Below are 553,041 nucleotides of genomic sequence, written 5' to 3' on the forward strand. Positions count from 1 at the left end.
TTTGGTATTTTTTAGTAGAGATGGCGTTTCACCGTGTTAGCCAGGATGGTCTCGATCTCCTGACCTCGTGATCCACCCGTCTCGGCCTCCCAAAGTGCTGGGATTACAGGCTTGAGCAACCGCGCCCGGCCGAAGTTTTGTATTTTTAGTGGAGACCGGGTTTCACCATGTTGGCTAAGCTGGTCTCAAATTCCTAACCTCCAGTGATCTCCTTGCCTCGGCCTCCCAAAGTGCTGGGATTACAGGCATGAGCCACCGCGCCTGGCCTATTGCCTCATTTTCACCTGAAGAAATCAGCTATTCTGCCAGACACAGAGGGTATTTCCAGGTATATTCTGTCTGTTAGAGAGGGTATTTTTACTTTGAGGAAATGCCAGTTCCCTATTTTGTCTTTTATGGAGGGAAATATCTAACTCTGTGCTTTCCCTCTGAGCTCAGAGGTGTACTAGCCGGGAGGGGTATTAAATCCTTGGGCGAAAAGCCCTGGATATAAAGAAAACATTGTCAGGCTGGGCACAGTGGCTCATGCCTATAATCCCAGCACTTTGGGAGGCCAAGGCAGGAGGGTTCCTTGAGTCTAGGAGTTCCAAACAAGCCTGGGCAACATAGTGAGACCCTGTCTCAATTTTTCTTTTTTTTTTTCTTCTTTTTTGAGACGGAGTCTCGCTCTGTCGCCCAGCCTGGAGTGCAGTGGCGCAATCTCGGCTCACTGTAAGCTTGCCTCCCAGGTTCACGCCATTCTCCTGCCTCAGCCTCCCGAGTAGCTGGAACTACAGGCACCCACCACCACGCCCGGCTAATTTTTTGTATTTTTAGTAGAGACGGGGTTTCACTGTGTTAGCCAGGATGGTCTCGATCTCCTCACCTCATGATCCGCCCGCCTCGGCCTCCCAAAGTGCTGGGATTACAGGCGTGAGCCACCGTGCCCGGCCCCGTCTCAATTTTTCAATTTTTTTTTTTTTTTTTGAGACGGAGTCTCACTCTGTTGCCTAGGTGGGAATGCAATGGTGCAATCTCGGCTCACTGCAACCTCTGCCTCTCAGGTTCAAACAATTCTCCTGCCTCAGCCTCCTGAGTAGCTAGGATTACAGGCATGCGCCACCACACCTGGCTAATTTTTGTATTTTTTAGCACAGACGGGGTTTCACCATGTTGGTCAGGCTGGTCTCGAACTCCTGACCTCTTGATCTGCCCACCTCGTCCTCCCAAAGTGCTGGGATTACAGGCATGAGCCTCCGTGCCAGGCTCAATTTTTCAAATATTTTTAAAATTAAAAAATAAAAAAGAATAAAGAAGGCTGGGCATGGTGGCTCACGCTTATAATCCCAGCACTTTGAGAGGCCGAGGCGAGTGGATCATTTGAGGTCAGGAGTTCGAGACCAGCCTGACTAACATGGTGAAACTCCATCTCTACTAAAAATACAAAAAAATTAGCCAGGTGTGGTGGCACATGCCTTTAGTCCCAGCTATTTGAGAGGCTAAGGCAGGAGAATCGCTTGAACTTGGAAGATGGAGGTTGCAGTGAGCTGAGATTGTGCCACTGTACTCCAGCCTGGGCAATAGAGCAAGACTCTGTCTTAAAAAAAAAAAAAAAAGAAGAAGAAGAAGAAGAAGAAGAAGACGAATACTGAAAACACTGCCACTCTATAGAAGACCTTGCCTCTACAAAAAAACTTATAAAAATTAGCCAGGCATGGTGGCACGCACCTATATTCCTAGCTACTTGGCTGAAGTGTAAGGATCGCTGAAGCCCAGGAGTTCAAGGCTGCAGTGAGCTGTGGTTGCAGCGTTCAACTCCAGCCTGGGCAACAGAGCAAGACTGTCTCTTAAAAAAAAAAAAAAAAAAAAATTCTCACTCTCTTCTTCCTATTTCCTCCAGGTTGATTTTAGAAAGAATGTCAAAATAGGCCGCTGCGGTGGCTGACACCTGTAATCCTAGCACTTTGGGAGGCCGAGACGGGCGGATCACGAGGTCAGGAGATCGAGACCATCTTGGCTAACACGATGAAACCCCCATCTCCACTAAAAATACAAAAAACTAGCCGGGCAATGTGGCGGGCGCCTGTAGTCCCAGCTACTCCGGAGGCTGAGGCAGGAGAATGGCATGAACCCGGCAGGCGGAGTTTGCAGTGAGCCGAGATCGGGCCACTGCACTCTAACCTGGGTGACAGAGCGAGACTCCATCTCAAAAAAAATAAATAAATAAAAATAAAAAAGAATGCCAAAATGTAATAGCATTAGTCCAGCATCTTGTTCTAAATTAACTTAGGTTCTGAGGTTTGCATCTGGCCATTTCAACTTCTGCCATCTTTGGGTTTCTAAATCTATTGGTTTTTGGCCGGCGTGGGGGCTCAGGCTCACAGTCTCAGCACTTAGGGAGGCCAAGGTGGGCAGATCACTTGAGGTCAGGAATTTGAGACCAGGGTGGTCAACATGGTGAAACCCTATCTCTAAAAATACTAGCTGGGCGTGGTGGCGGGCGCCTGTAGTCCCAGTAACTGGGTAGGCTGAGCTGGAGAATCGCTTGACCTGGGAGAAGGAGGTTGCAGTGAGCTGAGATCATGCCACAGCACTCCGGCCTGGGTGACAGAACTAGACTCTGTCTCAAATAAATAAATAAGTAAATAAATAATAGGCCAGGCCGGGCACAGTGGCTAACGCCTGTAATCCCAACACTTTGAGAGGCTGAGGTGGGCAGATCACGAGGTTAGGAGATCCAGACCATCCTGGCTAATACGGTGAAACCCTGACTCTAAAAAAATACAAAAAACTAGCCAAGCCTGGTGGCACGCTCCTGTAGTCTCAGCTACTCGGGAGGGTAAGGCAGGAGAATCTCTTGAACCTGGGAGGCGTAGGTTGCAGTGAGACAAGATCACGCCACTACACTCCAGCCTGGGTGACAGAGCAAGACTCCATCTCAAAAAAAAAAAAAATAAATAAATAAATAAATAATAAAAAAATAAATCTATCGTTTTTTTGCTTCTGCTGACTTAACCTACCTTCCTTCCTTCCTTCCTTCCTTCCTTCCTTCCCCCTCCTCTCCCCTCCTCTCCCCTCCTCTCCCCTCCTCTCCCCATCCTCTCTCCATCCTCTCCCCATGCTCTCCCCCTTCTCTCCCCCTCCCCTCCACTCTCCTCCTCTCCCCTCCTCTCCCCCTCCCCTCCACTCCCCTCCACTCCCCTCCTCTCCCCTCCTCTCCCTTCCTCTCCCCTCCTCTCCCCTCCTCTCCCCCTCCCCTCCCCTGCTCTTTCCCCACCCCACTTCTCCTCTCCTCTCTTTCTTTTTCTGAGACAGTCTCTTGCTCTGTCACCCAGACTGGAGTGCAATGTCGAAATAATAGCTCAGTATAACCTCCACCTCCCAGACTGAAGCGATTCTCCCACTTCAGCCACCCAAGTAGCTGGGACTACAGGCGTGCCCCACCACACCCAGCTAAATGTTTCTGTTTTTGTTTTATCTGTATACATGAGATCTTGCTATGTTCCCTAGGCTAGCCACAAACTCTTGGGGCTCAAGTGATCCACCACCTTGGTGGTGGATCCCAAAGTGCTGGGATTAACAGGCATGAGCCACTGCACCTTGCCGGGGCAGGATTTTTAAGAGACTTTAATTTTTAGAGCGGTTTTAGATTTACAGCAGAATTGAGTGGAAAGTTCCATGTACCCCTTTCCCTGACACATGCACCTCTTCTCCCACTATCAACATCCTCCACCAGAGTGGTACATTTTTTTGTTTTGTTTTGTTTTGTTTTCAAGACAGAGTCTCGCTCTGTCGCCCAGGCTGGAGTGCAGTGGTGCGATCTCGGCTCACTGCAACCTCCGCCTCCCAGGTTCAAGAGATTCTCCTGCCTCAGCCTCCTGAGCAGCTGGGATTACAGGCGCCTGCCACCACACCCGGCTAATTTTTGTATTTTTAGTAGAGACGGGGTTTCACCATGTTGGCCAGGCTAGTCTCGGACTCCTGACCTCCGGTGATCCACCCACCTCGGCCTCCCAAAGTGCTGGGATTACAGGTGTGAGCCACGGCACCTGGTCTAGAGTGGTACATTCTTTTATGGCTGATCAACTTACTGTGACACATCATCATCACTCAAAGTCCATAGTTGACATGAGGGTTCACACTTGGTGTTGTACATCATTTTGGACAAATGTATAATGACATGTCTTCACCACTACAGTATCACACAGAGTTGTTTCATGGCCCTAAAAATCCTCTGTGTGCCACCTGTTCGTCCCTCCCTCGCCAATCTCTGCCAAACACTGCAGGTTTGTTTGTTTGTTTGTTTGTTTGTTTTTGAGACAACGTCTCACGTTGTCATCCAGGCTGGAATGCAGTGGTGCTCCACCTCCGGGTTCAAGTGATTCTCCTGCCTCAGCCTCCCAAGTAGCTAGAATTACAGGTGTGCGCCACTACACCTAGCTACTTTTTGTATTTTTAGTAGAGACGGAGTTTCACCATGTCAGCCAGGCTGTTTCAAACCCCTAGCCTCAAAGGGTCCACTTACCTCGGCCTCCTATAGTGCTGGAATTACAGGCGTGAGCCACCGCACCTGGCCACAAACACTAATCTTTTTACCGTCTCCAGAGTTTTGCCTTTTCCAGAATGTCCTACAGTTGGAGTCATACAGTATGGATGGGTGGTTATTATATATCATATATAGGTTTTTGTCCATGGTTCCTGGCTTATAACTCCCATAGCCCTTGTTATAGTGTTTTTTGTTTTTTTTTGAGATGGAGTCTTGCTCTGTCACCCAGGCTGGAGTGCAGTGGCATGATCTCGGCTCACTGCAACCTCTCCCTCCCGGGTTCAAGTGATTCTCGTGCCTTAGTCTCCCAAGTAGCTGGGACTACAGGTGCGTGCCCAGCTAATTTTTGTATTTTTATTAGAGACAGGGTTTCACCATGTTGGCCAGGCTGGTCTCAAACTCCTGGTCTCAGGTAATCCACTCGCCTCAGCCTCCCAAAGTGCTGGGATTACAGGTGTGAGCCACCGCACCTGGTCCTGGCTGACATCTTGACTCTAACTAACTTCACCTGGTCCTGGCTGACATCTTGCCTCTAACTTCATGGGGGGTCTGAGCCAGGACCAATCCGCTAACCCCGGGAGTCAGGTTAACTGATTGTATTTTTGACCTTCAGAAGTTGAGATACGCTTGTTATCTTAAGCAACTAAACATATAACAAAAATACTTATGGGGTATTTTTACACAACAATAGACAACTAGCCGGGCGCGGTGGCTCACACCTGTAATCCCAGCACTTTGGGAGGCTGAGCTGGGCAGATCACGAGGTCAGGAGATTGAGACCATTCTGGCTAACACGGTGAAACCGCATCTCTACTAAAAAAATACAAAAATTTAGCCAGGCGTGGTGGCGGTTGCCTGTAGTCCCAGCTACTCGGGAGGCTGAGGCAGGAGAATGGCATGAACCTGGGAGGTGGGGCCTGCAGTGAGCCGAGATGGCGCCACTGCACTCCAGCCTGGGCAACAGAGCGAGACTCTGTCTCAAAAACAAAACAAAACAAAACAAAACAAAAATAGACAACTAATATAGTTATCTAGTAATAATCAGCCTAAAAAATGTTGACTTAGCTGGGCACGGTGGCTCACGCCTGTAATCCCAGCACTTTGGGAGGCCGAGACGGGCAAATCACGAGGTCAGGAGATCAAGACCATCCTGGCTAACACACTGAAACCTCGTTTCTACTAAAAATACAAAAAATTAGCCGGGCGTAGTGGCGGGCGCCTGCAGTCCCAGCTACTCGGGAGGCTGAGGCAGGAGAATGGCGTGAACCCAGGATGCGGAGCTTGCAGTGAGCTGAGATCCGGCCACTGCACTCCAGCCTGGGCGACAGAGCGAGACTCCATCTCAAAAAAAAAAAAATGTTGACTTGACAGACCCAAACTACACCACAGAACCTTGTTTCTACCACCATTGCCATCTCAAAGAACTGTACCACCATTAGCGCCTCTCTGGGGACCACGACATCTTGTTTGCTGAAAATTAAATAGATCACAGTGGGCCGGGTACGGTGATTCACACCTGTAATCCCAGCACTTTACAAGGCAAGGCGAGGCAGATTGCCTGAGCTCAGGAGATTGAGACCAGCCTGGGCAACATGGGGAAACCTTGTTTCTACTGAAAATACAAAAACTTAGCCGGCGTGATGGTGTGCGAATGTAGTCCCAGCTACTCGGGAGGCTGAGACAGGAGAATTGCTTGAACCCAGGATGCAGAGATTGCAGTGAGCCGAGATCACAACACTGCACTCCAGCCTGGGCGACCGAGAATCTATCTCAAAAAGAATAATCAAATTAATTAAAATAAATAAATCACATTGGGCATAGAGGGAGTGCATGGTGTGTGGGCAATTCACTAGTCCTCTGGTGCCAAAAAAGCAGACAGAATTCATGCCAGCATGAGGGACCATTTATTGTTCAGGGGCTAAGCCCCCATGTTTTGGGGGGGTTCCCGCACTGCTGCCTCCCCCCATTGTTCCTGTGGACCCCTCAAGTGGCAGGTTGCCGAGATGATCGTGGAGGGAGCACATCTTCAAACATAGATGGTCCAGAGTGGCTATCTTCTCCCTGTCAGTGGGGAGGCAGTGGGGAGTTGATGGCAACATGGCTAGGTGCTGGGGTGTTCGAGTGGAAGGAGAGATCAGGCTCTTTCCCCAAGATCTCACCCTCCTCCCACGCCCTCAGCCTCCTTCCTCACTCCGGCTTCATCTTGTCTGTCAGCAGTAGATTCTTGGCCCGCAGGGCCTCGTCTTGGGCCAGCCGAAGGGTGGAGCTCAGGGCCTCTGCCCTGACGTGTTTGGCTAAGGCCTGGCGCTCCAGCTCCTGGGGAGAGGAGCATAGGCATAGCTGGGCTTGCTGGACTGGGCTGGGGGTGGAGGGGGAGCTGGATTGTGGAGGGCAAAGCGTAGGGTCCCATGGGGCCCACATTTCTCCCTCAGAGTTTCCCATCATGCCTTGAGCTTGAGACTGACCCCAGCATCCCACAATGCACTGGTCTCCCGATTCCGTTGTGGACTAAACCTATGTCTGTCCTATTGTCGGTCCCATGATGCACTGACCTATGTCCCAGCAAGCACTAAATCAGTGTCCATCATCTGTCTCCTAAGCTCATGAACTATCCTACATTTGATATGTGTATGTGCCCCAGTATCCTACCATGTGGTGGCCTCCTACATCCCATAAGTTAGAAGATCCCACATCTCCTTATCCATTAGACCAGCACCTCTCACACAAAAGTCCTGGCCGAGTGCAGTGGCTCACACCTGTAACCCCAGCACTTTGGTCAAGAGTTCGAGATCAGCCTAGCCAACAGGGTGAAACCCCATCTCTACTAAAAGTAAAATATTAGCCGGGCGTGGTGGCATATGCCTGTAATCCTGGCTGCTCAGGAGGCTGAGACATGAGAATCTCTTGAACCTGGGACGTGGAGGTTGCAATGAGCCAAGACGGTGCCACTGCACTCCAGCCTGGGGCAACAGAGTGAGACTCTGTCTCAAAAAAAAAAAAAAAAAAAAAAAAAAGGCTGGGCGCGATGGCTCATGCCTGTAATCCCATCTCTTTGGGAGGCTGAGGCAGGCAGATCACGAGGTCAGGTGATCGAGGCCATCCTGGCTACCACAGTGAAACCCTGTCTCCACTAAAAACACAAAAAATTAGCCAGGCGTGGTGGCGGGTGCCTGTAGTCCCAGCTACTCGGGAGGCTGAGGCAGGAGAATGGCGTGAACCCAGGAGGCGGGGCTTGCAGTGAGCTGAGATTGCACCACTGCACTCCAGCCTGGGTGACAGAGTGAGATGCCGTCTCAAAAACAAAACAAAACAAACAAACAACAACAACAAAAGAAAACAAAAAACAGTCCTTAGTGCCCTAGTTCTCTATGTCCAACTGCACCAAGCCCCACGTCCTCTCATGTATTATTTGTAGAGCTCGGCCACATCAATGTCTTACAATGCCTCACTTGTCTGTCTCACCCACTACAACATAATCCCATAGTACATTAGGTCAATATCCCATAATACAGTGCACTAGGGCTCAAGTTCCACCAACTACTGGGCTGAGTGTATTCTGCAATGCCCCAGGAAGAGCTGTGGTTCCATTTCCCATAACGCATCAGCTAACTAGGACCTACAGTCACTGGGTCTCCTATCTTACCTCAATATAGCTGACCCCAATGATCTCGTACAATGCACTGCCTCTCTAAAAATTTAGATAAAATCAGGCCTATATTCCATGAAGCTTTAGACTGGTATCTGTCTCGTGTCCCACAATGCACTAGATCCAATGTCCCATCATGCTTTAGGCCCAAGTCCACCTTCCGAGGTTTCGTAATGATTGGCCTGTGACTCACTCACCACCAAACTGCTTGTCCGTCTCCCCATGCATTAGGGCCAAGTCCTCCCCCAGTGCCTGCTGCTCCCAGCTCTGCCCTTCCTTTCCTGCCACACACCAGCAGTACCCTTGAGTTCGGGGCTCCCTTCTCCTTGCCCCAACAGAAAAGTAAAGTGGGACATGGTGGCCCATATTCCCTGGTACCAGAATCTTCTTGTGTAGCCTCTGACAGCTGGGACAGGCAGGAGTCAGGCCCCTCTGCTTCACCTCGTCCACTAGCGGGGTCAGCGCTCGGTCCAGCAGCTGCTGCAGGGACTCCGTGGACAACTGCGACCCCTGGCTGGGGGAGGGGTGGTCACCAGATAAAGAGGTCCAGTACGAAGTCCAGGGTACCCCATGCTCACCTGCACAGCCTCCATTTGGCCTCCTTTCCAGTATGCACCCTATGCAACCTTCCCAGCATGGACTGTGCACCAGCTGTCCCTTGGTTTCCATAGTGCTCTGGGATCACCACTCTTTTTTGTTCTTGTTGTTTTTAAGACGGAGTCTTGCTCTGTCACCCAGGCTGGAGTGCAGTGGCGCGATTTTGGCTTACTGCAACTTCTGCCTCCCAGGTTCAAGCGATTCTCCTGCCTCAGCCTCCCAAGTAGCTGGGTCTACAGGCATGTGCCACCACACCAAGCTAATTTTTGTATTTTTAGTAGAGACAGGGTTTCACCATGTTGGCCAGGATGGTCTTGATCTCCTGACCTCATGATCTGCCCACCTCAGCCTCCCAAAGTGCTGGGATTACAGGCGTGAGCCACTGGGCCCAGACCTTTTTTTTTTTTTTTTTTTTTTGAGATGGAGTCTTGCTCTGTCACCCAGGCTGGAGTACAGTGGCATGATCTGGGCTCACTGCAAACTCTGCCTCCTGGATTTAGCGATTCTTCTGCCTCAGCCTCCTGAGTAGCTGGGATTGCAGGCACCTGCCACCATACCTAGCTAATTTTCGTGTTTTTAGTGGATATGGGTTGTCACCATGTTGGCCAGGCCGGTCTTAAACTCCTGACCTCTGGTGATCCTCCCACTTGGCCTCCCAAAGTGCTGGGATTACAGGCGTAAGCCATCGCACCTGGCCGGAATCACTATTCCTAAGGGCACCAGACAGCCCTGAGTTTAGAAAGGCCGTTATAACTAACGCTTCCCATAATGCACTAGTGAAACTCGATTTCATGTTGTATTGTGAGTCCCCCTTTCCTACAATAGACCTTCCCACAATGGACCAAAAATGGTGTATCCCTTGGCTCCCACAATACACCAAGGTCTCACTTCCCCCACAGTGCACTGAAACCCTGCCTCCCCTCATGTTCACATCCCAGCCTTCCCACAATGCACTGGAAATACGATGCTCAAAATGTACTAAGTTCTTTTTTTTTTTTTTGAGATGGAGTCTTGCTGTCGCCCAGGCTGGAGTGCAATGGTGTGATCTTGGCTCACCGCAACCTCCACTTCCCAGGTTCAAGAGATTCTCCCACCTCAGCCTCCCGAGTGGCTGGAATTACAAGTGCTCACCACGACACCCAGCTAATTTTTGTATTTTTAGTAGAGACGGGGTTTCACCATGTTGGCCAGGCTGGTCTCAAACTCCTGACCTCAGTGATCTGCCTGTCTTGGCCTCCCAAAGTGCTGGGATTACAGGCATGAGCCACTGCGTCCAGCATTTTTTTTTTTTTTTTTTTTTTTTTTTTTTTGATACACAGTTTCACTCTACCTTCCAGGGTGGAGTGTAGTGTCCTGATCTCAGCTCACTGCAACCTCTGCCTCCCAGGTTCAAGTGATTTTCATGCCCCAACTTCCTGAGTAGCTGGGATTACAGGTACACGCCACCACGCCCGGCTAATTTTTGTATTTTTGGTAGATACGGGGTTTCACCACATTGGCCAGGCTGGTCTCAAACTCTTGATACCAAGTGATCCACCCACTTTGGTCTCCCGAAGTGCTGGGATTACAGGCATGAGTCACCGCGCCCGGTCTATACCAAGTTTCTCTTGAGTTCCACAAGACACTGATTTTACCTTGTAGAGTGGGAACAAATGAGGCTTCTAGTGCAGCAGGACTGGCTGTTTCTACCATGCACTGGAATGCCTTGTCTCCCAAATGAACAGCGCCCCACCCTTCACTAATGTCCCATCTCCTTCCGCATCTCCTTTAATATTCTATCCACAAGGCTCCCATAGGCAGGCCTAGCCCCATTACCTGGCACAGCGGGCACAGTTGCCTTGTTGGGACCGATCCAGGTTCATGGAGAGGTCAGGCCCTCTTCGAGAGTTCTGAAATTGCCGCCCGAACTCCTCCAGAATGGGTTTCAGTGGGCCCAGCCCCTCCAGTTCGCTCCTCAGTGAAGCCACAGACACTGCTGACCGCTCCACCCTGAGGCATGAGTAACCAGTGCTGCCAGCTCCCTCTTGAGCGGTATAACCCTGGCAAGACTCCACCCATTATTAGTCCACCACTTATGTCTCCATCTGGTCTGAGATTCTCCACCCTACCCTCCCCTCTTTGCTCTGACTGGCCTCACTTTTTGTATTTTATTTTATGTTATGTTATTTTATTTATCTATTGACCATTTTGAGCCAGGGTCTGGCTCTGTTGCCCAGGCTGGAGTGCAGCATCACCATCATAGCTCTCTGAAGCCTTTAACTCCTGGGCTCATGCGGTCACTCCTGCCTCAGCCTCCCGAGTGGCTAGGACTACCATGGTGTGACACCACACCACTCCCAGCTAATTTTTAAATTGTTTGTAGAGATGGGGTCTCCGCTATGTTGCCCAGGCTGGTCTTGCACTCCTGGCCTCAAGTAATCCGCCCGCCTCAGCCTCCCAAAGTGCTGGAATTATACACGTGAGCCACCTCACTGGGCCACCTTTTGTAGATTATTGTTTGAAATGCCCCTCCTAGTTCTCTAATTGGCTTTCTCGGATCCCTCTTGACCTCACCCTTTGTCCTTTTAAGGTATAGGCCACACCCCTTCTCTAATTGATTCCACCCCTCAGGCCTTATTAGGGTTGATGCAACCCTTCCTGCTCTCTAATTGGTGTTTCCCCATGTCGGTATATGTTCCTGAATGCCTGGCCATAGCTGATTGGCCTACCCATTTTCCTCAAGGCCCCGCCCCTGGGTTGGGATCGCCCTGCCCTTTCCGGTCTTCCCAAGCACTGGCCACCCAGTCCTTACATCGTACACAGCTCGTCCGCCCGACCTCGCAGTTCCTGCAAGCCCCGCGCCGTCTGTGCCTGCTCGCGCTGTGCCCGCTCCCACTGGCCCAGGAAGCCGTCGACCCTGCCGCCCAGGCCCCCGAGCAGTCGCAGGGCTTCCTGCACCGCCCCCTCCTCCTGATGCCACCGGGCGGTCAGCGAGGACACCTCTCTCCTGGAGGGGCAGAGAGGGGGAATGGGTCGGGGCTAGGCTTGGACAGGTCCCCATCTGTCCCCACGATATAGGCGGAACAGGACTCACCTATCTCGCCCCACTGAGACCATGCCGGTGGCTCCAGACCCACCCAGGTCTCCAAATTTTCTTGCACCCTCCATTTGGTGAAATTTGGTCCTGTCCTCCAGAGCCCCGCCTTTATCCCCTTACTTTACTGGCTGTCTTGACCCTTCCCTGGTCAGGTCCCCAACCTCTACCTGGGCTCCTCCACACACTGCCCCCCAAGGCACTGCCCACCCTACGCTGCCCCACTTGGTGCCTCCAGGACCGCTCCTCTCCCAAGCCCCGCCCACCTCAGTTTCACCAGGCCTGGACCTGCCTCCCAGCAGCCCAGAACTCAAAAATTCATTATTCTGTCCCTCCCTTGCTCAGGTCACTGCCTTCGGGGCACTCCCTCCTCTGCTCTTGGAGACCCCAGGCTTGTCGTCCTCCCGTTAGAATCTTTGAGGCTCCTCCCCTGTGTCCCCGCCCACTGCAGCTCCTGAAGACTCTGCCCAACTTAGTTCCTCGCCTCTGCCCAACTTAGTTCCTCGCCTCTGCCCAACTTAGTTCCTCGAGGCTCCTCCCATGTCCCCTCCCACCTCAGGTTCTCGAGGATCCACCGATATCACCGCCCACCTAAGCTCCACGAGGCTCCCTGAGTCTCCACCCATGCCTCTCCTTGAGAACCCCGTCCCTTGGGTCCCGCCCACCGCAGCTCCTCGAGGCTCCACCCCTGAGTCCCCGCCCACCTCGTTTCCGAGGCCCCGCCCCTAGGTCCTGCCCACCTCAGCTCCTCGATGCCGGTGAACACCTTCTGCAATTCCTGCTCGGTCACGTAGGGGCCCTCACCTGCCCGAGGCCCCATTCCCCAGCCTGCGGGGACCAGGCCGCGAGGCCGCGAAGGTTTGTCGGGACTCCCTGGCGGGCCGGGGCAGCCCTGGGACGTGGCGGCGGGGCCCAGGCCGTTCCGGGAGAGGCCAGCCTCCGGCTTCTGCTGCTGCTCCGGCTCCTGCAGCTCGGCCTCCTGCCGTCGCGGCGTCTCATCCTGCAGCTGCTGCTGGAGGTAGCGCAGCTTCTCCTGGTCGGTAAGAGAGGACAGGACGGGGTCATAGCGTCCAGCCGCTTTCCTCCCGCAACCACCTCTACCCCCAAATCTGCTCCAGTACTCCCCAAGATTGGAAGTAGAACGCCTGTGGGGACAGGATGTTGGAAGTCCCACTGGCTGTCATTAGGGAGGGGAGGCACCATTTGAGGCCCAGTTGGACTCCAATTCCCGCTAACCTCCCACAGCCTGCCTCCAGGTATCCACCTGGCCCTCCAAGCCTTCCAGGCGTCAAATACCAGTCCCGGCCACTTGGCAAGAACAACTGAAGCTTTCTCAGCATTTTGTTGGAAAATGAGTGAGCATGTGGACAGGACAGGCCTTCTCACTTGAAGTCCAGCTCGAGTCTCTTTCTGGGACCTGAATGTGACTGCAGGGCAAGAGTCCCCCATCTGGGTGTTGGAGCCTCATTTGAATCCCTCTTATCAGTGGGTTCTAAGGATGACTGTGTGCACGCAGGCGCAGTGTGGTGGTGGTGTTGGGGCGGGGAGTTCCACCTAAAAGTGTATCTTGAGTCCCTCCCGCATATGACCTCCTCCCACAAATCCTGGGACTTCCCCCAGTCCTTACCTCCAGCAGGGCGGAATTCTGCTTCAAGACATTGGTTTTGATTTCAGCATCTTCCACAGACCGCGTCACCTTCCAGCAGTTCTCCTGGGTCAGACACCAGGGCGAGGGCCCTGCCTTCCCATTTCAGTTCTGCCTCCCAACCCTTAGCCTGTCTATTTCCATACAGGCTCCAGGCCTCCTAGCCCCTCAATATAAGACACACTCACCAGCTCATTTCCTTGGCTAAAGGGATGGCTTCCTCCTTAGCCAGACGTGCCAGAGTGGTATTCCTCCACTTCCTCCCACCTCTTGTTGATCCACCCACTCCATTCCTCCCCTCTTTTTTTTTTTTTTTTTTTTCTTTTGAGACTGTCTTGCTCCAGCACCCAGGCTGGAGTACAGTGGCACAATCTTGGCTCACTGCAACCTCCACCTCCTGGATTCAAGTGATTCTCCTCCCTAAGCCGAGTAGCTGGGATTACAGGTGCCCGCCACCACACCTGGCTAATTTTTGTATTTTTAGTAGAGATGGGGTTTCACCATGTTGGCCAGGCTGCCTCAAACTCCTGACCTCAGGCGATCTGCCCGCCTCGGCCTCCCGAAGTGCTGGGATTACAGATGTGAGCCACTGCACCCAGCCTCCTCCCCTCTTTCTTCCACCCTCTTCTTATTCCCATTCCCCTCTCCCCACCCACTCCTGCATCCCACTGGCTCACCTTGAGTTGAATGCAGTACCCCTCCAACTCTTCTGCCTCTTGCCGCCTTCTCTCCAGATTCTCGCTCAGCACAGAACACTCACTCTGGAGCATGGAAGGAGGAGAGGTTAGCCAAGGACACAAGGGGACAGCCTGTGGAAAAGAAGATCTGGGCCTGGGAAGGTTCCTCTCCCTTCTGAGCCTCAAGCTCCCCAACTGAGCTATGGGTGCATTCCACTGGAGGCAGGCTCCAAGCAGGGAAGTTAGCCCTGGAGGAAGGGCAGGTGTTGGACATAGGGTGTCCTCACACCTGCAGAGTCTGCACGTGCTGGTTAACCCGGGTGGTCTTTTCCTTCAAGCTGGTGATGGAGTCTTTGGCGCGGACCAATCCACTGTTGACCCCACTCTGGGGAAGAATGGGAGACAGGTGAGTTATATGGTGTGTGGGTGCAAGCCCCAAGCCCAAGAAAAATTCCAGAACTGGGAGGCTGTGTTTACACCTTGATTTTGCCCTGGAATGGCTGTGTGACTTGGAGCCAAGAGCTATACCTCTGATTCTTAGCATTCCTGCGCAGCAAACCCAGGGGATAAACGACCTTTCTTCACGGTGGGCTGGGAGAAAAATAGGATCCAGGAGGGAATGGGGGATGGAGGTGGGGTGCTCAGACATGTGGAGGAAGAAGGATGAACTCAACCAAACACTGAGCTAAATGTCTTTGGGGGCCAGGTGCTGTGGCTCACTCTGGTCATCCCAGCACTTTGGGAGACCGAGGTGGGTGGATCACTTGAGGTCAGGAGTTCAAGACCAACTTGGCCAACATGGTGAAACCCCAACTCTACTAAAAATACAAAAATTAGCCAGGCAGGTGGTGCATGCCTTTAATCCCAGCTACTTGGGAGGCTGAGGCTGGAGAATTGCTTGAACCTGGGAATCAGGTACTGCAGTGAGCTGAGATTGCACCACCACCACACTCCAGTCTGGGTGACAGAGCAAGTCTCTAAAAAAAAAAAAAAAGTCCCTGGGGTCCACAGCATAAAAAATGAACTTTGAAAACACATGTCCTGGCTCTCTCTCCAGGCAATGGTGAATTACAAAGGAAGCCACTTTTCTTTTCGGTGTTTTTTTTTTTTTTTTTTTTGAGACAGTCTCACTCTGTCACCCAGGCTGGACTGCAGTGGCGCGCTCTTGGCTCACTGTAACCTCCACCTCCCGGGTTCATGCCATTCTCCTGCCTCAGCCTCCCGAGTAGCTGGGACTACAGGCACCTGCCACCATGCCTGGCTAATTTTTTGTATTTTTAGTAGAGACGGGGTTTCACCATGTTAGCCAGGATGGTCTCAATCTCCTGACCTCGTGATCCGCCCATCTCAGCCTCCCAAAGTGCTGGGATTACAGGCGTGAGCCACCACGCCCAGCCAGGAAGCCACTTTTCAGATCTGAGCACTTGCAATGCACCAAGCACTTGTCTTGTCTTTTATTCTTCACAACCACACCTTTTGAGGTTATTTGGCCTATTTTACAAGTGAGACAAACGCGTCTCAGAAATGGGCTATCCCTTGTCTTCCCAGTTACTCAGCACATTAGGTGACCTCATCAGAATCTAGATTCAGAACCCTTGTTTTAAACCATGACACCATGTGGCCTCTGGTCATCATTACTTTATATCACATAAAATGTTGTGCAACTCCTGCCAATCTGTGGTTCAGGAGGGATGCCTGTGGTAGGATCCATTCTCCCAGCTTGCACAGTTACAGAAGCCTTAGCCTGGCATATGACTGCCCAATCAGAGACTACATTTCCCAGGTTCCCTTGCGGCTAGGTGTGGCCATGTGACTAAGTTCTGGCCAATGGAATGTGAATGGAAATAATATAGTCAATTTATTTTGGGGGGAGGTCGGGGGGTCTCTCATTATTACCCTGGCTGGTGTGGAGTGATACTATCATAGCTCACCAACTCCTGGGCTCAAATGATCCTCCTGCCTCAGCCTCCCAAGTAGCTAAGACTACAGGTGCTTGCTACCATGCCCAGCAAAATGTTAAAATGTTTGGTATAGATGGGTTCTCACTATGTTACCCAAGCTGGTCTCAAACTCCGGGGCTCAAGTGATCCTTTTGTGTCAGCCTCCAAAAGTGTTGGTCTTACAGGATTGAGCCACTGCACCTAGCCTCCTTTCTCTCTCTCTCTCTCTCTCTTTTTTTTTTTTTTGCCTACATCATTACTTGGACTGTGCAGAATTATACTCAATTTCTGAGTCATCCCTTAAAGTAAGGAATAAGAACTTTCCCTTTTTCTCTCATTTCACTGGAATGCACAATTGAGGGCTGTCTTGGACCAGCAGATAGAGGACACAACGAGACAGAAGGAGCCTGAATCGTTGACATGGAGCCACCATACTCCATCCCAATCACCTGTGAAGACTTTCAGGGTGAGACATTACATCTTCTGTGTTATTCAGGCTGTGTTATTTTGTGTTTTGTTGTTGTTGTTGTTGTTGTTACAGTAGTCAAATGTATAACTTCAATATCATTGACGTTCTTATTTCACACTTGAAGGGAAAGAGAGGCAGAGAGCCATCTGCCAGCTGGTTATGACCAATTCCAGCCAGTGGAAGGGAAGTGGGCACTGGTGGATATGTGGAAAAGACAGGCATGATCTCTTCCCCTGTTCCTCCTGCTTAATGGCTGGAAGGCAGTGGTGAGAGCAACTGTCTAGAAATGGCTGAGCAACCAGAACATAGACGCCTGTAACCTGCTGCATTTGAAGAGCAGAGCTACTATGCTTATCAAGTCTTTTATGTGCAAAAAAAACCACAGCTCTCTTGATTTCTCTCATGGTTGCTGAACTAATACACAAAAGAAAGAGAGAACAAGTTTCCTCCCTTGTAAGATAGGGGCAGCAACACATTTCTTACATGATTGCTCTGGGGAAGAAGTGTGGTAAGAAATATTGTATCCAGGAGGCGGAGCTTGCAGTGAGCCGAGATCGCGCCACTGCACTCCAGCCTGGGCGACAGAGTGAGACTCCGCCTCAAAAAAAAAAAAAAAAAAAAGAAAAATATTGTATCCAGTTGACATCAACAAAATGGTGGATTAAAGAATTCAGGCCGGGCACAGTGGCTCACACCTGTAATCCCAGCACTTTGGGAGGCCAAGGTGGGTGGATCATTTGAGGTCAGGAGTTTGAGAACAGCCTGGCCAACGTGGTGAAACCCAGTCTCTACTAAAAATACAAAAATTAGGTAGGCGTCCTGGCAGGCACTTGTAATCCCTGCTACTTGGGAGACAGACTGACATAGGAGAATCCCTTGAATCCGGGAGGCAGAGGTTGCAGAGAGCCTAGATGGCGCCATTGCACTCTAGCCTGGGCGACAGAGCAAGACTCCATCTCAAAAAAAAAAAAAAAAGGCCGGGCGCGGTGGCTCAAGCCTGTAATCCCAGCACTTTGGGAGGATCACGAGGTGGAGATCACGGGCGGATCACGAGGTCAGGAGATCGAGACCCTCCTGGCTAACACGGTGAAACCCCGTCTCTACTAAAAAATACAAAAAACTAGCCGGGCGCAGTGGCGGGCGCCTGTAGTCCCAGCTACTCGGAGGCTGAGGCGGGAGAATGGCGGGAACCCGGGAGGCGGAGCTTGCAGTGAGCCGAGATCGCACCACTGCACTCCAGCTGGGCGACACAGCGAGACTCCGTCTCAAAAAAAAAAAAAAAAAAAAAAAAAGGCCGGGCGCGGTGGCTCACGCCTGTAATCCAGCACTTTGGGAGGCCGAGGTGGGCGGATCACCAGGTTAGGAGATGGAGACTATCCTGGCTAACACAGTTAAACCCCGTCTCTACTGGAAAAAAAAAAAAAATCGCCAGGTGTGGTGACAGGCGCCTGTAGTCCCAGCTACTTGGGAGGCTGAGGCAGGAGAATGGCGTGAACCCCGGAGGTGGAGCTTGCAGTGAGCAGAGATGCGCCACTGCACTCCAGCCTGGGAGACAGAGCAAGACTCCTTCTCAAAAACAAAAAAAAAGGAATTCAAAAATTCCACCCCTCCATAAAAACAATGAAAAACTAACAAAACATGGGCTTTGAAAAAAAGAATCAGTTTTGCCGGGCGCGGTGGCTCAAGCCTGTAATCCCAGCACTTTGGGAGGCCGAGACGGGCGGATCACGAGGTCAGGAGATCGAGACCATCCTGGCTAACACGGTGAAACCCCGTCTCTACTAAAAAATACTAAAAACTAGCCAGGCGAGGTGGCGGGCGCCTGTAGTCCCAGCTATTCGGGAGGCTGAGGCAGGAGAATGGCGTAAACCCGGGAGGCGGAGCTTGCAGTGAGCTGAGATCCGGCCACTGCACTCCAGCCTGGGTGACAGAGCGAGACCACGTCTCAAAAAAAAAAAAAGAAAAAAAGAATCAGTTTTTTCACAATTCTGGAAATTCCAAAGGCTTGCAGAAACTCAAGGAGCATTTATTCAAGAAAAGTGACTCTAGATAAAAACGTCAAGACTTGAGGAATTTTAACTTATCCTAGTCCTATCTCCCATTCCCTAGCTCAGCAGGAACCCTAGAAAGTAACAGCCCACATTTCCCACAGGGAGGAAGCAGAATGAGAATAGAACTCATTCAAAGCCTTATTACCCAAAGAAGAGTCATTCTATGATTTTTTTTTTTTTTTTTTGAGATGGAGTCTCGCTCTGTCATGCAGTGGCGCGATCTTGGCTCACTGCAAGCTCTGCCTCCCGGGTTCACGTCATTCTCCTGCCTCAGCCTCCAAAGTAGCTGGGACTGTACAGGGGCCCGCCACCACGCCCGGCTAATTTTTTGTATTTTTAGTAGAGACAGGATTTCACCGTATTAGCCAAGATGGTCTCGATCTCCTGACCTCGTGATCCACCCGTCTCGGCCTCCGAAAGTGCTGGGATTACAGACGTAAGCCACCTCGCCCAGCCCATTCCATGATTGTTAAGTGACGTCTGGTAAGACCCCACACAGAATAGTTGTCTTTCCTTTTCAGAACTGGCAAAGCCCTGAAAATCTCTGATAGTTGAAGGAAAGATTTGGATGTTTTTCCTCTCCAAATCTCATATTAAAATGTAATTCCTTGCCAGGCACAGTGGCTCACACCTGTAATCCCAGCAATTTGGGAGGCTGAGGCAGGAGGATTGCTTGAGCTAGGGAGTTTGAGACCAGCCTGGACAACATGGTGAGACCCCATCTCTACAAAAAAAAAAAAAAAAAAAAAAAACCCACAAAAATTAGCCGGGTGTGGTGGTATGCACCTGTAGTCCCAGCTCCTCAGGAGGCTGAGGTTGAAGAATCGCTTGAATCTGGGAGGTGGAGGTTGCAGTGAGCTGGGATTGTGCCACTGCACTCCACTCTGGATGATACTGAGATCCTGTATCAAAAACAACAACAAAAAAATGTAACACCCAGGCTGAGTGCAGTGGTTCATGCCTGCAATTGCAGCACTCTTGGAGGCCAAGGTGGGCGCATCACTTGAGGTCAGGAATTCAAGACCAGCCTGGCCAACATGGTGAAACCCCGTCTCTACTGAAAATACAAAAATTAGCCAGGCGCAGTGGTGCATGCCTGTAGTCCCAGCTACTCGGGAGGCTGAGGCAGGAGAATCGCTTGAACTCAGGAGGCAGAGGTTGCAGTGAGCCGAAATCACGCCACTGCACTCCAGCCTGGGTGGCAGAGTGAGACTCCATCTCAAAAAAAAAAAAAAAAAAACCACCTGTGTGGCACCTCCTTGCTCCCGCTCTTGCCAGGTGATATGCTGGCTCCATCACCTTCTGCTATGAGGCCCTCACCAAAAGCTGAGCAGATGTTGGCACCATGCTTATCAGCCTGTGAACCATAAGCCAATTAAACCTCTTTTATTTAAACCCAGCCTCAAGTATTCCTTTATAGCAATGCAAGAATGGACTAACACGGAGTGGGAGAGGGAACATTTGTAAAGAAAAAAAAATGTACGCTTGTTTTAATGTTGCTACTGCCGAAGGCAATGGATAACAGTGGGGGTAAGCAATAAAAAACAAAAAATCTTAAAAGGAAAATCTGATAGAGATATCTTTTGAAGCCTTGAAATATTCCAACAAATGGGAAGGTAGAAATCCATTGGCCTGGCCGGGCTTGGTGGCTCAAGCCTGTAATCCCAGCACTTTGGGAGGCCAAGACGGGCAGATCACGAGGTCAGGAGATCGAGACCATCCTGGCTAATACGGTGAAACCCTGTCTCTACTTAAAAATACAAAAAACTAGCCGGGCGACGAGGCGGGCGCCTGTAGTCCCAGCTACTTGGGAGGCTGAGGCAGGAGAATGGCATAAACCCGGGAGGCGGAGCTTGCAGTGAGCTGAGATCCGGCCACTGCACTCCAGCCTGGGTGGCAGAGCAAGACTCCGTCTCAAAAAAAAAAAAAAAAAAAAAGAAATCCATTGGCCTATGTAGGATTGTGTACATGCTTGGGAAAGTTCTGAGAAGGCCCCAAGCTTTTCACCTCTGGCTGACCTTGAAGCCTTGAAACGCTGCACCAGCAGGAAGGGAAGGCTAAGGTAGAGTTGTAAATTGTCTATCTGAGTGTTAAAGGTGTGCCTCATCAGGCACACAGAGCCATTTGGCAAAGACTAGAAGATTTTGTTGTTGTTCCAGTTTAAGGAAATCTCTCTCCAGTCATTAGCTAACCACTAAAATCAGAGAACAGACACTTCAGTGGCCAAACATGACAAAGAACACAGATATTACAGGAATAGTTCAGAAAAGTCTCTTTTTTAAAAAGCAACTACAGGCCAGGTGCAGTAGCTCACCCCTGTAATTCCAACAATTTGGGAGAATGAGGTGGGAGGATTGCTTGAGCCCAGAAGGTCAAGACCAGCCTGAGCAACACAGTAAAACTTAATCCCTTAAAAAAATAATAATAGGCCGGGCGCAGTGGCTCAAGCCTGTAATCCCAGCACTTTGGGAGGCTGAGACGGGCGGATCACGAGGTCAGGAGATCGGGACCATCCTGGCTAACACAGTGAAACCTCGTCTCTACTAAAAATACAAAAACTAGCCGGGCGAGGTGGCAGGCGCCTGTAGTCCCAGCTACTCGGGAGGCTGAGGCAGAAGAATGGCGTAAATCCGGGAGGCCGAGCTTGCAGTGAGCTGAGATCCAGCCACTGCACTCCAGCCTGGGCGACAGAGCAAGACTCCGCCTCAAAAAAAAAAATAAAAAATAAAAAAATAATAATAAAATGGGCCAGGCACGATCTCATGCCTGTAATCCCAGCACTTTGGGAGGCCGAGGCGGGCGGATCACAAGGTCAGGAGATCGAGACCATCCCGGCTAACATGGTGAACCCTGTCTCTACTAAAAAACACAAAAAATTAGCCAGATGTGGTGGCAGGCACCTGTAGTCCCAGCTACTCGGAAGGCTGAGGCAGGAGAATGGTGTGAACCTGGGAGGTGGAGCTTGCAGTGAGCCGAGATCGCGCCACTGCACTCCAGCCTGGGCAACAGAGCAAGACGCTGTCTCAAAAGAAGAAGAAGAAGAAGAAGAATAAAATTATCTGAGCTTGGTAGTGCACACCTATAGTCCCAGCTACTCAGAAGCCTGAGGCAGGAGGACCCCTTAAGCCCGGGAGTTGGAGGCTGCAGTGAGCCACAATCATGCCACTATACAGTGGCCTGGGAAACAGAGTAAGATCCTGTCTCAAATAATAATAAAAATAAATAAGTTGGCCAGGCGCGGTGGCTCAAGCCTGTAATCCCAGCACTTTGGGAGGCCGAGGTGGGTGGATCACGAGGTCAGGAGATCGAGACCATCCTGGCTAATACGGTGAAACCCGTCTCTACTAAAAACTACAAAAAACTAGCCGGGCGAGGTGGCGGCGCCTGTAGTCCCAGCTACCCGGGAGGCTGAGACAGGAGAACGGCGTGAACCCGGGAGGCGGAGCTTGCAGTGAGCTGAGATCCGGCCACAGCACAGCACTCCAGCCTGGGTGACAGAGCAAGACTCCCTCTCAATAAATAAATAAATAAATAAGTGAAAATAATCAAAAAGCAACTACAACAAGCAATAATAACAACAAATCCTTATGAGTGGGGAGAATCTGTTTCTAGGGTTGCTACATTATGATACTTTATTATTTTATTTATTTATTTATTTAGAGACAGAGTATCTAAATGATCTCGGCTCACGGCAACCTCTGCCTCCTGGGTTCAAACGATTCTCCTGCCTCAGCCTCCCCAGTAGCTGGGACTACAGGCGCCTGCCACCACGCCTGGCCAATTTTTGTACTTTTAGTAGAGATGGGGTTTCACCATATTGGCCAAGCTGGTCTCGAACTCCTGACCTCAGATGATCTGCCTGGCTCGGCCTCCCAAAGTGTTGGGATTACCGGCGTGAGCCACCACTCCCTGATACATTATGATACTTTAAATGGCCAGTTTTCAGGTGAGGCACGGTGGCTCACACCTGTAATCTCAGCACTTTGGGAGGCTGAGGCAGGTGGATCACCTGAGGTCGGGAGTTTGAGACCAGCCCAGCCAACATGGTTAAACCTCATCTCTACTAAAAATCCAAAAATTAGACAGGCATGGTGGTGCACATCTGTAATCCCAGTTACTGGGGAGGCTGAGGCAGGAAAATTGCTTGAACCTGGGAGGCAGAGGTTGAAGTGAGTCAAGATCATGCCACTGCACTCAAGCCTGGGTGACAGAGTGAGACTCCTTCTCAAAAAAATAAAATAAAATAAAAATAAATAAATAAATACAAAATGGCCAGTTTTCAAGAAAAAAGTTATAAGGCATGCAAAGAAAGGAAAACTATGGCCTATACAATGGAGGACAAACAAGCAGTCAAGAGAAACTGTTCAGGGGTAGGATGGCTGGGGCAGATTTGGACTTACTAGGCAAAGACTTTAAATCAGCTATTTTAAATATGTTCAAAGAGCTACAGGAAACAATTCCTAAATAACCAAAGGAAAATGAGAGAATAATGTCTCACCAAATAGGGCATATCACTAAAGAGATAAAAATTATTATTATTATTATTTTTTTTTTTTGAGACGGAGTCTCACTCTGCCGCCCAGGCTGGAGTGCAATGGCCGGATCTCAGCTCACTGCAAGCTCCGCCTGCCGGGTTTACGCCATTCTCCTGCCTCAGCCTCCCAAGTAGCTGGGACTACAGGCGCCCGCCACGTCGCCCGGCTAGTTTTTTGTAGTTTTTAGTAGAGACGGGGTTTCACCGTGTTAGCCAGATTGGTCTCGATCTCCTGACCTCGTGATCCACCCGTCTCGGCCTCCCAAAGTGCTGGGATTACAGGCTTGAGCCACCGCGCCCGGCCAGAGATAAAAATTATTAAAAGCAACGAAATAGAAATTATAGGGTTGAAGGGCTAATTAGCCAGGCATGGTGGTGGGTGCCTGTAATCCCAGCTACGTGGGAGGCTGAGGCAGAAGAATCACTTGAACCCAGGAGGCGGATGTTGTAGTGAGCCAAGAACACGCCACTGCACTCCAGCCTGGCAATAGAGCGAGACTCTGTCTCAAAAAAAAAAAAAAAGAAATGCAATCAGTATCAGAAAGAATCTGGGGCCAGGTGTGGTGGCTCATGCCTGTAATCTCAGCACATTGGGAGGCCAAGGCTGGAGGATCACAAGGTCAGGAGATCGAGACCATCCTGGCTAACACAGTGAAACCCCGTCTCTACTAAAATGTAAAAAAATTAGCCAGGCATGGTGGTACGCACCCATAGTCCCAGCTACTCGGGAGGCTGAGGCAGGAGAATGGCATGAACCCAGGAGGTGGACCTTGCAGTGAGCCAAGATTGTGCCACAGGTGCAATGGTTCACAACTGTAATCCCAGCACTTTGGGAGGCCAAGGCAGGCGGATCACGAGGTCAAGAGATCAAGAACATCCTGGCCAACATGGTGAAACCCCATCTCTACTAAAAATACAAAAATTAGCTGGGGATGGTGGTGGGCACCTGTAGTCCCAGGTACTCGGGAGGCTGAGGCAGGAGAATGGCTTGAACCCGGGAGGCGGAGGTTGCAGTGAGCTGAGATGGCACCACTGCACTCCAGCTTGGCAACAGAGCGAGACTCTGTCTCAAAAAAGAAATTCTAGGGTTGAAAAGTACAATCACTGAAGTGAAAAATGTACTAGAGGGGGCTGTATAGCAGAATAATGACTCAGTGAACTTGAATATAGCTCAACTTTGATTATCCAGTCTGAGAAACCTAAGAACAAACAAAAAGAATGAAGAAGAATAAATGCAGCCTCAGAGACCCATGGGTCTGGGAGTCCCAGAAGGAAAGAAAGGGGCAGAAAGAATATTTGAAGAAATAATGGTTGACAACTTCCCAAACTGGATGATTTGAGCATTAATCCACACATCCAAGAAGCCAAATGAACTCCAAATAGGCTCCACGGGCTAGGCACAGTGACTCATTGCTGTAATCCCAGGACTTTGGGAGACTGAGGAGGGAGTATTACTTGAGACCAAGAGCTCAAGACCAGCCTGGGCAACATAGCAAAACCCTCTCTCTTAAAAAAACAATAAGAAGGTTGGACATGGTGGCTCACACCTGTATTCCCTGCACTTTGGGAGGCCAAGATGGGAGGATTGCTTGAGCCCAGGAGTTTGAGACCAGCCTAGGCAACAAAGTAACACCCACATCTCTAAAAATAAAAATGAAAATAAAAACATTTTTAAAATAGGATAAAATGGGCCAGGCATGGTGACTCACGCCTGTAATCCCAGCACTTTGGGAGGCTGAGGCGGGTGGATCACAAGGTCAGGAGTAAGACCAGCCTGGCCAATGTGGTGAAACCCCATCTCTACTAAAAATACAAAAATTAGCCAGGCATGGTGGTGGGTGCCTGTAATCCCAGCTACGTGGGAGGCTGAGGCAGAAGAATCACTTGAACCCAGGAGGCGGATGTTGCAGTGAGCCAAGAACACGCCACTGCACTCCAGCCTGGCAATAGAGCGAGACTCTGTCTCAAAAAAAAAAAAAAAAGAAATGCAATCAGTATCAGAAAGAAATCTGGGGCCAGGTGTGGTGGCTCATGCCTGTAATCTCAGCACATTGGGAGGCCAAGGCTGGAGGATCACAAGGTCAGGAGATCGAGACCATCCTGGCTAACACAGTGAAACCCCGTCTCTACTAAAATGTAAAAAAATTAGCCAGGCATGGTGGTACGCACCCATAGTCCCAGCTACTCGGGAGGCTGAGGCAGGAGAATGGCATGAGCCCAGGAGGTGGACCTTGCAGTGAGCCAAGATTGTGCCACTGCACTCCAGCCTGGGTGACAGAGCAAGACTCCATCTCAAAAAAAAAAAAAGAGGAAAAAAAGAACAAAAAAGAGAGAAATTTGGGAAACACACAAATGTGTGGAAATTAAACAACACACTAAAAAAAAACAGTGGTGCCAGGCATGGTGGCTCACACCTATAATCCCAGCTCTTTGGGAGGTCAACTTGGGAGGATGACTTGGGCCCAGGAGTTCGAGAGCAGCCTGGGCAACATAGTGAGACCTCATCTCTACAAAAAAAATTTTTTTAATTAGCTGGGCATTGTGGCACACATCTGTAGTCCCAGCTACTAAGGAGATTGAGGCAGGAGAATCATCTTAGCTCAAGAGTTTGAGAGACTGCAGTGAGCTGTAGCCATGCCACTGCACTCCAGCCTGGGTGACAGAGCAATACTGTCTGAAAAAAATTTATTATTTTTATTTATTTATTTATTTATTTATTTATTTTTTTGAGGCGGAGTCTCGCTCTGTCGCCCAGGCTGGAGTGCAATGGCCGGATCTCAGCTCACTGCAAGCTCCGCCTCCCGGGTTTACGCCATTCTCCTGCCTCAGCCTCCGGAGTAGCTGGGACTACAGGCGCCCGCCATCTCGCCTGGCTAATTTTTTTTTTTTTATATTTTTTTTAGTAGAGACGGGGTTTCACTGTATTAGCCAGGAGGGTCTCGATCTCCTGACCTCGTGATCCGCCCGTCTCGGCCTCCCAAAGTGCTGGGATTACAGGCTTGAGCCACCGCGCCCGGCCGAAAAAAATTTAAAAACCCAATGGGACAAAGGAAATTATAAGATTGTTTGGGATGAAGAAAAATGAAAACACAGCATACCAGAATGTAAGTGATACAGTGAAAAAATGCTTTAAGGGAAATTTGTAGCTGTAAACACATTTAAAAAGAAGAAAGGGCCAGGCGCCGTGGTTCACGCCTGTAATCCCAACACTTTGGAAGGCTGAGGCGGGTGGATCATAAGGTCAGGAGATGGAGACCATCCTGGCTAACATGGTGAAACGCCGTCTTTACTAAAAATACAAACAAAATTAGCTGGGTGTGGTGGTGGGCACCTATATTCCCAGCTACTAAGGAGGCTGAGGCAGGAAAATGGCATGAACCCAGGAGGCGGGGCTTACAGTGAGCTGAGATCGCACCACTGCACTCTGGGCAATAGAGCGAGACTCTTAAAAAAAAAAAAAAAAAAAAGGAAGGATCTCAAAATCAGTATCTTAATGCCCCACCTTAAGAAAATAGAAAAAGAAGGGGCCGGGCGTGGTGGCTCAAGCCTGTAATCCCAGCACTTTGGGAGGCCGAGACGGGCGGATCACGAGGTCAGGAGATCGAGACCATCCTGGCTAACAGGGTGAAACCCCGTCTCTACTAAAAAGTACAAAAAAAAAACTAGCCGGGCGAGGTGGCGGGCGTCTGTAGTCCCAGCTACTCCGGAGGCTGAGGCAGGAGAATAGCGTGAACCCGGGAGGCGGAGCTTGCAGTGAGCTGAGATCCGGCCACTGCACTCCAGCCTGGGCAACAGAGCAAGACTCCGTCTCAAAAAAAAAAAAAAGAAAGAAAATAGAAAAAGAGGCCAGGCGTGGTGGCTCACGCCTGTAATTCCAGCACTTTGGGAGGCTGAGGTGGGGATCACGAGGTCAGATCAAGACCATCCTGGCTAACACGGTGAAACCCTGTCTCTACTAAAAATACAAAAAATTAGCTGAGTGTGGTGGTGGGCGCCTGTAGTCCCAGCTACTTGGGAGGGTAAGGGAGGAGAATTGTGTGAACCAGGGAGGCAGAGCTTGTAGTGAGCCAAGATCATGCCACTACACTCCAGCCTGGTCAACAAAGTGAGACTCCGTCTAAAAAAAAAAAAAAAAGAAAAAGTAAATTAAATCCAAAACTAACAGAAAGAAGGAAATGATAAATATTAGAGCATAAGGAAATCAAATCGAGAATACAAAAACAATAACAAAAATGCAACAAAACCAAAAGTTGGTTTATTGAATAGATCAAAAAAATTGACATATCTTTAGCTAGACTGACCAAGAAAAAAGAGAAGACTCAGATTACAAAGATCAAGAGTGAAAGAGCAGATATTATCATTAACTGTACAGAAAGAAAAATGATTATAAGGGAAGACTGAACAATTGTATGCCAACCAATCAGACAATCTGGATACAATGGAAAAATGTCTGGAAACACACAAACTACCAAAACTGACTCAAGACCTAGAAAGTCCGAAAAGACCCATAACAAGTAAAGAGACTGAATTAGTTAAAAATAATTTTAAAACTTCCAACAAAGATGGCCGGGCACGCCTGTAATGCCAGCACTTTGGGAGGCCGAGGCAGGCGTATCATGAGTTCAGGAGATCGAGACCATCCTGGCTAACACAGTGAAACCCTGTCTCTACTAAAAATAAAGGAAAAAAAGTTAGTTGGGCGTGGTGGCGGGTGCCTGTAGTCCCAGCTACTCGGAAGGCTGAGGCAGGAGAATGGCGTGAATCTGGGAGGCGGAGCTTGCAGTGAGCCAAGATCGCGCCACTGCATCCAGCCTGGGCGACAAAGTGAGACTCTGTCTCAAAGGAAAAAATAAAAAGAAAAGCCTATAACCAGATGACTTCAGCAGTAACTCTTATCAATCACTAAAAAAAAAAAAAGAATTTACAAACAATCCATTTCAAAGTCTACCAAAAAGAGAAGGAGCAATTTCTAACTCAGGAAATATCTGACAGTATCTTCTTGATACCAAACAAAGACATCACAAGAAAAGAAAACCACAGACCAGGCCAGGCGTGATGGCTCACGCCTGTAATCCCAGCACTTTGGGATGCCAAGGCAGGTGTATCACGAGGTCAGGAGTTTGAGACCAGCCTGGCCAAGATGGTGAAACTGCATCTCTACTAAAAACACAAAAATTAGCTAGGCATGGTGGTAGGCACCTGTAATCCCAGCTACTCGGGAGGCTGAGGCAGGACAATGACTTGAACCCGGGAGGTGAAGTTTGCAGTGAGCTGAGATTGTGCCACTGCACTCCAGCCTGGGCGACAGACTTCATCTCAAGAAAGAAAGAAAACCACAGACCAATATTCTTTATGAATATAGTCACAAAAATCCTCAACGAAGTACTAGCAAACCAAATCCAGCAGCATGTAAAAAGGATTATATATCGTGACCAAGTGGGAATGATCCCAGGAATGCAAGGTTGGTTCAACATACTAAAATGAACATACTAAAATCAACAAGTGACTGGACATGGTGGCTCATCCCAACAATTTGAGAGGCTGAGACAGGAGGATCACCTAAGGCTAGGAATTCTAGACCAGCCAGGTCAACATAATGAGACTCCATCTCTATAAAAAATTTTAAAAATTATCTGGGTGCAGTGGCATATGCTTGTGGTCTCAGCTCCTTGGGAGGCTGAGGTGGGAGGATTGTTTGAGCCCAGGAGGTTGAGGCTGCAGTGAGCTTTGATGTCACCACTGCACTCCAACCTGGGAAACAGAGCAAGACTCTGTCTCTAAAAATAAAAAAAGTTACATACCATATTAATAGAATAAAAGGGGGAAAAAAAAAACACATGATCATGTCAGTAGAGAAAAAGCTTTTGACAAAATGTAACACCCTCTTATGATTAAAAAACACAAAACAAAAAAAACCTCAACAGACTAGAAATAGAAAGGAACTTCCTCATCCCAATAAAGGGCAGCTACAAAAATCCCACAAAATGTGATAGTTTAAAATATGTGCATAAATTCTTTGACATTCCTTTAAAACATGGAGCCTTATTTGCCTCACTTGAGTATGAGCTGGACTTAGTGACTCACACCCAGGAAATAGAATACGGCAAGATGGGTGTGGTGGCTCATGCTTGTAATCCCACCACTTTGGGAGGCTGAGGCAGGCGGATCACCTGAGGTCAGGAGTTTGAGACCAGCCTGCCCAACATGGTGAAACCCTATTCTTTTTTTTTTTTTTTTTTTTTTTTTTCAGACGGAGTCTGGCTCTGTCTCCCAGGCTGGAGTGCAGTGGCCGGATCTCAGCTCACTGCAAGCTCCACCTCCCGGGTTTACGCCATTCTCCTGCCTCAGCCTCCTAAGTAGCTGGGACTACAGGCGCCCGCCACCTCGCCCGGCTAGTTTTTGTATTTTTAGTAGAGATGGGGTTTCACCGTGTTAGCCAGGATGGTCTCGATCTCCTGACCTTGTGATCCGCCCGTCTCGGCCTCCCAAAGTGCTGGGATTACAGGCTTGAGCCACCGCGCCCGGCCAGTGAAACCCTATTTCTACAAAAAATATAAAAATTAGCCAGGTGTGATGGTGCACACCTGTAATGCCAGCTACTCAGGAGGCTAAGGCATGACAATTGCTTGAACCTGGGAGGCAGAGGCTGCAGTAAGCTGAGATTGTGCCACTGCACTCCAGCCTGGGTGACAGAGATTGTCTCAAAAAATAAAAAAAGTAGAATAAAGTAGAATTGATGATATGTGAGGTAAGAGACTACTTCATGAGAAGAACTGTTTCTTTTTTGCTCTCTCTTCCTCTGGGGAATGATAGCCTCAATGTCATAAGCAGCCACCTATGAAGAGGCCCATGTAGCAATGAATTGAGGCCTCCAGCCAAGGGCACGTGAGTGCCCCATTTTGGTAGCACAACCTCCAGCCCCAGTCCAACCTTCAGGTGACTGCAGCCCCCGCCAAAATCTTGATTGTAACCTCCTGAGACAACCTGAGCTGGGACTACCCAGCTGAGTCCTTCCAGGTTGTTGTTTGAAGTTTTGGTGTAATCGGTTTCACAGCAATAGAAAGCATTACACAAAGTATCTTTCTAACCTGAAGACTCAGAACGTCTTGGGTTTCCTGTGGGTAATTGTTCTGGAAACCAAGGCAACAGGATCTAGGGTCAGCTAATTTCTCCCAGTTACTAGCCGTATGACCTTATGGAGGAGACTTTACCTCTCTGTGCCTCTGCTTCCCTACCTGTGAAATGGAGATACAAGTAACAACTACCTTCACAGAGTTCCCATTGTCCTTCCTCCTACCTGGAAACTGACACTCTCTCAACCAGGGTCTCCATCACCACCTGGTTCTCTGTCCCCCTCTTTCCAGTTCTCTGTCCCCACCCAGCCCCTGTGTTTGTTCCTTCTCTCTCTGGGTCTCTATTCCCCTCCTCTATTTCTGGTTTTCTATCTCTTCCTGATTCAGCTCTGTCTCCCAAATCTCAGAGTCTCTGACTTATTTTTTCTGAGTCTCTGCCTTTCTACTCTTTAGGTCTCTGTCTGCTTTTTTTCTTTCTTTTTTTTTTTTTTTTTTTTTGAGATGGAGTCTTGCTCTGTCGCCCAGGCTGGAGTGCAGTGGCCGGATCTCAGCTCACTGCAAGCTCCGCCTCCTGGGTTTTTACGCCATTCTCTCGCCTCAGCCTCCCGAGTAGCTGGGACTACAGGCGCCCGCCATCTCGCCTGGCTAATTTTTTGTATTTTTTTAGTAGAGACGGGGTTTCACCGTGTTAGCCAGGATGGTCTCGATCTCCTGACCTAGTGATCCGCCCGTCTCGGCCTCCCAAAGTGCTGGGATTACAGGCTTGAGCCACCGCGCCCGGCCTGTCTGCTTTTTTTCTTTCTTTCTCTTTCTTTTTTTTGAGATGGAGTCTCACTCTGTCACCAGGCTGGAGTGCAGTGTCGCTATCTCGGCTCTCTGTAACCTCCACATCCCGAGTTCAAGTGATTCTCCTGCCTCAGTCTCCTGAGTAGCTGGGATTATAGGCATGTGCCATCACGCCTGGCTAATTTTTGTATTTTTGGTAGAGATGGGTTTCCAGTGTGTTGGCCAGGTTGGAGGTCTCTGTCTTCTTCCCCAGGTTTCTTTCCTTTCCTTTTTCCCACAGTTTGGGTGTCTGGCCCTGTCCTCTGTATCTTCTCCTCTTTGCATCTCCATCTCCCTTTGTCAGTCTCTCTTACTCGTTTTGTGTTCACTGTGCCTTTGTCTCTCTGGGTCTCTGTCATCCATCCCTCTTGGAGTCTCTGCCTTTCCTTTCTCTCAGTATCTGTCCTTTTTTCTAGGTCTCTATCTCCCTTCTCTGTGATGTCCCCATCTCTCTAGGCTTCTGCTCCCCCACTTTCCTACTGTGGGTCTCTGTCTCCCTACTATGAATCATTTCTTCTTCTTCTTTTTTTTTTTATTTTTTTTATTTTTTTTATTTTTTTAATTTTTTTTTTTTGAGATGGAGTCTCGCTATGTCGCCCAGGCTGGAGTGCAGTGGCGCCATCTCGGCTCACTACAAGCTCCGCCTCCCGGGTTCACGCCATTCTCCTTCCTCAGCCTCCCGAGTAGCTGGGACTACAGGCACCCGCCACCACGCCCGGCTAATTGTTTTTTTTTTTTTTTTTTTTTTTTTGAGACGGAGTCTTGCTCTGTCGCCCAGGCTGGAGTGCAGTGGCCGGATCTCAGCTCACTGCAAGCTCCACCTCCCGGGTTTAGGCCATTCTCCTGCCTCAGCCTCCTGAGTAGCTGGGACTACAGGCGCCGCCACCTCGCCCGGCTAGTTTTTTGCATTTTTTAGTAGAGACGGGGTTTCACCGTGTTAGCCAGGATGGTCTCGATCTCCTGACCTCGTGATCCACCCGTCTCAGCCTCCCATAGTGCTGGGATTACAGGCTTGAGCCACCGCGCCCGGCCATGGCTAATTTTTTGTATTTTGTTTTCAGTAGAGACGGGGTTTCACTGTCAGGATGAATTTCTTCTTCTTCTCCTTCTCCTTCTCTTCTCCTCCTCCTCCTCCTCCTTCTTCTTCTTTTTTTTTTTTTTTTTTTGAGATGGAGTCTCCCTCTGTCCACCAGGCTAGAGCGCAGTGGCATGATCTCGGCTCACAGGAACCTCCACCTCCAGGGTTCAAGCGATTCTCCTGCCTCGGCCTCCTGAGTAGTTGGGATTACAGGCACCTGCCACCACACCTGGTTCATTTTTGTATTTTTAATAGAGACCGGGTTTCACCATGTTGGCCAGGCTGCTCTTGAACTCCTGACCTCAAGTGATCTGCCCACTTCAGCCTCCCGAAGTACTGGGATTACAGGTGTGAGCCACTGTGCCCAGCCCTGGATCATCTCTTCTTCTGTCTCTGAGTGTCCATCTCTCTCACACTGGACCCATCTGTTCCTTCCCCAGAACCTCTGTCCCCCTACCCTCCGAGTCTCTTTCCTTCTCTCTCTGGGTTTCCATCCCTCTCTCTCTGGGTGTCTCTCCTAATCTCTCTGGGTCTCTGTCTCCCTCTCTCTGGGTCTCTGTCCCCCTCTTTCTGGGTCTCCATCCCCCTCTTTCTGGGTCTCCATCCCCCTCTCTCTGGGTCTCTCTCCCTTTCTCTCTCTCTGGGTCTCTGTCTCCTCCTCTCTGGGTCTCTGTCCCCCTCTCCCTGGGTCTCCATCCCCCTTTCTCTGGGTCTCTTATCTGCCTCTCTCTGGGTCTCTGCCCCCCTCTCTCTGGGTCTCTGCCCCCCTCTCCCTGGGTCTCCCTTCCCCTCTCTCTGGGTCTCTGTCCCCTTCTTTCTCTGGGTCTCTGTCCTCCTCTCTCTCTGGGTCTCTGTCCCCATCTCTGTGGGTCTCTGTCTCCCTCTCTGGGTCTCTGTCCTCTCTCTGGGTCTCCGTCCTCTCTCTCTGGGCTCTGTGCCCTTCTCTCTGCCTGTCCCTGCCTTCTCTCTGGATGCAGCTCAGGTGCTGGGTGCTGGTTCCAGCTCCTGCTGCCCCCTCTCACCTCTCCAGCACGCACCCCAAGGTCATTACTTTTTCCATTTCACCGAGAAGGAACTTGAAGCCCCTTAGAGGCCCACACTCCCCTGCAGCCCCACAGCCAGCTGGCGGCTGTGTCAGACCTTGATCCTGGCTGCCTGCGGCACTTTCTCAGGCTTCACGATCCACTGGGGGATGTGACTCAGAAATAGCTCTGGTGGGAGGCAAACGGCTACAAGTGCTGCCCGAGAGACACTCCCCAAGAGAGGGCGGAGAGCTCTTCTGTCTGAGGGAGGAGATGTCTCCCAGGCATCCTTCCCAGCCCAGACTCTCTGCCATGTTCTCTTCTCTGCAGCTCCTCTTCCTTCCCTGGACCCTCGCCTAGCCTCAGCTCTGGCCTCCCTGCCTCAGTCTCTCCCCTCCAAATATCCCCCACTCAACCCAGGGCAGTCTTGGGGAGAGAAAGGCCTTTTGTATTAGTGACAAAAGCAGCAGCCTTCTTGTCCTGGTCCTGCTTCTTACGAGCTCTACAACCTTGACCTTGCGGAGGTTACTACATGGCTGTCTGCCTTAGTTGGGTTTTTGTTTTTGTTTTTGAGACGGAGTTTTGCTCTTGTTGCCCAGGCCACAGTGCAATGGCACGATCTCGGTTCACTGCAACCTCCGCCTCCCAGGTTCAAGCGATTCTCCTGCCTCAGCCTCCCAAGTAGCTGGGATTATAGGCATGTGCCACCACACCCTACTAATTTTATATTTTTAGTAGAGATGGGGTTTCTCCATGTTGATCAGGTTGGTCTCGAATTACTGACCTCAGGTGATCTGCCCACCTCAGCCTCCCAAAGTGCTGGGATTACAGGCGTGAGCCATCAAGCCCGGCCTTAAAAATTTGTTTTAAAAATTAGCTGGGTGGAGGCCGGGCGCGGTGGCTCAAGCCTGTAATCCCAGCACTTTGGGAGGCCGAGACGGGCGGATCACGAGGTCAGGAGATCGAGACCATCCTGGCTAACACGGTGAAACCCCGTCTCTACTAAAAAAAAAATACAAAAATTAGCCGGGCGAGGTGGCAGGCGCCTGTAGTCCAGCTACTCGGGAGGCTGAGGCAGGAGAATGGTGTAAACCCGGGAGGCGGAGCTTGCAGTGAGCTGAGATCCGGCCACTGCACTCCAGCCTGGGCGACAGAGCGAGACTGCGTCTCAAAAAAAAAAAAAAAAAAAATTAGCTGGGTGAAGCCGGGCGTGGTGGCTCACGCCTGTAATCCCAACAATTTGGGAGGCTGAGGCGGGAAGATAATGAGGTCAAGAGATCAAGACCATCCTGGCCAACATGGTGAAACTCCATCTCTACTAAAAGTACGAAAATTAGCTGGGTGTGGTGGCGCATGCCTGTAGTCCCAGCTACTCGGGAGGCTGAGGCAGGAGAATTGCTTGAACCCGAGGTGGAGGTTGCAGTGAACTGAGATCACACCACTGCACTCCAGCCTGGCAACAGAGCGAGACTCCATCTCCAAAAAAAAAAAAAAAAAAAAAAAAATAGCTGGCTGTGGTGGCATCTGCCTGTAGTTACAGCTACTTGGGAGGCTGAGGTGGGAGGATCACCTGTGCCTGGGGAGGCCAAGGCTGCAGTGAGCCAATATTGTGCCTGGGCTGTCATGCTGTCACTCCAGCCTGGGCAACAGAACAAGAACCAGTCTCAAAAACAAACAAAAGAAAGAAAGAAAAAAGAAAGAAACAAAAACATTTGTTTAGCTGGGCATGGTGGTGTGCACCTGTAGTCCCACCTACTTGGGAGGTCAAGGTGGAAAGATCGCTTAAGCCCAAGGGTTTGAGATTGCAGTGAGCTATTATCATGCTGCTGCACTCCAGTCTAGGCAATAGAGTGAGACCCTGTCTCAAGAAAATGAAAAAAAAAATAAAAAGAAAGAAAAAGAGAGGCCAGGTGTGGTGGCCCACATCCATAATCCCAGCACTTTGGGAGGCTGAGGCGGGTGTCACCTGAAGTTGGGAGTTCGAGACTAGCCTGGCCAACATGGTGAAAGCCCATCTCTACTAAAAATACAAAAATTAGCCAGGTGTGGTGGCGCTCTTGTAATCCCAGCTACTTGGGAGGCTGAGGTGGGAGAATCACTTGAACCCGAGAGGTGGAGTTTGCAGTCAGCCAAGATCGCGCCACTGTACTCCAGCCTGGCTACTGAGTGAGACTCCATCTCAAAAAAGAAAGAAAGGAAAAGAGATATTTGTTAAAAAGAATATATGTGGCTGGGCATGGTGTTGCACTCCTGTAATCCCAGCACTTCGGGAGGCTGAGGCCCCAAAATTGCTTGACGTTAAGACCAGACTGTGCAACATTGTGAGACTCTGTCTCTACAAAAATTATTTATTTATTTATTTATTATTTATTTTGAGACAGAGTCTTGCTCTGTCATGCAGGCTGGAGTGCAGTGGCGCGATCTCGGTTCACTGCAACCTCCGCCTCCCGGGTTCAAGCCATTCTCCTGCCTCAGCCTCACCAGTAGCTGGGACTATAGACACATGACATCACAGGCACATACCCTCACACCCAGATAATTTTTGTATTTTTAGTAGAGACAGGGTTTCATCATATTGGCCAGGCTGGTCTCGAACTCCTGACCTCGTGATCCACCCGCGTTGACCTCCCAAAGTGCTGGGATTATAGGTCACTGCGCCTGACCTACAAAAAGTTTTTAACAAATTAGCCACGTGTGTGCCTGTGGTCCCAGCTACTTGGAAGGCTGAGATGGGAGGATCATTTGAGCCCAGGCTGCAGTGAGCTGTGATAGTGCCACTGCACTCCAGCCTGGGAGTCAGAGCAAGACCCTGCCTTAAAAATAAATAAAAGCTGGGCGCAATGGCTCACACCTGTAATCCCAGCACTTTGGGAGGCCGAGGCGGCCAGATCACCTGAGGTCCGGAGTTTGAGACCAGCCTGACCAACATGGAGTAACCCCGTCTCTACTAAAAATACAAAATTAGCCGGTTGTGGTGGCGCGTACCTGTAATTGCAGCTACTAGGGTGTCTGAGGCAGGAGAAATGGCTTGAACCCAGGAGGCGGAGGTTGCTGTGAGCCGAGATTGCTCCACTGCACTCCAGCCTGGGCAACAAGAGCGAAACTCCGTCTCAAAAATAAATAAATAAATAAATAAATAAATAAATTTCAAAAATAAAGAAACGAATGTATGCATCTCCATTTTACAGATGAGAAAACCGGGCTCCCTGAACATAGAAAGTGCTAGTAAGTGCTAGTGAATCTCATCAGCATCATGAAGATCATGGCTATTGTTCGTGTAGTTCTCAGTATCTGATAGAGCCTGTTTCAGGCCTGGCCCAGGGGAAGCCAGGTGGGGGATGAGGAGCAGAGGTGCAGTGAGTTAAGCACCAAGTTGTAACCCTCTATACTTTTGCCAGAAATTCTCTAAATCTCCCTAAATCTTGCTCACCTCTCAGTTTTGCCCCAGATTCTTAGGTGACTCCCCTCAGAGGACGCCTACTCACTCGCTAAGATCCAGTTGCAAGACATCCTCCTCCAGGAAGCTTTCCCTGATACCCCAACCTGGCTTGAGGAGCCCTTCTCTGGGATCTTCTCCGTTACAGAATTTCTCACCCTAGTCTATGTCTTTTGCCCCCACCAGACTGGGAGCTCCCCAAGCGCAGGGATCTGGCCTGGTTCCTGAGCCCAGCCTCACTGGGGACATTTGGGATTGACTATATGAACTGAAGACCAACAACCAGGCCAGGCTCAGTGGCTCTCGCCTGTAATCCCAGCACTGTGGGAGGCCGAGGCGGGAGGATCACTTGAGCCCAGGAGTTTGAGACCATCTTGGGCAACACTGAGACTGTCTCTAAAAGAAAAAGAAAAAAAATAAAAGATCAACTCCCGGATTCATGGCTGGCTGTCAGAGAAGGAGGAGGCAGTTCCCAGTTAGTTCCTCTGCGTCTCAAAGAATGACCAGAACGTTCTCACTCTAAATCAAAAACACCCCATCTCTGTCCTAAGTATTTGCTACCACCGAGTGGAGGACCTCGGTCTTCCCCAGCAGGTGGGGTGGGGGCCCCTCACCAGGATTTCCGTGATGTCTGTGTCATCCGGATCCCACGGTAGGGTGGGGGAGGCAGGGGGCCCGGCCAGCGTGAGTTGGCCGCTGAGGTCTTCCACTGTGGAGTCTGTCCCCGTGGAGTCGGTGGGCTCCATGGCGGCCAGGTTGAGCAGTGACACATTGGTGCAGGCCGAGGACCGCTTGAGGTTCAGGCACCAGTGCATGGGCTGGTGGGACATCTGGGGCTCCACCCTGCAGAGGAGAAACAGGCAGAAAGGTCGAGAAGCAGCTCCACGGTGTCTGGCCCCTCCTGCCTTCCTTTCTCCATACCTCACCCGCTGTGACTCCACTCTCACTGTATACAAGTTTCTCCCTTCTCTGTCCTCGCTGCCTGCTTTATTCTCCTTCCTTGCTGCCTACTTTCTTTTCTTTTCTTTCTTTCTTTCTTTTTTTTTTTTTTTGAGACAGAGTCTGACTCTGTTGCCCAGGTTGGAGTGCAGCTGCATGATCTTGGCTCACAGCAACCTCCGCCTCCCCGGTCCCAGTTCAAGCAATTCTCCTCCCTCAGCCTCCTGAGTAGCTGGGGTTATAGGCATGCGCCACCATGCCCAGCTAATTTTTGTATTTTTAGTAGAGATAGGGTTTCACCATGTTGGCCAGGCTGGTCTTGAACTCCTGAACTCACGATCCGCCTGCCTCAGCCTCCCAAAGTGCTGGGATTACAAGCGTGAGCCACCATGCCCAGCCACCACTACCTACTTTTTTCTTCTCCTTCCCCACTGCCTACTTTATCCTCCCTTCTCTGTCCCGGCCACCTACTTTCTTCTTCATTCACTAGCCTCCCTTCTCCTTCTTCCCTCCCCACTCCCCACATACCCAGGCTTTACCCAAAACTCTAAAAAGTAGAGTTTGCTAAGGATTGCACCCACTACAAGTAATGAAACAACTTCTTTCCCTTCTATTAAGACGTATCAAGTACTTGATGCCAACCAGAGAAGATAAATAATGGTTTAAACATTATAGGAAAAAGATCCTTTAGAAAAACTTACTACTGGGGTGTGTATAATTTTCCTGTGCCACTGCTGTACTAAGATTTTACAACACAAACAAGAATACCTGTCAACTCAAAAGAATTTTCATTTTGACAAGAACACAAACATACCTATTGAAACCCATCCAATATCCAAATCCTCCTGTTTCCTCAGGAAACAGGAGGCTTTTTTCCTCCCTCCATTCATCCCCATTACCTTCATTCCTTTCTTTTTTTTTTTTGAGACAGAGTCTCGCTCTGTCGCCCAGGCTGGAGTGCAGTGGCCGGATCTCAGCTCACTGCAAGCTCCGCCTCCCGGGTTTACGCCCTTCTCCTGCCTCAGCCTCCCGAGTAGCTGGGACTACAGGTGCCTGCCACCTCGCCCGGCTAGTTTTTTGTATTTTTTAGTAGAGACGGGGTTTCACCATGTTAGTCAGGATGGTCTCAATCTTCTGACCTCGTGATCCGCCCATCTCGGCCTCCCAAAGTGCTGGGATTACAGGCTTGAGCCACCGCGCCCGGCCACCTTCATTCCTTTCTACCTCCCTGCGACTTGATGTCTTCTTCACCGCTGCCCTCTTTCCTGCCCCCCACCTGCTGGCTTTTCCCCCTCCCCTTCCTCCAGCATTCACAGTCGGACTCCTGCTCTGTTGGAGGAAGTGCTGGGCGTTAGAACCATCCCTGACAGGATACAACAAACCCACCCGTGGAATGATACGGCCTTCTTTTTCTTCGGGATCCCCGTGGCCCGGCTGCTCACCCCCCGGGGAGCCTCTGGGACTAGCTGGGAGCAGCTCTCGACCCCCGTGGGGGTGTCCCCGGCCTCATGGATCTCTTTGGACTGCCAGATCGTCTTCACCACCACGCTCGCCATGGTGTGGGGGTCTGGCTCCCAGGGAGGGGCTCCTTCCTCTGAGACTTCCCACCTACTGTGACCACAGACCCTCAGGATCCACTGACCCCTCAGCCTGCCTCACAAAGGACCCAACCACTGGGCTCCATGAGCGGGGGACACGGGGTAGGGAGGGGTGCTGACCCAGGTCATTTCCCCAGTGTTCTCAGTGGACTCCTCCTGTGCGGGATTCTAGTTACATGCCCAGCGTGCCCCCTGTCTTCAGAGCTCCAGTGGATAGACTGATGCTAGCCCGTAACTTACAACGGGTTGGCCCACGGATTCTTGGGAGAGGTCCAACTTCCCTCTCCCTGAGACTAAGCGTGGGGTCACCCAGCCCTGTGCACTTGTACTTGATTCTTCATGTAGCTTCCTGGATTTGACAATTGGCTGGGGTCTGAGAGACTGTGGTCGAAGAGGGCTGAGATCCAGACCCTGACCTGGAGGGTCTCATATTCTATGGTGCATTGGGGTGGGGGGAAAGGCAATGTACAGGTAGATCAATAAGAGAAAGCTAGGTGCGGTGGGCCTCGGGGTCAGGGTGGAAGGTGAGGGAGGAGAGGAAGGCGGAGAGTTGGGGCAGGAGAGAGGGTGGCATCCCTCTCCCCTGTTTATTTATTTATTATTTTCCTTAATTTTTTTTTTTTTTTTTTTTTGAGACAGACTCTCTCTCTGTCACCCAGGCTGGAGTTCAGTGGCTCAATCTCGGCTCATTGCAACCTCTGCCTCTCGGGTCTAACTGATTCTCCTGCCTCAGCCTCCCCAGTAGCTGGGACTACAGGTGTTGGCCACCATGTCCGACTAATTCTTGTATTTTTAGTAGAGACAGGGTTTCACCATGTTGGCCAGGTTGGTCTCAAACTCCTGATCTCAAGTGGTCTACCCATCTCAGCCTCCCAAAGTGTGGGATTATAGGTGTGAGCCACCACGCTCGGCCATAATTTTTTTTTTTTTTTTTTGAGATGGAGTCTCGCTCCGACACCCAGGCTGGAGTGCAGTGGTGTGATCTCGGCTCACTGCAACCTCTACCTCCCAGGTTCAAGCGATTCTCCTGCCTCAGCCTCCTGAGTAGCTGGGACTACAGGTGCCCACCACCACACCCAGCTAATTTTTTTTTTTTTTTGTATTTTTAGTAGAGATGAGGTTTCACTATGTTAGCCAGGCGGGTCTCCAACTCCTGACCTTGTGATCTGCCCACTTCGGCCTCCCAAAGTGCTGGGATTACAGACGTGAGCCACTGCGCACCCCCCATCCCCAGCCCAGAAAATGTCACAAATTTGCGTGTTATCTTTTCACAGGGCCCATGCTAATCTCTGTATCGTTTCAATTTTTTTTTTTTTGAGACGGAGTCTTGCTCTGTCGCCGAGGCTGGAGTGCAGTGGCCGGATCTCAGCTCACTGCAAGCTCCGCGCCGGGTTCATGCCATTCTCCTGCCTCAGCCTCTCGAGTAGCTGGGACTACAGGCGCCCACCACCTCGCCCGGCTAGTTTTTTTTGTATTTTTTAGTAGAGACGGGGTTTCACTGTGTTAGTCAGGATGGTCTTGATCTCCTGACCTCGTGATCCGCCCGTCTCGGCCTCCCAAAGTGCTGGGATTACAGGCTTGAGCCACCGCGCCTGGCCTGAGTCACCGCGCCCAGCCTGGTATTTTTTAGTAGAGACAGGGTTTCACTGTGTTAGCTGGATGGTCTTGATCTCCTGACCTCCTGATCGCCCGCCTTGGCCTCCCAAAGTGCTGGGATTACAGGCGTGAGCCACCCCGCCCGGCCAGTTCCAATCATAATACATGTGCCGTGGAAGCAAGCACTGCCCTGCTATTTAGGGACAGACTTTTCCTGTTCCTGGGTCCCTGGATGTCCCTCTTCACACTTCTCAAAAAGACTAGTTCAAACATCACTGCTAACAGACATTTTAAATGCCCTTATCCCCCGGGAGAAAGTACTTCTTCCTTGTCATGAATGGACTCCAGTTCTTGGAACGCTTTATGTATCTTTCTATAAAAAAGAACTCCTGGCCGGGCGGGGTGGCTCACGCCTGTAATCTCAGCACTTTGGGAGGCCGAGGCGGGCGGATCACCTGAGGTTGGGAGTTCAAGACCAGCCTCGCCAACATAGTGAAACCCTGTCTCTACAAAAATAGAAAAATTAGGCGGGCATGATGACGGGTGCCTGTAATCCCAGCTACTCGGGAGGCTGAGGCAGAAGAATCGCTTGAACCTGGGAGGCAGAGGTTACAGTGAGCTGAGATTGAGCCACTGAACTCCAGCCTGGGCGACAGAGCGAGACTGTCTCAACAACAACAACAACAACAAAAAGCCGGGCGCGGTGGCTCACGCCTGTAATCCCAGCACTTTGGGAGGCCGAGACCATCCTGGCTAACACGGTGAAACCCCGTGTCTACTAAAAATACAAAAACTTAGCCGGGCATGGTGGCAGGCGCCTGTAGTCCCAGGTACTCGGGAGGCTGAGGCAGGAGAATGGCATGAACCCGGGAGGCGGAGGTTGCAGTGAGCCGAGATCGCGCCACTGCACTCCAGCCTGGGCGACAGAGGGAGACTCCGTTTCAGAAAACAAAACAAACTTCTTCAAGTCCTGGGATTAATACTTTTTCCTGTGTTTAATGGGGCTGCTTTATGTTCTTCAGGGGCAAACAGCACCCCCCATATTAGAAATGGACTCTTCCAACAGCTGAGCAACGTCTGTCCTCCTGGAATCCAAAATGGACTTTCCCAGGTCCCATTCCTGGAAACCCAAATGGACGCATCCATTGAGCCTGGAAGGTGGGCTCTTCTCAACCTCCTTTCCATCTCCCAGGATTCAGAATGGCCATTCCAAAGGTCCCGGACACACCCACAAGACTCATTCCAGGAATGCTTGGCTTCTGAGATTAGAAAAGGATGATGGGGTGGTTTTTTTCCTAGAGGTGACAGAAATGGACTCTTCCAGTTCCCTTTGTCCCAAATTTCTCAATCGCCCGGGGCGTTGGGAGTTCTGGCCGTTTTGCCTTCCCCAAAGCTAGTTTACCGAAGAGTCTCTGGGGAGCTGGGGGTTGGGGACGGAGGCTGGGGCTGGGCCAAAGCAGGTTCACCCATTCCTTCAACAGATGTTGTTGAAAACGCTTCAACGCCAGGTCCCATTCTTGCCCAGAAGGAGTTCCCAGTCTGGAGGAAAGAATCAATTTTGGTTTGATATCTGCTACAATGGAGGCTGCCCGAGAGACACTGTGGTTGGACAAAAAAAAAGGGCAACATATATTGAAAAGTAAGCCAAGATATGGTTTACATTTATTTCTACTTTTTGACTTACAAGCTGTGTGGCCCTGGGCAAGTCATTCACCCTCTCGACCTAAGGTTTAACCTCTGCTTAATGTGACTGGCCTTGAATTACTGTTTTTCACTCTGAGATTCTAGGTCTCCTGACAACTGAAGTCCCGACACGTTGGCTGCAGAGAAGGGGGGAGGGGAGGAAGGCTTCCTGGAAGAGGATTTTAGCAGTCGGGGGTGACAGTGGATGGAGAAAGGGAACACTGAGACGCTTGCGCAGTAAACACCGCACGCTCTGTTGCCCCGCCCAACCCCTTCTCTGCAGCAGGGAATTGCAGGCGTCGCTCCACCTATCCCAGCCGAGCGGAGTGACACCCTCTCTCGGGTCTTCTCTACTGATCTTCGCCTTCCGCCCGCCCCACAGCCACCCAATAGAGAGCTGAAGTAGAACAGATCTCGCCAATCCGCGACGCCTGAGGGGGAGGTCTACCCGTTCATTGGCCCCAGTCAACCTAAGTCCCGCCTCCTAGTCCCGTTTCCCGCCTTCTTGCACTACCCTCCCTCCCTCCTTGGAGAGTCGCTCGATCCAATCAGTGTTTGATCTGGCCGCGCGAAGGGGGCGGGTCCATGATGCGCAATCGAACCCCGCCCGTCTCTCGGGCAACGCCTCCTCCCCCCCTCCCCAAACGGAAATAGCGGAACACTGGACCAATCGCAGCGTCGTGCCTTTGCTTAGCGGCCAATGAGAGAGGAAGTGGGGAGCAACGCGCGTGTGAGCGGCAGGAGCCCAAACCAATGGGAGGCTCAGAGCCCCGGACGGCGGGCGGAGGGGAGGGGCAGGGGGCGGTGCCACGGCCTGCCCGCCCGCCCGCCAGCCAGCCCTCCCCGCGGCCGGCTCGGCTCCTCGGCGCTGCCTGGGGTCCTTTACGCCCGGTCCCCCTTTGCCAGCCCCCGCTGCTGTGTGCCCTGTCCGGCCAGGCCTGGAGCCGACACCACCGTCATCATGCCGGCCGTGTCCAAGGGCGATGGGATGCGGGGGCTCGCTGTGTTCATCTCCGACATCCGGAACTGTGAGCGCGCGGCCGGGGGACACTGGAGACGCGGGGGAGGGGGGAGCGTGAAATTGAGGGGTTTGGGGGTCACAGAGGGACCCGGGGGATCAAAAGCTCTACGGTCGTAGAAAGAGAGCATAGATGGGCCCCGGGAGGAACTTTAGGGTGGGGGGCAGTCAGGGGCTTGGGGTGTCATAGAGTGCCTCTTGAGGTGACGACACTGAGTAGCTAGAGGGGTCCGGGAGGGCTTGAAAGGGGAGGAGGACAGTGAGGTCCCGGGGATGGGAGCATAGAGGTGTCCCCTGGGAAAGACTGAAAAGCTGGGGGATCGTACAAACGATGGGGTTAGAGGGATTCCTAATGTAGAGAAGAAGGGAAAGAAGTACATAGTGGGGGTGCCCTGTGGAGCGATGGAATGGGAGGAAGCCAGAGGGGACCTAGAGGAAGTGGAATGCCGGAAGCCTAATGGAGCAGGGCTTGAGGGCCTGGGATAGGGGGTGTCATACAGGGGAAAGGGGTTAGATAGGTCACCGAGGCTCCTGGCCAGTGGTATAGAGGAGGCCTGAGAGTGGGTGAAAGTCCACGAGTTTGGGGCCGGGAGATGATGGAAGGGGGAGACTATAAGGACACCCTGGTGAGGGATAGAGGGGCTTCAGGGTGGGAGATTGCTTAGAAGATATGGAAGGCAGTGGGGAGGGGGCTGGAGGGGCAGCTAAGGGGAAAGGAGGGACCCAAGGAACACAGAGGAAAAGAGCTGCTGGTGTAAGGTCTTGGGAGAACCTGTGACAGGGAACGGGGGTCTGGAAAGGAGAGGACGTTAGAGTGGGGGGTTGGGGGAAGGGCAGAAAAAGGAGCGCCCAGACCTCAAGGAAGGCGTTCGGTTCTGAAGTGCTTGAGAGGTAGAGATCTGGAAAACTGGGGATAGGGGAAGTCTAATCCCAGAGAGAGGTCAGGGGTCAGGCAGCAGGACAGGCAGGGATTTGAGCCCTTTTCTGTCTGACCACAGTAATATGGGGACAGTGGTCTCTGCCAGGAAGAGTTGTCATGACAATGGGAAGCCTGGCGGCAAGTCAGCTCTCAACTCCTGGGAATGGCTGTTGGAGATTGGAGCTGCCAGGAGTCTTCAGAGGCTGTATCCGCATGGGCTCTGGGGTCAGCCAGACTTGGGTTGGCGTTTGAGCACTGCCACTCCCTAGCTGTGTGACCTTGAATGAGGGACTTCACCTCTCGGTTTCCTCATCTGTCAAGAGAGACTGCTGATTGTATCTTCCTGAGGGGCTTATGACAATGTCCGTGAGTCAGGCCTTTCACACGTTCCAGGCCCCAGATGGAACTTGGCTCTTGTTTTTCCTCCGTTGGCTCTGAACAGCAGCTCTGTAAAGTACCCAGTGATTGCTGTAAAGTACCCAGTGATTGTTGTTGTTTTAGAATTTAACTGTTATGGAAGGATCTGGCATGTAGTAGGTGCTCAGGGAACAGGAGGGTGGAAACGGTTGAGTATCAGTTGAAGGAGAAATGATCACTTGTTATGACAAGGGGCAGAGCGATGGGGGTTGTGGAGTAGCTGGGGGCCACTGTTAGCAGATATGCGCTGCCTCTGTTACCCACCAGCAATGTGAATCCCTAGGAGTCATTTAACCTCTTTCAGGACATCTTCTTGTCTGCAAACTTCATTCATAACAGCGTCTTGCCTCTGAAGGCTCATTTATTCATTCATTCACTTGACAAATACTTTTTGATCGCTCTAGTGTTGTCCAGGCCCTGTTCTAGGCGCTGGGATGACAATAATGAACAGAAACTCCTGTTCTTGCCAGGTACGGTGGCTCACGCCTTTAATCCCAGCACTTTGGGAGGCCGAGGCAGGCGGATCACCTGAGGTCAGGAGTTCAAGACCAACCTGGCCAACATGGTGAAACTCCATCTCTACTAAAAATACAAGAATTAGCCAGGTGTGGTGGTGGGCGCCTGTAATCCCAGCTACTCAGGAGGCTGAGGCAGGAGAATCGCTTGAACCCGGGAGGCGGAGGTTGCAGTGAGCCGAGATCACACCATTGCACTCCAGGCTGGGCAACAAGAGTGAAACTCCATCTCCAAAAATAAAAAAAAGAAAAAGAAACTCCTGCTCTTGGGAGCTCCCTTCCCGGAGGAAGACAGAACATATGCACAGGGAACACCCTGAGATACAACCTCAGGACCTGACTGGTGCTGTGAAGAAAAATAAAGAGGAAGTGGGCAGGAGAGGGACTAGGATTGAGAGGGTACTCAGTAGGCCTCGTGGAGGAAGTCATATCTGAGTGGAGCAAGCCCTTTGGATTTTGGAGGAAAGGGGTCCTGGCACGGGGAGGTGCGTTCAAAGTTCCTGAGATTGTGGCATGCTTGACATGTGTTCAAGTGAGAGGGAGAAGGTCAGTGTGGCTGGAGCTGAGGGAGTGAGGGGTAGAGAGGCCGGGAGTGGAGAAGAATGGGAACAGGATCGGGAAAGGCTTTCTGGGCCATGGTGAGCACTTTGGCCTTTGTCTGTGTGAGAATATTTTGAGCAGAGGAGGGACGTGACCGATTGATGTTTTAAAATAATTCCTCTGGCTGCTGTGAGAACAGATTATAGAGGTAGCTGTGGAAGCAGGGAACCAAATTAGGAGGATGTTGCAGGCCTCTGGGTGAGAGATAGTGCTGGCTTAATGGGGTGAGAAGGGACTGGTGAGAAGTGGGTTGGTGATACATTTTTTTTTTTCTGAGACAGTCTCTGTTGTCCAGGTTGGAGTGCAGTGGCATCATCATAGCTCACTGCAACCTCCACCTCCCAGGTTCAAGCAATTCTCCTGCCTCAGCCTCCCCAGTAGCTGGGATTACAGGCACCCACCACCACACCTGGCTAATTTTTGTATTTTTAGTAGACACGGGGTTTCACCACATAGGCCAGGCTGGTCTCAAACTCCGGACCTCAAGTGATCTACCCTCCTTGGCCTCCCAAAGTGCTGGGATTATAGGCGTGAGCCACTGCGCCCAGCCTGGGATACAATTTGAAGGAAACACTGTCAGGATTTGCAAAGGGATCTGATGATGGGGGATGGGGAAGGAAAGAGATCGTCCCGTCACTGCAGGACCCCAGAGAGGAGCCAGAGGACAGGGGAGATGCAGGCTTGGGGCACTGGAAGTAATATAGCTGCAGGAATTAGGACTGGAGAATCAGAGGCCTTTTCTTTTTTATTTTTATTTTTATTTTTATTTATTTATTTATTTTTTGAGACGGAGTTTCGCTCTGTCTCAGGCTGGAGTGCAGTGGCCGGATCTCAGCTCACTGCAAGCTCCGCCTCCCGGGTTCACGCCATTCTCCTGCCTCAGCCTCCCGAGTAGCTGGGACTACAGGCGCCCGCCACCTCGCCCGGCTAGTTTTTTGTATTTTTTACTAGAGACGGGGTTTCACCATGTTAGCCAGGATGGTCTCGATCTCCTGACCTCGTGATCCGCCCGTCTCGGCCTCCCAAAGTGCTGGGATTACAGGCTTGAGCCACCGCGCCCGGCCCAGAGGCCTTTTCTTAGCAAGTGTATGTTGAACGGCTCATATGTCTTAAGAATTGTGCTGAATGCTGGGGACGTTGGTGAACAGGACAGACTTGTCCACCCCCCCATGAAGCTCCCAGCCCCGCGGGGGAGAAGGTGCAACATACAAATTGCAATTGTCCTTCGCGCTAATACCCAGACACGGGGGTTCACGGCAACATTATTCATGATAGCCGGAAAACGGAAACGAGCCAAATGCCCGTCAACTGAGAAATAAACAAAATGTGGTCTATGTAATGGAATATTACCGGGCCATAAAAAATAATGACGTCGCCCGTAATCCCAGCACTTTGGGAGGCCAAGACGGGCGGATCACGAGGTCAGGAGATCGAGACCATCCTGGCTGACACGGTGAAACCCCATCTCTACTAAAAAAAAAAATATAAAAAACTAGCCGGGCGAGGTGGCGGGCGCCTGTAGTCCCAGCTACTCTGGAGGCTGAGGCAGAAGAATGGCGTAAACCTGAGAGGCGGAGGTTGCAGTGAGCTGGGATCTGGCCACTGGACTCCAGCCCGGGTGACAGAGTGAGACTCCGTCTCAAAAAAAAAAAAAAATAATAATAATAATGACGTCCTGCTACATGTTGCCACAGGGATGGACCTTGAAAACATGACACCAAGTGAAAGAAGCCAGACACAGGAGGTCACGTGTCATATGATTCCATGTAGATGGACTATCTAGAATTGGCAAATCCATGGAGACAGAAAGGAGATTAGTGCTTGCCTAGAGTAGAGGGCTAGTGGGATGGGGAGTGACTGCTTATGAATGCAGAGGTTCTTTTTTTATTTTTTGAGACGGAGTCTCACTCTGTCGTCTAGGCTGGCGTGCAATGGGGTGATCTTGGCTCACTGCAACCTCCGCCTCCCAGGTTCAGGGGATTCTTCTGCCTCAGCCTCCTGAGTAGCTGGGATTACAGATGTGCGCCGCCACACCGGGCTAATTTTTGTATTTTTAGTGGAGACAGGGTTTTTCCATGTTGGTCAGGATGGTCTTGAACTCCTGACCTCATGATCCTGACCAGGTGATCCACTACCCCAGCCTTCCAAAGTGCTAGGATTACAGGTGTGAGCCACTGTGCCCAGCAGAATTCAGAGCTTCTTTTGGGTTCATGAAAAAGCCCATAGCCAGATGCAGTGGCACATGCTTGTAGTCCCAGCTACTTGGGAAGCTGAGGTAGGAGGATCATTTGAACCCAGGAGTTCAAATCCAGCCCAGGTCACATGGTGAAACCTCATCTCTTAAAAAAAAAAAGAAAAGAAATGTTCTGGAATTAGATAGTAGTAATGGTTGCACAACATCATGAATGTACTAAAGAACACTGAATTGTTCACTGTAAAAGGGTGTTTTATGGTATGTGAATTGTATCTGTCTCTTTTTTTTTTTTTTTTTTGAGACAGAGTCTCATTCTGTCGCCCAGGCTGGAATGCAGTGGTACGATCTCGGCTCACTGCAACCTCTGCCTCTGGCCCAGGTTCAAGTGATTCTCCTGCCTCAGCCTCCCGAGTAGCCGGGATTATAGGCGCCCACCACTATGCCCGGCTAATTTTTGTATTTTTAGTAGAGACGGGGTTTCACCATATTGGCCAGGCTGGTCTCGAACTCCTGACCTCAAGTGATCGGCCTGCTTCAGCCTCCCAAAGTGCTGGGATTACAGGTGTGAGCCACCACGCCCGGCCGTATCTCGATTTTTTTTTTTTTTAAAGGGGGAAAGAATTTGCAGCTGTCCTAAGTCCAGTGAGGAAGAGGGCCATGGTGTTGAGAAAATGGGGACTCTGTGTGGTTGGCAAGCTCTGGCTTGGCTTTGCTTCACGAGAGACCCTTGGAGCTGTGTGGGCAGGAAGTGGGGGAGTTACCTAGGCTGAAGGCAGTGCAGAAGAGCTGTGAAGGCAGAGATGGGGCATGTGCAAAGGTCCTAACTTCCAGGCGCCATGGCAGGCATCTCTAGTCCCAGCTACTCAGGAGGTGGAGGCAGAAGGATTGCTTGAGGCCAGAAGTTTGAAACCAGCCTTGGCAACATAGCAAGACCCCGTCTCTTTTTTTTTGTTTATTTTGAGACAGAGTCTGGTTCTGTCATCCAGGCTGGAGTACAGTTGTGCGATCTCAGCTCGCTGCAACCTCTGCCTCCTGGGTTCAAACTATCCTCCCACCTCAGCCTCCCAAGTAGCTGGGACTACAGGCACATGCCATCACGCCCAGCTTTTTTTTTTTTTTTTTTGAGACGGAGTCTCGCTCTGTCGCCCAGGCTGGAGTGCAGTGGCCGGATCGCAGCTCACTGCAAGCTCCGCCTCCCGGGTTTACGCTATTCTCCTGCCTCAGCCTCCTGAGTAGTTGGGACTACAGGCGCCCACCACCTCGCCCGGCTAGTTTTTTGTATTTTTTAGTAGAGACGGGGTTTCACCGTGTTCGCCAGGATGGTATCGATCTCCTGACCTCGTGATCCGCCCATCTCGGCCTCCCAAAGTGCTGGGATTACAGGCTTGAGCCACCGCGCCCGGCCTTTTTTTTTTTTTTTGAGACGGAGTCTCGCTCTGTCTCCGGGCTAGAGTGCAGTGGCCGGATTTCAGGATCTCAGCTCACTGCAAGCTCCATCTCCCGGGTTTACGCCATTCTCCTGCCTCAGCCTCCCGAGTAGCTGGGACTACAGGCGCCCGCCACCTTGCCCGGCTAGTTTTTTGTATTTTTTAGTAGAGACGGGGTTTCACCGTGTTAGACAGGATGGTCTCAATCTCCTGACCTTGTGATCCGCCTGTCTCGGCCTCCCAAAGTGCTGGGATTACAGGCTTGAGCCACTGCGCCCGGCCAATTTTTTTGTATTTTTTGTAGAGTTTTTTTGTTTTTTTTGAGACGGAGTCTCGCTCTGTCGCCCAGGCTGGAGTGCGGTGGTGCAATCTGAGCTCACTGCAAGCTCCGCCTCCCGGGTTCACAGAGATGGATTTTCACTGTGTTGTCCAGGCAGGTCTCAAATGCCTGGACTCAAGTGATCTGCCTACCTTGGCCTCCCAAAGTGCTGAGATTACAGGAGTGAGCCACAGTGCCTGGTCCCCTTCTCTATTTTCAAGAATTCTTTCTGGAAACAAACAAAGGCCCTGATGCCCCAGCGAGACCCTGAGAAAAGGGCCGTGTGGCTGGTGCAGAGAGGGATGGGCTCTGACGCTGGGGAGTGGGCAGAGGCTAGGTCCGTGTTTGTTCTGAGAGCGCTGGCGAAGGTTTCAAGCAGGGAAGAGAAGTGTGGAGGGATGTGGAGGAGAAGGTAAGGAGAGGCCAGACTCAGAGAGGAGCAGAGGAAAGAGTGGAGCCAGCCTGCAGCAGGATCTGAAGGGCACAGTGGGGCTAGGGGGAAGGGTCTAGAAGGTGAAAGGCAGGCTCTAAAGAGGGCAGGGAGGGTAAATTCTGCAGATAAGGAGGGAGAGAGGTTGAGGCTGGGCCCAGCCTGAGGGCGTGTTCTGTCCGCCTGTCTGCAGCAGGAATACAGCAGAAGTCTTATCTGACAGGGAGCAAGGGCTGGTGCTACCTCCTATCTAGGCAGAGTCTGGTTGGAGGGGGTCTTAGGAGAGTTGGGTGAGTGAGTCAATGGGAGTGGGGTGCTGGCTGCTCACTGCCCTGAACTGTTCCACCAGAGCACATCCCGCTCCAAATGGTGATCCACTGCAGTGGTGACATCGAGCGCAGGCCCTGGAGCCCAGGCCCTAGGTCTGACTCCTCCCTGGGTTCCCAGCTTTGTCCTCTATAGGTTCTAGTCCATGGGAGGCCTCAGGAGATGATTGCCAGTTGAATGAATGAATGAATGAATGAATGAATGATGGAACCAGTCTTTCTTGAGTTCCAGCTGGGTGCCAGGCACTGTTCTAGGTGATGGGGCTACAGCAGTGAGCACAAGTCCCTGCCCTAGGGCGCTTACATTCTAGAGGGGAGATGGGCCACTACACAGGTGAATATTTCGGGGGCCAGACAGGTGGGAGTAGGTGTTGGTACAAAATGAGGCAAGGAAAGGGCCTGGGGATGTTCAGGATGATGCTCTTATATAGGCTGGTCAGAGAGTGTCGCTGCAAAGGTGGCGTTGAAGTAGAGAATCTAATTAAGTGGGGGACGGTGCATGCCTGGCTCTGGAGGAGAGAGCTGCCTGTGCAAAGGCCCTGAGGCAGGATTGTGCTTGGAGTGCAGCAGGGACTTAGAAAAGGAGGAGGAGAGGGTGGCTCCTGCCTTGGCGAGAGAAGACAGGAGATCCAGCCAGAGAGGGAACAGGGTAGATGGTGCAGGCCCTTGTGGGCTGCAGTGAGGACTTTACTTTTACTTTGAGCCTGCTGGGAGCCATGGAAGGGTTTGGAGGAGAAAAAGTGCTAGGTTCTGACTCAAGTTTTCACACGATCCCTCTGGCTTCTGTGGAGAGCACAGAAAGTCAAACAGATTTCAATTTGGTGTCCCTTAAGAACGGGACAGATGCAGGCCTGAGCCCCAGCCCCACCCGTTTCCAGCTGGACATTGTGTGATGGCTTTGGGACACAAATCCGCATTCAACACCTCCCTTGTGTCAGGCTGCCCTGGGCCCTGGGAACACTGTGGGGACTGAAGGAGCCGTACACCCCTGGCCTCATGGCACTGGTGTTCCGATCCAGGAGGAAATGAACATGCAAACCCTTACTATGTAAGGGGGCAACTCAGGCAGGGTCTTGGTGGCCCGAATAGTTCGCCTGGCTGAGCAGGAGGACTGAGCAGGAGAATGAGAGGGTTTGATGTTGTTATTTAAGGAAAATATATTTTCATCACTCAGGAATAGTGATGACCTTAGGAATATGAGTGGTGTAACCCAGCACCGAAATGCAAGCCATATATATGTTGAAATTTTCTTTTTTTTTTTTCCTTTTTTTGAGACAGAGTCTTGCTCTGTCCACACCTGGCATATGTTGAAATTTTCTTGCCACATTACAAAAGCAAAACGGGCCGTGCGCGGTGGCTCACGCCTGTAATCCCAGCACTTCGGGAGGCTGAGGCCGGTGGATCACGAGGTCAGGAATTTGAGACCAGCCTGGCCAACATGGTGAAACTCCGTCTCTACTAAAAATACACAAATTAGCCGGGCCTGGTGGCACGCCTGTAGTAGTCCTAGCCACTCGGAAGGCAATGAGCAATGCTTGAACCCCAGGAGGCGGAGGTTGCAGTGAGCCCAGATTGTGCACTGCACTCCAGCCTGGGTGACAGAGCGAGACTCTGTCTCAAAAAAAAAAGGCAAAACAGGCTCAGCACGGCAGCTCACGCCTATAATCCCTGCACTTTGTGGGGACGAGGTAGGCAGGTCAGTTGAGCCCCGGAGTTTGAGAACAGCCTGGGCAACAAGATCCCATCTCCCCCCGCAAAAAAAATCTTTTAAAATTAGGCAAGCATGGTGGCATGCAGCTGTATTCCTAGCTTCTTGGGAGGCTGAGATGGGAGGATCGCTTGAGCCCGGGAGGTCGAGGCTGCAATGAGGCAAGATTGCACCACTGCACTCCAGCCTGGACAACAAAGCAAGACCCTATCTCCATACATTTTTTTTTTTTTTTTTTTTGAGACGGAGTCTCACTCTGTCGCTGGGGCTGGAGTGCAGTGGCTGGATCTCAGCTCACTGCAAGCTCCGCCTCCCGGGTTCACGCCATTCTCCTGCCTCAGCCTCCCGAGTAGCTGGGACTACAGATGCCCGCCACCTCGCCCGGCTAGTTTTTTGTATTTTTTAGTAGAGACGGGGTTTCACAGTGTTAGCCAGGATGGTCTCGATCTCCTGACCTCGTGATCCGCCCATCTCGGCCTTCCAAAGTGCTGGGATTACAGGCTTGAGCCACTGCGCCCGGCCACATTTTTTTAAAAAGCAAACCAACCAGTGAAATTCATTTTAATATCTTTTATTTACCCTAGTATATCCAAAATATTATTTCAATGTGTTATCAGTGTTTTTTGAGATGGAGTCTTGCTGTATGGCCCAGGCTGAGTGCAGTGTCAGGATCTCAGCTCACTGCAACCTCTACCTCGCAGGTTCAAGCAATTCTTCTGCCTCCTCCTACCTAGTAGCTGGGACTACAGGCGTGTACCACCACGCCCAGCTAATTTTTGTATTTTTAGTAGATACGAGATTTCGCCATGTTGGCCAGGCTGGTCTCAAACTCCTGACCTCAAGTGATCCACCTGCCTTGGCCTCCTGAAGTGCTGGGATTACAGGTGTGAGCCACCATGCCTGGCCGAGAATGGGGTCTTGCTGTATTACCCAGACTGGTCTCAGATTCCTGGGCTCAAGCAATCTGCCTGCCTCCGCCTCCCAAACTGCTGGGATTACAGGCAGGAGGCATTGCACCCAGCCTCCAGAAGGCTTTCTGAGGATTCAGAACTGTTGGGGCTTGTACAAGAAGCACATCAGGTCTCGGTCTCAGTAGAGAAAATGGCCTTGGTCTAGAAGGCTCTGAAGGCCTTTGTGGTGAGATGCTGGATAAGGCCTGTGTTACCTTCATAAATGCACATTAGTCCCTCCAGGGCAGGGCCCAGGTTTGACAGGATGCCTTTGGTGGTAGTAACAGACCTGCCCTGATCTGGGGCTTACATGTTTAGGGAAGGCGTTATCTCCCCTAACCAGAAGCCCTAAGGTAAGACAGCTCCCTGGTACCGTCAGCACTTCCCTTGACTCTGCTTTACTCTGCCTGGAGCAAGATGTTGGCTGCCTTTGCACCCAGACACCCCTCATGGCAACAGCTACTGGACACGGAGCATGGCCGGCATCTCCCATGGCCCCCCAGCACCTCAGGAAACTCAAGAGAGGTTACATGGTCTGGCCCTACCTGCTGTGCTGGTCTCCAGCTCCCCCCGCCACCCGCTCCCCACACCGTCCGCATTCCTGACTCTGCCTTTCATCACCGTGAGCTTTCAAGCTTTCTGACCGCCTGCCTTGCTTCATGCTGTCCTACCTCCAGGCCATTGCACCTGCTGGTCCTCCTGCCTGGAGCGCGCCTCCCCGTGTTTCTGCCTGGTCCATTTCAGCCTCATCTTTTGATCCTCAGATCCCAGCAGCTGTGTACAGAGAAGCCTTCCCCACCGTTCTCATTCTAGCCTCTCAGCCCCGAAATGCGTGTGCCTCTTTCAGAATACTTGCCACTGTCCCTGTCTGCCACCACTCCAATCCAGGGATGCCTCGAGAGCAGGGTAGATGTAACTCATCCTTAAGCCTGGCCCCAGAAATCCCACTGTGAATGAGAGAAACCCCTTAAAACTCCCTCTCAGGCTTGCTTGCCTCCTGTGACAGTGAGCTCATTCCCCCTGTTGCTGGCCCTGAGTGCCGGATTGTCCTTTCCATGATCCTGGTCTGTCAGAGCTGCCTCGGCCCTTTCCCCAGGCGCCACCCCAGTAGCACTCATACCGTATCCCTGGGCTCCCTGGCCATCGCGGCCCTTTAGATCTTTTCAGAGCTGGGCCTCTGCCAGAGCCCTCCCTTTAGGGCCACAACTGCTCCTCTTTTGAGGACCGAGAGCTTTTCTTTTCTCTCTGAAATTTTTTTTTTTTTAATAGCAAATTATACCAGTTATGCAGAAGATAGCATCAAATAGATGTGGACCATTTAAAGCCTATTTAAAGGCTGGGCACAGTGGCTCATGCCTATAATCCTAGCACTTTACTTTGGGAGGCTGAGGCGAGTGGATCACTTGAGGTCAGAAGTTCGAAACCAGCCTGGTCAACATGGTGAAATCCTGTCTCTATTAAAATATGAAAAAAAAAAAAGAATAGCTGGGTGTGGTGGTGGGTGCCTGTAATCCCAGCTACTCGGGAGGCTGAGGCAGGAGAATTGCTTGAACCTGGGAGGTGGAGGTTGCAGTGAGCTGAGATGGTGCCATTGCACTCCAGCTTGGGCGACAGAGCAAGACTCTGTCTCAAGAAAAAAAGTAAAAATAAAGCCTATTTAAAGAAAAACAAATGGCCGGGCGCGGTGGCTCAAGCCTGTAATCCCAGCACTTTGGGAGGCCGAGACGGGTGGATCACGAGGTCAGGAGATCGAGACCATCCTGGCTAACACGGTGAAACCCCGTCTCTACTAAAAATACAAAAACTAGCTGGGCGAGGTGGCGGGCGCCTGTAGTCCCAGCTACTCGGGAGGCTGAGGCAGGAGAATGGCGTAAACCCGGGAGGCGGAGCTTGCAGTGAGCTGAGATCCGGCCACTGCACTCCAGTCCGGGAGACAGAGCGAGACTCCGCCTCAAAAAAAAAAAAAAAAAAAAAAAAAAGAAAAACAAATATATATATGCATATTTGTATATATATAAATACATTTTAAATACAATTTAAATAATACTTTAAAAAGAGATTTCTGGCCAGGTGCAGTGGCTCACGCCTGTAATCCCAGCACTTTGGGAGGCCGAGGCGGGCAGATTACGAGGTCAGGAGATCAAGACCATCCTGGCTAACATGGTGAAACCCCGTGTCTACTAAATATACAGAAAATTAGCCAGGCGAGGTGGCAGCGCCTGTAGTCCCAGCCACTTAGGAGGCTGAGGCAGGAGAATGGCATGAACCTGGGAGGCGGAGGTTGCAGTGAGCTGAGATCATGCCACTGTACTCCAGCCCTGGACGACAGAGTGAGGCTCTGTCTCAAGAAAAAAAAAAAAAAAGAGATTTCCTGGCAGTGAGCGGTAACCTATGCCTATAATCCTAGCGCTTTGGGAGGCTGAGGTGGGCAGAGGAGTTGAGGCCACCCTGGGCAACATGGGGAAACCCTATCTCTACGAAAAATAGAAAACAAAATTAGCTGAGTGTGGTGGCGCACCTCACAGTCCCAGCTACCTGGGAGGCTGAGATGGGAGGATCACTTGAGCCCAAGGGGCCAAGGTTGCAGTGAGCTGAGATCACACCATTGCATTCCAACCTGAGTGAAAGAGTGAGACCTCGTCTCAAAAAAAAGAGAGAAATCTATATATGATACATATAATAATACATATTTCTTTAAATGAATACTTATTTAAAGAAATGCATAAATATAAATATATAAGTATATGTGATATTTCTTTAAGTTTATTTATTTATTTATTTTATTTTATTTTATTTTTTTTGAGACAGAGTATGGCTCTGTCGCCCAGGCTGGAGTGCAGTGGCCGGATCTCGGCTCACTGCAAGCTCCGCCTCCCGGGTTAACGCCATTCTCCTGCCTCAGCCTCCCCAGTAGCTGGGATTACAGGCGCCCGCCACCTCGCCCAGCTAGTTTTTTGTATTTTTTAGTAGAGACGGGGTTTCACCGTGTTAGCCAGGATGGTCTCGATCTCCTGACCTTGTGATCCGCCCGCCTCGGCCTCCCAAAGTGCTGGGATTACAGGCTTGAGCCACCGCGCCCGGCCTCTTTAAATTTAAAGAATACATATACGTGCACATATTTGTGTATGTATTTAAATCATTTTAAGTACAATTGAATGAATACACTCATGTATTACTTAACGATGGGGATATGTTCTGAGAAGTGCATCGTTAGGTGGTTTTGTTGTGGTGTGAACATCCTGGAGTGTGCTTACACAAATGGAGATGCTATAGCCTTCCACTCACGGAGGCTCTCTGGCACAGCTTGTGGCTGCTGGGCTATAGACCTGCACAGTGGCCAGGCACAGTGGCTCACGCCTGTAATTCCAGCACTTTGGGAGGCTGAGGCGGGCAGATCAGTTGAGGTCAGGAGTTTGAGACCAGCCTGGCCAACGTGGTGAAACCTCGTCTCTACTAAAAATACACTAATTAGCTGGGTGTGGTGGCGCATGCATGTAATCCCAGCTACTCGGGAGGTTGAGGCAGGAGAATCACTTGAACCCGGGAGGCGGAGGTTGCAGTGAACTGAGATCATGCCATTGCTCTCCAGCCTGGGCGACAAGAGTGAAACTCCGTCTCAGAATAAAACAAAAAAACCTGCACAGCTTGGTACTGTCCTCTAGGCAACCGTGACACAGTAAGTATTTGTGCATCCAAACATAGAAAAGGTACAGTGGAAATAAGGTATTAGAATCGTATGGAACCACTGCAGTGTGTGCCATTTGTTGATGACTGAAATGTTGATATGCGGGGACTGTAATGAAATAATACATATTGTTTAAATTAAGTAATACATATATATTTAAATAACATATTCTTTAAATATATGTATACGCTTATATATACTATATTTATGGTATACATATGTATATATACATATTTATGACAAAACCATATATATGTAGGCTGGGCATGGTGGCTCATACCTGTAATCCCAGCACTTTGGGAGGCTGAGGCAGGTGGGTCACTTGAAGTTAGAAGTTCAAGATCAGCCTGGGCAACATAGTAAGACCTCATCTCTACAAACAAAAAAAAAATTAGGGCTGGGCGCAGTGGCTTGTGCCTGCTGTAATCCCAGCGCTTTGGGAGGCCGAGGTGGGTGGATCACAAGGTCAGGAGATCGAGACCATCCTGGCTAACACGGTGAAACCTCGTCTCTACTAAAAATACAAAAAATTAGCTGGGATGGTGGTGGGCGCCTGTAGTCCCAGCAACTGGGGAGGCTGAGGCAGGAGAATTGCTTGAACCTGAGAGGCAGAGGTTGCAGTAAGCTGAGATTGCTCCACTGCACTCCAGTCTGGGCGACAGAGCGAGACTCCATCTCAAAAAAAAAAAAAAAATATTTGAATGTGGTGTTATGCATCTGTATATTCGGAGGCTGAAGCATGAGAATCACTGAACCCAGGAGGCAGAGGTTGAAGTGAGCCGAGATCACACCGCTGCACTCCAGCCTGGGCTACCAAAAAAAAAAAAAAGAGAAAACAGGCAAAATTAATTTTAATAATATGTCTATATAACGCGGTACACCCAAATTATTATTTCAGCATGTGATCAATGTTTTATAATTTATATTATCTTATTCTGTTGATACACAGGTTCTCACCATGTTGTCCAGGCTGGTCTCCAACTCCTGGGCTCAAGCCATCCTCCTGCCTTGGCCTCCCAAAGTGCTGGGATTACAGGCATGAGCCAGTGCGCCTAGCCCCTATAATTTTTACTGAACTATTTTACATTTTTTCTCCACACTGTCTTCTAAATCCCATGTATGTTTGCTGTTGACAGCACCTCTCGGTTTGGAACAGCCACATTTCAGGGTCGCAGGAGCCACTAGCTGGCAACTGCTATATTGGATGGTACAGTGCTAGGGTCCCCTTTGTACTGATGAGGAGATACTAATCAGAGGGGCTTCCTGGCGGAGGTGACATCTGAAGTGAGGCTTTTGGGAGCTTCCATAGAAGTTGGGAGCAGGGACAAGACAGGATTTCTAGAGCGAAGGATGGCACATATACTTGCTTTCTCGGCCATTGATTCATTCATTGAATGCACACCTCACCCTGCTGGAGACTACGCCATGAAGAATGTGGGTCAGAGCAGATCTCTGCCCCTTAGATAACTAGACATTTATAGAGCACCTGCTGTATGCAGGGCACTGTTCTAGGAGCTCCCTCCTGATGCTTATAATCTGAAGTGGGAGGAAGTTTGACAGTGGAGAGAAATAAAATTGCGACATGGTGAAATGTACCAGGGAGGACTTTTTGAAAAATAACTCTTTAAGCAGAATAATAAAGAATTGACTTTAAGGAGGTGAAACAGAACGGCCTTTCAGAGGTGGCAGGAGCCAAGACCCAAATGACGGGAAGATGATGGGAGGGGTGGCCCGGGGAAGAGGGCACAGCTTGTGTGAAGGTCCTTGAGGCAGGAGGACATGCGTGTTCCCAGAGCAGAATGGAGGCCAGGGGGCCTGGATGGACCGTAGGGGTCTGAGGGGTGACACTGGCAGGGTGGCTGTGACGGGGGCAGAGGGCTTGGTGGGCCATGGGGTGGAGCACCCCCAGCTGGCATCCTGGAGCCCAGGATATGGAAACACAAGGGAGCCAGGGAGGCCAGAGGGGAGGCTGCTTCACTGAGCCTGGCGAGCGAGCATGGGGTCTGGATGAAGTCGTCACCTTGAAGGTGCTCAGGACATGTTCTGAAGGTCAAGTTAAGAGGAGGAGGCAGCCAGGCACAGTGACTTATACCTGTAATCCCAGCATTTTGGGAGGCTGAGGTTGGAGGATCGCTGGATCCCAGGAGTTTGAGGTTACAGTGAGCTATGATTGTACCACTGCACTGCAGCCTGAGCGATAGACTAAGACCCTGTCTCAAAAATAAATAAATAAAAAGGATGAGGCAGTAGCCCGATTGGTGTGAGGATGTCCAGGTTCTGTTTGGAGGAGCAGAGTGAGCAGTGGAATCTGTCAAGGAAGGAATGAAGTCTGGGGTGAGTGGAACAGGGACAGGAGAAGCAGAGAGGGTGGCCGAGAGCATCCAGTCAGATTGTGCTCCAAAGCAGGTGCTGTAGGGCATTGAGGAACATGGAGGAAGCAGAGACCTGGCCTGTAGGATCAGGGAAGGCTTTCTGTACTTATTCTATTAGCAGGTCCTGTCAGAGGTGTAGGAATGTCCCAGACAAAACTGGGGAGAGGTTGGCAGCCAGGGGACAGGAGGCAGTGGGGACAGGCCATGCGAGAGAGGACGAAGCCATGGCTGTGGGGACAAACGGGGTGAGGACAGCACCCAAGGGTCTGACCTGGTGACTGGGTGGACAGCGGGACCTTCATGGGATTGAGAACTGGGAGAGGAGGCAGTGAGCTCAGTGGTAGGAGTGAGCATCCTGGGGCCAGCCGAGCTCTTTATTCATTCATTCATTCATCACATGTTTATCGCATATGGGGAGTGGGGCTAGGAGCTCTCAGGGAGCATGTGCAGGGCGCTGAGGAGCCCCACATATGAGGGGCCGCAGTGGGAGGAGGAAGGAGAGAGGAAGTCAGGGACAGTCCAAGGGTGTGTGCTCTGTGCTGTGGGCCTCAGCCAGGGGTGGTTCTTCCCTCTTTGAAGCTCCTAGCCAGAGAAGGGGTCCTGGCCTGTCCTGAGCCCCAGTGCCCGGGGGCAGAGAAGATCTGCCCTTCCTGCTGGGTGGGGCCGTGCCTAGGAAAGAGAGGGCAGCTGGCTGACTCCCCAGACCCCTCACCGCCCACCCTCCTCCTCCTCTCCCAGGTAAGAGCAAAGAGGCGGAGATTAAGAGAATCAACAAGGAACTGGCCAACATCCGCTCCAAGTTCAAAGGTAGGCTGGGGGCCCGACTTCTGGCTTGGGGCTGGGAGCTGGGGCTCCTGTGACCTATCCTGTGACCTTCCTCATTTCTGGCTCCCCCTTCCTCCTTCCTCTGCCCTAGGAGACAAAGCCTTGGATGGCTACAGTAAGAAAAAATACGTGTGTAAACTGCTTTTCATCTTCCTGCTTGGCCATGACATTGACTTTGGGCACATGGAGGCTGTAAACCTGTTGAGTTCCAATAAATACACAGAGAAGCAAATAGTGAGTCTGGAGAGGAGGGTGCCAGGGCCTGGACTCCTGGGTCTGAGGGAGGAGGGGCCTGGGGGTCTGGACTCCTGGGTCTGAGGGAGGAGGGGGATGGGGGTCTGGACTCCTAGATCTGAGGGAAGGGGGGTCTAGGGGTCTGGATTCCTGGGTCTGAGGGAGGAGGGCTGGAAACACAGACTCCTGGGTCTGAGGGTTGAATCTGGAGCCTGGATTCATGGGTCTGAGGGAGGAGGGGCTGGGGGTCTGGACTTGTGGATCTGAGAGAGGAGGGGCCTGGGGGCCTGGACTTCTGGGTCTGAGGGTTGGGTCTGGGGCCACTCAGTCACAAGGCTCCTGGCCATCCACGATCTCCCTCCACACAGGGTTACCTGTTCATTTCTGTGCTGGTGAACTCGAACTCGGAGCTGATCCGCCTCATCAACAACGCCATCAAGAATGACCTGGCCAGCCGCAACCCCACCTTCATGTGCCTGGCCCTGCACTGCATCGCCAACGTGGGCAGCCGGGAGATGGGTGAGGCCTTTGCCGCTGACATCCCCCGCATCCTGGTGGCCGGGTAAGGCAGTGGGGACCCGTTGGCATTGGGGAGCTTGGGGGTGATGAGTCCCAGCCAAGTGTGAGGCTCAGAGAGGCTGTGTCGCCTGCCCAAAGCCTCCCAGCCGGCATGTGGGCTGGCGCTGGGCTGGGGACCCAGTGGTTCCGGTGGCAGCCCCATCCTTGTGTCTTCCTGTGATACAAAGCTGACTTGGTGGTGTGGGGCTGCTTCCCCACAACGCCAGTGGGGTGCCTCTGAACCGCAGAACTGTAATACCTGTGGTAAGAGGGATAACTGTACGCCATGGAGGACAGCCCTCCAGAACTTCCTCATCTTCATTCATTCATTCACCAAACATTTGCTGAGCACATACTATGTGTCAGGCACTGTGCTGATTGCTGGGGATGTTGTCCTGACCAGAGGCGGACATGGTCATTGCCCTCCCTTGTTCATGGTCTGGAGCAGGAGACAAATGGTGATGGAAGAATCGCAGGATGAAGTGTAGAATTTGCCGGGTGTGATGGCTCATGTCATCCGTGCATTTGGGGAGGCTGAGGCAGGTAGATTGCTTGAGTCTAGGAGTTCAAGACCAGCCTGGGCAACATGACAAAATCCCAATCTCTACTAAAAATTCCAAAAATTGCCAGGGCATGGTGGCGTGCACCTATAGTCCCAGCTACTCGGGAGGCTGAGGTGGGAGGATCACCTGAGCCTGGAAGGTCGAGGCTGTGAGTTGTGATGGCACCAGTGTACTCCAGCTTGGTGTGCACACAGGTGGGACTTCTATTTCTGGCAGTATGGTCAACTAGGTACCCGACTCATGTTCTCCCTGAAACCTAACTGGCAATATTGGATAAAAGAGGAAAGACAATATTATTTAATGGATTCATGAGGTAGCCAGAAAATGAGGAGCACACAGGCCACAAGCAAAGAGAAACCAAGCACCCAAGCAGATGAGCTGTGTGCTGGAGGCATTTGCTGAACTGGGTGAACCTGAGTATCGGTTTTGGGGCCCTGCAGCCTCTGGGAACAGAAGACAAAGCTTGTCCGAGAAGTTCTCGAAGGCTATACTTCAAAGTGAGCGTGACCTAGAAATAAACCCCCTTGGGGACTATAAGGAAAATTAACTGTCTGAAATTTTGGCATGGAACAGCCCTCAGACTGGTTTTCAGCCTGACTGTACCCTATCTGGGTAGTCAAAAAATCCCTAAGTCAATCTTTAGTTTAAAGTGATGGAAACTGGAGGTTCCCTAGTGCTTCACGGAAGCAAACATGATACTTTTCTGAGGAAACCCATTTTCACCACAAGCTTCAGTGATATCCACAGATAAAGCTCCAAGTGACATGAGTAGCTCACAGCCAGAAATATCTAAACACACACAAGACACCATGAGGGAGAATCAGCAGACAGCAGAAATAAAACAGAAGGCTGGGCGTGGTGGCTCACACCTGTAATCATAGCACTTTGGGAGGCCAAGGTGGCCAGATCACCTGAGGTCAGGAGTTCGAGACCAGCCTGGCCAACATAGCGAAACCACATCTCTAGTGAAAATACGAAAATTAGCCAGGTGTGGTGGCGCATGCCTGTAATCCCAGTTACTTGGGAGACTGAGGCAGGAGAATCACTTGAACCTGGGAGGCGGAGGTTGCAATGAGCCGAGATCGTGCCACTGCACTCCAGCCTAGGTGACAGAGCAAGACTCTGTCTCAAAAAAAAAAAAAACAGAAAATAACTTTGGAATTGGAATTATACAGCATATAAAATAAGTATATTTCATATGTTTCAATAAATAAAAGAAGCATTTTAAAATATGAGTGAAGTTTAAGCAGATTTGAAAATATAGTTGAAATAGTCAAAAATTGCCAGGCACAGTAGTGGCTCAACCTATAATCCAGGCACTTTTGGAGGCTGAGGCGGGAGGATCACTTGAGGCTAGAAGTTCAAGATCAGCAACATAATGAGACCCTATTGCCACAAAACCTAAAATATTAGCTGGGTGGGGTGCCGTGTGCCTGGGTAGTCCATCCGGGAGGCTGAGGCAGGAGGATTGCTTGAGCCTGGGAGGATGAGGCTGCAGTGAGCTGTGATCCCATCACTGTACTCTAACCTGGGCGACAGAGCACGACCCTGTCTAAAAAAAAAAAAAAAAACAGGCTGGGCACGGTGGCTCAAGCCTGTAATCCCGGCACTTTAGGAGGCCAAGACGGGCGGATCACGAGGTCAGGAGATCAAGACCCTCCTGGCTAACACGGTGAAACCCTGTCTCTACTAAAAAATACAAAAAACTAGCCGGGTGAGGTGGCGGGCGCGTGTGGTCCCAGCTACTCTGGAGGCTGAGGCAGGAGAATGGCGTAAACCCAGGAGGTGGAGCTTGCAGTGAGCTGATATCCGGCCACTGCACTCCAGCCCGGGCCACAGAGCGAGACTCCGTCTCAAAAAAAACAAAAAAAAACAGCCAGGCGCGGTGGCTCAAGCCTGTAATCCCAGCACTTTGGGAGGCCGAGACGGGCGGATCATGAAGGTCAGGAGATCAAGACCATCCTGGCTAACACGGTGAAACCCCGTCTCTACTAAAAAATACAAAAAAAAAAAAAAACTAGCCGGGCGAGGTGGCGGGCGCCTGTAGTCCCAGCTACTCGGGAGGCTGAGGCAGGAGAATGGCGTAAAACCCAGGAGGCGGAGCTTGCAGTGAGCTGAGATCCGGCCACTGCACTCCAGCGTGGGCCACAGAGCGAGACTCCGTCTCAAAAAAAACAAAACAAAACAAATATTTAAAAAATTAAAAATTAGATGTCCAATTTAGTTGGCAGAGTAGACACAGCCAAAGCCAGAATTAGTGACCACGCAGTAGAACTGAAGAAAGACATCAAAATGCATCCCAAAGAAACAAAGCAATGAGGATTTTAGGAAAGAGGCTGAGACTGTCTGTCAGAGAACATCTGACAGAATGCCATTTAGAGTTGTAGGGAGAAATTATGACAGAGGCAGTGTTCGAAGAGAGATAATGGTTGAAACTATTCCAGAACGAATGAAAGAGGATGATCCCCAGATTCAGATAGCCCAGGAAATCATACGCAGAAGTACAGACTGTAGGGGTGACTGTGGGGCAGCAAGACCAGCCAGGCATCCATCACCAGGTCCAGGTCAGAGCTCGTGGTGGCTTGGACCAGGGCTGTGGCGGTCATGTGGTTATGAGAAGGGCGTGTTTCGGGAGTAGAGTCGATGGATTATATGTGCTGTGCTAGGACGAGGTGGGGACGTTTAGTAGGTGAGTGAATGATGATGGCACACCTTGCAGCAGTGTGACGAAGGCTACAGGAAAATGGGTCAGAGAGGGCAGAACCCGAGTGTGCTTTGGTCATGCTGAATTTGAGATGTGTGTTAGACATCTGAGTAGGACTCTGCGGAAGAAGCTGCATTGCAGGGACTCAGAGCAGGAGGGAGAGATATCTGAGAGAGATGAGCACCGTCCAATAAAAATATAACGCAAAATACAGGCGGGGCACACTGGCTCACACCTGTAATCCCAGCACCTGGGGAGGCTGAGGTGGGCAGATCATTTGAGGTCAGGAGTTCAAGAACAGCTTGCCCAACATGGTGAAACCCCGTCTCTATTAAAAATACAAAAATCGGCAGGGCACGGTGGCTCAAGCCTGTAATCCCAGCACTTTGAGAGGCCGAGACGGATAGATCATGAGGTCAGGAGATTGAGACCATCCTGGCTAACATGGTGAGACCCCGTCTCTATTAAAAATACGAAAATCTAGCCGGGCGAGGTAGCGGGCGCCTGTAGTCCCAGCTACTCAGGAGGCTGAGGCAGGAGAATGGCATAAACCTGGGAGGCGGAGCTTGCAGTGAGCCGAGATCGCGCCACTGCACTCCAGCCTGGGTGACAGAGCGAGACTCCGTCTCAAAAAAAAAAAAAAATTACAAAAATCAGGTGTGGTGGCAGGTGCCTGTAATCCCAGCTACTCAGGAGGCTTAGGCAGGAGAATTGCTTGAACCTAGGAGGCGGAGCTTTCTGTGAGTGGAGATCGCGCCACTGCACTCCAGCCTGGGTGACAGAGTGAGACTCCATCTCAAAAAAAAAAAAAAAAAAGCAAAATACAAAAATGTGTGCCTGTAATCCCAGCTACTTGAGTGACTGAGATGGGAGGATTGCTTGAGCTCAAGAGGCCCAGGGTGCAGTGAGGAGGCCCGGGCTGCAGTGAGCTGTGATTGTGCCTGGGTGACAGTGAGACCCTGTCTAAAAAAAAAAAAAGCATATATATAAAAATATATATAAAATGGCCGGGCGCGGTGGCTCAAGCCTATAATCCCAGCACTTTGGGAGGCCGAGACGGGCGGATCACGAGGTCAGGAGATCGAGACCATCCTGGCTAACACGGTGAAACCCCGTCTCTACTAAAAAATATAAAAAATTAGCCGGGCGAGGTGGCGGGCGCCTGTAGTCCCAGCTACTCGGGAGGCTGAGGCAGGAGAATGGCGTGAACCCGGGAGGCGGAGCTTGCAGTGAGCTGAGATCCGGCCACAGCACTCTAGCCTGGGCAACAGAGCGAGACTCCGTCTCAAAAAAAAAAAAAAAAAATGCAAGCCACATAGGTGTTTTTCTCTTTTCTAGTGTGTAATGGTTCAGTTTAACCTGATCCACCCAAAATGTTATCACTTTGACACTGAATCAGCATAAAAATTATTCATGAGCTATTTGATTTGACATCCATGTTTGGTGCTGAGTCTTTGGAATGCGGTGTTGCAGTGTCTCTCAGTTTGGATTCGCAGCAGTCCCAGTGCTCAGTAGCCACACGTGGCTGGGGGCTGTTGTATCTGACAGCATGGGGATCAATGGCAGTTAAGCTCTGTCTGGTGAAGCCCCTGAGGGCAGATGTTAACCGGGAATCCACAAAAGCTGGGCCCTTGAGTGGTCCCAGTGCAGCCCAGTGTGTTAACACTCTGCTGGCAGGGGGGATGGGAGGCGTGATGGGGTGTGGGAGGAAAATCAGGATCAGGCCATGACTCAGAATGCTGAGAAGTTTGATGGAGGAGGGAGTGGCCAGTCGTGAATGCTGCCAGCAGTTTCTTTTTGAGATGGGAGTCTTGCTCTGTTGCCAGGCTGGAGTGCAGTGGTGCGATCTCAGCTCACGGCAAGCTCTGTCTCCCGGGTTCAAGCGATTCCCCTGCCTCAGCCTCCCAGGTAGCTGGATTACAGGCATGCACCACCGCACCCAGCTAATTTTTTTGTATTTTAGTAGAGACAGGGTTTCACCATGTTGGCAAGGATGGTCTCAAACTCCTAACCTCATGATCTGCCCACCTCCATCTCCCAAAGTGCTAGGATTACAGGCGTGAGCCACCACGCCCAGCCTGCTGCCAGCAGTTTCTTTAGGACAAGGACAGACAGTCAGCATCAGCTTGGGGGAGACAGGTTGCAAGCCACCCTGAAGAGGGAAGAACTGGGCACTTTGAGGACGGAGAGGGAGGCCAGGGTGGCCAACATGTGTGGGTACAGGTGACACTGTCCCTGGAGTGGATGCTGAGGGGTGGTGCCCTACCAGGGTCAAGGGGCCAGGGTGGGGCTATCTGACTCTAGGCTGCCCCCTCCACACTGGAAACTTGGCCTCGACAGTGATTGGGGCACGGAGGAACTTTATTTTGTAGGTAGACTTTTTTTTTACTTTTAATTTTTTTTGGAGACGGTCTTGCCCTGTTGTCCAGGTTGGCGTGTGGTGGCAGTCTTGGCTCACTGCAACCTCCGACTCCTGGGCTCAAGCAATCCTCCCACCTCAGCCCCCCAAGTAGCTGTGATTACAGGCGTGCACCACCACGCCTGGCTAATTTTTGTATTTTTTTTTTTTTTTTTGTAGAGACAGGGTTTTGCTATGTTGCCCAGGCTGGTCTTGAACTCCTGAGCTCAAGCAATCTTTCTGCCTCAGCCTGCCAAAGTGTTGGGATTACAAGTGTGAGCCACCACTCCCAGCTAGGCTTTTTTTTTTTTTTTTTTCTGAGACAGAGTCTCTCTCTGTCACCCAGGCTGGAGTGCAGTGGTGCAATCTTGGCTCACTGCAACCTCTTCCTCCCGAGTTCGAGCAATTCTCTTGTCTCAGCCTCCTGAGTAGCTGGGATTACAGGTGTGTGCCACCACACCTGGCTAATTTTTTTTTGTTTGTTTTTTGTTTTTTGGTTTTTAGTAGAGACAAGGTTTCACCATGTTGGCCAGACTGGTCTCAAACCCCTGACCTCTATTGATCCGCCTGCCTCAGCCTCCCAAAGTGCTAGGATTACAGGCATGAGCCACCGTGCCCGGCCATTTTAACAATTTGAAGGTGTTCAGTTCAGTGGTTTCTCATATATTCATGATGCTGTGCAACCACCACTACTACCTAATTGCAGAACATTCATGGCTCCAAAAAAAAGACCCCGTACCCATTAGCGGTCCCTCACCATTCCCTCTTCCCCCCAGCCCCTGGCTGCCACCAGTCTGCTTTCTGTCACGGATTTGCCTAACGTGGACATTTCATAGAAATGGAACCACACAGTGGCCTTCTGTGTCTGGCTTCTTCCACTCAACAAGATGTTTTTCAGGTTCATCCACATTGTGGTGCATATCCGTGATTTGCTGGAGATAGAGTATTGCTCTGCTGCCCAGGCTGGAGTGCAGTGGCATGATCATAGTTCACTGCAGCGCTCACCTCCCAGGCTCAGGTGATCCTCCCACGTCAACCACTCCAGTAGCCTGGACTGCAGGCACAAGCCACCACGCCTGGCTAATTTTTGAACTTTTTATAGAAACAAGGTCTCACTATATTACCCAGGCTGGTCTTGAACTCCTGAGTTCAAGTGAACCTCCGTGGCCTCGGCTTCTCAAAGTGCTGGGATTACAGGCGTGAGCCACCGTGCCTGATTTGGTGGTTTTATTTTTTATGCCTGGGTATGCAGCTTGATATTGTGTAGTTTAACCTTTTCCTAAGTAGCACCACAGCCCTTATTCCACTTAACCAAGTTGATAAATAGCTCTTATTCCTTTGTGTGGTCTCCTTATCTGTAAATAGAGATGATAGAATCTGCGTCCTTAGAGAGCTGTGGTGGAGAGTGAGCGAGCTGTGTGGAAGTGCTTAGAGCAGAGCTTGGCCCGGAGTCAGGACTCGGAAGGTGCGCTGTGGCTCAGGAGATGCGCGCCGTCGCAGCGATGGGAAAGTGGCCCGGAGTCAGGGCTCGGGAGATGCGCACCGTTGCATCGATGGGAAAGTGGCTTGGAGTCAGGGCTTGGGAGATGTGCGCCATGACGGAGATGGGAAAGTAGCCTGGAGTCAGGGCTCGGGAGATGTGTGCCGTGGCAGTGATGGGAAAGTGGCCCGGAGTCAGGGCTCGGGAGATGCGCACCGTTGCATGATGGGAAAGTGGCCTGGAGTCAGGGCTCGGGAGATGCGCACAGTCGCAGCGATGGGAAAGTGGCCTGGAGTCAGGGCTCGGGAGATGTACGCCATGACAGAGATGGGAAAGTGGCTTGGAGTCAGGGCTCGGGAGATGTACGCCATGACAGAGATGGGAAAGTGGCTTGGAGTCAGGGCTCGGGAGATGCTGCCATGACTGACATGGGAAAGTGCTGTCATAAATGGAGCATCATCTGTGGACAGGCTTCTTGCTGGTTTCTGGTTCTAACTTGATGATCATTGGGCAGTGAACGTTTCTGTAGGGTGGGCGTCTAGGGGCAGCACTGTTGGTCTTGGTCTACTTCACACACAGCAGTGGCCTTTCTGGACAGAGGGAGCCCAGAGCCTCTCCAGAGGGCCTGTCCCTGTGTCCGCCCCCAGCTGCAGCACACGAGGGTTCCCAGCACTTTGGGAGGCTGTGGCAACAGGTGTCAGCTGGGCAAGTATCTGCCTGGTTGATGGCAGGAGCCAGCTGCTGGATGGCAGCACATCCGGTGAGACATGTTGCCACAGGCCTTTGACTCGTGCAGGTCTGCCCTGAGGACTTCTCCCCGCGTCCTTTGCCGTTCGTTGGGTGTTTTCCGGGAAAGCCTTTACTGATAGGCCATGACTGGGCCAGTCTTTTTTTTTTTTTTTTTTTTTTTTCTGAGACGGAGTCTCGCTCTGTGGCCCAGGCTGGAGTGCAGTGGCCGGATCTCAGCTCACTGCAAGCTCCGCCTCCCGGGTTCGCGCCATTCTCCTGCCTCAGCCTCCCAAGCAGCTGGGACTACAGGCGCCCGCCACTTCGCCCGGCTAATTTTTTGTATTTTTAGTAGAGACGGGGTTTCACCGTGTTAGCCAGGATGGTCTCGATCTCCTGACCTCGTGATCCGCCCGTCTCGGCCTCCCAAAGTGCTGGGATTACAGGCTTGAGCCACCGCGCCCGGTGACTGGGCCAGTCTTGATAGCTCCTGGCACCTCCTCTTACTCAAGGCTATGGCCATGCACCACACAGTCTCATTTCTTTTTTTTTTTCTTTTTTCTTTTCTTTTCTTTATTTTTATTTTTATTTTTTTTTAGTAGAGACGGGGTTTCACCGTGTTAGCCAGGATGGTCTCGATCTCCTGATCTCGTGATCTGCCCATCTCGGCCTCCCAAAGTGCTGGGATTACAGGCTTGAGCCACCGCGCCCGGCCTTCTTTTTTCTTTTCTTTTTCTTTTTGTTTGGAGACAGAGTCTCACTCTGTTGCCCAGGCTGGAGTGCAGTGGTGCAATCTTGCCCCAGCCTCCTGAGTAGCTGGGATTACAGGCACACGCCACCACACCCTGCTAATTTTTGTATTTTTAAGAGAGATGGGGTTTCACCATGTTGGCCAGGCTGGTCTCAAACTCCTGACCTCAGGTGATCTACCGCCTCAGTGTCCCAAAAGTGCTCGGATTATAGGCATGAGCCACCACGCCTGGCCTTCTTCTTCTTTTTTTTTTTTTGTGGAGATGGGGTTTCACCATGTTGGCCAGGCCAGTCTCAAACGCCTAGCCTCAAGTGATCCACCTGCCTCAGCCTCCCAAAGTGTTGGGATTATAGGCATAAGCCACCATGCCTGGCCCACAGTCTTATTTCTTTGTCCCCAAAGTTGACAAGGCTCTTCATTTTCCTGAAGGGGAAACAGCCCATCAGAGAGGGTCAGTGGCTTACCCCAAACTACGCCCCACAGTCACAACCTCAGGCAGGCGTGTCTGACCCCAGGGATCCTCTTCTAGAACAACGTCATGCTCCATGCTCTTTGCTGTGCTGGGAGCTGGGTTACGGTTGGGGCCTGGAGTCAGCCCTCTGAGATGGGCTGCCCGCTGGCTGCCAGGTTCTGTGCCAGACAAGTAGAAGTACCTACACTGCTTTCCTGTGGCTGCTGTGATGAATTACCACAAGCACAGCAGTGTCAAACACCGGTTCTGGACGTCGGAAGTCCAACATCCATCTCATGGGCAGGGCTGGTCTCTTCCCGGGGCCCTAGAGGAGAGGCCATGTCCTTGCCTTCTCCAGCTCCTAGAGGCCACCTGCTTTCCTTGGCTCGTGGCCTCTTCCCCCATCCCCAAAGGCAGCGGCGTGGCATCTTCTCTCCTGCCTGATCTCTGTTCCATCCTCACATCATCTCTCTCTGACTCTGAACTGTATCTTTCCCTTATAAGGACCCTGTGATGACATCGGGTCCACCTGGATCACCCAGGAGACTCTCTCCGTCTCATGATCCTTAACTTCATCGTATCTGCAAAGTACCCCCACCCCTTTTTTTTGTTTGGAGACGGGGTCTTGCTCTGCCACCTACCCAGGCTGCAGCCTTCACCTCCCAGGCTCAAGCGATCCTCCCACGTCAGCCTGCCAAATAGCTGGGTCTCCAGGCATACGCCACCATGCTTGGCTAATTCTCGTATTTCTAGTGGAGATGGGGGATCTCACCATGTTGCCCAGGCTGGTCTCGAACTCCTGGGCTCGAGTGATCCTCCCGCCTCAGCCTTCCAAAGTGCTGGGATTACAGGCGTGAGCCACTCTAACCCTCAGAGCCTGTGAATATGATCCCTTGGATTCAAAAGGGCCTTGCAAAGTCTGTTCCCTCACAACACACAGAGGGACACTTTAAACACCTATCAAAAACACACCCATTTCCTGTTTGCTGTGGAGAGAAGATAAACGAGTGAATCCATCCAGAGACCTGTGGGAGTACTGGACAGGCCGAAGGGGTCTGGGGGTAGCTGTTCCTGCTGTCACGTTAATGTCACGCTGATTCTCTGCTCACCACCCACAGCGGCTTCCATCCCCCAATCAGTAAAAAAACAAGTCCTCACTGCAGCCCACAAGGCTCTGCAGGGTCTGGCCCTATGTTCCCTCCCTGTCCTATCTGCAGCCTCTTGTTCCATGGCTCAGGCCGCAGCCTGCAGGCCTCCACAGCCCCCAGGCCTCCTCGCTGCTCCTCCTATGCGCGGGCTCCGCCTTCCTGATGACCTTGGCACAGGCTGTCCCCTCTGCCTGGGACGTTCTGTTGCAGAGGATTTTCAGTCTTTCTTCATTAAGTTACTCTGTTTTGTTTATTTTTAATGTTTTTATTTATTTAGAGACAGATCTAACTCTGTTGCCCAAGCTAGAGAGAGTGTAGTGGCACACTCGTGGCGCACTGCAGCCTCGACCTCCCAGGCTCAAGCAGTCCTCCCACCTCACCCTCCCAAGTAGCTAGGATTACAAGCCTGCACCACCACAGCTGGCTAATTTTTGTATTTTTGAAGAGACTGGGTCTCACTGTTGTCCAGGCTGGTCTTGAACTTATGGCCTCAAGTGATCCTCCCACCTCGGCCTCCCAAAGAGCTGGGATTACAGGCATGAGCCACCATGCCCAGCCCTGACAGTATTTGATGTATGTGTTTTTGTGGTGCTGTCTGACATGTAAGCCCTGTGAGGACAAGTGTTTGGACCACTTTGTTCGCCACTCTATCCACAGCGCCCACAGCACTGCCTGGTACCCCATGGGCACCCAGTAGGTGCTTGGTGAATGAATGAAGGTGCAGAGTCAGGCTTGACATGTTCCTGAGCCCTGCCAGGAACCTCATGAGGTTACTGAGATGCAATCATTTTGCAGATGAAGACACTGAGTTCTGGTGGGCCATGAGGGCAGCGCCAGATTAGATCCTGTGGTAGCCTGGCTCTCTGTCCCTCTTGCTGGCCTCGCACACCCTTCCTGGGAGTGCAGGGCTGGGGTCACTGACTCTGCTTCCCCTGCCCCACATGGTGTCCCCACAGGGACAGCATGGACAGCGTCAAGCAGAGTGCGGCCCTGTGCCTCCTGCGACTCTACAAGGCCTCGCCTGACCTGGTGCCCATGGGCGAGTGGACGGCACGTGTGGTACACCTGCTCAATGACCAGCACATGGTGAGCCCTCTGCCCTCACGCCTCCTGGATGCCCGGGGCTCCACCTCAGCCCTGACCCCCCTGGATGCCCGGGGCTCCACCTTAGCCCTGACCCCCCTGGATGCCTGGGGCTACCCCCTCGGCTCTGACCCCTTGGATGCCTGGGGCTCCCCGCTTGGCCCTGACGTTCACCAGGCACCAGAAACCATGATCCAGTGTCCCTGGTACTCATTACCTGCCCAAGTGTCCAGAAACCCTCCCATCCCCATCTCTGACACTCACCTGGCTGGCTAGGGATCCTGTCCAGTGACCCCCCACACCCCTCACCAACCACCCAGCCCCTTAGAAAATCCCACTCTCTGTTTCTGATACCCGGAGATTCCCCCAACAGCACCCATCACCTGCCCACCGGCACAGAAACCTTGACCCCCATCCCACTCACCATAGTCTCAACTCTCTGGAGTCCCACCCCTTCACTGCTCCTTACCCAGCTGCCAGGGGTCCTGCCAGGGACACCCCACACACCCAGGTCAGTGCTGGTCATGGTGCCCGAAGCCTCGTGGCCTCCTCACCCCACCCCTGAAGCACGCACAGTGACACGTGTGCACACCCCTAAACCCCATCCTCCCAACTGCACACACAGCCTGACCTTGTCCCGCTCCTGAGCCTCTGCTCTCAGGTGCCCACCTCCCCCAGGGGCCTGACTTGTCTCTCCTCTGCCCCTGCAGGGCGTGGTCACGGCTGCTGTCAGCCTCATCACCTGTCTCTGCAAGAAGAACCCAGACGACTTCAAGACGTGCATCTCCCTGGCTGTGTCGCGCCTCAGCCGGGTGGGTGTGGCCTAGATGCTGCCTGCAGGAGGTGGCCTTGGCATCCCTGTGTCCTCTGACACCCCCCAGGTCCCCACTCTCCCTGAGAGGCAGCCCAGCCCAAGGTTTACAAACTCAAGCTCTGAGCTGGATTCATCCTGGCTCGGCCTCTTCCTGGCTGGGTGGCCCCGGACAAGTGGCTTCACCTTCCTGGCCTCAGCTGCCCCCTGTGTTCAGTGGGGTTAATACCAGTGCCCGCCTGGAGGCACAGAGCGCTGTGGATAAAGTGCTCAGAACAGGGCCTCGCAGGCCGTGCACCCTGGGAGCCAGAGCTGCCCCCTGACCTCCTCCCTCTCCCGCTCCTCTCTCTGTCTCCCGCCTTCCCTCTTCTGGCTTTGCCTCCCGCCTCTGTCTTTCCTGTGCAGCCTCTCACTCCTGCCTGGCGTCCCTCTCCCACCTTTGCTCCTGTCCTGCCCAGGAACATCCCCTGAGGCCTCATGCATGCCAGGCTCCATGTGGGGTGACACCAGGGACACAGATGAGTCAGAAACCAAGCTCTGCGCTAAAGGAGCTCCCTGTCTTGCTTGCAGGGAGGTGACTCGGTCACTGATTGTCAGAAAAGGGGTGACTTGCGCTATAATGGAGGTAGGACAGGGCACCCATAGGAGGCACTTAACCCAGGCTGGGAGTCCACGAAGGCTTCCTGGGAGCCGTGAAGGCTTCCCTGAATTGAGACTTGGAGTACACATGCATGTCTCCTAGGCAGGTAGAGAGAGGCCTGGATTCACAGGCAAAGAGAAGAACACACCAGCTTTGTTTTGTTTTGTTTTTGTTTTTTTAAGAGACAGGATCTCACTGTCACCCAGGCTGGAGTGCAGTAGTGCAACCATGGTTCATTGCAGCCTCTGGCTCCTAGGCTCAAGCGATCTCTCGCCTCAACCTCCCGAGTAGCTGGGACTGCAGGTGGCTAATTTTTTTTTTCTGTTTTTCTTTTTTTTTGAGATGGAATCTCACTCTGTCGCCCAGCCTGGACTGCAGTGGCGCTTTCTCGGCTCACTGCAAGCTCCGCCTCCCGGGTTCATGCCATTCTCCTGCCTCAGCCTCCCGGGTAGCTGGGACTATAGGTGCCTGCCACCGCGCCTGGCTAATTTTTTGTATTTTCTTTTTTTTTTTTTTTTTTTTTTTTTGAGACGGAGTCTCGCTCTGTGGCCCAGGCTGGAGTGCAGTGGCCGGATCTCAGCTCACTGCAAGCTCTGCCTCCCGGGTTCCGGCCATTCTCCTGCCTCAGCCTCCCGAGTAGCTGGGACTACAGGTGCCGCCACCACGCCCGGCTAATTTTTTGTATGTCTAGTAGAGATGGGGTTTCACCGTGTTAGCCAGGATGGTCTCGATCTCCTGACCTCGTGATCCGCCCGTCTCGGCCTCCCAAAGTGCTGGGATTACAAGCTTGAGCCACTGCGCCCGGCCTTTTTATTTATTTATTTATTTATTTTATTTTTATTTTTTTTTGAGACGGAGTCTCACTCTGTCACCAGGCTGGAGTGCAGCGGTGCGAACTCGGCTCACCACAACCTCTGCCTGCTGTGTTCAAGTGATTCTCCTGCCTTAGCCTCCCGAGTAGCTGGGACTACAGGCATGCACCACCACGCCCAGCTAATTTTTGTATTTTTAGCAGAGACGGGGTTTCACCATGTTGGCCAGGATGGTCTCGATCTCTTGACCTCGTGATCCGCCCACCTCGGCCTCCCAAAGTGCTGGGATTACAGGTGTGAGCCACCACGCCCGGCCACTAATTTTTGTATTTTTTGTAGAGATCGGTCTTGCTTTGTTGTCCACACTGGTCTCAAACTCCTGGCCTCAAGTGATCCTCCGGCCTCAGCCTCCCAAAGTGCTGGGATTACAGGTGTGAACCACTGTGCTCAGCCTCAGTCACTGTTTGATCCATTCATCACACGTCTGAATGCTGCAGTGTGCCAGGATGACAGTGAGGCAGGAACACAGACCAGCACAGAGGTGGGCCAGAGCTTCCTGGAGAAGGGCTTTGCAAGGTTGAATAGGAGTTTGCAATGAGGAAAAAAAGTCACATGATCTTTCCTTTTTTTTTTTTTTTGAGGTGGAGTTTCTCTCTTATTGCCCAGGCTGGAGTACAATGGCACGATCTTGGCTCACTGCAACCTCCGCTTCCCGCAGTTCTCCTGCCTCAGACTCCCAAGTAGCTGGGATTACAGGCATGTGCCACCATGCTGGCTAATTTTGTATTTTTAGTAAAGATGGGGTTTCACCATGTTGGTCAGGCTGGTCTCTGGCCTCAGGTGATCTGCCCACCTTGGCCTCCCAAAGTGCTGGGATTATAGGTGTGAACCACCGTGCCTGGCCCAGTCTTTCTTTTTCTTTCTTTTTTTTAATTTGAGACGGAGTTTTACTCTATTGCCTGGGCTGGAGTGCAGTGGCGCCATATTGGCTCACTGCAACGTCTGCTTTCCAGGTTCAAGGAATTTTCCTGCCTCAGCCTCCCAAGTAGCTGGGATTACAGGCATGCACCACCATACCCCGCTAATTTTTGTATTTTTAGTAGAGATGGGGTTTCGCCATGTTGGTCAGGTTTGTCTTGAAATCCTGATCTCAGGTGATCCACCCCTCTTGGTCTCCCAAAGTGCTGGGATTACAGGCGTGAGCCACCGCGCCCAGCCATGATCTTTCAATCTTTCACTAATTCCCTGCCTCTTCCCTGAACCTCTTCCTATCTGACCTTATATTAGGCCTAAGGACCCAGAAAAGGGTCAGACCCAATCCCTGCCCTTGAGTAGCTTTGAGCCTTGTAGGGGGACTACAGGAAACAGCCTCCGGGAGCCGGCGTGCTGTGTGCTCTGATGGAGGAAACCTGGGGCATGGGAGGCTCAGAGCCTCCCATGTGAGGAGGGGGCCCTGGGACTGTCACACAGAAGGGAACCAGCAGAGACCTTTCCTACCCACACACACTAGCATTACTTGGAAAGATCAACCAGCCAGGCTTAGTCCTAGTTTTGCCCCCATACTGTGTGTCTGACCCTTCCTCGCTCCCTTCCCAGAGCCTCAGATTCCTGCTTCATAAAACCATCACATTGGCTGGGCATGGTGGCTCATGCCTATAACCCTAGGACATTGAGGGGCTGAGGTGGGAGGATTGCTTGAGGCCATGAGTTCTAGACCCGCCTGGGCAACATAGTGAGACCCTGTCTCTACCAAAAAAACCCACTAACGAAACTGTTAACACTGGCAGCACTGCCCTTGGAAGGCACCATTTGCTCCACCCTGGCATGTGAGCCCACGTGCCCCTCCCACCCCAGCCCCCAACCTGTTCCTTGCTCTTTCCCCGCAGATTGTCTCCTCAGCCTCCACCGACCTCCAGGACTACACCTACTACTTCGTCCCAGCGCCCTGGCTCTCAGTGAAGCTCCTGCGGCTGCTGCAGTGCTACCCGCCTCCAGGTAACGAACGCCGCGCACTCCCCAACCCGGGCTGGCCTGCTGCTGGCATCTGGGGGCCTCCAGCTCCACAGCACGCCAGGTGGGACTGGAGGGTCTGGGTCAGGATTTCTCTGAAGCTGGGGCCGTTCCTCTGTCTCCCGTTATGTGGCTGCAGTGGGGGTGGCAAGTGGGCAGCCCGAGGCCCAGTGCCTACCCTGTGCGGCATCAGCGATCAGCCTCATCGCTGAGGTCCCTGCTACCCGGGCTCTCGTTCCAGCCCTGTCACTAGGGGCTGTTACTGCGCCTGTTTTATAGATGAGGAATCTGAGACTGGGAGAGGGAGCTCCTGGCCCAGGGTCACCCACCCAGTCAGTGGGTGATTCCAGGCTGTGCTGTCTGAATTACCATAGCCCTGTTAGGGGTTTTCACATCTGGTGGGAACCTTCCCTTACTGCTTACGGTCCCAATAAGCCAGTGTGTATGAAACTCCTGTAGTGAGCCAGGCACTGTGCAGGGGGGCGCCTGCACTTGCCGAACAGAGCTGGCAAGGAGGAACAGCCAGTATGATATGCACACAGGGAAACTGAGGCTTGAAGGTGAGACATCACCGTTCTAGGCATTGAGTAAGCGGCAGTCAGCCCCCAGACTCTCTGCTATAAACCCCTCCCTCTGCCACTGAGCTCCCCTGGGCTTCTGTCGCCTTGGCTGACTGACTTCATGGAGCAGTTTTTGGGACCCTGTGCTGAGGGGCTTGCCACACAGTAGGTGCTAATGCACCAGTTCCCTCCATTCAGCCAGCATGCCCAGCACCTGCCAGGGGCCAGGGCTGATGTACGCCACCGAATCTCTGGGTGTGCATGCCTGTCTGTTCATGCCTGCATGTGTGTGCGCGTTCGTCTGTGTGTGTCAATACCTGTCCGTGTGCATGCGCGTCTGCGTGCATCCCCCTGTATGTGGATGTGTCATTGTGTGTGCATGCCTGTGTCTATATGTGGCAGTGTGTTCATGGTATCTCTGTGTCCCTCTATGTGTGTACATGTGTATGTGTCAGTGTGTGCATCTACATGTGTACATGTCTGTGCACGCAAGTGGGTGTGTACATGAGTGTAGACACCTGTCTGCATGCCTGTGTATGCGTGTCTCAATGCTTGGCAGCATGCATTGTGTCCGTGCACGTCCCTCTGCACATGGCATGTGTGTGCACACTCTATCACTGAGTGTATGATATTGAGGTGACACCAGAGGCCCATCTTGTGTGAAGCCAGTGATGAATTCTGTTGTGTGACCCTGGGGACATGTCTTCCTTCTCTGGGCCTCTTTTTCATCCTGTCAAGAAGGGCTTAGGTCATGCTCTAAGCCCACGTCCACCCCAGAAGGCCCAGTTGGTAATTCTGTGGTACCCCCAGGGCAGGCACCTCACCCACTCCAACCCTCTGTGGTGTAGGAACTGCAGATACAGCCTTGTCCTGAGGCCGGGCCTGAGGACACACCAACCCTGTGTCACCTCCTTTTCAGCAAATGGTAGTGGGCTACTGCCAATTTGTTTCCAAGTCATTTTTTTCACATGCATTGTGAAAAGTTTCCCAACATCCACATAAGTAGAGAGATCTCATTACTTAGACTTCACATTTTGCCACATATGCATGCTCTTGTTTTATTTTCTTCTGAAATTTTTTTTTTTTTTGAGACGGAGTCTTGCTCTGTCGCCCGGGCTGGAGTGCAGTGGCCGGATCTCAGCTCACTACAAGCTCCGCCTCCCGAGTTTACGCCATTCTCCTGCCTCAGCCTCCCGAGTAGCTGGGACTACAGGCACCCGCCACCTCGCCCGGCTAGTTTTTTGCATTTTTTAGTGGAGACGGGGTTTCACCGTGTTAGCCAGGATGGTCTCGATCTCCTGACCTTGTGATCCGCCCGTCTCGGCCTCCCAAAGTGCTGGGATTACAGGCTTGAGCCACTGCGCCCGGCCTTCTTCTGAAATATTTAAAAGTAAATTACATACATCATGATGTTTTGCTTTTAAATATGTTGTTCTGGGCCGGGCGCGGTGGCTCAAGCCTGTAATCCCAGCACTTTGGGAGGCCGAGACGGGCGGATCACGAGGTCAGGAGATCGAGACCATCCTGGCGAACACGGTGAAACCCCGTCTCTACTAAAAAATACAAAAAACTAGCCGGGCGAGGTGGCGGGCGCCTGTAGTCCCAGACACTCGGGAGGCTGAGGCAGGAGAATGGCGTGAACCCGGGAGGCAGAGCTTGCAGTGAGCTGAGATCCGGCCACTGCACTCCAGCCTGGGCGACAGAGTGAGACTCCGTCTCAAAAAAATAAATAAATAAATAAATAAATATGTTGTTCTGGGCCAGGCACAGCGGCTCATACCTGTAATCCCAGCAATTTGGGAGGCTGAGGCAGGAGGATCACTTGAGCTCAGGAGTTCGAGACCAGTCTGGGCAACATGGCGAAACCCCATCTCTACAAAAAAATACAAAAAATTAGCCAGGTGTGGTGGTGCATGACTGTAGTCCCAGCTACTGAGGAGGCTGAGATGGGAGGATCGATTGAACCCGGGAGGCGGAGGTTGCAGTGAGCCAAGATTGCGCCACTGCACTCCAGCTTGGGTGACAGAGTGAGACTCTGTCTCAAAAAAAAGAAAAAATAGGGCCGGGCGCGGTGGCTCAAGCCTGTAATCCCAGCACTTTGGGAGGCCGAGACGGGCGGATCACGAGGTCAGGAGATCGAGACCATCCTGGCTAACACTGTGAAACCCCGTCTCTACTAAAAAATACAAAAAACTAGCCGGGCGAGGTGGCGGGCGCCTGTAGTCCCAGCTACTCGGAGGCTGAGGCAGGAGAATGGCGTGAACCCGGGAGGCGGAGCTTGCAGTGAGCTGAGATCCGGCCACTGCACTCCAGTCTGGGCGGCAGAGCGAGACTCCGTCTCAAAAAAAAAAAAAAAAAAAAAAAAAAAAGAAAAAAAAGAAAAAAGAAAAAAAAAAAAACAACAGAATATATATCACAGTACAGTCTAGGATCACATATTCAATTGGATTCTGCCAGGTTTAGTGGCTCACACTGTAATCCCAGCACTTTGGGAGACTAAGGCAGAAGGATCGCTTGAGCCCAGGAGTTTGAGATCAGTCTGAGCGACATAATTGCCCTGTTTACAAAAACAGGATTTAAATTGGATTCTGTCTTTGTTATTTCTCGTAGTCTGGACTAGCCCCCACACCTGTTTCTGGAGAAACCAGGAGATGCCATTGCCATGTGTCCCATGGTGGCGACTGGCCTCATTGCTGCCTTGTGGTGTCTTTTAGCTTGTTCCTCTATCTGGTGAATTTTCCTGTAGATTTGTGGCAGCATTTTTTGCTAGAACACTTGACTGCTCTTTTTTTTTTTTTTTTTTTTTTTTTTTTTGAGACGGAGTCTTGCTCTGTCGCCCGGGCTGGAGTGCAGTGGCCGGATCTCAGCTCACTGCAAGCTCCGCCTCCCGAGCTTCTCTGCCATTCTCCTGCCTCAGCCTCCCGAGTAGCTGGGACTACAGGCGCCCGCCACCTCGCCCGGCTAGTTTTTTGTATTTTTTAGTAGAGACGGGGTTTCACCGTGTTAGCCAGGATGGTCTCGATCTCCTGACCTCGTGATCCGCCCATCTCGGCCTCCCACAGTGCTGGGATTACAGGCTTGAGCCACCGCGCCCGGCCTTGACTGCTCTTATATACACTTGAAAAGACGTCACATTCTGGGAAATGTAGTGATTGGTGTTCCTGTGAGCTTCTGGCTGGCATCTGTCAGTGGTAGAGAGCTCTGGGGGGTGAGGGGGCGCCTGGTTGAGCCTTGTCTCCTTTGACCTCCCAGCCTCTAGGCCCAGAGGATGGCACCAAGTGTGCCTGCAGTGGTCTCTTGCTGAACGGACACTTGGGTGGGTGGCTGGTGCATTTTTGTCAGGGGCTGCTCGGCACTCACACCAGTCCTTGGGAAGGCCTGGGTTTGGGGGCATCTCTTGGGAAGCTTCTTTTGCTCAGTGAGAAACCTGAGGAGCCTCAGAGCTGCAGATGAGGAAACTGAGGCTCACATGGGTGCCACCTCTTGCCCGAGAGGATCAGAGCAGGAGGAGAGCCCAGGACTGGTGATAGATCCTGTGTCTCCAGAGGTGCCTGGTCTCACCTCCTCTGCTGGGCTGGGAAGAGGTTGAGGGAGCAGAGACCCTGGCCCTGAGCTGCAGAATTCTCAAGGTCAGAGGCACCCCGAGCTCCTCCCTTGGAAGACAGGAGCTGGGGCATGGCCATCACCCCAGCTGGTTTGCCAGGTGGGCAGGACACTCAGCCAGGTGCGTCCCCTTCATTTCCCCAGAGGATGCAGCTGTGAAGGGGCGGCTGGTGGAATGTCTGGAGACTGTGCTCAACAAGGCCCAGGAGCCCCCCAAATCCAAGAAGGTGCAGCACTCCAACGCCAAGAACGCCATCCTCTTCGAGACCATCAGCCTCATCATCCACTATGACAGGTGCCCACCTGGGCCCACCAGGGCCTGATGCCCAGGGTCAGGAAAGAGGGGCGTGGAGGCCCGGACTCCTGGGTCTGAGGCAGAGGGCAGGGAATCTTGACTTTTAGGTAGGGTAGTAGGAGGAGGGGGCTGTGAAGTGTCACCTGTGAGGTTGGTGCTGGGGCGCTTCCTGGGGGCAGAATTGCTGGGTATCTTTCTCTGGGCTCAAAGGCCCAGCTGTCTGGGTCACTGGAGGTGCAGGACTGCAAGGTAAGGCCGGCAAGGTTAAGACCTAGATCCTTGGGGGCTGTGAGGTGGGTCAGCTGGGGTCCGAGTCCTCCACCTCCTCCTGTCAGTTTCTCTCACTATCCCTTTCTTGTGGCCCCTGCGGGCAGTGAGCCCAACCTCCTGGTGCGGGCCTGCAACCAGCTGGGCCAGTTCCTGCAGCACCGGGAGACCAACCTGCGCTACCTGGCCCTGGAGAGCATGTGCACGCTGGCCAGTTCTGAGTTCTCCCACGAAGCCGTCAAGACGCACATTGACACCGTCATCAATGCCCTCAAGGTGTGACCCCTTGGAGCCCACGTGGGCCTGCCACCCCCCTCAGAAAGACCAGAGGCTCAGAGGCCCTTGGGTGGCCAACCCTGTGCCAACAGGGAGTCTAAAACACACCTGGGCCCTGCTCTCCACCCTCAGACGGAGCGGGATGTCAGCGTGCGGCAACGGGCAGCTGACCTCCTCTACGCCATGTGTGACCGGAGCAATGCCAAGCAGATCGTGTCGGAGATGCTGCGGTACCTGGAGACGGCCGACTATGCCATCCGCGAGGAGATCGTGAGTGCTGTGGGGTGCGGGCTGGACTTGTGGGTCTGAGAGAGGGGGTGACTGGGGGCTTGGACTCTTGGGTCTGAGGGAAGAGGGGCTGGAGCCTGGATACCTGGATCTGAGGGAGAGGTGGCTGGTGGCCTGGATTCCTGGGTCTGAGGGAGGAGGGGCTGGGGCCTGGACTCCTCAGTCCCCAGATGGAGGCAGTGGTGAGCCCAGAGCCAGATGAGTGAAAGCCCGACTCAGGCTGCGGGCACTCTGTCTCTCACACGCTCCGGCGGCAGGTCCTGAAGGTGGCCATCCTGGCTGAGAAGTACGCCGTGGACTACAGCTGGTATGTGGACACCATCCTCAACCTCATCCGCATCGCGGGCGACTACGTGAGTGAGGAGGTGTGGTACCGTGTGCTACAGATCGTCACCAACCGTGATGACGTCCAGGGCTATGCCGCCAAGACCGTCTTTGAGGTCAGCATTCCTGACCCTGACCCCCATGACCCCATGACAGGACCCAGAGGCAGAGCAAGGACGGTTGGGGCTGTGGGGCCTGCCAGCCCCTGGCCACCCTCCTCCTGCACCGCTGTGACCTCAAAGTGGGGCCTCTGCCTCTCTGGGCCAACCCAGGACACCCAGGGCTCTAGGTCCCTCCCACCCTCCTGATGTGAGGAGTCCCCAGGCCATGGGCCTGGAGAGCCCGGTGTGCAGTCCCGGCCCCCAGATCTCGGTAGTTTCCCTCTGCCCCAGGAAAGGGACACTGCACAGCCCTGGTTTGTTTTTTTTTTTTTTGGTTTATTAGTTTGTTTTTTGGAGACGGAGTCTCACTCTGTCGCCCAGGCTGGATTGGGGAGTGAGTGCCTTGGCGTGATCTTGGCTTGCTGCGACCTCCGCCTCGCGGTGTCGAACCATTCTCCTGCCTCAGCCTCCCCAGTAGCTGGTACTACAGGCGCGTGCCACCACACCCAGCTAATTTGTTTGTATTTTTAATAGAGATGGGGTTTCACCATGTTGCCCAGGCTGGTTTCAAACTCCTGAACTCGGGCAATCTGCCCGCTTCAGCCTCCCAAAATGCTAGGATTATAGGCATGAGCCACCACGCCCGGCTCACAGCCCTGTTTTACTGCCTGTGTGAGCTCGGGCCGGTCACTCAACCTTTTTGTGCCTCAGTTTACCACCTATGACCCCACCCGCAGCAGAGCTTTGAGGGTTCCACCAGTCAGGAGGTGGTTGCACCCAGTGCTCCCGGAGAGGGCGCTCATTCTTGTCCTCTCCACACCCTTCCCCGCCCCCCCAGGCGCTCCAGGCCCCCGCCTGTCATGAGAACATGGTGAAGGTTGGCGGCTACATCCTTGGGGAGTTTGGGAACCTGATTGCTGGGGACCCCCGCTCCAGGTGAGGGAGCCTCAGCCTGCAGGGGGAACACTACACGCTTCTGAGGGATCCAGGGCTTGAGGGATCCCCAGGGGTCTCAGGGTAGGCGGTGATGGGCTCCCATCCTCTCGGCCTCCACCCCAGCCCACCTAGCAGGGTAAGAGAGGGCCTCAGTCCCAGGATCGTGGACAGAGTGTGACTGTGGCCCCTGCCTGGTGCCTGGGGAGGGCCACTCCTCTCCAGTGGCCTGGGGTCCTGGGACAGGTCCATCCCAGGGAGGGGCGCCTCTCGAGGGGGTTTCTGGGAGAGGGCAGTGGAGCCTGGCCCCGCTGACACCCACTCCCGCGCACAGCCCCCCAGTGCAGTTCTCCCTGCTCCACTCCAAGTTCCACCTGTGCAGCGTGGCGACGCGGGCGCTGCTGCTGTCCACCTACATCAAGTTCATCAACCTCTTCCCCGAGACCAAGGCCACCATCCAGGCCGTGCTGCGGGCCGGCTCCCAGCTGCGCAATGCTGATGTGGAGCTGCAGCAGCGAGCCGTGGAGTACCTCACCCTCAGCTCGGTGGCCAGCACCGACGTCCTGGTCAGAGCCCTGCCCCTCCCCGCCCCCGGCACACCCCCTTCTCGCTCTCCCCTCCTCCTGACCCGAACTGACCTTCCCCACCCCGACCGCGCCAGGCCACAGTGCTGGAGGAGATGCCGCCCTTCCCCGAGCGCGAGTCGTCCATCCTGGCCAAGCTGAAACGCAAGAAGGGGCCAGGGGCCGGCAGCGCCCTGGATGATGGCCGGAGGGACCCAAGCAGCAACGACATCAACGGGGGCGTAGAGCCCACCCCCAGCACTGTGGTGAGTCCCCTGGGGTGGGCCCCGCCAGGGTGCGTGGGGCTGGGTCCCGCCAGGGTGCGTGGGGCTGGGTCCCGCCAGGGTGCGTGGGGCTGGGTCCCGCCAGGGTGCGTGGGGCTGGGTCCTGCCAGGGTGCCACCTGTCCTCACTGTGACCTCTGCTTCCTACAGTCGACGCCCTCGCCCTCCGCCGACCTCCTGGGGCTGCGGGCAGCCCCTCCCCCGGCAGCACCCCCAGCTTCTGCAGGGGCAGGGAACCTCCTGGTGGACGTCTTCGATGGCCCAGCCGCCCAGCCCAGCCTGGGGCCCACCCCCGAGGAGGCCTTCCTTAGGTAGCACCCCCTGGGCCCGGGCCCCTTCTAACAGCCACCCTCAGGGCTGTCCCTTCTCGGCCTCTGCCTGCATTTTCCCTGAGCCCCTCCCCAGCCCCCTACTCGCTCCTCTCTCCATCCCGATGCCTTTGCCAGCCCTGGCTGCTGCCTCCCCTGCCCCAGCCTCCCTGCTCACACCCTCCCTCTGACACTCTGGACTCCGCCGACACTGGCCACCCTTTGTTGTCTCCTTTCCTGTCACCGTTTCTCAGCCTGCTCTTCCTTTTCTCCTTCTCTCCTTCCCTTCTCCCTCTCTGTCTCTCTCTCTCTCCCCGGCCCTCTTGCTGCCCATCTGGGATTGGCTGCCACGCCTGTCTTCTCTTGTCTGCTCTGGGATTGGATGGCCCAGCGAGCTGGAGCCGCCTGCCCCCGAGAGCCCCATGGCTTTGCTGGCTGACCCAGCTCCAGCTGCTGAGTAAGGGGTGGCCTGGGGTGGGAGGTCGCGGGGGGGCAGACTCGGGTGTCCCCAGGGAGAGTTAGGGGACTGGGAGCTCTCGTCAACGGGTTCCTGATGAGCAGCAGAGGCAGGGACTTTGAGGAAAGGAAAACTTGGTGCCTGCCAATGTGGGCGCACAGACCAGGGTTCCATTCCCATTGGAGGCCACTGCTGAATGGATGTGAGGTTCCTCGAAGCTCTGTGAGGGGTCTGGATATGTGGTTCTGGGGTTCTGTCCTTAGGGTTTGTTCTCACACTCAATCGCTCTGGGTCTTCACCCCTCCCCACCAAGTCCCTTCCCATCTCACTCCGCTCCCTGCCTCCAGCCCAGGTCCTGAAGACATCGGCCCTCCCATTCCGGAAGCCGATGAATTGCTGAATAAGTGAGTCCTGGGAGAGGTGGGGGAGGGGAATGGGGACAGGTGCAGAACCTAGGTCAGGTGCAGACAGGCACCCCCGTCATCCTGCGCCCCCTGCCACTCCCACCCAGGTTTGTGTGTAAGAACAACGGGGTTCTGTTCGAGAACCAGCTGCTGCAGATCGGAGTCAAGTCAGAGTTCCGGCAGAACCTAGGTGTGTCCCAGGGGACTGTGGGAATGGGTGGGAGGGAGACCTTGGGTTGGGCCTGGGGAAGGGGTCAGAGGGACTCAAATGGAGCTCTGCCTCCCCCACCTACTGCAGGCCGCATGTATCTCTTCTATGGCAACAAGACCTCAGTGCAGTTCCAGAATTTCTCACCCACTGTGGTCCACCCCGGAGACCTCCAGACTCATATCCTCTCAGGCCCGGCCCAGCCTCCTGCCTCCAGGCCTGCCTCTCCAGGTCGGCCTTCCTCATCGTGGGGAAGCTGGCTGACCCAGGTCCACACTTCTCTTTAGCCTCTCTTGGGCACGCAGTTACTTCTCTGAGATTCAGTGTCTGCATCTGTAAGATGGGGGTGGGGTTCCTTCCCCCAGGACAGGAGATGACAGTGAAGTGGTGTGTGGGAGGCATTACTTCTGGAACTCACCTACTCCAGGCCTCAGTTTGTCCCTATCTGGCACCTTCCGTGTCCTGCCATCCTCCACTGGGCTCCATGTCATGATGCCAGCACCTCCTGCACTCAGAAGCCAGGCCTGCGGGTCCAGACCCCGGGCCTCCTCCTGTATGACCTAGGCTGAGTCACTTTGCCTCTCTGGGCCTTCCTGTCCCCACCGTGAAGTGTATGTAGACCCTCCTCTTCCTCATAGGGTTATTGTGAAGATCAGAGTATCTGGAAAACCCTGGAAGGGTGGCTGGAGGTATCAGTACCCCCTGTTCCTTCTCTGGGCCTCCATTTCCACATTCATGAAATTAGAAAAGCTCGACCCCAAAACTCCTGGCCGGGCGTGGGGGCTCATGCCTGTAATCCCAGCACTGGGAGGCTGAGGCCAGCGAATCATTTGAGGTCAGGAGTTCAAGACCAGCCTTGCCAACATGGTGAAATCCCATCTCCACTAAAAATACAAAAATTAGCTGGGTGGTAGTGGTGTGCGCCTATAATCCCAGCTACTCAGGAGGCTGAGACAGGAGAATCGCTTGAGCCTGGGAGGTGGTGGTTGTGGTGAGCCGAGATTGTACCACTGCACTCCATTCTGGGCGACAGAGTGAGACCCTGTCTCAAAAAAATCAGAAACAAAATTCCGTCTTCCATAATTTCCAGAGGCTCGTACAGGCAGCTCCATGGAGGCAGTGGCAAGAGAACATGAGACCCAGGCCTTCCCAGTGGGCTACTGACACGGATGCAGATGACGATAACACTAATTGCTACCATCTTTGTGTACTTACCATGTACTGGGCACACAGACAAGTACTTGTAATGGATTTTTTTTTTAAATAGTGATGAGGCCTCACTGTGTTGCCCAGGCTTGTCTCAAACCTTGGGGCTCAGTGATCCTTCCCACCTTGGCCTTCCAAAGTGCTGGATTACAGGCGTGAGCCACCACACCCGGCTGGATTATTTCATCAACTCCTGAGGACATTTTACACATGTCCTTTTGTTGAGATAGGGCCTCACTCACCCAAGCGGGAGTGCAGTGGCACGAACACTGCTCACTGCAGCCTCGATCTTCTGGGCTCAAGGCATCCTCCTGCCTCAGCCTTCCAAGTAGCTGGGAGTACAGGTGCATATCACCACACCTGGCTAATTTTTTTTGTAGAGATGGGGTCTTGCCATGTTGCCCAGTCTTACACATGTCCAGAGGCTGAGAGAGGTTAAGTGGCTGCCCACAGCCACTCAGGTGGTTAAGAGATGGGATTCAAACCGAAGTCAGCCTCCAGAGCTAATACTATTATGTCTCAGTGCGGTGTGACATTGTGGGAGGCCAAAGGAGGCACCTAGGGGGCGCCTCAGAGGTTTCCATAGCATGAACTTTGTAGTTGAGCCTTGTAGGATTGAGTCCAGGATTGCACCATGGGGTCCCTCAAAGACGGGCAGGCGGGAGCTGCCGGCAGCTTTGGGGTTCCTGACCCAGACCTTCCAGGGGCCCGCCTCCTCTGTCTGGCTTCCTTGACCGCTGGCGGGCACAGCTGGCTGTGCAGACCAAGCGCGTGGCTGCGCAGGTGGATGGCGGCGCGCAGGTGCAGCAGGTGCTCAATATCGAGTGTCTGCGGGACTTCCTGACGCCCCCGCTGCTGTCCGTGCGCTTCCGGTAAGTGAGGTGCGGCGCGGCCGGTGGGCGGGGCCTCCGGGGCGAGGGGCGGGTCCTTAACGGAGCCTACCCCTCACCCCACCAGGTATGGTGGCGCCCCCCAGGCTCTCACCCTGAAGCTCCCAGTGACCATCAACAAGTTCTTCCAGCCCACAGAGATGGCGGCCCAGGATTTCTTCCAGCGCTGGAAGCAGCTGAGCCTGTGAGGGGTGGGGAGGGGGCGGAGCCAAAGCCGCGCCTCCGGGTGGGCGGGTCGGGCCGTCCAGGTCCCTGACTTGAACCTTCCCGGTCCCCAGCCCTCAACAGGAGGCGCAGAAAATCTTCAAAGCCAACCACCCCATGGACGCAGAAGTTACTAAGGCCAAGGTGAGAGACCGCGGGCGTGTTTGCCGGCCTAGGGCTGCTTTGCTTCTCTGAGCCTGTTTTCCCATCTGTAAAGTGGGGCCAATTCCCATCCCCAAAGGTTTTTGGGATCTGGGATGCCACTGTGTGGTAACTAACAGCTCTGGCACTCTCTGACGGCGGCCCCCCTCCCTCCCAGCTTCTGGGGTTTGGCTCTGCTCTCCTGGACAATGTGGACCCCAACCCTGAGAACTTCGTGGGGGCGGGGATCATCCAGACTAAAGCCCTGCAGGTGGGCTGTCTGCTCCGGCTGGAGCCCAACGCCCAGGCCCAGGTGAGTGCTGCTGTGGGAGGCCTGAGGTCGGCAGGAAGGCCACCTGTCATCTCTGTGCCCACTCTTCCTGCCTCACTGTTCAATTCACGTCCCCCCTTTGACCCTCCTCCTCTCGCATCTCTTTGTCCACTTTTCCTCCTCTTTATCCATCAATCTTCTCTCCTGTCTCCAACCTCTGGTCTTCCTCTCTTCCTGTCCCTCCCTGATTTCTACCTTTCCATATCGTTTCCACCTTTCTCTCCTCATTTATAATTTCCCTCCTTTCTGGCTTCTCTGTTGATTTCATTCTTACATTCTTCTCTCCTGTGTCTTGTATCACTTTTCTGGCCCCTTTATCCTTCTTTCTTCTATATCCCTTGTGTCCCCACTTCCCTGGGCTCCCTATCTCCTCTGAGTTCTGCCCCCAATGCCCCCACCCAGATGTATCGGCTGACCCTGCGCACCAGCAAGGAGCCTGTCTCCCGTCACCTGTGTGAGCTGCTGGCACAGCAGTTCTGAGCCCTGGACTCTGCCCCCGGGGATGTGGCCGGCACTGGGCAGCCCCTTGGACTGAGGCAGCTTTGGTGGATGGGGGACCTCCACTGGTGACAGAGAAGACGCCAGGGATTGGGGGATGCCTGGGACCTTCCTCCGGCCTTTTGTATTTTTATTTTTGTTCATCTGCTGCTGTTTACATTCTGGGGGGTTAGGGGGAGCCCCCTCCCTTCCTTCCCCCCTCCCAAGCACAGAGGGGAGAGGGGCCAGGGAAGTGGATACCTCCTCCCCTCCCACCCCACCCTGTCGTAGCCCCTCCTACCCCCTCCCCATCCAGGGGCTGTGTATTATTGTGAGCGAATAAACAGAGAGACGCTAACAGCCCCATTTCTGTGTCCATCACCCACTGCTAGGTAGTCAAAGAAGAGGGGTGAGGGCATGCAGTGTGTGGGTGGCCAGGCTTCGCAGCCCATGGCTGGGACTCTGGGGAGACAGCAGCAGCAGCAGCCGCCGAACCCCCAGCTGCAGGGCCACCAGACGCACTCCTTTGCCTGGTTCCTCAGTCCCCAACACCAGGTAGCAGGCTCTGGGCAGCTGGGCCTGGTAGACCTCACCTTCTGTCTTCTCTGGTGGCCCTGGCTCTGGGGAAAGAACAGGGGGCACTGAGGTGACAAGTAGCATGCTAACCTTTGGAAGCCACACCACATCCTGGGCCCAAGTTCTGAACGCGTGGGGTCTCTGAGCACAGGTTTTGGGAGCCTCCTGCCAGGGCAGGGCCTCAGGGCTCTAGCTGGCTGTCAGCAACTTGAAGACTGTGATGCTCTCACTCAGCTCACCCTCTTCCTCTTTCTCATCCTTGGCCCCCATTTTCCTGGGGAAACTGCAGCTGCAGGCAATCCTCTTAGCAATACACATGGCAAACACGGCAGAAACACAGGAGCCCGCCCACCCCACTGCATGAGGCGGGTGGAGGGAAGCAGGCAGGGGCCAGGGAGAGATGGAGTCGCACAGCTAAGAAGGGGTGCAGCCCCCCAGATGGAGCTCTTGACCACTGTGCTGCATTCATCCGGGCTTCACTGGGGTCATAGCGCCATCCCAGGTCCTTCCCTTTGTCTCTCTGGGCCTTTATGGGTTCTACAATTTTTCCTTTCTAACCCAGCATCTGTGAAAACCTCCCCCATCCCCTAAGCCTATCAGCCAAGTCTGTGCTTTCGGCAGTAGTGCAGAGTGCTGGACTGTGTGGATATGAGAGCCAGATCCCCTATGTTCGAATAGGCTGTGCCACTCATGAGCTGAGCCTCAGTTTCCTCATCTGTAATATGGGAATGATAAGGTAACAGGATAGTCCTCGCTTGTGAGGATAAAGTGATTTCATTCTTTCTTTTTCTTTTTTTTTTTTTTTGAGATGGAGTCTTGCTCTGTCACCCAGGCTGGAGTGCAGTGGCCGGATCTCAGCTCACTGCAAGCTCCGCCTCCCGGGTTTACGCCATTCTCCTGCCTCAGCCTCCCTAGTAGCTGGGACTACAGGCGCCCGCCACCTCGCCCGGCTAGTTTTTTGTATTTTTTTTAGTGGAGACAGGTTTCACTGTTTTAGCCAGGATGGTCTCGATCTCCTGACCTCGTGATCCGCCCATCTCGGCCTCCCAAAGTGCTGGGATTACAGGCTTGAGCCACCGCACCCCGCCAACTATTGTTAACTATGATCTAGGAGGTTCTGAAGCCAGGCAGGGACCTCCCTTCCCCCCCTTCCCTCCTGGAAAAGGCTACTGGAGCTCCTGTGTTGCTGCCGTGTTTGCCATGTGTATTGCTAAGAGGATCGCCCTTCCCATCTGCATCAATTCTCAGATCTCAAGGAAAACCACATCCCTCTGCCCCAGTGCATGCTGGGTTCCTCCGGTTCCTCCAACCCCACCTCCTACTCCCACTTTGCGTGACCAGAGACTCAGTGTCCCCGCCTGCGCAGTGGGAGCACTGTGCCTGCCGCTGACCTGGTGGGAAGTGCGTGGAGGTGACCAGGGTATAGAAGTTTCGGAGAAGGCGCCGGCGCTGTTCTGGTGAAGGCTCTGCTGGGAGGAAAAGGCGGTGATGCAGAGCCCCTCCCCGGCCCACGCTCCTCCTGCCCCTGCCCCTGTCCTCAGTCACCTTTATCCCCCAAGGGCTCCACGGTGAAGAGGCAGCGTTTCAGTTCCAGGTGGAGGAGCAGCAGCCTGTGGGAAAGGGAAGGGAATGTCATGGCTGGGGAAGAGGACATGACCCCCAACCCACTCCCTCCATCCGAGCCCTACCCGAGGATGTCTGTGTGAAGGGGGAAGCCACTGGGCAGCGCTCGGGGTCCCAGCGGCAGACAGGCCCGCAACGGGTCCAGCAGTGGCTGCCAGCAGCGCTCCAGAAGCTGCAGGGGGCGTGGTCATTGGGACATGGTCATGGGAAGGCGGGGCCGGCGGGGGAGTGCACGATAGGGGCGTGGTCAATCGGGAGGGGCGGGGCCTACGAGAACAGTGGAGGGCGGAGGGCAGAAGGGACCAGGGAAGGGGCGAGGCCTGGGAGGACAGAGAAAGCGCGGGAGTGGCCGATCTTGCGGGGAAGGTGAATGACTGGAGCGCAGTCCAGAAGAGGCGGGGCTGGAGAAAGAAGCCTCTGGCAGGGCAGGGTGGTGGGGAAGGGCCCTGCAGGTACAGGGTGTCCTAAGGGGGAAAGCGGGACGGCACGGGTTCACCTGTGGATACAAGTGGCTGAGGGGTGGGCTTGGCCCGCAGAGTAGACACAGCTCCAGGCTCGGCAGCAGTGTCAGGGTCAGGAGCCGGTGTGGGACCTGAAGCAGGGCACAGGCTGGGGCTGACCGCGGGCCCGGCCCCTTTCCATCGCAGATCCCGCTTCCTGGCGACTCGGCCCCCAGGTCACATCCCTCTGTTCCGTCCGCCCCACCCACTCACCGTGGGGCTGCCGTGCGGCAGGTACACCGGGTAGTCGCGAGCGGTCTGAGGCGGCAGGGACCCCACCAGCCAGGGGAGCAGCACGGCCTCGGGCGTCCCCAGCCGCCACCAACCTTCAGTTGCTGCCACCACCCGGCCCGACACCACCAGACTGACGAATGCCGTGCCCGCGGCCTCAGCGAACCCGGAGAGGGCTTCCTGGGTAAGGGAGGCAGGAGGACTGGGAGTCAGCAGACATGTGTAGGGGGTGGCAGCGACTTCCCAGGTGGGCAGGGAATGGGGAGAAACCCACAGGCAGCCCCAAGCTCGTGGAGTGGCCATGCTCCTGCGTCTCACCCTCTCTGAGCCTGAGTTCCTTCACCTTCATACGAAGTCACATCCCCAACTCACACTGTGAAGTCTGATTACACACCTAGCCTGAGTGTGCGAACTGAAGCTAATGATGTAACCACAGCAGCTGCTGTTCATCGAGGCCTGTTACATGCTGAGTAGGCACCGTCAGCAATGTAGAGAAGCCAAGTCACCTGCTGAGAGTCACACTGCTGGGAGGCGCCCACACCAGGCAACTCAGCAAGAGCAGTGTTTAAGTAGGGGTAGCTAGAGATCTGAGAGGTGGGAGGAAGAGCAGGTACCAAGGTTGGAAAGTTGTTGGGATCTCTGGGGTCTGTGAGGCAGCTGGGTGGAGGCAGATTGTGGATTTAGCAACAGGTTAGGGGGTGCCACATGCCACAGGCCTTCAAACACCAGGCTGAGGGGCTGGGACCTTGTCCTGGGGGAGGTGGAGGCTGTGGGAGGGCCGTGAGCAGGAAAGGGGCAGGGACAGCTCTGGATATAGTAGGATTCTTGTGGTGGACGGGTGTGATGGCTCACACCTGTCATCCGAGCACTATGGGAGGCTGAGCGGGGAGGAATGCTTGAGCCCAGGAGTTTGAGACCAGCCTGGGCAACTTAGTGGACACCCATCCCCAACCCCAGTACATCTCTTAAAAAAAAATTAGCTGAATGTGGTGACGCGTGCCTATAGTGTCAGCTATTGGCGAGGCTGAGATGAGAGGATCACTTGAATCCAGGAGTTCAAGGCTGCAGTGAGCTATGACTGAGCCACTGCGCTCTAGCCTGGATGACAGAGCGAGACCCTGTCTCAGAAAAGAAAGATGGCCCAGGTGCAGTGGCTCACGCCTGTCATCCCAGCACTGTGGGAGGCCAAGGCAGGTGTCAGAAGTTTGAGACCAGCTTGGCCAACATGGCAAAACTCCATCTCTACTAAAAATACAATAAATTAGCCGGGCGTAGGGGCGGGTGCCTGTAATCCCAGCTACTCCGGAAGCTGAGGCAGAAGAATTGCTTGAACCCAGGAGGCAGAGGCTGCAGTGAGCTGAGATCGTGCCACTGCACTCCAACCTGGGCAACAAGAGTAAAACTACGTCTCAAATAAAAAGAGAGAAAGGAAAGAAAAAAGAAAAGAAAAACAATAAAAAGAGAAAAGATTCTTCTGGGACCAGGTGGGGATAGGACTGGAAGCTGAGAGGATAGGAGGAGGTTGGGACAATGGTCCAGAAGAAAGAGGATGAGGACTGAGCCAGGGCCAGCGGAACAGGTATTTCCATAGCATCCCCAGTACCTGCAAGAGGGACCCCTCTGGAGGAATCACACAGTCCACACACTGGGTCAGGTCCCCGATGAGCTCCGAGTCCCCTAGGAAGCTGTCGATGAGGCAGTAGCTGGCCTAGGAGAATAAGAAGGGACCAGCCTAGCATTCAGGAGGGCCCAGGGTCAGACAACCAAGAACCTGTGGGACCAGGCTGCCCCAGGGGCTGCTGGGAACTGTAGTTCCCAAATGGCAGTGCCCAGGTATCCTAACTTCCCACCCTCATGCCCTGCAACCTCACCCTCAAGTCCTTCTTCAGTCTCTCCACATTGCGGATATTGGTCAGTTCTTCAAGTCCCACAAGAAGGACCTAGGAGAACCATATAGGAGAGGATGGGCCCTGGGCAACTAGTTCTAAGAGAGGAGACGCTGGGACTCGAACTCCTGGGTCTGAAGGAAGAGGAGGCTAGGACTCCCACTTCTGGGTCTGGGGACTGGGGGGGGTCAAGATTCCTGGGTTCTGGCTGGGCCGGACGCAGTGGCTCATGCCTCTAATTCCAGCACTTTTGGAGGCCAATGTGGGTGGATCACTTGAGGTCAGGAGTTTGAGAACAGCCTGGCCAACACGGTGAAACCCTGTCTCTACAAAAAATACAAAAATTAGCTGGGCATGGTGGCGCATGCCTGTAATCCCAGCTTCTTGGGAAGCTGAGGCACGAGAATCACTTGAACCTGGGAGGCGGAAGTTGCAGTGAGCCAAGATCATGCCACTGCACTCCAGCCTGGGCAACAGAGCGAGACTCCGTCTCAAAAGGAAAAAAAAAAAAAGATTCCTGGGTTCTGAGTGAGGAAGTGTTGGTGGTCTGGACTCCTAGGTCTGAGGGAGAAGGATGCTGAGATCTCAGATTCTGGTTTGGGGAGAAAAGAGGACTGGTGAGTCTCACCATGGCTCCAAACACCATTTGGAGTAGTCTCTCCAGCCTCAGCTCAGAGATGCCCACCTCAGATGACAGAACAATGAGGGTGATGCTGTGGAATGGAAGTGAGAAGAATAAGTCAAGGCCTTAGGAATCAGGAAGGGGTGTGTTGGAGTCCGCCCATCAATTCCAGAACACCAGATACATCCTCCCTCAGCCCAACCTTCCTTTCTTATAGAAAACATCAGGGATCAAGGAGGGTAACTGGCTTGCTAAAGATCCCACAGCCAAATTAACAGCTGGTTTTAGAGAACTGGAAGGCTTCTGAGGTCATCTTCAACAGGGACTATCACCCAGGCCCTGTCCCTGTCCCACATTCCCTCCTGGGGACCTGTCATGGAAGCTTTTCCACACCACAGTCGTGTTCTCGGTCCTCGCAGAGCTCAGCTGCACCTCCAGATTCTGCCCAAACATATGGACTCCATTGAGGGAACCGATGACAGAGAACGGGAGCTAAGGAGGGGTTAGGGACATCAGACATGAGCACCACCCCATCCCCTCCTCCTTAGGACCTAAGCGTGCCAGCTCCCAGCCCCATCCTCTTTCCATATACCCTGGCAGTGCCTCTTTGGGGGAACCAGGCTTATTGCCTCCTCGGTCCTACAAACTCAACACTGAAACCTCCCCAGCCCCTACTGCCTTGAAGACCCAGAGTCAAAATACCGAACCCCCTTCGGTTTAGATACAGGCGTCCAAGGCCCCACCTGCTGACGGGCGGGGGCGCCGCCGCGACTGCTCCTGCAGAACAGGGGGACCCCGCTTGACGCCGCGAGGCACAGCAGATGAATGGTGCCGCCCGTCCCCTCCTCCCCCATTTAGGACTCCCACCGCGGTCCCCCACTTGGGGACTGTCAGTGCCGGTCTTGGAGCATGCCGGTAATCACAGTAACTCGGCCTGTGGTCCGGAGCCGCCAGAGGGCGAGATGGGGAGCTGATTGGAAGAGGATTAATTTCCCGCCTTCTTCACCCAACTCAAACAGAACCTCAAACCCTATTCAGGCACCTCCCCCAAGCCCATTAGGTTCTCTTCCGCCCCAGCCGGAAGTCATGGTACCCCTAACAAAGATGGCGGCTAATTGAATTGGCAAAGCTTTCTTGTTTCTCGGAGGAGGTAAGGAGAACCAAGAGGCCAGATTGCAGATGATGACTGCGCCAAGGCCTTGCCTAGCCACCATCCTGTAGGCTTTGATGATTTACACTCTAAACGGAAAAAAACAGTTGTGCCCCGATCAAAGATTGCGACGATCCCAAAGCGTTGCCTCGCAACCACATTCCCTCTAGGTTGTTACAGTAGTAAACAACGTGCCCTACTCAAAGATGGCGACCGTGGCTGGGCGTTGCCAAGCAACCACCATTCAGCCAGATTTCCATTCCAAAGTTGTAAACAGCTGTGCCCTGCTCAAAGATGGCGGCACGTCGAAGTCCGAGCACCCTCCTTGGGGCGAAATCGAGAAAAACACCGTCTCCCCCCAACATTCGAGGGTGGTTGAGTCCAGCGATCGTTGCCTAGTAACCACCAAAAAAAAAAAAAAAATGGTTGTTTTTATTATTGGAAAAAAGAAAACAAGGAAATCCTTTGTTGTCCAGAATAATAAAAATAACATCATTTCTGTAATGAACTTATACATGGTAGCATACTATGTAAAATGTGAAAACATCCCTTCCCGAATTTTTTCCTAAAATACAGTTAAACGTAGAATATTCATACGTTTTCACAAATATGATCATACACTAACATTTCCACACTTTCTTTTCCCCATGTTTATAAGTCTATTTCATCTTAATAATGTATTTTTATAATCTATTTTGTGGATGTAACAAATTGATTTGACCAATTACGTGTTGAACTCCTCCAGACTAGTCAACTAGTACTGGACAGCATTTTATTGACTTTTAAAAATGCCCTTATGAATATTTTTATTATTTTATACACGCAGTATTTACTTGTAATAATAAATGTATGATTCATTTTGCCCTTCCTCTTCCTTCTTGCAGATCAGCCCATCTTTCTTCTTTCTTTCTTTCTTTCTTTTTTTCGAGACGGAGTCTTGCTCTGTCGCCCGGGCTGGAGTGCAGTGGCCAGATCTCAGGTCACTGCAAGCTCCGCCTCCCGGGTTTACGCCATTCTCCTGCCTCAGCCTCCCGAGTAGCTGGGACTACAGGCGCCCGCCACCTCGCCCGGCTAGTTTTTTGTATTTTTTAGTAGAGACGGGGTTTCACCGTGTTAGCCAGGATGGTCTCCATCTCCTGACCTCGCGATCCGCCCGTCTCGGCCTCCCAAAGTGCTGGGATTACAGGCTTGAGCCACCGCGCCCGGCCAGATCAGCCCATCTTTCTAGCATAATTTTTAATTTTCCTAGTTCCTAAAGTAGATCCTTTCCTTTTTTTTTTTTTTCGGGGGGAGATGGGACAGGGTCTCGCTCTGTCACCCAGGGTGGACTGCAGTGGAGCCATCTCGGCTCATTGCAACCTCTGCCTCCCAGGTTCAAGCGATTCTCTGGCCTCAGCCACCTGAGTAGCTGGGATTACAGGTGTGCCCCACCATGTCGGGTTAATTTTTGTATTTTTTGTAGAGACTGGGTGTCGCTATGTTGCCCAGGCTGGTCTCGAACTCCTGGGATCAAGTGATCCACCCACCTCTGCGTCTCCAAGTGCTGGGACATCAGGCGGGAGCCACCAAGCCTGGCCTAGGTACCATTTTAATCTTCCTTCATGTCTATTGATTTTTTTTTTCCTTTTTCTGGATTACTTTTATCTTCCTTATAACTATTAAAATTTGAGTTACACAGGCATAAAAAAGGAGGGAGCTGCTCTAGATGAAAAGAAACTTGAGACATAATGTCTAAATATGTGTGTGGTCTTTGTTTGGATGCTGATACAAATAAACCAACTGTAAAAGCACATTTTGAGACAATTGGAACGTTTGATTACACACTTACTGTTAGATGATACTAAGAAGTTAATTTTGTTACAGGTAACAATGGCATACCAGTAATGTAAGAAAGTGTTCATAAAATTGGGAAAGATGCCTGCCAAGCACACAGGAGTAAAATGATATGATTGTACGGATTTGCTTTAAAAGGCTTCAGCAAATGAGACTGTCTCAAAAAAAAAAAAAAAAAAAAAAAGCCTTCTGCAGGCTCACTGCCTGTAATCCGGGCACTCTGGGAGGCCAAAGTGGGTGGATCACCTGAGGACAGGAGTTTGAGACCAGCCTGGCCAACATGGTAAAAGCCTGTCTTCATCAAAAATACAAATATTTGCCGGTGGGGTGGCACACGCCTGTAGTCCCAGCTACTCTGGAGGCTGAGGCAGGAGCATCAGTGGAACCAGGGAGGTGGAGGCTGCAGCGAGCCGACATTGCCCTACCGCATGCACTCTAGCCTGGGCGAGCGAGATTTTGTAAAAAAAAAAAAAAAAAAACCCAATTAAAAATAATTTAAAATGATAAAAGTAAAAAGCTGTATCATTGGGCTTTCTGTAAGCACTTTCAATTGGTGGAGATTATAGTTTTTATTTTATTTTTACTTTTTTCAGACAGCCTCTCGCTCTGTGGCCCAGGCTGGAGTTCAGTGGCGCCATCTCGGCTCACTGCAGGCTCCGCCTCCCGGGTTCACACCATTCTCCTGCCTCAGCCTCCCGAGCAGCTGGGACTGCAGGCACTCGCCACTACACCCGGCTAATTTTTTTTTTTTTTTTTTTGTATGTTAGTAGAGACGGGGTTTCACCGTGTTAGCCAGGATGGTCTCGATCTCCTGACCTCGTGATCTGCCCGCCTCGGCCTCCCAAAGTATTGGGATTACAGGCGTGAGCCACTGCGCCCGGCCTGTTTTTTTTTTTTTTCTTCTTAATTTTTATTTATATTTTTTGAGACGGAGTCTCGCTCTGTCGCCCAGGCTGGAGTGCAGTGGCGTGATCTCGGCTCACTGCAACCTCCGCCTCCCGGGTCCCAGGTTCTAGGCGATTCTCCTTGCCTCAGCCTCCCGAGTAGCTGGGATTACAGGCGCGCACCACCACGCCCAGTGATACTGACCTCGTGATCCGCCCGCCTCTGCCTCCCAAAGTGCTGGAACAGGCGTGAACCACCTCGCCCTGCTGAAGATTATGTTTTTAAATATTTATTGGCCATTCAAAATTGTGTGTGTGTGTGTGTGTGTGTGTGTAACTAGTCAGGTTTCTTTTTATTTGTTTGTTTTTGAGACAGAGTCTAACTCTGCCACCCAGGCTGGAGTGCAGTGGCACAATCTCAGTTCGCTGCAACCTCCGCCTCCCAGGTTCCAGCGATTCTCCTGCCTCAGCCTCCCAGGTAGCTGAGATTACAGACGCCCACCACGACGGCTAATTTTTGTATTTTTAGTAGCTGGAGTTTCACCATGTTGGCCAGGCTGGTCTTGAACCCGTGACCTCAGGTGATCTACCCACCTCAGCCTCCCAAAGTGCTGGGATTACAGACGTGAGCCACGGCATCCGGTCCTGGTCAGGTTTCTTTGTATTAAAGTAAATATAAAGTGGCAGGGCATGGTGGCTTACACCTGGGATCACTTCAGCCCACGAGTTTGAGACACGCCAGGGCAACATAGTGAGACCCCATCTCTACAAAAAATTTAAAAATTAGGCCAGGCGCGGTGACTCACGCCTGTAATCCCAGCACTTTGGGAGGCCGAGGCGGGCAGATCACGAGGTCAGGACATCGAGACCATCCTGGCTAACCCCATCTCTACTAAAAATACAAAAAACAAACAAAAAAACAAACAAACAGACAAACAAAACAAGCCCGGCGTGGTGATGGGCGCCTGTAGTCCCAGGTACTCGCGAGGCTGACGCAGGAGAATGGCGTGAAGCCGGGAGGCGGAGCTTGCGGTGAGCCGAGATTGCGCTACTGCACTCCAGCCTGGGAGACAGAGTGATACAACGTCTCATTAAAAAAAAAAAAAAAGAAATTAAAAATTAGCTGGGACTGGTGGTGCGCGGCTGTGGTCCCATCTGCTCTACAGGCAGAAGAGTGGCTCCAGTGCGAGCAGTAGAGGCTGCCGTGAGCCAAGATTGGGCCACTGCACTCCAACCTGCACAACAGAAAGAGACCCTGTCTGAAAAACTTAAAATTAAAATTAAAAAGATAATAGTAATGAAGTGTTTCTATTTTTCTATATTATTCATCAATAAGATTTGTGTAGCACATTTCTGTCAACAAACACGTTAGATAGATTTTCCCAGTTGGTAGTGTATTTTTCAAACTTGGTTTATGCAGTCTTTTTGGAAAAATTAATAAAGATTACGTTTTCTGACTTTGCTGTAGTGCTAAGAAACTCCATGACAGTCATTAAGATTTTTTTCCTTCAGATAGTTTCCGAGTTTCATTTGTTGCACTGACATTTTTAATCTACCTGGAATGTATTTATGTTTTAGGCCAGTTTCTGGCTCCTCTCCCCGAAAACAACGCTCAGGTGTTGCTAAGCAACCCACACTTGTTAGTGTTCGGCTTCTTTTCAGGGGGAAAACAACTGCCCTACCTTCCAAGTGGAAGCCGACCTTAAAGCGTTGCCTAGTAACCTCGTTTCCGCCGATGTGATTGGAGCCTTCTCGCCTCCCTCCCCCAGTCCGCGCGCCCGAAAGAACAGAATCAGAAACTTAATCTAACGGTTAGAAAACAAGGGCAGAGGTCCCGGCCCTGTGGCTCAGGCCTGTAATCTTAGCACTCTGGGAATCCAAGGCGGGCGAATCACTTTGAGGTCAGGAGTTCGAGAACAGCCTGGCCCACATGGTGAAACCCTTTCTTTACTAAAAATACAAAAATTAGCGGAGCCTGGTGGCGGGCACCTGTAATCCCAGCTACTCGGAAGGCTGAGGCAGGAGAATCGCTTGAACCCGGGAGGCGGAGGTTGTAGTGAGCCGAGATCGCGCCACTGCACTTCAGCCTGGGCGACAGGGCGAGACTCCCGTTTCGAAAACAAAAAACAAGAAAACAAAGGAAACAAAGCGCAAAAACGAAAACAAGGGCAGCGTACGCGTTGCATAGCAACCAGGTCTCCTGCCCCTCCCTTTGAGACAAGAGGCGGACCCAGACGCCCCGCTCAAAGATGGCGGCTGACTGAGCCGCTTTCAATTTATTTCGCTCTTCAGAATCCTGACAAGAATTCCGTCGAACCCATCAGGCCCCTAGAAGGGCTAACTATGCCCTTTCTGAGTCTTCCACGCGGTGGAGACGAAGGAGGAGGGAGCTAGAACGAAGCCTCAGCGCGTGCCCCGCACAAACACGGCCGCATTCCCAGCGGCCCTAAACCGCCCGGCGCGGGTGCGCGCGCAGCGCAGGCGCATTTCCGCTCATTCCGCGGTGTCGGCTGCGGCGGCTGTGGCGGTGGCGGCTACCGCACGGGGTATGGTCCCCGGGTCCGAGGGCCCGGCCCGCGCCGGGGGCCTGGTGGCCGACGTGGTGTTTGTGATTGAGGGTACGGCCAACCTGGGACCCTACTTCGAGGGACTCCGCAAACACTACCTGCTGCCGGCCATCGAGTGAGTGCCATTTCCGCGACTCTAACCCCGCCCTCCCATTTCAGTTTCCACAGCTTCTTGCCTGACTCCGACCTTTCACCTCTGACCCTCACAGGTATTTTAATGGTGGTCCTCCTGCTGAGACGGACTTCGGGGGAGACGTGAGTCTTGGGACTTCTGGGTCTGAGGGCGGAGGGCCTGGGGGTTTGGACTCCTGGGTCTGAGGGAGGAGGGGCTGGGAGACTCCTGGGTCTGAGGGAGGAGGGGCCGGGGGCCTGGACTCCTGGGTCTGAGGGAGGAGGGACAGGAGACTGGACTCTTGGGTCTGAGGAAGGGAGAAAGGGCTGGGCCTGGACTTCTGAGTTTGAGGGAGGAGGAGCTGGGGACTTGTACTCCTGGGTCTGAGGGAGGGGGGGCTGGGGGTCTGGATTCTTGGGTCTGAGAGAGAAGGGTCTGGGGGAGGAGGGGCTGGGGGTCTGGACTCCTGGGTCTGAGGAAAGAGGGACTGGGGCCTGGACTTCTGGGTCTGAGGGAGGAGGGCCTGGGGGGCCTGGACTCTTGGGTCTGAGGGAGGAGGGGCTGGGGCTGAGATTCCTGGGTTTGAGGAAGGAGGAAGCTGAGGAGTTCCTGGTTCTGGAGGAACAGGAAGCTGGGAACCCTGATTCCTTCTCTGAGGGAAAAGCGAATTGAGGTCCCAGATTAAAAGTTTTTCTGTTCTCCCCTCCCAGTATGGAGGGACCCAGTACAGCCTCGTGGTGTTCAACACAGTGGACTGCGCTCCCGAGTCCTACGTACAATGTCACGCTCCCACCAGCAGCGCCTATGAGTTTGTCACCTGGCTTGATGGCATTAAGTGAGCTTTTCCCCCACGTAGGGTGGGTTGGGGTTCCTGTGAGGGGCCGTGAATGAGGGATGGCTTGGGTTTGAGCTGCAGGAAACATCCCATACATTAAGGGATTGAAAGGACTTTGAGGGTGATTGTGTTTTTGTCAGAAGTCACTTTTGTGGCTTTTGTGTGCTCAGCAGTGTTGCTGAGTAGGAACACTGAGTAGGAATAGTGTTGCAGAAGTAGGAAAAACTTCCCATTCAGGGAGGCCTGGCTGAGCTCCAGCAGCCACCTTGTACTCCCTGTGTGATTGTCCCCTTTCTGTCCTCTCTTTTTCCATCTACCCCTGTTCTCCTTTTCCAGATGGGTGCATTGTAGCCTCAGTGCAGGGGGATGGGTCAGAGCCAGGATAGATCCCTCTGTGGCTTGAATCAGACTTTTTTTTTTTTTTCTTTGAAACAGAGTCTTGCTCTGTCTCCCAGGCTGGAGTGCAGTGGCACAGTCTTGGCTCACTGTAACCTGCACCTCCTGGGTTCTGCCTCAGCCTCCCAAGTAGCTGGGATTACAAGCACGCGCCACTATGCCCAGCTAATTTTTTTATTTTTATTTTTTTTGATTTTTAGTAGAGACGGGGTTTCGCTATGTTGGCCAGGCTAGTCTCGAACTCCTGACCTCACGTGATCTGCCTACCTCAGCCTCCCAAAGTGCTGGGATTACGGGGGTGAGCCACCGTTGCAGGATTGAGGAGGACAGGAGAGAGCCTTCCGGTTAAAGCAGAAGAATCTTTCATTGAGTGCACTCAGGCCCAGGCAGACTCACGTCCAAAGACGGCCTGGAACAAAGACAGCACTTGACTTTTATACACACTTCACAAAAGGGGGTGGGCTAGCTTGAAGCAAGGTTACAGTGGCGTGAAAGCAGGGATACAGAGGCAGGACAAAGACAGTTAATCAAATTGTTGTAACAGGTTTATAACTCAGGATTACACATAACCGTTGCTATGCAACCCAGATGTCTGTTATCTAGGTTTGCCTAGGCACAGGCTTATCCGATAACCTTCACTATGGTGCCCAGGCAGCTCAGGCTTCTCATGACCTTCACTGTACTTCTTAGATAAAACAGAATACTTGAAGTCATTAGTTACAGAGAACAGAAATCTATAAACTCATTCCATAAAACAAAGGAAAATTTGTTTTTTCTTCTCCCTATGTTGAGGGAGTGCTGGGAGAGTCTCCAAGAGCACATTAGATAATATTATCAAGACTTTTCCTGGGTCTGGGCTATGTCTGTTGCTGCCTCTCAGGCAAGTCAGCCTAATACAGTAAAACTTATTTCTCTTTCTTTTTAATTTTATTTTTCTTTAATTTCCTGCCTCAACACCACACCTGGCGCTGGATCAGATTTTGATAGTTGACATTGTAGACTCTGGAGTCAGGCAGTCTGGGGTCAAATCCTGGCTCTTCCACCACAGAACTAACTGTCAGACATGCCAGGAGTCCATGTACCCCCTGTGCCTAGTATCTCATCTCTGAACTGGGGATGTGGATAGTACTTGTATTGGTATTTCATTGTATTACTTATTCTTTTTTTTTTTTTTGAGACGGAGTCTCGCTGTGCCGCCCAGGCTGGAGTGCAGTGGCGCAGTCTCGGCTCACTGCAAGCTCCGCCTCCCGGGTTCCTGCCATTCTCCCGCCTCAGCCTCCCCAGTAGCTGGGACTACAGGCACCCGCCACCGTGCCCGGCTAGTTTTTTGTATTGTTAGTAGAGACGGGGTTTCACCGTGTTAGCCAGGAGGGTCTCGATCTCCTGACCTCGTGATCCGCCCGTCTCGGCCTCCCAAAGTGCTGGGATTACAGGCTTGAGCCACCGCGCCCGGCCTTATTACTTATTCTTAGCTGCATAACAGATTACCACCAAACTAACGGCTTCATACCGCAAACATTTATCTAATGCAGTTTCTGTGAGTCAGGGACACAGGAGTGGCTTAGCTGGATGATTCGACTGAGGGTCTCACAAGGCAATAGTCAAGAGGTCGGCAGGATTGCAGCCATCCAGAGGGTTTGACTGGCGGTGAGGAATCCGCTCCCAAGGTGGTGAGTCTGTGGCTATTGGCCGCAAGACCTCTCCACGGGGCTGCTTAACTGTCTGACATGGCAACTGGCATTCCTCAGATTGAGTGACCCAATAGAGACAGCAAAGAGGAAGCCCCAGGCCTCTTTTGTGTTTGAGGAGGGGTTTCACTCTGTCACCCAGGCTAGAGTGCAGTGGCTCAGTCATGGCTCACTGCAGCCTCGACCTCCTGGGCTCAAGCTCAAGCGATCCTCCCACCTCAGCTTCCCAAGTAGCTGGAGTAGCAGGGACTATAGCCAAATGCCAGCATACCTGGCTGATTTCTTTTTTTTTTTTTTTTTTTTTTTTGAGACGGAGTTTGGCTGTCTCCCAGGCTGGAGTGCAGTGGCCGGATCTCAGCTCACTGCAAGCTCCGCCTCCCGGGTTTACGCCATTCTCCTGCCTCAGCCTCCGGAGTAGCTGGGACTACAGGCGCCGCCACCTCGCCCGGCTAGTTTTTTTTTGTATCTTTTTTAGTAGAGACGGGGTTTCACCGAGTTAGCCAGGATGGATGGCTGATTTCTTAAAACTTTTTTTGTAGGTCGGGCATGGTGGCTCATGCCTGTAATCCCAGCACTTTGGGAGGCTGGGGCAGGTGGATCACCTGAGGTCAGGAGTTGCAGACCAGCCTGACCAACATGGAGAAACCCCGTCTCTACTAAAAATACAAGCGCTCCTCCTGCCTTGACCTCCTTAAGTACTGGAGTGCTGAGATTACAGACCTTAGCCGAGCATGGTGGCGCATGCCTGTAATCCCAGCTACTCAGGAGGCTGAGGCAGGAGAATAGCTTGAACCCGGGAGGTGGAGGTTGTGGTAGGCCGAGATCACACCATTGCACTCCAGCCTTAGCAACGAGAGTGAAACTCTGTCCCAAAATAAAAAAAAAATTAAAAAGAAATTTTTTTTTTGCAGTGGCTGGGCATGGTGGCTCATGCCTGTAATCCCAGCACTTTGGGAGGCCAAGGCGGGCAGATCACCTGAGGTCAGGAGTTCGAGACCAGCCTGGCCAACATGGTGAAACCCCGTCTTTACTAAAAATGAAAAAAATGGCCGAGCGTGGTGCCTCATGCCTGTAATCCCAGCACTTTGGGAGGCAGAGGCGGGCAGATCATGAGGTCAGGAAGTCGAGACCATCCTGGCTAACAAGGTGAAACCTCCTCTCTACTAAAAATACAAAAAATTAGCTGGGCGTGGTGTTGGGCACTTGCAGTCCCAGCTACTTGGGAGGCTGAGGCAGGAGAATGGCGTGAACCCGGGGAGGGAGAGCTTGCAGTGAGCCGAGATCGCACCTGGGTGACAGGGCGAGACTCCATCTCAAAAAAAAACAAACAAATGAAAAGAACCACATACAAAAATTAACCGGGTGTGGTGGCATGTTACCTGTAATCCTAGCTACTCAGGAGGCTGAGGTAGGAGAATCACTTGAACCCAGGAGGTGGAGAGATCGTGCCACTGCGCTCTAGCTTGGGTGACTGAGTGAGACCCTGTCTCAAAAAAAGAATTGTTTTTTGTAGAGTCGAGGTCCTGCAATGTTGCCCAGGGTTTACGCCATTCTCCTGCCTCAGCCTCCCGAGTAGCTGGGACTACAGGCGCCCACCACCTCGCCTGGCTAGTTTTTTGTATTTTTTAGTAGAGACGGGGTTTCACCGTGTTAGCCAGGACGGTCTCGATCTCCTGACCTCGTGATCTGCCCGTCTCAGCCTCCAAAGTGCTGAGATTACAGGTTTGAGCCACCGCGCCCGGCCCACATTCTTTTTTTTAACCTGAGACGGTCTTGCTCTGTTGCCCAGGCTGGAGTGCAGTGGTGGGATCATAGCTTGCTGCAGCCTCAACCTCTTGGGCTCGAGTGATCCTCCCACCTCAGGCTCCTGAGTAGCTAGGACTACAGTTGGGCACCACCATGCATGACTGATTTCTTTATTTTAATTCTTGTAGAGATGAAGTCTTGCTGTGTTGCTCAGACTGGTCTTGACCTCCTGGCCTCAAGCGATCCTCCTGCCTTGACCTCCCTAAGTGCTGGAGTGCTGAGATTACAGGCCTGAGCTGCAGTGCCAAGTCCACTTCTGCCATATTGCATTCAGTGTGCAGTATAAGCCTGTCCCGTTCAGTGTAGGAGGAGACTACACAGGGTGTGAATTGCAAGAGGCTGAATTGCTGGGTGCTGTATTGGTGGCTGGGTACCACAACCTCATAGGGATGTTTGGAGAATTAAGTTAGTTGATGATTGTTTAATACAGTTCCTGGCATGTATTAAGTGCTGTGTAAGTGTTTGCTAGGATTTTGTGCCTCACTTTCCTGGTTAGCAAATGGATAATCGTAGTGTGTATCTCCCTATTGTTAGAAGGGTCACAGGAGCTAAGTTGTGTACTGTGTTTCACTTAGGGCCTGGTCTGCAGTCAGGGTTCATTAAACAACAGCTGTTCGTAGTAGCTGCCGTTACCTCTGTACGCTTCTGGAGCAGGTGTTTGTTGAGCATCTGCTTTGTTCCAGAATGTGTGTACAAGTGCTGGGTGCAGGACATATAGTGAAAAGGTGACACAGAAGCTTTCCCTTTGTGATAGCTGGAATTTGTAGGTGACATAGAGCAGGGTTTCTCATCCTTGGCCTTAGTGACCCTGTGGACACAATCATTCCTTGTACTGGGGGCTGTCCTGGGTATTGTAAGATGTTTAACAGCGTCTTTGGCCTCTACTCACTAGATACCAGTAGCCCCCTCCCAAAGGTGTGACCACCAAAAATGTCTCCAGGCATTAGAAAATATCCTCTGGGAAGGAGGCGCAAAATGTATTCCAGTTGAGAACCACTGGGAGAGACTGTGGTAAGACAGTCTTGAGTGATGTTAAATGGAGACTTCTTGAGGCCCAGATCCGAGTCTGATGCACCTCAAGTCCCTGGCAGCCAACACAGGGCCTGGTAACACGGGAGGCCTTGGGTAAAATCTGTAGAATGAATGGAAGACACTGCATAGCCTTCCAGACCCAGCTCAGGTGTCTTATACACTGGGAAACCTTCCTGGTTCTTGCAGCCAGGTGCTTCCTCCTCTGCCCTCATGACCTGTCACAGCCCCACACCTCTGGACTGTGAATGTCCAGGTCCCTGGGTACTTCTGCCATTTGCTTCCAGCTGGTGCTTGGCACCCATGGGGCTTCAGGAGACTGGTTGAATAAATGAATGAATACAAAAACAACAAATAAATAGAAAAAATTAGCCAGGCATGGTGGTGCACACCTGTAGTCCCAGCTACTCAGGAGGCTGAGGTAGGAGGATCAACTGAGACTGGGAGGCGGAGGTTGCAGTGAGCCGAGATTGGGCCATCGCACTCCAGCCTGGGTAAAAGACCGAGACCCTGTCTTGGCAGGGGGAAAAGATGGAAGGAAAATAGAACCAGTGTCTTTCCCATAACATTATGACAACGCAGTTGTTCATTCATATGTTCACTCATTAATTCAACAAATGTTTGTGGAACAAACTGTCCTGGGTACCAAGGAGTTAGTGGGCATGAGACAGGCAAGGTCCTGGCCCTCATCGAGCTAGTATTTGCCTGGGTGACAGGCTGTGTGCAGGGAGCCTTTGGTCATGGCTGGATGCTCTTAACATTCACTTTTTTTGACCAGTACCTCCTGGGGCTCCAGGCACCTGTTAGCCCATGAAAGTGGGCAGCAAAGACTCCGGGGAATGATACTGGGTAGAACAAATGGGAGTAAGTTAAAGGACTTGGGAGCCCCAAGTCAGAGCCCACTTGTGTCACCTAGGGGGCTTTTAGTTTTATTTTGTGTCTGCCACATCAAGGGGTTTGTTTGGAATTTAGGCTTATCATAAACTTGATGATATTTTAGCCATATTTTGCAGCCAGCCATAGTGTTCCCTCCGTTCAAGTTTTTCACATTTCTTTGATGAAATGTTTATTACATGTCGTCCTTTGAACTTGTAGCAGATAACTTATACTTAGTGTTCAGTAAGAGAAAAGCAAGTTTTAGTATCTCAAACTGGTTAGTTTATCACACTTTTCCTCGTAAGTGGTTTTTTTTTTTTTTTTTTTTTTTTTTGAGACGGAGTCTTGCTCTGTTGCCCAGGCTGGAGTCCAGTGGTGCAACTTCAGCTTACTGCAAGCTCTGCCTCCCGGGTTCATGCTATTCTCTTGCCTCAACCTCCTGAGTAGTTGAGACCACAGGTACCTGCCACCACGCCTGGCTAATTTTTTTTTATTTTTAGTAGAGACAGGATGGTCTTGATCTACTGACCTCGTGATCCGCCCGCCTTGGCCTCCCAAAGTGCTGGGATTACAGGCGTAAGCCATCGCGCCTGGCCCTTCATAAGTTTTTTTTGTTTTGTTTTGTTTTTGGGACAGAGTCTCTCTCTCTCTCCCAGGCTGGAGTGCAGTAGTGTGATCTCGGCTCACTACAACCTCCATCCCTGAGGTTCAAGCGATTCTCCTGCCTCAGCCTTTTGAGGCAGGAGAATCACAATGAGCCATTGCACGCAGCCACTTCCAAAACTTTGGGAGGCTGAGGTGCGCGGATCACCTGAGGTTGGGAGTTCGAGACCAACCTGACCAACATGTAGACACCTGTCTCTACTAAAAATACAAAATTAGCTGTGTGTGGTGCCACATGCCTGTAATCCCAGCTACTCGGGAGGCTGAGGCAGGAGAATTACTTGCACCAGAAGTCGAAGTTAGTGGTGAGCTGAGATTGTGCCATTGCCCTCCAGCCTGGACAACAAGACCAAAACTCCATCTCAAAAAAAAAAAAAAAAGTTTATCACCCCAAAGGGACACCTCATATGCTTGAAGCGCCTGCTCCTCATTCCCAGCCAGGGTGCTTTTGGCTTGAGTCGCAGAAAGGCCCAGGAATACATTGGCTTAATGTCACCTGTAGCAGAAAGGCTGGGTCCAGAGTTGGTTCATCCCAACTCTTTGGGCACAGTTGAAGTTCGTGTGTGCGAAACTGTCTTGCATGGCGAGGAAGAGGAAGGCTGGGAAGTGTGTGGTGGGTTGGGAGCAGCACCCGAGTACCCTGAGAGCGGGAAGAAGGCTTCAGGCCTCAGTGTGCTCACTGGCCAAGCCGAGTGGGACCTGAAAGAAATCAGTGTGAGAACTCAGACAGGAAGCGGAGAGCCCCGCCGCATGGCCCTGCCAAGCCTCCAGTGCACTGAGTACTCAGCAGACAGTTCCTAGGCCTTGTGTGACCTGGGGCTCAGACGCCTTGGTGTCTCTCATGGAGGACTGCACACGGTGTGGAGAGAAGCTTGACAGCTGCAGTATCAGGTGATCTATGATGTGATCAAGAGCAGGCCCTAAAATTAGGTGGCATGTAGGGAAGGCTTCCTACAGGAGGGCACACCAGGATGGGTGTCGTAGCTTCACTGGATTCCATCTGGGCCGGAATGGGTGTGTTCCAGCACATGCAGAGACCTGGATGTCTGGGCTTCATCCGTCGAGAGGACCTACAGGCGCGGGCATGGAGCAGGAGAGCAGGGTGCAGGACTCAAAGGCCTCGGTTGTCAGGCCGATGCCGGGCCAAGGGCCTGGGTTGGTTCTAGCCTTGATGGACACGGTTGGACCTGTAGCCGTTTGTTCATTTAGCTTACATTTCCTGAGGCCTCCCACGTGCCCCACTGTGGTGGGCAAGCCTGGGGGTGAGAGAGGACTCAGACCCCATCCCGGCCTTGGGGGAGGTAGGGTCAGAGACCACACTTCAGAGGGACAGGGCCCTCAAGACCCTCAGAGGAGCGCTCAATCTCCACACACATCCTCTGCAGCAAAGATCAGCCTCTCACAACCGTGTGACCGGAAGAATGGTGGCAACCACAGCTGCCCTTGAGGAGAGGCCATCCCCAGGCCACAACCCGTGTGGGACAGATGCTGCAACGCGACTGCAGATCGGACGGAGGAGAAACGAGAGTCTGTGTGTGTTAGTTTTCCGGGCTACTGTAGCAAAGTATGAGAAACTGGCCAGAAGAATGGAAATTGATGTCTCAGGGTCCTGGAGGCTGGAAGTCCAAAATCCAGGTGGTAGGGCCAGGCTGTCTGAAACCTTATAGGGGAAGGGCCCTTCTGCCTCTCCTGGCGCCTGGTGTGCCCAGACCTTTCTGGCTGAGGCTGCATCACCCATCCTCACGTGGCCTCTCCCTGTGTCTCTTTGTGTCCCTGTGTCTTCCCTCTGTGTGTGTGTCTGTGTCCACGTTTCTCCTTTTCACAGACACCAGCCATAGTGGATTAGGGCCTGCAGTTTAACTCGATTACCTGTGTAAAGATCTTTCCAAGTCAGGTCACCTTCTGAGGTACTGGGACTTAGGACCTCAACCTGTCTTTTTGAGGGGGGCACACTTCAACCCATAAGACTGGGAGGACAGAGGAGGCCCCTGTCTCTGGCCGGGAAGGTGAAGTGGGGCCAGGACTGATTTGGAGCAGATAGTCCAGAGAGGGAAAGGGACAGCAGGAGGCTGGGCAGGGAGTCAGTCACTCCAGGGTTGGAGTCAGCACAGGATCCTAGGCTTGGGGTTCCCAGCCCTTTCCCATTCCCTCCCAGTCCTCATGATTAAGACAACACATGTCGGCCGGGCGCGGTGGCTCATGTCTGTAATCCCAGCACTTTTGGGAGGCCGAGGCGGTCGGATCATGAGGTCAGGAGACCGAGACCATCGTGGCGAACACGGTGAAACCCCGTCGCTACTAAAAATACAAAAAATTTGCTGGGCGTGGTGGCGGGCACCTGTAGTCCCAGCTACTCAGGAGGCTGAGGCAGGAGAATGGCGTGAACCTGGGAGGCGGAGCTTGCAGTGAGCCGAGATCGCGCCACTACACTCCAGCCTGGGTGACAGAGCAAGACTCCGTCTCAAAGAAAACAAACAAACGCACACAACAAGTGTCCCCTGTCCTGTCTGGTACTGATGCTGTGCTAGCATCAGGGATCGGGTAGGGAACTCAGCGGTGTCCCTGTCATCCCAAGGTGCATACTCCAGGATAGGGTGGGAGACAGCATGGGAGCAGGCTCTTCAAGCATGGCCTGGGGGCAGGGGTGATGGCAACCCTGGGGGCTGACCGCTCTGCCTCTGCAGGTTCATGGGCGGGGGTGGCGAGAGCTGCAGCCTCATCGCGGAAGGACTCAGCACAGCCTTGCAGCTGTTTGATGACTTCAAGAAGATGCGTGAGCAGATGTGAGTGCCCCCTCTGCCCAGGCTGGGTCAGTCTCTCTCTGCCTGGCCCGGAACCACTTTGCCTGTTGAGTGGCTCTACCTCTAGCCTCACCCTGTAGAGCATGGGCTCTGTGTCCCCAAGCACGCTGAGCCAGGAGGCTGCAGGTGTGTTCTTGGGGGAGGTCTGGCCAGTGCCTGGTCTCAGCGTCCCCATCAGGAAGCAGTGCCAACTGTGGGTGTCACTCCTGCGTGCCCTGCCTGCTGGGTGACGGAGAGCACATCCCAGAACCTCTCAGAGCCTCAGTGTTGTCAGCTGTAAAGTATGGGCATTGCTTCTGATTCCATATGAGGCGGAATATGTGCGCCTCCACTGGTGCTGGGTCTGGGTTCCTTCTCAGGGCCCCTGTTGCTGCCGGCTCCATGTCTTCTCTCATTCCTGGTAGTGGCCAGACACACCGGGTCTGCCTCCTCATCTGCAACTCGCCCCCATACCTGTTGCCTGCTGTTGAGAGCACCACGTACTCTGGATGCACAACTGAGAATCTCGTGCAGCAGATTGGGGAGGTGAGGACTCCAGGGTCTGAGGGAGGAGGGTCTGGGGGCCAGGAGTCTTGGGTCTGAGGCAGGAGGCACTGGGGGTCTGGACTCCTGGGTCTGAGGGAGGAGGCACTGGGGGTCTGGACTCCTGGGTCTGAGGGAGGAGGCACTGGGGGCTTGGACTCGGGTCTGAGGGAGGAGGCACTGGGGGTCTGGACTCCTGGGTCTGAGGGAGGAGGCACTGGGGGTCTGGACTCCTGGGTCTGAGGGAGGAGGCACTGGGGGTCTGGACTCCTGGGTCTGAGGGAGGAGGCACTGGGGGCCTGGACTCGGGTCTGAGGGAGGAGGCACTGGGGGCCTGGACTCAGTCACAGAATAGTCACAGACTGGTGACCAGCTTTGCTTACTCTCTTTTTTTGAAACAGAGTCTGGCTCTGTTACCCAGGCTGGAGTGCAGTGGTGTGATCTTGGCTTACTGCAGCCTCTGCCTCCTGGGTTCAAGCAATTCTCGTGTTTCAGCTTCCCGAGTAGCTGGGATTATAGACGCCCGCCATCACGCCCAGCTAATTTTAGTATCTTTAGTAGAGACGAGGTTTCACCATGTTGGCCAGGCTGCTTTCGAACTCCTGGCCTTACGTGATCTGCCTGACTCAGTCTCACAAAATTCTGGGATTACAGATGTGAGCCTCCACACCTAGCCCACTTAGTCTTACTGACAAAACTAGAACCCAGAGTCTCCTGGGGCAGGCAATACTAGGTTTCAGGGTCTCCTGCCTCAAAGCCCGGTGGGAATTGTGGTTGTAGGACTGGTGCTGTCCAGCCACACAGCAGCTGTGGTAGATTGAGGGCTGGCCCCAACACCCCTATGGAGGGGGCACATCATGACCGCTGGGCCCCTCTCCTGTAGCGGGGGATCCACTTCTCCATCGTGTCTCCACGGAAGCTGCCTGCACTTCGGCTTCTGTTTGAGAAGGCAGCCCCCCCGGCCTTGCTGGAGCCGCTGCAGCCTCCCACAGATGTGAGCCAGGATCCAAGGCACATGGTGCTGGTTCGGGGGCTCGTGCTGCCTGGTGAGGCCTGGGCACTGCGCGTGGGGATGGGGGCTCGACGTGTTTCCCCAGCTCCCTCTGACTTGGATTTTGGATTTCTCTCCCCTCTCTCCATCTTGAATCCCTTCTTTCTGGGGTTGGCCATCCCTCCTGCTCTCAGTTGGGGGTGGCTCAGCCCCAGGCCCCCTCCAGCCAAAGCAGCCAGTCCCCCTGCCTCCTGCCGCACCCTCTGGTGCCACTCTATCAGCAGCTCCCCAGCAGCCTCTGCCCCCCGTCCCCCCGCAGTACCAGGTATGGATGTTTCCAGGAAGGGACATGTTTCTGGGGACTTGCTGGAGCCCTGACCCCTGGGGAGAGATCTAGTTGCATGTTGGAGCTTGTGGCATGATGGGAGTCCCATGGGACATTGGAAGGGTGGGACTCCTGGGGCCATGGAAGCTCATCTGCTGGGTGATGGGTGTCGTGAGCTCCTGAGCTATCCCAGCTGGGGCAGCTGTGCCTTGTGGGGCCGTGGGTGGTGTGGCCTCGTGGGACACCAGGACTGGAGGGCCATGGTCCTCACCAGTCCCTTTCCTTCTTCCCTTCTACCCACAGGTTCCCGGGAACCTGAGTGCAGCTCAGGTGGCCGCCCAGAATGCAGTGGAGGCCGCCAAGAACCAGAAGGCTGGGCTGGGCCCTCGCTGTGAGTCCTGGGGCGAGGATGAAGGGTGGGCAGGGGCCAGGCAGGCCTCTCTCCACACACTTGTTCCTCACTTCCTCCCTTGGTCTCTCCCACAGTCTCGCCCATCACCCCCCTCCAGCAAGCTGCTCCCGGAGTGGGTCCCCCCTTCAGCCAGGCCCCAGCTCCCCCACTACCCCCAGGACCCCCTGGTGCCCCCAAGCCACCACCTGCTTCCCAGCCCAGTCTGGTCTCCACCGTGGCCCCTGGCTCCGGTCTGGCTCCCACAGCGCAGCCCGGGGCACCGTCCATGGTAGGTGCCTGCACGCCTCCTGCCCCCACTGCTTCCTCCTGCTGCCCACAGCTAGGACAGTTAGAGGATGAGTCATTTGCCTTCCAGGGGGGTGTGGATCTGGTGGCCCTGGGGCCTTGGGGGTTCGTGGTGCGTGTGCTACAGATGCCTGAGATGAGGGTCTGGGGACGGAATGGGGAGGCTCATGGCTCCAGGTGGGTCAGGGCTGTTCTGAGAAACCCAAGGAATCCCTGGGTTTGGGAGTCTGGGGCATCGCACAGCTTACGAGTCCTCGTATCCTGCAGCGTCCAAGCATTTGGGGTCCTGGGGCTGGCCAAGTGCTGTTCTGGGAACAGAGGAGCAGAAGAACAGGCCTTTCCTTCTTCCTGGTTTGCCCTCACAGGATGGCCCCCGGAGGCCCTCCTCTTTCCCCATTCTCATGGCCCTCCTTCCTCCTCTCTGGCAGGCAGGCACTGTGGCCCCAGGAGGGGTGAGTGGCCCTTCCCCAGCCCAGCTAGGAGCCCCAGCCCTTGGTGGGCAGCAGTCAGTCTCCAATAAACTTCTGGCATGGAGCGGGGTCCTCGAGTGGCAGGAGGTGAGGGGCCTGAGGGTCCATTGGGCACTTGGGACTCCTGGGGCCGTGGGGCTGGGCATGTGGGACTCATGGGTCAGATGCATGGGGTTTGCAGTGCTGGGTTTGGGGGCATTCCTTGGGCTGGACCCGTGGGATGCGGGACCAGGCCAGGAGCCCCATGGTGTAGTGGGACTTGCGGTACAGATGAGAGTCCCCATGCAGAGAACCCAGAAAAGCCTAGGATTTGGGGCCCAGAGAAGGGCCCAGGCGATGTAGCACCTGGGGCACAGTGGATTGTGGGATTTAGGGGCCGGGCATGTAGCCCTAACATTTGAGGAACTGAAGGTTTGCCGGTCTGGAGGAGGGGCCAGGGGCTCATGGGACTTAAACTGGGGAACATCCTGAGCTTTGGGGCCAGCAGGCTAGGACATGAGGGCTCAAGGGGACTGAGGCTTATGGCCCTTTTTGCTTTGACATGCTCTTTTTCCCCCTCAGAAACCCAAACCTGCCTCAGTGGATGCCAACACCAAGCTGACACGGTCACTGCCCTGCCAGGTCTACGTGAATCATGGCGAGAACCTGTAGGTGACTCTCGGGTGTGGTGCGGTGGGGCTGGGGCTGGCCCCCTCCTCACACCTCTCCTGGCATCACCCCCCCAGGAAGACCGAGCAGTGGCCCCAGAAGCTGATCATGCAGCTCATCCCCCAGCAGCTGCTGGTGAGTGGTGGTGGAAGGCCAGCCCTGCTGCCGGGCAGCCCTCACCCTACTGTCTCTTCCCTGTTCCCTGCCCCACCCCCACTCCCTGCCTCGTGTCCCCACCTCACTTGCCCACACCAACATGCCAGCTGACTTCTGTGTCTCCCGCAGACCACCCTGGGCCCTTTGTTCCGGAACTCAAGGATGGTCCAGTTCCATTTCACCAACAAGGACCTGGAGTCTCTCAAAGGCCTCTACCGCATCATGGGCAATGGCTTCGTGAGTCCAGGGCATTGGGGGCCGAGGGGCATTGACTCTTGTACTGCTTTCTGCTGACCTTTGAAGGGAATCCCAGAGTGCCTGGGCCCACGGAAGCCGTTTTTGATGGTTGGGTGGACTTCATGCCCTTAGGTTCCTCGCCTTTCTTCTAGAGCTTTGACTTTTATTATAATCATCGTATGCACCAGACTGAGGGATATTCCACATTAAAAATGTGAGATGGATGTGACTGGAGCAGTTAGGAGGAAGCTGTTGATTCTGGCATGGGTTTATGGGATGTGTTCGTTTCCTGTGGCTGCGGTAACACATTACCACAAGCAGAGGGGCTCAAAACAACAGAAACGTGTTCTATCCCAGTTCTGGAGGCCAGAAGCCCAAGGTCAGGGTGTCGGCAGGACTGCGCTCTCTCTAGAGGCTCAAGGGAAGGCCTCTTCGTTGCCTCTTCTGGCCAGTAACCCCAGGCTGCAGGTGGCATCACTCCAGGGTCTTTCTCGATCCTGTGGCTGTCTTCCCTCTGTGTATGTCTCCATGTGGCATTCTCTGTATCTCTGTGTCCCTGTGGTTAGAAGGACATCAGTCATTTTGGATTAGGCCCCATTTTCCTGACCTCATCTTACTACAACTGCAAAGACCTTCTTTCCAGATAGAGTCACCTTCACAGGTGCTGGAGAGTGGAACCTCAGTTTAGCTTTCTGAGTTTGTTTTTTGAGACAGAGTTTCACTCTTGTCACCTAGGCTGAAGTGTAGTAGTGCAATCTTGGCTTGCAGCAACTTCCGTCTCCTGGGTTCAAGCGATTCTCCTGCCTCGGCCTCCCGAGTAGCTGGAATTACAGGTGCCCACCACCATGGCTGGTTAATTTTTGTATTTTTAGTAGAGACGGGGTTTCACCATGTTGGCCAGGCTGGTCTCGAACTTCTGACCTCAAGTGATCTGCCCGCCTTGGCCTCCCAAACTGCTAGGATTACCAGTGTGAGCCACCGCGCCCAGCCTCAGCATAGCTTTCTGAGACACACAGTTCACCTTGTAACTCGGGGAAGGAGCAGGTCAGTTACTTCTGTGCACCAGGCACTCCTGCAGGAAAGAGGACCTTACGGGGATCTCCTCATAGGATCCTCACAGAACCGTGTGAAGAAGGCATTCCTGAGAAGAGTGCTTCTGGGTGCAAATCACATAGTTTTCCAAACAAATAGATAATTGGGGCCACTCAGAAAACATTTTCTCTTATGATTCTGTGAGTCAGCTGGGCTCAATGGGCCATCTCGCTGGGGGACTCTCATGGGGTTGCCATCAGATGGCAGCTGAGACTCTGGTCGTCTGAAAGCTTGACTGGGCTGGATGTTCAAAATAGGCGCTCCTCATAGGCCGGGCGCGGTGGCTCTCGCCTGTAATCCCAGCACTTTGGGAGGCCGAGGTGGGCGGATCACGAGGTCAGGAGATTGAGACCATCCTGACTAACACGGTGAAACCCCGTCTCTGCTAAAAATACAAAAAATGAGCCAGGTGTGGTGGCGGGCGCCTGTAGTCCCAGCTACTCCGGAGGCTGAGGCAGGAGAATGGCATGAACCCAGGAGGCAGAGCTTGCAGTGACCCGAGATGGCACCACTGCACTCCAGCACTCCAGCCTGGGACAGAGCGAGACTCCGTCTCAAAAAACAAAACAAACGAACAAAAACAGCTCCACACACAGCACTGGCTGTTGGCTGGGGCTTGGCTAGGACCGGCCATCCCAGTGTCTGCACATGGCCTGTCCACATGGCCACACTGTGGCAGCTGGGTTCTGAGAGGACAGGCGTTGTAGGAGCAGGCATTTATTTTTTTGCACAGAATAGGACATCCAGAGGGGGCCAGCTATTGGGGTTGGTTTCATAGGTCTGTGACATCAGGGGCAGGTCCCTGTGATTCTCTTGACCTCTCCTTTATAGTCACAAGGTAGCTCCCATGGCTCCAGGCATTCCGTATGCTTTCACGAAGGAGGGGAGGGGGGGCTGTGTATTTCCCTTTCTTCAAGACAGCAGAAACTTTCTCAGATTCCCGAGCAGGCCTCCCTTTCACCTCCTGGCCCAGACCTAGGCCACTGGGCAGCACCTAGTTGATGGGAGGCTGCCGGGAGCAGATATCCATGACTGTCTGGGGCTGGGACATGTTGCAGCCCCAGATGGCATTGGGAATGCAGGGGAGGAGGACACTTGGATATGGATTAGGCAGCTAGCAGTGTCTATCTCAGGCAGGAAACCGAGGCTCAGAGAAGTCAGCTCACTTGGCCAAGGTCAGCCTCGCCTCCCTCAGGAGCCCCTGCCCTGAACGCTCCATGTGTTACCCCCCTGATGACCAGTGATGTTTCCTGGGTGCTTCCTGTGGCTGAGCCTCGGGCAGGGCTCTTGAGGCACAGCGACCCTGTGATGTGGGAGCACTCCCCATGGGGTACACTGGCCAGTGCTGAGGCCTGGAGGATCTCTTGAATACCTGGGATCCGACACCACCGTTGTTCACAGGCCTGTGGGTACCGCGCTCTGCAATCTAAGCCCCTCTGTCACGGCTGTGACTCTCAGCAGCCCTTTAAGGAGGCCGCCGTGGCATTTAATGCCCAAGGAAACTGGGGCATCCCATGAGGAGCAGGTGATGGCCAAAGGTTGAGGAGCTGGGTTCCAGCTCTTTCTCTCCGCTTTCCTTCTCAGTGGGCAGCCAGAACCCTAGCTTGCCCTGAGTGCCTCAGTTTCTGTCTCTGGAGCAGCCCACAGCACACCTGTTCTCCTCAACCTTCTATAGCAGAAACCTCACCTCCCCTTGCCCAGGGGGCCTCTAGAATCTTCTGGAATGGGGAGGGGGTCGGGGCTGCCTCTTTCAGGGCATAAATGGTTCTGAAGAGCTGTTGTCCACCCAGGCGGGCTGCGTGCACTTCCCCCACACGGCGCCCTGTGAGGTGCGCGTGCTCATGCTCCTGTACTCGTCCAAGAAAAAGATTTTCATGGGCCTCATCCCCTACGACCAGAGCGGCTTCGTCAACGGCATCCGGCAGGTCATCACCAACCACAAGCAGGTCCAGCAGCAGAAGCTGGAGCAGCAGCAGCGAGGAGTGAGTGGTCACAGTCCCCAAACCAGCACTCCCACCCCCTCCTGCCCGGGCCCCACATGGACCCCCGGGATCTCCAGGACCACAGACGCCCACCCTTCTCCCAATACATGGCACCCTCAAGCTAAGTCCCACTCAGATTTTCTTGCAGTCTCTCTCCTTTTTCAGCACCTACATCAAAGACTTGACACAGAGCTTCCTACTGGGGACCTTGGAGCGTACAGCGTCTCTCCCAGACCACTCAGCCCCAAAGAGAATGTCCCCATCTCCTTACGCGTTCCCTGCAGGGCACAGGTCCTCCTGCCTCAGGTTCAGGACGCCACCACCCTCAGTTACTGACCTGCCCCTCTCTCCTCGTGCAGATGGGGGGACAGCAGGCACCCCCAGGGCTGGGGCCCATTCTGGAGGATCAAGCGAGGCCCTCACAGAATCTGGTGAGGACAGGGCTGGCGGAGTGGGGGCTGGGTGGGGGAGGCCCCAGAGGCTGCTCTCTGTGCCTGCAGGAGGGACGTGAGGCCCGTCTCCCTCACCCTGTGTCTCTTCCCACCAGCTCCAGCTACGCCCACCACAGTCCCAGCCTCAGGGTACTGTAGGGGCCTCTGGGGCCACGGGGCAGCCCCAGCCCCAAGGTACTGCCCAGCCCCCCCCAGGTGCCCCCCAAGGCCCTCCTGGAACAGCTTCTGGCCCACCCCCTCCTGGACCCATCCTTCGGCCCCAGAACCCTGGGGCCAACCCCCAGCTGCGAAGCCTCCTCCTCAACCCGCCACCGGTGAGATGTGGGGGTAGGGTGGTGGGAGTTCCAGATCCTGGTCCTGTTGTCTGGGAGGAGGGAGGTTGACTGTGGTCAGTGGGTGTGAATGGAGACCCGCCCAGGGCTTTAGGCAGAAGATAGACCACCTCCTCTCCGTCCATCCCCTGCCTTTGAAGAAAACCTTCCCCTCACCACTAGCTGATGCAATCTCTGGGGAGGTGGAGAGTCTCTATCAGGAGCCTCTGAGCCACTCTCTTGTGTTCTCCCAGCCGCAGACCGGGGTGCCCCCACCCCAGGCCTCCCTCCACCACCTCCAGCCACCAGGGGCTCCTGCACTTCTACCCCCACCACACCAGGGCCTGGGGCAGCCCCAGTTGGGGCCCCCACTCCTTCATCCACCACCTGCCCAGTCCTGGCCCGCACAACTTCCCCCACGGGCTCCACTGCCAGGTAAGGGGACCCGGGGGAGGGCAGAGGTCTGGACTGAGTGTCCCAGCAGCTCCTGGGCTAGAGCACCGAGACCAAGTGCTCCTGGGAAGTAAAGACATAGGATCCAAGAATGAGGGTTTCCCCCACGGGCTGCAGAGCTCTGCGGACTCTGGGAAAGTACAGCCCATGGGTCCAAGGACCTAGTGGGTTGAGAGTGTTTCCCATGATCCTCCTGTGTGTGCTCCTGGGATTGCTGGGAAATGTGGTCTTAGGGCCAGAGAAGTAGTTTTGGAGAAGGGCTCCCAAAGGCTCGTGGGAAACAGCGTATTTGTAACTAGATGGGGTTAGAAGGTGCTTCTGTTGGGTCCCCCAAGGGCTGCCTAGAAAACTTAGTGCCTCTGGGTCCTCCTGGGCCCAAGGGCCTACTGGGAGATGCAGTCCCTTCCCCACTGCCCCTCAGGTCAGATGCTGCTGAGCGGGGGTCCCCGAGGCCCGGTCCCCCAGCCGGGCCTGCAGCCCAGCGTCATGGAGGACGACATCCTCATGGATCTCATCTGAATCCCCAACACCCAATAAAGTTCCTTTTTAACACACGCCCCGGCTCCCGTCACTGACATCCCCCAGGACTGGGCAGGAGGAAACCCCAGGGGGCATCTCTGTCCTTGTTCTCACTTCAGCAGACATCCCTGGGGCCCTGGGTGGGTGACGCCGGGGCCTCCGCGGTGAGTCAGAGGCAGTCTGGTGCAACCTGGTTCGTGGGAGATGCAGGGACAGGCAGGCAGCACTCAGGACTGAAGCTCTTATGGAGGTGGCGGGGCACCATGGGAGCCTGGAAGAGGTGTCTGACCCAGCCCCAGGTCCTCAGAGTCTTGAAAGGAATCAGCTGTCAGGCCGGGAGGGAAGGAGGTGAGGGGTGATCTGGGTGCAGGGAACAACAGAAACTTTGAATACTCAAAGACAGGAGGAAGCCTGGGACGTTGAGAGGAACAAGTTGATGGATGCTTCTGGAGCATGAGTGTGTAGGGAGCTCATGTGTAGAGAGATGGGCAGGTGCAGAGTTTGAGGAGCTCAGATGCCAAACTGAGCAGCCCATGGTTTGTCCTGGGGACACAGGAGAACCAGGAGACTTTGAGCGGTGGGGCGGGCCTAGGCTGGCTCTGGATGTTAGAAAGAGCCCTCTCAGCTGTGGAGCGTGATGAGACCAGACAGGAGACCAGGAAGGGTGAGGCTGGGTGGTGGGGATGCTGGGGACTCGGGTAGAGGTTGGCTCCCGGGGTCAGGCGTACGTGATGGTAGGTGGTGGGGCTCCTGGGAGAAGGAGCTGGTAGTAAGTGTACGTGGTCCAAGGGATGTCCAGGTGACAGGTGCCATGTTGGGAGCTCAGGACGTGTCCTTAGGGGACAGCGTATGTTTGGCGGTTCAAGCCACAGAAGCAGACAAGATCGCACATGGAGAGAGGGTGGTCCCTGGGTCCACATCAGAGACTGACCTTCCAGGGCTGTGGACAGGAAGACGGTGGGTCTGTCCCCAGGATGGAATACCCAGCAGGGAACAGGTTTGGGATGTGGCAAGGTGAGGGACCTAAAGGATGGCCTCAGAGACATCCTGAGGGCAGGGGATCCAGACAAGCTTGGAGCGCAGGGTGGTCTCTCCTGGAGGTGGAGAGTGTTGTCTGTTGTCGGACTCTGGACCAGTGTTGCTGACAGCACAGTCCATGCCTGGACCACCAGCATCCACATCATTTTGGATGCTGGTTAACGTACAGATTCACGGGCCCCACCCCAGGAGAGAGATTGCAATCTGGTGGCCTATGGGCCATGGTGCAGATGAGTTTTGTTTGGCCTTCCCTGTGTTAGCATATGTGGCATTTTTTTCTTGAGTTAGTTATAAAAATCAGGTTAATTCACACACACACACACACACACACACACACACACAAAATCTGCAGTCTTGGCATCTTTTGACAAGTCAGAAGAATTGGCACCCCTGGGCCCGCCCTTCTGCCTGGCAACAACGGGCTGGAGCTGCCCTTCTCCATGGGGCGTGTGCTCTCCGGTTCGCCACAGTCCCCACCACTCCCTCTTGGCTCCCCCGTGAGGCAGAGAGTCACTGCCTTTGTCACAGGGCTTGCACTGTGGTTGTTCTGTGGTAGCATTCAGAGGAAAGTGAAATCTTTCTTGTACTCATGTCTCTATCACAAGCGGCAAAACGAAAGAGAGAAGGAGAGGGCCGCGTGTTTCGAGAAAAGTGGGAGCGAGCCTATTTCTTTGTGGAAGTGAAGAGCATGCCTATGTGTTTAATATGCAAACAAAACGTGTCTGTGTTGAAAGAATACAACCTGAAACGCCACTACGAATCAAAGCATAGCAAGAGCTACGACCAGTACACAGAGCAGACTCGAGACGCCATCCTCAGCGAACTGAAAAAGGGACTCAAATGTCAGTAGGGTTTGTCTTGAAAAGCGAATTAACAAGTGGTGCGGCAGTGGTACGCCGTTCCGGAATCACGTGAGAAGAATGACCTGGGCATTCAGAGCTACAGCAGATGGCGAGTTGATAAAGGAGCAGAGTGACGTGTCCTTTACAGAAACACATGACTGTTGAGACCATTATTTAAGTCTAACGGGCATTTGCGTTGCACAGTGAGTTGGAGATAACTCGGGGGATTTACAAGTCCAGTTGCTTGAAAGAGTCAAATTGATTGTGGCCTTTTCTTTCGCTGCTCATAAACTATTACCACCCAGTTAGCTTTATTTATTTGTGGTGTTAAGAAACTTGATGTGACCGAAGAAGTCTGTGGCATGGTGCCAAGGCGGGCCCAACACTGGGAAAGGACTCATTTTTTTTTTTTTGTATATTGAGAGAAAAGAAAAGTTTCACATAGACTGGCCAGAGTTCTGAAGCACAACTACAGACAGCTGTCATGACAGGGGGACTTGACAGGACACCTTGATCCAAGGTGACAGCATTTGGCAAGGACACGGAAGTTGGGTCGTTGCATCCATCATCAGGAGTTGACTTGTTCTGAGCAGCTGAACAGAACACACCGTGATGCTCTCGACACTTCCGCTCCTGGGCCTTAGTCACGAGTGAGTTGATGATGACTTGACCTGAGAGATTTGACAGAAGCTCTGTGACTTGGTTGTGGAAGAAATCGGAACTGTACAAGTTAATCAGCTTGGTTCATTTTAAATCAAGCAAAAGCCACAGTGGGTTCCCCTGAGAAGGTTAGTCAAAGACTTCTGGTCAAGGTTATGACCGTTCTGAACACTGAATATTTCTCCGCAAGGATGTCCACAAACAGCTACTTGAATGTAAGATGGTATATTTTTGGTCCTGGCAAAAACGGGGAATCCACCAGCAAGGAAAAAAAACGTTTACTCTTTCCTACTCCACAGTTGGCTTTCAGAAATGAAAGACGTGGCCCGGACTATATTCACCTACGTCCTGGGGTGGAAGACCAAATTCCCCCAAAGGCCCTTGGAATCCAGTCTCATGAGAAGGAATAGACACTGTCCAGTTTGCCTTTGTTGGTAAATGTTTCTTGTGTGAATACAGACCATAAATAGTAATTGAACTACGGTGCAATACGGCGCTGGTTCCGAAATACAAGTCTGTGTGAAGATGGTGAGATTCTACAACTATCTCCAGTAGTTGTCCTGAATATCCATGTTTGGGAGTACCCACGCTTATGAACAGCTGTATCCGTTATGAACCTGAATCAAATTAAACATTGTTCCCAGTTTAAGGATTCAAGGCTGAATTCTAAACTGCCCATCCCCACCGTGCCACCCCAAGGCCTGACACATCTTGGTGTGGAAGGGAAGACGCCAGCCAGCCTTTTGGCTTCAACTCAAAGGCGCAAAAAGAATTATGAAAGAGAAAATTTTAATAATTAAATATTTCTATTTTTCAATTTGTATTTTTTCAATTTTGAATTTAAAAATATAAACTCCAGTATCATCCATGTTTGTATTATGTTCCATGCATTCACCATAGTTCAGTAAAGATCCGATTTGATGATATTTCTGGCCGTCGACTTTTCTTATACCTGGCTAGTTCACTCATTTATGTGACCCGCCTGGCCCCTGTAGGCATGTGAGTTTCCCATCCCTGCCCTGGAACTGTTGGATCCAGCGGGGGGAGGGCGGGGGTCTGGGAGTCCTGTGAGCAAGCTCTCTAGGTGATCCTCAGGAATGTGCGTGTGGAGCAGGAGGCACTGGTGACAGCGAAGAAGTGAAAGTGGGGGATTTCCCAGGCAGCCTGTGTAGCAGGGGTTTTTGAAAACTCAGATGGCTTCAGGGACCAGGCAGGTGATGAAAATGTGTGAAGCGGACGGGTGTAAGACAACAGGGAATGATGGGGACTGTGGCGAACTTGGAGAGTGCTTGCCCCGCCTAATGGCATTCAAATTGAAACCAAAAACACCGTGAGGACCAAACAAAATCTGCCTGTGGGTCTAATGAGGCCGCCAGGCCGCCATTTTGCGACCTCTGGAAGAAGGAGAAGACTGGAGAACAAGGACAGAACCCTGAGAAAGAGCCACGCGTAAGGGTTGGGCTGGGAGCCAGAAGCCAGGAGGAGAACCAGGCAAGTGTGGTATTCTGGAAGCTGAGTGTTTTTGAGGAGGGAGCGATCGACTCTGTCAGAAGCCGCTGAGAGGAGCAGGAAGCAGCCTTCGGTGTTTCCACCAGGGTGGCCACGTCCCCCGGCAAGGGAAACGCAGGTTTGGATCAGAAACAGATTGGTTAAAAGGAAAGGTTTCCAGTCGCCAGTTTGGCCATCTCATGCCAGTGGCGCCCTCTTGACCTTAACACTCAATTAGAGGAAGCAGAGGGACTGTCATGGCCTAATCACACTTGTTTACCGGAGTGAACCAGGGTTTGCTTATTAATAATAGCAGACCTGTTAGGGGTGAAAGAAAATGCCCACCCACCAGCTCCAAAGAAGAATTAGGAGAAAAAGGACACCTTCTCAAAAGGGGTATTAAGAATATATTTGTTTCAAGGTACACAAAACACTAACACATATTTTCTCACCATCTTGGCGTTTAAAAAAAAATTAACTTTGGCTGGGCACGGTGGCTCAAGCCTGTAATCCCAGCACTTTGGGAGGCCGAGACGGGCGGATCACGAGGTCAGAAGATCGAGACCATCCTGGCTAACACGGTGAAACCCCGTCTCTACTAAAAAATACAAAAAACTAGCCAGGCGAGGTGGCGGGCGCCTGTAGTCCCAGACACTCGGGAGGCTGAGGCAGGAGAATGGCGTAAACCCAGGAGGCGGAGCTTGCAGTGAGCTGAGATCGCGCCACTGCACTCCAGCCTGGGCGACAGAGCGAGACTCCGTCTCAAAAAAAAAAAAAAAAAAAAAAAAATTAACTTTTAAAATGTATTGAGTTACACATACTAGAACAGTTTCCTAAAATGAAAAGGCACTGAAATGTGTGGAATAAAAAGGCCCAGGCCGGGCGCAGTGGCTCACGCCTGTAATCCCAGCACTTCGGGAGGCCGAGGTGGGTGGATCATCTGAGACTGGGTGTTCAAGACCAGCCTGACCAACATAGTGAAACCCCGTCTTTACTAAAAATACAAAATTAGCTGGCCGTGGTGGCACATACCTGTAGTCCCAGCTACTTGGGAGGCTGAGGCAAGAGAATCGCTTGAACTCGGGAGGCAGAGGTTGCAGTGAGCCGAGATTGCACCATTGCACTCCAGCCTGGGCAACAAGAGCAAAACTCCTTCTCAAAAAAAAGGAGGCCCAAGGAGTGAGGCCAGGTCTAGACACATGGGACTCACCTCCCCATTTCATAGGCCAGGTGACAATAAGGCCTAAGAACTTCACGTGCACCTTAGAACCAGCCAACACCAACGGAGCAAATCTTTTGGGAAAGTTTTTCTCTGAATGCAAGGTTCTCCTAAGGCAAGAAATAGGGAAAACCCTAGAACAGCAGGGTTTAATCCCGAGATTTGTGCTGATTAGCTCTGTGACCTCAGGCAGGTCCTTGCACGTCTCTGAGCCTCACTTTCCCCATGTGTCAAATAGTGACTACCCCAGAGGATTCTCATAAGGAATACCTGATCTGGCCCAGCTCAGTCCTGGACACAGGAGAGCTGCTAGTAGCCACTGTTGTCATCTTTCAGCTGAAATGCACTCTAAGAAGGTAAAACGTGGGCAAAACTGTTTCTAGAAATGCATGCCAAGCTGGGCCTTACGCCTGTGATCCCAGCACTTTGGGAAGCCGAGGTAGGAGAATCACTTGAGGCCAGGGTTTCAGTACCAGCCTGGCCAACATGGTGAGACCCCATTTCTATTTTAAAAATGCATCCTGGCTGGGCGTGGTGGCTCACGCCTGTAATCCCAGCACTTTGGGAGGCTGAGGCAGGCAGATCACTTAAGGCCAGGAGTTTGAGATTAGCCTGGCCAACATGGTGAAAGCCTGTCTCTAGTAAAAATACAAAAATTAGTTGTGGTTACACGCACCTGTAATCCCAGCTACTTGGGAGACTGAGGCACAAGAATCACTTGAACCCCGGAGGTGGAAGTTGCAGTGAGCCAAGATCGTGCCACCGCACTCTAGCCTGAGTGACAGCAAGACTGTCTCAAAAAAAAAAAAAAAAGCATCCTAACGTATAAAAATCACTTGTGTCCAGAAAGGTTATAATTGAGTGAGTGACTTGTAAATATTTTATTTTTGACCAATTTGCTTTTGAATCACGCATCATGGCTGGAGGCAAGACTGGGGATTCATGAAAATTCTTGCAAAGGAGCAGGTGGTAGGACGTAATTGGGAAAAAAGTGACTGTTGAGGTAAAAATGCTAAAACACCAACATATTAATAGTTGCAAACCTGTTTGGGGTGAAAGAAAATGCCCACCCACCTCCAAAGGATTATGAGAAAAAGGACACCTTCTCAAAAGGGGTGTTAAGAATATATTTGTTTCCGGCCGGGCGCCGTGGCTCAAGCCTGTAATCCCAGCACTTTGGGAGGCCGAGACGGGCGGATCACGAGGTCAGGAGATCGAGACCATCCTGGCTAACACGGTGAAACCCCGTCTCTACTAAAAAATACAAAAAACTAGCCGGGCGAGGTGGCGGGCGCCTGTAGTCCCAGCTACTCGGGAGGCTGAGGCAGGAGAATGGCGTAAACCCAGGAGGTGGAGGTTGCAGTGAGCCAAGATCTGGCCACTGCTCTCCAGCCTGGGCGACAGAGCGAGACTCCGTCTCAAAAAAAAAAAAAAAAAGAATATATTTGTTTCAAGGTACACAAAACACTAACAAGTATTTTCTCACCATCTTGGCATTTTAAAAAAATTAACTTTTAAAATGTATTGAGTTACACATACTAGAACAGTTTCCTAAAATGAAAAGGCACTGAAATGTGTGGAATAAAAAGTGGAAGTACCATCGGGCATGGTGGCTCATGCCTGTAATCCCAGCACTTTGGGAGGCCGAGGTGGGCGGATCATGACGGCAGGAGTTGGAGACCAGCCTGGCCAACATGGTGAAACCCCATCTCTACTAAAAATACAAAAATTAGCCAGCATGGTGGCAGGTGCCTGTGATCCCACCTACCCAGAAGGCTGAGGCAGGTGAATCACTAGAATCCAAGAGGCAGAGGCTGCAGTGAACCGAGATCGTGCCACTGCACTCCAGCCTGGGAGACAGAGCAAGACTCCGTCTCAACAACAACAAAAAGTGGAATTACCCCTTCACACCTCACTCTTGCCTCTCCTGCCCAAACACACATCCTGAGCAAACCACTTACCTCCCCAGAGGCTGATGTACCAGTTCTGCATTTGGATTTACATGCATGTGGTTTTGGACACATTTACAGTTTAATTATTTTATATAAGTGAATCAATTTCTTTGTTCTTTAGCTTGCTCTTTTTTTTTTTTCCCACCAAAGTAATAGCCATCTGCCTGCACTGTTTTTATTTATTTAGAGACAGAGTCTCACTCTGTTGTCCAGGCTGGAGTGCAATGGTGTGATCTCAGCTCGCTGCAACCTCTGCCTCCCAGGTTCAGGCATTTCTCCTGCCTCAGTCTCCCAAGTAGCTGGGATTACAGGCACGAGCCACCACGCCTGGCTAAGTTTTTTTGTTTTTGTTTTTGTTTTTGTTTTTTTTTTTGAGAAAGTCTCACTCTTGCCCAGGCTGGAGTGCAGTGGTGCAATCTCGACTCACTGCAACCTCCACCTCCCAGGTTCAAGCGCTTCTCCTGCTTCACCCTTCTGAGTAGCTGGGATTACAGGCGCCCACCACCACGGCCAGCTGATTTTTGTATTTTTAGTTGAGACGGGGTTTCACCATGTTGGCCAGGCTGGTTTCAAACTCCTGACCTCAGGTGATCCGCCCACCTCAGCCTCCCAGAGTGCTGGGATTACAGGTGTGAGCCACTGCACCTGGCCTGCCTGCACTGTTAATTTCCTGTTCCTCTGTGTCCCCACTTCTCATGGTGGCCTCAAGTAGTGTACTAAACGGACGCATTTCAGTTCCACAAGTGATCCTGTCTATAAGTTAGATATCTGTTGTGTAACAAACCCCACCACTGAGTGGCTTAAAAGAAGCATTTATTGCCTCACAGTTGCTGGGGATCAGGAATCCAGGCTTGGCTGAGCTGCTGGCTCCTGGGCTCTCAGGGTTGCAGTCGAGTTGTTGGCTGGGCCTGTGCAGTCATCAGAAGGCTCTGTGAGGAGGGCCCACTTCCAGTCCACTCACATGCCTGTTGGCAGTATTCAGTTCCTCACAGGTGATGGGGCCAAGAGCCTCAGTTCCTTGTTGTTGGCTGGAGGTTTCCCTTGCTTTCTCGCCATTACAGGCCTCTTCACAGGGCACCTTGCAGCTGCAATGTAGCATCTAGCTTCTCTAGAAATATGAGAGGGCCTGGGCGTGGTGGCTCAAGCCTGTAATCCCAGCACTTTGGGAGGTCAAGGCGGGTGGATCACCTGAGGTCAGGAGTTTGAGACCAGCCTGGCCAACATGGTGAAACCCCATCTCAACTAAAAATACAAAATATTAGCTGAGCACGGTGGCAGGTAATCACAGGTACTTGGAAGGCTGAGGCAGGAGAATGGCGTAAACCCGGGAGGCGGAGCTTGCAGTGAGCTGAGATCCGGCCACTGCACTCCAGCCTGGGCAACAGAGCGAGACTCCGTCTCAAAAAAAAAAAAAGAGACGACGCCCAAGGTGGAAGCTGCAGTCTTTTGTACCCCAATCTTAGAAGTGATGTCACTCTTGCTATATTCTGTACAAGTTGCTAGGTTTGGCCCACACTCAAGCTGAGAGGACAGTGCAGACAGGAGGTGAGGGTCATGGGGGCCGTCTTTCAGGGTGCTTGGCATGCCGTGCCCTGCCAGTTGGGGGCCTGTCCAGTGTTTCTTTTACTTTTTTTTTTTTTTTTTTGAGATGGAGTCTCATTCTCGCCCAGGCTGGAGAGCACTGGTGCAATCTCAGCTCACTGCTGCCTCCGCTTCCCAGGTTCAAGCGATTCTCCTGCCTCAGCCTCCCGAGTAGCTGGGATTACAGGCACACACCACCACACCCAGCTAATTTTTGTATTTTTATTAGAGATGGAATTTTGCCATGTTGCCCAGGTTGGTCTCAAACGCTTGACCTCAAGTGACCCACCCACCTTGAGCTCCCAAAGTGCTGGGATTACAGGCGTGAGCCACTGCGCCTGGCCAGTTTTTCACTATTATCAGACATGCTGCAGAGGATGAATCTGTATTTTTTTAACCCACTTGTGTAGGCATTCCTATGGGATGCATTCCTCGCAGCAAAATTTCAGAACTGAGTATGCCAACTTTATTTACATGACCTAAAAAATGGTGTATTCATTTTTCGCATATAGGAGAAACCTTCCTATGGTTCACACTTGGAGAGGCTCCAGAAACCAACCAATGCAGTCTCAGCTCCCTCTGGAGATCAGTTACCAATTGCTTAAGTGTCTTTCCAGAAATAAGTACAAGCAGGTACAAGCAAATAGAGAAACTGATTCATTTTCTGCTTTTCTATCCAGTGGCAGCCTACTTCATTCTATGATTTTTTTGTTTTGTTTCTTTCCAATCTAACAACATATCTTGAAGTTGGTGCCAGGACAAAAAGCCTTCCATTTGTTTTATTTTTTTTTTAAAATAGCTCAGGGGGCTGGGCTCAGTGGCTCCTGCCTGTAATCTCAAACCCAGGACGCTGGGTTTGGGGATAGGGCAGGTCTGTCTTTTACAATCTGGGAACACTCAGCATGGTCTGTGCTGGAGGGCAGATGGTGGCAGAGAAGCTAAGAAGTGTGGCAGTGACGAGGGTAAGACGGTCCCAAGCCCGAGGGGCTGTGCCCGTTGTTTATTCCACAAAGTGGAGGCCAACACCTACTGAGATTAAGAACCTGGGCTCTGTCCCTGCCCTGTGTCTCTGCAGCCTGTGACCTCAGGCTTTTGCTTGTGGATTCCTGGTTTCCCCATCTGTGGAGTGGGGATAAAAAGATTGTGGAACTCATGGCCTGCTGTGTGAGAATTCAGTGGGTTCAGACATGAAGTTCTTGAGAAACATTAACTACTATTATTGCCAGGGGTCCCACTCTGTCAACCCTGGAGTGCAGTGGCACGATCTTAGTTCACTGCAGCCTCTGCCTACGGGGTTCAAGCAGTCTTCCCACCTCAGCTTGTCGAGTAGCTGGGACTACAGACATGCACCACCGTCCCCAGCTAATTTTTGTAGTTTTTGTAGAGAAATAGTCTCAGTATGTTGCTCAGGCTGGTCTCGAACTCCTGGCCTCAAGTAATTCTCCTGCCTCAGCCTCCAGAGTAGCTGGGACTACAGACATGTGACACCATGCCTGGCTAGTTATATAGTTGTAGAGATAGAGTCTTGCTATGTTACCCAGGCTGGTCTCAAACTCCTGGGCTCAAGCAAAGCTCCAACCTCAGTCTCCCAAAGTGTTGAAACTACAGGTGTGAGCCACTGCACCTGGACACAAATAATGGCGAGAAAGTTGAAATACCTAGAGTTTGCAGAGCATGTATCAGGCAGACCTTAAAAAAAAAAAAAATCAGCCATACACTATTTTGTAATTGCAAAGAAAGAAAATCCAAGCCAGAGATGATCTTACTCCCATTTCTTAGTATAAAGCATTTTATTATCTTTTTTGTTTGTTTGTTTTGAGACGGAGTCTTGCACTGTCGCCCGGGCTGGAGTACAGTGGCATAATCTCAGTTCACTGCAACCTCCGCCTCCTAGGTTCAAGTGATTCTCCTGCCTCAGCTTCCCTAGTAGCTGGGATTACAGGCGCCCACTACCATGCCCAGCTAATTTTTTGTATTTTTAGTACAGATGTGGTTTCACCATGTTGGCCACCATGCCTAGCAAATTATTGTAGTTTTTGTAGAGGTGGGAGTCTCGCTATGTTGCCCAGACTGGTCTCGAGCTCCTGGGCTCAAGTAATCCTCCCACCTCGGCCTCCCACCCAATGTGTTGGGATTACAGGCGTGAGCCGCTGTGCCCAGTGGAACATCACATTCTTGTATAAGCTCCACCCACAAACCACAATGAGTCATCTCATTTTAAGTTTTTTTTTTTTTTTTTTTTTTTTTTATGAGACGGAGTCTTGCTTTGTCATCCAGGCTGGAGTGCAGTGGCACGATCTCGGCTCACTGCAACCTCTGCCTTCCAGGTTCACGCCATTCTCCTGCCTCAGCCTCCCAAGTAGCTGGGACTACAGGCGCCTACCACCACGCCCAGCTAATTTTTTTTTTCTGTTTAGTAGAGATGGGGTTTCACCGTGTTAGCCAGGATGGCCTCGATCTCCTGACCTTGTGATCCACCCGCCTCAGCCTCCCAAAGTGTTGGGATTACAGGTGTGAGCCACCGTGCCCGGCCAAGTTTTTTTTTTTTTTAAGTGGCTTGAGAACCTAAAGACGTTTATGAAACAAACTGGGGGCTGAGTCTTCCTAGGTTTTTATGAGCTTTTTCATTAAATAATTTATAGTTGCTTTACTTGTACCTAAACTGGCAGCATTTTATTTTTTTTATTTTTTTTATTTTTGAGATGGAGTCTTGCTCTGTCGCCCAGGCTGGAGTGCAGTGGCCAGATCTCAGCTCACTGCAAGCTCCGCCTCCCAGGTTCACGCCATTCTCTGCCTCAGCCTCCCGAGTAGCTGGGACTACAGGCGCCGCCACCACGCCCGGCTAGTTTTTTGTATTTTTTAGTAGAGACGGGGTTTCACCATGTTAGCCAGGATGGTCTCGATCTCCTGACCTCATGATCCGCCCGTCTCGGCCTCCCAAAGTGCTGGGATTACAGGCTTGAGCCACCGCGCCCGGCCTATTTTTTTTTTTTTTTTTATTTTTAGAGATGGAGTCTTGCTTTGTTACCCAGGCTGCAGTTGCAGTGGTAAGATCTCGACTCACTGCAACCTCCGTGCCCTGGGTTCAAGCGATTCTCATGCCTTAGCCTCCAGAGTAGCTGGGACTACAGGCACACACCACCATGCCAGGTTCATTTTTGTATTTTTAGTGGAGACGGTGTTTCACCATGTTGGCCAGACTGGTCTTGAACTCCTGACCTGAAGTGATCTGCCCACCTCGGCTTCCCAAAGTGCAGAATTACAGGTGTGAGCCACCAGCCTGATGTTTTTCTTTTAACAACTCCCTTTTAGTCTTTCCAAGGCAAGCAATCTGGTTTGTATATAAACAACTCTCTTACATTAATTTCATTATTTGGATAGTAAATTAAAGAACTTCTGGCATAAACAGGTTTGGATCAAACAGCTAGCTTTCAGGAAGTAAGCAGCTTGAGAGATGGAAGTGGAATTGCTTAGTCATAATAGTAGCCTGCTAGCCCCGGCAGGGGGCTTCACAGATGAAAAGGAAAGTGTCTTTCAAGTTGGTGGACTGAGTGAGATGGTTTCACAGAGTTTTGTTGCAGTATTACTGATAGATTTTCAGCTTACATTTTCATTTCACTTTCTGACATGAGTTCTCATTTTGCTCACTCTGGAGTACACCCTCATATACCTTTTTCCATGCTTATACAATTCAGGGCATTCAAACTCACGCGTGTCCTGGTGGGTTCTGAGGGATGGGAAGGCATTAACTAGGTAGAGAACAGGAAGGATGGGAAAGAGTTTTTTTGGGGGGCAGCAGCAGAGGCCACAGTACCAAGTTTGGATTTAATTCTAAGGGGATTGGGATGGGAAGCCATTGGATGGTTTTGATTATTGCAGTGACAGAGAAGGCAGCAAGAGTTAGGAGGCGCCACAGGCAAGAGATCTCGATGGTTTGGACCAATAAGAATGGGGAGAAGTAAAGATTCAGGGAGATTGAAGAAGCTCCTGTCTGGTTTTTCTCCTTCCTGCTGCCAGGTTGTCCTCACATGGGTGATTGACAGGGCATTGGAGGTACCTGTTGATAACTAACTTGCACTTTGTGTCCAGGGAGCACTGACTCCGTTTGGCCACAATCCAGGTTGGATTTGGGGCTTAAGGCTGGGCTCCAGTCAGCCCTGGGAATCCCCTGGGGAGGAGGCTTAATGGGGGCAGGGAAACATGGACGGGCGTACAGGTTCTTCTGCCATTTCACTGGCCACTCCTCGGTGTCCTTTGCTTGCTGGTTGCTTCTCATTGTCGTGACTGTTAAAGGGATGAGTGTCCCAGTCTCTGTGATCTTATCCAGTCTCCATTCAAACACTGATGACTCCCGAATTTCTCTCTGCAGGCTATGACATCAAAATCTATCTACACTGTTTAGTCAACATCCCAAACAGAAGTAGGGATTCCCTCCCTAACCTCCTACAGCTGTGTCTATTTCGCCTGTCTACCTTCACTCGGCTCCACCCACACTGGCTCCCTTTTATTCCTTCTACTTTCAGGATTTGTCTTTGCTGTTCTGTCCTCTTGGCACACTTTTCCAGCCATCTGGAATGGCAGGTTGCTCACAGGTCACTTTCTTGACTTCCCTTGCTTGCTAACTTTACCTCCCTATGGTCATATCCCATCGCCCTGTGGATATGTGCTAGTCAACACTTAGCACAGCCTGTGATTATGCCTCTCCCCGGTGGACCGTGGGGTCTGTGAGGGACATGGTCTGATTCGGTCGTCGCCGTGCACAGAACTGGACACGGTACTCACAACAGATGTTAAGAAAATCTAACCTTTGAGTAGTGGCTGCGCCAAGCATTTGATCCACATAACCACCCTAGGGTTAGATGTTACGCACGTTGAAGGAACAAAAATCGAGGGAAAAATCTTATACAACTACTAGTAAGCGGCTACGCAGTCATTTCATTTTAGCAGAGCGAATGAGCGAATCCACGGAAGACCGGGGAGCGACGTGAGTGGCTCGGAGTAGCCAGGGACGGCGGGCGGAGCCTGGGCGCGGGGACTAATGGACGGAGCCTCCGTGGACTGCCGGCCCCGCCCAAGCCGCGCGGGGGCCGCTGGGAGTTGGAGTCCCCTGCCCACCTCGCCACGTCACCGCCTGCAAACCTTCAGCTCTCCCCTCAGGCTCGGGTGCAATCCGCACCCTCAGTGGGTTCCCTTTTAGTGGGTTCCCTTGTCCCCAGGCCCATTATTCTGTCCTCTCTTCCCTTATGTCTTTTGGCGCGGTCTCCCGGCTCTGCGGGTCCAGGGCTCCGGATGAGGTCTCCCGCCGTCCCGACCCCCGCAAGGGGCCAGCTTGGTGTCGCCTTCGTTCTTCTGCCAGCCCGTTTGGTAGGGAATCCCGTTCCCGCCACGCCCCCTGAAGTTGTTGCTCGCGCGTCTTCCCAGGCCCTCCCCCGCGCCCGAGCTGCCCGCAGGACCGCCGAGCCCACACTCCGCTCCCGCCCGGGCCCCGCTCCCCCGCGCCGCCTTGGTACGCTCCGGCCACGCCCCCTCGGACGCGCTTGGTACGCGCCGGGCTCCCCCACTCGCCTCAGTGGTTCGGCCGCCGCGACCCCACTCCGGCGGCGCGTCCACCGAGCTTGGTACGGCTCAGCCCGTCTCCCCCGAAGCCGCGCGCCCGCGCCCCTCAGTTGGTGGAGCCTGCAGCCCCCCTTGTGGCCCGCGGCAGCTCCCCGCCCGCTCGGCCCGCGCCCGCCATGGTCCGTCCGCGCCGTGCCCCGTACCGCTCCGGCGCCGGGGGCCCCCTCGGGGGTCGCGGCCGCCCCCCGCGGCCCCTCGTAGTGCGCGCTGTCCGCTCGCGCTCCTGGCCGGCCAGCCCCCGAGGCCTGCAGCCTCCGCGGATCCGGGCCCGCTCGGCCCCTCCTATGGTGAGCCCCCCGCCCTTTTTCCAGAGCCTTCCACGGCCCCGCCCCCCCAGCCCCTACCCCGGGCTCACGCCTTTGTCCGCGGCCCCCGCCGCTCCGGGGTGTCCCCTGTGGCCCGAAGGGTGGTCCCGCCCGGGGCCGGGTTCCCCCGTGGAGCCCCCGGTGGTTCGCGCCGCGCTCTCCCCTTTGTTGCGCGTTTGGGCCGGGGTGGGGGGGGTGGGGGACGGGGGCGGGGCGGGCTCAAATTACTGCTGACTTTGCGGCCGGATTTAAACGCGAGTCGGGGGCGGCGGACAGGCGGCCAGCACGCGCGTTTGTTTTTCCCCATTGGAAAGTTGCTCTCTCCAGGCAGGAAACCTGGAAATTGGGGCGGGGGTTGGGGGACAGCGGCGAGGGAGGGGCCCGCGCTTTGTACCAGCGCCCCCAGGTGTCGCACCCGTGGGCGTTCTCCCTGGGGCCCGCGCTGTGCCGGTGGAGTGCGCACCTGGAATGTGCGCCCGCGTCCAGATGTGGGATGCTTTGATGGACCTCCGTGAGCCCAGACCTTAAACGTAAACATCAGCTTCGCAGGTACTTTGGGCTGCACAGGCTTTCCCGGACCCAAAAGACGCACATACTTTTCAGAAACCTTTAGTAGAGTTTACCTGGGGCTGTAAAACTGCACATCGCGACTTTACACCGTGCACACGCTTGCCCCAATGTGAGGTATCCCCTGGGTTCGCGCTCCAGTCCGCTTTTTAAATACACTCCCACAGCGCTGTGGATGGCACAGAACTGTGGCAGCCCTACTGAAACCTTAAACAGGCTTCATAGGGTCATAAACATGGATACCCAGACTCACATCACCTCCCAGAACTTAAACGTATCCCTTAACTCCACTGTCTTTGCCCCTTCCTGCAGCATTCGCATTTAGTCGTTCGAAAGTGCTTTCCGGGCCCTCAAACATGCAGCCCAAGGCTTTAAACCTCAGTGCAGGTACTAGGTGGGCTTCCCTGTGCAGTAGGGATGTCAGGCGTGCAGTTTTGCACACACTTGCCAGGATGTGAGATTTCCTTTAGGTTGCACCTTACCCGTCGTTTTTAAATGTGATCGTCCCATCTTGATGTGCTGCTCCTGCTGTGGAAGGTATCCCTGGGTTTTAGGCAAGCATGCCTGCTCTTTACTATGGCTCCAGATCCCAGCATCTTTGAAGTCCTGAGTCAACCTGCCCTCCTAAACAAGCAGACATTAAGTATGTCTCTTGGGCCCTTAAGTGCGTTCGCCTGATTTTTACCCATCTTTGTGGCAGTAAATGCATACGTGTCACTGTATATGCGGACTTGTGTTATGCAGTCTAGATATCTCAGGTCCCAGCGCCATAAACAACTTGTATGTTGCAAGTGTACCCTCATCTCTAACGCCACCTCCAGCTGTGCGTTTTAACACATCTTCTCAGATGCTGGATGTCCGGTATGGCGCCTGAAGCCCCGGGACAACATCCATTCTCTGTCCAACTCATTCTAACGCCAAGATACTCAGGTTTTCTTTCTGATCTTTTGATGATTGCCCAAAAGCCAGAATCACCTGCGAGGGTGGAGAGGAAGTTTGTTCAGGTGTCTCTTTTTAAGCGCTCACAAAGTAAAATTTTTTGTTTGCTAGTATTCTGGAAGGAAAGATCTCCTTGTGCTTCATAGAAAATTTGGAAAATACCTGTTTGTAATAAGACAAAAATAAATCATCCTTATAATTTTTTCCCCCGCCTGGAGGAGCCTACTATGGGGAAACTCTCGTGAGTTTCCTGCTGCCAGGCTATTTTCGAAGCCTTCCCCTGTTTGCTTTGAGATGTTTTTGGTTTTAAAAAAAATAGTGAGGCCAGGCATGGTGACCCACGCCTGTAATCCCAGCACTTTGGGAGGCCAGGGTGGGCGGATCACTTGAGGTCAGGAGTTCGAGACCAGCCTGGCCAACATGGTGAAACCACATCTCTACTAAAAAAAAAAAAAAAAAAAAAAAATTAGCTGGGCATGATGGCGTGGCTTGCAGTGAGCGAGGTTGCAGTGAGCCGAGATCGCGCCACTGCACTCCAGCCTAGGAAACAAGAGTGAGACTCTGTCTCAAAAAAGTAATAGTAATAAAAAATAAAACAGTGGGAGAGTGCCCTGTGAGTAGTATCTGCGGTTTTGCTTGGCTTTATTGCTAGACGCTTCTGGTGTTGTACGTGTTTTGGTGTGTGAGACTCCTCCAGGGGGTGGTGTCCCAGCTCTCTTCCACATGTTTTCCCCTTCTCCTCGCTGTCTTTCTCCTAGATGGTTCAGTCCCATCTGTGTTTCTTGTCACCTCCTTCCTGCCTCCCTGGGGTCAGACTGATAAGGCCAGAGAGGTGGGCACTGGCAGCTAGAGGGAGGAGTTGAACTTTGGGGTGACTGGGAGCCTTAGGAGAGTTTCAGAAAGGGCAGGCTAGTTGCGAGACAGACACATCACAGGCCGGCTTGTGTCTGCCGAGGCTGCAAGGAAGCCCTGGACCCAGCCTGGGGCACATGGAAAGTCCCCCACAGCCGGCTTTTAACTTGGGTCTCAAGGAATCCATCAGGCACACAGCTGGGGCAAAGGCTGGAGGTGGGGCTGGCTGAAGGCTTCAGGACTCTGCTGGGCCAGTGTTAAAGTGACAGCAGGCTCTGGGAAGGAAGGGTCCTGAGCGGGGGCAGCGGGAAAGGGCATGAGGACCAGTGTGTTGGGATCCTGAGGGGTGAGCAGAGAGTTTGGACGTGGCCTGGTGGGCTTCCAACAGGGGATTTGGGTCTGAATATTGGGACGTCCCCTCTGGGGTATGTGGGGACTGCCTGTCCTTGCAGGCCCCAGCCTCAGTTTCTCACCTACCCCCCACTCCACTGCAGGAAGGTGCTCGGGTCTTCGGGGCGCTGGGTCCCATCAGTCCCTCCTCACCTGGGCTCACCCTCGGGGGTCTGGCCGTGAGCGAGCACCGACTCAGCAACAAGCTGTTGGCCTGGAGCGGCGTCCTTGAGTGGCAGGAGGTGAGTCCCTGTGGGGCTGCAGCTGGTCTCTAGGGTCTTGTCTTGTCCCCGCGGGGACAGGCTGGGGCATCTAGGCTGTGCACAGTGATGCCCCTCCTGCCCCCACAGAAGCGCAGGCCCTACTCGGACTCCACTGCAAAGCTGAAGCGGACCCTGCCCTGCCAAGCCTATGTGAACCAAGGCGAGAACCTGTGAGTGCCGGCTGCAGCAGCCAGGGCGGGGGCAGGGGTAGTGGCTGTGGCCGTGGGGATCAGGGCAGCCCTTTCTGACCGGCTCCTTCCCATAGGGAGACCGACCAGTGGCCGCAGAAGCTGATCATGCAGCTGATCCCGCAGCAGCTGCTGGTGAGACCCGCCCCGCCCGCCCCACCCACTCTGAGCACCCCCATGCCTGGCTGACGCAGCTGTCTGTCCTCTGTCACCCCAGACCACTCTAGGGCCCCTGTTCCGGAACTCCCAGTTGGCACAGTTCCACTTCACCAACAGAGACTGCGACTCGCTCAAGGGACTCTGCCGCATCATGGGCAACGGCTTTGTGAGTGGGGCGGGCTCGGGTGCGCGACGGGGCAGGGGTGGCTCCCTTGTAGCACTGTGCTGACAAGTACAGCTGGAGGCAGCACTCTGCTCACACAGCCCAGGCGGGCGGGGAGTCTCCCCTGGGGTCGACGGTAGCCCTCGTGGCCTCTCAGACTCTGTCTGGAAATGACTGACCCCAGGCACCCTCCATAGAGCACAGGGTGAAGGAACTCAGCCTGAGAGGTCTCCAGTTCCTGCATCTGTGCCCAGCTCTGAGGTGGCTCTTGGGGTGTGAGTGCACAGAGGGACCGGGGCCAGGAGCCTGTCGGGGACACACAGCGTATGGCAGGAACCTGGTAAATGGGTGTGCTAGGCATAAGAGCCAGGAGGGAGTGGCACATCGGGGCTTGGTATTCTGGTCTGCAACATGGGCTAACAGGCGCCGTGGTTCCTAGGGCCACCAGGAGGCGGGAGGGAGGGAGTTTGTGTAGAGCGCTTGAGATGGTGACTTTAGTACCTAGTGAGTGCTCGGTGAACCTAGCTGGTGAGGCTGTTCAGGTGACTGGGATTCTGGGGCAGGGCAGGTCAGAAAGGGGGATTGGACTGGGAAAGATGGCAGGTGCTGGAGAGGAGGCAGGGATGGGGTGGGAGCGAGTCCTCTGCGCAGAGGACCTGGCTCTGGGACATTCTCAGTCCCTGTTCCCCTTTGGGACAGTCTGCCTCTACCCCGTTCCAGCTGTCGCTCTGAGGCACACTGGGTTCCGCTTTGGTCTCCCTTCTGCCTCAGACCGCCGGGGCAGACCAGGGCGTGTGCCTGGCATGAAGTCTCTTAGCTGACCTGTCTCCCTTCACCCAGCACTGTTTGCCGAGGGCCTGCCATGTCCGGGCCCCAAGTACCCAGTCAGTAGGGAAGGTGGGCATCCGCATTCGCCCCTCAGGCATGGCCCTGGGAGGGTGACTGCGTGGCTCCAGGGAGGCCAGGGACAGGGCCCTGAGCAGGTGATCCCTGGGCTGACACCGAGGTCGAGAGGTTAGGCTGGCGGTGTGTAGGGTACAGCACTGTGGAGGGTGGCCCAGTGTGGGGAGGGGACATGGGGTTCTGGAACGGGCCTACCACTTCAGATACCACAGCCAGGCACATCTGTCAGGCTTAGTTCTCCCATGCCCCGTCCAAGAGATACCAGTACTTTATCTGTTGAGCCTTTATGTGGCACCGAGTGTGTGCACTATTACCCTGTTTTACAGATGATGAAATGGAGGCCCAGAAACAGGAGGTGGCTGGTGTTAGGTCACACAGCTAGGAGGCAGCAGAGTGGTGGGGTGCTGCCTGCGCTCTTAACCCCCAGGCCAGGTCACCCCATCAGGCAGGCAGGAGGGCTGGCGGCAGGGGGCGATGTGGGCGGGAGGTGATGCCTTCTCGGCGTTCTCACCACAGCCTGGGTGCCGGGCGCCACTCTAACCTCAGCCATGGCAGGGTCGGGGGATGCTGATGGGTGCTGCACCGGCTGTCAGAGGCCCCTCACCTATGGCCGTGGCCTTGACTGTGGGGGCCTCTGTCCACCGATGACCTCCCTTCGTTCCCTACAGGTGGGGCAGTTCAGGGTGGTGGGGGCATGGCGGCCCTGGGCAGTGCCCATGGGGTCCTGACCCGCGGCCCCCACAGGCGGGCTGCATGCTGTTCCCCCACATCTCGCCCTGTGAGGTGCGCGTGCTCATGCTCCTGTACTCGTCCAAGAAGAAGATCTTCATGGGCCTCATCCCCTACGACCAGAGCGGCTTCGTCAGTGCCATCCGGCAGGTCATCACCACCCGCAAGCAGGTGTGCCAGCCGAGCACAGGCCCTCTGAGGACGGAGTAGAGTTAGGCCCCACTGCCCTGGATGGGCAGCCACACTTGGTGTGGGCGGAGTGTGATGTGATGACTAGAGCAAGGAGCCACAGGGGAGCCCAGAGGAGGCCGGGCGGGTTCCCACCAGGGCTCCACGGAAAAGCGGCCACCGGGTGGCCCTGAAGGGCCGGAGGGTGGGTCTTGGCGCAGCAGTGGGGTAGCCAGTGGAGTGGGGAGCTGGGCAGGGATTGGGATTGTCGTGAGTCTGGAAGGCCCTGCCCGGTGACCATGTGTCCTGGTCATGCCTTGCCAGTTGAGGCAGACTCTGCAGGTCCTGTGCACCAGGTGAGGGCCAGGACCTGTCTCAGGCTACTGGGGAGCCATGGGGGGGCTGTGAGCAGGTGAGGGGCAGGGCCTGTTCCCCTGGGGCTAGAGAATGGACCCAGCTGGGGTTGACAGGCCAAGACTTGGGGGGAGGGATGGCAGACCCCAGGACAGACAGGTTTCCCAGGACCCTGGGCCCCTTCTTCCCACCCCCTTCCCTTCCAACAGGCAGTGGGACCTGGTGGTGTCAACTCAGGCCCAGTCCAGATCGTCAATAACAAGTTTCTGGCATGGAGCGGCGTCATGGAGTGGCAGGAGGTGAGCCCTCGGCAGCCCGGGGACCTGGGACCCCCCAGATCCTCACGGACTGTGGCTGGGAGGGGACCCTGGGGTTGGGTTTCTCCAGCCCTGAGGGCTCCTCTTTACTTTTCCTCCAAAAGCCCAGGCCTGAGCCCAACAGTCGGTCCAAGAGGTGGCTGCCGTCCCACGTCTACGTGAACCAGGGGGAGATTCTGTGAGTGCTGGGCTGGGGGCGGTGGCAGCGTCCAGGGGAGCTGGGGCCTCCTGACCCTCATCCCCTTGTGCCCCACAGGAGGACCGAGCAGTGGCCAAGGAAGTTGTACATGCAGCTCATCCCGCAGCAGCTGCTGGTGAGGGGCTGGGGCCGGGCTCTCAAGCCTGCAAGCAGTAGCCATTCCAGAAGGCGGGACTGGGGGCAGCAGCGCCTCCCTGGGTGGCCTGAGCTGGCCGTGAGGGAGTGGAGCTGAGGGTGCTGAAGCAGGTGCGGTGGGTAGGTCCTCAGGCCTGGCTCCAAGGGGTCCCAGGCACCCAGCCGGTGGCTGTGCAGGGACTGAGCGGGGCAGGGGCAGCCACGACCTGGACCTGGGGAGCTGCCAAGGGGTCTGAGAGCGGCTTCCGCAGCACTCCAGGATTGGGCTGGTTGACGGGTGGAGAAGACAGTTTCCTGAGGTAAGGAGGACAGGGGAGCCTCAGTTTGGTCCTGGGCCTGGGGGACTCAGCAGGCTGGGAGCAGGAGGCCATGGCAGAAGCCAGAATTGGGGGTCTCCTCGCTTCCCCGCAGACCACCTTGGTGCCGCTGTTTCGGAACTCGCGCCTGGTCCAGTTCCACTTCACCAAGGACCTGGAGACACTGAAGAGCCTGTGCCGGATCATGGACAATGGCTTCGTGAGTGGTGCCAGCAAACGCTGGGGAGGGGCTGGCCAGGGCACAGGGAGCCAGGGCAGAGCGAGGCAGGACCGCTCACGGGGGGTGCACATGGGAGAGGAACAGAGCACCATGTCCTGGATAGCTGGGGAGAGAGGGCGGCTAGTGTGGGCGTGGCTCCTGGGGGCTCTGTGCTGTCCCTACGGCACTGGACGGGGGCACTGACCCCGGTTATGCAGGGGCCTGCCCCTCCTCTGCCACATCAAGGCTGACTCAGCACCAGGTGCTGATGTCCCCAAGCACCAACTCCACGCTCTCCGCTCCCCAGGGACAGGTGCCCTTGTCACTCCAGGTTTCCCGGGAGCTTGTGCCACATCCCAAAGGCCCATTGCTGGGCAGGGAGGGCTGGCTGTCCCCAGCAAGGTCCCAGAATATCTGGTGATCATTTTACCTGGGGGAGTCTCGGCTGAGTCTTCTCTCTCTGGGGCTCGGCTTCTCCATCTGCGAGGTGGGGAGGGTTGGACTTTGGTCCTTCTGAGCCCTCTCCCCTGGTGTCCACCTTCCAGCTGGGCCATACTTAGGTAACATCTATCCCGAAACTACCTTAAATTATCTTCGCCTTAATCTGAGTAAACTGTCCACAAAGCTGTTCGTGGGTGACAGGGCCTGGGTGAAGATGCTTTATACATTGAAGCAATTGCAAGAGTTCCCTCAGGGGCCAGGCGCGGTGGCTCATGTCTGTAATCCCAGCACTTTGGGAGGCTGAGGTGGGTGGATCACCCGAGGTCGGGAGTTCGAGACCAGCCTGGCCAACGTGGCGAAACCCTGTCTCTTAAGAATACAAAAATTAGCTGGCCATGATGGCTACTCCGGAGGCTGAGTCACAAGAATGGCTTGAACCCGGGAGGCGGAGGTTGCAGTGAGCTGAGATCACACCATTGCACTCCAGCCTGGGCAACAGGAGTGCAACAGTCTCTCACACACACACACACATAGTTTCCTCGGGGAAATGCAGAAAGGCGCCGTGTAGCTCAGCCCTCGCCTGTGCTGGGCCAGCTGCTGCCGATCCCTCGGGCTCCGGAGTTGAATCCATGGCCGGTTGGCTCAGGCGGCTGTGGTGAGCTGGCCCCAGACACAGCCTGGCCTGCCCAGGAGCTCTGAAATGCAGGTTTTTGGGCCCTTCCCGAAAGAGCCTGTTGGCCTTTGGCCTACCCATTGCTCTTGGCCACCGTGTCATCCTAATAAGGAGGCCCACCTCCGGGATGGGTGGGGAGGTGTGAGGACAGAGCAGTTAGGCTGTGCCTGGCTCGATTGCTGTGGTTGGAGGGACGCTGGTCCCTGCGGCCCGAGTCCCTGTGGTGCCGTCTACTGACACCACGCCCTGTGCCCGCCAGGCCGGCTGTGTGCACTTTTCCTACAAAGCATCGTGTGAGATCCGCGTGCTTATGCTCCTGTATTCTTCGGAGAAGAAAATCTTCATCGGCCTCATCCCCCACGACCAGGGCAACTTTGTCAACGGCATCCGGCGTGTCATTGCCAACCAGCAGCAGGTCCTGCAGCGGAACCTGGAGCAGGAGCAGCAGCAACGAGGGGTGAGGCAGCTGGGCCCCAGGGCTGCTCAGCCTCCCCCCCCACCACCCCTCCTGCCTGCTCACCACTGGCCTCTGATTCCTCCCACAGATGGGGGGGTAGTGGCCACCCCGGGCTGGGCCCCTCCAGAGTCACAGATGAGGCCCCGGCAGAGACTGGTGAGTGGTGACCCTGTCATGTACAGGAGGGACCATGGGGGGGAGGGGGTGCGGCTGGGAAAGAAGCAGGGCGACCTTGGCCTTGGGGCGACCAGAGCAGAGGGAGAGGCAGCAGTCCTGGCAGTCCTAGGCTATCTGGGAAACTATCCTGGCTGCAGGGCCATGGGAGGTGCAGTGTCCAGGCCTGGTGGGGCTGGGCCTCTGCTCCCAGGGATGTGGGTCAGTGCTTGGGAGCCTGTGGCCAGCAGCCCCCACTGCACCCCTGCCCCCAGGTGACATGCTTCTGAACAGGGGCCCCTGGGGTCTTCAACTGCCCAGCAACATGGAGGATGGTGTCCTGAGGCTTCCAAGGATGGTTCCCACCCCTCTACATTTCCCTAATAAAGCCTTTTAAAAACCTGCCTGCCTCCTCTGCTCAGTGCCCCATGCCTGGCAAGCCCCTAGCCATAAGGTGGCCCAGCAGGCCTGGACAGCCTGGGTACTCACTGGGTCTGGCTCCGGCTGCCCACACGCTCTTCCCCGGCAATCTCCAGATCCACAGGCCCTGGGTTCAAGTTCAGTGTCACAGAACCTGAGCTGGATTTTGTCCTCAGGGGTCACACCTTGCCTTGAGCCAGTCCCTGCGTTGGGGCTTGTGGGCTCACCAGCTGGCTCTCAGGGCCAGGCAGTGCCCTGTCCTGTGCGTTCCCCGGCTAATGTCTAACATGCCCATGCCAGGTCCCAGCAAAGCTGGAATCCCTTCTGTAAGGCCCCACCTTTTGTTACCTGAAGATGTCCCTAAAGCTTCCACGCAAAAAACTGGCAGGCCTGGAGCCCCTCCCCCACAGGGACCACCCTCCTCCCAGCAAAATGCCGGCCAAGCTCAAGGAGAAACAGCATTTATTGTGGAGGGGAGCTGGGCGGGGCTCAGCCCTCGGAGAACTGGCAGTACAGCCGCTCCAGCCTCGGCTCCAGGCACAGCCGGAACGGAATCTCCAGGATGGCAGAGAAGCCTTCGGCCAGCGTCGGGGCCTCGAACTGCTTCCTGGCAGTGGTGGGAACAGTGAGGGACAGCCTGGCTCATGTGGCCCACCCAGCGCCCCTGCTCCCTGCTGTCCCCAACAGTACCTGTAGCCATACATGACCATGTCTGATACGGGGACATGAGAGGAGTCCGTCATCTCTCGAAACTGTGGGGATATCAGAGGGGGCGGCAGGCCCAGGGGTCAAGGGAAGGAGGGGGCACCTGGGGGTGAGGAGGGGGGTCGGGGTGCATCCCGGGGGGTGACCGGGCCGAGCAGGCTCACCCGATTGTTGTGGCGCGCCTGCTCCAGAGTGGCGGTGAAGAGGAAGCAGCGGCAGGGGACGCCCGCGGCTCGGGCGCACTGGACGTACCTGTCGGGGGAAGGAGCTGGATGTGCAGGCCCCGCCCACCCTGCCGCAGGCCCCGCCCACCCTGCCGCAGGCTCCCCGCTACCTGGCGCGGCTCGCGGAGTCCGGGTTTGTGTTGTCGATGGCGACCCGTTTCCCTTGCTTCAGGGCTGTCTCACACGCGGTCACACAGCGCTGCCAGGAGCCTAGCGTGTCCTGGGGACACGAGAGGTCACACACGGATCCGGAGACCCGAGGGGAGAGAAGACCCAGAGCGGGGTCGGGGAGGCAGTGAGGGAGGGAAGCCGCCCCCAACTGGTTGAGCGGTGGAGATGGGAACTGGATAGATACGGGGCGGCCAAAGCCTCGTCATACCCTGTTCACATGGACGTATCCGGCCGACACGAGGTGCTGCTTGAGAAAGGTGGACTTCCCGGCTGTGGGGGGGGCAGTGTCGGTGGGTGGCCTAGGACCCCGGAGGGGCTCAGGACACAGGGGCACGGCACTCACCCCCAGGGAATCCCACAGCGACAACCACCTCCGGGCTAGAGCTCAGGAGGGCCCTGGACTCGGGGAGGCAGAGAGGTCCTGAGCGGGAGAGAGTCCTCTGCGAGGGGAGGGGCACACGCGTGAGACGCTGCCCCCGTCTCCGGGAACCCTCCCGCTCCCACCCCCACCCCAGGGCCTTACCGGGTCAAAAGCTGGGAGCTCGAAGCCGGCTGCTGGCCACTTCAGGAAGAACTCCTCAGGCGTGGCGAAGGGCAGGCCAAGGTTGAGAGCAAACTAGGGGTTGAGAACAGACATCAGACACAGGTCCGGGTCGGGGTCGGGGTCGGGGTCGGGGTCGGGCTCGGGCGCGGGGCAGGGGGCAGGGGCCTCACCAGGCGATCTGCACAGGAGAAGTCTTTCTTCTTCCGCCCCGGGGCCCAGTTGGCCGGGCGTCCGGCTGCGTCTGGAACACACGGGACACCCCGTCCCCACCAGCTCGGAGGGAGGGGTCCCAGCCCACCCTCAGCAGCCTCCAGGCCCTTACCTCCCACAAAGAGGCTGTCTCCGATGGAGATGGGCACGCCCTCGTTGGCCTGCGGGAGACGGCAGTGAGGAGGCCCTTCCCATAACTGTCCCCCCGCAGCAGCAGTAGCGGGTCTCAGGGGCTGCTTCGCCTGGTCTATGCCGCGCATCAGGCCTCATCCTCCAACCTTTCATGTCCCCACCATCCAGCCACTTTGCACCGTGCTCCTGGCCCTGTGGTCTCTCCACGCAGCCCCCTCCCTCCAGGCCTCCCGGCTTCCGCCTCTGCCGGTTCCCCACGCGGCCACCAGAGGGCGCCCGCTCTGCCTCAGCGCCAGTCTCCTGGGGGCCGGCGCCTCCCAGGCTCCCCCTCCCTCAGGGCAAAAGCGGGGCCCTCCCTGTGGCCCTGCCCTCTCCCCTCCCTCGCTTAGGGCCAGCCGCATGGCCTCCCTGTCCCTAACTAGCCCAGGCTAGGGGCTGCCTCAGGGCCTTTGCACTCGCTGTCACTCCTGTTGGGGGGGAACCACTTTCCCCAGGTGTCCACGTGGCTTCCTCCTTCCTCTGTCTTAGGCCTTTTCCTCGGATGTCACCTCCTCAGAGGCCATCCGTGCCCACCACAGCTGAAACGATGCCTGCTTTCTCCACCTCCCTCCCTCCTGCTGTTTTACACACCAGTCTGCCCATCCGCCCAGAGTCATGGCCCTCGCCGTGCGGGCCCCGCTGTAGCAGGCTGTCCCGCTCACGGCTATCTTCAGCTCAAGAACGCGCTCAACTTCAGAACAAATGCACACACAAACGAATGAATGAAGGAATGAACAGCTTCTCTCTCTACTACTCTGATTTAGAAAGTTTAAGGGCATTGGTCTCGTAAACCAACATCTAAGACCAACATCTAAGATGTGACAGTAAAAAAACAGAAGACAGGTCTAAGGGAGGACAGGAGGAGTAAGGAGGCCCGGACCTGGCCGGAGAGCGGGGAGCCCAGGAGTGAGGGGCTGGAGCGAGGAAAAGGAGGGAAGCCGGGCAGACTGTGACACTCACCTGCTCCTGCAGATGGTCCCACATGCCTGTCACTGGCTTCCGGTACAAGCCTGCATGCGTGGCCACCAGCACCTGTGGATGGGAGGGGGCCACCAGCCTCATCTCCCCCTCAAGCACCTACTGGATGCTACCCCAGCCCTCACCCAGCCAAGCACAGCTGCAGAATTTGTAGCTGATGATGGGTTCCTATCAGCATCACAACACCTGAGGCCTCTGCCCCACTTACCCTGGAGTCTGAAGCCCTCTCTCTGGATCTCTGTGCCCCCACATAGCTCCCAGCCTCCCTTCCAGCCATACCTGGAAGGGGACCCCCAGCTTCTCCACCACAGCCTCCACCTTGGCCTTGAACTCTTCGGCTGGCAGCTTCCCGCGCCCGATGCTCATCTGGTTGGTGAAGATCACCAGCTGGGGAGCAGAGAGTGTCACCAGGTGCCTGCTCACCAGGGCCTTGGTCTGACCTGAGGTCGGACCACCACCTGCATGTGCCCATGCAAACAGGCGGCTGCACATACCTTGTAGCCCTCGGCTTCCAGCTCCCGGAGCTTACGCGGAATCTCTGGGTACAAGATCCTAGGGCAGGTAGGAAGCGGGAGGGGTGACCCGGGGCCAGAGGTGGACTCCAGGCCTCACTCACTCCCTTGTTTTGCCTCTTATCACCTCCAGTCACTGGGGCCAGTGGGAAAGACCTTCCCAGAGCGTGTGGTGATGAGGGTCCCGTCCAGATCAAAGCCAGCCACCTGGTGTCACCAAGGAAAGAGGAACAGCAGCACTGTGATACCTCTGACCCTCTCCACTCACAGGCTGACTCACACCAACCCTGCCAGGCAGGGTGTTACCATTGCCATCTCACAGATGGGGAAACCGAGTCACAGAACACCTCCATGTCAGGCATCCGTGAAGCCTCTGAGTGCGGCCTGACATCTTAACCTTACTGTCTCCTGTTACTCCTTATGACCCTGGCCCCAGGATTACAGTCTTTAAAATGGGGGCTAATGTCTTACCCAGTCTCCTTCCTCCCCTGGCCTTCTCCACCTTGGTGGGCTAATAACCGTGAAAATAAAAACAGGAGCAAAGCTTTGGGTGCTAACTGCATGCTGGGGACTATGCCACGTGCTTTTTATGGATTCAGCATCGTAGAGACGAGAGACATGGGACTCAGAATGTGGTGGTAACAGCATTTGAACTCAAGCCTCTCTGGACCTAAAAAATACTCATCATAATAGCTCCTACTGAGACAGTCATGGTCATTGCTGATTACTGGGTGGTCACCGTGGGACATGCAGGAGCTGACATACATCATTTTCCCCATTGCTTACAACGAACCCTGCGTTTATCATTAGGCCCATTTCTCAGAAAAGTAAATGGAGGCTAAAAAGAAGTTGAGAGAGCACACAACAAACCTGGGATTGGGTCCCAGTCTGTGGCGGCTCCCTCAGCCCTCGGCGTAGTCCTCACCTTACCCTGGGGTTTCACCCCAGCCGCGGTGAACACTAGCAGCTTCTCCAAGGTCTTCCAGCCGGGGTTTGACTTCCGCATACGCTTCTTCGGAGGCTCAGCATTTCTCTTCTCGTCTTGGGACACCGGAGGGGTGCCAGGTGGAGTATCTGGCTGGGATTCTGGTGTGCGGACCTCTTCCCAGCGCAGGGTCAGTGGGTGGAGGCCATTGACCAAATACAGTGTGTCCCCCACCCCCAGAGAGCCCTCCAACCCCGGCTTCAACTCCTGGCTCCCGGCAGTTGAGGGGTTAACTCCCAGCTGCAGAAAGAGAGGGAGGAGCTGAGACTGGCTCCGCCCCCACCGGGGGCCTCCTCCAATCAACTACCCAGCGGAAAGATCTGCCTTTCTCCACCACTCATCAGACCCTTAGGCCTCACCGCTTCACTTTCGAACGGGCTTTGGAACGGTTACAGGTTTTCAGCCTTGTCCAATTCCTTCCTTCCTTCTGTCCTTCCTTTTCTTCCTTTCCCTTTCCCGTTCCCTTTCCCTTTCCTCTCTCCCTCCCTCCCTCCCTTATCTTTAGACAGAGTCTTGTTTTGTCGCCCAGGCTGGAGTGCAGTGGTGCAATCTGGGATCACTGCAACCTCTGCCTCCCGGGTTCAAACGATTCTCCTGCCTCAGCCACCTGAGTAGCTGGGATTACAGGCACCCGCCACCATGCCCGGCTAATTTTTGTATTTTTAGTAGAGATGGGTTTTCGCCATGTTGGCCAGGCTGGTCACAAACTCCTGATCTCAGGTGATCCGCCCGCCTAAGCCTTCCAAAGTGCTGGGATTACAGGGGTGAGCCACCGCGCCTGGCCGCCTTGTCCAATTTCTAAGGGCTTGGACAGGTACCCACCCCACTGAAACAGGCAATACTTCTTTCTTTACTGGACACACTCCCTTCTCTCCTAGCCATATTTTTTCTTTTCTTTTTTGAGGCAGGTTCTCGCTGTCACCCAGGCTGAAGTACAGTGTGGTGATCACTGCTTACTGCACCCTAGACCTACTGGGCTCAAGGGATCCTCCCGCTTCAGCCTCCCGATTAGCTGGAACTACAAGGACGCGCCACCATCCCCGCTAATTTTTTTTTTTTTTTTGAGGCGGAGTCTCGCTCTTTCTCCCGGACTGGAGTGCAGTGGCCGGATCTCACCTCACTGCAAGCTCCGCCTCCCGGGTTTACGCCATTCTCCTGCCTCAGCCTCCCGAGTAGCTGGGACTACAGGCGCCCGCCACCTCGCCCAGCTAGTTTTTTTTTTATTTTTAGTAGAGACGGGGTTTCACCGTGTTAGCCAGGATGGTCTCGATCTCCTGACCTCGTGATCCACCCGTCTCGGCCTCCCAAAGTGCTGGGATTACAGGCTTGAGCCACCGCGCCCGGCCTCCCGCTAATTTTTTATAGAGACAGGTTTCACCATGTCGCTCAGGCTGGTCTCGAACTCCTGGGTTCAAGCGATCTGCCCGCCTCGGCCTCCCAAAGTGCTGGGATTACAGGCTTGAGCCACAACGCCCGGCCCCAATCAGATTTTCCTAATGTACCACTTCACTGATGGCTTGCAATTCCTCCCCAAATCCCATCCCCAGGCCTTGCTGCCCCTTGCAGAGGCACTGATACCTGTTTCACTGCCACTGTCCGGGTCTCAGGATCTGCGACCAGCTCCACTGAGGAAAGGAGGGGTGGAGTCAGGATTTGCATCCTTGTGTGATTGGTTCCCTCATTTCTGGGGAGTGTGGCCTGCTTCAGGCTATAGCATCCATTCCGGAGGGAGTCGGAGGCAGTTTATTTCTACACGGGACTGGTTCCTTGACATGTAGGTTCCTTGACATGCCAGATGGTGGCATTAGGATTGCCTGACACTGGTCCTTCCTTGTAAGGGACAGAGAGGTACTTTTCTCTATAGAATTGGTTTCCTCCTTTACAAAAAATGTGGCTAGATACAGGTCCGGGACTTGGCCTGTTACCATCCATCCCAACCTAGTGACATTTACTTTTCTCCATAGGAAAATTTTTCTCTTGACAAGGGTCGTCGCCTGTTTCTGGATTACCAGATGGCCTGAGTATCATCCGCGCAGTGAACATCCTCCCGAAATTGGCTCGATCCCCTCTCCCCCAAAGGATCTAGCTAATTCTAAATCAAGCACAAACTTTTTCCTCCTGTGCGCCCTAGAGAGCACCTTCTGACTTCGGAGCTGCCGGCACCACGCAATCCCGCGTAGCAGCCAACGGTCCCTCTGGATTGTTCTCGCTTTTGCAACAGGCCTCACCCCCTCCAGCTCAGGCCCCGCCCACCTTGAGTTCTGGAGCACTTCCGGTCCGTGACCTGGGTCAGGGGTCCCCTGCCCAGAAGCAGGGCTTGCCCGTCCGAGGGCAGGAAGATGGGAGGCGCTCCCCCAGGGGGGCTCTCGAGCCACAGGCGGCCCGGGGCCTCCACCTCGCTCATTCTGGGTGCCAGCCTGGGGAGCAGGTAAACGGGCTTGAGTGGCGCACAGCCCGCTTGCTGCAGGAAGCCCCACTTCCTCCCACCTCCACTAGGAACTTTCCCCCATCATTAACTGCTCCGGAAGTCCCACCCCCTCGCCTGCCACGGGTCGCGCCGTTTCCCAGGGGACGACGCGTGCTCCATCCTCCGCGAGTTGGAATCCCCACTTCCCAGGGCACAGGCAGATAGCCTCGCACATGCCCCCGCCCCGCCCTGTACTCACCCGGGACCGCTGCTCTGGCTCACGGCCACTTCCGACCAGGGAGGTCCTGCCCGGGGAGGTCCTGCCCGAGGCTCCCCGCTTGCAACCCGGCCGGCGGCGCTCAGTTCCTCGGCGGACGGAAATGACTCGTGCCCTCGAGGGGGGCGGGGCCTGGGTTCCTCCCACAGCAGCCACGCCCCTTCTCCGACCCACTGCCTCGAGGGTCCCTCCACAGCCCTGACCTTCACATCTTGCTGCAACGCGAGGCTCAGACCGGTAGCGGGGACTGGATCCTCCGTTAGCAGATTTGCCTCTTTCTACCTTGACTTCTAATTTTCATCCCAGGGAGGAAGCTTTTTTTCCCATCTGATGGCCATTGTCAGTCAAGGAAACCTCCGCCCACGACAGCGCCCCTAAATCCTTCTTTGGTTTTACCGTCCATGTTCTAGTTTTCTCATCTATAAAGGGGATAATCCTTTCCACTTCGTGTGGTTACCATGACGATTAAAGGAGCTAACACGTCACAAAAGCTTTAAAAAATGTTTGGGTGGTAGTAAGCCCTGTTTAAATCTTAGTGTTAGCATTCTTCCGGTAGTGGTCTGGTGGGAGATTACGTCTATCTAGTCCTAATTTCGAAAGAGGTTTCCACCTGCTTTCTTTTTTTTTTTTTTTTTTCTTGTAGACACCTGATTTTATCTCTGACGATCCCGGATTCCACCTGCTTTCTAACCTCCAGCCCTTTTTTTTTTTTTTTTTTTTTTGGAGAAGGGGTCTCACTGTGCTGCCCAGGCTGATCTCGACCTCCTGGCGTCCTGTGATCCTCCCGCCTCGGCCTCCCAGCGTGTTGGCCTTATAGGCGTGAGGCACCAAGCCCAGCTGCTCCAGTCCTTGTATAATAGAAGACTCCCGGCTGGAGTTCCTGGCTTTGCTGGTGACTATGTGGCCTCTGGCTCCAACCATCACCCCAAGATTGGGTTCCATTGTCATACAAGACTGGAATGCTCTCCTCCACCCCATGAACCTCTGTCTTCATATGTATAAAATGGGCACAGAGCCAGGCGCGTGGCTGACTCCTGTAATCCCAGCACTTTGGGAGGCCGAGGCGGGTAGATCATTTGAGGTCAGGAGTTCGAGACCAGCCTGGCCAACATGGTGAAACCCTGTTTCTACTGAAAATACAAAAATAGCCAGGCGGTAGCGGGGCGTAATCCCAGCTGCTCGGGAGGTTGAGGCAAGAGAATCGCTTGAACCTGAGCGAGAGTGGGACCCTGTCTCAAAAAAGAAAAAAAATAAAATGGACACAGTAATTCCAACCCCCAGCTGTTCACTGATAATCAGACGTTGCCATTCGGTTTCAGAAAATGTCGAATGAACACTCACAACACACCTCACATTTATCTGTCAGAGGTAAAACTCTTTAATCTCAGAGCACCCTTCCCAACTGCCGATCCCCCAACCCCTCACTCTCTCCCCTACACCAGGGCCGGAGAGTGAGGGCCCCTGCCCCCCACCTTGGGTGGACGAGGGCCCTTTAAGGCACCTGTGGAGGTAGGGGGCGAGGGACGGGAGCTGGTACCACCCTGGATGCAGGGACGGGCTTCGATTGGCAGGCTGTTGTGTGGATGGATGGAACCAATGAAAGGGGGTGCCAGAGGCAACGACCCCCGGCCCCGTAGTGTAAAGAATGTAAATTGAAGGCCCCAGGCCAATTCTGGGAACAGGAGGGCTTGGCCACGCCCCCACAGGAAGCTGGAGCCAATGAGAAGAGAGAAGTCAGGAAAAGCGGACGATGACTATGCGGAGACTGGTCAAGCCCTTTAAAGGATTCGAGCCAATCAAAAAAAGCACTGCCCAGCGACTAGGTGGAGCCAATGACGTGCGAGCAAAGCCCTTGTCGCTAGGCGGAAAACAACGGAATTGACCCATTTAGAGATTAGAACTGTGAGAGCCAATCCCTTAATAGAAGGAATCTGTCGCTAGGCGGAGAGACGCGACAGACCCAATCGGGAAACGGGACAGATCCCGCTTCTCGGCGCGGGAGGTCGTGGGCTGGAAGGGCGACGTGGATTGGCAGATGTGGCTCAATCCTGGGAACGGGAGACGCAAGGAGGCCGCTCCCGGATCGGCCTCAGATTGGCGGGCCCCGGGAGTGGGGCGGGGGCGTAGTGTGGGACGGGGCGGACGCGGCCCCAGACTCTCCCTCTCTGGGCCTCAGTATTTCCGCTTCAGCTTCTGGAAGTCGCTGGTGTTAAGTCGCGGCCGTGGCAGGTCCCCGAAGACCTGGGTGTCCTCAGCCTCTCTCAGCACCAGCGCGCGCATGCTTGCCGCGATACGGTCCAGGTCGGGCGAAGAGGGCTGCGGGGACGACGACGGGGCGAGGTCAGCGCCGGCAGGGCACGCCCCCTGCACCCACATGCAGCCCAGGGGTGCACCCTGGCTCCAAGCCCACTCCTAGCACGTCCCCGCCCTGCCAGTTGTGCCCTGCGATGCCCCCTGTCAACAATGCCCTTCCCGTCTTGCTCCGCGTAGGAACCGTTCTACCCGGTTCAAACACCTCCTCCACGAAGCCTTCCTGCCCCTCTCCCCCTCCCCTTCTTGGCCTGGGACATTGATTCCTACACATGGAAGTGCTGTTGTCTGCTATCTATTAAGGCTGCGTGCACCCTCTCAAGTCTGAGGATCTGGGCTGGGGTTTCAGTCCTGTTCCAATCAGACCTCTACTGCTGACTAGCTGGGAGCAAGAGGTTTTGCTTCCCTAGGCCTCAGTATCCCCTTCTGAAAAATGGGGGCGGGGCCGGGCGCGGTGGCTCAAGCCTGTAATCCCAGCACTTTGGGAGGCCGAGGCGGGCGGATCACGAGGTCAGGAGATCGAGACCATCCTGGCTAACACAGTGAAACTCCGTCTCTACTAAAAAATACAAAAAACTAGCCGGGCGAGGTGGCGGGCGCCTGTAGTCCCAGCTACTCGGGAGGCTGAGGCAGGAGAATGGCGTAAACCCGGGAGGCGGAGCTTGCAGTGAGCCGAGATCTGGCCACTGCACTCCAGCCTGGGCAATAGAGCGAGACTCCGCCTCAAAAAAAAAAGAAAAAAGAAAAAAGAAAAATGGGGGCGGATAACAGGGTCTCTGTGAGGACTGAGATAATCAGCTGTTATTGCTTTATCATGTGGCCACTGCACTACAGAAAAGATCCCTCCCTGTGTCAGCCCCCACCAAGGAGCGGTCCTGTCATTCTGCCTGCAGCTCCGGCACCTAGTACTGCCTCTACTACAGCCTCCGTCACCCTGAGCTGGGCCTGTCCCTCGCAGGATGGGACCCGGAGACCCAGATCAGGAACTGGATCTGAGCCCAGTGGGAGACCAGCTCCTGGGCACAGCACTCTGGAGGCCAGAGTGTTCAATTAACTGTGTTGCCATGAGTCGCCAGCACAGAGATCAGCAGCAGGAGGACCCTGACTGCACCAGGCCCTGTTCCTGGTCTTCAGCACTCACTGCCTCATTGAGGGAAGATGCACAGAGGAGGTCACCACCGTGACTGCTGGTTTGCACATGAGGACACTGAGGCCTGAGGGGGAACTGTGGGGACCCAGGCCTCCTCCCTCAAAGCCCACAGCTCCTTCCTGAAACGCAGCTGGGTTCCAGTCCCAGCTCTGCCTCTCAGGGAAGGCACATGTCCCCTCAATGCCTCAGTTTCCCCTCTGCTTCAGGAACGCTCAGTGAAGGCCAGCCCAGCCCAGGAGCTTCAAACAGGGGTCACTACAAGGGATGAACAGGGCACCAGGGGGTGGGACAAATTCTGCAAAGGGCCAGGAATGTGCAGGGTGGGGATGGGAGGTGACCTAAACCCTCCAAGCCTCAGTTTCCCCACTGGAGGGCGTGCCAAAATACCTGTGCCTTGCCCAGAGCAGGTGTTCTATAGAGATGCTCCTGGAAAGGAGAGGCCTTCTCTATAAGGCACTAGGACACGTGGTAAGGCTGCAATTGTTAAAACTGCAAGGCTCAGGTCCAAGAACTCGCCTCTTGAGGTTGAGGGGAGGATTCAGTTAGCTTATGAGTGGAAAGTGGCATCCACGCTGGAGGGCTTCCTGGAGGAGGCAGCTCAGAGCCCTTCCAGCTGCCCTCCCTACCTCCCCACATTTGCCCCTCACCGGCCCATTCTCCTCATCTGATGACCGCGCCTCTGTCCTCTTCTCCTTGAAGCCCCAGACGGGCACAGACACAGGCAGGGACTTGGCATACTGCTGTGTGGGTAGGGCTGAGGCCGGGGGCACTGAGCAGGTTGGGGGGCCAGTGGGGGTCTCCTCGCTCAGGCTGCCATCTGAAAGAGAGGGTGGATTTCAGCTTCTGTCACTGCCTTTGTGCCAGCTGCCTGCCCCCAGGTAGGGAGGGGAACAGCCTGGGACACTCACCGTCTGTGCTCTCAGGGTCCGACTCACAGAAAGGGGGAAGGTCCTGGAGGGTGGCGTCCTCATCCATCACGAAGAGCCCTGTGGATGGCGTGAGTTAGAGGCCCGGGCCAGGCGGCACCTAGCCATGCTCCGTGTGCCCTCCTCCTCAGCCTCAGCCACGGCCACGGCCACTGCCACCGACACAGCCACCACCTCCACCTCCCTGAGGCTTCTGAGACCCTCTTCCTTCACCTCACACACAGCTTCCTCTAGCAGCCTGCCTGGTCATCGGCACAAACTCAGTTTCTATGGATCCGTCACCGTCTCAGCTGCACACAACGGGCTGCTAACGTGAAACCTCTATGATCTGTTTGGGACAATGTGACTCAAAATACAGCCTGAGAGAAATATGGGATGACTATGACCTCTGTTTCACAAATGGAGACCTGGAGGCCCAGAGAGGTTAAGTCACTTGCCCGAGGTCCCATGGCTACTAAGGGATACCACCAGGATTTGAACTCAGGATGCCTGCCCTTCACCCTATGCAGGTTCTCTCTAGCAAGGTGAGCAGGCTGGCCATAGGTAATAACAACAAACAAGGACCTCCCAGTTACTGATCAAGCTCCTACTAACTCCTCAAAGCCCTAGTGTTACAGCCCAGCCTCTGGGAAGTGCCCAACCCCCTAACTTCCCCCCAAAACAGTTGCTTGCTCCCTCCCTGGCTTCCTCAGATGTTGGCTGCATCCTGGACAACTCTTTAATTCCTATCCTGGCCTCCCAGGCGTTGTGGAAACAACTCTGGTTCTACCAATGTCCTGCTCCAGAGCCTCCCAACCCCACATTGGGACTCCAATTCCTTGGCTAGACCGGGAGGCCCTTGAGAAAAAAGCCTGAGCCTGCTCTGTGTCCCTGTGCCCACCACTCCCAGCACAGAGCTGGCTCAGAGCGGGGAAGGGACTGCCTTTAGATCACACAGCAAGCCCCAGGCAAGCCTGTCTGGCTCTGGGGTCCTGAGACTGCACTTGCGTGGAGGTACTCAGGGCTAAGCAGGTCACCCCCACAAAGCCTCCTGCAGGCACCTCATCAAGCACGGGGCCGCATCAGCCCCTGCCCTTGCCCTCTCACCTCCATTATCACTGACACCCAGCTGCTCCCCGGAGGTCTCTGTCTCTGTAGGGTCATCCTCTTCCTCCTCGTTGTCCTCCCTGGCCAGGGTAGGCCGAGGTGGGCTGGGCGTGGGGCTGGGTGGCTGTGGTGCTGGTGGGGGCGCAGGAGGCCGAGCAGCAGTGGCAGCCCTGTGGGCCAGTGCGATGTCGTGGAGGCAGCGGCGCGCCGCTTCTGCCAGGGCTCCTCGGCCATGGGCAGCGTAGGCACAGGGGCCTGGGCGGGGTGGTGGCGGCGGGGCTGCGGTCAGCAGCACCAGCTCCGTGCCAGTCCGGGCCCGGAAGCGCTCAGCGGCCCCCACCACGGCCTCCCACAGCTCCTCGGGGCGCCCCGATGCCATCCGCGCCCTGCAGGCCAGAGCACGACAGAGGGGGCTGAGGCTTGGCTGCCTACACCACTGCCACCCACTCAGGGTGTCTGCCTGTACCGTGGATGGCGCTCACACCCCTCCACCCACCTTGTTCCAGCGGTGCTGCGTGTCCTCCCCAAATCCGCTACTCCCCAGGATTCTCACCATCCAGCCCTTGCAGGCCCAGACCCTGGCGACGTTTCCTCTGCCCCAGCCCATTCCTCCTTCCCCTTTGGCCCTGCCCTGGCCTCTGTGTGAGCCACCAGCCACGTGAGCAGGCAGTACTGGAAAGTCAGGGAGTCCCAGCAGAGATGCCTCTCACAGTAAAACCTGCACCGGGTTCTGAAGACTGAGTACAAAAAAGCAGAATGAGCCGGGCACGGTGGCTCAGGTCTGCAACCCCAACATTTTGGGAGGCCGAGGCAGGCCGATCACTGAGCCCAGGAGTTCGAGGCCAGGCTGGGCAACATGTTGAGACCCCGTCTCTATTTCAAAAAAAAAAAACGAATAAGAATTTTATCTGCTTTTTTTACTCTTTTAACATGGTGTCTAGAAAATTTAGAACTCCAAATGGGGCTTGCGTTGGCATCTAATGGGCGATGCCACCCTGCTCCATCGCCCAGCCGTCCCATCCAGAGTGTCCTGCATAAGGCCCAGGGGGTTCCTTCTGCACCCAGAGCTGATGCTACCCCTCGCCATAGTCCTCAGGACAGGGTCTCAGCCTTCACCCTGGCCCTGGAGGCTCTGCGTGTTCTGGCCAACCCCAGCTCCCGGGCTATCCTGCCTCCATGGCGTTCCAGAGCCTCTCAGGCCCAAGGCCTTCAGAAAACGTGGTCCCTGACCTGGATGCTTTGCTCCCCACCAACCTTTCACTCATCCTAGGACGGAAGAAACTTTCCCTCACCCCTAGATCCAGCCAGTCCCCTCCCTGGGGGGTCCCACAACATCTGAGTGGCCACCTTCCCAGCACACTTCCTTCCAGAGGGAACTGGCTGGTTCCATGACTGAGGCCTCAGCGAGAGTCAGAGCTGAACAAAGGTAAGAAATGGTGCTGGTGCTGCTCTCTGTGCTGGGAAATCCACGTGGCTTTTTCCTACAAGACTATTCTGGCAGCTCCTCTGTCGTCCCTGATCCCCCAGGATGCATCAGATGCCTTCCGGAGCCCATCTGATGCTGTGGGCTTCCACCATGAGCACTCATGTCACCAGAGCTTGTGACAACTGTACCCTGGCTGCCTCCTGCATCAGACTGTGAATTCTCCCAAGGTCAGTGATTTGTATTCACAGGACAGGTTGGCCCTAAGCAGACAATGCAGGGTGCATCTCCTTACCGGGTGAGAAGAGCGAGGTTAGGGGGGCTGGGTCCTTGCCCTGACTCTGTCTCAAACCTGCTGTGTGACCTTGGACAGCTCACTGGCCCTCTCTGTGCCTCATTTTCTTCCCCATTAACCAGAGTGGTTGAGCCAGAGCTGCTGGGCTGCAGAAGAGGTTCCTTGGGGAGGCAGTGAGCACACTGCCACTGCAGGGATTCAGGCACAGCTGTGGTCCAGCCCACCAGGGTGAAGGGAGCAGGGAATCTGGAGTTTGAATGAAATTTGCAGGCCCTTTATGACTCACGATCATAGATGTCGGTGTTTGCTGAGCACCTATTCAGTGCTGGGATTCCACACCTGGCATCTCACCTCCTATCTGACTCACTCAGGGAGTTCAAAGCCCCAAGGGAAGTAAGAGGTTTATCCACCACTTCCCAGAAGCCACGCAAGGACCCAAGATGGGATCAACCTTCTCATCCCACCCTTTCACCTACGCTATGAGGCAGGAGTTTTAGTTACAGTTCACTCCATTTTACAGTTGCAAACTCAGGCCCAGGGACAGTCAGCATTTTGACGGGTCCGGTCCCACAACTGGAAGAGGCAGGGCTGGGACCTGGACTCTGACAGTCTAGATCCAGGGCCTGTTCTAAATCCTGACCGCCATCCTGCCTGCCTTTAGGAGGGCAGATATTCTAATCTAGATGGCAAAGTGAGGCTCAGAGAGCTTAGGACACTGGCAAGAAAGCACACAGCTACATGGCACAAGTGGGGCTGAAACCGCTGACTGCCCAGCCCCCAAAACCCAATGAACTGGGGGGTACCCAGTGTCTCAAACACACCCCTCATGTCCTTCCTAGCTGATGGAGGAAGAAACTGAGGCTCGAAGCAAGAAGTGGCCGGTCCAAAGTCAACTGCCTGGCTGTGCTAGGCCTGGGGCTCTCACTTCCATGGGCCCCCAGCCCCTAATGATATACGGAGAAGAGGGGGAGCGGGGGTCCCGGAGGAGGACGTCAGGATGAAACTCCCTCCCTGTATTCAATCTTGGAGTAGCCACAGGATTGAAGACAGTGAAATAGGGTGAGTGGGTTGTGAGGGTTCCCCCAACTTAGGAGACAGGAGCAAAAACGACGGGCGACTTCCACAGGCCTCTCTGCCAAGGTCCAGGGCACCCTGTAATGTTACCCAACCGGAGAGTAGCCAAGACCTGGCAGTCCTCCTTACCCTTGAGCTTCTAGAGGAGGTCCTGTTTCCTCCAAGGAGCTGAGAAATGGAGGAAGAACCCGCCCCGATGGAGAAGTTTTGTTTAAGATCAGGGAGACATGAGAGGAAAGTGAGACGTGGTCCCCACAGGAGCGGGAGCACGATGTGGCTGTCCTCTTTGGATGCGGGGAGGAGGGAAAGAGCTAAGGAGAAGAGGGGTGGAACCCTCCCGTCGAAATTTTAGTGCCCCACATCCCAAGATGTGCTCGAGCATGAACGCGGTAGCTACGGGTGGGGTGAGTGCCTGGGGCCAGGCTCAGCTGCCCCGAGACCTCCCAACCTAGCCCGGGGTCCAGGGAGGACCCACTGGTCTAGGAAGAAAACAGGAAATCCCGTCCAGACGGAGGCCAGGACCGGAAGTCCCGCCTTTGGAAGGGTGAGGGGCGCCCCGAGGCCCCCCGAGCCATTCCCCGACCCCGTGGACGTGGTCCACGGCCCAAGTAGAGATCCCAGGCGCTCTGGACACCGGAAGGTGAGGCTGTCTAGGATTTGTCTCAGGTCTGACAGGACGATTCCCACGAGCGACCCCCTTCCAGCGCTCAGCAAAGGGTCGCTAGCGGACCTCTGCCCTCTAATCTGTGCAGGCCATACCCCTCCCGTGAGCCGCTCGCCCTCCCAGCGCCCCGCTGCCTCAGGACGGCCAAATCCTCCCCACACCGCGGTTCACAACGCCGCCTCCACTCACGTGCCCGTAGCCAGCATGGCCGGCCCGGCGCCGTCACCGCCCTCAAAAGACATGGCGGCGCCTTGCGTCACGTCCGCGTAGTTGCCCCGCCTCTTCTCTGCACACTCCGCCTCCCTTGTCGGGGCCGCCCGAGATCAAGATGGCGGCCACAGGGGCTTCATCCGAATCAGTGGGCAATGGCGACGGCAGCGTGCCCATAAGAAAAATGGCGGAAAAAACGCTTCGGATTTCTCGCCTACAGCATTTCCATTTGCCCCCAACAATAATGGCCGTCCTCATAAGCTCGCTCATGACCACAGCAAACGAAGGCAAGCGACCTGACGTCCCTGACCCACGATAAACTTCTTCGACAAAAGTGGAGGAAATCGGTGCTCGTTAACAACATGGCAGCCAACCGGGTCTAATCAGCCCATAGTGTACATTGGCTCTCCCTCCCTCCAATCTGCTCCCATTCAGCACCAAGGCTGGCAAAGATCCAACACGGCAGCATTTCTTGCTTCGGTTTGCCAGGCTTCAAAATGGCGGCTCAGCCCGCTTTCTCGCGACGGTGACTCAGAAATTCGTTTGGGGCCGCTTCGTTTCTGGGGGCACTGACGGCTTCATCCCGATATCCCAAGTCCCTCAGTGCCTCTTGTGGTGTACAGCTCCTCTCACCTCCTCTTCTCTTATCCGTTCGGCTCTTCCAGCTGTCGCGCCCCGCAGAGAGATGGGACACCCCCGTATTAACATGGCCTTAGCCGACCGGCTTAGGCCATGCCCTCGAGCAAAATGGTACCTCCTTGGCTTCAATTCCAGTATACAACATGGAGAAGGAAGTGGGCGTTTCGAGGCGTGCTTGCCCCACATGGTGCAGCTCTCACACCCTCCCACTTGTTTACTTCGTGGAGAGAGGGAGAACACTGCGCCTGCGCACTCTCCGTAGCCGGCTCCACCTTCAGCGTCTGCGCCACGTGACTACGATCCACACTCGAGGTTCCAGTGGAATAACCCCCTTCTGAAAAATGGTTTCACCCACTCTTTCTCTGGAACTGGTCGGGGCGCTACCACTGTCCGGTCCGGAGGGGAGCTGTTTTCTCCGGAAGTGACCACACGCTGACTCGGAAAAGGAGGAGGCGGGGCAGTGGGGCCTTCGGCGGCGACTATGGAAGGAGCCGGCTACAGGGTAAGCACTGAGGACGCATTCCCTCGCTTCAGTGTATGCGAAACGCCCCGTCTGGTGATCAGCTCTTCCCTCAGGCCTTGCGAGTGCACTTGAGAAACTCCGATCTCTTATAAACGCGCCGTCACCCTCCCGTCCACCGCCCCAGGGAAAAACCTCTCATGGCCCCGCCCCCCGGCTCAGGCGACTCCTTGGGCCCTGCCCTCTGTGGAACGCACGCCAGCATCCGAACGTGGGCTGGACCATTCTCCCTGCCTTCGTCCCGGGGCAATGGCCCTCCCGGCTCCGCCCCCTGGGAATGGCTCCTCCCTGGGCCCGTCCCTATTGGCTCCCCAGGCCGGTCCCCTCGCTTGTCGCCTTCTCTTGGGCCCCAGCCCTCGCTGGTTCTCCCCAACTCAGGTGGTGTTTGAGAAGGGCGGAGTGTACCTGCACACCAGCGCTAAGAAGTATCAGGACCGAGACTCCCTCATTGCTGGTGTTATCCGTGTCGTGGAAAAGGTGCGTTGGGAGGGAGCAGGGCTCGAACCCACTCCGAGCGGAATGCAGGCGCTCTGAGATGCAAGCGGCAACTGTAGGAGTTTGGTCTGGCGGTCAGCAGTGGGACCTGAAGAAGGCTGGGGGTGGGAACTGGAATGAGGGGCGGGACTTTGAAAGGCTGAGGGTAGAAACTGGGAAAGTTTGGAAATTTGCAACGGAAAGTTTTGGGAATGTGGTTTGGGGAGCGCCTCTAACCCCGCCTCCCTCCTTCCCCTAGGACAATGACGTCCTCCTGCACTGGGCTCCTGTAGAGGAGGCTGGAGATTCCACCCAAATCCTCTTCTCCAAGAAGGTAGGCTCCACCCGCTTTGCCCTTCTCCACTCGCTTTTCTTCTAGGTCCGTGCTGTTGTAAGTCATTTGAGGGACCTGCGTACAATCCCAGACCTACCCATGGGGCATGTGTGACCTTGTCTGGGCTTGGGTACTCTGCCCCTTGGTTTGCTTCTCTCTATGAAATGGGCAGAGGATGCCCATTCAAGGAAAAAGAGCAGGGACCATGAGACGCATGGTCGTGGGGATGGCTGACCCCTCTCTCTCTTTGCTTCGTGGGAGATCCTTGCCACGGTGCAAGATGTGGATTCGAGTTGCTTGAAGGGAAATGGCATTTCCTCTGGTGCCAGAGGACAGAGCCTGACAGCCTACTCACCCACTTCGTCACTGCTCCTGCTCCTGCCTTTCCCTTCGTTATATCTCCTGAGGCTTCCCATGGCTAGACCTCGTCCTGGGCAACTCTGAGACCCAGAGATAAGTCAGATCCAGACCCACCTAAGCCCTCACCCTTACTCACTTTTTGAGAAGCTGATAGATTTCTCACTTTTTGAGAAACACAGCCAAGGCACAAGGAAGTTGTGTTACGTCATTTCCGCTTTTCAGGTTGCCCTGCATCTGGTTGGTAGAACTTGTCATGTATCCTGGATTCCAGCTACAAAGAGACCTGGGAAATGCAGTGTTTTTGTTTTTGAGACAGTCTCACTGTCTCAAAGAGTGCAAAGTGGTATCTTATTATGGTTTTGTTTTGTATGTAGCTAGTGAGTACCGACATTGTCTTTAAGCACTCCACAGTCTGACTGCAGAGCCACCTGCCATGTAACATGGACCTTCCCACGCACTGGGAGACATGGGGCCAAGTCCTGGCTCTCTCTCTGGTTGCATTGGGTGACCCTGAGCAAGTGCTGTACCTTTTCTTTTTTTTTTCTTTTTTTTAATGAGACGGAGTTCCACTCTTGTTGCCCAGGCTGGAGTGCAACCGCGCAATCTCAGCTCACTGCAACCTCCGCCTCTCAGATTCTAGCAATTTTCCTTCCTCAGCCTCCTGAGTAGCTGGGATTACAGGCATGCGCCACCATGCCCAGCTAATTTTTTTGTATTTTTTTTTAGTAGAAACGGGGTTTCACCATGTCAGCCAGGCTGGTATCGAACTCCCACCTCAGGTGATCCACCCGCCTCAGCCTCCCAAAGTGCTGGGATGACAGGCGTGAGCCACCGCACCCGGTCTGCTGTAGCTTCTTTGTGCTTCAGTTTCCCTGTTTATTCGATGGGACTGTCTTCCAGGGTAGCCTCAAGGCTCAGATCTGCATCCCTAGCCCCTGACTGTCTGCTCCTTTCCTCCCCTAAGGACTCCAGTGGGGCTGACTCCTGCGCTTCTGAGGAGGAGCCAACCTTTGACCCCGGCTATGAACCTGACTGGGCCGTCATCAGCACTGTGCGGCCACAGCCCCGCCACTCAGAGCCCACGAGAGGTAGGCTGAGTTGTGGCCCTTGGGAAGCACGTGTGGGCCAGGTAGAGGTAGGACACATCTCGCCCTCAGTGGTCATGGCTCCAAAGGCTTTGCTGCTCACAATCAAGAAGGCCACCAGTCACCACCACCTTCCAGTCCGAGGAGCATGGAAGTGAATGGGAGTACAGGACTGTCCCAGCCCAGGTCAGCATGGCCAGTGTTTCTGAGGTCGCAGCCTTGCTCATCCTGCTGGGCTCCTGGATTGGCTGTGGGGGCCCCCACACCAGGCCTGCCCCTGAGGTTCGAGGCTAGTGGGGTGATAGATGCAGCCAGTCAGGGTGATTTGCACCATCCTGGGGTCACACAGGGTGCAGGGGCCATCCAGAGAAGGCACCTGACCCCTCTGGGGAATGGAGACCCCTTCCAGGAAGAGGTGATGCTGGAACTTGGCACTGAGGGACTCTTGGGAATTGTCTCTTCTGGCAGAGAGAGCAGCCCGTGCAAGCCAGAGGCAGGCGGCCCTGGTGTGTTTAGGGAGCCTCTGGCCTTTCATTGTAGCTCAAGTGTGGGATTTTGAGTGAAGAAGGGTTGAAGGTAAGATAGGCAGGGGCGACGGACAGACCTGAGGGGCCTCAAGTGCCAGGTTGAAGAATAGGGCCCTTACCCTGCAGGTTGAGGGGTGCCTAGGAAGGTTCTGGAAAGGCACATGTCCACTGGGCTTCCCTCCTATCTTACTCATTTGTGCTTCCAAGTAATGTGAGGCCAGGCGCAGGGGAATGGCTTGCGGTGGGGCCGTCAGGAGATGCCTGTGCCGAAGGAACATCCTGGGTTGAGGTTGATGAGGCCGGCTCTGGCCTCTCACACCTCCCCCAAGACAGCGCCGTCTCCCCAGGTGCAGAGCCCAGCTGCCCCCAGGGCTCCTGGGCCTTCTCAGTGAGTCTGGGGGAGCTCAAGTCCATCCGCCGCTCCAAGCCGGGACTCAGCTGGGCCTACCTGGTTCTGGTGACCCAGGCTGGAGGCTCCCTGCCCGCACTGCACTTCCACCGCGGGGGTACCCGCGCCCTGCTCCGCGTCCTCAGCCGCTACCTGCTGTTGGCCAGGTGAGCTTTCTCCCAGTGCTGGGCCTTAAACTGGGCCCAGTTCCTCCATGGCTGCAGCGTGACCCCTCGGGGCTGTGAAAGAAACACAACTCACACTGATTTAAAGGAAGGCAGAGAGAGTTGACCAGCACATATAACCAAAAAATGAAAAGGGAGTATTGATTTCAGGCAGGACCCAGGTCCCAAAATGTTGCAAACAGTTATCCTTTTACCCTCTGAGTTCGTCGTTCTCTGGGCCCCCAGTATCCCTGGCTTAACAACACCGCTGGATGGAAAGCACCTCTTCCCCCCATTCCAACAAGATCCCAGAGCTGCCTCTCATTGGCTCGTCCCTGAGTCAGTTACACTGGACCAGAAGGTGAAAGGCCCTCATTGGCCAGCCCCAAGTCCCATGCCCACCCCTGGGCTCCAGCTCTGGTCCTCCTGTAACAGCATCCCCCGAAATGAGGGATTCCCCAGGGGTGGTTGGGACGCTGCAGCTGGAACGGATGTCGGCCGAGCACAGACAGCCTGGGACATTGGGCCCCTACCTGTGCATCACCTGTGCATCACCTCCCGCCTCCCAGCTCCCCACAGGACTCCCGCCTCTACCTTGTCTTCCCCCACGACTCCTCTGCCCTCTCCAATTCCTTCCACCACCTGCAGCTCTTTGACCAGGACAGCTCCAATGTGGTATCTGTGAGTGTCCCGGGCACCAGGCCTGGCGGGTGTGGGCAGGGAGGAACGAGAAGGGGTGGGCCGTGAACTCCCTTTGGCCTCGTCCCCAGCGCTTCCTCCAGGATCCCTACTCCACCACCTTCAGCAGCTTCTCCCGAGTGACCAACTTCTTCCGGGGTGCCCTGCAGCCACAGCCCGAGGGAGCCGCCTCCGACCTTCCCCCACCACCTGATGATGAGCCTGAGCCTGGGTTCGAGGTCATTTCCTGTGTGAGTAGTGAGTGGACCCTCCCTGTTATTTCTGGCCGTATCTCCTTGGGTGTATGATTTCATTTTCCTTGGCCTCAATTTCCTCCTTGGTAAAATGGGGACGGTAATGGGACCCTCTCAGGGGGTGCATGAGGAAAGCGCTCATGGCTCTGCCAGGTACTGTGAGCACCTGCTCGCTCCTATTGGGGGACCCCCTCCTAACTAGGGGGTGACTTGGCTGCTGAGCCCCAGAAGAGGCTGCTGCCCGCCCCTGAATGTTAGTTATTCGGCAAGCTAAGAAGCGTCCTGAGCTTGTGGACTGAGGCGGGGTTGGGTCCCCTCACTGCCCTGCCGAGCCCCGGGCTCATTTGCCCTTCGCCTGCAGGTGGAGCTGGGGCCTCGGCCAACCGTGGAGCGGGGCCCTCCAGTTACAGAGGAGGAGTGGGCGCGCCACGTGGGCCCTGAGGGCCGCCTGCAGCAGGTACCTGAGCTGAAGAATCGGATCTTCTCGGGGGTAAGTGCCAGGGCAGGTGGGAGGATGGGGCAGGGCCAGAACAAGGCCCCACTGAGCTGCCTGCCCTCCTGCACCCCCAGGGTCTGAGCCCCGGCCTGCGGCGTGAGGCGTGGAAGTTCCTCTTGGGGTACCTCAGCTGGGAAGGCACAGCTGAGGAGCACAAGGCCCACGTTCGCAAGAAAACGTGAGTCCTCAGGAGGCCCTGCCCTGCCAGGTATGACACCTGGCGCCTCTTAGGGCACCAGTGGGCAAGTTCTGTGGACACTGGTTGTGAGCCTGCTGTATCTGGGCACCATCCTGTGCCTATGGAATACGTCAGTGATCAAGCCAGACCCATCCTTGCCCCTGTATGGTCTGTCTCCTGTCTCCATTGCAGTTTTCATTCCTGTGCCATACTGTTTTAATGATCACAGTTTTGCAGCATGTTTTATAACCTAGGAGGGCCCATCTCTCCTCATTCCTGGTGTATGTTATGTACCTGCCAGGCATTGAGGATGCAGCAGTGCTGGACGGTTCCCTGTCCCTGGTGTCCTGTCCAGTGGGGGGTGACAAATTTTCACCAAAAACCCACAAGGTTATATAGTGAGAGATACCAGGAAGGTGAAGCATAAGGGATGGTGGCAAAAATGACAAGGTGACTTGCTTGGGTCTGTGTGGTCAGGGAGGGGCTCTACAGGGCTGACTTGGGAGGTGGCGCCAGGCTGGGAGGTCTCTGGGTGCTGCAGAGAGTGGCGGCCTCACATCTTGTTTCCCTCTGCCACTCAGGGATGAGTATTTCCGCATGAAGCTGCAGTGGAAATCTGTGAGCCCTGAGCAGGAGCGGAGAAACTCACTCCTGCACGGATACCGCAGCCTCATCGGTCGGTGTCGGGGTGGCGCTAAGGGTGGATGGGAGCAGGGAACCACAGGAGGGCCTCAGGCACGGGTGCAAGGGGCAGATAGAGGGAGCCCCCTGCCTCCCCAAAACCAAGAAGGGGGCATCTAGGGGGAAAGCAGCATGGGCCATTGGGGAATGGCCTTGTGGGAGCAAGGCCAGGGACAAGACGGGAAAGAAGGGGAGCCTGGCTGTCTTGGGGCCCAGTCTCAGTTCTGTTGATGCCTCGAGATCTTAGCAAGTGATTTTGCCTCCCCGTGCCTCAGTTTCCCCTGCTGTGGGAGGATACAGCGAGCTGGTGAGCAGGAGGCCCGCACCTCGCAGCAGGAGCATCAGTGATGGTTTCTAGAACCAGCTCCGCTGCTGCCCGAGAGCGAACCCTGAGGCTGGGGCTGGCACTGGTGGCCTGCAGGGATGGGCCCCCCTACCCTTCTCACCTTTGCTCCCTGCGCCCGCTCCCCGCAGAGAGAGACGTGAGCCGCACTGACAGGACCAACAAGTTCTACGAGGGTCCCGAGAACCCGGGGCTGGGCCTGCTGAACGACATCCTTCTCACCTACTGCATGTACCACTTCGACCTCGGTGGGTGGCAGGCCTGGGGCCAGGCGGGGCCTGGGCTGCCCAGGGGAGCGCTGTGGGCTTGGCTGCAGCCTGACCCCGTGTCCTCCCCAGGCTACGTCCAGGGCATGAGTGACCTTCTCTCCCCGATCCTCTACGTCATTCAGAATGAGGTGGATGCTTTCTGGTGTTTCTGCGGCTTCATGGAACTCGTGGTGAGGCTCGGGCCAGGGGTGGGGCACAGGCCTGTCGAGCAATCGGGTCCTGGCACCTCACGGGGTCTGCTCTTCCCCCTCCTTCCGTCCCACAGCAAGGAAACTTTGAAGAGAGCCAGGAGACTATGAAGCGGCAACTCGGGCGACTGCTGCTGCTCCTGAGGGTGCTGGACCCCCAGCTCTGCGACTTCCTGGGTATGTCTCTTGGGCGACAGTGGGGCTGTAGACCTTGCCAGATTCTCTGGTAGCAGCCACAGGTGGCGTCCTGGACATTGGGTCCTGATCCAAACAAGAGAAACATCCCCACGCAACCTAGAACGTAGAGGCAGAATTGCCGTTTGAAGCAAAATGTCACCAAATGCAGACACGCAGGGACGCTGACTCACCCCATCCTCATGCTCACCTAGATCCTGTTTGGGCTTTGCCTTAGGCTTAACCTGCAGGGTATTTTTCAGAAATAAGGACCTAGGCGTTTCTGCCACTTCTTGTCTCCACCTGGCTGTGGCTCACCTTCAACCAGGAATCAGAAACTGGTTCTCTGGGCCATGGGGCTGGGGGTGCCGCATCCCGGCTTTAACATTTTTATTCTTCGGCCAGGCACAGTGGCTCATGCCTGTAATCCCAGCACTTTGGGAGGCAGAGGCAGGTGGATCACTTGAGGTCAGGAGTTCGACACCAGCCTGACCAACATGGAGAAACCCTGTCTCTACTAAAAATACAAAATTAGCGGGGCCTGGTGGCGCATGCCTCTGATTCTAGCTACTCAGGAGGCTGAAGCAGGAGAATCGCTTGAACCTGGGAGGTGGAGGTTGCAGTGAGCCAAGATCACACCATTGCACTCCAGCCTAGGCAACAAGAGCAAAACCCCAACTCACAAAAAAAAAAAAAGTGTGTATATATATATTATTATAGTATATATTATTTATTACTTAGTCAGTGTAAAAACTGCAGGAAATTAAGATGAAGAAAAAAAAGTAAGACTGGGTGTGGTGGTTCATGCTTGTAATCCCAGTGCTTTGGGAGGCTGAGGTGGGCGGATCACCTGAGGTCAGGAGTTCGAGACCAGCCTGGCCAACATGGTGAAACCCCGTTTCTACTAAAAATACAAAATTTAGCCGGGTGTGGTGGTGGGCACCTGTAATCTCAGCTACTTGGGAGGCTGAGGCAGGAGAATCACTTGAGCCAAGGTCCCACCACTGCACTCCAGCCTGGGCGACAAAGCGAGACTCTGTCTCAAAAAAAAAAAAGAAAAAAGCAAGTTAAAATTGCTGTTTGATATCATTTTTCTTGAGTGCAGATGGTGATGATAATAAGTTAAACTTATTCATGGACGTTTCCTCGATGCTTTAGGACCCCCGGGGGAGGGAGCTGAGATACTCTGTCCTCACCTTACTGATGAGGAAACTAAGCCATAGAAAAGCGTCACCTAGGCCGGGCGCAGTGGCTCACACCTGTAATCCCAGCACTTTGGGAGGCCGAGACGGGTGGATCACGGGGTCAGGAGATCGAGACCATCCTGGCTAACACAGTGAAACCCCGTCTCCACTAAAAATGCACAAAACTAGCCGGGTGAGGTGGCGGCACCTGTAGTCCCAGCTACTCGGGAGGCTGAGGCAGGAGAATGGCGTGAACCCCGGAGGCGGAGCTTGCAGTGAGCCGAGATCGTGCCACTGCACTCCAGCCTGGGTGACAGAGCGAGACTCCGTCTCCAAAAAAAAGAAAAGCATCACCTCCTAGGGCACAAGGACAGAGGATGCCTCTGTGTCACTGAAAGTCTTCTGAAACATCACTTTTCTTGACTGTACGGCATTGTGTCCTGCAAGATGTGGTAGAATCGATTTAACTTGACCTGCTGGAGATTCGGGTCCTTTGCAGTTTTTCATCACAGTGCATGGTCTGGGTCATACCTTTAGGTTCACTTCCAAGAAGTGGAATTTGGTTCAGGACAGTGCTTGTCTTCACAGCTTTGGAAAGTTTGTCCTCCATTGTTCCTTTCCTAAAAAGTTAGAATGCTCAGGCTCTCACTCTCATTTGAGTTAACTTGGGGGAAAAAAGGTTCGACACCAGGTTAATTTTTTTTTTTCTTTTTGAGATGGAGTCTCGCTCTGTTGCCCCGGCTGGAATGCAGTGGCGCGATCTCGGCTCACTGCAAGCTCCGCCTCTCGGGTTCAAGCAATTCCCCTGCCTCAGCCTCCCAAGGAGCTGGAATTACAGGGGTGTGGCACCATGCCCAGCTAATTTTTGTGTTTTTAGTAGAGACAGGGTTTCACCATGTTGGCCAGGCTGTATTTTTAGTAGAGATGGGGTTTCACCATGTTGGCCTGGCTGGTCTCGAACTCCTGACCTCAGCTAATCCACCCACCTTGCCCTCCCAAAGTACTGGGGTTACAGGAGTGCGCCATTGCACCCGGCCCTCAGCTTAAATTTTTGCTAACATCATATCTAGGACTGCCAGTTTCCTTAGGCCTCACCAGCAGCGGGCACTGAGGCCTGTTTCCTCGGGCGTGCTGGGCGTCCTGCCTCCCTTCCGTGTCCATGGCAGATGTGGAAGTATAATAGCACATTTCCTCTGGAGAGTGGGAGGAAGAAGGGGCAGGGCCCACTTCAGAGCTGCTTCTGTCTCACCTCTGAGGTTCCCAAGCCAGGCATAAGTCACTTGTCTAGACTTGGGGAAGGTATTCCAGTCAGGATGACGTCTCAAACTCTCAGTCCCAGCGCTGGGCAAGGCTGAGTGGGCTCCATGTCATCCCCCAGATTCCCAGGACTCTGGCTCTCTCTGCTTCTGTTTCCGGTGGCTGCTTATCTGGTTCAAGAGGGAATTCCCCTTCCCGGATGTCCTTCGGCTGTGGGAGGTGGGCCAGCCAGTTTGGGCGAGAACTGAAGGGGTGGGCTCACTTGCCCTGGGAGAGACTGGGAGATTGGGCGGAGAGGGGCAGGCCCTGGTGAGACCTCAGGCCCAGGCTGGGTCATCACCCTTCCCTCCCTCCCGCACCCCCAGGTGCTGTGGACAGGGCTCCCTGGCCCCAATCTGCACCTGTTGGTGGCCTGCGCCATCCTGGACATGGAGCGGGACACCCTCATGCTGTCCGGCTTCGGCTCCAATGAGATCCTCAAGGTGAGGCTCTGGCTCCCTCCCGGCCCGTCCCCGCCCTGTCCACCCTGAGCTGGGCTCTGCCCAGGGCCGCAGTACCTCCAGGGAGCAGGTGTTCAATGTGGGATTATTGAAAGCCTGGTTAGCGGGGAGTGCAGTGGGGGTAGGGCCGCGTAGGTTTTCCTCCTGCCCCATCGCGCCTGCTCCCAGCAAGGTCCTCAGGGCAGGTGGGTGGGGACGTGCCCTCCCCTAGTACGGCTCAGAACGCTCCCGGAGGCCTGAGAAGCATGACTGGCCCAGCGCGCCTCTGAGCCCCAGAGGGCCAGCCCGGTGTGTCTTGTTTCCCAGCACGAGCCACAGAGTGGGCGCTCGGGCGGAGGTGGCTGAGTGCTGACTGGCGCCTGACCCACCCCCGCCCGCAGCACATCAACGAGCTGACTATGAAGCTGAGCGTGGAGGACGTGCTGACGCGCGCCGAGGCCCTGCACCGCCAGCTAACCGCCTGCCCCGTGAGTCCCCCGCCCGCCCACCCCGCAGCGCCCCCTTCCCGAACCCCGCCCCCATCTCACCTTCACTCACCTTCCTCTTTTCGCTTCCCTCAACCCTGCGCCTCCAGGAGCTGCCCCACAACGTGCAGGAGATCCTGGGGATGGCGCCGCCCACAGAGCCCCACAGCCCCTCGCCCACCGCCTCCCCGCTGCCTCTGTCGCCCACCCGGGCCCCGCCCACTCCGCCGGCCCCCACGGACACAGCGCCGCAGCCCGACAGCAGCCTGGAGATCCTGCCCGAGGAGGAGGACGACGACGGCGCAGACTCCTAACCCCGCCCGGCAGCCTTGTTCTGCACAGGCACTTTAGACCGAGCCAGGGACACCTGCGAGGGGCCGCGTGCACTCCGCCGCCCTACTGATAAGCTGGCTTCATTAAACTGACACTTCTCATGTGCAGTTGGCTTCTTGTTGGTGGGGGGAAGGCTGCCAAGTGGGCTCTGACCTGGGTGGGGAAGGGATGGTGGCTGGGCAGAGCCTAGGGTAAATGATTGGGGTTTGTGGAGGCAGGGCTCCCTGACTTGCCTGATTTTTTTGTTTTATGAGATGGAGTCTTGCTCTGTCGCCCAGGCTGGAGTGCAGTGGTGGATCTCGGCTCACTGCAGCCTCCACCCTCCGGGTTCAAGCAACTATCCTGCCTCAGTCTCCTGAGTAGCTGGGACTACAGGCGTGCGCCACCACACCCGGCTAATTTGTATTCTTGGTAGAGACGGGGTTCCACCATGTTGGCCAGGCTGGTCTTGAACTCCCGACCTCAGGTGATCTACCTGCCTTGGGCTCCCAAAGTGCTGGCATTACAGGCGTGAGCCACCGCACCCGGCCTGATTTGGGGTTTTTGGAAGAGGATAGGGTGCTCTGGGCTGCGGCTGCGACCTGGTAGCTGTGTGGGAACACTTCCCGGACATAACCAAGGTGGAAGGGCCTGCAGAGTTGCACTCTGCGGAGCCTGCCCTCCCAGCTGCTGCTTGTGAGAAAAATCACCTCCTGTTAAGCCACTGTCAGCCGGGCTTTCTGTTACTTGCATTAGGGGCCATCTGTGCTTCAGCCTCGTGACAGTCGGAGGTGGTCGTTGTGATTGCCATTTCCCAGTGGTGCAGGGCGTCCGTCCGGTTCCCCTCTATGCGCCCCCCCCCCCCATGGAGCCCCACTGTCCAGGAAGAAGTGAGGGGCAGATACTTGGGGGACTCCAGGATAGGCGTAGCGCCTGCTAACTGCAGGGCTAGTGGTTCCGATGCAGGCAAACTGGGGAAGTAACTGAGCCACGGGGAAGGCTGGACCACACGGCTTTTTCCGAAAATACTTTAATACAAGGTCCTCGTGTGGGTCGTGTGCTGGAGAGAGAACTGGCCTTGGGCTGCAGGGTGGCTGCCCTCTTCCTTTGCCAGGTCATGCGAGGGGCTGCCAGCCACCCCATGCACATGCCCCTGCCCCTCCGTGTCGGATGCAGGCCCCTTCCGGCTGTTGATCTTGATGGCGGCGCGCAGCGCCGACTTGACCGCCGTCTCCACCCAGCCGTGCGGGTAGGCGGTGTGCTCGCCGGCGAAGTAGATGCGTCCATAAGGGACCCTCCAGTAATCCTTTTCGGTTTGCCAGAGCGCCGGCGGCTGTACCACGAAGCCACCCTGGCTGTGCGGGTCCTCTGCCCAACGCTTGACGACGCCGGTGCCGTCCCAGAGCTGGCGCACGAGAGGCCCGTGCAATGCCGCCACGTCGTCGAGCGCCAAGCGCAGCGCCTCTTCCCGGCTCAAGCCGGCGAACGCGGCCGCCGCATCCGACCACGTGTACGAGGCCAGCAGCAGCGCGCCCTCGCGTGGCGGCGGGTAGAAAATCATGCGCGACGGGCGGTCGGTGTTCGAGTGGCCGCCTTCAATGTGCTCCTCGCGCCAGAAGGGCCTGCGGAAGCTTAGAAACACTTTGGTGGCCGGCACGTAGTGCAGCCTCCGCAGCGCCTCCTGCATGTGGCGGGGCAGCGGCGGCGAGAAGGCGATGCGCTTCACTGCCGGTCCGCTCGCGGTCAGCAGCACCATGTCGGCCTTCAGCACCTTCAGATTCCGCTGCGGGGGTGAGGTATCGATCTGCACGTGCACATCGTGCGGCCCCTGGGTCATCGCCACGACGGGCGCATTCAACAGCACAAGCCCGGACAGCGAGCTCAGCAGTGCGCGCGGCAGCAGGTCCCAGCCACCCACGATGCAGCTGTACCTGCAGGCGGGGCGGGGCGGGGTTGGGGGGATGACCTGGGCTCTGCCGCCCTGCCCCTCCGCCTGGCCCCACCCACCCCGGCAGCTGGCCCCTATGGGCACCGGCCCGCTCCCCAGTCATCCACCTCTCCCGACCCTGCCCGTCCCTGACATCCCGGAAGTCGCAGGAGTAGTGGATTGTGTGACCAGGGACCCCACCACTTCTTCTCCGCTAGACCGTGCCCTTTATCCGGGAACTCTTAGCCCCACTGCCGTCAAGTAGGCCACGCCCTTCATAACAGCTCCGCCCCCAGACCCAGAGGCTCCTCCCACTCCCTGCTACTTGTCTTGATTGGTCCCCGCCCTCCCCTGCCCGCCAGCCCCGCCCCTCACTGGAGTCTGTCGCTGAGGCAGCTGTGGGCCCGGAGGGCCTCGGCGAAGCTGAGATAGAAGAAGCCATCCTCAGACATCACGTCTCCCAGAAGCTGCACGGCCGGCCGGCTCAGGTTCCCTTCCCCGAGGAGGTATTCCTGCAGGGTGGGCGCAGGCCGAGGTCAGGGCCCAGGCAGGCTGCACCCCCGAGAGAGCCCCTCCGCAGCCCGGCCTCCTGGTCCCATGACATGTCCTTGGACCGTAGGATCTGGTCCCCGCTCACTGACAGATGAGGGAAACTGAGGTCCAGAGAGGGGGCGTGTCCAGCCCCCGGGTCAGGCAGGAAGGTGGTGGCAGGACTAGGGTCCCAGGTACCCGCATTCTGACTCTCTGGGGAAGGCCTCATGGTCACACTCTCTGCCCTGCCTCTCAGCAGAACCAAGGGCCCCACTTACCAAGAGCGTGTGCCTTTCAAACTTTTTCATCGCCTTTCTGCAGCCCAGTGCCTTGAGGTCTTTGAGGGCCTGTTGTGGAAGAAGCGGACATGGTGCTGAGCTGCCTGGGCAGCCAGGGTGGAGGCTGGGCCTGGAGCCCACACCCGGCTTCTCCTGGTCGTTCTGCCCATGGCTGGCCATTCACCACTCTCAAGCCCCTGGGCTTTTGCCCACACCGTGCCCTCCGCCTTGCCCTCCATGGCAACTCAGATGCCACCACTCCTCCGATCTTCCCGAACTGTTCACGCCGCCTCATCCCGCATTCGGCAGGCCAGGCTGGTCACAGCTCATCCCAGTTGGGTGTTATTTTGCCTATTTCTGGGCCAGCCAGCCTGTGAGCTCCATGGAGGCAGGGGTGTGGGCAGCTGGAGAGGAGGCTGGGAGAGGATCCCAGGCGTGCTGTGTCCTCCCGGGGCTCGGTGATTATTTGTTGCCTGAATCACTGTGGCCATGGACAGAAGCTGGTCCCGTGTCACTGGTCAGCACTGACAGGGCATGATGGCTGAGAAGTTTACCTACCATCTGTCCCCTGCCCACAGCCCTCCTGTGGCTCCCCAGTGCCTGGGGCCACAGGGTCCTTGCCCCTCAGCCTCATGTTCAAGGCCCCTGCTAGCCCCTCAATGTCTTTTTTTTCTTTTTTTGAGACGGAGTGTCGCTCTGTCGCCCAGGCTGGAGTGCAGGGGCGCCATCTCGGCTCACTGCAACCTCTGCCTCCCAGGTTCAAGAGATTCTCCCACCTCAGCCTCCCAAGTAGCTGGGATTACAGGTGCCCGCCACCACACCTGGCTAATTTTTGCATTTTTAGTAGAGACGGAATTTCACCATGTTGGCCAGGCTGGTCTCGAACTCCTGACCTCAAGTGATCTGCCCGCCTCGGCCTCCCAAAGTGCTGGGATTCCAGGCGTGAGCCACCGTGTCTGGCCTCAGTCCATGTCTTTTACAGCAGCTCCGGTTCTGTGAGCAGTGTCCAGTGCCCAGACCACCTGCCCTCAGGGCTCTCCCACCTGCACGTCTGGCACCTATTTTCTCCCTGCCTGTCTTTGCGTGGCACATGAGTGCCTGTCCTTCAGCACTTTGTTCAAGTCTCACCCCCTCCCAGAAGCCTCGCTGCCCCTGTCTAATTTCAGGCCTCTTCTTGGTCTACCTGGCTTCCCTATTCTGGCCAGGGCCTCAGAGGGAAGGAGGTGCCCCTTCACTCACTCATGCATCTCGCATCTCCCAGGCTCCCAAACCAGTCAGTGTCAAGGCATAGAAATGACCTGGTCTAGGCCGGGCGCAGTGGCTCAAGCCTGTAATCCCAGCACTTTGGGAGGCCGAGACGGGCGGATCACAAGGTCAGGAGATCGAGACCATCCTGGCTAACACGGAGAAACCCCGTCTCTACTAAAAATAAATACAAAAAACTAGCTGGGCGAGGTGGCAGGCGCCTGTAGTCCCAGCTACTGCGGAGGCTGAGGCAGGAGAATGGCGTGAACCCGGGAGGCGGAGCTTGCAGTGAGCTGAGATCCGGCCATTGCACTCCAGCCTGGGCGACAGATTGAAACTCCGTCTCAAAAAAAAAAAGAAAAAAGAAATGACCTGGTCTAGAAGGGCAGATGGGCAAGTGGGCTCTGACCTGGGTGGGGAGGGGATATTGGGTGTGGCCAGCTCCTCCCTAAAGGTATCAGGGAAGGCTTCCTGGAGGAGGGGACATTGGAGCTGGTTCTTGAGGGCTGAGCAGGAGTTCCTGTGTGGGGAAGGGAAAGGCAGTCTGGGCAAGGGAGGGCGATGCACAGGTATAGTGAGTGTGAGGGACACAGAGCTGGAGGCATGTGGGCCACCATGAGGACAAAAATTCCTTAGAGGAGAAAAGAGCATGAGGCTGGAGGGGTGCAGAAGGGAAGGCCAGTCAGGGCTCAAAGCTGAGCCCGAAAAGATCAGACTTTGTACTGGAGGCGGTGGGGAGCCACCAGGGGCTGTGAGCAGCATCACTCTGGGTGTGTGGGAAGACACTTCTGGTACCAGGTTGGGGAGACTGAAGCCTGGGCAGCTGGAGAAGAGGCTGGGGGAGGGTCCAGGGCAGAGGAGGAGGCCTGAGCTCGGGTGGGCAGAGGGGAGCAGGGCACAAGCATCAGGGGGCAGGGGTGGGCACTGATGGTGGGGGAGGTGGGCGAGGAGGAGGTCAGGAGGAGGATGGCTCCTGGGGGTCTGCCCGTGACTACGGGGTGGTGGGGCCATTGTGAGATGGGGGCACCGGGAGGAGGAACGGGTTTAGGAGAAGGTTCTGAGCCCAGTGGAGCTAGAGGGTCCTGGGAGGGACACAGGCCAGGGTCTCGAGAGGCAGATGTCTCCATCAGCCCGTGGATCTATGTTTAAGCCAGAGGTGGAGACTGGAGAGGTTGTCCAGGACAGTGTGTGGGTGAAAGGGGAAGTGGCCAAAAGCTGATGCAGCTTTGGGGTCAGCAGTGTTTATGGGGAAACTAAAGAACAGAGTTGGGGCCGGGGGCAGTGGCTCACGCCTGTAATCCCAGCACTTTGGGAGGCCGAGGCAAGTGGATCACGAGGTCAGGAGTTCAAGATCAGCCTGGCCAAGATGGTGAAATCCCGTCTCTATTAAAAATACAAAAATTAGCTGGGCAGGGTGGCAGGCGCCTGTAATCCCAGCTACTCGGGAGGCTGAAGCAGAGAATTGCTTGAACCTGGGAGGCAGAGGTTGCAGTGAACTGAAATGGCGCCACTGCACTCCAGCCTGGGCGACACAGTAAGACTCCGTCTCAAAAAAAAAAGGGGGGGGGGACTTGGGAGGTGGCCCATATGCGTAGAAGCCCCTGGGATGGCCCATTCTCACTCTCAGATTGCAGTGAGTACGTCAGTGGTTAGACCTCAGGGCACACATCCCCTTGGTAGAATTTCCATCTCCATCAACAGGTGCTCCACCCCGTGGCGGGGGACCCAAGGGATGACAGAGAGAAGAAAAGCCAGGCCAGGGAGCGCGCCAGGGCGAGCTTAGGAGGAGGCCAGAGAAGTCAGGGCAGGAGGAGGGTACCGGCGGTGCCCACCTGGTTGAGAGCCATCTGGTAGATGTCTTCGGGTGACTGGCCCTTTTCCTGGGGGCGTAGGGCGTAGCCCAGCTTCTCGGGTACCTTCTCCACCACGTAGTTGCGCAGCTTCACTTCGTGCACCTCCGTCCATGTGTTCTTATCGTACTGGGTGAACTTGGTCAGGTTGAGCCCCAGGCGCTGGCAGAGCTTGTGGAGGATCCTGATTCAGGGAGTGGGTGAGTGAGGGCTGGGCGCCGGTGGAGGTAGCCCGGTCCCTAGTGGAACTTGGAGAAGGGAGGTGGGAGGGGAGAGTAGCTGGGGACCAGCATGAGGCTGGGGGCTGGGCTAGATGTAGGGTGATCAATGCTGAGGGATGGGAATGAAATGGGGACAAGGTTAGAGGGCTTAGGGCAGTACCAGGATTAGGATTGAGTTAGGAATGGGAATACAGCCCAGCTTAGAATCGGAAAGGGGGACAGAGTTTGGGTTGGATGGAGGTTTGAGATGAAGAAACAGTCTGGGGCTGGAGTGCCTGAGGGTGTGGGGCCGGTGGAGCTGCAGGCCTGGAGGGGCCAGGCTTTTGCACCAGGCAGGGCTAGCTGGGGGTCTGGTTGGACTAGGTGGCCCGAGCATTGCCAGAGGCCCAGTGCTGGCGCTGGAGGCAAGACTGAGATGGGGATTAGGCGAAGGATGCCTGCTGTGGCGTGGGGATGGAGCTAGGGGGCTGGTTGAGTCTAGGCACACAGGTGGGTGGGTTGCCAGGTCACCTGTGAGAGCTGGGCATGCGCATGGCTCCCAGCTCCCCAATCCAGCCCGTGTTCTGGTCCCGGTAGGTGAAGATACGGCCCCCGATCCTGTTATCTGCCTCTAGGACGGTGACCTGAGGGAGGCAGTGGGGCGAGGAGGGCCCTTCAGCTCCACCCACTGACCATTCCCTGCCCCCTCCCACCCCGTGCCAGCCCCCTGGCTTCTTCCGTCCCCACGGTGGCACAGGAGACTAGGAGAGGGGCCCCTTCTGTATGTGGGGGAACAGAACCAAGTGAGCCGTTCTAGAGTGCAGCAGGAAGGCCGCCGGCTAGACTGCAAAGGGACTTCCCAGCTCGGGGAGTTGGGAGATAACCCATATGTGTAGAAGCCCCTGGGATGGCCCATTCTCATTCTTGGATTTCAGTGAGTAGGTCAGTGGTTAGACCTCAGGGCACACATCCCCTTAGTGGAGTTTCCTCTCCGCCAACAGGCGCCCCACCCCAGGACAGGAGCTTTGAGCCAGTGACACTTCCCTCTGGGATGAAACGTGGGACAGGAAAGTCTAGGGCCTCTCAGTGCAGACATGTGACAGCAGGGGGCTTGGGCCTCACCCTCAGACCACGGGGAAAGGTAGCCTCTCCCTCCACATCCCCACCCCCACCCTCTCAAGCAGGAACGAGGCCAGGTCCCTCTGCCCAGGGACTCCAGCCTGCAGCAGGAGGGACTCTAGGTAGACTGCAAGCAGTGCTTCCCACCTTATGTCCGGCATCGCTGAGCACCTTGGCAGCCACCAGCCCGGCCACACCAGCGCCGACCACAATCACCCTCTGGGGCTTCAGGGTCCGATTGAGCCCCCAGGTCACCACCTTGAGCAGCTGCTCATAGTCAGGATCCTGCATGCATTTCTCGAAGGGGTCCTGGCTGCGTTCAGCCTTCCAGTCCCGGGAGGCCGCCAGGCTGAGGAGGATGGGGATGAGGACGAGGAGGCGCAGGGCTGGGAGGAGGAGGACAGGGTCAACGGGTACGCAGCAGGTTGGGGGAGAGGGGTTCTACTCACTTGTCCCAGAGCCCCTTCCCCTGCTTACTCACCCAATGGGGCCATGACTCTCGGTGGGAGATGGCGTCTGGGGTGGAGGAGAAGGGAGGGCTATTGTGGCTGAGGCCTGTGACTGCTGCAGCCTGACTCTGTCTCCCATGGGCTGCCCAGCTGCTGGAGCCAGCCCTCCCCCAATCACTGCCCTCTTCTCTGGACCTGTGTCCCCCAACCCCATTCTTTCAGAGTCCCCTGGACCGTCCACACCTCCCTCCTCACCGGTCTCCACCTCTGCCACAGCTCTCGGGTTCCTGTCTTTTTCTCTTCTTTTCCCTCTTTCTTTTCTTTTCTTTCTTTTTTTTTTTTTTTAATAGTCTTTCTCTGTCATCCAGGCTGGAGTGCAGTGGTACGATCTTGGCTCACTGCAACCTCCGCCTCCCAGGTTCAAGCAATCCTCCCACTTCAGCCTCCCAAGTAGCTGAGATGACAGACACCCATAACCACACCTGGCTAATTTTTGTATTTTTAGTAGAGATGGGGTTTTGCCATGTTGGCCAGGCTGGTCTTGAACTCCTGATCTCAGGTGATCCACCCACCTCGGCCTCCCAAAGTGCTGGGGTTCTGGGCGTGAGCCATTGCGCCCAGTCTCTTTTCCCTCTTCCTCATCTCCCCCACTCCTGTTTCTCAGTCCCTGTTTCTGTGGGTCCTGTCTCTCTCACCCCACCACTGGCCGTGTCACTACCTTCAGCGCTCGGTGACAGCAGGACAGCGCGGTCCTCTCCACCGCCCTCCACTGTCTCTGCTGAGGCCCTTTCTCTCCCCTTAAACTGGAAGAGCCCCGCCCACCCCTCCTTTTGGGAAACGCCGAGAGAAATGAAACTGGTTTCCTGGAGCTGCCCTGGTCAAACGCTCAGAGTTTAGTTGAGGTTGGAGAAAGGGAGTCAGAGGAAGTTAATCAGTCTATTTTCTTCCTTTTGCCCCAGATAGTTTTGGGGTGGTTTGAGGCCAGAAATAGATGCTCAGGTAACCGTGTCAACAACGGGGAATCCCCCTCGGCCTGCCCCTGTCCCTGGTCACCAGGCCCCTTGTTTCTATCCTCCCCTGTGTTCTCTCTGCCTCATTGATTCCCACGGCATGGGGACAGAGCGGGTATGGGTCCCTGGGCCAGGCCAATTTTCCCCTCCAAGTCCCTCTCCGTCAGGTGTTGCCATGTCCTGCAGGGCCCCCCATGGTTCTGCTTCCCTCTCCACTTGCCACCCAGAGCCTCAGTCTCCCCCTCCGTCAAATGGGCGTAGCAGTGGGGCTGGCAGCCGTGAGCTCTGAGCCCGCCCTCCCCTCTGTGGCTCCCATCTACAGCTGTTAAATGGGGACGTCCCAGTGTTTTAGGATCAAGTGAGTGAATCCAGGTTAAGCTCTGTGGCCGGAACCTGGGGCAGTACTGGAAGCTGCTCCTTTGGAAATGCCAGCTGCTGTGGCCGCAGGGGCACTGGGGGGTTCTGTGAGTGGCAACCCGCCAGAGAGAAGTGCCCAGGCTTCACCCATCCCTGCCTTGAGAACCGCCTCGGTGCTCAGGCAGGGAGTGGGGCGGCACCTTGAAGTGGGTGGGGTGGAGAAACAATAGCAGGGACTTTCCTTGGGGTGGGGGAGAGGGAGCCAGGGGGTTGGTGAGGAGAAAAACCAGAGGGAGGCAGATTCTCTGCAGCAAGGGTCAGGTGGGGATGGGGGGGCATTACCAAGAAGGAAGATGGGAAACTCCAGCGGTAAATCAAAGAGGGATGCGGTTTGTGGCCGGGAGGGGCTGGGGGGTGAGTGTGAGTAAGAAGGCATATGATGCAGGGGCGGGAGGCTGTGGCAAAGGGAAATGATCAAAGAGCTGGATGGTTCAGGGACCGAAAGAGCTTGGGTCAGCAAAAACACTGACAAGGGCTGATGGTGGCTCACGCCTGTAATCCCAGCACTTTGGAAGGTCGAGGCAGGCGGATCACCTGATGTCAGGAGATCAAGACCAGCCTGGCCAACGTGGTGAAACCTGGTCGCTACTAAAAATATAAACATTAGCTGGGTGTGGTGGCATATGCCTATAGTCCCAACTACTCTGGAGGTTGAGGCAGGAGAACTGCTTGAACCTAGGAGGCGGAGGTTGCAGTGAGTTGAGATTGCGCCATTGCACTCCAGCCTGGGTGACAGAATGAGACTCGGTCTCAAAAAACAAAAAACAAAAAAAACAATAGTAACGAGGGCTGGGCGCGGTGGCTCACTCCTGTAATCCTAGCACTTTGGGAGGCTGACGTGGGAGGACTGCTTGAGCCCAGGGGCTTGAGAACAACCTGGCCAAGATGGCGAGACCTTTTCTCTAAAAAAGAAAAAAAATAGTAACAAAACTGTTCCCATGGCTATCACCTGCTTGGAGGCTGCCTGGTGCTCAGGGCTTTGCACCCATCGTAACCCTCACAATGCCTACATTTGAGGCCAGGCACAGTGGCTCACGCTTGTAATCCCACCACTTTGGGAGGCTGAGGTGGGCGGATCACTTGAGGTCAGGAGTTCAAGACCAGCCCGGCCAACATGATGAAACCCTGTCTCTGCCAAAAATATAAAAAATTAGCCTAGCGTGGTGGTGCACGCCTGTAATCTCAGCTGCTCAGGACGCTGAGGCAGGAGAATCGCTTGAACCCAGGAGGTGGAGGTTGCAGTGAGTCAAGATTGCACCGCTGTACTCTAGCCTGGGGGACAGAGCGAGACTCCGTCTCAAAAACAAAAACAAACCAAACAAACAAAAAACAATGCCTGCATTTTTATTTTTATTTTTATTTAATTTTTTTTTTTTTTGAGATGGAGTCTCGCTCTGTCCTCCAGGCTGGAGTGCAGCAGTGCAATCTCGACTCACTGCAACCTCCACCTCCTGGGTTCAAATGATTCTCCTGCCTCAGCCTCCCGAGTAGCTGGCACTACAGGCGCCCGCCACCACGCCCGGCTAATGTTTTTTGTATTTTTAGTGGAGATGGGGTTTCACTGTGTTAGCCAGGATGGTCTCGATCTCCTGACCTCGTGATCCTCCTGCCTCAGCCTCCCAAAGTGCTGGGATTAGAGGCGTGAGCCACCGCACCCAGCCCAATGCCTGCATTTGATAGTTGAGGAAACTGAGGCTTGGAGATGGCGAGAGGGTGGGGCAGGAGGACCCTGGGGCACAGAGAGGGAAAAGGCTTGGCCTAGGTCTCAGAGCTTCACTCACAGTAACATGCCGAGTATGAACGCAGTGGGATTAGGGCCTTATTCGCCTGGGCCTCGGCCTGGGTCCCACAGCGGGGAATGGCAGTGCTGACATTCCTCACCAGGTCGGGCGGACCCCAGGTCCCCGGCCCCTGCCCAGCAGCTTGTTCAGTCCTACAGCCACGTAACAGTGGAAAGGACCATGGAAAGGGGTGGAGCCCCACAGCCCACTGACTCCTAGGACATGTCCCAGGAGTTTTTGGGTCTCCAGAGTGGGTGGGCTCCGGCACCAAGCCCCTTGTCCTTATCACACAGGGTTGTTGCACAAAGCTCCTCTGGCTCTGGGCATATGTGCAGCTCACCTTGGTGGACTTCTGGGTTTTTTTTTTTTTTTTTTTAAGAGACAAGGTCTCACTGTCACTCAGGCTAGAGCACAGTGGCACAATCACGGCTCGCTGCAGCCTCAACCTCCCGGGCTCAAGCAATCCTCCCACCTCAGCCTCCCTAGTAGCTGGGACTACAGGACTGCACCACCACACCTGGCTACATTTCTGTACTGTTTGTGGAGATGGGGTTTCATTATGCTGCCCAGGCTGGTCTTGAACGGCTGGGCTTAAGCGATCCTCCAGCCTCAGTCGCTGGAGTAGCTGGGACCACAGGTGCATACCACCATGCACCACTAATTTTTTGTATTTTTTCGTAGAGACGGGGCCTCACTATGTTGCCCAGGCTGGTCTCAAACTCCTGGGCTCAGGTGATCCACCTGCCTTGGCCTCCCAGAGTGCTGGGATTACAAGCATGAGCCACTATGCCTGACCCCCTTGAGCTTTTTTGTGCATTTCACATCATCTTCATTCAGCATGTATTGCTTTTGTAATTAAAGGAAAAAAAAATCCCAATTAATGTTAGTTTGAAGCAATACATCAGACAGGCCAGGTGCCCCAAGTGAAGAGCAGAGGGTGCAAGTCAGCTGGCTCGGGACGGATGCCTTTCCAGAATGCTCTGTGGCCCAGGTTGGAGTACCGTGGCGCAATCTCAGCTCACTGCAACTTCCACCTCCCGGGTTCAAATGATTCTCCTGCCTCAACCTCCCGAGTAGCTGGGATTACAGGCGTGCACACCACCACGCCCAGCTAATTTTTGTATTTTTAGTAGAGACAGGGGTTTCTCCATGTTGGACAGGCTGGTCTCACAGTCCTGACCTCAGGTGATCTGCCCACCTGGGCCTCCCAAAGTGTGAGCCACCATGCCCAACCTCCAGAATCATTTCTGATACAACTAAGGAAATTGATGTTCAGGTTAAATTAGGTTTAGGGATGAGGGTGGAATTAGGGAAAAGCGGTTTGGATAGGTGAGTGGGAGACAGGAGGGAGGGGAGGGGTAGGTGGAGGGAGCAGACGGGGACGGGAGGAAAGGCCCGGTCAAGTATCTGTTGACTCCAGCTGGTTTGGGCATATTCTGTTTTTTTAAATGGAGTTTCTAGAAAACAAGGTTAATCCCCCCAGACAATGGTCTTTGGTGGGGCAAATCCTACCTTATTTGGTTGACTTCTAGAACCACAATGATGGTTTTGATGGGGTTTAGGTCATATCTATACAGCAGCCAGACACCTGGCCCTGGCCCCACGGGGGGGCCTCGCGGCCCATCAGGGCAGGTGGTGCTGATGAGGACTGCACAGATGTGCTGGGGACCGGGCCCCTGCCTTACGTATATACGCATTCCCTTCTCTGAGTCTGTCCAAAGACCTTAAGTGGTCAGTATTAAAACTCACTGGGCCGGGCGCGGTGGCTCAAGCCTGTAATCCCAGCACTTTGGGAGGCCGAGACGGGCGGATCACGAGGTCAGGAGATCGAGACCATCCTGGCTAACACGGTGAAACCCCGTCTCTACTAAAAAATACAAAAAACTAGCCGGGCGAGGTGGCGGGCGCCTGTAGTCCCAGCTACTCGGGAGGCTGAGGCAGGAGAATGGCGTAAACCCAGGAGGCAGAGCTTGCAGTGAACTGAGATCCGGCCACTGCACTCCAGCCTGGGCGACAGAGCGAGACTCCGTCTCAACAACAACAACAACAAAAAAAAAAAAAAAAAAAAAAAAAACTCACTGGCCGGGCACGGTGGCTCACACCTGTAATCCCAGCACTTTGGAGGCTGAGGTGGGCAGGCAGATCACAAGATCAGGAGTTCGAGACCAGCCTGGCTAACACGGTGAAACCCCGTCTCTACTAAAAATACAAAAAAATTAGTCGGGCGAGGTGGCGGGCGCCTGTAATCCCAGCTACTCAGGAGGCTGAGGCAGGAGAATGCCGTGAAGCTGGGAGGCGGAGCTTGCAGTGAGCCGAGACCACGCCATTGCACTCCAGCCTGGGTGACAGAGCGAGACTCTGTCTCAAAAACAAAAACAAAAAAACCCACAAAACTTTCACCAAGGCTTGGGTGGGCAGGGCCTGCCCAGGGGATGACCTGGGACCTGGGTGGGACTCAGGGGTCCAGGCCCAGATGGGGGAAGGGACTCAGGGATCAGAGAACAGAATTAGTGAGTCTCCTGATCTTTGGCCTGACCCCAGGACTGGGGCCCCCTTCCCATAGAACCCTCCTTCCTGTTTCCAGAACATCCCAGGGCCCCAGGTGGGGGCACTCACTGCATGGCTGGCTCTGGGGGGCTCTCTCAGCACCCATGGCCTTTCTGGTTAGCCCAGGACAGAAGTCATCGTTGGGCGTGTGCAGAACCAAGGTGAATGACGGCGGCGTTGTCCTGATGCCCTTGTTAGGTCAGAGATGCCAGGTTCCTGGTGTTGGGGTCAGAGCAGTTGGGAGGCTGTGAAAGGCACGTCCCCCTTTCTCAGAAGTGTTTTATTATGGAAACTTTCAAACATCTAAAACCAGAGTGAGCAGGGGATGAACCCAGGTGAATTCATGGCTTCACACAGCCTTTGTTTCATTCACATCCTCTCCCTCCCCTCACTGGATTTATGTTAGAGCACATCCCAGACACCATATTGTCTTTTTATTTTTTGAGACTGAGTCTCGTTCTGTCACCCAGGTCGGAGTACAGTGGTGCAATCTCAGCTCACCGCAACCTCCACCTCCCAGGTTCAAGCCATTCTCCTGCCTCCCGAGGAGCTGGGATTACAGGCACAGGCCACTACACCCAGCTAATTTTTGTATTTTTAGTAGAGACGGCGTTTCACCATGTTGGCTGGGCTGGTCTTGAACTCCTGTCCTCGGGGGATCTCTCCTGTCTCGGCCTCCCAAGGTGCAGGGATTACAGGGCTGAGCCACTGCGCCTGACCATGTTTTGCTTTTTAAAAACTACAATATTGGCTGGGTGCAGTGGCTCATGCCTGTAATCCCAGCACTTTGGGAGGCCGAGGCGGGCGGATCACGAGGTCAGGAGATCGAGACCATCCTGGCTAACACGGTGAAACCCCATCTCTACAAAAATCCAAAAAAATTAGCTAGGCGTGGTGGCGGGCGCCTGTACTCAGGAGGCTGAGGCAGGAGAATGGCGTGAAACTGGGAGGCAGAGCTTGCAGTAAGACAAGATCGCACCACTGCACTCCAGCCTGGGCAACAGAGTGAGACTCCACCTCAAAAACAAACAAACAAACGAACAAACTACAATATCACTATCATATTTTAAGATGGCAGCCATTTATTTTCTTTCTCTTTTTTTTTTTGAGACAGAGTCTCCTGACCTCATGATCTGCCCACCTCGGCCTCCCAAAGTGCTGGGATTACAGGCGTGAACCACTGTGCCTGGCTATCTCATCATTTTTAAAAAAAACAATTGGCTTAGGCTGGGCATGGTGGCTCACGCCTGTAATCACAGCACTCTGGAAGACCGAGGTAGGCGGATCACCTGAGGTCAGGAGCTCAAGACCAGCCTTGGCAACATGGTGAAACCCCATCTCTACTAAAAATACAAAAATTAGCCGGGCGTGGTGGTGGGTACCTCTGTAATCCCAGCTACTCAGGAGACTGAGGCAGGAGAACCACTTGAACCCGGGAGGCAGAGGTGGCTATGAGCTGAGATCACGCCACTGCACTCCAGCCTAGGCGACAGAGTGGGACTCCGTCTCAAAAAAAAAAAAAAGAAAAGCTGGTCGTGGTGGCTCACGCATGTAATCCCAGCACTTTGGGAGGCCAAGACGGGTAGATCACGAGGTCAGGAGATTGAGACCATTCTGGCCAACATGGTGAAACCCTGTCTCTACTAAAAATACAAAAATTAGCCGGGCGTGGTGGCGGGCACCTGTGATCCCAGCTACCCGGGAGGCTGAGGCAGAGAATGGCGTGAACCCGGGAGGTGGAGATTGCAGTGAGCCTAGATCATGCCACTGCACTCCAGCCTGAGTGACAGAGCGAGACTGTCACAAACAAACAAACAAACAAACAAAAAAAAAAACTGGTTGGTTTGTATGCAAATCAGAGTCCACATTGCATTTGAGTGACATTGTCTGGGTCAATAGTGTCACTTTCAGTTCTGTGAATTCAAAGGAACTAGGGTGTCTGATGAGACCCCAGGGCACCAGGCCAGTCCCCAACAAGGCAGCGCACCCGGTCTGCTTCTTGCCTGGAGAAATCTTTGGCATTTGAGAGGGTTCAACCTGATGGTGTCTGGAGGGGAGATGGGACAAGGGCGCCCACGTGGGTCACTGTGTTTGGAGTGACCAGGGCCCTGGTGTGCAGAAGCCAAGGGTGTGGTCCTGTGGGACAGGCAGGGGAACAGCTGGCGTCACTGAAACCTGGCTGGGGGGCTGGCTGCTGCCTAAGAAGCAGACCTGGCTTCTGAGCGTGAGGGCTTCGCTTCCTGGGAGGTTCCGTGGAGACATGCTGCCGTGAGTCTGAGGGCAGATTTTGAAAGCACCCTAACATTTCTGGGGTTTACTAAAAACTTGGGAGCAGTGGTGTGCTGAAGCCGAGTCATACCAGGTCATAAGAACTGATTTACACTTTCAGGAGTTTCAGCTTTTGCTCTGCAAGCCATTCATTATTAAAAATTAAATTGTGTCGATGATTAGATTGTACTAATAAAGAATCAAAAGTCGTCATTCCCTCATGATTTGATGGTTTGACCACATATTATACTATTGTATGTGCTGGGTTTTTTTTTTTTTTTTTTTTTGAGACAGAATCTCACTTTTGTTACCCAGGCTAGAGTGCAGTGGTACGATCTCGGCTTACTGCAACCTCTGCCTCCCGGATTCAGGTGATCCTCCCACCTCAGCCTCCAAGTATCTGGAACTACAGGCAGAAGCCACCACGCCTGGCTAATTTTTGTATTTTTGTAGAGACGAGGTTTTGCCATGTTGCCCAGGCTGGTCTCAAACTCCAGAGCCCAAGTAATCTACTCCTCTTGGCCTCCCCAAAATGCCGGGAATACAGGCATCAGCCACCACACCCAGCTCCCATTTGCCACTCTTATCCCTAAACAGGGAAAAGCAAAGCAGTATGAGCTGAGATTCACCTTTAAAAGCCTCTGATTCCAAATTTAGTCACCAAATATGTTGTCTTCATATTAATTAATGAGGAACTTAAGGGAAGGCCATTTGTCGGGACTGGCAAGGAAGCACGTCTGTGTATTTTCTTCCTGGAAAGGGAAACTGAAATTACAACGGAGCCATCACCCGCGGTGGCACCCAGTCGGTTGCTGGTGCTGCGATCTTGGGATCCCTCCTAGACCCCCCCAGGAGGCCTGCTGGGACCATTTCCCACATGGCTTTGGGGCAGAGCCTCCTGATTTAATGGAATCACTTGTGTTATTCAGGGTGGGGTGCTCAAGATCCCTTGGGGTATGGGAAGAAAATGTAGAACTTAATTTTTGTATTTTTTCAGAGTGTAACTTTTGTCACCCAGGCTGGAGTGCAGTGACGCGATCTCGGCTCACTGCAACCTCTGCCTCACAGGTTCAAGTGATCCTCGTGAGGAGCTGGGATTACAAGCACCCGCCACCACGTCTGGCTGTTTGTGTTAGTTATTTATTTTTTATGTTTCTGAGACGGAGTCTTGCTCTGGTGCCCAGGCTGGAGTGTGGTGGTACCATCTCTGCTCACTGCAAGCTCTGCCTCCCGGGTTCATGCCATTCTCCTGCCTCAGTCTCTCCGAGTAGCTGGGACTACAGGCGCCCACCACCACACCCGGCTAATTTTTTTGTATTTTTAGTAGAGATATTCACTGTGTTAGCCAAGATGGTCTCGATCTCCTGATCTTGTGATCCACCCACCTCAGCCTCCCAAAGTGCTGGGATTACAGACATGAGCCACCATGCCCGGACCCTAGTTTTTCTATTTTTAGAAGAGACGGGGTTTCACCATGTTGGCCAGGCTGGTCTCAAACTCCTGACCTCAGGTGATCTGCCTGCCTCGGCCTCCCAAAGCTGGAATCTGTTCTTATTTTAAAAATGTAACTGTAAGAAAGCAATTAAGCATTGCTAAGGTTTAATATGCAAAATAGGAAATAATATGCAAAGTAATAGGAAAATATACATACAGACTTTGGAAATATATGCTCAAATTTTCTCGTCATGATTGTTTGGCTCCTGCCAACGACCTCTTTGTGGGCATTTTTTTGGTACCTCCAGCACCAGATCAGGACCAGCTCTAAAAATGGATGCTGAGGCCGGGCACGGTGGCTCAAGCCTGTAATCCCAGCACTTTGGGAGGCCGAGATGGGCGGATCACGAGGTCAGGAGATCGAGACCATCCTGGCTAACACAGTGAAACCCCGTCTCTACTAAAAAATACAAAAAACTAGCCGGGCGAGGTGGCGGGCGCCTGTAGTCCCAGCTACTCCGGAGCCTGAGGCAGGAGAATGGCGTAAACCCGGGAGGCGGAGCTTGCAGTGACCTGAGATCCGGCCACTGCACTCCAGCCTGGGCGACAGAGCGAGACTCCGTCTCAAAAAAAAAAAAAAAAAAAAAAGGATGCTGAAGGCATAAATGTAGGTAAAATGCAAACTGCTTCCTACCTCCTAAGGGGACTCAAGGCCTCCCTTCCGGCAGAGGGGGCAGTATGAGTCAAGGCCTATGAACTGCGGAAAAAGGTCCCTGCTGTGGGTGACAGCTTTCAGAGAGGGGTAGCTGGGGTTGTGGGGTCTTCCTCTGGTTTACCATGCCCACCACACACACCCATGGCTTCTACTTAGACACAACTCCTGTCCTCCAGAGCCCAGGATGGCCCACGGAAATTTTATTCATTTGAGACAGAGTTTTGCTTTTGTTATCTAGGCTGGAGTGCAATGGCACGATCTCGGCTTACTGTAACCTCCACCTCCTGGGTTCAAGCGATTCTCCTGCCTCAGCCTCCCGAGTAGCTGGGATTACAGGCACCAGCCACCTAATTAGCCACCAGCTCATGTTTGTATTTTCAGTAGAGATGGGGTTTCTCCATGTTGGTCAGGCTGGTCTCAAACTCCCGACCTCAGGTGTTCTGCCAGCCTTGGCCTCCCAAAGTGCTAGGATTACAGGTGTGAGCCACCACGCCCAGCCGGTCCAAGGAAATAATGACTCATGATCGTGACTTCGGGAGACTTTTGGAACCTGGGCCACAAATCTTCCAAGCGTGGCCCACAGATTGACATGAACAGGTTGAGGGAGGCCGAAGGGGTACACTCCCCACAGCCCAGGAGATCTGAGTGCTTAGGACCATTCCAGTCCACAGAGCGAGGCTGCAGGGCAGAGGAAGACCATGGGGCCTGTGTCTTTAGCCCCAGGTGACAGGAAGGAATGCTGCCCATGCTGTCTGTAGCCACTGGAAGAGCGCCTTAGGGATGGTGCTAGATGACTTAACGTGCGTGTATTTTTTGAGACCGTGTCTTGCTCTGTCGCCCAGGCTGCAGTGCAGTGGCATGATCATGGCTCACTGCAGCCTCTAATAATGGCTTAAATGATCCTCCCACCTCAGCCTCCCAGGTAGCTGAGACACAGGTGCGTGCACAACCAACTTTTTTGTAGTTTTTGTAGAGATGGGTTTCACCGTGTTGCCCAGACTGGTGTTGAATCCCTGACCTCAAATGATTCGCCCATCTCGGCCTCTCAAAGTACTGGGATTACAGGTGGGAGCCACCTCGCCCAGCCGTATTTGTGTATATTCTATGACATAACAGTCACCAACACCAGGGGCCCACTCCCCGTGGTGGCTTCACTCGTGTGCTCCTCTTCTACCACTAGGCAGCACCCTTCCCGGAGCAAAGCACAATTGGCATTTTCTATTACTCCGTCTCATCAAACAAAAGCTGCTTCACCCATGCTCCTGTGTCTATGCAAGCACTGCTTCATTTGCTCGCCCCTGCGTTTCACGTGACTGACACCCCTGCAGGGTGCTCCCGAAACCTGCTCTTTTTACTCACCTTTCTCCTCCTAACATTTACCCATATTAACAGCAGCTATTTTGGTTTCACAACACATTTATTTAGAAAAGCAACATACAGTAACAGGTATTTCAGAGAATGCAGCAAAGGATAAAGACAAATACAAAAGAACTTGGGATACAACTGCTGGCTTCTGCCTTCCACACACAGTGGATTTTACTGTAACTGACTAGAATCACTCTGGTGCCAGGAAGTTCAGAGCCATGTCCGTGGCCAGCACTGGCAGCTGTGGCTCTTTCTGTGGACTGTTGTTATGCCGGGCTTCACTGTTCTTTCAGTTCACAACTGTGACTAGGACTGGGCTGGGGACATACAGGGGAACAACAGTGGGTCTCTGCCCGTGGGAGCTCACAATCTAACAGCGAGACGGGCGCAAACGGCTAGCACAGGACAGCATAGCAAGTGTTACCCAAGGTACAGGCTCAGGGTGCTACGGGGACCTGCAAGAAGGCCACCTGAGCTTTGGGTAGCTGGGAAGGCTTCCTGGAAGCCCGAGGTGGGGGTAAGCCTGGGACCAGGCAAAAGGCAGGGCTCTCAGCTCCCATCTGTGGTTCAACACCCTGTGCGTAGGCCCCTCAGCTGACCTGTCTTCTGTGAAATTCTCGATCCCGCTGTCTGTTCTATTCACACTGTGCTGCTTTGTCTTGGTGGTTAGCTTTCATAAGCACACACCTCATACTCCAAAATTTAGGCTGCTGTCTTCTGGGAGGCTTTTTTTTTTTTTTGAGACGCAGTCTCTGTTGCCCGGGCTGGAGTGCAGTGGTGTGATCCTGGCTCACTGCAACACTTCCCGGGTTCAAGTGATTCTCCTGCCTCAGCCTCCCGAGTAGCTGAGATCACAGGCACCCACCACACCTGGCTAATTTTTGTATTTTTAGTAGACATGGGGTTTCACCATGTTGGTCAGGCTGGTCTCGAACTCCTGACCTCAAGTGATCCGCCTGCCTCGGCCTCCCAAACTGCTGAGATTACAGGCCTGAGCCACTGCGCTCTGCAGGCCTTGGACGTTCTCTTCCATTTGGTATTTTTTCATGACACCTATGACTATGCTTTGGAGAGAGCGGCTGTCCCCGCGACCCCAGCTGGGACCAAGACCACCACCACGTCTCCATCACCAGATCGAGCCAGGATGAGGTGGGCGGTCGCAGTGGGTGGAAAGGGGCCAAAGACACTCAAATAAAAGCCACAGAAGCCACACCCACGAGGCTGCTGCCTGGGCAGAGGGCTCAGGATACTTCCTAAATGGAAAAAGGCAAAGCACACAGCAATTGTCTCAAGGGCAGTCACGTGAAAGAAAGAAACATGTTATCTTGCCACAACCCCAAACCAGACAATAGGGCGCGTCCCCGCATGGAACTCCCTGGGGACCTGCGGGCGCGGAGCTGCTGTGGCTCAGTCAAAGGTGATCCGGAAGCTGCGCTCCTGCTCCTTGCGCCGGCCCTCGCACACCTTGGTCACCTCCTCCACCTTCCTCTGCAGCAGGGCCGAGTTCTGGTCGATCCACTGCAGCGAGCCCATGTGCGCGTTAAGGATCTTGCAGATCTGCTGCAGTGGGTCGCTGGTGTCGGCGGGGGCCCCGGACGTGTTCAGGTGCTCGATGATGTCCTTGAGGTCCTGGGCCATGCGCTTGAGCTGCGCATCGATGTTCTCGGCCAGCTTGTAGGTTTTCTCGCGCTCCTCATCCGCGTGCTGTAGGTAGATGGTTCCGCTCTGCTCCTTTACCAACTCCTCCAGCGGGCTTAGCAGGTCTTCCAGCTCCTTCTGCTGGGACAGGATGAAGTCGAGCTCCTGGTCCAGCCTCTTCTGGTCCAGCTTCACCTTCTCCACCTCGCGGTGCAGGCTGGTGATCTTCTCCCCGTTCTCGATCAGCGTGCGGTCCCAGGCATTGACCTGGGTGGCCTGCTGGAGGAAGTGCCGCTCCTGGTCCTCTAGCTCCAGGCTCCATTTGTTGATCAGGCTCTCCAGCTGCGCGTAGGTCATGGGGGAGCTGGCAGCCGCCCCTGCAGCGGCACCAGGGCCAGGTGGAGCAGTCACAGCGGCTGCCGTATTGCTGGGGATCCCAGCTGGCGCCAGTGGTTTTAAATTCAAGGCAAAGCCGGTGCTGCTGCTGCTGCTGCTGCTGCTGCTGGTGGCGGTGGTGGCAGCGGTGGATGTTGTTGTGGAGGCACCGGAAGCTGCTCCAGGTGCCTTTAAGCTGAAGCCCTGTGTCCCAGCAGCGGGGGCTCCTGCGGTGGTCGCAGGGGTACAGAGGGAGAGTCCAGTGGTGGCAGATGAGGTTGGAGCGGTTGCTATTGATGCAAAGAGGGTGGGCCCAGTACCGGTGGTGGTGGCTGTGGCTGTGGGAGCAGCTGGCTGCGTGACGCCTGCTGTGGTGGCTGCTGGCGTGGCCGGAGTAAAGGGCAATGCGGCAGGTGCTGTGGGCTGGGCTGAATTCCCTGCTGAGCCAATGTTGAAACCGGAGGGCTGGGCCGTGCTTCCACCAGTGAATGAGAAGCCTCCAGATGTGGTGGCTAGAGCCACAGAGGTGGTGGAGGGGCCAAACACAAAGCCGGTGGGTGCTGTACCCTGGCTGGAGGTGACAGTGCTCGATATGGCATTAGTGAGATTGCTGCTGCCCAGCCCAAAGCCACTGGGGTTTGCCATGGCTGGGGTGGCAGCTGTGTTGCTCAAGTTGAGCTTTGAAGCACCGATCCCCAAAGAAAATCCAGTTCCCCCCGAGGCAAGAGTTGCTGTTCCAAAAGTGAAGCCTGTTGTCTGTGTGGCCGGAGTCTGAGTGGCGAGTGAGAACAGGCCAGTGGAAGGGGTACTTGTGGTTGGTTGGGAGGGAGCCCCAAAATTAAACCCTCCAGTGCCAGAGGTGGAGAAAGAAAACCCTGTAGCAGGTGTGGTTGTCGCTGTCTTTGCAGTGCCAAATGTGAACCCACCTGTAGGGGCCCCAGTGCCTCCAAAATTAAACCCGCTCATGGCTCCGGACTCTGGTGGCAGCAGCTACTCTGGCTCCCAAAGCAAATCCGCTGGCGTCTGCAACCTCAGGAAGATTTCTAAAGCAGAGGAAGTGACATTGTCAGATGGCAGTTTTGGAAAGGCAAGCCCAGTGGCATGACTGGGCACGGCTGGTTTGGAGGGTGGTGGGATGGGATTATGATACCATACAGCAACCCCCCTTCGTCCTGTGTAACCTAAACCAGACTCTAAATCGAGAAGGATCAAGAAGCACAAATGCACGCTCCAGGGGTCAGGTATGAGGAGCCAGGGTGCTAGGGACGTGCATGGCCACATTCAGCACAGTGGAAAGTTCCCACTCTGGAGGATGAGGCGGCAGAACAGGACCTTGGACCCACCTCGGCCCGAGGAGGTCAGATTTGAGGCACTGCCACAAGCGGGACTTGGACACAGAAAAACAGCTGTAGGACCCGCTCCCAGCGTGGGACCCAGTAAGGTTCCCCAGCTGACTCCGGCGGGGTGTGAGCGGATCAGCTCTTGCCACCCTGAGGGCCTCTCTGGACCTCAGAGAGAGAGATGGGGCTGGGAACCCGGCTGGATGGCAGGGTCTGGGCTGCTGAAGGTCCCCCAGGCCCACACCAGTACTCTCTAAGAGCAGGAGAGGACGTGCCCCCTCCTAACTCAGGGGAGGGTCTGAAACCCATGTGTTCAGAGCACAGATGCCCCTGGCCACAGTGACTGGCTCGAGGATAAACTGAGACCTGAGCCAGGAAATCAGAGCCTCCCCTGGGATTTTCTCCATGCTTGGAAGGCAGCTGCCTCCTTCACCTGTAAGTGTGGTGCAGAGGATTGCAGCTGGGCCTCCCCTGGACACCTTCTCAACCACCTGCAGACAATGGGACATCACCGGAGACCATGAGCCCCACCAGAGATGGATGGGGTGGGGAAGAGATAAAGAGCCCCCCAGAAGCCCCATGGGCCAAACATTTCCCGTCAGTCGAAACTGACTTGATATTGGTAACGTCTAACCGAAAAATCTCCAAGTGGTGCCATCTATCAGCGGGAAGGTCAAGGTTACCCGGTGAGGAAAGGGTGAGGGGGAGTGCTGGATAGGGGTGGTTTTTTTTTTCTTTTGGGAAAGGGTTTTGCTCTGTCATACCAGCTGGAATGCAGTGACATATCACAACTCACGGCAGCCTCAAGCTCCGGGGCCCAAGCCATCCTTCCACCAAAGTAGCTGGGACTACAGGTACATGCCACCATGCCCGGCTAATCTTTTTTATTTTTTGTAGAAATGGGATTTCACTCTGTTGCCCTGGTCTTGAACTCCTGGGCTCTAGCGATCCTCCCTCTTTGTCCTCCCAAAGTGCTAGGACTATAGGCGAGAGCCCTCCAGATGATCAGAAGCATCCTTAGAAGATGGGTTTGACTGACTGGAGAGAGAAGAAAGCTTGTGGTGGCGAGAGCAGACTGGAGTGATGCGCTTTGGAATCTGAGGATGGGAGAAAGCCAGGAGCCAGGGAAGGCAGAAGCAGCTCTAAAAGCCAGAAATGGAAAGAGGGAGGCCCTGTCTAAAAAACAAACAAACCAAACAAAGTCATGACTGAGAAGCCAAGTGCCTGGCCCAGAGAAACACCCACGAGGTCTGTTTCCTCTTCCCTCTCTCCAGACCAGTTTTTAAATTGCTTGGTGTCTGTCCTCAGGAAATCCCCTTCTAGCTTGAGGAAGAGGAAACCTACCTCACTACCCCCACCCCTTCTGCTGCACCCTTCTGCCCTCCTCACAGGCCCCTAATTTTTGTTTCATCTGCTCCTCCTCCTCCACACAGCCAAGCAAGTCTGGGGAGATGACCCCAGCGCCAGCTGCATGCGCTGCCTTGTCCAAGCCAGCGGATCTCAATGGGCGTCCATCAGCACTGACTGGAGCATTCAAAACACAGAAGGCTGCCAGCTCCACGAAGCCAGGCTCTCCAGGGCTAGGCTGCTGGCCCTGGCATTTATTATAAAGCTCTCCTGGGGCATTCTGAGAAAGGTGTCTTCAACAGGCCACGGCAAGTGCCTGAGCCCCCAGGACTGCTGGGGCCCAGCCCGGCCGGCATCCATTCCTCCCCTTCTGGGACAGAACAAAAGTCCTCACTGCTGAGCCACCTCAAGTCGGTGTGTTGTGACTGGCAGCTAAAGGCATCTGAGCAGCTACACCTACACATCTCAGTTCTCAAGAACTCAGCTTAAAAAAGCTTTTGCTATTAATAAGTTATAGCTAAAATTTCCAAGAAGAGCATTTATAAAAAGCTCTTTGCAACTATGAAAAAACTACAAGGAAAACAATCTTCTGTGGGGACTTGTCTGGCTTAACAGTTCACCATTTTTTTTTCTTTTTTTTTTTTTGAGAGGGAGTCTCGCTCTGTTGCCCAGGCTGGAGTGGAACGGCGCGATCTCGGCTCACTGCAACCTCCGCTTCCTGGGTTCAAGCAATTCTCCTGCCTCAGCCTCCGAGTAGCTGGGATTGCAAGTGCGCGCCACCACACCCAGCTAATTTTGTATTTTTAGTAGAGACGGGGTTTCTCCATGTTGGTCAGGCTGGTCTCAAACTCCCGGCCTCAAGTGATCCACCTGCCTCAGCCTCCCAAAGTGCGTGAGCCACCACGCCTGGCCAACAGTTCACCATTTATTAAGTGCCTCGTTGGTTTCTAATACTTCAGGTGCCAGGGATCTATTCACAATGGTGAACCCATACAGATCCAGCTCTGATCCATGCAGTTTAGATGTAATATGGCCAGGTGTGGTGGCTCATGCCTATAATCCCAGCACTTTGGGAGGCTGAGGTGGGAGGATTGCTTGAGCTCAGGAACTCAAGAACAGCCTGGCCAACATAGCGAGATCCTGTCTCTACAAAAAAAATACAAAAATGAGTTGGCTGAGATGGGAGGATCACTGGAGCCCAGGGAGGTGGAGGCTGCAGTGATTGTGCACTGCACTACAGCCCAGGCAAAAGAGTGAGACCCCATCTGGAGAAAAAAAAAAAAAAAAAAAAAAAAAAAAGATATTATCATTACTCACCGTTTCCTAAAAGCAAACTTTGGGGCAGATCCATTTTACAAATGGGAAACTGAAGCCCAGAGTGGTTAGCTAAGCCATGGCCCCTGCCCTCGAGGCAGCCAGAGTCAAATGTCAGCTCTATAGTCAGGGATCAGGGCAGGGGCGGGGGCAGGACTGGGTTACATGCTGTGAGAGCAGGTTCCAGGGGGGAGCTGAGTGTTGCAGATGCAGCATCAGCCAGGGAAAGGATGGGGAGGGGAGAGGAGCCGTCCAGGCAGGAGGAAAGGCCTCCGGGAAGACAGGGAGGCTGAAACAGCAGATATGCCTCTGGGTGCTAAGTGATTTGGTGCTTCTGAAGGGAGATGTTTGTATGTGAAAGACTGACTTGCCAAGCATTAGCTGTTAAAATCTGCACATTCCAAAGAGAGAAAACGGCCCTTGACCAGCTCTGGGAGAATCTCTTATGTTCTTGAAATGTCCTGCCAGATAAGAGCGTCTTTGTTTACCTGGGGCCTCAGGCCACTCCAAGGAGTCCATGTTAACGTTGTGACCTACAGTGGGGGCTGTGGGTCATACGGTATCAGCACAACCTCTGGAGGGGCTGCAGACAGCAGACCTCAGTTTAGCCACACAGGTGCTCCACGCCTACAGAACTGCTCCTCCCCACAACCCGGGCCGCCAACACTCCGTAACTGTTACCACACACTGTTGCTGGGAGAACTGAGCGCTGTCCATGGAACCCTACCTGGAGAGGACAGCTGGAAGCTCGTGCCTGGTCTCAAGGAGCTTTTGTATCTCTCCCCTTTGCTGTTTTCGGTCTGTTTCATTTCTCCATAATAAACCGTGACCATGACTGTGAGTAGAAAGCTTTGCCGAGCTCTGTGAGTCTTAGTTCATCACTGAGCCAGAGGGTGGTCTTGGGGACTCAGGGCCACGTGATGGGCGGGAGAATTTGGCAGAGCCATACATACCATGCTAACGGTTCGGGCATGATGTTGAGGGAGCCACAGGGGGACTTTATGGGCGTGGGGGATGAATCGCGGGGGTAGAGGCTGGAGGCCAGGTGGCTTAGAGAAGACTGGGAGAAGGTCCAGGCCAAGAGCCCGAGGCCCGAACTGGGACTCAGACAGAGAGGACAGCATCACAATTGGAGCAAAGTGTTAAACTTGCACCAAAACCACAGGGTCTGTTCCCAGTTAGCAAAGCCTGCACCAAGACCACAGGGTCTGTCCAGGTTAACAGTGACAGGCCAGGCATGATGGCTCACGCCTATAATCCCAGCACTTTTGGAGGCCAAGGCGGGAGGTTTGCTTAAGCCCAGGAGTTTGAGGCAAAAAACAAAAAAAAGCCACAAATACTAGAACTTGGGAAGTTTCTCACAAATGCAAACTATTACGAGCTCTGATCCCGGAATGACCACATTTGTCAAAGGGGAGAGTTCCCTTACCAAAGAGGCTGATGGTGCTGGCGGCGGTGGGGGAAACAGGGAGGAACCCAAACTGAGGAAGGGGTGCATTTCCAGGGAAAGGAGGAGTGTATGCCTGGGTCTGTGCTCAGGGCTGGGTGGCTGTGACCATCTGCAGTTCACCCAGGCAGGACACAGCTCCAGAGAAGCACTGCCTTGAGGTCACCAAGGGAAGTGCTGGCAGAGCCGCCAGTCCCTTCCCTTCCTGCCTGCCCCAACATTTACCCTTGGGTTTCAAACAACACAGGCACCTTCACAGCCCTGGGGACCTGGAGGAAGACCCGCCTGGGATCAGATGCAAGATCATCTGAATTCAGGTGGGGACATCCCACCCCCACCTGTGAGAACCAGGGTTCTTTGCTGTCACCCCAGCCTCCAGTCAGCTCTACCATCGTACCTCCATCTGTGATTCTTGTGCCACTCCAAGTCCCAGTTTTGTTTTTTTTTTTTTTTGGAGACAGAGTCTCGCTCTGTCGCTCAGGCTGGAGTGCAGTGGTGTGCATGATCTTGGCTCACTACAACCTCCGCCTCCTGGGTTCAAGCAATTCTCCCACCTCAGCCTCCCGAGCAGCTGGGATTACAGGCGCCCGCCACCCCGCCCAGCTAATTTCTGTATTTTTAGTAAAGATGGGGTCTCACCATGTTGGCCAGGCTGGTCGTGAACTCCTGACCTCAGGTGATCCGCCTTGGCCTCCCAAAGTGCTATGATTATAGGTGTGAGCCACTGTGACCAGCCCCCAACCCCTTTCCTTAGATGCCTGGGACAGCAGTCTGTGCCTGGGAAAGAATACAGGAGACCTCAGCTTTGGACCAAAAGGAAAGGAAGAATTAGGAAGGATGTGTGGGGGGTGTGTGTGTGTGGAGGGGTAGACAGAAAAATGGCCCGCAAACATGCCCACACCCGCATCCAGGACCTGTCAATGTGCCCTTACATGGCAAAGGAACTCTGCAGATGTGATGATGATAAGGAGGCTATCCTGGCTTATCCACGTGAGCCCCAGGTGACCACAAGGGTCTTTCAGGGAGGCAGGAGAGGAGTCAGAGGGAGATGTGCCTATGGGGGAATGGACTGAGACGCTGTGCTGCTGGCTTTGAAGATGAGGGGGCCACAAGCCAAGGAACACAGGCGGCTTCAGCCTCTAGAGCTGGAGAAGGACATAGCTTCTCCCCTAGAGCCTCCCGAAGGAACCACGCACCATGCACCCACTTAGACTCCGGAACCCCAGCACTGTGAGAATACATTCGTGTTGCTTTAAACCAGTACAGTTGTGATGACTTGTTACAGCAGCCACTAGAAACTAATGGGGGTAGGTTGAGGGACGATGGAAAAAGAACAGAATGAAATCTAGATAGGTGGATGGGAATACACAGAGCAGAGCTGGGGTTGAGAAAGGGGCTGGGGTCAGGGGCAGGTCTGCCCTTGTGCATGGAGACCAAGGTGGCTGGTACAGAAAGGAAAGTGAGATGTGACTCTGAAAATCCAGATATCCCCTGGTGCTGGGGCAACCCTGCCAGGGCTGTGGATATGTGCGGGTGGATTGCCACTGACACCCAGCCATGACAGGCCATCTACGGTGGGAGGGAAGGACAAGGTCGCCTCCGAACACAGAGGAAGGCTAACGGTGGGGATGGTGTCAGCTCCACCGGGCCAGATTTCCGTTTGTTCCCTGCTGCATCCACAGCACCTGGCGCAGTGCCTGGTACACAGTAGGGACTCAGTAACAACCATTTACTAAGGACCTACTGTGTAACCGGTACTGTGCCAGGAGCACTGTGCTGCAGCACATGGAGCCCTTCCTGGGTGGGAAACAAGTGCAGACTCCCCAAGGCCACTCAGCAAACAGCAGCCCCACTATGGGAAACCAGAGCTTTCCGGGGCCAAGTCTTGACATTGTGTCTGGGATGGGAGGATTTCATTGAGGAAAAGATGTTAGAATTAAGTGTTGGCCAAGTGTGGTGGCTCACATCTGTAATCTCAGCACTTTGGGAGGTTGAGGTGGGTAGATTGCCTGAGGTCAGGAGTTCGAGACCAGCCTGGTCAACATGGTGAAACCTCATCGTCTCTACTAAAAATACAAAACTTAGCCTGGCATGGTGGTGTGTGCCTGTGATCCCAGACAGAGGTGCGAGGATGACTTGAGCCCAGGAGTTTGAGGCTGCAGTGAGCTGTGATCATGCCACCATACTCCAGCCTGGGCGACACAGCGAGATCCTGTCTCAAACAAATAAAGTGCACTTAAACCCTGAAGATCAGCTCCAAGTCTGCCCTTCAAGAAATGAAGTCAAGTGACCGACAACTTCTTAAGTGGACCTTAGCCAAGGCAGATGCTCAAGCGGTCCAGGCCAACGAGTGCCTTGGGAGCATGAGGCCATGGGTGGGCTCCAGTGGGTCAGGGTCTGGGTTACGTTTGGAAAGACACACCAAGACTCTGTGTGGGAGGAGTGAGGAGACTGTTGCAGTCACCTGGCAGGAGCTGGCGGTGTGGCCTGGGCTTCCCTGTCCCGCTCTGTTACATAATTACCCTGCCTGGGGTATGGCCAACCCCATTAGTAGAAAACAGAGCAGGCCGGGTGTGGTGGCTCACGCCTGTAATCCCAGTACTCTGGGAGGCTGAGGTGGGTGGATTACCTGAGGTCAGGAGTTTGAGACCAGCCTGACCAACACGGTGAAACCCCGTCTCTACTAAAAATACAAAAATTAGCCAAGTGTGATGGCGCATGCCTGTAATCCCAGCTACTTGAGAGGCTGAGATGGAGGTTTGAGTGAGCCAAGATCGCACCACTGCACGCCAGCCTGGGCAACAAAGCGAGACTCTAAAACAAACACACAAAACAAACAAACAAACAAAAAACCCAGAGCCATGGAGAGGGTCTGCTTTCCTTTTTCTTTCTTTTTGGTCTCACTCTGTCATCCAGTGCAGTGGTATAATCATGACTCACTGCAGCCTCAACTTTCGGGGATCAAATGATCCTTCTGCCCTAGCCTCCCATTAGCTGGGACTACAGGCATATGCCACCATGCCCAGCTAATTTTTGAATTTTTGTAGAGATGGGGTCTCACTATGTTGCCCAGGCTGGTCTCCAACTCCTGGGCTGAGGCCATCCTCCCACCTCTACCTCCCAAAGTGCCAGCATTACAGGCATGAGCCACCATGTCCAGCGGGGGTTGCTTTTCTAAGCCAAATCTGTGGCATGGAATTCAGCTCCTCTTTCCCACCCCTGCGCTCACCTCCACCAAAAGGCCACCTCTCCTCCATAGAACCAGGTGTCCCCAACAGCAGGGAGGGAGGAGGGGACAGGGATACCTGTGGGTTTTCAACTGTCCTCTCTCTCCTCCTTAGGCCCACCTGGCATTCTGGTCCCATTTTCCTCCCTGATGCCTTTCAACCTACAGGCATAACCGGCTTGCATGAAGGACCTGTGTGGAGACAAAGGAACTGGGCGTGTGTAGCTGTGTGTCTGTCAGCTCCGCAAGGGGAGAAGCTGTGATGGACCAGGTTGTCTTTTCCCCAGGCTGTCACTGGAACTTTTACTGCATGTTCAGATGTTTAATGTTTCAAGGCCTAAATGTTCCTGTGTGCTCACTACCCAGGAGGCCGCACCACCCTGCCACAACCCAGTGACATTGGTGAGTACTTAAAAAAGTAAAAACTAGGCCGGGTACAGTGACTCATACCTGTAATCCCAGCACTTTGGGAGGCTGGGGAGCGGGGCGTGGAGGGGCGGATCACCTGAGGTGGGGAGTTTGAGACCAGCCTGACCAACATGGAGAAACCCCATCTCTACTAAAAAAAATTACAAAATTAGCTAGGTGTGGTGGTGCATGCCTGTAATCCCAGCTACTCAGGAGGCTGAGGTGGGAGAATCGCTTGAACCTGGGAGGCGGAGGTTGCAGTGAGCCGAGATCGCAACACTGCACTCCAGCCTGGGCAACAAGAGTAAAACTCGGTCTCAAAAAACAAAAAACAAACACATTCATTTTGTGAATAGGTAGTATGTTCACATTGTTCTAGCTCAAAAGGTACAAAAGGGAATACTGTGGCCTGTCTTCCCTGAGTCCCACAGCCACCCAGCCCTGCTCCCTGGAGACAGGCTGCTACTGCAAGTCTTTGCAGCGACTTGCTGTGCATTTAAGCAAAAACGTGGTTTGTACTATCCCCACCTGCATACAAAAGGCAGCCTGCTAGATGCACTGTTCTCTACTGTTCTTCATGTATCTTAGAAATCATTTTAAGCAGGTTTATTCTCCTCACCCGGGTAGATGAGGAAACCAAGGCCCTCGGAGGGGGCCGACTTGCCCAGGGTACCAAAATCCTGCCTCTGCCACTTGCTACACAGGACGGCCTCAAGGCAGTAGCTAAATGATTCCTGGATTCACTGGTTCTCAACCTTCTCTCCTTCTTTCCCTTGAAGTCACTTCACGGCTAATTAGCAATTACTTTCTCCTTTCCACTCCCCAGGCACAGAAGCTACCAAAGGAGCTCAGGTGGTGCGACCAACAGCAATTTTCCCCACAGGAAAAATGAATGAGCTAAGACAACCCCGGAAAAGTCAGGAAACAGCCAGAGAGAGACTTTAACGAAGATTCTAGAACCACCGCTCTTAATATGAAATAATAGGAGTGGGCCGGGCGCGGTGGCTCAAGCCTGTAATCCCAGCACTTTGGGAGGCCGAGGTGGGCGGATCACAAGGTCAGGAGATCGAGACCATCCTGGCTAACATGGTGAAACCCCGTCTCTACTAAAAAGTACAAAAAACTAGCTGGGCGAGGTGGCGGGCGCCTGTAGTCCCAGCTACTCGGGAGGCTGAGGCAGGAGAATGGCGGGAACCTGGGAGGCGGAGCTTGCAGTGAGCTGAGATCCGGCCACTGCACTCCAGCCTGGGCAACAGAGCCAGACTCCGTCTCAAAAAAAAAAAAAAGAAATAATAGGACTGGAAGAGATCTGAGGAATACTCTGGTGCCAAGGCTTCTTCCTTTTTGGCCAAGAACTTTTATTTCTTTCCCTTATATTAAAAGATTTTTTTTCCCTCTACCTAACTGCATTTAAAAAAAATTTTTTTTTTTCTAAGACAGGGTCTCACTCTGTCTCCCAGGCTGAATGAAGTGCGGTGGTGCAATCACAGCCCACAGCCTCGACCTCCCGGGCTCCAGTGGGCCTCCCACCTCAGCCTCCCTAACAGCTGGGACTACAGGTGTGTGCCACCACCCTGGCTTTTTTTTTTTTCTGAGACGGAATCTCGCTCTGTCACCAGGATGGAGTGCAGTGGCATGATCTCAGCTCATGCAACCTCCGCCTCCCGGGTTCAAGTTATTCTGCCTCAGCCTCCCAAGTAGCTGGGATTACAGGCACATGCCAGCACACCCAGCTAACTTTTGTATTTTTAGTAGAGACGGGGTTTCACCATGTTGGCCAGGATGGTCTCAATCTCTTGACCTCGAGATCCGCCCACCTCGGTCTCCCAAAGTGCTGGGATGACAGGCGTGAGCCACCATGCCCAGCCCAGGAGTTTCTTTTTAGGGTGATGAAAATGTTCTAAAATTGTGGTGATGGCTGCACAACTCTGTCAGTGTACTAAAGCCACTAAGTTGGACACTTTGATAAACACATGTGGATTATACAGTATCTCAATAAAGCCACTCAACCAAACAACCAGGGGGTGCTGGGAAGGGGTTGAGAGGCCAGTGAGGCTGTGGAGGCACATAGACATCAGGCTCAGAGCTGACTTTATGCCGAGGGCAATGGCTTGGACAGAGTTTCTAAGGGCAGGTCCATGCCCTCCTTGGGGCGGCCGGTAATGCTGGTTGAGAACAGGCTGGGGAAGAGCCTAGAGCTGAAACGCTCTGGTCGGTGGTGCAGGCACAGGACACCAAGGCCTGGAGAGGGACTGAGGCATGAGGGCTGAGGGACTCTGAGAGCAGCGGACAGGCGTGTGTGGCGGGGGAGGAACGGCGCGCACCTGTGCCCCCTCCGCAGGCCCTCTTCTCGTCAACATCAGCTTCCCCAGGGACAGACAGTGATGTTGGTGGGGGAAGGAGGGAAGAGCCCAGGCTGGGCTGTGGTGGAGCCGGTTGCTATGGAGGTTTCTCTGGGAACCAGGTGAAGGCAGCCAGAGGATGGGGGCAGGGTAGCTTTCATTTTGAGAACTGGACCCAAATACAGCACCTTCCCATCTCGGCGGCCATCTCCATGCCCATATTTCATGGCATTTCTCATGCACGGGCCTGTTTCCAGGGCTTCACCTGTTCTCACTCACTCAACTTTCCCCGGCAATGTGGTGGGGGGAAATTATCATGGTTCCCACTTATAAATGAGCAAACTGGAAAAAGTGAGAGGACTGAAACCACCTGCATGAGTCCCACAGCCAGTAAGGGCTGGCCCAGGCGTCTGGCCCCACAGCTGGGCTCCCAACCACACCGAGCCTCGCTCCCCACTGCCACCACCACCACCACCATCCCCTGCCTCATCCAGTCCCCCTTCCCATTCTCCAGAGACTTCCTGGTCCATCTCCATGACCTTCCAGACCAGCCTGGGCTTCACTCTCAAATCCAATTCAGGATGATCTGCCCACCCCAGCTACAGATGAGGGCCTGAAACTCCTGCAGGGAAGAGGGGCGTCCGCTGCTCACCAACCCCCATCCACTCCTGCTCTGTGGTAGGTCAGGAAGAGGGCAAAGGAGTCTGCATCAAACTGGGCAAAGGCCTGGCGCTCTGATGGCCGCTGACCTCAAAACTCTCTATGGGGGGTACCCCCGTGCCCGCTGAGGGGGCACCTAGGGAGCCTAGGGGGTCCCGTGAGGCCCTCCCACTGTGGCTCCCCACCTCCGCCTCTCTCGCTGCAGCTCCTACCATGACCATCCATCCTATGAGTGCTGGCTGGGCTCAAGCCTGGGTACTCTCCTCCATGCCCTAGCGACCCTGTAGGAATCACACGTCCTGGACCAACCGAATGCAGGAGCAGGCTCCTCTGGACGCAGCGGTGGCGGCTCAGCCTTCCATCTTGGCAGGATGAGCGCATTTGCTGCGAGAAAGCAGCCCTGACAGCAGGGCCCTGGTGCTCTCTTGCTGCACAAACTTTCCAGAACACCAGCCCCAGGCCAGGCCACCACGACCACGAGGCACCGAGACAAGGAGCCCACTCCTGAATCACGCCTCAACACAGACAGCACCATGTCCAAACCACAGAAACGACCAAACACCCCCCTGGCTCAGAGCTGCTGGCTGTTTCTCACCTAACCCCGGCACCGGCTCCCTTTGCTTCTCCGGGCTCTAGGTCAAATAGATCCACATCATGGGCTTGCCCCTGACAGCCCAACTCCTGAAGTTAGTCCAAATGCCTCCTTATTGAGGTGACCTGCTGGTCCCTGGGGGGGACAGTCTTCCTGCCGCAATGAGTAATGTGCTCCTGCTGGCCTTTGGCTGGGGGCACAGACGGCTAGCTAGGAAGAGTAATAAGACACCAGCCCCGCTTCCAGCAGGCATCCTGACCCTCAGGAAGGATTCTCTAGACCTCCTCCTCTGCTCCCCAGAAACACTGTCCTCCTCTACTTCACATGGGACAGGGCTGTGTTGGAACAAGGCCCTGCTCTGTCTCACTGCTTGTAAAGTCCAGCACAGAGGGGTCTAGCCCCAGTCCTCGGAGACTCTTAGAATGAGGGCTGGGTTCCTTTTGCTCTCTGCTACGGGCAGAGGATGACAGCTGTGGGGAGGGAAGTCACAGAGGGCCAGCGGCCCGAGTCCTGTCCACACTTGTGGTTTGCCGGGGTTTTCCAGGTTTTTCTGAATTACTTGCCTACCTTTAAAACTTGGATGTCACAGAAAAAAAAAATCTAGATTTCTAGCTTCTCCTGTGAAACCAGCAGCTCAGCACCAGCAGCGAGCACTGCCGGTGTTGCTGCGGCCCCGGTGCCTTTCAGGCGCCCAGGAGCTTCTGGGGGCCACCCCTCCTCCCTCTGGGCCTGACACAGGCCCGAGGTGGTCAGCAGGTCACCGGTCCAGGCCTCTTCCCCTGTCAACCCCCTGCCCCTCCACACTGCCCCGAGGTAGTTCTACAATTGTGCCCATTTTACTGATGAGGTGACCACAGGTTGGGGAGTGCAGTGTCTTGTCCAAGGCCACTAAGCGGTAAGTGATGGCATCCTGGGCTCTAGGACACTGGTGTCAGCTGTTATGTTTGCTGTGTCCTTTTTTTTTGCGTAAGAGCTGTGACTGCTTCTGCTGAAGGGACAAGAGTGGCGCCAAGGGAGGGAAGGGGCTCTGGAGGACTGTGGGCCACGTGGCAGCCTGTGCTGTCTCCCAGCCCCCACGTCATCCTCTCCCCAACTGAGCTGGCCTTGGCCTACCTGCCCTTGTTTGCCAGGACGCCCACCTTCAACCCCGGCACCCCTGGCCTGCGTGACCCAGTTACCCTCCCTGGCTCCTCTCAGGGACCTCAGTATCACATTCGCTGGCCTCTGTGCTGAGCAACTCATTAGAAAATGTATTGATGCCTACAGAAATAGCAACACAGGGTGGGGGGTTGTAGGGACGATTCTGGGAATGAGGAGGGCCCTGACTTTGCCCTCGAAGCGTTCAGGGGAGCAGTCACGTAGGCAGACATCTGTGCAAGGCGGATCTGAAAGCAGAAGCAGGCGTGGCGGGAACAGAGAATCACGCACAGACCTGGGCTCCAACAGGCGCTGGTTTCACCGACATCATCTCCACAGTGCTCCCGCACGGGAACCGAGCAGAAACTATCACTCACAGGGCACTTCCCGTAGGCCAGGCCCCACTCTAAGTATTTTACGCAGTTACACATTTAATCCTCAAAACTACCGGCTGCAATGGACCATCTCACCCCCATTTTATGGAGGGGAAACTGAGTCACAGAGAGGCTGCCACTTGCTGAGGGTCACAGAACTGGTGGAGTTGGGGTGTGAACCCAGCAGGCTGGCTCCAGGGCCCATGCTCTGACCCACATTGCAGAAGGCAGCCGAGGTTCGGGCAGATGAGGGCCCTGTCTGCACTCCAGTCTACAACTGAGTGCTGGGCTCAGGACCAGAACCCAGGTCTGTCTAATGCAAAACTCAGAGCCTTTTTCATCATGCCAGGGCCACCTTGATTGGGAAAGCACTGAGAGGTTGCGGCAATAGCAGGGTGATGGCATGGTGCAGGCGAGAATCAATAGCGTTTGGCAGTCGTGAGCAGCAGCAGGCCTGAGGTGAGGGTCGGGGCTTGGAGGCCTCCCAGAGGCTCCACCATGGGCCTTGGGGCCCTGGAAGCTGTGTAGCATGGTGGAGGCTGAGGTCCCATCTAACTGGCAGCGTGATTTTCACAACCCCCCTTACCTCTCGGAACCTCAGTCTTGTCTCCTGCTGACAAGCCTCTGTGACCTGAGGGCCCTTCTTGGCACTGAGTCCCAGATTCTCAGGGTCCTACATGGGTGGCTGATCTCTCTCCCTCTCCACGCGCCCCCTACTCTTGCTGTGCTGGAGTTCTCCCTTATCCAAGGCTCTGCTAACCAGGAGCGGTTGCCAGGTGTGCTGGGGTCCCCAGAGATTCCCCCAATTCTCCCTCCCCGTCAAACAGCCAGGGGTGATGCAATCTGCCTGCAACCACCGCCTCACTCCCCAAGCCAGGCCCCTCCGCACAGAAAAAGAGTCCCCAGTAGCCCCACCTTTGCTTGAAGCCCCAGCTCAGGAGTTGAAGGGGAGCTCCAGGCTGGGGGAGGCCAGGACATGAGTCCTAAAGGGGCCATAAGCCTGGGTTAGCAATGTGCACATGGGGGGACTCAGGGTTCGAAGATCTGGGGAGTAGGGTCACAGGCAACCACTGATGACCCACAGTGAACTAGAACAGGCTGGGAGGGGCTGGAGAGTTCAGGGTGCCAATTGGCACCCACTCAGCCTGAGTCCAGCTGCTTAGTCTGGCTGGGCTGAAGTGGGTGGGACCCAATAGCTAAAGAGAGACAGCAAAAGGGTTGAGATGGGGGCGGGGGTGGGGAGGGGAAGCAGAGTCCCTGCCCAGACACCTCTGCAGCCAGCATAAACCGCACGTAGCCAGCAATGCAATTCTCCCACTGACCAAGTTATTAAAAATTACCCAGGCTGGGCCATGCCCGGTGGTTCACGCCTGTAATCCCAGCACTTTGGGAGGCTGAGGCGGGCAAATCATCTGAGGTCGGGAGTTTGAGACCAGCTTGACCAACATGAAGAAACCCCGACTCTACTAAAAATACAAAATTAGCCACGTGTGGTGATGCATGCCTGTAATCCTAGCTACTCGGGAGGCTGAGGCAGGAAAATCTCTTGAACCCAGGAGGCAGAGGTTGCGGTGAGCCAAGATGGCACCATTGTACTCCAGCCTGGGCAACAAGAGCGAAACTCTGTCTCAAAAAAACAAAAAAAACCCTAAAAAACACAACACAACAAAACAAAAACAAATAAAAAAAACCCAGGCCAGGCACAGTGGCTCAGGCTTGTAATGCTAACACTTTGGAAGAGTGAGGCAGGAGGATCACTTGAGCTCAGGAACCAGGAATTCAAGACCAGCCCCGGCAACACAGTGAGATCCCGCCCCCATCTTCACTTAAAAAAATAAAAATGAACTATCCTACCTGGCCATCCTCTCAATATCCTGCAATACCAGTCTAAGTATGAGACAAAACTAAATGGAAGCACATTCCATAAAATACCCAACCAGCATTTTTCCAAAAGGTCAGGGTCACGAATGACAAGGAAAGTGTAAAGTCAGTCACTAGCCAGAGAAGGCTGTGAAGCCATGATGCCTAAATATGATGTGGCATCCTGAAGGACCAGAAAGGACATTAAGGAACAACTACCAAAATCAGAATCAAGTGTGGTCAGCATCAAGAATGGCATCTGATCAATGGTAACACACTGATGTTGCCGTGGTTGTGACAAATGCAGCAAAGTAATGTAAGATGTTAATGGGAAAAACCAAGTGAGGGGCATACAGAAATTCTCCCTGTTATCTTTGCAACTTTTCTGTCGAGTCAATCTAAAATTGTTCCAAAATAAAAAATTTTATTTAGGCTGGGCGCAGTGGCTCACGCCTATAATCCCAGCACTTTGGGAGGCTGAGGCGGGCAGATCACAAGGTCAGGAGTTCGAGACCAGCCTGACCAACATGGAGAAACCCCATCTCTACTAAAAATACAAAAACTAGCCGGGCGTGGTGGTGGGTGCCTGTAGGCCCAGCTACTTGGGAGCCTGAGGCAGGAGAATGGCTTGAACCTGGGAGGCGGTGGTTGCAGTGAGCTGAGATGGCGCCAGTGCAATCCAGCCTGGGCAACAAAGCGAGACTCTGTCTCAAAATAAACAAACAAAACAAACCAAAAACAACCCAAAAAAACAGGTAGGTCTTGATTAAGGCCGGGTGTGGTGGCTCACGCCTGTAAATCCCAGCACTTTGGGAGGCCGAGGAAGGGGAGGGAGTCACCTGAAGTCAGGAGTTCAAGACCAGCTTGACCAAATTGGCAAAACCCCGTCTCTACTAAAAATACAAAAATTAGCGGGCGGGGTGATGGGCACCTGTAATCCCAGCTACTTGGGAGGCTGAAGCAGGAGAATTGCTTGAATCCAGAAAGTGGAGGTTGTAATGAGCCGAGATCATACCACTGTACTCCAGCCTGAGCGACAGAGCAAGACTGTCTCAAAACCAAACCAAACCAAACCAAACCAAACCAAACCAAACCCAGTTCCCATGTATAATCTAGGTCTTCTTAGGAGAAGATTCTGCCAGTGGGGGGCTGCGGTAGGGCACATCTGTGCGTCCTTACCATTGGCAGTCTGTCCAACAGTCTACCCTTAATTCCATCTGCTTTTGCTCAAAAACCTATACTGAGAAGTGGAAGGAAGTTGGACTTACTGCACAGCAATGCAATGAGAACGCATCCACCTTAATTATAGCAGTAACAATAACCACTTTTATGCAGCACCTACTGTGTCCCAGGCACTAGTCTAACTGCTCGACGTGGATTAACTCATTTAATCCTCGTAACAGCCCTATGAGGTAGGCATTTTTTTTTTTTTTTTGAGACAGGGTCTCACTCTGTCACCCAGGCTGGAGTGTGGTGGCACAATCTCTGCTTACTGCAACCTCCGCCCCACCCTAGGGTTCAAGTGATCCTCCTGCCTTAGCCTCACAAGTAGCTGGGACCACAGGCACAAACCACCACACCCAGCTATTTTTTTGTATTTTCGGTAGAGATGGGGTTTCACCATGTTGCCCAGGCTGGTCTCGAATTCCTGAGCTCACGCAATCTGCCCGCTTCAGCCTCCCAGGGTGGTGGGATTACAGGTGTGAGCCACCATGCCTGGCCCAGAGGCAGGTATTCTTAACGCCACCTTGTACCACAGGGGAAACTGAGGCACAGGGAAGAGAAATGGCTAGGGTCACACAGCTAATAAGAGGGGTGCAGTCAGGTTTTGAACTCATAAATCTGGCTCCAGAGTCTATGCCAGGGATGTATAAAATTTGGCTTCCTGGGGCCACATCGCAAGAACTGTCTTAGGCCACACATAAAATAACACTAATGATAGGTGATGAGCTCAAAAAAAAAAAAAAAAAACTCGCAAAAAATTCGCATGGTTTAGGAAAGTTTACGAATTTGTATTAGGCTGCATTCAAAGCTATTCTGGGCCACATGCAGGTCCACGGATGGGACAAGCTCAGTTTATGCTCTTAGCTGCTACTCTGTATACTGTCTCAGTGATAACACAACCCCTACAGGCTCAAGGAAATATAGGACAGGTGCTCAAAAACTGGCAAAGTGGACAATAAGTGCTCTAAGGGAAGGTGGTCAGATCCCAAGAAGGACTTCCTGCCCACAACAGGTAAGGGAGAAGAAAGAAGCTTGTGTAAAACGCTCAATACCAGGATTCCTCCACCTTCTCTGGACCTTGATTCAGTCTCCTAACTGCCACACAAGGGATGAAGGTTGAACTCCAGCTGGGATGTCCTGACGTGGATAGGACAAGCTGGGTTTCTGCAAGAGAGAAAAGACCAACATCCACCTCGGCTGGTGGAGGGCCCTGTGCACGAGAAGGGGCAAGATGGCTACCCTCTTGGAGATCTTCCATTTTTGGCAGGGTTGGGAGATAGTTCCTATCCAGTGGAAGCTAAGGACTGTCTGAAGGGAAGCCAAGGGCAAGGGATGGAGAAAAGGACGCAGCTGGGGCCTCGATGTCTGAATTCCTGCCAGGGGATGGGACCTGGGCACCCATCATTTGGAACGGAAGATGAGGATGGTCTGAAACAGACACTTCAGAGGAATGAGACAGAAGAACGACAGCAAGAGTTGGACAGTCCAACGTCTGCGGCCCTTGCAAGGGGGAAGGAAGAAGTGAGACTGGGCCCCAATAAAATACGTTGAGGCCGAGCGCGGTGGCTCACGCCTGTAAGCCCAGCACTTTGGTAGGCCGAGGCGGGCCGATCACTAAGTCAGGAGATGGAGACCCTCCTGGCTAACAGGATGAAGGTGAAACCCCGTCTCTACTAAAAATACAAAAAGTTAGCTGGGCGTGGTGGCGGCCGCCTGTAATCCTAGCTACTCGGGAGGCTGAGGCAGGAGAATGGCGTGAACTCGGCGGAGTTTGCAGTGAGCCGAGATGGTGCCACTGCACTCCAGCCTGGGCGACAGAGACGGAGAGACTTCATCTCACCTAAAAAAAAAAAAAATTGAACAGGAACGTATGAGTTGAACTCTGTGCATAAGGCTTGCCAGACACCGTCTTATTTGAGTTTCATAAACCCACCAGGAGAGCTGGTTTTTCTTTTATTACGGTTAGGGAAATGAAATAAGAGAACAGGCCGGGCGCGGTGGCTCAAGCCTGTAATCCCAGCACTTTGGGAGGCCGAGACGGGCGGATCACGAGGTCAGGAGATCGAGACCATCCTGGCTAACACAGCGAAACCCCGTCTCTACTAAAAAATACAAAAAACTAGCCGGGCGAGGTGGCTGGCGCCTGTAGTCCCAGCTACTCGGGAGGCTGAGGCAGGAGAATGGCGTGAACCCGGGAGGCGGAGCTTGCAGTGAGCTGAGATCCGGCCACTGCACTCCAGCCTGGGCGACAGAGCGAGACTCCGTCTCAAAAAAAAAAAAAAAAAAAAAAGAAATAAGAGAACTTTAAGCTATTTGCCCGAGGCCATCCTGGCAGGTCTGTGTTTGGGAGAGTGCTGTGACTCACGCTGAACTCTAACCCACGAGGGTTTCTCGGGGTCAGCAGTTGGGGGATGAAAACATGAAAAGTGTGGCTGGCAGGAAATTCTGCAAGCAGGGAAGGGGAAACAGAGATTAAATGATGCAGGTCTCCGGGAAGAGAATGAGGCTGGATCCACAAAATCACAGGAGGAAGCAGGCCCAGACCTCAGAGGCAGAGAGAAAGAAACCAGAGCTTAGAGTCAGGAGGAGGAAACCAGAACGCGGAGCCACGAGGAGAGGGCCGGATCCCCGCCTCAGAGGGAGGAGGCCGGATCCCCGGTTCAAAAGGGAGGAGGGGCCTGGACCCTAGGAGTGGGAAGGAAGAGGTCGGATCCCCCGATCCCCAGGAGGAGGTGACCGGGCTGCCTCCCAGTTGGGGCCCCGCGAGGGCGGGGCGCGGAAGGATCCGCGCGGGCCGTGCTGCGCCACCCAGGGTATATCTGTTCCCAGTCCCCGGGGCCGCCTCATTCCCAGTCCTCAGATCACGGTCTCTTCTAACTACAGCGTTCTCCGCCTCCGCCTGCGTAGCCCCGGCCATGGCTCTGTAGCCTCTACCCTTTTGTGCCCCCAGCCCGTCTCCGCGCTCACCACACCTGCGCTCTCCGCTCCCACCTTCTTTCTTCAGCCGAGGCCGCCGCCGCCTCTCCTTGCTGCAGCCATGGAGTGAGTAACCGCTTACCTCTCCCTCTCCAACCGCCTTTCCCGCCCTTTCGCAGCTCGTGGCCCTCTTTAGGGAGCCCTGGGGGGAGGGGAGCTGCGAGCGGGGAATCACGGTCGCGCAGGCGCAGAAGAGGTACGGTGGGCCGAAGGCGGGTGGTTGCGCATGCGCACTGGGCCCGCGGCCCGTTGGGAGAGTTCTAGAGACTCGATGTTTGTCAGCAGGCGTGTGGCTGCGCCTGCGCACTCCAAGGGAGGGTGTGGTCTTTTCCTAAACGATTCTGTGCGTCCTTGGTTGTTCCTGCGCAGTAGCCTACCAGTGCCCCGTAATGAATGAGCGGCGGGCCCTGAGTGTCCGCACATGCGCACTGATCCCCAAGAAGGCGGAGGTGTAAAGCAATTGGACAGCTCGGGAGACGTAGCATGCGCTTTGGCCCTCGGCGCATAGCCGCGTGTGGACGGCTGGCATTCGGGTAGCCGTTCTCTGCCTGCCCCCTCTATCCTCTTCCACCCTCCGTGCTCCACGTTGCTCTGGCTCACAGCCCAACTTCCTTTTAAACCAAGCGCCTGCTGAGGCGGGGACTGGCATAGATTGACAGGGGAGAAGGCGGGGCTTAGAGGCAGCCCTCTAAGTGGGTGGGGCTAGAACCACTGTCGTCACGATGGGTGGGATTTCGCGAGCCCATTGTGAGAAGGGGCGGGGCTAAGCCAACCTTTAGCTGAGGGGTGGGGCTTCGATGGGACAGAGGCGGGGCCTCTGGGGAATCGGAGAGGGGCGGGGCTAAATGAGGGGCGGGGCCTGGAGGGGCAGTGGCAAAGCGAGGAGTGGGATTTGAGTGGATAACATTGCTGAAGGGCTGGGGCCTGGGGCAGTTCCCCTGGGCACTGGTTTGGGATGGAAGCTAGGAAGGCAGTGGGGCCAAAAGGAAATATTTTAGGGCAAGGGGCGTGGCTGGAAGAAAATGTCCCTGGAATTGAGTTTTTCCATGAAGCGGAATATTCTGAGGTGGATGGGGGGGTCCTAAGGTTATTCCCCTGGGAGACTCAGGTTTCTGTATTGGGGGAAAGGGTGGGGCATCGGTCCCACCTTAGGGCCTAAAGAAATTCCCTTGGGAGTGGGTGGGGCTCAGATTTGGGTAAAGGGCAAATTTAGAATTCGGAGAGGCTGAGGCTTAGTTATAAACTGTGGTTGGAAGGGGGAGGGAAGAGCCCTGTGGACGTGCCTGGGGGTGTGGCTTGGCCTCCCCATGATTTTGGCCGGTGGTTGAGGCTTTCCTGACCCCACCCACTCTTGTCTCACATGTGTAGGTCTTCCACTTTCGCCTTGGTGCTTGTCTTCGTCCAGCTGAGCATCCTCCAGAGCCTCGTCCCAGCTGCTGGTGCAGCCGCTCCTGTTGCCATCAGTGCCCTCCACCTGTGCTACAGCCATGTCACTCCTGGCGACCCTGGGGCTGGAGCTGGACAGGACCCTGCTCCCAGCTAGTGGGCTGGGATGGCTCGTAGACTATGGGAAACTCCCCCCGGCCCCTGCCCCCGTGGCTCCCTATGAGGTCCTTGGGGGAGCCCTGGAGGGCGGGCTTCCAGTGGGGGGAGAGCCCCTGGCAGGTAAGGGCAGGTGGAAGGTGGAGCGAGGGAGTGGAGGGCAGGGGAAGATGGGGGAGGAAGAACTCATCCATGTATTCATTAAATGTTGAGTGCCTGCAATGTGCCAGGCACTGTTTTAGGTGCTGAGGATACAGCTGGGAACAAGAAGAACATAGTCTGTGCCCTCCAGCGGCTCACACTGTGGAGAGTAGACCAGAGGCAAATTAAATGAGAGTGTATTGGAATAAGTCAGAAACACCTAGCAGCTGAGCTACAAAATGACAAAGGGGACCTAATTCAGAGTGGGTAGCCAGGAAACCTTCTCCAAGTAGGTAACATGTTGACTGAGGCATAAAGGATGGGAAGGAAGCCAGGCATGGTGGTCTCTAATCCCAGCACTGTGGGAGGCCGAGGAGGGAGAATTGCTTTAGTCCAGGAGTTCAGGACCTGTGCAACATAGCAAGACCTCATATCTATAGGAAAAAAGAAAAAAAAATTAGCCAGGCATGGTGGCGCACGCCTGTAGTCCTAGCTACTTGGGAGCCTGAGGTGGGAGGATTGCTTGAGCCTGGGAGGCCTAGGCTGCAGTGAGCCAAGATGATGCCACTGCACTGCAGCCTGGGCAACAGGGTGAAACCTTATCCCTTAAAATAAAAAAAAAAAAGGAAAGGAATGAGCCAGGAAAACACCCAAGGGAAGAGCATTTTAATTGGAGGGAACTGCATACGCAGAAGCCCTCAGGAGGCAGGAATCATTTCATTCATTACTGTATCCCAAATGCTTGGCACATAGTGGGTTTTTAGTAATTAATGAGTAAAGGTGAAACAAGGTGTGTGTATCAATGTGTTTAATGTGATCTGGTTTGCCTTTTAAGAACAGAGTAAATAGAGACACCACAGATACAAAGTACTCAGTAAAGAAGATGTTGGAATGGTTGAAGAAATGCTTGATTGACTGTTGATTGAGTCACTGGTTGGTTGACTGGTTCTGTCTTTTTTTATTTTTTAATTTTTTTTTCCCCTGGACCCTCTTATAGGTTAAGACTGATTCTCTCATTGGCTAATTTGTTGGTTTTTGGTCAACTGGTTCATTGGTTGATTAATGGGTTGGTTGATTGGTTGACTGGTTTATTTGGTTAGTTGGCTGATTCCCTGATTGGTTGGTTGACTAGTTCATTGGTTGATTGGTTGGTTGGTTGGTTGATTTGTCAGTTGGTTGGTTGATTTGTCGGTTGGTTGGTTGAGTGGTTTGTTAGTTGGTTGGTTGATTGCTTGGTTGACTGGGTGGTTAGATGGTTGATGGTTGGTTGGTTGGTTGGTTGACTGGTTTATTGGTTTCTTCACTGGTTTATTGGTTTGTTGACTGGTTTGATGATTCACTGGTTAGTTGTTTTACTGAATGAATGGGACAGATGCGCCTGAATGAGACGTGAGTGAGCACCCAACTAGGCAGAAGACCAGCAACTCAGGAAATTTTGTGTCCCTCCCCACTTTAATCCCAGGTGATGGCTTCTCTGACTGGATGACTGAGAGAGTTGATTTCACAGCTCTCCTCCCTCTGGAGCCCCCTTTCCCCCCAGGCACCCTCCCCCAACCTTCCCCAACCCCACCCGACCTGGAAGTGATGGCCGCCCTCCTCAAGAAGGAGCTGGAACAGATGGAAGACTTCTTCCTAGATGCCCCGCTCCTCCCGCCACCCTCCCCACCACCACCACCACCAGGCCCCTCCCTCTCCCTGCCCCTCCCCTCCCTTGACCTCCCCCAGCCCCCTGTCTTGGATACTCTGGACTTGCTGGCCATCTACTGCCGCAACGAGGCTGGGCAGGGGGAGGTGGGGATGCCGCCCCTGCCCCTGCCCCAGCAGCCCCTTCCTCCTCTTCCACCTCAACCTTCTCGCCTGACCCCCTACCCACATCCCGCCACTACCCGAGGGGACCGCAAGCAAAAGAAGAGAGACCAGAACAAGTCGGCGGCTCTGAGGTACCGCCAGCGGAAGCGGGCAGAGGGTGAGGCCCTGGAGGGCGAGTGCCAGGGGCTGGAGGCGCGGAATCGCGAGCTGAGGGAACGGGCAGAGTCCGTGGAGCGCGAGATCCAGTACGTCAAGGACTTGCTCATCGAGGTGTACAAGGCCCGGAGCCAGAGGACCCGTAGCTGCTAGAAGGGCGGGGGTGTGGCTTCTGGGGGCTGGTCTTCAGCTCTGGCTCCATCATCCCCCTGCCTCCACCTTCATTCCATACCCCTCTCTTGGCCGGGCCCAGTGGCTTATGCCTGTAATCCCAGTACTTTGGGAGGCCAAGGCAGGAGGATCGTTTGAGGCTAGGAGTCAATACCAGCCTGGGCAACATAGTAAGACCCTGTCTATTAAAAAAAAAAAACCCTTTTTCCCCACAAAACCACCCAACTCCTCTCTGCTTTTATCCTTTTATCCTCTCTCTCTGCTTTTATCACCTCTCTTGTATATTTCTGGATTTTCTTCCCTCTTCTCTCCTCCAAATCGTTAAATATTTGGCCTTAGTCAATGTTTGTGCCCGTCACATAACATCCAAGGCACCTAGGCCCACAGGGAATACAGGAAGCAGCTGGGAGCTTGGAAACCTGGTCTCTTGAATTTCAAACCTGGTTTCTTGCAGTTGGTTGTCTGGGGTGAGTGGAGTGGCTACAGGATAGAGCTGAAGGACTATACAAATGAGGATGTAAGCCAGGGCGGGCTTTGAGAAGTGGACCCATATCCTACAGGCAAAAAGCAGGCTAGGTGACCTTGGGACACTATGCTAAGGGAGGGAGCCTAAAGGCAGCCAGGTTTACAGAGCGAGAAGATGAGCAGGCCAATGGGAGGAGAGGCAGGGCAGGACTGTAGTTGGTGACTGGGTGTTCACTTTAGCTGTGGGAGAAAATCAGTGTTTTGTGAAGGTGTTGGAGAGGGGCTGTGTCTAGGTGAGGGATGGTGGAGTACTGATTTTTTTGAGACATTATGAGCCAAAATAAAATGAAGCATTTCTTCTGGCCTGTGTGTCTTGTCTTTGAGAGAAGCAGCTGGGGAGAGGGTGACCTTGTAATCCCAGCACTTTAGGAGGCCGAGGTGGGCAGATCACCTGAAGTCAGGAGTTCAAGACCTGCCTGACCAGCAAGGTGATACCCCATCTCTACTAAAAATACAAAATTAGTTGGTGGCGCGAGCCTGTAATCACGGCAACTTGTGAGGCTGAGGTAGGAGACTCTTCAGGCCGGGAGACGGGGGCTGCAGTGAGCCGAGATCGTGCTATTGCACTCCAGCCTGGGAAACAAGATTGAAACTCTGTCTCAAAAAAAAAAAAAAAGGCCGGGCGCTGTGGCTCAAGCCTGTAATCCCAGCACTTTGGGAGGCCGAGACGGGCGGATCACGAGGTCAGGAGATCGAGACCATCCTGGCTAACACGGTGAAACCCCGTCTCTACTAAAAATACAAAAAACTAGCCGGGCGAGGTGGCGGGCGCCTGTAGTCCCAGCTACTCTGGAGGCTGAGGCAGGAGAATGGCGTAAACCCGGGAGGCGGAGCTTGCAGTGAGCTGAGATCCGGCCACTGCACTCCAGCCCGGGCGACAGAGCAAGACTCCGTCTCAAAAAAAAAAAAAAAAAAAAAAAGTGGGGGGCTGGGCGCGTTGGCTCACGCCTGTAATCCCAGCACTTTGAGAGACTGTGCCAAGTGAATTGCTTGAGCTCAGGAGGTGGAAACCAGCCTGGGCAACATAATGGGAACTCATCTTCACAAAAAATAATTTTTAAAAAATGGCTGGGCGCTGTGGCTTACGCCTGTAATCCCAGCACTTTGGGAGGCCAAGGTGGGCGGATCACCTGAAGTTAGGAGTTCAAGACCAGCCTGACCAACATGGTGAAACCTCATTTCTATTAAAAATACAGGCCGGGCGCGGTGGCTCAAGCCTGTAATCCCAGCACTTTGGGAGGCCGAGACGGGCGGATCACAAGGTCAGGAGATCGAGACCATCCTGGCTAACACGGTGAAACCCCGTCTCTGCTAAAAATACAAAAATTAGCCGGGCGAGGTGGCGGCGCCTGTAGTCCCAGCTACTCTGGAGGCTGAGGCAGGAGAATGGCGTGAACCCGGGAGGCGGAGCTTGCAGTGAGCTGAGATCCGGCCACCGCACTCCAGCTTGGGCGACAGAGCGAGACTCCGTCTCAAAAAAAAAAAATACAAAATTAGCCGGGCGTGGTGGTGGGTGCCTGTAATCCCGGCTACTTGGGAGGCTGAGGCTGAAGAATCCCTTGAACCCTGGAGGCAGAGGTTGCAGTGAGCCGAGATTGTGCCATTGCACTCCAGCCTCAGCAACAAGAGTGGAACTCCATCTCAAAAAAAAAATGTAGTGGGGCAAGGTGGTGTGCACCTGTAGTCCTACCTGCTTGGGAGGCTGAGGCAGGAGGATCACTTGAGGTCAGAAGCTGGGGACCAGCCTTGGCAACATAGCAAGACGCAGTCTCTACAAAAAAAATTAGTTGGGGCGGGGCGCCTTGACTCACGTCTGTAATCCCAGCACTTTGGGAGGCTGAGTCAGGTGGATCATTTGAGGTCAGGAGTTCAAGACCAGCCTGGCCAGCATGGTGAAACCCTGTCTCTGCTAAAAATACAAAAATTAGCTGGGCATGGTGGCACACGCCTGTAGTCCCAGCTACTTGGGAAACTGAGGCAGGAGAATTGCTTGAACCCGGGAGGCAGAGGTTGCAGTGAGTTGAGATCATGCCACTGCACTCCAGCCTGAGCAAGAGAACAACACTGTCTCGAATGAACGAATGAAAAAAAAGTTATTTTCCACCCATCTGCAAAGCCTCTTTCTTTGCAATAGTGCTGAATTTACTGAAGCTTTGTGCGCCTGGCCAACAGTGACAGTGAAGAAATCCCCCTACTTTTCTGGCTCAGCCGTGGAGGCTGACACCTGTAATCCCAACACTTTGGGAGGCTGAAGTGGGAGGATCGTTTGAGCCCAGGAGCTTGAGACCAACCTGGGCAACATAGCGAGACCCTGTCTCTACAAAAAGTTTTTTTTTTTTGAGACGGAGTCTCACTCTTGTCCCCCAGGCTGGAGTGCAGTGGCTCAATCTCAGCTCCGGGGTTCCCGCCATTCTCCTGCCTCAGTCTCCCGAGTAGCTGGGACTACAGGCACCCACCACCACGCCCGGCTAATTTTTTTGCATTTTTAGTAGAGACGAGGTTTCACTGTGTTAGCCAGGATGGTCTCAATCTCCTGACCTCCTGATCCGTCTGCCTCAGCCTCCCAAAGTGCTGGGATTACAGGCATGAGCCACGGCGCCCGGCCCAAAAAGTTTTAAAAAACTAACAAGAAATCCTCCCGCTTTTTTGCATTCCAGGAGATGACTTACTGAGAAGAACCACCTTTCTATATATGACTTAGATAAGACTTGAGGATGAACCCCTTATCTGCCAAAGACAAGGGCAGACATAGACCCCCCCAAATTTCCATTTCTTTGTCTCATACATGATTAGCTGCACTGTTTTGTCCCCAGTGATCAATTGAAACAAAATGCTCATTTAACCTAACTTTCTCCTCACTGCCCGGCCTCTGAATTTCAGTCCATCCACAGCCTCAGCCAGAATACAGCCCCTCCTTAAGCACCTCTCCTGAGAAGAATAAAACATTCCCTGGTCTATTGTCCTCTACAGTAGCCCTTGCATCTTATTTCCCCACAGCTGGCTTTTTCTAGCCTTGTTTACTCCTCCTCATAAAGAAAAAGTCCTTGGCTATGCACGTGGCCTGTACCTGTGGTCCCAGCACTCTGGGAGGCTGAGGAGGATCCTTTGTGTTCTGGAGTTCCAGAGCAGCCTGGGCAACATAGTGAGACCCTATCTCTCGCCAAAAAAAAAATTAAAAATTAGCCATGCATGGTGGCATGTGCTTGTAGTCCCAGCACTCTGAGAGGCTGAGGCAGGAGAATCCCTTGAGCCCAGGAGTTTGAGCCTGCAGTGAGCTGTGATCATACCACTGAATGCCAGCCTCAGTGACAGAACGAGACCCTATCTCTATTTATTTTATTTTTTAAAGAAGGGACTGGGCACGGTGGCTTATGCCTGTAATCCCAGTACTTTGGGAGGTCAAAGCAGGCAGATCATTTGAGGTCAGGAGTTGGAGACCATCCTGGCCAACATGGTGAAACCCCATCTCCACTAAAAATACAAAAATCAGCTGGGCATGATGGCGTGTGCCTGTAATCCCGGCTACTTGGGAGGCTGAGGCAGTAGAATTGCTTGAACCCAGGAGGCAGAGGTTGCAGTGGACTGAGATTGCACCACTGCACTCCAGCCTGGGCAACAGAGCAAGACTGTCTCAAAAAAAAAAAAAAAAGGAAAAAAACTTCCTGTTCAATTCTTGTTTCACTTGCAAATCTTTTGCTTCTCTCTATTGCAATCGTCCCTTTCCCACCTTAAAAAAATCCTTTAAAATGAAGTTTCTTCTCAAGCCTGCAGTGAGCCATGGTTGCGTCTGGGTGACAGAGCGAGACTGTGTCTCTAAATAAAGTCTCCTTACCAAGTATGATTTTTTAAAAAATTGAGGTGAAATTCACATAATAGAAAACCATTTTACAGGGGCCATTTCACAGAACAGTGGCATTTACTACATTTGCGGTGCTGTGCAACTACTGGTTCTGTCTCTTTCCTAATCATTTCTATCACTCCAAAAGAAAACCTCATCCCCCTTAAGCAGTTACTTACCCTTTCTGCCTTCCTGATGTGTTTCGTATTTGTATTCATTGAACGCTTGCAATTCCATGAAGTGCGGAAGTGAGTATAACTCTTTTTTTTTTTTTTAGATGGAGTTTTACTTTGTCGCCGGGGCTGGAGTGTAGTGGTGCAATCTCGGCTCACCGCAACCTCTGTTTCCTGGGTTCAAGCGATTCTCCGGCCTCAGCCTCCTGAGTAGCTGGGACCACAGGTGCAAGCCACCAAGTCCAGATAATTTTTGTATTTTTAGTAGAGACGGGGTTTCACCGTGTTGGCCAGGATGGACTCCTGACCTCACGTGATTCGCCCGCCTGGGCCTCCCAAACTGCTGGGACTACAGGTGTGACCCACCGCGCCGGGCGCGAAATGATTTCTTTTTTTTTTTTTTTGAGACGGAGTCTCCTTCTGCCGCCCAGGCTGGAGTGCAGTGGCCGGATCTCAGCTCACTGCAAGCTCCGCCTCCCGGGTTTACGCCATTCTCCTGCCTCAGCCTCCCGAGTAGCTGGGACTACAGGCGCCCGCTACCTCGCCCGGCTAATTTTTTTAATTTTTTAGTAGAGACGGGGTTTCACCGGGTTAGCCAGGATGGTCTCGATTTCCTGACCTTGTGATGCGCCCGTCTCGGCCTCCCAAAGTGCTGGGATTACAGGCTTGAGCCACCGCGCCCGGCCGCGAAATGATTTCTTACTGTGAGTCATGGTCAGAAAATTTTGGAAGCCACTGATAGGCGCCCCCCAGCTTGACATACAAATTTTCAGACAATAGCCGGTTTGCAAATCGCACGCTTCGGAAATCAAACATTTCTGGCCTGTGGGCGGAGCTGTCTTAGCAGGAATCCGCCGCCAGGAGGCGCGCGTACCCCGCCGGGAGTGGGTTTTGCTCCATCCCAGACTCAGACCGTCCAAGACGGTGATTTCCTTCTGGTCGGTTTATGTATTAGAAGCCCTGCCTTCGAATACAGTTCACAGAGCAGAGCCCTGCAGGGTGTTTTAGGCGGCTGAAAAGGGAAGTGGCTCTCCTAAGACTCTCTCTGTCCAGAGAGCTCATTAAATGCCTCCCGCGCCGGAAAAGGTCCCCGCCCCCGGAGCTCGCATCCCTATGGGGAAGGCACACACGAACCCCGTTCGCGACCCCGTCAGTGCTGTCTGTATGGTGCCTGACAGCACGGGGTAGTGCCCCGCCTGGCCTGGCCACCTGCTGGGTGTGTGACCTTGGGAATCGTGCTTGGCCTTGCTGTGCCTTGGTTCCCTCCACTATAAAATGGCAGTGATAACAATCACTTCATAGGGTTCCAGGCATTGCATAAGTTAATACATGCAAAGCGCTCAGAAGGGATGGGGCATGTTTGTCGAACCCATTGTTAAAAATTCCCGTTTTAGGCCGGGCGCGGTGGCTCAAGCCTGTAATCCCAGCACTTTGGGAGGCCGAGATGGGCGGATCACGAGGTCAGGTGATCAAGACCATCCTGGCTAACACGGTGAAACCCCGTCTGTACTAAAAAGTACGAAAAACTAGCCGGGCGAGGTGGCGGGCGCTTGTAGTCCCAGCTACTCGGGAGGCTGAGGCAGGGGAATGGCGTAAACCCGGGAGGCGGAGCTTGCAGTGAGCTGAGATCGTGCCACTGCACTCTAGCCTGGGTGACAGAGCGAGACTCCGTCTCAAAAAAAAAAAAAAAAACCCATTTTAGGCCCGGTGCGGTCTCACGCCTGTAATCCCAGCACTTCAGGAGGCCGAGGCAGGCGGATCACCTGGTCAGGAGTTCGAGACCAGCCTGGCCACATGGTGAAACACCGTCTCTACTAAAAATACAAAAATTAGGCCGGGCGCGGTGGCTCAAGCCTGTATCCCAGCACTTTGGGAGGCAGAGACGGGCGGATCACGAGGTCAGAGATCGAGACCATCCTGGCTAACACGGTGAAACCCGTCTCTACTAAAAAATACAAAAAATTACCGGTCGAGATGCGGGCGCCTGTAGTCCCAGCTCTCGGAGGCTGAGGCAGAGAATGGCGTAAACCGGTCGGAGCTTGCAGTGAGCTGAGATCCGGCCACTGCACTCCAGTGGGCGACAGAGCGAGACTCCGTCTCAAAAAAAAAAAAAAAAAAAAAAAAAAATACAAAATTAGCTGACGTGGTGGCATGGCCTGTAATCCCAGCTATTTGGGAGGCTGAGTCGGGAGAATTGCTTGAACCCAGGAGGCAGAGGCTGCAGTGAGCTGAGATCACACCACTGCACTCCAGCCTGGGTGACAGAGTGAGACCCTGTCTCAATGTCTGAAAAATAAATAAATAAATAAATAAATCTTATTTTACAGAAGAGAAAACCAAGGGCAAGAGCAGGATAGTGAATCACCAAGCCCACATTTTTTTTTTTTCTCCGTAGGAAGATCTCCAAGTTGAGTTACCAGAGTTTGGAAGGCTGTGTGCCTGGGGATGAAGAGAGGCTGTTTAATGGGTACAAACATACAATTAGATAGAAGGAATAAGCTCTTTCTGAGACGGAGTCTCCCTCTGTCGCCCAGGCTGGAGTGCAATGGCATAATCTCGGCTCACTGCAACCTCTCCCTCCTGGGTTCAAGCTATTCTCCTGCCTCAGCCTCCTGAGTAGCTGGGATTACAGGCATGCACCACCACGCCAGGCTAATTTTTTACTTTTAGTAGAGATGGGGTTTTGCCATGTGGCCAGGCTGGTCTTGAACTCCTGACCTCAAGTGATCCACCTGCCTGGGCTTCCCAAAGTGCTGGGATTACAGGAATGAATCACAGTGCCCAACCCTTATTTTATTTTATTTTTGAGACGGAGTCTTGCTCTGTCACCCAACTGGAGTACAATGGTGCGATTTTGGCTCACTGCAACCTCCACCTCCCGGGTTCAAGTGATTTTCCCACCTCAGCCTCCAAGTAGCTGGGATTACAGGCACCCACCACCATGCCTGGTTAATTTTTGTATTTTTAGTAGCTGAGGGTAATGGCTTCCAGCTCCATCCATGTCCCTGCAAAGGACGTGATCTCATCCTTTTTTATGGCTGCATAGTATTCCATGGTGTATGTGCACCACATTTTCTTTATCCAGTCTATCATTGATGGGCATTTGGGTTGATTCTATGTCTTTGCTATTGTGAATAGAAAAGCACAGATTTATTGAAGACAGTTCAGAGTGGGAGCGGGATCGAGCCAGCAGCTCAAGAGGCTCCCCAGTTAGGGTTTGTAATAAGCTAGAAGGAACTCGGCAACAACCCTAGGCGCCCTTCAGAGGCCTCCAATTGGTTACATGCTATGAAGGATTGGCTCACGACCAATCAGGGGCCATAGTGGAGACCCGGCCTGCAGTCAATCAGAGGCTTATGTGGCTTGTTATCATGGGAGTGAGAATGTGGCCTGTGCGCCACACCTGCGCTCTCCTGTCTGTAGGAACTGGCTGCACCTGCTGAGCTCCCGTTCCCCTAATTCCCTATTCTCCTGCCACAAAACTCATGGAAACAAAGTAGAATTAGAACCGTGGTTGCTGGGGGTTAGGAGGAGAGAAAAATGGACAGATGTCAGTAAAAGGGTAGAAACTTGGAGTTACAAGATCAGGTCAGCCCAAAATGGTGGCTTACACCTGTAATCTTAGCACTTTTGGAGGCTGAGGTGGGAGGATTGCTTGAGGCCAGGACTTTGAGACCAGACTGGGCAACATAGTGAGCTCTCGTTTCTTTCTTTTCTTTTCTTTCTTTTTTGTTTTGAGACAGAGTTTTGCTTTTGGCATCCAGGCTGGAGTGCAATGGCGTGATCTCAGCTCACTGCTACCTCTGCCGCCCGGGTTTAAGTAATTCTCCTGCCTCAGTCTCCCTAGTAGCTGGGATTAGAGACATCCACCACCATGCCCTGCTAATTTTTGAATTTTTAGTAGACACAGCATGATTACAGGTGTGAGGCCTGCCTTGGCCTCCCAAAGTGCTGGGATTACAGGCGTGAGCTACCATGCCTGGCCTTACTTATTTATTTTTGAGACAGAGCCTCACTCTGTTGCCCAAGGTGGAGTGCAGTGGTGCAATCTCGGCTCACTGCAACCTCTGCCCGCTGAGTTCAAGTGATTCTCGTGCCTTAGCCTCCTGAGTCACTGGGACTGCAGGTGTGCCCCACCACATCTGGCTAATTTTTGTGTTTTTGGTAGAGATGGGGTTTCACCATGTTGGCCAGGCTGGTCTTGAACTCCTGACCTCATGTGGTCTGCCCACCTCAGCCTCCCAAAGTGCTGGGATTACAGATGTGAGCGACTGTGCCTGGCCTGGGTGCCTTGTTTTAATGACTTCCTTTCTGTCCCACAATAGCCCTGTGATTTAGGTTTATTGTGTCCGTTTTACTGAGGAGTAAGATGACTTGCCCAAACTCAGGCTCTATTTATTTATTTATTTATTTAGACACAGAGTCTCACTCTGTCACCCAGGCTGGAGTGCAGTGGGACGATCTCAGCTCACTGCAACCTCTGCCTCCCGGGTTCAACCAATTATCTGCCTAGTCTCCCCAGTAGCTGGGATTACAGGTGCCCGCCACCACGCCCGGCTAATTTTTGTGTTTTTAGTAGAGATGGGGTTTCACCGTCTTGCCCAGGCTGGCCTTGAACTCCTGATGTTGTGATCCACCCACCTCAACCTCCCAAAGTGCTGAGATTACAGGTGTGAACCACCATGCACAGCCTTTTTTTTTTAATGTTAAAATGGGGACCACTCGGACTTGGTTCTCTCACTCTCCCTCTTCCGAAGGAGGAGAATGGTTATCAATGGGGAATGATGGTTGCAGCAAAGCAACCCCAGGAACTGGCTTCTCGTTCTGGAGAGCGCCCTGTGCCTCCTCTGCCTGGTTTCCTGTGCTTTACACATCCAGAGAAGCTTCTGTAGTAATGAACCATAGATGCGATGCCTCAAAAGTGTTATCTTCAAACTCGCTCTGAATTGAAAGTATAATCTTCAGCCAGGTAAGGTGGCTCACGTCTGTAATCCCAGCACTTTGGTAGGCAGAGGCAGGCAGATTGCTTGAGCCCAGGAGTTCAAAACCAACCTGGGAAACACAGTGAAACCCTGTCTCTACTAAAAATACAAAAATGAGCCTGGCGTGGTGGCTCACAATTGTAGTCCCAGGTACTTGGGAGGCTGAAACAGGAGGATCACTTCAGTCTGGCAGGTTGAGGCTACAGTGAGCTGAGATTGCACCACTGCACTCCAGCCTGGGGACAGAGTGAGACCCTGTCTCAAAAAAGAGTATACTCTTCAAACTCAAGCTCTTCACTGGGGATGGGGCTGAAATCTGAGTCCAGTTCTGGCCGTCACACCAATATGACTCCCACGCACTTGCTGGTGTCCTGTTTCCATGGAGAACTCTTCACTTTGGAACCATCCCTGATGTCTCCCTCTCCAGCTGAAGCCCAAAGCCCAGGCCCCTCGGGGGCCGTCCCTTGTGGATCTTGATCTCTGAGTACTCGGTGCTGCTGGGGGCCTCCTGGTCCGTAGACTCCCGGAGCCTCAGCCCCTGGAAGCTGAGGGAGGCGTAGTAGAGCTCCTGCTCTTCCCTCTGCCCTGGGGTGGGGGTGGCTGCACCTGGGGGCAGGTGGTCTTGGGAGCTGCCTGGTGAGCATTCATGCTGGTGACCCTGAATGCAGGGGAGAAAGGGGGTCAAATTAGGATCATGGGGGCTAAGCAAGAGCAAGGAGGGTGCACAAGAGGACCTGAAAGCTGAGCATTTCCTGTTTCACCTACTCATTCCATAGACGCTGGCTGGGCCCTCATCCGTTCACTCATTCAGCAAGTATTTGAGAACAATAACATCTGGCTCTTGGTAATTCACTGCCAGGCTCATAAAATCCAGACTCACAAAATCCTCACCACAATCCACTGGTGAGGCACTGTGGTCCCCATGATCAGATGGAGAAATGGAGGCTGAGTAAATACCCCAAACCCACATATCTAAGCAGTGGTCAGGCCAGGATTCACGTCCAGGTCTCTCTGACTCCAGCGCCCGCTGCCCTTATGGAACAGCTCCCCTGTGCCAGCCCCTGGATATTCCCAGGGGAACTAGGGAGACACCATCCCTGACCTCAGGCAGCTTGCAGTGTGGAAGGAGAAGCAGACATTAAAGTTCTAGTCAATCAAGTTACTAGCTAATTGCAAATTATGAGTGGATGCCCAGGAAGGAGGAGGTGTGAGAAAGACGGGGATTTGCTCGGACCTGGACTGACCTCAGGGACCTCGGAAGATCTACTCGAACACAAAGATGGAGCACAGGCAGAGTATGGACAGGCCCAGGGAGGCCTTGGTTCTGGGAGGGGACATGGGGAGCAGGGGGGAGGGTGCCCCCCAGATCATGGGACTTGGGACTGCATTGATGGGGACCCAGGAGCAAAATCTTATTTGGGGCACAATGATTCTGTAAGGCACCAAGAGGAGTGCCCATGGCCATCCAGGCAAGGGGAACAGCTGGGGCCCCAGCAGACAGAGGCTGGGCTCTCACCTTGGAGATGGGCCCCAGGGTGGAGGGCATGTCCTGCTCTGCTGCTGCCCTCTTGCGAGCTTCCTTCCTGCAGGTCTTCACCCTGAGGGAAGAAGCACTGTCCTTCAGTCTTCAGGCTGGCCCAGAGCCTGGGGTGACTGCTTCCCACATGGCTTAGCAGAGGCTGGAAGGCCATGGAGGCCAGTGGGGTGGGGACATATCCATGGGGTGACTTCCACAGTGAGAACTGGGGACCCTCATAGATGGCCTGGATCAGGGCTCTGGAGCAGACCCCTGCTCTGATTCTCTTGCCCAAGGCCCAGTTCTTACACCCACGGCCCCATCTAGATTCCTGCAGCTGGGACTGTCTGGGATTCTAGAACCCTCTCCCTTCCCACACCCTGCATTGCCTGCCCTCCCAGGGATGACACTTACCTGAAGATGACGAGGCAGGAACAGAGAGCGAGCAGGGCAGCGACACCAGCTCCCAGGGCAGCCCCCAGGCCAACTCCTCCCCCACGCTCCAGCTTCCCTGCATGGGAGCAGGGTTTGGGGTGGTGTTCTCCTAGCCCTGAGACCCTCCTGCCCCTTCCTCCCACAGACCTAGAGCTCTCAGATTCTTCATCCCCAACTGAGGCAGACATTAAAAATAAATATGCATTCATTCACTCCAAGAAAAGTAACAGGCAAGGCAAGGGTTAAAAAAAAAAAAAGAACAAGTTTTCCTCTGCTTAGCAAGCTCACTTCAAGGACAGTTATGAGATAATACTGTTTAAAAAGCCAAGGCCAAAGGAATAGGCTCCAGACACACCCCCTTCCAGAGCAAGGTTGAAGGAAAAAAAGAAAAACAAATTCCTTTCTGCTACTCCTTTCCCTGGCTTCTTAAGCATAACTATGTTTTACAAATGTCTGTATTTAGCCAGTTCTTTTTTTTTTTTGACACAGCTACAAGGCCACCAGCTATGCAAAGCCACAAGTTATGCTATACTATAAATCATGTGACCTATCATATAATTAACTGCCTCTGTTTTACTTTTGTAAGTCCGCTCATAAAAATCCTGCTCTGTGTTTGTTTAATGCTCAGCTTTTTAGATGCAAATCTACTGAGCTGGTGTGCACCTAAGATAAACAATCCTCCTGTTCTCCGTATCGGTCTCTCCAGTCCTCAGTTTCCCACAGCATTTTTGGCGACCATGAAGGGACCAGAGACGGCAGGTTTACTGCCTCCTTTGCTCTGGGGGCTGGAGCCCCGGGCCTCGGGAGACCTGTGACCCCAGGTGCCACCGGGAGAACTTTAGCCTGGAGAAGAAATCAGCTCTCCCCTGACCTGGCGCCCCTACCCAGCAGCACAACAAAACCTGAAAGGAGCTACAGAACAATTTCAGAAACAGTGCACTTCAGGAACCGCAGTAATTTGGGGCCCAAGGCAGGACCCATCCCGTAGGGACGGAAGGGGAGCCTGATCACTTCCTGGGGTGTGCCTAGTAGTCCGATCCAGAAGGGCTGGGGGCGGCGAAGAGTGGCTTGTCAATTTGGATGAAACTCACACCCCAACCAATACGAGACACGAGAATGGCTCACTAAGTCGATTAGGAAAAGGAAACGGGAGGTGGCGAGCCACCCCACCTAAGGAACTGGAGGTGGCGAGAGTGGCTTGCCACCCCAATTAGGACCACAGGAACTGGGAGTGGGGAAGTGTGTAAAAGTGTGTAAATGTAGAGGCCTAATTAGGCTCATCAGTCACAAAGTGAGAAGTCACAAATCTCTTAGTGTGGACTCCGTGCTCTGAGCAAAGTGTGGGGCCGACTACGACTAGTGGCGATCTACATATGGCTAATCAGAGCTGCCCTACAGCTCAGAGTCGTAGCAGGAATAAGGAACTCTCCAAAGCCAAGTAGTGTCTAAAAACTCCCATGATGGGAGACAGTATAGTCGGCGGAAACAAGAGGAAGAGCGAGTGAGTGCACTGCGCCGTAAAGAAAGGAATAGAAGGACAGTCATCAAAACTTACTCCATTGAAGCGCATGTCACAAAACTTTAAGAAAGGTTTTTTCAGGGAATTATAAAGTTAAGCGAATCCCCCAGAGGTTGAGAACTCTCTGTGAATTAGAATGACTTTCCTTTGATGTTGGACGGCTGACCGAAGAAACTGTAGACTAGAAAACAATTGGCCATGTATTTAAGATGGTGACAGCCTGAGTATCCTTATCAGTTTCCTTATATTGATTCATGGTTAAATATAGGATAGACAAGACCAACCTGGATCCAGCCCTGTTTAGCAGCTTATCGCAAAACACTTGTAGCCCGAGCCAAAAGTAAAAGTAAGAGCAGCTTCGCCGGCCGGGCGTGGTGGCTCAAGCCTGTAATCCCAGCACTTTGGGAGGCTGAGACGGGCGGATCACGAGGTCAGGAGATCGAGACCATCCTGGCTAACACGGTGAAACCCCGTCTCTACTAAAAAAATACAAAAATCTAGCCGGGCGAGGTGGCGGGCGCCTGTAGTCCCAGCTACTAAGAAAAATCCCAGAAAGAGCAACAGAAGCCAGTTTTGCAACAGCTGCCAGAGGAAACAGATTCCTCCTCCATATGTCCCAGCCTACCCGCCTTTACTGAGGCCAACAGCCCTCCAGGAACCAAATTCAGGAGCTAGCACGCCCCAAGTCTCACCCTGAAGGGAAGGATCGGAGCCTCAAAAGGCCAGGGAAGGAAGTCAAAATAGTCAAGCAGGCCGTCTCAGATCTGGCCGTGCTTGAGCTGTGCAAATGCCTGTCAGAGAGATGTGAGGACCCATTTATTATAATAACCGAGGCCAGGTTCAGGGGGCTAAACGGACCTTCATCCATCAGCCCTTTTCGACTACTGATCTACTAAACTGGAAACCTCATACTCCCTCCTACACGGAGAAGCCCCAAGCCCTTACAGATCTGATGCAGTCCATCTTTCTGACACACAATCCAACCTGGCCAGATTGCAAGCAGCTTTTCCTAATGTGATTTAACACTAAAAAGTGCAGGAGAGTAACTTAGGCAGCTCTCCGCTGGCTAAAACCCCACGCACCAGCAGAGGCAGGGCATGCTCAGGCATGCACTCAAGGTCAGTTCTCAGACCCAGATCCTAACTAGGACCCAGAGGATGCAACTCAGCTTCAGCGTTTATACAGGTACCGAGAGGCACTTCTGCAAGGCGTGAAAGCTGGTGGAAAGAAAGCAATTAATAGAAGAAAAATTTCAAAAGTGCTTCAGAGAGCTGATGACAGCCAAGTCAGTTGTTTTTTTTTTTTTTTTTTGAGACGGAGTCTCCCTCTGTCGCCCAGGCTGGAGTGCAGTGGCCGGATCTCAGCTCACTGCAAGCTCCGCCTCCCGGGTTCCCGCCATTCTCCTGCCTCAGCCTCCCTAGTAGCTGGGACTACAGGCGCCCGCCACCGCGCCCGGCTAGTTTTTTGTATTTTTTTAGTAGAGACGGGGTTTCACGGTATTAGCCAGGATGGTCTCGATCTCCTGACCTCGTGATCCGCCCGTCTCAGCCTCCCAAAGTGCTGGAATTACAGGCTTGAGCCACCACCGCGCCCGGCCCCAAGTCAGTTTTATAAAAAACTCTGTGAAACATTCTGGCTTTACACCCCATTTGACCCTGAGGCTGCTGAAAATCAGCGCATGGTAAGCACAGCATTTGTAGGGCAAGCCCGGGGTGACATCAAGCGGAAGCTGCAGGCATGAATGCCACCCAGCTTATAAAAGTGACCACCAAGATGTACATTAACCGTGACCAGGGAACAAAACGGGAAAGAGCAAAAGCAACAAGCGAGGCGCCAAGCAGCTAGGCACACCAAGGGTTAAGTCCCTCTCCCCAGCCCGGCTCTATCGGGGAAAAAGAGGGGGGCGGGGACTGGCCCCGGGGGAAAAAAATAATAATAATAGAAAGGCATAATTCTTACAACTTGCGGCAGGCACCTACCAAGCCTCTGGGCCCATAGCAGCCCAGGAGTGGACCACGGCTGTGCAGATCCTACCTAGCCCCCAAAAGTAAGTGTGAAATGAAGAAAAAAGGCCGGGCGCGGTGGCTCAAGCCTGTAATCCCAGCACTTTGGGAGGCTGAGACGGGCAGATCACGAGGTCAGGAGATCGAGACCATCTTGGCTAACACGGTGAAACCCCGTCTCTACTAAAAAATACAAAAAACTAGCCGGGCGAGGTGGCGGGCGCCTGTAGTTCCAGCTACTCGGGAGGCTGAGGCAGGAGAATGGCATGAACGCGGGAGGCGGAGCTTGCAGTGAGCTGAGATCCGGCCACTGCACTCCAGCCTGGGTGACAGAGCGAGACTCCGTCTCAAAAAAAAAAAAACACCAAAACGACAAATTCTTTTACTGTTACTCCTTTCCCTGGCTTCTTAAGCATAATTATGTTTTACAAATGTTTGTATTTAACCAGTTCTTGTTTTTCTTTTGACACAGCTACAAGGTCACAAGTTATGCAATATATAATTAACCGCTTTTGTTTTACTTGTGTAAGTCTACTTATAAAAACCCTGCTGTGTCTTTCTTTAATGCTCAGCTTTTGAAATGTAAATCCACTAAGCCAGTACTTACCTTAAATAAACAATCCTCCTGTTCTCCATATGGCTCTCTTCGGTCCTCAGTTTCCCGAAACACCACCAGCCACAGAGCAGGGACTTTGTCCCCATCCCTTCCCACCACGCCCAGCCCCTCTCCCCACAACCCTGAACCTTCATCTTCCTAGGATCCTATGTCTCAGACCCCCACAGTCCCCTCACCTGGTGGCAGCTGGAAGACGGAGCCACTCCGGGCCCCGTGGACGTTCCAGGCCTCACAGCTGAGCCTGAGGCCGGAGCTGAGCCCTCCATGGAGGCTCAGGGAGCTGTTGGCCCAGGGCCCGACTGAGCTGGGGGTGACCTCAAAGGAGTCCTGGCTGCTGTTCCCCTCCAGCAGCTCCTCCCCAAGCCACCAACGCAGAGAGGGGGCTGGGCTGGCTTGGGAGGAGCAGCTGCAATGCAGACCCTCAGCCTCCCAGGAGCAGGAGGGGCCCAGCAGCTGTGGGGGGTCTGTGGGGAGGGAGGACAGGACTCAGCAGGGGCCCCTTCCTGGGACCCAGGTGCCCCCCTTTCCCCACTCACAGTGCAGGGAGAGGCTGAGAGAGACGTGCTGGGAGCCCAGCGGGTGCTGAGCATGGCAGGTGAACTCTCCTTCATGCTCCATTTGAACCCGAGGCAGCTCCAGGACCCCGGGGTCTGAGGGCTGGGAGGGGCTCAGAATCTGTCCCCCCTGGGTCCAGCTCAGCCTGGCTGGGGGGCTGCTGCGGGTGACACAGACCAGGCGCAGGCTTTGGCCCTCCAGGACCGGGAGGGATGTGCCGTTCCCAAGGTTTTCCAGGACTAGGGAAGGAAGGGGCAGAATCCATGTGCAGCTCAGGGCTCTGGGACCCTCCTGCGTGGGGGCCCTTCAGATGCCTGGGCCCCCAATTCGGCACCGAGAGGCCCTGGCTCCTCTGTCCTCTTTCCTACCTGTCCTGTTTGCTTGGGAAACCATCACTCTCAGGTTCTCTGGAGGATCTGAAATGGAGAGAGGGGACGGGCTCTAGACGGGCCAGGGGCTTCCCTCTGGGTAAAGGAAGCGTCCTGGAGACTGAGGTAGGGGAAGTGGGTGGGATAGAAGGGCAGTGCAGAATCACCCACTGAGTCCCAGACACAAACTGCATGAGGGTCTACATAGGTAAGAATATCAGTCCCCAGGGCCGGGCGCGGTGGCTCATGCCAGCACTTTGGGAGGCCGGGGCGGGTGGATCACGAGGTCAGGAGATCGAGACCATTCTGGCTAACACGGTGAAACCCCCTCTCTACTAAAAATACAAAAAATCAGCAGGGGTGGTGGGGGCGCCCGTAGTCCCAGCTACTGGGGAGGCTGAGGCAGGAGAATGGCGTGAACCTGGGAGGCGGAGCTTGCAGTGGGCCGAGATCACACCACTGCACTCCAGCCTGAGAGACAGAGCAAGACTCTGTCTCAAAAAAAAAAAAAAAAAAAAGAATGTCCGTCCCTGAGACCTGGGGCTCTAGGCCCCCTCAGCTCTGGGACCCTGAGCCCAGCCCTGCATCCCCACCCTTTCTGCCCTCCCGATGGACCCCAGGCCCCTGCTGGGCACACTCACACTGCACAGAGAGGTCCAGCGCTCGCTGCTGGGAGCCAAGCCTGTTCTCTGCTCGGCAGATGTAGCGCCCTGAATCCCCGGCCTTCACCCTGGGCAGCTCCAGCCCCAGGGGTCTGGGGCCCCAGGGGTGGGACAAGGAGAGGACTCTGTCCTGCAGGACCCAGCTCAGCGTGGCGGGGGGCTGGCTGTCAGCAGCACAGAGGAGCCGCAGGAACTGGCCTTTCTGGGCTTCCAGATGTGTGAGATTTTCCTGGGGTTTCAGGGCTGAACCGAAAGAGAGAGAGAGAGAGAGAGAGAGAGAGAGAGAGAGAGAGAGAGAGAAAGGCTACAGGGAGGAGCACATCCCCTCACTTTCATGAAAATTTTTCATCCCCTAAAGAGGACTGGCCCAGCCCCAGCCCGACGGCCCTCAGTACCTGACATGTTGTCCCGCGAAATGCTGATAACAAGGTCTCTGGGGGCGTCTGCAACAAGATTGTGAGCTGGCTACAGGGAGGGACAATTTGTTCCTCACACCTGGAAAAAACTCCCTCCGGAAAAGAAAGTAGGAACATCCCAGGAAAGACAAGTGACAGCTAGAGCCGGGGCTCACGGGTGTGGACAGAGGACCAGACGCCATTCCCGTCCCCCTCCCAGGGCTGAGCCGGCATCATGGGACCCCACAGCTTCCTCTCCCTGGAGGCTCCTGAGCTGGGAGCCGCTCACTGCCCCGCTGGGCTCCTCCCCCTCCCCTGTCTCCCCGCCCCTCCCCGCACCCACCGGGTCTGTCTGCACGCCCCAGTGTCCCAGGCCACACTCACAGGCCACGCGGAGTCGGATGGTCCTCTGTGCACTCACACCCTTTCTGGAGAAGTCCACATGGCAGGTGAGGTCGGTGTCGTGGTCCTGGGGGCTGGGCGTGAAGCTGAGCACTGAGAAGTGGGTGGTGCTTGGTCTGGTTATTCTAGGGGAGAGGGCAGCCCCCGTCCAGGAGAAAGAAGGGGCTAGACATTCCTCAAAGGCCCAGTTAAACACACAGATGACCGTCACCGGCTGCCCGGGCTCCAGGGTCTCGGGGATGTAGACATCAGGCTTCTGAGTCAGGGCTGGGACAGAGACAGGGATGGGGGGTTCTAATGCTGCAGGGGTCCCTGAGAACCCTCTGTGCTCAGCCCATAGCCTGTCCCCAGGGTCCCTCCCCAGTGTGAGAGGCAGGGGTTCCCATCCCATTCCATACCTGTTACTTTTAGAACGAACCCATTGTTCAAGAAATTATGTCTCACGCGACTTCCTCTCTCCACCCGAAAGAAGTACTGTGCCTCATCCTCCCTCTGCGCGTCTCTGATCACCAAGGAGCAGCTCCCCTTGCCGGGATCCCCAGTGAGCTGGAATCGGCCCCGGGTGCTCATTTCCACCTCTCGACTCGGGTTGTTTGTGGCCACAGGAGCACCCCTATTTGTGTTGGTCCCTTTTTGAACCAGTAGCCATAAGCAGCAGTAAACTCGTTCCAGCCATCCCGGGGGTAGGAGAGGTTGCAAGGCACGATGACACACAGGTCCTCCTGCACCGTCACCAGCTCTGCACTTGAATACGTGAAGACTGTAACTGGGATCCTTGTTCAGGGACCCTGGGGAGATGCAGAGGCTCAGCAGCAGCCCCAGTCCCTGCATGGGACCCCCAGCCGCCGACCACTCACCCGCCCCCAGCACGGGCAGCAGCAGGGGCAGCAGCAGCATCTCTGGGCTGTGGGGCTGGGCCTGTCCCGGGACTATCTGGCTTCTGGCTGGCTGGCTGGGAAGGAAACTCCTCGAGCAGGAAGCCTGGTGGAGGGGCAGTGACCATCCTCAGAGGAGGAGCCTCGGGAACCGCAATGTCCTGAAAGATCCTCTCCCGACTTCTCCTTTCACAGGGGAAGCAGCAGGGCAGAGGGCATGAGGACCAGCCCCAAACCAGGAAGGAGCCACCCTGGCCAGCCTCGGGGGTGGGCAGTGCTAGGAGGGGACAGTCAGGGGACACAGGTGAGTCATGGCTGCAGGCGAGGTGATGGATGCAGAGTCCCATCCATTCATTCATTCATTCATTCATTTATTCTCCAGGCAAAATCTACTCCATGCAGTGGGGAGAGGCAAAGAAGAGATGACCAACCAATCCCTGCCCACAGGATCCTCACCTCTACTTACCTCAGCTCAGGGTCCCTGGGCTCCCCAAAGGCACTCAGCTCCCCTGCGTGTTGTGGAGCCGTCTCTGCAGCTTACACCAGGCTCCTAGCTCCACAGTGAGTTGGGGGGCAGTTACATAAGACCCCAGTGAGCTCAGAGGGCCTCATGCTTGGAGTTTACTGCTCTGAGGTTGCCCCCTGGAGATTCTCAATAATTTATCTTTTGGTCTGTGTTTTGTAAATGAGGTCTAATTGGTTCGTGAAGCCTCACTGAGGAACTTGGACCTTGCATCATAGGGTCACAGCTCTGTCCTCTCCCCACCCTGACGCCCAGACTAGTTTGTGGCTCAGCCCAGCCCCGATTACCCACCTGGGCATAGAGGGGGTCTGGGTTGTGCAGACTCAAGGGCAGGGGCCCCAGCACCTTTGAGGATCTGCACTGCCCACCCTCCTGATTCCCCAAGGCTGAGGATTTGGACATTAACTAGCAAATTTAAAACTCCATGAACACAACGTGGTTTATCCATTTAATGGAGTATTATTCACCCCTAAAAAGGAATTACATTCTGACACCTGCCAAACACAGATGGTCTTGAGAACAGTATACTAAGTGAAAGAAACCAGACAATACTGTGTGATTCTGTTCATCTGATATGTCCAGAAGAGGCAAATGTAGAGACAGGAAGTAGATTTGTCATTGTTGGGGGGGGCATGGGGGGAGAGAAGAATGGGAAATGACAGTTTAATGGGCACATGGTTCCTTTTTCAGTGGTGGAAAAGTTCTGCAACTAGATGGAGCTGATGGTTGCACAAGAATGTGAACGTACTTATTGCCAATGAACTGCACGTTTTTGTTTTTTTTTTTTGAGTCTTGCTTTGTCACCCAGGCTGAGTGCAGTGGTGCAATCTCCGCTCACTGCAACCTCTGCCTCCCAGTTTCAAGCAGTTCTCGTGCCTCAGCCTCCCAAGTGGCAGGGATTACAGGCATGCACCACCATGCCCAGCTAATTGTGCACTTTAAAATGATTAAAGTAGGCCGGACGCAGTGGCTCATGCCTGTAATCCCAGCACTTTGGGAGGCCGAGGCAGATGGATCACTTGACCTCAGGAGTTTTGAGACCAGCCTGGTCAATATGGTGAAAACCCATCTCTATTAAAAATACAAAAATTAGGCCGAGCGCGGTGGCTCAAGCCTGTAATCCCAGCACTTTGGGAGGCTGAGATGGGTGGATCACAAGGTGAGGAGATCGAGACCATCCTGGCGAACACGGTGAAACCCCATCTCTACTAAAAAATAAAAAAAATTAGCCGGGCGAGGTGGCGGGCGCCTGTAGTCCCAGCTACTCAGGAGGCTAAGGCAGGAGAATGGTGTAAAAACCCGGGAGGTGGAGCTTGCAGTGAAGTGAGATCCGGCCACTGCACTCCAGCCTGGGCGACAGAGCGAGACTCCATCTCAAAAAAATAATAAAAATAAAAAAAAATAAATAAATAAAAATAAAATAAATAAAAATACAAAAATTAGGCTGGGCATGGTGGCTCAGGCCTGTAATCCCAGCGCTTTGGGAGGCCGAGGCGGGCGGATCATGAGGTCAGGAGTTCGAGACCAGCCTGACCAGCATGGTGAAACCCCATCTCTACTAAAAATACAAAAAAATTAGCCGGACATGGTGGCGTGCACCTGTAGTCCCAGCTACTCAGGAGGCTGAGGCAAGGGAATTGCTTGAACCTGGCGGGCAGAGGTTGCAGTGAGCCGAGGTCGTGCCACTACACTCCAGCCTGGGCGACCGAGTGAGACTCTGTCTCAAAAAAAAAAAAAAAAATTCAACTCATATGGATCAGAGACTTAAAATCTAAGACCTGAAACCAAACAATTCTAGAAGATAACCTAGGAAAAACTCTTCAGGACATTGGTCTAGGCAGTGGTATGTATACCATTGTCATGGAATATTACTCAGCCATAAAAAAAAAAATGAAATAATGTCTTTTGCAACAACTTGGACGGAGCTGGAGGCCATTATTCTAAGTGAAGTAACTCAGGAATGAAAATTCAAATGCCATCTGTTCTCACTTTTAAGTGGGAGCTAAGCTATGGATGCATAAAGGCATACAGAGACCGTGGACTATGATGTCATGGAGGCAGAGAGTAGAACAATAGTTATGAGAACCCTAGAAGGGGGCATGGGTGGGTAGGTGGGGAATGAAGAGCTCTATCTAACAAATATATGGTTAGATAGAAAGAGTAGTTCTTATGTTTAATAGCGTATGTTTAACAGTAACATATTGTCATGGTGGCTCATGCCTATAATCTCAACAATTTGGGAGGCTGAGACAGACAGATCGCTTGAGCCTAGGAGTTTGAGACCAGCCTGAGCAACATGGTGAAACCCATCTCTATCAAAAAAAAAGTACAAAAATTAAGTGGTGGTGCACACCTGTAGTCCCAAGTTGCTCAGGAGGCTGAAGTGGGAGGATTACTTGAGCTTGGGGAGATCAAAGCTGCGGTGAGTCATGATCACACCACTGCACTCCAGCCTGGGTGACTGAGTAGCCCTGGGATTTTTTGTTTTTTTTTTTTTTGTTTTTTTTGAGATGGAGTCTCACTCTGTCACCCAGGCTGGAGGGCAGTGGTGCGATCTCAGCTCACTGCAAGCTCCACCTCCCAGGTTCATGCCATTCTCCTGCCTCAGCTTCCTGAGTAGCTGGGACTATAGGTACCCACCACCACACCTGGCTAATTTTTTCTATTTTTAATAGAGATGGGATTTCACCGGGTTAGCCAGGATGGCCTTGATCTCCTGACCTCGTGATCTGCCTGCCTTGGCCTCCCAAAGTGCTGGGATTACAGGCATGAGCCACCACGTCTGGCCTCAGAGTGACCCTGTTTTAAAAATAAATGAATAAATAAATAAATAAATAACATACTGTATTTTTCAAAATAGCTAGAAAAAAGGATTTGAAATGTTCCCAACGTATAGAAATAATACATGTTTGAAGTGACAGATACTCAGATACCCTGACTTGATTATACCATATTATATGCATGGCACAAAATATCACATATACCCCATAAATATGTATAACTATCACATATTAATAAAAATAATTTTTAAAAATCAACAAAGCAGGGCTGGGCACAGTGGCTCACACCTGTAATCCCAGCACTTTGGGAGGCCGAGGCAGGTGGATCACCTGAGGTCAGAAGTTCAAGACCAGCCTGGTCAACATGGTGAAACCCCGTCTCTACTAAATATACAAAAAATTAGTTGGGCGTGGTGGTAGGCACCAGTAATCCCAGCTACTCAGGAGGCTGAGGCAAGAGAATCGCTTGAACCTTAGAGGTGGAGGTTGTAGTAAGCCAAGATCATGCCATTGTGCTCTAGCCTGGGCAACAAGAGCGAAACTTCATCTTAAAAAAAAAAAAAATCAACAAGCCAGACACAGTTGCTCACGCCTGTAAATGCCAGCACTTTGGGAGGCTGGGCAGGCAGATCACCTGAGGTCAGGAGTTCGAGACCAGCCTGCTCAACATGATGAAAGCCCATCTCTACTAAAAATACAAAAAATTAGCCGGATGTGGTGGTGGGTGCCTGTAATCCCAGCTACTTGGGAGGCTGAGGTAGCAGAATCACTTGGCCCCTGGGAGGCAGAGGTTGCAGTGAGCTGAAATTGTGCCATTGCACTCCAGCTAGGGTGACAGAGTGAGACTCTGTCTCAAAAATAAAAATAAAAGTAAATAAAAATCAACAAAGGAAAAAGTTTCATAGGGCAGGATCCAGAAGAGACAATGTGTGGGATTCCAGTTGTCCTTTCCCAGTGAAATCATACAGAAAACAATTAATGCTTGCAGCAAGGATGAGTGACAACATACACTAAGTATTGCCACCCAGGCAAGCTCAGCTGAGCCTCGATGTTCAGAGTTTTTTGTTTGTTTGTTTTTCTTTTTCTTTTGAGATAGAGTCTTGCTCTGTCACCCAGGCTGGAGTGCAGTGGCACGATCTCTGCTCACTGCAAGTTCCGCCCCCTGGGTTCACGCCATTCTCCTGCCTCAGCCTCCCGGGAAGCTGGGACTACAGGCACCTGACACCACGCCCAGCTAATTCTTTTTTGTATTTTTAGTAGAGATGGGGTTTCACCATGTTAGCCAGGATGGTCTCGATCTCCTGACCTCATGATCCACCCGTCTCGGCCTCCCAAAATGCTGGGATTACAGGTGTGAGCCACTGCGCCCGGCCGGTGTTCAGAGTTTTTACTGGGAGTTGGTCAGGTAGATGTGGCTGACTGCCTGTGTGGTTGACCTAGTTTTTACTCTCTGTGGAGGTACAGCAATAATACATGGTGCAAAGCCCTCACCATAAATCACAGAGTTATTGTAGACTCTTCCAGTGTCCCACCGCCCCCTGGAGAATGAATGAATGAATGGGACTCTGCATCCATCACCTCGCCTGCAGCTATGACTCACCTGTGTCCCTTGACTGTCCCCTCCTAGGACTGCCCACCCCCGAGGCTGGCCAGGGTGGCTCCTTCCTGGTTTGGGGCTGGTCCTCATGCCCTCTGCCCTGCTGCTTCCCCTGTGAAAGGAGAAGTCGGGAGAGGATCTTTCAGGACATTGCGGTTCCCGAGGCTCCTCCTCTGAGGATGGTCACTGCCCCTCCACCAGGCTTCCTGCTCGAGGAGTTTCCTTCCCAGCCAGGCCAGCCCAGAAGCCAGATAGTCCCGGGACAGGCCCAGCCCCACAGCCCAGAGATGCTGCTGCTGCCCCTGCTGCTGCCCGTGCTGGGGGCGGGTGAGTGGGTCGGCGGCTGGGGGTCCCATGCAGGGACTGGGGCTGCTGCTGAGCCTCTGCATCTCCCCAGGGTCCCTGAACAAGGATCCCAGTTACAGTCTTCAAGTCTTCAAGTGCAGAGGCTGGTGACGGTGTAGGAGGACCTGTGTGTCATCGTGCCTTGCAACCTCTCCTACCCCCGGGATGGCTGGAACGAGTTTACTGCTGCTTATGGCTACTGGTTCAAAAAAGGGACCAACACAAATAAGGATGCTCCTGTGGCCACAAACAACCCGAGTCGAGAGGTGGAAATGAGCACCCGGGGCCGATTCCAGCTCACTGGGGATCCCGGCAAGGGGAGCTGCTCCTTGGTGATCAGAGACGCGCAGAGGGAGGATGAGGCACAGTACTTCTTTCGGGTGGAGAGAGGAAGTCGCGTGAGACATAATTTCTTGAACAATGGGTTCGTTCTAAAAGTAACAGGTATGGAATGGGATGGGAACCCCTGCCTCTCACACTGGGGAGGGACCCTGGGGACAGGCTATGGGCTGAGCACAGAGGGTTCTCAGGGACCCCTGCAGCATTAGAACCCCCCCATCCCTGTCTCTGTCCCAGCCCTGACTCAGAAGCCTGATGTCTACATCCCCGAGACCCTGGAGCCCGGGCAGCCGGTGACGGTCATCTGTGTGTTTAACTGGGCCTTTGAGGAATGTCTAGCCCCTTCTTTCTCCTGGACGGGGGCTGCCCTCTCCCCTAGAATAACCAGACCAAGCACCACCCACTTCTCAGTGCTCAGCTTCACGCCCAGCCCCAGGACCACGACACCGACCTCACCTGCCATGTGGACTTCTCCAGAAAGGGTGTGAGTGCACAGAGGACCATCCGACTCCACGTGGCCTGTGAGTGTGGCCTGGGACACTGGGGCGTGCAGACAGACCCGGTGGGTGCGGGGAGGGGCGGGGAGACAGGGGAGGGGGAGGAGCCCAGCGGGGCAGTGAGCGGCTCCCAGCTCAGGAGCCTCCAGGGAGAGGAAGCTGTGGGGTCCCATGATGCCGGCTCAGCCCTGGGAGGGGGACGGGAATGGCGTCTGGTCCTCTGTCCACACCCGTGAGCCCCGGCTCTAGCTGTCACTTGTCTTTCCTGGGATGTTCCTACTTTCTTTTCCCGGAGGGAGTTTTTTCCAGGTGTGAGGAACAAATTGTCCCTCCCTGTAGCCAGCTCACAATCTTGTTGCAGACGCCCCCAGAGACCTTGTTATCAGCATTTCGCGGGACAACATGTCAGGTACTGAGGGCCGTCGGGCTGGGGCTGGGCCAGTCCTCTTTAGGGGATGAAAAGGCTTCAGGGGGGTAGGGGGATGTGATCCTCTTTGCAGCCCCACCACCCCGTCTCATTCTCTGTCTCCACCCTCACCCTCTCTCTCTTCCTGTCTTTAGCCCTGGAACTCCAGGGAAACATCACACATCTGGAAGCCCAGAAAGGCCAGTTCCTGTGGCTCCTCTGTGCTGCTGACAGCCAGCCCCCCGCCACGCTGAGCTGGGTCCTGCAGGACAGAGTCCTCTCCTTGTCCCACCCCTGGGGCCTCAGACGCCTGGGGCTGGAGCTGCCCGGGGTGAAGGCCGGGGATTCAGGGCGCTACACCTGCCGAGCAGAGAACAGGCTTGGCTCCCAGCAGCGAGCGCTGGACCTCTCTGTGCAGTGTGAGTGTGCCCAGCAGGGGCCTGGGGTCCATCGGGAGGGCAGAACGGGTGGGGATGCAGGGGCTGGGCTCAGGGTCCCAGAGCTGAGGGGGCCTAGAGCCCCAGGTCTCAGGGACGGACATTCTTTTTTTTTTTTTTTTGAGACAGAGTCTTGCTCTGTCTCTCAGGCTGGAGTGCAGTGGTGTGATCTCGGCCCATTGCAAGCTCCGCCTCCCAGGTTCACACCATTCTCCTGCCTCAGCCTCCCCAGTAGCTGGGACTACGGGCGTCCACCACCACCCCTGGCTGATTTTTTGTATTTTTAGTAGAGAGGGGGTTTCACCGTGTTAGCCAGAATGGTCTCGATCTCCTGACCTCGTGATCCACCCGCCCCGGCCTCCCAAAGTGCTGGGCATGAGCCACCGCGCCCGGCCCTGGGGACTGATATTCTTACCTATGTAGACCCTCATGCAGTTTGTGTCTGGGACTCAGTGGGTGATCCTGCACTGCCCTTCTATCCCACCCACTTCCCCCACCTCAGTCTCCAGGACGCTTCCCTTTACCCAGAGGGAAGCCCCTGGCCCATCTAGAGCCCGTCCCCTCTCTCCATTTCAGATCCTCCAGAGAACCTGAGTGTGATGGTTTCCCAAGCAAACAGGACAGGTAGGAAAGGGGACAGAGGAGCCAGGGCCTCTCAGTACCGAATTGGGGGCCCAGGCATCTGGAGGGTCCCCACGCAGCAGGGTCCCGGAGCCCTGAGCTGCACATGGATTCTGCCCCTTCCTTCCCTAGTCCTGGAAAACCTTGGGAACGGCACATCCCTCCCGGTCCCGGAGGGCCAAAGCCTGCGCCTGGTCTGTGTCACCCACAGCAGCCCCCAGCCAGGCTGAGCTGGACCCAGGGGGGACAGATTCTGAGCCCCTCCCAGCCCTCAGACTCCGGGGCCTGGAATTGTCTTGGGTTCAAGTGGAGCAAGAAGGAGAGTTCACCTGCCATGCTCAGCACCCGCTGGGCTCCCAGCACGTCTCTTTCAGCCTCTCCGTGCACTGTCAGTGGGAAAGGGGGACACCTGGGTCCCAGGAAAGGGCCCCTGCTGAGTCCTGTCCTCCCTCCCCACAGACCGCCCACAGCTGCTGGGCCCCTCCTGCTCCTGGGAGGCTGAGGGTCTGCATTGCAGCTGCTCCTCCCAAGCCAGCCTGGCCCCGGCTCTGAGCTGGTGGATTGGTGGGGAGCTGTTGGAGGGGAACAGCAGCCAGGACTCCTTTGAGGTCACCCCTAGCTCCGCCAGGTCCTGGGTCAACAGCTCCCTCAGCCTCCAAGTGGGGGCTTGGCTCCAACCTCAGGCTCCACTTCGAGGCCCTGAACGTGCATGGGACCCAGAGCTCCCGTTCCCTGCTGGACAGTCAGGGTGTAGGGTAGGGAGGCCTGGGCTCTCCAGGTCCCGCAAACAAGGGTGTAGGAAGGGCCTGGAGAACCCAGATTGAAGTTGCAGTAAGAAAGGAAGGACTCAGGACTGTAGTTTAGTAGGTGAACGGGCCTCATCCCACTTTTCCAGGCAAATCAGGGCCCGTGACGGGGCTGGTTCTCGTGGCTATCGGGGAGATGGCTATGAAGATCCTGCTTCTCTGCCTCTGCCTCATCCTCCTCAGGTGAGCCCTGCCCCTCCAAGAGGAGGGATGGAGAGGGCAGAGGATACACCGCTCAATCCCAGAATCTTAATCCTGGGGGTGCTTGGACAGTTTAAGACGCCTGCGGCCAGGCAGAGGCTAAGTTGATCTTGATGATTCCACACAGACCAATGTTGTCAGTCCCCAACTCTGGACCAATTTCCAGGCTAGGGAGGTTTCTGCTCTCATCGGGGAGGTCCTGGGCGCTACGCCTGCTCTCTCTGCCTCAGTCCCCTCCAGCCCCTTAGCAGGACACAACGAGGTGAGTCTGTTGCCTTCTGAGCCCCAGTGCGGCCACACTCACAGGCCCTGGTCTCTTCACCCAGAGTGAGGTCCTGCAGGAGGAAGGCAGCAAGGGCAGCATTGGGCATGCAGGCTGCAGACACTGTCACTGACTAATCTCCAGGTGAGTGTCGTGGGCCTCTTCCCTTCCAATATCCTGCTGGACACCTCCCTCTCGATGGCCCCAAGGATTGCTCCACTCAACGTGGCCATAACTGACTTGTCACCTCCCTTTCCAAGCCCACTTCTCCTGTTGAGAGCCCCATCCCTCTGATGACGTGGTAGCCCCATCTCTAATGTCAGAACCCGGGTGTGGGTGTCCACCTTGACCTCCCTCCCTCCTCTAGATCCCATAAATCACTAGCTCTTGTCCCTCCTCCTAAGTACAGGTCACCTTGGAGCCCTTTTCTCCATCCTGGCCCCAGTCATGCCTGGGCCTCACCTCTTCCCTGGTCACTGAACCCTCCTCATCTCTTGCTTCCATCTCTCCCAAAACAGACTCCAGACTGCTTCCAGATTCCTCCTCATCCAGTTCCTCCACCGTCTGAGCGGCCGTGTTTCCTCTGCAGGCCTTGCATGGTCTGTCCTCTGCTGGGCTCTCCTGATCTCTCCTCTCCCTGTGTCACCCAACATCTCCCCAAACCCTCCGGGCCAAAGACTCTGTGGCTCTGACACTTGGCATATGTAGTTTCTTCTCCTGAAACGCCCTTCCTTCCCACTCCTGCCAAACTATGTCCAGATCCTCCTTCAGGTTCCCTTTTTTTTTTTTTTTTTTGAGACACAGTCTCACTTTGTCACCCAGGCTGGAGTGCAGTGGCGTGATCTCGGCTCACTGCAGCCTCCCAGGTTCAAGCGATTCTCCTGCCTCAGCCTCCTGAGTAGCTGGGATTACAGGCACCTGCCACCATGCCCGGCTAATTTTGTATTTTTAGTAGAGATGGGGTTTCACCATGTTGGCCAGGCTGGTCTCAAACTCCTAGCCTCAAGTGATCCACCCTCCTCAGCCTCCCAAACTGCTAGGATTACAGGCGTGAGCCACAGCACTGAACTGTGTGCAGTCATGTGTCACGTAAGGACCTTTCTGCCAATAACAGATGGCAAATATGACAGTGGTTTCATAATATTCTTTTTTTTTTTTTTGAGATGGAGTCTTGCACTGTCGCCTGGGCTGGTATGCAATGCAATGGTGCAATCTCAGCTCACTGCAACCTCCACTTCCCAGGTTTAAGCGATTCTCCTGCCTCAACCTCCCAAGTAGCTGGGATTACAGGCAGCCACCACCACCTGGCTAATTTTTGTGTTTTTAGTAGAGATGGGGTTTCACTATGTTGGCCAGGCTGGTCTCGAACTCCTGACCTCGCGATCCACCCACCTTGGCCTCCCAAAGTGCTGGGATTACAGGTGTGAGCCACCGCACCCAGCCAGTGTCATAAGATTCTAATGCAGCAGAAAGATTCCTATCTCCTAGAGAAGTGGCAACATCATTACACTGTAGTCCAATGCAACACGTACCTGTTGATGGTGATGCTGATGTCAGCAAACCTACTGCATCGGCAGTCCCATACAATTGTAAGACATACAATTTTGTATCGTATATATTACACTTGATAATGAATGATGATGTTACTGGTTAATGTATTCACTATGGTATACTTTTTGTTGTTATTTTAGTGTAGTCCTTCCACTCAGTGAAGGAAAAGTTAACTGTGAAACAGCCTCAGGCAGGTCCTTCAGGAGGGATTCAAGGAGAAGACATCTGGCCGGGCGCCTTGGCTCATGCCTGTAATCCCAGCACTCTGGGAAGCAGAGTCGGGTGGATCACCTGAGGTCAGCAGTTTGAGACCAGCCTGGCCAACATGGTGAAACCTCATCTCTACTAAAAAATATACAAAAATTAGCCAGGCGTGGTGGCACATACCTGTAATCTCAGCTACTTGGGAGGCTGAGGCAAGAGAATCGCTTGAACCCAAGAGGCAGAGGTTGCAGTGAGCTGAGATCGTGCCATTGGACTCCAGCCTGGGCAACAAGAGCAAAACTCCGTCTAAAACAAACAAACAAAAACAAAACAACAACAACAAAATCCTTATCCTATCCTAGGAGATGACAGTTCCATGTGTGTTACTGAACCTGAAGACCTTCCAGTGGGACAAGATGTGGACGTGGAAGACAGTGATACTGATGATCCTGACCCTGTGCAGGTCTAGGCTAATGTGTGAATTTTGTCTCTTAGTTATTAAAACAAAAGCTTAAAAATTAAATCAATTAAGAATAGAAGGCCGGGCACGGTGGCTCAAGCCTGTAATCCCAGCACTTTGGGAGGCCGAGACGGGCGGATCACGAGGTCAGGATCGAGACCATCCTGGCTAACACGGTGAAACCCCGTCTCTACTAAAAACTACAAAAAACTAGCCGGGCGACGTGGCAGCGCCTGTAGTCCCAGCTACCCGGGAGGCTGAGGCAGGAGAATGGCGTGAATCCGGGAGGCGGAGCTTGCAGTGAGCTGAGATCCGGCCACAGCACTCCAGCCTGGGTGACAGAGCGAGACTCCGTCTCAAAAAAAAAAAAAAAAAAAAAAAAAGAATAGAGAAAAGGTTATGAAGGTATAAAGAAAATGTTCTTGTACAGCTGTACAATGTGTGTGTTTCCAGCTAAGTGTTATTACAAGAGCATTAAAAAGTTAAAAAATTGTGTTTACAAAGTAAACATGTTACAGTAAGCTAGTATTAATTTACTATTTGTTGTTGTTGTTGTTTTGAGACAGAGTCTCACTCTGTTGCCCAGGCTGGAGTGCAGCGGTGTGATCTTGGCTCACTGGAATCTCCACTTTCCAGGCTCAAGCTATTCTTGTGCCTCAGCCTCCCAAGTAGCTGGGATTACAGGCATGTGCAACCACGCCTGGCTAATTTTTTAAGAATATTGTTGGCCAGGTGCGGTGGCTCACGCCTGTAATCCCAGCACTTTGGGAGGCCGAGGTGGGCGGATCACAAGGTCAGGAGATTGAGACCATCCTGGCTAACATGGTGAAACCCCGTCTCTACTAAAAAAATGCAAAAAAAGGCCGGGCGCGGTGGCTCAAGCCTGTAATCCCAGCACTTTGGGAGGCCGAGACGGGCGGATCACGAGGTCAGGAGATCAAGACCATCCTGGCGAACACGGTGAAACCCCGTCTCTACTAAAAAATACAAAAAACTAGCCGGGCGAGGTGGCGGGCGCCTGTAGTCCCAGCTACTCGGGAGGCTGAGGCAGGAGAATGGCGTAAACCTGGGAGGCGGAGCTTGCAGTGAGCTGAGATCCGGCCACTGCACTCCAGCCTGGGTGACAGAGCGAGACTCCTTCTCAAAAAAAAAAAAAAAAAAAAAAAAAAAAAAAAATGCAAAAAAAAAAAAAATAACCGGGCGTGGTGGCAGGCGCCTGTAGTCCCAGCTATTCAGGAGGCTGAGGCAGGAGAATGGCGTGAACCCAGCAGGCGGAGCTTGCCGTGAGCAGAGATCGCGCCCTTGCACTCCAGCCTGGGTGACAGAGCGAGACTCCATCTCAAAAAAAAAAAAAAGAGAATGTTGTTAGTAGTGATAGGCTTTCTCTATGTTGGCCAGGCTGGTCTTGAACTCCTGGCCTCAAGTGATCTGCCTGCCTCCGCCTCCCAAAGTGCTGGGATTACAGGTGTGAGCCACCGAAGCCAAGCTACTATTGAAGAAATTAAAATTTTTTTATGTATTTACTGTAGTCTAAGTGCATAGTGTTTATAAAGTCTACAGTAGCGTGTAGTAATGTCCAAGGCCTTCACATTCACTCATTACAAATCAGACTCACCTAGAGCGACTTCCAGTTGTTTTTTGTTGTTGTTATTGTTTTTTGAGACGGAGACTCCCTCGGTCACACCTTTCTCTGGGCAAGGTGAATCCTTTACTTACAGTAACCTTTCTTTCCTGGGCTCCAAGCTCAATTTCACAATTGTGTTCGAGTAGATCTTCCGGGGTCCCTGAGGTCAGTCCAGGTCCGAGGAAATCCCCGTCTTTCTCACACCTCCTCCTTCCTGGGCATCCACTCATAATTTGCAATTAGATAGTAACTTAATTGACTATAGCTTTAATGTCTGCTTCTCCTTCTACACTGCAAGCTGCCTGAGGTCAGAGATGGTGTCTCCCTAGTTCCCCTGGGAATATCCAGGGGTTGGCACAGGGGAGCTGTTCCATAAGGGCAGTGGGCACTGGAGGCAGAGACCTGGACGTGAATCTTGATCTGACCACTGCTTAGATATGTGGGTTTGGGGTATTTACTCAGCCTCCATTTCTCCATCTGATCATGGGGACCACAGTGCCTCACCAGTAGATTGTGGTGAGGATTTTGTGAATCTGGATTTTATGAGCCTGGCAGTGAATTACCAAGAGCCAGATGTTATTGTTCTCAAATACTTGCTGAATGAGTGAACGGATGAGGGCCCAGCCAGCGTCTGTGGAATGAGTAGGTGAAACAGGAAATGCTCAGCTTCCAGGTCCTCTTGTGCACCCTCCTTGCTCTCGCTTAGCCCCCATGATCCTAATTTGACCCCCTTTCTCCCCTGCATTCAGGGTCACCAGTATGAATGCTCAGCAGGCAGCTCCCAAGACCACCTGCCCCAGGTGCTGCCACCCCCATTCCAGGGCAGGGGGAAGAGCGGGAGCCCCACTGTGCCTCCCGCAGCTTCCAGGGCCTGAGGCTCCGGGAGCCTGAGGACCAGGAGGCCCCCAGCAGCACTGAGTACTCAGAGATCAAGATCCACAAGAGACAGCCCCTGAAGGGCTCGGGCTTTGGTTGGAGAGGGAGACATCAGGGATGGTTCCGAGGTGAAGAGTTCTCCATGGAAACAGGACACCAGCAAGTGTGTGGGAGTCGTGCTGGTGTGACAGCCAGAACTGGACTCAGATTTCAGCCCCATCCTGAGACTAATAATTTGAGCAAGTTACTTTACTCCTCAATTTCCTCCTCTGTGCAGTGGACACAGTCAGCCTAACTCACAGGGTTCTTGTGAGGCATAAGGAAGTAATTAACATAAAGCATCCATCAGAGGCGAGTCTCATCTGAGTCACGCCTCTTCCCAGGGCAGCCCATGACGTGGGCTGACCACGCTGGTCCAAACCGAGACCCTCCTGCAGGGCAGGTCCAGCTTCAGAGCTCCCTGAAGCCTCGGCTGGGGCTGTCCTTGAGCCGCATCGCAGCTTGATTGATTCTCTCTCTGTTGCTCCCGCTGCCCCCACTCCCACTATGGGTCCCGGGGCAGCCTACACATCCCTGCAGGCTGCTCTCCGCCTCAGAGCCCGCTTCCTGGGACCTCAACCTCTGTATTTGACCAGACACAGATAATCATCCATTATTTATCTGAAATAAATTATAAATGTGTGAATCACATTACCTCTATCACTAATTATATTTCCCCGATGATTTTGCTCCCCTCAGCAGTGTCCTTTTTCTTTTCTTTTTTTTTTTTGAGACAGAGTCTTACTCTGTCGCCCAGGCTGGAGTGCAGTGGCGTGATCTTGGCTCACTGCAACCTCCGTCTCCCTGGTTCAAGCGATTCTCATGTCTCAGCCTCCCGAGTAGCTGGGATTATAGGCGCATGCCACCACGCCTGGCTAATGTTTGTATTTTTGGTAGAGATGGGGTTTCACCATGTCGGCCAGGCTGGTCTCGAACTCCCGACTTCAGGTGATCTGGCAGCCTCAGCCTCCCCAAGTGATGGGGTTACATGCGTAAGCCACCGTGCCCAGCCAGCTGTGTCTTCTTTTTGCAGGATTCGCTTATAAAATTCCTTGCAGCTGCAGTCTGCATTCCACTCCCATTCTAATATGATGTTTGCGGTGGTCACATCCAACTTCTTTCCTCCTCCTTCCATGGAACATGCATTAGGGAGGAACCACAGGCACCACACGCAAGATGAGCCAGTTCCCTGGACGGCCTGCCAAGGCGTTAACCGTGCTGCTCTGGGCTCTGCTGAGGCGCAATACTGCATCTTTCACAGAACTTGCTTTCCACGCGTCACTTAGGTGTGGGGATGTGTCCTAAGAAATGCATGGTCAGGCGATTCTGTTGTGTGAGCATCCTCGAATGTGCTTACGCAGTCATAAATGGTACAGCCTGCCACACGCCGAGGCCATACGGTATAGCCCATTGCTCCCAGACTATTCACCTGCACAGCACGTTCCTGAACTGAAAGCTGTAGGCAGTTATAACACAATGAATAGGTTAGTCAAAAATGGAGGTTTAGTAAAAATATGGCATAATAGGCCAGGCGCGGTGGCTCACGCCTGTAATCCCAGCACTTTGGGAGGCCAAGACAGGCAGATCACGAGGTCAGGCGTTCAACCAGCCTGGCCAATATGGTGAAACCCAGTCTCTACTAAAAATACAAAAATCAGCTGGGCGTGGTGGCGGGTGCCTGTAGTCCCAGTACTCGGGAGGCTGAGGCAGAAGAATCGCTTGAACCGGGAAGTGGAGGTTGCAATGAGCCAAGATTGAGCTACTGCATTCTAGCCTGGGCAACAGAGTGAGACTCCATGTCCAAAAAAAAAAAAAAAAAAAAGGCATAATAGATAAAAATGCGTCAGGTGCAGTGACACATGCCTGTAATCATAGCACTTTGGGCGGGTGGATCACTTGAGGTCAGGAGTTCAAGACCAGCCTGGCCCACATGGCAAAACCCTGTTCCATTTCTACCAAAATACAAAAATTGGCTGGGCGTGGTGGCAAGCATCTGTACTCCCAGCTACTCGGGAGGCTGAGGCAAGAGAATAGCTTGAACCTGGGAGGCGGAGGTTGCAGTGAGCCAAGATCGCACCACTGCACTCCAGCCTCAGTGACAGAACGAGACTGTCTCAAAAACTAAAACAAAAATATACCACCACCACCAATGTCTGATTAAATCTAAGCCAGGGTTCCATTCTGGGGCAAGGGGCAGGGTGTGGGTGTGGGGGAAAGAGAACGGGCTCCAGCCACCGTCAGCTGCATGTCCTGGTGGCACCCGAGCCATTCCCAGTCCCCTGTGCTGGGAGATCATCATCTAATCCTGACAACGCCCTCCTCTCAGAGCTCGGGGGATGAGCTGTCAAAACCCACAATGGTTCAGAACCTGGGCTCTGGAGACAGAAGGTCCTGGGCTCAGAGACGTGGGGCCCTGGGCCTGGACCTGGGCTCCTTCCATTGTCTGAGCAGGGTCAGGCTGGGCTGGCTGTGCTGGCTCAAGAGATGAGGAAGGAGGACACAGGGGCTGCCAGGACCTTGAGGCACTGGACTGGGCACTGCCCCAGCGGGCAGAGGATGGAGGCCGGTGTTGATATTGTGACGCTGACCGTCTGCTCACCTGATTTGGGTGCTGAAGTGCAGCTGACGCCCCTAATCTTTTATAGATTTGTGAAAGGAAAAAAATAAAAGTCAAGCTGGGAACAGCTCAGGGCAAACCCACCTCCCGTTCTATTCAGAGCCACCCCTCCGCTCACTGAGACAGACGCATGTCTGATCGCCTCCGTTTGGAAAGGCCAATCAGAAACTCCAGAGAACGCACCTGTTCATCTCTCACCCATCTGCGACCTGGAAGCCCCCTCCCCACTCCGAGTCTTCCTGCCTTTGCTTCAAGTTGTCCTGCCTTTCCAAACGGAACCAAAGTACTTCTTACATACAGTGACTCATGTCTCAAGTCTCCCTAAAATGTATAAAACTAAGCTGTGCCCCAACCACCTTGGCCACGTCATCAGGACTTCCTGAGGCTGTGTCGCGGCCCATGTCCTCAACCTTGGCAAAACAAAGTTTCCAAATTAACTGGACCTGTCTCACATTTTCGGGGTTCACGGATTCATGTGCAACAAGGGGTCTAAGCAGGACAGGTTTGGGGGGGGCGGTTTTTCTGTAGTTAGCGGATGTCCCCTTCTGGAAAGGGGTGCACACACCCGCTTTCAGCCAGGAGATGGTAAGCGGTTCCCTGATCCCACCCGCTTCTCCTGAGTAGGATTTATCAGTACAGGAGAGTCAGGGCATCTGAGAGCACTTCCTTCCTTACCTGGCCTCAGATTCTCCACATTCCAAAGTATGATGTATGATCTGAGCTACTCAAGACAAAATTTAGAGAGGCGGGTTTAGCTTCTCTCTTCCTTCTTTCTGTTTTTTTGAGACTGGGTCTTACTCTGTTGCCCAGGCTGGAGTGCAGTGGTGCAGTCATGGCTCACTGCAGCCTCGACCTGCTGGGCTCAAGTAATCCTCCTGCTTCAGCCTCCCAAGTAGCAGGGATGACAGGTGTCTGCCACCATGCCTAGTTGGTTTTTGTATTTTTTGTAGAGATGGGTTTCACCCTGTTGCCCAGGCTGGTCTCAAACTCGTGGGCTCAAGTGATCCTCCTGTCTTGGCCTCCCAAAGTGCTGGAATTACAGGCATGAGCCACTGCACCTGGGCCCCAAAAGAACTTTTGCAGACACACTGGTTCTTTAAGCTCTGGTAAAACATTTATTACCAAAGCACAGAGGTGTCAAGGGTAGCAGGGGTCCCCCCTGGGGGCCGGCCCAACCCCATCCAGCTTTGCTAGGACACTGGCTGAAGGGCAGGCCACCCAGACGGGGAACTTCACATTCACTGGAGGGAAACTGGGGGCCTCCCTGAGGCTAATCAGGACTGATGAGTATCCCGAAACCAGTGGCAGGAATGCACATTCCAGGGCTTGTTCTAGAAGCTTATCGGTGATTAAACAGCAGGCCTTGAGTCACATTGCTTCATTTTTTTTTTCTGTTGCACACTGCAAATGGAAAGTTCTGGAAGACAATAAAAATGGCTGTTAGTGTCTCATTCATTCAGGGAACACCCTCTCTGCCTTCACTTCGTGCCAGGCACCTTCTAGGTACTGGGGACGTCATCATTACCATACGGGATGAGAAGCCCCTGCTGGGCTTAGGACGCGGAGGAGGGGGGTGACGACTACACATTAAACACACGCTTCCCTCCAGATGGGAGCAAGGGCTGTGTGGAAAACAGGTGACATGATGAGCAAGTGGGTGAGGAGGCAGTGAGGATGCCTCATAGAGGATGGAGAGGCCTCGGGTCTCGAGAAGCAGCAGGTGCATAAAACCAGGATGAGGGGAGCCTTCCAGACCTCGGGATGGCAGGTGCAAAGGTTCCGGGGTGGGGTCCAGCTTGGCCTGGTCTAGAATTGGAGGGGAGGGTGTGTGGCTGGCGCATCATGCACAGGGGAGGAAGGGAGCTTGGCCTTGGGCCAAGGCAAGGAGGTGCTGTGGAGAAGAGGCGAGATGACCTTCAAGGTGCTCGAAGATCACCGGGCTCCTTAAATGCCATCTCCTCCTTACGTTCCCAACCAAGGGGCTGAGTGAGTGGCCTCCAGAGAACGCAGGGGTGTGAGACGGTGGAGACCCTGGGGGGTTGTCGGGGTCGGGTTCTAAACGCCTTTTGATAAACAGGACATCGATAAACAGGACATTTGCTTCATCGATAAACAGGACAAAGCCTCTGCCCTGTGCCATGCCAGAAAAGCAGAGACGATAGAGTCAGACGCAACCCTGCCCTGGAGAAGCTTGATGCCAGCAGAAGACTGTGACAAGTGACCCCATGGTTGGTCTCATCTGGGACTGAAGGATTGGAGGAGGCTGCTGAGGGAGTGAGGGTGTTGAGGAGGACCCCGAGCTGTCCGGCCTGAATAACTGGGTGCATGGAGGAGGAGCTCTGTATCGAGCTGGAGAGGTGGAGGAAGGAGTGAGACTGGCACAGAAGGTCATGACTTGACTCTCGGCGCCTCTGGTTGAGGCAGAGAGCCTGCTACTCCACCACAGAGAAAAGGGCCCCCACCCCTCACCACTGGCCCACTCTGTGTGCAGGTGCTCTGTGAGTCGCCTGGCACACATGTGTCAGCTTATGCTTCAGCCTCAGATGTGAGGAAAGGTTGTGGGAATGTAGAAGCACTTGTAATCCAAGTGCCAAGAAGAAGGTCGCTGCACAGGGAGACAGGCCGCCAAAAGGAGACGCTATTCAAGATTCCCCTGGACCAGGATCTCGCAATCGCGGCACTGGTGACCACTGGGGCTGGGGGATTCTTTGTGGGAGGGGGTAGAGGTGGGGATCATGCTGTGTGTTGCGGGATGTCAGGCAGCCTCCCACCCTCCACCCTTCTGCATCCTGATAACCAAGTATCTCCAGACATGGCCAAATGCCCCCAGGGCGGTGCTGAGTTAGACAAAGCACTGAGCTTTGGTTCCAGCCAACCCTGATGAGAGAAATGAGGACTCCGGGGACAGAGAGGAGCCTGGAGAAGCCCCTCTTCAGCACACATCCCTGCACCCTTGCCAAAATTTACTGTGAAGTCTGTCTTCGACCTTGCAAACATGCCCGCACATTTACACACAGTGCTGATGGAAGTAAAGCCATCTAGTCCTCACTTCCTCACTGTCAAGTTGACACCTCCATCCACAGACAGTGCGCGCCAGCAGCCGGGCTGTGCACACAGGCAGCACTGCTTGTAAAAGAAAAATCTGGGAAACTAAGCAAACGCCCAGCTGCTGGCTGTGAGGAGTGTCTGTCATCCACACGATGGAGGAGTGCGCACTCCGAACGAGACCCGAAGGCATGGAGCAGCTACCTTTTGTGTATGGGGGGCCAAGGGGGCCAGGCCAAAGGAAAGTAGAGACTACAGGGGGCTGGGTGGAAGGACACGGGAGGCACGGACGCAAGAAGGGACAGAAGATGGCGAGAGACAAAAAACGTCTTGATGCTATTTTTGAGGCCCTGAATCCTGCTGTGCCTGAAGCTCCCCCTTAGACTTTTCCAGCTACAACAGCCAATCGACCCCCCTTTTCTTTTCTTTCTTTCTTTCTTTTTTTTTTGAGACAGAGTCTCACTCTGTCGCCCAGGCTGGAGTGCAGTGCTGCCATCTCGGCTCACTGCAAGCTCCTCCTCCCGGGTTCACACCATTCTCCCGCCTCAGCCTCTCGAGGAGCTGGGACTACAGGAGCCCGCCACCACGCCCGGCTAATTTCTTTTGTATTTTTAGTAGAGTCGGGGTTTCACCGTGTTAGCCAGGATGGTCTCGATCCCCTGACCTCGTGATCTGCCCGCCTCGGCCTCCCAAAGTGCTGGGATTACAGGCTTGAGCCACCGCGCCCGGCCTCAACCCCCTTTTCTTAAAGCCAAGTTGAGCCGGGTTTCTGCTACTTGCCATTCCTGGAGGTTGGGAAGTTCAAGGACCCCGTGGAAAAACCCAGCGTCTCCCTGGGAAGCTGGGCCCTGATATGAACATGGAACAGCCTCTGGGAAGTGTCCCCTGGAGCCTGGGGCAGGGCTGGGCCGAGGGCAAGGGGTGAGAGGGCTGACGACTCACAAGCTCTTCCCACCTGGATTCCACCTAGGGCACCATCGGGAGGCCAATGGGGTCATATGGGGACACACGCAGATCCTGCAGCAGAGCTTCTAGGTTGTTCCTCAGCATGGCGTAGGGCGGCTTCTCCTCGTACTTGAGGGCCATCACCACCTTCAGGTAATTCTGTAGGGTCTCTGTGGTCAAGACAACCCCCAGCAAGGGAGAGCCTCAGAGGCGTCCCCCAACCTCGATCCTGGGGGTCTGTGCCCAAGGGTGGGGGGTGGGGGACTGAGGGGCACGAGGGTCTCAGCAAAAGTGCCCATTTGCTTGGTGCCTGGCATTGCCAGGGGACTTCAATTTTTTTTCAGTTTTGGAAAACGTCATACACAGGCACCAGGAGAAGGGCATGAACACCCAAGTATCCATCACTCAGTTTCAACAATGATCACCTCACAGCCAATCGCGTTTCATCAAGACCCCTCCCCCGGCCTGCAGTGTTTCAAAGCAAATCCCAGCTAGCAATGCAGTCTACCTGCATATAAATATTTAGCATGTATCTTTAAAGAGGGCAGGCCCTGCCTCACCTCCACCTCTAACCTCTGGTTGACCAGCTTAAAAATCCTTGAGGCCTAGCCGGGCACGGCGGCTCAAGCCTGTAATCCCAGCACTTTGGGAGGCCGAGACGGGTGGATCACGAGGTCAGGAGATCGAGACCACCCTGGCTAACACAGTGAAACCCCGTCTCTACTAAAAATACAAAAAACTAGCCGGGTGAGTTGGCGGGCGTCTGTAGTCCCAGCTACTCAGGAGGCTGAGACAGGAGAATGGCGTGAACCCGGGAGGCGGAGCTTGGAGTGAGCTGAGATCCGGCCACGGCACTCCAGCCTGGGTGACAGAGCAAGACTCCGTCTCAAAAAAAAAAAAAAAAATCCTTGAGGCCCAAGGTTTACAGAGGGAGAACTGGAGGGGAGTGCCACTTGGGCAGCTGAGCCATGATCTGAACCCAGGGATTGAAAGTAATTAAAAAATGAGCCTTAGAGAGCCAGAGGGGACAAGCTATCTGTTTCTGTCTGTCCATTTCTGCCTCCAGCTTGGAGAAAAGCATCAAAGCTCTTCAGGAGGGGCACAAAGACAACAGCAGCAACAAACACCCCCACGCCCGAACGAGACAGTGCAAATCCCCAGTGACAGGGACTAGTGACAGCGACTGGCTTTATCAGCTATGGTGCGGCCAAACCATGACCACTGTGCAGCTGTCAATAAAAGCTGGTGCATCTATAAAGAAAGGGCATGAAGGACGGCCCCAGGGTTAAGGGAAAAAAGCAAGAGGTAGAATGAGATGTATGTAGGGTGAGCCCATTTTTTGTTCATAAAAATGGCTGGGCATGGTGGCTCATGCCTGTAATCCCAACACTTTGGGAGGCCGAGGTGGTAGATCAGTCGAGGCCAGGGGTTCGAGACCAGCCTGGGCAACATGGTGAAACCCCCGTCTCTACTACAAATACAAAAAACTAACCAGGTATGGGGATGCACGCCTGTAATCCTGGCTACTTGGGAGGCTGAGGCACGAGAATCGCTTGAACTTGGGAGGTGGAGATTGCAGTGAGCCGAGATTGCACCACCGCACTCCAGCCCGGGCAACAGAGCTAGACCCTGCCTTAAAAAAAAAAAAAATTACCCTGTCCTCAAAAAACACTTGTGCGTTTTTGTTTTGTTGTTATTCAGAGGCACTTGTGAATGTTTTGACAATTTTTGTCTTTCTACAATGGGTACATATTACAAATACAATTTGGAAAACTAAAAAAAATGAAGAGGTGTAAGGAGAGGCCACCCCAAGATGGATCTGAGCCACCAGGTCCCGCCCAGGTCCCTGCCTGTTCCCGCTCCCTTCAGGACGTACCTGAGGGTCTGATCCAATGACCGCAGGGTCCCACAAAGGGCCCCGGCTTCTCAGTAAACCTGAAGGGACAGAAGCACATGTGAAAGGTCTTTTAGGGAAAGGAGAGCAACCTTTGAAAACAGAATGCCTAAGATATATACACAGCCTAAGATATATACACAGTCCTCTCTGCCACCCAGGGAAGTTATGTTCTTAAAGCCGCTGTGAACACTGGATCAACCAACCTACTACCATTGCTCCCAGGGGAAACAGCAGTGGCCTCCTGCGAGCCTCCAGCCACACTATTTTCCCCGATCAATACACCTTGTTTTACGTATGTTTCTGTTGAAAGACATCTTATGTAATAAGTATTGTTGATTCATTAGCACTGAACTCTATTTTAATCTGGGATCCTTAAGATGGAGAGGATTCTTCGATGAGGAGGAAAGATCCAAGATGAAAATAAATATTTTATTACTTACAGGTCCTGGGGGCACACGACACACCCAAAGGTGACCTCCCCCCCGTCCCACGCACACACACAGACACACACACACACACACACAGACAGACAGACACACACACACAGGTCAGGGAGCTCGTGGTTGCGTGAGGGGCCAATGGGTGGTATCCACACATTTTGAGGGGATTTTAACTGGTGGGTTCAAAGCAAGCAGGCTCGAGTTCCTGGAGGTCACGCTGTGCCTGAGAGGGGGTCGCTGTGGCATCTGCACAGTTCAGTGGGATGTGGGGGCCAGTAGGGCCAAGTAGGCTGTCTGTGGCTGACCCATAGGGAGGGAAGTGTTCCCCCGGAGGTGGCTGCATAAGGGAAATATCTGAGTCAACCACACGGAGGAACTGGGAGGACGTGGAAAACTGTAAATTGTGCTGAGGGTGACCAAGCCCTGCTTCTGGCATGAGAAAGTCCAACTTACATTCAAATGAATGCCAAGGCAACCTGAAATGATAAGAATTCCCGGCCGGGCGCGGTGGCTCAAGCCTGTAATCCCAGCACTTTGGGAGGCCGAGGCGGGAGGATCACGAGGTCAGGAGATCGAGACCATCCTGGCTAACACTGTGAAACCCCGTCTCTACCAAAAAATACAAAAAACTAGCCGGGCGAGGTGGCGGGCGCCTGTAGTCCCAGCTACTCGGGAGGCTGAGGCAGGAGAATGGCGTAAACCCGGGAGGCGGAGCTTGCAGTGAGCTGAGATCCGGCCACTGCACTCCAGCCTGGGCAACAGAGCGAGACTCCGCCTCAAAAAAAAAAAAAAAAAAAATCCCCACAAACTCACGGCCAACAGCACCGTAGCTCATGCCTGAACAAAGCTGATAAAACACACGAATTATTAACCATCTCAGGCTTCGGGACATCAGACAACACTTCAGCATTATGCTAGGTGGCTGTTTGATTTTTTGTAGAGACGGGTTCTCACTATGTTGCCCAGGCTGCTCTGATCCTCCTGTCTTGGCCTCCCAAAGTGCTGGGATTACAGGTGTGAACCACCACGCCTGGCTGAGGCCATTTTAAATGGCATCATCACTGACAAAAAGCATAAAAACAGGAAAAAATATAGCATTAACTAAACAGTGAAAAGGACACTGGCGTATCTAGTGTAGGCGCTGAAACAGGGAGGTAGAATGCTGTCTGGCTCCAGCCTAGGCTGGGAACATGTGTGCCAGGTGATTACAATTTTTCTCCACACTATGTGTCCGCAAGTGGCCACGAAAGAACTGCAAGAATTGATTTGGGGTTACAAATACTTTTAGTGAGTAGAATTCACACATAGGGACTCTGAATAATCAGGACTAACTGTATATGTACATACACACACATACACATATATGTATAACACACACACACGTGCATGCACGTGCACCCCTCTTTGGCTGTTCAGGAAAAATCCTGATTCACCCACTGCCTTTGCTGGGGTCAGCAAAGGCCCAGCCCCACTTCTCTGCCTGGCCCATCGGGCCAGCTCCCACCACCTGCCCAGTCACTAAGCTCTGACCCTGCCTTCGTTATCCCCCAGCCCCACTCTCCTGCTCCTCAAATCTCTCTGCCCTGTGGATCTGGGCCCAGCTCAGGCCTCATCCCTTTTCCCTGGACCTCAACTCCTCCCTGGCCTCCTGTGCATCCCCACGTGACCCCAGAGGGTCTCTACCTGTCCCTGACCCTCCCTGCTCACAGCCCACTCTGCCTCCCGTGGCTCCCCAGCACACACTGGCCACCCTCTATCTCCATCTCTCCACTCCCTTCTCCCATCGCATGTCCCATCCACACCAAAGGACTCCTAGTCCCACCAGGCCACACATCCACACACATCTGCCTCTGCACATATCACTCTCGCTGCCTGGGCGGCCTTCCCCACCCTGAGCTCTGGCAGGTGGCTGTTCTCCCTTCGAGATACAGCTCGAGGATCTGGCCTCCTAGGAAGTCTTCCCCAGACCCCTCCAGGCAGAGGAACTCCGTCCCTCCTGGGCCTGTGTGTAGGTCCGCGGATGTCCTACGGCAGCCATCGACATACAAGCGCAGGAAGGCCCGCTTGTGCCATCAACAGGATGTTACATGCTGCACAGCAATGTCACTGCCACCCCCTGCCGCGGGCTCTCCCTGACCAGCTGGGGAGCCCTGAGAGCGGGTCCAAAGCTGGCTCTCATTCATGCTTTGCCCAGCAACGGGCCTTGAATGCCAGAAAGCCTCAGGCACTCAAATTGCCTCTCCTCCTTCTTTTACTCATTCTGCCTGTCATGAACTAGCATGTGCAAAAAGTGAGTATCTGTGGAATGAATGGAAAAAGGCCGTGTATACCAGTAAAACGTCCTAGCGCAGGGCACCTTAGGGTGCCAGGAAACGAGCATGTAGCAACATCGCCCCCTTGTGGTCCCCTTGGCTACGGTCTGGGCTAAGAGACGCTGGGCTGGGAGTGAGGAGGGGTGTCTGGGGAACAGTGTCAACATCACCAGCTACTCTCCAGGGAGCACTGTTGTGCACCTGGCCCTCTACGGTTGTGGTCTGGAGCTGGGGCTGTGGAATTACTGTTATCCATGCTGCTATCATTGATACGAGATGATTACCGTGACCTCTTATTCACCCTGCACCATGTTGAAGAGTGCAGGCCCTCTCTGTGAACCAGTCACATTCATCAAGTCTCTTTAGGCGAGGGGATGTGAAAAGGGTGACGTGACTGCTCTTAGGAGTTAGGAAGTGGAGTGGGGAGAAGACTCAACCCAGGGGAGCCTCAGGGACCGGTTTCCCTGACAAGATCGGAGTGCAGAGGCACCGTGGGCTGATTCTAACCTGGGTGTCCAGCACAGCCACTGGCCTCAGGAACCTGGCACTAAATGCATGAGTGGAGACGGTGCAGAGCTGTGCTGTCCTGTCTGCCTAGGAATCCTGCCTCCCCCTTGCCCACCTGGGAGGCTCTTGTGTTCTCTACAGACCAGGTCAGGCATCTCCCAGGTGAGGGTTTCCAGGAGCTGGCGGCGGGGTCCTGTGCCTCCCCTCTGCTCCCACAGTGCTGGGCTACCTCCACCCTCACCTGCAGCTTCTGCTTCCTGTCCGTGTCTCCTTCCAGCCCTGGAACCCCCGACACTGGGCCTGCGTCTGCCTGACCTCTGTGTCCACAATGAAGCCTGGGCGGGCTCAGCATTCACTCCTTAGTTGTTCTTCATTCCACTGTGATTTTTCTTTCCTTTTTTTTTGAGACAGGGTCTCACTCTGGTTCCCCAGGTTGGAGTGCAGCGACACAATTACAGCTCACTGCAGCCTCCACCTCCTTGGACTCAAGTGATTCTTCCACCTCAGCATCCTGAGTAACTGGGACTACAGGCATGTGTTACCACACCCGGCTACAGTTTTTGTAGAGATGGGGTCTCATCATGTTGTCCAGGCTGGTCTCAAACTCCTGGGCTCAAGCAATCTGCTCGCCTCAGCTTCCAAAGTGCTGGGATAAAAGGCATGAGCCATTGTGCCAGATCTGCCCCTGTTTCTTGGGCACCCACAATGTGTGCTCTCTGTTGCATCCAGAGGAGGATGTGTATGTGTCACCGGGAATTGAGGCGCCGCTACTGCCCTCAGTCTCCTGTCTTGGGACTGTTAGTTAGAGATGTGAACCCTCCCTCATGGAAGCTGCAGTGTTTTGGGGTCTCCTCGTGAGAGGAGCTCAGCCTTGTCCTGAGCTAACCCATCAGAGTGTGTGAGGGAGCATTTCACTACCTTCACTCACACAGGGACTCGAGCGGGGTGCTCCTTCTGTGACTCATCCTTTTTACCTGGCTTCATTTCAAAAGAAACCTTTGTCTCACTGCTGTGAGCAGAAAACCCCAGCACCATGTGTTAAAGCGAGAGAGTAAGTGTGAAAATAAGCTCTAAGAAAATGGGCAGTGGACTTGTCTAGCGGGTTCTGAGGCTGGCTTCCCATGCAGAGGTTGCCTGTGGAAGTCTGCGGGCTGAAGGCCTCTCTGTCCCTCCCTCTTTCTGCAGGGATATTGGGGCAAATTAGCCAATGTGTGTGATATCCTTCTTGCCACTGTTTAAAGCTTCATGGTCCTTCAGGGGGCAATTGACCTGTTACCATCGCTGTGAGACCTGCCCCCGACATCAGACCTAAAAGTGTGCTGCACACCCCCACCAACAGTCCCACCGGTGGACACCCACGACCTGGCCCCAGCATCCCCATCAGTCTGACCTCTGACACACCATGTTTCACTCTTTAGCTCCTGTCTCCCCCAATAGGATGTGAGCTCCCTGAGGGCAGGGATTTTTGTCTTACTCACTCCTGTATCCCCAGGGCCTAGAACAGAGCCTAGCACATGGCAGGGGTTCAGTACTTGTTGAGTGAAGGTAGGCTGGGTCCAGGCACCACCAGTTCACCTCATAAGCCTCCTCCACTTGGGAAGCAGCGTGTAGGTGACAGGGGCTGTCTGTGGAGTTGAACGGCCTGGGTTTGAGCCCAGGAGCCCCTGCTGAGTAGCTGTGTGGCCTGGGCTGATTACCTCATTCTCTGTGCCACAGATCTGTGTGAGAGCACACAGCTCAGAGCAGTTGTGAGGATGCAGGGGAAGCACCAGGGGCAGTGCCTGGCACAGACAAGTGTATAATAAATGTTAGCTCTGAACAGTCAGTAGGAAGTCAAAATGATGAGACACATCCCCTCGTCTGAAGGAGGATGAAATTCTGGGCATGGTGCCACATACGCCAATTAAATACGCACCCAAGAACGTCACAGAGTTTTTAAGGACACAGATGCATCTAAACTAACACATTTAGGAGCATTCGGAAGTAGTGAACTAGTTGTATAGCTAAAGTAAAAAACATAACATTGAGTGAAAGAAGGCAAGAAACAGCATGAGGTTTAGAGCATAGTACTATTTATACAAATTAAACACACAGTACCACCATATATAGTTTAAGGACACAGACATGTCTACAGAAAATTGATTTAGAAGCAGCAGTCAGGAGCAGTGAACTCGATCCACATGTAGGGGTAGGGTTAAATTTGAAGAGAGCCAGAGACAGATGAGATGCAGAGAGGAACATCAATTACGCAAATCACACACAGGACCATGGCCAGCATGCGATTTTGAGGGTATAAATACATCTAAGTGAACACGTCAGCAGAACACATGTTAAGTGTGCTTGAGCAGCTGTCCATGGTTGAGAGAAAGAAGTTGGGGAATACGAAGGGAGTAAAATAAATGAGAAAGGCTTTACGTGAGGGAAGGACTGGGAAGGAATTCACAGCACACTAAGGACAGGGAAGTATGAGGGACTCAATGCCATTCACTGGAGGGTTCACCCTCTTCCCACTCTATATGCTTTCCCAGATAATCTCATCCTCTCCTGGGGCTTCAGTTGACAGCTCCTGAGATATTCCTGGGATCTGAGTCTCCCTCTAGACTTCACTCCTGCACTTCAGACGGAGATGGCCAGCTGCCTCCCAGATGACTCGGGCAACAAGTCCGAGACGGAGTCTTGCTCTGTCACCCGGGATGGAGTGCAGTGGCGTGATCTCCGCTCACTGCAACCTCCACCTGCCAGGTTCAAGCAATTCTCCTGCCTCAGCCTCCCAAGCAGCTGGGATAACAGGTGCCCGCCACTGTGTCAGGCTAATTTTTGTATTTTCAGTAGAGACAGGGTTTCACTATATTGGCCAGGCTGGTCTCAAACTCCTGACCTCGCGATCCACCCACCTTGGCCTCCCAAAGTGCTGGGATTAAGACGTGAACCACCGTGCCGGGCCTGGGTAACTCTTATTCATGTCTGAAGTGCATGCCTAGCACGCCAGCTAGGACCAGCTGCCTACTGTCCTTGGTGCTGAACCTACACCCCCCCCCCCCCCCCCCCCGCTTCCATTTTGTGCCCAGCGGCCCACTGTCCCTCGTGCTGAACCCACATCCCTAGCACTTCCCTTTGTGTACCGCCGCCTGCTGTCCTTGGTGCTGAACACACACCTCAGTGCCTCCCTTTTGTGCCCAGCTGCCTGCTGTCCCTAGTGCTGAACCCATATCCCTAGCGCTCCCTGTGTCCAGCTGCTCAGTGCCCTTAGTGTTCAATCTCACCCCAGAACTTCTCCATATGTTCCGCTGTCCACTGGCTTTGGTGCTGAATGTTTAAACCAGCAATGGTAAGACCTGGTGGTTTACATACAGAGGTGAAGGCACTGATCTGGCGGTGTGAACACTGGATGGGTGCTGCTACCAGTGCTGCGGCAGGGCCTGGGCCTGTCCTGCTCAGGTTGCCTGTGTGTTTGTGATGAATGAGTCACGGTGCCTCACACATGATGAGCATTTTCTACAAGCCAGGCCCTGTGCTAAGTGCTGTGTATACCTGACTTCCCTGAACCCTTCTGCAGTCCCGTAAGGTGGGCGCTAGTAGGAAACCATCTCATGGAGAAGAATACTGAGGCTCGTAGACATTAACACCCCACAGTGGTGGGGCCAGAGTCCAAGCCCAGGCAGCATGGCTCCGGAACCCCTGCCTCGCCTTCTGTGTGGACAGCGCAGCACATGTCTGTGCAGCTCAGAGGACTTGGGCTCTGCTAGATGCCACTTCCCCTTCCCTCCTGCTCCCAGCTGGGCTCTGGGCTTCTGCCCACCTGCAGGGGTTCTGCTGACCCCCCGACTCACTTCTGTTTTTGCTTCATGATGTCCTCAGTGTTAGGAAAGCAGTTTGTCCATGGCAGAAACCCGTAGAGCCACTTCAGCATGCAGTAGCCCAGGCTCTGGAGGTCGCTGCGGCGGGAGGGCCCTGGGAAGGGAAGGGTAGAGGTGGCACCTCAGTCTGGATGCTCCATTCACCAGTGCATCCACTCCCTTCCTTCCCCTCTCTCTCACTGACTCAACCACGTGCTCATGCACTCAGCATTCCAGCCATATGGGCTGTCTCCTCTGCTCATTCACTTTCATGAGTAGGTAGAAGCTTACTCTTATCCTGACTTACTCTCACTCAACCATCCCCTCAGCCCCTTTCTTCAGGTCACCCTCAACCACTCTTCTCTCATTCATGCACTCATTCAATCCTCAGCACCCGTGTGCTGGGCTCAGCTGATTTCTGAAAACCCAGACTGGAATCTCGTCAGGTCCCAGCCCATGACAGCCTAGTTGGGAGACAGCTATGGCGTGGGACTACCTGAGTGACAAAGGACACAGAACATACGGGAGCCCAGGAGGATGCGTACCAACCCCAGCCTCAGTGGGGCAGGGCCGGGGAGACTCGGACAGTGTATTTTCCTTATGCTTCCTGAGCATAAGACAATGCTTAATTTAGACAACGCTTTGTGTAAGCACTCGACAAGCACTACTTGTTGTCCGTGCTGGCCTTCCACCACCCGATGCTGGGGGCAGGGGTACCTTCCCCGCCCTGGAGGAGCTCAGTCTGGTGGGAGGACGTGGCAAGCATGTGGACGGCCATGATATAAAGGGATGTGAGAAAGAGGGGCTCAAGAAATCTGCCCCAGGCCTTCTTCCCAGTCTCTACACTTTCCCTGGATGATCCCATCCTCTCCCAGGGCTTCGGCTGATAAACTCCCAAGACACTGCAGAGCCTCTGCCCAGATTTCCCTCCCACATTCCAGACGTGGTGGCCAACCACCCTCCTGGATGACTCCTAGGCAACTCCCATCTTCCAAGTCTACACCAGATCCTGAGTCCCAACCTCTGGAACAAAGGGCTCCCCAGTGCCCAGCCTCCCACTGTCCTTGGTGCTGAACCGCTACCCACCCCCCCTCCCCCACCCCTCACAGTGGTCAGGACGCTGTCTGTGGTTCTGATCCCTGTCCTGGTGCCCTTAGTGCCTGTCCTGTGTGGCCACCTGCTGTCTCTGGCTGTGAACTCCTAGAGCTGCCCTTGCATGAGAAGCATGTCTCCGTGGTCCCAAACCCTTCCCTGGCCTCGTACCGCATCCCTTGTGCAGGTCCATGCTAATGAACTCAAGGTCCCCCTCGTGAGGGCTCCTGCTGCCTTCCACATAGGCCACGTGTTTGCCACTCGGGCAATAGCGGAAGGCGAAGCCATAGCCTGCCAAGGTCACCTGTGGACACAGGGAGAAGCCATACAGATTGGAGGTGAGGAGCACAACTGAAAACAACCATTCCATCAAAGATGACATTTTTCACTTACAAAACTAAGCCATGCTCATAGTAAAAACGATGTGAAGTAAAAAGAACCCAAACCAGCCATCATATTTCCTCCCAGCCCCTAAAACCCACTGCTCAGAAATAACCACTAGTAAGTTTCTTGATGCATCATTGCACATTTTTTTTTTTTTTAATAACCAGGTAACATATGTGGATGGGGAGGGGCTCTCGTTTTCCAGAGGCCTCACACCAGACCTCCTGTTGGACACCAGAACTTAGCACTTTAACAGCGGTTCTGGGCATTAACTCTGGGGCCAGACGGCCTGGGTTCAAATGCCAGCTCTGCCCGCTGGTGGCGGTACAACCTTGGGCAAGCTATGCTACTCTCTGCTATGATTTCTCCATTTGTAAAATGATAATAGTCCCCACCTCAAAGGGTTCTTACGAGGCTTAAGTTTAAAACAAAAGTTAAATGCTTTCTGCCTGATACACAAAGTTAACCAAATCTTCTTTCAAAAATATTTATTTATTTTGAGATGGGGTTTCACTCTGTCACCTAGGTTGGAGTGTAGTGGTGCGATCACGGCTCACTGTAGCCTCCTAGGCTCCAGGGATCCTCCCACCTCAGCCTCCCGAGTACCTGGGACTACAGGCATGTGCCACATACCCAGCTGATTTTTTGTATTTTTTTGTAAAGATGGGGTTTTGCCCTGTTGCCCAGGCTGGTCTTGAAACCCTAGGCTCAAGTGATCCTCCTGCCTTGGCCTCCCAAAGTGCTGGGATTACAGGTGTGAGCCACTGTCCTCTTTTCAATGGCTGCATTTTATTCCACCATATGGAGAGTGGACAACTGTTGGTTTTGTCTATGTAAGACCTATACACTTCCCCTGCTCCCTGTTTTTCTGTTCACAGTTTGTGGTGTTCATTAAAACATATATATATATATTTTTAAGTTTTGAGATAGGGTCTCACTCGGTCACACAGGTTGGAGTACAGTGGCACGATCATGGTTCACTGCAGCCTCAATCTCCTGGGCTCAGGTGATCCTTCTACCTCAGACTCTCGAGTAGCTGGAACCACAGGTGTGTGCCACTACACCTGGATAGGTTATTATTTTTTATTTTGTAGAGACGAGGTTCCCTATGTTTCCCAGGCTGGTCTCGAACTCCTGGGCTCAAACGATTCTCCCACTTTGGTCTCCCAAAGTGCTGGAATTAGAGGTGTGAGACACGGGACCTCGCCAGGATGGTCATTTTTATGTGGCAACTTGACTGGGCCATGGGGTGCCCAGACATTTGGCCAAACCCTATTCTGGGAGTGTCTATGAGAGTGTTGTGAAAGAGACGAACATTGGGGTGTGTAGACTGAGTAAGGCAGATTATTCTCCCTAATGTGGGTGGGTCTCATTCGATCAACTCAAGATGTGAACAGAATAGAAAGCTAAGTCACCAGAAGCTCTTCCTCCCTGACTGCTTGAGCTAGAACATTGGTCTTCTCCTGCCTTTGGACTGGAACTAAAACAACCCCTTTTCGGGTCTCAAGCCTGCTGGCCTTTAAACCGAAACTCACCTCACTGGTTCTCCTAGGTCTCCAGATTGCAAACAGAAGATCTCAGGACTGCTTAGCTTCCATTATCAACGAGCCAATTCCTTATAATAAATCTCTACACATACACATACACATACACACACACATACACACACACATACACACACACACGCACACCCTGCCAGTTCTGTTTTTCTGAAGATTCCTAATGCTTAGTTTCAGGATTTTCATCTGGGATGGTCTCCCCCCACTTCTCAGTCCATGCAGTTCAGGTCTGCTTCTGCCAGGGCTGCTGAGCTTTGGGGATTTAAGCCTCATCTGCTGGTGGCGATTTTCTCACCAGGAGGAACAAGTCTGCCTGACAACGAGCAGTGAGAAGCACGAGCCCAGAGACGGGAGAGCTGGCTTCCCATCTTAATTTTGTCCTTAATTCTTCATCATTCAAGTTCAAAATCATTCTTCATTTTGTTCAGTGGGTAAAAATAGCATCTTGTTTTAAGTTACATCTCTATGATTACTAAGGAAGTTGAATATCTTTTCTTTTTTTTTTTTTTGAGACGGAGTCTCGCTCTGTCACCCAGGCTGGAGTGCAGTGGCGCAATCTCAGCTCACTGCAAGCTCCGCCTCCCGGGTTTTACGCCATTCTCCTGCCTCAGCCTCCCGAGTAGCTGGGACTACAGGCGCCCGCCATCTCGCCCGGCTAATTTTTTGTATTTTTTTAGTAGAGACGGGGTTTCACCGTGTTAGCCAGGATGGTCTCGATCTCCTGACCTCGTGATCCACCCGTCTCGGCCTCCCAAAGTGCTGGGATTACAGGCATGACCCCCCACGCCTGGTCATATCTTTTCATATTATTTAGTTAGCCTGTGGAGTTCGTTTTTTAAGAATTGCTTTTCTTATCCTTTGACAATTTTCCTACTAAGTTACTTTTCTTATTTATTTGAAGGAGCTCTTTATATATGATGGACAACAATCCTTTGTCTGTAATAAGCACTGTGAAATAAATAGAGGTTTGGAGACAGATGGGAACCTGAGCCCAGAGATCTTCCAGAGTAGGCAGGAGCTGGCTCTTACCTGACTCTGGTCCTCTGGATCCACAAAGATATTTTCAGCTGTCACATTTCCATGAACATACTCATTCTCATGGAGGAACTCCAGGGCATCCAGCTGGGGGAAGAAGCAAGCCAGTGTCTGCACAAGCAGTAGGACTAACACAGCCTCTGGTGCAGACTGGGGCAGGGAGCCCCACTATTAAGGCCTGGGGTTGTCCGGCACTGTGACTGGGGGTTAAACCTGACTAAATCCGGGGCAGCATGAGGAGCCCACTGTGATAGCACATTGAGCATGCCTCTAATCAGGCTGTCAGGGAGCTCACCAGTTGAGCTAATGTGTGGCTTCCTATATTTCTCTCTTAGCTGATGGCAAACTCAGGAGAGGGAGAAGGGGTTAATGTCTGTCTGCAAAAATGACTCAGCACCTGCGAATATCAAAAGAGCTCTTCTCACCTGTCTTAGAGAGCAGATTTCAATCTTGTTAAGTAATTTATATCTTGATCTCCAGCTCCAGCTGTCCCACTGAGCTCCAGACTCTTTTTGGTGTGTGTATATATACATATTTTTGAGACAGGGTCTCACTCCTGTTGCCCAGGCTATAGTGCAGTGGTGCAATCACTGCTCACTGTAGCCTTGATTTCCCAAGCTCAGGTGATCCTCCCACCTCAGCCTCACAAGTAACTGGGACTACAGGTGCGCACTACCACATCCGGCTAATTTTTTCTAGTTTTATTAGAGAGGGCATTTTGCCACGTTGCCCAGGCTGGTCTTGAACTCCTGAGCTCGTGATCCACCTGCCTCGTCCTCCCAAAGTGCTGGGATTACCAGTGTGAGCCGCTGCACCAGGCCAACTCTTCAACTGTGTCTGCTGCCCGAGTATCAGCTACATTCCAATCATATCCCTAACCCTCTTTGACCCCAGGGCCAAAGTTCTGCTCGTTCTCCTTTTATAGACTCTCCATTCCCAATGCCTGAGACCCTCCCCAGCCTTGTCCTCTCCAAATGGACCCTGAGATTCTTCTCCCCATTCCAGTCCCTCCACATATGGCCCCTGAGGGCCTTTCTGTACCCAGAGCTGACCCCGCCCTCCCCTAATCCCAGCACTCTTGTGGCTCTCCAGTGCCCTCAAGACAGATCCCAGCCCCTCAGCCTGCTGTGTGAGGCCCTGTGTGATGTGGTCACTGCTGACCTGTCCACACCAACTCCATCTCTCCCCACTGCAGGGCCATAGTGCAGATACTGAACATAAAGACCTTAGGACTCAGCATGTCGCTCCCTTGGTACGTCCATCCCTCCAGCAGTAAAAACTGGGCCCTCTTATTCTCCATCACAGCAGGGGCCACTTCTACTCAGAGCACTCGTCATAGTTTGCCCAACTGTTTGATTTATTATTGGTCCCTCACACTAGACTGTGAGCTCCAAGACACAGAAACCATGTTTGTGCTGCTCCCTGCTCTGCACCCAGCCCTGGGGACAGCATCTGGCACCCAGCAAGTGCCTGATGAATATTTAATGAGGATGAATGAATGAATTAATGAACAAATGCCATATGGTCTCTATTCCACATAAGTCTTGCTCTAGCTGTATCCTTGGCCGGACCATCCTCTCATCTATCCTCTGCCTCTTCCACCCAGCACCTCGCTATTTCCACTCATCCTGAGAGTCTTGGCTTAGAAACACCCTCCACCAGGAAGCCTAATCTAAGACCTTCAGTTTAAGGCTGGGGCTCCTTCCTCCAATGCTCATGACCCCCAAGGGCCCTCCACAGGACTGACCCCCCAACAACTGGCTCTAACTGCCTGCCATGTCAGTCAGTGAGCCAACCCCTAGTGTGCGGCAGAGGGAGGTGGGGGCCGGATGTGTCCATGACTAAAGAGCCTGCTAAACTAGGATCTGACACGCCCTCCCCGACGCAGCAGCTCAGCAACTTCTGGGTACGCACCAGCCGGCAGGCCACCTGCAGCACAGACCTCTCTGACAGCACATGCTCTGGGCTGACATCCAGGGCCGACTGAAGGCTCCTCCCCAGGCTGGGTAACACCAAGAATCTGGAAGACACAAGCACCCCAGGAGGTGGGTGATGAACAGGGGAGAGAGGAGAACCGGCTGCCAAGGATGGACTGTGGTGGGGGCTGCAAGGTCCTGGTCCCAGGTGAGATGAAAGGTTCTGACTGGCTGGGCAGCAAACTGGGTCAAAACTACGAGAAGGCAGGAAGCAAAGAACTGGCCCACCGGCTTCAGGGTCCCAGCCATGCCTGGACTCACGACAGGAAGAGGAGGAAAGGGGCCAGTGAGGCAATCAGTGAGTAGAGCAGTTCACCTGTATTTGTCCTGGTGAACACCGAAACCCATGCAGGTAGGGACGGCCAGTCGCGGGGTCGAGTACAGCTTCTTCCACTTGTTGACTGCGGAAAGTAGGGGCTTGAGGTTAGAACACACCTAGTCCCAAGCCCATGGCAATAAGAGCCAGTTCTCAGAGCAGAAGCACAGAGTGCCCAGACTGCCTCTGAGTCTCTTTGTCGGAGATGACAACATTGTGGGTGGGTGACGGGGGAAGGGGCTGGTGACGGGGCAGGCATGGGTGACCCATGAACGTCTGTGATCCAGGTCTGTAGGTGATGGGGTGAACATGGTGGCTCTGGAGGAAGCATATACAAATCTGGAGTGCAGAGATGGGATGACAGGGTTACTTCCGAATTCACACAGAGCTAACAAGACCAACACGTGTCTAACCTAGCCATGACATCACCAGATTGTGCCTCTGCCTGTTTTCCAGATGTCAGTGGGGTGGAACAGAACCAATGGCAGCTGATGCTAGTTTAACAGCTGGCTGCCCAGGGAAGTCAGTCCTGATGGGTAGCACTTGCTAATTTCTTTTTTCTTTTTTTTTTGAGACGAAGTTTCACTATGTTGCCCTGGCTGGAGTGCAACGGCACAATCTTGGCTCACTGCAACCTCTGCCTCCTGGTTTTAAGCGATTCTTCTGCCTCAGCCTCCCGAGTACCTGGGATTGCAGGCGTCTGCCACTAGACCTGGCTAATTTTATTTTTTATTTTTTATTTTTGAGATGCAGTCTTGCTCTGTCGCCAGGCTGGAGTGCTGCGGTGTGATCTCGGCTCACAGCAACCTCCACCTCCCAGGTTTAAGCGATTCTCCTGCCTCAGCCTCTCGAGTAGCTGGGATCACAGGCACGCACCACCACGCCCAACTAATTTTTGTATTTTCAGTAGAGACGGGGTTTCACCGTGTTCGCCAGGATGGTCTCCATCTCCTGACCTCATGATCTGCCCGCTTTGGCCTCCCAAAGTGCTGGGATTACAGGCGTGAGCCACCGCGCTCAGCCCTTTTTTGTATTTTCAGTAGCGATGTTTTGCCATGTTGGCCAGGCTGGTCTTCAACTCCTGACCTTAAGTGATCCACCCGCCTCGGCCTCCCAAAGTGTGGGGATTATAGGCGTGAGCCAGCAGGCCCGGCTGCATTTGCTAATTTCTGCAGTGTAAATACACCTGCTATGGCCAACTCCAAGCTACCAACATGACATGACTGGAGGTGGGTCGGGGAGATACACAGCGGCAGCCGCCATGCAGCGTTCTCTCCACAGAGACAGCAGTGCACACAACCTCACTGGCAGACATCACAGGACATATAGGGAAATTATTAGAAAGTGATGAGTTTCTGAGGGTTCATTACCTTTGTTTTGAATATATTTGTAAGATTATATAATTTATTTATTTTATATATATTTTTGAGACTGAGTCTCACTCTATCGCCCAGGCTGGAGTGCAGTGGCATGACCTCAGCTCACTGCAACCTCCACCTCCCAGGTTCGAGTGACCCTCCCGCCTCAGCCTCCCGTGTAGCTGGGATTACAAGCACATGCCACCACGCCTGGCTAATTTTTGTATTTTTAGTAGAGATGGGGTTTCACCACGTTGGCCAGGCTGCTCTCAAACGCCTGATCTCAGGTGATCCACCCACTTCAGCCTCCCAAAATGCTAGGATTACAGGCGTGAACCACGACACCCGGTCTATATAATTTAATTGCTAATACTGGCTATATGTAACTACCAGCTTGCCATCTTCCTGAAAATTTAATTTTTTTTTTTTTTTTTGAGACAGGGTCTGGCTGGAGTGCGGTGACACAATCACAGCTCACTGCAACCTCCGCCTCCCAGGCTCAAGCAATCCTCCCACCTCAGCCTCTTCAGTAGCTGGAATCACAGGCGCATGCCACTACACCCGGCTAATTTTTGTGTTTTCAGTAGAGATAAGGTTTTGACATATTGCCCAGGCTGGTCTCAAACCCCTGGGCTCAAGTGATCTGCCCACCTTAGCCTCCCAAAGTGCTGGGATTATAGGCGTCAACCCACGCCCAGCCTGAAAATGTAATACTTGGCTTCCAAGAGCTGGTGTGAGCCAGCCACAACACACACTGAGGCCTGAGGGGTGACAGGAGTCAGGTTATGGGCACAGATGGGAGCAAACCTGGACCTTTAATCTAAACCCACCCTTCTCACGCCAGCAGGTAGAAGCCAGGTGCTGTGACCACGCTGGCGCCCCCCTCACTCTCCCCTCCTTGCCCAGTTCCCTGCCAGGTACCTTGCAGAGGCTTGGCGGCCCGCTGGAAGAAGTTCTGCTCATTGAACAAGCGCCCATCCTTGGCATCCTGCTGGGGGACAGGAGAGGCAGAAGGCTGTCACACTGAAGTCTCAGACAAGGGCCCCCAGTTCCCACTGGCAATTTATTACTCCCTCGATGATGAGGTTCCTCACTGAGTCCCCACATCAGAGCCCGATTCCTCAGGTACTACACACAAACACACATCAGAGACTGCGAGCTACCTCCCAGTATCCAGGTTTCTTTTCTTTCTTTTATAAGAGCCACAGTGTTCCCTAGAATGTGGCGTTCAGCTTAAAAACTACGTTTCCCAGCCTCCTTTGCAGTGAGGAATGACCACATGACCAAGTTCTGGCCAATGAGGATGTGAGCAGAAGAAACGTGGGCAACTTCCAGGTTATGCCCTTAAAGGGCTTTCCGTTCCTCTTCTGTTCCAGCTGTGTGCAATGCAGATGTGATGGTGGAAGCTGAAGCAGCCACTACAGCTCAAGAGATGCAGGTTATGCGTTGAAAATGTTGGTGCAAAAAGACAGAAGGAAACAGGGCCCTTTGTTTATAAAATCATCATATCAGCTCTGGAAAACTGCCCCTGATTTTAAGTGAAAAAGCAATAAAAATATCATCTTGCTTAAGCCACTCTTAATATTGGGTATTTGTTAAAAATAACACCAATGGCCAGGCAGGGTGGCTCACGCCTGTAATCCCAGCACTTTGGGAGGCCAAGGCAGGTGGTGGATCACTTGAGGTTAGGAGTTCTAGATCAGCCTCGCCAACATGGTGAAACCCCACCTCCACTAAAAATACAAAAATGAGCCAGGCGCGGTGGTGCGTGCCTGTAATCCCAGTTACTCGGGAGGCTGAGGCAGGAGAATTGCTTGAATCTGGGAGGCGCAGGTTGCAGTGAGCCAAGATTGCACCTTCAGCCTGGGTGACAGAGTGAGACTTTGTCTCAAAAAAAACACAAAAAACAAAAAAACAGCCACCAAATATTTTTATTTTTATTTTTTTTTGAGACGGAGTTTCACTCTTGTTGCCCAGGCTGGAGTGCAATGGCACGATCTCGGCTCACTGCAACCTCTGCCTCCCAGGTTCAAGCAATTCTCCTGCCTCAGCCTCCGTTGTAGCTGGGATTATAGGCATGTGCCACCGCGCCCGGCTAATTTTGTATTTTTAGTAGAGATAGGGTTTCTCCATGTTGGTCAGGCTGGTCTCGAACTCCCGACCTCAGGTGATCCACCTACCTTGGCCTCCCAAAGTGCTGGGATCACAGGCGTGAGCCACCACACCCGGCACACCAAATATTTTAATTAAAACACAACTCGTGCAGCTGGGTTCTTAAGAGTACAGCGTCAGCTGGGTGCAGGTGGCTCACATCTGTAATCCCAGCACTTTCGGAGGTGAAGGTGGGAGGATCGCTTGAGCCCAGGAGTTCCAGACCAACCTGGGCAACACAGGAAGACCCCATCTCGATAAAAAAAAATTAGCTGGAAGTGGTGGTGCATGCCTGTGGTCCCACCTACTTGGGAGGCTGAAGTGGAAGGATCACTTGAACCTAGCAGACTAGAGGCTGAGTGAGCCTTGATTGCACCCCTGCACTCCAGCCTGGGCGACAGAGAGAGACTCTATCTCAAAACAAACAAAAACCCAAAAGAACTAAATGACATAATGCTTGTGACACTCAGCACAGGGACTGTCACATAATAGGTTCTCAATAAGCAGGTGCTGCTACTGGTCATTAGTGAGCCTAGCTCCCTGCCCCAGCTCCTCCTCTTCTTGTCCTTCCTTTTCCCTTTTTGCGTCCTGGAGCCCTCCCCACGATGCTGGTGAAGTCCATAGTGACTGACACGAGTGACGCGGGCACAGCCACGTAGGCCCTGAGCAATCTCACATGGGGTATTCATGCCTGCCCCACTCCCCCAAGTGGGCAGCTCCTTCAGGGCAGCAATTGGGTCTGACCCATCTCTGCAGATGTCCCCAGCACTCAGTTCACAGGAGGCTGCAGGAAAGGCTTGGTGAATGAATAAATGGATGGATGAACACCACTGGGCATTCAGCCCCCGACCTTTCGAATGCTTCAGAACAGAGCTGCCTTCCCAGTGGATGGGGAGGGTGAATGTCCTCTGGTCGGCCTGGTGCCCTGTGCTCCCCTCCCAGCCCATCCCTCTTCCTGATGGGACTGGGACATGGCACGGCCCCCGCCAGACTGGGAGCTTCTCCAGGGCTGGGCCTGGGGCCAACTCTTCATCACCGAGTTTTGAGCCTCAGGAAATGCTGATGAGATCAGATGCACGAACAGAGAGCAAGGCTGTATTTCTAGGATGATGAGCGTAATTACAGTAGTAATAACAGGAACGGCTCAGGTTGACGGGGTGCATACTGTGCCAGGAACACCTGAACCACGCAGAGAAGCATTAAATGGGACACGGTAGCTGCCCTGCTGGGAGGATTCAATGAAGCAGTGCTTGTGAAACATAGCCCGGCTCAGGCCATGCCAGCCTCTCAAAGCAGGTGCTACCCATCACTAGTGAGCCTGGCTCCACAGCCCACGCTCTGACCCACTCTCATGGCCTCCATCTAGGGCGGAGGGAGGGCAACCCACCCAGCTGTCCCCGGTTTTCTGGGGTGTGAGATAATTCAGATAAACAAAAAGAAAATAAAAGTCACCCGAAATCCCAGCACCCAGAGATGATGGCGGGGCTATGAACCATGACAATGCCCTTCTGTTAGGCACCTCCTCTGTGTGGAAGGCATGACTCACCCTCGTGGCCACTCTCCCTTTCTCTGTTTCCTTTTGGCCCCACCCTCGAGCGCACATGTCTGACAGCTGAAACTCATGGTCGGCACCTGATGTGTGATTTCACTGAATCCTCAGCACGGGGATCCCATCTGATGGGTTCTCTGTTGGACCCCACACCCAGCACGGTGATACACAGTAGGTGCTCGATACGTGCATGCTGCGAGGCCGGCGGTAGGGGGCAGATGGGCCACACCCTGTGGGTATGAGCGGCTCCATTTCATGGATGAGGAAACTGAGTTCTGAGGGGGCTTGCCCAGGTCACACAGCCGGGGAGCATCAGAGCCAGACTCTGGCGGATCCAACTGTGGGTTTCTAACACCCCGGGATGATGGAGAACTGGGTGACTGCCCCGTCCACGGTCTCATCGCTCCTTGCAGGTGGGGACCCTGGTCCCCAGCCGAGCTCTCCCAGCTGATAGAGGGGCTCAGAAGTCAAGGATGTGTTTGTGACAGTCCCTGCCCTCCAAGCTGCCCCCCTACCTGCAGGGTCACTTACCAGTTTGAGTGAGAACTTTTGCTTCTGGGGTCCTGAGTCACAGGCGAGGGCGGAGGTGGGTGCAGCTATAGGGGAACAAACAAGGGAGTGAGGTTATAACAGCAGGGAAGGTCAGGGTCATCGTCCCCAGACTTCCCAGCAATGAGAAGCAGCTCTGGTGCTCTGGTTCTGACAAGGTCAAGCGCACTCTTGGTTCTCACGACCTGCTGCTTCTTAGTTTTTTTTTTGTTTGTTTTTCTTTTTTGTTTTTTTCAGATGGAGTCTCGCTCTGTCGCCCAGGCTGGAGTGCAGTGGCCGGATCTCAGCTCACTGCAAGCTCCGCCTCCCGGGTTGACGCCATTCTCCTGCCTCAGCCTCCCGAGTAGCTGGGACTACAGGCGCCCGCCACCTCGCCCGGCTATTTTTTATTTTTTTGTATTTTTTAGTAGAGACGGGGTTTCACCAGGTTAGCCAGGATGGTCTCGATCTCCTGACCTCGTGATCTGCTCGTCTCAGCCTCCCAAACTGCTGGGATTACAGGCTTGAGCCACCGCGCCCGGTCCAAGCTTCCTAGTTTTAAATAAGCTTCTTCTCCCTCTTTCTCTCTGTCACTATCCAGCCATGCAGGAAGGGTTAATGCAGCAGGCCTGAGGCGGCTCTCCTGGCAAGGTCTGGGAGCCTGGATTCCGGCAGGGCTCCCAGAATCCCCTAAGTGAGTGCGGCTCGCTGAGCCTAAACTGCTTGTGCAATCACTGTGGTTTCTGTGCAACACCTTCTTTCCTCTGGGGAACCTGAAATGCGGATACATGTCAGACAGAGGGGGCCACATGACTGCTCCCCAGTAACAGCCCTGGGCACTGAGCCTCTGAGGAGCTTCCTGGTGGACAGTTCCCACGTACCGTCACAGCCTGTGGCTGGGGAATTAGGTGTGTCCTAGGCAGAGTGACCTCATCCAAGGCCACATCCCAGGGTGACCTAGGTCCAATGACTGATTAAGGTGGACATAAAGGCCCAGCCTTTCCTGGCCCAACATGGACCCACGCTGAAGGACCACTTTTGCTCCAGAGCCCTGCAGGGTCAGCTGAGGCCATCACTGGGCTGCATCACAGCGCCGCCTCCTGCTCTGCCCCGCCTGCTTCCTTAGCCCTCCCTGGGTTCTGATCCCTGAGGCAGCTCCCCATAAGCACCCTGTCCGCTTGTTCCTTGACACAGCCTGCTCCAGGAGCCCTTACTGTTCATTTACAGACCCCACCACGTCTCTGGCCCTGTGCTAAGTGTGGGCTTCACATGCATCGTCCCATCTGACAGATGAGGAGAGAGGCCAAGAAACGCCAGGCTGGCCAGGGTTCAAATCCCAGCTCCTCCCTCTACTCTCTGTGTGACTTTGGGCTTCCATTTGCATGTCTGTAAGATCGGAGTAATAAGGCCTACCCAGAGACTGGCTGCAAGGACTCAACAGACAGGCGGGAGTAAGAGCAGCACCAGCGATGTGTGCAGCAAGTCTGCGTCCCCCTGCACGCACACTGCTCGGTGAACCCACTCAGCCCAGAGCCCAGCACGGAGCCTGGAGTGTCAGGATTGCTCCACAGGTGGCAGCCTTAAAATATCCCCATAACGGCCGGGCGCGGTGGCTCAAGCCTGTAATCTCAGCACTTTGGGAGGCCGAGGCGGGTGGATCACGAGGTCAGGAGATCGAGACCCTCCTGGCTAACACAGTGAAACCCCGTCTCTACTAAAAATACAAAAAACTAGCCGGGCGAGGTGGCGGGCGCCTGTAGTCCCAGCTACTCGGAGGCTGAGGCGGGAGAATGGCGGGAAACCGGGAGGCGAAGCTTGCAGTGAGCCGCGATCACGCCACTGCACTCCAGCCTGGGCGACAGAGCGAGACTCCTCCTCCTCAAAAAAAAAAAAAAAAAAATCCCCATAACACCAGGGCTCCACAGCTGGGGAGTGGCAGAGCTGGCTCGACCTGGGTCCATGAGCTGAGCTACTGTCACCCGCGCACCCCGACTCATGCTGGTGTCCCTCCTTCCTCTGCTCTCATCGTTCCCACCCTCCCTTCCCCATCGAGGCTGGTATCATCTCAGACACTGGGCTGAAGGACGGGGGGTGACAAAGTCACCAAGAAGCCGTCCTTGCCCTCAAGAAGCTCCAGCTGCAGCAGGGTTGGGAGCCAGCTCTACACGTTCCAGGCCAAGGGTGCTCTGAGCCCAGGGGAAGAGAGAGAGACACATGCAGGACCCGCATCTTGGGGAAAGAGAGATCCTTTCCAGCTGTGGGGAGAGCACTGGGGGGATCACGCTGGAGCAGGCCGTGACATCATGACCAAGCATCCGCCCCTGTCTGGAACCCAGGCACAGGAACAGTACCTGTCTCTCACAGGCACCATGAGGTCAATGACAATGCGTACATGCCTGGCACTCAGAGGCAGGCAGGAAAAGCTGGCAATGTGATACAATTTTCCTGCACTGCTTTGCAGATGATAGAAAGCTTTTCTCTTTAACTTTTCTAACTGGCCCTGCTGCCAACAGCCTGGAAAGCCAGCTGGGCAATTTCCCATGTAGAGGGAGTCAAGGGAGGCCACAAGGGAAAACGGGCTTGGCCAAGGGCCCCAACAGAGCCGGGCCACAAGCCCAGGGCTCTAGACTCTGTGATCTAGGGTGGCAGATCCAGGTTTCTGCTTGACAGAAACCTGACACATGGAAAAACTCTACGTGTGCCAAATGAAGACCTGGGCATGCCAGGAAGGCAGGTGAGCGCCTCCCCTTGCCAAAATCAGCCGGTCCTGAACTTAGAGCAGGAGCACTGTTCTGGGACCCATCCTGACCCTAACACCAAGAAGCATGTACACAGCGCTGGCTATTTTCCTGGCATCACTCTACTCATTTCACTCTCCTGACTGCAGCCCTGTGAGGGCAGTAGCATTACCATCTCCCCTCTGCAGATGAGGAAACTGAGGCACAGGGTCACGCTGTCATTTGAAAGGTCAAGCGACAAGTGGCCAGCAGAGGCAGCCCAGCCCACTGCTGAGCTCCAGGGTGTCCCATGCCTTCTACCTCCCGAGGCCCTGCTGGGGACCCTGACTGACTTCTCCCTTCTGGCCTCCAGAAGGAACCAGCATAGCCAACACCTAAACTCTGTACCCAGTGATTCTGGACTTCTGGCCTCTAGAACTGCAGGAGAATAAGCATGTGCTGTGTTAAACCACTCATCGTGGTAACTTGTTACAGCGGCCACAGGAAACTAACACAAGCCCCATCTTCCATCCGTGAAGGCGGAGGCTGTGGAGGGCAGCGTGTGCCTGACCCTGAGCTGCTACTCACGGACAGCTCTCCCCAGCATACCGCAGTGAGCAGCTGCAGGGACTCATGTGACTGACGACGGATGGTGGTTCTCCCACACAGCTCCGGGAAGGCGCAGGAGTATGACATTATAACTCAGTACTAGACAGAGAGATAAGGGTTAATCAAGTGCTTAGAGCATGGTGCAGAGAGTGAGATAAAAGTGTCCACTGCTCGAATAACCGTAATGATTCAGCTTGTTCTTGTTTTATTGTTATTGCTTTAAACTACGGGACACACAACTCCACCATCTCTTCTCGACTGGTGCAAACTGGCAGAAGAAAAGGGCGATTTGCTCTGGGGTGATGCCGGATGGTGGTGTGACCCAAATGCAAGCTCCGCGTCAGCAGGGCCTTCGCCAGCCCTGCTCCCCCTGCACTGTGTCTGTGATGGCACCATGGCCAGGCACACGGTAGGTGCCGCTTAAGGATCCACTGAGCCGCCGGGCGCAGTGCTCACGCCTGTAATCCCAGCACTTTGGGAGGCCGAGGCAGGAGGATGGCTTGAGGCCAAGACTTTGAGATCAGCCTGGCCAACATAGTGAGATCATCTCTACTTTAAAAAATAAATAAATAAAGGGACTGCTGAAGGAATGGATGACTCAGGCAGGTTGGGCGCTGGGGTTTGCTATTTTTATCAAACAACCCGAGTCATAAAACGCAAAACCGAAACCACATTGGCCCAGAGTAGCCCCTTCCTGTGCTTTCACTGTGGGTTTCCGGGGAGGGCAAGTGTGGTTTCTTCTCTCAGGAGCTCCTGGCCCAGTGTGTTTTCCTCTCCTTCTCCCTCTTCCTTCCCCGCCCTCCTGCCCTCTCCCCACTCTGCTCTCTCACCTCAATCTCTTTCTCACGGTTGCTTTTCATCCCTCTCCCTTTCTCCTCCCTCTGTGCTCCTCGGCCCCTCATTCCTTCTCATCCAGATCCCTTCTCGCTCTTTCTCCCCGACCTCTCCTGCTTTCTCTCCCGTTCTTGGGAGAAGCCAGAGTGCCTGCGTTCAAATCCCAGCTCTACAACTTCCAGGCTGTGTGCCTTTGGACAAGTAGCTTCCCCTCTCTGTGCCCCAGTTGTAGGATGGGGTAATACGGGTGCCTATCTCACAGTGTGGCTGGCAGCATTGCATGGGTAAGAGTTCCCAAAGTGTCTGGCATGGGATCCTGCCTGTTAATCCCAGCACTTTAGGAGGCTGAGGCGGGAGGATCGCTTGAGCCTGGGACGTTGAGGCTGCAGTGAGCCGTGACTGCATAACCGCACTCCAGCCTGGCTGATGGAGTAAGACTCCATCTCTTAAAAATAAAAGTGCTGGCACAGGCAAGGGCTCCCTAGGTGTTAGCCATGGTCCTCTTTCTCTTGCTCCTGCTTGGTCTTGGTCACACTCTTTCCCCTCTCCGTCAGCTTTCCTGGCCCTGCCTATCTGTCCATGTTACTAACACTGCCTCCCTCTGCCTCGGAAGGACCCTGTACAGTTTTCCAAGCGCTTGGCCTCCATCTCCTATCATCATTTGAGCCAACAGCCCAAGGAGACAGGGGGCAAGGCTTCATCTCACTTTTCCAGTGGGGGACATCAAGGCATAGAGTGCCTGAGCTGTTCACTGGGGCTCCCTCAGCGTGTTTAAGCCAAGTCAGGACTCAGATTCGGGGCTGTCTGAAACACCAGCTGTCCTGCCTGCCCGCCCATACTCCAAGGCAGGGAGGGCCAACAGAAGGCTCAAAATTGCCCACATGCTTGTGGGCACTTCCAAATCAAAGATTTCCTGTTGAAATCCAGGTTTCAAGCTTTTCCTGAAAAACCTGGAAGATTCTGGAGCCCAGAGCCTAGCTAATAATTCACACCTCTGGGATCCATGTTCTTCATGTATAAAATGGGGATAGGGATAGTACTGATGCCCTAAGGCTATGGTGAGAATGTAGCAAACCTCTGTCCATCAAATAACTTGTAAGCAAATATTCACGGCAGCGTTACTCATAATAGCCCACAGTGGAAACAACCCAAACGCCCATCAGCTGCTAAGCGGCTAAGCCACACGGGGTGCTCCCATACCGTGGAATATCACGCAGCCGTAAAAGGACTGTGGCAGTGACGCGCCATGGCATGGATGCACCTTGGGCACATGCTGCTGAGTGAGGGATGCCAGACACAAGAGGCCACATAGTGCAGGACTCCGCTTCTGTGAACACCCAGAAGGGGCAAATCCACAGAGGGAGAAAGGCGGTTAGTGGCTAATAGTGGATGGGAGGAGAGAAAAATGGGAGTGATGGGCCGGGCGCGGTGGCTCAAGCCTGTAATCCCAGCACTTTGGGAGGCCGAGATGGGCGGATCACGAGGTCAGGAGATCGAGACCATCCTGGCTAACACGGTGAAACCCCATCTCTACTAAAAATACAAAAACGAGCCGGGCGAGGTGGCGGGCACCTGTAGTCCCAGCTACTCGGGAGGCTGAGGCAGGAGAATGGCGTAAACCCGGGAGGCGGAGCTTGCAGTGAGCTGAGATCTGGCCACTGCACTCCAGCCTGGGCGACAGAGCGAGACTCTGCCTCAAAAAAAAAAAAAAAGAAAAATGGGAGTGATGGCTCAAAGGTACTGAGTTTCTTTTTGCGGCGACAGAAACGTCCTGGAATTAGATAGTGATGATGGTTGCACAACACTGTGAATATCCTGAAGGCCACTCAGTTGCACCCTTTAAAAGAATGAATTTTTGTGGTGGCTCACGCCTGTATTCTCAGTACTTTGGGAGGCCGAGGCAGGTGGATCACTTGAGGTCAGCAGTTCAAGACCAGCCTGGCCAACATGGTAACACCCTGTCTCTACCAAAAATACAAAAAAAAAAAAAAAAAAGAAAAAAAATTTAGCCAGGTGTGATGACATGTGCTTGTAATCTCAGCTACTCGAGAGGCTGAGGCAGGAGAATTGCTTGAACCCAGGAGGTGGAGGTTATAATGAGCTAAGATCGCACCACTGTACTCCAGTCTGGGCGACAGAGCAAGACTCTCTCTCAAAAATAAATAAATAAATAAATAAATACATAAATAAAATAATAAAAGAATAACTTTTTTTGAGACGGAGTCTCGCTGAATAACTTCTTTTTTTTTTTTGAGACAGAGTCTCGCTCTGTCACACAGGATGGAGTGCAGGGGCGCAACCTCGGCTCACTGCAAGCTCCACCTCCCGGGTTCACGCCATTCTCCTGCCTCAGCCTCCCGAGTAGCTGGGACTACAGGTGCTTGCCACCTCGCCCGGCTAATTTTTGTATTTTTAGTAGAGACGGGGTTTCACTGCGTTAGCCAGGATGGTCTCTATCTCCTGACTTCATAATCCACCCATCTCGGCCTCCCAAAGTGCTGGGATTACAGGTGTGAGCCACCGCGCCCGGCCAATAAAAGAATAACTTTTATGTGAGTTTTATCTCAATTAAAAAGCTCCAAAAAGAAAAGAAAGGAAAAGAAAAACCCATGTAAAGTGCTTAGAACAGGCCTGGCCTTGCAGAAGCACTCAATATTTAGTACAGTTAATACTAACACTACTGCCATAATTATTTTCCTCATTGTAACAGAGGCCGGGATTTTCAGCCTCATGTCTGCCTCCTCCCCTTCCATTCCACACCTGGGCGAGTGGATGAGCAAGCCTGGGTGCTCCCTCCTTTGGGGTCTGCATCCACAAGACTCAAACCATGTGTGGTATTGGCCCGTGTGGCGGAACCCTCAGCCCAGCCCCACCCCCAACTATGATGAAACACCTGGCCAGTCTTCTGTCCTCACTCTCAAGGCATCTCAGATCTGCATGGGAGGCCTGCCTGCTCTCTGCAGAGCCCGCCATTATGTAAGCAATAAACCTCTCCTATCCTCTTGGTGTGTGTGTGACATCATCAGCCTCGATGTTTCAACCAAATCTTAGGTGAGGATCCATCCTCTCTCTGCACACTGGCCAGAAAACAATCATCCTTAGCATGCAACCCCTGGGCCTCCCACATGCCAAGAGCAGGCGGGCTGAGAAGGGGCACACTTCACACAGGGCACATGCCTTCCAACTGGCCACAGTCCCCACCACGCCCAACTGCCTTACTCCAGCCTGCTGCACTCATTCCCACTGTTGCCCGGCCCTGCTAGTGGGCAGGTGTAGAGTCCTAGGTCTAAGAGAAAGTTGCCTAGCGGCAGGTCTGCAGCTAGGGAAATGACTTCCATTCCCATTCTCAGGAAGGGGTCCCCTCCCACTGTCCTAGCGCTGAGACGACCCGGTCCCTGGCCGCCCATGGACACAGCGTACCTTCATAGAGAATGCCCTGGTCGTCCCTGGTCTGGAGGAACTTCAGCTTCCACTGTCGCCCACTCTTGTCTGTCAGCACTGTCCCTGTGGGCAAAGCTTCAAGTGAGGTGGTCACCCGGCTCCGCTTCAGCGTCTGAGGGCTCCGCTTCAGTGTCTGAGGACTCTGCCTGGTCTTCTGAGGGCTGCAGCTGGTCTTCTGAGGGCTCTGCTTGGTCTTCTGAGGGCTGCAGCTGGTCTTCTGAGGGCTGCTTTTGGGGGTTGGGGGTCTGCTCCCGGAGCCTGCAGGAGGATGGTAAGAATAAAGCAAAAGCACCATCCAGGAGAGAAAACTTGGATGGAGAGTGAAACAGCATGCAAACTACTGTTCCTTTATGAATTCGTTCATTCAACAAACACTTCCTTGGACCTTCTATGAGTCAGGCCTTTGAATGATGACATTGGGGTACAAGATAGAAATCGGACCTGCTGGCCGGGCGCGGTGGCTCAAGCCTGTAATCCCAGCACTTTGGGAGGCCGAGACGGGCGGATCACGAGGTCAGGAGATCGAGACCATCCTGGCTAACATGGTGAAACCCCGTCTCTACCAAAAAAAATACAAAAACTAGCCGGGCGAGGTGGTGAGTGCCTGTAGTCCCAGCTACTCGGGAGGCTGAGGCAGGAGAACGGCGTAAACCCGGGAGGCGGAGCTTGCAGTGAGCTGAGATTCTGCCACTGCACTCCAGCCTGGGCGACAGAGCGAGACTCCGTCTCAAAAAAAAAAAAAAAAAGAAATCGGACCTGCATCCTTCCCTCAGCAGTGCCCAGTTTGGTGGGCAAGTCTACTCTAGACATAGCCAGTCAGAGGTGGGTCTGAGATAGGGCAGCACAGACAGATATTACAGCCCAAAAGAGAAAGAGATCCTGCCTGGAGAAGTCAGGGTAGGCTTCCTGGAGGAAGGGATGTTAGCGTTGGGTCTTGTTGGATGAGTAGAAGTTTGCCAGGGAAAAAAGGACATTCTAGACATTTACGCAAAAACATCCTGAAAAAGGACTCAGTCCTGAGATAGAAAGGGGCCAAAATATTTGTTAGACCAAATCCCTGCCCTGGAAGGGTTCCTAGACTGGCAAGAGGATGGGGCGGGTGTGGTGGCAGACAGATTTGGACACAGGAAAAGACATCGTTTACTCCGTTCCTCCCACCCACCATCCCCTAAAGGCAAGTAATGGCAAGAGGCCTCCGGGCCCAGAGGATAATGAGGAGCGAAGGGGACACCTCACACTGCCACTGCGGCTGTGGCTTCAGATCCAGGGGCCCAGCGAACAGAAGGAACACAGTCCTCAGGCCTCCCGTGTCCTGGGCACTGGCTGGGCACAGGGAATATACACAAGTTGTGCTGGGTCCTTGCCCGCAAAGGGCCCCCCAGTCCAGAAAGTGAGGCAGAAAGGTCCGTGGAGCCTAGAGTGACATGTGCTCCAATGAAGGCTGCAGCAGGCATGGGGGGTGCCAGACAAAGAGGCTGGAAAGAGGCTATGGTGGACGATGAGGAGGTCTGGATGTGAGCCTATGGCACTCAAGAGAAGCTTCCTAGAGACCAGACCAGCTGAGTGGCAGTACACAAGGCCAAGACAGAAGGTGAGAGTGTCCTGGGCTGAGGGAACAGGCTTAGCAAAGACCAAGGTTAATCTTCAAAAGTGTTTTCTGGGCAAAGACTGTGTTGAGGGCTAAAGCAGGAACCAGGCCACACAGATGCCAGACTGAAGAGCTTGGTCTGAGGGCACTAGGAACAATAGGAGGCTGTGTGCAGGGTGGGGCCGGGGCAGCTCTGGGTGCCAAAAGACCCATCTGGGGCCATTCAGAGGCAGACTGGAGGGGGAGATGGGAAGCTGGAGTCAGAGAACAGGCAAGCATGGATGATGTTTGAGCCAGGACTGTGGCAGTTTCGTCCCAAAGATCATTAGACAACCCAACTTTGCTCCACTTAGAGTCAGGCCAGATGGACCTTAACTCTTACCTTTGGATCTCTCAGAGGAACTCAGAGTATCTTCAGACTCAGAACTGTCACCATCTGAGAAGAGGGATAATCGGGGAGAGGTGATGGTGCTGGACCATTTCACTTTCTTAGGAGAGGTTTCCAAACTGGAGTTCAGCCCTCTCTTTGAGCCTAAAGAAAGGCAGACAAAATGCAGACTGGAGTTACAAAGGCCCCTTTGCAGGCTCCACTGGATTGGGAGCCCTGAGGTTATATTCAGCTATGCTCTTCTCTTTGGCCCTCAATACCAATTCTTGTTTCTTCTATCACATAAATATCTAAGTAAACTGTTCCTTTTAGTTGTTCTCTCCTTCTTAGGTCTTACCTCTCTCGTATCTTCCAGTACTTTGCCACTCTGTGTCCTTTCCACATAATTTCTTTATATGCACATATATTTGAGATGGAGTCTCACTCTGTCGCCCAGGCTGGAGTGCAGGGGTACAATCTTGGCTCATTGCAACCTATGCCTCCTGGGTTCAATCAATTCTCCTGCCTCAGTCTCCCAAGTAGCTGGGATTACAGGCATGCATCAACATGCTCAGCTAATTTTTACAGTTTTAATAGAGACAGGGTTTCACCATGTTGACCAGACTGGTCTTGAACTCCTGACCTCAAGTAATCCACCAGCCTCAGTCTTCCAAAGTATTGGGATTACAGGCATGAGCCACCATGCCCAGCCTCTTCCATGTAATTTCTTAAAATTTCTCTTCCAGTTAACTAATTCTCCCTTCAGCTATGTCTAGTCTGCTGTTTAAACCACCCACTGAGGTTCTGATTACAACGATTTTGTATACACACACACACACATACCTACATATACACATATATACACATAAAATGACTGTGTATATATATACACATATATACATATATAGACACACACATATACATATATACACATATAATCATTAGAGTTATTTGGTTCCTTCTCTTATTTGCCTGTGCAACTTTAACCTATTCCTTCACTATACTTTCAATTTGTTATTTTATTTATTTAAATGTATTAAGCACGATTTGTAAACATTCTCATCTATTAATTCTAAAGTCTGTGGTCTTGGCAGGTCTGATTCTGTAGTTTGTTGTTTCTGCTGACTCTCAGGCTAGCTTATTTCCTGGTGTCTTTGTAAATTAACAGAGACTGGTGCTTATGTTCCTTGGACACTGACCTGTGGTAATTCCCTGAAGTTTGTCTTTAAAGGATGTTTTCCAAGAGAAGATTTGTTTATATCAGGCAGGGAGTGGTACCCACATCTCACCACTTTAAGTTAAATGTTCAGCTTGCATTTTGGGGGACCACACAGATCAGTGTGAATTCTGGCCCCAAACTGGTGAGAATGTAAATTCTTGATTAGGAATTCTCAAAGAAGGCTGGGCATGGTGGCTCACGCCTGTAATCCCAGCACTTTGGGAGGCTGGGGCGGGTGGATCGCCTGAGGTCAGGAGTTTGAGGCCAGCCTGTCCAACACGGTGAAACCCTGTCTCTACTAAAAATATAAAAATTAGCTGGGTGTGGTGGCAGGTGCCTGTAAACTCAGCTACTTGAGAAGCTGAGAAAGGAGAATCACTTGAACATGGGAGGTGGAGGTTGCAGTGAGCCAAGATTACACCACTACACTCCAGCCTGGGTGACAGAGCAAGACTGTCTCAAAAAAAAAAAAAAAAAAGGAATTATCAAAGAAGACATTCCTCCTTTTTTTACCCACCACCAAGGCTGACAAATATCTCCACCAATTTTCTCAGTGGAACAATTACTTTTGCTGTAGTTCACCCACTGAGGAGCCCCCAATTTAAGAGGAGGTTAAGAACATGTCCTTTCTTGTTAGTTGACACTGACTAACTCAGCCAGCATGGTTGGTCCCTGGGCTACTGGAATGGCCTCCTAACTGGTTTCCATGCCTCAAATCCATTTTCCACACAGAGAAGCTACAGAAGTCTTTTCAAAATGCAAAGCCTATCGTGTTGCCTACTTGGCAGAAGCTCTTCTGCAGCTCTCCACATCACCAACGGTTAAAACCAAACTCCCCGTGGCCCTGCCTGTCTTCCCCCAGGCGGAAATGTTCCTTACTCCTCCAGTGTGCCTGGCTTCCTTCACCTCACATCTGCTCCCCATATCACGTCCCAGTGCCTAGAACACATGTGCCAACTCCTACCTTGCTCATTCTTTTTTTTTTTTTTTTTTTTGAGATGGCGTTTCGCTCTTGTTGCCCAGGCTGGCTCCTCACTGCAATGGCACAATCTCGGCTCACCGCAACTTCTCCCTCCCGGGTTCAAGTGATTCTCCTGCCTCAGCCTCCTGAGTGAGTAGCTGGGATTACAGGCATGCACCACCTCGGCCGGCTAATTTTCTATTTTTAGTAGAGACGGGGTTTCTCCATGTTGGTGAGGCTGGTCTCAAACTCCCGACCTCAGGTGATCAGGCTGCCTCAGCCTCACAAAGTGCTGGGATTACAGTTGTGAGCCACTGTGCCCGGCCCATTCTTTTTCATCCTTAGCTCAATTCAAACTTTACCCACTTAGGGAGGTTTTCCCTGATGCCCTGAAAAACATGTTCCCTTATACGTGTTCCAGGGTCCATTCAGTTCCCCTCTGTTATCATGCAACCTACTGATAATCATTTACTCAATGTCTGTCACCTTACTGAGCTGTAAAAACTATGAGAGAACAGAAACCATGGCTGTCTCGTTTCTTACCATAATCCTCAGGACAAATACAGCACCTCAGCACATGGCCGGTTACTCATATGTGTTTGCCATCTGATGACTGAGGGAGTGAATAACGAACTGGGCTCTAGGTTAGCATTAGGAAAGGCAGAGGTTGGGTTAAGAACTGACTCTGGCCGGGCACGGTGGCTCATGCCTGTAATCCCAACACTTTGGGAGGCCAGATGGGTGGATCACCTGAGGTCAGGAGTTCAAGACCAGCCTGGCCAACATTGTGAAACCCAGTTTCTACTAAAAATACAAAAATTAGCCAGGTGTGGTGTTGCACGGCTGTAATACCAGCTACTAGGGAGGCTGAGGCAGGAGAATCGCTTGAACCTGGGAGGTGGAGGTTGCAGTGAGTTGAGATTGTGCCACTGTACTCCAGCCTGGGTGACAGAGGAAGACTCTGTCTTAAAAAAACGAAGGCCGGGCGCACTGGGTCACGCCTGTAATCCCAGCACTTTGGGAGGCCGAGGCGGGTGGATCACGAGGTCAGGAGATGGAGACCATCCTGACTAACACAGTAAAACCCCATCTCTACTAAAAACACAAAAAATTAGCCGGGCGTGGTGGCGGGTGCCTGTAGTCCCAGCTACTCAGGAGGCTGAGGCAGGAGAATGGCGAGAACCCGGGAGGTGGAGCTTGCAGTGAGCCGAGATCGTGCTACTGCACTCCAACCTCTGTCGAGCAAGACTCCATCTCAAACAAAACACAACACAACACAACAAAAAAAACACTCTGACTCTCAAGTTGGGCCAAGGCCAACGCTGTTCACATTTGCCTGGAACTGTGGAGATGAAGAAGTCAACCTGAGACCTCAAGGCAGTAAGCATGGGAACAAAAGCCATATGCTAAGGATGGCTCCGTGGAAAGACAGAAGAGCCTGGGTCCCTTAGGGCATCATAGGGACACCATCCCAACACTCACTGTCTCCTTTTTTCAGTAAGAAAAATATTGCTCTACATACTTGCCAGTGAAAGAAAAGAAAAATAAACCCAATCATTTGTTTAAACCCTTGTCATAGCATTTTCTGTTATCTGCAGCTAAATACACTCCCAAATGATAAAACGAATGTCACTCAACTCCCCGCCATGTATGCTGACTGCCTTCTGCACAACTGTCCGATGGATAAACCCTCTTTGATTTACCAATACTGTATCTGGGCTTGGGCCTTCCAGTGAGCAAGACCGACTACTAATATTTAATTAATTCAACCAGTCACTAAGATTTCTCAGCACCTGATACCATGCCAGGCACAGACCCAGGTGCTGTGCTAACAGCAGGCTACAAAACCACCATCAACACAGGTTACAGAAACACAAAAAGCTTCTGTCCTTATGGAGCTTACAGAAGAAGCAATATAAGTAAAACACTGTATTTAATAGGATTGAGACAAGTACCAAAAACAAATACACAGCAAGGAAGGGGGACAGGATCATTGCATAGAGGAAAGATGCAACTTTAATTAGTAGTGGCAGAGAAAGTGTCTCTGAGAAAGTGACAACTGAATAAATACCTGAAGGCATGGATGGGCGCAGTGGCTCATGTAATCCCAACACTTTGTGAGGCCGAGGCTGGTGGATCACTTCAGGCCAGGAGTTCAAGACCAGCCTGGCCAACATGGTGAAACCCCATCTCTACTGAAAATACAAAAATGAGCCGGGCTTGGTGGTACATACCTGTGATCCCAGCTACCTGGGAGGCTGAGGCACAAGAATCACTTGAACCCGGGAGGCGGAGGTTGCAGTGAGCTGAGATTGTGCCACTGCGCCCCAGCCTGGGTGACAGAGCAAGACTCAGTCTCAAAAACAAAAACAACAAAAAACAAAACCCGAAGGCAGTGAAAGAAAGAGTGGGGCATGCAGGCCCATAAGGGAAGAGGCATTCAGGAGGGAGCGGGAAGCGCACAGGCTGAGGCCCAGGCATGCTGCGGTGTGGAGAGGCAGCCGGGAGGCTGGTGCAGCTAGAATGGCGCAGTCAATAGCAGGAGGGTTGGGAGGTGGGGTCTGAGGGGAAATGGGGACCTGGTCCCATCGCCTCACGTGGGAAAGTATGAGCAGAGGAATGACGGGCTCTGACTCTGTATTCATAGGATCCCTCTGGCGGCTGCATGAAGACGACTACAGGGACAAGAGAGGGGAGCCGAGGGCAAAAAGGCTTCTTCTGCACAAGAGAGGTGAGGGCAAGGGATGTGGGAGGTGCAGGGAAGGAAGTGGGCTGATACTGCACTGATTGTAAAGAGGGAGCCAACAAGATTTGCTGAAGGGGTGGGTGGGTCACGGGGTGGGAGACAAAGAGAACTCATGGATGACCCCCAGGGTCCGGCCTGAGAAACTGGATGGAGTGCTATTCACGGCAGAGGGGAAGTCTATGGCAGGGCAGGCGGCACGAACACCAGGAGCTCAGGTGAAGGCAAGTTCAGACTGAGATGTGATCAGGACATCCAACACAGGTTAAGCATCCCAAATCCAGAAATCTGAAATGCAAAATGCTCCAAAATCTGAAACTTTGAGTGCCAACAGGATGCTCAAAGGAAATTTCACTGGGCTACTGTGGAGTTCGGTTTTTTTTTTTTTTTTTTTTTTTTAATCGAGTCTCACTCTGTTGCCCAGGCTGCAGTGCAGTGGTGCAATCTCGGCTCACTGCGACCTCCGCCTCCTGGGTTCAACCAATTCTCCTGCCTCAGACTCCCAAGTAGGTGGAATTACAGGTGTGTGTTACTATGCCAGCTAATTTTTGTATTTTTTTTTTTTTTTTTTTTTTGAGATGGAGTCTTGCTCTGTTGCCCGGAATGGAGTGCAGTGGCCAGATCTCAGCTCACTGCAAGCTCCGCCTCCCGGGTTTACGCCATTCTCCTGCCTCTCCCTCCCGAGTACTGGGACTACAGGCGCCCGCCACCTTGCCCGGCTAGTTTTTTTTTTTGTATTTTTAGTAGAGACGGGGTTTCACCGTGTTAGCCAGGATGGTCTTGATCTCCTGACCTCGTGATCCGCCCGTCTCGGCCTCCCAAAGTGCTAGGATTACAGGCTTGAGCCACCGCGCCCGGCCTAATTTTTGTATTTTTAGTAGAGATGGGATTTCAGGCTGTTGGCCAGGCTGGTCTCGAACTCCTGACCTCAAGTGCCCTGCCTGCCTCAGCCTCCCAAAGTGCTAGGATTACAGGCATGAGCCACTGTGCCCAGCCAGATTTCAGATTTTTGAATCAGGATGCTCAACCAGTAAATACAACGCAAATATTCCAAAATCTGAAAAAATCCAAAATGAGAACACTTCCGGTCCCCAACATTTCAGATAAGGGATACTCAACCTGCAGGTGCCAAGCAGGCAGGCTGCACATATATCTCCTCCAAGCAGGGGAGTCCAGGCTGGCTGGAGATAGAAATGAAGGAATTGTTAACATGGAAAGAGTGTCCAAAGCCATGAGGCCAATAAGAGGCCAAGAGACTGAGGGTAGCCAGAGGAGTCCAGTCCTGAGGCCTGGGCTTCTCCAGGATCAGGACAAGGTCAGACAGGCTGCAAAGGCATCCTCCCTCCCCACCTCCCCAGACACACACGTGCATGCACCTCATCCCCACTGCAGAAATGGGCTCAAAGCTCTGGTTCTTACCTTGGAAGGATGACACATGTGGACTGACAGAGGTTTCGGACCCCACATGCTCCTCTATGGGCAGAGAATTTCCACAGTAGGGGCAGAACTTGAATGCCGCTTGGATACTTTTGCCACAGTCTGGACAGAAGGAGATCATGCTACAAAACAGTATGAACAAACGCAAAGTCAAACAGGCCAGCTGAAGGTCAGTGGAAGTATTGTTGGAGAACTGCTCTTAATCACAGGGTGAGCGTGCAGGAGGCATAGCCAGGGTCTTCAACTATGTTTGTGGTGTTCACTTTTTAAAACATGCAATGGGAACGGGAGTGACAGTCAATGTTCCCCAAATATCGATATGCTCCCCTATACTTCCCAGGCTCCCTGGCAGTGAGGCAGAGGCCACATGACTAATTCTGGCCAGTGGGGTGTGAGTAGAGTCATCTCATGGCCGAGGCAGTTAGGAGTCAGAATACCTCCTCTGCTTCCCTCTCCACCTGCAGGGATGACCCTGGCTCCCAACGGACATAGCAACAAGATGAAGGAGGGCTGCTGGGTCCACACTGGAACCTCATGATCAACAAATACACTTCTGCTGTATTGAGCCAGCAAGATTTCAGGGTTTATTTGTCATAGCAGCACAACCTACTCTATCCTGACTAACTTAGTAGAATGATGAGAGTTTACTAAATTACTCTCTATGCTTTGCATCTGAGCTAATTCCTGATACTTTTTAAAAGTCCAAATTACAAACTGAGCCTATGACAAATGAGGATATAGAAGAGTTTTAAGCCAGTTAAGTGAAGAAGGGAAATTAACAAGGATGAAGTACTACAGGCAGTTTGTATTGCCCTTCATTATGGCAGTGCTGTGTGTAATGAGCACTAATACATAGCAGCAACAGGCTGGGTGCAGTGGCTCACGCCCGTAATCCCAGGACTTTGGGAGGCCAATGCAGGCAGATCATCTGAGGTCAAGACCAACTTGACCAACATGGAGAAACCCCATCTCTATTAAAAATACAAAATTAGACAGGCGTGGTGGTGCATGCTTGTAATCCCAGCTACTCGGGAGGCTGAGGCAGGAGAATCGCCTGAACCTGGGAGGCGGAGGTTGTGGTGAGCCGAGATCGTGCCATTGCACTCCAGCCTGGGCAACAAGAATGAAACTCCACCTCAAAAAAACAAAAAACAAAAACAAAAACAAAAAATGGAAACTATCGAAATAGAAGTTAATATAAACATGTGCTTGTGATTTAATTTCACTTTGAAACAGAATATTCTTTTCTAAATTTTTTTAGAGATGGGGTCTCACTCTGTCACCAAGTATGAGTGCAGCAGCATAATCATGGCTCACTGCAGCCTCAAATTCCTGGGCTCAAGCAATCTTCCCAGGTAGCTGGAACTATAGGTGTGTGCCACCACAATTGACTAATTTGTTGTTGTTGTTGTTTTTTTTTGATACAGAGTCTTGCTCTGTTGCCCAGGCTGGACTGCAGTGGCGTGATCTCGGCTTACTGCAAGCTCTGCCTCCCAGGTTCACACCATTCTCCTGCCTCAGTCTCCTAAGTAGCTGGGACTACAGGTGCCCACCACCACGCCCAGCTAATTTTTTGTATTTTTAGTACAGACAGCATTTCACCATGTTAGCCAGGATGGTCTCGATCTCCTGACCTTGTGATCTGCCCATCTCGGCCTCCCAAAGTGCTGGGATTACAGGTGTGAGCCATCGCGCCCAGCCACAACTGACTAATTTTTAAATTTTTTTTTATAGAGACAGTGTCTCACTATGTTGCCCAGGCTGGTCTGGAACTCCTGGCCTCCAGCAACCCTCCTGCCTCAGCCTCTCAAAGTGCTGGGATTACAAGCATGAGCTACCATCCTGGTTGCAAGAGACCATTCTGATCAAACCATTTTCCTTCATTCACTGTAAAGGCTGGCTTCTGTTGCAAATGCAAACAGTGGGGTCCTTAAAATCACAGTTTTGGCCCCAGGCTGCCAGATTTCAATCCCAGATCCGCTACATGCTGGGCAAGCTACTTAACCTCTCTGTGCCACAGTCCACCCCATTGTAAAACAGGGCATCTCCCAGCACCTATCTGATAGAATGGTTGATGAGGTCTAAATGAATACATTTATATGAGGTGCTGAGAACAGGGCCTGGCCCACAGAAAGCCTTTTATGTAAGTGCTTGCTGTGACCATATCATGCCTTGTACCCAAGTTACTATATTCCAGTCACTAATATTTCTCTTCTTCCCCTTCTTCTTCGATAGGAAGTTCTGAGTTTCTCAGGCCTATTTCCTGTAGGTACGAACTTCTGAAATTCTAGAGCTTGTCCTTAAAAACCATAGGCCATTCCATAAGCTGGTGAAATAAATCTCAGTCGCATGGGGAAAGAAGGGGTCCTGGATTCCTCTTCCTCAGGCTGCAGAAAAGCAGAAACACTCTGTGGCATAAATCTGCCCTTCTGTTTTTTCAAACAAAGGAGTCGTGTAAGACATCTGGACTGCAAAGGCTGTCGGTCAAGTATCTTTTACCCTCTAGAAAGCCAGTCATTCTGACTGGTTGTCTGACTTAGTGATTTGTTGTGCTGCTAATAATATGTAAAAGAACATCTCTGTCTTCTCAAAGGCATAAATACCAGTGGGCATTTTTGTTAAGGTAGAGGTCTCACTGCCTCTTCCCTCTCCCCCAGGCACACCTGGGTGTTTGACACTGGCGTCACAAGACCAAATTGCCTAGATGTACCCAATAAATATATATACCTACTATGTACCCCGGTAAATTAAAAATTTAAAAAAAAATTTTTTTTTTTTGAGATGGAGTCTCTCTCTGCCACCCAGGCTGGAGAGCAGTTGTTCAATCTCGGCTTACTGCAAGCTCCGCCTCTCGGGTTCAAGCGATTCTCCTGCCTCAGTCTCCCGAATAGCTGGGATTACAGGCATGAGCCACCATGCCTGGCTAATTAAAGATATATATATTTTTTGGCCAGGTGCAGTGGCTTACGCCTGTAATCCCAGCACTTTAGGAGGCCCAGGTGGGCGGATCACAAGGTCAGGAGCTTGAGATCATCCTGGCTAACACGGTGAAACCCCCGTCTCTACTAAAAAATACAAAAAATTAACCAGGCGTGGTGGCGGGTGCCTGTAGTCCCAGCTACTCGGGAGGCTGAGGCAGGACAATGGCGTGAACCCAGGAAGCGGAGCTTGCAGTGAGCTGAGATCGCGCCACTGCACTATAGCCTGGGCGACAGAGCAAGGCTCTGTCTCAAAAAAAAAAAAAAAAAAAAAAAAAAATATATATATATATATATGTACACACACACATATTTATATATATATATACTATAAAAAAAAGAAAAAATAGCCAGTTATGGTGGCACATACCTGTAGTCCCAGATACTTGGGAGGCTGAGGTGAGAGGATGGCTTGTGCCCAAGAACTCAAGGCTGCAGTGAGCCATGATTGCGCCATTGCACTCCAGCCTGAGTGACAGGCTGTGTCAATATTTGGAGTGCAAATATATATTATATACATATTTATATACATATATTAAATAACATATTATATATAACATAATATATATATATACATTAAACTGCATAGAGGCTGGTGCCTGGAGAGTTGTATTAGCGAGAAGTAATGTGTGATTGTGTGAAACCACTAAGATTTAGAAGTCGCTTGTTACTGAAGCCTCGCCAGCCAGACTCTGCTATACTTCTTTTCCATTTCCTAGTAACGGGGTCCCACCCTGTCACTCAGGCTGGAGTGCAATGGCGTGATCGTGGCTCACTGCAGCCTTGAGTTCTTGGGCTCAAGCCATCCTCTCACCTCAGCCTCCCAAGTATCTGGGACTACAGGCATGTGCCACCATGAATGGCTTTGTTTTTTTTTTGAAACGGAGTCTCGCTCTGTTGCCCAGGCTGGAGTGCAGTGGCCGGATCTCAGCTCCCTGCAAGCTCTGCCTCCTGGGTTTACGCCATTCTCCTGCCTCAGCCTCCCAAGTAGCTGGGACTACAGGCACCCGCCACCTTGCCCGGCTAGTTTTTTTTTTTTTGTATTTTTTAGTAGAGACGGGGTTTCACCGTGTTAGCCAGGATGGTCTTGATCTCCTGACCTCATGATCCGCCTGTCTCGGCCTCCCAAAGTGCTAGGATTACAGGGTTGAGTCACTGCACACGGCCTCTTTTTTTTTTTTTTTTTCCTTTTTGTCGAGATGGTGTCTTGCTATGTTGCCCTGGTCTGGAACTCCTGAGCTCAATCCTTCTGCCTTGACTTCCCAAAGTGCTGGGATTACAGGTGTGGGTCACTATGCCTAGATTTCTTTTTTTTTTTTTTTTTTTGAGACGGAGTCTCGCTCTGCCGCCCAGGCTGGAGTGCAGTGGCCGGGTCTCAGCTCACTGCAAGCTCCGCCTCCTGGGTTTACGCCATTCTCCTGCCTCAGCCTCCCAAGCAGCTGGGACTACAGGCGCCCGCCATGTCGCCCGGCTAGTTTTTTGTATTTTTTTTTTTTTTTTAGTAGAGACGGGGTTTCACCATGTTAGCCAGGATGGTCTTGATCTCCTGACCTCGTGATCCGCCCGTCTCGGCCTCCCAAAGTGCTGGGATTACAGGCTTGAGCCACCGCGCCCGGCCTATGCCTAGATTTCTTATGTGAACAAAGGGTTTGTTTAGAAATCTGTGATAGTTTGTTTTATTTATTTATTTATTTTGAGACAGAGTTTCACTCTGTTACCCAGGCTGGAGTGCAGTGGCACGGCCTTGGCTCACTACAACCTCTGTCTCTCAGGTTCAAGAGATTTTCCTGTCAGTGTCCTGTGTGGCTGGGACTACAGGTGTGCCCTACCACACCCAGCTGATTTTTTTTTCTTTTTTGAGATGGAGTTTTGCTGTTGTCGCCCAGGCTGGAGTGTAGCGATGTGGTCTCGGCTCACTACAACCTCTGCCTCCTAGGTTCAAGCGATTCTCCTGCCTTAGCATCCTGAGTAGCTGGGACTACAGGTACGTGCCACCACACCCGGCTAATTTTTATATACAGGTATGTGCCACCACACCCAGCTAATTTTTATATTTTTAGTACAGATGGGGTTTCACCATGTTGGCCGGGATGGTCTGGAACTCCTGACCTCAGGTGATCCACCTGCCTCAGCCTCCCAAAGTGCTGGGATTATAGGTGTGAGCCCCCACACCTGGCAGAAATCTGTGATGGTTTTAAATGGCTTCATGTTACGTAGAATTTCCCCAGATGCTGGCTGCCCTCCGGGAAGGATGCCTCCAGGACGCAGCAAGTGCCTAAGCAGGCGAGCCCTGCCATACCCACCACAATGTTCCTTCTGGGAGTAAAGCTGGCCAGCAGCAACCCAGAGGAGACAAGCAGGAGCCAGCTGCTGGTGGGAAAAAGGAAAAAGGCCTTGAGAGGCTATGCCCAAGGGATAATACCTTTATGAGGTCACGGTCTGGCCCTTGGATTTACTGGGCCGGAAACTCCATTTTGACAGCGACCTGTAAGTGAACAAAAGTGGAGTGGCTGACTCATGCTTTCACATAGAAAGGAAAGATAATAGCTAATGTTTACTGAGCACTGGCCATGTCACCAGCATGTGCCAAATCCATTCGTTCGTTTATTCATTCATTCATTCACTCGATAATGATTCACTGAGTTTCCTGTTTATGCCAGTCACTGGGGAAATAGCAGCAAAGGAAACAACACAGCCCCTGCCTTCAGGATGCTCAAGTTCTGGTAGGGGAAGAGAAGCTAACACACAAATGAGCAAGGAACCGCTGAACAGGTCAGATGGAGAAAGTGCCATGGAGGACAACAAAGTCCTCCATAAGGACTCCTGACCTCACGTGATCTGCCCACCTTGGCCTCCCAAAGTGCTATGGTTACATGCGTGAGCCACCGTGTGTAGAAGAAAACAGGATGCCACAGAGGTTGATGGGTCACTACTCACACAGTGTAGCCAAGGAGAACTCACCCAGAGGGAGGCATCTGAGCTGAGACCCAAAGGAAACCAGGGAGCGAGTTGTCAATATCTGGGAAGGAGTCCTCCAGGCAGAGAGCTTTCTATGCATTATGCTATTTAGTCTATACAACAGCCCAGGACGCCGGTTCCAGAATTATCACTTCTTAGGAGAGTGGCACTCGTATTTTCCAAAGCAGGTCACAGCAATATTTCTGGTCTTGTGTGCTCTTTGGAACCTTGTAACCCCTCTTCCCAGGAGTCAGGGTCTCTGTTCCTCCCCATTTGGATCTGGGCAGAGCTGTGACTGCTCCTACCAACAGAGGACTGGCAGCAGTAAGGCCATGAGACTTCCAAGTCTGGGTCATAAAAAACAACTTGCACCTGGCTGGCTCACTCAGGATGCTCACCCACGGAAGCCAGTTTCCATGGCATGAGGCAGCCTAAAGTAGCCCAGGCAGAGAAACCACACGGAGAGGCTCAGGTGGAGAGGAACTGAGGCCCCCAGCCAACAGCCAGCATCAGCTGCTGGGTGAGTGGGCAAGTCCTCAGACCACTTAAATCCCAGCCTTCAAATCTTCCTGCTAAGGCACAGGCATTGGGGAGCAGAAACAGGCCACTCTGCTGTGCTCACTCTGAATTCCTGGCCCACAGGTTCCATGGGCACAAGAAATGGCGGTTCTAAACCAGTGAATTGTGAGATAATTTGTTCTCTAGACACAGTAACCAGAACAGGGAGTCCCTGCTGCACAGAGAGGTTAAGTCACTCACTTAAGACAGTTCTCATTTCATGACAGTTCAGTATGTGCAGATCACTGTGCTAAGTTCTCGGGAGATATTATCTACAGAACCTTCCCAATCACCCTTTTCAAGGTAAGAATGATTTCCCCTTTGCGGAGATGAGAAGCAGAGGCTCAGGGAGAAAATGACTTGCCCAGGGCCACATAGCTCTTCAGTGGCAAGCCAGACACATGATTTTGTTTACTCTTCCTCTCCATTCTACGAGGTAGGGATGATCATCCCATCTTTGAACCCTGCAAAATGATGCTCAAAGGGTGACAATTCTCCTTCCCCCAGACCTGACTCCACTCACCTAGAAAACAGTGGGGACGCAGCTGGAATCCAGAACCTAAAAGCCCATGTTCTTAACCTGGTGCCAGTTTATACAACGAAAATGCAAAACCGGACTGGGATCTTGGGGCAGCAGGTCAGAACATTCTTGTAGATTTAAATCTGGAAGCTGATGCTAGGTGTAGAATCAGGGTAAGAGAGTCTTTTAACCATGTGCCATCCCCGGTTCTGACACCGTCACCAGCCTGGTCTAGGCCACCATCTTTCCCTTGTGCTACTATAGCAGCCTCCTAACTAGACTTCCGGCTTCTACACTTGTCCCTACATCGATTTTCAACCCAGTAGCTAGAGGGGTCCACTTAAAATCTAAATCAGACCCTGCCCCTGTTCCTGCCCTGGCCCATATGGTGGGTCGGACACGGTGGCTCACGCATGTAATCATAGCACTTTGGGAGGCCAAGGTGGGCAGATCACGTGAGGTCAGGAGTTCCAGACCAGCCTGGACACCACGGTGAAACCCCGTCTCTACTAAAAACACATACACACACACATCAGCCAGGTGTGGTGACAGGTGCCTGTAATCCCAGTTACTTGGGAGGCTGAGGCATGAGAGTCGCTTGAACCCGGGAGGCAGAGGTTGCAGTGAGCCAAGGTCGCACTGCTGCACTCCAGCCTGGGCGACAGAGTGAGACTCAGTCTCATAAACAAACAAATACATTAAAAAAAAATGTAAGTCAGTCCCTGTTCCTCCTCTACTCAAAACCATATGGTGGATTTCATTTCAGACATAATCAATGCCAAAATTCCTACCATGGCCCAGGAGCCCCTGTATGATCTGCCACTTCCCCGTTCCCTCTCTGACCTCTCCCACCATCTCCTCTTGCTCACGCTGAGTCAGCCACACTGGCTTCGGTGTTTTTCCCCAATTGTGACAAGAACGTTTCTTCCCCAAGACCTTTGCACCTGCTCTCCCATCTGCCTGGAACACTGTCCGCGCAAGAGTGCACACACGTCACTTCCTCATCACCTTCTTTAGTTCTCTGTTCAAATGTCACCTTCTCAGAGATCTTCTTGGACACGACTTTACTGTGTTTTTTCTTTTCTTTTTTTTGAGATGGAGTTTCGCTCTTTTGGCCCAGGCTGGAGTGCAATGGTGCGATCCTGGCTTACTGCAACCTCTGCCTCCTGGGTTCAAGTGATCCTCCTGCCTCAGCCTCCCATGTAGCTGGGATTACAGGTGCGTGCCACCACGCCTGGCTAATTTTGTATTTTTAGTAGAGATGGCGTTTCACCATGTTGGCCAGGCTGGCCTTGAACTCCTGACCTCAGGTGATCCCCCTGCCTTGGCCTCCCAAAGTCCTGGGATTACAGGCTCGAGCCACCGTGCCTGGCCCTGGACACAATTTTACTAATAGCATGTTTTATCCTCCTTACCTTGCTTTATTTTTCTTCACAGTGCTTGTCACCACCTGACATACTCTGAGTTACTAGAATGTAAGCTTCACAATGGCAGGGACTTTTCCCTGTCTGGTTTGCCATAGTATGGCCAGAGCCTCACACAGGCCTGACACAGAGCAAATGCTGGGTCTGTTTGCTGAGTGAATAAATCATTGTCTCCTTTGCAGAAGAAAACGTGCCAAGAAGGCAGGGGGGTCCCCAGCTATGTCACACACATTCATCTTTCAGGCAAGTCTAGACATCTAGCCAGAGACTCAAAGCTCAGGGCCAGAATTATCTAGCTGGATGGTCTTTAAAAAAGACCTGCCACTTAGAAAGTTCTGTATAGGGGTTAAGAGGATAAACTTGGGACATAATCTGCCTGGGTTTGGATCTTGCTTCTGCCATGTATTACATGATGGTGGGCAAAAAATATATATTATTTCTTTCCCTTTGGGACAGAGTTTTGCTACGTCACCGAGGTTGGAGTGCAGTGGCACAATCTCAGCTCACTTGCAACCTCCGCTTCCTGGATTCAAGCAATTCTCCCTGCCTCAATCTCCTGAGTAGCTGGGATTACAGGTGCATGTCACCATGCCTGGCTAATTTTTTAATTTTTAGTAGAGACGGGGGTTTCACCATGTTGGCCAGGCTGGTCTCGAACTCCTGACCCCAGGCGATCCGCCCGCCTTGGTCTCCTAAAGCGCTGCGATTACAGGCAGGAGCCACCATGTCCAGTCAAATTTTTTGGATTTTAGAACCTATTACATATTACAACACCGGCGAGATCCAGGGGCAACTCTCCATAAGCAAGTATATGATTTGCACAACAAAATCTTTAAAAATTCTAAATAGTCACACATCAGTTCAGAGTGGGTATTGCCAGCAAACAAGTTCAAAGCCAGGTGAGGTTGGGCTACCAGGTAAGTTGCAAAACAGAGAAAAAGATCTTTCAGTTTTTACAACGTTTTGGATTTTAAAGTTATAGATAAAGGATTGCAGACCTGTAAATATTCTTTAACATTTCTTTTTTAGTGTCTGGCATCCCCAACCACCCTGAAAATGGGAATTAGCTGGGCAGGATTTTTGTTTTAGACACTGCTATAATAACGTGGGCTTGAGCAGTGCCTATTAGACTAGCACCGTTCAAGTCCCGGTTATAGCAGTGTAACATCGGTTGCACGGAGCCTTCCATATAGTAAACACTCCGTAAAAGTGGATGTGCTGAAGTCACCTATGCAATGGCCAGGTCAGGACTTGAAACCCCAAGACTCCAACCCTCAGGCCAGTCTTTATCTTAATTTATTTGACTTACTCAACAAATGTTTAGTGAACAGCTGCTATGTGTCAACTAAATAGCATAGTATAGTGTTCCTCCTAGAAACTTCAGGAGACAACACAGCAAAAAGGCTAAAGGTCAGACCCTACCCCAGCGCAGGTGGGCGGTTGCCTAGGCGACACAGACTCCCTTCGGCCGCATCCTCCATAGAAACCATGACTTAGATGCCAAGTTTGAAAGCGGAGGAGCTGTCAAACTTCCCACAACTTCCGCCCATCTCCTTCTTAGCCATGCCCAACACGGAGCCAAAGGTGGCTTCGGAAGCTGAAGAGGAAGCCAGTGGACCACGCTACCGGGAGCCGCTCTCATTCCGAACCCCGACCGCAGGGGCGCCTGCCTCCCACAAAGGGCCGTGCTGACGTCACGGACACCCCAGCCGAGCTGCGGCTAGGGGGTCGGGGGACGTACGGCCATTCCGCCTCGCTTCCCCTCACCTCTTTACTTAGGGACGGGGTTGGGATTCTAGGCTTCTGCAACCTGACCCTCGGATCCTCCGCAGTTACCGGGACTCACCTTCTCGGTTGCCCCGCGAAAACTTCCGCTGGGCGGAGAGCGCTGCGCGCGCATCCTCAGTCTGTGGCGTCCGCGCAGGCGCCGCGGACTTCCCGACAGCCCCTGGGCTTCGCCTACCTGGGAACTCCGTTTCCCAGAGGCCTCCGCGGCAGCCCCGCCCTCTGATTCCAGACGGAATGGGGATTATTCCGTCATTGCTCATCCCCCTCCCCTCCGTTCTAGCCTCTTTGGAAGGCCTTCTGGTTCTACTGCGCATGTGTCAGTGGGAAACCAATCGGGATACACCGTGAAGCATCGCTCCACCAATCAGAGGTCACATTACCACTTCTCCCGCCTCAACTCCGCCCCTTATTTCCGCGCGTTTTCTCAGAAACCCCGTCTCAACGCGTTTCCATGGCAACCTACCGCTTGCTCTTCGGAAGAGGGGAAGACTCCCAATCTTCTAATAAAGGCAAGAAGCTAATTAGATGATTATTTAACAAGGTAAAAATCTGGACTACAAAGCCTGATGCCGCCTGGTCCTGATTCTGTTTCTACTCCACTCCCAGAGTGCTAAGGCTGAAGAAGCGGGAGGAGATGGGAAGGCGAAAGAAGTCGCCCGCACAGCCCTCTGGGAAATAGAGTCCTGGCGCTGGCGTGGAGGATCCTGGGTGCAGCCGCTCAGAGAAGCTTCTCGCGCGCAGGAAGTTGGTGCGAGTGGGCTCGTGTGCGAGGAGTTGAATCTCCCGGTCCCTCGAGGCTGGGGTTGCGTCTGTTGACGCGGCGGATTACAATCCCGAGGTACGGACATGCTGGGGCTGAGGGTCTTGCGGGCTCGGTCCTTCCTGAGAGGTGACGGAATGCAAGTGGGGGCGACTTCGGCAAAAGGGTGCGTCGTCTTGGGCGGCGGTTGTCTGGGTGGAGGTGTGAATCGTCTTTCACAGTCTGTTAGGAAAACCGCTCAAGGACCGGGCACGGTGGATCACTCCTGTAATCCCAGCACTTTGGGAAGCCTTGGCGGGGTATCACTTGCGTTCAGGAGTTCCTCGAACCCCCGTTCTCTACTGAAAATACAAAAATTAGCTGAGCGTGGTGGCGGGCGCCTGTAATCCCAGCTACTCGGGAGGCTGAGGCAGGGGAATCGCTTGAACCCAGGAGGCGGAGGTTGCAGTGAGCCGAGATCGCGCCATTGCACTCCAGCCTGGGTGACAGAGCGAGACTACGTCTTAAAAAAAAGAAAGGGCCGGGCGCGGTGGCTCACGCCTGTTATCCCAGCACTTTGGGAGGCCGAGACGGGCGCATCACGAGGTCAAGAGATCGAGACCATCCTGGCTAACACGGTGAAACCCCATCTCTACTATAAAAATATAAAAAACTAGCCGGTCGAGGTGGCGGGCGCCTGTAGTCCCAGCTACCCGGGAGGCTGAGGCAGGAGAATGGCGTGAACCCGGGAGGCGGAGCTTGCAGTGAGCTGAGATCCGGCCACTGCACTCCAGCCTGGGTGACACAGCGAGACTCCGTCTCAAAAAAAAAAAAAAAAAGAAAGGAAGAAAAGCACCTTGGGAGGCCAAGGCAGGCGGATCGCTTAAGCCCAGGAGTTCGAGGCTAGCCTGGGCCACATGGTGAAACCCTGTCGCTACAAAAAAAGAAAAAATATAAAATTAGCCGGGTGTGGTGGCGCCCGCCTGTAGTCTTAGCTAATTGGGAGACCGAGGTGGGAGGATTGCTTGAACCCGGGAGGTAGAGGTTGCAGTAAGCCGAGATGGCACCACTGCGTTCCAGCCTGGGCGACAGAGCAAGACCCTGTCTCAAAAAGAAAAAGAAAAAAGAAAACCGCTAAAGGGGTTTCCAGCCCTCTCTGACGGCCCTGAGAGGAGTGATTCTGTTTTATTTTGGTTTTGGTTGGGGAAGGAGGGAAATGAGTTACCTGAAGTTGGCAGAATGAGTTACCTGAAGTTGGCAGATTTAGGCGGAATCTTGCTGGAGGATGGATGAGAGTTCTTGGGGAAGTTGAAGTACTTAACATTTTTAGTATTTGAGCGCTTTCTGTGTGCCAGGCGCCCTGCTGGAGTCCCTTTTCCTCTCCCGATCCCCACAGCAGCACTGAGACAGAAGTGCAGATCCCCTTGGCCACAAGGCAATCTTGGGAATCAGAATTTTTCAGATTTTAGAAAGCTAATAGGGTGTGTATTTTATAATTAGGCAGCACTCCCCCACCACGAGGAATCGGGGCCAGTTCTTGGTCATAAAATGTTTCTGTGGGTCAAGGAGTGGATGTTCACACTTAGGGGAATATTAAGACCCTGGCCGGGCGCAGTGGCTCAAGCCTGTAATCCCAGCACTTTGGGAGGCCGAGACGGGGCGGATCACGAGGTCAGGAGATCAAGACCATCCTGGCTAACATGGTGAAACCCTGTCTCTACTAAAAACTACAAAAAACTAGCCGGGCGAGGTGGCAGGCGCTTGTAGTCCCAGCTACTCGGGAGGCTGAGGCAGGAGAATGGCGTGAGCCCGGGAGGCGGAGCTTGCAGTGAGCTGAGATCCGGCCACTGCACTCCAGCCTGGGTGACAGAGCGAGACTCCGTCTCAAAAAAAAAAAAAAAAAGACCCTACATGGCCTGTGGCGATCCAGGTGAAGTTTTGCGGTCAGTTTATAAATGAAGTTCCGTTCTTTGGAGCATTTAAAGGACCGTGGATCTGTTGTATTTGTTCCATTTGGTACATGTGGAAACTGAAGCTTAGAGAAGGTAAATGATCTGGAAGGAGGGGCAAGACTCTGGGGCCCAAGGTTTTCAGCCCGATAATTGTTTGGCTTAAGTCACTCTGGGCTGGATGACCTTGGGCTCCACCTCTGGGCCCTCATTCTTTCCTCCCAGGGCTAAGAGTATATGAGATGTGGACAGAATGTGATTTGGTAACTGCAGACAGGGGTCTCAAGTGCAGCTGTCTGTGAGGGCCAGGCAGATAACATACAGGAAAGAAGAGAACTGGTCCAGGTGAGGCTGCGGGGCCTTGGGGAGCACTTGCCTCATATAAAGGGGAGAGTTGTGTTTGGTTTTTTTTTGTTGTTGTTTGTTTGTTTGTTTTGGAGACAGAGTCTCGCTCTGTCACCCAGGCTGGAGTGCGGTCTCACTGGAACCTCCACCTCGGGTTGAAGCAGTTCTCCTGCCTCAGCCTCCCAAGTAACTGGAATTACAGCCATGCACCACCACGGCTAATTTTAGTATTTTTGGTAGAGACGAAGGTTTCACCATGTTGACCAGGCTGGTCTCAGACTCCAAACTTCAGGTGATCTGCCCACCTCGGCCTCCCAAAGTGCTGGGATTACAGGCATGAGCCACTGCACCCAGCTGCTTTTTAAACTTAAATTTATTTATTTATGTTTTTGGAGGCGGGATCTTTCTCTGTCACCCAGGCTGGAGTACAGTGACACAATCATAGCTCACTGCAGCCTTGTGATCCTCCTACCTCAGCCTCCCACGTAGCTGGGACTACAGGCACGTGCCACCACAACTTGCTTATTTTAAAATTTTTTTGTAGAAACAAGGTCTTGTTACGTTGCCCAGGCTGGTCTCGAACCCCCTTCAGCCTCCTAAAGTGCTGGGATTATAAGCATCCCCCACTTGCCTAGCACTGGTCGGAGAGCTTTAAATGGGCTCCAGTGAACTAACTTCGTGGGATGTAGACCCAGTGTTGCCAAATCCTAGGATGTTTCAGCAGTTGGAAACCTAATTTTTAGGTGAAATTTTCCAGTTTTCAAGTTTGAGACTAGTGAGCCATGCTTGAATTTTCTTTCAAAACATTCTGTCTGCCAACAAACATTATGGACCAAATATCTGTCAACTGAGTTATACTCATAGATTGAGGCTTAACCTCTGACATGTAGAAAAACTCATTGTTCAGTAGAATTAGCATTTATTGTAGGTCTACCACATTCCCATATCTGTAGTCTCAAAAATCTGGAAAACTCAGAACAAATATTTTTTTTCGTAAATTTAGTATTCATGCCTTACCTGAACTACGACAGGGTATTTTTTAAAATATAACTTTAAATTATTCTACCTAGAATGAATGATTATACCTTTCTCTAGAAATGGTAAAGTGTTCAATTATGAAGTGCAGCCTGATCCACGCTGTGCTGGGATTTTGTTTTGTTTTTTGTTTTTGTTTTTGAGACCAAGTCTCGCTCTGTCGCCCAGGCTGGAGTGCAGTGGCACAATCTCGGCTCACTGCAAGCTCCACCTCTTGAGTTCACACCATTCTCTCACCTCAGCCTCCCAAGTAGCTGGGACTACAGGCGCCTGCCACCACACCTGGCTAATTTTGTTTTTGTGTTTTTAGTAGGGACGGGGTTTCACCATGTTTGTTAGCCAGGATGGTCTCGATCTGACTTCGTGATCCGCCCGCCTCAGCCTCCCAAAGTGCTGGAATTACAGGCATGAGCCACCACAGCCAGCCCCGCACTGGGATTTTAATGAACTATGCCATATATATGCCATATCACCTTTGTAAAATAAAAGTTGAATGTCAAAGCACATCTGGTGTCGGAGTTTGAAGAATTTGTGGACTTGTGTCATTGGTAAGTGATCCGTGCTGCTTTGTGATATGAAGGCTTTCAGCACTCTGCAGATATATGCCACTTGGTCCACGCAGTGGATACAAATGGGTAAAGATGTCTGTGGTACAATGTTTTGCATATTATGGGTCATGAAAATAACTGGGTGGGCAGTGACTATGTTTTTTTGTTTTTTTTTTTTAGACGAAGTCTCGCTCTGTCACCCAGGCTGCAGTGCAGTGGCGTGACCTCGGGTCACTGCAAGCTCTGCCTCCCAGCTTCACTCCATTCTCCTGCCTCAGCCTCCCAAGTAGCTGGGACTACAGGCGCCAGTCACCATGCCCAGCTAATTTTTTGTATTTTTGGTAGAGACGGGCTTTCACTGTGTAAGCTAGGATGGTCGTGATCTCCTGACCTCGTGATCTGCCGGCCTCAGCCTCCTAAAGTGCTGGGATTACAGGCGTGAGCCACTGCGCCCAGCCGTTTTTTTTTTTTTTTTAATGAATGAGAATAAAAAAAGACTAGAATAGAAAATATCCCAGTACATCTTACATTGCAGAGTAAGTATTGCTTCATGAAACTTTTGTTTAGGTATTTGAGTAGTCATGATACTTTTTTTTTCTTTTTTTTTGAGATGGAGTCTCACTGTGTTGCCCAGGCTGGAATGCAGTGGCACCATCTCCGTTCACTGCAGCCTCCGCCTCCCGGGTTCAAGTGATTCTTTGCCTCAGCCTCTCGAGTAGCTGGGATTACAGGCACGCGCCACCAAGCCCAGCTAATTTTTGTATTCTTAGTACAGATGGGGTTTCAGCATATTGGCCAGGCTGATCTTGAACTCCTGACCTCAGGTAATCTGCCCACCTTGGCCTCCCAAAGTACTGAGATTACAGGCGTGAGCCACTGTCCCAGGCTTGACTACATATTGGTGGTGTTACTGTGGGTAATGGTTAAAACAAAAGTTGAAATACTTTTTTTTTTTTTTTTGAGACGGAGTCTTGCTCTGTTGCCCAGGCTGGAGTGCAGTGGCCAGATCTCAGCTCACTGCAAGCTCCACCTCCTGGGTTTACGCCATTCTCGTGCCTCAGCCTCCCGAGTAGCTGTGAGGTGCCCGCCATCTCACCCGGCTAGTTTTTTGTATTTTTTAGTAGAGATGGGGTTTCACTGCGTTAGCCAGGATGGTCTTGATCTCCTTACCTCATGATCCGCCCGCCTCGGGCTCCCAAAGTGCTGGGATTACAGGCTTGAGCCACCGCACCTGGCCAAGTTGAAATATTTCTGTTGTAGAGATAGCGGCCAGGTGCGGTGGCTCACACCTGTAATCCTAGCACTTTGGGTGGCCGATGAGGGCAGCTTACTTGAGGTCAAGAGTTCGAGAACAACCTGGGCAACAAGTGAGATCCTGGCCTTACAAAAAGTGAAAAAGATTAGCTGGACGTGGTGGCACATGCTTGTAGTCCCAGTTACTTGAGAGGCTGATGTTGGAGGATTGCTTAAGCCCAGGAGATTACAGCTGCAGTGAGCCATGATTGTGCCGCTGTAGTACTCCAGCCTGGCAGCAGAGCAAAGACCTTGTCTCAAAAAAATAAAATAAAATAAGGAACCGTTTTGGAGGCCGATTTACCTGAACCCAAATTCTAGAGATGATAATCAGAAATCCCAGAAGCATTGTTCCATTGGTTCTTCAGACACCTTCATTCTGTCAACAACTGTAGGTGCCTTTACACCTACTGTGAAAGCACCTCCTGTACATTAAGCAACACAGCAGTGAGCAAGACAGAAGTTCCCACTGCGGCCATAGATTTTCCTCAGCAAATCTCCTAAGCATGTTTTTACTGACTGTGTTAGGTGCTAACAGTGGTGGCGAAGCTGTTCCGTAGGTTCTGAAGCACAGTGGAGATGTGGGGCTGGGGTAGCTTCAGTAAATACAGCTGTTGTTGTCCCCTGCAGGGAGACTCACACTGGGACTTGTCTTCCTCCTCCTGGACATTTTGGGGGCTCGGCAGCATGGACAGCGAGTCAGCCATGGGCGGAAGGGAGACTTTCTCACAGCTCCCTTGTGCTTCCCACAGCCCTGCCAGCCGGGAACACGGAGGGGAAGGAGGAGGAGCTTAAAAGAGGCTACTGAAGCCCAGTTGGCCATGACTGAGGTGAGCTGAATGTCGCTCTGTCTTCATCGGTCACCCCCAAAGGCAGGAAAGTTGGCTTTCCTTTGTGGCCGAGGTGAGTTGAAGGCCGCTCTGTGTTAATCAGTCACCCCCAAAGGCAGGAAAGTTGGCCTGCCTTTGTTTTGGCCTCCCTGTCCCACGGTGGCTCCCAGGTGATTTTTAAAGGAAAGCTCACACGCTGTTCTTTTCTGCTTGTACTCTTCTGGGAACCCCTATTGCTTATAGGATAAATTCCAGGGTTTTCAGCCTTCCTGTGTGTTCTAGGTTCTACCCACGTTTGCACATCTTCTCCCATTTCTCTAGATGACCAGTACTCCCTTTGGCCTAGTAGTAAAACTTGATTGTGTACTTTCCAGCAGCTTCCTTGCCTTTGCTCAGGTTGGGTCATCTGCTGGAATCCCCTGTCCCTTTTCCATCTGGTAATGTCTCACACAGCCTTTAAGACCCGACTCAGTTCCCCAGCTCTTCCCTAGGCACTCAGCACTTTCCCACTGTGACCTTCCATAGCGCTCCCTGCTGCCTCCACTGTAGCACAGATCCACCTAGATATGGATGTTCCTGCCCGTATCTGTCATCCCGACCAGACTAGATGCTCCTTGGGGACACGAACTGCGGGATTCATCTCTGGGTCCCCAGGGCCCAGCACAGGCCAGGCACACAGGAAGCCTCATGAGGTATTAGGTGAATGTATGAATGAATCAATGAATGATGCATGAAACCATCTCTCTATCTGGTAAATATCTGTTAATCCTTAGTGATCCAACTTTAATGACCTCCCCTCCAGGAAGCTTTCCCTGACCTCAAGGCAATGGCCTCCCTCCTTCCTCTGGCCCACACAGCCCTCGATACGTCCCTGTGCCACAGACCTCCTTCCCTCATGTCTCTTCATCAGACCATGAGCTCCATGAGGCCAGGAACCAGGTCTGACACACATCCGTGTCCCTGGTGCCCACAGTGTGGTCTGGCACACAAGGTAAATGGTTGCCACATATGTGCTCCGACCTTGTCACTTTCCTGTGGCTCCCCAGTGCCTCAGGGATCAAGTCTGCCCTGTCTTCCCACCTCCTGCATCACTGAGACCAGGGGCCCTTGTCCAGCACAGTCTGGGAGTGTGAGGAAAGGAAGCCCCTCGAAGGTCCTCTGTGATCTGGCTCCTGCTGAAAAAACTGCTTGACTGGTACTCTTGACAGGATATAGACAGCAACAGTTTCTATTATGAGTGTCAGAAATCGACTTACGCAGTCAGGAGACTACTAATTATATAACCAAAAGTCCAGAGGTAGGGCTGTCATCATCTGCAAGTGTGATTGGGACTCAGTTTATTGTCCCCATCTTGAACCTCGCTTAGTATGGGTTCCATCCTTGATGAGCTCCTTCCCTTGTCCCAAAACAGCTATCAGGACCACGTGCTGCTTTGCCTCCTTCGACAAGTATTTACTCTGTGCCTGCCACGTGTGGGCTTTGTTATAAGTCTGGACTAGGGAAACAGTTTAGGCGGTTCCTGTCCTCATGAAGCTCACGTTATTGCGAGTGACCGTGTATGAGCTTGCTAGGGCTGCTGTAACAAAGTACCACACACTGGGTGGCTGAAAACAACAGAAATGGATGGTCTCGCAGTCCTGGAGGCCAGAAGTCTGAGATGGGGGTGTTGTCAGGGCTGGATCCTTCTGAGGCTGCGAGCCAGGCCTCTCCCCTAGCTTCTGGCAGTTTGCTGGCCAGCTTCGGTGTTGCTTGGCCTAGAGAGGCATCACCCCAGTCTCTGCCTTCATCTTCCCAGGATGTTCTCCTCGTATCTTCACATTGTTTTCCCTCAGCCTGTGTTTGTCTTTTTGTCCCCATTTCTCCTCTTTTTTTTTTTTTTTTTTTTTTTGAGGCGGAGTCTCGCTCTGTCGCCCAGACTGGAGTGCAGTGGCGCAATCTCGGCTCACTGCAAGCTCCGCCTCCCGGGTTCACGCCATTCTCCTGCCTCAGCCTCCCGAGTAGCTGGGACTACAGGCGCCCGCCACCTCGCCCGGCTAGTTTTTTGTATTTTTAGTAGAGACGGGGTTTCACCATGTTAGCCAGGATGGTCTCGATCTCCTGACCTCGTGATCCGCCCGTCTCGGCCTCCCAAAGTGCTGGGATTACAGGCTTGAGCCACCGCGCCCGGCCCATTTCTCCTCTTTATAACAACTTCAGTCATGTTGGATTAGGACCCACCCTGGTGACCTCACCTCAGCTTGATCACCTCTGTAAAGACCCCATTTCCAAATAAGGGCAAACTCTGAGGTACTGGGAATTAGAACTTCATTGTATCTTTTTGGAGGGTTACAGTTCAACCCATACCACACAGTAAAATGCATTCAGTAAATCACATAGAATGCAGGCAGTATTAAGGATTGTGGAAGAAAAGGATAGGGAGACTCCGGGTGGAGTTGCTGTTTTATACAGAGGGGTTGGAGAAGGCCTCATGGAGAAGAGGCATTTAAGCAGAGAACTGAGGGACTCTTGACTCTAAGATGGGAGCTGCCAGGTGTGTTCGGGGAGCAGCAAGGAAGCTGGTGTGGCTGGAGCAGAGTGGATGAGCAGGAACGGGGAGAAGGTGAGGCCTGAGGGATAGCTGGGGCCTGATCTTTAGGGCCCTGGAGATCATTGTATGGCCTTTGTCTTTAAATGCGATGAATCCGGAGGCCATTGGAGGGTTTGGAGCAGAGGATGGACAGGATCTGTTGTAAGTAGAAACAGGATTCCCGTGGCTCGTCTACCCAATTCCTGCTTAGCATCACATTGGGACGACTGTTTCAGGATCTTGCTGCTGCTGTAACAAATAACACAAACCTGGGGGCTTAAAAACAACACAAATTTATGATTTCACAGCCTCTAGAACTATAGGAAATAAATTTCTTTTCTTTATAAATTACCCAGTTACAGCAACAGAAGATGGACTAATACACTGTGTGACTTGGAGAAAGTGACTATTTGGGCCTTGATTTTGTTTTCTATAAATTGGGGATAATCCTGCCTCAGAAAGGAGTCAGGCGGTTTAGTGAGTCACTGCACGTAAAGCATTGAACCATTGCAGGCATGCAGAAAGCTCTTGGCCAAAGAAGGGCTTTTGCAGTCAGATGCCTGGAGGGGTGGGCTGGGCAGTGTGAGCCAGAGTGGAATTGCCCCTTTGTGGAGCTCTTCCTTTGTGCTAAGTACTGTGCAGTCACCTCCCAGCAGTATTTCAGTTGCTTCCTGTAGCAGCCCTGATGAGATGGGACTCATTGGTCCCATTTCACTAGGGGAGCAGGAATTGGGGTCACAAGAGACATGCAGCTTACTTGCCAGTAGTCACTCGTAAGTGAAGGTAGTAGGGCCAAACCTCAAAGCCAAACTAAAGAGAGGTGGTTTTCATTCTTCCTTAAAATGTGCCTGTGTGTGTGCATGCGCATGTGTGCCTGTGCCCACATTGATGGAAGAGACACAGCAGTCGTGGTTTCACCTAGAGATGGGGTGTGGGGGGGGGGGCAGGCTTTCACGTTTTATTGTTGGTACTTCTCAAGTATTTGAATTTTTATCCTAAACACCCATTAACTGGCCAGGTACAGTGGCTCATGCCTGTAATCCCAACACTTGGGGAGGCAGGGGCAGGAGGATCACTTGAGGCCAAGAGTTCGAGACCAGCCTGGGCAACATGGCAAGACTCCTACTCTGCCAAACAAACAAACAAACAGACAAAAAATTAGCTGGGTCTGGTGGCACATGCCTATAGTTCTGGCTACTTGGAGGCTGAGGCAGGAGGATTGCTTGAGTCCAGGAGATCGAGGCTATAATCGTGCCACTACTCCAGCCTGGGTAACACTGTGAGACACTCTCTCTCTTTCTGTCTCTCTTTCTCTCTCTCTCTCTCTATATATATATAATATATATATAATATAAATTATATATATAATTTACAAATTACCAGATTTATAAATTACCATAATTTATAAATGATAGAAGGAAACCAATTCCTTATAGTGAAAACTAGCAAATAAAAGGAGAGTCAAGCATTTACCCTACCTGTCCTATATGAACTCTATCACTGACTAGCCAAATAATAGAAAATTTTTTTTTTTTTTTAGGCAGGGTCTCACTGTCACCCAGGCTGGAGTGCAGTGATGTGATCACAGCTCACTGTAGCCTTGACTTCCTTGGGCTCCTGTGATACTCTCACCTCAGCCTCCTGAGTAGCTGGGACTACAGGTGCATATGTAAATGATAATATAAAAATATATGTAATTATATATAAAATAAAATTATGTATAATATGTATCTATATTATATATACATTATATGATGTATATATACACTATATACACGCACACATACATATAAATAATAATAAACACTTATTAACTAGGAAAGTTTTAAAATGAAAGATGGCATCACTAAAAGTGGGACAACCAGCTAGGAGCCTTAGGTAGTCATGGGGCCTAAAGTGGACCTGGTACCATCTGTGAGTGGGTCTTTCCCCCAGAGGCTGTACTGACTCACTCAGGCCTCTGCTCCCCTGACCAGCTCACAGGAAATGCGCAGCCAGGGGAGCAGCCAGGTGATACTGCATAGAAGCAGCTCGCCACATTCAGAACGTGGAATCCCAAATCAGGAGCATGGAGGATGAAGAAGGCACAGGGGTACAGCTGTAGATTTAAAAATCTCAGAGCCACATCAGTTACACGCAGGGTATGGGCTCCCCTGGATTCTGATTGAGACAAGCTAACTATAAAGACACACCACTAGGTTGGGCATGGTGTCTTATGCCTGTAATCCCAGCACTTTGGGAGGCCGAGACGGGCAGATCACGAGGTCAGGAGTTCGAGACTAGCCTTGCTCACATGGTGAAATCCTGTCTCTACTTAAAAATGCAAAATTAAAATTAGCTGGGTGTGGTGGTGTGCACCTGTAATCCCAGCTACTCAGGAGGCTGAGGCAGGAGAATCGCTTGAACCTGGGAGGCAGAGGTTGCAGTGAGCCGAGATCGTGCCATTGCACTCCAGCCTGGGCAATAGAGTGAGACTTCGTCTCAAAAAAAAAAAAAAGGGACACACCACTGAGACGTCAGCCTAATCTGTATACAGATTTCGAATGTGGTCTAGGTGTTCAGTGACTAAGGAGTTACTGCTCATACTGAAGTCTTCACAGGTGAAATCAGATGGCTCCTGGTGATGGGTTCATGGTTGGTAATTATATACATCTCTCTACTTGTATGTATGTTTGAAAATTTACAAAATCTTGAATGAACACTAAAAAAAGCAAAAGTGTGAAATAAGTAGATTTTTAGGACCAGACAGACCTGGGTTCAGTCTCACCTGTGTTAATCTTGGTTGACATTCTGTCCCTTGGTCAAGACTCCTTTTCTTTGCCTACAAAATACAGGGTTTCCAATCTCTTACGTCTCAAGATTCTTGTCACGCTGAGGCTGGGATAGTTTTTGTGAAAGGCCTGGCAGATTGAGGCCTGGCAGATTGGGCCCTGAGTGAGCTGTTGGGCTCCTCCCTGACCCCAGCCTCTGAGTGACCAATAGTGTATTGTGTTTTAGGAATTTGTGACCCTCAAGGACGTCGGCATGGACTTCACCTTGGAAGATTGGGAGCAGCTCGGGCTGGAACAGGGGGACATGTTCTGGGACACAGCATTGGACAACTGCCAGGACCTCTTCCTGCTGGGTGAGTGTTCCCTGTCCCCAGGGGCCTACTCACTGTCCTGCTTGGTGATCACCTGTGTTCTCCCCCAGCCACAGGGTGAAATCCTGGGCTCCTCTGAATCCACATGACCTAACCCAGCAGTTCTCAGCTGGCCAAGGAGACATTGGCAATGTGTGGAGACATTTTTGATTGTTACTTCTTGGGCCAGCAGCGTGCTGCTAACATCTAGCCGGTGGAACCCAGGGAGGCTGCCACACATCCTGCAGTGCACAGGAGAGCCCCACAACCAAGGACTGGCCTGTGCCAGTGTCAGTAGTGCTAAGCCTGGGAAACCCTGCTCTGGCCCCATCTGCCTCCCCAGCCTCGTCTTCACCACTTTTCTGCTTGTAGTCAGTCATTCTTCAAGCTGAGACTTCAGGGTCTTCCAGTTGCCCTCCCCTCTGCCTAAGTGGCTCTCAGGGCTTACCTTCTTCAAGTCTGACCTGTGACCCTGTGAGAACTCCGTATCTCCTCTCCTACTCATCTTGGCCATTGCTCCATCACGTTCTAACTACCATTTTATCATCAGAGCGGGAGCTGTGTGAGGACAGGGGCGTGTCCACAGTGATTGGAACAAACAGTTCCTGCTCCAGGGCCCAGCGGATGGCTCTAAATTAATGAACGATTGAGTAGCAGCTCTTCGGACTTGCTCGTTCAATCCTCCAGTCACCCCATGAGGAAGCTGGGTTGTCCCTCTTGTGCCGAATGGTCTGAAACTGAGGTTGAAAGAGAGGCAGTCACCTTCCCAGCCATGCCAGTGTCCCCAGGACACCCACAGCTCCAGTGATTGACTAGGATTCCTGGGACTCATCCTGTAGTCAGACTCATGGCTAAGACTGACTACAGTGAAAAGAGTCAGAGCAGTCAGCAAAGGGAGGAGGTAAATGGGGCAAAGTCCAAGGGAGCCAGGCACAAGCTTCCAGAATTCTCTCTCAGGGGAGTCACATGGGACATGCTTAATTCCCCCAGCAATATTGTAGAATGTGATATCACGTGTGAAATGCTGTCCACCAGGGAAGCTCATCAGAGCCTCAGTGCCAGGGTTTTTACTGGGGTCTGGTCACGTGGGCCCCTTTGCCTGGCACATACCAAAATTGCAGACTCCCAGAAGGAAAGCAGGTGTAAGCCACAGTGTTTGCAGAGTTTAGGTCCAGGGAGCGTGTCTCTTCAGTTCCGGAGACACGGGGTACCCCCCTGAAATCCAGCCTTGCCAGCAGGCCTTTCCCAGGAGAGCAGCCAGCCTGCTGTGTCGCCCTCTTCTGCACACCAGTGTCACACAGTGAGAGAGCGGCAGGGTCCAGACTCCAGCTAAGGTCTGTGCAGCCCCAAGGCCACATCACCCCAGCTCCCCATCAGTGTCACCTCATTAGCTCATTTTCCCTCTCTGTTGCCTCAGTTCTTTCTTTTTGAAGAACCAGAAAAATAATTTACTTCAAAAGATGAAAGCAGTAAAAGATAACACACTGTGGAAACTGTCATTTGATAGACTCTCATCACATTGGGCAGACTTTCTCCAGACTGACCAGTGTGTGCTAAGAAGCATCTAATGGGAGGTCCTACCTCAGTGTCGTTTTGAATTTTTAAACTACAGCCCACAGTAAGAAGTGTGTTTACCTCGACTGCCCCTTCACCCATTTGCGTGTATGTATGAGTAGTGTATCCACTTCCTATTGCTGTTGTTACACATAGCACAAACGCAGTGGCTTCCACCGGCACACTTGTATTATGTTACAGTCCTGGAGGCCAGGAGTTCCAAATGCATGTGGCTGGGCTGGAGGCGAGGTGTTGGCAGGGCCATGTTCCTTCTGGAGGCTCCAGCACATACAGTCCTCTCCTGGCCCGTTGCCAGCTTCTGGAGGTCACCTGTATTGCTTGACTCATGGCCTCTCAGTCTTCAAAGCCAGCAGTGGCGTTTTCTCTGCTGTAGCCTGTGTCCCTCCTGGATGATGACTCTGGTCCCTTACTTGGGGAAGCTTGTAGAAGGTAGGCTCAGGACTGCTTGGACCCTGGGACCCTGACATCTTCTGTCCTTGGCCCATGGAGGCCTCAGGCGTTGTGTGACCCATGGGTCAGTGAGTGAATCATGAATGGCTAAGGAAGTGCGTGCCTCTCCACCTGGCAGATTCTGCCCATTAAAGAGCTGTCACAAGTCCTTTGTGTCCCCAGCCCCAGCTGTCACAGCTTTGATCACCCTGGATTGTGATTGTTTGGCTCCCTCTCTATCACTGGACTGGGAACCCTACAGGGCAGGCATCCCCAGAGTCGCCCAGGCAGCACCTGGCCCACAGGAGCCGTGTGCAGGATAAAGCATAGAAAAGTCAGGAGAGCTAGGAGGTTCTCACTGAGTGTCTGGATGACCCTCCATGTCCTGGTTAGATGACAATGCTGTTCTCTCCCTGCAGACCCCCCAAGACCCAACCTGACCTCCCACCCAGATGGCGGCGAAGATCTAGAGCCTCTGCCAGGAGGAAGCCCAGAAGCAACGGGCCCTGGTGAGTGGATGGAGAGGGGCCCCCTGTGTACCTTCTGTCCTCCAGACCTCCATCCTGGGGCTGCCGCCAGCTCTCCCACAGGTCTACCCAGACATTACAACGCTTAGTTTCAGGACTTTACTCGCCACTCGCTGGCTTCCACCCCCTCATCCTGGGAGCTGGGGGCGATCCGGACATTTTTATAGACCCTCACTCTGGTGTCTCTCCACCTAGCCCTTCAGCACAGGGCTATCCTGGTGCCTCTCCGCAGCTCCTCCTCTTCCTTCCAGACTCAACAAGGAGACGCCCTCCGCTCTCTGAGTTGGTCTCTGCTTTCCTGCCTTGTGCTTCCTGGGTGTGTTGACCCTCATTCTACTTCTTTTACCTCCTTTCCTTCAGGTCCATTTTTCCTTCCTATCCCTGGGGCACAGCAAATGGCCACATTAGGGAGTAACTTCAGCCTAGGCCTGAATGCTGCCAAGAGCATCTGCCCTGCCATCTCCCAAGCCAGGGCTCCTCCAGGTGGATCAGGTTAGGTGGTGAGGATTCCTGGGGCATTACCCATGGTAGAGACATCCCCAGCAGGAGAAAGCAGAGGCAGCTGCCTTGCCTGGCATGGGAGGCTTCTCTCATTGTTTCTTTATCTGCATGAGAAGCAGGGCCCTGAACCAGAGACCACAGGAGTCTCAGGCTGTACCCAACCCAGTCAGTCTGTAGCTCCCTTCTTGGCTCACCACACTCAAGCTCGTGTACATGAGGCCTCTGCAGCCTCCTGTTCAGCACATCAGTGTCCCTCGTAGGTGACTAACCCATGCACAGGCTCTCACAACCTCTGCTTTCTGTTTCTGTCACCTCAGCATATTGGCTGTTTCCAAGCATGGGTAGCCATGCCTTTACTAACAAATACACCTCCATATCCTCTAGGAGTGACACTCGAGTTGCATAGTTACCACGTAAGCGTCTTTCCCCTTTAACGGTGTGCCTTTCTTGGAAGCAGGGCTTAGCTGATTCACTGCTCCTGACATCATGCTTGGCACATAAGGGGTGCCTATTACATGTCTGTCGGTGCATTTGAGGCAGAGGGAACAACATGAGCACTGGTGTGGTGAGGAGAGTGAGCTGGATATCTGTGGGAGAGATGAGCAGAGGCAGAGGTGACAATTCAGAACAAGGTGTGATTTCAGAAGGCTTTCATTTGCAAGTTTTAATTCCAGGTGGAGAGACTTTAAGCAGTCTCATAGATACTCAGAAGGTGAGCCAAGAACTGCAGAAGGGATAGGCTGGAAAAGGTACGATGATGGAGGAGAGGAGAGATGGGGAGACTGGAGGCATACAGCAGAGCAGGGACATTCATGTTTTGTGAAGGATCCCAGAGAGCATACAGCTTGGTAGTTAAGAATATGGGGGCCAGGCATGGTGGCTCATACCTGTAATCCCAGCACTTTGGGAGGGCAAGGCAGGCAGATCACTTGAGGTCAGGAGTTCGAGACCAGACTGGCCAACATGCTGAAACTCTGTCTCTACTAAAAATACAAAAATTAGCTGGGTGTGGTAGTGGGCGCCTGTAGTCCCAGCTACTCAGGAGGCTGAGGCAGGAGAATCACTTGAACCCGGGAGGCAGAGGTTGCATTGAGCTGAGATCGTGCAGCACTTCAGCCTGGGCAACTGAGCAAGACTCAATCTCCAAAAAAAAAATATATATATATACACATATACATACATACATATATGGGGTCAGAGGGGTTTAAATCCTCTGCTGCCCACTTAGCTTTAAGAAGCAGAAACGTGCCTACCTTATGGGAGGTTGTCGAGTATAACAGAGTGCCTGAGGCACTCCTGCCTGTGAGCAAGCATGCCATGAATGGGATTTACTATCTGTGAATTTGTCCCATGGCTGCCGCTGTGGCAGTGGATGGATGAGCAGTGGAAGGTCCCCGTTAAAGAGCTTACCTTCTGGTAAGGGTCAGGGGTCAGACCCTTTCATAACCTGTCAAGGTAGAGGATGGTAAGTGCTCAGCTGTTTTTCAAATACAGGGCAGGGGACTTAAAGCAGAATGGGGATGGGGTTGTCAGGGAAGCCTTTCAGAGGAGGGTGATACTCAAGCTGGGTATTAAAAGACTTAGAGGAGTTAGCCCAGGAAGTGCCATCCAGCATGAGGGACCATTAAAAGCACAGAGGAGAAAGTCTGGTAGATTTAGGGAACCGCAAGAGTTCTATGAGGTCAGCACAAAGAGCGCTGGGCTAATACACTCATTTCTCTTCTCCAGGCAGGAAGCCATGGAAGGGTTTAATCAGAGGAGTGATATAGTCAGATCCATTTATTACAAAACCCTTTAGGGCTAGTGTGGAAAACTGGAGAGAGAGACAGACAGAGACAGGAGACCAATGAGCAGCCTGGGGTCAGATGGAGTCAGTGATAAAGAGAGGAGAGGAAGGGAGTTGAGACATTTCGATAGAGACCAAATGAAATTAGTGCCAAGTTGAGGGAGAGGTAGGGAGGAGGTTGACTCCTAGGATTCTAGCATGGAGAACTGGATGGATGGTGGAGTGGGGGGATTGGGGTGTTGTCTGGGATAGCGGATGCAGGATATGAGGAGGAAGATTTTGGTGACAGTGCAGGATAGAGTGGAGAGTAGAAGCAGGTGAGTCCAGGTGACTTTTTAGGGAACTTGGTCAGTCACCTAGTTGTGAAGGTAATGGTCGAATCTCCCTCCTTGTTGAACCCCTGTGGTTTCCCAGCTCCCCTGTTGACCCTCCTGGGAATGGGCTCTCTGTTTTCCTTTTTTTTGAGACGGAGTCTCGCTCTGTCACCTAGGCTGGAGTGCTGTGGCCGGATCTCAGCTCACTGCAAGCTCCGCCTCCCGGGTTCACGCCATTCTCCTGCCTCAGCCTCCCAGGTAGCTGGGACTACAGGCGCTGCCACCTCGCCCGGCTAGTTTTTTGTAGTTTTTAGTAGAGACGGGGTTTCACCGTGTTAGCCAGGATGGTCTCGATCTCCTGACCTCGCGATCCGCCTGTCTCGGCCTCCCAAAGTGCTAGGATTACAGGCTTGAGCCACCGCGCCCAGCCGGGCTCTCTGTTTTCTGTGATGCCAGTTCCACATGGGTCACCCCTTTGGGTCCCTTAATGGATAGGCTGGACTCAAGATCCATCACCCCTACTTGCTCTTGTCTGTGTTCTCACCCTTGGTGAACAGGAGACATTTGCACTTACTCTTTCAGATGTGACTGAGACCAAGAACTCTCCTCTGGTGGAGGATTTCTTGGAAGAAGGATTCTCCCAGGAGATTATAGAGATGTTATCCAAGGATGGCTTCTGGAACTCCAATTTCGGAGAGGCCTGTGTAGAGGACACCTGGTTAGATAGTTTGCTAGGCGATCCAGAAAGTCTTCTGAGGTCTGATGTTGCCACCAATGGGGAAAGTCCCACGGAATGCAAGAGTTATGAATTAAAGAGAGGCCTCAGTCCTGTGTCCACCCTTTCCACGGGAGAAGATTCCATGATACATAATGTTTCTGAAAAGACCCTCACACCAGCTGAGTCTAAGGAATATAGGGGTGAGTTTGACTCCTACTCGGACCACAGCCAGCAGGATTCTGTTCAGGAAGGGGAGAAACCATATAAATGTAGTGAATGTGGGAAAAGCTTCAGTGGGAGTTACCATCTTACCCAGCACTGGATTACTCATACTGGGGAGAAACCCACTGTCCATCAAGAGTGTGAGCAAGGTTTCGACCAGAATGCTTCCTTTTCTGTGTATCCGAAAACTCACACGGGCTACAAATCCTATGTGTGTAATGAATATGGGACAACTTTTAGTCAGAGTGCATACCTGTGGCATCAGAAAACTCACACTGGAGAAAAACCATGTAAGAGTCAATACAGTGACCACCCACCCAGTCATGACACACAGCCTGGTGAGCATCAGAAAACTCACACAGATAGTAAGTCCTACAACTGTAATGAATGCGGCAAGGCTTTCACCCGGATCTTGCATCTTATTCGGCACCAGAAGACCCACACTCGGAAACGCTATGAATGTTCCAAGTGCCAGGCGACCTTCAGCTTGAGAAAACACCTCATCCAACATCAGAAAACTCACACTGCAAAAACGACCTCTGCGTGTCGGGAGTGCGGGAAGACTTTTCGGCAGAGTTCGCTGCTCATTGAGCACCAGGCTCTTCATACTGGAGAGAAGCCTTATAAGTGTAATGAATGTGGGAAATCCTTCAGCCGTAACTCTACCCTAAAGATCCATCAGCGGGTTCACAGTGGAGAGAAGCCTTACAAATGCAGTGAGTGTGGGAAGGCCTTCCACCGGTACACTCACCTTAATGAACATCGGCGAATTCATACGGGCTACAGACCCCACAAATGTCAAGCATGCATCAAGAGTTTCAGCCGGCCCTCGCATCTGATGCGACATCAGGCCATTCACACTGCAGAAAGGCCCTATCGCTGTGCTGAATGCAAGGAGACTTTCAGCGATAACAGTCACCTTGTGCAACACCAGAAAATGCACAGTGTCAAAACCCCGTATGAATGCCAGGAGTGCGGAGAACGCTTCATTTGCAGCTCAACCCTGAAGTGCCACCAGAGTGTTCACACAAGAGAAAAACAAAGATTTGTTGTGAGTGGGAAGATCTTGGATCAGAACCCAGAACAGAAAGAGAAGTGCTTTAAGTGTAACAAATGTGAGAAAACCTTTAGCTGCAGCAAATACCTAACTCAGCACGAGAGGATTCACACCAGTGGGGTGAAGCCCTTTGAGTGTGACCAGTGTGGGAGAGCCTTTGGCCAAAGTACTCAGCTCATTCACCATCAAAGAATCCACTCTAGAGTGAGGCTGTATAAATGGGGTGAGCAAGGGAAAGCCATCAGCAGTGCCTCCCTTCTCAAACTTCAGTCCTCCCACACAAAGGAGCACCCTTTTAAATGTAACGAATGCGGAAAGACCTTCAGCCAAAGTGCACACCTCTCAAAACATCAGTTAATTCATGCTGGAGGGAATCCCTTTAAATGTAGTAAGTGTGACAGAGTCTTCACCCAGAGAAACTACCTTGTTCAGCATGAGCGAACTCATGCCAGAAAGAAGCCCTTGGTGTGTAATGAATGCGGGAAAACGTTCCGTCAGAGCTCGTGCCTTTCTAAGCATCAGAGAATTCACTCAGGTGAGAAGCCCTATGTATGTGACTACTGTGGGAAGGCCTTCGGCCTGAATGCGGAGCTTGTCCGCCACCAGAGAATTCACACTGGAGAAAAGCCTTATGTTTGTCAGGAGTGCGGGAAAGCCTTCACCCAGAGCTCATGCCTTTCTATTCACCGGAGAGTTCACACTGGGGAGAAGCCCTACATATGTGGTGAATGTGGGAAAGCCTTTGCCCAGAAAGCAAATCTGACACAGCACCAGAGAGTTCACACTGGGGAGAAGCCTTACTCCTGTAATGTGTGTGGCAAAGCTTTTGGCCTCAGTGCCCATCTCAACCAGCACCTGAGAGTTCACACCCAGGAGACACTTTATCAGTGTCAACGTTGCCAGAAAGCCTTTCGGAGCCACTCGAGCCTCACCCGCCACCAGCGTGTACACAACAAGCAGCAATACTGGCTCTAGCCATTGGGTGGCAGCAGAGTCCCAGAATATGAGACTTCATCCGATATTGAAAGTTGGAAACCATCCATCCCATTGCAAGTTTCTCTCCAAATAAATACATCTAAAGATTGATTAGAAAGTTTGTGCACATGTGTTTCATTATAACAGTGAAAACACAAAAATGGAGAAGCTGTACAACGTCAGGATACAGAGGTAGCCTCTGGAGCCAGTCTACCTGAGTTAAATCCCACCTCTGCCATCTACTACCTAAGTGACCTTGGGAAAGTCAGAAAAATCTCTCAGGGCCTCGGTGTCCTCATCTGTAAAATGGGCATCACCTACCTCAGAGGGCTTTTCTGAGGATTAAATACATAAATGTGAAGCACTTAGAACTGATGGCCAGCACATGAGGGCTCACCAAGTGTAAGCCACAAATACACATCAGCCATAGCACAAATACACTCGTGTTACAAGAAAGGAATTGGTAATCTCTGTGTTTACTGTAGTTAATATTCTTATAATGTATCGCTTTTAATGTAAGTTTTCCTTTTTTAAAGTTTTTCTCAGCGAGACTCCGCCTCAAAAAAAAAAAAAAAAAAAAAGTTTTTCTCCAGCACCTTACTCTTCTTAAATGCCTGGCGTTTTTTTGTCCCTTTATCTCTCTTTCCTGGTTTTTTTTCCTTAACCCCCAGAAAGCCAAAAAGAACATGTAAACTCCTAACCTCAACTAGCTGCAACCTTCCACTCCTAACCTCCCAAGCCTCTCACTCAGAGAGGACTCCCTATCCCACAAACACATGCTTCCTCTTCCCATGACCTTCCTCTGTTTAACAGTGTTGGCTATGCAGTAAGACACCCAATTTGTCCTGGGAGTTGACACCAAAACACAGCTAGATTCCTTCAGGAAAGCTGTGTTGATCAAGGTGTTAACTGCATATGAAACAAAATCCATATGGAAGACATGCTTGGGGGTCAAACCTGTGGTGCGTGGAAGTGACCACTGGGATGTCATCATTCACCATTTATCCAAGACAGCCACTCACCAGGCAATTTGCTAGGCTCGGGGGTGGGTAGTATCAATACACTATGCACTGCTACTGCTCTGAAGCTTCTGGAATCAGAGAAATGAATGAACTCATTTTCACAGACGATTGCTGTTAGTTGACAAGTGACATCTTAAAAATGCCCCATTCCCTCATGTCACAGGAAGTTCTGGGATCACCAAGGATTGCTGGAGAGTCCAGTGAGATGGACCCACACAACCAGTTCCCTCCTGACAGTGTCTTGTCAGCTCTGGGCGTTTGTGCCCTACCACTAAGTGGCTCAGTCACACATTTGCTGAAACACAGTAGTCTTATGAAAAGCACTGGACACATACTTTCAATACCTTTCCGATTTTAGGTGCTTAAAATGGTTAGGGGGTAAGTGCTCTGTACCCTTGGGCGCTTCAAGTCTCCTGGAGTTCTGCTGGTTAAGTTTGTTAAACTTAGTTGAAACTGGGAACCTGTTGGCTAACCATTGAGCCCTTACGCTGTTTTTCAAATGGCTGCAACATTTAACTTCTTGCACATGGTTCCTGTCCTCTGGAGCTCTGTCTTGTCTGGGAGATGGGCATGTTATAGACCGAAAGAGTGGACAAAGTGTTGCAGGGTTGGAACATAATGGGGACTCTGGAAAACTGGCAGCCATTGGGGGGTGGGGGACAGTCTATAAATCAGTCACCTGTATTGCTGCAGGCCAGGGTAGAAACACCCTCCATGTGTGCATATTTGTTGGTTCTCTGATTAAAGTTTTGAATCTGAAAGCATTGATTCCTTCTCTCAGCCTCCTGCCATGCAGCCACGCATCAGTCCCTGCCTGCCAGGCCTCACGTCTTTGTGGGGGAGGGCTTCTGATGGTGATCATTGCCCAGTAAGAAACAGCTCAGTCTGTTTTCCCACTGTCTGGGTGGGGCATGCGCCACTGAGGAGGAACACAAGTTCACCTGGTCCTTGGATGCATCATCAAACAACACTTTTCATTTTTTGTGTAAGCCTAAGTAATCAAGGAGAGAGCACAGGCAGCCTGCAGTTCACTCTTCACAGACATGTCAGGCCCCAGGCTTGGGGAGTGTTTCTAATTAGCATCCAGTAATACACATAACTTTGCTTAGTGCTTTAATTTTGTCCCCACCTTTTTCCTTTAGTGACAAGAGATACTAGTTTCCTCCTCATGGTAGTACTAGAAAGTTGTTATTTTTTTTTGATAAAGTGAGCTGATCGGGCCGAGTGTGGTGGCTCATGCCTGTAATCCCAGCACTTTGGGAGGCTGAGATGGGTGGATTGCTTGAGCTCAGGAGTTTGAGACCAGCCTGGGCAGCATGGTGAAACGCCGTGTCTACAAAAAATACAGCCGGGTGTGGTGGCACACGCCTGCACTCAAGCTACTAGGGAGACTGAAGTGGGAGAATCGCAAGCCTGGGAGGTTTAGGCTGCAGGATGCTATGATCACGCCACTGCACTCCAGCTTGGGCGGCAGAACAAGACCCTGTCTCCGAATAAAGGAAAAAAATGTGACTGGAAAAAGAAATGAGCTACAGGAGCCTAAACCAAGCAAGGCTAAGATGGCAAAACGCAGCACCTCTGAGGCTGATGCGAAGACAAGCTCAAACGAGGTCAAGGTATAAAGCAGCAGAGTCTTCTAGGGCCAAGGTCTCCCCCAACATTTCAGAAGTGGGAACCCCTTGTCGGAACTGATACCCCAGCCAAATTCCAGCTTGACCTCTGGAAGGGCTGGAGACTAAGGTCAGTCAAGGTGATCAGCCTTGTCAACATAACCAACCTCATAACCCTGGGTACCAAGGCGTGGGTGAGCTTCTCTGGCAACACTTGGTGTGTTGTCACACGTTATTGTTGAGTGCATTAAGTGCTCTCCATACGACTCTACTGGCAGAGGACACCTGGAAGCTCACGCCTGGTCTCTCCTAGACTCCATCCTATGCATCTTTTCCCATTGCTGATTTTAATCTCTATTTTTAGCTGTAATAAATGCAACCAAGTATAACAGCTTTGCTGAGTTTTGTGAGCCCTTCTAATGAATTACTGAACCTGAGGGTCCACTGCCCTCTCTGAGCCTCAGTTTCTCCAGTGGACTCAAGAATGATACTCGGTTTAAGGGTTCTCAAAACGAGCATCAGCGGGTTCTGCCCACGCCGGCCCCATGGGCTAAATTCTCTAATAACCCCCTCCCTTCCCCGCCTACTCCAGCCAATCATTGCGCTGACTCGGCTCCTGGCCACGCCCTAACCCCGCCTCCGCTGCTTCGAAACCCGTCCCAAGCCCTGCAGCCCATGGGCTGCCGCCAGATTCTCGAGCCCCTTTACCTCTCGGTGGCCTAAATCCCTGACTGCTCGGGGCCACTCTTCAGCCCAAAATGGGCCCAAAATCGGGAGGGCAACTGATGAATGTCACTAGACAGTCGGGCCCTCAGGGACCTGGCAACTGGGAGCTTGGACCTCGGGTCGGCCTCCCACGCGAAGCTTGCTCCCCACCAGCGTCTGCACCTTGGTGGCGACGCTGCCCCGGCCCCACGGATGCTTCTGCGCCTGTCAGACTCCTTGATGAACTACGCTTCCCAGAATCCCTCGGGAGCTGCTTAGGGCGACAGTCCGCTGATGGCCGATGCGGGAGAAACCCTGGCTTCAGGCGGCCCTCGAGTGGGGCACACGAAGTGGTGGCTTATTCTGGCTTCAGTATGCGGGGTGGAGAAGGCGATGCACGAGGCTGCCTCTGTTTCCTATGGATCAATCGCAGAAATCGTTCTGTAAGCCCCGCCCCCATTGCGTGCGGGCGGCTTTTGTCTCCATGGCAACCGTCAACTCTGGAAATGCCTGTCTTTCTCCATGGCAACTGTCTACGCCGCAGGCTGGGGCCGCCGATTACCGGAGCCTTTAAGCAGTATGGGTGCTGGACAAACAGCGTGATCGGGTCGTAAAACTTGATGGAACGAATATTAGAGCACAAGGAAGAAAAAACCGGGCTAGGCGGGACTGAAATAGTTGATGTGAGGGAAGATTTCTCAAAGGAGGGAGCCTATTTTTTTGTTGTTTGTTTTTTACTTTTAGTTTTTCAAGACGGGGTCTCTCTCTGTTGCCCAAGCTGGAGCACAGTGGCACGATCTTGGCTCACTGCAACCTCCGCCTTCCGGATTCAAGCGATTCTCCTGCTTCAGCCTCCCGAGTGGCTGGGATTACAGGCGCCCGCCACCACGCCTGGCTAATCTTTTGTATTTTTAGTAGTGTGAGAAATGGGAAAGTTCTTCTTCAAAGATTATAAAAAGTCACAATTTCTTACTATAAGATTGCTATCCACTATTATATATTCCAAATCAGCTGTCCTAGCTTGCTCCGGCATGCCTGGACAGAACTAGACAAGCCCCAGCCCATAGTGCATAGTTAAGGAAGCATCCTTAACTATCCCTGGGTAACTTCCTTTTCTTTCTTTGTTCTGTTCCACTTACCCAATTAAAAAAGTTTTAAACTAACAGCCAAACGGGTAAGGTGTAAAATGTGAGGTCCCATTCCAGCCAATAGAAACTGGACACAACAGTAGGGTGGATGCCTCAGGTTATAAATAACTCTGTCTCCTTTGTTCGGTGGGGTCTCATGGCTGGACAGCTATTGAGTAGCACCCTTTCTGCAAAAAGTAAAGCTTGCCTTACTGAAACATCATTTGTTCCCGCATTCTTTCTTTCTTTCTTTTTTTTTTTTTTGCGACACCAAAAACTTCATTCCAACAGCAGAGACGGGGTTTCACCATGTTGCCCAGGCTGGTTGCCAACTCCTGACCTCAGGTGATCCACCCGCCTTGGCCTCCTCAAGTGCTGGGATTACAGGCGTGAGCCAGCACTCCTGGCCCAGGAGGCGACCTCTGAATAAGGCTTTGAGGGATGAGCAGGAGGTTGCCTGGAAGAGAAGGGAAAATATAGTATATCTAGAGATCTGGCCAAAATTAAGTCTTAACGAGGGTGTGCGGAAACCGCCATTCTCCTACCCTGCTGGTAGGGAGAGGAATGTCTTCAGCCTTTGAGGACGTAAATCAGTCAGTCAGTGGGTGACTGCTGAGAACCTACTGTATACCGGGCAGTGCTCCAGACACTAGGGATACAGCGGGGAAAGATATACAGGGGGGCAGGCAGTAACCACGAGACGTATGATTGGAAATTATAAGTGCTGTGAAGTAGGCCAGGTGTGATGGCTCACACCTGCAATCCCAGCACTTTGGGAGGCCGAGGTGGGTGGATCACTTGAGGCCAGGAGTTCAAGACCAGCCTGTCCAACATGGTGAAACCCCACCTCTACTAAAAATACAAAAATTAGCCAGGCGTGGTGGCCGGCGCCTGTAATCCCAGTTACTCAGGAGGCTGAGGCAGGGGAATCACTTGAACGTGGGAGGCGGAGGTTGTAACCGAGCCGAGGTCACACCACTGCACTCCAGCCTGGGTCACAGAATGAGACTCCATCTCAAAAAAAAAAAAAAAAAAAAAGTGCTGTGAAGTAAACAGGCAGGGGCTGAGATGGGAATGAAGGGGGGACTGTGGGATCAAGAAACAGAATTATTTGAGAACATAGTGTGAAATAACATAAATAATATCAACCTCAAGAGAAATGAAGAGGAATACTATGAATTGCAGCTGGAATCTGCCCTAAATGTGTATTTCTTCTTCCTGGTGTCTGTGACACTTTGAGTTGGGGTTTTCTTTTAGTTTCTTGAGTGTCTTGCTTTTCATGCTTTTAGCTACTCAAGCCAGTAAATTATCGTTCTTGTTTGAGCTGTGTGAGAGGTGGTCAAGTTCAACATTTGAAGGAAGAGTTGAGAGATTCACTGAATGGGAGAGAGGGATAGGAAAAACCTACCTTCTTTCTGTTTAGGTTTCTAAGGTGATAGGAGATAAGCCTGGAGCTGCTGGTGGCCACCTTGCCACCATGGGGGGAGAACCTGCCAGAAAATGAACCTAACCAAAAAAGAAGCTAAACTAAGAGGAGTGACCAGATTACTGACATGTCACTTAAGCACCTAGATCTATCTGTTCCTGAAGGCAAAACTGTTCAATTACACAGGCTAATAAATTCCCTTTCTTCCTTTTTTTTTTTTTTTTTTTGAGACGGAGTCTCGCTCTGTCGCCCAAGCTGGAGTGCAGTGGCTGGATCTCAGCTCACTGCAAGCTCCGCCTCCCGGGTTCCCGCCATTCTCCTGCCTCAGCCTCCCGAGTAGCTGGGACTACAGGCGCCGCCACCTCGCCCGGCTAGTTTTTTTTATTTTTTTAGTAGAGATGGGGTTTCACCGTGTTAGCCAGGATGGTCTCGATCTCATGACCTCGTGATCCGCCCGTCTCGGCCTCCCAAAGTGCTGGGATTACAGGCTTGAGCCACCGCGCCCGGCCCCCTTAAGCAAGCAGAATACTCTTGGCTGGAAATGAATCTCTACCAGAAATTATTTAAAAATCCAGATGGATCGACAGCTGGGCACCGTGATTCACACCTGTAATCCCAGCACTTTGGGAGGCTGAGGCGGGTAGATCACGAGGCCAGGAGATCACGAGGTCAGGAGATCACGAGGTCAGGAGAGCAAGACCATCCTGGCTAACATGGTGAAACCCCGTCCCTACTAAAAATACAAAAAATTAGCCGGGCGTGATGGCGGACACCTGTAATCTCAGCTACTAGGGAGGCTGAGGCAGAAGAATGGCATGAACCCAGAAGGTGGAGCTTGCAGTGAGCTGAGATCCGGCCACTGCACTCCAGCCTGGGCAACAGAGCGAGACTCCATCTCAAAAAAAAAAAAAATAATAATCCAGATGGATCAAAGTTTTCATTGTGAAAAAAAATCATAAAAGTACTAGATTAAAATATAGCAGAACATTTTTTTCATAATCTTGGGGGTGAGGAAAGCCTTTGATAGCATGATAGTAGATCCAAGAACTATAAAAGAAAATACAGAGATTTAAAATTTTAAATTAATTAATTAATTTATTTATTTATTTTATTTATTTATTTTTTTGAGACAGAGTCTCGCTCTGTCGCCCAGGCTGGAGTGCAGTGGCCGGATCTCAGCTCACTGCAAGCTCCGCCTCCTGGGTTTATGCCCTTCTCCTGTCTCAGCCTCCCGAGTAGCTGGGACTACAGGCGCCCGCCACCTCGCCCGGCTAGTTTTTTGTATTTTTAGTAGAGACGGGGTTTCACTGTGTTAGCCAGGATGCTCTCGATCTCCTGACCTTGTGATCCGCCTGTCTCGGCCTCCCAAAGTGCTGGGATTACAGGCTTGAGCCACCGTGCCCGGCCTTAAAAATTTAAATTTAAATCTAAAAATTAAAAACTCTGTATGACAAACGTAAACAAAATTGAAGAGAAACTGGGAGAAAATATTAGTCACTTATACACCAAAGTGTTAATATGCATAATATATAAGGACTTGTCATTCTAAATCAATACAAAAAGGCTTCTCAATTAAAATGGGCAAAATACATAAAAAGGCAATTCACAGAATACAGAACATCAATTAATGCATAAAAAGAGAATCTCACAACCAAGAGGGCATTTTTACCTATCAGATTAAAATTGCTTTAAAAAATGACTAATACCAAGTATTTGAGAAGGAAGTAAAGGAACAGAGAAATAGTCACTCATATACACTTCCCAGAGTTATGCAAATTGTTTCACCCCTTTTGGAAGGCTACTTAGTAATAACTATGAAAAACTTAAATACAGGTGTTCTGTGATCCCACAAGTACACTTGTAGGAATTCGTTTTGTACATAAGTGAAATAATAAATATCCAATGATGGAAAAGAAAATGAAAACAACTTAAATATCCATCAATAGGGATTGCTTACACAAATTAAAGAAACCCTAGCATGAAATATTAGGCAGCTGTGAAAAATGAAGATACCTATGTATATATATATTTTTGTGTAATATGTACAGTATGTATATATTTTGCATTATCATGGGAAAGTATCCACATTATATCAAGTGAGAAAAGCAACTTCTTAAAATTATGTTTGCATGTGGTCATGCCACATATACCATACATATGTGAACACACATACATATAAAATCAGTTTCATAAAAACAGAAAGGGAGATTTCATATTTATAGAAAAAGTAGGAGGTCTTTGGAATGAAGGGTTTTTTTTTTTTTTTGAAATAGATTTTGCTCGTTGCCCAGGCTGGAGTGCAATCTCAGCTCACTGCAACCCCTGTCTCCCAGGTTCAAGCAATTCTCCTACCTCAGCCTCCCAGGTAGCTGAGATTACAGGCATGCACCACCACACCTAGCTAATTTTTTATTTTTAGTTTTAGTAGAGACAGAGTTTCACCATGTTAATCAGGATGGTCTCAATCTCCTAACCTCAGGTGATCCACACTCCTCGGCCTCCCAAAGTGCTGGGATGACAGGCATGAGCCATCACACTCAGCCTGGAACAAAGATTTACGGGGCACTAAAGATTTCTTCATTTTTGTATCATCTGAATTATTCACAATGAATATTATTTCAATCATTAAAAAAGCCACAAAAGATTAGGAGAAATACCTGGGCAATGACTTTAATATACAATAATAGCACAGAAGACGGCTAGTGAGACACAGCCCCATATATTCACAGAAATTCCAGCTGATACAGAAGTTCTGGCAACCCATTGGCAACATACTCGAGGTCACAGAAATCCTCTCCCTACGGCCCCATGACCTCACTACCAGGATTTCACCTGGGAAATGGGTAGGCACTCATCCCTTTCATAAAAGGCATGTTCCATACTATATATATATGAGTCAAAAGTGGCCGGGCGCGGTGGCTCACGCCTGTAATCCCAGCACTTTGGGAGGCCGAGGCGGGCAGATCACGAGGTCGGCAGATCGAGACCATCCCGGTTAACACGGTGAAACCCTGTCTCTACTAAAAATACAAAAATTAGCCGGGCGTGGTGGCAGGTGCCTGTAGTCCCAGCTACTCAGGAGGCTGGGGCGGGAGAATGGCGTGAACCCGGGAGGCGCAGGCTGCAGTGAGCTGAGATCCGGCCACTGCACTCCAGCCTGGGCAACAGAGCGAAACTCCTTCTCTAAATAAATAAATAAATAGTCAAAAGCTAGAAACAGCAGCCTGGGCAACAGAGCAAAACTCCTTCTCTAAATAAATAAATAAATAAATAGTCAAAAGCTAGAAACAACTGAAATGTCCAACAAGGGACTGGATAATATGTTGACTGAATATGCATAAGCTACGTGAAACGGCAAAACATCAGGTCGTTAAAGGTGACTTAATGATATGTTAAATAGCTGACGCTCGTTGCTATAAAAACGTATTGCATCCATGGTCCACATGCCCAGCCGCGGCAGGTAGGTCAAGTTCAGCCCTTTGGACAGCAATATGGCAATGTGTGGGGAATCAGGAAAATGGCTGGAGCCTTGGTTCCCATCATTGCCATTGTGGGAATTTTACTTTGAGGAATAATCACCCCAAAGGGAGAGAGGAGGTGAGCATGGACATGTTCATTATAACATTATTTGTAATTGGGATAACTGGTGAACAACCCATCAGTCAAAAGCTTAAAGAACAATCTAAATGGAGAATGGATTTGTAAATTACACCTTCTCAATGGCATATAATTATCCTTAGTAATGATAAAAGTGTATGGGATAGTGACAATGCTCATGGTATAATGATGGCAAAAATGGTCTCTACATGGTGATTACAATGAAATAAACTTATATTTGTTTAAAAGATTTGAAAGGAAATATAAAAAATAAAAACAATATGACTTCTAAGGATGGCCAAATTGTCCGTGATGGCTTTTATGTTTTTGACCCAAAATTTCTGACAACTAAACCTATGGATATGGGATATAGATTTAAAAAACCATAAAGAGGATGGGTACAATGGCTGTTGCCTGTAATCCCAACACTTTGGGAGGCCGAGGCGGGTGGGTCACGCAGGAGTTCAAGACCAGCCTGGCCAGGATGGTGAAACCCTATTTCTACTAAACGTACAAAGATTAGCTGGGTGTGGTGGCAGGTGCCTATAATCCCAGCTACTTGGGAGGCTGAGGCAGGAGAATCACTTGAACCTGGGTGGCAGAGGTTGCAGTAGAGATCATGCCACTGCACTCCAACCTGGGCGACAGTGAGACTCCATCTCAAAAAACAAAAAACATAAGGAAACACACCCAAGAATGACTGGCGAGTCTCTCTGAGCTGCAGAATTACAGGGAATTTGTCTTTTATTTCATACTTCTTTACACTTTCCAAATTATCCTTAATGATAAGCGTATGATATTTCACTAAAAATTTTTCTGTTATAAAAATATATGGCTGGGCACGGTGGCTCACGCCTGTAAATCCCAGCACTTTGGGAGACTGAGGTGGGCGGATCATGAGGTCAGGAGTTCGAGACCAGCTTGGCCAATATGGTGAAACCCCATCTCTACTAAAAATACAAAAATTAGCCGGGCATGGTGGCGCACACCTGTAGTCCCACATACTTGGGAGACTGAGGGAGAAGAAATGCTTGAACCTGGGAGGCAGAGGTTGCAGTGAGCCGAGAGTTTGCCATTGCATTCCAGCCTGGAAGACAGAGCAAGACTCCGTCTCAAAAAAAAAAAAAAAAAAAAAAAAAAATATATATATATATATATATACACACACACACACACACACACGTATATATAATTATTAAATTAGAAATAAAACTATGTTTTAAAAATATGATTAAAAGTCTCCCCTTGGGAGGTGGGGCCTGCAGTGAGCCAAGATTGTGCCACTGCACTCCAGTCTGGGCGACAGAGCGAGACTCCATCTCAAAAAAATAATAATAAAAAATCTCTCCTTGGTCATGAATAGTGATGCTTAAGAACATGACGCTTAATAGAACAATCACTTTGTAGGCCAGGCACGGGAGCTCACACCTGTAATCCCAACACTTTCAGAGGCCGACGGAGGAGGATCACATGAGGCGAGGTGTTTGAGACCAGCCTGACCAACGTGGTGAAACCCCACCTCTACCAAAAATACAAAAATTAGCTGGGAGTGGTGGCAGATGCCTGTAATCCGAGCTTCTTGGGAGGCTAATGTAGGAGAATCGCTTGAACCCTGGAGGTGGAGACTGCAGTGAGCTGAGATCACGCCACTGCACTCCAGCCTGGTAACAGAGCAAGATTCTGTCTCAAAATAAATAAATAAATAAATAAATAAATAAATAAATAAAAGAAAAGAACAATAGCTTTGTAAAGCGTAGATCCCGGAAACATAATAAACAGAAACAATAGGACATTAAAAATGTCTATAAATATGTGAAACATATTTATATTTATATCCATATTTATATGAAACATATATTGTTTAAGCCAACTGCAGATTCTGATATTTGTACCTTAAAGTTTTAAAGGAAACTAAAAATGTTACTTTAAAGGGTTAATCTTTACAGCTGACTTCCCCCACTGAATATTCAGGCTCCAATTTAAGGAAGGATGAATCAGTTTAAAAAGCTTGGAGAGGCCAGGCGTGGTGGCTCACGCCTGTAATCCCAGCACTTTGGGAGGCTGAGGCGGGCGGATCACAAGGTCAGGAGTTCGTGACCATCCTGGCTAACATGGTGAAACCCCGTCTCTACTAAAAATACAAAAAATTAGCCAGGTGTGGTGGTGGGCACCTGTAGTCCCAGCTACTAGGGAGGCTGAGGCAGGAGAATGGCGTAAACCTGGGAGGCAGAGGTTGCAGTGAGCCAAGATTGCGCCACTGCACTCCAGCCTGGGCAACAGAGTGAGACTCTGTCTCAGAAAAAAAAAGCCTGGAGAGAGCTGTTGTTGAAGGTCCCAGATGAAATGGCTTCCCTTTTGGACCACCCCCTAACTATACCATGACCTAGGGACATGGCAGCATGGAGGAAATATGCAAGGGAAGCCCCCGGAATGATCAGAACCTGTCCCAGTTCGTGAAAAACTGTGCCACCTTCCCTCTAGGGAACAAAGGAACGAACCATCTCAACATAGGGCACCAGCATCCTTCTCTGGGGAGTTCCTAGTGTTGACGAAGAGCAGATTGCCGAAAGGCCGTTTATGCACCTGGATCCATCTGTTCCTGAAGGCAACATTTTTCCTAGGGTTCCTAGTGTTGATGAAGGTGGGATGGAACCCAACAGCAGGACAGCCAGCTCATTACACACTCAGGTTGTCTCATCAGCATGAGTTCTCTGATGATCGGCCAGCTGTGTGCCCCAAGCAAAGGCTTTCTCAAAATCATCACAGATATAGGCATCCTGGCCAGTGTGAAGCCTCCGGTGTTCAGTCAGGTGTGAACTCCAGCTGAAACCCTCTCCACACTCCTCACATGCATAGCGTTTGCTGCCATTGTGGACCTTCTGATGTTGGAGAAGGTGTGAGATCTGGGTGTAGGTTCTCCCACAGTTGCTACACTTGTAAGGCTTCTCTCCAGTGTGAATTCTTTGGTGTTGGATTAAGTGGATGCTCTGGTTGAAGGCCTTCCCGCATTCCTTGCAGGCGTAGGGCTTCTCGCCGGTGTGAATCCTCTGATGTTGAGTGAGGGAGGAGTTGTGACTGAAGGTTTTCCCGCACTCCTTACACTTATAGGGCTTCTCGCCAGTGTGGATCTTCTGGTGCTCAATGAGGTGCGTGCTCCGGCTGAAGGCTTTCCCACAGTCACTGCACTCGTAGGGCCTCTCTCCAGTGTGAATCCTCTGGTGTTGAATGAGGTGGGAGATCTGGGTATAGGCTTTCCCACACACTTTACATTTGTAGGGTTTCTCCCCTGTGTGAATCCTCTGGTGGCGTGTGAGGGAGGAGTTCTGGCTGAAGGTTTTCCCACACTCGGTACATTTGTAGGGCTTCTCACCGGTGTGGATGGTCTGGTGCTGAGTGAAGGATGAGGTGTGGCTGAAAGCCTTCCCACATTCATTGCATACGTAGGGCTTTTCCCCCACGTGAGTGCTCTGGTGCCTCATGAGGTGGGAAATCTGCGTGTAAGCCTTCCCGCACTCATGACAGGCGTAGGGCTTCTCGCCGGTGTGAATTCGCTGGTGCTGAGCCAGGGACGAGCTGTGGCTGAAGGCTTTGCCACACTCCGTGCACTCATAGGGTTTTTCTCCAGTGTGGACTCGCTGGTGCTGAGTCAGGGACGAGCTGTGGCTGAACGTTTTCCCACACTCGTTACATTTGTAGGGTTTCTCCCCGGTGTGGATGGTCTGGTGTTGGGTCAGGGAGGAGGTGTGACAGAAGGCCTTGCCGCACTCTCCGCATTGGTAGGGCTTCTCCCCCGTGTGGATTTTCTGGTGGCGGGTGAGGTGGGAGACCTGCGAGTAGAACTTCCCACACTGGCCGCATTTGTAGGGCTTCTCCCCGGTGTGGCACCGCTGGTGTTTGATGAGGGATGAGCTCTGTGTGAAGGCCTTCCCGCAGTCCTTGCATTTGTAGGGCTTCTCTCCGGTGTGAATCCTCTGATGCTCGGTAAGCGAAGAGCTCTGAGTGAAGGTCTTGCCACACGCGTGGCAGGCATAGGGATTCTCGCCTGTGTGGATGATGTGGTGCTGAATGAAATACGAGCTGTTGCTGAACGCCTTCCCGCAGTCATGGCACTTGTAGGGCTTCTCCCTGGTGTGAATTCGCTGATGGAGAATATAGTCCGAATGGTAAATGAAAGCTTTCCCGCATTCCATGCAATTAAATGGTTTCTTCTCCACGAAGGTCCTTTGGCGTTTCAAGCTCTTCCAGGGCCTGCCCCACTTCCGGGGCCTGTCTCCATGGGGCACTCGTTGCTTCCTGATGAGGGCAGAGGCCTGCCAGAAGCTTCTCTCAAGCTCGTTACCCCCAAGGCCTCTCTCCCATGAGGGGTCTCCCTTGGAAGTAGCAAATAAACACATCAGATGCCTCTCCTGCTTTCTTGGGTCCTCCAATGGATAGTGACATGCCAAGGGTTTCCCCACCTGGGCATCTGCAAGCACAGCCCTTGAAGGTCCCTCTACTGGGGAAGCCGAATCTTCAGAAATGCTCTTTTTTCGAGGTGTCTCTTGAATAGTCACAGAGCTCATCTCCAAGTCTGAAAGAAATGGAAAATACCAACACCATGTGTCCCAGGACAAAGCAAGCTGATTACTTGGAAGTGGCAGTGTAAACCTAAAAAAAAAAAAAAAAAGGTTTCAAACTTGATGTTGCTATTTTGTTTGTTTCTTTTTTTGGGGGTGGTGGAGAGTCTCTCTCTGTTGCCCAGGCTGGAGTGCAGTGGCACCGTCTCCACCTCCCAGGTTCAAGCAATTCTCCTGCCTCAGCCTCCCGAGTTGCTGGGACCGCAGGTGTCCGCCACCATGCCTGCCTAATTTTTTGTATTTTTAGTAGAGACGGGGTTTCACCATATTGGCCAAGCTGGTCTCGAACTCCTGACCTCGTGATCCGCCCACCTCGGCCTCCCAAAGTGCTGGGATTACAGGCGTGAGCCACCATGCCCAGCCGATATTGCTATTTTGAAAGCATGGTGTACATAGATTGATTCATGTTCTGACATGGAAGGATAGTCTCAATACACTCGAAAAATGAAGACAACCAAGTTGCAAACAGTTTATGTACACAGAGTTGAGTAGCCATGCTATAGAGTTACTTTTTACAAATCAATAAGAAAAATGATAGAAAAAATCTAAGAAAATAGAGAGGCGAGAATATGAGTAGACAATTCACAGAAGAAAAATAAAAGGCTGATAAATACATGTTTAGATGCTGAACATCAGCAATAGTTAAAAAAAAATCAAATCATTAGGATGCTATTTTACCCATTTTAGATTGGAAAATATTAAAGATATCCAGTGTTGCCAAGGGAGCATGGTACAGACCTTCTCACACTATATTTGTAGGAATGTGCAAGAAAAGAGTGAACAGAAGGTCCATCTCACTCAGTTTTTTTTTTTTTTTTTTTGAGACAGAGTCTCACTCTGACGCCTAGACTGGAGGGCAATGGCATGATCTCAGCTCACTGCAACCTCCATCTCCTAGGTTCAAGCCATTATCCTGCCTCAGCCTCCCAGGTAGCTGGGACTACAGGCATGTGCCACCACACCTGGAAAATGTCTTTTTTGTTGTTGTTGTATTTTTAGTAGAGATGAGGTTTCATCATGCTGGCCAGGTTGGTCTCGAACTCCTGACCTCAAGTCATCTGCCTCCCTCGGCCTCCCAAAGTGCTAGGATTACAGACACGAGCCACTGTGCCCAGCCCATCTCACTCAGTCTTTGTTTGTCTCTGCAGACATGGCAATGACCCTTGGCCGATCTCTGGGAACTAAAGTCCAGGGATGTTTACAAAGGTGCTGGGTCAGATGTTCTTCCATATGCTCAAGACCACGGGTCAAGATGTAGTAGGTTGTCAGCATTGTTGACTGTAAATAGGAAGATGCATGATGGGTACCTGGTACCTGGATTGGGGTCCTCACCATGGCTGGTCGTGTAGCAGGTATGTGCGTACGTGACCAACTCTCTTCAAGAACTCTGGACTGTAAGTGAGCTTCCCCGGGTGGAGACACCTCATACATATGTCTGTGGTTTTGCATTGGTAGAAAAAAGTACATCCGTGTGACCCGCACAGGGAAAGGGAGGGCTGGAAACCTGCGTATGACCTCTCTTGCCTTTGTTAGTTCCTACTGTTCCTGTGTTACAAACTTTGCTGTAAACCGTCAATACAACTTGCCAAGTTATGTGACTCCTTCCAGAAAATCACCCCAAACCAGTGGCTGGTTGTGGGACCCCCAAAACAGAGACATGACAATTAAATGCTATGTGAGATTCCTGAAATTATCCTCTTATCATTGGATTAGGCAATGGTATCTTAGATATGATGTCAAAATCACAAAGCAACACAAGCAAAATAGATAAACTGGACACTGTCAAAATTAAAACCTAGGCCAGGCACATTGGCTCACACCCGTAATCCCGGCACTTTGGGAGGCCCAGGTGGGTGGATCCCTTGAGTTCAGGAGTTCAAGAACAGCCTGGGTAACATGGCTGCACACTGTCTCTACCAAAAATACAAGAATTAGGTAGTGATGGCACATGCCTGTGGTCCCAGCTACTTGGGAGGCTGAGGTGGGAGGATCATCGAAGCCCTAGAGGTTGAGGCCACGGTGAGCCATGACTGCACCACTGCACTCCAGCCTGGGTGACAGAGTGAGACCCTGTCTCAAAAATAATAATAATTAAAAAATGTAAACCTTTGTGCTTCAAAGACACTAACAAGAAGTAAAAAGACAACTAATAGAATGGGAGAAAATTTTTTCTAATCATATGTCTGATAAGGAACTTGTTTCTAGAATATATAAAGCATACTTACAACTCTCTCTCTATATATATACACACCACACACCACACACACACACACACACACACCACACACACACACATATATATATTTTGAGACAGAGTCTCGCTCTGTACCCCAGACTGGAGTGCAGTGGCATGATCCCGGGTCACTGCAACCTCCACCTCCCGGGTTCAAGCGATTCTCCTGCCTCAGCCTCCCGAGGAGCTGGGATTACAGGCACCCGCCACCACGCCCGGCTAATTTTTGTATTTTTAGTAGAAACAGGGTTTCACCATGTTGGCCAGGATGGTCTCAATCTCTTGACCTCATGATCTGCCCGCCTCAGTCTCCCAAAGTCCTGGGATTACAGGCGTGAGCTATCACACCCGGCCACAACTCAATATTTTTAAAAACTCAATTAAAAAAGGGCAAAGTTATCCCAGCACTTTGGGAGGCCGAGACGGGTGGATCACGAGGTCAGGAGTTCGAGACCATCCTGGCTAACACGGTGAAACCCCGTCTCTACTAAAAAATACAAAAAACTAGCCGGGCGAGGTGGCTGGCGCCTGTAGTCCCAGCGACTCGGGAGGCTGAGGCAGGAGTAATGGTGTAAACCCGGGAGGCGGAGCTTGCAGTGAGCTGAGATCCGGCCACTGCACTCCAGCCTGGGTGACAGCCAGACTCGGTCTCAAAAAAAAAAAAAAAAAAAAAAAAAGGGCAAAGTTCTCAATAGTCATTTCTTTAAAGATACATGAATGGCCAATAAGTACATGAAAAGATACTCAACATCATTAGACATCAAGGAAAATAGAATGAAAATCATGAGATTCCACTTCACACTCACTAGTTATATAATAAAAAAGACAGATAATAACAAGCATTGGTGAGGATGTGGAGAAATCAGAGCCCTCACACACTGCTGGTGGGAATGTAACATGGTACAGCCACTTTGGAAAAATGGTCTGGCAGTTTCTCAAAAGGTTAAACATAGAATTACCCTATGATTCAACAATTCCACTCCTAGGTATCTACCTGAAAGAAATGACAGCATGCATTCACACAAAAACTTGTGCATGAATGTTCATAGAAGTATGATTCATAATAGCCAAAAAGAAGAAATAACTCAATGTTCACCAACTAATGAATAAACCAGTTGTGGCACATTCATACAATAAAATATTCAGCCATAAACAGGATTGAAGCTCTCATACATAATGCAATGTGAATGACTCTTAAAAATATTATGCTAGGCCGGGCGCAGTGGCTCATGCCTGTAATCCCAGCACTTTGGGAGGCCGAGGCGGGTGGATCACAAGGTCAGGAGTTCGAGACCAGCCTGGCCAACATGGTGAAATTCTGCCTCTACTAAAAATACAAAAATTAGCCAGGTATGGTGGCGGGTGCCCATAATCCCTGCTACTGGGGAGGCTGAAGCAGGAGAATTGCTTGAACCCAGGAGGCGGAGGTTGCAGTGAGCCGAAATAGCGCCATTGCACTCCAGCCTGGGCACAGAGTGAGACTCCATCTCAAAAAAAAAAAAAAAAAAAAAATCTATCTATCTATGAAGAAGGAAAGAACATACTTGAAGGAATTCTATTAAAATGTCAAAAGTTATTTTTGGGAGACATGAGAATTATGGGGGATTTTCATTCTTGCTTTATTCTTATTTAGATGTTCAAAGTTTCATTTATTCCTCCCAACCCTAGATACTCATGTCACCCCCTTTTCACAGACGAAAAAAATCAAAGCACAGAGAGGCTAAGTGACTTGCCCAAGGCCACACAGCCAGGAAGCAATCAGCTGGGATTTGAACCACACAACCCGACTCTAGAGCCCATGATGATCACCCATGTGTTCCACTGCCTCACCCCTGCCTGAACTTCACTGACCATGAGAGATGGGGTGGGAAGAGGGCTTACACCTGCTGGATATCAGCACCCACCTGGACAGGTAACTCGCCAGGCCTCTCTCTCCTCCGGCCTCGGCTCTTCCCCTCGCTCCAGACGGGAGATCACGTCAGGTTTGGACCCAGGCAGCCCTGCCCCTGGGGAAAGATACAAGAGTTGGCTGTGGGTGCCAGGATCACAGGGAGGTCTGCGGGGAAGGTGCACGCATCGAGTGCCTAATGGTTAGAAGCACAAATGGCCAATGCAAGACTTATTTTTTGAGTGCTTAGCACCCTGCAGAGAGGCTGAGCCGACTTATTTGTTGCGTGCTTAGCACACTGCAGAGAGGCTGGGCTCTGACAAGGCTGTTTAAGGCTCCGGGTCTGTGCTGTTCGAGTTAACTGCACTGTGACAGTGTAAAAAACATTGTCTTCTGTGTTTCGAAGACTTACTAAAGAAAAAAACTGTAAAATCTCTCAATCATTTGTTAATCGATTATGGTTTCAGTGTGTCAAGATGATACGATTTTAGATAGCTTGAGGGAATAAAATGTATTATTAAAATTAATATCGTTTCCTTTTTTTTTAACGTGACCACCAAAAAATGTAAAATTACCTAAGTGGGTTTCTTATTTCTGATGGACAACTCTGTTTTAGATTCACTGATGCCCAAAGCTTCCATCTCAAGACTTCTAAATACATAAGTTAAAAACATACGCATTTTTTTTTTTTGAGACAGGGTCTCGCTGTGTTGCCCAGGCTGGAGTGTGGTGGCACAATCATGGCTCATTGCAGCCTCGACCTCCTGGGCTCAAGTGATCCTCCCACCTCAGCCTACTGAATAGCTGGGACTACAGGCATATACCACCATGCCTGTGGCTCATTTTCAAATTTTTTGTAGAGATGGGGTCTCACTCTGTTACCCAGGCTGATCTTGAATTTCTGGGCTCAAGTGATCCACCCACCCTGAACACTTCCTTTTTTTTTTTTTTTGAGATGGAGTTCCATTCTTTTTGTTTTTATTTTTGTTTTTTTTTTAGACGGAGTCTTGCTCAATCGCCCAGGCTGGAGTACAGTGGCACAATCTCAGCTCACTGCAAGCTCCGCCTCCCAGGTTCACGCCATTCTCCTGCCTCAGCCTCCCGAGTAGCTGGGACTACAGGCGCCCGCCACCTCACCCGGCTAATGTTTTGCATTTTTAGTAGAGACGGGGTTTCACCATATTAGCCAGGCTGGTCTTAATCTCCCGACCTCGTGATCCACCCGCCTCGGCCTCCCAAAGTGCTGGGATTACAGGCGTGAGCCACCATGCCCGGCCCGGAGTTTCATTCTTGTTGCCCAGGCTGGAGTACAACGGTGTGGTCTCAGCTCACTGCAACCTCCGCCTCCTAGGTTGAAGCCATTCTCCTGCCTCAGCCTTCCAAGTAGCTGGGATTATGGGTGCCCGCTACCATGCTCGGCTACTTTTTTATATTTTTAGTAGGAATGGGGTTTCACCATGTTGGCCAGGCTGGTCTTGAACTCTTGACCTCAGGTGATCTGCCCACCTTGGCCTCCCAAAGTGCTGGGATTACAGGCATGAGCCACTGCACCCGGCCTGAACGTTTTCATTTTGATGAAACTGTCTTGAATCACTGTAGACAAACCTACCATCCCTGATTATAACATGAGATAATTACAATAGTTAGGATGATACTAAAAAGCAAATGTCTATTAAGTGCAGACTACGTGCCAGGCATGTTTCTAAGCTGGTTAAATGTATTAGCTCATTTTCACCCTTCAGGCAGGAAACCGAGGCATAGTCTAGTGTTGTGTGAGCAGGAATGGAAGAAACACACAACACTGCAGGAAGTCACAGAGGGTGGAGAAATCAAAGGAAACTTCCTGGAGGAGGCGAGCCAAGAGGTGACTAGACTAGGGGTGAGGAGGAGACGAATTTTGGTTCAACAAACATACCCGGCCAGGCACAGTGGCTCACGCCTGTAATCCCAGCACTTAGGGAGGCTGAGGCGGGTGGTCAGGAGTTCAAGACCAGCCTGGCCAAGATGATGAAACCGCTGTCTCTACTAAAAATACAAAAATTAGCCGGGCATGGTGACGGGTGCCTGTAATCCCAGCTACTCGGGAAGCTGAGGCAGAGAATTGCTGGAACCCAGGAGGCGGAGGTTGCAGTAAGCCAAGATTGCGCCACTGCACTCTAGCCTGCATGACAGAGCAAGCTTACTCTGTCTAAAAACAAACAAACAAACAAAAACAAACATGCCCAAGGACCTCCCGGTCTTCCTCTGCCAGTCCCTGGCATTGCTGGAGATACAGAAATCATCTGGACACTCCCCTGTGCTTGAGGGGGTCTCAGGCTGAAGGGGGAGGCAGACCTGGACACAGTTATAATCCAGGGTGACTCCGGGATTCCTCTCCTACAAGGATCCCGTCCTCCCTCTGCCTTAGGTGCCCAGGCCTATGGTCACAGCCTTTATTTCCGATAATGACACCAATCTCCACATCTCGGTGTCAGACACCCCCTCCCACCTCCCAGCCTCCCAGGGACTTTCTCCACTATACTTTATCTTATTCTTTTAATTTTATTTTTTGAGACAGGATCTGTCTCAAAAAATAAGACTCAAGACTCAAGAGAAGTCTTGAGATGGAAGCTTTTGAGACAGGATCTGGCAACTCCAGCTCTGTTGCCCAGGCTGGAATGAAGTTGCACAGTCACCACTCACTGCAGGCTTGGCCTCCTGGGCTCAAGCCATCCTCCCACCTCAGCCTCCCAAGTGGTGCGTGCCACCACATCTGGCTAATTTTTAGTTTTATTGAAGAGACAAGGTCTTGCTATGTGGCCCAGGCTGGTCTCGAACTCCTGACCTCAAGCAATCCTCCCACCTCAGCCTCCCCAAGTGCAGGGATTACAGGCATGAACCACCGTGCCTGACCTTTCTCCACTTCTTGACTCCAGCTATCCTTCTGTGGACAAGGAGGGTGCCCTAGAGCCTGGCTTGGTGGCTGGGTGAACCATGGGGTCTGTCTCTAACTGCTGCAACCAGAGGATAGAGGAGCAGGGACCCAGGACAGCTAACCCTCTGATACTGAGGCCCTCCTCACCATGCATGGCCCCCCATGACTTCACCTTCCACTCCCCAGCGTGGCATTTACTACCCATCCCTGTAACCATTCCCCTGCCTGCACTCCTACCTGCCCTGTCCCTCTCGGCCTGCACTGAGCTCAGCAGGTAACAGCCCTGCCGCGGTTAGAACCAAACAGCCTCCGACATGGGTGCTGGCGCCCAAGAAGCCTAAGGACATTGCCGCTAAGGTTTTTTTTTTTTTTAGACTGTCTCTCTCTGTTGTCCAGGCTGGAGTGCAGTGGCATGATCTCAGCCCCCTGCAACCTCCACCTCTCGGGTTCAAGATTCTCCTGCTTCAACCTCCCAAGTAGCAGGAACTATTTGAAAAGGGTAGAAACTGAGGCTCCGAGAGGTGACAAGGATTATCTGGGCGTCGAGATGGCGCTGCTGAGGGAATGAAGAGGACAACACAGCTGGAACCAGAGCCAAAGAGGCCGCAGTTAGACACGAAGTCTCAGCAGCCTGGGAATGGACGGCAGAGGGCGCACTGCTCCCTCCTACCCAGAGGACCTCGAGGCTGCTGGTCCCAGGCACATGGCGGACGAATGTCCCCATTGACCTCAAATACCTTCCAGATCCTTCCTCCCTTCATTTTCTCTCCTCTCCTCTCTCTTCTCTCTTCTCCTCCCTCCCTCCCTCCCTCCCTCCCTCGCTTCCTTCCTTCCTTCCTTTTTTTTGAGTCTGGAGTCTCTGTCACTCAGGCTGGAGTGCAATGGCGTGATTTCGGCTCACTGCAACCTCTGCCTCCTGGATTTAAGCGATTCCCCTGCCTCAGCCTCCCGAGTAGCTGGGACTACAGGTGTGCATCACCACAACCGGCTAATTTTTCGTATTTTAATAGAGACGGGGTTTCACCACGTTGGCCAGGCTGGTCTCAAACTCCTGACCTCAACTGATCTGCCCTCTTCGGCCTCCCAAAGTGCTGGGATTACAGGTGTGAGCCACCGTCCCCGGCCTCCACCAGGGGCTTACTCGGAACTTGGATCCAGAATTTGCAACAGACAACAGTATGTTTTCTCCCCACTCTCCAAAATGATCGTTTTGTCATTTCTTCCTGCTCTGTGCTACACCTCACCCTCTCTTTTCAGCTGTGGCCCTCCCTTGTCACTCAAAGAAGCCATTGGTGTAAGAAGCTCCACCTTCCACCTTCCACCATAAATCCAGGCAACGAATCCACATCTCTATCCTACATCCCGCCTCTGCTCTGGGGATCTTGGAAACCGTCCCTGCTCCAGGCCGGGGCCTGCTCTTCTGCTGGCGCCTGAGCTCACCACCCGCTCCACTCAACAGGCAAGGCCTTGGCTCCTCCTCTCAGCCCTGCTGTCTATGCGATCGCTAATTTCTCTCCTTCTATCTCGGGCTGAATGACGTTCCACAAAAATTACGCCCATCCAGAACAGCAGAACGTGCCCTTATTTGGAAATGGGGTCTTTGCTGATGTAATTAGCTAAGATGAAATCCTACTGGATTAGGGCAAGTCCTAAATCCAGGGACTGGTGTCCTTTTTTTGAGACAGAGTCTCACTCTGTCACCCAGGCTGGAGTGTAGTGCCGCAATTTCAGCTGACTGCAGCTTCTGCCTCCTGGGCTCAAGTGATTCTTGTGCCTCAGCTTCCCCAGTAGCTGGGATTACAGGCGTGCGTCACCATGCCTCACTAATTTTTGTATTTTTAGTAGAGCTAGGGTTTCGCCATGTTGGTCAGGCTGGTCTCAAACTCCTGACCTCAAGTGAGCCTCCCGCCTCAGCCTCCCTGTCTCTACTAAAAATGCAAAAATTAGCCAGCATGGTGGTGCGTACCTGTAATCCCAGCTACTCGGGAGGCTGAGACAGGAGAATTGCTTGAACCCAGGAGGAGGAGGTTGCAGTGAGCTGAGATCGCACTACTGCCCTTCTGCCTAGGTGACAGAGTGAGACTCCATCTCAAAAAAAAAAAAAGAAGCTGGAGGCACAGGCTGAAGAGTGTGTGGGATCCACATTTTACAGGACAGGCCAAGAGACTTGGGCCTTCCTGGCTGCTGGGACTCCAGGATCAGCTGGCAGAAAGAGAGGAAGGGAGAGGCCAGGCATGAGGGACCAGTGAGAGGAGCACAGAGGCCCCCAGATGGCAGGGGATGGACATGAATGAGAAGAGGGTGCCAGGGGGCATCAGAGAGAATGCTGGGGGCATCAGAGAGGGTTCCAGGGGCATCAGGCCTCCCCCAGGGGGAGGGCAGGAGGAGGGGTCTCACCCAGGGAGAGAAGGTTCCGGTAGTTCTCTAGCATCACGTCTCGATACAGCTCCCTCTGGCCAGGCTCCAGCCAGCCCCACTCCTCCAGGGTGAAGTCCACGGCCACATCCTTGAAAGTCACTGATACCTGCAAGGGCCAATTTCATTCCATGGAGGGGCACATCCTTCTGGAACTCGGGGGCAGAAGTGTCAGGGGTCAAGAGCCCACAACAGCCCCCTGGGCTGGAACATTCTGATTGTGCAGAATCGGGATGCCTGAATCCAACTGGCCTATGGGAACCCAACGGGGGCAGAAACTCGCCCATAGGCACCTTGGTAGAAAGTAGAACAAGGAGCCCTCTCACGTGACTCTTTACTGCCATCTGTTGGGAAGTCATTGTAATATGCCAATTAATTTAGTGTATGACAGTTTATCACACTGTCTGAAAACTGCCACCAGTGTATGAGGTGTAAGATGTGAGTCCTGCCCGGGATGAGGCATCCTTGTGCAGTGCATAACCTGCACAGCTCTAAGTGACAGTCCTAAGAAATACTTAAAGAAAAAACTGTCAAGCCGTTGTGTGCAGGAGATATTCGCAAGTCCTATTCTATCCCAGACCCCATCCCTGATCCTGACCCCCATTCCTGACTCCAGGGATGAGGCTCAGGGGTGAAGCAAAACCATCCAGTGCCCACTTTGCCTGGTACCTGAAAGGCTGCCGGGTTAGATGAAAAACTTTTAGACTGCGTGATGCGGTCCCAGCTCAGATCATTCTGCCTCTGCCCCCCGTTCTTCCGCACTGCCCAGCTCCCCTCTCCTCATACCCCCTTTCCCAGTATTGGAAGAGTCAGGAGATCTTGAGATCAAGAACAGGGAGAAGAGGGCCCACTGGAGTCCACAAAGTCATCTTGGGGAAGAGGAAGCCCAGACTCACCTGGCCCTCGGCCATCAGGGTCCCACTGGCCATTGCTGGGTCCTGGGCATGTGCCTCTGGGAGAAGGGTCCAGGCCAGGGCCTGAAGAGCTGGAGGAGGAGACCACAGCAGAAAAGGGGTGATTCGTGACCCTGACAGACGCTTTCCCCAAGACTCCTGGTCACAGAAGGGGCCACGGTCCCCTAAGAGTCAAAGCGAAGACCCAGGACAGGCCACCTGAGGCCCCCATTCCATACCAGAGACAACAGCCAGCAACCATGAGACTGTCTCACCTCCCCAACACAACAGCTCTCAGACACAGGAACTATGGTGATCCCTAAATGAGGACATTGAGGCACAAGAGGTCAAGACTTGCTCAAGTTCATGGAGACAAAAAGTATCAGAGAAGTCTAGCCACAGGGTCACCCCTATGTTTTTTCTTATACTTTTTTTTTTTTTTTAGATGGAGTCTCGCTCAGTTGCCCAGGCTGGAGTGCAGTGGCACCATCTTGGCTCACTGCAACCTCTGCCTCCCAGGATCAAGCGATTCTCTTGCCTCAGCTTCCTGAATAGCTGGGATTACAAGCACCCGCCACCATGCCTGGCTAATGTTTACATTTTTAGTAGAGATGAGGTTTCACCATGTTGGCCAGGCTGGTCTCGAACTCCTGACCTCAGGTGATCCACCCACCTCGGCCTCCCAAAGTGCTGGGATTACAGGCATGAGCCACCACACCCTGCCTTATTTTATTTTTGAGACACAGTCTTGCTCTGTCGCCCAGGCTGGAGTGCAGTGAGGTGATCTTGGCTCACTGAAACTTCCACCTCCTGGGTTCAAGTGATTCTCGGGCCTCAGCCTCCTGAGTAGCTGGGGTTACAGGCACCTGCCACCATGCCCAGCTAATTTTTGTATTATTATTATTGTTATTATTATACGAGACGGAGTCTTGCTCTGTCACCTAGGCTGGAGTGCAGTGGCGCAATCTCAGCTCACTGCAACCTCCACCTCCCAGCTTCAAGCGATTCTCCTGCCTCAGCCTCCTGAGTAGCTGGGATTATAGGTGCACGCCATCACACTAGGCTAATTTTTTTGTATTTTTAGTAGAGATGGGGTTTCACCATATTGGCCAGGCTGGTCTCGAACTCCTGACCTCCGGTTATCCACCTCGCTCGGCCTCCCAAAGTGCTGGGATTATAGGTGTGAGCCACCGTGCTCAGACCAGGGAAACTTTAGAGAGGAGAAACTTGGCAGATGCCACCTTACCCATGTGAGTGAGGCTGATGTGGTGTATGGTGGGACAAGCCCAGCCCAGGGTCCCCAATCTGATGAGGAGACAGCATCACTCCTAGGGCATCCCTGCCAAAAGCACGTGACCTAAATCTAATTATGAAGAAGCACCAAACAAACCCAGACTGAGGGACATTCTGCAATTACATGGTCTGTAATCTTCAGAACTTCTAAGAGGAGACTGAAAACCGGTTCCAGATTGAAGGAGGCCCAACAATGCGTGCAATGTGTGACCTAGGATTTCCTGTGGCCATTAAGGACATTATTGCAGCCAGCTGTAATCCCAGCACTTTGGGAGGCTGAAGTGGGAGGATCGCTTGAGCCCAGGAGTTTGAGACCAGCCCGGGCAACATAGTGAGACCTCGTTTCTACAAAAAAAAAGTTAAAAAATTAGCCGGGCATGGTGGCATGTGCTTGTAATCCTGGCTACTCAGAAGACTGAAATGGGAGGATCGCTTGAGCCCAGGAGGTCGAGGCTGCAGTGAGCTATGATTGCACCACTGCACTCCAGCCTGGGTGACAGAGCAAGACCCTGTCTCCAAAAAAAAAGAAAAAAAGAAAAGAAAGAAAAAGAAAAAAAAAGACAAAAAGTCATTATTGGAAGAATCATCAAAAAGTTGAATAAAGTCTATAGATTAGCTATTAGTATTACATCACTATTTCCTCATTGTGATCGTGGTGCTATGGTTATGGAAGAAAATGACCTTGTCTTTGGAAAACACAGAGATTCGCTAGGAGGGCTGGGAAGTGGGAGGGCGCAGAGACCGAGAGAGAGCGACAGAGACCCACAGAGACGGGGACAGAGAGGCAGAGAGACGGGGCACAGAGATTCAGCGAAAGGGGGACAGGACCTGGGGCGGCGAGGGTGAGGGGAAGATCAGAGAGAGACGGGAGACCCAGAGAGAGAAGAACAGATGCTCAAGATAAGGGGAGCCGAGACCGAGTCTGTGCCGTGCAGTGCTGCTCTCGGGCTCTGGGGTCAGAATCTGGGTTGCAGCTCTACCAGCCTGAGAGAAATTGCGGAGTCTCCCCGAGTCTCAGTTTCTTCAGCTGCAAAGTGAGGAAAGGTAGGTTCCCCTTCCTCGGAGAGCGCAGCGGTCCCAAGCTCCGCCTGACTCCTGGCAAACAGTAGGCGCCCAATTCCTGCGCGCTGAGCCGTCTGAGCCGCGCTGATACTAGGTGGGACTCAGGGAATGACAGGAGGGGGCGGGGCGTCACCCACAGCGCCCTCCCCCCTTCCACCCAGACCCAACTCGGGACCGCCCCCGGAGCTTCTGCTAGCCTGTCTGTCCCGGCCCGCACCCACCTGCTCCGGTCGGGTCCGCGAGGTCCGCGCGTTCAGGATTTCGCTGGACAGCCAGGCCTTCCCTTCCTCCGACGGGCCCCGGAACGCGCCTGCGCGCTCGCTGTCTCGGAACTGTAAGTCCCGGTACTTTAAACGCGGCATCGCGACTGGACTACATTTCCCAGAAACCATTGAGGCTCAGGCTCCTCACGCCTAAGGGCTTCTGACTGCGGGGGAATGCTGGGAAATGGAGTCTGGGAGCAGGATGCGGAGCGGGAGTAAGAGGACTGTGTTTGGATATATACACAACAACTTTTGGAGGAAAACTGGTATTTGGGACATGCCTGACTGTAGTGGCACGCGAATATCCCTGTTTTAGGCAGAGGCGATGCCACAGTCCATTTAATCCAAATTTCTCCTACCATGGTTGAAGTCTTCAGGACAGATAGAAGTTGGCCCCATGTAAACTGATGGTGAATGAATTGAACCACTGTTATTCAATTTCCCTGGGCATCTGCCTTCCTGTTTGCTCAGTTTCACCCCTCACTTCTTAAAGGGCAGTGTGGTAAAGGCAATGGAGCCTATTCTGGGAGCTTGGAGATGTGTGTTCAGGAGTGCAAGGATGGTTTGATATTAGGACATTACACAATTTATCTTTTGACCTTTCCGAATATATCAATATGCAACCATATCTATAGATACTAAAAAAAAAAAACCTTTGATAACATTCAGTAACCCTAGATGCTGAGAAAGCTTACAAAAAAAAAAAAATTCTGTAACCAGTCATTTCTAGATAAGCTGAATAAACTGAGCATGTATTCATATTGAACAACAATAGTGACAATGTTAAAGAATTACTGGCCTCTTCTTGTGTTTATGTCCATATAATCAAAACCTCATATCAGGCTTTATCATAAAACACTAAAAGAATTGCCAGACTGGGTGCAGTGGTTCACACCTGAAATCCCAGCACTTTGGGATTTCAAAGAGGGAAGCTAAAGAGGGAGAATCACTTGCACTCAGAAGTTTGAGACCAGCCTGGGCAACATAATGATACCCCCATCTCTACAGAAAATACAAAAGCTAGCCAAGCATAGTGGTGAGCACCTGTAGACCCAGCTACTCAGGAGGTTAAGGTAGGAGGATCAGTTGAACACAGGAGGGCAAGGCTGCAGTGAGCTGTGATGGTGCCAGCCTGGGCAAGAGACCAAGACTCTGTCTCAAAAAAAAAAAAGTGTAAACCATATATGTGCTCATGAGCAAAAGCTAGATGGCCCATTGCCAAAATGAAATAATAATAGGTGTTACTTATTAACAACACGTTGTGAGCTTTACTAGTTGACTGAGCTGGCACCACCACCCTATGAAGAAGGCACTGCTCTCCCTGTTTTACAGACAAGGGCACTGAGATAGAGGATTTATGTCATCCCCCCAAGCTCCCAGGGCTAGTTGAGGATGGAGGCAGGATTTGAATCCAGGTCCAGCCCATATTTGCAACCACTTCATTTTACTGCTGCCAAGTTTGCTCCTTTTACCTTGCATCCTGATAACCAAATGCTCCAAGCACAGGTTGTACTGTCAGCTGAGGCTCTAGCATCAGGGTGGCATGGAGCAGAGCCTCAGCTAATCTATAATAGGCATGTCACATTGTGGAGACAAAGGTGACTCCATCTTGGATGGTAATCCACCTTGTTGACTTCTGATTAGTCCCAGTCCTGGGAATGCCTTCTGATTTCTACTTTACTTACTGTCCCTAGTGTAAGAACATGTCGACCTTGATGTTGTCACACAAATTATAGGCTATGACACAAATAGCATTCTTGCCTGTTCTGGAGGGTTGTCTTAACCCTTGTCTTGCTAAAGCAAGTATTCCGTTTCCATATGTTAGATAAGCCTTGGGATTAGGGAGTAACTGTGTGGAGATAGATCTGTCCTGCTGCCACCCAAGACCCCATGCTTCCCTTTGTAAGTTCCCCAAATAAATCACCCCTTACCAACGAACTGGGTTTGTCTCCCTCTTTTTTGGTTTATTGGATCCTTCCACATTTGGCGGTTATTTTGCATAAATAGTCCTTATACGAAACACACATGAACAAGGAGTAAGCCTTCATGGCTATAAGCCACGAAGGAGGTTGTGGGGGTGTTACTGAAGCATAACTACTTATCCTGGCGGATACAACTGTCTCCAAAGGCTTTGATGAAGCTGAAATTTGATATTAAATACAAGTTATTATCAGAGCTTTGCAAGTCATTAACTGCTCTGTGCCTCAGTTTCCTCATTGTACATGGGGCAATAATAAGTACCCTCTTTATCAGGTTATGAGATTTGAATAGGTAGATAGAAGCAAAGCCATTAGAACAGTATGTGACAGATAGAAAATACCATGTAAGTGTTTGCTATTTTTTTTTTTTTTTTGAGGCGGAGTCTCACTGTGTCCCCCAGGCTGGAGTGCAGTGGCCGGATCTCAGCTCACTGCAAGCTCCGCCTCCCGGGTTTACGCCATTCTCCTGCCTCAGCCTCCCGACTGGGACTACAGGCGCCCGCCACCTCGCCCGGCTAGTTTTTTGTATTTTTTTAGTAGAGACGGGGTTTCACCGTGTTAGCCAGGATGGTCTCGATCTCCTGACCTCGTGATCTGCCCGTCTCGGCCTCCCAAAGTGCTGGGATTACAGGCTTGAGCCACCGCGCCCGGCCGTGTTTGCTATTATTAAAAACGCGTTAGGCCAGGCACGGTGGCTCAAGACGGAGTCTCACTCTCGCCAAGCTGGAGTGCAGTGGCACGATCTCGGCTCACTGAAACCTCCGCCTCCCGGGTTCAAGCGATTTTCCTGCCTCAGCCTCCATAGACGCACGCCACCACGCCCTGCTAACTTTTGTATTTTTACTAGAGACGGGGTTTCACCAACACGTCCTGCTAACTTTTGTATTTTTTACTAGAGACGGGGTTTCACCGTGTTGGCCAGGATGGTCTTGATCTCTTGACCTGGTGATCTGCCCGCCTCGGCCTCCCAAAGTGCTGGGATTACAGGCGTGAGCCACCGCGCCCGGCCCCAACTGTGACTTTCTGTTTGCTCTTCCTTCCACCTTTTCCCACAACTGCTTTCGGAAAACACCTACTTTTCTTACAAGAACAAGTTCTTACAGCCTCTCCTGCAGTAAACTTTCTCTGATTTCCACCGAGCTCAGAAGGAGCTGGCAACTGGCTCTCTCGGGTTCGCACAGGAACATTCCAGTATCTTAGATCCTATAGGGCTATGTGGTAACCGCCGTGTTGTAATTCTCTGTAACTGTCCGCCTCTCTCGCTCCAGTCTCATCACGCTATAATTTATGTAAGTCTTAATTATCTGTTTATTCCGCACTTCTCCCAGGAAATTTCCAGGAATTTGAGGAAATGTCTGAACCTGCAGCATGAAGACGTCAAAACAAACACACAACACTGCTCACTACTGGCCAAGCAAAAAGCATTCTGGGACCACTAGTTTGCGACCCTCAAACTTGAGTTTTTCCCAGGTGCTGCAGTCTGGCTACCAGTTCAGAGGTGCGCGTGAAGTCATTTACCTCTGACGCATCTGCGGTAGCCACGTCCCCGGCCAGCGCACAGGTGACGGTGACGTAGCGCGCACTAGGAAGAGAGTCGTCATGGCAACCAGCGTTCCGTCGCCCGGCCACGTCCCCGGGAGACGGGAGCCGGCTCCCTGCGGAGGCGCGGAGTCGAGAAAAAGAGGAGAGAGCAGTTCACAGATATAGAGAGGCCCAGACACTAGGGCCTGGTTAGCGCGTACTTTCAACGCGGAGTAAGTAAGCGCCAATGCCGCGTAGGACAGTGCGCCTGCGCAGGCTGAGTCCGTAAACTACCATTCCCAGAGTCCTTCCGGTTGTAGCCAGATCAATTTCAGAGGTTGACGCCGGTGCTCTACCTCTTCAAACCTGCTCAGTCAAGGCGCACGTACTGCGCATGTGCCAAAATGGTATCTTGGCAACCGATGGCTGGAACAGAGAAGTCAAGGTTTCGACCAATCAGAAATCGCGCTCGGCCGGGCGCGGTAGCTCTTGCCTGTCTGTAATCCCAGCATTTTGAGAGGCCGAGGCGGGCGGATAACTTGAGGTCAGGAGTTCGAGACCAGCCTGGCCACCATAGTGAAACCCGTCTCTACTAAAAATACAAAAATTAGCTGGGCGTGGTGGCGCATGCCTGTAATTCCAGCTACTCCAGAGGCTGAGGCAGGATAATAGCTTGAAACCGGGAGGCAGAGGTTGCAGTGAGCTGAGATCATGCCACTGCACTCCAACCTGGGCGACAGAGCAGGACTCCGTCTCAAAAAAAAAAAAAAAGTATCCGAATCTAGTATTCAGGTGCACAGAGGGTGAAGAATTGTAGTTCAGATAGAGAAGAAAACCTGTGCCTTTCACATTGACCACCACTCTTCCTCTGTTTAACCATCCTCGAGCGTTGCACTGAGTCATGTCCTTTCAGATGCATTTCCTTCCCAGAGGAGAAATGATTGTCCCTTCAAACCCTTACAATATGCTGTCCATCCTTTTTGAAGGTCCAAGTCACTTCTACTTTGTATTAGGATAATGGGTGTCTACAGATGAGTGGGATCTGGTCCCAGCTTTTGAGGAGCATCCAGTTAGGTAGAGAAACAGAGCTGGACACCAACTGGGGGAGGGTCCCCAGGAAACGGACAGAGACATTGATGGATTTGTCACCAATTTTATTAATTTTCCTTTCTCCTTACCCCCAAACCACCGTCCTACTGCAGCAGGAGTTTTCGGTTTTGTCTGTATGTACAAGCCCTAGTGAGAGAGAAAAAGCCTGTAGATTAGAATGAGAATTTCAGGCTCCTCCAGATCAAAGGACCCATAACTTCCCTCCCATAACTTCCCTCCAATCTTTGGCCTGATTTGGCTCATCCAGTCATGTCATGGGTATCTGGGCAGATTTTCAGGGTTCTCTGCCAATCGGAGTTGGTGAGGAGAGAGGAGAGAAAAGTTGGGACCAGGGGTGACGGTAAAATGTGGGAACAGAAAGAGTCTAAAAAGACAAGAGGAGACACAGGCAGAAATGGAGAGAGATAAGGAAGAGACAGGGTATAGTGGAAGCAGGTATAGTGGGCTACACTGTGTCACCCAACCCAAAGATATATCCAGTCCCAACTCCTAGTATCTGGGAATGTGACCTTAATTGGAAACACGGTCTTTGGAGATGTAATTAAGTTAAGGTGACATGAGATTTAGGATGGGCCCTACATCTAAAGACAGGTGTCCTTAGAAGAGAAAGGAGAGGGAGATTTGAGACGGACACACAGGAAACAAAGCCATGTGAAGACAGAGGCAGGGATTAGAAGGGAGCCAAGGAATGCCAGCAGCCACCAGCAGCTAGGACACAGGCATGGGGTGGATTCATTCTCAGAGGCTCCGGAAGGAACCAACTTTGCCAACCCCTTGATTTCAGACTTCTGCTTTCAGAACCCAGAGAATACATTTCTTTTGCTTTAAGTCACCCAGTTGGTGGTGATGTTACAGCAGCAATAGGAAATGAATACACAGGGAGACAGAGAAATGAGGAGAGAGAGTTGGAAGAGAGGCTGAGCAAGTTCACAGTGAGAGCTGGCCTGCAGGGAGCACTCCCCATGCGCTAAGTGTTATTAAGAGCGTTCACTACGGGCGCGGTGGCTCAAGCCTGTAATCCCAGCACTTTGGGAGGCCGAGACGAGTGGATCATGAGGTCAGGAGATCGAGACCATCCTGGCTAACCCGGTGAAACCCCGTCTCTACTAAAAAATACAAAAAACTAGCCGGGTGAGGTGGCAGGCGCCTGTAGTCCCAGCTACTCGGGAGGCTGAGGCAGGAGAATGGCGTAAACCCGGGAGGCGGAGCTTGCAGTGAGCCGAGATCCGGCCACTGCACTCCAGCCTGGGCGGCAGAGCGAGACTCCGTCTCAAAAAAAAAAAAAAAAAAAAAAAAAAACAGCATTCACTGATTCACTGCTCATCACACCCCCCAGTGGGAGGTGGTGGCATTACTCCCTTTTTGCAGATGAAGAAACTGAGGCGTTAGGGAAAGGAGATTAATGGGACACTTAGAGGAGGCAGAGAGAGAGAGAGAGAATTGAGACAGAGAGGGGAAGACAGGGGCCAGAGAAGGGGCTCGGGGTGGGGGGCACAAGCAGAAAGAGACAGGGAGATAAACTTAGAGGGGGAGAGGAAGGTGAGGGCCACTTCCTCCCTAGGCACAGGGCCTGGGGTCCATGGAAATATTTTCACTGTAGTATCTTTGAAAGCCAGAAGAAGATGAATGAATATAACAGTAATTATGATGACGACAAATAGAACATAATTAATCCAACTTGGATGATATTTGTCTTTCTACCAAGGAATCCACAAAACATCACTTTTAGGGTTTTTTTGGTTTTGGTTTGTTTTTAGTGTAAGAAGAGGCCCACAAAGGCAAAAGTGCTGAGGACCCGGGAAGGTTGTAATGTGACCCAGAGGTGGAGAAAAGGGGAAATGAGAAAGACAGACAGACAGAAGTACAGATGAGAGAATGGTACGGGGGTGGGGGCGGGAGGGAGAAGAGGGAGGAGAGAGACAGAGAGAGAAAAAGAGAGATAGAGACTAAAGTGTCTGAAGAGGAGACTCCCAAAATACACAGTGACCCATCCAGGGAGTTGCCATTGTTGCGGGGCCCACGGGGTCCCAAGGGGGACTGAGGAGGGGGCAAGGATGACTCACGAGACCACGATGACCATGAACATAAAGACAGCCAGAGACACAGAAATGAGGATGCCCAACAGCGCCTGGTTCTTCAGGTATTTGTTGTCCATCTGGTACTGCAGGGCCACGCGGGGTTGCCGGTCGACTGGGGTGGGTAGGGAAACAGCCCCGACCTCCAAGTCACCACCCCTCCTTAGCCTCATACCCACCCCACCTGTTCATTCAGCAGCCTGGAGCAGGGGTGGGGGTGGGGCGCTCTCTCTTCCTATTTGTTCCCTGCCCTCTGCTGGGATCTGACTCTCCATTTATCCATTCCTCTAATGCTCTGTCTCAGGCACCATTGTAGGCACTTGGGATTCAGCTGGGAACCAAGCTGGCAAACTGGCCTCATGGAGTTGACAGTCCACCTTGCATACCACAGTTATCACAGTTACAGTGAGAGGCTAGTTCTAAAAGCATTTCATTTGATGGGATGGGGTGGGGTGAGGACTTAGGAAGTTTGACCCAAAACCAAAAGGTACAGATACAATGGCCAGGCATGGTGAGCTCGCGCCTATAATCCCAGTACTTTGGGAGGCTGAGGCAGGAGGATCACGTGAGCCCAGGAGTTCAAGTCAGCGTGAGCTGTGAGATCCTATCTCTACAAAAAAGAAAAAATTAGCTAGATATGGTGGCACGTGCCTGTAGTCCCAGCAGTTCAGGAGGCTGAGGAGGGAGGACTGCTGGAACACAGGAGGTTGAGGCTCCTGTGAGCCATGACTGTGTCACTGCACCCCAGCCTGGGGGACGAACCAAGACCCTGTCTCAGAAAACAAAAACAAAAACAAAAACAACCAGAGACGGCGGTGGCTCAAGCCTGTAATCCCAGCACTTTGGGAGGCCGAGACGAGCGGATCACGAGGTCAGGAGATCGAGACCATCCTGGCGAACACGGTGAAACCCCGTCTCTACTAAAAAATACAAAAAACTAGCCGGGCGAGGTGGCGGGCGCCTGTAGTCCCAGCTACTCGGGAGGCTGAGGCAGGAGAATGGCGGGAACCCGGGAGGCGGAGCTTGCAGTGAGCTGAGATCTGGCCACTGCACCCCAGCCTGGGCGACAGAGTGAGACTCCGTCTCAGAAAAAACAAAAACAAAAACAAAAACAAAAACCCAGAGACACTGTGCACATGAGACAGAGGTGCAAAATGCAACAGTTTCACAAGATGAATGTCTTAGTTGCTACATCTTAGCTGTTGACCCTGAAGGTGGCCTTGGGAGTTGCTTTCTGCATCTTCCACTTACCACCCACCAGCAACTCTTTCCTTCTATCAGCAAAGCCTCTTGGCTTGACCTTCAAACTGTAGGCAGAATCCAATCTACCTCCACGGCTACCAAGCGGGTCCAACCCCAGCCCAAGGCTTCTCTTAGGGGGCTCCCTTGACTCCTCCTCCCACAGTTCCTCACATGGCCTCCGGGAGGCGCTGTTAAAACCTAAGTCGGCTCCCTCTGCTCAGAGTCTTCCTGCTACTCCATGGCCCCCCATCTCAGAATAAAAACTCAAGTTCTCACCATGCTCTCTAGCAAGCCCTGCACCATCTGGTTCCCACGTGACCTGGCCATTGCCACCCTACTATTCTCTTTCATTCACTGGGCTCTGGCCACACTGGCCTTCTCCTACTTGTTGCTTAATCATGTTGGATCTTTGCATGTGCTGTTCCCTCTGTCATTGACACTGTTCCCATCACTTGCTTACTTCCTTCAGCTTTCAAAAGTCACCTCTTTAGAGGGGCCCTACATCTGTACTTTCTTTCTTTTTTTTTTTTTTGAGATGGAGTCTCGCTGTGTTGCCCAGGCTGGAGTGCAGTGGCTCAATTTCAGCTCACTGCAAGCTCTGCCTCCCGGGTTCACACCATTCTCCTGCCTCAGCCTCCTGAGTAGTTGGGACTACAGGTGCCCGCCACCATGCCCGGCTAACTTTTTTGTATTTTTAGAAGAGATGGGGTTTCACCATGTTAGCCAGGATGGTCTCGATCTCCTGACCTCGTGATTCACCTACCTCGGCTTCCCAAAGTACTGGGATTATAGGCGTGAGCCACCGCGCCGGGCCTACATCTGTACTTTCTTTTTTTTTTTTTTTGAGACGGAGTCTTGCTCTGTCTCCCGGGCTGGAGTGCAGTGGCCGGATCTCAGCTCACTGCAAGCTCCGCCTCCCGGGTTTTACGCCATTCTCCTGCCTCAGCCTCCCAAGTAGCTGGGACTACAGGCGCCCGCCACCTCGCCCGGCTAGTTTTTTTGGTTTTTTTAGTAGAGACGGGGTTTCACCATGTTAGCCAGGATGGTCTTGATCTCCTGACCTCGTGATCCGCCCGTCTCGGCCTCCCAAAGTGCTGGGATTACAGGCTTGAGCCACCGCGCCCGGCCTACATCTGTACTTTCTAAAGTAGCAGCCTCCCCCGAGGCACTATTTACCAAACCATTCTGTTTTCATCAGAACACTATTGCCACCTGAATCCAGCCTGTTTATCTGTTCATATAATTACCATCCAACCCAGTGGTTGTCAATCAGGGATAATTTTGTCGCTCAGGGGACATTTGGAAATGTCTAGGGACATTTCTGACGGTCATAATGGGGAGGGAGATGCTACTGGCATCTCGTGGATCGAAGCTAGGGATGCTGCTAAACATCCCACAATAACCAGGACAGCGTCGCTAACAAAGAATGATCCAGCTCCATATCTCAACAGTGCTGAGGTTGCGAAACCCTAGTCTAACCTCTGGCCCCATTAAAATATGGGCTCCATGAGGTCAGGAACTACATCTGTCTCCCATTCCACTGTTCCTCAGTTTGGGACATCGTAGCATGCTCAAAATATTTGTTGTCACCAAATACCAGCCAAAGGTAGCAAACAAGCAAATCCAAAAGTGGGACACCCTAGAGGACACACTCCCTTCTTTTTCAATGCCAATGTCATGGAGGCAAAAAAACAAAAAACAAAACAAAACTGATAAGAGAAACTGTTCTAGGTCGGGTGCAGTGGCTCATGCCTGTAATCCTAGCACTTTGGGCGGCCGAGGTGGGCCAATCACTTGAGCCCAGGAGTTTTGAGACCAGCCTGGCCAACATGGTAAGACCCAGTCTAAAAACAAAACAGAACAAAACTGTTCTAGATTTTAAAAAGAAGTGAAAAACCTAACAATTGAATGATATAAGAAGTCCTTTCATTGGATCCTGGTTTGAACAAATCAACTGTGAAAAATATTCTGGGGACAATTAGGGAAGTTGACAGTGGGACCTGGAATTTGACATTGAGGAATCATTGCTCGGTTTGGTGGGTGTGGGAACGACATTGTGGCTGCTTAGGAAAATGTCTTTATTTTTAGAGGTACATTCTATGTATGGGGCATAGTGTCTGTGATTTCTTTTAAGATACTATGGCAAAGAATAAAGTAGGTGAAATAAATGTGGAAGAATGTTCATTGTTAACATAATTTGATAGTAAGTGCTACTTCTGAGATTATGATCAGAGAGGCCTGTCTGAGGAAGTGACCTTTGAGACCTGACTTAAGTAAAGAAGTGATTGGAACAGTGTGACAGAGAGAGGGAGCAGCATGTGAAAAGATCCAGCATGACTATTCAACCTGGATAGATATATGTGGATTCATTGTACCATTGTTTTTTCTTTTTTTTTGAGATGGAGTCTCGCATTGTCACCCAAGCTGGAGTGCAATGGTGCGATCTTGGCTCACTGCAGCCTCCACCTCCTAGATTCAAGCGACTCTCCTGCCTCAGCCTCCTGAGTAGTTGGAATTACAGATGTCCGCCACCACGCCAGGGTAATTTTTTGTTATTTTAGTAGAGACGGGGTTTCACGATGTTGGCCAGGCTGGTCACGAACTCCTGACCTTGTGATCTGCCTGCCTCGGCCTCCCAAAGTGCTGGGATTACAGGTGTGAGCCACTGCATGTCCTGCCTCTTTGTATTATTCTTTCTGTTATGAGAATATATGTTTTTTAGGCTGGGCATGGTGGCTCATGCTTTTAATCATGGCACTTTGGGAGGCTGAGTGGATCACCTGAGGTCAGGAGTTTGAGACCAGGCTGGCCAACATGGTGAAACCCCATCTCTACTAAAAATACAAAAATTAACCGGGTATGGTGGTGCATACTTGTAGTCCCAGCTATTTGGGAGGCTGAGGCAGGGGAATCACTTGAACCTGGGAGGCAGAGGTTGCAGTGAGCCAAGATGGTGCCAATGCACTCCAGCCTGGGCGAGACTCTAGCTCAAAAAAAAAAAAAAAAAGCCATGTGCAGTGGCTCACACCTGTAATCCCAGTACTTTGGGAGGCCAAGGCAGGCAGATCACGAGGTCAGGAGATCAAGACCATACAGGCTAACACGGTGAAACCCCATCTCTACTAAAAATACAAAAAATTAGTCGGGTGTGGTGGCGGGCACCTGTAGTCCCAGCTACTTGGGAGGCTGAGGCAGGAGAATGATGTGAACCCGGGAGGCGGAGCTTGCAGTGAGCCGAGATTGCGCCACTGCACTCCAGCCTGGGCAACAGAGTGAGACTTCATCTCAAAAAAAAAAAAAAAAAAAAGTTGGGCACAGTGGCTCACGCCTGTAATCCCAGCACTTTGGGAGACCGAGGCAGGTGGATCACCTGAGGTCAGGAGTTCGAGACAAGCCTCAACATGGAGAAACCCCCGTCTCTACTAAAAATACAAAATTAGCTGGGCGTGGTGGCGCATGCCTGTAATCGCAGCTACTCAGGAGGCTAAGGCAGGAGAATTGCTTGAACCTGGGAGGCAGAGGTTGCGGTGAGCCAAGATCGCACCATTGCACTCCAGCCTGTCAACAAGAGCGAAACTCTGTCTGAAAAAAAAAAAAAGAATGCATTTTTTTAGATTTATGAATGAATGAATGAGTGAATTCAGCACAGCCTTCCAAATTCCCCAGGTACAGCAATGGCTAAGAAGAAAATGTTTTTCTGGCACCTGCCATTCTGGTGCTAGGGGCATTCTAAAGTTCCGGGGAGTCTTTCCATTTACCAGATGGAGGAAAGTGGATTTCAGAATAGAGGAGCAACTTCTGGGCCACACTCTAAGCAAATGGTTAGGGCAGGATTCGAGGCTGCATGTGGGAGCCTCGAAACCCATATTTAGTGGGTCATGGCTGTCTTAATCTCTCGCACGCCTGTCCCATGTCTTCCCCAACCCCCAGAAGCTTACCAAAGCAGTACTTTTTGTGGATACACTGGGGTCTGATCCTCTGGCAATGTAAACAGTCCAACACCTCTTCTTTTAGCCAGCCTAGGCAAGGGGAAAGGGAGGAATAAGACAAGGGCAGATACCAGAGGACTGGCAAGCGTGGGAAGGAAGAAGGAGAAAGAGGAGATGGGGTCCCTTGGCTCTCCTAAATTTCAGAGATTCCACTGCCCAGCAGAGGAACTGAGCAAAATGCACTGACAATTCACATAAAAAATAATTGTTATATAATCATTGAAGAGTTCAATTCAGTTGCAGTCATCCAGTAGATTCAGCATTCTGTTTGTGGACATTTAATTAAACATTTGTAAATTCTGAGTTTGCACTTTTCTTTTTCTAATTTGGAGCCACCTTTGCAGACACTGGTGAGATGTCCCCTCTTTGGGCACACTGTGTCCTCCTCTACTGGTGCCATACAGGAGGACTACATTTCCCAGGGTGCCTTTCAGTAAATTGTGACCTTGTGACCTAGTCCTGGACAATGGAAAGTCAGCAGGATCATGTGTGTCTCTTCCAGGCTTGGCTATAAAACTCTCAGTGTGATTTCTTTTTTTTTTTTTTTTTTTTTGTATTTTTAGTAGAGACGGGGTTTCACCGTGTAGACCAGGATGGTCTCGATCTCCTGACCTCGTGATCCACCCGTCTCGGCCTCCCAAAGTGCTGGGATTACAGGCTTGAGCCACCGCGCCCGGCCAACTCTCAGTGTGATTTCTATTGCTTTTCCGTTTGAAGCATGCTTAGAAGCTGCCACGTGTGTATAGCCTGGATCCCTGAGTCACCACCTGGACTGCCACTCAACTCTCAGTGAAATTTGGGTGAAAGAAAAATAAAGCTTTGTTGTATTAAACCACTGAGATGTGAGGGTTTATTTATTAATACAACATAGCCTATCTTATCGTGACTTACATACCTTCAAAATGTTGTTTTGCAGATAGTCGTTATTTTCATAAACCTTTAAAAAGCAAATCTCCCTAGGTTCCATGGCTTTGGGGTAAGGGAACTGCCAAATGGAGTAAGGAGTGGTAGCCAGGCTTGATTTGGGGAGACAGGGCGAAGGGGGTTAGGAGGGTAAAGAAGGGAGAGAGAGATGATCCAGAACTCACGGCAAAGTTTGGGGTTGCAGGCTGCAAGAGAAAATTGCTGAGGTGAGTTAAATTGGGATGGTAACTTGATAATTTAATTGGCGAGGGATCAGGAGAGCAGGTAAGGAGTGAGCCTGGGAAAGGACAGAAGGGGAAGATTGGGGAGAGATGAAGAAGGCTGAGTTATAGGAGAGGTGAAGAAGGAGTTTGGTTTGGGAGAAAAAGTGGTAAAAGTGGATCAAGAGATCAAGGGAGAAGGGGAGAGGGGATTGGTGGAGAGATATGCTGCACCTTTTAATTGATGTGAAATTAAAACTTTCTTGAGTTCCTTGATCACATTCGCCCTGAGGGTCACCAACTCTTCCAGCAAAGGCTCATCTGAGGAGAGGAAGAGATCTCTGTCGGGTGGGAGGCACCCAGAAAGCCCACCCCACTACCCGCAGCTTCCAGGAGAAGATATGAGGAAGCTCCTCTTCATTTATAAGGGGTAACCAAGACCAGGATTACAAAGGGTCTCCTGGGCAAATCTATGGCCGGGGAGATCCTGCATCTATATTCTGATTTACTGTGGGGCCTAGGCAAAGCCATCCTTCCTTGGCCTCACCTTCCTCATCTGGCAAGTGGATTTGATCTCTCTTCTCCTCTTTTTTTTTTTTTGAAACGGAGTCTCACTCTGTTGCCCAGGCTGGAGTGTAGTGGTCTGATCTCGGCTCACTACAACCTCCACCTACCAAGTTCAAGTGATTCTCCTGCCTCAGCCTCCCAAGTAGCTGGGATTACAGGCATGTGCCACCACACCCGGCTAATTTTTTGTATTTTTAGTAGAGATGGGGTTTCGCCATGTTGGCCAGGCTGGTTTCCTGACCTCAGGTGATCCTCCCACCTCGGCCTCCCAAAGTGCTGGGATTATAGGCTTGAGCCACCGTGCCTGGCCTCTTCTTTTTTGTGTCTACATTCACTCCTTCATGATTTCAATCCATATGGCTTTAATATATTACCTAGCCTTGCACTGTCCAGTGTGGTAGCCACTAGCCACACATGGCTACTGAACACTTGAAATGGGCTAGTCTGAATTGAGATGTGCTGTAGGTGTAAAATGTACACTGGATTGTAAAGATATCGTGCAAAAAAACTGTAAAATATATTGATAATTCCTATGTGGATTACATGTTGAAATGGTGATATTTTATATATTGGATTAACTAAAATATATTATCAAAATTAATTTCATCTGTTTCTGTTTACCTTTTTAAAAACACAGCTACTAGAATTTTTATTTTATTTTATTTTATTTTTGTTTCTGAGGTGGAGTTTCACTCTTGTTGCCCAGGCTGGAGTGCAATGGTGTGATCTCTGCTCACTGCAAACTCTGCCTCTGGGTTCAAGTGATTCTTCTGCCTCAGCCTCCTGAGTAGCTGGGATTACAGGCACCCACCACCACACCTGGCTAATTTTTGTATTTTTAGTAGAGATGGGGTTTTACCATGTTGGCCAGGCTAGTCTTGAACTCCTGACCTCAGGCGATCCACCTGCCTCAGCCTCCCAAAGTGCTGGGATTAGAGATGTGAGCCACCACGCTACTAGAAAATTTAAAATTAAAATTTTAAATTGCATATGTGACTCCTATTTGTGGCTGACATTCTATTTCTATTGGATGGTGCTGTTCTATACACAGATGCCCCCCACATTTATATTACTAGCCCAAGGGGCTCAACGAAGGTGGGATTTATATATCCAGCTATCTGGTCAAGATCTCCAATTGGATATCTAAGAGGCATCTCAAACCCACTAAGTCCAAAACTGACCCCTCGTTATTCTCCTCCAGACCTACTCCCAACCTCCCAGTCTACTCCATCTTAGTAAATAGGTATGTCACGATTCTAATTGCTCCATTCAGAATCCTTGGTGCTATCTTTGACGACTTTCTCTTTTTCTTTTCTTTTCTTCTTCTTCTTTTTTTTTTTTGAGACGGAGTCTTGCTCTGTCACCCAGGCTGGAGTGCAGTGGCCGGATCTCAGCTCACTGCAAGCTCCGCCTCCCGGGTTCACGCCATTCTCCTGCCTCCGCCTCCCGAGTAGCTGGGACTACAGGCGCCCGCCACCTCGCCCGGCTAGTTTTTTGTATTCTTTAGTAGAGACGGGGTTTCACCGTATTAGCCAGGATGGTCTCGATCTCCTGACCTTGTGATCCGCCCGTCTCAGCCTCCCAAAGTGCTGGGATTACAGGCTTGAGCCACCGCGCCCGGCCTTCTTTTCTTCTTTCTTTCTTTTTCTTTTTTTTTTTTTTTTTGTGAGACGGAGTTTTGCTCTTGTGGCCCAGGCTGGAGTGCAATGGGGCGATCTCAGCTCACCACTACCTCTGCCTCCCGGGTTCAAGCGATTCTTCTGTCTCAACCTCCTGAGTAGCTGGGATTACAGGAATGTGCTACCACAGCCGGCTAATTTTGTATTTTTAGTAGAGACGGTGTTTCTCTATGTTGGTCAGGCTGGTCTCGAACTCCCGACCTCAGGTGATCCACCTGCCTCAGCCTCTCAAAGTGCTGGGATTAGAGGCCTGAGCCACCGCGCCAGGCTGACACCTTTCTTCTTCTTCTTTTTTTTTTTTTGAGATGGAGTCTCACTCTGTTGCCCAGGCTGGAGTGCAGTGATGTGATCTCGGCTCACTGCAAGCTCCGCCTCCCAGGTTCACGCCATTCTCCTGCCTCAGCCTCACTAGTAGCTGGGTCTACAGGTGCCCGCCACCACGCCCGGCTAATTTTTTGTATTTTTAGTAGAGACCAGGTTTCACCATGTTAGCCAGGATGGTCTCAATCTCCTGCTCATGATCCGCCTGCCTTGGCCTCCCAAAGTGCTGGGATTACAGGCGTGAGCCACCGCACCCGGCCGATGCCTTTCTTTTTCTTATAGTGCAATTTGTCAGCATGACTGGCAACAAATCCTGTTTGTTCAATATTCAAAACACCCATTCCCTCCCCTTAACTCTAAGATCTCATCTTCCACAGAGACAATGTCACCTTCTCACTCCACTCTGGCCTTCTTGGATGTTCTGTGAATATGCCAAACATAGTCCCATCTCAGAGATTCCACCAGCTGTTCTTTCTGCCTGCACCCTTCTACCCCCAGACCCTGTCATGGCTGCTTCCCTCTCCCCTTCAGGTCTTTTCTCACATGCTCCCTTTTCAGGGACATCTTTCTTGGATGCCCTACTTTAAGCTGCAATCCCCACCCCTACTCACAGCACTTGCTATTCCGTGGTCCTTGCTTTGTTTTTTTCCTCCTTAGTATTTCCCTCCATTTGACATATTTTATTGGGCAATAAAGGATTAGCGGAGCAGGCCTGGGTTGTCCCAACCCTGCACATTCCCCCCTCCAACACACACACAAATTTCGCTCTTGCCTGGCTCACAGAAGGTGATCTCTATGTCCTTGGAATATCCTGCCTGTTAAGAGTATCTTGGTTTGGCTGGCACGGTGGCTCATGCCTATAATTCCAGCACTTTTGGGAGGCCGAGGCGGGCAGATCACTTGAGGTCAGAAGTTTGAGAACAGCCTGGCCAACATGGTGAAACCTGGTCTCTACTAAAAATATAAAAATTAGCCGGGCATGGTGGTGGGTGCCTGTAATCCCAGCTACTCGGGAGGCTGAGGCAGGAAAATCGCTTGAACCCGGCAGGCGGAAGCTGCAGTGAGCAGAGATTGTGGCACTGCACTCCAGCCTGGAAGACAGGGCCAGACTGTCTTAAAAAAAAAAAAAAGAGTGTCGGATTACGATCAGGTGCAGCGGCTCACACCTGTAATCCCAGCACTTTGGGAGGCTGAGGCAGGAGGATTTATCCAGGCCAGGAGTTTGAGACCAGCCTGGGCAATATAATGAGACCCCCGTCTCCACAAAAAATTAAAAAATAGAAAATTAGCCAGGTGTGGTGGCACAGGCCTGTGGTTCCAGCTACTTGGGAGGCTGAGGCGGCAGGATTGCTGGAGCCCTGGAGGTCGAGGCTGCAGTGAGCTGTGATGGCGCCACTGCACTCCAGCCAGGGCGACAGTGAGGCTCTGCGCCTTAAAAAAAAAAAAAAAAAAAAAAAAAAAGCAAGGCTACATTACATGCGTGTTTCCTCTTATTTTTACATTCAAGGGAAGTGGTGCAGACCGGCCGAAAGGAGAGGGATGCTGGAGCAGGCGTTCCCTCGCCTCTCCTACCTTTCAGAGAGTTATCCATTAAGTGCTGCGTTTGGTTCTTGACAAAGGACGCCACAAGGTCCAGTTGATTTGTCTCTGGGGGAGAAGGGATAGGACACTCCAGTGGGGCCCCCAGAGAGTCAAGTGACCTCGCCCCCTCCAGGCCTGGCCCCGACCCCTCTTGGGGGCGTAGTCTCCGGCATCCCTCGCCCAGCCCAGCTGCCCAACTTCCAGCACTCACCCACTCTCCCCACAAACGCGTTCAGCGCGTAGTCCTGGAAGAAAGGCCCCTCCATGCCCATCAGCACGGCCCCGGCGCGGGCCTGCAGCTGCTCCAACTGGAAGCGACTGGGGATGAGGGCGGAGCGCAGGTGACTCAGGGCCTCCAGCACCGAGTGGTCGCACTGCAGGCAGCCCCAGCCTCCGGGGGCGCCCAGGCCCGAGAGCAGCAGAAGGGTCAAGGCCAGAGGCATAGCGGGGCCTTTGTGACGTCACAGAGAGGGCCCGGCCGGCCCCGCCTCCCAGTCCAGAGCGCGGTCAGGAGGCCCAGGGAGCATCAGGGTGTTAACAGGTCCGTGTTTGCTGAGCACCTACTGTGTGCCAGGCATGGTTCTAGAACCTAGAGAGTCAAGAAAAAACAGAAAGCCTCTGCTCTACCCCTCTTGGAACTTACTAATTCCTCTTAAATTTATTCATTCAACACATATTGTTTTATTTTATTTATTTATTTATTTATTTATTCCTGAGACGGAGTCGCACTCTGTCACCCAGGCTGGAGTGCAGTGGTGTGATCTCGGTTAACTGCAACCCCCGCCTCCCAGGTTCAAGCGATTTTCCTACCTCAGCCTCCCAAGTAGGTGGGACTACAGGCAGGGGCCACCAGGTCCAGCTAATTTTTTGTTTTTAGTAGAGACGGGTTTCATCATGTTGGCCAGGCTGGTCTCGAACTCCTGATCTCAGGCGATCTGCCCGCCTCGGCCTCCCAAAGTGCTAGAATTATAGGCATGAGCTGCTGCGCCCGGCCCACATATTGTTTGTTTGTTTGTTTGTTTGTTTGTTTGTTTTGAGACAGAGTCTTGCTCTATCGCCCAGGCTGGAGTGCAGTGGTGCGATCCTGGGTCATGGCAAGCTCTACCTCCCAGGTTCAACCTATTTTTGTGCCTCTGCCTACCAAGTAGCTGGGATTACCGTGCCACCACACTCGTATAATTTATGTATGCATATGCATATATATATATATATAGAGAGAGAGAGAGAGAGAGAGAGAGATGGAGTCTCACTCTGTGTCACAGGCTGGAGCTCAGTGGTGCAATCTCAGCTCACTGCAACCTCTGCCTCCCAGGTTCAAGAGATTCTCCTACCTCAGCCTCCCGTGTAGCTGGGATTCCAGGCATGCGCCACCACACCCAGCTAATTTTAGTATTTTCAGTAGAAACAGGGTTTCACCTTGTCGGTCAGGCTGGTCTGGAACTCCTGACCTCAAGTGATTCACCCACCTCAGCCTCCCAAAGTGCTGGGATTACAGGCCACTGCGTCCAACCTACATGCAACACATATTTATTGAACACCGATTATGTGCCAGGTGCTGTTGAAGGCCCCCAGAGCTAGAACTGAGAAAAACAAGAGGTTCTTGCCCTTGCAGTACTTAAATTCATTAACTCAACAAATACTTATTGAGCAGCTACTATGTGCCAGGTGCCAGAGATTGACATAAGATGAACACAATCTCTGCTCACGGAGTTCAGGCTCGCAGGGGTGGGAGGGAGTGGGAGGAAGAGAAACGTAAAATCTGGTACACAGATGAGTAACTGAAATAGTCACAAACTGCATTACCTGCTGGGAAGCAAATAGCCTGATACGGTTAAGAGAGTTCCTTGAGGCCAGGAGGTGGGGTCTGGTTCCCTGCTGTAGTCCAGTGCCTAGCAGGTACTAGGTGCTCAATAGATATTTAGCAAATCAATGAATCCACAAGGGAGGGTATGCTGAGGGAAGGGCACTTCATTTTTCCCTGAAATTTTCATCTTGAAAATTTTTAAATCTAGAGAACAGTTGCAAGAGTGATCCAATAGGCCGGGCGCGGTGGCTCAAGCCTGTAATCCCAGCACTTTGGGAGGCCGAGACGGGCGGATCACGAGGTCAGGAGATCGAGACCATCCTGGCGAACATGGTGAAACCTGGTCTCTACTAAAAATACAAAAAAAAAACTAGCCGGGCGAGGTGGCGGGCGCCTGTAGTCCCAGCTACTCAGGAGGCTGAGGCAGGAGAATGGCGTGAACCTGGGAGGCGGAGCTTGCAGTGAGCTGAGATCCAGCCACTGCACTCCAGCCTGGGTGACAGAGTGAGACTCCGTCTCAAAAAAAAAAAAAAAAAGAATGATCCAATAAACACTCAGATATGACTTCACATTTTGCATTCCCTGTATCTCTCTATATATGTAGATGATTAAATATCAATTTAATCATAGAGATTCAACTAAAAGACATTATAATAGTATACACGGAGATATAGCAAATGTGAAATTAATATATGATATATTAATATATAGTTAAATATTAATTCATAGAGATTAAATTAATTAAGATTAAATATTACTATGTGGAGGGAGAGAGGAGGACAGAGAGACAGAGTAGGAGAGGGGAGTTGTCTTACTACTAGTTTAGGTGCTATAACAAAACACCATAGACTGGGTGGCTTATAAACAACAGAATTTATTTCTTGCAGTTCTAGAGGCTGGAAATCCAAGATCAGAGCGCCAACAAGATGTGGTTCTGGTGGAGGTCTCTTCTTGTATCCTCACGTGGCAGAAAGAGGGTGAGAGGACTCTCTGGGTTCCCTTTTTTTATTTTTTAATTTTTGAGATAAGAGTCTTGCTCTTGTCACCCAGGCTGGAGTGCAGTGCCACGATCTCAGCTCACTGCAACCTCCACTTCCCAGGTTCAAGTAATTCTCCTGCTTCAGCCTCCTGAGTAGTTGGGACTATAGGTGTGTGCCACCACGCCCAGCTAATTTTTGTATTTTTAGTAGAGATGGGGTTTCACCACGTTGGGCAGGCTGGTCTTGAACTCCCGACCACAAGTGATCCGCCCCCACCTCAGCTTCCCAAAGTGCTGGGATTACAAAGTGTGGGATTAGACCACAAGGAGGTGCTCACACCCAAGTGAAATTCTCTCTACTTCCGGACTGAAAGTCAGGGCCTTGCCGCCCACGCCTACCTTTCTTAGGATCATCCAGTTGTCTACCTATGTCGTGGGGGCCATAATTTGAGAAATGAACCTGAGATATTAACGTGCGCGTCCTTTTCCTCATCCCCTATTACCATCTGCCTTTCATGCAGGGAATCAAGGTGCTGCTGTTTGACCTAAGAAGTGATGGCTAGAATGGGATGGGAAGGCCGCTCATTCCCCAGCTTCCAAGCCCCAAACCCTGAGGCCCGGGTGTGAGGCAGAAAGGCTTGGGATGCAGAACTGGTTTTGTTTATCGGCTGCAGCCATGCTAATTTGGTAAAACATAAGTTAAATGAACTATCATCAGATTTCACACCCCAGCAAAAGTGGCCGAGGAAGTTCCCACACTCACCCTCCAGGCGCACAGACTTCCATCACCATGTTGTTGACGGCACCGGGAGACAAAGGCAAGCTGGGTGTCCTCACTGGGGAGGTGGGTTGCTGGTGGTACAGGACTCTGTAGCAGCTGGAAGATCAGACGAGCCTGTCCACATCATGACATGAATGGATCCAAGTGAAAACAGTAAAAAGCAAAACAAAGCGAGCAAACAAACAAAAAACCCACAGTGAAACATACAACTCAATACCATTGACATAATTTTTTTTTTTTTTTCTGGAGACAAGGTCTCCCTCTGTTGCCCAGGCTGGAGTGCAGTGGCACGATTTCAGCTCACTGCAGCCTCAACCTCCTGGGCTCAAGTGATCGTCCTGCCTCAGGCTCCCACATAGAATAGAAAAAAACAGCTGAGTGTGGTGGCACGCTCCTGTAGTCCTGGCTACTTGGGAGACGTAAGTAGGAGGATGGCCTAAACCTGGGAAATCAAGGCTGAAGCGAGCCACGATCTCACCACTGCATGCCAGCCTGGGACACAGAGCAAGATCCTGTCTCAAAACATAAAAAGGAAAAGAAAAGGATGACATGTTTGTTCGTTTGTTTATTTTGAGACAGAGTTTTGCTCTGTTGCCCAGGCTGGCATGCAGTGGCACGATCTCGACTCACTGTAATCTCGCCTCCCGGGTTCAAGTGATTCTCCTGCCTCAGCCTCCTGAGTAGCTGGCATTACAGGTGTGCGCCATCACACCTGGCTAATTTTTGTATTTTTTTTTAATTATTTTTTTTGAGACAGAGTCTCACACTTGTCACCCAGGCTGGAGTGTAATGGCATGGTCTCGGCTCACTGCAACCTCCGCTCCCAGGTTCAAGCGATTCTCTTGCCTCAGCCTCCTGAGTAGCTGGGACCACAGGCGCGCACCACCACACACAGCTAATTTTTGTATTTTTAGTGGAAATGGGGTTTAACTATGTTGGCCAGGCTGGTCTTGAACTCCTGACCTCATAATCCACCGCCTCGGCCTCCCAAAGAGCTGGGATTATAGGCGTGATCCACTGTGCCTGGCCAATTTTTGTATTTTTAGTAGAGATGGGGTTTCACCACGTTGGCCAGACTGTTCTCAAACTCCTGACTTCAAGTGATCCGCCCGTCTAGGCTTCCCAAAGTGCTGGGATTACAGTTGTGAGCCACCACACCCAGCTGAAAAGGACTGTATGTTTTATGCTCATCTGAGTTTGTGACTGTACAAAGTTGTGCCTGCTGCTCTAATATTTCCGGAGGGTTTTGGGGAGCTTTGTGAACCTCATGGAGTAATGTACATACAAGTGTGTATTGCCAGAATGAAGGCATGCCTTACCTCATTTCATCCACACCCCATTTGGCTGACGTGGATTGGGAGGCAGAGCAGGGACAGTCTACTCGTGTGAGGTTATGCAGGTAGAGACAGAGACAGATGTGGGGCCAGGCAGGCAGCCAGAGGTCCCCAGGCTGCAAAGCTCTGCTGAGTGACACTAATGGCCAGATCTGGCGTTGGTGTGCAGCAGGCGGAAAAGAATGTCTGGGAAATGGTTAGAGGGATTTGGCTTCAAGCCCAGCGGAGGAGGGGAGTTAGAGGAGGTGGTTCCAGCATTGGGGGTGGGGTGAGGGGTGTTTTCTCACCATCCACTTCCCCATGCCCAGCCCCCTCCCTAGTCCACATTGTGTGGCTACAAAAACAGTGACCTGTTCTCATGCACAGCTGTGGGGGCTCAGACAGGGACAGCCACATTGGAAAACCGTCAGGCTCTATGCAGGCTGGACATGTGCACATCCCTTCCTTCACATGCACACACGGGAAATGTGTGCACACATCCGCCAGGGCGGGCAGACACGAATCCCCTTGGCAGCGTCCTTTGTAAGGAGCTCAAGCTGGAGACAGCCCAAATATCTGTCAACGGGAGACTCACTAGATAAACCCACTGTGGCATGTTCCTCTGATGGAATCCCGCACGTCAGTGGGAGGATGATCTGGCTGCCCACAAACATCTCTGGGGCATCGTTCAAACATGATGTTGAGCAAAAGCAGAAACAAAGGACAACATGATCTGCAATTCCTTTTTTTTTTGACAGAGTCTCGCTCTGTCGCTCAGGCTAGAGTGCAGTGGCGTGATCTCGGCTCACTGCAACCTCTGCCTTCCAGGTTCAAGTGATTCTGCTGCCTGAGCCTCCTGAGTAGCTGGGACTACAGTCATGCGCCACCACACCTGGCTAATTTTTATATTTTTAGTAGAGACGGGGTTTCACCATGTTAGCCGGGATGGTCTCGATCTCCTGACCTCGTGATCCGCCCACCTTGGCGTCCCGAAGTGCTGGGATTACAGACGTGAGCCACCACGCCTGGCCTATAGCCTCCTTTTTTAAGGCTGAGTAATATTCCATTGTATGGATGGGCCACATTGCGTGCATTCATTCATCGGTCGACAAGATACGTGGGTTGCTTGCATGTCGTGTTTTGGATTCTTTTCTGGATGTGTGTTGTATTTCACTCACACAAAAACTTTAAAATAACATGCTTTGTTATTTGCATGGCCTGGGATTGAATGTCACCCCAAGGCAGAGGCAGGGCCCATGACCTGCCCCGTGGGGCACTTCTCACCTAGTTCAGTGACTCTCACACCCACGGGTGGGGCACGGTCATTCCCACATTTCCTCTCACTCCATCACCAGCACCAAGGGGTGACATCAGCTCTGCTCACACTCTGGGCCTGGAGGCTGCCACTCAGGCCAGAGTCCCCACACCCCCATGAAGCCCAGGGGTTCTCTGTACACTGCCTGTCTCCACCACCTGCTCTCTGGATGGAAAACTGGGGTGTGAGGTGACCACAGGCTGTCTGTCCCCAGCCAATCCTAACTGTCTCTCTTGTTCCTCAAACTCTATCACTCACTCCCTTTTCTTTTACGCCTCCCTCTCTGCCTCTTTATCTCTCTCTCTCTGGGTCTCTCCCTCTCTCTCTGGGTCTCTGTCCCCATCTCTCTGGGTGTTTGTCCCCTTGTCTCTGGGTATCTCTCCCCCTTTCTCTGGGTCTCTGTCCCCCCAACCCTCTGGGTCTCTGTCCCTCTCTGTCTGGGTCTCTGTCCCTCTCTCTCTGGGTCTCTATCTCCTGTCTCCTATCTCTGCCCCTCTCCCTGTGTCTCAGTGCTTTGTTTCCTTTTTCCTGGCTTGCTCCGCCCTCCCTCCCTCCCTCCCTCCCTTCCTTCCTTCCCTCCCTCCCTCTCTCCCTCCCTCCCTCTCTCCCTTCCTCCCTCCCTCCCTTCTCTCCTCCCTTCCTTACTTTCCTCTTGCCTGCCTGCCTGTCAAACTCTGTTTGAGAGCCCCATGTTCTGTATGACATTGGGCATGTGGCTTCCTCTCTTTGTCCGTCAGTTTCCTCACTGCACCATGGCACTCACTGGGCTGACATGAAACTGAAGGGAATCACTGTGTATCCCGGACACCTGGTGTTTAGTGGCTGCTGAACCAGACCCATGGCCCACATGGGTTGAGAGTGTGGACTCTGTGCCAGGCCCCATGCCAAGACCTAGCACCTCCTTTCATCCTCCCGGCGCGCTGTAAGGAAGCAATGACATTGTCCCCGTCTACAGATGAGGATGATGAGGTTGTTCCACTTGCCCCAGATCAGACAGTGAGTAGGAGGCAGAGCGAGAACTTGAACTCAGGCTGCCTGGCCTCAGAGCCTGTGCTCCTGAGGGTTTCACATTGGCTGTTACGTGTATCGGCAAATCGGGATTCCCCAGCCTCAGCGCTACTGACATTTGGGGCTGGACGATCCGTCCTTGTGGGCGCCGACCTGTGCACAGTGTAGGATGTGGGTAGCATCTCTGACCTTTACTCACTAAATGCCAGCAGCACCCTCACTCCCAGCTGTGACAACGGTAGATATGTCTGTAGATATTGCCAGATGTTCCCCCATCTGTCAATCACTGTGTTCAACACAGCGTGCAGGGATCAAGAATACACGGGCCAGCGAGGACTTAACCAAAATAAAATATCTGACGTCTTTTGGGCTTCAGAAAACACCATCCAGAAAGTTAATGGACAACCATATAATATAAAAATATATTTACAACCGGGCATTCACGCCTGTAATCCCAGCACTTTAGGAGGCCGAGGCGGGTGGATCATTTGAGGTCAGGAGTTTGAGAACAACTTGGCCAACATGGTGAAACCCTGTCTCTACTGAAAATACAAAAATTAGCTGGGTGTGGTGGTGCATGCCTGTCATCCTGGCTACTCGGGAGGCTGAGGCAGGAGAATTGCTTGAACCCAGGAGGCGGAGGTTGTAGTGAGCCGAGATGGCGCCACTGCACTCCAGCCTGGGCGACAGAGCGAGACTCCATCTCAAAAAAAAAGAAAAATAAATAAATTAATAAATAAAGAGCAAATACTCTGGAATTAGATAGTGGTGATAGTTGCACAACCATACGAATAAACTAAAACCCACCGAATTGCACATGTTAAAATGGTGCATTTTATGGCATGTGAATTATATTTTTTAAAAAGTTTAAAAGGTAGTTTTTTTTTAAAGAGTATGGGCTGTAGCATCAGGATCCCAGCTTTGTCCCTTATGAACTGTGTGACCTGTGCATATCCCCCATACCTCAGTGTCCTCATCTGTAAAATGAAGACAACATTAGCATCTCTACAATAGTTTCACTGTGAGGGGCAAATGGGATGATGAATTAAAGTCCTTGTACACAGACATCGTTCTGTAAATGTGAGCTGGGAGCACAGAGGTATCACTTGTGAGTCACCTGAAAAATCTGTTTGGTGAGAACTCAGCTCACATCCTCTCTCCCGCTAACCCCTGGCCCCAACCTGTCCCCCAGCCCCTCTCCCAGCCAGGAAAGTTTTATACTGCATGCATGCACTACTTTGGACCAAAATCTAGGGCCTTTCCTTTTTTTCTTTTTTTGAGACAGAGTCTGGCTCTGTCGCCCAGGCGGGAGTGCAATGGCGTGATCTCAGCTTACTGGGATCTCTGTCTGCCAGGTTCAAGCGATTCTCCCGCTTCAGCCTCCTAAGTCGCTGGGACTATAGGCATGTGACATCATGCCTGGCTAATTTTCTGAATTTTTAGTAGAAATGGGGTTTCACCACATTGGCCAGGCTGGTCTCACACTCCTGATGTCAGGTGATCTACCCGCCTCGGCCTCCTAAAGTGCTGGGATTATAGGTGTGAGCCACTGCGGCTGGCCTCTAGAGCTTCAGTTTTTTTTTTTTTGAGATGGGGTCTCACTATATTGCCCAGGCTGGTCTTGAACTGATGGTCTCAAGTGATCCTCCCACCTTGGCCTCCCAAAGTGCTAGGATTACAGGCTTGAGCCATCCCAGCCAGGGCTTGTTTTATGGCACAACACCGCAAAGGAAAGAAAAATCTTAAAGATTATAAGGCATTATGCAATTATGAAAAGCTAATTATTTTCTGTACCTCTAAGACCAAAGGTTATAATCTCAACCTAAAAAAACCCCAGTGATGTAACATGCGTTAAATATTTGACATAATGAGTGCCTAGATGTGCTTTTGAGTTGTAGAGCTGCTTGACTGTTAAAAGTACATTCAACCTGGTGGCTCACACCTGTAATCCCAGCACTTTGGGAGGCTGAGGTGGACAGATCTTGAATCTAGGAGTTGGAGACAAGCCTGGGCAACACAGGGAGACCCTGTTTCTACCAAAAAAAAAAAAAAAAAAAAAAAAAAAAGCTAGATGTGCTGGCTTACAGCTGTATTCCCAGCTATTTGGGATGCTGAGGTGGGAGAATCCATTGGGCCTTGGGGGGCAAGGCTGCAGTGAGCCATGATCACACCACTGCACTACAGCCTGGGTGACTGGGTAAGATCCTATCTCAAAAAGGAAGAAAAGGAAAAAGGAAAAAAAGGGAGGGAGGAAGGGAGGGAAGGAAGGGAAGGGAAGGGGAGGGGAGGGGAGGGGAGGGGAGGGGGGAGGGAAAAAATCCAGCCTCAGGGGCATTTCCAAGGAAAATGCTGTCCTGGTCACAGGACACTGCTCCACCCATGGCTGAGGCAACTGTCCCTCCCTCACAGATCTTATCAGACTGTAACCTGGTATCCTTTCTCTTTCCCTTGAGGACTCAGCCCTCCCCACCTCAGACAGCAACTGCTCTAGGCCAGAGCCTTATCTGAGCTCCCTAGGTCTCCAGAACTCACCCCTGTTCTAGGCACACGGTAGACGTGCTTGTTTCATGCACACATTCATTCCTACACACGGTGCATGCACACCTCTACGCCAGGCACAGTTCTAGACACGGGGGCTACATCAGTGACCAGCTCAGACTCAAACCCCTGGAGCTATGTTCTAATAAAATAAGCACATGGAATATATAGTATATTTCATGGTCTTCAGCACTAAGGGGAGATAAAGCAGGAAGGGAGGGTGGGAGGCGGTGGCAGGGGTGCTGACAATTTCCAGGGTTCTGCAGGGGAGACCTCACCGAGGAGGTGATATCCAGGTAAAGTCCAAAAGGAAATGAGGAGCGAATCATGAGGTCATCCCAGGGAGGAGCCTTCTGGGCAGAGGAAACAGCAAATGCAAAGGCCCTGGGGTGAGAATGTGCTTGGCAATTTTTTTTGTTTTTTTTTTTTGAGACGGAGTCTCACTCTGTCACCCAGGCTAGAGGTCAATGGTGCAATCTTGGCTCACTGCAACCTGAGCCTCCTGGATTCAGGCAATTCTCCTGCCTCAGCCTCCTGAGTAGCTGGAATTACAGGCGTGGCCACCACGCCCGACTAATTTTTGTATTTTTAGTAGAGGTGAGGTTTTGCCATGTTGGCCAGGCTGGTCTTGAACTGCTGACCTCAGGTGACCTGCCTGCCTCGGCCTCCCAAAGAGCTGGGATTACAGATGGGAGGATCGCTTGAGCCCAGGAGTTCAAGACCAGCCTGGGTCACACAGAGAGATCTCATCTTCACAAAAAATGCAAAAATTAGCCAGGGGTGGTGGTAGTCCCAGTTGCCTGTAGTCCCAGTTACTCAGGAGGCTGAGGTGGGAGGATTGCTTGAGGCTGAAAGTTTGAGTGTAGCACCTGTTCTGTGCATGCACCTTGTGTCCTTCTGCCACAGGACCTTTGCACGTGCTATCTCTGCTGCCTGGACCACCTTACTCTCCCATTCTACCCAATGACCCCTACTCATTTTTCAACTTAAAGCTCAATGAGGACACCTTCTAAGACCTTGGGATGGTCCTGACAAGGTCAAATCCCTCTTGTTAGATGTTTTCAGAACACTTTGCATTTTTCCACGGTAGCCCTCAGCAGGGAGGGGAGTTTACACTTGTGGGTGTGACTGCCTGATTAACGATGGTCTTCCCCACCTGAATGTAAGCTCCATGTGGACATGAACTTGCTCCCTGCTGTGTCCCCAGCCCCTAGAACAATACCTGGTACACAGTAGGGGCTCAATAAATATTTGTTGGATGAATGAATGAATGTATGAATGAGAAAAATAACAAGAATGCAGGCTAACAACTAATGAGCTCAGACAGGAAGGGATAAATACAAGCCATGTTGCAAAGGAAGAATGGGTAGGAGACGGATTTGGAGAGAGAATAATAATGGCCTGGCCGGGTGCAGTGGCTCATGCTGGTAATCCCAGCACTTTGGGAGGCCAAGGCAGGCGGATCACTTGAGGTCAGGAGTTCGCGATCAGCCTGCTCAACATGGCGAAACCCTGTCTCTCCTAAAAATACAAAAATTAGCCAGGCGCGGTGGCACGTGCCTGTAATCCCAGCTACTCAGGAGGCTGAGCCAGGAGAATCACTTGAACCCAAGAGGTGGAGGTTGTAGTAAGCCGAGATCATGCCACTACACTCCAGCCTCGGTGACAGAGTGAGACCCTGTCTGAAATAATAATAATAATAATGATAACCACCTTGGCAGAGAGAGGGAAATCCAGCTGAGATGGTAGAGGCCTATCCCAAACCTAAAATGTCGCCAGTTTTAGGAACGTTTCAGTTTGAAGGTTGAGTTTGCAGCTGGTCGCCACATGTGGCTCCGGAGCACCTGAAATGTAGTTGGTCTGAGTTGAGATGGGCTTAGAGATTTCAAAGGACTTAGTATTAAAAAAAAAAAAAAAAAGAATGTTGGCGGGGCGTGGTGGCTCGCGCCTGTAATCCCAGTAGTTTGGGAGGCTGAAGGGAACAGATCACAAGGTCAGGAGATTGAGACCATCATGGCGAACACAGTGAAACCCCATCTCTACTAAAAATACAAAAAATTAGCCAGGCATGGTAGCGGGCACCTGTAGTCCCAGCTACTCGGGAGGCTGAGGCAGGAGAATGGCGTGAACCCTGGAAGTGGAGCTTGCAGTGAGCCAAGATTGCATCACTGCACTCTAGCCTGGGCGACAGAGCGAGACTCTATCTCAAAAAAAAAAAAAAAAGTCAAAATCTCGTTATAATTTATTACAGTGACCACATGTTAAAATAACGATTTACGTATATTGTATTAAGTTAAAATATATTATTAAAATAAATGTCACCTTTTTTTTACTTTTTTTTTTTGAGACAGGGTCTCACTCTGTCACTCGTGCTAGAGTGCAGTGGTGTGATCATAGCTCATTGCATCCTCTAACTCCCGGGTTCAAATGATCCTCTGACATCAGCCTCCAGAACAACTTGGAGTATAGGTGCATGATCCCAGTGCCCAGCTAATTAGAAATTAATATTTTTTAAAGATGGGGTCTTGCTGTGCTGCTTAGGCTGGTCTCAAACTCCTGGCTTCAAGTGATCCTCCCACCTTGGCCTCCTAGTGTCACGCTGGGTTTGTAGCTGTTCAGGGTGATGATATTACCTGTGCAAGCCCTGGCTACTTCATTATATCATCCTGGTCAACACTTCTCAAACTTTAATGCACACATGGATCTCCTGGAGATATTGATCAAATGTGGATTCCTGATGTATGAGGTTTAGAGTGGGGCCTAAGGTTCTAAATGTTTTCCAAGCTTCCAGGAGTTGATGATGCTTCTGTTACTAGAAAAAGGGGTCTTGATCCAGGCCCCAAGAGAAGGTCTTTAAATCTCTTGCAGGAAGGAATTCAAGGACAGTCACAGAGTGCAGTGACAAGCAAGATTTTATTGAAAGCTACTTTATTGCAGAGTAGGGCATCCTCAGAGAGCTCGCAGGAGAATACATCGTCCCTGTTTTAAGTTTTTCTTATATAGGGGTTTTGTCTATGTAAAGACTAAACTAGGCACGGTGGCTCATGCCTGTAATCCCAGTACTTTGGGAGGCAGAAGGGTGGATCACCTAAGATCAGGAGTTCGAGACCAGCCTGGCTAACATGGCGAAACCCTGTCTCTACCAAAAATAAAAAAATAATAATAAAGAAAAATTAGCTGGGTGTGGTGGCATGTGCCTATAATCCTGGCTACTCGGGAGGCTGAGGCAGGAGAATTGCTTGAACCCAGGAGACGGAGGTTGCAGTGAGCCGAGATGGCGCCATTGCACTCCAGCCTGGGTGACAGAGCAAGACTCCATATCAAAGAAAAAAAAAAAAAAGACTAACCTAAGCTGTACCTGCGTGCAAGGCATGCGCGTGACTGGCAAGAAATGTGCCTTGTTAGTCCCAAGATGGAGCAGAACTGAAAATGGTGTTATTCTGGCTCTCCTAGGCTCCTGTTTCCCTAATGCTTCTGGTCCGTGGATCACACCTCAGGAATAAGGCTCTAGGGATGGGTTTCTCAGCCTTGGCGCTGTTGACATTTGGGGCCATACAATTCTTTGTTGTTGGGGGCTATCCTGTGTGTTGAAGGATGTTGAGCAGCATTCTTGGCCTCCACTTTTAATTTTTTTTTTTTTTTTTTTTGAGACAAGTGTCTTGCTCTGTCGCCCAGGCTGGAGTGCAGTGGCCGGATCTCAGCTTACTGTAACCTCCATCTCCTGGGTTCAAGCCATTCCCAGGCTTCAGCCTCCTCAGTAGCTAGGGTTACAGGCATGCGGTCCCAAACCCGGCTAAGTTTTTGTATTTTTAGTAGAGATGGGGTTTCACCATGTTGGCCAGGCTGATCTCAAACTGCTGACCTCGGGTAGTCCACCCACCTCGGCCTCCCAAAGTGCTGGGATGACAGGCGTGAGCCACCGCACCTAGTCTATTTCTCCTTTATCTTAAAGTTATTTGATTTTTTTAAAGTTACGTGTGTAAATAATTTACTTATGGATTTTATTCCAGCAGGGTACAGAGGAGAAACAGAACATTTGTAATAAAAGGGGGACACTGGCATACCCAACCACGATGCACATCTATGTTCACCAAAATCCACTAAAACAGGGATTGGCCAACTACAGGGGCTCAATTCAGTCTCCAGCCTGTTCCTTTATGGGCCAGAGCTAAGAATGGTTTTTGTTTTTAAAGGGTTGTAGGTCGGGTGCGGTGGCTCACGCCTGTTATCCCAGCACTTTGGGAGGCCGAGGCAGGTGGATCACGAGGTCAGGAGTTTGAGACCAGCCTGGCCAACATGGTGAAATCCCGTCTCTACTAAAAATAGAAAAATTAGCTGGGCATGGTGGCGGGCACCTGTAATCCCAGCTACTTTGGGAGGCTGAGGCAGAATTGCTTGAAACCAGAAGGCGGAGGTTGCAGTGAGCTGAAATCGTACCATTGCACTCCAACCTGGGCAAAAGAGCGAAACTCCGTCTCAAAAAAAAAAAAAAAGGTTAAAATATATATATATATATATATATGACAAAGATCTTATATTATTCCCTAAGTTTAAAATATTTCCTCTCTGGGCCGGGCATGGTGGCTCACACCTGTAATCCCAGCACTTTGGGAGGCCAAGGTAGGTGGATCACCTGAGGTCAGGAGTTTGAGATTGGCCTGGCCAACATGGAGATACCTCATTTCTACTAAAAATACAAAAATTAGCTGGGCATGGTGGCACACCCCTGTAATCCCAGCTACTCAGGAGGCTGATGTGGAATAATTGCTTGAACCTGGGAGGTGGAGGCTGCAGTGAGCTGAGATCATGCCACTGCACTCTAGCCCAGGTGACAGAGTGAGACCCCGTCTCAAAATAAAATAAAATTAAATTAAAATAAAATAAAATAACATAAAATATTTCCTCTCTGGCTCTTTGTAGAAAAAGTTACACAACTCCATACAAGAATGTCCTTAGAAACCCTATTGTAATAACCCCAAACTGGAAACTACAAAAACATCCATCCGTCCACCATCGAATGGATAAATATATTGTGTTATGTTTGTACAATGGAATGCCATCTAGTAGGGGTTGACAAACTTTTTCTGTTAAGGACCAGATAGTAAATATTTTCAGTTTTCTGGGCCATGTGGTCTCTGCTACAGCCATTGCCGGGCTTACACAGCTATAGACCACAGTGAATGAATGGGCATGGCTTTGTTCCAATAAAACTTTATTTACACAAACAGGCAACAGTCTAGAGCCGACCCCAGGTTGTAGGTTTCCAGCCTGTGCCATTCAGCAATGAGAGTCAGCAATCAACATAGAACCTATGTTAAGTGGAGGAAGACAGACTCAAAGGAGTACAGACTGTACTGTTCCATTTATATAAAGTTCAAGAACAGGAAGAATTAATCTACGGTGTTAGAAGTCAGAATAGCGGTGACCCTTGGGAGAAGAGGAGGGACAAGAGGGCTTGGGGGTGTTCTGATTTTAAAATCTGGGTACTGGGTTGCTGGCTTCATGGGCTTGTTTACTGTGTGATAATTCGTTGAGCTGTACATTCACAATGTTTGCACCATTTTTGTGTGCATGTTATTCTAAATAAAGCCGGGCAAGGGTGTTGCCTGTGACAATCTGATACCTGGCACGGCAGCTGCACAGCAGAAACCCCCAAATTCTCCCCGGAATTGGGATCTGACAGCTTCTCAGCCTCACAGCTGTTGGAGCTTCTCATATCCACTGATTTAGTGAATTTGACACGGCGGAAACATTCTCAGCTTCTTACAAGAACCACGCCTCAATGACTGTCCTCTTTCTTAATCTCACCACTTTCAAACCAGGAAATGAGCAGGAAAAAACAAAACAAAACAAAACAATAAACCAGTTTAAATACCTCTGAGACACCAAGGGAAATGTCCTAAACGCCAGGCAATAAAGTCCATGTTCTTTCCTCCCGGGAAAGCGTCGCTGATTCATCTCCTTCATTCTGTGCCTCATGCATGTCTGGTGAAGAGAGGCCTTCCCAGACCACCTGATCTAAGGGAGCACCCCCTCACCCCAGCATTTCCTGGCAGTCTTCTCTGCTTTCTGTTTTGTCTTCATGAGTGTAAGAAATTGAATTGTCTCCCCCTAAAAAAGAATTGTTGACATCCTACCCCCCAATACCTCAGAATGTGACCATATTTAGAAACAGGGTCATTGCAGATGTAATTAGTCAAGATGAGGTCATCCTGGAGCAGAGTGAACCTTTAAACCGATTTGACTGGTGTCCTTATAAAAATAATGCCATGTGGGCTGGGTGCGATGGCTCACGCCTGATATCCCACTCTTTGGGAGGCTGAGGTGGGCAGATCACTTGAGGTCAGGAGTTCAACACCAGCCTGGTCAATACGGTGAAAGCCTGTCTCTACTAAAAATACAAAAATTAGCCAGGCATGGTGGCGCACACCTGTAGTCCCATCTACTCAGGAGGCTGAGGCTAGGACAGAGGGCTGAGACAGATTCTCCCTCATGGTCTTCAGCAGGAACCAGCACAGGCAACACTGCAAATTTCTGGCCTCCGGAATTGTCAGACAATAAATTTCTACCATTTAAGCCACACAGTTTGTGGTACTTGGTTACAGCTAATACAGATGGATAAAATTCAGATATGTGGAAAGGGGAGGATGGGCATTCAAGGTGAAGGGAACAGCCTGGGCAAAGGTAAGGAGCCAGGACACCACTAGGCTTCCACAGAGAAGGATGCACCGTTTAGTGTCACAGAGTTGTGGTGTGCGTTATTACAGGATGCTGCATCTCAAGGACACTTGACCTATGCCCACTGTCCCCTTCTCAGTTCCAGACGTGTGTCTCTGACAGGGTCTGGCCAGGCAAACAAAAATCACCTTAGGTCTTTCAACAGGAGGTAATTTAATATAGGGGATTGATCACATAGAGGGTGGAAGGACCGAAAAGCTAAATGCTGCACAGGGAGGCTTTCTAGAGAGTCTGTAGGTAGAGCACAGCTATCTATCTATCTATATATCTTTTTTAATTTTTATTTTTGAGACAGAGTTTCACTGTTATCGCCCAGGCTGGAGTGCAGTGGCACTTTCTCAGCTCACTGCAACCTCCGCCTCCCAGGTTCAAGCAGTTCTCCTGCTTCAGCCTCCCGAGTAGCTGTGATTACAGGTGCCTGTCACCATGCCTGGCTAATTTTTGTATTTTTAGTAGAGACAGGGTTTTGCCGTGTTGGCCAGGCTGGTCTTGAACTCCTGACCTTAGGTGATCTCCCCGCCTTGGCCTCCCAAAGTGCTGAGATTACAGACATGAGCCACTGTGCCCAGCCTATCTATCTATTTATCTATCTATATATCATCTATCTATCATCTATCTGTTATCTATCTATCTATCTATCTATCTATCTATCTATCTATCAATCAATCATCTATTACCTATCTATCATTATCTATCTATCTATCTATCTATCTATCTATCTTTTCAGAGACAAGGTCTCACTCTGCCACCCAGGCTGGAGTGCAGTGGCTCTATCACAGTCCACTAAAGCTTCAAACTCCTCGGCCCAAGCGATTCTCCCACTTCAGCCTCCTGAGTAGCTGGACTATAGGTGCATGTCACCACGCCTGGTTAATTTTAATTTTATTTATTTATTTATTTTTGTAGCGATGAGGGTCTTGCTCTGTTTCCCGGGCTGGTCTTGAACTTCCGGCCTCAAGCAATTCTCCTGCCTTGGCCTCCCAAAGTGCTGGGATTAGAGGCATGAGCCACCATGCAATCCATAAAATCTGAATTTTACCAAGTCCTAGAGGTGGTTTTCAGCTTTGCTCAAGTTTAAGCAGCCCCAGCTTTGCTGCTTAAAGTGTGATCCATGAACCAGCAGCATCAGCCTCACCTGGAGCTTATTAAAAATACAGACCCTCAGCCCCACCCTGGACCTGCTGAATCAGAATCTTAAGATCCCTCACAACATTAACTGCGGGAGGGATGCTGCGTCCTTGATGCATGACATCAAGAGGTCTCTGATGTCAGCAGGTCCCACAATGGGTGATATTAACTTTGATCCCATGCTTAAGATGCTGTCTGCCCAGTTTCTCCTCTGTAAAGTTACTCTTTCTCACACAGAGCTCATTTGGTGGCTTTTACCAAGGCACATTTTTAGAGCATATGAAACTGTGAGAATCCCTGGTCTAGAGAGTATTGCTCAATAACCATAGATGTAATGACCGATGTTTGTAATAACAGCCCTGAGTCAAGGAAAGCTGATTAATTACGGCACCTGTGGGAGGTAATTTAGCTTAATGGGTAAGAGTACAGACTTGGAGGCACCAAATTAGGGAAGCAGGTAGCCAAAACGCAGAGGTTTAAAACTTCTCCCTTCACTGTACTTCTGTTTCCTATTCTCAGCGTTCAGCTCCTTACTATGTTCTCTCGATCCCCTTGTTGCCTTGTTTTGGTGTATTTTTTTTTTTTTTTTTTTTGAGACAGGGTCTCTCTCTGTCACCCAGGCTGCAGTGCAATGGCGTGATCTTGGTTCACTGCAACCTCCACCTCCTGGGTTCAAGCGATTCTCCTGTCTCAGCCTCCCAAACAGCTGGGATTACAGGCATGTGCCACCACACCTAGCTAATTTTTGTATTTTTAGTAGAGATGGGGGTTTCACCATGTTGGCCAGGCTGGTCTCAAACTCCTGACCTCAGGTGATCCACCCTCCAGGGTCTTTCTCTGTTGCCCACGCTGCGGTGCAGTTTTGCAATCATAGCTCACTGCAGCCTTGAACTCCTGGGCTCAAGCGATCCTCCTGCCTCAGCCTCCAGAGTAGTTGGGACTACAGGCATGTGCTATCCCACCCGGCTAACTTTTTGATTCTTGGTAGAGACAGGAGTCTCACTATGTTGCCCAGGCTGGCCTCGAACTCCTGACCTCAAATGATCCGCCCGCCTTAGCCACCCAAAGTGCTGGGATTACAGGCATGAGCCACCACGTCCCAGCCTTGTTCAGCATTTTTAAAAGCTTTACTGCCTGCCCAGCGCGGTGGTTCACACCTGTAATCCCAGCACTTTTGGAGGCCGAGGGGGGCAGATCATGAGGTCAGGGATTTGAGACCAATCTGACCAACATGGTGAAACCCCAACTCTACTAAAAATACAAAAATCAGCCAACTGGTAGCGGGCACCTGTAGTCCGAGCTACTTGGGAGGTTGAGGCAGGAGAATCACTTGAACCTGGGAAGCGGAGGTTGCAGTGAACTGAGATGGCACCACTGCATTCCAGCCTGGGTGACACAGCGAGACTCCGTCTAAAAAATAAATAAATAAATAAATAAATAAATAAAAGCTTCACCGCCTGCCATTATGTCAAATATTTTATTGTTTACTTGCTCATTGTCTCTTCCACGAGAAGTTGAGATCCAGGAGGACAGACACTCTGGCTTATCCGTGGAGATATTCTCAGTTTGCAGCACTGTGCCTGGCACACGGTAGGTGCTTTAAAAATTGGGCTGAATTTTTAAAAATGCGAGCACTGGAATCAGACTCACATGAGTTCAAATCCTAACTCTGCCCCTTACTTGTCTGTCCCTAGGTCTGTTTCTGTGTTGGTGATATTGAGATAATGGTGCTGAAAGGGTTAAAGAAATATGATGCATGGAAGTTTTTGCTATACATGGCTTTTAAAACACTTTTTGTTTTGAAGTAATTTCAGACTTAACAAAAAAAGTTGCAAAAATAATGCAAAGAATTCTCACCCTTCACCTAAACTTCTCCAAAGGTTAAAACTTTTCATAACCACAGTAAAATATTATGAAATAAACATGGTAACATTTCTATGGACTAATCTACGAATGCTTTTCTTTCCTTCCTTCCTTCCTTCCTCCTTCCTCCTTCCTTCCTTCCTTCCTTCCTTCCTTCCTTCCTTCCTCCCTCCCTCCCTCCCTTTTCTTCCTTCCCCTCCTTCTCTTCCTCCCTTCTTTCTCTTTCTCTTTCCTTTCTTTCCCTCCCTCTCTCTCTCTTTCTTTCTTTCTTTCCTTCCTTCCTTCCTTTCCCTCCCTCCCTCCTTTCTTTTCTTTTTTCTTTTCTCTTCTTTTCTTTTCTCTTCTCTTCTCTCTCTCTTTTCCCTCCCTCCCTCCCTTCTTTCCTTCTTTCCTTCCCTCCTTCCCTCCTTCCTTCCTACCTTCCTTCTGACAGAGCCTCACTCTGTTGCCCAGGCTGGAGTGTGATGGTGCAATCACAGCTCACTGCAGACTTGACCTCCGGGCTCAAGCAATCCTTGAACCAAGAGCTGGGTCACCCACTGATTTCTTTTTGTTACAGGCATGCACCACCATGTCTGGCTAATTTTTTTTTTTGTAGAGATAGGGGTCTCCTGGCTGGGCGTGGTGGCTCGCGCCTGTAATCCCAACACTTTGGGAGGCTGAGTCAGGTGGATTGCCTGAGGTCTGGAGTTCGAGACCAGCCTGGCCGACATGGTGAAACCCCATCTCTACTAAAAATACAAAAATTAACCAGCCATGGTGGTGGGCACCTGTAATCCCAGCTACTCGGGAGGCTGAGTCAGGAGAATCGCTTGAACCCGGGAGGCGGAGGTTGCAGTGAGCCAAGATTGTGCCACTGCACTCCAGCCTCTGTCTCAAAAAAAGAAGAGAGATGAGGGTCTCCCTATGTTGCCCAAGCTCATCTCGAACCCCTAGGCTCAGGCGATCCTCCAGCTTCAGCTTCCCAAGGTATTGGGATTATGAGCATGAGACACTGTGCCCAGCCAAACCTTTTATCACATTTCACCATATTCCCATTCATGCCCTTTTTCTGGTCCAGGATCCCATCCAGGGACCCACACAACATTTAATTGTTATGTCTCCTCATTCCCCCCCAATCTGTGACAGCTCTCCCATCTTTTGTTCCTCAGTCCCCCCAATCTGTGACAGCTCTCCCATCTTTTGTTCCTCAGTCCCCCCAATCTGTGACAGCTCTCCCATCTTTTGTTCCTCAGTCCCCCCAATCTGTGACAGCTCTCCCATCTTTTGTTCCTCAGTCCCCCCAATCTGCGACAGCTCTCCCATCTTTTGTTCCTCAGTCCCCCCAATCTGTGACAGCTCTCCCATCTTTTGTTCCTCAGTCCCCCCAATCTGTGACAGCTCTCCCATCTTTTGTTCCTCAGTCCCCCAATCTGTGACAGCTCTCCCATCTTTTGTTCCTCAGTCCCCCCAATCTGTGACAGCTCTCCCATCTTTTGTTCCTCAGTCCCCCCAATCTGTGACAGCTCTCCCATCTTTTGTTCCTCAGTCCCCCCCAATCTGTGACAGCTCTCCCATCTTTTGTTGACTTTCATGACCTTGAGACTCCTACGAAAGCCTTCAAGGGAAAGGTCCTGGTCGTTTAGTTTGTAGAATATCTCTTGGTTTGGATTTGTCTGAATTTTTTTTTTTTTTTCGTAATTAGATTCAGGTTGAGCACTTTGGGCAGAGACACTATGGGAGTGATGCTGGGTCCTACTTGGTGCGTGACATCACCAAGAGGACATTAGAAACTGATGTTAGAAGGCCCCATTACTGGTGATCTTACCTCTGATCACCTGCTTAAGGTGTTGTCTTCCTCGATTCTCCTCTGTAAACTTAACGATTTCTGACACAGCGTTCATTTGATAGTACCTATTATTAACCATTTTTTCTCCCAATATACATTTACTGAGCACCTATTATGTGCTAGGCGCTGTCCAAGATGTGGCAACCATTTTCCCCTCCTGGAGCTTACGCTCTCACAAGGAAGACTGACAGGTAGTGAAAAAAACTCACAACAGAGAGAAACCAGTGGGTAACGCAGGTCTCATATGGTACTGCAGTAGACTGGAGGAGAGTGTGAAGGGATATTTGAGTTGGGTGTTGCAGGATGAGTAGGAGTTCACCAGGGCGGGAGAGTAAAGGAGTGGTACTTGTGCAGAGATGAAAGACAACATTTCCAATGCCAGGCTGAAGGGCTGGAGTGTGGTCCTAGAAGCCTGAGGAGCCACAGGAGGGCTGTGAGTAGAGGATGAGTACGATCAGTTCTAGGTGTAGAAAGATCCTCTTTGGCTATGTGGGGGGCAGGATGGACGGAACAACCTACAGGCCTAGGAGGAGGCTGGGAGAGAATGAGGCTTGAATGGAAGTGGTCACCCTGAGGATGGAGAAGATGGCTTGGGGCAGAGACAGGAGTAGGAAGCCCATGTGTGGGTGGTGGCAAGGAGGAGAGAGGCAGTGAGGATGATGGGGTGGTGCCCCCCCATTTGTAACCTGGACACTGACAGATATAGAGAAACTATTATTGACCAAGTGGAGAAATGCAAGTATCAGAACAGGTTTGGCAGGGAAGATAATGAGCCCTGTTTTCCCGTAAGTGGATGACACATTTCAGAGAGATTTCGTTCCGAGATGGCTGGCCCAGAGAGGTGTGTGGAACTTAAAGAGTTAATTCCTCTGCTGTTTGGGAAAACAAGAGGCTTAGAATGAGTGTCTGTCTCTCTTGCTCCTCCTGTTTCTCTGGGAATAAACATAAGTCAGATAATGTAGTCAAGAAAGTACTTGGAACTTGGTAAATGCTTATTAGATGGCAGTTGTGTTTTTAAAAAATGTAATGACTGCTTACAAAGTGCCAGACAATTATTAATTTTATGATTGGATGTCTTTTTCTCAGTGTCTCTTATTTCTTCCTTTTCTCAGCCCCTGTGGGAAGGCAGTTGTCTGGCATAATCATACATCTGTGCAATCCTGGGAAAGGTCATCACTGCAGGACACAGGTTGATTTCCGCGTAGACTTGTAGAACTTCCCATGATGCTGGAAATGTGGAACGTCTGTGCTGCCAACAGGGTAGATACCAACCTGTACTAACCTATGTGGCTGTCAATCACTGAAGATGTGGCTAGTGGGACTGAGGAACTGAATGTTTCTCTCTCTCTCTCTCTTTTTTGTTTTTTTTAGAGAGACAGGATCTCGCTCTGTCACCCAGGCTGGAGTGCAGCGGCTTGATCATAGCTCACTGCAGCCTCGACCTCCTGGGCTCAAGCAATCGTCTCTCTTCAGCCTCCTGAGTAGCTGGGACTACAGGTCCACACCACCATGCCTGGCTCATTTTAAAATTTTTGGTAGACACAGGATCTCACTATGTTGCCCAGATGGTCTCAAACTCCTGGAATCAAGTGATCCTCCCGCCTTGGCCTCCTAAAGTGCTGGGATTACAGGCATGAGCCACAGCGCCTGGCTTTGAAGATTTTAATCTTATTTAATTTTAATTCATTTACATTTAAACCACCTCATGTGACTAGCAGTTACCACCTGGGACAATGCAATTCTACAGCTGAGTCTGCTCCCTAGAAGCATAAAGATTTACCCCATCGCCAAGCGCAGTGGCTCACGCCTGCAATCCCAGCACTTTGGGAGGCCGAAGCAGGGGATCACTTGAAGTCAGGAGTTCGAGACCAGCCTGGCCAACATAGTGAAACTCCATCTTTACTAAAATACAAAAATTAGCCGGGCATGGTGGCACACGCCTGTAATTGCAGCTACTCGGGAGGCTGGGGCAGGAGAATCACTTGAACCCAGGAGGCAGAGGTTACAGTGAGCTGAGATCGGGGTCATTGCACTCCAGCCTGGGTGACAGAGCAAGACTCCATCTCAAAAGAAAAATAATAATAATTAATATTAATAATTTATATATAAAAAAACTTAGTGGTAATTTGTTACCGCAGCCATAGGAAGCTACCTTGGCTTATACAGCCACCGTGGAGTGAAGTCTGGCACTTTTAAAAAAAGTAAACCTGGGCTGGGCATGGTGGCTCACGCCTGTAATCCCAGAACTTTGGGAGGCCGAGGTGGGTGCATCATTTGAAGTCGGGAGTTCGAGGCCAGCCTGACCAACATAGTGAAACCCCATGTCTACTAAAAATACAAAAAAATTAGCCAGGCGTGTTGGTGCGTGCCTGTAATCCCAGCTACTTGGGAGGCTGAGGCAGGAGAATTGCTTGAACCTGGGAGGCAGAGGTTGCAGCAAGCCAAGAGTGCATTACTGCACTCCAGCCTGGGTGACAAAGTGAGACTCTGTCTCAGAAAAAAAAAAGTAAACCCAATGTAGGGCAAGCTCTTGGCTTCTACCAGGAAGGAATTCAAGAGGGAACCGGTGGTGGAGGAAAATAGCTTTCCTGAGGCGGTGGCAGACTTACAGCTCTGGGACCACAGGCTGTTCAACAAGCAGCGTGCCGAGTGGGAACAGCAGCTCAGCGCAGGGCTGCAGTCATCCTTATATCCACGTTTAATGATATGTTAATTAAGAGAGCAGGTTATTCAGAATTAGCTAGAGAATGAGCTAGTAACTTCCGGGTGTTGCCATGGCAATGGTAAACTGTCATGGCGCTGGTGGGCATGTCTCCCGGAGAGGTGCTTTCAGTGCCTCTTTCTGGCTTTGGCCAGTCTTTAATCTGGTCCAGAGTCGAGTCCTGTCCTCCTCCTACCTTAATCCTATACCTCCTCTACGACCGAGAAATTCCAGTCTTAGGTATTTACCCCAAGAGAAATGAAAACATATATCCACAAAAAGACTCATGCAAGATACTCATCTAGCTTTATTCATGATAACCCCAAACTGAAAATATCCCAGCTATCCATCAACCTGAGAATGGATGAACAAGCTGGCACATTCATATGATGGAATACTAGAGAGCAATTAAAACAGACAAACGACTTGCCAGGCATGGTGGCTCACGCCTTGTAATCCCAGCACTTTGGGAGGCTGAGGCAGGCGGATTACCTGAGCTCAGGAGTTCAAGACCAGCCTGGCCAACATGGCAAAACCCTGTCTCTACTAAAAATACAAAAATTAGCTACGCATGGTGGCACGTGCCTGTAATCCCAGCTGCTCTGGAGGCTGAGGCAGGAGAATCGCTTGAACCTGGGAAGCAGAGGTTGCAGTGAGCCAAGATGGTGCCACTGCACTCCAGCCTGCGAGACAGAAGAAGACTCCGTTTCAAAAATACAAAAATTAGCCAGGCGTGGTGGCGGGCGCCTGTAATCCCAGCTACTTGGGAGGGTGAGGCAGGAGAATCGCTTGAACCCAGGAGGTGGAGGTTGCAGTGAGCCGAGACTGTGCCATTGCACTCCAGCCTGGGCAACAAGAGCGAAATGTCATCTCAAAATAAATAAATAAATAAATAGAGACAAATGACTGATTCATATAACAACATGGATGAATATCAAAAGCTTTATGTGGAGTGAAAGAAACACAAAAGATCATCTACTACGGTATTCTATTTATAAAAAGCTCCAGAACAGACAAAACTCATCTATGGTGATAAAAATCAGAACATTAGTTGCCTGGGGGTGGGTGGAGGTGCGAGTTGGCTGGGGAGAGTGTCAGGTAACTTTCTAGGATATGGAAATGTTCTATCTTTTTCTAGTTGGGTGTATACATTTGTCAAAACTCAATGAATGGTATACTCAGGAATTGTACATTTAACTGTCTGTAAATTTTACCTTAAAAAAAGGAACCCTAAACAAATATTAAAGTTGAGTTAATGATGTGTACAATGAAGTGTTTACGGCTGAAGCCTACTGACGTCTGCAGATTATTCTAACGAATGGGTAAACTGCAGTTTCTCAGCTCCAGTACTATTGCCATTTGGGGCCAGAGAATTACTTCTTGTGGGAGGCTGTCCTGTGCATTGTACGATGTGGTTGCCGTCCTGGCCTCTACCCGCTAAACGCCAACAGCACTCCCACACACACAGGTTGACAATAATAAATGTTTTCAGACATTGCCAATGTCCCTGGGGGGACAAATTTGTCCTTGGTTTAGAATTGCTGAAATAGAGAGAAGGATGAATGGATACATATTTTATCCAATGCAGCTAATACAGCATATATATACACACATATATATACACACATACGTGTGTGTATATATATATATATATATATATTTTGAGACAGAGTCTCTGTTACCCAGGCAGGAGTGCATTGGCACGATCACAGCTCGTTGCATCCTTGACCTACTGGACTCAAGAGATCCTCCTGCCTCATTTTTTAATTTGTTATAGACAGGAGATCTCACTATGTTGCCAGGCTGGTCTTGAACTCCTGGCCTCAAGCGATTCTCCCTCCTCGGCCTCCCGAAGTGCTGGCATTACAGGCACGAGCCATTGTACCCAGCCTAATACAGCAGAATATTAACAGCTGTAGAATCTAGCCAGTGACTACTTGGAGGTTCATTGTACACTTTTTCCTCCCAAATTTTCTGCATCCTTGAAATGTTCCATAAGTATTAGGGGAAGAATGCATATACCCTAAGATCCAGCAGTACTACTTACTAGTGACCACCCTAGGGAAAAATAATTGGCCTGCATTCACAAAGAGGCATGTATAAAAAGATGCTTTAAAAAAAAATTTCCTTGTCTACAACAGCAAAACACTGAAACAATGTAGATGCGCATCAACCCATCAACTGGAATTTTTTTTTTTCTTTTGAGACAGAGTCTTGCTCTGACGCCCAAGCTGGAGTGCAGTGGTGTGATCTCAGCTCACTGCAAGCTCCGCCTCCTGGGTTCACGCCATTCTCCTGCCTCAGCCTCCCGAGTAGCTGGGACTACATGCGCCCACCACCACACCTGGCTAATTTTTTATATTTTTAGTAGAGACGGGGGTTTCATTGTGTTAGCCAGGATGGTCTCGATCTCCTAACCTCGTGATCCGCCTGCCTCGGCCTCCCAAAGTGCTGGGATTACAGGCATGAGCCACTGCACCTGGCCCAATTGTGGAATTTTTAAAATGAACTATGGGCTGGGCATGGTGGCTGATGCCTATAATCCCAACTGTTTGGGAGGTGGAGGCAAGAGGATTGCTTGAGGCCAGGAGTTTGAGACCAGCCTGGGCAAACAGAGAGACCCCATCTCTACGAAAAAATTTTTAAAAATTAGCTGGGCGTGGTGGTGCAGGCCTGGAGTCCCAGCTACTCAGGAGGCTGAGGCAGGAGGATGGCTGGAGTCCAGAAGTTCAAGGTTGCAGTGAGCTCTGTTTGCACAATTGCCCTCCAGCTTGAGTGACAGAGTGAGATTCTGTCACACACAAACACACACACACACACACACACACAAAAGAAAGAAAGAAAAGAAAAAAGATCCTTAATTACAGTACTGCAAATTTCCTTTTGCCATGTAAAGTAGCGTATTCACAGGCTTCAAGGATTAGGATGCAGACATCTTTGGGGGGCCACTATTCATCCTACGACAGTGATTGTACCATTTTACATTCCCACTATCAGTATAAAAGAATTCCAGCTGCTCCACATCCTCATCAACAGTTGTTGTTGTCAATCTTTATTTTAGTCATTCTGGTACCTTTCATTATGATAAATAATATACATTAATTTTACACATTTAAAAACATTGGGCTGGGTGCAGTGGCTCACGCCTGTAATCCCAGCACTTTGGGAGGCCAAGGTGGGAGGATCACTTGAGCCCAGGAGTTTTAGACCAGCCTGGGCAACATAGCAAGACACCATCTCTATATTTAAATAACAACAATAAAATAAAAACATTATTCTATATTCATTATTGCCACACCAAAGAATTATACAGGCCAAATATCCTTTGACTAGGGAATGTATAGACAAACTGTGATATATTTGTACAATGGAATACTACTCAGCAATGAAAAAGCATACACTCCTGACACGTGCCACAACATGGGTGAATCTCACATGCATCATGCTAAATGGAAGATGCCAGACTCAGGCTATACACTCTGTGATTCTATTTATATAACATCCTGCAAAAGGCAAACTACAGGGGCTGAAAACAGAGCAGTGATTGTCAGGAGCAAGAGAGGAGTTGACTACAAAGAGGCACAAGGGAATTTTCAAGGGTGACAGATCTGTTCTGTGTCTTAATTTTGGTGGTGGTTACACCGGTGTAATCATTTGTCAAAAAGCATAGAACTGAGGCTGGGCACAGTGACTCAAGTCTGTAATCCCACCACTTTGGGGGACCAAGGTGGGAGGATCTCTTGAGTCCAGGAGTTCGAGGCCAGCCTGGGCAATATAGTGAGACGCCCCCCCATCTCTATACAAATTTTTCTACACAAATTTTAAAAGTTATATCTGGATGTGGTGGTGCAAGGCTGTGGTCATAGTTACTTAGGAGGCTGAGGCAGAAGGATTCTTTGAGCCCAGGAGATTGAGGCTGCAGTGAACTGCGATTGCACCACTGTACTCCAGTCTAGGTGACAGAGCGAGACTCCATCTCAAAAAAAAAAAAAAAATTGTGCAAATACACACAAAAATTATAAATTTGTACATGTATTTAATAAGCCTGACTTAAAAAGATAATTCCGGGGGAAGGGTCTGTAAGTTTTATTGGATGCCAAGGGACCCACGGCACGTGTGCAAAGACTAAGAATCCTGTGGGTGTTGACTGTGCACACCTGTGTCACCTGCCACGATGGGGATAAAGGAAGGGAATGAAGGACATTGCAAGGAAAGGACCCTTCCCGGGCTCAGGTTCAGGACAGGGGTGGCTCCTGGGCCAGGAGCCCGGAGTACAGGGAGCTTGCAGAGGAGTGGTAGGGAGGAGGAAGGGGGTGGGTTGAAACCAGATGAGGACTCGGTTTCTACCTTTGTCACCGAGCTATCATCATCTACACCCTTCCATATATTCGTTAATCATACACCTGCTTTATCTGCCCTCCCAGCCTGCATTCCATTCAGGCAGACAGATGTCCCTGAAGGCCCGAGGGACACCAGCCGCTATGCCAGGCTCCAAGGAACTCGAGGGAAACCAACGCTGGTCCCGGTCTTTGAGGACTCCCCAGCCCAGTGAGGGAGACCGACAGGTAAGCAGGCAGTGTCCACGCCTGGGGAAGAGGCTGTAAGGGAGACGCCGAAGGCACTGGCAGGGCAACCTACGGAATAATCAGGGAAGACATCCTGAAGAAGGGGGCATTGGGGTGAGGCCTTTCCCCATGTCATGAGCCCAAGCCCAATAATAATAATGATATTAATAGTAATGGTCACTGGCGGGGTGCAGCGGCTCACGCCTGTAATCCCAGCTCCTTGGTTTTGTTGTTTGTTTGTTTGTTTTGAGACTGAGTCTTGCTCTATAGGCCAGGCTGGAGGGCAGTGGAATGATCTTGGCTCATCGCAACCTCAGGTTCATGTGATTCTCCTGCCTCAGCCTCCCGAGTAGCTGGGATTACAGGCACCTGCCAGCTGTTTGGGAGGCTGAGGCGGGAGGATCGCCTGAGGTGGGGAGTTCAAGACCAGAGTGGCCAACATGGTAGAACCTCATCTCTACCAACAAATACAAAAATTAGCTGGGCGTAGTGGCACATGCCTGTAGTCGCAGCTACTCGGGAGGCTGAGGCAGGAGAATCACTTGAACCAGGGAGGCAGAGGTTGCAGTGAGGAGAGAGCACACCACTGCACTCCAGCTTAGTCGACAGAGCAAGGCTCTGTCTCAAAAATAATAATAATAGTAATAATAATAGCAGCCACCAACATTTATCAAGGGCTTGCAATGGGCCAAAATCACTACGCTAAGCACAGGGTGTGAACTAATTAATTTAACCCTTCAACAGCTGTAAATGGTGGATACTTTTCCTGTCCTGCCTTACTGCCTTCTCCTCCCTCCCTCTCTCCCTCCCTCCCTCCCTTCCTTCCCTTCTTCCCTCCTTCGAGACAGCCTCCTTCTCTGTTGCCCAGGCTGGAGTGTGCAGTGGCACCATCACAGCTCACTGCAGCCTCAACCTCCTGGGCTCAAGCGATCTGCCCACTTTAGCCTCCCAAAGTGCTGGGATTACAGGCGTGAGCCACTGCACCCGGCCAACAGATACTTTGATCACCATCCCCCTTCTTACAGATCAGGAACATTGAGGCACACACTTGTTTCCTTCCCTCAAAATGTTCTTGCTGTGGCTGGGGAGATGGTCATGGACACAGTGTCAGTCTGGTGAAGCTGTGCTTGGATGGTAGCAGCAGAAGACATTGAAAGGAAGCGAGAGGAGAGAGGGACTGATTCTAGCTGGGGAAGGAATTGAGGGTTGGGGACGCCATTTGCAGAAGGCTTCTGAGAAGCGATTGCCATCCAGGATAGATCCTTTTGTAGGGCGTGGACTTTGGTGCATAGAATTCCGTCGTATTTTCTGTTTCTGTTTCTTTATCATTTGTCCATGTCCTGATTTTGTTTTCTTTCTTATTTTTCCCTTTAATACTCCAGCCTCACTCCTGTTTCCTCCTCTGGTGCCCCACAAACAAACCCTAACACCTCTAACATTCACGCTACCTTGGGTAGGTACAAATGCCTACAGACCAGACAGCATTGCTTTGTGTAATTATATCTTCTAAATTGACACAAAGGATAAATGCTATCTTTTAAATTGTGCTATAGACTGTTTTGTTTCTTACTTTTTCAATTCTACATTAATTTTTTTGTTTTGTTGTTTTTGTTTTTTAACACAGAGCCGGTGCCTCAGCCTCCCAAGTAGCTGGGATCACAGACGCGCAAAACCAAGCCCAGCTATTTCTTATGTTTTTTAGTGGAGATGGGGTTTCACCATGTTGCCCAGGGTGGTCTCAAACTCCTGGCCTCAAGTGATCTGCCCACCTCGGCTTTCCAAAGTACTGGGATTAAAGGCCCGAGCCACCGCGGCTGGCCCAGTATTATGTTTTTATGATCTCTCCATGTTACCAAGTGAAACTGATTTATTGCTTCTAGGACACCATGGAGGAATCCACTCCCTTTTGCTTACCAGCTCCCCACGAAACAGACCCCATGGTGGTCTCCACCTCCCCATTCCCACCCATAATGCTGCCCTGGGCATCCTGGGATATGTCCTTGTATGTTACTTGTGTATGCTTCTCTATGGTACCTACTTGGAAGTGGGATTGCTGGATCCCGGGAGAAATGCACAGTGAATATCACAAAATTCTGCCCCATTATCTAAGGTGGATCTTGAAGCTCTGGCAGCGTGTCACCAGGCAGAGAAGGGTGGAGAAGGGACCAGCCAGTTCAAAGGACTGAGAGTCCACAGCATGTCTAGGGTTCAGTGAATTATAGGTGACCCACCCGAGGGGTGGAACCTTTCGGGGAACAGCCATGTAATAAATACTTGACTGCACTGGTTTCTTTTTCATTTTTTTTTTTCCTAAAAAGGAAAATAGTCTTGTTGTGGGTGGCAGCTTGGCAACATCTATGAAAGTCTTAACTGTACATACTCTTTGACCCAGCAATATCACTACTCATGCATGAGGAAGTAGGAAGAAGGAGGCTTAGTGTGTTGCCGATGGTAAAGGTGGAACGTGGAAAGCCACTAGCAGCCCCACCAATGGGTGAGGAGTCAAAGGAACCATAGATAGGCTGCGGCTATTGAATACTGTATGGTGTAGACAAGATAAAGGTGAATTAAAACATAGGAACACGGGCTGGGCATGGTGGCTCATGTCTGTAATCTCAGCACTCTGGGAGGCTAAGGCGGGCGGATCATGAGGTCAGGAGATGGAGACCAGCCTGGCCAACATGGTGAAACCCTGTCTCTACTAAAAATACAAAAATTAGCCGGGTGTGGTAGTGGGCGCCTATGAACCTAGCTACTGGGGAGGCTGAGGCATGAGAATCGCATGAACCCAGGAGGTAGAGGTTGCAGTGAGCTGAGATTGCACCACTGCACTCCAGCCCGGGTGACAGAGTGAGACTCCGTCTCAAAAAGGAAAAAAAAAAAAAAAAAAGGCAAGTCAAATTTCCCTATATTAAGTATCATCCTATATCCCTAAACTGAAGAAATCATAGTATTTCTCAGTTCTGCATCTATATATGTAAAACAGGAGTTGGCAAACTTTTTCTGTTAAGGCTCAGATGGTAAATATTTTCAGCTTTGAACATATGGTCTCTGTCACAACTGCTTAACTGTGCCCTTATAGCATGAAAGCAGCCACAGCCGCAGACAATACTAAACCAACAAGCATGGCTGTGTTCCAATAAAAGTTTATAAACCCAGGCAGTGGGCCAGTGTGGTCTGTGGGCTGTCATTTGCTGACCCCAATGTAAATAAATGGTAAATGTTAGATCCGGCTCAGTGGCTCATGTTTGTAATCCCAGCACTTTGGGGAGCCAAGGCAGGAGGATCACTTGAACCCAGGAGTTCGAGACAAGCCTGGGCAACATAGTGACACCTCATCTTTACAAAACAATAAAAAAATTAGCCAGACATGGTGGTGAGTGCCTGTGGTCTCAGCTGCTCTAGAGGCTGAGTTGGGCAGACAGCTTAAGCCTGGGGTAGTAAGTTTAGGCTGCAGTGAGCTGTGATTGTGCCATTGCACTCCAGGCTGAGTGACAGAGTGAGACCCTGTCTGAAAAAAATATATATATTTTTGAAAGAAATTGCACCAAAATATTATCAGGGGTACATCTGGAAGGCAGAGTGAAAAGGAAGGGCCTGGTCAAGGGAAATATTACCCTCGTGTTTACATTTTTTCTATTTTGTGAAATTAAAATTGCTTTAAATTAAAAAGAATAGCTTTGGTGACCTTCTTCTCCTTTCTGATCAGTGTCTTAGAAATGCCAGCAGCAGCAGGGCCTAGTGGTTCACACCTTTTGTCTCAGCACTTTGGGAGGCCAAGAAGGGAGGATCGGTGGAGGCCAGGAGTTTGAGACCAGCCTGGGCAACATAATGAGACCCTGTCTCTATTTATTATTACTACTTTTTATTTTTTGAGACAGAGTCTTGCTCTGTCACCCAGGCTGGAGTGCAGTGGCACGATCTTGATTCATTGCAACCTCCACCTCCCAGGTTCAAGCGATTCTCCTGCCTCAGCCTCCCAAATAGTTGGGATTATTTAATAGTTGGGCAGGTTCCTGCCACCACGCTCAGTTAATTTTCGTATTTTTATTGGAGATGGGGGTTGCACCATGTTGGCCAGGCTGGTCTTGAACTCCTGACCTCAGGTGATCAGCCCACCTTGGCCTCCCAAAGTGCTGGGATTACAGGCATGAGCTACAGCACCCGGGCCCCTCTCTATTTAAAAGAAAGAAAGAAAATGCCGGCAGCATGTGAAAGCCATGAGGAAGCAAAGTTCTCCAGCACCCTACCAGCTAGAGCAGAATTTCTCAGAGAGTTTCTTTTATTCACTTAACAGGTGAGAGAGAAAGAATAAAAAGTTTTATTCACTTATCCAGCACTTACCATGTACAAGGAACTGTCCTAGGTGCTAGGGACAGAACAGTAAATTAAACCGAGTCCCTCCCCTCTCTATAGGGTGGATATTCTGCAGTCAAAGAGAGACAGACCATAAATAACAAACACAACAAATAAATAAATGGTGTCACAGGTGAGAAGGTCAAAGGTGTTATGGAAAGACAGAAATAAGGGGCAAGTAAAGGGGATGGCGGTGGGCGCCAGGTGAGGCATTAAACAAATGACCAGAGAAGGCTTCAATGCGAACGTGACATTTAAGCAGTGGCCTGAATGAATGAGATGAGAGCCAGGAGGACGTCTGGGAGGAGTATCATTCCGGGCAGAGGGAGCAGCCGTGCAAAGGCCCTGAGGTGGCAATGTGTCGTTGCATTTGAGGAACAGCAAGGGAGAAAGTGTGGCTGTAGTGGCATGAGCCTGGGGGAGAGGGGGAGAGGTGAGGGGAAATAAGGGGCAAAGCGGGTTACAGCCTGCAGGGCCCCGTGGTGCATGGTGAGGACTTTGGTTTTACTCTGGGCCATGGTGAGGTGGGGGTGGTGTTTGAGCAGAGGGACAGGAGCTGACTTGAGGTCTAAGAGGGTCCCTCTGACTGCCCTGTGGGAGCAGACGCAGTGGGAAGTGGGGAGACCAGAGAGGAGGTGGTGGCAGTGATCTAGGCAGGAGATGATGGTGGATTTGACCAGAGTGAGGCAGTGGGGGTGGCAAGAAGGGGTCAGATTCTGGAGCTAGAGCTAGAGCTAAAGATTATATAGATACAGATTTTTTTTTGAGATAAGGTCTCACTCTGTCACCCAGGCTGGAGTGCAGTGGCGCGATCTCAGCTCACTGTAACCTCTGCCTCCCAGGTTCAAGCCATTCTCCTGCCTCAGCCTCCTGAGTAGCTGGGATTACAGGCATCCACTACCACACCCAACTAATTTTTGTGTTTTTAGTGGAGACAGGGTTTCACCATGTTGGCCAGGATGGGATGGTCTCAATCTCCTGACCTTGTGATCCGCCCACCTCAGCCTCCCAAAGTGCTGGGATTACAGGCGTGAGTCACTGCACCCGACCTTTTTTTTTTTTGTTTTTTTGAGATAGAGTTTCACTCTTGTCGCCCAGGCTGGAGTGCAATGGCACGATCTTAGCTCACTGCAACTTCCACCTCCTGGGTTCAAGCGATTCTCCTGCCTCAGCCTCTGAGTAGCTGGGATTACAGGCATGTGCCACCACATCCAGCTAATTTTTGTATTTTTAGCAGAGATGGGGTTTCACCAAGTTGGCCAGGCTGGTCTTGAACTCCTGGGTTCAAGTGATCCGCCTGCCTCGGCCTCCCAAAGTGCTGGGATTACATGGTGTGAACCACCACACCCAATCAGATTCTGGATATATTTTGAAGGTCAAGTTGACTACTTTTGCTGATAAACTGGAAGTAGAGGTAAGAAGGAAAGAGGAATCAAGGATGGCGCTAAGTGTTTTGGCTCAAGTACAATCAACAGCCATCTGCCACAGATCACCTGGGGACTCATAAAAATGCAGGTCCTTGCCCTACCCCACCGGGATTTATGCAGCTCACACCCCTGGGTGCAACCCAGGAAACTGTCTTCTGTGCGAGCTGCCCAGGAAAAGACTAGGGACCCAGAGGCAACCATGATCCTCTCAGGGGTGGGGAGGCACCTTCTCAGGGTAGAACATTAGAGTGGTTGCTAGACTCCCTAGGTTCAAATCCCAACCCTGCCATTCCACCTGTGTGAGCTGGAATGACACCTTAAATTCTCCCAGCCACAGTTTCTTCATCTGTAACGAGACTATCGATGGTACCTGCCTCACAGGGCTGACGTAGGGTCTGAATGAGTTCATGTGTATAAAATATATAAAATGGTGCCACCACATACAACTTCCCAATAAGGGCAGCTAGAATTAGCATCCAGTTCCAATGATGATGAATTGTTTTTTTGGGAGGGGGGAGGGGTTGGGGGACAGAGTCTTGTTCTGTTGCCCAGGCTGGAGTGCAGTGACGCAATCTCGGCTCACTGCAACCTCCGCCTCCCGGGTTCAAGCAATTCTCCTGCCTCAGCCTCTCAAGTAGCTGGGATTACAGAAGCCTGCCACCATGCCTGGCTAAAAGATGATGAATTCTCTTTTTTTTTTTTTTTGAAACAGAGTCTCGCTCTGTCGCCCAGGCTGGAGTGCGGTGGCCAGATCTCAGCTCACTGCAAGCTCCACCTCCCGGGTTTACGCCATTCTTCTGCCTCAGCCACCCGAGTAGCTGGAACTACAGGCGTCCGTCACCTCGCCCGGCTAGTTTTTCTAAAGTATTTTTTAGTAGAGACGGGGTTTCACCATGTTAGCCAGGATGGTTTCGATCTCCTGATCTCGTGATCCACCCAACTCGGCCTCCCAAAGTGCTGGGATTACAGGTTTGAGCCACCGCGCCCGGCCGATGATGAATTCTTGGTAATAAAATCCACACCAAAATATTATCAGGTGTCAGAGGTACATTTTGTTGGTTAAGTGAAATAGAGGAGATTGGTCAAGGGAAACATTTCTCTATCACTTGATTTTTTTCCATCTTGTGTAATTAATTAGAATTGTTTTAATTCAAAAATAAAATAATGTTTTAAAAATAGCTGTAGTGGGCCAGGTGTGGTGGATCACACCTATAATCAGCACTTTGGTTGGCCAAGGCAGGAAGATCACTTGAGCTCAGGAGTTCAAGACTAGCCTGAGCAACATAGGGAGATCCCCATCTCTACAAAAATCTCAAAAAAATTAGCTGGGCATGGTAGCACATACCTGTGGTCCCAGATACTCAGAAGGTTAAATGATTCAATATGTATGTATAAGTAAGCTCAAGCATCGTAAAAGTATTAGCTGTTATTATTTGGTCAAACATGAGGAGTCAGAGACGTTTTCTCAAAGGGAGAATGTTGAGTTGGGTTTTGAAGTATGAGTAGGAGCTCACCAGGTGACAAAAAGTCATACTTCCTTGCATTTTCTTAGTCAAGACCCTCCCTTGAGGCATGCTGTGTTCCAGATCTTGTGTGGGGAGATCCCAGGGACCTAGCATTAGTTCATTTCTGACCTGTGTGAAGCTACTAGTCCCAGGGATGGGTCAGATCCAAGCCCTGTCCTCTAGTGCCTCCAAGCTGGTAGGGAAGGCAGAGAGGGATATAATTCAGGGTGACCAGGGCAAGCAGAGAGAGGAACAGAGTGGGTCACGGACTCCTAGTAGGTCAGCACTGAACAAAAGCTTTGAAATGGCTAGTCTGACCCCCCTCTCCTATTTACTAAAGCCTGGAGAGGGACAGGGCTTGCTAAAGATAACACAGAATGAATAAATATCCTGATCTTGGAGTCTGGGGATTTCAAGAACCAAATGAGATGCCAGAGATGCAGACCTGCCCCCTTTCAGACCCTTCACCCAGATGCTGAACACACCCCAAATCCCCACTCAAATCTGCAGACCGCCCCCTGACCCCGCAGACAATGATGGTGTCAGAGATTTCTGCCGCCCCAGCCCTCAGGCTCAGAGACCCACTTCATCCCTCACCCACATGCACAGCACACATCCCTGCAAGCCCTCAACATCCAATGTACCCTGTGCTGGGTCAGGCTGGACACAGACATGACTCAGATGCAGGTTGAGCCCTGGAAGGGCTGCTAGTGTGGAAAGGTACCAGGAGACAGAGCATCCCAACCCAGTGTGAAGAGTGTGTGCAAGCCGTGGCACGGCGTGGGATGGAAAGAGGGTGAGATGAGGGAACCCTTAACACACTTTGAACCTTGGGAAGTTCACCTGGAGTTTCTTGACATGGGGAGATGGAGACAGGGAGTATCAGGCAGAAAGCACAGCATATGCGAAGCCACAAAGGCATGAAACACTATTTATTCCTTCATCCATCCATCCATCCATTTATCCATTACCCATTATCCACCATCCATCCGTCCATCCATCCATCCATCCATCCATTTATCCATCCATCTATCCATTTATCCATCCATCTGTCCATTTATCCATGCATCCATCCACTTATCCATCCATCCACCCATCCATTTATCCATCCATCTATGCATCCATCCATCCATTCATTCATTTATCCATCCATCCATCATCCATTTATCCATCTATCCATCCATCCATCCATCCATCCACCCATCCATCCATCCATTTATCCATCTATCCATCCATCCGTCCATCCATCCATCCCTCCATCCATCTGCCCATCTGTCCCTCTGTCCATCTATATGTTTATCTGTTCATGCACTTACGCATTAATCGATTCTTCCATCCATCTTATTTATTTATTCATTGTGTATATCATTCATTCATTCATGCATCCATCTATTCAAATGATCATCTGCCCCTTCATTCATCCATTTATTTATCCACTCATCAGTCACACACGCATCCATTCACATATTTATCAGTATCAACTGTCATATGATCCTTCCCCAGCAACACCTCCTCAGACAGCCTTTCCGAACTCTTTCGAAAATAATACCCAGCCACCTTGCCTCTATTACCCTCCTTTTTATTTTCTTCACAGCCCTGACCCAGACTTGCAATTTTGCCCTGTAATTGTATGTTTATTTGTTTGGTGTCTGTGGCTACCATGAGAATGTGATCATTTATTCAATGAATGTTTCTCTCTTTTTAAAATTTAACTTTTAGGGGTACCTGTGAGGGTTTGTTACATAGGTAAACTGTGTGTCACAGGGGTTTGGTGTATGTATTATTTAATCACCCCAGTAATAAGCATGGTAGATGAGACAAATATTTCTTGATCATCACTGTGTGCCAGGCTCTGTTGTAGACACTGGGAACACAGTAGGGGATAAGAGAGACAAAAATCCCCTTCTGCATGAAGCCGACATTCTAGTAGTGATGTCAGACAATAAACATAGAAATGATAAATAAATTATAAGGCAGATTGGAAGAAAGGTGCTGTGGTAAAATAAAGCATAGAGCCAAATGAGGGTATCAGGGGTCCAGGGGAATGGGTACTCAAGGAAGACCTCACCAAGGAGGTGATAGCTGAGAGAGACTTGGGGGACAGAAGAGGGCCATGAGATTATCCAAAGGAAGAGCATTGCAGTTGAGAGAATGGCACATGCAAAGGCCCTGAGGCAGGAGTGAACCTGGTGTGTTTGGGGGACATTAAGAAAGTCAATGTGGCTGGAATGGAATGAGGAAGGAAGAGAGAGCAAGAGGTGGGGGCAGAGAGAGGGGACAGAGGGGACCAGATGGAGCAGGGCCATGTGGGTGTTTTCTGTTTTCACTCTGTTTTCACTCTGAGTGTGACCGGAGCCAGAGGAGGATTCTGAGCCGGAAAGAAACAGGATCCAACTTAGGCAGGAAGTGCTTCCCTCTGCCTGCTATGTAGGGAGTAGATTAATATCTGAGTTTTGTGAGAGCACAGGATCATGTCTTTGCACCTGTCGCCTCCTCTGTGTCTGGGTGGAGTCTGGGTGGGATGCAGTGGCTCACGCCTGTGATCCCAATGGTTTTGGAGGCCAACGTGGGAGGATCGCTTAAGCCCAGGAGTTCCAGACCAGCCTGGATAACATAGCGAGACCCTGTCTCTACAAATTCTTTTTTTAAAAAAATTAGCCGGACGGGCGCGGTGGTTCAAGCCTGTAATCCCAACACTTTGGGAGGCCGAGACGGGCGGATCACGAGGTCAGGAGATCGAGACCATCCTGGCTAACACGGTGAAACCCCGTCTCTACTAAAAAAATACAAAAAACTAGCCGGGCAAGGTGGCGGGCGCCTGTAGTCCCAGCTACTCGGGAGGCTGAGGCAGGAGAATGGCGTAAACCTGGGAGGCGGAGCTTGAAGTGAGCTGAGATCTGGCCACTGCACTCCAGTCCGGGCGACAGAGCGAGACTCCGTCTCAAAAAAAAAAAAAAAAAAAAAAAATTAGCCAGGGCTGGGCATGGAGGCTCACGCCTGTAATCCCAGTACTTTGGGAGGCTGGGGTGGGTGGATCACGAGGTCAGGAGTTCAAGACCAGCCTGGCCAACATGGTGAAACCCCGTCTCTACTAGAAACACAAAAAGTATCCAGGCATAGTGGCTCGTGCCTGTAATCCCAGCTACTCGGGAGGCTGAGGCAGGAGAATCGCTTGTACCCGGGAGGCAGAGGTTGCAGTGAGCCGAGATCACACCATTGCACTCCAGCCTGGGGGAAAGAGCAAGACTCTGTCTCAAAAAAAATAAATAAATAAATAAAAAGATTAGCTGGGCATGGTGGCAAGTGCCTATAGTCCTAGCTACTCAGGAGGCTTAGTTGGAAGGATCGCTCAAGCCCAGGAGGTTGAGGCTGCAGTGAGCCATGATTGTGCACTGCACTCTGGCCTGGGTGACAGAGTGAGATCCCATCTCAAAAAAACAAAAACAAAAACAAAAACAGGAGTCTGCAAACTACAGACTATAGCCCACTAGCCACATTCTCCCTGTCTGTATAAATAAAGTTTTATTGGAACACTACCTCACCTATCATTTGCATATTGTCTCTGGCTGCTTTCGTACTGCAAGGACAGCGTGGAACAATTAGAGCCAAGGCTTCTGTCCCGCAAAGCTGAAACTATCTACTGTCTGGCCTTTTACATGAAGTTTGCTGACCCCTGAACTAGAACAATGCCTGGCACACAGTAGGCACTCAAAAAATAATTGTTGCAGAACTGAACCTGTCACTCATCTGTGACCCACACGGGGTTGCCAGCTTGCTCTTGTCTCAGAGCCAGTTCCAGCTCCGAGTCACATGCAGGAAAACAACAGCCCAGCGACCAAAAATAAAATACTGGAACCATTCAAGTCTTTGCTACAGAGAAAATGCCCAGGCAGGATTGCAGTCAGGACTCACAGCAAAACTTAACCCCCTCTTCCTCCTTTTTCTCTAGTAAGACTCAGGCCCCTTTCCCTCCACCAGGCATGGAAGCTGCTCCCTAATTTTTTTTGCTCAAAAAATTCCCCCCAAACTCTCTTCCACAAAGCTGCCCTGTCCTTGGTTCTCCTGTCTCTTCCCCTTTCAGCTCCAACTTTTTCTCTTCTGTTTCTTTTTTTCTCATCCTGTCTTTTGGCACTGACAGTTTTTTATTTTCATCAGCTTAGCTCCTTGCTGGCTTCCCCCTACACCTGTGCTGCTACTTACTCAGATTCGGCATAACAAGGTCGTGTCTGGGGGCTGCGCCAGCTGGTGGGAATGCAGCTTCCCTGGAGGCTCAGAAGGCCCCCATATTCCCCTTTCCTTTACCCCAGCACACACCCGTCGTGGTATTCCATCCACCCTCATGGTCTGGGTTCCTTCTCTGCTGCAGCTGATACCCACAGGGCCCACAGAGGGATCAGCCCTGGACAGCCAGGGACTCACAATTTAGTGTGAACGATCCCAGTGCCTGGAGTTCAGAGAGGGATGGCTGCTGGGGTGGCCTTGATCCCCGAGATAATGAGTTTTAATTTTTTTTTTTTGAGACGGAGTCTCTGTCACCCAGGCTGGAGTGCAGTGGCGTGATCTTGGCTCACTGCAAGCTCCGCCTCCCGGGTTCACTCCATTCTCTTGCCTCAGCCTCCTGAGTAACTGGGACTACAGGCGCCGGCCACCACGCCCAGCTAATTTTTTTTGTATTTTCGGTAGAGACGGAGTTTCACCGTGTTAGCCAGGATGGTCTCAATCTCCTGACCTTGTGATCCGCCCACCTCAGCCTCCCAAAATGCTGGGATTACAGGTGTGAGCCACTGCACCCAGCCCGAGTTTAGAATTTCTCCTGAGGACCTCCTCTGGCAGGCCTGGATGGAGGACAGATGGAGAACTCAGAGGCAGTGGAATGCCTCCTTTGGACTTGATTTTCTGGGTCTCAGCCTCCCTCTGCTGGCTTTGTGTAGCCCACACCACCTTTAAACTGTGCCACCTTTAAACTGTGCAGACCACATTGATTCAAATGCAGGCTCTGCCATCTTTAAACTGTGCAACCTTGGCCAGCTGTGCCTCAGTGTCCTCATCTGTAAAATGAGTTTGACATTAGTACTTACCACGCAGCGTTTTCAGGAGTATTATAAGATTTAACACACAGAAGGGGATCAGAACTGTGCCTGGAACACAGTAAGCAATCAATAAATACCAGCAACTTTCAAAGTGCTGATACAGGCGTCCAGCTCATAGAATGCCCTCAGCAAAAGAAAGCTCATTACTATCACTCAGTGATGTCATCGATCAACTCATAGACTGAGCAGAATTAATGACATCTCCAGTTTCGAGGTCAATTTAGAACCTGGGTGGGCATGATGATATCACAAGTTGCCAGGTAGATTTAGCCCGGGGTAGTGTTGACATCACCAGTTACCAGGCAGATTATAGTTAAAATGTGGGTGCCCAGTGCCTTCTTCCCTGTTTGAAATTCTGTTGTGTCCCAGTGAACACTCCTTCCTAGCGCCCTTGGGAACAGGACTTTCATGTCTCTGGACCTCAGTTTTCTTTTCTTTTTTGAGATAGAGTCTCACTCTGTCACCCAGACTAGAGTGCAATGGCACAATCTTGGCTTACTGCAAACTCTACCTCCCGAGTTCAAGCGAATCTCCTGTCTCAGCCTCCCAAGTAGCTGGGACTACAGATGCCCACTGTCACGCCTGGCTAATGTTTGTATTTTTAGTAGAGATAGAATTTCACCATGTTGGGTAGGCTGGTCTCAAACTCCTGGCCTCAGGTGATTCTCCCACCTCAGCCCCTCAAAGTGCTGGGATTACAGGAGTGAGCCACTGCGCCTGGCCTGGACCTCAGTTTTCTATCCATCAAATGGGGATAATAAAAGCATTAGCCTCGTAGGGTTGTGGAGAGAATCCAATGAGTTAATACATAAAAGGGCATAATGAGTTAATACATAAAAGGACATAATGTCCAGTCAGCACTCCATACACAGCAGCACTCATTAGCTTTACTGTAGGATGTTTCCATGGAGAACACTCCAGCCAGAGTGACAGGAGCCCTCAGCTCTGTCTTGGTTAAGACAGATTCAGGGCCGGGCGCGGTGGCTCAAGCCTGTAATCCCAGCACTTTGGGAGGCCGAGACGGGCGAATCACGAGGTCAGGAGATCGAGACCATCCTGGCTAACACGGTGAAACCCCGTCTCTACTAAAAAAAAAGATACAAAAAATTAGCCGGGCGAGATGGCGGGCGCCTGTAGTCCCAGCTCCTCGGGAGGCTGAGGCGAGAGAATGGCCTAAACCCGGGAGGCGGAGCTTGCAGTGAGCTGAGATCCGGCCACTGCACTCCAGCCTGGGCGACAGAGCAAGACTCCGTCTCAAAAAAAAAAAAAAAAAAGACAGATTCAGGGGTCTGATCTACAGGAGTTGGAGCCCAGATCCACCACTAGCAGTAGTCAGGAGACCTGGGACATGTTGCTGGCCTATAAAGTGGGGTAGTGACCGTGCCAGCCTCACAGGGCTGGCATGAGGATGCACTGACATAATGACAGTCATGTTTCCAGCACACAATCAGACCTCACAACCATGAGCTGTGTTATCACTGCGGGTACTCTCAGAAAGGTCCTTTCCTCCCCAGGATGCAGTTTCCCCACCTGCAAAGAAGTGGAAGGTGGCTGTGGCAATCTCAAAGCCATGGCAATCTTGACACTATGACTGCAGGGACTGTCCCGTGATTCACCTTGGCTGTTGCTGAGCAAATGCATTGTGAGTTGGATGCTTGAATCTGTGTCTGCCCTCAGCATCCAACTCTAGCTTCTCTTGTCTCTGTGTCTGCCCATCTCTTATCTCCCAACTTTTCCTTTCATCTTTCTCTGGCTTCTTTCTCCTACACTAGACTTCGTATGTATATGGTTTCTCTCCTGCATGCTGTTTGAAGGACAATAAATGACAATAGTCATGATAATCAGCATTTTCTTTTTCTTCTCTTTCTTCCTTTTTCTTTTTTTTTTGACATGGAGTCTTGCTCTGCCACCCAGGCCAGAGTACAGTGGTGCTATCTCTCTGCTCACTGCAACCTCCGCCTCCCGGGTTCCAGTGATTCTCCTGCCTCAGCCTCCTGAGTAGCTGGGATTACAGGTGTGAGCCACTATGCCTGAATACTGTTTGTATTTTTAGTAGAGACAGGGTTTCACCATGTTGGCCAGGCTGCTCTCAAACTCCTGACTTCAAGTGATCTGCCCACCTTGGCTTCCCAAAGTGCTGGGATTAGAGGCGTGAGCCACCGCTCCTGGCCAGTATTTTCTTATTCAGCCTTTCCCCCAGTGCCAGGATTGTACTAGGAGCTTTGTATGCACTAATTCACTTAATCCACTCAATACAAGGACTCATTACTATTTACTCAACAAACACTTATTCAACACCTACTGTGTGCCAGGCACTGAGGATTCGGCACTGAACAAAATAAAGATCTTTGTCCTCGTGGGACTTAAATTCTAGTGAGGAGACAGATGATAAACAGCTAAATTAGCAAACACTCCCAGTGCTATGAGAAAAAGCAACGTGGAGTCAAGCGAGAGAGAGTGATGAGCGGAACTGTCTTATATAGGATGGCCTGGAAAGGCCTCTTGGAAGAGGTGATATTGAAGCAGAACAGATGATGTGGGAGGGAGGCTGTCATGAAAATTCCAGGTAAGAGCATTCCTGATGGACCTAACAGAGAATGCAAAGGCCTTGGGGGCAGCGCCAGGCCTCAGGAGTGTTCAAGAAATTGAGCCAGTGTGGCTGGAGCAGTATGAAGGGAAGGGCCTGGGGGTGAGATCAGAGAGAGCAAAAGGGCCACATTCTGGCCGTGGTGAGTTCTTAGACTTTTACTGAGTGAAATGGGAGCCATGGAAGGCTCTGAACAGAGAAAAGTCCCCATCTGAATAGAGTAGGGAAGGCAAGGGTGAAGGCAGACAGTCCATCACTCCCATTTTACGAGTGCGGAAATAAATGGAATCTCAAAAAAGTCCAGCAACTGGCCTGAGCCCACACAGCTGCTGAGCAGCCGAGCCAGGCTGGTAGGCCACCTCGGGTTCAGTGGAGTCATTCCTTCGTGCCCTTGGCTCTTTTTATTTTGCTTTTAAATAGAGATGGGGCCTATGTTGCCCAGACTGGTCTTGACCTCCTGGGCTCAAGTGATCCTCCCGCCCTGGCCTCCCAAAGTGTTGGGATTACAGGTGTGAGCCACCGCCCCCTTCCAACCTTGGGAAGTCTTTTGGCTCTCCTGAGCCTCAGTTTTCCCATCTGTGAATTGTAAATGGGGAATCATTACCACGTTTGGGTATAGCATGGCGGTTAAAAGCTCAACTTCTGGTTCGATCTGAGTTCTTGCGCTGCCATCGGCCAGCTCTGTGACTTTCTGCAATTACCACCTTCTTTCTAAGCTTGGGGTTACCTCATCTAGAAGATGAAAATCTTAATAGCACCAATTTCAAGGGCTTCGTTGTAAGGATTAAATGAGATCATGCAGGTAACGCGCTTAGCACAGCTCCCGGTCTACATCGGGTCATTGTTATTCTGATGGTATCACGGCCCACACCTCCCGGTGGGTGAGAGCCTGGGAGGGTGCCTGGTACATGGTCTACGTTCGACAAAAGTGAATTCTCTCTCCTGTCTCTCCTGCCCGCCGGCTCCCGGGGGACCCAGGCATTCCGGCCTTCGGCCGGCCCCCCCACGTCGGCCCTTACAAAGGCCCCCATTCATGCCTTGCGCACAAAGCGGCCCATTCACCCGGGCCCCTTGGGCCTCCCGCCCCCGGCCGCCCCCCGCGCCTCGCTATTGGTGGCGCCCCGTGCCCGTCAGGCCGCGGCTTCCACCCCCGACCGCGCCGCTTAGCTCCGCGCTCGGGCCGCGTTCTTTTCCCACGGCTGGCACCCTTCGACAACTTCTGATTGGCCCCGCCCTCCAGCCGTTCTTTTTGATTGGCTGCTCCTGTCCCCCAGGGGCGGGGCCGTAGCTTGCCGCAGCGGGAGCCGATTGGCCCCTACTGCGCTCGTGGGGGCGGGGCTGTCCCTGCGGACCCGCCCCTCTTTCTCCCCAGGCCGAAGCCTCGGGACGGCCCTGGAAGCCGGTGAGTGCCCGCGGCCGGCAGCCCTCCGGGGGCGGCAGAACGGGACTGGGCCAGGGGAAGCTGGAGCCTGGGGGCTGCGATGGGGGCCCGGGAGCCCGGGCAGGCGGCCGGGGACGGCGGGGAGGTGACGCGGGCACTCACCTTGGGCGCGCAGTGGGACGGCGGCGAGGGCGGTGGGGGGGCGGGACGTCTACACTCCCCCAACTCCAGTTGCCGCCGTGTGCGAGGCCGGGTCGGGGTCCTAGCTGGCAGCCCCGGGCCTGTTCCGCAGAAGGGGAAACTGAGGCTGTCTTTGGAACCTCGGCCGCTTTAATACCTGAGTCATCGCCTCCAGTCCCCCGCCCCCAGCATGACATGTCTCTGTTCTCAAGTGTCAGAATCGGGGGCCAGAAAGAGGGGTCGTGACTGGAAGAGGCGGAGGGGTGGCGAAGGACATATTTGAGAACCATCGATGTACTTGGACGCTTTTATTTTTTACTACTAAATAATTTACTTTCTTTATCATATTGACTCGAGGTGAGTTATATTGTACCCATTATACAGAGAGGGGAAGGCTGAGACTGGACAGAATTGGTGACTGCAGGGGGTCCTGTGGAGAAGAACACTCCGGAGACCAACTGCGTTCTGGGTCCTTTAACCTTTTCAATCCCACAGGAGTCCCCCTAAGGAAAGCGGCGGTCCCTGTGGCATAGATGGGGAAGCAGGCTGGTAGTATCAACAACTGGGACGCAGAAATTGATGTCGTTAGGAACGTGCTACAGGTTCTTCCCAGACCCCCTCCTTTAGAATGGCAGAAAACGGTCTCGGCTTGAATCCCAGACCTCCGTCTTATACTGTGTGACCTTGAGTGCCTTACTTTGACCCTCCCTGCCTCAGTTTTCACATCAGAGAAATGGACATGCTGATCGCCCTTATGTCATCGGTTGTTGAGATTATTCTACGCTGGGCGCAGTGGCTCAGGCCTGTAATCCCAGCACTTTGGGAGGTGGAGGCGAAAGAATCGCTTGAGCCCAGGAGTTAGAGACCAGCTTGGGCAACACAGCGAGACTTCGTCTCTACAAAAAGTAAAAGAGTTAGTTGGGCGTGGTGGCGCACCCCTGTCGTCCCAGCTATTCGGGAGGCTGAGCGGGGAGGATCTCTGGAGCCCAGAAAGTCAAGGCTGCAGTGAGCCATGATCATGTCACTGCACTCCAAGCTAGGCAACAGAGACAGTCTCTCTCTCTCTCTCTCTCAAATCATTTTATGATCTCAAAGAGCTGTTCTAAGAGGAGAAAATACCCGACACATAGTAGCATAGTAGGTACTCTTAACACCATGTAGTCTTTATTTCGCTCCCGAGACTGAAGCTCAGGACAGAATACCATTGTTCTCTTCTTTGGTTCTCTTACTGTCTACGGATTTGTTGTTCCGTTCCCGCAGGTGGGAAACTGAGGCTCAGGGAGATTAATGATGAAGCACTGGGCTGGGGAACTTTCTGAAAGTGGTTTTGTTAATTTCACTGGCCGCAATTCACAGCAGGGAAAGCTGAGGCCCATGAAGCTCCAGCGGGGTTTGAATCCCGGGAATCCTCAGCCTTCTCCGCGGCGGGCCCTCGACCTTTGCCCGCCATAAGGGGGAGGAGCCCCTGGCGCCGCCGCCGCCGCCGCCCACCTGGCAACAGGCTCAACCCCCGCCTTCCCCCGGCCCCCGTCAGAGGCCCTGAAGCTCCAGGCCCGCCCCGTCCCCAGCCGGGCAGGTGCTGGGTGACATCAGAGCTGGGCTCCTGCCCCGTGACGCGACGGGGCCCCGCCCTGCGCTGGACCGCGGAGGTCGCAGCACCTGAAGAGGACGGGGATTCCTGTGCCCTCTCCCCATCTCCCCGCTCCGGTCGGCGCCCCCAGGTAGCCCCGAGGATCTGCGAGTTGAGGGGGCGGCGACACAGGCGCTTGGGTCCAGGGGAATGGGTATTGGGCCGTCGGACTCCGGGATCCGAGGAGGGGCCTTGGGGGCCGGTTGTCCCAGGTCTGAGGAAGGACTGCGCTGTGAGCCCGAACTGCTGGGTCTTGGAGGAGGAAAGGACTCGGGTCAGGACTGCAGTTCTGGGGTCTTAGGGGAGGAGGGGGCTGCAAGCCCGGATTCCTGGGTCTGTAGGAGCAGGGGCTGGGGGCCTGAACTCCTGGGTCTGAGACAGGAGGACATTGAGTACTGGGACTCCGGAATCCCAGCGCTAGAAGCCAGGGTCAGAGGGCTGGATGCTAAGGGCCCCAACCTCTGCCCCAGGGCGGATCCCTGGCTGCTTTTCTTTTTCAAGCCCAGCAGTCTCGGCCCCTCCCAGGGCAGGTGCTTTCACCTGCCCAGGTGACAGTAATTAGCCCTGGCAGAGTGTTCCTGCTGGGTGAGGAAGGGTAGGGCAGCCAGAGAGGCTGGGCCACCTGGAGCCAAGGCCTGCAGGCCCTGCCTGCCCCATCAGGGCTATGATCCCTCTCCAGAACTCAGCATCCTCACCTCTAGCTCGGCTGCAGTGAGGTGAGGGGGCCTGCACTTCCCCATCCATAGGAGGAGGGGGCTGGGGGCTCAGACTCCTGGGTCCTGGGAGAGGAGGAGGCTGGGAGCCGGGACTCCTCAGCCCCTGGAAGGAAAAGGCTGGGGGCTTGGACTCTTGGCTCCAGGGAGGAGAGGCATAGGGCATAGGGTGATTGCAAAAACTCCCAAACCCTTCCTGGTCAAAGGCCACAGGGCTGGAGAGGAAGTGGATGGGGTGGGGTGGGGTGGGGTGGGTGGGGGTGAGGGTAAAGTGCCAGGGATGGAGTTTGGGTCCGGTGGATCCAGGTCATACTGGAGGCCTGGGGTGAGCCTTGACGACTTGGGGGTCACGGGGTGGAGAAACTCCCTGCTGCATTCAGAGTGCAAGGGTCCAGCGTTTGAGTCACTGGAAGCTGGAGCTGCTGGGCTCAGGGATAAAAGGAGAGGGTCTGGGAGGAAGTGGATCCTCTGAGCGGAGCTGAGATTCCCATGGGAGAGGCTTGAGGGAAAGGCAGGAGTCTGTTGGGACCAGATCCAGGGATGCCTCCAGGGTAGCTGGGTGTTTAGAAGGATTTTTCCAGGGGTATGTGGGAGCGAGGTGGGGACGGCAGGTGAATATAGGTCTGCTGGGAAGAGGTGAAGTCCTGCTGTTGGGGAGACAGAAATCTTCCACTGTTTCTGTGATCGATGTGGTGGGGCAGTGATGGGGACATTTGAGGCAGTGGATGAGAGTAGGGGCCGGGCGTGGTGGCTCATGCCTGTAATCCCAACACTGTGGAGGCCAAGGCAGGAGGATCACTTGAGCCCAGGAATTCAAGATCAGCCTGGGTAACATAGTGAGACCCTGTCTCTACTAGAAAAAAAAAAAAAAAATGCTGGGCCTGGTTTTGCACGTCTGTGGTCCCAGCTACTCAAGAGGCTGAAGTGGGAGGATCACTTGAGCACAAGAGTTGAGGCTGCAGTGAGCTGTGATTGTGCCACTGTGCTCCAACTCCGGCCTGGGCAATAGAGTGAGACCTGTCTCTAAGAAAAAAAAAAAAAGAGAGAGAGAGAGAGAGGGAGTAGGGGCAGACTTCTTTAGCAGGATAGGGAGAATATTTTTCCTGCCTGGTGCTTGGACCACCTTGGAAATGCCACTACTATCCATGACCCCCTGGATGGCGGGAGGGACCTAGCACTTTCTAGTTCCCCCAGCACCTGGTTGCCTCCGTGATAGCTGGAGCTGGATCTACGCCTAAGCCAGGAGCTCCTCCAGGCAGGGCTCCCAGCCGACTCTTCTCTGGGTCCTCAGACCCACTCAGGGCAGAGTCTCGTACTTGAAAGTCCTCAGAGAGTTGAATGAATGGGGCTAGTTTCCCCATTTTATGGAGAAGGAGCCAGGTTCCACAGAAGGAAGGAATTGTTCACTGAAGCAGTGAGATTCGAGTCTATTCGGCAGGCATGAGGTAGGCGTGACCAGAGGTGATCAGGGAATCTGAATGACAAAAAATCAGGTCAATTCCCTCCCTGGACTCACATCTTAGAGTAAAAGCAAGGTTGTACCTTTTGTCACCTCTTTTATATTCCCTCCCACCCTCTGCCCCTCGATCATTTGGCTCTAGCCATGCTGCCCACCTCCCAGTGCCATAGCCACACAGGTACATTGCAGCCCCAGGGCCTTTGCACTGCTGTCCGGAATGATTTTTTTTTTCTCCCAACAACCACTTGGCTCACTCCTGTCATCTCCCTTGGGTCTTAATTTAAATGTCACGCCAGACAGGCCCTCCCTGGCCACCCTAATGAAAACTTCAACATTCTCAACACTAACATCCCCTGTTCCCTGGTTTATTCCTCCCCTTGGCATTTATTTACTTGGCATTTATTTACCATTTAATATACTATATGACTGGGCACGGTGGCTTATGCCTGTAATCCCAGCAATTTGGGAGGCCCAGGTGGGTGGATCACCTGAGGTTGGGAGTTCGAGACCAGCCTGGCCAACATGGTGAAGCCCCATCTCTACTAAAAATACAAAAATTAGCCAGGCATAGTGGCATGCACCTGTAATCCCAGCTACTTGGGAGGTTGAGGCAGGAGAATCGCTTGAACTCGGGAGGCGGAGGTTGCACTAAGCCAAGATCAAGCCACTGCACTCCAGCCTGGGCGACAGAGCGAGACTCTGTCTAAAAAAAACGAAAACAGGCCGGGCGCAGTGGCTCAAGCCTGTAATCCCAGCACTTTGGGAGGCCGAGACGGGCGGATCACGAGGTCAGGAGATCGAGACCATCCTGGGTAACACAGTGAAACCCCGTCTCTACTAAAAAAAATACAAAAAACTAGCCGGACGAGGTGGCGGGCACCTGTAGTTCCAGCTGCTGGGGAGGCTGAGGCAGGAGAATGGCGAGAACCCGGGAGGCAGAGTTCGCAGTGAGCTGAGATCCGGCCACTGCACTCCAGCCTGGGCGGCAGAGCGAGACTCTGCTTCAAAAAAAAAAATTTAATTAAAAAAAAAAAAAAACCAAAACGAAAACAAACCAACAAAGAATCCCCAAAAAACCACCAAACATACTATATTTGGTTTTTGTAAAAAAACAGAAAAGAGAGAATTTTTAAAAAACAAAAACCATACTATCTAATTTACATTTTTAATCTTTTTATCTGTCTCCTGGGATTAGAGCAGCTGTGTCCAATAGCAATATAATACAGGCCAGACGTGTAATGTAACATTTTCTAGTAGCCACATTTAATGATAAAAGTAAAAAAGGAACAGGTAACATTAATTTAATGATATATTTTATTTAACCCAGTAGATTGAAAATATTATTTCAAAATGTCATTAAATATTTAAAATCTCAGCGAACTATCTTTTTGTTGTACTAAGTCTTGAAAATCTGCTCTGTGTCTTACACTTAGAACTCCAGATGGGGCTATTTATATTTAAATTTTAAGATGGGGCTTGGTGGCTCACACCTGTAATCCCAGTACTTTGGGGAGCCAAGGCAGGAGGATCACTTGAGCCCAGGAGTTTGAGACCATTCTGGGCAACATAGAAGACCTTGTCTCTACAAAATAAATTTAAAAATTAGTAGGCATGGTGGCATGCCTGTTAATACATTTATTTGTTTATTTTTTATTTATTTATTTATTTATTTTTGAGATGGAGTCTCGCTCTGTCGCCCAGGCTGGAGTGCAGTGGCCAGATCTCAGCTCACTGCAAGCTCCGCCTCCCGGGTTTATGCCATTCTCCTGCCTCAGCCTCCTGAGTAGCTGGGACTACAAGCGCCCGCCACCTCGCCCGGCTGGTTTTTTATATTTTTTAGTAGAGACGGAGTTTCACCGGGTTAGCCAGGATGGTCTCGATCTCCTGACCTTGTGATCCGCCCGTCTCGGCCTCCCAAAGTGCTGGGATTACAGGCTTGAGCCACCGCACCCCGCCAATTTGTTATATATATATATATAATACATATATATATATATTTTTTTTTTTTTTTTTTTTTGAGATGGAGTCTTGCTCTGTCACCCAGGTTGGAGTGCTGTGGCCGGATCTCAGCTCACTGCAAGCTCCGCCTCCCAGGTTCACGCCATTCTCCTGCCTCAGCCTCCTGGGTAGCTGGGACTACAGGCGCCACCACCTCGCCCGGCTAGTTTTTTTTTGTAGTTTTTAGTAGAGACGGGGTTTCACCGTGTTAGCCAGGATGGTCTTGATCTCCTGACCTCGTGATCCGCCCGTCTCAGCCTCCCAAAGTGCTGGGATTACAGGCTTGAGCCTCCACACCCAGCCTTATTTATATTTTGAGACGGAGTCTCGCTCTGTCACCCAGGCTGGAGTGCGGTGGCGCAATCTCGGCTTGCTGCAAGCTCCACCTCCTGAGTTCACACCATTCTCCTGCCTCAGCCTCCTGAGTAGCTGAGACCACAGGCGCCCGCCACCACGGCCGACTAATTTTTTGTGTTTTTAGTAGAGACGGGGTTTCACCGTGTTAGGCAGGATGGTTTCGATCTCCTGACCTCGTGATCTGCCTGTCTTGGCCTCCCAAAATGCTGGGATTACAGGCATGAGCCACCGCACCCGGCCGTATTTATTTTTTAATTAATAAATTTCAGACATGAATCACCGGAGGCCGGGAAGTTGAGGATGTGGCAAGCTATGATTGCACCACTGCACTCCAGCCTGAGCAACAGAGCGAGACTCCATCTCAAAATAAAATGATACAGATTTAATTTAAATGAATGAAATTGAAAATGTGTTTCCTCAGTGACACATGCCACATTTCTAGTGCCCAGTAGTGCACAGGTGGTGGTGGCTCCTACACTGGACAGCCCAGGGCTAGAAAGTAAACTTTTGGAGGCAGGCGTCTTCTTCCAGCTTGTCCATTGCTCCATTGTCAATGCCCAGAACTGAGCCTGGGCGGGTGTGGTGGCTTACACCTGCAATCCCAAGCACTTTGGGAGAGTGAAAAGGGTAGATCACTTGAAGTCAGGAGTTCAAGACCTGCCTGGACAACATAATGAGACCCTCATTTCTACAAAAATTGAAAATAATTAGCCTGGGCCAGGTATGGTGGCTCATGCCTATAACCCCAGCACTTTGGGAGGTTGAGATGGGCAGATCACCTGAGGTCAGGAGTTCGAGACCAGCCTGGCCAACATGGTGAAACCCCGTCTCTACTAAAAATACAAAAATTAGCTGGGCGTGGTGGCAGGCGCCTGTAATCCCAGCTACTCAGGAGGCTGAGGCAGGAGAATCACTTGAACCCTGGATGCCGAGGTTGCAGTGAGCCAAGATCACGCCGTTGCATTCCAGACTGGGCAATAAGCAAAACTCTGCCTCAAAAAAAAAGAGAACTGACCCTCTGAGCCTGGTTCACAGCCCAGCTTATTATAGAATGAATGAGTGCATAGAGAAGTGAATGAATGAAATGAGTAAGCTAGGTCTGTTAAACCAGAACGGTGGCAAGAGATCTGATAAAGGAAGGCAGAGGGGCTGCCTGGGGAATTTGGGGTAGGAAAGGGAATTTGGGGTAGGGAAGGGAGGCACTGGGGATGGAGCCTCATCTGACCTCCACCCTCTTTCTCTGCCCCCTGCAGACCATGGCAGCCATGACCATGTCGGTGCCTGGGCGGAAGGCGCCCCCCAGGCCAGGCCCAGTGCCCGAGGCTGCCCAGCCATTCCTGTTCACGCCCCGCGGGCCCAGTGCAGGTGGCGGGCCTGGCTCAGGCACCTCCCCGCAGGTGGAGTGGACGGCCCGGCGTCTCGTGTGGGTGCCTTCGGAGCTTCACGGGTTCGAAGCCGCGGCGCTGCGGGACGAAGGTGAGGAGGAGGCGGAGGTGGAGCTGGCGGAGAGCGGGAGGCGGCTGCGGCTGCCGCGGGACCAGATACAGCGCATGAACCCACCCAAGTTCAGCAAGGCCGAGGACATGGCCGAGCTGACCTGCCTCAACGAGGCCTCGGTCCTGCACAACCTCCGGGAGCGGTACTACTCGGGCCTCATCTACGTGAGTGGCCTCCTGCTGGGGGGCGGGGGACGGGAGGGCGGGGTTGCTGCCGGGTGGGGAGCCGGGTCCACACCCCAACCTGCATTAACTCGAGGCTGTGTATCACCTGTATCCCCTGTCCCATGACTATTCCTACACTTACTTGGTTGCCAAATTATGAATTCATTGTTGGATTACTAGGACAGCCTCGGAACCTACTGGGGACATCGCATGATATATATGGTAGATAAACTGTATTATTTTCCGAAAGTATAAAACGTTCCAATTTCTCAAATATAACTCATCCCGAGTTTTAAGGAACAGAAACAGATCTGTGACAATCATTAATGTGAATCACTGAGTATAGAAATATGTTGCTTGAGGTTCAAGACCAGCCTGGGCAACAAAACGAAACCCTGTCTCTTAAAAAAAGATAAATTAGCCAGGTGTGGTGGTGGCCCATGCCTTTAGTCCCAGCTTCCAGGGAGGCTGAGGCAGGAGGATCACTTGAGCCCCAGAGGCCAAGGCTGCAGTGAGCTGGAGTACCACTGCACTCCAGCCTGGGTGACAGCACAAGACCCCATCTCAAAAAAAGACAAAAAGCAAAAAGGTATATGCTAGGTTCTGTGCTAAATGCCTATCTTTTACTTCATGCAATCTCACCATAGGAAAGGTAGAGTCTATTATTATTCCCATTTTACATAAGAGGCAAATCAGGCCCAGAGAGAGTTAATAACAATAAAAATGAACATTTATTAAACATTTACCAAGCCTTCTTCCGAGCTTTCTAGAATACATTGCCTCTGTCCATTTTTGGAATTAGAAAGCATCTGATCCTCATTTTACAGGTAAGAAAACGGAGGCACAGAGGCCAAGGTCGCACAATTAGACCTGGCAGATTCAGGTGGTCCCAGGCATTCTCACTTTGCTGTGGTGCCTCTTAAGATTGAGATGGGGCTGGAAATGGTGGTTCATACCTGTAATCCCAGCACTTTGAGAGGCTGAGGTGGGTGGATTGCTTGAGCCCAGGAGTTCGAGACTATCCTGGGCATGGCCATGCCTGCAAAAAAAAAAAAAAAAAAAAAATAGCTGGGCATGGTGGCACACTCTTGTAGTCCCAGCTACTTGGGAGGCTGAGGTGGGAGAATCACCTGAGCCTGCAGGTCGAGGCTGCAGTGAGCTGTGATAGTGCCACTGTACTCCAGCCTGGGTAACAGATCAAGACCCTGTCTCAAACAAAACAAAACAATACAAAACCCATTGAGAAGGGATTGATGATAGCTAGGTTGACTATGGTAGTCTTCCCACATCTGTGCTAAGTGTTGGATGTTCATTGCATTTTTAAAACTCTTTAGAGCAAACAGATGGTGTAGGGCAGTGGTTCTTAACCCCACCTGCATGGTAGAGTCATTTGGGGAATTCTTAGAAAATACCAGTGCCTGTGCCCCACCTCAGAACTTTAAATCAAACTCTCTGGGGCTGTGACATGAGCAATGGTATTTTTTTTTTTTTTTTCTGACCAAGTCTCACTCTGTCGCCCAGGCTGGAGTGCAGTGGCCGGATCTCAGCTCACTGCAAGCTCTGCCTCCTGGGTTTATGCCATTCTCCTGCCTCAGCCTCCTGAGTAGCTGGGAATGCAGGCGCCCCCCACCTCGCCCGGCTAGTTTTTTTTTTTTTTTTTTTTAGTAGAGATGGGGTTTCACCGGGTTAGCCAGGATGGTCTCGATCTCCTGACCTCGTGATCCGCTCGTCTCGGCCTCCCGAAGTGCTGGGATTACAGGCTTGAGCCACCGCACCTAGCCAGCAATGGTATTTTTAACAAGCTTCCAAGGAGGTTCTAATGGGCAGCCAAGGGGTTATTAATTTCATTTAACAAAAGAGCAAACAGGATTAGAGAGATTGACAAGGAATGTGGACAATCATAATGAAAAATAATAATAAGAGGAGGCTAGCAAATATTTAATCGAGCACTCGTGATGTGCCAAGCACTGTTCTAAGTGCGGCGTTTGAGTTATCAGCTTCTCTCTGGGCCAGGGACTGCTGATATCACATGATGTTCAGGAATGTTAAGTGACCCACAGCCATGAAGGAATCACGCCAGGATTTGAACCCAGGCAGCTGGTTCCAGAGTCATGCTCCAAACTCCAGTTTAGACTGGTGGGGTCTCACAGCTTTGCTCCAACATCCACCCCTTTGAGGGTCACAAAGTGGAAGATTAGAATATTTTTATGAAGCCTCGCTCCTACTTGGAGATCGAGGCTCTGAGATAAGCAGTGGCTAGCTCAGGGTCCCTCAGCTTGTGGTGGCAGGTGTGGAATTTGAATCGAGGGCTATCGGACCCTGCATGAGGTTGCTGTCTTCTCCAGTCTGCACTGGCCCTTTCCAAATCCTCAAACACCTTTACTAGTCCTGGAAAAGAGGCCTCTACCTGATCCACTCCCCCCACATCTCACCCAAGGCCACAGATATCAGGATGACATCCAAAACATGGATCCACTGGTTGCCTTTTATTCATTTATATATATATACATTATTGAGACAGGGTCTCACTCTGTTGCCCAGGCTGCAGTGCAGCAACATGATCTTGGCTTACTGCAGCCTTCACCTCCTGGGTTCAAGCAACTCTCCTGCCTCAACCTCCTGAGTAGCTGGGACTACAGGCGCCCACCACCATGCCCAGCTAATTTTTGTATTTTTAGTAGAGATGGGGTTTCACCGTGTTCGCCAGGCTGGTCTCAAACCCCTGAGCTCAAGTGATCTGCCCAACTCGGCCTCTCAAACTGCTGGGATTACCGGGGTGAGCCACCGCACCCGGCCACTCTTTGCCTTTTAATAAATACTCTGAGTGCTCCCGGCAACCTTGTAAGGTATCTGCTGTCATCCCCACTCTGCAAGTGGGGAAACTGAGCCTCAGATTGGGGGGTAGGATTTGAACATAAGCCCCATAACTAGGAACCAGCTAAGCTACAACTTGAACCCAGGTCATTGTGACTGCAGACCCCAGGTCCTAGCCATTGTACTAGGAAGATTATTCAGAAAGTTCAATAGAAAAAGTGGTAGGGCCTGAGCTAAGGTGGTGGCCAGGGAGCCAGACTTTTGGGGCCTAAGAAATCAATGTAAGAGAGAAGATTCTAGAATTCCAGATGGGAAGCAAATTGGGCCTTAATAAAAATCATTAGCCCTTAGTGAATACCTGCTTTCTCTGCTGGGTGCTGTTCTAAGTTTCTTTCCAATGTGATCTTGTTGACCCCCTCCCCATCCACATCAGGTTGTGAGGTAGGGATTATCACCCTCTTTTTCCCACAGCTTGGAGAGGGGAAGCCATTGGCCCAACAGAAGCTGATACTGGTTAAAATATTGAGCATGCAGTGTTTCAAGGTCCATGTTCTGTTGTTTTGTTTTATTTGTTTGTTTGTTTGTTTTAGACATAGCCTTGCTCTGTCACACAGGCTGGAGTGCAGTAGCATGCTTACAGCTCACTGCAGCTCAACCTCCTGGGCTCAAGTGATCCTCCTGCCTCAGCCTCCTAAGTAGCTGGGACTACAGGTACATATCACCACACCTGGCTGATTTTTTAATTTATTGTAGAGACAGTGTTTCACAATGTTACCCAGGCTGGTCTCAAACTCCTGGACTCAAGTGATCCTCTTGCCTGGGCCTCTCAAAGTGCTGGATTTACAGGATTGAGCCGCCGCTGCGCCCTGCTGGGGTTCCCATTAAACCCTCTGTATGCCACATGAACTTGTGGATGACTCCTAGGCACCTTATGCAGGAAGCACTATTTCTGTCACCATTTGCTAAAGACACTGAGACCGTGAGAGTTTCGAGCCACCTGGCCGAAAAACGTTAGAGGTGTGATTAAAACTCTGCCCTGTTTAAGACCTGCGCTTAATACATGTTTGTTGACTGACCAACCGATGGTGGGGAAGGTGGTATTGCCCAGCGAAAAGTGGGACGTCCAGGGCTCCAGAAACCCAGTTTCTGCCACTAATAGGCTGTTTGGCTTGGAGCTGCTAAGAGTCTCAGTCCCTTTCCTGGGACCCTTGGGGCAGGCAGAGAACCCCTTTGTAGAACACCCTGCTCTGAGAAACATGGAAGATGCATTATGTGATTTCACTCTCAGAACACTTCTAGGTGATGGGTTAAAAGCCGCATTTTCCAGGGCTGGAAACTGAGGTTTAGAGAGGACACAGCCTTCATGCAAAGTCACACACAGCTCAAAAGTGCTGCATCTGAATTTGAACCCTAGATGGCTTCAAAGTCTGAACAATGAGCCTGAGAGTTTGAGGCTGCAGTGAGCCGGGATCGCGCCACTGCACTCCAGCCCGGGTGACAGAGCCAGACTCTGTCCTGCCTGCCCCCGCCAAAAAAGTCTGAGTGAGCCCAGGGCTCCCAGGTACGATGGGTAACGTAAGAGTCTCAAGACTCTGGCCGGGCGCGGTGGCTCAAGCCTGTAATCCCAGCACTGTGGGAGGCCAAGACGGGCGAATCACGAGGTCAGGAGATCGAGACCATCCTGGCGAACACGGTGAAACCCCCGTCTCTACTAAAAAAAATACAAAAAACTAGCCGGGCGAGGTGGCGGGCGCCTGTAGTCCCAGCTACTCGGGAGGCTGAGGCAGGAGAATGGCGGAGAAGCTCGGGAGGCGGAGCTTGCAGTGAGCTGAGATCCGGCCACTGCACTCCAGCCCGGGCGACAGAGCAAGACTCCGTCTCAAAAAAAAAAAAAAAAAAAAAAAGAGTCTCAAGACCCATATCTGGTGTGGGACGCATTGGCGCCGCCTCGGCCTGGCTGGTTTTTATCCATGATCTCCCCTAATCCCTACAGCCTTTGTAATGGGGTGGGGAGTGTCGCCCTCAGTTTCCCAAGGAGGAAACTGAGACTATGGGGAAAGTCACCCGGCTGGGGCGGGGGGCAGGTCTGTCTTCAGAACCCAGAGGCCTGGAGCAGCCATGCCTGACCCTTCCCCGCAGACTTCCCCAGCTGTCTCCCACCCTGTAGGGGTGCACCAGCCTCTGTTCTTTCCCCCCTAGCCTTGTTGACCAGCTCAGGTTTCTGTTCCTAGGGTGTCGCCCTGGAAACAAGGTGTGGCTGGCAGGAGGGGCTGGGGTGGGAGGGTGGTGTGGGGAGTGGGTTCCTCCGCCAGCCAGGAGTGGGGGCCAGGGCGCCGGCAGCCATGAGATACCCTCCCAGGGAATGTGGTCCGGCCGCCCCACCCTCTGAGAGCTGGGGAGCTCCCGGAGCAGCCCTTTCAGGCGGGGAGGGCAGACACCCAGCAAACCGGTTGTTCCGCTCCTGGCGGGCCACCCAGGCCACCCACCCTCCCACCATTAGGAGGTTGGCACCTGGGACCAGGCAGCCTATGGTGGCCACACCCTACTCTGCTTGAGAAGCTCAAGCTCCCTGGGAGCTTAAAACAGTCCTGCTGGCCGGGCATAGTGGCTCATGCCTGTAATCCCAGGCATGCCGCGGTGGGAGGATCACTTGACCCCAGGGGTTCAAGACCAGCCTGGGCAACATAGTGAGATCTGATCTCCACGAAAAGTAAAAATTTACAAAATTGGCCAGGCATGGTGGTGCATTCCTGTGCTCCCATCTGCTTGGGAAGCTGAGGCAGGAGGATTGTTTGAGCCCAAGAGGTGGAGGCTGCAGTGAGCTGTGTTCATGCCACTGCACTCCAGCCTGGGTGACAAAGTGAGATCCTGTTTCTAAAAAACAAAAGAAAAAGATAGTCCTGCTGCTAACCAGCTTAGAAACCAGCTAGCTGGGTAGCTAGCACAGTAGGTTACCCGACTTTGTCACACACATCTGGAAAACACATCTTAATTTGAATTCCACATGGCTTCAAAGTCCAGAGTGGCTAACTAGCTAAGCCACTAAGCAGCTAATTCTCTGGCTAGTTTAGCTAGCTAACTTTAGAGAGCTTGGCTAGTCAGCTCTCTGGCTGGTTTAGCTAAGTGGCTAACTAGCTCTCTAGCTGTATCTTACTGCTTCTGTGAGTGTTGAACCCCTGTTGCCTACATGATTAACCCTGTGAGCTGGACTTGTTCTTAAACTGTTACAGAGTCCTGATGTTGGATGTGGAGGCTCACGCCTCTAATCCCAGCACTTCGGGAGGCTGAGGTGGGCAGATCACTTGAGGTCAGGAGTTCGAGACCAGCCTGGGCAACATAGGGAGACCCTGTGTCTACAAAAAAAATACACCGGGTGCGGTGGCCCAAGCCTGTAATCCCAGCACTTGGGGAGGCTGTGGTGGGAGAATTAGTTGAGCCCAGGAGTTCAAGAGCAGCCTGGACAACGTGGTGAGACCCCATCTCTACTAAAAATATGAAAAAATCAACCTAGTGGATTGACACACACTTGTGATCCCAGCTACTCTCGACGCTGAGGTGGGAGGATTGCTTGAGTCTAGGAGGTGGAGGCTGCAGTGAGCCATGATTGTACCACTGCACTCTAGCCTGGGTGACAGAGTAAGACCCTGTCTCAAAGAGAAAAAAAAAAAAAAAAGACTAGGCACGGTCATTTCAGCAGGACTGTTATGTGTCTATTATCACTGGAAACCGCAGGTATGTTCCTGGTGCATTTCGGTTATTGCAGATACCACAAGCACCCTTCCAGAGATATTCCATGCATAGTCAAGTGAATACATAAAAAGATTCCTACCGGGCCCGGTGGCTCAGGCCTGTAATCCCAACACTTTGCGAAGCTGAGGCGGACGGATCATGAGGTCAGGAGCTCAAGACCATGCTGGCTAACACAATGAAACTCCGTCTCTACTAAAAAATACACAAAATTAGCCGGGCGTGGTGGCAAGCGCCTGTAGTCCCACCTACTTGGGAGGCTGAGGCGGGAGAATGGTGTGAACCCAGGAGGCAGAGCTTGAGGTGAGCTGTGATCGCCCCACTGCACTCCAGCCTGGGTGACAGAGTGAGACTCCGTCTTAAAAAAAAAAAAGATTTCTCTTCCATCCTTTCTAATGCAAATTGTAGCTCCTCACACAGTCCTCAACTCACCTCCTTTTACTCGATATTGATTTGAAGGTAGTCCCATGTCTATACACAAGAGCTTTCTAGGAATCCGTCATGTGAAGGTGTATTCAGGTCATTTCCAGTCTTTTGCTGCTACAAAGAGTGCCTCAACTAGTCACCTCGCACATGGTCATTTCCTGTGTGTGAGTCCAGGCAACCACAGGCTGTGACCCAAGTCTGGCTGGCTGCAAAGGCCTTGTTCTCTCAGGGTAAATCCTCACCCAGACAGTGCCTTTGTGCAATTTGGAAAGATTCTTTGCTACCATCAGCCTGAAAATGCTCATAAAAAACATTCAAGTCGGCCGGGCGCGGTGGCTCAAGCCTGTAATCCTAGCACTTTGGGAGGCCGAGACGGGCGGATCACGAGGTCAGGAGATCGAGACCATCCTGGCTAACACGGTGAAACCCTGTCTCTACTAAAAACTACAAAAAAACTAGCCAGGCAAGGTGGCGGCGCCTATAGTCCCAGCTACTCGGGAGGCTGAGGCAGGAGAATGGCGTAAACCCAGGAGGCGGAGCTTGCAGTGAGCTGAGATCCGGCCACAGCACTCCAGCCTGGGCGACAGAGCGAGACTCCGTCTCAAAAAAAAAAAAAAAAAAAAAAATTCAAGTCTATATTGTTATGGTGTAAACACACCATGTGCAGATGCCCTTGTGCAATGCATGACCTGCTCAGTGGCCCCATGACGCCTTTCAGGCTATGGGCAGGGATCTGAGACCCTCTCCCCTCTCCCCCACTGCAGACATACTCCGGCCTTTTCTGTGTGGTCATCAACCCATACAAGCAGCTTCCCATCTACACAGAAGCCATTGTGGAGATGTACCGGGGCAAGAAGCGCCACGAGGTGCCACCTCATGTGTACGCAGTGACCGAGGGGGCCTATCGGAGCATGCTGCAGGGTGAGTGCTGGGTGGGGCTGTAGGCAGCTCTTCAACGGGGGCCTGACCTGGGGCTGCCGGAAGCCAGAGTCCAGGTCAAATGACAGCTTGGGGACTTGACTCTGTGGGGCTTCTTATGGGGCTGGAGGGAACACAAGTAGAGGCCTGAGTGGGCGAGGTGCCAGGTCCCAGAGTCTTTTTACCTATCTCTATGTTCACTGTCTCTTTATTATTATTTATTATTATTATTATTATTTTGAGACAGAGTCTTGCTTTGTCACCCAGGCTGGAGTGCAGTGGCACGATCTTGGCTCACTACAACCTCTGCCTCCTGGGCTCAAGCGATTCTTGTGCCTTAGCCTCCCAAGTAGCTGGGGCTACAGGCGTGCACCACCACGCCTGACCTCTTTTCTTATTTTTAAATAAATTAGTTAATTTTTGGCCAGGCGCGGTGGCTTACGCCTGTAATCCCAGCACTTTGGGAGGCCGAGGCGGGCGGATCATGAGGTCAGGAGATTGAGACCATCCTGGCTAACAAGGTGAAGTCCCGTCTCTACTAAAAATACAAAAAAAATTAGCCGGGCATGGTGGCGGGCGCCTGTAGTCCCAGCTACTCGGGAGGCTGAGGCAAGAGAATGTCATGAACCCAGGAGGTGGAGCTTGCAGTGAGACGAGATCGCGCCACTGCACTCCAGCCTGGATGACACAGTGAGACTCTGCCTCAAAAAAAAAAAAAAATTTATTTTTTATTTCAGTAGTTTTTGGGAAACAGGCGGTGTTTGGTTGCATGGAAAAGTTCTTCAGTGGCGATTTCTGAGATTTTGGTGCACTTGCCATCAGAGCAGTGTAGACTGCACCCAATGTGTAATCTTCTATCCCTCACCACCACCCCCCCCACCCTTCGTCCTGAGTCCCCAAAGTCCACTGTGTCATTCTTATGTCTTTGCATCCTCAGAGCTTAGCTCCCACTTATAAGTGAGAACATACGATTTTGATTCTCCATTCCCGAGTTACCTCACTTGGAATAATGGTCTCCAGTTTCATCCAGGTTGCTGTGAATGCTGTTATTTCATTCCTTTTTATGGCTGAGTAGTATTCCATGGTGTATGTATGTATATATATCCCATGGTGTATATAACAAATATGTATATACACACACCGTGGGATATACACTCTTTCTTTATATATACTATAGATACAGATATAGATATAGATACACATACACACACCATGGGATATGTATGTGTGTGTGTATAGACACCATGGAATACTCATATATATATGTGTGTGTGTATATATATATATATATATACACATCTCACAATTTCTTTATCCACTCGTTGGTTGATGGACATTCAGGCTGATTCCATATTTTTGCAATTGTGAATTGTGCTGCTATAAACATGTGTGTGCAAGTGTCTTTTTCATATAATAGCTTCTTTTCCTCTGGGTAGATACCCAGGGTGGGGTTGCTGGATCAAATGATAGATCTACTTTTGGTTCTTTAAGTCATCTCTATACTGTTTTCCATCATTAAATCATCAAAAAATAACAGCTGTTAGTGTGGATATGGTGAAACGGGAACACTTTTACACTGCTGGTGGAATGTAAACTAGTACAACCACTATTGAAAACAGTATGGAGATTCTTTAAAGATCTCTGTTCACTCTTTCTCTGAACAATATTGGTTGGGTGTGGGGCTTCTGTGAACATTTCCCTTGAGACAGTAATTCCCGGAGTGTTCATTCATTCATTCAACACTTATTGTTGAATTGTGGATCTGATCTCCATTGTCATGGGGTAAATGTAGCCCCTTAGACAGATGGCAGCACAAGGCAGTTGTGTACAGCTGGGCAGGTTGTACACTGAACAAGGGTATCCATCCAAGGGGCCACCATTCACACCATGACAACATAGATCAGTCTTGGCAAAATTATGTGATTAACATCTATTACATATATAATGCCCTTATTATATATTTGATATATTTCATCTATTTTAATAAATATTTAGTATTTATTTGTTTATATCTATTAAACATTAAAAATTATATCTATTTCACACCTGTAATCCCAGCACTTTGGGAGGCCGAGGTGGGTGGATCATGAAGTCAGGAGATGGGGACCAGCCTGGCTAACACGATGAAACCCCGTCTCTACTAAAAATACAAAAAATTAGCCAGGCGTGGTGGCGGGCGCCTGTAGTCCCAGCTACTTGGGAGGCTGAGGCAGGAGAATGGCGTGAACCCGGGAGGCGGAGCTTGCAGTGAGCGGAGATCGCACCACTGCACTCCAGCCTGGGCGACAGAGTGAGACTATGTTTCAAAAAAAAAAAAAGTTTTTGTTAAAAAAGGAAAAACCCCATGTAATAGTACACAACAGTCAGACCCTTCAGTCATGGCTTCAACACCCATCTGTGCCACTCACCATTTCCGTCCCGCACCCCAGCCTCACCCACCTTCCTGTCAAACATCCCTAATCCAGTCCTACCTCAGGGCCTGAATATGAATATATTATAGTTATTGAATATGCATATTAATACGAACAATTAAATGTATATATTTAATTAGTGTAATATTGTGAACATATTATGCTTATTTAATATGCATATTCAATAAGTGTATTATTTTATTATACTTTATTTTGTTTTATTATACTTCATTTGTATTTTATTATACTTTATATTTATTTTATTATTATATAAGGGTAATGTTGATTTAATAAATTATACCTTTTTAATATGCATATTCAATAAGTATAATAAATTAATGTGTTAAATAGTATAACATTACATTAAATGGTATATTAAATAGCATAATATTGTAAACATATTATGCTGGTTTTTTTTTTTTTTCTTTGACAGAGTCTTACTCTGTCACCCAGGCTGGAGTGCAGTGGCATGACCTTAGCTCACTGCAACCTCCACCTCCTGGGTCCAAGCCATTCTTCTGCCTCAGCCTCCTGAGTGGCTGGGACTATAGGCACATGCCACCACACCCAGCTAATTTTTGTATTTTTAGTAGAGACAGGGTTTCACCATGTTGGCCGGGCTGGTCTTGAACTCCTGACCTCAGGTGATCCGCCTACCTCAGCCTCCCAAAGTGCTGGGATTACAGGCATGAGCCACCGCGCCCAGCCTAATATGCTTATTTAATATGCATATTAAATGGGAGTATTAAATGGGGATATTGAAGTCTCCAGGTAGAATAGTGGATTCATCTATTTCTCCTGGCAGGTCTATCAGTTTCTGCCAGATTAATTCATTTAACCTCATAGCAAATCTAGGAAATAGGTTATCTCCTTTTCCCTGATTTCTGGGTGGGGAAACTGAGGCACAGAGCAAAGCAGTCGCTGCCCATGGTCACACTGGTGGGTGTATGCTGAGGTGGGATTCGAACCCAGGGCCCCCGACCACCGTCTCCCTGTATGTCACACTGTGTGTTATATTTCCTCCTGTGCTGTGCACTGTGCTGGGTGCGTTTTGAACATTCTGAGTTCTGACTACAGCCCTGTGAGATGGCAGCTGTTTTGAGCCCCATTTTTCAGATGGGAAAACAGGCACAAAGCACCTCAGAGAGTGACCCAAGGTCACGCAGCAAGTCAGAGAGACAGCTGGGTGGTGAATCCGTGTGCATATGGTCCCCCACACCAGGCTGCCAAGTCTGGGGTCCTACTGGATGCAGCTTACTCCCTGGTTTGAAGACACCCAGAGGATGCCTGTCCTGCTGAAAAAAACATTCAGACTCTTTGATCATAGCTTTATTTATTTATTTATTTATTTAGAGACGGAGTCTCACTCTTGTCGCCCAGCTGGAATGCCATGGCACGATCTTAGCTCACTGCAACCTCCGCCTCCCAGATTCAAGCGATTCTTCTGCCTCAGCCTCCCGAGTAGTAGCTGGGATTACAGGCAGCACCACCATGCCTGGCTAATTTTTGTATTTTTAGTAGAGACGGGGTTTCACTATGTTGGCCAGGCTGGTCTTGAACTCCTGACCTCAGGTGATCTGCTGGCCTTGGCCTCCCAAAGTGCTGGGATTACGGGCGTGAGCCACTGCGTCCAGCCTAATCATGGCTTTAAAACCCATCACACCACTTGCCATCTCTGCCCCATCCCCCAACCTCACTGGCCTTTCTGTCTCTCAAACATCCCTAACTCAGAGCCTTTCCCCTGGCTGTGCCCTCTACCTGAAATGCTACCTCCTCTGAGAAGCCTTCCCTGCTCCTTCCCCCAAGTCTATTCTTATTACCTAACACCAGGGTTTTGGAATCCTGGGTCTATCGACATTTGGGGCTGGATGATTCTTTGTCATAGGAGGCTGTCCTGGGCATGGTAGGTGTTTAGCAGCACCCCGACCTCTACCCACTCAGTGCCCATGGAACTCCCCTCTGTCAGGGTAATAACCAAAAATGCCTCCCAGACATTGCCAGGTGTCTTCTGGCGGGAATAGAGGACATAATTGCCCCCATTTAAGAACCACTGCTTCATTCTCTTCCTGATTTAGTTTTCTTCCCAGTGCTAATCGCTATTTGATTGTAGGTTTTCGTCCCCTGCATCTTAAGTGAAAGCTCTGTAGGGGCACACACCCTGCCAGCTCCCCACTCCCCTCCATGCCTGGCGCTCAGTAGGTGGTCAGCATGCGATTGTGGAATGGCTGTGTTAGGCCCAGGGCGGGCGCTGGGGTAGACATCTTATATCACAGGACCTCACTCTTGTCTTTGAATCTCACATGCCCAGCATGAGGCGGCACACAGTAGGGTTTCATGTTGAGGTTGCTGAATGAATCCTATTCTGTTCAGCTGAGGGAGGCTGTCTCCATTGCACAGGTGGGGAAACCAAAGGTCAGAGAGGGGCAGCTGCTTTCCCAGGGTCACACAGCAAGCAAGGGGCTGAGCTGGATGGGGAATTAGAATCCAGGAGTGTTATACATCAAGACCCAAGCTTTTCCTCACTCCTTGGGAATAATTTTAAAAAGGCAGCAGTGAGTGTAAGGGACCAGAGGGCCCTGCTAGAGACTCTCTCAAATGACACATCCCCCCACTCTGTCCCCTACAGATCGTGAGGACCAGTCCATTCTCTGCACGTGAGTAATCTGGAAGGACTTCCTGGAGGAGGAGGGAGGGGCCTGGGTGGGGCGTGGCTGTGTTTGGAATGGGCAGGGCAGGTGAGGAGCTTGCCCGAGGTCACTGCCAACCCCTTTGCTTCCCCTTGTCATCCCCACAGTGGAGAGTCTGGAGCTGGGAAGACGGAAAACACCAAGAAGGTCATCCAGTACCTTGCCCATGTGGCATCGTCACCGAAGGGCAGGAAGGAGCCGGGTGTCCCCGTAAGCACCCCAGCCTTGGGACACCCCCTGGGCCCTGCCACAGCATCGCCCCTTCCATCTTGGGCTTTCCTCACAATTGCCTCTTCCCCTCATGGAGGACCTTCTCCTGGATGTCTGTGCCACCTGAGCACCTACTGTGTGCCTGGGGTGGGGCTGGAAGCAGAGTCGGGGGACACAGAGGTGTGAGGGTCAGTCTTGGTCTCATTGGCTCTCGGAATGGCTCCTAGTACTTAGTAGGTGCTTTATTTTCTAAGCACCTACTGTGTCAAGCCTGATTTTAGGTGATCATGATGGCCGGGTTTGTCGTCTAAGTGAATGTTACAAGGTGCCCCCCACTGTTCCAAGCCCTGTTCTCCCACTGCCTTACTTACCCCTTGGGTGGGGTGGGTGCTGTTTTTCTGCGCTGAAGATGAGGAGCCCAGGCATGGGAGGGGTGAGTCAGTTGTTGGTCACGTACCCAGGAAGAGGTAGAGTGGGGGCTGGGCACAGTGGCTCATGCCTGTAATCCCAGCACTTTGGGAGGCCGAGGCGGGAGGATCACTTGAGCCCTGGAATTCAAGACCAGCCTGGGTAATACAGTGAGACCCCATCTCTACAAAAATTTTTTTAAATAAAGGGGGTAGAGTGGGATTCAAACCCAGGCGTGTGGTCCCCCAGGCCACCCTACTCCACACACCCGGTTTCCCCAGTTCCCCTTCCCCCACCCCCTATACCACCACCCGAGATCACCAGTTCACCTGTGTGTCTGTCCACGTTCCATATGCTGTGTCCTGGTCCGTGTCTCGTGTCCCGTGACTTCCTCAGGCCTCCGTCAGCACCGTGTCTTATGTGAGTAGCAGGGGATCACCTCCAGTCTTGCTGCCCCTAATGCCTTCCCGGCCACCCAGTGCATGATCTTCTTGGTAGACAGGGCCCAAGGCAGCAGTGGTCCCACCTGCCAGGGATCCCCCTGCTCCCCCACTGCTGTTCATGGCGGCCCTGCTGTGTGTGTGCAGACGGGCCACAGACACCAACATGAAACAATCCAGAGAACGAAACTACCACTTATTACTGATCTACTAAACATGTCCAGCAGGGTCCCACAGACGCTGCGTGTGTACAACCAGAGAGTGGACAGTGTAGCAAGGGAAATACATGCATGCCCTGTGTTCTTCTGTGTGCCAAGTCGTGTGCCCTTCACTTTATCTTTTTTCATTTGACAAAGCATCCACCTAGCTAGATCATGTCATCTTAACACAAGCAAGACGTGGACTGAGAGAAAACACACACAGGCTGCCATTTACGAAGCACCTACTGTGTGCCAGGTTCTGACACCAAAGGGGTTGGAGGGAAGTTTGGAATAGGGTTCCTGCCAAGGAGTAGCCTGGCGGGGCTGGGAACCCACTATTTTCTGAAGGCCTATTATGTGCCAGACTGCTTGAAGCACTTTACATAGGTGATACAGATTTTTGTCTTAGTTAAAAATTCTAAGCTGGGTTTGGTGGCTCAGGTCTATAATCCCAGCACTTTGGAAGGCTGAAGTGGGAGGATTGCTTGAGGCCAGGAGTTCAAGACGAGGCTAGACAACAGAGTGAGACCCCATCTTTACTAAAACTTTTCAAAATTAATTGGGCATGGTGGCACTTGCCTGTAGTCCCAGCTACTCAGGAGGCTGAGGTGAGAAGATTCCTTAAGCCCAGGAATTTGAGGCTGCCATGAGTTATGACCATGCCACTGCACTCCAGAATTTCTACAAGCAACGCATGAGTACACATTCATTGTAACAACAACAAATCAGATGAAATGAAATTCCTGTTTCCTCCCCTCAGTCCCCTTCCTTGGAGTGCCTTATACTGTTGACAGTTTGGTGTGCATCCTTGCAGACCTTTCTCCATATGTTTACAAACATGTGTATATCTGTAGATTTAAGAGTCTTGTTTTGTGGTGTTTCTTCCTTAATTCATATTTTATGAATGGGATAACATTGTAGACATTGTTCTGCAACTTGTTTTTTTGTTTGGCTTGGTTTGATTTGGTTTCCACTTAACAATATGTCTTGGAGATGCTTCCCTCTTCCCCTCACAATAGACAGATGGGCAAGACCCGGATACAGGAAGTGGGCACACACCCAGACACACAAAGGCCCCTCACACACAGATACTCAGCCAACTGGAGACACAGCCTGAGCTGGGCTGGCCTGGCCTCCTGCCCCATTCTCACTGATCTCATGCATCATCTCCTGTGCCTGGCAGGGTGAGCTGGAGCGGCAGCTGCTTCAGGCCAACCCCATCCTAGAGGCCTTCGGCAACGCCAAGACAGTGAAGAATGACAACTCCTCCCGATTCGTGAGTGCCAGGGGTGGGCAGTGCTGCCTGTGTCAGGGATATAGGAACTGGGAACCTGGGAGTGGACTTCAGGGGGAAAGACATGTGGATCTGTTGAGGGAGGAGGGGCTGGGGTCCTGGACTCGTGAGTCTGAGGGAGGAGGGGCTGGGGGCCTGGACTCCTGGGTCTGAGGGAGGAGGGGCTGGGGGCCTGGACCCTTGGGTCTAAGAGAGGAGGGGCTAAGGGGCCAGATCCCTGGGTCTAAGAGAGGAGAGACTGGGGACCTGGACTCTTGAGTCTGAGGGAGGAGGGACTGGGGCCCGGACTCCTGGGTCTGAGGGAGGAGGGGATGGGGGCCTGGACTCTTGAGTCTGAGGGAGGAGGGGCTGGGGGCCTGGATCCCTGGGTCTGAGGGAGGAGGGGCTGGGGGCCCGGATCCCTGGGTCTGAGAGGAGGAGGGGCTGGGGGCCTGGACTCTTGAGTCTGAGGGAGGAGGGGCTGGGGGCCTGGACTCTTGAGTCTGAGGGAGGAGGAGCTGGGGGCCTGGACTCTTGAGTCTGAGGGAGGAGGGGCTGGGGGCCTGGACTCTTGAGTCTGAGGGAGGAGGGGCTGGGGGCCTGGACTCTTGAGTCTGAGGGAAGAGGGGCTGGGGGCCCGGATCCCTGGGTCTGAGGGAGAATGGGCTGGAGGCTGGGTGCCTGATTCCAAGGGAGGAGCAGCTGGGGACCGGGGGCTGGGGAAAGAAGTCCAAGGAGCCAAGACCTTGAATTCCCATGGGGTCCCTCGCTGGGGACTCACCATAGGATGGGGTTCAGGTAGAGGGAGCAAGGAAGTGCGGAGGCAGCCCCAGCTCTGGGAGCACTGGGTGTGGGGTTTGGGCTGCTCTTCAGGTCTGAGCAGGGAAGGAGACCCTCCGCTGAAGCCCACCCACCTTGGTCTCTCCCAGGGCAAATTCATCCGCATCAACTTCGACGTTGCCGGGTACATCGTGGGCGCCAACATTGAGACCTGTATCCTGTCACAGTCCATGGGGGTGGCAGCCGAGGGGGCGGCCTTTCAGACAGCACTGAGTATGGGAAGCGCCTCCCACCGGAGGGACCCCTCCCTGCTACTCAGATGGGACCCGATGCTCAGGCAGCATCTGCATGGGGAGGGGAGGGTGGGACTTCTGGTGTGTATGAGGCCAGTACAGACTTGCCATGGGGTGGTGGGTTGGTGTCCACCCAGTTCAGCCATAAGGGGAGTCCCAGCACTCAGCCTGCAGTGGCACTCATGGTGACCCATGACAGTGAAATGATATAGAGCAGTGTAAGCAAAGGGAAAAGGCACGTGGGGCCTTGTCTCCCGGGGACCAGGCACAGGCTCCTAGAACCGTCTCCAGCAGAGGCACACGGGACACCAGATGGGGCAACACTGATGAAATGCTGTCCCAGAGAAGCGCAGAGAGACTCAGTGTCAGGGTTTTCACTGGGGGCTGGTCACATCCCTGCCTGCACCCCCATCCCCCGCCCTTAGTATGAACCTAAATTCCACACTCCCAGGAGGAAAGCAGGTGATCAGTGTAAATCACGGTGTTTGCACAAACCCTTTAGGCCCAGCGAACCCCTCTCATCCTGTTAGAGGATGCTGGAACCCTCCCGAAATCCAGGTCCCCAGACGTTAGCCTGGGGCCCACCTGGCCAGCAGGCCTTTCCAGGGGAGCATCTCAGGCCGGCTGTGTTCACCCTTTTCTGTTCAGACGGCATATGGGTGTTTAAAGGAAATTAAACGATAAAACACAGGCACTCTGGGAGTGCAGAAATTAAGAGGATGGGCCAAGAAATCGTACCAACCTGGGTTCAAATCCCAGTTCTGCCACTTTGAGACTCTGGGGACTTGGGTACGTGATTTGGCCGTTCCCTGCCTCAGTTTCTCCCTCTGTAGAAGGAGAAGGAACATAGAACCTACTCTACCCTAGAGGGGTTTGGAGGATTTTGGAGTTAAATGCTTGGCCACAGCACCTGCTACATAGCAGGCACTCAAGAACAAGGTATTGTTATTAGCAATTGGTGATTAAATTTGTGACCAGGCATGGTGGCTCAAGCTTGTAATCCCAGTACTTTGGGTGGCCAAGGCAGGTGGGTCATTTGAGGCCAGGAGTTTGAGGGGTTAAGCAAAGTGTCTGGTGTTTTACTCTAAGATGTCTTGGCTGGGTGCAGTGGCTCATGCCTATAATCCCAGCACTTTGGGAGGCTAAGGCTGGAGGATCGCTTGAGCTCAGGAATTCGAGGCCAGTCTGGGCATCATAGTGAGACCTCATCTCTACTAAAATAAAGAAAATTTAAAAATTAGCCAGGTATGGTGGTGTACACCTGTAGTCCCAGCTACTCAAGAGGCTGAGGTGGGAGTATCGCTTGAGCTGGGGAGGCCGAGGTTATAGTGAGCTGTGCCTTGTGCTGCTGCACTCCAGCTGGGGCAACAGAGCCAGACCCTGTCTAAAAAACAAAAAACAAGAGTCTTGCCACCTTTTAATATGTAAGTTTGACACGTGACTTTCTTAGGAGGGAGAGCATGCAGAGACAGTCTAGTTGAAGATGGGAGCTGATGTATCTGCATGGGGAAGCTGAGGCTGGGAGAGTACTAATGGCAGGAGACATTCTCACCCGCCGGTAATTTTTTTTTTTTTTTTTTTTTTTTGAGGCGGAGTCTCGCTGTGTCGCCCGGACTGGAGTGCAGTGGCCGGATCTCAGCTCACTGCAAGCTCCGCCTCCCAGGTTTACGCCATTCTCCTGCCTCAGCCTCCCGAGTAGCTGGGACTACAGGCGCCCACCACCTCGCCCGGCTAGTTTTTTTTGTATTTTTTTAGTAGAGACGGGGTTTCACCGTGTTAGCCAGGATGGTCTCGATCTCCTGACCTCGTGATCCGCCCGTCTCGGCCTCCCAAAGTGCTGGGATTACAGGCTTGAGCCACCGCGCCCGGCCCCCGCGGGTAACTTTGAACCAGGCATTGTTCAGGGTGCTTCATGCACAATAAGTCATTTATCCTCACAGCAACTCATCCAGGATCAGTGAGGGTTTTGTTTTGTTTTGTTTTTGAGATGGAGTCTCACTCTGTCACCCAGGTTGGAGTGCAGTGGCGCAATCTTGGCTCACTGCAACCTCCTCCTCCCAGGTTAAAGCAATTCTCCTGCCTCAGCCTCCCAAGTAGCTGAGATTACAGGCACCTGCCATCACACCTGGCTAATTTTTGTATTTTTAGTAGAGACAGGGTTTCACCATGTTGGCTAGGCTATGTTGGCTAGGCTGGTCTTGAACTCCTGACCTCAGGTGATCCACCTGCCTCGGCTTTCCAAAGTGCTGGGATTACAGGCGTGAGCCACCGCACCCACAGGGTTGATGAGTTTTTTAGAGACAGAGCAAGACCCTGTCTCTAAAAAGACAGAGAGAGAGAGAGAGAGAGGAAGGTCTCATAAAGGTGTTATTTTTGAGCCCCTTGAACAGGTAGATGAGGAAACTGAGGCACAAGTGCTTACGTGACATGAGCATGGCTGCTCATCGAGTTAGTGGCAAAGTCACTAGCCTGGGCTGTGAACGACTCCACTGCTCCACAGGAGAGAAGGAGGCAGCGTGGGCAGGGCAGGCTCCTGTAGCGGCCTGGCAGCGTCGGGGCTCTCCCTTCCCCTCTATCTAGCACCTTGACTCGCTGTGACCAGACCTGCTGGAGAAGTCGCGCGCCATCCGCCAGGCCAAGGACGAGTGCAGTTTCCACATCTTCTACCAGCTGCTGGGGGGCGCTGGAGAGCAGCTCAAAGGTCAGTGCCGCCCCGTCTCACCCTGCTCACCCGGGGGAGGGTGGGCACCACTTCTCTCGGGGGGGCCCCCTCTGGGGAGGAAGCAAGACGGGGGGGGCTCTAATCTCCGTCAAACACCGACTTCACATGAGGCTTCCGCAGTCCCGGCTCTCGCTGCGTAGTGGCGTCTGTCGCACGGTGGGTTCTGCTGCGCTCTGGTTCCAGCTCTGTCCCGGGTCTGGCTCGCGCCCGCTGTCAAGGCAACGCAGCCCCCCGCCGCCTGGTGGCTCCTGCTCACGCTCGCTTCCGAAGCTCCGTGGCTTCTCTCTCGCGCGGCTTCTCCTCACTCCGGCGGGTGACTCCGGCTTTGCTGAGGCTCCTCCTGGTTCCTGACGACGCTGGTTTGTGTTGCTTCTCGGCTCCTGCTGCCTCGTGCTCCCCTCTGCTCTGGCTCCGAGGCCACGGCTCCTGCCGGAAGTCCTCCTGTCCCTGCTCCCTGCTCCTCCTGCCCTCTGGCTGCCCAAGCGCCCTTGGCTCCTGTTTGCAGTGGCTGGCACTGCCCTGCGGCTCCCTCTGCTCCTGGCTCCTTCCTCCTGGTGGCTGAGGCCGCTTCCTGGCTCCTGCGGCCATGTAGCCCCTCCTCATCCAGGTTCCCACTCACTGTGGCCCTTGAGACCGCATGTCCTTGGGCGCCGGCCCCTGCCTCACATGGCTTGTGCTGAGTTGGGCCTTCAGCCCCACTGCTTCTGCCAACCAGTGGCCCATGCCTGCTCTGGGCACTTCTAGAGACTCGAAAGTCCCTGCGGAGGGAGCAAAGAGGAGTGGTATAAAATGGGCCGGGGCTCATGCCTGCAATCCCAGTACTTTGGGAGGGCGAGGCAGAAGGATTGCTTGAGCCCAGCAATTCCAATCCAGCCTGGGCAGCATAGTGAGACTCCATCTCTATAAAAAATAATAATAATAAGCCGGACGTGGTGGCACACAGCTGTAGTCCCAGCTATGTGGGAGGCTGAGGTGGGAGGATTGCTTGAGCCCAGGAGTTTGAGGCTGTGGTGAGCTGTGATTGCATCACTGCACTCCAGCCTGGGCGACAGAGTAAGACCCTGTCTCTAAAAAAAATTTTTGTTTTTTTTTGAGACGGAGTCTTGCTCTGTCGCCCAGGCTGGACTGCAGTGGCCCCATCTCAGCTCACTGCAAGCTCCACCTCCCGGGTTCATGCCATTCTCCTGCCTCAGCCTCCCGAGTAGCTGGGACTACAGGCGCCCGCTACCTTGCCCGGCTCGTTTTTTGTATTTTTTAGTAGAGATGGGATTTCACCGTGTTCGCCAGGATGGTCTCGATCTCCTGATCTCGTGATCTGCCTGCCTCGGCCTCCCAAAAGTGCTGGGATTACAGGCTTGAGCCACGGCGCCCGGCCTAAAAAAATTTTTAAAAAGGCCGGGTGCGGTGGCTCACGCCTGTAATCCCAGCATTTTGGGAGGCCGAGGCAGGCAGATCACAAGATCAGGAGATCGAGACCATCCTGGCGAACACGGTGAAACCCCATCTCTACTAAAAATACAGAAAAATTAGCCGGGCGTGGTGGCGGGCGCATGTAGTCTTAGCTTCTCGGGAGGCTGAGGCAGGAGAATGGCATGAACCCAGGAGGCAGAGCTTGCAGTGAGCTGAGATCCGGCCACTGCACTCCAACCTGGGCGACAAGAGCGAGACTCCGTCTCAGAAAAAAAAAAAAAGAGAGAGAGAGAGAGTGGTGGTTTCATAGGTGCTAAACACCCACTCCACCCCCAATCCTTCCCACCACACTTGTGAGAAAGGCCTCCACCCACTTGACAGAGAGGTTGTGGCATATCCTGGGATTGCCACCAATGAATCCAGGATGAGTCCGACTCCACAGCCCACCCTTGACCTTGACCCCACTCATTGCCCCTACAGCCGACCTCCTCCTCGAGCCCTGCTCCCAGTACCGGTTCCTGACCAACGGGCCATCATCCTCTCCCGGCCAGGAGCGAGAACTCTTCCAGGAGACGCTGGAGTCGCTGCGGGTCCTGGGATTCACCCACGAGGAAATCATCTGTGAGTGAGCCCCGTGGAGGCCAGGGGTGGGGGGACACCCACGGAGAGCCGGGGACCTGGCCAATGATGCCCTGATCTCTTTGCTGAAGTGTTTATTGAGCACCTACTGGGTGCAGGCACTAGGGCCAGAGCAGGACATGAGACTCACAGACATCTCTGCCTTGGGGAAGCTGACAAAATGAGAGCCCCCAACCAAGTCAATAAGGAATCACATGGCCTGTTAGTAGACTGTGAGTGCAGCTGGGCGCGGTGGCTCACGCCTGTAATCCCAGCACTTTGGGAGTCCGAGGCGGGTGGATCATTCGAGGTCAGGAGTTCGAGACTAGCCTGGCCAACATGGTGAAACACCGTTTCTAATGAAAATACAAAAAAGTTAGCCAGGCGTGGTGGTGGGCACCTGTAATCCCAGCTACTCAGGAGGCTTAGGCAGGAGAATCGCATGAACCTAGGAGGCGGAGGTTGCAGTGAGCTGAGATTGCACCACTGCACTCCAGCCTGGGTGACAGAGTAAGACTCCGTCTAAAAAAAAAAAAAAAAAAAAAGACCGTGAGTGCCATGGAGAAAGATAAGCCAGGGAACTGGGGAGGGAGGGGCACAGCTTTAAGCAGGGGCTCAGGGGAGGGCAGACTGAGATGGGGATGTTGGAGCGAAGTCCTGAGGAAGTGAGGAAATGAGCGCTGGAGATGTGGGGGAAGAGCATTCCTGGCAGAGGGAACAGCCTGTGCAAAGGCCCTGAGGCAGGAAAGGGGCGGCATATTTGAGGGATTGATACTTCTGGTGGTGGGGCTGCAGAGGGGTGGGGAGTCTCAAACACCAGCCTAGGAGGTTGGGACTTTATCCTGGGGTGCTGGGGAGCTGTGGGAGGGCTGGGAGCAGGGGCTGGACAAAGTCAGCTCTAGGAGCAAGAAGACCCCTTGGGGGCTGTGTGAGGGACACGCTGGAGTGGGTGGTGCTGAGACCAGAAGGAGGCTGCTGAGGGGCTAGGGAAAGCCCAGGATGCTGGCCCAGGGCTGCAAGGTTGGCCCAGGCTGCGCGGCACTGGTCGTTTGGTGTTAAGTGCTCAGCTCATCACCCCCGTGTCAGGGTGCTGTGCCCGACCCCTTTTTTCTTCTTTTGAGATGGAGACTCACTCTGTCGCCCAGGCTGGAGTGCAGTGGCACGATCTCAGCCCACTGCAACCTCCGCCTTCTGTGTTCAAGTAATTTTCCTGCCTCAGCCCCCCGAGTAGCTGGGATTACAGGCGCCCGCCACCACGCCTGGATAATTTTTCTATTTTCAGTAGAGATGGGATTTCACCATGTTGGCCAGGCTGGTCTCAAACTCCTGACCTCAGGTGATCCACCCTTCTCAGTCTCTCAAAGTGCTGGGATTCCAGGCATGAGGTGCTGTGCCCAGCCTGTGCCCCCACTTTTTTCGCCAAACAGCATGTTTTGACAGCAGCTCTGTTTCAGTGCTGCATTAGTTTGCTTAGGCTAACAAAGTACCACAAACCAAGTGCCTAAAACAACAGAAATTGATCATCTTGTGGTTCTGGAGGCCAGACGCCCGGGATCATCGTGTTAGCAAGGGTGGTTCATCCTGGGAGAATTGGCTCCAGGCCTCTCCCCGGGCTCCTGGTAGTTTTCTGGCAATCTTTGGCGTTCCTTGGTTCATAGTCACATCACCTGATCTCTGCTTTTGTGTTCACATGGCAGCTCCCTGTGTGTGCATCTGTGTGCAAAATCCCCACTTCCCCCACCTCCGCAAGCTTTTTGTTTTTTTTGAGATGGAGTCTCGCTCTGTTGCCCAGGCTGGAGTGCAAGGGCGCAATCTCAGCTCACTGCAACCTCCACCTCCCAGGTTCAAGAGATTCTCCTGCCTCAGCCTCTTAAGTAGCTGGGATTACAGGCACCCACCACCACACCCGGCTATTTTTTTGTACTTTTAATAGAGACAGGGTTTCACTAAGTTGGCCAGGCTGGTCTTGAACTGCTGACCTCAAGTGATCCTCCTGCCTTGACCTCCCAAAGTGCTGGGATTACAGGCATGAGCCACCACACCTGGCCTCCTACCCCACTCTGGTATGACTTTATCTTTACTCATTACATCCGTAATGACCCTGTTTCCAATCATGTCACATTCTGAGGTCCTGGGGTTTGGATCCCCAACATACCTTTTTAGGAGGGGGTGGTGTAGACATGATTCAATCCGTAACAAGTACGTAGGTGGACCTCCACCTTTTCAGAGGCTGCATAATGTTTCATTGTTTGCATGAACTATGATTCTTTTAACCAAGCTCTCCAAAGAAAGACCTTTAGGTGTTCCCAGGGCTGCCTCTGGGTCTAATTGTCCTCTGGCCTCTGGCGCTGTGGGAGGCCCCAGGAGCTATTGTTGGCTCCAGGGCCGGATTGGAAGGGCTGGAAATGGAGCGTAGCTTGGCTGTTTACCCAGGCTGCAAACAGCAGGGCCTCTTGTGGCCTATTGATACAGGGTCTCGGGCCTCTCCCACACCCACCCCGCTGCATTTCCCAACCATGGTTGCATAATTCCCCAGCCTGCATGACTCCGCAGCTGGGCAGCTGGCACACAAATTCAGACTGTGGCTGCAATGGGGACCTGGGCCTCCCAGCCTGTCCTCTTAGGTCCTGCCTGGCCTCTTGTCACCATGAGCTCATGTGACCCTCCTGGCAGCTGCCCTGCTGTGTGGCGGGTGCAGGCAGCAGCTCTGATTTTTGGAATTCAGAAATGAAAACTTTGCAGCAACCTATGCATGTAGTGACATAACCTGAATGTGACAAAACCAAGCCTTCCCGCTCTTCCCTGGCCCTAGTTCCCCACTGTTAAGCTTCTTGTGTCTCCTTCCAGAAATATTTTAGGAATATAAGAAAAGACACATATTATTTTTCTATAAGAGGTGGCATTCTCTAGCCCCACAGCTGATATTCAGCTGTCAACATCACTGTGGTGATAAAAAAAAAAAAACGTGAAGCGATTTCAAAAGTTCCGACCAGGTGCAGTGGCACACACCTGTAATGTCAAGTTTGGGAGGCCGACGCGGGCAGATCACCTGAGGTCAGGAGTTCAAGACCAGCCTGGCCAACATGGTAAAACCTGGTCTCTACTAAAAATACAAAAATTAGCCAGACATGGTGGTGTGCACCTGTAGTCCCAGTTACTCGGGAAGCTGAGGCTAGAGAATCACTTGAACCTGGGAGGCAGAGGTTGCAGTGAGCCAAGATCTCACCGCTGCGCTCCAGTTTGGAGCAGAGCGAGACTCCATCCAAAAAAAAAAAAAACTTCCTGGATGTTGGTTGCTCCAACTGGCTGGCTCCCTACCCTTCCACTGGAGACCCCCCTGGACCCTGGCCCAGCACTCTGGCCTAGTTTAGTCTGGGCCAGGCAGTGCTGGAGTTAAATACTCAGCTCATCATTGGCTCACTCCTGTAATCCCAACACTTCGGGAGGCCGAGGTGGGAGAATCACTTGAGGCCTGTAGTTCAAGACCAGCCTGAGCAATATGGTGAGACCCTGTCTCTACTAAAAATTAAAAAAAAAAAAAAAAATTAACCAGGTGTGGTGGTGCACACCTGTAGTCCCAGCTGCTTGGGAGGCTGAGGTGGGAGGATTAAGTCCAGGAGCAGGAGGCTACAGTGAGCTACGATTGCACCACTGTACTCCAGGCTGGTAATAGAATGAGACCCCATCTCAAAAAACCCCAAAACAAAGACACAAATTACTCAGCTCATCACTCCCATGGAAGGATGCTCTGGACCACCCTCCCCCTCCACCCACCCACTCCCCTTTCGTACTGACTGGTATATTTTGGCCATAATTCTGGTTCAAAATGTATAGGTGGACCTCACTCCTTTTTGCAGCTGCGTAAGGTTTTATTGTTTAAATAAACGATGATTGTTTCAACCAGTCCCTTGCAGATAGAGTCTTAGGTTGTCTCCATTCCCTTACGATTGGAACAATTAAAAAACAATGCTAAGGCAGCGCAGTGGCTCCCGCCTGTAATCCCAGCACTTTCAGAGGCCAAAGCAGGCAGCTTGCTTGAGCTCAGGAGTTTGAGACCAGCCTGGGCAACATGATAAAACCCCGTCTTTACAAAAAACACAAAAAGTTACCTGGGCGTGGTGGTGTGCGCCTTTACTCCCAGCTACTTGCGGGGCTGAGGTGGGAGGATCACTTGAGCCTGGGAGGTGGAGGCTGCAGTGAGCCGAGATCACACCACTGCACTCCAGCCTGGGCAACAAAGTGAGACTCTGGGTCCAAAAGAAACAAACAAGCGACTGTGAATATCCTTGTAAGGAGGTTCTTGTGCTCATGTGGAAGCAGACCTGTAGGTACAATTCTTAGAAATGAAATGCCGGCTGGGTGCGGTGGCTCACACCTGTCATCCTAGCACTTTGGGAGGCCGAGGCAGGCGGATCACGAGGTCAGAAGTTCGAGACGAGCCTGACCAACATGGCGAAACCCCGTCTCTACTAAAAACACAAAAATTAGATGGATGTGGTGGTGCATGCCTGTAATCCCGGCTACTCGGGAGACTGAGACAGGAGAATCCCTTGAACCTGCGAGGCGGAGGTTGCCGTGAGCCAAGATCATGCCACTGCACTCCAGCCTGGGCCACAGAGCAAGACTCCGTCTCAAAAACAGAAAAGAAAAAAAAAAAAAAAAGAAATGAAATGTCATGTCCAGAGAGATTTGTGATTCTTGTTTGTGTTCAGTATAAAAAAAAGAATCGAACAGCTTTAAGATGTAATTCACACGTCACACCATTCACGTATTTAAACTGTGCAATTCCATAGAATTTTGTATATTCACAGAGTTGTGCATCTATCATACAGTCACTTTTAGAATACTTTCAGTAGCCCAAGAAGATAACACACAGCCCTTAGCTATTCCCCCAGGCCCTGTCTGCAGCCCCTGGCAACCACTCCTCTGCTTTTTGTCTCTACGGACTTGCCTATTCTGGACATTTTTGTTTTGTTTTGTTTTGTTTTTTTCAGACGGATTCTTGCTCTGTCGCCCAGGCTGGAGTGCAGTGCCGCGATCTCGGCTCACTGCAAGCTCCGCCTCCCGGGTTCACGCCATTCTCCTGCCTCAGCCTCCCAGGTAGCTGGGACTACAGGCGCCCGCCACCACGCCCGGCTAATTTTTTTGTATTTTTAGTAGAGACGGTGTTTCATCGCGTTAGCCAGAATGGTCTCGATCTCCTGACCTTGTGATCCACTCACCTCGGCCTCCCCAAGTGCTGGGATTACAGGCCTGAGCCACCGCGCCCGGCCATGAGCATTTTTTAAATTGCAGAGACTCTACCTCGTCGCCATCCACAGGGTGGCGCTAGTTTCCAGTTCCTCCAGCCATATACGGGGAGCACCTGTGTATCCACCTGCACGCAGCAACCATGGCTGGAAGCTGTTTTGTGTTTGCTGATGTGGCGGATGAATGAGCTCTCATTACAGTTGCTTTCTGTGTTTTGCTTACAAGGGGTAGAGTTGGTCACTTTTTCACAGACTCTTCTTTTGACAAGAGACAGAGGGTCAGGGAGGTGGGGTGTCCTGTCCTAGGACTCACCCCAATTCAGGAGGAGGAGACAGTGCCGTGGTGGAATCCACATCTGACCCCAAAGCCAGCCCATGATCCAGAGAGAGAGGCCGACACCTCAGTGTCACCCACAGGGAGCCCAAGGCAGAAAACATTTGGGGCCAGTCAAGGCAGGGTGTCCATCCATCTCCTTCCCCACTTCACATCTCTACCTGCCAGCCCTTGGCACCATAAATGCCATGCTGAGAGGTTCAGCAGGTAGCCTGGGACACAGGGAGGCGTGCTGGCCTCTCACATGAGGTGTCCACAGGCCGGGCTTGCTAGAGATGGGCGAGTCTGATGTCAGCAACAAGAGCTGACTGCCAAGTCCTCAGGGCATCAGATGCGCCCCGGGGCCTGGCACAAACACAGCTTCGTAAGCCAACTGCAGGAGGCCATTTTATTTGTTTTGTTTTTTGTTTTTTTGTTTTTCTTGAGACGGAGTCTTGCTCTGTCGCCCAGGCTGGAGTGCAGTGGCCGGATCTCAGCTCACTGCAAGCTCCGCCTCCTGGGTTTACGCCATTCTCCTGCCTCAGTCTCCAGAGTAGCTGGGACTACAGGTGCCCGCCACCTCGCCCGGCTAGTTTTTTGTATTTTTAGTAAAGACGGGGGGGGGTTTCACCGTGTTAGCCAGGATGGTCTCGATCTCCTGACCTTGTGATCCGCCCGTCTCGGCCTCCCAAAGTGCTGGGATTACAGGCTTGAGCCACCACGCTCGGCCAGGAGGCCATTTTAAAGGCCATTGAGGGAAGCCAGGTCTGGACGGGGTCTAAGCTGATGTTAAGGAATGATCGTTAAGTTTGCTGGGCCAGATGCACTGTGGGTCTGTGAGGATGTGTCTTACTTTATTTATTTATTTATTTATTTTTATTTATTTATTTTTTTTTGAGACGGAGTCTCGCTCTGTCACCTGGGCTGGAGTGCAGTGGCCGGATCTCAGCTCACTGCAAGCTCCGCCTCCCAGGTTTACGCCATTCTCCTGCCTCAGCCTCCCGAGTAGCTGGGACCACAGGTGCCCGCCACCTCGCCCAGCTAGTTTTTTGTATTTTTTAGTAGAGACGGGGTTTCACCGTGTTAGCCAGGATGGTCTCGATCTCCTGACCTTGTGATCTGCCCGTCTCGGCCTCCCAAAGTGCTGGGATTACAGGCTTGAGCCACCGCGCCCGGCCTTATTTATTTATTTATTTATTATTTATTATTTTTTTATTTTTTGAGATGGAGTCTAGCTCTGTTGCCCAGGCTGGAGCAGAGTGCGGTGGTGTAATCTCAGCTTACTCCAGTCTGCGCCTGCCAGGTTCAAGCAATTCTCCCATTTCAGCCTCCCGAGTAGCTGGGATTATAGGCATTTGCCACCACACCCAGCTTATATTTTGTATTTTTGGTAGAGATGGGATTTCACCATGTTGGCCAGGCTGGTCTCGAACTCCTGACCTCAAGTGATCCACTCGGCTTGGCCATTCAAAGTGCGGGCATTACAGGTGTGAGCCACCGTGCCCGGCCTAGGATCCTTCATTTAATCATATCTGCAAAGTCCCTTTTGCCATGGAAGATCACATTCCCAGGTCCCAGGGATTAGGTTATGGGTATTGTTGGGGGCTGTTATTCATCCTGCCACCCCCTCTGAAAACATCAGTGTGTATTTCCTAAGAACATTCTTTTACACAACCACAGACCCACAGTGTCACCAGGAAATCGACTTCAGCACAGTACTGTTATCCAGTCCACAGACCTTACACCAGTTGTCCCCCAGCTCCAAAAAAAAAAAAAAAAAAAAATTATCTCTTGTGCATGATGGAGTATCGCTCTTGTTCCCCAGGCAGGAGTGCAGTGGCCCGATCTCGGCTTACAGCAACCTCTGTCTCCCGGGTTCAAGTGATTCTCCTGCCTCAGGCTCCCGAGTAGCTGGGGTTACAGGTGCACGCCACCACACCCAACTAATTTTGTATTTTTCGTAGAGACACAGTTTCTCCATGTTGGCCAGGCTGGTCTTGAACTCCTGACCTCAGGTGATCCGCCCACCTTGGCCTCCCAAAATGCTGGGATTGCAGGCTTGAACCGCTGTGCCCGGTCCTCTTGCTCTTTTTTTTTTTTTTTTTTTTTTTTTTTTGAGACAGAGTCTTGCTCTGTTGCCCAGGCTGGAGTGCAGTGGCACAATCTTGGCTCACTGCAAGTTCCGCCTCCCAGGTTCACGCCATTCTTCTGCCTCAGCCTCCCGAGTAGCTGGGACTACAGGCGCCCGCCACCACGCCCGGCTAATTTTTTGTATTTTTAGTAGAGACAGGGTTTCACCGTGTTAGCCAGGATGGTCTCGATTTCCTGACCTCATGATCCGCCCGCCTCGGCCTCCCAAAGTGCTGGGATTACAGGCGTGAGCCACCGCGCCCGGCCCACATCTCTTTACTCTCCTTCAGTCTGGAACTCTTCCTGAGTCTGTCTTTATCATTCACGGTTTTGACACTTTGGAAGATTACAGACTGGTTGTTTCGTCTCTATTTGGGTTTGTTTCCCTGCGATGACATTCTAGTTACACGTTTTGGCAGGAGTATTCCAGAAGAAATGCCGACCTCCCACCCCTACTCACACACACCTTTTTCTAAGCCACCTTTGTGTTGAAGTATAGTATATACACCAATAAAATGAGCACAAGCCCTTGGCATCCAGCTTGGGGGAGTTTTGGGAGGGAACGCTCTGTATATCCAGCACCCGGGAGCTCCCCATGTCCCTTCCCACCACCAGCACCCCCTCAAGGTAACCATTATTCTGACTACTTCTTTTTTTCTCTCTCTCTCTTTTGGGACAGAGTCTCGCTCTGTTGCCCAGGCTGGAGTGCAATAGCGCGATGTCGGCTCACTGCAAGCTCTGCCTCCCAGGTTCATGCCATTCTCCTGCCTTAGCCTCCCGAGTAGCTAGGACTACAGGTGCCCGCCACCAAGCCTGGCTAATTTTTTTTTTTTTTTTTTGTATTTTTAGTAGAGACAGGGTTTCACCATGTTAGCCAGGGTGGTCTCGATCTCCTGACCTCGTGATTGTCCACCTCGGTATCCCAAAGTGCTGGGATTACAGACATGAGCCACCGCGCCCAGCCCATTATTCCAACTTCTGAGTATAGAGTTGTGTTGCCTCTTCTTGGGTTTGTTACAAATAGAATCACATGGTGTGCACTTTCTCACCTGGCTTCTTTCTCTTGACCGTGTGTTTGTGACATTCATCCGTGTCCAGTGAGGGAAGGGGGCTTTGGAGAAGCCAGTTCCACAGACACATTGGTTTTGTAAACGTTCCTAGAGCTGGACATCTATAATATGTGTCCTTTTCTGTATGTGTGCTGTGCATACGTATTTACATTCATAAACCTATGCTAACCTATGCTAACCAGTGCAAGTCACAAGAATCGACTATACTTTATACTTCCCCCCTTTTGCACATAGATAGCAGTAAGCCGCACACAGCATTCTTCACCTCCTATTTTTCACTCATGGTGGTAGAAGTCTTTCCAAATCACTGTAGATCTTCGTTCATTTCCCTAAGTCCTTTTACATTCTATTTGCATTGTTTCCCAAAATACACAACGTAAGCGGACACTGGTTAAGTATCATAGCGACAGGGCAAACCTCAGGTATAATAAACTCAAACCAGAATTCGCTGATCTGTTCACGTATTTCAAGGCCTGCCCAGTGTCAAGATGGATTCTTTTTTTTTTTGTTTTTTTTGAGATGGAGTCTTGCTCTGTTGCTCAGGCTGATCTCAAACTCCTGGGCTCAAGTGATCCTCCGGCCTCGCCCTCCCAGAGTGCTGGGATTACCGGTGCGAGCTATCATGCCCAGCCCACAAGTGGATTTTAAGCTGAGGGGTGGTGATATAGTTTGCCTTAAGCTTTTTAAGTTACATTTTTAAAGGGCCAGTTAAGACCACACATCAGGGTCCAGAGCCACACGTGACCTCTGTCCTTGTGTCCCCAGCCATGCTGCGGATGGTCTCAGCAGTTCTGCAGTTCGGCAACATCGCCTTGAAGAGAGAACGGAACACGGATCAAGCCACCATGCCTGACAACACAGGTACTGCCCCTGGCCTGCCTGCTCCAGACCCCCAGCCCCTGCCCAGGCGGTGCCCAGCCCTCTTGCGCCCCTGTCTCACATAGAAAGCATCCCCCTTCCAGCCACACCTGTCTCCATCCCAGGATCCCTCTGATTTCCTTCTTCTTTTTTTTTTTTTTGAGATGGAGTCTCGCTGTGTCGCCCAGGCTGGAGTGCAGTGGCGCTATCTTGGCTCACTGCAAGCTCCGCCTCCCGGGTTCATGCCATTCTCCTGCCTCAGCCTCCCGAGTAGCTGGGACTACAGGCGCCCGCCACCACGCCCCGCTAACTTTTTGTATTTTTAGTAGAGATGGGGTTTCACCCTGTTAGCCAGAATGGTCTCGATCTCCTGACCTCGTGATCTGCCCACCTCGGCCTCCCAACGTGCTGGAATTACAGGCGTGAGCCACCGCACCTGGCCGATTTCCTGCTTTTTGCTGAGTCTTTGCCAAAATAACATCGACCACTCTTTTCCTGATTCTAAAAGTGTGAAAGTGAACCACACCAGCACGACAGAGGGGAACAGCAGGAGCCCATCCTCCCAGACCCTCTCTCCCCACAGGGAGCCGACATTAGCATTTGGCATAGCTTCTCCAGCCTCTGCACTCTGCAGAGACACACTTCTTTTTGCCTTTCAAGAACAGAATTATAGTCAATATCCCCTACTTTAAACCAAAATAGAAATAGCTATGTTTCTTTATTATTATAAAATAATACAAGCTGGAAGGGGAAAAATCGGCATGACAGAAAAGTAGAAAGGAAGAGAGAAAATTACCCATAATCCCTGTAATCCCAGCACTTTGGGAGGCCAAGGCAGGTGGATCACCTGAGTCCATGAGTTCGAGACCAGCCTGGCCAACATGGCAAAACTCCTTCTCTACTAAAAATACAAAAATTCACTGAGAATGGTGGCGAGTGCCTGTAGTCCCAGCTACTCGGGAGGCTGAGGCAGGAGAATTGCTTGAACCCGGGAGGCGGAGGTTGCCCTGAGCCGAGATTGCGCCGTTGCACTCCAGCCTGGGCAACGGAGCAAGAATCTGTCTCCAAAAAAAAAAAGGGAAGAAAAAGAAAGACAATTACCCATAATCATACCCCAGAGATCATTGCTGCTCACGTTTTGGGATGTGTCTCTCTGGGCTTTGTTCTGTGTCTGTATCACTGTGGATATAGATTGTCACAGAAATGGAATCGTGCTTCACCCCCTCTTCCCCTGGAGACAGCAAGAGCTTTCTGTCCTGGTTATGAAATCCGACGGGCTCATTTCTAAAAGCTGCACAGCACAGAACATAGGAGGACAGCATGCATTACCCCACGATGCTGCTGGTAACAGCATTACCTGAGGCAGCTGGGGGCTCTGTACATAGGCACCCGGCAGCTGTGCCGTGCATACACATTTACTCATTTGTTTTATAAAACTGGAGTCAGACCCTGCAAACTGTTTTGAAACCTGCTATTTTTTTTCCCCTGAATGCTTTGGGGATAATTTTCAGGTTATTCACAAGAACTCTACTGGCATCCCTTCTCTCCCTCCCTCCTTCCCCTCCCTCCTTCCTTCCTTCTTTTAGACAGAACTGTATTGGGACCCCCTCCCCTCCCTCCCTCCCTCCCTCCTTCCCCTCCCTCCCTCCCTCCCTCCCTCCCTCCTCCTTCCTTCCTTCCTTCCTTCCTTCCTTCCTTCCTTCTTTCCTTCCATCCTTCCTCTTTTAGATGAAGTCTCGCCCAGGCTGGAGTGCAGTGGCACCATCTCGGCTCACTGTAACCTCCACCTCCCGTGTTCAAGCAATTCTCCCTGCCTCAGCCTCCCGAGTATCTGGGATTACAGGCACACGCCACCATGTCAGGCTAATTTTTGTATTTTTAGTACAGACAGGGTTTCACCATGTTGGCCGGGTCGGTCTCAAACTCCTGACCTCAGGTGATCTGCCTGCCTTGGCCTCCCAAAGGGCCTCCCTGGGATTACAGGCAGGAGCCACCGTGCCCGCCTCCAGTGTAGCTTTTAGTGACTGCAGAACATTCTTTCAAATCGGCCAGGCACCTGTAATCCCAGCTGCTCAGGAGCTGAGGCAGGAGAATCACTTGAACCAGGGAGGCGGAGGTTGTAGTGAGCTGAGATTGCATCACTGCACTCCAGCCTGGGTGATGAGAGCCAAACTGTCTCGAAAACAAAACAAAACAACAACAACAACAAAAAACACATTCAGAATATTCTTTCAAATGGATGAAGCCCGACCCATCTAACCAACGCCCGCTTCTTGGGACCTCAGATTGTTTCCTGGTTTTCTCCGGTTATAAACAACACTGCTCTGAACATCCTCATGGTGTGGTCTTTGCTCACGTGCAGGTTATTTTGCCAGTTCTGGTTCCTGGAAAGAGAACAGTTGGGCAGAGAACGTACACACTTTTGGGACTCGTAATGCCTCTCCTGGGAAAGGCGGGGTCCGTCTTCTGCTCCCCTGACAGTGTGGGAAACGGTGCCCTCTCCCTTGCTGGGCAGCAAGTGCCTCTTCCCAGTGCTGATTGGGTCTTGGTGCCTCTCGCCCTCAGCTGCACAGAAGCTCTGCCGGCTCTTGGGACTGGGGGTGACGGATTTCTCCCGAGCCTTGCTCACGCCTCGCATCAAAGTTGGCCGAGACTACGTGCAGAAAGCCCAGACTAAGGAACAGGTAGGCAGGGCTGGCGGTGGGCAGGCACAGGAAGAGCCAGGCATCCTGGCCCTGGGTCTTTAAACAGTGTATGCCGTTTTTCCCACCACGCAACAGGCTTTTGCTAAGTGCCCGCTCCGTTACCGATCCTGGTCTAGGTGCCAGGAATAAAAGCAGTCATCAAGTACCAGGCCCTCAGGGACCTCAAGTTATAGTAAGGAAATGGATAATAAAAGTTAAACAGGATGTGGCTGGGAGTGGTGGCTAATCCCAGCACTGTGGGAGGCCAAGGTGGGAGGATTGCTTGAGCCCGGGAGTTTGACGCTGCCGTGAGCCCTGATTGCACCACTGCACTCCAGCCTGGGTGACAGAGTGAGACTCTGTCTCTAAAAAAAATTAAGTTAAAAAATTTAACAATAATTAAAAAAAAACAGGATATAAATGCAACATGGTATCCTAGAAAAACAAAAAACAAAAGCTCAGGATGCTTTTAGATGGTGAGAGCACCAATGAAGGGGAGGTGTGGTTGGTCAGGAAAGTCCTCTCTCAGGACGCTCTAAGGACATAACATTCGAGGGGAGACCTAGATGGTTTGAGGCAGACGGAACCGCAAGTGTAAAGGCCCTGGGGGTGGAGCAGGCTTGGGGAGTTGGGAGCATTAAGCCGGTCAGTGAGGCTGGGTGTGGTGGTTCACGCCTGTAATCCCAGCACTTTGGGAGGCCAAAGAGGACAGATTGAGCTCAGGACAGATTGAGTTCAAGACTAGCCTGGACAACATGGTGAAACGCCATCTCTACTAAAATACAAAAATTAGCTGGGCGTGTGGCACACGCCTGTAGTCCCAGCTATTCGAGAGGCTGAGACATGAGAATCACTTGAACCTAGGAGGCAGAGGTTGCAGTGAGCTGAGATCACGCCACTACACTCCAGCCTGGGCGACAGAGCGAGACTCTCAAAAAAAAAAGAGAAGGAAGGAAGGAAAGAGGGAAGGAAGGAAGGAGGGAAAGAGGGAAGGAAGAGGAGGAAAGGGGAAGAAGGAAGAAGGAGGGAGGGAAGGAAGGAAGGAAAGAGGGAAGGAAGGAAGGAAAGAGGAAGAAGGAAGAAGGAAGGATGAAGGAAGGGGAAGGAAGTAAGGAAGGAAGAGGGAGGAGGAAGAAGAAGAGAGAGAGAGAGAAAGGAAAGAAAGAGAGAGAGAAAGAAAAGAAAGGAAAGAAAAAGAAAGAAAGGAAAGAAAGGAAGAAAGGAAAGAAAAAAGAAAAGAAAAAATTGAGGGAGGTCAGGTCAGTGAGGCTAAAGAGGAAGGGAGAGAGGGTGGGTGAATCCACAGTCAGAAATATCAGCAAGGGGCAGATCATGCAAGGTCTTAGGAGCCACAGTAAGGAGGTGAGTTTTACTGAAAGTACATAGGAGGCCAGTGAGGTTTTAAGCCAGGGAGTGGCTTAATTCAGTTTGTCTTTCACAGAAAAATCCCCTTGGCTGCTGCATGGAGAATTGGGTTCAGGGATGCAGGTAGAGGCGGGGAGACTTAAGGAGGCTGCAGCCAGAGTCTTGGCAATCATGGGAGCTCACACCAGGGTGGTGGCAGGGAGGGTGGAGTGGAGCGACCACAGGTCAGGGAGGGTTTCGGAATCCAGCTTTTGGGCCGAGGCCTCTGCTGGCCCTAGGCTGGGCAGTGAGGTGCCCGGATGAAATAGATGCTGTGGGAGACAAGAGGAGTTTGGGAGCCACACTGACCCTGGTTCAAGCTCAGCTGGGGTACTGTTGTTAGTTCCCATTTTACAGAGGAGAAAACTGAGGCACAGAGAGGTTTATTCACATGCCTGAGGTCACACAGCCCCCAAGTGGCAGAGCTGGGATTCGAACCCAGGTTGTCTGGCTCCAGAGTCCACGCTCTTAACTGCTGTGCGGTAGAAACTGGTTTGAGGGGTGAGGGGAGGATTCAAGGGCTAACACACCCGAGCCCATCACATAGTACCTGACGCACAGTCGGACTTCAGGAATGTCTGCCTGTTGTTCATGGTATTGTTCTTGATGGTATATCTGGTCAAGGAGCTGGGAGGTGACCTTAAGGGGGATGAGCTGGGGGCCCTTCCCCGGTCCACCTCTGACGTCTTTCAGTCTGCTGATGTGCAGGCTGCGTCCTTACCACGAGCCCTGCCCCACAGGCTGACTTCGCGCTGGAGGCCCTGGCCAAGGCCACCTATGAGCGCCTCTTCCGCTGGCTGGTTCTGCGCCTCAACCGGGCCTTGGACCGCAGCCCCCGCCAAGGCGCCTCCTTCCTGGGCATCCTGGACATCGCGGGCTTTGAGATCTTCCAGGTCCGCCCTCGTGCTGGGAGGGGGATGCTGACTTCCTCACTCCGGTCCTGGTCCTTTCTGAAGCCCTGGGTCTCTCCCCTTCTCCCTGGTCTCTGTCCCCCACTCTCTCTCTAAGTCTCTGTTCCCTCCTCTCTCTGGTCTCTGTTCCTCTCTCTCTGGGTCTCTGTCCCCACCTCTCTCTGGTCTCTGTCCCCCGTCTCTGGGTCTCTGCCCCCCTCTCTCTCTGGGTCTCTGTCCCCCTCTCTCTGGGTCTCTCTCCCGTCTCTGGGTCTCTGTCCCTTGTCTCTGGGTCTCTGTCCCTCTCCATCCTCCCAGCTCATGTGTCCTGCGTCCCTGCAGCTGAACTCCTTCGAGCAGCTCTGCATCAACTACACCAACGAGAAGCTGCAGCAGCTCTTCAACCACACCATGTTCGTGCTGGAGCAGGAGGAGTACCAGCGTGAGGGGATCCCCTGGACCTTCCTCGACTTTGGCCTCGACCTGCAGCCCTGCATCGACCTCATCGAGCGGCCGGTGAGCCCCGGGCCCCTTCCCAGCCCACACAGGGTTCAGCTCCGTCTCTCCCAGCATCTGCGTGACCATGGTCTAGCTCCTCCTCTGCTGGGCCTCAGGATGCCCATGGGTTCTGTGAAGAAGGTGACAGCACCTGCTTCCTTGATCTTTGTGACCATAGGTGATTAGAGCCCAGAACGTGCCTGCCACAGGGCCTGGCTCGAATCATTCGGTTAATCAGGGCTCTCCTGTAACTGTCATTCTCACATTTGTTTTTATGTCCAAGTGTGACTTCTAAGAGCTAAAAATCAGCAGCCACCTGAGTGTTCAATATTTGGGGATCTGACTTACTCTCCCCCTGCTGTCGATGGCCAGGCCAACCCCCCTGGACTCCTGGCCCTGCTGGACGAGGAGTGCTGGTTCCCAAAGGCCACAGACAAGTCGTTTGTGGAGAAGGTAGCCCAGGAGCAGGGTGGCCATCCCAAGTTCCAGCGGCCGAGGCAACTGCGGGATCAGGCCGACTTCAGTGTTCTGCACTATGCGGGCAAGGTACGGGCTGGGGCCAGCCTTGGGGCATGTGAGTGGGAGTGGGGATCAAGAGGTCTCCACTGGCTACAGATGGGGGAGGGTCTAGAGGGAAAACTGGGTCCTCCTGAGGTCCAGACAAACAGAGCAGGGGCTAGGAGAGCCCAGGGAGGAGCAAGGACTCTGTCCGATGGGATCACCAAAAACTTCCTCAAAGAGGTGATATTTGCAGTGGGTTTTGAGGGATGGGTAGGAGTTCATCAGGAGGCGATCTATGTGCATTTTATCCACTTATTCAGCAGACGTGTGCGGGCTGCCATTTGTGTGCCCAGCTCGGTGCCGAGCAAAGCTGGATGCACAGATCAAACATGGTTTCTCTCCTCACAAAGATCCCTATCTGGGAGGGAGGCAAATACAGACCATCAGGATATAAGGTCAATAGGTGTTTGAATGGAGGCAGCTGAGGGTAGTGTCAGAGCCCAGAAGAGAAATACCTGAAAAAGCTTCACAGAAGAGAATATGCTCAATCTCAAATCTCAGCCAAGAGCCAGCAGACATTTTCTGTAAAGGGTCCGATAGTAAATAGTTTCAGCTTTGTGGGCCAGACGGTCTCTGTCACACAATTCTGCTGTGGTCACACAAAAAGAGCCACAGATAATACATAAGTATCTTCAAGCCCCCAAGGAAAAAGAAAGGAAAAACAGACTGAGATACAGTCTGGAGGGCTTTCCTGCCCCAGAAGGCCCCATGAGTTTGACTATGAAGACATAAATGAAGGTTCTATTCCAATAAAACTTTTTTTTTTTTTTTTTTTTTTTGGGACAAGAGTTTCCCTCTGTCACCCAGGCTGGAGTGCAGTGGCGCAATCTCGGCTCACTGCAACCTCCACCTACCAGGTTCAAGCAATTCTGCCTCAGCCTGCCCAGTAGCTGGGATTACAGGCGCCTGCCACCACGCCTGGCTAATTTTTGTATTTTTAGTAGAGACAAGGTTTCACCATGTTGGCCAGGCTGCTCTCGAACTCCTAACCTTAGTTGATCCACCCGCGTAGGCCTCCCAAAGTGCTGGGATTACAGGTGTGAGCCACTGTGCCCGGCCTGTTCCAATAAAAGTATTTGCAAAAAAGAGGTGGCAGGCGGGACTTCGCCTGCGAGCCATAGTTTACTGATCCCCGGTTTTGATGATGTGAACCAGGCAGCCCCAGAGGTTGGGTGAAGGGTGGGAAGGGCTGTCCAGGCGGAGGGAACAGCATAGACAATGGCTAGGAGGCAGGAGATTCCACATGTTCTGTGTGTAGCCCTCAGTTTCTTCCCCAGACATACTCCAGAACTCCCCTTGTACCCAGCCCTCTGCTAGGCCGTGAGTCAGATCTGGGCCCTGCCCTTGGGGGGCCGCTGTCTGGTGGGGGGCACATATGCAGAAAATTGTAGTGGCCAAGATCGTGACTCTAGGGAGCCCCAACGCAAAGCCTGAGTACCCAGAAGGAGCCAGTCATGTGAAATCCAGAGACAGAACTCCAGGCAGGAACCCAGGGGTAAAACCCCGAGGTGGGAGTAAGCTCACGTGTTTAAGGAGCAGTGCGGGCCAGGCGCGGTGGCTCAAGCCTGTAATCCCAGCACTTTGGGAGGCCGAGACGGGCGGATCACGAGGTCAGGAGATCGAGACCATCCTGGCTAATACGGTGAAACCCCGTCTGTACTAAAAAATACAAAAAACTAGCCGGGCGACGAGGCGGGCGCCTGTAGTCCCAGCTACTCGGGAGGCTGAGACAGGAGAATGGCGTGAACGTGGGAGGCGGAGCTTGCAGTGAGCTGAGAGCCGGCCACTGCCCTCCAGCCTGGGCGGCAGAGCAAGACTCCGTCTCAAAAAAATAAATAAATAAATAAAAATAAAAATAAGGAGCAGTGCGGAGGCCAGGGTGGCTGGAGAGGAACAAGGAAGAAAGTGGTGGCGGTGGAGGTCACAGAGGTCTCTATGGGAGGGGGCATAGAGAGGAAGGAGAGGGGGCCATGCCAGTGGGGTGCAGTTCAGAATATGGACACAAGGTGGCACCAGTGCTCTCTTGTCCATGGTGAGCTCCAGACCTGGGAGTCTCAGAGCTTCTGGAAGGCTCCTTAGGAAATCCAGAGAATGTCTGAGCCTGCAAGTCATTGCCCTCCTCTACCTGACTTCATTCAGGTTGACTACAAGGCCAATGAGTGGCTGATGAAAAATATGGACCCTCTGAATGACAATGTCGCAGCCCTGCTTCACCAGAGCACAGACCGGCTGACAGCAGAGATCTGGAAAGATGGTGAGGACCTGCTTCCCCGGCTCCGGCCCCTGGGGGTCTGTGCAGCCATTCTCCCAACCCATAGTGTGAACACTTTTGTTTCAGAGGCTGAGGTCTGAACCTGAGTTTTCTGCTTAGACCCAGAACAGCCCGTGACACAAATAGTATTTCAAATCAGTGATGGATGGATCCATAGATTAATTGATTGATTTGATTGATAAGCCAGCATCCTTCTCAAAGATAAAACACTCCCCCTTAATCAGAAACAAGACAAAGATACCCACTAACACTGCTGTTAAACATCGCTTTTTTTTTTTTTTTTTAGCAATATTAGCCTATGCAATCAGACCAGAAAAAAATATGAATGTCAAAAAGGAAGAGGTAAACTTATTATTTGTAGATGGTCTGTGTTCTCTAAAAAATTAAGAGATTTGGCCAGGCATGGTGGCTCACGCCTGTAATCTCAGCACTTAGGGAGGCCAAGGTGGGCAGATCACTTGAGGTCAGGAGTTCAAGACCAGCCTGGCCAACATGGTGAAACCCCATCTCTACTAAAAGTACAAAAATTAGCCAGGTGTGGTGGCACATGCCTGTAGTCTCAGCTACTTGGGAGGCTGAGGCAGGAGAATCACTTGAACCTGGGAGGTGGAGGTTGCAGTGAGCCAATATTGTGCCACTACAATCCAGCCTGTGTGACAGAGTGAGACTCTGTCTCAAAAAAAAAAAAAAAAAAAAATCCTACTGAAAAATAATTTATAACAATCAGAGAACACAGAATGATTATTTTTTTGCAGATCAGTCAACTTTTAGGCTTTGCTTTCTTTGTTTTCTTACAAAGTTCCCTTCAAGCCCCCGGGGAAGAAGAAAGAAAGAACAGACTGAGATACAGTTTTAGAGGGCTTTCCTTCCCCCAAAAAGGCCCCCATGAGTTTGCCCCAAGTGTCTTTTTTGATTGACACTTCTAGGGGTCATAGGCAGAGATGCCAAATGCCGTGTGGTAGGACTCTGACCTTTTCCGAGCCTTTTCTGCCACCGCCTCCGTCCCCACCCCCATCCTTAGAGGAGGTTTGAGAAATGGTTTTAGAAAGCTGGCAGAACTAGCATCCTGTTTTTTCCAGGTTACAACTTTCTGGCATTTGTCAGTTTGCCTTTATTTATTGAAGTGAAAAGGCAGCTGTAGAAATACCAGTCCATGCAATTTGGCAAGTTGAGTGGTTCCCAAATGAGCAAGATGAGTGGTTCCCAAAACACACTCACAGAGCAAAAGAGCATGGAGGGTCTTGATCTTGTGAGCTGATGCTAGAAAGATAGATTTTATGTTTGTGTCTCATGTAGTATTTACACAGGAGATTGGAAAGTAGGGTTTGATGTTCAGGAACAGAACCAGATTATGCTATGAGAATCATCTCCCGGCTGAAAATCTGCTGCCCTTTTAAAATATTTGTGCCCTCTTCATAAACACCTGATTCTCTACAGTGAGCCCTCATTTGTCACACTCTGTGTGTGCCTGACTCTCAGAGGGTTCCAAGAGAAAAAGTGGAAGCCGCAAAACCTGCTGGCTCAGCCTCCCAAGTAGCTGGGGAGCTGCCATAATGTCACTTCCTTCATAATCCTCCTAAACAAAGGCATTCACAAGGTCTTCCCAGATTCAAGGAGCTGCAAGACACAGGCAAAGGGTGTCAATACAGAGAAAAGTGGGGAATCGGGGCCATTTTTGCCCAACCTATACTAGAGTAGCTTTGAGCCCAGAATTGTATGCCCATCATCCTGACAGCCCAGGGAAAACGGTAAATGAGATTAGCTCTCCTCTGAGAGGCAAAAACAACAAGTGGCCTGGGAGCATCAAGTTCATTCTTGAGCTTCCTGGTAGCCAGAGCAAAAAGGGCTACCTATTAAAACAGATACAACCTTTAGAGGGAGAGATTTTTTATTCTTTGCACTGAATTCTTACAGAGGACATTTGTCCTTTTGGCCAACAGTGTGTGGATACAAAGATGAATAGGAATTCAAAAGTTTATGGCCAACATTCTGGATTTCCCTCTTGCTTTGCTCTGCTCTGTGCTGTGCTGTTGACTAATAACCCTTTCCTCTCTTTCTTCCTGCCACCTCCTTTCCTTCCCCTCTTTTCATGCATCTCTCCCCGACATCTCTCTGCCATCTCCCCTCTACCCACCCACACATCTGTCCTCACTCCCCAGAACACGGGGGTTTCCAGCAGTTCTCTTTCCTTGGCTCCTTCCCACCGTCGCCCCCAGGATCTGCAGAGAGGTGCAGCTCTGCTATTTCTCCGCCAGGGGGTGGGTGTCTCTGTGCATCAATGGGTGAGGCTTGCTGGAGGAGGAGGGTGGACCTGTTGGGCTGGGGACCTGGTTTTAAACATCTGTCCCCTCTCCTCTCACTGTGGAGGTCTCTCACTCTTCCTATCCCTCCTTGTTGGCTCCCTCGGAAGTTTCCAGACTCTGTAGCAGCAGAACGCCTTCTTCTAACTAAACTGCATGTAAAAGTACAAATAGGTGTGATAGTGCCAGCTGGCGTTTCTTGAGCACTTACTATGTGCCGTTCACCATGTGAAGCCCCTTTAGAATTATCAACACCTCATTTGTGTACTGGGGTAATAGTACTAACACTCAGGTAAGACTCAGGTGTTAGTACTATTACCCCAGTACACAAATGAGGAAACTAAAACACAGAGAGGTTAAGTAACTTGCTGAGAGGTCACACAGCCAGTAAGTGGCAGAGCTGGGATTTGAACCCAGGACATCAGATTTCAGAACTTTAGCTCTTATCTGTGCTATGAGGACTTCATAAATGATAATTATCATTTTGAAAATGACAGGGAGTATGGGGTAGGGGAGACAGTTGAACCTGGGGAAGAAAATAACATATTTGAGCCCCTGCCATGACTTGGCCCTGCCCTAAGCACAGATTATCTAGTTGATGGCTGATGGCCCTTGAATGGGATGAGTTTGGAAGGACATCAGATTCTGCCCTAGCTGTGGGTTCCTGAGGAAGCTGGCATGATTTAACACATAGAATTTGGGCCAGGTGCATTGAGTCACCCCTATAATCCCAGCGCTTTGGGAGGCTGAGGTGAGAGGATCACTTGAGGCCAAGAGTTTGAGATTAGCCTGAGCAACACAGGAAGACCCCGTCTCTAAAAATAAATTTAAAAATTAGTGGTGTGCGCCTGTAGTCCCAACTACTTGGGAGGCTGAGGTGGGAAGATCACTTGAGCCTGGGAGGTTGAGGCTGCAGTGAGCTGTGATCACTCCACTGTACTCCAGCCTGGGTGACAGCGAGACCATGTCTCGGAAAACAAACAAACAAAACAGAATTCGAGACAGTACCAATGGAAGGAGTGGATATTTTTCGGATTTTTCACTACTCAAAGCAGCGCCACCAAGTGGCAATAGAGAAAACAGAATCTTTTTGTGGAGACGGAGTCTCGCTCTGTCGCCCAGGCTGGAGTGCAGTGGCGTGATCTTGGCTCACGGCAACCTCTGCCTCCCAGGTTCAAGTGATTCTCCTGCCTCAGCCTCCCAAGTAGCTGGGATTATAGGCACGCACCACCACACCTACCTAATTTTTTGTATTTTTAGTAGAGATGGGGTTTCACCATGTTGGCCAGGCTGGCCTCAAACTCCTGACCTCGGGTGATTCACCCGCCTTGGCCTCCCAAAGTGCTGGGATTCCAGGCATGAGCCACCACACCCTGCAAAGAAAATAAAACCTCTATGAAATCAGGCATTCTGGAAAAATAGTTACCATAGAGATCGTTTGCCCTATTTCAAATATTGCGTATAATGCAATAATTTATTACATCTTGTAGTATGTTTCAGATTCCTAAAATGCAACTGCAGTGATTATGTTATCACTGTTTTCTCTCTCTGTGCCTCAGTTTCCAAATCTATAAAATGGGAATGATTCTTACAGGCTTATAAAGCCATTGATGTAAAGTGCTTTGAGCAATGCCTGCCAGAGCATCTATGCTAGGTAAGCATTTGCTGTTATTATCATCATTTATTGTTAAGGAAAACAGAGATCATGTCCTTGAAGAGAAGAAGGGTCAAAGACCAGGGTTTGAAAGGACTCCTACTGTCTGGGTTCTAATCTTGGATCTTCAGTTTCTAAGCTGTGTGACCTTAAGCACATTCTCCCACCCTTCAGAGCCTCTGTCCAATGGGGCTGATAATATCTACCTTACAGGCTGTGTGAGGTCCTTCATATGTAAAGTGTCAGTTGTGATAAATGATAAGACCCTTGACCTTTGGCCCCGGTCCCTAAAACTGACCCCTGACCTCCTTCTGTCTCTCTGTATCTCCATCTGACAGTGGAGGGCATTGTGGGGCTGGAACAGGTGAGCAGCCTGGGCGATGGCCCACCAGGTGGCCGCCCCCGCCGGGGTATGTTCCGGACAGTGGGACAGCTCTACAAGGAGTCCCTGAGCCGCCTCATGGCCACACTCAGCAACACCAACCCCAGTTTTGTCCGCTGCATTGTCCCCAACCACGAGAAGAGGGTGAGTGACTCAGCCTGGGGAGGAAGGGATGACTGTGGCCGTGGGTTAAGGTTTGGCCTCTGGACTTGGCTGGAGCCACATCTGATTTGAGGACCCTCTCTAATTGACTGTGTGGCTTTGAGCAAATTGCTTCTGTTCCTAGGCTCAGGGTCCGGTTGGGAAAATTCATCCATTCATATAACTTAAATGTATTGAGCACCTACCGTGCTGGGAACAGGTACTGGGGAGGCATTGGAGAGAAAAGCACAGCCAACTCCTGGTCTCAGGGAGCTCACAGTCTGATGGGGAGCACAGACATTCATCTAACCACCCAAAATGAATGCCCAGTTAAATCTGTAGGGGCGGTAAGTGTCACATAGGGCTTGATCTGGTCAGTGAAGTGAGGGAAGGCTCCCTGGGGGAGGTGATGACTGAGCCCTGAAGGATACGTGGTATTCCAGACAGAGAACAGTTTGTACAAAGGTCCAATGGTAGGATGGAGCACGCGAGGTACAAGGGATAGAAGAAGGCCATCAGGGCTGGGGTTGTTGCGTAGGTGCGACAAGACCATGGCCAGCCTCACTGGCCACTGATTTTCATGTTGAGAAAATCAGAGAATGGGCCCTACAGAGAAGGGTCAAGGGGAATGGGAAAACTACGCTGTTTGCCATGTTGCCCAGGCTGGTATCGAACTCCTGAGCTCAAGCGATCCACCCGGCTTGGCCTCCCAAAGTGCTGGGATTACAGGTGTGAGCCACCACGCCCGGCCTGAGATCCCATCTTTTATCAAATCTAAGACATGTATTCCTCCCCGCTAGCGTCTCTGAAGTCGAGATGTAGCTTACTGTCAATGGCCTGTCAGGGTTGAATTGCCAGGCTTTTTCCTTTCTTGGTGGCATATTTAATGATAGCATGTGCCATTTGAATTTTTGTACTGTTTAGATTTTTGCCATTTGTGTATTACTGTTGAAAAGAGAAAAGGCGGCCTGGCACGGTGGCTCATGCCTGTAATCCCAGCACTTTGGGAGGCTGAGGTGGGAGGACTGCTTGAGCCCAGGAGTTCAAGACCAGCCTGGGCAATGGCAAAACCCCCTCTGTACTCAAAATACAAAAATTAGCTGGGCATAGTGGTGGGCGCCTATAATCCCAGCTATTCAGGAGGCTGAGGCAGGAGAAGCTCTTGAACCTGGGAGGCAGAGGTTGCAGTTAGCTGAGATCATGCCATTGCACTCCAGCCTGGGCAAGAGAGCAAGACTGTCTTAAACAAACAAACAAAACACCATGATTTACCAGCTTTGGACAGACATCAGCTTCCCAGGAGGCCTTTTGGCGACTCTCCTGCGTCCAAATTCTGCCCTGCCCACCTCCCTCCCTGCGGATCTTTTCTCCTTAGCACTTAGTATTTCTTCTTTATTAGTGACTGCTTCACCTAGGGTATTTCCAGTTTCTCTCACTGAACTCTCAGTTCCCCAGGGAAGGCATTTCCCCCTGGCTTGAGCATTGCTGTGTTCCCAGGGCCTAGAACAGTTCCTAGGCACCTAGTAGGTGCTCAGTAAATTACGTATGGAAATATAGGAAATTGCCACGGTTGACCGTTTGGCGCCCCCGTGTGGCCGCCACTGACCCTCCCCCCCGCGTGTCCGTCCTCTCCCCAGGCTGGGAAGCTGGAGCCGCGGCTGGTGCTGGACCAGCTTCGCTGCAACGGCGTCCTGGAGGGCATCCGCATCTGTCGCCAGGGCTTCCCCAACCGCATCCTCTTCCAGGAGTTCCGGCAGCGGTGAGCGAGAGCCCGGGCCCAGGCCCGGCGGAGGGGCTGGGTGGGATCCCGATTTGGAAGCCGACACACCTGCGTTCAGGTCTCCACCCACTCTTGCTCCTTCCGAGCCGGGGAAGTTGAGGCAGATTACTCACTTTGCTGAGCCTCAGTTTACTCGTCTGTGGTATGGGAGAACAATAGCCCACTTGATGCACTCCCGAGAGAAAGCACACAGAGTCTATGGGGACCTGGGGTACATTGCTGCTGCTGTTTAGGGCCGTGGTCCCCAAACTATGAACGTTAAATCACTGCATGGTGTTACAAATTTGCATGTCTTTAAAAATGAAATAGAAGGCCGGGTGTGGTGGCTCACGCCTGTAGTCCCAGCACTTTGGGAGGCCAAGGTGGGCGGATCACCTGAGGTCGGAAGTTCGAGACCAGCCTGACCAACATGGAGAAACCCCGTTTCTATGAAAAATACAAAATTAGCCGGGCGTGGTGGAGCATGCCTGTAATCCTAGCTACTCGGGAGGCTGAGGCAGGAGAATCTCTTGAACCTGGGAGGTGGAGGTTGCAGTGAGCCGAGATCGTGCCACTACACTCCAGCCTGGGCAACAAGAGCGAAACTACGTCTCAAAAAAAAAAAAAAAAGAAGAATAAGACAGAACAGAAAATACCAAGGCCTAATGAGCAAGTAATACAGCAAATATAACAAAAATGATGCTTCACACAAGCTGTGGAGAGCAGCACTGTCCGTTAGAAGTAGAATGGAAGCCTTGTACACAACTGAAAATTTCTTTTCTTTTTTTTTTTTTTTTTTTGAGACGGAGTCTCGCTCTGTCCTCCAGGCTGGAGTGCAGTGGCCGGATCTCAGCTCACTGCAAGCTCCACCTCCGGGGTTTACGCCATTCTCCTGCCTCAGCCTCCCGAGTAGCTGGGACTACAGGCGCCCACCACCTCGCCCGGCTAGTTTTTTGTATTTTTTAGTAGAGATGGGGTTTCACAGTGTTAGCCAGGATGGTCTCTATCTCCTGACCTCGTGATCCACCCGTCTCGGCCTCCCAAAGTGCTGGGATTACAGGCTTGAGCCACCGCGCCCGGCCCACAACTGAAAATTTTCTAATAGAAGCCTTGTACACAACTGAAAATTTTCTAATAGTTACACTTTTAAAAGCGAAAAAAATGAAATTAATTTTAACAAGATATTTTACTAAAGCCAATACATCCAAAATACTGGCCAATACTGGCCAGGCACCGTGGCTCATGCCTGTAACCCCAGCATTTTGGGAGGCCGAGGCAGGTGGATCACTTCAGGTCAGGAGTTCGAGACCAGCCTGGCCGTCATGGTGAAACCTCGTCTCTACTAAAAATACAAAAATTAGCCGGGTGTGGTGGCACATGCCTGAATCCCAGCTACCCAGTAGGCTGAGGCAGGAGAATCGCTTGAACCCAGGAGACAGAGGTTACAGTGAGGCAAGATCTCGCCACTGCACTCCAGCCTGGATGGCAGAGCGAGACTCCATCTCAAAAAACAAACAAAACAAAAAACTGAAGCAGTCAATCATTTCTATCATTGTTGATGTTGCTGTCCTTGGCGGTGGCGTGAATGCTCAGATGTGAGTTTTGTGACTATCCTTGTTATTGTCACCGTTGTTCCTGTTGTGCATCACTCTGAGCCCAGTGCCTGGCCCGCAGCAGGCACTAGGTGAGCCTTTGCTGTGACTCTCTCCTCCCCACCCCTCCCTGCTCATTGCAGGTATGAGATCCTGACGCCCAATGCCATCCCCAAGGGCTTCATGGATGGGAAGCAGGCCTGTGAAAAGATGGTGAGTGGGACAGAGCCCGGCGTGTGTGTGTGCGTGCGTGTTTGTGTGTGTGTCTGTATGTGTGTGCATGTGTTTGTGTCTATGTGTGTGTATGCATGTGTGTGCAGGGGGCCAGGTGGTGGGGGAGTGGGGCTGGGATCTCCCCTTCATTGCCCTTCCTCATTACCTCTCCCTATCAACGCCCCCACCCCTGCTTCCTCATCATCCCCCATCAACCCCCTACCTGTCACCCCATCACCCTGTCCCATCACGCCTATCCCCCATCGACCCCTCCCTATAACTCTCCTCCCCTATCACCCTCCTCCATATCACCCCCTACCCCATCACACCCTCTCCCCAATCACCACCCCTTCCCTATCACTGCCCCTTCTCACCACCCCCCTCCTCCATCATCCCCCTCCCCATCACCCTCCTTCCTATAACTTCCCTCCCATCACCCTTCTCCACATCACCCCCTACCCTATCACCCTCCTCATCACCCCCCTCCCCATCACTTCTCCCCCATCACCTCCCTCCCCTATCACCCCCCTCCCCAATCACCACCCCTTCCCTATCACTCCCCCTCCTCACTACTCCCTCCCCCATTACTCCCCCTCATCACCACCCCCACTCCCCCATCACCCCCCTCTCCATCATCACCCCTCTCCCCCCCTCACAGATCCAGGCACTGGAATTGGACCCCAACCTCTACCGTGTGGGACAGAGCAGATCTTCTTCCGGGCCGGGGTCCTGGCCCAGCTGGAAGAGGAGCGAGACCTGAAGGTCACTGACATCATCGTCTCCTTCCAGGCAGCTGCCCGGGGATACCTGGCTCGCAGGTGGGCGGCCACGCTGTCTCCTGGGGTCCTGTTGGCCGAGGCTGAGTCAGGGAGGGGTTGCCCAGATGGCTCCAGGTGTCAGGGCCTCCAGGACGGGTGCAGGGCTGGGGAGCAGATAGATGGAGCTGCTGGGTGCCCAGGCTTCTTGGTTCTGCAGTCCCTGAGGGGCCCTGTGGGCAGGCCCTGTACAGAGTAAGACTGGCAACACAGAGGCCGGACTTAGCCATAGGGTGACCAGCCGTCCTAGTGGGCCTGGGACGGGGTTTTCCAGGGTGCAGGACTTCCATTGCTAAAACAGAGAAAGCCCGGGGCAACCCGGGTCAAGCTGTCCGCTCTCCCTGCCCATTCCCTCGAGGGGCTCCAGTCTGGAGGTGAGACTTGCATGGGCACAGAGTCCCAGTCCTGGGTGAGACCTGCTTTGATGGGGGCCATAGAGGTGCAGCAAGGGGGCCCTGCTGCAGGCCGTGACTCCCCCAGGTCACTCCGGACAACCAGGTGGATGAAGGAAAACGGGAAAGGCGCTCAGAGCAGGAGCAAGCTTGTGCAAAGGTCCAACAATGCAAGACCCTGGCATGCTTCAGGAATACAGGGCGTTTGCGGGAGACTCTCCTTCCTCCTTAGAAGTGGCTCAGAGAGGCTGGGTGCGGCGGCTCACACCTGTAATCCCAGCACTTTGGGAGGCCGAAGCGGGTGGATCACTTGAGGTCAGGAATTCGAGACCAGCCTGGCCAACATGGTGAAACCCATCTCTACTAAAAATACAACAATTAGCCGTAATCCTAGATACTCGGGAGGCTGAGGCAGGAGAATGAGGCAGGAGAACTCAGGAGGCAGAGATTGCAGTGAGCCAAGATCATGCCACTGCACTCCAGCCTGGGTGACAGAGTGAGACTGTATTGGAAAAAAAAAAAAAAAAAAAGGCCTCAAAGAATAGAGTGGCAGGAAAGGATGGCCCAAACACCAGGCTGAGTGGGGCCTCGTCCAGAGGAGCTAGGGAGCTATGGACGGCTGTGAGCAGGGGAGGAGTGGGTCATCCCTGAGTGTAGAAAGACCCTCTGGAGGTGTGCCGGGATGGGCGGATAGGAGAGGCTGGAGAAGGAGGCTAGGCAGAGGGGCTGGGGCCGTGCGACAGGGCAGAGAGAGTCAGGGGCAGGGGGGCGAACGGCCAGAACACAGATCTAAAAGTAATAAGAATGCCTGCACACAGTAGGCATTTTATGATGGCTAAGTGAAAGGAGCTTGGCTTGGTCAGGCGTGGTGACTCACGCCTATAATCCCAGCACTTTGGGAGGCTGAGGTGGGTAGATCACTTGAGGTCGGGAGTTCGAGAGCAGCCTAGCCAACATAGCGAAACCCCATCTCTGCTAAAAATACAAAAATTAGCCCAGTGTTGTGGTGCGCACCTGTAATCCCAGCTACTTGGGAGGCTGAGGCAGGAGAATCGCTTGAACCTGGGAGGTGGAGGTTGCAGTGAGCTGAGATCATGCCCTTGCACTCCAGCCTGGGCAACAGAGCAAGACTCTGTCTCAAAAAAAAAAAAAAAAGAAACAAAGAAAAGAGCTTGCCTCTCTTGCTAAGGGGACGGCATCTGGAGGAGCTGAGCCCCCACTCTGCCCCTCCCCTGTTTCCCCACCCAGGGCCTTCCAGAAGCGCCAGCAGCAGCAGAGTGCCCTGAGGGTGATGCAGCGGAACTGTGCAGCCTACCTCAAGCTGAGACACTGGCAGTGGTGGCGGCTGTTTACCAAGGTGAGGGCAGCCTGGGGAGGTGGTCTGAGCAGGGAGAGGATAGGACCTTGAGGCTTGCTCTGCTTGACAAGTGACTTCCTCCATGTGTGCCTCAGTTTTCTCCATCAGTAAAACGGAGCCAGTCGGCCCAGCCTTTGCTAGCTGGGATTCTTTAGTTAGCCAGCGACAAGAAAAATCTGACTTAGAACAACATGGATCAAAGGTTCAAGACACTGTGGGCTGCACCTGGATCCAGGGCTCTGCAAGGATCTAAGGGTTCAAGGATTTTCTGGAAGGACTCACAGAACTTAGAAAAGCTATTGTACTCATAGCTACGGTTTATCACAATACAAAGAATAGATTGAAAACAGCAAAGGTGCCGGGTGCGGTGGCTCACACCTGGAATCCCAGCAGTTTGAGAGGCCAAGGCGGGCGGATCACTTGAGGTCAGGAGTTCGAGACCAGCCTGGCCAATATGGTGAAATCCCGTCTCTACTAAAGATACAAAAATTAGCCGGGCATGGTGGCGCATGCCTGTAGTCCCAGCTACTTGGGAGGCTGAGGTAGGAGAATCAGTCAAACCTAGGAGGCGGAGGTTGCAGTGAACCAAGATCGTGACACTACTTGCAGCCTGGGCAACAGAGCAAGACTCTGTCTCAAAAAAAAAAAAAAAAAGAAAAGAAAAAAGAAAAGAAAAGGAAAAAAAAAAAAAAGAAAAGAAAAGAGCAAAGGTTAAATAATAATAATAATAATAATAATAATAATAAAACAGTGTATAAGTGGCTCGGAGAGACCAAGCATGAGCCTACAGCTGTTCTCTCCCAGTGGAGTTGTGTGGGCAACACTTAGCTTTTCCCAGCAATGAAGTATGATAACATGCATGAGGTATTGCCAACCAGGGAAGCTCACCTGAGCCTTGATGTTCAGCGTTTTTCCTGGGGCTGGTCACACAGGCATGGACAAGGTCACATGGTGACCTCAGTTACTCAGTCTCCAGCCCCTCCAGAGTCAAACTGATGCCATGTGGCCCAAGGTCCCCACCACGGATCCCACTGTTAGCATAGACTTTCCAGGGTGTCCCAAGGCTCCAGGTAAACCAAGGCACTCTTATCAGACGGGACATTCCAAGGACTTAGAGGTTACCTCCCAGGAGCCCATCAGGGGCCAGAACTTTCTTAGGAATGTGCGGGGTTTGGACAACCCAGGCCTGCTGAGTTAGCCCTTTACTGCACGAGGGTCCAAACAGTGACGTCAGTATCCAGACGTCTCCCACTTGGCTTTCCTCCGTGATGATCACCAACAGAGGCTTTCCACACTAGGGGCCACCAGCAGATGGAGACTTACCCCCAACCACCTTGGCCAGCCTGGTCTGTCTTATCACAGAGCTCCAGCCAGATTCCCAGGTTTCATGCTCATTGGCCCAGCTGGAGTCATGTGACCATCCCAGAGCCAGTTAGTAGGGATCAGATGAGCCAGGCTGTGCATCACAACCGTACCCAAAGCGGAGAGGGCAAAGCCAGGTCACCATGTGCTGTGGAGCTCGGGGACTGGGTGTTTCCTCAGGGGGAAGCTGGAGAGGAGAGAGGAGAATGGAGGGAGGTTTGGGCCTGATGGCTGCTTTTGCAAAAGCCCTTCCGTTAACGTAGTGTCTGCAGCTGCATCTGAGCTACAACAGCTGAGTGGAGTAGGTAAACAGCCAGAAGCTGAGGGTAGTGGCTCACACCTGTAATCCCAGCACTTCAGGAGGCCAAGGTAGGAGCATCACTTGAGCCCAAGAGTTCGAGACCAGCCTGGGCAACAAAGTGAGATCCTCATCTCTACAAAAAATAAATAAATGAATAACTGGGTGTACTGGTGCACATCTGTAGTCCTAGCTACTTGGGAGGAAGGATTGCTTAAGCCCAGGAGTATGAGGCTACAGTAAGCCATGATCATATCACTGCACTCCAGCTTGGGTGACAAGAGTGAGACCCTGTCTCAGAAAAAGAAATAAAAATTAAAAACTGGGGTCGGGCGCGGTGGCTCACGCCTGTAATCCCAGCACTTTGGGAGGCCGAGATGGGCGGATCACGAGGTCAGGAGATTGAGACCATCCTGACTAACACGGTGAAACCCCTTCTCTACTAAAAATACAAAAAAAAAAAATTAGCCGGGCGAGGTGCTGGGCGCCTGTAGTACCAGCTACTGGGGAGGCTGAGGCAGGAGAATGGCGTGAACCCGGGAGGCGGAGCTTGCAGTGAGCCGAGATCGCGCCACTGCACTCCAGCCTGGGCGACAGAGTGAGATTCCACCTCAAAAAAACAAAAAAAAAAAAATGAAAAAAAAAACTGGCAGGGCATGGAGGTGTATGCCTGTAATTCCAGCAGTTTGGGAGGCTGAGGTGGGTGGATCACTTGAGGTCAGGGGTTCAAGCCCAGCCTGGCCAATATGCTGAAACCCCGTCACTACTAAAAATACAAAAATTAGCTGGATGTGGTGGTGGGTGCCTATAATCCCAGCTACTCGGGAGGCTGAGGCAGGTGAATCACTGGAACCTGGAAGGTGAAGGTTGCACTGAGCCAACATTGTACCACTGCACTCCAGCCTGGGTGGACAGAGCAAGGCTCTGTCTCAAAAATAAATAAATAAATAAATAAATAAATAAAAAACAAACAGAGCAAGGATGGCCTGTAAAGTCTCAAATATTTCCTGGCTGGCCCTTGAAGAAAAAGTTTGCCTACCTTAGCTGTTGGGGGTTGGGGTCAAGTAGGATTTGATTGGCATCAATTCAGAAATGTGAATGATGCCTGTGAAAGAGGCTAGGAGTTGGGGCAGAAAAGAAGAGAATAGAATGGATACAGAATTGGGTGGAGAGGAAAAGAATCAAGTAGACTTGTGTAGAACGGAGTAGAATATGATAGAACAGAATTTATCAGAGTGGATCTCACTTAGCAAGGGGAACGAGCTTTTGTGAAATTTTTGTTTCAGTACTGTGTGTACCTCTGTCACGGCAGCCTGAATCATGCCATGTAAAGCTCATCTCTCACGAAGGATCTTGGACTAACAGGCTTAAGAAGCACTGGCCCTTGGCCAGACACGGTGGCTCATGCCTATATCCCAACACTTTGGGAGGCTGAGGCGGGTGGATTACCTGAGGCCGGGAGTTCGAGACCAGCCTGGCCAACATGTCGAAACTCTCTCTACTGAAAACACAAAAATTAGCCAGACGTGGTGGCACACGCCTGTAATCCCAGCTACTCAGAAGGCTGAGGCAGAAGAATTGCTTGAACCAGGGAGGTGGAGGTTGCAGTGAGCTGAGATCGCACCACTGCACTCCAGCCTGGCGAGAGAGTGAGACTCCATCAAAAACAAAAAACAAACAAACAAACAAAAAATTAGAAAGGAAGGAAAGAAGGGAGGAAAGAAAGATTGTTCCACAGAATAGCGGCGGCCACAGTCCACAGTGCCTCTTGGATGTGGAGGGATCCTTTCGCCAGCCAGATAGATTAGATAGACCAATAGTGTATTTAGTGGTGCTTGCCTGTACCTGTCAGTGTTCTAGGCCTGTGACCAAGGACTGTTGCCAAGGCGGAGACACACAGCTAATAGGTGGAGGAGATGGGATTTGAACCCAGAAACTCAGACCCGACCAAGAGTGTGAGGCCTTGGCTCCTGGGTCAGGTGGCCTCTCACCTTGGAAGTCAGCCATTCCATCCCCTTTCACCTCCACCTAGGTGAAGCCACTGCTGCAGGTGACGCGGCAGGATGAGGTGCTGCAGGCACGGGCCCAGGAGTTGCAGAAAGTTCAGGAGCTACAGCAGCAGAGCGCCCGCGAAGTTGGGGAGCTCCAGGGCCGAGTGGCACAGGTGAGGGGGCGTGGGGGCGTGTCTTGGGGGCGGGGCTGTGTCACGTGGGTGGAGCCAGGTGTGAGGGGCGGGGCTTCTGAGCCAGCCTGTGCCCAGGCAGGGCTGTCAGGAGGATGGGAGCGAAGCTAAGGTGTACTGAGGCCTGGCGGGGATTGGGGCTGTTTAGTTTGGTTGAATCGTGACGTGCAGGGAGCAGGGCCCTGGGGGTGTAGCCAGGGTATGGGCTGGGTAGGGGTGGGGTGGGAGAGTCCTGCAGAGCCAGAATGGAGCTGGGCTGTAGGATCTGGGCGCAGGGACCTCAGCTGTGTGTCCGGGCTATGGTATGCAGGCGGTGGACTTATAACTGTTTCCAGTATTTGGCTATCTTAAAATAATGCTAGAACATTTGGGAGGCTGACGTGGGCAGATCACCTGAGATCAGGAGTTCAAGACCACTCTGGTCAACATGGTGAAACCCCGTCTCTACTAAAAATGCAAAAATTAGCCGGGTGTGATGGCGCACACCTGTAATCCCAGCTACTTAGGAGGTGGCTGTTGCAGTAAGCCGAGATGGTGTTGCTGCAATCTAGCCTGGGTGACAGAGTGAGACTCTGTCTCAATAATAATAATAATAATACTAGAACAAACCCCTTCTTGAGCATTTTTCTGTTTGCCTTTTCTGCATTATTTTGTGTGGTTACATTTCTAAGTATGGAAGTATTAAATGAAATGTGAGATGGTAGAAAGACCCTTAGGGGGTTATTTGAAGGATGGACTGGAAGGGGAAAGGCTGGAGGCTGGGAGGCTGGGGTGGGAGGCTGGGGAGGAGTCTGGAGAGAGACAGGTGAGAGAAGGCAAACCTGAGCCTGTTGGGGCTGTAGGGACAGAGAGGAGGGGCCAGAGAGAGCAGGGGTGCAGGCTGATGACTGTGAGAGGTGAGGGAGAAGGACATCCCCAGGATTCTGACTTAGTGATTAGGTGGATATGGGCTCATCCTGAGACGGGGACCTGAGGGGGAGGAGGTGGGGACACTGTGTCCTCTCACCCCTCAGTACTGCCCTGAAGGCCTTAAAGGCCAAAGCAAGTTACAAGGCAGCAGCAGGCACCTGGTGCAGGTTGCCCTGGGAGCACTGCTTTCTGACCACTAACTTCCCACACACTCCCCAGCTGGAAGAGGAGCGCACCCGCCTGGCAGAGCAATTGCGAGCAGAGGCAGAACTGTGTGCAGAGGCCGAGGAGACGCGGGGGAGGCTGGCAGCCCGCAAGCAGGAGCTGGAGCTGGTGGTGTCAGAGCTGGAGGCTCGCGTGGGCGAGGAGGAGGAGTGCAGTCGTCAGCTGCAAACCGAGAAGAAGAGGCTTCAGCAGCACATACAGGTCTGGCCCCCTGCATGCCCACCAGGCCACCCTCCAGACCCCTCTGTCTACACCATCCACCTTTGCTTCTGCAAACCATGTGTCTTTGGGCCACGAATTTGTAGAAAACTCAGTTCTAAGTGAATTTGCAAAAAGTATACATTTTTTTATTCAGATCACGGGAGACCCTAGAATGTGTGAGCTTCATGTATGGGTGGATCCAGACGTCCAAGTGATATATTCAGCTTCAGGCATGGCTGGATCCAGGCGCCCAAATGCTGTCCTCAGCTTCAGGCATGGCTGGATCCAGGCATTCGGGCAATGTCCTCAGTACTCCCCCTCTCTCTATCTCCTGGCTTCATTCACCGGCAGGCTGCCCTCATGGTTCCTCTTCAAAATCTAGTGTGTATTTTACACTACAGCACATCTCAATTCAGATACTAAATTCTCATTGGAAATACTTGACCTGTATTTCAATTTCATAATTTCTGCAGTTTATAAAAACTAGATTCACATGACCAAGTTGTTCCAAACATGCTTAAAAAGCTTTTCAGTGATTGGGTGTCTCGTTTTAAATTTAAAATAAGTAAAATTAAATAAGACAGAAAATTCAGTTCATCAGTCCACATCAGCCACATTTCAAGGGCTCAGTAGTGTTTTTTTGTTTTTTGTTTTTTCGAGACAGTCTCGCTCTGTCACCCAGGCTGGAGTGCAGTGGCGCCATCTCAGCTCACTGCAACCTCTGTCTCCCAGGCTCAAGCAATTCTCCTGTCTCAACCTCTACAGCAGTATCTGGGATTACAGGCATGTGCCACCACACCCAGCTAATTTTTTTGTTTTTAGTAGAGACAGTGTTTCAGTATGTTGGCTAGGCTGGTCTCGAACTCCTGACCTCAGGTGATCTGCCCGCCTCAGCCTTCCAAAGTGCTAGGATTACAGGCGTGAGCCACCGAACCCGGCCCAGTAGTGTTTTAATCAACTTCTCTTGACCGAGGGTGGGACCGAGGGTGGGACCCTTCCCTAGGTTTATGGGGATGGCTGAGCACACAGCACTGGACACTAGACAGGTGAGATTGATTGACAGCAGTTTCTTGAATATTGAATATTCACAGCCTGACGGGCCAACACCACACCACAGACAGCCACAGGGGTGTTGCCCCTCAAGAGCAGAGTGAACAAGCAGGGGCTGTGGGAAACAGGCTTCATTGCAACAACAGGTGGAGGTGACTCCTGGGTACTGTAAGAAAATGTGATTGGTTTGTTTCAGTAATTCCATGGGCTGGCAGGGAGCTGGAATGTGCTTCTCAGGGATAAGCAGGCACTGTGCCTGGTCCCCAGGATAAGGAGGGTCTCCAGGTAAGGCTGGGGGACCTTATCTGGGGGAGCAGAGGGAGTAGGAGGACTTTTGTTTAGGCCATTTGAGGCCCCTCCTACTTTTATCAGATGTCAAGGCCGCACATAAAATTGAGTCTTGGCTGGGTGCAGTGGCTCAATCTGTAATCCCAGCACTTTGGGAGGATATCTTAAGCCCGGGGACTCAAGACCAGCCTAGGCAATGTGGTGAAACCCTTTCTCTACAAAAACAAAAACACAAAAATTAGCCAGGCATGGTGTCACACACCTGTAGTGTCATCACGGCTACCCAGGAGGCCTGAGGTGGGAGGAGCACCTGAGCCCAGGAGGTCAAGGTTGCAGTGAGCTGTGATGGTACCACTGCACTCCAGCCTGGGTGACAGAGTGAGACCTTGTCTCAAACAATAAAATAGGCTGGGCGCGGTGGCTCACTCCTGTAATTCCAGCACTTTGGGCGGCTGAGGTGGGTGGATCACCTGAAGTCAGGAGTTCAAGACCAGTCTGGCCAACGTGGTGAAACGTCATCTCTACTAAAATACGAAAAATTAGCCAGGTGTGGTAGCAGATGCCTGTAATCCCAGCTACTCGGGAACTTGAGGCAAGAGAGTCGCTTGAACCCCAGGAGGTGGAGATTGCAGTGAGCCAAGATTGCACCACTGCGCTCCAGCCTGGGTGACAGAGCGAGACTCCATCTCAAAAAATAGTAATAAGTAATACATAATTTAAAAAATAAAATAAACATAGTAAATAAATTATAGAAATGGGTACTGCCAATATGACAGTCATCAGGCACATTGGAAATCAAGACTCAACTTTATCTTTTGAATTTATTTTATTTTATTCTGTTTAATTTTTTTTTTTTTTTTTTTGAGACGGAGTAGAGACAGGGTTTCACCGTGTTAGCCAGGATGGTCTTGATCTCCTGACCTCGTGATCCGCCCGCCTTGGCATCCCAAAGTGCTGGGATTACAGGCGTGAGCCACCACGCCCGACCTATTTACTATGTTTGTTGTTTATAATCTGTATCCCTAACCCCCACACAAGAAAGTGATTTCCACAAGGATAGGTGTTCATATTTTTTTCAGAGGCGAGATCTCACTCTGTTACCCAGACTTCAGTGCAGTGGTGTGGTCATCTCTCACTGCAGAAGGCCAGGAACTTTTCCCATCCTCAGTGTCTAGAACTGTGCCTGGCATACACTAGGCACTCAATAAATGCTTGTTGAGCTAATGAATGAAATGGGAAAGCCAATACAGGTTTTATCCTTCCCAGCCTCACCCGGGGTATGCACCTCTCTGAGCCACCCCGGGGATCCGCAGACTATCCCCGTCCGCATCCTTCCCATCACGCTCCATCTGTTGGCCCGTGTATCCTCACTCCTCCTGCCTCCCCTCCCCAGGAGCTAGAGGCTCACCTTGAGGCTGAGGAGGGGGCACGGCAGAAGCTGCAGCTGGAGAAGGTGACGACAGAGGCAAAAATGAAGAAATTTGAGGAGGACCTGCTGCTCCTGGAAGACCAGAACTCCAAGCTGAGCAAGGTTGGGGGCCTGAGGGCAGCTGGGAAAGTGGGGAGCGGGTGCGTTGGTGCGTTAATGAATGGTGAACTTCAAACCATGGCGGTTACCACACTGCGCTTCTCAGGTGTGCACTGGTGGGGGTGGGATGGGTCTACAGACCCCAGGGAATGGGAAGAAGAGGGAGGTGTAGGGGGAGGAAGGTCAGAGAAGGGTGAACAGGAGCAGAACCATAGATGAGAACAACACCAGAAGCTTCAGATCAGGTAGGGGCTGCTCCTGGCCTGGCTCCTGACTGCCCCCCACCCCACCCCACCCCTCAGGAGCGGAAGCTGCTAGAAGATCGCCTGTCGGAGTTCTCATCCCAGGCAGCTGAGGAGGAGGAGAAGGTCAAGAGCCTCAATAAGCTACGGCTCAAGTATGAGGCCACAATCGCAGACATGGAGGGTGAGCTCCCGCCCAGCCAGTGGGGAGCTGTAGGGGTCTGTGTGTGCTCTGATGGGGGACTTCAGGCAAGCTCCATGTGCTACAGGGCCTCAGTGGCTGTGTCTGCTAAATGGGATAGGAAGGAAGGCTCAGGGCGGATTGAGTGTCCTCCCAGCTCTTGAGTTCTTCATGCATCTCTAAATCCAACTCCCTTTCTCTCCGTGGTGTCTTGGGTTATCCTACTTTCTTCTCATCTGACTGCTCCACTGTCTGTCTCTTTCAGACACGTTTTTGTCTCCCTGTCCCTTCCTGTTGACTTAGAATCAGAAACAGAAAGGAAGGGGCACAAGGAGGAGGCAGGGCTGTGGACACAGGGCAGAGAGAGTCAGAGGGAGGAGGCATGGGCTGTCAGTGGGGATGAGGAGGAGAGGACAGTGCGTAGGTGTCTGGCCGAGGGTCTAGGACAACATTGTGGGGAGAGTCCCCAGGATAGATGGGGAAGGTGGGAGGAGGAGAAGGTGTTAAGGGAGGTGCTGAGCGTAGCCTTATATGTGGCTGGGGGCCTGTGGTCTCTGTGGGAGCGGCTGAGTGTGCAGGCCTGGAGTCCTCATGCGTGGCCCCCAACCCTGCCTCCAGACCGCCTACGGAAGGAGGAGAAGGGTCGCCAGGAGCTGGAGAAGCTGAAGCGGAGGCTGGACGGGGAGAGCTCAGAGCTGCAGGAGCAGATGGTGGAGCAGCAACAGCGGGCAGAGGAGCTGCGGGCCCAGCTGGGCCGCAAGGAGGAGGAGCTGCAGGCTGCCCTGGCCAGGTGCAGGGTGGGGGGCGGGCTTGGTGGGGCAAGCATGGGGTGCCCAAGTCAGAAGCTCCTGGGTACAAACCCTGGTGGAGCCACTCACCAGCCACAGACAAGCCACATCCCCTCCACACCTCAGTGTCCCCTTCTGTCAAATGAAGATAGCAAGAGTTCCGGGCCCACTAGGTTAAGCGAAAAGTGGAACAAGACTCTATGTGTCTGGTAACTTGCATAACAGTGCACAAACGGAACAAGAAAATGCTATTTCTAGGCCAGGTACGGTGGTTCATACCTGTAATCCCAGCACTTTGGAAGGCCAAGGCAGGTGGATCACTTGAGGTCGGGAGTTTGAGACCAGCCTGGCTAACATGGCGAAACCCCGTCACTACTAAAAATACAAAAATTAGCTGGGTGTGGTGGCAGGCACCTGTAATCCCAGCTACTCAGGAAGCTTAAGCACGAGAATCACTTGAACCCAGGAGGCAGAGGTTGCAGTGAGCCGAGATCACACCACTGCGCTCTAGCCTGGCAACAGAGCAAAACTACGTCTCAAAAAAAAAAAAAAAAGCTATTTCTTCCTCTTCCCCTTCTTGGCCTCCCCACACCAAACAGCCCAGAATCAGCTGAGATTTGACAGGTGGCCTATGTTAGGAATCATAATAATTATATTTACACTCATTCACAATAATTGAGCTCCTACTGTATGTCAGATGTGGTGCTTAGTATTTCAGATGCTTTTTATGCACTGTGCTTCATGCAATCTAAGACCTCCTTGATTACAAGTACAACTCAATTTCAGAGATGTTAAAATGTGAAAAACTGTGCATCTTAGAGTTGGTGGAACATGGTGTGTGTGTGGGGGGGTGGTTAAGAACATATATATATATATAAAATTTTTGGCCGGGCGCGGTGGCTCAAGCCTGTAATCCCAGCACTTTGGGAGGCCGAGACGGGCAGATCACGAGGTCAGGAGATCGAGACCATCCTGGCTAACACTGTGAAACCCTGTCGCTACTAAAAAATACAAAAAACTAGCCGGGCGAGGTGGCGGGCGCCTGTAGTCCCAGCTACTCGGAGGCTGAGGCAGGAGAATGGCGGTAAACCCGGGAGGCGGAGCTTGCAGTGAGCTGAGATCCGGCCACTGCACTCCAGCTCGGGCGACAGAGCGAGACTCCGTCTCAAAAAAAAAAAAAAAAAAAATTTTTTTTTTAAGATGGAGTCTTGTTCTGCTGCCCAGACTGGAGTGCAGTGGTGTTATCTTGGTCACTACCACCTCCGCCACCCAGGTTCAAGTGATTCTCATGCCTCAGCCTCCCAAGTAACTGGGATTACAGGCCCCGCCAACATGCCCAGCAAGTTTTGTATTTTTAGTGGTGACGGGGTTTCACCACGTTGCCTAGGCTGGTCTCAAACTCCCGACCCCAGGTGATCCACTTATCTCGGCCTCCCAAAGTCCTGGGATTATAGGCGTGAGGCACTGCACCTGGCTGTGAACACACATCTTTGAGTCTGACTTCTGGGTTGGAATCCTGGCTTCTCCCCTTTCTAGTCATGTGACCTCACCCAAGTCACATCACCTCTCTAGCCTCAGTTTTTTCATCTATAAAATGGGGTAATTATAGACGCTACTCCTAGGGTTAGTGTGAGGGTTAAAGAAGAAAGTACTCCTCAGACGCTTGGCATACCCTGAGCCCTCAATAAATGCCAGATGTTTCTGTTACTACTTTTATTACTCTTGCTAATTTTTTTTTTTTTTTTTTTACTGAGGTGAAATTCACATAAAAGTAACCGTTTTTTAAATGTACAATTCAGTAGATTTTGCCCATTCACAATGCTGTGTAACCATCACCTCTATCTAGTTCTAGAACAGTTTCCCTTTTATTGAGATGGAGTCTTGCCCTGTCGCCCAGCCTGGAGTGCAGTGGTGTGATCTTGGCTCACTATATCCTCTGCCTCCTGGGTTCAAGCAATTCTCCTGCTTCAGCCTCCCAAGTAGCTGAGACTACAGGTGCCCACCACCACACCCAGCTAATTTTTGTATTTTTAGCAAGGACTGAATTTCACTATGTTGGCCAGGCTGGTCTTGAACTCCTGACCTCAGGTGATCCACCTGTCTCAGCCTCCCAAAGTGCTGGGATTACAGGCATGAGCCACTGTGCTGGCCTCCAGAATATTTTTATCACCCCAAAAGGAAACCCTGTATGTATTAAGCAATCACGGCCAGGCACAGTGACTCACGCCATAATCCATCTGAGAGGAGGAGGCAGGAGGGTCGCCTGAGCCCAAGAATTCAAGACCAGCCTGGGCAATATAATGAGACCCTGTTTCCAACAAAAACTTTAAAAAATTAGCCAAGCATGGTGGCGTGTGCCTGTAGTCCCAGCCACTTAGAGGACTGAGGTGGGAGGATCATTTGAACCTGGGAAGTCGAGGCTGCAGGGAGCCACTGCACTCTGGTCTAGGTGACAGAACGAGATCCTCTCTCAAAAAAAAAAAAAAAAAAAAAAAAAAAGCAGTCACTCCCCATCCCTCCTTCTCCCCAGACTGGCAGCCTCTGATCCACTTTCTGTCTAAATAGAATTTGCCTATTCTAGATATTTCATACGACATGTGGCCTTTTTGTGCTTTATTTTTGTCATCATCCCCCCAGCAACCCTGATAAAGGACAGTGTTCATTGTCATGTCCTCCCACAAACCAGGACCCTGCCCTTCTTAAGTCACTTGCCAGAGCAGGGTCCAGGAGAGGATACTGAGCCAGGCCTGTGTGGCTCCCTGAGCCATTAACCCCCAGGTCTCAGTTGATGCAGCCCCTGGATCCAGCTTCTCTTTGCAATGACACTGCATGAAGGGACAGGAAGCCACATCCCTGTGAGAGTTACAAGGAGGAACTCCGGGGCAACCCAGCCACTCACGGACTGGGTAACCTTGGCAAGTGCTTTCTCTGTGCTGGGCCTCAGTTTCCTCATTTGGCAGGAACATTAAATGAGGTGATACAAGTAAAGCACTGGCATGAGGCAGGAACTTACTAAGTGTCTCCAACGATTACTGTTGCTGTCATTCCCACTTTATAGCTAAGAAAACTGAGGTCCGAAATGAGTCAGGCTGGGCGAAGTGGCTCAGTCCTACAATCTCACACTTTGTAAGGCCGAGGTGGGAGGATGGAACCACCTCCTGGCTTGAGGCCAGGAGTTCGAGACCAGCCCTGGGCAACGTTGTGAGACCCCGTCTCTTTGGGGAAAAAAAAAAATTAGCCAGGCGTGATGGACCACAACTGTGGTCTCAGCTACATGGGATGCTGTGGTAGGAGGATCACGTGAGCCCAGGAATTCGAGGCTGCAGTAAGCCATGACTGCACCCCTGCACTCCAGCCTGGGTAACAGAGCAAGACCCTGTCTCAAAAAAATTAAATTAGTACTGGAGTCAAGTACCCAGTGGCAGAGATAGGATTCGAACCTGGGACTGGCCACCCCCAAAGCCCACATCCAGCCTCTCTGTCCCCAGAAATCATTGCCTCGCCCTTGCCTGCCCCTGTACCAACTCCATGGTTCTTGTCACCTCCAGGGCAGAAGACGAGGGTGGGGCCCGGGCCCAGCTGCTGAAATCCCTGCGGGAGGCTCAAGCAGCCCTGGCCGAGGCCCAGGAGGACCTGGAGGCCGAGCGCGTGGCCAGGACCAAGGCGGAGAAGCAGCGCCGGGACCTGGGCGAGGAGCTGGAGGCACTGCGGAGTGAGCTGGAGGACACGCTGGACTCCACCAACGCACAGCAGGAGCTCCGGTGAGGCCCGGTGGCAGCCGCTGTCACAGCCTGTGCACGTGCAGGGCTGGGGGAAGGACTTAGGTGCAAAGTCTCTGTCCTTACAGAGGCTTACGGTTCAGTTGTTCTTGAACCACCAGCTCTAGGCCCAGCCTAGTCAAGCTGGGGACAGAGATGGGTCAGACCCAGGTGTTACCCTTGGGAATTTCCAGTCTCAGGGGAGGCAGATTCAGACAAAGACAATCTCAACCCAGAACAAGGGGTGCTTTAGTGGAGTGACACAGGGCATTGTGGGTACTAACTGAAGACTCCTAAACCAAGTCTATGGGAGATCCAGGAAGACTTTCCTGAGGAAGGGCGTTTTGGATAAGGGTTTTGAAAGGTGAATAGGAGTTCACCCTTAAAGCCACACTCCTTCCACAGTGTCACCACCCAGATCTCCTGGGGAGCATAACATGAGGCTCTTATGATTTTAGGAAACATGGAAAGGAGAAACAACCAGCTCCCCCAAAGCCCCTGCCTTCCTCTGCTCTGAAATTCTCTTCCCCTCTCCCTTCCCCTAATAAAGGTCCAAGAGGGAGCAGGAGGTGACGGAGCTGAAGAAGACTCTGGAGGAGGAGACTCGCATCCACGAGGCGGCAGTGCAGGAGCTGAGGCAGCGCCACGGCCAGGCCCTGGGGGAGCTGGCGGAGCAGCTGGAGCAGGCCCGGAGGGTGGGTTGGGGCAGGGGGACAGGGCGGAGGGGCCACGGGGAGGGTAGGGCAGGACGCGGGTTTGGAGGCGGTACCGCTGGCTGGTTCTAGGCCATCTCATCTCTCTGGGCTCCTTTCCTCACGTATTCATGTACAGCTATCATTCAGCAAGCATGAATAGGGTGTGGACTATATTCCAGGAGCATTGCTGGGAAACCAGCCATGAACCCAACAACTAGCACTGCCTTCCCTTGTGGAGCTTTCCTTTTAGTGAGAGAGGCAGAGAGTAAACGATATAAACACCTTCAGTTTATATCGGGGTGATAAGTGCTATGGGGCCGTAATGAACAGAAAAAGGGGATCAGAATTCTAAGGCGGGTGAGTTTTTAAGTAGAGAGGCTGCGGAGGTACTCTGTGAGAAGGTGATATCGGGGTAAAAAACTGAGGGAGTGGCCGGGCACGGTGGCTCATGCCTGTAACTTTGGGAGGCTGAGGCAGGCAGATCACTTGAGGCTAGGAGTTCAAGACCAGCCTGGGCAACATGGTAAAACCCCATCTCTACTAAAAATACAAAAATTAGCTGGACTTGGTGGTGCACACTCCTGTAGTCCCAGCTACTCGAGAGGCTGAGGCAGGAGAATCACTTGAACCCAAGAAGCGGAGGTTACAGTGAGCTGAGATTGCGCCATTGCACTCCAACCTGGGTGACAGATCAAGATTCCATCTTAAAAAACAAACAAACAAACAAAAAAATGGGACAGGCGTCGTGGCTCACGGCTGTAATCCCAGCAGTTTGGGAGGCTGAGGCGAGTGGATCACCTGAGGTCAGGAGTTCGAGACCAGCCTGGCCAACATGGCGAAACCCCATCTCTACTAAAAACACAAAAAATTAGCTGGGTGTGGTGGTGGGCACCTGTGATCCCAGCTACTTGGGAGGCTGAGGCAGGAGAATTGCTTGAACCCGGGAGGCAGAGGTTGCAGTGAACAAAGATCACACCATTGTACTCCAGCTTGGGCAGCAAGAGTGAAGCACTGTCTCAAAAAAAAAAAAAAAAAAAAAAAAAATGAGGGAGGGAGGGGTGAACTCTTTGTGCATTGGGAGAAGTGTGTTCCAGGCAGAGGGAACAGCCAGTGCGAAGGCCCTGAGAGGGGAGTGTGCCTGGCCTGGTCCAGGAAAGGCCTCACAGATCTTTGCTCATCTCCTTCCCACACCAGGGCAAAGGTGCATGGGAGAAGACGCGGCTGGCCCTGGAGGCCGAGGTGTCCGAGCTGCGGGTGGAACTGAGCAGCCTGCAGACTGCACGTCAGGAGGGTGAGCAGCGGAGGCGCCGCCTGGAGTCACAGCTGCAGGAGGTGCAGGGCCGGGCTGGTGATGGGGAGAGGGCACGAGCGGAGGCTGCTGAGAAGCTGCAGCGAGCCCAGGTAAGTGGGGTGTACACCTAGGAGCGGAATTGTTGGGTCATGTGGGAACCCTATGTTTAAGCATCTGAGGACCTGCCAGACTGTTTTCCATGGCAGCTGCACCTATCACATTCCCCCTAGTGTGGGAGGGATTTGAGTCACATGGGGTCGCTGAGTGGAAGCCACGATTAGAGGACTTCATTCCCCTGTCCCTTCCCTGCAGGCTGAACTGGAGAATGTGTCTGGGGCGCTGAACGAGGCTGAGTCCAAGGCCATCCGTCTTAGCAAGGAGCTGAGCAGCACAGAAGCCCAGCTGCATGATGCCCAGGTGACCCTGCCTGCCCTTCGGCTCCACCGTCACCCTCCCCTCCTTTCCTCCTGACCACACCTGACATTGCCATCTCCTCCATTTATAGGAGCTCCTGCAGGAGGAGACCAGGGCAAAATTGGCCTTGGGGTCCCGGGTGCGAGCCATGGAGGCTGAGGCAGCCGGGCTACGTGAGCAGCTGGAAGAGGAGGCAGCCGCCAGGGAGCGGGCAGGCCGTGAACTGCAGACCACCCAGGCCCAGGTGAGCAGCCCTACGTAAGACCTTCAGGGAGGCACAGCCCGCCTCACTGCTTCTCCTGGGTTCCCCAGCTCAGGGACGGCCACGCTGCCCACCTTCTCATAAGCCAGACCCATGGATGCCTTTCTCATCTCTGATTCCCCTTTACCCCCCACAGCCTGTGCCCAGCCCTGGCTCTCCTGCCCCCTGACTCTCAGCCTCATCCCTTGTCCCAGCTCCAGCTCAGCCCCAGCTCCAGCACCATCCTCTCCCACCTAGATCCTCCTCTTGGCCTCTGGGCCTCTGACCTCTCCCCTAACAGCTCATCCCCTACACAGCCCCAGAAGCTTCTTTCTTCACCTGGAGCTGACCCTGTCCCTCCCCTGCTCACAGCTCTCCCATGCCTCCCCAGTACCCCTAGACAAAGTCCATGCCTCTTAGTTGGGCATGTGAGGCCCTGCAATCTCTGGTCCTTCCTCTGTCTTTAGCTGTATTCATCTCTGTCACTATTTTCCTATTTTATTTGAAAAAACCCTTTTATTTTTCCAGACTTAGCATTAGGCTCCCCTGTGGGAAGTTTCCTGACCCCTCTTCTCTTTCTCCTCTGTCCCAACTCCAGTCACCTTGGGCTGGGACTTTCTCTGCCCATGAGTCTCCCCACCAGACTGAGAGCCCTTGCAAACTAGAATCCCATTAGAGTTAGATCCAGGTCTGTAGCACAGCCCAATCTAGAGCCTCACGTATGGTAGGCTTGGAAAAATGCTTATTGAATGAATGAGTGATGGTGCTTGCCTGCAGATATCCTTCAACTGGCAAACTCCTATGCATGCTTCAAGACCCATCTCAAATGGTCCTCCTTCAGGAAGTTTCTCCTGGATGTTCTAAACAGATTCTGAGCCCTTCCTGTGGACTTCCACAGCTCCCATACTGCTTCCTTAACCCTTGTCGTCCTGGCTGTGATGCTGTGTCTCCCCTAGCAGACGAGGGGCTCCCCAGGAAAGACTCCAGGTCTGATTCATCTCTGCGTCTTGGAGGGAGTCATTTTAATTCCCTGGAAGAACTAGGGCTCATAGTACTCACAACTTCATACCACTCAGAGGCAGAAGAGCCCAGCAGAGTGACCCTTTTTCCTCTTCAGGCCTCAGTCTCTTCATCCTGGAAATGGAGCACCACCAGTTCACACCTTGGTCACTCACGGCTGTGACCACCAACCACCTTCTCTCTCCTCCCCTCAGCTCTCCGAGTGGCGGCGGCGCCAGGAGGAGGAGGCAGGGGCACTGGAGGCAGGGGAGGAGGCACGGCGCCGGGCAGCCCGTGAGGCCGAGGCCCTGACCCAACGCCTGGCAGAAAAGACAGAGACCGTGGATCGGCTGGAGCGGGGCCGCCGCCGGCTGCAGCAGGAGCTGGACGACGCCACCATGGACCTGGAGCAGCAGCGGCAGCTTGTGAGCACCCTGGAGAAGAAGCAGCGCAAGTTCGACCAGGTGGGGCACCTCAGTTCCCCCAGCTGGGGAATCAGCAAGTCCATCTAGGCTTCCCATGGTCATGGTGAGGAACCAGTAATCCGTCATGGCTCAACTAGGCAGTTGTAGTGGACCAGGAAGCAAGACCCCTCTTTGCTCTGGGCCTCTGTAAAATAGGACATCCCTCTGTCCTGATTCATGCCTCTTGTCACAGCATAATTCATCGTAGCACCCACATTTACTTTCAAAGCTGCCCTGGTTTTTGGATGACAAAATATACGAATACCTTCAGTACCCCAGAGGCTGCTTATGAGAATTAAATCAAATAACTCATCTCACTTCTGCTGATTCACTGGGTACCTCAGGCAAGTTGCTTTTTCCATCTCAGCTTCAGTTCACCCGTCTAGAAAATGGCAATAACACCAAGTATCTGGCAGCCTGAGGATGAAATAAAAATCAGAGAACCTCAGAGAGCTCAGATCAGGCAATCCTGAGGTTCAGATCCCAACTCGGCCTCTTGATGGCTGTGTGGCTTGGGCAAATTGCTCAACTTCTCTGTGCTTTATTTTATTCATTTAGAAGATGCAGTGTGAGGCCAGGCTCGGTGGCTCATGCCTGTAATCCCAGCACTTTGGGAGGCCAAGGCGGGAGGATTGCCTGAGCTCAGGAGTTCACAACCAGCCTGAGCAACACAGTGAAACCCCGTCTCTACTAAAATACAAAAAATTCGCTGGGCGCGATGGTGTGCGCCTGTAGTCCCAGCTACTCAGGAGGCTGAGGCAGGAGAATCGCTTGAACCCGGGAGGTGGAGGTTGCGGTAAGCCGAGATCGCTCCACTGCACTCCAGCCTGGGCGGCAGAGCAAGACTCCATCTCAAAAAAATAAAAATAAAAAATTTAAAAATTTAAAAAAAATTGTCATTTCCCTGTAGGTGGTGCAATATGTTTTTCTGGCTGACTTATGATTTGTCTCTTTATGTTTGGTTTTTAGCAGTTTGACTATGATATGCCCAGCTGTGCGTTTTTTGTATTTATCCTGCTTTAGATTCACTGTGCTTCCTGTAGTTGTGGGCTGATGTTTTTGATCAAATGTGGAAAATTTCAGCCATTATTTCTTCAAATATTTTTATCTCTCACTCTCTCTCCTTCCCCTTCTTCTTGGACTCCAAATACATATGGTTTGGTTATAATACTCTTCTTTTTTTTTTTTTTTTTTTTTTGAGACGGAGTCTCGCTCTGTCACCCAAGCTGGAGTGCACTGGCCAGATCTCAGCTCACTGCAAGCTCCGCCTCCCGGGTTCACGCCATTCTCCTGCCTCAGTCTCCTGAGTAGCTGGGACTACAGGCGCCCGCCACCTCGCCCGGCTAGTTTTTTGTATTTTTTAGTAGAGACGGGGTTTCACCGTGTTAGCCAGGATGATCTCGATCTCCTGACCTTGTGATCCGCCCGCCTTGGCCTCCCAAAGTGCTGGGATTACAGGCTTGAGCCACCGCGCCCGGCCGGTTATAATACTCTTCTACAGGTCATTGAGGCCTTATTAATTTTTTGCATCTTCTAGAATTTTATATAAATTATTTTCACATAAATCTCTTTTGGGATGGGCTTATTTTACTAAAAAACAAAATTTTTTTTTTTGAGACAAAGTCTTGCTGTGTCACCAAGGCTAGAGTGCAGTGGCACGATCTCAGCTCACTGCAACCTCCACCTCCCGTGTTCAAGTGATTCTCGTGCCTCAGCCTTCCAAGTAGCTGGGATTATGGGTGTGCACCACCATGCCTGGCTAATTTTTGTATTTTTAGTAGAGACGAGGTTTCACCATATTGGCAAGGCTGGTCTCAAACTCCTGGCTTCAAGTGATCCACCCACCTTGGCCTCCCAAAGTGCTGGGATTACAGGAGTGAGCTACCGCACCTAGCCTCAGAGTAATTATTTTGAGATCCATCCGTATTTTTGCATATCAGTAATGTATTCCAATTTTTGCTGCTCAGTATTATTCCTGTGGTCTAGATCAGCCACATTTTGATATTCATTAACCTTTCGATGAACATTTGGGTTTTTTCCAGTTTGGAACTATTATGGATAAAGCCTTAGTCTTTCTCAAAGGTGGTTTTAATTAACATTTCCCCAATGAGCAATGATGTTGAGCATCTTTTCATATGCTCATTTGCCATCCATATATCTTATCTGCTGAAGCGTCTGTTCAGATCTTTTGCCTATCTGTTAATTAGGTTGTTTGTTTTCCTATTATTGAATTTTGAAAATTCTTTACAGGCCAGGCATGGTGGGCTCGTGCCTGTAATCCCAGCACTTTGGGAGGCCGAGGCGGATGGATCACCTGAGGTCGGGAGTTTGAGACCAGCCTGACCAACATGGAGAATCCCCATCTTAGCCGGGCGCGGTGGCTCAAGCCTGTAATCCCAGCACTTTGGGAGGCCGAGACGGGCGGATCACGAGGTCAGGAGATTGAGATCATCCTGGCTAACACGGTGAAACCTCGTCTCTACTAAAAATACAAAAAAACTAGCCGGGCGAGGTGGCGGGTGCCTGTAGTCCCAGCTACTCGGGAGGCTGAGGCAGGAGAATGGTGTAAATCCGGGAGGCGGAGCTTGCAGTGAGCTGAGATCCGGCCACTGCACTCCAGCCCGGGCGACAGAGCGAGACTCCGCCTCAAAAAAAAAAAAAAAAGAAACCTCATCTCTACTAAAAATACAAAATTAGCCAGGCATGGTGGCGCATTCCTGTAGTCCCAGCTGCTTGGGAGGCTGAGGTAGAAGAATCGCTTGAACCTGGGAGGCGGAGGTTGCAGTGAGCCGAGGTCACGCCATTGCACTCCAGCCTGGTCAACGAAAGTGAAACTCCATCTCAAAAGAAAAGAAAAGAAAAGAAAGTTCTTTATACATTCTGAATGCAAGTTCTTTATCAGATATGTGCTCTGCAAATATTTTTGTCCAGTCTGTGGCTTGTCTTTCCATTCTGTTAGTCTTTCATATAACAGAAGTTTTTAATTTTGTCCAATTTATCAGTTTGTTATTTTATGGATTGTGCTTTTGGTATTGTATATAAGAATTTTTTGCCTAACTCAAGGTCACAAAGGTTTTATCCTGTTTTTTTCTTTTTCTTTTTCTTTTTTGAGACAGAGTCTTGCACTGTTGCCCAGGCTGGAGTGCAGTGGCACCATCTCGGCTCACTGCAACCTCTGCCTGCCTGGGTCAAGCGATTCCTCCTATCTCAGCCTCCCAAGTAGCTGGGATTACAGACACATGCTACCACACCCTGCTAATTTTTTTTTTTTTTTTTTTTTTTGTAATTTTAGGAGAGACAGGGGTTCACTATGTTGGCCAGGCTTGTCTCAAACTCCTAACCTCGTGATCCATCTACCTCAGCCTCCCAAAGTGCTGGGATTACAGGCATGAGCCACTGCACCTGGCCTATCCTGTTTTTTTTCTGGCACTCTTCCAGTTAAAAGTTTACATTTAGGTCTGTGATCCATCCGGAGTTAATTTTTATATATGATGCTATCATGCTCCATGTTCATTTTTTGTGAATATAGATGTCCAAGTATTCCAACACCGTTTGTTTGTTCTCCACTGACTTGTTTTTGCATATCTATTGAAAGTCATTTTTCTTCTTCTTCTTCTTTTTTTGAAGCAGAGTTTCGCTCTTGTTGCCCAGGCTGGAGTGCAGTGGTGTGATCTTGTTTCACTGCAACCTCTGCTTCCCAGGTTCAAGCGAATTCTCCCACCTCAGCCTCCCAAGTAGCTGGAATTACAGGTGTGTGCCACCACACCTGGCTAATTTTTGTATCTTTAGTAGAGACGGAGTTTCACCATGTTGGCCAGCTGGTCTCGAACCCTTGACCTCAGGTGATCTGCCCGCCTCAGCCTCCCAAAATGCTGGGATTACAAGCATGAGCCACTGCACCAGCCTTTTCTTCTTATTTGAAGTTGTTTTGCCGCTTCTAGTTCCTTTGCATTTCCATATGTGTTTTAGAATCAGTTTGTCAATTTCTACCCCAAAACAAAAAGCCTTCCGATTTGGAACTGTGTTGAATCTATACATCAGTTTGGGAAGAATTGACATCGTAACAATGTTGAGTTTTCTCACTGAGGAAGATGGTATATATGTCCATTGAAATACCTTAGAAATGTTTTTTAGTTTTCAGTGTACATCTTTGACATCTTTTGCCAGATGTATTTCTAAGTATTTCATGGTTTTATGGCTATTTTGAGTGATATTACTTTCATTTCCATATTTTATTGCTAGTATGTAGAAACACAATAGATTTTATTGATCTTGTATCCCACAATCTTGGCTAAACTCACTTATTAGTGCTAACAGAGTTTTTATATATTTTGTTGGATTTTCCGCATAGATGATCATGTTTTCTGTGAACAAAGGCAGTTTTACTTCTTTCTTTACTTTTTCTTTACCCTTCTAGGACCCAAATGCATGTATGTATGACTGCTTGGTACTTTTTTCAAGTTCCATTAATTTTTGTTACAATCTTTCTTTCTTTCCTTTCTTTCCTTTCTTTCCTTTCTTTTCTTTCCTTTCTTTCCTTTCTTTCCTTTCTTTTCTTTCTTTCTTTCTTTCTTTCTTCTTTCTTTCTTTCTTTCTTTCCTCTGTTTGGATAATTTCTATTGACCTGTTTTCAAGTTTACTGATTCTTCTGATGTGTCCAGTCAGCTACTAATTTCATCCAATGACTTTTTTATTTCAGCTATTTCATTTTTCTATTCTGGCATTGCTATGTGGTTCTGTTTTACAGTTTCAAATCCCTCCTGAAATAACTCTGCCTCTTCACCCATTATATCTGCCTCATTCTGAAACTCATCATGAAGTCCTTGTGTGCACATTCTAATATGTAGGTCATCTGTGGGTCTATTTGTATGGACTGATTTTTCTCTTTACTATGAGTCCTGTTCTCTTTTCTTCTTTGCATGTTTTATAAGTTTGTTTGCCAATTACTGTGTCTTAAAAAAACAGTAAAGGTTGAAGTTCATTTTCTACGGCCACTCTTAACAGGAAGGAATACCCTTTCTTCTGTTGAGCATAGAGAGTGAGGGACTGATCAGTTTGATCCATTCAAGAGTTGAGCTGGTTTGGGACACGGTTGCAACTTTAATCCCTCTACCTCCCTCTTGTGTCTCTGCCTTTGTCTGTCTCTTTCTCTTTCTTTCTCTGTTCCTGGCTGCTCCCTCTTCCCGTTCCCTTGTACACTCCTTTCAGCTAATCTATTTCCCCCCACCCCATCTCCCTCAAACTGGAAGCTTCTGGCAGAGGAGAAGGCAGCTGTACTTCGGGCAGTGGAGGAACGTGAGCGGGCCGAGGCAGAGGGCCGGGAGCGTGAGGCTCGGGCCCTGTCACTGACACGGGCACTGGAGGAGGAGCAGGAGGCACGTGAGGAGCTGGAGCGGCAGAACCGGGCCCTGCGGGCTGAGCTGGAGGCACTGCTGAGCAGCAAGGATGACGTCGGCAAGAGCGTGAGCAGGGCCCCCACTCCCCGGGACACACTGGGTGAGGGGAAGACACATACAGGCATGTATGTTTTCACACACAGAACATGAAAACAACCAGCCATCAAAGTCATATATTCATGCACAAAGAGAACAAGAGGGCCGGGCACGGTGGCTCACTCCTATAATCCCAGCACTCCAGCACTTTGGGAGGCCAAGGCGGGTGGATCACCTGAGGTCAGGAGTTTGAGACCAGCTTGGCAAGCATGGTGAAACCCCATCTCTACTAAAAATACAAGAATTAGCCAGGCATGTGGTGCGTGCCTGTAATCCCAGCTACTTGGGAGGCTGAAGCAGGAGAATCACTTGAATTCAGGAGGTAGAGGTTGCAGTGAGCCAAGATCATTCCACTGCACTCCAGCCTGGGTGACAGAGCGAGACTCTGTCTCAAAAAAAAAAAAAAAGAACAAGAGGAGGACTGTTTACCAAACATTTGCGTTCGTATACACACACACAGATACACACACACAGTGTGAAGAGATCTTCCACCAAATATGTGCGCTCATGCACACGCACAGAAAGCAAGGAGAGCCATTCACCAGAGGTAGGTCTTTGTGTAGACATTCACGGAACATGAGGAGAATCTTTCATCCAGCACATGTGTTCACACACAGAACACGAGAGCTGCTCACAAAGCACACATGCTCACATTTGTGTACATGGGATATGAAGAGAATCTTCTATTACTTGTTTTTGTTTGTTTTTTGTTTTGTTTAATTTTATTTTTGAGATAGGGTCTTGCTCTGTTGCCCAGGCTGGAGGGCAGTGGTGCAATCATGGCACATTACAATCTCAGGCTCAAGCAGTCCTCCTGCCTCAGCCTCCCAAGTAGCAGGGACTATAGATGCATTCCACCATACCTGGCTTTTTAAAATTTTTTTTGTGGAGATGGGGTCTTGCTGTATTGCCCAGGCTGGTCCTGAACTCCTAGGCTCAAACAACCCTCCCACTTCGGCCTCCCAAAGCATTGGGATTACAGGCATGAGCCATTGTACCCTGCTGAGAATTTTCCATTAAATAAACATATTCATGTGCATATATACACATACAGCATGAGAAAACTACTCACCACACATATGTGTGAATGCTCAGAGAACATGAAGACAATTTACTACAACACACAGCCTGAGAACCACTCCCCAGACATGACTATGTGCATGCATACATACACAGCACACACACACATGCACACACAGTGTGAGGACTCCCACTTTGCCTGCCACCAACCCCACTGAGCACACACAGACTCTCCCACCAAGCCTCTGTCTTCCCTGAACTCATATATCCCTCCAGGGCCTGTAGGATGGTGCCCCAAGGCTGCTCCCAGGCTCTCCTCACCCAGCCAGTGTCCCAGCCTTCTGAGTGGTCAGAATGACCCGCCACAACCTCCACTCCATCCTTCCTTCATTCATCCTCTAAATACATTTATGGATCACACCCAGGGACACAGGCCACCCTCACTAATGATGGGAGGCACTGGCAGAATTTGTTGAGCTCGTGAACAGACGCCATCTCGACATCCTTATTTCTTTATTTTCCCACCCATGCACTTCTAGGAGTCCAATGGATGAGGGCTTTATCTAGACATTGATCTGATTTTGCTTTTAGCCAGGCCTGGAGAGAACCCTCTCTCCCTGACACAGACCTGGCCTGCGGCCCTAGGGATAATGGAGCTAAAACCTGGCTCGTACTTGAGCCGTTAAGGTCTGTGCCTTGGGAAAAATGTCGTTATTTGTAGTGACTCCAAAGGCCCCTGTGGGAAACAGGATGTTGACAGGAGAAAGTTTGATCCCTTCAAGTAAGCAAAATAAATTGGCAACTACCAAATAGGAAGGGAGGCTAGAGGGCCCATTCCAAGGACTGAAAGTAGAAACTGTCAGTGACCAGAATTGTAATGAGTATCATGTGGGCAGTGGTGATCCACAGACATAGGCCCTTCTCTGTGAAACTCACCGTCCAGTGCAGGAGGCGGGTGTTGCACAAAAAGCCACCTAAGCAAATGTCAAATGACCACTGTGACTAGGACTAGGTACGAGAGGGGCCCCAGTGCCAGGAGCATGGGTAGCAGAGAGGCCCTGATGGGTCAAGAGAGGCTTCCCTGAGGAGGTGTGGTTAAGTAAGGAGAGGAGTGAAGGGGGAGTCTGAAAATTCATAAGCCCAGCTCTATTTTCACAGTGTTTGGGGTTTTAATTCATACCTCCCTAAAAGATCGGGGACCCTCCCAAACAGAAAACCCAATACAAGTAGATAGTAGGTTGGTGACACCCTGGGAGTCTGGCAGACACCAGCACTGATGACCCTGGAGCTACCTGCCTTCGACCCATTCACACAGGATTCCCGAAGATGAATTCCCAGTGAGTGAGCTCACAATGGAAAATTACAAAACTCAGAGGGAATAATCCACCATGAGTGAGAGTCAGCTGACCTAACAGATGTTTGTATTAGACTTTGAAGCGCTTCAGCTAATAGAATTATGAGGCATCAGTTATTCATGAAATACATTTTGTGATGATGCTGAATGAGACACCTTGGAAGGAGTCGCTCAGTAGATCTTGAATGGATGAATGAACAAACTAGGATGGGCACACTGACTTGCCACCTCCCCATCCTCCATCAAAGCTTCCCCTACTCTACCTAGGTTTGTAACCTCCTCTGCCTCAGTAACCCAAGTGCCCAGCAGCCACTCTCCCTCCCCACCAGGTGCATGAGCTGGAACGAGCCTGCCGAGTGGCAGAACAGGCAGCCAATGATCTGCGAGCACAGGTGACAGAACTGGAGGATGAACTGACAGCAGCCGAGGATGCCAAGCTGCGTCTGGAGGTGACTGTGCAGGCTCTCAAGACTCAGCACGAGCGTGACCTGCAGGGCCGTGATGAGGCTGGTGAAGAGAGGCGGAGACAGCTGGCCAAGCAGGTAATGTCACACGGAAGGCCACAGGGTGCTGGTCCAGCTGGGGTATGTCATGGTGTGTACAGACAGCAAAAAGGTCAGCAAGGGGTCTCCCCGACCCACCCACCACTCTGTCTCCCCCACCCTTCCACTGCTCGGTGTCTCCCCACCTGCCTGCCACTCATTGTCTCCCCACCCGCCTGCCACTCAGTATTTCTACTAGTCTCTCCTGCCAGCCAAACCATCTTCCTCCCACAAAACCATCTTCCTATTCCCCAACCTGTTAACCTGCCATGACCCATTAACCCACACACATATCCTGTTGACCTGTTGCTGTACCCAATCATACATCCTCCATCCACCAAACAAACCATTCATCCATCCATCTGCTACCCCATCTATTCAACCACCCCAACCACCCACATACAGCCTCTCCCCCAACCAGCGCTAATACCCAGCCAATGCCATGTCCAGCTGCTCCATCTACCCAGTTACCCCCTTCCAACCCATCTCCTCTCCCCAACCCAACCCCTCCCCTATTTACCCAACCCCAGCCCCTCAGCACCCCCTGCTGACTCCACTCAGTCACTCACTCACTGACCTGCTCATCTGCCCTCCCCTCCATCCATATCCTTCCCCAATCCAGTCAGTCATCGCTCCCTCGCTTCCTTGTTTATTCCATTGCTCTCTCCCTCCCTGCAGCATTCATTCATTACTCATTCAGTCCAGGAACTTCCCATGTCTTCCCTCTACTAGGTGGTGAGGAGCAGGGGCAGCTCTGGGTGTCAGAAAGACCCCTCTGGAGCCATGTGGGCAACAGACTTGGGGAAGAGGGTGCCAGAAGCTGGGGAGGCAGGGAAGAGAGGTGAACGGGTGACCTAAGGCCAGGAGTCTCCACGGGGTTTTGTCTCCAGTAGCCTCTTTGACTTAGACATGGCTGAGTGTCCAAGACTTGGACCTGGAGGCACTGGGAAACCATGGGAGGGCTATGAGTAGGGTCAGCTCTGGAGACGTGTTGGAATGGGCTGGAGGGGAGAGATGAGAGGCTAGAAAGGAGGCTTAGGTGAGATGGGGGACTGAGCTGGGGCAGTGGAGATAGAGAGGGGACCCAGTAGGGAGAGTCAGGGGGTGAAAGGAACGGGGCTTGCAGTCTGGGCAGGAGCTCCAGTGTAGACATCCATGTCCCTAGCATGCAGAGGGAGGCTGGGTTTCCTGTCCCTGACCCAGTCCCTCCTGACCTCCTCTCCAGCTGAGAGATGCAGAGGTGGAGCGGGATGAGGAGCGGAAGCAGCGCACTCTGGCCGTGGCTGCCCGCAAGAAGCTGGAGGGGGAGCTGGAGGAGCTGAAGGCTCAAATGGCCTCCGCCGGGCAGGGCAAGGAGGAGGCAGTGAAGCAGCTTCGCAAGATGCAGGTAAGGGCGGGCGTGAGCTGTGCCAGGGAGGGGAGGCTTTGATGTCTTCAAGCCCCGACCATCACTCCAGGGCCTGAGGCCAGCTCGGACCCTCCCTCTCAACCCACAGGCGGCATCCACATGGGTCGGCGCCTTTATAAACATCCACGCCCCAGAGGCTGGCTCCCTTCTTCTTATGCTTCACATTTCTTTCATTTCAAATGCTGCACTTTGAAGTCAGATTTCATTTTTTGTTTGTTTCTTTGTTTGTTTGTTCAGTTTTTTTGTTGTTTTTTTTTTTGGTTTTGTTTTTTGACAGTCTCATTCTGTCGCCCTAGCCGGAGTGCAGTGATGTGATCTCAGCTCACAGCAGCCTCCGCCTCCCAGGTTCAAGCGATTCTCCTGTCTCAGCCTCCCGAGTAGCTGGGATTACAGGCGTGCGCCACCACACCCAGCTAATTTTTGTATTTTTAGTAGAGACAGGGTTTTGCCATGTTGGCCAGGCTGGTCTCGATCTCTTGGCCTCAAGTGATCCACCCGCCTCCGTGATTTTGTTTTTGAAGTGAAAATACCCTATGGTTTTTTGGCCAGACATGGTGGCTCACACCTGTAATCCCAGCACTTTGGGAGGCCAAGGTGGACAGATAACCTGAGGTCAGGAGTTCAATACCAGCCTGGCCAATATGGTGAAACCCCGTTTCTACTAAAAATACAAAAATTAGCCAGGCATGGTGGCACGCACCTGTCATCCCAGCTACTCAGGAGGCTGAGGCAGGAGAATTGCTTGAACCCGGGAGGCAGAGGTTGCAGTGAGCTGAGATCCCACCACTGCACTCCAGCCTGGGCGACAGAGCAAGACTGTCTCAAAAAAGTAAAAATAGAAATAAATAAATCAATCAACAGGAGGTAAACTGAGGCTCAGAGAGGGGCAGTGGCTGGCTCACGGTCACCCAGCAAGGATATGGCCAAGTTGTAATTCAAACCCACGTCTAACTTGAAGCCAGGCTCCATCAGGCTTCCAGCTGCCTTCTAGGCTCAGCCAGATCAACCTCCTCCCTTGAGGACCAGAATGGAGAGGCTGGCCCAAGGTCACACAGCAAGTGGCTTTATACACAGGAGCCCAGGTCTGCAGGGTTGGGAGAACTCCCTGCTTGTTCACGGGAGCTGAGGACCCCCCGTCGACCTGGCAGGGGGGTGGAGGAGTTCCCTGTGCTGTGTGGCCAGGCTGAGCCCGTCTACCTATTCCATTCCACCCAGGCCCAGATGAAGGAGCTATGGCGGGAGGTGGAGGAGACACGCTGTTCCCGGGAGGAGATCTTCTCCCAGAATCGGGAAAGTGAAAAGCGCCTCAAGGGCCTGGAGGCTGAGGTGCTGCGGCAGCAGGAGGTGAGGCTGGGGTGGGCTGGGCCCTGGGACAGGAAGCTGGGAGGTGGACAGGGCTAACTTCAGGGCCCCTGGGGTGTGATGCTGAGGAGGTGGGCGTGGCTAACCACAGGGACCCTGGGTGTGAAGCTGGGGAGGTGGGCGGGGCTAACCACAGGGTCCCTGGGTGTGAGCCTGGGGAGGTGGGCGGGGCTAACCACAGGGTCCCTGGGTGTGAAGCTGGGGAGGTGGGCGGGGCTAACCACAGGGTCCCTGGGTGTGAGCCTGGGGAGGTGGGCGGGGCTAACCACAGGGTCCTGGGTGTGAGGCTGGGGAGGTGGGCGGGGCTAACCACAGGGTCCCTGGGTGTGAGCCTGGGGAGGTAGGCGGGGCTAACCACAGGGTCCCTGGGTGTGAGGCTGGGGAGGTGGGTGGGGCTAACCACAGGGACCCTGGGGTATGAGGCTGAGGAGCAGACGGGGGGGCTAACCACAGGGTCCCTGGGTGTGAGGCTTGGGAGGTGGATAGGGCTTACCATGTGGCCTCCAATACTAGGCTAAGAGCAGGAATTTTGTCCTAGGGCACTAGGGAGCCATGGAAAGATCAAGAACACAGGATGGGCAGGGTCAGCCCTGTAGCAGTTGAAATGGAGTGGGGAGATTGGAGGCACAGAGGCTGTGGGAGGGGGAGTGGGAACAGGGAGAGAGAGAGAGAGAGCCCTCAGCCAGGACCAAGTGGATGCAGAGGACAGAGAAAGCAGTCAGAAGGCAGGAGGGAGGAGGCTATGGTGAGGGGGGCCAGAGGAGGGGAGGAGAGCACTGGGGGTCTGGCTCGGTGCCTGGGGGACCCTGGAGGAGAGGCAGGTTTGAGAGGAGAACCTGTGCGCAGTAAAAGGTGGAGAGGGTGAGGGGCCGGGGGGTTGGGCTGCAAGAGGTGAGCACAGGTCAGGGGCTCGGGAGACAGATTTAGGAGATACCTGTAGATGTTATTCCAGGGTTACCCAGGGACAGCATGAGAAAAGAGTCAAGAGACTTGAGGTGTGAGGGACAGAGAAGGGGTGCGACCCGTGCCCAGGTTGCTTCTCCTCACCCCCACTGGCCGCCCCTCTCTCTGTCATCACAGGAACTGGCCGCCTCAGACCGTGCTCGGCGGCAGGCCCAGCAGGACCGGGATGAGATGGCAGACGAGGTGGCCAATGGCAACCTTAGCAAGTAAGTGCCCCGAGGGTGTGCAGGCTGAGGTGCTGCATCTGCAGGAGGTGAAGCTGGGGTAGGCTGGAGCTGGCTGAGCTCTGGCACAGGAAGCTGGGAGGTGGGCAGGGTTAACCTAGGGACCCCTGGGGTATGAGGCTGGGGAGGAGGGTGGGGCCAACCACAGGGTCCTGTAGTGTGACAGGCAAGGTACCCTCCTCTGACTGTCCTGTCCTGTCATCCCCACCCCTTCCTATCTCCCTAGGGCAGCCATTCTGGAGGAGAAGCGTCAGCTGGAGGGGCGCCTGGGGCAGTTGGAGGAAGAGCTGGAGGAGGAGCAGAGCAACTCGGAGCTGCTCAATGACCGCTACCGCAAGCTGCTCCTGCAGGTGAGTGCGACTGACTATCCCCACTAGCCTCAGTCCCCATTGACCTGGGACTGTAACCTTCAGTCCTCTTATTCAACAAATATAGAAAGGGGATATTTGAGTTGGGTTTTGAAGGTAGAATAGGAGTTCTTAAAAGGGTGGAAAGGCATGATTCACTTGTATTTCTGAGGGGTTTCTTCAGGGCTGGATCCAAAGATGAATTACATGGGGTTTTTGTCCTATGAAGTTCTCTGGAGGAAACAGACATGGGACTATGCTGTCACATTATAGGCCAGCAGGTGTGATCATGGAAGTCTCTTGAGCCCAGTAAAGAGAGATAAAGGACTTTCTGCAGGAGTCAAGAAAACATTTGGAAAAAGAGACATTTGGCTGGGAGTTTTAAAGCCTAAGTTGGAGTTCAGCAGAGGGAGAAAAGCATGTTTTCATTTGTATATTTATTTATAAATATTTTCTGAGGATTCTGGTAGCCCAGATCCTATTCTGGGTTATGCTGGGGACCTGGAGATGGATAATAGTAAGTCTCCGCCCTCAAACACATCTTAGTCTAAAGGAGGAAACAGACCATCCCAATACAGAGATACAAGTGAAAATGGAGGAAACACGGGCACTGTGGGAGCCTAGAAGGGACTACGGACCTAGCCTGGAGGATAGAGGCCATCAGAGAAGGCTTCCTGGTGGAGGTGATGCTTTGAGAGATCTTAAAGGAAGTATAGGAGTTTGCCAGGAAGACAACAGAGCGATGGGATTTCAAAGGACAAACCAATGTCTGCATTCTTCATTAATTTTTTTTCTTTTACTTTTTCTTTTTCTTTCTTTTTTTTTTTGAGATGGAGTCTCGCTCTGTTGCCCAGGCTGGAGTGCAGTGGTGCAATCTCGGCTCACTGCAACCTCTGCCTCCCAGGTTCAAGCGATTCTCCTGATTCTCTAATTTTCTCTATAAAAAATGTAAAAATTAGGCAGGCACAGTGGTGCATGCCTGTAGTCCAACAACCTGGGAGGCTGAGGAGGGAGGATCGCTTGAGCCTGGGAGATAGAGGCTGCAGCGAGCTATGATTGTGCCACTGCACTCTAGCCTGGGTGATTGGATGACAGAGTGAGACCCTGTCTCAAAAAAAAAAAAAGGTAATAATTATATGCTCAACAGTTACGTGTAGTAAGACTACTTTTTAAATGGAGAGAATGGGGAAAATATGCAAAAACGTTTTAGCCTATCTCATTAATTGATGGTGATAGTATTAGCCTTGTTTTTCTGAGACATTGAGTTTATAATGTGGGATAAAGTAAATGATCAAAGATGGGATACTCTGTCATCTACAACGTCCTTGACATCAGGGTACTCAGTGCCAAAGAACCTTGATGTAGTTGTCCTATAGAAGAGATCAAGTTGTTTTTTTAAAAAAAAAACAGACCAGGTGTGGCCGGGCGTGGTGGCTAATGCCTGTAATCCCAGCACTTTGGGAGGCCAAGGCAGGTGGATCACGAGGTCAGGAGATCGAGACCATCCTAGCTAACACAGTGAAACCCCGTCTCTACTAAAAATATAAAAAATTAGCTGGGTGTGGTGGCGGGCGCCTGTAGTCCCAGCTACTCGGGAGGCTGAGGCAAGAGAATGGCGTAAACCCAGGAGGCGGAGGTTGCAGTGAGCCAGAATCATGCCAGTGCACTCCAGCGTGGGTGGCAGAGCAAGGCTTCATCTCAAAAAAAAAAAAAAAAAAAAGACCAGGTGTGGTGGCTCATGCCTGTAATCTCAGCACTTTGGGAGGTCAAAGCAGAAGGATCGCTTGAGCCCAGGTGTTTGAGACCAACCTAGCCAACATAGTGAGACCCCATCTCTACAAAAACTATATATGAGCCGGGCGCGGTGGCTCAAGCCTGTAATCCCAGCACTTTGGGAGGCCGAGACGGGCGGATCACAAGGTCAGGAGATCGAGACCACCCTGGCTAATACGGTGAAACCCCGTCTCTACTAAAGAATACAAAAAACTAGCTGGGCGACGAGGCGGGCGCCTGTAGTCCCAGCTACTCGGGAGGCTGAGGCAGGAGAATGGCGTGAACCCGGGAGGTGGAGCTTGCAGTGAGCTGAGATCCGGCCACTGCACTCCAGCCTGGGCGACAGAGCCAGACTCCGTCTCAAAAAAAAAAAAAAAAAAAAAACTATATATGAAATAAAAAGAGAAAAGAAATTACGTTTAGCTGGGCGCAGTGGGTCACGCCTGGAATCCCAGCACTTTTGGTGGATTGCTTTTAGCCTAGGAGCTCAAGACCAGCTTGGATGACGTGGCAAAACTGCCTCCCTACACAAAATTTAAAAATTAGCCAGGTATAGTAGCACACACTTATAGTCGCAGCTACCCAGGAGGCTGAGTTGGGAGGATCACTTGAGCACAGGGAGATCGAAGCTGCAGTGAGCCATGATTGTACCACTGCACTCCAGCCTGGGCAACATAGTGAGACTCTGTCTCAAAAAGAAAAGTGATAAATTATGTTTAAAAAATAGTTTAAGCCAGGCGCAGTGGCTCATGCCTGTAATCCTAGCACTTTGGGAGGCTGAGGCAGAGAATTTGAACCCAGGAGGCGGAGGTTGCAGTGAGCCAGAATCATGCCAGTGCACTCCAGCGTGGGTGGCAGAGCAAGGCTTCATCTCAAAAAAAAAAAAAAAAGGTTTAAAAACAAAACTAAGCAAATCTGTGGTTCTTGATTTGACGTTATATTCATGTGAACTGGTGATGTACTTTTTTTTTTTTTTTTTTTGAGAGGGAGTCTCGCTCTATCGCCCAGGCTGGAGTGCAGTGGTGCGATCTCGGCTCACTGCTAGCTCCGCCTCCTGGGTTCACGCCATTCTCCTGCCTCAGACTCCCGAGTAGCTGGGACTACAGGCGCCCGCCACCACGCCTGGATAATTTTTGTATTTTTTAGAAGAGACGGGGTTTCACTGTGTCAGCCAGGTTGGTTTTGATCTCCTGACCTCGTGATCCGCCCGCCTTGGCCTCCCAAAGTGCTGGGATTACAGGTGTGAGCCACCGCACCTGGCCAACTGGTGATGTATTTTATACAGATCCAGTCTCTCTGACCACCCAAAAGGCCTAGCAACAGGCAACCTAGTAGCAGTGAGTATCCCTGTGTCCACGCTGTGATCTGGAAATGCTGTTTCCCTGTAAAAGAAACAGGCTGGCTGGGCACAGTGGCTCACACTTGTAATCCCAGCTCTTTGGAAGGCTGAGGCAGGAGGATTGCTTGAGCCCAGGAGTTTGAGACCAGCCTGAGCAACATAGTAAGACACCGTCTCTACAAAAAAATAAAATTAGCCAAGTGCGATGGCACACGCCTGTGGCCCCAGCTACTCTGAGGGCTGAGGTAGGAGGATTGTCTGGGCCCAGGAAGCAGAGGTTGTAGTGAGCCGAGATTGTGCCATTCCATTCCAGCCTAGGGAACAGAGTGAGGGGCTGTCTCAAAAAAAAAAAAAGAAAAGAAAAGAAACTGGAGCTTCTTCGAAAATGGCTGATTCCAGATCTGGAGCAGGCAATGAACAAGAGTAACCCAGAACATTTTGTGATACCCATTAGCGGGAAAGATAGTGTAGTTATGTCACGAGCACGCAGAAGTCAGTGCAAAGAGCTTCCCACTGGCCCAAAGTGGGGCAACTTGAGCTTCAATGAGGAAAATAATTGCGACTGATTTAATCCCTTGAAATCTGTTTAAATTCATGAGTTCACAGCAACTTTAAAAAAATATTAATTAGTTGCTGTTAGTTCCCTAGGCCCACCATAACAAATTCCCACAAACAGTGGCTTAAAACAACAGGAATGTATTCTCTCGGTTTTTTTTTTTTTTTCTTTGAGATGGAGTCTCACCCTGTCACCCAGACTGGAGTGCAGTGGTGCGATCTCAGCTCACTGCAACCTCTGCCTCCCGGGTTCAAGTGATTCTCCTGCCTCAGCCTCCCGAGTAGCTGGGATTACAGGCATGCACCACCATGCCCAGCTAATCTTCGTATTTTTCATAGAGACGGGGTTTCACCATGTTGGCCAGGCTGGTCTCAAACTCCTGACCTCAAGTGATCCTCCTGCCTCGGCCTCCCAAAGTGCTGGGATTACAGGCGTGAGCCGCCACGCCCGGCCAGGAATGTATTCTCTTGTGATCCTGGAGGCCAGATACATCTACTTTTTAAATGGGTAGGATTCAACTATAGGATCTAGGGATGCATCTGTGTGTAATAAAACTCTAAAGATATACAAGGAAGTGTGGACCTAAGAAGTCAGGATAACGTGCTATTTAGGGGAGAAGGAAGAGGTTGTCATTAGGATGAGTGTGTGAAAGGGCTTCTGGAAGGGCAAAGTTCTATTTCTTGACCAAGGTGCTACTGACAGTCATGTTTCCCTTTTGTTAACTCATGACGCCTGTGTGGGATGACACCCGCACGCATCCACGTTCAGAGACAGGAAGCAGCAGGGGCATGGGGCTGAAAGGGTTCCCATCTCCAGCTGCTGGAATAATCAGGGACACCCCCATAATGTTCTTGGTTGAGAATTACTGTGCTAATAAAACTAGCAGGATATTTATTACTGATTTTTTTTATGTGATTAATGTTTGGCTCTCTGTATCGCCATTTTACTTCACAATAAAAAGTTTGAAGCCAGGCGTGGTGGCTCACCCCTGTAATCCCAGTACTTTGGGAGGCCGAGGTGGGTGGATCCCTTGAGGTCAGGAGTTCGAGACCAGCCTGGCCAACATGGCAAAACCCCGTCTTTACAAAAAAATACAAAAATTAGCCAGTTGTGGTGGCAGGCGCCTGTAATCCCAGCTACTCAGGAGGCTGAGGCAGGAGAATTGCTTGAACCTGGGAGGCAGAGGTTGCAGTGAGCTGAGATCGTGCCACTGTATTCCAGCCTGGGCAACAGAGCAAGACATGATCTCTAAATAAATAAAATAATAAAATAAAATAAAATAAAATTCGCAGGGACGATAGTGTATGCCTGTGGTCTCAGCTACTCAGGAGGCTGAAGTGGGAGGATCACTTAAGCTTGGGAGGTTGAGACTGCAGTAAGCTGAGATCATGCCACTGCACTCCAGCCTGGGCAACAGAGCAAGACATGGTCTCTAAATAAATAAAATAAAATAAAATAAAATTAGCAGAGGTGATGGTGTATGCCTGTGATCTCAGCTACTCAGGAGGCTGAAGTGGGAGGATCACTTAAGCTTGGGAGGTTGAGACTGCAGTAAGCTGAGATCGTGCCCCTGCACTCCAGCCTGGGCAACAGAGCAAGACATGGTCTCTAAATAAATAAAATAAAATGAAATTAGCAGAGGTGATGGTGTATGCCTGTGATCTCAGCTACTCAGGAGGCTGAAGTGGGAGGATCACTTAAGCTTGGGAGGTTGAGACTGCAGTGAGCTGAGATCGTGCCACTGCACTCCAGCCTGGGCAACAGAGCAAGACATGGTCTCTAAATAAATAAAATAAAATAAAATAAAATTAGCAGAGGTGATGGTGTATGCCTGTGATCTCAGCTACTCAGGAGGCTGAAGTAGGAGGATCACTTAAGCTTGGGAAGTTGAGGCTGCAGTGAGCTGGGATTTTACCAGCTGGGCAACAGCTGCGCTCCAGCCTGAGCAACAGAGCAAAACTCTGTCTCAAAAAAAACTTTTTAATTAAAAAAAAAAAAAACCGCAAAGGAGAATATGCTAATTACCCAGTCATTGTGTCCTTGTGAGGGTAAAATAAAGTATGAATCAGACTGAGTCTGACTCATTTCCATGGCTCCAGCAGAAGGCCTCGCTCGGAGTACAAGCTGAATAAATAAACGGAAACTATTATTAGGGGTGTGCTTACACATTTTCCACGTAGCAGCTACTGTTTATGGAGGTCGTATTTCTCAAAATCCTCCTGCATATCCCTCCCATCTCAATCACGTGAGATGCCTGTTATAAATGCAGGTTCCCGGACTCCGCTTTGGTCTTGCTGAGTCAGAATCTCTGAAGGGTGAGACCCAGATGTCTGCATTTTTTTCACAAGCTCCCCCAGAAGATCCTGGTGCAAAGAGAAGTGTGATAACGCTCGGAATAGACTCATTCACAGTCAGAAGTAGAATTTATGACATTTAAACAAGTTTGTGATGGTCTCATGGACTTATTAAAGTAAGCAGAAAACCATCCACAATGTTAAAACCCAGGGCTGGCAGTGCTGTGGGTGATGAGTCAATAAACTATTGATAAAAATACAAGCGAACATTTGTTGAGGATTTAGTATGTTTCAGGCTCTGTGCGAGGCGTGTGACAATCATCAGTGCGCTTCATTCTTGGAGGTGCCTGGATTTACCTACCACCTTCCCTCTGAGATTCCACCATGACATCCTTCCTTCCCCTCCTGCTACAGGTAGAGTCACTGACCACAGAGCTGTCAGCTGAGCGCAGTTTCTCAGCCAAGGCAGAGAGCGGGCGGCAGCAGCTGGAACGGCAGATCCAGGAGCTACGGGGACGTCTGGGTGAGGAGGATGCTGGGGCCCGAGCCCGCCACAAGATGACCATTGCTGCCCTTGAGTCTAAGTTGGCCCAGGCTGAGGAGCAGCTGGAGCAAGAGACCAGGTAGGTGAAAGCGGAGGCCACGGGAGAAAAGTGACCTCCCCATTCTGGTGAGTGAGAGGAAGGACGCTGTGTTACAGACACCTAGTTTGAAACATCCAAAAGACATCATCATAGTAATGACTGCTGGCCTGGCATGGTAGCTCACGCCTATAATCCCAGCACTTTGGGAGGCAGAAGCAGAGGATCCCTTGAGGCCAGGAGTTTTAAGATCAGTCTGGGCAACTTAGCAAGACCTCATCTCTTAAAAAAAAAAAAAAAAAAAAAAAAAGCCAGATGTGTTAGCGCGTGTCTGTAGTCCCAGCTGCTCAAAAACCTGAGATAAGAAGATGGCTTAGGAGTTCGAGGCTGTAGTGAGCTATGATCACACACTGCAGTCCAACTCCAGCCTGAGTAACAGTGCAAGACCTTGTCTCTAAAAAAAAAAAAACAGCCAGGCACAGTGGCTCATGCCTGTAATCCCAGCACTTCGGGAGGCCGAGACGGGTGGATCACAAGGTCAGGAGATCGAGACCATCCTGGCTAACACGGTGAAACCTCGTCTTTACTAAAAAAATACAAAAAATTAGCCGGGCGAGATGGCGGGCACCTGTAGTCCCAGCTACTCGGGAGGCTGAGGCAGGAGAATGGCGTCAACCCGGGAGGCGGAGCTTGCAGTGAGCCGAGATCGCGCCACTGCACTCCAGCCTGGGCGACAGAGCTAGACTCCGTCTCAAAAAAAAAAAAAAGGAAAAGAAAAAGATGCCAGGCACGGTGGCTCACTCCTGTAATCCTGAGGTCGGGAGTTTGAGAACAGCCTGACCAACATGGAGAAACCCTGTCTCTACTGAAAATACAAAAAATTAGCTGGGCATGGTGGCACATGCCTGTAATCCCAGCTACTCGGGAGGCTGAGGCAGGAGAATCACTTGAACCCAGGAGGCAGAGGTTGTGGTGAGCCAAGATCACGCCATTGCACTCCAGCCTGGTAACAAGAGTGAAACTCTGTCTCAAAAAAGGGAAAAAAAAAAAGAAAAGAAAAAGAGGCTGGGTGCAGTGGCTCATGCCTGTAATCTCAGCACTTTGGGAGGCTGAGGCAGGCAGATCACGAGGTCAGGAGATCAAGACCATCCTGGCTAACACGGTGAAACCTCATCTCTACTAGAAATACAAAAAATGAGCAGGGCATGGTGGCGGGCTCCTGTAGTCCCAGCTGCTTGGGAGGCTGAGGCCGGAGAATGGCATGAACCCGGGAGGCGGAGCTTGCAGTAAGCCAAGATTGCACCACTGCACTCCGGCCTGGCTCAAAAAAAAAAAAAAAAAAAAAAAAAGAAAAAGAAAAGAAAAGAAAAGAAAGGGGAAAAAAAAAGTGTAAATGTATGTAAATATTTAAGTGATTGCTGATTTTGTGTATCATTTTGGATGCTTTGGGCTATAAGTAACTGCAGTCTCACTAAGAGTATTATTTACATAATAACATGTCAGTTAGCTATAGCTGAATTACAAACCACTCTGAAACTTAGTGGCTTAAAACAACAACTATTTAGTTTTACTCATGAGTCTTTGGCTAGTGAGTTCTGCTGCTTTGGGCTTGGTGGACTTCACTCATGCATCTGCTCAGTTGAGGGTCAGCTAGATGGATTTGCTAATCTTGGCTGGGCTTTCTTTCTTTTTGTTTCCTTTCTTATTTTCAAGAACAGCGTGAGTGGTATAGGCTGGGCTTGTATAACTATAAGGCCTTGCCTAGGATAACTAAGCTAACTTGTCTCTGCTTTATGTGGCCTCTCATCCTCCAGGAGGCTAGCCCAGGGTTGTTCATATGACAGAGTAAAGGTTCTAAGAGCAAGGGAAAGTGCTAAAGACTCCTTGAGGCCCGCACTTGGAATTGGTACTGTGTCACTTCTGCCATATCCTATTAACCAAAGCAAGTCACTCAGCCCTCTCAGATTCAAAGGAAAGGGGAAATAGATATGACTGTTTGATAGGAGCAGCTGCAAAGTCATATTGCCAAGGGTATGGATACAGGAAGGGGTGAGAACTGGGACCATCTGTTCTGTCAGTCTAGCACAACGAGGAATGTCTTTTTGTCATGTGATAAGAAGTCTAGAGCTAGGCAGCCAAAAAATGGTAGGGCTCTGGATCAACATCTGTGTTGTTTTTTAGTCTTTTCCTCATGGTCACAAAGTGGCTGCAATTGCACCAAGCACCACACCCACAGACATCCATGTTCAGAGACAGGAAGCAGCAGTAGTATGGGGCTGAAAGGGTTTCCATCTCCAGTTGCTGGAATGACCAAGAATATTCCCATAACATTCCTAGTTGAGAACTGCTGTGCTAATAAAACTAACAGAATATTTATTACTAAGCCTAATACCTTTCACTCTTCCAATACAATAGATTTTTCTATTGCTCAATACTATTCAGCAACAATAATTACAACAATACTAATAGTTTCCATTTATTGAGGATTTACTATATATCAGGTGCTGGACTACCTATATATACCTGTATGATATCACGTAATCCTTGTGAGAGAAGGACCATTGTTATCCTATTTTACATGTAGAAAAACTGAGGCTGAGATGGGCTATAAATGTAGGATGCTTGACTTGCTATTCATCATCTGTACATGATCTCATGGCGAGGAATGTTATTATACATCAAATTTATATAAGGTTCCCTTTTGTATTTATTCATTCATTCAACAAACAAATATTAAGAGTACACTGTTGGGGCCAGACATGGTGGCTCACGCCTGTAATCTCAGCACTTTGGGAGGCCAAGACGGGCAGATCACTGGAGGTCAGGAATTCAAGACCAATCTAGCCAATGTGATGAAACCCCATATCTACCAAAACTACAAAAATTAGCCGGGAGTAGTGGTGGACGCCTGTAATCCCAGCTACTCAGGAGGCTGAGGTAGGAGAATCACTTGAACCTGGGAAGTGGAGGTTGCAGTGAGCCAAGGTCACACCACTACACTCTAGCCTGGGCAACAGAGCAAGACTCCGACTCAGAAAAAAAGAGGAGTGTACTGTTGACCTTCCCATGTTCTGGTCACTGAAAAAATTATGAACAATTAGACATACCATGGAAGTATATCTAATTACCTCCATGTCTAATACCATGTCTGGTGGATTCTCCAAGGTGAAAGACTCATGAGCTGGACATGGCAATGAAGGTCTGTGAACTAGAAGGGTGAAGGGACATAGATGAAGAAGAAGCTGGAATGCCCTGAGATGTAGTGGTTGGGGAAGGGTGTCTAGAGGAGGAAGCACTTGAACTGGAGCTGACAAGAATGGGATTTCCAGGACTTGGAGTCCCAGGTCAGCTGGCAGCTTTGCGGGAAAGTCGGGGAGACATCAGGGCATTTGGAGGAATGTGATTGGTTCTGAGAGTCTGGGACCGGGGAGAGGGATCAGGGGGTCAGGGAGGTAAATGAGGCTTGAAGCACACAGAGCCTTGTATACTGGGCCAAAGAACTCTGTTGTGTGGGCAGTGGGGAGCTCTGGGGACAATGGGGAGGGAGCCATGGGAGGGCTGGGGAGGGACACGGCCAGCTCTAGGTATAGAAAGACCTCTATGGGGCTACGGTGGAATGGATCAGAGGAGAGAGACTGGAAGCTGGGAGGTTTGGAAGGAGTCTGCAGTGATGGTCCAAGCAGAGCAAGATGAGGCCTGAGCTGGGGCTGGGGCCATAATGATGAACAGGAGAGGATGAAGAAGAGAAATCGGGGGCAGAAGGAATGAAGCTGAGGCTATGGGTGGCGGCAGGGGAAGAAGACACTGTTTGGAGCTAAGGCCTAGTGACTGAGGAAATATTGGGTTTTGGGGGAAAGATGCTAAATTCGTTGTGGAATATGATGAGAGTGAGAGGCCTCAGGGACAGGCAGAAGGAAACGGCCCCAGAGGTTCATGAGAGAAGTGGTTCTCAGTCCACAGGGTTACCCAGGGGCCCCAGGGCTCATGGGAACTGTAGTCTGAGGTCTATGAGGACCCCTGCTCCATTATACAAATGAGGAAACCGAGGTTCTGAGGGAGTAGAAGGGTTGCTTGAAGTCACCCCGCACCAAGTGTAATGGCTCACGCCTGTAATCCCCACACTTTGGGAGGCTGAGGCAGGAGGATCACTTGAACCCAGGAGTTCAAGACCAGCCTGGGCAACATGACGAGACCCCATCTCTACAAAAATAAAAATTAAAAGTTAGCCCCGCATGATGGCACACACCTGTAGTCCTAGCTACTCGGGACACTGAGGTGGGAGGATCTCTTGAGCCCAGCACATGGAGGCTGCAATGAGCCATGATCACACCATTGCACTCCTGTCCAGTCAACACAGCAAGGCCCTTTCTCAGAAAAATAATAGTCGCCCTGGGAGCAAAGAAAGACTAGATGATTCTTAGCTGAAGAAGTCTCTCTCCTTGCTCTCTCCTTGCATCCTTTTGCACTGCTTAGTGCCTTGCCACTCGCCCCCAGCCCTGTGCCTTCCTCTCAGCACACCTGGGGCTGTTGTATCCAGTGTGGCTGTCAAGCAATACCGATGGCTAGGGGTCCTGTCACATGGACTTCACCCCAGATGTGATGGTCTGTGCAGGAGAGGACAGGTGTAGGGGAAAAAGAGTGTTCCCTCCCGCTCTGAAGATTCAAGTCTGCTGAAATAAACTGACGATAAATAGATTAACAAAATAAAAGGCATACAAATATATTAATGTGCATGAACGCAGGAGCCATATAAAATGTAAGACTTTTTATACAGGGCCAGATGGTTGAGGCTTAAGTATCCTCTTTATAGGGGAGAGGGACAAAAAAGGATGTGTTCAATTGTGAGAGATAGTAAATGACTTTCAGGGGAAAATGAATGGGCCCAAAGAGTAAACTAGTTTGTAAATGATTCTGTTTGGAAACTGAATGGGACCAAACATATACTTATTATAAATCACAGTATCCTAGGAAACAGGTATGTGAGGTATCCTAGTAGAAGCCAGGGACACGAATGCCGAGGAGAAGGGAGCCTGTATGTCAGTGTTTGGCCTCAGTCAACTGTGGGAACCAGTTAGGGGTTAGCAAAGAGGGAAGAGGCCAATCCAAGAACAAGATGACAGCCAATGCATGAGTCTATGGGGACAACATCCTAAGTTGAGCCCCTCTACTGAGCCTCCTCCTCATCCCTCTCTTCAGAGAGCGCATCCTCTCTGGAAAACTGGTGCGCAGAGCTGAGAAGCGGCTTAAAGAGGTGGTGCTCCAGGTGGAGGAGGAGCGGAGGGTGGCTGACCAGCTCCGGGACCAGGTAAGCAGCTGACATCATTAGGGAGCAGTGGAGAGTGTGACCACTGACTGAGAGACTGCACAGGCCATCTCCAGAGGCAATGAGCTCCCATCACAAGAATCAACTTGCAGGTGCTGGACTGGAACTGAAGGCAGATACCATCTTGGCACTTGGCACATCAGCAGAGGGTTGGAATCAGTGAGTTTGCAATTTCTAAATGCTGGCATCTAGAAAGGGCCCTGTAGGGAGCTGAGGCAGCCAGGTCAAGGGAAGAAGTGAAACTCTACCCAGAAGCTAGACCAGTACCAAAATAACGGAAGATAATGTTTACTGAGTGCTTTCTATGTACCAGGCACTGTGCTAAAGACATAACATTTAGTGTGTTTAATTCTTATCAGAATGCTAGAAGGAAGGTGCTATTATTTATACTCTTATTTATATGAGGAAACTGAGGTACAGAAAGGTGAAGTAACTTGCTCAAAATTATTTAGCTGGTAAGAGGTGGGGTCAGTATTCAAACCTCAGCACTCTGGCCCCAGAGTGTGTGTTCTTGATTATTTACTGAGCAGTTACTGTGTCATAAGCAACTGCTTTTTAAAAACTACACGGCCGGGCACCGTGGCTCACACCTGTAATCCCAGCACTTTGGAAGGCTGAGGCGGGTGGATCATGAGGTCAGGAGATCGAGACCATCCTGGCTAACACGGTGAAACCCCATCTCTACTAAAAATACAAAAAATTAGCTGGGCGTGGTGGCGGGTGCCTGTAGTCCCAGCTACTCAGGAGGCTGAGGCAGGAGAATGGCGTGAACCTGGGAGGCAGAGCTTGCAGTAAGCCGAGATCGCACCACTGCACTCCAGCCTGGGTGACAGAGCAAGACTCCGTCTCAAAAAAATAAAAATAAAAATAAAAAATACACATTTGCATTTCCTCACCAGTTCCATTTCACAGATGAAGAAACTGAAACTTTAAGAAGATATATTTTGCATCAGAATCACAGCGATAGAGCCTGGATCAGATCCCAGGTCTGTCTGGACAGAGTCCCTCTGCCCTTAAAAGCTCAGCTGTGCTTTATTTACCATTCATTCCACAAACAATTATTGAGCACCTACTATGTGCCAGATACTGTGGTAGGCATTAGGGATATGGATGTGAATGAAACAGAGGAAGTCCCTGCCCTCATGGAGCTTACATTTTCAGCATAGGATGAGACACAATAAACCTGTAAACCAGCAGATAATTACAGATTGTGACAAGGACTATGAAGAAAAAAAGTGAAGAGAGAGGAAGACACAGAGGACTGGTGAATCCTCTTCAGGTTGGGAGATCAGGAAGAACTCTCTGAGAAGGTGACATTTAAATTGATACCTGAAGGGTGAAGAAGAGCCAGTCGGAGGGAACAGCAAGTATAAAGGCCTTGAAGTACAGAAATAAGTTTGGTGAGTTAAGAACAAAAAGCAGACCAGTATGGTCTAGATAAACATCTGTTGTTATTTTAGTCCTGGTCTAGCTTCTTGGTAGAGTTTAACTTCTTTCCTCACTTTGGCTGCCTCACCTCCCTACAAGGGCCCTTCCTAGATGCCAGAATTTGTGAATTGCAAAGTCATTGATTCCAACCCTCTGCTGATGTGCCAAGTGCCAGGATGGCATCTGCACTCACTTCCAGTCCAGCATCTGCAAGTTGCTTCTTGTGATGGGAGCTCATTGACACCAGAAAATGTGGGGTAGGAGGGTTGAATGATAAGAAATGAGGTCAGATCATGTATGTTCCCTCCCTGAAGAGAGAGGTGGTAGGGTCTGGGGAGGATCTCAGTGAAGTTGGTCTGGTCAGTGGGTTTATGGGAAGAGAGAACTGGACCAAAAAGAGACCCTGTGGGGCCTGGAGTGCAAGGCTGAGGGGCTGGAACCTTGTCCCAGGGGTACTGGGGAGCCATGAAACGATTGTGAGCAGGAGGGTCTGGGTCAGCTCTGGGTATAGGAAGACCTTTCTGAGGTCATGTAGAAGAAAACCTGGAGGGGAGCGACTGGAGGTCAGGGTAGAAGCTGGCATGAGGGATTTAGGGGAAAAGAACAAGGCCTAAACAGAGAACAGAGGATGGGGCAGAGAGAGTCAGGGGGCCGTAGGGATGGGGCAGTAGTGGGCTGTTGGGGAGGGAGAGAGTGATGACAGTACCTGGAGATATAACCCGGTCCCCCTGCTCCCACCAAGCTGGAGAAGGGAAACCTTCGAGTAAAGCAGCTGAAACGGCAGCTGGAGGAGGCCGAGGAGGAGGCATCCCGGGCTCAGGCCGGCCGCCGGAGGCTGCAGCGTGAGCTGGAGGATGTCACAGAGTCGGCCGAGTCCATGAACCGTGAAGTGACCACACTGAGGAACCGGCTTCGGTATGGTCATCCCTCGTGTAGCCCTGATGGGTGGGCAGCACCCTCACTCCATAAACCCCGGGGGACGCGAGGCTTTGCCAGGGGCAACAGGAGGGGGAAATGGGATCCATCGGGGCGTGGGGCTGTGGGAACAGCGGCTGTGTTGCGGGAGAGCCAGATCCACGTAACTTCTTTCTTCCCACACGCATTTCTCCCTGTCCCATCTCTGTGCCCTCCTTTCCCACCGCGTACCACTGCCTTTCTCTCCTTTCCTCCTCTGTGTGTCCATCTCTCTCTGCCCCCCATTGCTTCTGCCCATCTCCCTCCATTTCTCTTGATCTCATCTCTCTCTCCTCCCTTATTTTGTTCTCTCTCTCTCTCTCCTCCCCTCCCTTCCCCTCATTTCATCTCTGTATCCTGGTCTCTCCTCCCCACAGCCGCGGCCCCCTCACCTTCACCACCCGGACGGTGCGGCAGGTCTTCCGACTAGAGGAGGGCGTGGCATCCGACGAGGAGACAGAGGAAGCAGAGCCTGGGTCTGGGCCATCCCCGGAGCCTGAGGGGTCCCCACCAGCCCACCCCCAGTGACCCTACCCTGTCCCCAGATGCACTAACAGATGGGGCCCAGCCCCCTTCCTCCCTGGACCCCACGGGCCCCTGTCCCAGGAACCCCGCCCTCTGACTTCCTGCCCTTTGGAAATGGTGCCGCACTCTGACGTTTATCAGACCCCACCTGGGTCCCCTGCAACCTCCCATCAAAGGATGACCCCTAAACACAGGAGCGGGGCAGGCAGGGAGGCAAGGACTGGAGCCACCTTGCTTGGGGGGAGACTGGGTGCAGTTGGCCAGCTGTGTTCCCGTCAGTCCCTGTCCTTTCTTCCCTCGTTATTGATCTATAGATATTAGGAAGGGAGTGACACGGCTCCTCCACCGTCCTCAGCCAGTACAGCCCATTCCCTCTGCTTCTCTCTCTCTCTCCCTCCCTCCCCTCTCACCGTCTTTCTTGGCTTCTCTGAGGGTCTCTCTGCATCTTTTTAGGAGTCTCGCTCCCACTCTCTCTCTACGTAGCCACTCTCCTTCCTCCATTTCTGCGTCCATCCCTTAACTCCTGAGTGGCAGAAACCCCAGGCCTCCAGCAGCCTTGAACCCTTGCAAAGGGGCAGGACAAGGGGACTCCTCTCACTCCTGCTGCTGCCCATGCTCCGCCCTCCCTTCTGGTTGCTCTGAGGGTTTGGAGCCTCCCTCTGGGACTGAAGGAGTGTCCGTTATCCTCCCAGCCTCCAGGCTCTGGCAGAAATAAACTCCAACCCAACTGGCCTGTCTGTGTGGCTATGTGTGTTCCCGCAGGGGGTCTCTGATGGGGCAGGCTGGGCACAGGCTGCTTCAGCCTGCTGGGGCAGCAGGTCAGGCAGCCTGCTGGTTCGGATCACAGCTGCGTGGGTTTACAGGGGCCTCCTGTGGATCAGGCGCTTCTTAACTCCTTTCCTTTCCACCCCAGTGTATAATGGAAATATTCCCTCTACTATACAGATGAGCGAACAGTCTCAGAGCAGCAGCGTCCCTCACTCCACGCCCCCAGTGAGTGCTAGAAGGGGTGTTGCACTCACGCCAACTCTTAAGTGTTTGCAAAATAAATGACAGGCCTGCTGCAGTGGCTCATACCTGTGATCCCAGTGCTTCGGGAGGCTGAGGTGGGAGGATCACTTGAGCCTGGGGGGGTGGAGGCTGCAGCAAGCTATGACTGCACCACTGCAGTGTAGCGTGGGTGAGAATGAGATCCTATCTCAAAAGCAAAACAAAAACGCAGCTGTGGTGGTTTGTGCTGGGTGCTGTGCTAAGCACAGTTTATCTTAACCCTTAGCACAGCACTACAGGTAGAGATTTCATTGCACTCCGTTGTCTAGAACAGTGTCTAGCACACAGCAGGCATTCACTCAATATTTGCTGAATAACTAAGTGACGCCCCTCCTACCCTTTTAGAGTTGTGGAAACAGGCTCAGAGAGGCTGAGTGACTTGCCCAGGGACACACAGCTACCAAGAAGTTGAAACAGTTTGAACCCAGACAGTCTGGCCTCAGAGTCAGCACATATAGAGTCTGAGCCCTCAGCCCCTGACCCAACCCTGGGGACCCAGGTCTATCCCTCCCCTGGGAACTAGGCACCCTCGTGCGGGTGCGGGGGCTCACGTTCCTCAGACTGAGTCCTCAGTGACTTTTCAGTTACAGGTATTGATCCCCATTTTTACCATCAGGGAAACTGAGGCAGGTGCTTGCCCTAAATAAGGTGCAAGCCATGGAGAGGATGTCAGGACCACCAAAGCCCATCCTCCCCTTTTTTAAAAAATTGAGAAAGGGTCTCACTGTGTCACCCAGGCTGGAGTGCAGTGGCACAACCGTGGCTCACTGCAGCCTCGACCTCCCAGGCTCAAGCGATCCTCTCACCTCAGCCTCCTCAGTAGCTGGGACTACAGATGCCACCACACCTGGCTAATTTTATTTTATTTTTTGTAAACACAGGGTCTCTCTGTGTTGCCCAGGCAGGTCTTGAACTCCTGGCCTCAAGCGATCTTCCTGCGTCCTTGGCCTCCCAAAGTGCTTGTATTACTGGCCTGAGCCACTGTGCCCAGCAATAGGGCCCCACTCTTGAAGTCCCAATCCCTCTGTGCGCCCCAGCCCAAATCAGGAGACTTTCCCAGCAGGTACACAGGAGGCAATTTTTAAATGAAAAGGAAACGTTTATTTTGGTGGGGAGTGAGGGTGGGTGGGAAGGGGGCATGACACTTTTTCTTTGGGGAGAGGGGGGTGACATGCGGCAGCTTCTGCATTGGGCGGTTCATGCACCCAGGGTGGGCGTGGGGGAGGCTTGGGGAAGGGGCCGTGCCGACCCCTCCCTCCCTGCCCTGCGGGTGGGCTGAGAAGACCCGCCATTAGCACCAGAGTTGGACGATTTGCAGACCTCCCCTCCCCACACTGTCTCCGAACCCCGCCCCCATCCCTGAGAGCGCCCCCTCGCCACTCCCCCCACCAGCGACAGGCTAGGCCCGCCCCGCCCACATTTGAGTGAGAGAAACTTATTGCTGTGTGTGTGTGTGTGTGTTGGGGAGGGTGAGCCGCGGAGCTCAGGAAAACCCCCCCGCCATTCATTCCTCCCCAATCGCCCCGCCCCCTGGCCCGTGTCCGTGCGTTCCCGGAGCGCAGGAGGGGTGCGACATGCGTGTGGGGGGCGCGTCATGCAGCGCATGCGTGTAGGTGCAGGCACCCTGGCGGCCGGGGGAAAAGGGGGAGCCGGACTTGGAGAGAGTCCCTTTAGCTCGCTCCCTCCCTCCCCGAATCCCACACTGTTGACTTGGGGGATGGGGTGGGAGGGGAGGAGAATCACGTTTTGTAGAAGTTTATCATGATTGTGGTTATTTTGAAAAGCTGAACTAAAAAGCTGGGTACGTGTGGCGATTGGCGAGCAGGGGGAGACGTTGGGAAGAGGTCAGTGCCCTTTGGAAAAGACCCTCACCCCCTTTCCCCGCCCCCTTCGGCTTTCGTGAAGGTCAGGGGAAAGGGAGGGGGGCGGTTGTTAAAGAAGTTGAACCCTTTGGCAATATAATCAGTCCCCACCCCGTACCCTGGTGTCTGGAGCCCCTAGCCCTTTGCCCCGCCCCCACCAAAACCCGCCCCACCCCTCACCCCTGATTCACCAGGGTTTAGGGTCCGAGGGAAGGATGGGGGGGACTCAAAATGCCCCTTGCATAGGAATCGTTGCATCGAGAATCGTGCTCAGTGACGCCCCCCATCCACCCTCGGGTGGGGGGTTCCTGAGGCCGTGGGAGCAGAGGGAGGGAGGTGGCTAATTCCGTGGGCCCCCGGCTCCAAAAGAGGGGTCCGCTAAGGAGTCTGGGACCGGTGTGGTCTCTGGGCTTGGGGGAGGTAGCGCATCCTTGAGCCAGGATGGGAGGTGGGAAATGATCTTCCACCCGCGAGCGCGACGCGGCGAGGACCGCTGGGGAAGGGGAGGCTGGGATCCCAGCCGAGTTGGGTATGTGGTCGGTTCCCAATCTTCTGATATGCCAGTGTCCCTCCCTTCGGGAACAGCCTCTGTGATCGTTTGTGGACTGCTTTAGATGGAAACACTCTGAACCTAAATAAACCGTGTCCTAGCCAAGCAGAGCTGCCTGCGCTTACCGGCTTCTGTACAAAATGCGTATTAGAAACAAAACTTTTAAAACGAGTATTTGTCCTCATACTGCCTCAAACCTTAGCACACCACCAAGGGTACAAATACGACCCTCTGGGAAACACTGGTGTCTGTGAAGAGGGTACCTTTGGGGCACCATCTCAGGGAGGGGACTCAGGGTTAGGCGGAAGACAAAGAGGGTGCCTGGGAGGGTCTGGTTCCCTGGAATTGCAGACAGGTTGCGCCTATCTTGGAAGTTCTAGCGTCAAGGGAACCTGGGCTGGACAAGGGGCTTTGGGGGTATGGGTGGGGGACAGGCCTGAGGATTTGGGGGTGTCCAGGAAATGTCAGTTTTGGGAAGGATTTGGAGCATCCCAAAGGCTGAATTTGAGCTGAAAAGAGCTAGGTCAAGTCTTGGAGGTTCAAGAAGTGCTGGGATGCAGTTCAGGGAATTTGGTGGGGGTGTTTAGGGTGGCGGGAGTGGGGGGACGGGTGGTGCCGGGAGCCTCTGTGTGCAGAGGTTAAGTCGCAGGAGTGTGTGGGGATTGGGAGATGTGGGGTGCCAGGGTCAGTCTCAGAATTCTGGGTGCAGGTCTCGTGTCCCGGGAATGGAGGGGGATAGTTGGGGAATTTCATGTGCTAGGGCCAGATCATCCCAGGAATTCTGGGATAGGAGGTCTGGGTCCATGCAGCAAGAATAGAGGCGAGCAGGTCCCTGGGGGAAGGGGTGGATGAGAGGGTGAAATTCACCAGAGGAATCCTCCTAAAAGCTGAGGGAGCAGGTCGGAAGCCTGCCCCACCCTCCCACCATCTGAGCTCAACTCCGATTTGGGGCTTGGGTAACTGTTCCTCCTTCCCCTGCATTGTTTCTAGTTTCTGGTTTGTTTTCTCCTAATCAACACACAGGGTTGGTTGTCCTCCGGGGGTGAAGGTTGGGAAGGCTGGAGACCTTAAAGGCCAGCCCAACCCCTGGGAGGTGCCAGCCCCCTTCCCAGACTGCCTGCCCCTCAAACCGGCGCATGCGGCCCCTGGCGGCTTATTGCTGAGGTGGACTTTGAAGTGGGGGCTCCAGGTTAGGGAAGGCATGCAGTGTGTGGGGGGAGGTGCCCCAAGATGTAACTGGCATAATTTGGACTTATTTACACAAGTTGATGGGAGGGGAGATGTTCTATGGCTCGTGGAGACCTGAGAAGGCTTTTTTTGGGGGGGGAAGAGTTGGGGGGACGGGCTGTGGCCCCTCTCTCCATCCTGGGGGCCCAGGTTGGGGGTGAGGGGCCCGGGGGTGTCTGCTGGCATCGTCATCTCGGTTGCATATTATTAATGACTTTTTGATTTTTTTAAAAAAACCCTTTTCCCCACCCCCCACCCCCAGCTCCTTTGACCTTCTTCCTGGTCACCCCCGAGTCCCCCCACAGGGGGGAGGGGAGCGCTAGAGGATGGAGGGCAGGGTCGGGGGAGCGCGGCGGGCGGCCCGGGGAGAGCCAGGGGGGGTGGCAAGGGGCGCGAGGCGCAGGGACACCCCGCTCAGGCCCGCGATGCTGCTCAGGCTGCGGGATTTCTCGTAACCTGGGGGGTGGGGAGGTGTGCAGAAACAGGGGGGGAGCACGAAGATGAGGGTGCAGGGAAGGGTCCGATAGAGAGACCCAAGGCAGGGAGAAAGAGATAGAGAGAGAGAGAAATGGAAGAAGAGGACAAGAGATACCCAGAGAGACAAAGAAGGCAAGAGAGACAGAGACAGGCAGACACAGAGACACAAAGGACAGATGGCAAGAGACAAGAGATGGACAGAGATGGACCAAGGAGATGGAGAGAGAAAGTGAACAAATCGGGGAGTCAGTCAACATCGATGAGAAAGGTGGAGACATGGGGAGGGGGGAGAGACTCCGGATTAGGAGGCAGGTTGGTGCCCACCGAGCCTCCCCCGCCCCACTCCCACCACAGTCCGCCCCCCTTCCCCCCTCCATTGGTCCCCTCATCTCAGGCAAAAGGCTGGGGGCAGCAAGGCGGGATGGTGGGCGGCAGGGGCGTGGGGAGGGGCTGGGTGGAATGCACGTGGGAGCAGCCAGCGGAGAGGGCAGGGAACGGTGCGGCCGCTGTGGCGGGGCTGGGGGCTGACCTAGTTGTAGGGAAAGAGGGCAGGCAGGGGGTGGGGTCTGCGAGGGGCTGAGTGGAGCGAAGCTGGCAGTGCCCTTGGGGAATCAGATGAGAACTCCAGGAGCCAGGAGCAGGGGGGGCGGGGGGGGGAGGCTCCTCCAGAAGATTCTAAGGACGAGGGGGAGCGCTGGGAGCGGTGCTGGGGGGAGGGACATCTTTAAAAGGTCCAAGAAGGCTCTGGGCTTCTGACGGGTGCGGGAAGGCTCTCACGGGGGTCTCACAGCTAATGGGACTCAAGATCCAGCAGCAGTGTGTGTGGTTTCTACAAAGCCGGGGTCTGCCTGCAAGGTTCGGCGCCCCCGCAGGGAGTTCTGTGGCTTTTCCAGGCAATGCTAAGGGAGCTGTCTGGACAAAGGTGTCTTGATCATAGCAGAGAGGGCTTGGGGGTAGATTTGAAGCCCGGTGTCTTGGGGACACCCCCTCCCAGCCATTCCCAATTGCTAACCTGGGGGGAAGGGACAGGGGGGGACCGAGGGTCTCACGAGGTCTCAGGCGGTGACAAGAGCTGGGGACAGAAATACACAGAGTCACGGGGGTGGAGAGAGGATGGTCGGGGAAACCCCCCAACACAGCCTCACTGTTGGGGGGACGGAGAAACGCCGCCGGGATCTCTTCCTCCTCTCTGGTGTTTTCCGGGGAGGGGAGCAGTGAAATGGGGGGGCAGCTGAGACATCAAATATGAAAGGAGCTTCCGAGGTGGCTAGGGTAAGGGGGGGGAAGGATGGGAGGAGGGAGAGTGCTGGGGAGGAGTGGGAGCCAGTGATCAGGTGAGAGCAGATGTAGGAGGGAGGAGCATGGTGGAGGATAAGCCTGGGGGGAAGGAGGGTCTTGGGAGGACTGTAGGGAACAATTAGGGAGGGAAGGAGCCTGGCGCAGTGCCTCACACCTGTAATCCCAGAATTTTGGGAGGCCAAAGCAGGCGGATCACTTGAGTCCAAGAGTTGGAGACCAGCCTGGCCAACAAAACCCCGTTTCTACTAAAAACACAAAAATTAGCCGGGCGTGGTGGCAAGCACCTGTAATTCCAGCTACTCTGGAGCCTGAAGCAGGAGAATCACTTGAACCCAGGAAGCAGAGGCTGCAGTGAGCCAAGATTGCGCCACTGCACTCTAGCCTGGGCGACAGAGCGAGACCCCGTTTCAAAAAAACAAAAAGGTTGTGAAGGAAAGGTTGTGGTGGGAGAGACTCTTGGGGGAAGGAGCATGGGGGACAATAGGTCAAAGGGGTCTTGTGGGAGGGAGGGTTGTGGGGCTGAAGGACAGCAAGGAAAAGGCTTCGAGAGGGCTGGAGGGGGAAGGATCCAGGGCACCAGGGATAGAGGCTTCAGCCAACCCCATCAGCTCCAGCCATGATTTGAGTTCAATGAATGGATTTTGGCATCATAGGCAAGAGAAGCAGGAACCTCCCCCACCCAGCCACCCCCACCCCAATCCTCCCTCACTCATAGGCCCACACCCTCCCCACACCCCCTCCCCCTCAATCCCACAGGGGCCCCTCCAGACCTGGGGATGGGGAACAAAGGGAGGTAAAGGACTGGGAGTAGGTGCAAGCAGGGGGAGGAGTTAGATAGGAGCAGGGAGGGGATTCGGCGGGGTAATGAGATGGAAATGGACAATGATGGGGGGTGGGGTTGCAAAAAGGAGAGGTGAGGGGGGATGGAACAAGAGGAGCCAGACAGTCCCCACTCTGGACTAGGAGTCTGGAAGCCTGGGGTCTCAGCCCTTGTGCTCTGTGGCCTGGGGTGGTGGGTTGGTCATGGCCTTCCCTGAACGTCTGTGAAACCCAGGGGTTTCGGTGAGGCCCCCCAGGTTCCCCTACGCCATCTCCTTAGGCTGTGGACAGGGATTCTTTAGGATGTGTCTCTGCATTTCTAAAGAAGATTCCATAGACAGCTGTTGAATGAATGCGTGATGAATCACATATGTTCAGGTGGCTTCCCTTCGCATCTAAGATAAAGTCTCCTCAGCATGGCGGAAACCGTCCTGATCTTTCTCCCTGGACTCCAGCAGCCCTCTCCCCTTGGCCACTGGGATCAGCCTCACTGTGCTGCTTGCTGTCCCTTGAACAAGCAAAGCTCATCCTCCACCCCCTCCTGCGGGGAAGCTCAGGGTCTGCACTTGCTGTTCCTTCTGCCTGCCTGGCCATTTTCAACCTCCAGGTTCTGTGTCATCTCCTCAAAAAGTCCTTTGCAGAACTCCTTTTCTTCCCCAGAGACAGGGTCTTACTTTGTGCCCCCAGGCTGGAGCACCATGGCACAATCATGGCTGAATGCAGCCTCCCAGACTCCTGGGCTCTGACAATCCTCCCACCTCAGCCTCCCAAGTAGCTGGGTCTAAAGGCATGCACCACCACACCTAAGTTTTTTGTTTTTGAGGAAATGGTCTTGCTATGTTGCCCAGGCTGGGTTCAAATTCCTGGGCTTAAACGATACTCCCACCTTGGCCTCCCAAAGTGCTGGGGTTATAGGCAGCAGCCACTGTGCCCAGCCACACCTCTTTAACTGAAGTGGCCAGAGTAATAGTCTTGTTCTTTTATCTTTATCTTAATTGCTTCTTTTCTTCTTTTTTTTTTTTTTTTTTTTTTTTGAGAGGGAGTCTCACTCTGTCTGTAGCCCAGGCTGGAGGGCAGTGGCGTGATCTTGGCTCACTGCAACCTCTGCCTCCCTGGTTCAGGTGATTCTCCTGCCTCAGCCTCCTGAGTCGCTCGGACTACAGGCGTGCACCACCATGTCCAGCTAAGTTTTGTATTTTTAGTAGAGACGATGAGGTTTCACCATGTTGGCCAGGCTGGTCTCGAACTCCCGACCTCAAGTGATCCACTCTCCTCGGCCTCCCAAAGTGCTGGGATTACAGACGTGAGCCACCCCACCCAGCCTTAATTGCTTATTTTCTGCTTCCTCCTATGAGGGGCTGGAAACTTTTCCTGTAAAAGGCCACATAGTAAATCTTTTGGGCATGGGGGCTGTATAGTCTCTGTCCCAATTATTCCACTCTGCTGTTGTAGCTTCACATGGTTGTGTTCCAATAAAGCTTTATTTACAAAAACAGATGGCTGAAAGATCAGGCCCTCAGGCTGGAGTTAGTTTGCTGACCCCTTACAATCTAGAGATTGTAAACTGTGATGGCAGATTCATGCTTTGTGTAATCCCAAATCTGTAGTGCCTGCAACTGTGTTCTCAAGAATCAGTTGTGGCCATGGGTGGTGGCTCACACCTATAATCTTAGCCCTTTGGGAGGCCAAGGCAGGAGGACTGCTTGAGCCCAGGAGTTCAAGACCAACCTGGCCAACATAGCGAGACCCCATTGCTTGAATCCAGGAGGCGGAGGTTGCAGTGAGCCGAGATTGCGCCATTGCACTCCAGCCTGGGTGACAGAGCAAGACACGCTCAAAAAAAAAAAAAAAAAAAAAAAAAGAATCAGTTGCTGAAACAGTGAATGGATTGAACACATGAATGAAAGGAGCCAGGAGTTGGCTCGAGTTGTTATGAGGATTAAATAATATATGTTAAAATCCTAGCATGTGGTGATGCTAGGAACTTGGCGATGTTTGCTGAATGATTCCTCTACTAAATAGCACCACCCTCTATCCCCCTCACTTCTGCATGGCCGGCAGCCTCCAGCCTATCCCTTCTGATCCCTGACCCCTGACTCTCTGCCTCGTCCCTTCCTCTCCATCCTCACAGCCCTGGCCCCAGCTCAGGCTTCCACCTGTCACCTCAGCCTCCTCTCCAGCCTCCTGACTTCCAGCCTCCCACCTCCAGTCCGTCCTCGCAAGACCCCAGAGCTGCCCCTTGCAGCTCACCTGCCTCCTCCCCAGGCCCCTAGACAAGGCTGCAGCCTCTCAGCCTGGCACCTGCCTCATCTCTACCTGAGAATCCTCCCTCCAGGGTCTAGTCTCCTAGGTTCTGTCCTGCAGTTCCCTCCAACCATTCCTGTTGACGGGATTGCTTCCTCTGCACGTGGCCAGAACTCCTGCTCAACCTTAAGGCCCCATTGCAGATATCGAGTCTTCCCTGATGCCCGGCCCCACCCCCTGGGAGTTTTTAGTGTTCCTCTTACTGTGTGTGCTCCCTCCATTTTAGCACATATCGCCTCAAACCATGACTTTCTAGGTCTGTGTCTGCCTCCTGCTCCAAAGCGGAAGCTCCTGGGGGCATGGATTTTGTTCATGGTTGAACTCCCCATGCCCAGTACCTAGGACGCGTGGGTGCTGTCTAAGTGCTGGCCGAATTCACAGAGGCATGGACGGATGGCTAAGCCTTTCTCTCCCCATTCTGTACCCAGAAGTGTTCTGGGTATGCCCCCCACCCCCCGTTTTCCTGATTGAATTAAAAAAAAAAAAAAACCCTGGGGCGCAGGAGGGAGGCAGAGATGGTGATGGGGGTGGGGAGGGGGTCAGTCATGAGGGCAGGCGCAGTGTGGGAGGCAGGGTTGGGTTAGTTCGGGGGTTAGTGAGGAGCAGGGTGAGTCCTGGGTAGGTGGGTGTGGGGTCAGTGTCAGGAGCTGGGGGTTAACTGGGTGCAGCTGCTTGCAGTGAGGGGCCGGAGTCTCGGTCAGTGGGGGCCGCATGTTCTCAGAGGGGTTAGTCGGGCAGGAGTGGGGAGTCTGGGGGTTGGGGGAATCAGAGGGTGGGGTTACTTACCCCGGGGGGAGGGGTTCATCCACTAGGGGGATATCCAGCCGCGGCGTTGGCGTTGAGGTCGGGCAAGAAGCTTGGGGGGCCTGGCTTACGCCAGTCTTGAGGGGGCAGTGGGGGAGCACCAGTGGCTGGGGGTGGGGGAGAGGCCAGAGGGTTGGGGGGATGGACATGGAATAGACAGTTGAAGGGTCAGTGGTGAGGAAACTTGGTGCGGGGGGTATAGGGAAGATCTGGGATGGAGGCAGTTTGGGGTCAAGGGAAGGGGGAAGGGAAGTCCAGCGCCTCCTCCCCCATTCCCTTCTCCTCCCTCCCCTGGGCAGGGGAGAGAGAGGGAGGGTCCCAGGGGGCCAGTGGGGGGACACCTCACCTTTTCGGATGGAGCCGTCAGGGGAAGGGGCATAGTCGGTGAGGAGGAAGCAGGCTCGATCCCGGCTGTAGCGGCCACGGCTTCCAGGAGTGATGGGGCTCTTGTCTTCCGGGGACATGGCGGGCTGGTCAATGGCTGGGCAGTCCTCGTGGGCAAGTGCAGCTGCTGCCGGATCCCCATTGGGGCGAGGATCTGCATGCCGAGGGGGTCAGACAGAAACAAAGGAGAGCGTGAGGTGCGGTGGACACGTGGTGGGGCGAGATGTCTGCGCGGAGCAGATGCTGGGAGCGCCGGAGGATGTTTGGCACTGGAAGTGGAGATTCAAGGGCAGGGTGATGGGAAGGAGTGGCCAGGAGGGTGGCAGGGGGCACAGCTGGGAGAGGGTGTCAAGGGGGTGTGGCTGGGGGGTGATCATAGGGGAGGGTGTTGAGTGCTGGGAAGGGCAACTGCAGTCGGGAAGGGTGGTCTGAACAGGGAGCTGGACAGATTCTGGTGGTGCAGGGAGGTGTTGAGAGCTGGGGTGTGGTGGTGGTGCCAGGTGTGGGGTGCCAGGAAGGGCAGGACTGGGGTGGGGTGCTGTTTAAAGATATGGTCTGGAGCTGGGCACAGTGACTCATGCCTATAATCCCAGCACTTTGTGAGGCTGAGGCGGGAGAAGTGCTTGAGGCCATGAGTTTGAGACCAGCCCTGGCAAGATAGCAAAACCCCATCTCTACAAAAAACAGAAAAATTAGCTGGGTATAGTAGTACACGCCTATAGTCCCAGCTACTCTGGAGGCTGAGGCAGGAGGATCACTGGAAACTGGGACGTCAGCCTGCCGTGAGCCATGATAGTTTCACTGCTTCAGCCTGGGTGATAGAGTGAGACCCTGTCTCCAAAAAAGATAAAAGATGCCAGGCGTGGTGGCATCATCTGTAATCCCGCACTTTGGGAGGCCGAGGTGGGTAGATCACTTAAGGTCAGGAGTTCAAGACCATCCTGGCCAACACAGTGAAACCCCGTCTCTACTAAAAATACAAAAAAACTAGCTGGGCGAGGTGGCGGGCGCCTGTAGTCCCAGCTACTCGGGAGGCTGAGGCAGGAGAATGGCGTAAACCCGGGAGGCGGAGCTTGCAGTGAGCTGAGATCTGGCCACTGCACTCCAGTCCGGGCGACAGAGCGAGACTCCACCTCAAAAAAAAAAAAAAAAAAAAAATACAAAAATTAGCCGGGCACGGTGGCGGGCGCCTGTATTCCCAGTTACTCTGGAGGCTGAGGTAGGTGAATCACTTGAACCCGGGAGGCAGAGGTTGCAGTGAGCCACGATGTTGCCACTGCACTCCAGCCTGGGAGACAGAGTGAGACTTCGTCTTGGAAGAAGAAGGAAAAAAAAAAGAGATGGTTGTGGATGAAGCAAGCTTGGTGTTGGAGAGGTGAGGCAGTGCTGGGGGGTGGTTGGCTGGAGCGAACTTCGGGGGGCTTGGCTGGGGTAGGGGTAGGGGGTGGAGGGATGACTGGAGAGGATGTGGCAGGCTAGGAAGTGGCTGTTTAGGGAGCAGTGCTGGGCTCTGGGAAGGGCACCAAGGGGAAGGGCTGCGGAAGGTCAGAGATGGGAGGTGGGACGTGGGGGTCCCCTAGGCTCTGACTCCAGCTATATTTAATTGGTGTGAAACTGGGTCAGCAGCTGAGGGAGCAAGATGGGGGCCAGGTGGCCCAGCTCCCTTTCTTGACCTACTTAAGGCGGGGCGATGCAGCGGGAGCCGCCAGTCTCTCCTTCCTCCTAAAACTCCCCAGCCACTGCCTCTGAGGCATAGACACCCCCTGGGGGAGGAACACACACAGAACCACAGGGAACTTTCTTCTCCCTCATCTCGCTCGTCTCTTCCTCTGAGCAGCACCTCTCTGGATCGCTCTCCGGGACTCTCCCAGGCAGCCAGCAGCAAAGCCGACTGACCAGGTCCTGGTTTCCATTCTGCCCTGGGGGCTGTGCCCTGGCCTGACTCTGTTTTGAAGTCTGTCCGCCTCTTGAGCTCGCTGTCATTAGAACCCAAACTCTGCCGCTGACCGCCCCCACCTCCGCCCAAAATCTACATCCCATCTCTTTCTCTGGTCTCCATGACAATCTCTCGGTTTCTGACTCTCCGTCTCCAACCATATCGGCTTCAGTCTCTCTTCCCTCAGGGCTGTCTCCCGGATGCTCAGATGCTGCCACCGTCCCCAGGGTTCTGCTTTGGGTCTGCCTGTGGTTCACGTGAGACCCTCTCTCTGAGCCCCACTCTCCTCCGGGTCCCTCTCTCTGTACAGCGGAGAGTACACTCTGACACTGCCTCTGCCTCACCAGCCCCTCTGAATACCTTGCAAATCTATTTCTCCTCAAAACTCTTTCACATGAAACCTATGTCTCTGTGTGATTATCTGTGCCTCCTCGGCCTGAGCTCCTGCTGTTGGCTTTCTTCTCCCTCACCTCTTTGACGCCAACCACCCCAGGCTCTCTGAACCCCGGCAGCTACCTCCCCAGTTCTCCCGGGTCTCCACCTGTGTCCCTGACCCCTGACACCCAGGCTCACCTGCCCGGTTGATCTCAATCACCTCCTCCTGAGCCAACGGGCAAGGCTCCCCGGGGGCCGGCAGAGGAGGCAGCCCCATGATCCCCAGCCCACCCGCTCCCCCCCTGAGCAGCCCGGGGTGCGTGTGGGGCCCCGCTGGGTAGGCCCCGGCCACAGTCACCCCCATGGAGGGTGGGGTGATGGGTGGCGGCGGGCTGATGCCCCCGCCGCCGTGGTGCGGGTGGGGCGGGGGTGGCGGGGGTGGGTCAGGCTTGCAGTAGTTGGGTGAGCCTGGTTGAGGGGGCCGGGGGATGTGTTTGTTCTTCTTCTTGGGCAGCTTCTGCTTGGCCATGGCCAGCGAATAGTACATGCCAAAGTTGTTGACAATGACGGGCACGGGCATGGCGATGGTCAGCACCCCCGCCAGGGCACACAGCGCCCCAACCAGCATCCCCGACCATGTCTTGGGGTACATGTCTCCATAGCCCAGGGTCGTCATGGTGACCACGGCCCACCAGAAGCCAATGGGGATGTTCTTGAAATAGGTGTGGTTGGAGCCCAGGATGTCATCGGGGTCAGCGCCGATGCGCTCGGCATAGTAAATCATGGTGGCGAAGATGAGCACCCCCAGGGCCAGGAAGATGATGAGCAACAGGAACTCATTGGTGCTGGCGCGGAGCGTGTGTCCCAGCACGCGCAGCCCCACGAAGTGCCGGGTCAGCTTGAAGATGCGCAGGATGCGGACGAAGCGGACCACCCGCAGGAAGCCCAGCACGTCTTTGGCGGCCTTGGAGCTGAGGCCCGAGAGGCCCACCTCGAGATAGAAGGGCAGGATGGCCACACAGTCAATGATGTTGAGGCTGCTTTTAAGAAACTCCACTTTGTCTGGGCAGAAGGTGATGCGCATGAGGAACTCGAAGGTGAACCAGACCACGCACACCCCCTCCACGTAGGTCAGGAAGGGCTCCGTCTCCACCTCCACGTTGGTGATGTTCTCCGGAGGCGCCCCGGGGATCGGGGAGGCCTGGGTCACCGTCTTGTTGCTGATATGGATGAAGCCCTCATGGGTTTCCAGGCAGAAGGTGGTGATGGAGATGAGGATGAAGAAGAGGGAGGCGAAGGCCACATACTGCAGGGCAGGGAGGGAGAGAGAGGAAGAGGTGACCTAGGCATCCGGTTGGCCATAACATCCAGAAGACCTTCCAGTGACCCCTTCCCCAGCCTCCTGGGCCCAAACTCTGGGCAAAATCCAGGTGTCTCAGCCCTGTGGCTCCATCACTTCCAGAATCCCATTCTCCCCTCTAAAGCTAGCAAAAGGGGAGAGAAAGGAACAGGCAGTTGGAGAAGAGCTGGCCCCAGCAGACGCAGCAGATGGGCAGCTTCTTTCCTTGGAAACATTTCTGGACCCTTGCTGTTTCCTAGACCACCTCCCCCCACCCTCCTGTTCCCTGTGTCCTATTTCAAGGCTCCCCAGCAGGGTCCAAGGATTCTGCTGTAGGACGGGAGCCACAGGGCCTAAGATCACACATCCTGTGTGTCTCGGATGCTTTAGGGCTCAACTTGGAGCTGAGCAGAGGGGAAGGGGAAAAGGTGGGCAGGGAGGCAAAATCATGAGGTAGTTAAGAGTCAGAGAGCCTGGGTATGAATCTGGCTTTTAACCTGTCAAAACTGGGCATGGAGATTGAGCTTTCTGAACCAGAAGTTTGTAGTGGGATTGTTGTGAGGATTAAATTAGATAAGTGTACGAAGGACTTGGCTCCAAACACAGTGCTTGGAGCAGTGCCTGGAACACAGTAAGAAGACCTGAGCTGTTGTTAGGGTATGCAGGCAGCAGTTAGTTGGGGGGCAAGGCCAAGGCCTCACCCAGAGAGGACAGGGCAGGGGTGGTGCCACAGAGGGGAGCTGGGGGTCAGGGCCCTTAAGGGAGGAGGGGTTGAAGGGTTAAGCCTGCAAAAATGGAAGAAGAGATAAAAAAGGAGAGTCAGGCAGGGTTTAGGGCCCTGCAGAGGAAGGGAGAGTCATTGGCCTGGACATTGTGGGAGAAGGCAGAGCCAGGGCCAAAGAGAAGTTAGGGCATTTGCCAAAGGGGCAGAGAATGAGGGATGAAGGGTCCTGAGCCATTTCAAGATGGGGGATAACCAGAGTCCTGCCACATAGTGATGTGGGTTTTGATGAAGGCCTAGAAGAGGAGGGAGTGGGGTCAGGGTCTCGGAGAAGGAAAGCAATGGGCCAGGCCCCTAGAGATGTCGTGGGCTTTATCAGATACGCAGAGGGGTGGGAGGGGAGAGGAGTGCATTGGAGAGGGAAGGAAGACAGGTGTTATAGTAAAGAGAGGGTTTTAATCCTGTGGGTAGTGCAGGAGGGAGGGCATGGGGAGTTTTGCTTCTAATCAGGGGCACAGAGCACAGGGAGGCCACTGCCGGACCACAGAGAGGACCTTGGACTTTGGGGTGGGCCAAGGGCCAGCACTCTCCCTCTGTGCACCCCACTTCCTCCACAGGGGTTGGGCTCTGGGCTTGACTTCACTGAGGTGCAGAGCTGAGAAGTAGGGGATGGAGAGTTTCAGGGCCACAGAGAGGACCCTGGACGTTGGGGTGGGCTGGGGGCCGGCGCAGATCCTCTCTGCACTCCCCCCACCCCCACCTTCGCTTCTCTGCAGTGGTTTAAGAGGCCAGAGGCCTCCGCAGAGCGCATGCCTGGTTCCTCCCCGCCCCCTCCGAGCCGGGCGCTCGGCGCTAGCTGCAGCACCGCAGTGGGGGCGGGCCGGCCGGGCCGAGGGGCGGGGCGCACGGCGGCCAGTACCGCGGACAGCTCCCCCGCCGCAGTGCGCAGCCGCAGCGGCTCGGGGCCATCTTAACCCCTTCCGGACCGGAGCCTAGTAATCAACGCGCAGCCGCAGTGTTGCTGCTTTCCGGCGGGAGGCCGCGGGCCAGGAGTCTAATTAACTCCTTCCCTTCTAGGGCACAGGGGAAGGTGGGCACCCGCCGCAGTGCGCGGCTGCAGAGGCTGGACAGCGTCGGGCTGGTTTAACCCCTTACTCCAGGGTGTGTCAAAAGCAGAAGGGGTAGGAGGGCATCGAGTCTCTGTAAAAAGGAAAGGAGTGATTACGAGGAAGGGGGCGGGGGCAGGGGGCTGTAGGGTCGGACCCTCCACTTTGCTTTGGCCTCAGCTCCCAACTCTCTCATGCCATCTCACTGGGAGGCTGGAAAGGGCTCGGCACACCGTGGACACCCAAAACACATTTGTGGAGTAAATGAGTGTCTCCCGTAGCTGTCCCGAACACCTAGCCTGACCATCACAGAACTCTACCTTCATCCCGCCCCTCACCTCAGCACCCTTCAATGGGGTCACAGGAGAGAAGGGCGCCCCGGCAGGCCATGGGGGAAGGAGCCGCTCAGTGTCTTGAGGGGGCATCTAGGGCCATGTCCCTTCCGCACCTCCTCTTCCCCACTTCCCCCCATCCAACCCCAAATCTCGCCAACTCAGCGCTTTCTGGGGACCAAACTTTATGCGGTGGCTCCAGGCGCCCCCCCCCCCCCCCCCGCGCGAATGCGGCACTGCGGCTCCGCGTCCTTCCAGGCTCAGGACGCGGCACGGTGGGGGGAGGGGGTCAAGACCTGCTCCTCTGGGTGTTTGGGTCCCCAGGAGCCCCAGAGGGGATCCTGGGATCGCTCTTATTTCCCCCATTTCCAATTGCTCCCATTTTGCACCGCCCCCCTTTTCCACCACATTCTCCCTCTGGGGTCCCCCGGACAGGGAGGAAGTTAGTAGGAGGAAGAGGTTCAGGAGAGAACCCAGGGGGAGGGTAGTCATTTAGCCTAGGAAGTATATGGATGCTTGAGGAAAGTTTTCTAGGAGCGATGGAGACAGCTTTAGGGAAAATCTGTAATTTGGAGAGAGAGAAGGCTCTTTGGTTCAGTTCGATGGAGGGGGACAGACTGAGGGGCTAGGTTCTGGGTTTTGCACAGGTGGGGTTGAGAAAGGAAGAGGGCAGGTGGAAGGAATCCGAGGGCAAAGTAGAAATAATTGTAAGCTATTTTGAGATGAAAGTTTCAGGGCTGATGACTTGAGGGGCGTCCCAGGGTTTTAGGTTAGAAAAAGTTCTAGAGCAGCAGGGAAAGTCACTTAGACTAGGAAAGGGGCCGTGGGGGCTTTGGATAGGGGGAGTCCCAGGGACAGAGAGTGTACTGTGCGGTTAAAATGATGGAGAGGAGAAGCTGCGAGGATCTCTGGAGGAGGAAGAACAATCCTGGAGGACATGTGAGGGTTCTGGAGAGGAAAGGCATATGATGGGGGCATGGGATGCTTCTGGAGACACTGAGGAGGAGTGTGAAAGTCTTGGGGGAAGTCTGGAGCTTTATGGAGAAAGTCCTTGGGATGGGAGTTGGCGTGGAGGTTGAAGAGTGTTGAACACAGAGTGAACACAGAGGGGGCCGGGAGGTTCCAGCGGAGAAGATGCCCCAAGACTCAGTATTGCAGTGAGGGGAAGGTGAAAATGTCCAGGCAAGAACAAGTGGAGGTTCAGAGGAGTCCGGAAGGCTGTGAGATTGGGGTGGGAGAGTTTTCTGAGACTTTGAGAGCAGAAGATACCGCAGGAAGTGGGTGGAAAAAATAATCAGGAGATTCAAACTTGGAGAGAGGTCTTCTGGGAGAGGGGCCACGCGGTGAATCAGGGAGGTGCCGGGAGAGACTGAGAGTTGAAGAGGGGGCCCTAGAGAGTCGGGAGGGGGGGAAGTGGGGAACAGTATTCACAGGGCTTAGGAGAATTTGAGGGCTGAGAAGGGATGTCTTCTAAGGGCTTGGGGAAGGTCCAAGAAACCGAGGGCTGGACGGTGACCAAGAGTAGTGAGAAGACATTTGCAGGGGCCCAGAAGACGTGAGGGTTGGAGAGGGTCTCAGAGGAGCCCAGGAAAGGTAGGGACCGGGTTGTTCAGAGAAGCACGGGAGTTTCACGATCTGGAGGAAGTGTCTAAGGGTCTAGGCTGGTCTTGGCGGCGGGGCGGTGGGGGGAGGGGCTTTGGAGGGATCTGGAAGAGCCTGAAGGTTGGAGATCTGTTTTTGGAGGATCTGGGGGATGGCTGCGAGAGGGGGGTGTGTTCGGAGGAGCCCAGGAGACTCGACTGAGGAAGAGGCTTCCAGGAGGCTGAGAAGCCTAGAGAGACCCGGAGGGGTGGAGCCGGGGCGCTCCTGGGAGACTGGGGGCGCCTAGAGAGGCGGGGGTGGGATAGATGGGGGCCCCGAGAGCGCGCTCACCCTGGCAGCCCGCGACGAGTAGGGGTCCTCGAAGAGCGCCCACACGCGGGGCTGCCAGCGGCGCCACCACGTGCCGCCCGCGCCGCCCGCGCCCCCTGGCGGCCCCCCGGCGCCGCCGCCCGCGTCCTGGAAGCAGAGGCGCTTGAGCTCGCCGCCCGCTCCGTCCAGGCCGCCGCCGCCCGCGCCCGCCTCATCGTCCAGGCCTCCGTCGTGGGCGCCCGCGGCGTTGGCGGCGTTGGCGGCGCCCGCTGGGTCGGGCGCCTCGAAGGAGTCGAGCGCCTCCTCGGCGTCGCGGTGCTGCCGGTAGGTCATCCAGCAGCAGGCCTCCACGTCGGTCTCGTCGATGCCCCAGAAGCCGAGCTCCTCCTCAAACAGGGGCCCGCACACGTCGGCCGGGCAGTGCAGCTTGCCGGTGCGGTAGTAGTTGAGCACGTACGCGAAGACTCCCGGGTGCCGGTCAAAGAAGAACTCGTCGGCGCCCGGGTCGTAGTCGAAGCGTGCCGCCGCCTCGGGCTCCGTCAGGCCGGCCAGCCGCGTCCCCGGCAGGGTGCGCAGCGTCGAGCGGTACGTCTCATGGCGCACGCCGCCCACGTTGATCACGATCTTGCCGCTGTCGCCACCGCCGCCGCCGTGCCGCCCCATGGCCGCCGCCGGCAGCCCGGGGCATGGCTCGGCGCGCCGGCCCCCGGGCCCGCGGGGTGCCGGGGGGCCCGCCGGGGACGCGGCGGGGCCGGGCTGCGCAGGCTGCTGCTGCTGCGGCGGCAGCAGTGGCGGCGGCGGGGACTCGGGCGGCTGCGGCGGTGGCGCCGGCTGCTGCTTGCTGGCCCCCTGGCGCCCGCGGAAGGACGAGACGCAGACTGAGCTCAGCATTGGACGGGGGGCGGGGCGGGAGGGGCGGGGACACAGGGGGCGGGGACGCGGAGGGACAGACTGACGGGATTGGGTGGGAGGAGGAGCGAGGTGACAGGGGCGTGGCTTAGGGGAGAGAAACCAAACTGATTGGCCTGGGGGAGGTGGGGCGGGGCTGTGGCCGGGAGAAGTGGGGCGGGCACTCTAACGCGACCCAGCTGGACGAGGCCGGGTCGCCAATGAGACACAGCGATTGGCTCTTTCTTAGAGAGCAGGGCGGAGGGGCGGGGCGGGGCGTCAAAGGAGGCGGGACCGGTTACTACTGATTGTGTTCGGCTGCACTGGGAGCTAGGGGAAGGCGGGGCTAGATATGACAGACAGACCTGACTGAACTGAAAAAAGTGCGGGCGGGGTAGACGGAGGAGGGGATACGGCCAAGCTATTTAAAGATGCCCGACTGGCCTGGAGGGGCGGAGCCACCATGAGAGAGGCTGTCCTCATTGGGCTGAGGAAGCGGCGGAGAGAAACAAAAGCGATCGCATGCCCTCACCTAAAACACTGTTAGGCAGGACCTGGTGAGGAGGAGCATTGCTTGCAAAAGAGAGGGCCGCAGAAAGCAGAAACAGTCCAGATGAGACTGCACTGGGGCGGATACTAGAGATGGAGGACTTTCCCGCGCAAGGGGAACAGGCTGGACTGAAAGGGGACACGGGGAGGGAAACAGAGACTTAGACTCAGTGTGAAGACGTGGAGACTTGAGAAGCCTGGAAACCCGAGAGGACCTGGATAGGCCCAAGGGAGGGGGCAAGTAAAGAGGGGGCGAGTAAAGAGGGGGCGGGGCTGAGGCTCCAAGGTGGGCCTGGTTAGTCGGGACTGGGCTCGGAGAATGAGTGTTCGGATGAATGAGTGGTACTGAGGAAGGTGAGTGGGGTCGACAAGTAGAAAACGTCTTAAGGCGGGGCGCAGTGGCTCACGCCTGTAATCCCAGCACTTTGCGAGGCTGAGGTGGGTGGATCATTTGAGGTCAGGAGTTCGAGACCAACCTGGCCAAAATGGTGGAACCCCGCCTCTACTAAAAATGCAAAAATTAGTCGGGCGTAGCGGTGGGTGCCTGTAGTCCCAGCTACTCGGGAGGTTGAGGCAGGAGAATCGCTTGAACCTAGGAAGCAGAGGTTGCAGTGAGTCGAGATCGCACCACTGCACTCCAGCCTGGGCGACAGAGCGAGACTCTGTCAAAAAAAAAAAAAAAGGAAAAAAAAAGTCTTGAATGGGAGGTAGGAAGTAGCGACTAAGGGAGGAGTGGGGCTGTGAGGGGCTTGAAAGCAACCAGGGTAGGAGAGGACAGGGCAGGGCTAAGGGAGAGTAGAGGAACGGTAGAGGTGGGTCCCAGGGGAACAATGAGACTACGAAGAGTACAAACCTACTGGGCTGGATGGAGGGGAGGCACCTGGAACGGGGAGTCTTGGGGATCGGAGGACCTGGGAGAGGGCACTGCCTAACGGTCACAGGGTCCTCAAAGGGCGGGGCGAGAACTTCTAACGAAGGCTACACCGCGGCGGACTGCAGATTGGAGGACCAACGGTAGATGAGGACTGGTGAGGAGGGGACACGCAAGGAGGCAGAGAGGACGGGAGAGGGGACAGGCCAAAGCTCCAGGAAGCACCGTCAAGACCGAGGCAATAGACAGGACCAATAAAAAATGGGGTGGGCTAGGAGTCTGAGAGGTCAGGTCCTGGGGAAGAATGCTGAGGGGCGGGGCCAGAAAAAGGGGACCGCCTCGGAGCGGGCCGTCCCCGCCCCCTGGGCGGTCCTAGGCTCCGGGAGGCAGAGCGCCGGCTCAGGGGGCTGGGGCGGGGCCAGCGGCTGCGGCTGGGACTGCGGAGGGAGGAGGCGGCTCCTGCGGGAGCGAAGGGGTCGGGTCAGGGGGCTGCGGGCGCCCTCGGGCCGCACAGTTTTTGGCCCACCGCCTCCTGCTGCAGGTGCGGCGGCTGGTTCGTATCGCCTCCCTACCCCATCCCACCCCTCGCTCCCGTTTCTGGGTTTCTTGGCGTCTATTTTTCTCCCTTCTTGAGTATTTGTGCCGCCGTCTCTGTTACCACCCGTCTGAGTCTCCGGCCCTTCTGGGTCTCAGTTTGTAAATCTGCCCTCCTGGGTCTCTGATTCCGTCCCCCTCCTTCTGTGTCTTTACTCCTCATCTCTCTAGGCCTCAGTCTCTCCTCCTCGGTGTCTCAGTCCCCGTCCCTCACCCCAGCTCCCGAGTCTCTTTCTCTTAGTCTCTGTACCGTTTTATCAGGAGTGTGCCTCTCTGCCTGGGTCTCTGTATCCCACTCCCTGGGTCTTGTGTCCTTGTCCTCTACTCCCTCTCCCCAACCCGCTCTGTCCTGCCTCCTCTCTGGGTCTCTGCCTTTTCGTCTGAATCTGTCTCCTCCTTTCTCTCTGACAACCTCTTTCCCCTCCCCATTCTCCCCATCTCTGGTGTATTTCCCCCTCTTCCGTCTCTTTCCCTCCTCTGTCTCTGCTCTTTCTCTTGCTGGCTCTCTGTCCTTCTCTCTCTCCCTCTAAGTTTCTGCCTCTTCACTTTCCCTCTGTCCCCTCCCTGGATCTCTATTCCTCCTATGTTTCACCTTCTTCTGGGTCTCTCTCTTTCTAGGTCTGTCTCCACTTCCTGGGGACCCTGTCCCCTTCTCTCTGGGTCTCCGTTCCTTTCTCTCAGACCCACCATCACCCTCTCTAACCCCCGTCCTGGCTGGGACTGCGTCACTGCAGAGAGAGTTGGAGAAGTGGGGCCTGTCCTGCAGTCCAGGAAGGTCGTTGCCCTCACTCCCCAGACCCAGGGCTCTCCATTGCACCCAATCCATCATGTCCTTCAGCTTCTGATGGAATCCAAGACGGCAGAGAAAAGACATAGGTACTTCCTACCCCCTCCCCGAATTCTGGTGCACCCCCAGGCAGAAGCAGCGAATCCTGAGGTGAGGGACTGGGCTGGGGCTGGATGAGGCTCCTGGGCAGTTGGGGGTGGGGTGGTGGAGGCAGGAGCGAGGGCTGGGTAGGCACTATGGGCTAGGTAAGGACCTCGGTCAGCCATCCTCCTCCACACTCTCCCCTCAACCCTGCTTTTCTCTTCGGCTTTTGACAGCAGCCAGGCATGGTATTAAGTGACCAAATTAGCGTTTTGTTTTGTTTTTTTGCAGAGGTCTGAAGTGTGGGAGAAGGTGGGGGCTGTGGGAAAAGGGGCCTGGAATAAGGAGGAATGTGCGATGCGACTCAGGATTAGAGGCCATGGGAGGGGAAGAGGCAGCGGGCGGAGAGTAGCAGGCTGGTCCACACTCCAGCAGGCCCTGGGAAACTTGGATGCCAGCACTCCCTCGTGGCCCTCCACAGACCCCACCAGGATCTATGGGAGGATTTGTGAGCCTGGAGTCTCCACCCACCCATTAAAGAGGAGGGGGCTTCTGGAAGCCTCATGAGGGCTCCAAATACTGGACACTCAGCTACATTCACAGACCCGGGGGAAGTAGACTCGACTCTTGACTAGGGACACCAGGAGGGGAGAGGCCAACGTCTGTCTACGTCTTCAGTTTCTTTCCCCACCCCTGCTCCTCCCAGTCCGTCCGTTCCAGGCACTTAAGGCAGACAATTCCTGAAAGCTGCAACTCCCATCTCTGTCATCCTCGGTGTCCCCTGACAACCCTCCTTTCCCCAATACCCCAGGCCCTGGAATTGGGGAAGAGTCTTCCCCTCCCTGAATTCTAGGACCCCTTCCTTGTTCCTCTGCCCCCATTCCCACCCGGTTCCATTCGGAGCCTTGGTCTCCGGACACCAAAGCTGAAAATGTGAGCACTCTCTGCCTACAATCCTTCGTCCCCTGTAACACTCCAAGTACCTTGGCCCCCAAAAGCTCAGAGTCGAGGGGAAATCTCTCCGCTATAATCTTTGGGTCCCTGGATCCCAAGTCCGCCGTCTCCAAAACTGGGATTCAGGCTGTCTTACCGCCCCCGGACCCTGGACCTTCGCCCCCTCCCCCGTACTCACCCCAAGTCGAGGCGAGGCGGGGATGGGGGAATCCGGGGCTCGAGATGGGGGGAGGGGTGACCCAGCTCCGGCAGCTCTGGGCAGCAAGAGGCTGCGGAGGGGGGAGTGACATCACCGCCGGAGGAGGGGCAGCACCGCTCCCCCAACCCAGGGGCTTCAAGCTCCGCCTTTATGGCGGACCCCGGGGTCCTGGAATCACAAGGGAGAGAGGAGAAACAACAGATGAGGTCCGAGGGAACGTTATCCCCTCCCCTTAGAACAGGAACTGGTAAGCCCTTACCAATTACAGTCACCCCCCCCCCCACTGCCACCTGTCGCTGCCGTCGCGACCTGTCGTCTCCCACGCATGTTGTGGCTGCGCCCGCCCCCGTCAGGGCGTGACCACGGCGTGGACTACAATGACCGTGATGCTCCACGGAGCCGGGAGCCTTTGACGAAAGGCAGCGTAGGCGAGGGGCTTCGTGGGACTCGTAGTACAAGACTCCTCACAAGGGTGCGCCCTGGAGAAAAGGAGTGATACCCTTCGCCTCCCTCTCTTCCTCAACTCCGTGGGTCCATGCACAAAGTTTTCTCTTCAAAAAGTACGTTCTGAAAAGAAGCAACCTAGGCAGGTTCGTTCAAGGGAAATACTGGATTTTTACTGAGTAGCGTTAGCTCCGCTACCCGTTGCGCATGCGCATCACCTGGCGTCACCCGCGGTACTGCGCTCGCGCAGTCTCGCGCCTTCCCAGGTCCGCTTGGCGAGGGCGAGTGCGCGCAAGGCCCACTCGTGCGCCGCTCTTCATGTCCCCGCGGTCGAAGACGGCCACATACGCCCCCAAGAAAACGTCGCCGAGGATCCACACAGGTACTGGAGGCGAAGCGATGTCCAAGGCCCGGAAGCCGGACAAGCAGAGGCGGACGTCACCCTGAGCAAACTGCAAGGCGACAAGACGGCAACTGGGTGTCCAGGCGGCTGGAACCACCATTTCCCTGGGAGCCCGTGCTCTCTCTGCCCCCAGCCCCGGGGACAAGAAATGTTTCTGTGGCCCCTTCCAGCCCTAGTGATGTCTAACTCCTAGCTCCACCCTCCCAACTCCAGTCATATTACATCACTGTGGCGTCGTTGTGATGGACACCTACCTGGATGACGTAATCCTGGGCCGTGAGATTAAACCAGACCCCCCCAATGAGGAGTGAGACTGCGGGGAGCTTTGGGATTTCTGAGCACCGGATGATGTACTGGGGGAGAAGGGGAACAAGTGAAGATGGGAGATTCATGCTCTGCTCAAATCCCGACCGTGGCTCCCCAGTGCCATGGGGTAATGTTCATATTGAGCACCTGGGTATTCAGCGTCCTGTGTGGACAGCCCTGTTGCCTAGGCTTCTCTCATCTAGCCCCAAACAAAACTGCATTATCATCTCCCCCCATCCCCACTCCCACCCCTACTTCACTATCCACTGAGCCACTTAACATAGACACTTGGGAAGTATCTTTGCATCCTCCCACCACTCTCCATCCAGCATGTCACTTAAGAATCCCAGTCCCAGGCCGGGCGCGGTGGCTCAAGCCTGTAATCCCAGCACTTTGGGAGGCCGAGAGGTCAGGAGATCGAGACCATCCTGGCTAACATGGTAAAACCCCATCTCTACTAAAAAATACAAAAAAATAGCCGGGCGAGGTGGCGGGCGCCTGTAGTCCCAGCTACTCGGGAGGCTGAGGCAGGAGAATGGCGTAAACCTGGGAGGCGGAGCTTGCAGTGAGCTGACATCCGGCCACTGCACTCCAGCCTGGGCGACAGAGCGAGACTCCGTCTCAAAAAAAAAAAAAGAATCCCAGTCCCCTCTGTCCTGGATATGCTCTAGCTACCTGCTTCCCATCCTCAGGCCCCAGTGTTCGCCATCGAATTGCCGTCATCTTCCCCAGGACACACCCACCAGAGACTGGGACCTCACCTCCCCAGCCAGCAAGGGGATTCCCCCAATGGCTTCATGCAGGGCCCGGATCTCCTCAGTGGGTCCTATGATGACGGGTGTGCCCGTATCCAGGATGGCAGCACAGCCCCTGGCACAGAGAGTCAGCCCTGAGCCCACCGTCACACTGAGGGGGAAGGAGGCAGTCATTAGAGGCAGGGACCTAGGAGTGCAGTCCCCCAGCCTCCAGCTCCAGACTCAGGATACCAAGTCCCTCACCGCTCCATGTGGATCTGCCAGAAGGCGGGGACTGTGACTGGCACGAAGGTGAGGGGTGGGATGTAGTGTGCCGGGTCTGAGCCCCCCAGGACCAGCTCTCCTCCATCAGCCACTTCAGAGTCCCTGCAGGAGCAGAGTGTAGAGGTCAGTGTCACCGGCCCTCCCCCGCCAGCCCTAGGAATGGCCAGGGATGAGACTTCCTGCCACTTGGGTCATTTTTAGGGTTATAACTGGGGCAGTGGAATGCAGACAGGACCTAGATGTTGGGACTGGAAACAAGAAATGAAGGGAAATGGCGCTTTTCTTGATGGAAGTTAGGACTTTAGGATGATGGGTACTTCCTGAAGTGGAGAGGAGACCTCTTCGTTTGGCCGTAGAAGGTAGAGCTTTTGGGGAAAATTCCTGAGCTGAATATCATAGTAACCAAGCAGACCAGTGGAGTCTCAGAATTGGCTCGAAGGTGTGACTTGTGCAGGAGTGGGGTGGCTTCCTGGGAAGGTGCAGAGACTTTCTGAATTGCCTGTTGTGGTATCTAGAAAGGTGTTAGACTTCCTGAGCTGGCTGAGAGTGATGGGAATGGGGCTGGAAACTTCCTGGAAGAGGTAGGTGAGTGGGATCTACCAAGAGATCCAGGGTGGAACTTCTTGAGTGGGCTGGATGTCAGGGTAACTGAGTGGACACTGGACTGTGTGTGATGGGCCCTGGGAGGGAAAATGAAGACTTCTCGGATGGTGATTGGGACTTCTGAGCATAAGATTGACCTTCCTACCAGGTGGGTGGGGCTTCATGAATTCAATCAGGCATTTCCTGACTTCTGGTCCATGTTATCAAATGGGATTTGAGCTTTATGGTGAAGAGAAGTTTCCTAAATATTTGGTTGGTGGAGCATAGAATTTCCTAGTTTGATTTTGAAACTGAACACATGTTGAACTGATGGTGAATTTCTTTAGTATCTTAAGTTGTCACTTAAGCTCTGGGACTTAAGAATAGCATTGCGGTGTTTCTTCTGTTAGGTAGGTGACTACTTCCTGAATGAAGGTTGGGATTTTTTTTTTTTTTTTTTTTTAGACAGAATCTCTCTCTGTCACCCAGACTGGAGAGCAGTGGTGCGATCTCGGCTTGCTGCAACCTCCACCTCCCCGATATAAGCAATTCTCCTGCCTCAGCCTCTCAAGTAGCTGGGATTACAGGCATGTGCCACCACACCCAGCTAATTTTTATATTTTTAGTAGAGATGGGGTTTCGCTATGTTGGCCAATCTGGTCTGGAACTCCTGACTTCAGGTGATCAATCTGCCTTGGCCTCCCTAAGTGCTGGGATTACGGGCATGAGCCACCATGCCTGAACTGGGACTTTTTTTTATGGAGTAAGAGACTTCCTGAAGGAGAGCCTCACTTCCTTCTGGGGAATAGGAGTCATAGATAGGTGCACCCTCCCTAGTACCTGTTGAGGTAAAAGGAGAAGACAGGCTTATCCAGTAGCCCCTGCTCCACCAGTACATCCAGCGGGGGCCGAACTCCTTCCACAGCCAGAATGGGAAAACCGAGGCCCAATATCCCATCGGGGCGGGAAACAGTGAAGACCAGGCTGGATTCCCACAGAGCTTCCCCGAAAATCACTGATGCACCCTTGATTCCACCAATCTAGGGGTAGATTGAGATGTGACCAGTTACTTTTGGGAGAACAATAACCACCTGTCCTGAAGTCTCCCAAACCAAAGCATTAATCCCAGGTCTGGGGACATCTGGACCCAAGCCCCCGATTGCTTAGCAAACTTTGCCTCTGGACTTGACAGAATTCCTATCCCTTCACCTAGGAGCCCCTCCACCTCCTTGAGAAGCCCCATCCATTGGCTCGGGAAGCCCCTCCACCTCAAGCACCCCCCTAAGCCAGATGATCTTAGACAACAGGGTTCTCCCAGGCTCGAGGCTTCCTGGAGTCAAAGGCCACTCACAGTCAGCTTGTCCTCACTCAGAATTCCATCTACCCGCCCAGTTCCGTATTGAATGGCAAACTTGGTCCCATTGGGCTGGAAGGAGCTGGAGGCATTGGGATTGAAGCGGTGGTGGAACCCTAGGTCAGAAGTCAGAGAGGGTCACTTTGGGAGGGGAGCTTTCCGAATGGCTTCTGCCCCTTTCACCTTCTGACCTTTGAGGGTGTCAGAAAAGAAGAGTTCCTCAAAAACCTGTGGGAAGCTGAGGTCCAGCCCCGCCTTCTCCCTTCACCCCCATTCAAACGTGTTCTCCCGCATAGAAGCTCACAGCAGGGCACACTGAAGAAGTGGCATCTCCTGGATGGGACCCAGAGATTGGAGGAGCCAGTGTCAAAGACGACAGTGAAGTTTTGTGGAGGCGTTCCCAGCCCAATTTCCCCAAAATACTGGGCCTGATGAGGCAAAAGAGGAGACAGAGTCAGTGAAGAGTTTGGCTTGGGGGCACAGGGGTGGGGGCTGTGTAGGGCTGTGACTCACATCCAGGAATTTGGAGAGAGGTACCAAGGCAGGCTTGTCCCCAGGGGATGGGGCCCCCAACCTGGGGAGCTTTGCTGGTTTTCCCCATCCCCTCAGTAGGTTCAAGGTCCTGAGTCCAGGGTGGACTCTACGAAGGGGGATCCTGTAGAGTAAGAAGATGATGAGAATTAGGAAGCTGCCCTTCCTGGAGACCCTCTAAAATAGACTTACCCAAATGGAATACGATGACAGATTCAACATCTCCAGGGGCTACAATAGGAGTCATTACCAGAAACCCTAAAATAACAACCTCCAGGAAACCCTAGCACAGATACCATGATGACAAATATCCCCAAAGACTTTACAGGGACAAACTATCCCAAACAGACCTTCCCAATGGTATCCAAGTCCTTAACATAAGCCATTCCCAGGAATTGATATTCTCAAAGGTTTCCCAAGACCCTAACATGAAATCTAACCTTTGCAAAAGCCCTCAGATGGTGGCCCTTGCATGCTTCAGTTCATGATGTTGGAGACTATTTTCCTCACCCTTGGGGGAAAAAATGTAAGCATCAAATCTTAATTTGCTTCCCAGGTTCCAGTGATTCTCCTGCCTCAGCCTCCCAAGTAGCTGGGACTACAGGCACACACTACCACGCCCAGCTAATTTTTGTATTTTTAGTTGAGAGGGGGGTTTCACCACGTTGTCCAGGTTGCTCTCGAACTCCTGACCTCAGGTGATCCACCCGCTTTGGCCTCCCAAAGTGCTGGGATTACAGGCATGAGTCACCACACCCGGCCTTAATTTCACTCTTTACACTAAAATACATCTGAGATATCAAACACTTAATGGGAAAAGTAAAATTATAAGAGCACTTTGGGAGACCGAGGCAAGCAGATTGCTTGAGCCCAGGAGTTTGAGAGCAGCCTGGCCAACATGGCGAAACCCCATCTCTACAGAAAATACAAAAATTAGCTGGGTGTAGTGGCACGAGCCTTTAGTCACTGGTACTTGGGAGGCTGAGGTGGGAGGATCATTTGAACCTGGAAGGTAGAGGTTGTGGTGAGCTGAGATCATGGCACTGCACTCCCACCTGAGCAAAACTCTGTATAAAAAATTAAAAAAAAAAAAAAAAAAAGAAGCAAGTAAAATGTTAATTCTGGAAAGAGGACAGCTTTTCTTTTTCTTTTCTTTCTTTTTTTTTTTTGGAGATGGAGTCTCACTCTGTTGCCCAGGCTGGAGTTCAGTGGCTCAATCTCAGCTCACTGCAACCTCTGCCTCCTGGGTTCAAGCGATTCTCCTGCCTCAGCCTCCCGAGTAGCTGGGACTACAGGTATCACCATCATGACCGGCTAATTTTTGTATTTTTGTAGAGACGGTGTTTCACTATGTTGGCCAGGCTGGTTTTGAACTCGACCTCAGGTGATCCGCCCTCCTCGGTCTCCCAAAGTGCTGGGATTACAGGTGTGAGCCACCGCGCCCAGCTGTGACACAGGCTTGCTCTGTCACCAGAATGGAGTGCAGTGGCATGATCTCAGCTCACTGCAACCTTCACCTCCCAGGTTAAAGTGATTCTCCTGCTACTTGGGAGGCCCAGGAATTCAAGGTTACAGTGAGCTATAATCATGCCACTGCACTCCAGCCTGAGCAACAGAGCAAGACCCTGTCTCAAAAAAGAAACAAAAAGAAAGACAGAAAAAAAAAAAGGAAAAGGAAAACTAGCACAAATACTAATACTCTTGCTACTACTATTGCTGGGAGTGATAAACTGCCCTTTGTCTCTGACTTGGGAGTCTTGGATCTCCTATGAGCAGCCATGAAACTATGGCAAACTAACTTCATAGTTCTTGACACTCATTAGGAAAATGAACAAAGGACATAATTTGCAAAAGAAGTACAAATAAATTCTAAAAACATGGAAAGATGTCCAGAATAGTCATCAAAAAAATACAAATGACAACAGTGAGAAACCTTTTGGCGAAGAACTGAGAATACTTACCATTGATCAGGTTTGGCAAATGTGTATCAAATGCTCAAAAATTATACCCACCATTTAACCCAACCCAGAATTTCATCTCTAGGAGATCCTTGGATGAGTGCATAACGGTGTGTTTACGAGGCTGTGCCTAATTTTGGAAACTGGAGATAGACCAATGATGAACTGCCTTTGCAAAAACTATAAGTGAGAAAATTAGGACAGTGAAAGAGATCCGATCTAAATAACCGCCATCTTGCCTTTAACTTCCAAACGACCCTTGGTCGTTCCTGGGCTTGGGCCAAGCTAACTTTAGGAGACAGTTTATAGTTTAAATGATAATAGTCCATCCCCAAACCTCAACCACCTTTGTAAAGCTAATGAAGTACCACCAGGATAGGAGGATGAGAGGAGCATTAAATTCTGCTAAGGTGCAGACATCAATGATTACCAGTCATTATTCCAGAGGTCAAAATAGTCACAACTTCCCCAATTACTCCTGCAGATTACATCACTATTGTAGAACCTAAGACTGGCCTTTTGAGACTAAAGGTTTTTGCATTTCTGATGATGCCACCCAGACCTGCCAACCAGTCCTGTGGCTCCACCCAGAAGCAGACTATTTTCCGGGCCCCTACTACGAATGATTACCTCCCTGACCAATCAGCAGCACCCATTCCCAGGCCTGACAAACTATCCTTGAAAAACCTTAGCCTCCAAATGTTAGGGGAGGCTAATTTGTTGTTTTTGTTTTGTTTTTTATGAGATGGAGTCTCACTCTGCCACCCAGGCTGGAGTACACTGGCGTGATCTCAGCTCACTGCAACCTCCGCCCCCTGGGTTCAAGTGATTCTCTTCCCTCAGCCTCCTAAGTAGCTGGGATTACAGGCAGCCACCACCATACCCGGCTAGTTTTTATATTTGTAGTACAGACGGGGTTTCATCATGTTGGCCAGGCTGGTCTTGAACTCCTAACCTCAGCTGATCCACCCGCCTCGGCCTCCCAAAGTGCTAGAATTATAGGCGTGAGCCGCCATGCCCACCTCTGATTTGAGTAATAATAAAACTCTGGTCTCCTGTTCAGCCGATGGCTCGGCATGAATTAAACTCTTTCTCTATTGCCATTTTCCCTTCTTGATAAATTGGCTGTATCTAGACAGCAGGCAAAAAGAACCAGCTGGGCAGTTACAACGGCCACCGATGGGTACAGCTTAGTTCTGCTTTGGAGCATACATAGAATGGAACCCCATTCGACCGCAAAGAAGGAGGAAGTAGCTGTCTATACCAGTCATTCTCAAACTTTAGCATGACCCCAAATCACCTACAGCAGTGGTGTTGGGCAAATCTTTGTGTAGAAGCTTTGCAGGCCAGACGGTCTCTGTTGTAACTATTCAACTCTGCCAAGATAGCATGAAAGCGGCTGCAGACAACAGACAATGCGGAAATGAATGTGCATGCTGACTCCTTTTTTTTTTTAGAGACAGGGTCTCACTCTGTTGCCCAGGCTGGAGAGCAGTGGCACGATCATGGCTCACTGCAGTCTCAAACTCCCAGGCTCAAAGATCATCTTGCCTCAGCCTGCCAAGTAGCTGGGACCACAGGTGTATGCCACCACATCCAGCTAATTTTTTTCATTTTTTGTAGAGATAAGCTCTTGCTAAGTTGCCCAGGCTGGTCTCAAGTTCTTGGCCTCAAACAATTCTCCTGCCTCGGCCTCCCCAAGTTTTGGGGTTACAGGCATGAGCCACCACATCTGGCCTAGGTTCCCTTAAGCTTATTTGTAAAAGGGAAATAGCAGGCAGGATTTGACCCTCAGGCTCAGTGTCTGCCAAGCCCAGACTCAGAGGGTTAGTTCAAATTCAGATCTCTTAATTTTTAAGTAGATCTGGGATGGGGCTTGAGAATTTGCATTTCTAACAAGTTCCTGGGCCATGCTAATGCTATTGGTCTTGAGACAACATTCTGAGACTCACTGTTCTTTGCATTGACTTTGAAAATGTCCATGATATATTAGGTTTGCAAAGCAGATTAATGGGGAATGGTGAATTCATTGAATCGTACACCAGCAAGCAACATCTATACTCTCAGAGTCCTGGGAGAATTTCAGATTGTAAATCCTTACTTACTGAAAGATCTTACTGAGGTGGGAGGATTACTTGAGGCTAGGAGTTCATGACCAGCCTAGGAAACGTAGTAAGACCACCCATCTCTACCAAAAAAACAAAAACAAAAACAAAAACAAAAAAACAAACTTAAAAAAAAGCTGGTTAACAAACATAATGTGCACTAATTTTTAAAATAAATTTTATATTTAATGATTTTTTTGTAGAAAGAGATGGGGTCTCACTATGTTGGCCAGGTTGGTCTTGAACTCTTGGCCTCAAGCAATCCTCCAGGCCTCTGCCTTCCATAGTGCTAGGATTACAGGTGTGAGCCACCATGCCTGGCCTCATGCAGTAATTTTTTTTTTTTTTTTTTTTTTGAGACGGAGTCTTGCTCTGTCACCCAGGCTGGAGTGCAGTGGCATGATTCGGCTCACTGCAAGCTCTATCCTCCCAGGTTCACGCCATTCTCATGCCTCAGCCTCCTGAGTAGCTGGGACTATAGGCACCCACCATCACGCCCGGCTAATTTTTTCATATTTTTAGTAGAGTCGGGGTTTCACCATGTTAGCCAGGCTGATCTTGATCTCCTGACCTTGTGATCCACCCGCCTCAGCCTCCCAAAGTGCTGGGATTACAGGCATGAGCCACCACGCTCGGCCTGCAGTAATATTTCGTACCCAATTTTAGTCACTCCTTGGAAAATGACACCCTCACTCACACCTTTGCCCTCACCCCTCATGACTCAGTCTTTGAAAGGCACAAGAATGAGAAGTGGGGAAAACACTTTCTGGAAAATACACCCCTCCCCCTGCCAAGAATTCTAAGGCCTAAGGAGAAGAGAAGAGGGGAAGGGAGAAATTGGGGAAGCATCAGAGGTAAGGTAGGGGAGAACTTCTTGGGTGGGGTCCCCAAAACTGGACTTCTTTTTTTTTTTTTTTTTTGAGACAGGACCTCACTGTGTTGCCCAGGCTAGAGTGCAGTGGGGTTCAAATGGCCCTCCCATGCAGCCTCCCAAGTAGCTAAGACTACAGGCACCTGTCACCATGCCCAGCTGATTTTTTTTGTTTCTGTAGAGACTAGAGTCTCACTATGTTGCCCAGACTAGTCTTGAACTCCTAGCCTCAAGCAATTCTCCTGCCTTGGCCTCCCAAAGTGCTGAGATTACAGCGGTGAGCCATTGTGCTCAGACAAAAAATAGACTTATTGAGGCCCAAACAATTTGGAGGGTGTGAATGTGGGGAAGGCTTAGTTTAAATGTCACATGCCGAGCCTAGATCGCGCCACTGCACTCCAGCCTGGGCGACACAGCGAGACTCCGTCTCAAAAAAAAAAAAATAAATAAATAAATAAATAAATAAATGTCACATGCCTTTGTCTCCAAGATGGAGGGAATGTGTCACATGTCTGGAGACCCCCATACCTGGTCATCAGAGCTCGGCGTGGGATCTGCAGAGGCCTCCCAAAAAACATATCCAGAGAAGAAGGGGAGGGTTCCTCACTCAAGAGTCTCAGTGAAGGCCAGGCACGGTGGCTCACGGCTGTAATCCCAGCACTTTGGGAGGCTGAGGCGGGCAGATCACAGGTCAGGAGTTCAAGACCAGCCTGGCCAACATGGTGAAACCCCATCTCTACTAAAAATACAAAAATTAGCCAGGCGTGGTGACACGTGCCTGTAATCCCAGCTACTTGGGAGGCTGAGGCAGGAGAATCGCTTGAACCAGGAGGTGGAGGTTGCAGTGAGCCGAGACTACGCCACTGCACTCCAGCCTGGCAACAGAGTGAGACTGTCTCAAAAAAAAAAAAAAAAAAACTCTCAGTGTTGGAGGATCTTAAAAGGGCTCTGGGCTGGACATGGTAGTTCATGTCTGTAATTCCAGCACTTTGGGAAGCTAAGGTGAGAGGATTGCTCGAGCCCAGGAGGTGGAGACCAGCCTGGAAAATACAGGGATACCCTCCTCTTTACAAAAAATTTCAAAAACTAGCTGGGCATGGTGACACATACCTGTAGTCCCAGCTACTTTGGAGGCTGAGGTGGGAGAATGGCTTAAGACCACAAGTTTGAGGCTGCAGCGAGCCATGATCTCACTACTGCACTCCAGCCTGGGTGACAGAGCAAGACCCAGTCTCAACAAATAAATAAATAAAAGGAAAAAAAAATTAAAAAGGGAGCTCTGAGCCGGGCATGGTGGCTCATGCCTATAACCCCCAGCACTTTGGGAGGCCAACGTGGGCAGATCACCTAAGGTCGGGAGTTCGAGACCAGCCTGACCAACATGGAGAAACCCCATCTCTACTAAAAATACAAAATTAGCCGGGGTGGTGTCACATGCCTGTAATCCCAGCTACTCGGGAGGCTGAGGCAGGAGAATCACTTGAACCTGGGAGGTGGAGGTTGTGGTGAGCCAAGATCATGCCATTGCACTCCAGCCTGGGCAACAAGAACAAAACTCTTTCTCAAAAAAAAAAAGGGTGGGGGAGCTCTGATCTTACAAGATGTCAGAGTGGAGTCCTCAGAGTGAAAGCCCACTTTAGAGATCTGGGAAGCCAAGAAAGAAGAGTCAAGGATCCTGGGTGTCGGGTTTGGGAATCACTGAACCAGGAGCCCCAGACTTAAAGGGCAAAAAGCAGAGAATCCCTCCCAGGTTTGGGGGTGGCAAATGGGGTCACCATACCGAATCAGTGTGGCCTCAGCAGGCTCCACGTTCAGCAGAGGCAGCAGCAGCAGCAGGGGTAGCAGCAGCAGTGGTGGAGACATCACTGGGGAACAGGGTGTGAACCCAGGCTTTCTAGTTTTCTCTCCCCTGTGACTCCACCCTGTTCATGCCCCACCTTCCGGTTTAGGAGGTGACCAAGACACGAGATCTCTCAGCAGGTGACACAGGGGGACAAGGATGCTTTTTGAAGATTTGTGCAGAGTATTTGTGTAGCGTCAACAAAAGTTGTATCCTGTGTCCCTGGTGCTCCTCATTCCCTACTTGGGGGGTGGTGGTGGTGGTGAGGTCTCCTCTGTTAGGACTGCCTCCCACCCTCCATCCTGTAGCCTCTGTCACTTTTACTTCTCACTTTCACATCACTTTTCTGCAACTTTTTAACCACAAGTGTTTCCTTGGCCAAGTGAGAGGGACCAGCAGGTGTCTGTGAAGGGTCTAGGGAAGGGAGAGAGGAACTGGTTATAAGCCTGCCCTCCCATATGAAGTGGGACTGCCTGCATCTCAGGACCCAGACTCTTATTATTTTATTTGTAGATGAAGTATGTTTCTTGTAAGCAACAAAACACTGGCCGGGTGCAGTGGCTCAAGCCTGTAATCCCAGCACTTTGGGAGGCCGAGACGGGTGGATCACAAGGTCAGGAGATCAAGACCATCCTGGCTAACACGGTGAAACCCCGTCTCTACTAAAAAAATACAAAAAACTAGCAGGGTGAGGTGGCAGGCGCCTGTAGTCCCAGCTACTCGGGAGGCTGAGGCAGGAGAATGGTGGGAACCCGGGAGGTGGAGCTTGCAGTGAGCCGAGATCGCGCCACTGCACTCCAGCCTGGGCGACAGAGCGAAACTCCGTCTCAAAAAAAAAAAAAAAAAAAAAAAAGCAACAAAACATTGGGTCCTCTTTTTCATCCATTCATCCATTCTATATCTTTTTATTCGAGAGTTTAGTCCATTTACATTCAATGTTGTCCTTGATAAGAACATCTTCTTGCCATTTTGTTATTTGTTTTCTGGTTGTTTTGTGGTATTCTCTTCTTTCTGTCCTTCTTTGCTGTTATTTATTTATTTATTTATTTATTTATTTATTTATTTATTTTTGAGACAGAATCTCGTTCTGTTGCCCAGGCTGGAGTGCCCTGGTGCAATCTCGGCTCACTGCAACCTCTGCCTCCTGGATTCAAGTGATTCTTGTGCCTCAGCCTCCTGAGTATCTGGGACTACAGGTACGTGACAGCACACCTGGCTGATTTATGTATTTTTAATAGAGATTTGGTTTCATCATGTTGGCCATACTGATCTCAAACTCCTGACTTCAGGTGATCCACCCGCCTCAGCCTCCCAGAGTGCTGGGATTATACACATGAGCCACCACACCTGGCCTCTGTTTTCCTTTTAGAGAAGGTAATTTTCCCTGGTCATATGATTTAATTTTTTCCTTTTTTTTTTGTATCTGTTGTATGTTTTTTGATTTGAGGTTACCATGAGGCTTGCAAATACTGTCTTTTTTTTTTTTTTTTTTGACATGGAGTCTGTTACCCAGGCTGGAGTGCAGTGGACTCTATCTCGGCTCACTGCAAGCTCCGCCTCCCGGGTTCACACCATTCTCCTGCCTCAGCCTCCAGAGTAGCTGGGACTACAGGAGTCCACCACCGTGCCGGGCTAATTTTTTTTTTTTTTGTATTTTTAGTAGAGACAAGGTTTCACTATGTTAGCCAGGATGGCCTTGATCTGACCTTGTGATCTGCCTGCCTCAGCCTCCCAAAGTGCTGGGATTACAAGTGTGAGGCACCGCGTCCTGCCGCAAATACTATCTTATAACCCATTATTTTAAGCTGACAACATAAACTTAACACTGTTTGCATAAACAAACCAACAAACAATAAGAAAATTAATAAAAACTCTACATCTCAACTTTGTCCCCAACTTTTTAACTTTTTGTTGTTTGTATTTATATCTTATTGTACTGTTTATGTCTTAAAGAGTTGTAGTTATTATTTTTGATTGGTTCACCCTTTAGTTTTTCTACTTAAGAGTAGTTCATACACCATAGTTCTACTGTTACAATACACCATGTTTTTCTGTGTGCTTACTATTAGCAGTGAGTTTTGTACCGTCAGATGATTTTTTTATCACTCATGAACATGCCTTTCTTTCTGACTGAAGTACTCCCTTTAGCATTTCTTGTAGGACAGATCTGGTGTTGATGAAATTCCTCAGCTTTGTTTGTTTTGGGAGAGTCTTTATTTCTCCTTCATGCTTGAAGGATATTTTCACTGGATATGCTATTCTAGTCTAGCAGGACGAGCCGTGGACAAAACCCCACAGACACTGAGATAGTGAAGGAAGTAGCTTTTTTTTTTTTTTTTTTTTTTTTTTTGAGACGGAGTCTTGCTCTGCCACCCAGGCTGGAGTGCAGTGGCCGGATCTCAGCTCACTGCAAGCTCTGCCTCCCGGGTTTACGCCATTCTCCTGCCTCAGCCTCCCGAGTAGCTGGGACTACAGGCGCCCACCTCGTCGCCCGGCTAGTTTTTTGTATTTTTAAGTAGAGACAGGGTTTCACCGTATTAGCCAGGATGGTCTCGATCTCCTGACCTCGTGATCCGCCCGTCTCGGCCTCCCAAAGTGCTGGGATTACAGGCTTGAGCCACCGCGCCCGGCCGGAAGTAGCTTTTAATCAGCTGGAAGCATTGGCAGACTAGCGTCTTAAAATCCAAACTTGTTGATTGCACAATTTCTGTCCCTTTGAAAGGCTCACAACACTAAAGATTTTACATGAAAGGACCGTGACTAATTGAGCAATCTAGGAGGTATGTGACAGGGGCTGCCTGCACCAGTAATCAGAGTGAAACAGAACAGAACGAGAAGTTTCACAATGTCCTTCCATACAATGTCTGGAATCTATGGATAACATTGGTTGCTAAGTCATGGGTTGAATTTTAACTGTCAGGCTAAAGTCAGGCAGGTCCAGGCCTGGTTTTGGGTCTGGTGCCTGGTGCCGGGCTGCCTGCCTTTGGTTTTGCTTCCTTGTTTCTTCTTAAAACAGGTAACGAGTATAAAATAGTATATAACAATATGGGGGGGGTGTCTCTTTCTCACTTCTCTCATTTCCTCCCTTTGAGACTCTCACTCATTTTATTAGTGGGAGTTCTCACTTTCATTTTTACTACTTATGTCTTCCTGTGCAATAGATTGATAGTGATTCATATAATATGCTTGTGTTGAAGCACTCTGGTGAACTAAGGTAGCGATGAAGCTTTTTATCATTTGAAGAAGTATAGGTAGCAAACAAGGGAGTAGTAAGCAGGTTCCTATTACTATTATACCTCCTATTATAAGAGTTTTAAATCCTCCTGTTGCTGGGAACCAATTTCCAAACATGGCCCCAGGATCAAATCCGTGCCACCCTTGCACGGACACATGTGCCAGTTTTGTTATATCTTTATGTCTTCAACTACTTGCCCTTGATCATGTGTGTGTAGACAGCAAGTAGTAAGGTTAAATTTTCCACAAACTCCTCCTTCAGCTGCCAGCAAGTAGTCGAGAGCTAGTCTACTTTGCTATCTACCAAAGTCAAGGCTTGACCGGTTTTATTAGTAATACATTCTAAAACAACTTGCAACCGTATGATTCGGTTGAGCATGTAGATGGGGGGTCCGATATCCCTATGAGCCATCTTGTGCCCAAGTGGTGGGCCCACAGTATTGTATAAT

The 553,041-nt window shown here is 52.2% G+C and overlaps 20 protein-coding genes, 5 long non-coding RNA genes, 1 other non-coding gene and 1 pseudogene across 90 annotated transcripts; 12 read left to right on the top strand and 15 right to left on the bottom strand.

Moving 5' to 3' along the window:
- Positions 1-6,408: 6,408 nt before the first annotated feature.
- Positions 6,409-39,163, bottom strand: TSKS (testis specific serine kinase substrate). 6 transcript variants are annotated; one of them, XM_033224123.1, is made up of 11 exons: positions 38,917-39,163; positions 37,206-37,434; positions 14,453-14,548; positions 14,164-14,247; positions 13,469-13,552; positions 12,582-12,874; positions 11,560-11,754; positions 10,584-10,757; positions 8,550-8,685; positions 6,717-6,884; positions 6,409-6,586 (listed from the first exon to the last, which is right to left on the bottom strand). In XM_033224123.1, the coding sequence occupies exons 1-11, from the start codon at positions 39,084-39,086 to the stop codon at positions 6,509-6,511; spliced, it is 1,707 nt and encodes a 568-aa protein (XP_033080014.1). In that variant the 5' UTR covers positions 39,087-39,163; the 3' UTR covers positions 6,409-6,508. The 6 variants fall into 6 exon arrangements, with proteins under 6 accessions (XP_033080014.1, XP_033080015.1, XP_033080013.1 ...); XM_033224122.1 differs by having other exon boundaries at positions 6,411-6,586; positions 6,717-6,841; XM_033224121.1 differs by having other exon boundaries at positions 6,417-6,586; positions 6,685-6,884.
- A 1,202-nt stretch (positions 39,164-40,365) lies between these two features.
- On the bottom strand, positions 40,366-40,463 carry LOC117094011 (annotated as a pseudogene).
- A 2,743-nt stretch (positions 40,464-43,206) lies between these two features.
- On the top strand, positions 43,207-88,960 carry AP2A1 (adaptor related protein complex 2 subunit alpha 1). Of its 3 annotated transcripts, XM_033224127.1 has the most exons (24): positions 43,208-43,435; positions 60,026-60,094; positions 60,204-60,346; positions 60,715-60,908; positions 72,082-72,211; positions 72,919-73,020; positions 76,358-76,466; positions 80,789-80,939; positions 81,314-81,482; positions 81,615-81,752; positions 82,028-82,210; positions 83,034-83,131; positions 83,463-83,694; positions 83,790-83,957; positions 84,125-84,285; positions 84,674-84,739; positions 85,087-85,143; positions 85,251-85,333; positions 85,442-85,531; positions 87,306-87,429; positions 87,515-87,631; positions 87,726-87,795; positions 87,971-88,105; positions 88,526-88,960. In XM_033224127.1, exons 1-24 carry the CDS (start codon positions 43,369-43,371, stop codon positions 88,601-88,603), a joined length of 2,934 nt encoding a protein of 977 aa, XP_033080018.1. In that variant the 5' UTR covers positions 43,208-43,368; the 3' UTR covers positions 88,604-88,960. The 3 variants fall into 3 exon arrangements, with proteins under 3 accessions (XP_033080020.1, XP_033080018.1, XP_033080019.1); XM_033224128.1 differs by lacking the exon at positions 84,674-84,739 and having other exon boundaries at positions 43,209-43,435; XM_033224129.1 differs by lacking the exons at positions 87,306-87,429; positions 87,515-87,631; positions 87,726-87,795; positions 87,971-88,105; positions 88,526-88,960 and adding an exon at positions 87,171-87,286 and having other exon boundaries at positions 43,207-43,435; positions 85,442-85,582.
- FUZ (fuzzy planar cell polarity protein) lies at positions 88,731-95,590 on the bottom strand. Of its 4 annotated transcripts, none has more exons than XM_033224130.1 (11): positions 94,782-95,589; positions 94,409-94,530; positions 94,045-94,129; positions 93,402-93,470; positions 93,134-93,238; positions 91,513-91,710; positions 91,296-91,391; positions 90,865-90,971; positions 90,722-90,786; positions 90,568-90,645; positions 88,731-89,220 (listed from the first exon to the last, which is right to left on the bottom strand). In XM_033224130.1, exons 1-11 carry the CDS (start codon positions 94,890-94,892, stop codon positions 88,997-88,999), a joined length of 1,260 nt encoding a protein of 419 aa, XP_033080021.1. In that variant the 5' UTR covers positions 94,893-95,589; the 3' UTR covers positions 88,731-88,996. The 4 variants fall into 4 exon arrangements, with proteins under 4 accessions (XP_033080021.1, XP_033080023.1, XP_033080022.1 ...); XM_033224132.1 differs by having other exon boundaries at positions 88,735-89,220; positions 94,409-94,479; positions 94,782-95,590; XM_033224131.1 differs by having other exon boundaries at positions 88,735-89,220; positions 90,568-90,642; positions 94,782-95,586.
- On the top strand, positions 91,092-91,952 carry LOC117091600. The gene is made up of 2 exons (XR_004440476.1): positions 91,092-91,165; positions 91,447-91,952. It is a non-coding gene; the product is annotated as an uncharacterized LOC117091600 (long non-coding RNA).
- A 4,552-nt stretch (positions 95,591-100,142) lies between the features above and the next one.
- MED25 (mediator complex subunit 25) lies at positions 100,143-122,999 on the top strand. 5 transcript variants are annotated; one of them, XM_033224134.1, is made up of 18 exons: positions 100,143-100,587; positions 100,682-100,727; positions 101,295-101,419; positions 110,562-110,660; positions 111,083-111,203; positions 112,084-112,246; positions 112,386-112,516; positions 112,820-112,907; positions 113,003-113,196; positions 113,642-113,770; positions 114,245-114,330; positions 114,409-114,466; positions 114,617-114,724; positions 117,607-117,798; positions 118,158-118,229; positions 118,346-118,564; positions 118,816-118,996; positions 121,177-122,576. In XM_033224134.1, exons 1-18 carry the CDS (start codon positions 100,454-100,456, stop codon positions 121,419-121,421), a joined length of 2,391 nt encoding a protein of 796 aa, XP_033080025.1. In that variant the 5' UTR covers positions 100,143-100,453; the 3' UTR covers positions 121,422-122,576. The 5 variants fall into 5 exon arrangements, with proteins under 5 accessions (XP_033080025.1, XP_033080029.1, XP_033080026.1 ...); XM_033224135.1 differs by lacking the exon at positions 121,177-122,576 and adding an exon at positions 119,436-119,569 and having other exon boundaries at positions 100,148-100,587; XM_033224136.1 differs by lacking the exons at positions 100,143-100,587; positions 100,682-100,727; positions 101,295-101,419 and adding an exon at positions 108,179-108,768 and having other exon boundaries at positions 121,177-122,999.
- A 10,199-nt stretch (positions 123,000-133,198) lies between these two features.
- PTOV1 (PTOV1 extended AT-hook containing adaptor protein) lies at positions 133,199-143,204 on the top strand. Of its 3 annotated transcripts, none has more exons than XR_004440479.1 (13): positions 133,199-134,216; positions 137,087-137,224; positions 137,333-137,415; positions 137,511-137,568; positions 137,651-137,758; positions 139,403-139,558; positions 140,119-140,208; positions 140,331-140,404; positions 140,483-140,540; positions 140,972-141,076; positions 142,450-142,647; positions 142,736-142,803; positions 143,076-143,204. XR_004440479.1 is itself a non-coding variant. In XM_033224142.1 (12 exons), the coding sequence occupies exons 1-12, from the start codon at positions 134,046-134,048 to the stop codon at positions 142,745-142,747; spliced, it is 1,251 nt and encodes a 416-aa protein (XP_033080033.1). In that variant the 5' UTR covers positions 133,199-134,045; the 3' UTR covers positions 142,748-143,204. The 3 variants fall into 3 exon arrangements, 1 of the variants encoding a protein (XP_033080033.1); XR_004440480.1 differs by lacking the exon at positions 133,199-134,216 and adding an exon at positions 134,463-134,783; XM_033224142.1 differs by having other exon boundaries at positions 142,736-143,204.
- A 461-nt stretch (positions 143,205-143,665) lies between these two features.
- On the bottom strand, positions 143,666-150,531 carry PNKP (polynucleotide kinase 3'-phosphatase). The gene is made up of 17 exons (XM_033224141.1): positions 150,387-150,531; positions 149,974-150,137; positions 149,299-149,345; positions 147,661-147,960; positions 146,863-146,942; positions 146,718-146,775; positions 146,503-146,610; positions 146,206-146,277; positions 145,187-145,235; positions 145,035-145,105; positions 144,844-144,936; positions 144,664-144,760; positions 144,529-144,590; positions 144,260-144,369; positions 144,090-144,177; positions 143,911-143,972; positions 143,666-143,827 (listed from the first exon to the last, which is right to left on the bottom strand). The coding sequence occupies exons 2-17, from the start codon at positions 150,122-150,124 to the stop codon at positions 143,710-143,712; spliced, it is 1,566 nt and encodes a 521-aa protein (XP_033080032.1). The 5' UTR covers positions 150,125-150,137; positions 150,387-150,531; the 3' UTR covers positions 143,666-143,709.
- A 1,227-nt stretch (positions 150,532-151,758) lies between these two features.
- AKT1S1 (AKT1 substrate 1) lies at positions 151,759-160,296 on the bottom strand. Of its 4 annotated transcripts, none has more exons than XM_033224144.1 (5): positions 160,176-160,296; positions 155,877-156,262; positions 154,773-154,850; positions 154,512-154,681; positions 151,759-152,720 (listed from the first exon to the last, which is right to left on the bottom strand). In XM_033224144.1, exons 2-5 carry the CDS (start codon positions 156,253-156,255, stop codon positions 152,577-152,579), a joined length of 771 nt encoding a protein of 256 aa, XP_033080035.1. In that variant the 5' UTR covers positions 156,256-156,262; positions 160,176-160,296; the 3' UTR covers positions 151,759-152,576. The 4 variants fall into 4 exon arrangements, with proteins under 4 accessions (XP_033080035.1, XP_033080034.1, XP_033080037.1 ...); XM_033224143.1 differs by having other exon boundaries at positions 159,522-160,217; XM_033224146.1 differs by lacking the exon at positions 160,176-160,296 and adding an exon at positions 158,798-159,421.
- Positions 160,297-160,490: 194 nt separating this feature from the next.
- TBC1D17 (TBC1 domain family member 17) lies at positions 160,491-171,137 on the top strand. Of its 4 annotated transcripts, none has more exons than XR_004440478.1 (17): positions 160,491-160,683; positions 161,080-161,178; positions 161,435-161,509; positions 162,834-162,957; positions 163,829-164,036; positions 164,603-164,714; positions 164,804-164,962; positions 165,327-165,455; positions 165,536-165,639; positions 166,221-166,315; positions 166,795-166,911; positions 167,002-167,102; positions 167,198-167,297; positions 169,857-169,954; positions 170,101-170,217; positions 170,542-170,702; positions 170,810-171,133. XR_004440478.1 is itself a non-coding variant. In XM_033224140.1 (17 exons), exons 1-17 carry the CDS (start codon positions 160,663-160,665, stop codon positions 171,011-171,013), a joined length of 1,950 nt encoding a protein of 649 aa, XP_033080031.1. In that variant the 5' UTR covers positions 160,491-160,662; the 3' UTR covers positions 171,014-171,137. The 4 variants fall into 4 exon arrangements, 2 of the variants coding, with proteins under 2 accessions (XP_033080031.1, XP_033080030.1); XM_033224140.1 differs by having other exon boundaries at positions 170,616-170,702; positions 170,810-171,137; XR_004440477.1 differs by having other exon boundaries at positions 166,795-167,102.
- Positions 171,138-172,025: 888 nt separating this feature from the next.
- IL4I1 (interleukin 4 induced 1) lies at positions 172,026-193,181 on the bottom strand. Of its 5 annotated transcripts, none has more exons than XM_033224148.1 (10): positions 193,087-193,181; positions 187,263-187,385; positions 184,435-184,581; positions 178,643-178,677; positions 178,309-178,547; positions 177,574-177,686; positions 176,825-177,026; positions 173,748-173,816; positions 173,314-173,450; positions 172,026-172,942 (listed from the first exon to the last, which is right to left on the bottom strand). In XM_033224148.1, the coding sequence occupies exons 3-10, from the start codon at positions 184,437-184,439 to the stop codon at positions 172,042-172,044; spliced, it is 1,701 nt and encodes a 566-aa protein (XP_033080039.1). In that variant the 5' UTR covers positions 184,440-184,581; positions 187,263-187,385; positions 193,087-193,181; the 3' UTR covers positions 172,026-172,041. The 5 variants fall into 5 exon arrangements, with proteins under 5 accessions (XP_033080039.1, XP_033080040.1, XP_033080042.1 ...); XM_033224149.1 differs by having other exon boundaries at positions 184,435-184,610; XM_033224151.1 differs by lacking the exon at positions 178,643-178,677.
- NUP62 (nucleoporin 62) lies at positions 190,181-212,608 on the bottom strand. 4 transcript variants are annotated; one of them, XM_033224156.1, is made up of 2 exons: positions 212,490-212,608; positions 190,181-193,203 (listed from the first exon to the last, which is right to left on the bottom strand). In XM_033224156.1, exon 2 carries the CDS (start codon positions 193,124-193,126, stop codon positions 191,555-191,557), a length of 1,572 nt encoding a protein of 523 aa, XP_033080047.1. In that variant the 5' UTR covers positions 193,127-193,203; positions 212,490-212,608; the 3' UTR covers positions 190,181-191,554. The 4 variants fall into 4 exon arrangements, with proteins under 4 accessions (XP_033080047.1, XP_033080044.1, XP_033080046.1 ...); XM_033224153.1 differs by having other exon boundaries at positions 212,399-212,580; XM_033224155.1 differs by lacking the exon at positions 212,490-212,608 and adding an exon at positions 210,484-210,595.
- Positions 212,215-217,054, top strand: ATF5 (activating transcription factor 5). Of its 2 annotated transcripts, none has more exons than XM_033224157.1 (3): positions 212,215-212,473; positions 213,776-214,072; positions 215,553-217,054. In XM_033224157.1, exons 2-3 carry the CDS (start codon positions 213,895-213,897, stop codon positions 216,206-216,208), a joined length of 834 nt encoding a protein of 277 aa, XP_033080048.1. In that variant the 5' UTR covers positions 212,215-212,473; positions 213,776-213,894; the 3' UTR covers positions 216,209-217,054. The 2 variants fall into 2 exon arrangements, with proteins under 2 accessions (XP_033080048.1, XP_033080049.1); XM_033224158.1 differs by lacking the exon at positions 212,215-212,473 and adding an exon at positions 213,265-213,493.
- An 8,400-nt stretch (positions 217,055-225,454) lies between these two features.
- Positions 225,455-235,127, bottom strand: SIGLEC11 (sialic acid binding Ig like lectin 11). The gene is given in 13 exon segments (XM_033224159.1): positions 225,455-226,402; positions 227,261-227,342; positions 227,675-227,771; positions 232,010-232,297; positions 232,370-232,627; positions 232,757-232,804; positions 233,398-233,661; positions 233,814-233,861; positions 234,198-234,482; positions 234,614-234,847; positions 234,850-234,958; positions 234,960-235,003; positions 235,073-235,127. Coding segments are annotated over 13 exon segments (2,064 nt in total). The 5' UTR covers positions 235,113-235,127; the 3' UTR covers positions 225,455-226,135.
- Positions 225,480-225,693, bottom strand: LOC117094121. The gene has a single exon (XR_004441435.1). It is a non-coding gene; the product is annotated as a small nucleolar RNA U3 (small nucleolar RNA).
- A 47-nt stretch (positions 235,128-235,174) lies between the features above and the next one.
- Positions 235,175-236,472, top strand: LOC117091613. The gene is made up of 3 exons (XR_004440481.1): positions 235,175-235,394; positions 235,473-235,651; positions 236,304-236,472. It is a non-coding gene; the product is annotated as an uncharacterized LOC117091613 (long non-coding RNA).
- Positions 236,473-240,085: 3,613 nt separating this feature from the next.
- Positions 240,086-249,309, top strand: SIGLEC16 (sialic acid binding Ig like lectin 16). The gene is given in 14 exon segments (XM_033224160.1): positions 240,086-240,317; positions 240,388-240,413; positions 240,416-240,779; positions 240,912-241,100; positions 241,103-241,195; positions 241,533-241,580; positions 241,733-241,996; positions 242,591-242,638; positions 242,768-242,845; positions 242,848-242,916; positions 242,919-243,023; positions 243,531-243,624; positions 243,969-244,503; positions 248,493-249,309. Coding segments are annotated over 13 exon segments (1,599 nt in total). The 5' UTR covers positions 240,086-240,169; the 3' UTR covers positions 244,042-244,503; positions 248,493-249,309.
- A 3,061-nt stretch (positions 249,310-252,370) lies between these two features.
- VRK3 (VRK serine/threonine kinase 3) lies at positions 252,371-302,941 on the bottom strand. 19 transcript variants are annotated; one of them, XM_033224177.1, is made up of 15 exons: positions 302,406-302,587; positions 292,104-292,243; positions 291,804-291,865; positions 285,777-285,926; positions 283,786-284,064; positions 276,209-276,273; positions 272,899-272,968; positions 270,620-270,704; positions 270,242-270,347; positions 268,322-268,414; positions 265,521-265,653; positions 264,252-264,372; positions 257,142-257,200; positions 255,263-255,435; positions 252,371-252,692 (listed from the first exon to the last, which is right to left on the bottom strand). In XM_033224177.1, exons 1-14 carry the CDS (start codon positions 302,457-302,459, stop codon positions 255,287-255,289), a joined length of 1,566 nt encoding a protein of 521 aa, XP_033080068.1. In that variant the 5' UTR covers positions 302,460-302,587; the 3' UTR covers positions 252,371-252,692; positions 255,263-255,286. The 19 variants fall into 19 exon arrangements, 18 of the variants coding, with proteins under 18 accessions (XP_033080068.1, XP_033080077.1, XP_033080082.1 ...); XM_033224188.1 differs by lacking the exon at positions 291,804-291,865 and adding an exon at positions 297,522-297,584 and having other exon boundaries at positions 252,378-252,692; positions 255,276-255,435; positions 272,899-272,965; positions 302,406-302,843; XM_033224176.1 differs by having other exon boundaries at positions 252,378-252,692; positions 255,276-255,435; positions 302,406-302,582.
- LOC117091619 lies at positions 279,572-283,842 on the top strand. Its single transcript, XR_004440484.1, has 3 exons — positions 279,572-279,940; positions 283,076-283,341; positions 283,716-283,842. It is a non-coding gene; the product is annotated as an uncharacterized LOC117091619 (long non-coding RNA).
- Positions 302,942-303,038: 97 nt separating the features above from the next.
- On the top strand, positions 303,039-322,995 carry ZNF473 (zinc finger protein 473). 7 transcript variants are annotated; one of them, XM_033224163.1, is made up of 5 exons: positions 303,039-303,185; positions 308,887-309,086; positions 314,650-314,776; positions 317,197-317,286; positions 320,488-322,995. In XM_033224163.1, exons 2-5 carry the CDS (start codon positions 309,078-309,080, stop codon positions 322,875-322,877), a joined length of 2,616 nt encoding a protein of 871 aa, XP_033080054.1. In that variant the 5' UTR covers positions 303,039-303,185; positions 308,887-309,077; the 3' UTR covers positions 322,878-322,995. The 7 variants fall into 7 exon arrangements, with proteins under 7 accessions (XP_033080054.1, XP_033080055.1, XP_033080057.1 ...); XM_033224164.1 differs by having other exon boundaries at positions 309,009-309,086; XM_033224166.1 differs by having other exon boundaries at positions 303,078-303,273.
- On the bottom strand, positions 311,260-320,598 carry LOC117091618. The gene is made up of 5 exons (XR_004440483.1): positions 320,480-320,598; positions 319,059-319,252; positions 318,216-318,788; positions 315,222-315,510; positions 311,260-311,928 (listed from the first exon to the last, which is right to left on the bottom strand). It is a non-coding gene; the product is annotated as an uncharacterized LOC117091618 (long non-coding RNA).
- Positions 322,996-334,569: 11,574 nt separating the features above from the next.
- LOC117091615 (zinc finger protein 883-like) lies at positions 334,570-350,894 on the bottom strand. 4 transcript variants are annotated; one of them, XM_033224172.1, is made up of 7 exons: positions 349,900-350,894; positions 348,570-348,662; positions 347,327-347,415; positions 346,413-346,539; positions 341,118-341,219; positions 336,822-336,934; positions 334,570-336,734 (listed from the first exon to the last, which is right to left on the bottom strand). In XM_033224172.1, exons 2-7 carry the CDS (start codon positions 348,571-348,573, stop codon positions 335,049-335,051), a joined length of 2,121 nt encoding a protein of 706 aa, XP_033080063.1. In that variant the 5' UTR covers positions 348,574-348,662; positions 349,900-350,894; the 3' UTR covers positions 334,570-335,048. The 4 variants fall into 4 exon arrangements, with proteins under 4 accessions (XP_033080063.1, XP_033080060.1, XP_033080062.1 ...); XM_033224169.1 differs by having other exon boundaries at positions 334,570-336,934; positions 349,900-350,893; XM_033224171.1 differs by lacking the exon at positions 348,570-348,662 and having other exon boundaries at positions 334,570-336,934; positions 349,900-350,892.
- A 3,684-nt stretch (positions 350,895-354,578) lies between these two features.
- Positions 354,579-412,568, bottom strand: IZUMO2 (IZUMO family member 2). 3 transcript variants are annotated; one of them, XM_033224193.1, is made up of 9 exons: positions 412,199-412,563; positions 370,676-370,807; positions 367,341-367,718; positions 367,121-367,195; positions 363,216-363,302; positions 362,946-362,966; positions 361,807-361,887; positions 356,615-356,741; positions 354,579-354,677 (listed from the first exon to the last, which is right to left on the bottom strand). In XM_033224193.1, the coding sequence occupies exons 3-9, from the start codon at positions 367,570-367,572 to the stop codon at positions 354,635-354,637; spliced, it is 666 nt and encodes a 221-aa protein (XP_033080084.1). In that variant the 5' UTR covers positions 367,573-367,718; positions 370,676-370,807; positions 412,199-412,563; the 3' UTR covers positions 354,579-354,634. The 3 variants fall into 3 exon arrangements, with proteins under 3 accessions (XP_033080084.1, XP_033080085.1, XP_033080086.1); XM_033224194.1 differs by lacking the exon at positions 362,946-362,966 and having other exon boundaries at positions 412,199-412,564; XM_033224195.1 differs by lacking the exons at positions 362,946-362,966; positions 363,216-363,302 and having other exon boundaries at positions 412,199-412,568.
- On the top strand, positions 395,122-397,973 carry LOC117091623. Its single transcript, XR_004440486.1, has 2 exons — positions 395,122-395,690; positions 397,315-397,973. It is a non-coding gene; the product is annotated as an uncharacterized LOC117091623 (long non-coding RNA).
- Positions 412,569-419,629: 7,061 nt separating the features above from the next.
- Positions 419,630-515,258, top strand: MYH14 (myosin heavy chain 14). The gene is given in 42 exon segments (XM_033224192.1): positions 419,630-420,034; positions 427,786-427,942; positions 432,977-433,004; positions 433,145-433,247; positions 434,052-434,075; positions 435,479-435,571; positions 436,498-436,561; positions 439,244-439,342; positions 441,254-441,394; positions 450,919-451,014; positions 453,577-453,695; positions 455,840-455,992; positions 456,332-456,505; positions 456,860-457,033; positions 459,188-459,302; positions 463,613-463,800; positions 465,435-465,556; positions 467,292-467,361; positions 468,020-468,065; positions 468,068-468,179; positions 469,817-469,925; positions 473,618-473,749; positions 474,896-475,102; positions 477,834-477,971; positions 478,271-478,394; positions 479,010-479,181; positions 482,728-482,940; positions 483,488-483,632; positions 484,827-485,033; positions 485,236-485,340; positions 485,429-485,581; positions 486,793-487,041; positions 492,291-492,503; positions 495,237-495,449; positions 496,675-496,836; positions 498,073-498,201; positions 499,300-499,388; positions 499,633-499,756; positions 506,130-506,338; positions 511,493-511,601; positions 513,790-513,962; positions 514,379-515,258. Coding segments are annotated over 42 exon segments (6,009 nt in total). The 3' UTR covers positions 514,530-515,258.
- A 1,396-nt stretch (positions 515,259-516,654) lies between these two features.
- Positions 516,655-534,209, bottom strand: KCNC3 (potassium voltage-gated channel subfamily C member 3). Of its 5 annotated transcripts, none has more exons than XM_033224200.1 (5): positions 533,044-533,919; positions 527,812-528,919; positions 525,265-525,456; positions 520,705-520,764; positions 519,438-519,671 (listed from the first exon to the last, which is right to left on the bottom strand). In XM_033224200.1, the coding sequence occupies exons 1-4, from the start codon at positions 533,911-533,913 to the stop codon at positions 520,748-520,750; spliced, it is 2,187 nt and encodes a 728-aa protein (XP_033080091.1). In that variant the 5' UTR covers positions 533,914-533,919; the 3' UTR covers positions 519,438-519,671; positions 520,705-520,747. The 5 variants fall into 5 exon arrangements, with proteins under 5 accessions (XP_033080087.1, XP_033080091.1, XP_033080089.1 ...); XM_033224198.1 differs by lacking the exon at positions 520,705-520,764 and adding an exon at positions 524,901-525,025 and having other exon boundaries at positions 519,613-519,671; XM_033224197.1 differs by lacking the exon at positions 519,438-519,671 and adding an exon at positions 524,901-525,025 and having other exon boundaries at positions 519,798-520,764; positions 533,044-534,209.
- Positions 534,210-538,540: 4,331 nt separating this feature from the next.
- LOC117091625 (napsin-A-like) lies at positions 538,541-549,607 on the bottom strand. 2 transcript variants are annotated; one of them, XM_033224201.1, is made up of 9 exons: positions 549,299-549,606; positions 542,567-542,708; positions 542,358-542,481; positions 542,051-542,169; positions 541,540-541,739; positions 540,097-540,219; positions 539,860-540,004; positions 539,047-539,145; positions 538,541-538,841 (listed from the first exon to the last, which is right to left on the bottom strand). In XM_033224201.1, exons 1-9 carry the CDS (start codon positions 549,379-549,381, stop codon positions 538,614-538,616), a joined length of 1,263 nt encoding a protein of 420 aa, XP_033080092.1. In that variant the 5' UTR covers positions 549,382-549,606; the 3' UTR covers positions 538,541-538,613. The 2 variants fall into 2 exon arrangements, with proteins under 2 accessions (XP_033080092.1, XP_033080093.1); XM_033224202.1 differs by lacking the exon at positions 539,860-540,004 and having other exon boundaries at positions 549,299-549,607.
- Positions 549,608-553,041: the final 3,434 nt, after the last annotated feature.

The sequence above is a fragment of the Trachypithecus francoisi genome, unplaced genomic scaffold (genome assembly GCF_009764315.1).
Source record: "Trachypithecus francoisi isolate TF-2019V2 unplaced genomic scaffold, Tfra_2.0 Lachesis_group12, whole genome shotgun sequence".
In the NCBI taxonomy this organism is placed as follows: domain Eukaryota; kingdom Metazoa; phylum Chordata; class Mammalia; order Primates; family Cercopithecidae; genus Trachypithecus; species Trachypithecus francoisi.

What these genes read in the sequence shown, in the direction of transcription:
- TSKS (XM_033224121.1), bottom strand. Translation starts at nt 39,086, where the DNA reads ATGGCGAGCGTGGTGGTGAAGACGATCTGGCAGTCCAAAGAGATCCAT. An exon ending in CAGACATCACGGAAATCCTG is followed by an intron (nt 14,549 to 37,205) that starts GTGAGGGGCCCC and finishes ATTCTTCCCCAG; the next exon opens with AGTGGGGTCAACAGTGGATT. An exon ending in AGAATTCCGCCCTGCTGGAG is followed by an intron (nt 12,875 to 13,468) that starts GTAAGGACTGGG and finishes CTTACCGACCAG; the next exon opens with GAGAAGCTGCGCTACCTCCA.
- AP2A1 (XM_033224127.1), top strand. Translation starts at nt 43,369, where the DNA reads ATGCCGGCCGTGTCCAAGGGCGATGGGATGCGGGGGCTCGCTGTGTTC. An exon ending in CCCCGCATCCTGGTGGCCGG is followed by an intron (nt 60,909 to 72,081) that starts GTAAGGCAGTGG and finishes GTGTCCCCACAG; the next exon opens with GGACAGCATGGACAGCGTCA. An exon ending in GCAGTGCTACCCGCCTCCAG is followed by an intron (nt 76,467 to 80,788) that starts GTAACGAACGCC and finishes TCATTTCCCCAG; the next exon opens with AGGATGCAGCTGTGAAGGGG.
- FUZ (XM_033224130.1), bottom strand. Translation starts at nt 94,892, where the DNA reads ATGGGGGAGGAGGGGACGGGCGGCACCATTCATCTGCTGTGCCTCGCG. An exon ending in AAATGGTGTTTGGAGCCATG is followed by an intron (nt 93,471 to 94,044) that starts GTGAGACTCACC and finishes TGGTTCTCCTAG; the next exon opens with GTCCTTCTTGTGGGACTTGA. An exon ending in GGAGCCCTTGGGGGATAAAG is followed by an intron (nt 90,646 to 90,721) that starts GTGACTGAGGAC and finishes TTTTCCTCCCAG; the next exon opens with CAGAGCCTTCACCAGAACAG.
- MED25 (XM_033224134.1), top strand. Translation starts at nt 100,454, where the DNA reads ATGGTCCCCGGGTCCGAGGGCCCGGCCCGCGCCGGGGGCCTGGTGGCC. An exon ending in AGACGGACTTCGGGGGAGAC is followed by an intron (nt 100,728 to 101,294) that starts GTGAGTCTTGGG and finishes CTCCCCTCCCAG; the next exon opens with TATGGAGGGACCCAGTACAG. An exon ending in GGCTGGGCTGGGCCCTCGCT is followed by an intron (nt 112,908 to 113,002) that starts GTGAGTCCTGGG and finishes TCTCTCCCACAG; the next exon opens with TCTCGCCCATCACCCCCCTC.
- PTOV1 (XM_033224142.1), top strand. Translation starts at nt 134,046, where the DNA reads ATGGTCCGTCCGCGCCGTGCCCCGTACCGCTCCGGCGCCGGGGGCCCC. An exon ending in TGATCCCGCAGCAGCTGCTG is followed by an intron (nt 137,569 to 137,650) that starts GTGAGACCCGCC and finishes CTGTCACCCCAG; the next exon opens with ACCACTCTAGGGCCCCTGTT. An exon ending in GGATCATGGACAATGGCTTC is followed by an intron (nt 141,077 to 142,449) that starts GTGAGTGGTGCC and finishes TGTGCCCGCCAG; the next exon opens with GCCGGCTGTGTGCACTTTTC.
- PNKP (XM_033224141.1), bottom strand. Translation starts at nt 150,124, where the DNA reads ATGAGCGAGGTGGAGGCCCCGGGCCGCCTGTGGCTCGAGAGCCCCCCT. An exon ending in GAAGTGCTCCAGAACTCAAG is followed by an intron (nt 149,346 to 149,973) that starts GTGGGCGGGGCC and finishes TCCTTTCCTCAG; the next exon opens with TGGAGCTGGTCGCAGATCCT. An exon ending in GATACGTCCATGTGAACAGG is followed by an intron (nt 144,370 to 144,528) that starts GTATGACGAGGC and finishes TCGTGTCCCCAG; the next exon opens with GACACGCTAGGCTCCTGGCA.
- AKT1S1 (XM_033224143.1), bottom strand. Translation starts at nt 159,574, where the DNA reads ATGTCTTTTGAGGGCGGTGACGGCGCCGGGCCGGCCATGCTGGCTACG. An exon ending in GCCATGCTGGCTACGGGCAC is followed by an intron (nt 156,263 to 159,521) that starts GTGAGTGGAGGC and finishes TCTGGCCTGCAG; the next exon opens with GGCGCGGATGGCATCGGGGC. An exon ending in GGGTGTCAGTGATAATGGAG is followed by an intron (nt 154,851 to 155,876) that starts GTGAGAGGGCAA and finishes CGCCATCCACAG; the next exon opens with GGCTCTTCGTGATGGATGAG.
- TBC1D17 (XM_033224139.1), top strand. Translation starts at nt 160,663, where the DNA reads ATGGAAGGAGCCGGCTACAGG. An exon ending in GCGGCTTCATGGAACTCGTG is followed by an intron (nt 167,103 to 167,197) that starts GTGAGGCTCGGG and finishes TCCGTCCCACAG; the next exon opens with CAAGGAAACTTTGAAGAGAG. An exon ending in GCTCCAATGAGATCCTCAAG is followed by an intron (nt 170,218 to 170,615) that starts GTGAGGCTCTGG and finishes CCCCGCCCGCAG; the next exon opens with CACATCAACGAGCTGACTAT.
- IL4I1 (XM_033224148.1), bottom strand. An exon ending in GAGAGTCATGGCCCCATTGG is followed by an intron (nt 178,548 to 178,642) that starts GTGAGTAAGCAG and finishes TCCTCCTCCCAG; the next exon opens with CCCTGCGCCTCCTCGTCCTC. An exon ending in ACCAGATGGCTCTCAACCAG is followed by an intron (nt 173,817 to 176,824) that starts GTGGGCACCGCC and finishes CTTCCACAACAG; the next exon opens with GCCCTCAAAGACCTCAAGGC.
- NUP62 (XM_033224156.1), bottom strand. Translation starts at nt 193,126, where the DNA reads ATGAGCGGGTTTAATTTTGGAGGCACTGGGGCCCCTACAGGTGGGTTC.
- ATF5 (XM_033224157.1), top strand. Translation starts at nt 213,895, where the DNA reads ATGTCACTCCTGGCGACCCTGGGGCTGGAGCTGGACAGGACCCTGCTC. An exon ending in GGGGGGAGAGCCCCTGGCAG is followed by an intron (nt 214,073 to 215,552) that starts GTAAGGGCAGGT and finishes CTTTAATCCCAG; the next exon opens with GTGATGGCTTCTCTGACTGG.
- VRK3 (XM_033224174.1), bottom strand. Translation starts at nt 302,459, where the DNA reads ATGCGCGCGCAGCGCTCTCCGCCCAGCGGAAGTTTTCGCGGGGCAACC. An exon ending in TGCAGGTGGCCTGCCGGCTG is followed by an intron (nt 268,415 to 270,241) that starts GTGCGTACCCAG and finishes TTCTTCCCCCAG; the next exon opens with CTGGATGCCCTGGAGTTCCT. An exon ending in GGACCTGCACAAGGGATGCG is followed by an intron (nt 264,373 to 265,520) that starts GTACGAGGCCAG and finishes TTCCCTTCCCAG; the next exon opens with GGCCCTCCCGCCGCAGCGAC.
- ZNF473 (XM_033224162.1), top strand. Translation starts at nt 303,194, where the DNA reads ATGCTGGGGCTGAGGGTCTTGCGGGCTCGGTCCTTCCTGAGAG. An exon ending in CCAGGACCTCTTCCTGCTGG is followed by an intron (nt 314,777 to 317,196) that starts GTGAGTGTTCCC and finishes CTCTCCCTGCAG; the next exon opens with ACCCCCCAAGACCCAACCTG. An exon ending in CCCAGAAGCAACGGGCCCTG is followed by an intron (nt 317,287 to 320,487) that starts GTGAGTGGATGG and finishes TTACTCTTTCAG; the next exon opens with ATGTGACTGAGACCAAGAAC.
- LOC117091615 (XM_033224169.1), bottom strand. An exon ending in CCCTGATGGCCGAGGGCCAG is followed by an intron (nt 346,540 to 347,326) that starts GTGAGTCTGGGC and finishes TGGCCCTTGCAG; the next exon opens with GTATCAGTGACTTTCAAGGA. An exon ending in CCGGAACCTTCTCTCCCTGG is followed by an intron (nt 341,220 to 346,412) that starts GTGAGACCCCTC and finishes ATCTTTCCCCAG; the next exon opens with GGGCAGGGCTGCCTGGGTCC.
- IZUMO2 (XM_033224193.1), bottom strand. Translation starts at nt 367,572, where the DNA reads ATGCCTCTGGCCTTGACCCTTCTGCTGCTCTCGGGCCTGGGCGCCCCC. An exon ending in CTGCAACCCCAAACTTTGCC is followed by an intron (nt 361,888 to 362,945) that starts GTGAGTTCTGGA and finishes CCCCTTGCCTAG; the next exon opens with GCTGGCTAAAAGAAGAGGTG. An exon ending in CCACAAAAAGTACTGCTTTG is followed by an intron (nt 356,742 to 361,806) that starts GTAAGCTTCTGG and finishes TACCCACCCCAG; the next exon opens with TCGACCGGCAACCCCGCGTG.
- KCNC3 (XM_033224196.1), bottom strand. Translation starts at nt 533,913, where the DNA reads ATGCTGAGCTCAGTCTGCGTCTCGTCCTTCCGCGGGCGCCAGGGGGCC. An exon ending in GATTGAGATCAACCGGGCAG is followed by an intron (nt 525,457 to 527,811) that starts GTGAGCCTGGGT and finishes CTCGGCATGCAG; the next exon opens with ATCCTCGCCCCAATGGGGAT. An exon ending in TGACGGCTCCATCCGAAAAG is followed by an intron (nt 519,672 to 525,264) that starts GTGAGGTGTCCC and finishes CCCACCCCCCAG; the next exon opens with GTTACGAGAAATCCCGCAGC.
- LOC117091625 (XM_033224201.1), bottom strand. Translation starts at nt 549,381, where the DNA reads ATGTCTCCACCACTGCTGCTGCTACCCCTGCTGCTGCTGCTGCCTCTG. An exon ending in TGGCAGATCCACATGGAGCG is followed by an intron (nt 540,005 to 540,096) that starts GTGAGGGACTTG and finishes CTTCCCCCTCAG; the next exon opens with TGTGACGGTGGGCTCAGGGC. An exon ending in TCCCCTTGCTGGCTGGGGAG is followed by an intron (nt 539,146 to 539,859) that starts GTGAGGTCCCAG and finishes CTTCTCCCCCAG; the next exon opens with TACATCATCCGGTGCTCAGA.